The following is a 547,358-nucleotide window of genomic DNA, read 5'->3' on the forward strand; positions in this document are numbered from 1 at the left end:
CCAGAGGAGCCCTCATCATCCTCACTCACAAGTTGAGTGGTTTGAGGGCAGTTGGTCAATAAAACCCAGTGTCTTTAGGTTGGGTTTGATTGGTGAGAACTGGTGGGTTTTGCAGCTGGGATTGCACAGGGAAGAGCCAGGGCTGGCGGGGAAAGCAAGCAGGACCCTCGAAGACACCCACGTGCCCTCGCACAGGTGAGACCAGTTAACTACGGGCTAATGCTGGTTATAGTAACACGTTCCAATATTGTATAATTAAACATTATAATGAAAATAATATGCTTTAATTGAAGGTGAGAAGTGGAAAACCCCCAGAGAAATCTAATCTCTGAACGTAACTTGCCCAAAATCAGTGTTTTCCCTGGGGCTGAGGTGGCAAACGCCCGTGGTGTTGGCAGTATGTGGTGTCACACGATGCTGGTCCCGGGTGCAGAGAGGATTTACGGAGAAAACTGAACCCGTGCACACCCCGGGCTGCCCGAGGAGGTGTCTGTTGCTCTGATTTTGCTTTTGCTTAAGAAAAAGTTTGCTTTTCTTTTAATGCAGTGAGAGCATCTGCTCCGGGCTTTGCTCTCGAGCAGCCGGTACTCACTTTGCTCGTGGCAGTTACCGGCACAGGAGGATTTATTTTCCTTTTCAATCACCGCCAGGCGAGATGTGAGGCCTCGCAGCCACCTTGCGCGGGGCCGGGAGCCTCCCCTCGAGATGCAAAGAAACCTTCAATCATTCATTTGCCTTTTCCTGGGGGTTTTGGCACTTGATGTGTGATGCTTTGGGACGTCCTTACGGTCACGCAGCCGCCCCGGGGAGTGGGACCGGAGCTGGATGCTGGATTCGGGTGCTGAGCTCAGGCAGGGTGTGGGGCTGAGCTGTTAGGGTATTGTGCACCCTGCAGCAGCCCTCCCTCACCCGCATGGCTGGGAGGAGGGTAACAGGGCAAACCCCCCGATTTCACAGTGCTGGAGGAGACGCTGCTCTCCGTCCATGCGTGGGACATCCCTGCTCCCCTTCTTCTTCCCAGTGGATCCCCCCCAGCGAAGGTCGTGGACCCCCAGGCCGAGGTGGGGGCAGGCGGTGGGCCTGCACCGAGCCGGGTCCTGCGCACAGCGCTGGCTCTGCGGGACGGGGTGCGACGGCCCTTTTTGGGGTGCTGCTCAGCCCTCACAGCTCGGGGCGCACGGAGGGATGTGCTAATTCACCACAGGAGCAGGGCCGGGCAATTCGGGGTGCCTTGTTGGGGGCCGGGCTCCTCCACGCACACCTCCCTCCTGCACCCCGCTCCCGGCAGGCATCAGCCCCCCTGTAGCTGTAGGGGAGCATCGTACAGGGGCCGGTCACCTGTGCTGGGGCCAGCGGACAAGACATGGATGGATCAAACCCAGCGGCACGGGATCGCACGGCATCTCCCCGTGCAAACCCTCTGTGCACCGAGCAGGCCGTGGGGCTGCTCAGCTCCTGCTGGCTCATCTCTCCGGGGGCTGCTGGGCACGGGTGGGGGTTAGATGGGCAACCGAAAGGCAGCGGCCATCGCCCCGCGGCTGAACTGGCCCGGCAAAGCCATGAATTACCCTAACATACTGGAGCTGATCTGGCTTCTCCTGTTCATAGACTCCATCTCTCCCTTCGTCCCGCAGCGCTGACCTCCCTCACTGAGGGCGATGGTTATCCCACAGCCCAGGAGCAGCACATAAGTGTTGTTAGAAAATCTCTATAAATGTACGATTTCACCCCACGTCTCGTTCCTGAGCCTTTCACAGAGCTGGAAGAAATATGAGTTTATCTCGCTGATAGCACAGAATATTCCCTCGCCTGCCGAAAGAGCTCCCTTATCACCCTTTTAATTTCCTTTCCAGTGCTACGGGGCAGGATGAAAAGCCACGGGCGCTATCGCTGTTGGCAGGGCAAGGCCTTGATGGTCCGGCTGCTGGCTACGAGAGCCGCGCATCCGGCTGAGCTTCCAGCTGAAAGTCTGCGGAGAGGATGGGAGGGATGAAGCAGGTGAGGGGAGAGGGGCAGAGCCCAGCCCCAGGGTTACCCCTGCTCTGCCTGCAGCGTCAAAGGGACCTCACCGGCCCTTGCAGCAGGGAAATACCCCTGTGCCTGGAAAAAATTGTATTTATAATGAATAAATTTTGAGCAGCCTGGTCTAGTGGAAGGTGTCTCATGGCAGGGGGTTTGGAACTAGGTGATCTGTAAGGTCCCGTCCAACCCAAACCAGTCTGTGATTCTATGAATAAATGCCCCCCAGCCCCTGTGGGATGGGTGGGGAAGCAGAAGGAAGGAAACTCGGGCAATAAGAGTCTGGACCACACTACACCCGACCAGCACGTGCTCAGCACTAGCAAAGGTGCCCAAAACTCCTGGGGTTTGTTAAGCAGCTCTTCACCATCTTTGCTCTTGGAGGCCTGAAGGTTTGCAGGTACCTAAGATGGAGGCACAGGCACTTGCCCTTGCCCCCTCCCTAGACCTGCTGGGACCAGGGGGGTTACACCCCAGGGCTGCCAATGCTGTTACTAAGCCATCACAGCTGGGATTAAATTCATTAGAGCAAACCTCCCCAGCTGAGCTGGTAGGAGCTGGGCACCAGCACAGAAAGCCAAGACTTTGTTTAAACACTTGGAGCTCTGCTAGCTAACAAGAGTGACAAGAGATGACACTAGGAAAAGGGCTGGCTATTTTAAGAGGGATCCATTTGCCAACTTTCCTGGCTGCAGTAGTCTTTAACACTGCTGCAGGAATAGAAAGCGTTGGACACATATGGCTCCTACGCGCCCAGTTAACTGCTGAGGGGGGGTTTGCAAACTGCCTCTGAGCCCAGGCAGAGCCAAGTGCGTTTTGGGCTGAGCTAATTTGAAGGAGGTGGCTGGGGAGCAGAGCAGGGCAGGGCCAGGGAGCTGTGGGGCATCAAAGGATCTACAGCTGTGCTTTGCCTTTGGGATGTTTTTTCCTCCCCCAAGGAAAGGGGAGAAAGGGTGAGCGTTACCAGCTGACCCTCGTTACAGGCAAATTCATTCCCATCCCACCCTGCTGCCCCTGCCCTTCCAGGGGATGCTTTAAAACACCAGTGCTGGGGAGCTGGGGGTTGGTGTCTGACCTGTATGAACTTTGGGGCAGTGGGATGCCCTGTAGCTGAACAAGCAGGACTGGAGGTAAGATGAGGATTTGTGGTGTTGATAAGGTGGAAAATCTAAAGATTTTGGGGCTAGAAGCCCTCTCTGCTGGGGGTTGCTGGCTGCATTGTGCTCACCCCTTAAGAGCCCAGGAAGGTGGGTGTCTGGAGCCCACTGTGTCGAGGGTGTAAAGCACATGGCTATCGATAGCTTCCCCTCTCCTCTGAAGGAGCTTCCATCTGTGTTTTCAGAGCAAGGTTGATTTTAAATGGTGATGTATTTGTCTGTGATTTGTAATGGGCTTTAAAAAAAAAAATCAGCAATCCTTGTTTGAGAAGCAGAACAACATGCAAGAAATCACTGAGGTTTCTTCTTCCTTCTTTCAGAAGATATAGTGGCAATGAAATAGTGATGATGGGTAAATAATAAAAGCTTTCTGTGTGGCTCCCTTATACTAGATAAAGCCCCACTGATGCAGGGCTCAGGGTGGGCAGAAAATATTCCACCTGAGCAACAGCAATTAGTGCACTTGGCTTTGTCTTTGTTGTGCTCTGTAAATATAATTCTGAACAGCAGATAAGCTTTACCCAGACATCAGAAGAATATCTTTTTCTTCTGCCTCTACTGGGAAGAGAATTTCTCTCTAGTTGTGCAGCTGTTGGAGGAAAATAGCTGGAATAAATTGCTCAGGAATTTGTGAAGAGCAAACGTGTCCTGTGACAGCAGCAAAATGAGTAAAAAAGGATGGGGGAGAATATGTGAATTTATATCATGGACATCACTTCGACATAGGCTTGGGTTGGAAGAAATTGAGAAAGTTTTGTGGTAGGAAAGCAATTTGTTTTGCTGATGATTTTCTGTGTTTTCCCTCCTGCTGTGGCAGGGAGCTGCTTTTCTGCCCATGGTGAAAATCTCCCAGAGCAGCCACAGCTCTTGTGGAGAGAGTGGGTCGAGTCAGGGACCCGCTGGCATGCTGGAGCTGTACACCTCGGGGTGGAGAAAGAGCAGGGGCTGATGACTTGGTGGTCAGCTACATGATGCTCAGCATCAGCACCCATCGTGTGCACGGGGACAGAAGTGGGGAAGTGCCAAGCTGCTGGTTCTTACATGGGAGGCAAAAATGGGTTCAGGCAAATTTGTGTTGATGCGCTTTGTGCCTAAGCTACCCCTGTATTTCATTTGGGTATAAATCCTCTTCTTGAACTCCAATGGTGCTAAATTGCTCAGCTATGAGCCATGAATGTGCCCTGCTCTGCCCCGGGGTGGGTTGCATTTGGTGGTGGATGAGCAATCCCCCACCTTGCCTCTTACTCACCCCATACTCTGTATGTGTAAAGGAGTTTGCACATTTTAAGTAGTGGCGTGGATCCTCCTACCCAACCCTCTACGCAGTGCAGCTTGTCAGTAGCTGGAAGCTATCTCTTTGCCTTAGTTTCCAATCAGTAAAATGGGAATAAAACTTCCCAGTGGATTGCATGGTCCTTTGTGCTCCTGACTTGCCCACAGGTATCTGGAAACCTCACCCCAAGTCATTAACAACTACTGAGGGTGCTGCAGTGTTGGGTCCTGTCTGTGCCTTTGTGAGGAAGATCCTCCTGCTCTCACATGAAGACAAATAAAACAGAAAGCCAGGGATGTGGGGCAAAACTTGCAAAGACCTCAGGGGTGATAGAGTCTGGTATAATCTTGGTTTTTAAGAGGACCAAGTTTCTTCTGTCAAACTAGCCTGGAAAATGTACTCGATTGTTTTGGGCAGATATATATACTTTTTAGTTATTTTTTTTTGCTGTTAAAGTACTATTGCAAACTTCACTAACCTATTGCAGAGAAGGGAAGAGAAGAGTGTATGACCTGCAGACTTTCTGTCCTTGTCTCTCCATGCAATGTATCTGCTAGTGGAGGTGGTGTTAAACCCACAGGCTGGGTGTGCTGTGAATTCAGTGGTGTGGCTGCTGAAAATGTGTATTGCTGTGATAATTAGCAGCCTCCCATGCTGCTATGCTGGGCACCTCCCAGGACACTGAGACCTCCCGGTGCAGCTCTCCAGCTCTCCCATAGTAGGGAGACCCGGTGTCTGCTATTGCAGACAAACAACCTCCCCAAATACAGTCACCTCTGCTTCCGAGCGTGATACTTCAAATAGTTTATTTGTGCAAAGTTTCAGCTTTATGCAGACTGATGCATCTCGCTTTCTATGAGGGTTGTGTTTCTATGTGCCTGGAAGGTGACCGTCGCTGGGAGCTGCTTGCTGGCATTGCAGCTCTCTTTCTTGGAAAAGCACTTGCCAGACCCTCAGCTGTTGCATGAAGGTGCTGTTTGCTGCCTCTCTTTGCCCTATGCGTGGATACCTTCTCTGCAGGTAAAAATGCACATTGTTTTGGATGGTGCCTGGATCTCAAGGTCTACTGGCCTATGCAAAAATCACTTTTTTCCAGTTATTTGCAATGTCTCACTAACTCTTCATAAATTGCACACAGAAAAAAGTCAGATGAGGGATGTGTGGCTTGGTTGAGCACAGATTTCCCTGGCCTTCCAGTGTGGGAAGGAAGATGCAGCAGCCCAGGGCAATGAGCTGCCCAAGGGGGGCTCCGGGTGCTGAGCCTTCCCTGCAGTCCCGCTGCCCGTGTGATCCCAGTATCATCGCTGCCCCATGGACCTGGACTGAAGGAAACTCACTTGTGTGGTGCCTGGCTCCTGCTGACAGTGGGCGGAGGATGGGGACAGAAAAGGGGTCGCTGGAGCTGCGGGGGAGGTGATCAGCCAGACCTGAAATGTTACATTTCTCTAGGACGACAGTTTTGCTACATATTGGATTCTGTTAAAGGAATTCAATTTAGAAAACATTATGCTAGGGAGAGGAGGAGAAGGGCAAAACATGATGGCTAAATAATTTCAATTAACCATTCCAGACCTTTCTTGCTAATTCAGTTGAAATAAGTGCTGCCTGGTCTACAGATCTGCAGAACTGAGATCTCTCGCAGCAGCAGCGAATGCAGCTTCGCAACGTCTAGGATGACTTCTTGAGGGCTGGACCAAAGGACATGCTGTTTGATGTTATTGAGTCTTATTTCTTGAAGCAAAACAGAAAAATCTGGATTGTGAAATAGAGCCCAGATACCTCTTCTGCAGTAAGTCCTTGCTGCCACTTACCTTGGCACATATTACAAATTTCGAGTTAATTCTTAAATCAGTGTAAACATCCAAGGACTGCCTAGAACTGGGCAAATTATCTAATTCAATTCTGCCTTGGAAAACAACCCAGATCCAAATGTGAAGCTTTACCAGAAGTCTTTGGCGATCAACAGTGCTTTTGAAAGCCAGCAGGTACTCATGCTAGAGAAGGTTAAATTCACTGTTTGGATTATTGATTATTCTTCATTGATCTTTTAAGTAGTTGCCCTTGGTGTTAAGAGACCAATGAGTGTCAGGCTGCTTTCCTTACCCAGCTGCACTTCAGTTCCCAGGTTTAGATGACAGAAATATTTAGTGCTGGTTGTGAGTGCTAGAAATTTTTGGGATTTCAGCTCAAAATCAAGGGCAGCTCAAACACCTGGAGGTTGGGAGGTGCAGTAAGACCCTGACCAACCTCTCTGGGCTTTATCTTCACCATATCTCTTCCAGCTCAAATTTCTGCAGGGAACATCTTCCCTGAGCTTCCCAGCCAGCTCTTTTTCCTTCAGTCCCCTTCTTTGACATCCTAAAAAAATGACGAAGAGTTGAAAATAGCTTTTTTTTATTTAAATGTTTACATGCCTCCCCTATTCACTTGCCTAAGTATGTCTTCCCTCCGGTCGTTTTCCTTTCTTGTGTGAAGTCTTAATTTTAGTTATGAAGTCTTTGGGTCAAAGACCACGTGGTTGTATAAGTTCATGAACTGCATGGTTACTGATGCAAATAACCTCTAAGGATGCAGTATGAACTCTCAGATCTTTTGGTGCCTTTTCTAGAGTTGTAGAAAATACTGTTTCTCTTCAATTCATTGTCTTTCTACTCTTTCCCATTTTTTCATATTTTCATTCTCTAACCTGATATTTGACTCACTCCTCTCACTGGTGAGGCTTTCTCTCATATCTGCTTACGTAGCGGGGGGAACAAAAAGCTTTGACTTTCCTCTTAGCAGGACAAACAGCTCCCACACAGGGTGACCTGACCTGGTGCTGCTCAGGCTCTGCAGGGGCTCAGTGTTTAAGGACAAACTGTTGCTTCTGTTTTACAAAAAAAAAAAATAAAGGATCAGCGTGTGGCATTAGCTGTAGGGATTTTGGTTTTCTGACCCCTCTAGCTCCCATCACCTACCCCGCGCTAGATGTGTGAGGTTACCCAGAAGATGGGTTTCTTTATGGGCTGTGCAGAGTTTTTTCTCCTCTTTCAAAAGCAGCGGAGCTCTTGATGTCGGTTCAGGCATCTTCACTCTGCTAGAGAGATGCAGGCCTGGAAGCTGTCAAGGGGGCTCTTTTATGAGCACTTTAAAGCAAAAAAAAAAAAAAAAAGAAACTGGTGCCTGAAGAGTAGATAGGACTAATGAAGCTGTTTTATCTTTGTATGTATACAGGGTGGGGGTGAGGGGAATCCTACAGAGTGTAGCAAACACATGTAGGGCAAAGCAGTTAATAGGATGAAAATGAAATCAATACCCAGGACTTAATTAAGAAGCTGTTTTTATTTACATCCCAGGAGAAAGGCCCCCAGATCAGAGACGCCAAACGCTTGCTGGATTGCAGTCTCACACAGGCTGTGTCCTGCAGGCCACTGACAACCCAGCAGCCTTATTAAATGTTATTTTCAGCTGTGTCTTCAGTGGATAACAAGAGGAGAAGGCAACAAGGGAAGGAATGAGGATGCAGTCTAATGGTCCTCCAGCTTTGGGAGCTGCTGCTCAGAGTTGTGCAGATATTGGGGTTAGTCTGAGCAACCCCTAAATTGCTGTATGTGTTTTTTTGCAGGCTTTGTGCAGGGAGAGGATCACCTTCAGAGTGAGGAGAGGGTTTATAGGGCTCCGAGGTGGGATGAGGAGGGAACACCAAGAATCCTTAACACTTCTCTTGGAAAGTATTGATCTCTTTTGCTTTTATGCCACTTGCAAAGCAAAATGAGCCTGATGTGTTTATTTCTCAGTGAACTGAATAATGCAGCTGTTCCCAAGAACTAATCCTTTATTAAACTGTCTGTAATAGGAACAGTAAAGATCTCAGTGGAGAGGAATATTCTAAACAGCGAACTGAACTGGGCTGCTCAGTTATTGTGTGTTATCAAATGTTTTAGGACTAAAGCAAGCAACCAATTTCTGATAAAAATATTGAATTTTTGTTCTGGTTGTGTATAAAATGAACAAAGAGCTTGAAAAGGTTGGGAAATGGATGGATGAAGACCATGCCTGGCAGTGTGCACGTGGTTGCTGGACCTGATGTTTGCAGGCTGACTTGGCAGGGGAGGCTGATGGAGCTGGGAGTAACCTGAAGAGCAGAGCTGTACGCAGTTACCCTGCGGGCCTGTTCCTCCACCCTGGCAGGGAGGAGAGACCTCAAAGGGGGCAAAATCATCATGTTCCTTTTAGATTTTCTTTTCCCAGACAGTGTAAATCAGTTGCAGTGAGGCTTGCTGATTTATACATGATATGTTTTACTTCTCTCTTCCCCTCTTCATGCCCTCTGCTGCTCTTAGCATCTGAGCAGAAAGCCAGTCTTTTATCAATGTGCCTCCAAGCAATCCTTGCTTTTGAGAACCACCTTTTCTACCAGGTGTACTGTTCCTCTCTATGTTTTGGGGTAGAAGTATCAACCTCTGTGGTTATGGCTACCTGCTCAAGTGATGTGGTCCACTCTTCATCCCCAGAAATGGCTGGTGGACCTATCCTTGCTGTGTCCAGGAGGGTGGTTTAATGGGTCTCACCTGGGCTGTTGTCCCCTCCAGCCCTGCTGCTTGCGATGGCTAGGGGGCTATTTAGAGTCAGGTAGTGGTCCTGGCAGCTTTGTCAGCACAAGGATGTACCATTCCCTTCTGTTCACACTCAGCTCAGGCCACAAAAACTAGTGGTGACCTGGCCAGGGAAGCCTTGAAGCCACTGCCACAGCCTTGCTCCACATATAGGAGGTACCATCAACCTTGCTCGGCTCAAATACCCAACGCGTCAAGTCCTGCTCCTACAGTAGCTCCTGTTGCTCTTAACTCTGTCCTTACTGCTCAAAAGTGTAAAGAGCTCGGTCTACTGTGTACCAATTGCTTCTGGCCATTGACTGACTCCTGGTCCTGGTGGTCTTGACCATCAGCCCTCCTTGGGCCGCTCTGCAGCTTCAAGTAAATGGCCCCATGGGTATGCAGGGTGGCAACAGTGCTGGGAGTTGAGCTGACCACCCAGCTCACGGGCATTAATGCATATTTCTATTCCACCCAAGCAATGATCCCTCTAATTTTCATGTTCCAGGAGATGAAATCAAGCGGATACTGAATGCCCCATTCACTGGCAGAGAAACGTGTCCGTCCCCTGAATGCTTGTGAGCCATAATTACTATGTTTAACTTGTAGAGATGCCAGTATTTAAAGTGCTGGCTGTACATTTGTATTTTGCCAAGGAGTAACTTGCATAATGAACACCATCGTTTGACAGAAACATGGGAGGGTGGGGGAAGAGGCCACTGCGTTGCTGCATTCATGGAAGAAAACTGACCTGGGCAGAGGGGTAGTCCTGGTTGCATCTAAAAGTCCTGGATTAGTTCACTGAAGAAGCATTTGATCTGATGATCATGCAGGCTTCTTAGATGTTAAAGCAAACATCAAACAGCTGGACATGAAAGGCAGACTGCTCATGGATGGCCTTGCCTCCACCCAGCCTGCCTTCCTCAGCTGAGCGTTGAGTACCAGTTGTCCCTGAGTTTTGCGGTTTTCTTTCTCCATGAAAGGTCCAAGTCCTGCAGCAGATGGAGATGGGGTAACTTCCAAGGAGGGAGAAACTGGGGGGTTTGGATTTTTTTTGGTTTGGATCATGAAAGATTTTACACTATTTTAAGACCATAGGCAATTTCTCTGATTCCAGAGAACCAAGTGATAGCACAGGAGTGTTTTTTCACTAGGAATAATGCAACCAGGGGCTTGAATAAAATTTTTAAGAAGACATGTGACCTCCCTCTGGATTCCCACAGGTTTTCTTAATGACATTAGTTTTTGTCTTGCAAAAAAGTTTAACTGCAGTCAGAGGAAAAAAAAAAAAAGACTTGGAGTTCCACATTAACCTAACCAGTGAGCTCCTGGGGAAGGAGGCAACCAGCAGTGCTTGAGGGGCTGTTGTCACCTCTGGGTGCTATTGCATGTTTGGTGATGGGACATCACCTTCTGGACTGTCCTAGCCTGGAAATAGCAGACATGGTCCCTGTGCAAGTTGGATGGTGCCCATTGCCATGTCTTTGGTGTCACTGTCACCTTTGGGAACTACAGTCCCAGCATCAGGCATATACCACAGCACTTTCAGTTGCTCTTAGAGATGAAAAACATGTTGCAGATAAGTGCTGACTCCATCAGGAATTGTGTGCCTATTGCTGAGGTGCTTATGAGAATCCCACTGGGCTATAAACACTTTTTGAAACTTTGCTTTAACATAATTTTAAAAAATGGAAACGCTTTAGAGATGTTTACAGTGTGCTTGTTTTCTGGAAGCTGGCAATAAGTTTAGTGCTTGTGAAGACTTGCCAGATACCTTTAAGGCCCCTCTTCTGACCACTGGACTCCACTTGCAGCCAAAACTCAGACAAGAAAACGGGCCTCCTGGTTCTAAATCTGCTTTGCTTTATTTATTATTTTTAAGCCCTGTTCTTGCCAATTGTTGCAATGTGAAATTCTTAGCTGCAGTTTCTCCCTCTAATTTCCCACTTTCTGGCATTGCTGGGCCTCTTCTGCAGCACTACCCACTGAAAAGCTCGCTCACCTTTGCTAAGTGTAGGCAGTTTCTCTCGTTGATGGGTCAACCTGTGCAGTTCAGGCATATGCAGCTGTATACAGCGAGGGTTTGAAATATGAACTCTTCAACCATCTGACTTTACGATAAATGTTTGATTGTGGCATGTGCTCTGTTTGCTGATTAAAATTATTTTCTCAGTAATAGAAGCTCTCAGTATCTCCTCTAATGTGAGGAGGAATAATTAAGTCATCTCTATAATGCAAATAAATAATGCCTTTGGAGAGTCCCGAGTGCGTCATAAATCATCGGAGTTGTGTTCCTGAGATGCCACCTCCTTGTGTCCTGATGCTGAATGATTACAGCAGGGTTTTATGTGTTGTATACAGATCACCCACTGGCCCTTAATGCCTCCTGTAATGTCACTGCCTGAAGAGTCTGGTGGTGCTGTGGTGTCCCCGATGCCTGTTGTGACCTGTTATTTTTTTTGTGTAACCCCTTTATAACAGGAATGAAGCATCTTGGGATTTTTGACTGTCTCTCCTCCAAGTAGCCCCGTCATGGAGAGAAATGCTGCCATCCCTCCATCTGTACTGAGGTGGAAGCATCTAAGACAAGGCCTAACAGAACACAGTGCTATGCTACAAACATATATACACATTTGTATATGTGTGTTTAATATATATCTTTCTATCCATGTATACAGCAACATTTGATTTTTTTTGTTTTGTTGTTAGAGCTTTGGGAGCCCATACTGAGCATCTGGGCACCTACCAGGCAAGAGGCAAATGCCTAAGAAAGATTCCCAAAGGGTAACTGGGGGAAGCATCACGGAGAAAGGTGCAACTTTTCCACTAACTACCCAACAGGACATGGCTGTGGGATTCTGAACTGTTTCTACTGTGCTTATTCTGTGAGTTGTATCTTGCACGCTCTCTCTCCTTGAGGCTGGTCTTCTAAGAAGACTTTCTGGGTCTGAGGAGGTGGTAATGCCTCTGTCACGCAGTACCCCAGTGATGAGGGCAACAGGAGCTTCTGTCAGGGTGCATCACATTGGAAGGGAAGTGCCTGATCCATGACACTTGCTGGTTGTGTAAGTGTGAATGTGTTTTCACTTGGCATTGCAAAGGCTTGGGTAGTTCCAGGCATGACCAGAGGTGGGGGTTTAGAGACTAAGGAAATTTTCTGGTGGAAACTTGGAGCCTTAAGGACTTGAGGTACCCCCAAGGTCAGGGAGCAGCTGGGCAGGGGGTTTGCAGCTTTGGGTGGAGATGCTCACTTTGGCAACAGCAAGGGGCAGAGCAGGTATGCCTGAGTAAGTGGCTTCACCCATGTGTATTTGAGAGCTGTTCCAAAAAGAGCTAATTATTTCCTTAAAAATTTTAGAAATGTCTCATTCTGCACATGACGTCCCAGTGACCTACAGCAGGTTCCAGTGCTGGAAACCAGCACATGGGCAAAAATCTTTCCTTCATCCCTGCTAGTGACTGAATGGACCCACTGTGGGGCAAAGTCATTGCTCTCTTCTTTCAAGAGGAAACCTCTCTTGCGCAGAGCAGGGGTGACTTGTTGCTTTGGGAGGCTCGGCTGTAAGCTTTTCTGAATGAACGCTAGCAGCTTCCCTCTGCTGAGACAGACTGGCTTGTTTAGTCTGGCCCGTTTATGGCGTCTGGCATAGCAGTGTGGAAGGGAGCTGCAGGAGAGGCTCTGCTACGGGAGCATCTGTCTGTCCTGCAGACCAGCTTCTCACATTGCCCGACCCCAGGGAAGGAGGAGAAGGATATCCCAGGTCGTGGTGGGGCAGCTGGACCCCCCTGCAGGGATGAGAGCCCTGGCAGGGCTCTGGCTTCCCAGAGATCAGTGTCACAGGAGGAAGAGCTTGTGGTGGGCAGTGGGTGCACTGCTCCTGCCTGCTCCGGGAGCTTGTGGGTATCAGCAAGGTATAAATACCTGAAGCAGTGGCATGTGCCCGTGCTGAGGATGAAGGAGCTGTGTAGCACAGCACGGGCAGCTGCCTAAAATCCCGTGCCAGCCCTGAGGCTGTGTCTTGTGCTCCCCATGGAGCCAGAACCAGAGCTGGCTGCAGAGATGCTCCTGGTGCCCAGAAGAGCTGATGTCCCCGGGCTGGGCAGGTGGTTGCAAACCTCCCCCAGCAATTCCCCTTGCAAATCATCAGCCTTTCGAAGTGTTGTATAAACCAGAAATCTGTGTAATTTCTAAGGCCACCCTGCTGAGTGCCAGGGGTTGTGCTGGCTGCTGAGCAGGAAGAGCCAAAGGCGGAGGCGACAAAGCGGCGATACGGGACCGCAGAGGCGTGGGAAGCCGCCCCCTGCCCGGGGGTGCGGCTCCCCGGTACCCCCAGCCCCGGCTGGGATGCGGTGCGGGGGATGAGGAGTTCCCGTTCTGGCCGTGCCTGAGCGGAGGGCGCTGGAGCCCCATAAAAATCCCGAGGCTGCAGCGAGCGGCTGCCAGGTCCCCCCGGCCCCCGCTGCCACCCCCGGGGAGGGGAACCCACGGGGTGCTGGTTCAGCCGCCGCTGTCCCACGGCTCCAGGGTGGCTTCTGCGGGATGAATCTGCTCTGAGATTTGTGACGGACAATTTTTCCCCCTCGCAAATGCTGTCACCGGTGATACCTGTCTGGGCAGGGGAAGAACCTGAGGCTGGAGGTGAATGGTTTTCCTCCGAGGCTCCTTCCCTGCAGCTCTGAGGAGGCCAGACCCTCACCGGGGTTTCTGGCCCTTGGCCACCAGCTCGGGTGCAGCGGGGGCCCTCACTCCGTAGGGTTTCCAGCCCCCCTTCCTCGGCATCCTGAGTTAGCTCCCAGCAGCTGGTACTTCTTGCCAAAGGGAGAAGCACCTTAAAATGGTGATGATCGCCTGCTTTTGTATTTGGGATTGACACTAGTTTGCACCCTCTTAACCCCTCTGTGCTGGCTGGCTTTATTACCTGAAGAAAATGTTTAGAGTGCTTATTTACCTCTTTAGTGCAGTAATCTTGGTCTAATGACTGTTTTTCCCCCTGTCCCGTGACCCTGGGGGTTGATTTTCAGGCTTTACCGTATTTCTGTTTGCACACTGTCCCCCTCTCCCCATCTTCGTGGGGGCTCTGACTCCTTCATGCTCCCCCATCTGCGGCCCCTGCCTGTGCCTTGGGCTGCTGCTGCTCCTGGTGAGGACATTGCCATGTCCAGGCCAGGGATGGGGCTTCCCAGACATCCCCACCACTGCCATGGCCTGTGGGCATCGACCCTGGGGCTGCAGCTGCCAGAGACAGGGGCTCAGAGCCCGTGGGCTTGTGGCAAGGAGGGAGTGTAGCCCTGTTAGCTCGGTCTTTCTCAAGCCAAAGGTGTAGCAGCTCTCTCCTTCCCATTTAGGAGGAGCAGGTCCCTGTGGGTTTTGCTTTGTCCCCTGTCTGTAGGTGTGATGGGTCTCCTGGGCAATGAGCTGATGTCCTGAGTGGTTTTGCTGGCTCCTCACCCAAATGTTTCGCACCAGTGAGTGAGCAGCCCCCCCGCTTCATTTAATGTTTGTGCAATGGGGATAAGTGATATGTGTAAAGGATTAACTCCTCCTTTCCCTTAGCCTCTCTTCGCTGTACCATGTAAGCCAACAGAGAGAGTGCGATAGAGATTGCTGTATCATGTGTGTGTTACCACAAGAGATTAATTAAACAGTAAGCCCTAATTACTGAGGCTAAGGCTGACCGACTTACTGTGCCTTGTAAAATAGCTGAATGCTTAATTTACACTAGAACGTGGACATAACTCTCACCATTAGCTGAATAAACACCGAGCACCCAAGCTCAACGGATTGGTTGCTTATTAGGTGGACCATTATAAATGGAGCTATCTCCTGGTGCAGGCCTTTGGCTGCCTCTGCCTCGCTCGGGTTGGCCAACAGATACAAAAGAGCATTTGTGTTTTTGTAAGGGGGAGCTGCTTTGCAATGTACCACCCTGCTTCAAGCCTGGGGGATTCCCTGCCTGTCAATATTATTCAGCTTTCAGCCTGGTTATCAAAGTCGTTGCCATTTGCATTTCACTGCAGCTTGGGAAAAAAAATGGGGAAGATATTGAAAGGCATAAAAAAAAACAAATCCCGACTCCCAGAGCAAGGCGGTGGAAATAGGGCATCTAGCTCCTGTTTCTGCCTTTCAGTGTCTTTCTTAATAACAATAATAGATTCTGAGAAGTGAAAGTTAATCTGTAGCTCCGGAGCTTTTTATTGTGTTTCTCCCTTTCTGTGTGCATTAACCTTTCAGATCTTAGAAGGCTGTGGAGTGTGCATTGCTTTTTTTTAATTCCTATTATTCTTGCTCGCTGCATGGTTCCTGATCTGGTCCTAGACAGAGTAACAGCACATCCACCCATTAACTGTAGCTCATTAAACACTTCATCAGACCTTCAGTCTGTCTCTTAAATTTCTGTATTAGGTGGATCGGAGGTCCCGAGTGGATTTGAAGCTTCGCTGAGCTGAGCACTCCCAGGATCACGGAGGTAATAACTGAAACAGGGAAAAGGTGACCAAAGGATGTCTTGATGCCTGTTTCAAGGGAAGCAGAGATGCCAGCAGGTTTAATTCATCTAACTTCTTCCACCATCAAGGAATGGCTGCTGGGTTTCATGTCCTGGGCCATCTACAAAGGAATTAAGCTCAAGAGAAACAGAATGAGTGCAACTGCTCTTGGTCTCTTGGGGTTCACTCAAGGTGGAGAGGTGATGTGGAGAAGATGCTGAGCTGGGGATCACAGTACCTAATTTTCCTTCCTGACCTGCTCTGTGGGCGTAAGCACTGTGCCTCAGTTTCCCTTTCCTCCATTTTGACTGTTTAGTCTAAGCTCTTGTCAATAGTAAGCTTGATCTGATCTCCTGGGCTGGAAGAGCTGTGTGGTGCTGTGAACTCAGGATGGTGCTAGTTTGGAGGTTTGTGTACCCCTTTGTGCAGAGATTAAATTGCTGTGCCAGCCAGACACAACCCAGGGGCTTTGCCATCAATACTCCCTGCCCAACCGAGGAGCTCTCAGGGGCAGGGTCTCTCTTATTCTGCATTTGTACAGCAGCAAACAGTAATTTGCCCCATTGGCTCAGGGAACTGTTTGTGTTTCAGATGATACCACAATCACGACACATGTGTAAGAGGAGCTGTATCTTCATGAGGCCTCTCTTTCCCTGTGTTCACTGTCTTATCCTTTTATTCATGATACAAGGTAACAGAGCACCTTTCTCACTGCTCTCCCTTCACCATCTTTTGCATAATGCCATTCTGCATCGTCTGCCAGACTCTCGAGCGCGATTTTTAAGAATTTTCTCTACCTGCATCGCAGCAGGATCTTCCTCTAGCACAGCTGGTGCAAAATGCATGCATGTGAGTGAGGAGAGCAGGAATTGCTGGCCAGGAACGCCTCTGTAAGCTACTTTTCTTGGCCTGGAGCTGTGGACCTTCCTGTGAGCTAGAAGGTGATGTGCAGTCTGTGTTGTTTATTTTTTTTTTAAAGGAAATATGCTCTTGGGAGCTGCTCTGTTTGGCAGTAGCCTGGCTCCAGAGCTGCAAGATGTATGGGATTGAAATGGCTGCTCTGTTCCTCAACCTTGCAAATTCTGAGAGGCAAATAACAGTTCTCCAACCCCTGAGCTCACCTGGACACAACGTGTGCCAGGAAACCTTGACCTTCCCTCTGAGCTGCTCAAAGTGTAGGCCAGGACCCAGGGGAGTCAGGGCATGGTGAGACACCCCTTCTTCTCTTAAAGAAATCTTTTACTTTCCTGCTGCTGTTTCTGCATATGTGTCCCTCCTAACTTTCTCGGTGGGGGTTGACAGCCAAGGGGATGTTGGGGTTGTGTCCCTAAATTTAACCACCATCCCTCTTATAGGACATGTGTGCTCATGTCTCTGGAGCAGAGCAAGCTGGAAGTCCACTTCTTTGTGGTTCAATTGGAAACCCTCCCCGAGATAGATCCAGACTGTCCCAGGAGTCCCTGTGAGCCGCTTTGCCAGGGCAAATAAATAGTGTCACTGGTGCTTGCCATGACCCAACTGTCCCAGTCATCTGACATGCAAAGACCTGCAGTGCTGTAGCATTTTCTCTGCCCTGTCTCAGCCAGGCAGGCTTTGCCTTCCCAGGTGGAAGTGCTGCTCTGTTAAGCCCAGTCACCTGCCTCAGGCTGAGTGCTTGGGCTGGAGGTGAAAGTCCAGGGAAATGCCTGGTTGCCTGGCAAAGCTGCTGGGCAAGGAGGAAGCCTCCTTGCTGAAGCCAAGACAGCCAGTGCTGGAGGGCAGTGTGATTTGCTCACCTCTGTCTTTGGGGCAGGAAGAATTACTCATGACCGAATCCACTTTTAGAATTTGCCATGAAATGCTCTTTGCCCTTGTGTAGTGGTAGATTATAGATGTCTGACCTGTTTCAGTGCTCTGAATTTTTTGCTTTCTCTTAACTCCCCTGCTCTTTTCATAATCTTAAAATGCCCAGCTAAATCCTGATGCTTCCCACCTCAAAGCTAAATAATCCTTGCAACTGCTATCTCTTGCTCGTGTTTAAGGCTTTCAGTGCTTAAGATCTGTGTGATCTTCCCTATGGTGCAGAAAAAAAAAAGAAAAAGCCCTGAGCATGCAGATTGGGAAAAGGGCAAGCTGTGGTTTAATAGAACATCCCCACGACATGCTGACATCATTTTCTTGCTGTCACAAACACCCCCACCACCCCGTCTGCTGACTTCACTGCAGTGCCGTGGTGGGGAGTTTGTTCTTGGGAGAGGCAGGGTGGTTTGGGGGCCCTGGGAGGAGAGAAGGGGATGTGGGGGGCAGAGTTTTCCCTGATTCTCAATACCATCTGATGCAAGAGGCAGTACTTTTTTTTTTTTTTGACTTTTCAGAGCTGTCCCCCCCATCTGGTTGTAAGCATGGGAGGATGCAGACCTGAAGATTTGTGGAAATCAATGTATTTCTTTTTTTTCCCGATGCTGATTTGCATCAGAAGAGGTGGGGGATTATTGAAAAAGGCATTTCCCCTTTTAGTGGCTACTGATAAAAAGAGATTTTTCCACTGAAAAACATAATACCACAGAATATATTAGATTTAGTGACCAGAAGCAGAGAAGTGAAAAATTTGGACAACTAAGTGAATCAACTGGGGAAAACTCGCTTTTCAGATGAAAAGATAAATTCATTATAAAAAAATTGCAGTGAGGATGAAAATGGAAATGTTTTTAGGGGAAATTTTAAACAGAAAAGAGCATTCTCCTGCCCTGTTCAGCCCATGAGCTGTGAGCTCTCTGCACTCTGCTTTTCCCCCCATAAAATAAAGATACTGCTCTCTGAGGACCCAGTTGTGTGGATCAGCTTGGCAGTGCTGGGGGGTGAACACTCAGAGGAGGAAATGCTCATTTTAATCTCTGCCCAGGGTCTGTTTGGGTGTAACAGGGATCCTGAGCCAGCGGGAGCTGGAGCAACCTGGTGGCAGCCAAAGTGGGAGACTTAATTTCCCAAAGACTTCAGCTTCCTTCTTCAGGCAAAGTTTTTCCCAAAGACTCCAGCATTTGGTTTAATCTGCAAATGATCCAAAGCTGGGGTTGAGGGGAAGTCCTCTTTTACCTTTCCCAGCATGTGCATGGGAAGGGAACCTACAGACTAGAGTTTCTTCTCGCTGACCTTGTCCCCAGGGCTTGCAGAAACCAGGTGGCCATGTCTGTGTCAGAGTGATTGGTGGCTCTTGCTGTGTCTGGCCCTCAAGGCAGCAGGATGTGATGCACCTTCTTCCCTTGCTTCTTCCCTCTATGGCTCCTTGAGTTAGTGCTGCCTCTGAGGGTATCTTCTGGCTGTGCTGCAGTGTGAAAAAGCCCTTCGGATACCAAAGCCCTGGGCAAGAAGCTGCTTTCTTCTGGAGAGTCACCCTTTGGATATTGCCAGCCCTTATTTGTGCCATTTGTGGATGTTGCCAGCCCTCTTGCTGTCTCCTGAAACCAGCAGATGTTATTGCTGCAGACTTGCCTAGTTGGTGGGTTGGTTTTGAGCTGAGGCAGCTTGGATGACTAAGGCAAAAAAACACATTAGCAGCAGAGTCCAGGGTTTTCTTAGTGTGGGGGAAGTCAAATGTCCCTCTGTTGACAGCCTTGACTTCTCTGGAGGGTCTCTTCTAAAAGTTAAGAGCTTGTATCCTAGATTTAGCCTAGATACAAAAGCATATCCTCACCAGCTACTGTGGGGACTGTTGATGTGAGGCGTTCCAGGAACAAGGAGGAGTTTAGTTTCTGACTTGCGGTGGATGGGAGCAACAGAGGATGTTGGAATAAACAGGATTAAAGGATTTCGTCCATAAATACAGGATTAAAGGTATCCAGTGCTCTGCAAGAGTCATTCAAACCAAGGAGAAACTAAGTAAGTTGCCCAGAAGGGCGCAGCTCTGTTTCAAACCAGCCCTGCACCGCCACACTAGCGTGTGATGCGGGGGTGATGTCGACCCGCATCGACCCCAACAGATGTGGGTCGACAGATCCCCGACCCGCATCTGTCCCTGCCCAGCGGTGCCCACTAGCCCAACGGTCCCAGGGGCTGGATCTGAAATGAGCATCCCCATTGCCCCGCACCCCCAGTCCCCCCCTTGCGCCCCCATTTCACACTGCCCACCCCGTTACCCCCAGCTTTTCCCAGGGCTCCTGATGGCACAGACAGGGGTGCTGGGAGCTCCGGTGCCCAGCGCTGCCTTCGTCCCCGGAGCCCCCCGCTGCGGCTGGGGGCACCCCTGGGTGCAGCAGCTGGGCAATGCACATCTGGGCAGCGGTGCGCAGGCGCGGGGGCTGCCTCGCCTGTTTGCCCCCCCCCTCCCCCCCTCCGCAGACGGGGGCTTTGCGCGCCCGCGGAGCCCTGCGCGGAGCCGGGGGGGGGCTCGGTCCCTCCTTCCCCGGGGAGTGGCCGCGTCTCCGCCGTATTTATCGGGGTGGGCGGTGGCGGCCGGGCCGGGCCGGCTCCATCCTTCCCTCCCTCCCGGTGCCGGTGACTGGAGCGGGCGGAGCCGCGGAGACCGATTGGCTCCGGGCATCACATGCGGCGGGGCCGGGCCGGAGCCGGACCGGACCGGGCTGGGCTGAGCTGAGCACGGCGGAGCGCTCCCGCGGCGGGCACGGCAGCAGCGCAGCCCCTTGCCAGCCCACAGCCCCCGCTGGCCACCGCGGAAGGGAGCGCGCTCGCCCGCCCGGCCATCGCCCCCGCCGCCCCGGCCATGAGGTCGGGCCGGAGAGACGGCACCTGTGCGGGGAGGTGAGCGGGGCCCCGGCGCCTTCCTCCTCCCCCCGGGCAGCCGCAGCGGTGGGGAAGAGGAGGGCGTGGAGGAAGGGAAAGGGATATATATATATAAAATTTTATTTTTTAAATATATCTATATGTTTTGCTGCGATCGATCCCGATCCCGCAACTGAAGCCCCCGGAGGGAGAAGTGCTGCGCGCTGTGATGCGTCTTCCTCTCGCCTCGGCTGCCAGTTTGGATTGTAGCGCCCGGCTCCGTGCACTGAGAGAATGGCTCGGTTTGGGGATGATCTGCCAACCCGCTATGGAGGTGGAGGGCCGGCCGGGGCTGGAAGAGGGAGCAGCCGGCAAGGTGGCCCCCAAGCCGGCCAAAGGATGTATAAGCAGTCGATGGCTCAGAGGGCCAGGACTATGGCTCTCTACAACCCCATCCCTGTCAAACAGAACTGCTTCACAGTCAACAGATCCCTCTTCATCTTCAGTGAAGATAATGTTATACGGAAATACGCCAAGAGAATAACAGAATGGCCATATCCTTTCTGGGAGGGTGTGTGGGCACAGTGGGGAAAGGGGGAGGGAGACTGGGGGAAACAGACCCCCCCAGGCAGCTGAGGATGAGTGTCTGGTGCTAATGTAGACGTGCATGTGTGATCCAGTGTGTGTAATGGGTGTGTGTGACATGGAGCCGTGTGTCTGACATAATGTACGGCTGTGTAGCTGGGTGTCATAGGAAATTGCTTCTGTAGGAACGGCGGAACATGCTTTTGGCTATGCCGGGGTGTGTGTAAGACATACGTGCGTTTCGGAGTGTGTTTAGGTGTGAGATATATAGTTGCATAGATTTACATTTCCTGCACTTTAAGCCAAATGCAAAGGGTTCTGTGAGATTCATGCTAATGAATCCTGATTCTTGTTTCCATTTTAGAACCTTTCAACTCCTCTTTCTCACTCTGAATAGAAGAAGGAACATGGGATAAAAATGGTGACACCTTAGGATTAAAGCTGCATTGATAGTAGGGACATTGATAGCCAAGGTACCTTGCAATTCCCATCAATACAATCATTGCAGCTAGGTTTTCAGTTCATCACCTCCTGAATCCATTAGAATCAACATGAATCTTGTCACTTTGATTAAGTGCATAGCCTAAGCTTAGACTGTACTAAAAAAAAAAAAAAAAAAAAAATATAAAAGCTTTGTGGCAGAGGGAGGCAGTAAGTGGGGAGAAGGATCATCTGCTGCGTTGGGAAAGGGGCAGATGCCTTCTGTCTCAGAACCAGCTCCCAGTCCAAGTGAGCTGCAGAGATCTCCCTTAGAAGGGAGCTGTGCTTGTAATGATGTGCACAGTGGGGTTGTAAGCCATGAGAAAAGGGAAGCAGACTATTTGTGTTTACCAGGGAGTAGATATAGTGTGTGTGTGTGCGTGTGTGTGTACAGGAGTGCATTACACTGGTGATCTCAAGGGACCTGGTTGTTTTCTTTTCATTTGCTATCACACACCTATTAATCCTCAGCTAACAGCAGCAAGGCCTCCTCCCAGCCTCCTAGCAACACTTTCAATTGCCACAGAGGCCAGCTCCCCTTCAGGCTTCCCCAGTTTTCACTTCCTGAGGGGCTAACAGGAAAAAAAATACACTAGTAGAGCGCATGCACTTCCTTTCCCCCTGCACACACACGCGTATTGATCTTTCCATCCATATTATAAAATCGCAGGGGTGGCTGTACTTCCTCATCCATTTCTCCTTCCCTGCATCCAAGTCTGACTAAACAAGGTTCCAAGCTCCGGTGGCACTCAGAGCATCGCTTTTCCTGCAAGGCTCGGTGCAGTCTGTCCCTCTCCTCTCTCTTGGGCGACTGTCTGCGTCTTTCTCGTGAAGTGTGGGGAGAAGGGGATTGCCCACAGTGCTGCGGAGCCAGCGGGTTCAGCAGAGCCACCAGCCCTTCCCCGGGCCGGAGCTGCTGGGCGAGGCCCGGGCGGGCGGGGCAGGGCGCTGTCCGCGGTGCTGAGCGGAGCTCTCCGCCGTGCTGAGCGGAGCTCCGCGGAGCTCCCCGCGGTGCTGAGCCCAGCTCCCCACCACCCTGAGGCCCCACCACCACCCGCGGCATGGTTCCGCCCTGGGAGCGCAGGGGCTCGGCACGGCTCAGGTCTAGAGACCACGGTGAAAGACAAGGGGGCACCGAGTGTCAGGTTTGCCTTCGTTCCTGTGAGATTGCTTCCCTCATACAACCCGGTAGGGCGCTGATGATTTTGTTCTCACCAGGAGCAGGCATTGCAATCTAGCAGTAATTCGTGTTTTGGACCTGTGTAGACACTCTAAACGGAACTTTTCTAGCCCATCGCTTATTTACACTCTGTGCTCAAGTTAAATGACAGGGAATTTCTGAAGAACATTTCAGCGGATGGCATTCAGGTATATAAACTATTTTGGGGCAGTTTAGCTTATCAATCTTATTTAAAAATAGTAATTATTAATAGCTTTTGTTTTCCTTTGGACCTTTGCTTTCTTGCTCCCAAATTCCTTGAGCAGCTCAGATTCTGTGTAAGTCACTAACTCACTCAAAGAAGAGAGCCAATTTCCTACTTTTCTTCCAAAGACACCCCAGAAAGAACTAAGGAAGTCAAGGAGGCTAAATGTCTTCAAAAAAAGATGAGAGATCTTAGAATGCTCAACTAATGTAACTGTTTAGGTAGAAATGGGATTTGGATGAGGTACTCCTTGTGTTGTCTAGTGTCTTCTTTAACTTGTAGTCCCCACTCCATTTGAATACATGATTTTAGCTACAATCATAGCCAATTGTATTGTGCTGGCTCTGGAGCAACATTTGCCGGATGGAGACAAGACACCTATGTCAGAGAGATTGGTGAGTTGTATTCATTTATTTACATTTTTTGTTTCTGGTCTAATACAAAAATCAGTCAGCAAGTGTTGCGAGGGCTTGTATCTGTTTTGAAGATCCACACGTAAACAGAGGGACATTGACCTGACAATCGGAAAAATAAGTCAGTGACAACAAGTATAACTCTAACCTCCCAATCCCATCTTCACAAGAATGCTCCATCACTCTAGCCAGCACTGCCCAATTGCGGGAGAAGAGATGGACCTTACAGTATGATCAGAACAGCAAACTTAGGCTGTCTATAAACCAAGACAGGAAGGGACTGCCAAATGCTCAGAATTATCTGTAGAATCAAATGAACATCTGTGATATTTTCGCAGGAAGTGGTAGATCAGAGTAACCTTTTAGGTTCGTATGTCTTTCAGCTATCTTCCTGCTGCAGCATGTATCAAGGACCCTACAAAGCAAACTTTGGGTTTAGATGATCACACTTCCCTTCCAAAAAAGAAACCAACTTACAGAGGAAAATAATTTACCCGCAGGCTTTATGGTAATGAGCCCAATTACCTTATTTCAAAAGAAAATATAAGAATAGCTTCAAAATCGTTCTTTCATTTATCATCACTGTAGGAAAATGGGTAATATTTGGTTTGATTTTTCTCCTGCTGTTAATGATCTGGAACACATTCATGCCTAAATGCGTTAATCCTGTTGCATATTCAAAGGATGAATAAATATGGGCCTGTATGTGTTTTACATGTAGATATTAAATTATGCAAAGAAAGATAGTATTAGTCTTGCTGCCAAAAGCTAGAGCCTCTGAACGCTGGTTGCTACAGTTTCCAAGGTTGGTCCATACCAGTGGGCAACTCTCACAATCTCATTCTTCAGACACAGGAAAAAGAGTGTGAGAGATCTAGAAAGAGCCTCAGGCTCAGCTAGTTGATACTGTTTGGAAATGTATCTGCTGATGCTGGCTGCCCACTTACATTGTGTTTGCTTGGTCTCTTTCTGTTTGAATTATTTCTACTCAAGAAAAGATGAGGAAAAAAAATGAAGAACATGCATGTATGTTGATCTTCCTGCCATTAAACATGTCTTTGTATGTTTTGGGATTGGCTAGCAAGGCAAGCCTGGGTTTGTGAGGAAAGCACAGGTTTAGACCCAGGGTAATGATTGAGCTGGGGAAACGCCTTTTGTAGTTATGAACATGTGGACTAGTGAAGGGGAAAAGTAGTTTTGTGGATGTTCTGGCTTGGTAACCTTTTGGTGATACGTTCTTTTAAGCAGCAGTAAGTATGGTTAGTGCATTGTTTTTATGTTCCTTTGTATCCCTAGATTTGTAAGGGTTTTTATTGGTCCTTTCACCCAAAATGTATTCAATTTTACCACACACAGTACTGCACACACACCTTCAGTTCCTGCTCAAATCATTCCAAAGGGGGACACTAGCATTACCTCAGAACTGTGTAAGATAACCGAAAGAGTTAAATGCACAGTTTCCATCTTGTTGGCTCTGCCTTGGTGCTGAAGGAAGAATTAACGCCTGATTTTTGTCCCAAACACTGTTGTGCAGCATTGTCTTTGATCCAGGTTTTCTGAAGCCATTTTAACTACAACACATTTTTAACTCTGAAGTATAAAGGCATTTATCGTAGAATAACACTGAGTATCTTTACAAGTCATGAAATATTTTTTGTTTTCAACATATGCTGGAAAGATTAAGCATTGTGAATAAGAAAACCTGTCTTTTGGTTCTCAAACTGAAAACTCCTTAGAGTGCTCCTGCTGTTCCCACAAACTGTAAGTTGTTTCACTGAAAATGTTACAAATCTGTGCTAAACCAGAGTGGGTGTTTATCCCCATACATTTACAGGTTTGTTGAGCCGGATTATAAGTCCATGCAGAGCAGCAGGTGCTTTATTGCTGTCTTTGGCAGGAATGGAATTGGCCTTTTTTTGGTTGATGATTTATGGATATACCTTTCCTTCTCCTGGGTTCCGTAATATCTCCAAATTGGAGTGAGGGCTCATCACTGAAGATATAAAACCAAAAAATCTTAAGATTGTCTGTTTGTTAAAGCTGAGAAAAAGAGGGAGGAGTCCATACAAACATGTTCATGATTTTTCTCTTCTGATCAAAATTTTCCTCTGTGTGTCTCCCCAGAGACCCAAGATACGAACCTGCAGTGCAATCTCACTTGGCTGTTTTCTGCGCTCATGTTACTTTTCAAGCAGGGTTAATTAAGCACATGGGAAGAGCAAGTGATGTCTTGGTATATGCAATATTTAAAGAATTGCAATGGCTGAGTTATAAGTAATCTTTCTCTGTCCATTTTCTGTTTGTAGCACAGAAAGCATTACTTGGTGCTAGGATGGAAATTCTGGTCAAAACCAGGGCTCTGGAAAAACGCTAGTCTGGTGGTCAAAGCATTTAGTGGTGAACTGGAGCATTGGCTTCAAGTCTTTGATCTTCAGAGCTCGTTATTCCACTAGCAGGAGAATGACCTACCCCCTAGGCTCCTGCCTGTTCTGAGCTGGGGGTCTCACAGGCTTTGGCTGATGGAAGTGTTTACTTCACATCAGTAACTATCCACTGGAACACAGATGCTACAAACTTGCTACTGTCCATCTCAGCTGAATGCCTTAGCCAATAAGTTGTAGAGTCAGTCTCTCTCTGTCCCAATAAATATTGCATTGTTTGTACACACTGGAGTGATGCCAACTGAAAAGATGCTGATGGAGTTGTACTGAATGGCCCAGAGCCTGGTGCTGAGAGCTCCAAATGTGAGCTTCACATCTGAGCCCTGAGTGGCCTTGCAGGTGTATGCCTTGCTCATGATGCTCTTGGCTGCCCAGGCTGAGGCATGCTCGTTCTCTCCCTGTCTCCTTCCTAATTTCTCAGTTTTTCATGAGAAGCCTCAGTAGGCCATGGATTTGTCCCAGCCTGACAGAGACAATATCAGAACTTGCAGGACAGGAAATCTATTTTCTGCCGCGCTCTGGGGCACACCCTGTTTGAAGACACCAGCGGGTCTGTAGGACGTCCATCTGCATGCCACTGTAGGGCTCTGAGTGTTTGGCTCCCCTGGGTGGTTTTGAAGTGAGGGCAGAATATAACTGTTTTCTCAGATATTCAGCATGACAGCTCTTGCACTTTAGTAATGGATTTAATTCTTCATCCTATCCACAGGCACTTTGTGCAGTCATATGTGAGCTGTTCATATTAACCCTTGCATGAACAAAGCCTGACACACCCAAACCTATCAAGGCTGTCACATCCAAAGGCCAAAGAAAGACACTAGGACATGGACTAGGAATAGTAGTGACTTTCCAGACTCAGAAGCTGTTTCTGATCCGAAACATATTGATTAAATGTGTGTTTGGCCCAGTCTCAAGCTTTGCTGTGTCCACAGCAAACAACCTGCCGGCACAGCTCTGGCTGCTGCCCAAATTCTCCACCCGCCTTCCAAGCACGCACACTGATGCTCATTATCACTTGCTTTCCTGCTCTTGAACCCAAGCAGCAACACAGCCTCCTCTCTGAAGGGGGCTGCAGGACACCCTGGAAGCAGGGCCATGTCAGTGCTGCACAAGGCATGTCACCCCTGTCCTTGCCCTCTAGCTCCTTCCATCACACACAGTCATGTGAATCCTTTTTTTCACCAGCAGGCCCCACTACCTAATGGGGCATAAATTTTATTTTTCATCCTGTTCTTACTGCCCTGATTCTTAGGCTAAATTGGTGTAAATTTAGACAGGCTTTAGAAAAGATCTTCTTTCTATCTCCTCTTATTTCCCTAGCTACTCACTGCCAACCCTACAGATGACAGTTTTTCTTTGTAATAAGTACCCAAGCCCATCTGTGAGCCTTCCTGCTTCCCTAGAAGCTGACAAGAACTCCTTTGACCCACTTCCTAAAAGCTCTGTGTAGTCCTAGCTTTGGGACAAGCATATTCTGTCAAACCCTTGAGTACCTGAAGCCTGGCTCTTTAAAGCTGGGAGCTGTAATTGCAATGCACCTGACCTAGATTGAGCAAAGGACTGGTAGCAGAGTAGATATAAGGCTTCAAGGAAGTGAGGGAGTAATGAGAGGGAGTGTGTGGGGGTAAAGGTATGTCTTTTGTTTTGGTGCTATTTTTAGAGGCATGCTAGTAGTTGTGGGATGGAAATATAGGATGGGCTAGGAGGCCTCTGTTTGTAAAGATTTTTTTATACTTATGAACTCAAAGGTGTAGTGGGGTTGAAGAGTAGGCAGACAAGTGCTCCTGTGTGCATAAGGGAAAGAAGAGGAGCAGTAAGGTAACTTCTCCTGAAACAATATATGATGATTTCTGATGCCTTCTTCCTTCTTCCCTGTTTTCTGTACTGGGTTGGAGTCCTGGGATGCCTCTAGCTCTTGCTGTGGAGAAACTGCTGGAAGAAGAATCTTATTGTAGGATTTCTGTTGAAGGCCATAAAAGGTCTAATGGCCTTGCCTTGTTTCTGTTTCTATGTGGGTAAATAGCACGGAGATGGGTAGCTGAAGTTTCTCAGTCAGTGATAGCTTCTGTATCCTCTGAGCAGTGTCAGTCGGGGCAGAGGGCTTGGAGTTGCTGCCGTTTATGGAAACAGCTCCTTGGCTGGAGGATAAGCAGTTTTGGGTTTGATTTTTTTCCCCTCTATTTCAGGCAAAGACCTGCAGTGTGACCACAACAGCTCTGGTTTGCTCTCTGTCCAGTCAGTGTGTGTGTGATCTGGTCATCTTGCCTGGCCACAGGGGAAGGGGAGGTGGAGTTGCTGGGGCTGTGAGATTAGGAAAGGTGCAGGGGGAGTAGAGATGACATAGGGTGAAAGATTAAGTGTATGGAGGAGCTGGGGTCACTGAGGTGTGTAGGAATGTGGGGTGCTGCTTTGCAGGAAACAAAACTTTAATGCAGCCACTGATGGAAAAGCCTGTCCAGAAGCAGTGATTTCCAGCAGCCTGGAGGCAACTTCAGTGATGAGTGCTTTGTGGTTGACTTGCTGAGTTGGGTATACATTGATATGTTAAATGTATAAGCCTCTTTGGGAGGGGTATGATATTATATTGGTCTTCTAGGTATGAGAAACTTGGCTTTCTGTTAACAAGTACTATGCCTAAAGCACATGGCCAGGGCTGGGTCAGGGTTGAGCAAGAGTTGCCATGCTTTTAAAATAAATTCTTGTATCAAAACTGCTTTTTTCTTTGTTCTGTGGCCACAAGACTTGACATTCATGTTCTTACACAGAAAGAGAACCAAAATCACCTTTTGTCATTAGTAGAACTGTGAAATGTAAACAACTGTGCATCAAACAGCAGCTCAACTCTGGCTCTGATGGTCAGAAATGCCGAAGCCACTGGAACAAAGATTTCTAATCTCTTAATTTGGGAGTTTGCTTCCTTTTGGGTGGGGCTGCTTTACTTCCATTGACTTCAGCTGAAATCAGGGATCTAAGGCACATCTGGAAATTGGTTACAGGTGCCAAGGCTAATTAACATGTTCTTGAAATGGATGCCTGTTGCTTTCACCTCTTGCTTTGTTCCCATTTCTTGCCCACATCTTCCTTCTGAATGCAAATGCTTCCATTGGGCATTGAATTTGTGTTGAAATTCTTATCAATAAAGTGTAATACTGAGAGATCTGGTGCACAGATGAAAAAAAAGGTTCAGTAAAACTGTGGAGACTAAGCTTGATTTTTCTCTCTGGTGAGCTAGGACATGAAGCTGTGATCCCATGGTATGCTTTAGTCTACACCATGGGCCTGAGACACAAACCTTACTGATGCTGCTGATAATGGAAGGGAATGGGGATTTCTCCCTGGATCAGTGAAAGGAAAACAAACGAGATTGCAGCTGTGGAAACTGAGAAAATGGAGGAGAAAGAGTGAAGGAAGTATTGATGGAATAAATGATAAATAAATAATTTCCTGCCAGTGTTTGCAAGCTTGCTGTGCTGACAGTTACTCCCCAAGATATCCTTTTGCTTCAGTTTCCTGGGTGAATTGTAAAGCTCATGTTTTCTTCTGTGTCAATAACTACAGAAATATGTGATCTCAAGTTTAAATATACCCTTAGAGCAAAACTCAGTATTAAAATTCCCTCCAGAATATTGAGTAAAAGTGGAGAGTGTGGGGTGAAACGATCAGAATAAAGGCAAATAGAATTTCAAACGTGAAAAAAACAAATTTACCTTCAGAGAAATAATAATGAAATTCCTCTCTGTGCTTAGTTCCAGTAAACTTAAACCTTTTGGTTTCAACTCCGTTCATAGGGCTGAAAAAAGGGCGTGAAGTTGGTGCACGTAGTTGGTTATATGACTCTTGCTGTTAGTACAGAAGCATAAGTATCTCCTTGACACCTTTGATTTTTATTCTTTTTTTCAGGATGACACTGAGCCGTACTTTATTGGAATATTTTGTTTTGAAGCTGGTATCAAAATCATCGCTCTGGGGTTTGTTTTTCATAAAGGCTCTTACCTCCGAAATGGTTGGAACGTGATGGATTTTGTCGTGGTTCTCACCGGGTAAGTGACCCCGTCTTGCTCTAAGTTTAAGGGGGACTCTTGCTTTGATTTGTGGTATTGTTTAACTCTGGGTTGGGCTGGGAGTGATTTTAGTGAAATAGTACTAAAAAACTGCATTTCTGACCTTACTGTCTTTAAATAACAGCTGTTGTGCTGAATGAGTCACTTTCAAAGTGCAGTTTGAACCACCTAAAAAGAGGTTTTGAGGATATTTATTTGTATATATGCTGGTGTGTATCTTATCCAGACCCTTAGTGACATTTCTTGAACTTGCAAGTTCTAATTGCCACTAGGTGCTTGAACCTGATTTAAATCAATCTATTTTCTGACATTACAGGATTACTTTAAAAGTCAACATGGAGTGAGCTAACAAATTAAATACATCCCATTTTCACTCTGAAACCAGTGAATTATCTGCAGGAATGAATGTAGTCTGCCATGAAATGACTTTTCCAAAAATAATTCAAAGGGGGTGCATGTCAGGACAGAGCTGAAAACATTACCTGTGCATTTTGCACCCTGGTTTGAAATGATATCACTAATTTCTTTCTTGGAAATGCTTACAGTATTTTTATGTTATATGTTGCAACAGTTTCTATATCTATTTATATAAATGTAGTGTAATGCTAGTGGGTAATGAAAACACAAGCACTAAGTAACACTTCTGCTCTACAAATGGTGCTTTAAAGCTCCAAAGGAAATGTTCCAAAGGTCTGCGTGAGGTCATGATCTTGCAGCCTTCACGCTGGAAGGATTTCAGTTAGCTTTTCCCCCAGAAGACTGCAGTCTGGCTCTTGTTATTAACATACACTCATTTCACACACCTTCTCCTCTACTGTGTGTGACCAACATATATATTCTTTGGTTAGTGGTGCAGAGTAGGATGCTGTTAGGAAAATGCTTGCATACATATACAAATGTATTCATTAGATACATTATCACTGTAATTCTAGTTGCATTCAACGTACCATGTGATATAGCAATTGAGAGGCCAAAGGGAATTCTTTATGTATTGAGAGGAAGAAAATAAATATGCAGAGCTTGATTCTCCTGCTGCTGGGGCTGGGTATTTAATCAATAGAAACTTCAGTGGAGCCACAAGGAGAATCAGATTTACATACTTGGAAGCATAGGGGGTACCAGGATAAAAAGAGAATTAGCACAGATGCTACAATTGTTCGCACCAATGGCATGTTCTGATTCCTGGTTAGTGCTATGCCCTTTTATATATTTAAAAAAAATATATATAAAATCAAGGCCCTGATTCTGGAAAGGACTGTGGCACGTGGTTTAATTTATCCTTCAGCAAAGCATTCAAGTACACGTTTGAATTCAGCTGACTCCAGTGGTTCTGTACTTAAGGTTATACGTAAAAGCTTTCCTGAATTACAGCCATATTGCTATTTGTTTAGGCATGTTTTAGATCTATTTTTTCATAAACAGGCCAAGAATCAAAACAGATTTTTTTTTTTAAAAACTGCATAGCTGTGACTGAGACGTTCAAAGTTTTGCAACAGTAGCTGAAACACGGCATGTCCGTGCCGTGCTTGTGGAATCGCAACCCAATGCGTGATGCTATAGGCGTGACACCGGCATCTTACTGGTGCCGGTTTTATTGTGAGTGCTGCTCGCAGCGCTGTTTGATCTCCGAGCGTAATTGCGGACTATCGGCTTGATTAGACAGCTGTAATAAGGAACCCTGTTGCCATCTGCAAACATGCGTATTCTTTTGAAGTACAATCCTGTTAACGTCAAAGCTGCTGGTTTCCAATGGCGATACTAGCTGGGCTGGATTGAAATTGTCTTGTGCATGGACTTCCCACCAGGCAGGCAACGCAGGGAAGGCGAAGTGTAAACTGAGCGGCGTTAAGTCCTCGGAGTCATCTCCACTGAGGAGATCCACAGACCTCTAATCCTGTAATTCAAGGGCTGAATGTAGCAAGGAGCTTCAGCTTGTGCCTGGGTTTTGGTGTCTGGGGCAGCCCTACTGAAAATAACAGGGTTACTCGTGTACTTGGTTAGATAATTGCTGTCCTGAGTCTGGGGCTGTATTTCCAAACCCAGTAATGAGGTGGAGGGACCTATAGTAGAGAAATAACACTGAAAGATCTGCAGCTTCACACAGGGGATCGAATTAGTGTTTTCTCTGTAGCCTGTTGTGTTTTGCTCTGATTTTCCTAGATCCTTATTATGTTCTTAGCTCACTCCTGTGTTGCCATGGGTCTGTGCTAGAAAGCAGGAACTCCTCTTCCTTGGGCTTCCTTCCCTGGCCAGAAACCCTTTCATCTAGCCATTGCTTGCCTTAGCTCAGCTAACAAGGGGATGTCTGAGCAAGGCCTTTTAGTGGAGACAGACATGATCCTCGCACTGCTGCTTCGGGGCTTTAAAGGCAGGTTGCTGAGGAAGAACATTTACTACTGACGAACCTGGCTGTTTCTCCAGGGAGGGGCTGCAAGATGGTGACACAAGTGGGACCTTAGTTTTTGTTTCTGTGGAAGGTGGTCTCAGATCTGTGTGTTTCAAAAGCAGGTTCTGTAATTTATTAGAGAATAAAAAGACAGTGCTAAACTGGTCCTTAATGTGTTCTTATAAATATAGATAGGTAGAACATCAGTTTTTGAAATATCATTTTACTACTCTATCAAAAGCTTTCCTTTCCATATGTGCAAGATTTCTACTTGAAAATGTTCCTTCGTGGCTCCCAGGCAGTGATCAGCATTCAGTTCCTAAGCTCAGTTTTACATTGATCTTCAATATTATAGAGGGATTTTAATTTCTCTTTTTTTTGTGTGTAAGCATGAAAGATCACGAAAATGCATTTCCTGATGCCACACGCAGAGTTGTACACCTGCTAATCCTGTTGAGTGCACCTCCTTATTAAGGTAGATGGTGAATGTCAGAAAATCTGATCTCGTTTTCAGCTTTTATCTAAAAATGCATAAAAAAAGCAAAGAGCAGCTTTGCTCTCGTTAGCCGTTTCCATAGGAAGAAGGCCAGCCAGCGTCTGGGTGTGCTTTGGAGGAGGCTGTGGGGGAAGGCTCTGCATTTATTGAACTTACCCTTATATAAATATTACAGTGATCATGCAGTAACCCTTTCCACCTGCTTTTTCCAACCTCTTTTTTTGCTACTCAATGCCTGCACACTGCGATCATTGATAAATATGTATTTTTTTTAATTTGCCTGCATTGATGGACATTTTATTTGTCAAAATTAGACAGTAGAACTTGTTAATCAGAAAATAAATCAGGGCTGTGTTATATGCAGCCAGGATCAATATCCTATTGAGCTAAACTGGAGCCTAACAGATAGTGGCCCAAAATGCTTGGTCTGTTCCAGAAAACAGTCTCTCAGTTTCTTTCTACAGCAAAGCTGTGGTGTTTTTTTTTCTCATTTACTTTCAAGGAAGCATGCTGATTTGCTGTTAATAAAGGCCTGGGAAAATAATAGACTGCTGCTGCTTGAAAGATTTTGTTTCCTCTGTTATTTTTTTAGTTATTTCTTGTAAACTCCTCCAGTTGTAGATGAGTATCGAGGAAAGCTGCCCTGCTGTGATGTGCCTGTTGCTATTGTGGAGAGAGAGAGACACACGTATATTTTATAGCTCCTGTTCATTTTATTTTCACATTTTTATGGGATTGTATTCACTCCAGTGATGACATCACTGATCAGCAGCTCTAAATCACACACAAATGCAAGTTGTCACCTGGCCTTGGGACTATATGATCTTAATGCACTTTTCCAAGGGAGGAGCAAAGGGACTTTTTACTCTATTGCTGCAACCTGTCTTGGGGTGGAAACCTCAGATATCCACAGTTGTCTTGGGAATAAAGTCCTCCCTACATTTAAATCCCTCAGTGGCAGTGGATGGAGCTATGAGCCTGGATTCAGGGCCTTGAAGGTTCAGCCCTGGTCCTGTTGGAGTTCAGGGGAAGATTTGTCCTGGGTTTTGGATGCAACAGTCTGAAGAACTGCTGTACTGGGTTAAGCTGCAAACATCCTCTCTAGTTGGAGCTGGTGTAATAGGGTGGCTGCTGAGGGGAAGAATGGAGAACAAGGCATGGAGAAAATGATCTTTATCTTCCTGATTCCCAAAATTCAGATGTCTAGGAATTTTTGAGAGAAATATGGGTCAGATGGCTTTTGAACTATGTGGTCCAAGGGGATAGTTCTCCTTGGTTGTGTTTTGGAGCCTGTTTATGCTTTTGACTTAATAATATCCTGGGTAGTGTGTCTCATGGTTTAATTACATACCACCAGAAAAACTGCTGCTTATCGTTTTTTTTTTTTTTTCATCACTAGCTACCTGAGATTTCCATTGGTGTCTTTTAGATTTTGTATAGTAAGATCTGGAGAATAATAATTTCTTTTTCTGCATGCTTATGGTTTTATGAGTGTCCAGCGTTTCCCTGGTCACAGATTTATGCTGCCCAACCTCCCTTGACCTGGGAGCCTTTCTGTGCAGCACTGACCTATGCTGTTACTCTGGTCCTTTCCTTGTTCTATCATATCCTCTTGGAGGCAGTGACCACAAACGTGTGCAGTGTTTGTCCAACACCAAGAGTTGCTAAAGACTGGTATAAATAAATGGAGCACTTGAAAGGGTCTTGCTCTGTCCTTTATGAGCAGAGTTAATTTTTTTGGCTTTCAATCAGTCTGGATTAAACACTCTTGAAGAGTCCTGATAGCTTCTTGAGCCAGTTGGATCAGCTGCCTGGATCTCTAGGTGGGACTGGCAGAGACAAAGTGTGCCAGGCCTAGAGCTGCCAAATGATGTGCACAAAGTCTCTGTGCTGTTGCTGATGTCTCAGGCTGTCAGGAACAAATTACAAAAGCTAGAATTATCTTGATTGTCTGGATGACTGAGAAATGTGCTCCTAGCTCCTGATGATGCTGATAATTTGGAAGGTAACTCATTTAGTAGCATAATAAAGACCTGTTCATCCTTGATGTTAGCTTTGCTAGTTACCAGAATCATCTTAGTATGTGGGCAGTCTGAGATGCTATTCCTGGTGCAGCGTATGAGGAGCAGCGGCAGCCTTGGCTGCAGTGATGACTGTCAAAGGGGGATGCATAGGAACCACCCAGCCTGGTCTGCGCAGCAGGCTATAGACCTCTGATCTTTCAGTTCGAGGTGGACGTACCTCCTAGACAGGACATGGGGTGAGGTGTGACCACGAACGTATTTGAGAAGTGGATGTCTGGTTGAGGGCTGTGATTCTTAAAGCTGTCAAATATACATAGATGCCTATAGTCTCTAGCATTTTTTTTCCTCTACTTGCATGCTCCTGTGCTTTCAAAAGCCCTTAGACTAGGATGTCTGAATTCTGGGGTCCTATGTGACTGGCTCTTGTGTACTCCCCAAAACACCTCAATCTTGCCACCCGCAAATAACCATAGAACATAATAATTTGAACAGCAAAATTAAAATGAAATAAAACCCCTTGGATGCCCTGCCAGCATCACCTTAGACAGTATGCTCAGTTGATAAGCTTTAGATCTAGACACGCAGGGAATAAAGGGGCTAGGAGCAGGGACATGCAGATTTCTCTTTGCTTTTCTGACATGGAACCCTTAGCACTTCTGTGCTAGAAAGCAAAGCTGAGCAGCAACAGGAGTTGGGAAAATGGATACTTTAAGAGGGACAAACTTAATCTTGGTTAGTTGTCATGAGGAAAACGAGTAATTGTCTTTGCATGGTTATACAGTATGGGTGGTGACGGACTAACGCTGCTTGCTATTCACACTGTGCATGAGTTATGCTAAGAGCAAAGCCTCTACAGATTTTAATGGAGCTGATCCTTGTTTTCAATTTCTTTTATGCTCTGATGATGGATGGATACTTGCTGGCTCAGAAAAGCTAAGGGTACCTTCTGAAATTAAATCAGATAAAATTGGACAAGGCAAAGGGAATTTACCTATTTTCCTGAATGCGAGGTGTTAACTGGTGATCTGGCTGGGTTATGGGGGCAGTAAGGGAGGAAGGCAACGAAACAAATTTTTTTTTGAGGCAGAGAAAATGAGTGGTTAGTAACTGGAAGGGAAGAGGGCGTGCGAGGTCTCAGTTTGAATAGACAAATATAGTTTGAAGTTCTTCTATTTTCTGTCCCTTGGCCGTCTGGGCTCTTGGGAAGCTGAAGAAGCAGTTTCCTTCAAAGGAGAAAGTGCTGGACAGGGAGGAAGGATCTGTAGGCTCTAAACCCACCTTGGCAAATGTCCCTGTTTCCTTTTATGCACTTGTTACAAGCAGTTTTGCCCAGTGGGGCAGCAGGTTCCTTGGGACTGGAGCTTGCTTTCCCTGTGGGCTTGTTTCACCTAGCAAAAGGGGTCCCAGGCCACGCTGAGCCTGTTGGAGTGTTAATTAGGGCTCATGACTCTTTTTATTACTTATAGTGGCTTTTGTGCATTGATTTTGGTGTGGGTGAGTAGAGGCAGGTTGACTTAAGCAGGTGGGTGTGTAATTGTGTGGCTGGCTGCTAAATTAGAAGGAGACTTTCCTGAGCAGAGGACTCCTCAGGGCTGTGCTTACAGGAAGGCTACAGATGGTCACAGACCCTCAGAGGACCTGCAGGTGGGGAGGGCCCTTCCCTCGCAGAAGTTATCCTTGAAGCATGGCTCTGCTCTGGTTGTGGCAAACCAAATGTTTCAGGTCAGAGTACTTCTCAAGGGCAAATAGATAATGAGATTGATGTGCTTCCCTTTTACTTTATTAGAAGTGACTGCAAGGTATTGAATACCTGGTATGTGAACTGATAAATGATGGTACTGCACAACAAGAAGCTAGAAAGTTGAGGCACGGACAAACAGCTTTTCTCCAAAGAGAGAAGAAAAAAAAAAAACACCAAACCCACATTTCTTCAGATTTCCATCTTGTGCTGCTTTCCATGTTTCATGCCTGTTTATGCTGCTTTGAAGCTTTTTGTTCACAAAGAGAGGAGTGTCAGACACCATCTGAGGTTGCTTACATCTCCCTGGCCCAGAGGCCCTGAAGTTGGGCAGCTGTAAAGTAAAAGTGGCCAACCCAAGTGGAAGTGAGGTATGCTTTCTCATCACAGCCAGGACTTTATCAAAGCCAAGTAGGATCATTAGTCCAGAGCCCAGACGGCATTTTTAGCTTTTTATGGCTCTCGAAAGGAGGCTGGTGGCAGGAAAATATTGTCTCTTGTGAGGGGACCAGCTGTACCATGCAAAGGCAATCGTGGAAACTGTAGGTGGGAAGAGGACTCTGGACCTTGTGATCTGCTCCTAATGTCTGATCCTGCCCTAGCAATCATGTAGTGTGGGCATCTGCTTGGCTGCTTGCTCTTCTCTATAGGGAGAAAGCATTGCATACCTAGCTGCTGTTACACCTGGGTATGAATACTAGGAATTCAAAACCAAAACAACAAATAAAATTGCAGCTATGAAGTGCTCCAATGTTCATTTTTTTAATGCTTCCCATTTTAAAAACAAACAAAACTCCCCCCCCCAAACATCCAAGTCCTCTGTGTGGTGTTGGGTGCTGTCTCATGATTAGATGAGGAGGAGTGTGCAGGATTTCTCAGACTCCTGTTTCTCAAATGTTGCTTCTGCTGCTGTGTCCCAGTTCCCAAGTGGCCAGCTTTGGATGGCAAAGTGCCTGCTCATCTGAGATAAAAACCTGGCTGTGATTGTTGAAAAGAATGAGGATTTAGAAAATCAGCCTAGTTTTAATCATAATCTAATCCTGAGTGCCAGAAGCAACAGCGTCACATTTGCACACGCATCCTTGGATCCTCAACTCGCCTCAAAGGTTTTGGGTGCTCTGGGACCAATGTGCTCCTCAGGGCTCTCTGAAAACATCAGGGAAACTTAGTGGAGGTGGAAAATTGATCTTCCATTTTGTTCTTGCTGAACCACTAACAAGGTGTGTGGGATGTTCTGGCCAGGGCAAGGCTTCAATGTTGGAAGCTGGAACCAGGAGGATGAGTGGTTCCAGGTCTCTGTATAGGTAACCCAAGCTCTAGGGTCAGCACCTGGCATTTGGGTACCTGGAGATGCTTTTCAACAGCAAGGTTAGGCTCTTTGCTTAACTTCAGCTGTCTTGGATCTTCTCTGTGGTGAAGGATCTGACTGAATTGGCATGGAGGGAAGGGATCCTCTGTCTACGAGTTCAGTAATACCAGTGGCTGCAGGGTGAATGGGGCAGAGTGTACATCGCATGAACTCCCGGCTGCATGGGAAGGCTACTTTTGTGCCATGGGGAAGCCTGGCAGCTTAGGCTGAAAAAGAAGTCCTGTTTCCTATATGTGGCAGATGTCAAACCCATCATGGGAGCTAGAGGGTTTGGAAAGATGCCTGATCCTCACAAAGGAGCATCACCTAAACAGTGTTCTTCAAATATATATGAGAAATCTTTCCTTTCTGGCATGGTCAACATTAGTTAAATCAATGACTGACAGTAAATGTAAGGTTTTATGTCTCTTCCCTCCTCCGTTTTGCTGTGTGCTGGTGGTCAGGAAAATAACTTTTCATTGTTTTTTGATTAATAAATGAAACTTATTTTCTCAGCGATCTAAGGGTGGAATACTGAGGAAACAGGTCAGGTTTTTTTGTGGTGTATATTCTTATCCTGTCAGTGCTGGAGAAGATGTCTTGGTTTCAAGAGCTGGCTACAGGGGTGGGTGTGTACATGTAGGAGGTTCTCGTGATTAGCCGTAGACTTTTAAAAGCATCCCTCTGGAGCAAGAAGCTCAGGTCACTCCTGAGTTTAAACCCCAGGTTTTAGCCAATAATGGATTTAGCTGTTGGGTCAGTTTGTGTTGGGCTGTGTAACATTTAAGCAAGGAAAAGACCAGAAGTAGAGATTGGAGTGGTGCTGTGCTTCATTGGGAATAGAAATTGTCCTTGGGGCTCTCAAAAGAGGAGAGGGCTGCTCTCAGCGTGTCACACCTGTGCCATAAATCTGTTTGCAGATGCTGTGCAGGTTGTTCCTTATGGATGTTTCTGGAGAGAGGCTAAAGTTGACTCCCCCACTTTGCCTCATTAAACATGTCAAAATTCCTTGTAAGGGTCTGCAAAACAGGAAGCACCCAGTGTCAAGGGTAGGGATTTAGGAGCATGTTGATGGTCCATGGGGTGATGTAGATGTAAAGGAGTGAAGGACAGAAATGAGCTCCTTGGAAGAGACTAAGGCTTTTTCAGCTACAAAATGTCCCTGTGCTGAAGAGCTCTCAAATGAAACTTATAATCAGGAATACTTAGTTGGATGTAGCTTGGTTCTGGTTCAAAGAGGACTTAAAAGAACTTGAATTAGAGCACTCAGCTTATTTTCCAATTTAAAAGAAATAGGAAAAAAGGAAGACTAAACATTGAACTGTCTTTTAGCTTAGTTCCCCATCTCAAACATCCTGAACCAGCATCCTTGAATAAAGTATGGACATGGCAGCTTAGGAGGAAGGCTGTGAAAATGATTAAAGGGTTGAAGAAACATGCATTAAAGGAGAAATGAAAAGGCTGAGAGAGTTACAATTGAGAGGAAAGTCTCATAAGGGTGAGACAGATAAAGAAAAAAGGAGAGGAAATCATGTTCCCCTATCTATTTTGGTAGGATTCAAAAAGCATCAGTAAAGAAATTGAAGTTTTAGAACTTCTTTACTAATGGAAATGTAATTAACTCATGGAACTCATCCCAAGAATTTGCTTCAGCTGAAATGATCTGTTTTGGGTCTTGAGACCAAAAGAGCGTAGAGATCATCTACAGATTCACTGGAGAGGAAATGGATTTTTGAGGGAGGATGATTAGGCCCTTTTCCTGGTGCTCCCTGAAATAAGTTAGGTGGAAATGCGAACAGGCTGTTTCATAATTGTCCTTTTCTTTATCTTGTAATTTCTTCTGAATCATGCTGGAGACATGACTCCAGAGCAGCAATCCAGTCTGTTACAGCACGACCTGTGAAATACAGCAGTGTATGTCAAGGCTAAACTTTGTCTTTTTATACATGAAACAATATCAATAGGAGTAGTGGTGTTCCATCACTTAATGTCTGATTTAAAGATCAAACGTCTGCTTGCAAGCTGTTCTCCAGCTTGGAGAGAAACTTCAATACTCTAGTGCTGTGCTAAGTGTGCCCTCAAAACCTGCAAGCCTAAGCTTCAGGGAAAGATCTGGGTTTGAAGATTGTCACTCATTTAAAATGAATCCAAGGTGGTTTCTAATAATGTAGATGCCACTTCGATAAAGGTGTTCTGGTTTTGTAGAGGAGTGAGGTCTGGCACCATCAGGCCAGGTGCTGCAGAAGTGTTACTGCTCTCTTTCTATGGTGGAACATTGCCTTGACCTTGCTTTGGGAGGAGAGGACTCTCCTTGGCTGCAGTCTCCAACCTTTGCAGGATTTGCAACATGGAAGAAGATTCTGGCAGGTGAAATTACCCTGTCAGAGGGTGGCCCTGTGCTGAATGAGGCTTCAGTCAGACCTGAAAACACATCCAGCTGCCAGAAGTCAGGCACCAAAGCTCTCATGCTGGGTAGGAGTGTTAACAAATCTCCCTCCCAATGCCAAAGACAAATCTCTGCTGCTTTTCTGGCTTCCAGTGTTGGGTGAAGGGTAGTAGCCAAAAGCTGTGTAAAGCGGCAGTGAGCTATTCCTGCATTGTGAAGAAATATGCAGTTTTGGCTGGTGCGTTTAGTGGTAGATGGGTAGCACCTCTCTTGATGGTCATCAGCAGTAGGTCTGGGGAAAAGATAAGCCTCAAGTCTTGGCTTGATAAGACATGAACCACTGTATCCTGGCTGCTGTGGCTACAGGACAAAGACTGAAGTCCAGCAAACTCCTTAAATGTCTTTTTAATCCCATTTTTTTCAAAAAATCATAACCATGTGCTCCAAGTCACTGATGCTGTATCAATCCAAAACCATTTTGCTGATAACATCTATATCCTCATCACTGATCTATGCAGATTATCTTTACCCTGAGAAACATGTGCTGAAACAAAAAAAATGACCTTTCTAGTCTTCTGATGCCAAATCTCAGCCTCGTTTACCCACTTCCTGGGCAGAAGCACTACAAATTCCTGAGGTTCTGAAGAATTTATCTCCTAGCCTGGACTGGCTGGGTGAATCCTGAGCTTGTTGCACAGTTCAAATTTCTTTTTCTATGGTAATGAATAAAGTACTTAAATCGGTTAGGTACACTGTAAGATGATTTGGAAATACTAAACTTGGCTACCAGTTGTGGAAAAGATAAGACCACTCTATGATTCACTAAGTCTATTATTAAAAGAACAAGGCATTTTTTTTTTTCCCCTCCCAGGTTACAATATTAAAGCTAATTATAACAGGTATAAAATTATGGTAACCCCTGACTTTCACAAGAGTTGAAAAGGACAAAGGAAGCTCAGCATGATCCAATTTCCTTGCTTTAATTGGAAGGCATGAAAGAACATGAGACTATAGCAGCAGAGAATGCTGTGTCTGAGGCAGATCCAGGATAATACAGTTTCGGTTCTCTTGCCTAGGAGACTGAGCAATGGAGCGGGATTTTGGGTGTCCTGTTTATCTTTGCTGCCCATGTCATTGGCTAATAAAGGATTTTAGGCCATTGCTTTTCTCTTTTGTATCCACATTTATACCTCTTTAAAAATGAAGATAATAATGGTGCCCGAATTCATAATGTACTAGTGAAAAAGGCTAGTTGACAGTATTGAAAAGAAGTTAGCTTAAAATGCCTCAAAAGAAGTAAAAATAAGTCTTAAAAATGTTGAAATCAAGTGAGGAGAGTTTGAATCAGAAGTAAAATAGATGGTAACAGCATAATCTTCTAGAAATGCAGATGCTCACTCACAGTGAGTGGGAGAATCTTGCATGGAGCTCAGTGTTCGTGTACCACGGGGAATGTGTTAAAACGATGGCGTGCCACACAGGGGAAATTGCAAATGTGGGTGTCTGTCAGATCTTAACCTGAGGAAAGATTGGACCTTTGGGGGAGGTGACATGCTTTGAGTCAAGATGTCCACAAGTATTGTCAGTAATTTGCTAGAGAATAAAAAAAAAAAGAGTGGCTCCACTTTTGGTGGAGCAGAAGTGACTGACTAGAGAAAGAGCAATGTCATCCATGGCCAAGTGAGTCTTCAGGATAATGTCCTGGCTTTAAATTGCTTGAACCATGGGTAGGTTTTGAAAAGATAAGGCTCATCGTGCATACAGGAAATTAATAAAAGGGAGAAGTTGGAAGTCCTTGCCTGGTGCCTCTTCCCACAGGAGCAGGACAGAGGCTGTAATGGTTTACTGCAGCACAAACCTCACTGGGAAAGCAGCACTGCTGAAGCCATCAACCACAACCACTTGCCAGGTTCAGCTGTCTGGGTTTCAAAGGCCTGATCTGAGAAATCAGCCAGTGCCTGCTTGGCATGAAGGAGCCCAGAGAACAAAAGCGTGCAGGACATGTATTTTGTTTTTCTTCTCTTTGAAACCTGGAAGACCTCCAGCTCATCAAATGGTATTTCTGCTTCTGATCCCTCTAGGGCTGCCCTCTGGTCTTGCTTGTGAGGGAAGGATGAGAAAACTTTCTGTTGTAATTACAAACCTCTGGTCTCTAGCAGTGGTGGGATCAATGCAATGTGGGGTGGAATATGGGGAACTAGTGTCCCCTCTCCCCAGGTCACTGCCCATTAGCAGGAATGGAACAGCCCCCCCTCATCTTTGGAAACTTTTGTTCCTAGGGAGGAAGGTTTGGGTGAGGCTTAATTTCAGCCTAATAGCCTGTTAATATCTTCACATCGTTTCTTTGAGAATGCCATTAAAAATCAATTACATTAATGGGACTCAGTTGGAGATGTTCTGAAATATGGATAGGATCAAGAAAAGTGACTTTGCAAAACAGGGCCCTTGGTGCTGCAGACATTTGCTCTGCTTGATTTGCTCAGTCCTATGCATGGACCAAACCTGATTTTTTATTTTTCAGCTCTGCAGAAGCCAACCTAGCTGTTCAGGAACAAGTGGTAAATGTCACGTACCACAGTGTAAACCCATTGCCAGTGGGCTTAGGAGGGAGTAATTCTCTTGCTCTATTATAGATGATGCCACAACAATGCAGTTGGGCTGCTTGCCTAAAATTACACCAGCATCACTGTTAGCAGATGTCTGCTACCCCTTGCTGCTGATGTTGCAACACATCCATGAGCTTACCATGTCATCATGTGGCAAATGGTCCATGTTCTCACTCTGGTCCCAAACAGGAGGACCACCCATTGGCTGGGCGCTACCCTAGGTGAATGGAGATCAGCTTTACTGCACAATGGCCAGCACAGGCTGGGTCACTTTGTCCCATCTGGGAAATAACAGCATTGCCCTGGTGCGTAAGGGTGTTAAGAGGATGAATGTGTTGGAACATCTTTAATAATGGCATCCTCTAGTAAGGGAGGCTGTGTGGCTTTCTGAAATTGCCAGAGAAGTAATGCTCCTGAAGGCTCTTTACCTGGAGCCCTGTGGCACTAGGATGGGTGGATTGAGGCAGGGCTGGGAAGGGGTCTGCGGTAGCCACAGTGACTTGGGGTGAAGAAAGCATGGGAGAGGGACAGAGCATCTTCAACAAGACAGAGACAAGGCCTTTGTGTACATCCCTGCTGGGCACTTTCCATCAGACTTTGGGACTCCTGGCCCTTTTTGCAGGAATGTTTGTAGGAAGGGAGGGGATCTGTGAAATCCAGCTGCCTTGTGCCAGCATTTCCAAATGGTGTGTGGGCAGCTCAGCTGCAGGCAAGTGGTCTGAAGGACTCAGCCATGAGGCAGAGTCCCATGGTGTTTGCATCCAAGCGTCGGGCAGTGTATGGGTGTCTGTGTGAGGTGCAGGGCAAGTCTACAAGTCTTGAGTACTGCCTGTTGTCCGTAAGAAACTTATGGCTGCTACTGGGTGCTCATCTTCACCAGGAACCATGGGTCACACTGAAGTCCACTTTCCTCTTTAGGAATGGGGACTTGAGCAAAACCAAAACAACCTATAAACTTTAGCAGAAATGGGATGAGGACCCACGTGGTTGGTCTGTGGGCCTTGACTGAAGGACTCATAAGGTGCAGCTAAAAAGAGCCGTCATTGCCTTAGCTAAAGCACTGATGTAGGGTGACAGGTAGAAAACTGCTGATCTGGTACCGTTCAACAGAGCTGCGTCCTGTGCAAGGACTTCAGTCAGTGTGTTCGCACCCTTAATATCGCAGGGCTGAAATCTCAGATGGCATGTGAGCTCCTCGGGCTCCCTCCACTTCCTTGGCACTGCTGCTGCAGCCTGTGGATCAGCTGGGGCTTGGAGTACTTAAGATTTTTCACACCCTGGGAACGTGACTTGGTGGAAGTAACTACCAAAATATTTGGGCTTTGCTTTTGCAACTTGAGGCTGGATAACTGCGGTGTAACTTTTGTGACATGCAAACAAGTGTTGTTGAAGCTCGGGCGTTAGGGTAGCCAGCTCCTGCAGCGCGTGGAGCTAAGCTGAGGTCTGTGCTGGATGTAGATCCTCTTCCCTTGTGCTTTGATTAAAGCAAAATCAGCAGTGGAAAACCCACCTCTTGCCATTTCCCACCTCATCCAGCCTCAAACCTGGTTTGTGTGCGAGGAGGATTGTTAAATCCATGAGCTTACAATGAGTGTAACCTTGTAGCAGAGGGATGGAAAGGGTGTTGCTCAAGACTAGCCCCAGCCAGCCTAACAGTGCAGCGTTCTTGGAAACCAGCTGTGTTTCAGGCAAATATCCGGGAGCTGGGGATTTTTTTAGCCTGTCTCTTGCTGTTCATTTTCTCCCTGGCACTGGGGCTGCAATTCCAGGAACCCTGGATATACTTGAGAGAGCCTTTCAAACATGGATAAAAGTAATTAAACCTCTCATCTTTCTCCTTTTCAAACTCATTGTAGTTCTTCAAATGTAGATTTAAATGGGAATAAAATGTACAAGCTGAGATCTGACATCCTGCTCCAGCTTCAAGCAGGGGAATGAAAGGATGAAGAGACTGTTCAGACGGCTCCAGTGCTGCTCCTGAAGCAAGGAGAGATGGTTGTTTGCTGCCAGGTGCAGCCTTTCTTACTGTTCCCCTCTTCCCCCTCCCCTAATTAATCAGTTAAATTTAGCTGTCTGATAGGTATGGAAATGTATGTGGCGCAAACACTTTTGTTGTGCAAATAACTGTTATTTTGGCTCGCTTGTAGCTCTGAAAAATCAAGGAAATTGTTTCATGCCATGCACAAGCACTGAAAAAGCCGAGTTTCAGATGAAAAGCAAATTAAAAAGGCAAGACAATTGAGTAAAATGCGGAGTGACCTGTTTGTCTAATCTAGATTAAGAAAATTTTTTGAGCTTTTAATGTTCTCAATAACTTCAGTATTATTTGTGAAATTAAAATGTAACATCCTTCCAAGTAGAAAAGGCCACACTCTAAAGGTTTCAATTTAACAATGTTGACGTACAAAATACATGTTCCCTTCCTTCAAGGAAATGTTTTGGCAAACTTAGTGTGAGTTACTGAAGTGTTGTGGTTGACCTAATTCTACGTTAGATTCCTATCTAACAAGAATTATCTAGCAAAAATCTTCTCTTATGCTGCTGCAATACTCAATTCCTGGGCAGATGGGTCCAGCAGACCGAGCATCCTTAAGATGCAGCCTTTTGCTGAAACGTCTTCTCTGTTAATGAGTCTTCCTGATTGCTCTGTGTTTGCTGGTGTGGAGTGATGGGCCAGCCCACAGAAGCCGAACTTCAACCTGCTTCGGCTAATTTTAGGGTTGCACACTGGTGTTGTGGTCCTTTGAGTCATTTTGATATATTGCGGGTCTCCATCTCTCTCCACCATGCTTGGAGCCACCCTGCTCTGCCCATCCCTGATGAAAAGACATTGCTTGCACTCATCAGCGGAGGGGCATGAGATGCCTGCAATGGAGTGCACGGAGCAGGGGAGCATCAGCCCAGGCGCCTGGTGGGATGGTACACACTGTGCTACCGGGGTGCAGACGGTCTCCTTGCTCTGTCGAATATTAACTTGCATCCCTACAGCACACCTGCCCCTGGAGCCTTTTACAACTCGTCCGTGCAGCACGCACGTGATGGGTGGTGTTGCAGCTCTGTTTGCTCTCAGTTCTTTGTTCCTGTGGGGTGCAGCATGGTAGGGAGGAAGGCTTCTGGTCTGCCTTGTCCCAGGTGCACCTGTGCCATGGCAGGAGAGGAGATGGCCTTCCTAGGAGCACAGAAATGGTCGTTGGGGATGCTTCTAGGAGCAGGGACATCCTGCCAGGCACTCGGTCTATCTCCAGGCTGACTTGTGCTGTCACAAAGCAGACTTGATGCCCCAAAACTATTTTCTGCTCAGTGAGCAATTGGTCAGAAATGGGGAAATGTTGGAATTAACCCTGTCTGGCAGCATGTCTGTACCGAGCTGGTCTTTGATCACCCTCATGCTTTTCTGTTGGGCTCCAGTTTTGTCTGAGGCTGCAGAAGGGGCCGTGCTAATCTCATTTGCCATCTTTATTGTTCAGTGCACAGCCCTGGGTCTTATTTACAGCTCACCATTCAAACCGTGGGCTGAAGGTGGGAATCCTCATTTCCTTCTAGGGCTTTTTTTGTGGACCTCATTGCTATAGTATGAGTGCTTCACACACACTTTCACAACACCCCTGTGAGATAGACTTTAATGTTTCTTATTTTACGGTGGAAAGGGAGGTATAGGAATACAAAAGACAAAAGTAATAATTAATTTTCACTTAATATTTTCAAAGCATGTTTTTGGAAACTGTGATTTGCTTGTTTCTCCTGTATGGGCTCATTCCCTGTCAAGTTGCAGGGCACCAATCCAAAATGAAAGATTTCTAGAGCTTCTCCTAAAGTCACTGGAGTTTTCTTACAGTCCTCCTTGATTTAGGAAGGGGCTCTTCCACCTCATCAGTTACTGAAAAATGCTAAGACACCTAGAAAACTTCACCTAAAAGCAGAAAACTATAAACCATAAAAAGAGGTGTGAGTGTTTGGCTTTAAGTCTGTTGGTAACTTTGTGTAATTCTTGTCTCATGATGTGTAGATGCATACAGGAAGAAATAAAATCACGTAGGTGATGGTGGCAAAGAACGTCTTAGTGGACGTTTTAGCTTAAGGGTGACAGTTTATGCAACTTGTACCGAATGCTCATCTGAAACCTTCTACCACTCATCCCATCATTTAGCCCTGTTTGCCATCTGTTAGTGAAAAGTGATTTTTAAAGTCGTTGGTGATATAGCTGTGCTGTGGAGGAAAAAAACTTAGTGGTATTATTTCTTTACTTTTAAATATGTACTTTAGGAGGAAAATGTCCAAGAATAATTGAGATGAATCAATTTTCTATATATGGATTGTTTGAATATTTAACATCTGAGATCTTGTGAAGCAAAAGGGGCAAGGAACAAAAACTGTTTATTTTTAGGACTGGAAAGTGGATGAAGCTGCTGGCCTAGATCGTGTACTCCTTCTAGGAGGGGCAAGGGAGAGAACAATCATAAGTGGAGTGTGACTTTGTGGTGGGGAGGATTTCTCATGTTTATTTAAGCTGACAAAACCAGTTTGTGTTCACTTTGAATTGTTTCAGTTATAGGGGAAAAAGTAAGGAAGGACATGTAGAAACTTTGAATAAAATCTCTCCCCTCTTTTTGAAACTGGTTTTATTTCAGTTGTCCAAATTGAAAATTGTGTGAACTACATATACTTAAAAAAAAAAGTAAATAAAGTAAGGGAAGACCTTACTTCCCACCTCTTCCTTCATTCAACCCCTGGATTGTACCGCTGGTCAGGAGCTGTGAGCTGTCTGGTGAAAGAGTCCCATTTCGGCCAGAGCTGTTGTAGACGGGATCGTGCCCTGGGACTCAAAGGCCACTGTGGGCCTTTTCATTTCAACAGGACAAAAATGGGTACATTGCATGGCATAATATGGGGGAGTTGGCTGGTGCCCACCTGCAAGAGGGGACGGGGCGGGCTGGCATTGCCACATCCCTGCTGATCATAGAATCACAGAATGGTTTGGGTTGGAAGGGACCTTACAGACCATCTAGTTCCAACCCCCCTGCCACGAGCAGGGACACCTTCCACTAGACCAGGTTGCTCCAAGCCCCATCCAACCTGGCCTTGAACACTGCCAGGGAGGGGGCAGCCACAGCTTCTCTGGGCATCCTGGGCCAGTGTCTCACCACCCTCACAGGAAAGAATTTCTTCCTAATATCTCATCTAAATCTCCCCTCTTTCAGTTTAAAACCATTCCCCCTCATCCTATCACTCCTGCTGATGCTCCCTGCTGTCTGCAAACCTGCACTGAGACATGCTGATCTTCACCAGTGTTATTGCAGTGTTTTGGGGCCCACAGCCCCATTGGTGCCAGGTGCTATATGGCCCAGATGGTCCAATGTGAGTTTGAGACAACAGCTCTTCAAGGTTGGTTGTAAGCCCCGACTGGTTAAGCACATTAGTGGTTACAGTTGCTGCCTTAAAAGTTTACCCTTTTGACCAACTGGCAACAAGAAGGGTGGGAGATTCATCTGTAAATAGAGTGGCTCTGAAAATTAACCCAGCCTGCCACCACCCTCTGCCCCACGTTCATTTGGGGAAACAAGGATAAAATGTTCGAAGATAAAATAGGTGATATCTGTTTCCCTGAGCAGTAGTCACTTCCTTGCTTTCCCAGCTGCCACAATGTGAAAATCTTGGGAGTTTTGTGAGCACTTTCCCTTCCCCTCCTTGCCCCTGTGCTGTTCCTGGCACTTTGCACTGGTTACAGCGAAAGACACACCTTAACGCTACTGACCTGCTCACGAAAGTTCAACTGTTTGTCAGACGGGTTAGAAATAGTCTCCAAGTTAAGCCATAGTTACAGGTCAGGAAGAAGTCTGTGCTTTTGCTGCATTTCTTACTGGGAAATATTGCTGTTACTTTAAAATTAAATATAAGAGCAAGATATACGGATGGAATGGAAATAAGTGGGGAGAAGTGTTGCCTTTCAGCTGAGGCTAAGAATGGAAAACTTCTACCTGAAAGAAGAGTATTTCTGGAAATGACAACTCAGTGGAAACGTAGTTCTCTAATGCATTCACTGTTAAGTGAACATTATTTATATTTCAGGAAAGAAACACAGTGTGGCATAAGTTATTTGGCTGCATGCTTGAAAAAAAAAATGAAAATCCATGAGCAGACATTCGTAGCTTGCAAGTGGAGAGACTGGGATACGGATGAGATAAAGGATGAGGACTCCAAACTATTGCTCTTGTAATTTGCATTTTGTTGGTATATATGAAATTAAATTATGGTTATATTTGTTTCAAGCAGAAGTGCTTAGCAGGCATAGGAAAAGCTGTATGAAACATTAAGCGTATATTCAAACTAGTTGTCTCGGAATGAAATCATTAGGAGTAAATAGCTACTCTTTTCTTGCTGAGGTGGGATCATGTTCTCTATGTGGTTTTAATAGCAAGTCTAATGCCATTTTTGAGACCTTTTTTGGAGAGGCAACACATTCTTAGCCATGTGATCCTGCAAACTGCAGTTGTTTTATGTTAATGCTTGGATGTTTCTTGCTCCAAAGGGGAGATGCAAACCCCAGCTGACTAGGGCTGATTTGTGGGATTGACAGATGAATTAAATTCTGGTGCAAATCTAAACAGAGGTTTTATTCTTTCTTCCCTTTACTCAGCCCTTCTAAAGGCCTTACAACGGTTTAGGCCCTATAGTTGTGTGGTACTGCTGTTCCTGTAGCATGAGCTCTGTGCACGTGTTGCTGGGACCTACAGCTCCGAGGATTTTGGTGTGTTGAGTTCTGCACAAAGATGAGAGTGCAATGGGAAGGTGAGGGAGCTCCCAGTGATCCCCTCTTGCCCAGCTCAAAAATGTTCCTCTTGTGTACAAAAGGTCTTTCAACATGTTCATCCTTACTGCAGTCTCTTGTGGTGACACGCTGGCTGGTAACCCTTCTAACCTGCTGCATAGCTGCTTTTCAGGTGAGTCGCATGCATCTTTGGAAAGGGCCTTTCATTTTGCTGGTGGGAAAGGCAGAGGTTTTGTGTTCAGGTTTGAGCAGTTTGCTGTAGGTGGTAGGTCCTTAACACTCTCGTTGCTGACTTCAGTGGGTTTCAGATCAGTCCCAAAATCTTTTGACCGTATTGCAGTCCAGAATTCCCAGCTTGGGACTGGCTTGGTTGCTGCAGTTGCTGGTGGAGGTCCCACTGGCTTCTCACGGGTCCACACTTGGTTCAAGGGGGTGAAGGTAGAATGGTGTCACATTTGTACAGTGTAAAAAGATGGGCCCTCCTGTCCCACGGCTCGTTGTGCTCACCTTGTCCTTCCCTGTTGTCACAGACTGATGTGCACAGGTCAGAGTATGGCTGTGCCATTTGTGCACCCCATGGGCAGGAGGTGGGAAGGCACAACATTGCTGGTGGGCACCCACCAGCTGCTGCTTGCAGGGCAGCCAGCAAGGATGGGTGGGTCTGCAGGGCTTCTGTATCCTGCTGAATTACTTCCTCAGCCATAGAGAGAGTCAGATTGACAGCTAAAATATTTTCTCTCTTTGTAATGACTTTTCTCACTCAAAATTTATGGCTCTCTTTATGCTATAAAACATAGAAAGTATATTCTCTGTCCTATTCCAGCATCACTTGCGTAAATTTGAATCCATCACTTTGAAATGATATCATTGCAAATGGGGGTGCAGGATGAATAATGAAATATCTTGAACTCTAGTAACTTCAAAATAATGTCCTTTACTGCAGATTAATTACTGTCCCATACACTAATCCTTTGTACCTCTCAATAAGGCTTTGTAGCCCCTCATGTCACAAAGTCCTTCAAACTGTCCCTTTCAAGCTGGGCTGAATCAAAAATATACAGACACTCCAGGTCCTGATAATTTTTCAGCCCTTTTAATTGGTTTTGTAGAATGGTTTGAGGCTGGGAGTGTGGCTGGAACACATCTCTGGATGACTTTGTCCTGGACACCAGCGTGATTTGCAATAGCCCTGTTGCTTTTATGTGTCTGAACAGCAAGCCAATTTTGCAGCTCATTCTTGACCCTTTTGGAGCAAATAACAAATTGTGGCAGTCATCTTCTGTTGCAAATATGTTCTACCTTGTTCTTACGGCTGTGAATAGATGCTTCTAGGAACATCTCATGATAGGATTTTTGCTGATGAAAGGAGAGGAAAAACTCCAAACCTAAGTGTAAGCTACCATAAATCATGTTCTTCTGTGTGTCAGGTTTGCTTCTGTTTCTCAGTGCCTGTGATATAACGAGGGAGAATCTGGCCCCAGGTATTTCATGTGCAACTGAGAAACAACTGGTGTCACAGAGCGACTGGAAATTTTAATCCGCTCTCTTCCAGGAAAGTCTTTTCTCCCACTTCACTGGTGCTTTGTGATTGATCTTGCTGAATTCTAAAATTGCTCTCTTGGTTATAGATGAGGGACTGACTCCAGTGTCTGAAAGGAGCCTTAGCAACATTAAGTTATCTCCGCAATTTTTAGAATGATTACTCTGTCTTACAGGCTAACAATCAGATTTTTTCCCTGTTTCTTCTTTTGTGGTTTGCACTGTCATATTTTCAATTTGTCGATTTTTATAGTATTATTCAATCTATTCTATATAAATCTGAACACTGTGATTGGCTTTTTTGCACCTTCTTATCATTTGAAACAAAGATCATGAGCAGAAAGCTACACAGACAAGTTCTCTCTATCCCACCCCAGAGCCTCTAAGGATGTGAAAGGCTGGGAAATGTATTGGAGAGACCTGAACCTGTTTGTGGCTGATGAATCTGCTCCATAATTACCTCATTTTATAATGACTAGTTGGTGCCAGAAGCTTCAGGAAAAAATCAACTCCAACCATCAGTCTGTGTCATTAAACAGGGACTGACCCAATCAACCAGAGCTATTTAAAAATTTAAATATAGTCTCTTGGGTGGCTGTCTCTGCGTGAATCTCTGGAGGCTGCAGATCTGTGTTGGGTCTTCTAAGACAAGTTTTCAAAAAAGATTTAACTTCTCTCTCTCATGCTTAGGATCCCAAGCGAGATGGCCCTCATGATCTAAGTAAATGAATGTGCTGCTGTTGGGCCATTTCATCTTCATAAGGGCCATTTAGCACTCTTCTATTTTCCGCTAGTGAAAGGGAGCTCTTCAAAGTAAGGGTCAAGGAACTTGATGCAGACAAGTGATGCCATCCTCCAAGCTGTCCTTGCCAGCCGCTGAGCTTTAAATATCTCAGATGACACTGTGAAAGACTCCCTGCAGGGCTGTGAGAATCCAGAATGAATGAGTATCCTTGGATTAAATGATGATTAAGTGGCTGACGAAATGGGATGAATGAGGTGCTGCAAGGCAAGAACTCCTCCATTATAACAGCTGACCTCAGGCCACATTTCCTCTGTTTCCCAATCTGTAAAAATGGAAGTCTATTGCATCATGAGTTAAGGTTGAACTTAATGCCTCATAAACCAGCTTGCTCTGGAGGGCATAGATCACCTTTCTGTTTGTAGCACCTACCCCAATATTTCTGCACTACTAATGATGTTTAGTAGAAACTTTCATATAACAGGCTAAGACATGAGGCAGTTTTTCCCTAGACTGAAATCCTTTGTGTGAACTGTGTGCCCACGTCAAAATGGTTCCACAAAGATGTCCCCTAAGCAAGTCTTCATGAGGCCTGATGGAGACAGTCATGCTTCCAGCTTCTGTGCATCTTTCATCGAGGAGCTTGCAGCAGCTGGCAAGCAGACAATTATTGAATATCTCATGAAAGATGAGAGAGAAACATAACTATTACCCATATTCTAGGAGAGGAAATGAAGGAAGGAGGTAGAAGAATAGTAATAAAGCAACAGAGAACAAAAATGCAGTCGTCTTGATGTTTGATTTAGGCAGCTGCCTGCTTTTTTAAGACCAGGAAGGGGAGTGGGTACAGAGCATACTAAATTCCTCCTCCTCTAGAGCTTGGTGTGAAGTTCATTGCAGATCTTCCTAGTGCAGATATAAAAGTGAGGCCCCAACCAAGCAAGGTCACGGAGCCCACACAGCACTTCTAGCTGAACTGATTTTTTTTTTTTTTTTAATCCTAGCATCCTGGCAATGACACATCGTAGCATCTGCCTCCATAAGCCTTCCTTGCACCTTTAATTGCTCATGGTTTCTTCTTAGCTTCCTGGCCCAATCTTCAGAGCACCATTGCACATTGTGAAATAGCTCCCTGCCATCCCTCCCAGTGGTTGCATCCATGTGCTATGTGAAGTGACTGTTACAGCTTGTATAACATCCTGGGATCGTTCGCTAAGAGAGGTGCTGTACATGTTTAGGATCATGATTATCAGTCCAAGGTGTCTTACCTGCACAGTTTGGTTTTACATAAAACCAATTACTATCTGAATGAGGAGAAAAATGACCCATTGCAGGCTGGATGAAGAATCTCTGTCTCTTAGAAAAGCTCATTGCTGTCACTGGGAGCTACTTGTTATGTAAATCTGGAAATCTGACAGATGAAGTAGGGAAGTGGAAATGTGGTTTCTGATGGAAAACTACTTTATTTCTTTACAGTCATTGTGTATTTGAACAATAGTGTTATCTGGGGGTCTCAAACACAGCAGGAAGCATCTCTGATATTTCCTGAATGAGCTTGCTGGCCCCCTCCCACCTTGTAAAAAGGAGAAAGAAGGGGAAAAAAAAAAAAAAAAAAAAGTGGGGGGGGCAAAAATAAAAGCATGCTTAAAATGGATAGATGGCAATGGCAAATACCAATGGTGTTCTTTTGTATCAGTGCTGGAGATTTTATGTTTGCCTTCCTGGAAGTGACTGTTTCTTCCACAATCATTTGATTCACTTTTTCCTCCTGGATGATATTTTCTTGAGCTTTGAATGCACTCCTAGTCAGGCAGGAATATCAGATGTGATTCTGGTCTTGTTCCCTGGTGTCAGTCACTGCTGTCAAGAAAATCTTGTCACACACCTGGATAAGGGTAGAGTCACAGAGAGCCTTCTTTTCCTGTATTGCAATTTATTTTGGTTAGTTTGGACCAAATATTTAATGATCACTTTCTTCAAAGGAAGTCAGATATCTCCCTGAGATTGTTCTAAATGAGCTTTACAAGCTGCTTCATCTAGTTTTTGGGCTGTGAGCAGTTTTGCTTGCAGCCTAGGTGGTAATTTCTGCCTCTTTGCAAAGACAAGATGTCCAACAAACCCTCAGAAAAATCTTGGTAAGTTGAAGGTGAAAATGTTGACCTGAAGCAACAAAAGGGTATGGCAACTTGGTGTGTGGGACAGGGAAAGGCATCTGCTCAGGGCTTGCTCTCAAGGGCTCAAGATGGTTGGGACCAATATGATGTCCTCAATGCTGTGGAGCCTGGTGGAAAGCTCTGCAGTCTGGTTCATCGAGACAGGCTGGAAGGGAAGGGATGGAAGCTGGATATCAGAATTGTTTTTGATGTCGGATAGATTATTCAGACTGTCCTGGTGGCTGGAGATGGCACAGCTGAAAAATAACAGGACCTCTGCTTATGGGCAGTGTTATGATCCTTTCCATGTGTTCATAGTGCTGGATAAAAGTGGGTGGGCAAGGCTGTCTGCTGAGCTTTCTCAGCTAAAGAATCTTGTAAAAGCAGGGGCTGCATGGAGGAAGATACTGTCTTTGCCAGCTTCAGGAAAATTTGGTAGGAAAAGCTGTTTTTGCAAGCGATGATGTTTTATAGGTTTGGGTGCTTGGTGAGTTTGACAAGAGATTGTTAGAAGGCTGTTGGTCACCTGGACTCTAACCTAGGAAAGGCAGCACGATGTCTCTTAGCTGTGGTTTAACCACGTGAGAGGGGCTGGGGCACACAAGGTCTCCATCCTCATTTTCTAAACTCTGGTTCTGATGTGTTTGTAAGAACTGTTTCAAATTTGTTCCAGCGCAAGCAACGTTCACCTGTTGTGTTGAACAAAGGGCTCTCCGGAAGGCCAAAGAGATGGTTAAGAGCATACATAAGGAAAGAAGCAATACTATAAGGGAGGAAGACAAGAGATTTCTTTTTTAATCTGTTAATACATTTGTTGAAAGATGGAAGTTTCAACTCAAAAATGGGGAAGGAAGAAAATTTAAAGTGCTTCATTTTGAATGCCCCTAAATATATTGCTTTTGCATATTTGAAATGATACTCTTTGAATTTATGCTTTGAAATAGCACTGATCTAAACTGTAAATAAAAATTAATTAAACGACTCAGACACTATAAATCTGTTACTTTCTGGCCAAACTAAATATTTGGTTGACCTAACATGGCTTCTCTCAGATGCTTTTTCCCTAGGAAAGCACATTGTCTCGCAAACTTTTTTCTCAAGTTCTTCATTTGAATCATCAAACTGAAAAGTTCTCTTGTTGAACTCCAGGTGGCAATAATTATTTTTTCTGTTGTTTCTACACTCAGAAATCTGATTTCCCCCCCAGGGAAGTGTCTGTAATCAGGATTTTCTGTTTCTAGTCTTCTGTGAAATGCATTTCTCTTCAATTACAAGGGACCTGCCTGCTGGCATGGGAAGTACTTAAACCTGACAGGGAAACAGAACAGAGTAATTACAGGAGAATAAGGCAACTAAGATAATGTTTCTGATAGGTCCCTTGCACCAAGCCCTGAAAGGGTATTGTATAGAAAGAAGGGGTCTAGCATGATATGAAAAAGAAGATGCTTTTATTCTGTTTATCTGGACTGCTTTGAAACCTCTGTTGAGGAAGCATGTTGATAGGAAGAACATTCTGTAACACAAAGCAGCAGTGTGTCTCTGGTCTTCTGTAGTCTGTAATGCCAGAAGAAATACAGGGAAGAAAACCGATTCCTCAGTGTAGCATTTGGGCATTGCTGGTTGCAGGTCTTGGCTGTTAAATTCAGTTTAAAACATCTGAAGGGTCTACTGAAACAGTTCGGACCTTAGAAGGAAACAAAAAAGAAATGCTGAAAGGTTAAGAATCTTCTACCAGCATTTTCCTGGAAAACATGAAGTGTTACAGGTGCTTTTGTATAAAAAAGAGAAGGTTGAACAGTCTTCAAACACTGGCAATCAGAAAGGGCTGCAGGCAAGTAGAAGATGTACCCAATCCAGGCAAGAGTCAGGAAGATGCATCTCTAAGCAAAGTTCCCTGGAGATGAAAGCATAGGTGGCTCTTGCCCCACAGGGACCAAAGCCTTTTATTTAGTCTGCTTTCATTGGAAAAATGTTTTTGTTTTTTTTTTTTTAAAAAAACCCTGCATTGATTATTTCAAGTCTAAGATGTTTAGAAGAAGGGCATTTTGTATCATCAGACCTCCCTGTTCCCCCAAGGATGGATGAATTGCTGAAAAGGTATTTGAAGATTTCATTCAATTTTGGTTTTCCCTCATTGTCTTCAGCCTCTGTATTGATGGGAGGGGGCAGGGTGTGGAAGGGTCCCGTGTTTTCTCTGGATTTCAATGAAGTCATAAGAAAGCAGCCTTCATTTTATTTTTCAAAAAATGCTTTGAAGGTTTAATGCTCTTAGTGACAAGCTGCATGCTCATAAAATGTGGCTCTGGTGAGGAAGGGGAGGAACAACCTTCAAGGCAAAAAACCCCTCAGTAAACACCCCGTCTCTCAAACCAAGGATTCACGTGTCCCCTCTGCCTCTCCCTGAGAGGGAAAAGCTGAGTGAAAAATGATCACACAGTTTTCAAAACAAATTCCTGGATCCAGTGTGTCACCTGCCAATCACCGCCCCGAACGTGCCGTATGCTTGTCTCCTTTTGTCTGGTCTTTTTTAGGATCTGAGCTGTGCAGCGACGGGATTGTCTTACAGCCTGTTTATACACTCATGTATAAAACAATTTGCCTGAGATGGCCCTGGTCCAGTTGTTGGCCAGACCTGGGAGCCCTCAGGCAGGAGAGGAGCAGCTGGGCTGTCCATCCTTTTCCAAACACTCTCTACCTGGGATATCTTCTGCCCTCAAGTGCGTGTTCATATATATATTAACATACATTTTTTTGGTGGTGGTTGTTTTGAGCTGTAAGGTTTGATACTTTCACACCCTTATTTCTCAGGGTCTCTTATATCTCAGTGCTTGTCCCACCAGTTTAACCCCTCAGCTCAGGAAAGACCAGAGCAGGTTTCATCTAACTTGAGAGGAGGAACCTAAAATCTTGTTGAGATTTTTTTTCAGTGGCTCTTCTTTCAGGGTTTAGTCCGTTGTATACCCCATTTGGGACCAAGTGCTTCTTTCATTTCACGTTGGATCTTCCCAACAGGAGCCATTTCTAGAGGTGTTCATATGGAAATGTATGTTTTTATGTATCTATATGTATACATACAATAACCCTCCCTCTGCCACCCACCTTGCACATACCAGTATCTTTGGACTGAGATGCTTTCTCCCAGTGTTCTTAAATTCAAAGCACCTGCAAAGACGTGCTTTTAATTTAAGTGAATTTCTTGTTACTGGTTTTCAATGGAAGCAGGGCTCAGTTATGGATAACCCTGGCTTCCAGTCATCATGTCCAAAATATTTTACTTTAAGAAATTATTACGTACCATTTCATTTTATTAACCTATTTATCTACATTTGCAAAGAGCCCATAGATGCTGATGCTCCAGGACTGCATTATACCAGGTCCTATACAAATATGAATTGGATCTGAAACCAATTAGAGGCTCAATCTCAACATGTAGGTCAGTCATTAATCTCTGGTTTGCCAGACAATACAGCTACTTTCTCCAGTACAATAGCTACACATCTATATTTTGGGAATGGGATTCAGAAGAAATTAAGCTTGCATGCAAGACCGTAATTGTTGCATCTCCGTTAGCAGGAAACACTAGCAGCATCTGTTTTAGCACTGATGTATAATGTATTTGTTAATGGTCCAGAAAAGTGGGTTGTGAAGATGCAAGGGTCAAAGTCTCAAGTAATTAGTGAGATGAGCCAAGACTGAAGGCTTTCAGGAGGCAGGGACCAAGCTGGCAGGATGATAGCAGGTGGAAGTCGGTGCTGACAGCCACAGAAAGATAGCTTATGCCATGGAAGGGGTAATTTAAGCTTCTGGTATGATAACTGCAGCTTAAGTGAATGGTAACTGTGGGGAAGAGGGGGTGAGGTAGATCCGGGTGAGGCTGTGGAGAGCAAGTGGAAAATCTACTCAATGCATGGCAATAGTGAAAATAGTAATAAACACATTAGGGCTACAGTGAGATAAAAAAAAAAAAGTGTGTCATATTATGAGCAAAAGACCCTTTCCTGAGCTACTCTCTGATCCTTGCATCTAATGGAGTATATGGAGCAGAAATAGAAGGTGTCAAGATGAAAAACAGTAGAACTAAAGCAATATTAATGAAAGGTCTAGGGTCATTTAATGTAGAGAGATGACTAAATGGGGAACATGAGAGACATAAAAAATAAGTAACAATGGGTCAGTGAATCAGCAGCTCCTTCTCTTACTTATGAAGGACAAGTAGGAATTGCATGTAACTATTGAAAATAGTAATAATTAAAAAAACACATGCAAGGAAGCATGATGTCTGTACTTTTTGCAGAGGATGCAAGCTGGGGAGCTTAGTGTCTCGATATTATCAAGACTGAGGAGCTGCATACGTGATGTCTCGAGACAGTTCGGCATTGCTGGTGTCATGGTTGTGTTTCATGGCACCTGGAAGGGAGGGAAGGAGGTGAGTGGGAAACACTTTGGGGCTTCCTGCCCTTTCTCCAAAGCATTTGGTCCAGGCTGCAGTCGAAGATGGATTCTCTGAGGCATCTCTCTCTCCAGAAAAGCCCTTGTTGCGTACAAGATGGTCTCCAGGCTGGGGATGGATTTAAATTTGTGCTGTAGGTGGAAGGTTCAGGGGCTCTGTGATCTGCTCCCAGATCGTTCCCTTCCTTCACTATTGAAAGGTTCAGATGAAAAGGAAAAGGGTGCCTCGTCCCTGCTGCGTGCTCTACCATTTCGGTGGGTGGGTGCGTGCATGGCGGAGGTGTGCAGGACCCGGCAGCACGGCACAACGGTGGCATCACGGGGGACGCTGCGTCGCAGAGGGGTGGTGGGTGGCTGGGGAGGAAGCCTGCCTGCAGCTAAAAATAAAGCCCAGGGGGCGGGTGGGGGATCTCCCCACCGGCACACATCTGCTCTCGGGCTGGCGCTGCTCCAGGCATCCTTCTCGCCTACCCCACCTCGGTCCAAAGTGGTTGGTCTCTCTGGTTGCTGTCACATTGGAATTAGCTGTGGAGAGACGCTTCACCCATTTCCTCGCCTAGTTTCTATGGTGATATTCCACTCAACTGTTTTCAGCAGGTCTGAGTTTATTTCCCTGCAGATAAGGCAGCCTATGCTAATATACCGCAGCCTGGGCTCTCCAGCTTGGCAACAAGCCGAGGGTTCGTACCACTGAAATTAAATGGCTCTAGGTAGAACGTATTTCACGCTGGCTTTGTCAATAGCTGGTGTTATCTCGTAAAATAATATTTTGATTGTTTATTGCTGCTGTTTGACACCCTAAGCTGGAAGGCTGGGAAGCAAAAGGAAATGTGAATCTTCATGTTCTTCCTCTGTGCTCCCTGGTGCAGAAAGCTCAGGGAGTGCCAGCTCTGGCTGGGTGAAGGCTGAGATACAGTGCATGATGTGGGAGGGAAAATGTGTGAGAGAAGGGTGTTGGAAGTAGTGGGAAAGGGGCTGTGGTAGGGATGTTCAGGCTGGTTAGATCTGTGTTGACTCCAGGTGAGTAATTCACACCCTTTCCCTCCATGAAGGAGCTGCTGCAGTTCCCATCTCTGCTCCACCTAGAAGGTCTCTGGGAGTAGGCCCTCCTGCATTTTTCTCCAACACAGCCTGAAGGCTTTGGGTGTTGGCAAGGCAAGGTAATGAATGTCTCTCCATGTGAAAGGGGGATGATGGGGGAGAGAATCAAAAGAGTGAAAAAATTTGTGGGTTGAGATAAAGACAGTTTAATAGGTAAAGCAAAAGCCGCATGCACAAGCGAAGCAAGATAAGGAATTCATTCACCGCTTCCCATGGGCAGGCAGGTGTTCAGCCATCCCCAGGAAAGCAGGGCTCCATCAAGGGTTACAGTGACTTGGGAAGACAAATGCCATCACTCCGAATGTCCCCCCCTTCCTCCTTCTTCCCCCAGCTTTATACACTGAGCACAACGTCATACGGTGTGGGATATCCCTTTGGTCACTTGGGGTCAGCTGTCACAGCTGTGTCTCCTCCCAACTCCTGGTGCACCCCCAGCCTGCTTGGTGGTGGGGTGGGGAGTGGTGAGGAGCAGAAAAGGCCTTGACACTGCATAAGAGCTGCTCAGCAGCAACTAAAACATCCCTGTGTTATCAACACTGTTTTCAGCACAAATATGAATCACAGCCCCACACAAACTACTATGAAGATAACTAACTCTATCCCAGCCAAAACTAGCACATCTCTGTAGCCTTATCGAAACAAAACAGGGTTCCAAAATTGCCTTTGCCCCAGCACTGATGCTGTGACAGGAGTTACTCTCCCTTTCGCTGTGTGCGGTGGGTTGTTCCTGCCAGCCAACACGACATGTTTACTGAGGCTCACCTACCCGGGTCATGCTGGCATGTTTGCTACAGAAGGAAGGCAAATAGACTTGGGGACAAAATGGAAACCCTCAACCCATCAAGCCAGACTGTCTCTTTTGAAAAGACCTGAAAAGTACAGACAACTGTTTTAATGGTTTCATATAATTTCTTCCAGGTGGGTAACCTGAGGGGAAGAGGAAGACTGGGGATATTGCAGCAGAGCTCATGGCAAAGAGTGATGCTGATGATCGTGGTTTTGCTCTGAGCAGGAATACTCCTGTCCAGCAGGAGAAAAGAGGACAGGCAGTCCCAAATTCTGGGGCTGCGCCCTGGGGACCAGGGACCCTGCAGTGCATCATGGAGGTGGCAATGCAGCTGAGACCTTGTAAAGTGATAATATCTTGAGAACCACCTCACTTTGCCCTGGTGATCCTTGGATTCTCAGCTCACGTCTTTCTCATTCTCACTTCTTCGCCTCCGTGTCCCCAGGCTAAAGCCTGCTTCAAGGGCTGCCATCTTGAGAAGCGTCTTGGAGTCTCAGTAATGCTGACTCTTCCCACAGTTGCTGTGTGAGCAAGAAAAGCAGGTCTGTTGTGGGCTCAGACGGCATCTGTGCCTTCGCAGGAAATGTGGTGGCACCACTAAGTCTCCTGCAGTGTGACGCAGGTAGTTGGCTGCTTCCCTGATACTTCTGAGAGGTGTGAAGTGTATGACTGATCTCACCAGTGGCATTTTAACGTACCCACCACCAAAGCTCTGGGCTGACGTTTCCAGCAAATTCTCTTCCTTTTCAAAAGGCCGCAGTTCAGACAAGACCTGTGAAAACAAACGAAGATTTTACTTAGTAAGGTGCAAATTTAAGCTCATCTTAGGCCTCCCCCTGAAGATACTGCCCACCTCCCACAGTTGAGGTGACTGAGGGTGGAGCATCATCAAATCATGGGCTCAGCTCCCACCATGTGTTATCAACCTTCAGCTTCTTGGCCAACTTTGGCAGCCAGGGACCCCATCTGTGGAAAGGAGGAGGTAATCCTGCCCCAGGCTGGAGAAGGGATTTGGGGAAAATCACTACTGTTTCTGGAGGGCTCAGAGCCTACTTGCAATGAATGTTACGGAAAAACCACAGCATACATCTGAGAAGCACTTGGGCCTGAGGCAGCTCCTTGAACATCCTGACTCCATAGGCATGATCTCGTTTCTCTATGTTTTTATGAATAAAATGTTTTCTTGGACTTAGAGGGTATTGATGTAGTGGGTGGGGTTGGACAGTTCAGAAAACGTTCTAAATTTACTCCAAGCCTCCAGGACAGTTATGGATCCAGAGCACTGTCCAACTCCGTGTTTTATAAGGAAAGTTTAGTAAGGTTATAGTTATAGCCACTAAGCAACTACAGACAACTGACCTGTGTTGCAGCTAATTGTGCTGCTTTGGTTTATTTTTGTCCATCTCAGACTAACAGCTTGTATGTCTGACAGAAGCTTGCTTTTTCTTTTTCCCTTCCAGTGAAGGATTATTAATAGATGAGGCATCAACAAAGAAAAGACCATTTGAGAAATAAGATGGGACACTTGCTCTACAGTGGAAAAAAACAACAGCACACACCCACATGAAACACACTTTTCTTTTTAAAGAACATGGACAAGAAAACCCTCTTTCCTTCGGGAGGCATTCATATTCCCCAGAGTTCATGATTCAGCCAGCATTTCTGCCCTCTTCAAGTAGATTAAAATCAGAAGAACTTTCTTTTTTTTCCCCTATTGTGCTTGAATGGTTTTAACTTAGGTCAGATGTTGACTTGCAAAAGGCTGGGCTTGAGCTTCATCTCCTTTTATCACTCCTATCTGAGACTTCATGGTCTCTCTTCAGGCTCTAAATAAAATGGGACTAAATGTAATAACATCTCATGCTTCAGGGCAAAATGTAATTACCTGAAGGGATCAGGAAGAAATTGTTTTTCTTTTGTGAATAACACTGATGAATGCAGTGTGGGTTGATGGTGTTTCTTTCTGACAAGCAGTTATGGGCTACCACTGGAAATGGACTCCATGGGCCAAAGGTCTTTGCTTGTGATATGCTGATGGTTCGTTTCATGGGGCTTGGAAGGTAGATTCTGAGAAGCACAGGAACTTTATCTTTAGGCTCTGGGAGACTTTTGGCTTCAGAGCTGAAGTAGGACTTCACAGCAGAGGAGCTAAAACTGTTTGTGGAGAAGGAAAGTGCTGCCTCTGTTCACGCACTGAGCCGTTCCTGGGGTGCCACCACCCATGGGATGCTGCTGCCCTCGCCACACTTTCCATTTGGCCTCCTGTGAAATCCAGGTGATATATTTGTCCTGAGAACTTGGCCCCTTGTGGTGCTGTAACACAATTTCTCTTAGCTCAACAAGCAGACTCCAAATGCAGAAATGGTTTCAAAGAAGAATTTATTTTGTCAATGCAGCACCTGCCCCATTTCCCCAGGGATCCTGGTGAAAGATCCTCTTCATTAGATAAATGCTTGAGAGTATTGAGAGCACTGGGGGGAAAAATGAAACATCACTGAGTTTAGCAGGAGAGGTTTTCTTTGAAGACTTTGAGCCACCTTCAGCCCAGCTACCAGGTGGGTAATAGCCTGGAGCTGATCTTTGCCAGGTGACTCAAACCCTAATTGTAGTCCTGGGACCAGGTATGTGAAGGGAAGGTTTAAAAAGGCAGAGGATGGCCAGCCTCTCCCCTGGTGCCAAAGAGAGAGGTTGATGGTGGCTGCAGCTTGGGCACAGAAGGTAGCTGAGCTGAGATCTGGGCTCTGGCATCACCTTTGGGGCTGAAGATGTGCTTGCTCCTGAATTCCTCCACTCTGTGAAAAGAAGGTAACTGCACATGCCTGGTCTAGGTCTTTGACTGTTGTGTCTCTTGAGAACGCAGGTTTCTTGGGGCTAGGTACGTGGCTTTTGTATGTAAAACTCAGGGTTTTTTTTTATGAGGTGTGGTGGTGTGTTGGCCAAGTTGAGTTTGCTAGGGCTGTTGTGGTGTTGCATGATGTGCTGTTGGAAGGTGGCTGGTTTCTGAACCTTAGGCTGCTGTTCCCATGCTGTAGCATCACTTTGAAACTGCTTGTTATTTTCCCATAACGACAGAGCTGTGACTATTCATTTGATAGATAAAGCTTATGAAGCCCCTTTGAAAAGAGAACAAAGGCTCTGCTGTTATCCTTAGTGGTGGGCCATGAAAGCTGGGTGCTATGTGATACAGGGAAGACAGCAGAAGTGCCAGGCCTGCCAGCTGAAGAAGGTGGCTGAGTCTGAGACTTCACTGTTGAAGACCTTATCTCTGGGGTTAAACCAAACAAGAACTGTATTTCCTCATAGAACTAGAGTTTTACTTGAGCCAGGCCTCAAGTCCCCCATAATTTGGGAGTGTGTGTTGGAGAAGGGGAGCAGGCTCAGATCTGTGTCTGGTACTTCTTGATTTACACTATAGCTGCATGTGTAATGGTAACTTAGTCATCTAGGGTCATCCAGCCCTAGTTTTCCCAATTTTACTGTTTGTCTGCTGCACGTAAAAATAAAGCAGCCATAGGAGCAACACATTTATATATCCCAGGACCTTCTGGCATGGTAGGCTGTATTTCTTCTCTGTCCTGTCGGCTGGTGATAATTGATGGCTCAGATACCATTAAAATTTTAAAAAGCCTCTAAAAAAGTGATATAAAAAGAAAAAAAAAAAGCCTGTTATAGTTCCAGAACTGATATCTGAATTGCACAAAAAATAAGAAATATATTATCTCCAGAAGCCCTGTTAGTTATAGATCTGAAATGCAGAGATCTGCTGAGACTCCAATTGCTTTGCCAAAAGTATAAGCACCAAAACTAATAACCTGCTGGCTATATGAGGCCCTGCACAAACAAGAAGGGCATGTAACAGTGGCCGTGGGATTCATAACTTTGCAAATCTGTGCTTTTTCTTGAAGTTAAATCCTTAATCTTATTAACAATTTTATTTATAAAGTACCTTCTTGGAGGCGCTTAAGGTGTTGCACAAGCTATAAAAGTGCACTAATAAAGAAAATAGCCTCATAAAAAAGTACAGAAATGAAAAGTAGTACTAAAACGACAGTATTACGAAGATAGCAGCTGTTACAAGTCATATATTGATGTCAAAATTGTCCCTTCTTATGCTGTAAAGATTAATACTTTGCCACTGGGAGCTCAGATACCACAGTGACAGGATGAGGGTAAGATTTTGAGTAGAACAGGACAAATGGAAATCACGAAGTCAAAGCAGAGGATGCCTTGTCAGCCTTGTAAAGTGAGGAATGTCACCGGCTGTGTCAGCCTGGACCAGAGCAGTGCCCAGGGCCCATGAAGTGGATTGGTTCCCACTGGGGCTTGGCGCAGCTCTTCGTTACGGACCTGCCACCCTCCCCTGTGCTGTCTGGGGCCAAAGAAGTGAGCACAGTAACTAGTATTTAGCCTGAAGTGTTAATGAACAGAGTATGGTGCTGTAACCCCCGTGTTTGTGTGTGTGCACAAAAGCTTTGTCCAGTTGAATGCAAAGGTGTCCTCTTGGTATTTGTCTTGAACTGGGGAACTTGTGACTTTGCACTTATTTAGAGGTAGAAAATCTATGTGTCCTGGTTTTGCAGGGATAAAATTTATAGAATCACTTTTCTGTTCCATTTTGTTTCAGTCTGTGGCCAGCTGTGGGATGGTGATCAAGGCCATGAGCAGTTAAATCCAGGGCAGCTGCCCCAGGCTGGCCCACAGGTGTGTGCTGTGACATTAACGTCAGGGTCACTATAAATGGGAAAGCTGCTGGGGATGGGGGGCTCTTTGCTCTGCTCCTTTCTCCCTCTTTCTCCTCTCTTCTCAACGGTTGTGATCCCTGGAGGGACTCGCCACCACTCTATGAGCTAAGTATAAATTTGTGTCTTTTGTATTAGTATTGATATTGGTTTTCTTATTTTATTAAATCTGTTTAAATTTCAGCCCATGAGTCTCCCTCCTTTTCCCAATTCCCTTTCTTAGCTGGGGAGGGGTCTTGAGTGATAGAGCAGCTGGTTATTGTTTAGCCCTGGGTGCAGGCTAAATGAAGACACTATGTCATCCGCTCTTCTGTCCCTGTTCCTAACCCTTCCTGTCCTGCAAAGTTTCTGGTCCAAGTATTTCCAGAGCTACAGCTCCTGAACACCGCTGGTCTCCCAGGTTGTGATAAAGCCTGTGTTGTCCTCACTGTGCATTCGGTTGTGCGTGATGGCAGGGATGTACGGGGTCTGCAAGCTGTGCTAGGGGTGTAAAAAGGTAGAGACTGAGGAGGTGCACAAAAAGTGCTTTATCCAGTTGCCTTTGCTGAGCCCACAGACAGCCTCGATTATTGCACAACACTGGTGGCACAGCAAATCGTGCTTTTCATAAAAAAAAAAGTGGGTTTTTTAATCAGTGGCAATTGCTATGTGATTTCTCAGAAAGAGGAGCAAAACATACCCCCGCTTCCCTCCCTGCCTCCGTTTTCAGCCCCCAGTTTATTCTGCCTAGTCTATTTTTGACTTCCCCGAGTTACTGGGAGAACAAGATTAGCAACTGATCATTTATGCTGATTTTCTAAGTGCTGAAGTGTCTTTCGTTAAAACTGTCATTCAAGAAAAAACGTTAAATTGTGCGTTCAGTTGCACCGCGTGCTGCAACTACAGATGCAGCTTATGTCTGTGTCTCTGGGATGGAGAAATTTGGATGTTGCTGGTTGTGAATTTGCCTTGTTCTTGAAAGGAAGAGAGGGGCCAGCAGAAGCAGCTGGAGGGGGCAGTCGGTGCAAGCTGTGCCTGGTTACATCCCTCAGAGCTCCCCGAAAAGCTGTGGTGTGGTAGCGTTAGCTGCACGGAGCAGACCTGCTGTGTCAGGGCGGTGTGTGCGCGATCCCTGTTTTGTACAGCCACAGGTGAAGCTGCTCGCACGGCCTGAAGACAGCAATGGCTTGTTTAGCAGCAGCGTTGACAAGAAGAGGCTACTTTTGCCTCCCAAGGCTGTGGAAAGCGCTTTCCGGCGTCTGATTTAGAGGCATTTACGGTCTGAAGATGCGGGGGTGTGCCTCTCTCCAGGACGGAGGTGGTGTGGAAACATGCCAGCCCAGTAAAAGCTTTCAGCAGGGCTCCCCAGAGGCACTGCAGCAACCCACTCCCCATGCTGGGGATGGGATCTGGCCTCCAGCTCATCCTGCTGTTAACCCCTCCATGCCAGGCCAGCCATCCTGCTCCTTCTCCCCAGCACTTCGGTGTTTTCTCAAGGTGTTTCCCTCTGCCTAGCTCTGGAGCCACGCACAGCTTCGCTGATACCCCGCCAGGCGCTCAGCCAGCTCGCCCTGCCCTTCCAGGCTTCAACAATGGCGCTGGGGTTGTACATGGCAAATAATTGGGCCCGGCCTGTGATCACCTCCTTTATTCCCTCTGTAACCGCAGGCAGCATCTGCAGCGTTGAAAGGCTGCTGCAATTACCCACCTTGCCACCCATTGCTTCTCTCCACCAGCTCCATTTTGATCCGCGCTACTCCTGGCGACTTGTAGCATTACCTACCAGTGCTTTGATGTTCAGAGACTGAAGTGTGTCAGAGGCAGCATAAAAATTGCATGTAATTATCCTTGGTCTGGGTCTGTGGGAGCAAGGAAACATCAATATTGATGCGTGACAGCATTTATGTTTTATGTGCGAGCGTCTATATCTCCTCTCCTCCATATTCAGCAGGAGTTTTTGATCACTGCCTGTGTGCTGCACCATTAGAGAGCTGCTCTCGTGCTGTTTCCTTTCCTCCTGGGGCTGGGGGCCGAATGCTGCGGTGGCCTCCGGATTTCGTTACAGCGGATGGAGCCCAGCCCTGGGGGACCGGCAGCGGCTGCGCAGCCGGGAGCGGGGCGACAGCTTCCCAAAGTGTGTCTGCACCGGGTTTCTTCTCTGTCTGTACTTCTACACCACTGCTGACATCAATGAATAATTCAGGCTGAAAGACGGAAGAGGGAGGATGGGTGTTCTTGTGGCTGGGAGAAGGGAGGTGGTGGGAAGAGGGGAGCAGTAACAATCCTGCAGTGGCCATGGACCAGGGAAGGGAGGGTGTCAGGCAGCACTGTGTGTGTTGGTGGGGGCATATCCACTGGTGTAGAGAAAAAGAGAGGGCAGTGCTGTCCCTGGAGGGAACTGGGTGATCTTTAAGGTCCCTTCCAGCCCAAACCATTCTGTGGATCACCACTCTTCAGCCTGAGGATGCAGGGGACATGCTCTAGAGGAAGGGGTCGGTGGTGCAGAGAAGGGCTGGTTGTGCTCAGCAGTATTTGAGCACACAACACCCTACATGGGAGAAAATCCTCATCGACTCTGGTTCTCCCTGACTTGGCCTTAAATCACAGCCAGGACCAGGCATTTCCCACCTCACTTTCCCTTCTGCACCCAACCTATGGCTCCTGCTCTGTCTTTTCTTCCAAAGTTGGTTGTGTTTGGGCCATGTTGCTTGATAGGCAGCTGGACTTCAGGAATTTGTGCCCTGAATGTCTTTAAAGGTCTGTACCCTGAGAGGACTGTGCACTGGGGTCTTGCTGACATCCTTCCAGTATCTGGAAAACAATTGGGTGTTTCTGAATGGGGTGAGGCTGGTAGGAGAAAAAGCCAAACTGATGTTGTTATGGGACCCGAGACGTGGACAGAGAGAGGCTCTGATAGCTATTGGGTGGTCTTCTGGTGCGTGAGGCTATGGGCTGGGTTCCTGGTGGCCTTTCGTGATGCCTTGGGACAATGAAAATATTTAAGCCATGCTGTGCATGAGTAGACATCCATGCAGAGGTCACGCTTACACGCTTTTGGTCCTTGAGTATCTATCCTGGTGATTAAAGATTTGCTCTAGTCTTCAGGGAGCCATGCCCGTTCTGCACGGGCATTACCTGGGAACAGCGTCTGGCCTGCTGAGCGTGCGTGATGAACAAGATTTAACCGGCTTCTTCCTACTGCAACTCATTATTCCTCTTCTCAACTCTCAGAGGAGCGATTTGATGAGAAATGCCACCGCTCTGGTATTTGTAACTGTGAATGGTTTCTCCCAGGGGAAGCTGCCATTTTGCTAATACCGCATCAAAATGGATTTCCTTCCCAGATATGGAGTAAACCACAGAAATAGCAAAAAAAAAAAAGAAAAAGACTTCCTCGTCACTATGAAATTAATAATTCTCCATACATTCAGGAGGGGAATGACATTTTCTGTGCTTTTTTTCTCCTGAGGTCACTTTTAAAATGTCCTTTACTTCAGATGCCCATATAACTTTGGCCCTTTTAGTAAGTACAGCATAGTATCTACTTAACTAAGGCAGGTTTGGCTGTGGTACGTCATCAGGTTGTCAGTGTCAGCTCCTCTTTATTTTTAAAATTTTCCTAATTACAATCGAGACACCCAGAAACATTTTTTAGCAGCTTGTTCCCCTTTGAAATTAGTTGCTTTGATGAGGATATTCTATTATGCTTCAAAGTAGAGGTTGGGTTCTTGTAAGTAATGCTGTAAATTGAGTAGCACAGGGGCTGCTCACGTTGACTGACAGCTGAGGACAGAAATTTTACTCCTAAGTTAAACACTATTGCAGCTTCACTGGGCAATGCTGAGGGCTTTCCTGGAGTACGTTGGATTACTGTAACGTTTCGAAGAAAAATCAACCAATTCACAGTTGTTTTGAAAATGTAAAAATTTTTCATGTTGGAGTGGGTTGAGTGTCCCCCATGATCTCGTAGGAGGATGTTGGAGGTTTAGGTGGGTGATCTCAAGAGCTTCTCTCTGCTGTCCCTGGTTTGGTGGATTTATTCCTGTACTCGTCAGTCTAATCTGACTGCAAACAGACTGACACTGAGTAAGAACTGTTTTTGTTTTTGAAAAAGCCCTTTCTTCCCTAAAATGCATTGTTTTAAAGAAGATTACAGTTGATATTTGTCTGGGTTGTTTAAATCTCTAAAGAAATAACTTTCTGCTTTAAAAAAAGAGACAGCTACCAACAGCTTTTATTTCCAACATATTGTAACCTACTTCTCAGCGCAGTTAAAAGCAGTCTCTGTTGCAAGGCACTCATTGAAGCCATGACCTGGGGCTGAGATTAAACAATCATTTTTCAGGTTTGTCCCTGTGTTGGCGTATTTGATGTATTGCTGGTCCAATTAAGTTTTCACACAGTGGTTGTATTGTTACTGCAGGACTTCTTTGTTTATTAACCTTTCTTAGTGAGAAATTCCTTCCATAACCCTCAACAGATTGGACATACGTTAATCTTGCACAACAGAGAAGAAAAAGTGTCAGAAGGAGGTGAACGAGCTGTGGTTCTGCTGGAGGAGGTAACCAGCGCTCTACTAGGGCTCAGGTTAGGGGATTCAGCAGTTTGCAGACTCACAGCTGCTGTTAGAAAATTAAATATTCTGGATGGTAATATAAATATCTTTTATCCATCTCTCCTTCTATTAAAGCTTTCCACGTTAGGCTGTTTGCAACCTTGAATCATCCATGTTTTTGTTCAAATAGATTTTGCTCTCCATCTTGTTGCTGTTGGCATTTCAACCCAATTATATTTGTTCTCTATTACTGCCGACTAATAAGTCACTTAAGACCTGTGATGTTGTTTCTGCTCCTTGACTGGCTCGTGTCTGATGTGCTGGAGCAACTATATTGTAGGAGGGCACCTTGTCTCCCAGGGGCAACCTGGTAGGGTTTTGCCTGTGCATGCACCACACCACATTTGAAGCAAGAGGGGCTTGTATTCCCCTGGGCAAAATGTGAAGGGTTGTAATACAGGGGCCAGAGATGAGTGGTGTGTTTCTCATTGCACGAACTGTGTGCTAGCTTACAGAGCCAGGAAATTGATTTTGACTTGCTCATCTCTGCCTCATGTCATTCATCAGGTATGTGTGCTCAATACCACATCTGATTTACTTCTCCCTGGAGCCTGTACCTAGAACCTCTGGCTGTAGATGCACGAACCCCTGTGACTCAGGCTGCAGAGCCAGCAGTGGTTCTGTGGAGGGGAATATCTCCCAAGTGTCTGTGTCTTTTCCAGCCCCATGGGGAAGAAATTTCCCCATGGTGTCTGTATGCAAGGGTCAGCTGCTCCTCGCTGTCCCTTGCTGTATTACCAGCACTTTGGCTACGAGAGTTTGCAGTATCACTGTGTTTGTGTGTTCGTTTAGTATCCAGCAGCACTATTACAATGGTCCCTCCAAGTGCAGGGGTCAAATACTCTGGTTTTTGTTTTCCGCCGCTATTTTTCCCATGCAAATTCTGGCAGGGTAAGAAGTAAATCTGTTGTAAAATACTAGCACAGCAAACCCTCTGCAGGTGCCACAGAAACAGCAACAGGAAGGGACTTCAGGTAACCCAAGCTCCTCTTCATCGTAATTCACTGTGCACCAAGCAAGGTCTCTGTAACAAGTCCAAAGCACGTGCTTGACTCTGTCCCTAATCAGTGAGACATCAGTAACATACCAAGCCAGAGGGATTTATTTCTGTGGTTAAATGCATGCTTACAGGTGTGGTTGGATGAGAACCTGCACAAATAGTAACAGTAAAAATGAAAGTTGTCGATGTAGATTGCTTTCCATAACTTTAAACAAAACCCAGACTTATTTCCTCTCACTTTTGTCCTGTAGCCAACGTTTTCTGGCCCTTTGTTCCATGGCATCTACCCTGGAGCAACTCCCAACAGCCCAGACTCTCTGCAGCTGATTTCCCTGCTTAGATATTTACTACCCTGCAACAACCCCTATAGGAATTTGTTTAAGTAGCAGCCTGACTCTTAGCAAACTGTGAAGAGGGGGTGAAGGATGTTTGGCTCGCCGGGTGCTCTCTGACAAGGAACAAAAGTAAATAGCTTCTTTAGGCTTTACTCCAGTGTTTGTTCTGCTTTGACTGCTTTCTTTTTGAAATGGCACCTATAGTATCCTCTGAGAGAAGAGTGAGCTTACTGAAAGAAGAAAAAAGTTGGAAGGGACTGGAAAAGAACAAGGCTGGCTCCCAAACTCAACACACAGTTCTATTACTTCATTTAAAGAGAATTTTCTTTCCCCTGGTTACCCTTAAAAATAGGGATTATTAGTTCCAACTTACCAGCTACATTGTTCATCGTTTTGGGAAGCTGGGTAAGAGGGAAAATGCTTCAAACACCTTGAGCGTTCTTGGCAATTCAACAGTCTTAACAGCAGACGTGTAGCAGCATCCCATTTCCTTCCCTTTGGCTGTTCATCAGCAGTAGCTTTTCTGTAGCATCCCTATCCTATGGGCTGTGCAACAACATGGGCAGCTGCCGGGGCACAGTGAACCCCACGAAGGCTTGGAGGGTCTTTGTGCCTCTTAAGGACCTACAGTTTTCCCAGCACTGCCCTATTTTTTTTTAATGCCTTAGATATTTTTAGATCTTGAGTGACAAATATAGTTAATGCATTCAGCGCTGACGTCAAACCCAGAGCCAGTGGGTAGCTGGAATAGCTAACGTTTTATTTAATCATCTTGGTAAGCAATTTTTTTTTCCTTCCTTTCTTTTTCAGTTAGAGAAAGAGGATCTAGAAAGGCAGTTCAAGCTGGGCCAGACTGCGAGTATAGGGGAAGGCCTCTTTGTTTTGGACTTCAAGAGGAACTTCATTCTCTACCTTGTTGCTCTTCAGGCATTAATTTGTATTGGAACAGTGAGCCTGAGATGCCATCCTTTGGATCTGGCATCATCAAAATGTTGCTCTTGATAACTGGTTAGTTATGTTTGTCCCCTTTTGTGCCCAGTCCATGAAGGATGTGAATTACAGAGCAATTACAGAGCTCTTGTGATTTGCTCTGGAAGTCTGTAGTTCAGACCCAGGTATGTTGGTCGCTGGCATTTTAGCCATGCATCCCTGCCTGATGAAGCCTGTGCTGGGTTAAGCCATAAGATTTCCGTAGCGATGGTGGAGCTGCAACCTTTCCCATGACATGAGGCACACAGAGAGCTAGTGTGGGAATTAATCCAAGGTATAACTGTACAAAAAGACAACCTCCACAAGCACGAAGAGCAGCTGAGGCTGGCCCCAACTGCGGTTATGCCATGGATCTCCTGATGTTGTGGTCCTAAGCATCCACCGTGATAAATGGTTGAATGGTAAGGAAGTGTTTAGAAGTGCTTTTATTGCTTAAATTTTGGATGAGATAAACATGTGTGAAATGTTGGTCAGAGGAAAGGGGTGGGGAGGGATGGGAAGGTCAGTGGGACTGAAAGCCCAGAGCAGGGCGAGGCTTCACAGTGGCTGCATGTGCGGGGCTGTGTGCCTCGAGGAGATGGGTGACCTCTTGGGTGGCTTCTCCCCACTACCCCAGGGCAGTAACCACAGATCCCATCTCTTACATCCTTATGAAGACATGGAGGCCTGCAAGGGAAGTTCCTGCCTCCACAACCACTCTGGCAGGGCTGGGGATGGGACAGACATCCCTGGGCAGGGAGAAGGTGCCAGGTCCTGGCACTTGCCAGAGGTGGTAAAAGCAAAGAGGAGGAGTTTTGTGGAGGGCAGGTCCTGCCTGCTGTCAGCCCAGGGCACAGGCAATGCTGCCCGCTGGGAGGGGCTTTGCTCTTTGCCCCACGTTTCCATGCATCGCTGCATCCAGCCCTGACAGAAAGCACTAAGAGGGGGAATGTTGTGGGTGCTGTCTCTGGATAATGAACTTAAGGGTGATCAGACCCTGGGTCAGAGTCTGGTAATTACTATTATCCTGTTTTTTACAGCCAGTAGTGCGATACTTGAGTCCAATGTCTCCGTGACACAGAGCAGACATGAGAGAAAATCAAAACTCTTAGCTGCTAGACAGCTCTAGCTCTGGTTTATTTTTCATACATGAAGTATTTGATTGTCATGAGAGCTGGCCTCGGAGCTGGGCCAGCTGAGGTCTGAGGACTTGGCTGTTCCTCTGTGAACCTTCATGATTGACCTCTGCCTCCTTCTGGAACGTACGTTCTTCAAAAAAGATGTGGAAAAAATATTTTGGAGTATTATTATTTTATCTGTATGCAAAGGTTCTTGCTGGAGTAGCATTCTTTATAAAAGAGGTTGAATGACAGGAATAAAGATCTCCAGTCGTACAACTCCAGCGAGAGTATAAGTACTGGCCTGCTTAATGCTGGGCAGTCTTGTGTGCATCTCTTTTTGACAAGGTTTGCCATATTCATACGCCTCTTGGAAGGGTGTGTTTGGAGGAGCGGCATATTTGGTTCGACTCTTCTGCGGGCTGGGTGGGAGCAGCAGCAACCGGTGTTTTGGCACTTGGCACCACTGTTGCTGTGGGAAAGTGCTTGCTTTCTCTTTTCAAACACATCCACTGAGAAGAGGGGAACATGAGCCTTCCTTTGTGGGCGGTTGGAGGACTGAGCAGCTGTGATCGCAAGGTGCATCGTGCTCAGAAAGGACTAAATCACAAGTTATATCCCATTAGTACTGAAGAGTAAGCTAAAGTATATGAGCATCTTAATACTGCAAGTTGAAACTTGAAGATAATGCAGAAGAGAAATGTTTCTACAAGTAGCTTTAGAGCTGTTTAATTGTTTCTTCTTAAAGCAATCTGGGGACTTGCTAAAGCTTTGGCTGTGCTGGTATAAGCCCGTAAGTCCTGTAATACCATGAAATAACCGTGTTTGCAGAGCACTGAGGTAATACCCATGAGGCTCCCAGTGCCAGCTCTTTCCATCCAGCCAGATGGTGAGAAAAACTCTCTGGTGGCTCCAGGCATTGGTTTGGGCTCAGCTCGTCCTGGTCCCCTGTGGTCTCCTGCTCCCTGGTCAGCCTTTGCTTCTGGCTGTGCCACGGTTGCTCGCTGTGAGCCAGCTTGTTGTTCTGTTCGGTAACTTGAGGTGGTTTTACCTTATGTGGCAGAGAAGCAGAGCTCTTCCATACTTCTGGGGCACGCGCAGGCTGAATGCGAGGCCGATGAGCATCCGCGTATCCTCCTGGGAGATGGACCATGTTTCCTTGCTCCCTTTGCTTTGCTGCTGCAGGGCAAAGCTGAGACTTGCTGCGCACAGCCACCGCCACGGCGCAGTCCACAAGGCTCCCTTTTATTATTTAAGGATATTGATAAAAGTGGCTCCAGGGCCCCTTGCAAGCAGGTTCTGCTGTGCCTGAGACTGTTTTGCCTTCTGTGAGCCATTGAGCGTGCCCTTCCCCTCCCTCTGCCAGCAGCTCCTATTATTTCAGCTCTTCCTCTAGGCTCATTCTCCAGGTAACAATGTTCTTTCTCTGCAACAGTAAAACCAAACATTTTTCTTAACAGACAATTCTCTTTGTGCTATTATGTGATATATTTTTTTTTTTGGCTTTGTAAATCAACATTGCTGCAATCTGTGTTACAGAAGGTTTTTGGGGGGACTTTTGAGAATTAAAGGATTAGGGTCTGATCACTGTTATAGGGTATGTTGATCCAGAAATGAACCAGTCTCGTGATTTATGTGCAGCTCAGACTAGATTTGGACCCCCACTGGCATTGATTCAGCCACAGAGAAATGACTTTCTACACTAAATTGATTGCTATGAAGGGTTCTGCTGGGATTCCTCTTTTCTCTTTGCCTAGTGAGAACATCAGGTAGGTGATCTCAGCTGAAGCTTGCCAAATATTTTAATTTTGCCCTACTCTAGCTGTTGCAAAGCTCAGCACGATCCATACTGAAGCGAAGGTCAGCATCTAGCTGCACCAACTTTCTTCAGCCCAACTTAGATCTCAAATGCTTGAGGAAGGATTTGGGGTGTGGTGTTTTTTGTCCAGGATCTTACAAGCAGAGTTTATAGCACTGCAAAGTCTCTCCAGGGTTGGGATGCCTGTAGGTGCCACTCTAGTATAAATGCAACTATTTATTTGTTCTCTAGGAAAAGGAGTTGGGCTTGTTCATAGTTTTTCTGCTCTGCTGTGGGGCTCCATGGCCATAGCAGAACAGCCAGGCCGATTCTGTTAGATCGACGCAGCACGGCTTAACGTCTTCAGCAAAGTGCTCTACATGGTAATTAAGTTTCATATGTGGCTCTGTAAGTACGCCATGAAGTCAATACCTCCAGTTCCTCTGCAGACACCCCCTGCCATGGTATTTATAGCATACCTGCTAGTGGGTGGTGTGATTCTTTCTTGTGTTTTTTTTTTCTTTTTTTTTTTTTTTTTTTTAAATTTTCATTCATGAAGGATGAGGCTGCGCCGCCCACTCGGGAGCGATGCTGTCATCCTGCGCTGCTGCGAGCAGCAAAGCTCACATCCCTGCACAGAGGTGCCCACCCTCTGCAGGGAGCCGGTCGAGCTGACAAGGCTTTCGGCTGGGTATGGGCAAAATCCCACTGCCCCACATCGCCCAGGTGCCTCTTGGGGATGTGGTTCTCATACAGGCTGAGCGCAGAGCTGCTTCTGGCTTTGCTGACAGACCCAACTGCCTCTTCTCTGTGCTTGACACTCTTTTCTCACTCCCCCTAAAGCTCTTCTTCTCCCCCGGTGTTGTCAGATGAATCTGGCTTGGGTAGACTAGGATTTTTGTGCCCCAAGCTGATTATCCAAAGGCATTTATCCCCCTTTCCCTTCTAAAAATCAGGGCTGCTTTACCAAGTCCCAAGTTGTACACCCAGAATCCCTTCTAATATTTTTTTTTTCACATTACTCCACCCCTTCAGCACCTTCCCCAGCATCTCCAGCACCCACCCCTGCTCGCCTGTGGTCTTCCTCGCTGGTGTGTTCATCGCCCACTTCCCCTTGACAGCTTCTCTCCTGTTCCTGATGGACCCTGATGCCTTCTTTGGTGCTTCAGGCCTACGCCACCTTCTTGCTTTCTCTTCCGTGCTGTGACCTTCCTGGGAAAAATAAAACCTTCCCTTTCCTTAAGAAAAATAGTTGTGTAAGTCCCAGCTGCTTGCTTTGCTTGAGAGCCTTCCACCACCTTCCTGAACTGTGCGTGGGAAGGCAGCTGGGGTGGCTGTGACTGTGGGGCTCTGCCATGCAACTTGGGTGTCTGATGGGTCTGGTGAGCATGGAAAAGGGATGCAAAGGAGAAACCACATCGCCCAAAGGGGATGCAAAGTTGTGGCTTTCTCAGCGCAAGGTGCCAGACTTGGAGCGCAGCATCCGACCACGGAGCAGGTGCCTGTGTACCTCCTCGCCAGCAGACCTCAGAGGACCCCATCTTGCTCGTGCCTGGCGTCCACCCAGGCTTCTCCTTGCAGGTGGTGGGTCTGAGACACATGGATACCTGCCCGCCAGGACCTGGACCGAACCCACTTGCTTCACGCAAGCCACCAACCAGCTGTCAGATGGTGGTTCTGTATCCCTGCTGCTCGGGGCTGGACTCGGTCCAGCAGCTTGTGGGCTGAGCAAATGCCTGCCAGGCCGCGGTAGCCCCTGAGCTACCAAGGACACTGGGGACGTGCAGGTAGACATGTGCTGGATGGGTACATGCGGACCTGCACAGCACGAAAGCATCAAGGTGATATTTTTGGCCTTGCCCTTCCTTAGGGATAGGGAATGTCAATACAATAAAACTCACTTAAACAAATGCCTGATGTGAGACTAAGCATCCTTGGAGGACAGAGTTATTTTGTAGGCTTTTTAGATAGCTGCTGAGTGCACTGGAGGCCTCCAAGTGCAGTTTGGAGGAACAGATGAATTCTGTTGGAAGAGTATGGCCCCAGTGAACAGACTGCTTTGAAGGAGTAAACTTCTAGATGCAAATACCGATAAGCCCTCTAAATAAGCAAACCCAGGGATCAGTCTCTTTACTTTTGCTTGTGTGACTGCACATATGATTTCTTTTTTTTCTTCCCTGGAATACAATAAAAGAAAACATTCTGAAGAAATTAAGTCAATTTAAACAGTGAGTTGGAGAGAGTGCTCTTCCTACAGCTCCCCAGTCCATCTTCATCTCTGCCAGGGGAGAGCTGAATGAAAATCACAGTGAGATGAAGTGAGAACAAGGCTGGTGGCCTGCTCGAGGTGTCCTGCTCGAGGTGGCCTCTAGGGCTGCTCCCCAAGTCAGGGTGCCGGTGGTACCTGTTTTTGAGCACTGTCATGCACTGTGATATGGGACGGGGATTGCTCAGACCTGATGACAAGTCTGAGCTGTCCTCCTTCTGGGGACCCTCGTGGTCCTGCTTTGTTTCAGGAGGAGCACTTTCTCTTGTGTGGATGAATGTCTCTATCTGCGGCCTCTGAGCACAAGGAATAACAGTGGGAAATGGACACAAGGAACAGAGGTAAAGCTGCAGCAGGAGGGTTGAGGGGAAACTGCGAATGAGCAATTACAAAGCCAAGGCCCTGCTGGAAGAGGTTTGGTTTTGGGCAAAGGATTTCAGGAATTGAGGACAAATTCTCCCAAACGCTAAGGAGAGCTTGAGCCATAGCAAGTGGTTTTATGTGAACTCAGGGCACTTACCAGTCAAGGCAGTTGCTTTCAACCTCTTTGAGTTCCTGGCTCCCCAGAGAGGAGATGCAGGCTTCTGAAGTTCTGATATAATAAACTTTGGTTTTACATCTCTTGTAGCCCCCTTTAGAAATAAACCAGAGACCTTCCTGGGAGGCCTACGGCAGATGAGAGGGGACAGCGTGTGGGAAGGGTGGGATGCTGCTGGCAGTACTGTGTTGTGCTGGGAACACAAAGACCTTCAGACTCCAGGGATGTTCCCAACCTCCCTGTCTCTGGGACATCTGGAGAGAAAGGTCTGTGTGTCACGAAAGCAGATTGAGCAAGATCTGTCTGCTCCAGTGCTCTTCTGAGCCAGATGAGTGAGTCTGGTGACACATGGACAACGTGGGCTTTTTCTTTCTTTGTCCACATGTTTCTGCATCTCATCAACCAAGCTCAAAGTGCTGCCAGCAGCTTTCTACAAGAGAACATGGGGTTTCTGTCTGATTAGTGGTATCTTTCTGGGTCCCACTGACTGCAGCCAAAGAGGATTTGTTCTCTTAAAATACTTTCAGCTTATGCCCAGCAGCCTAAGCTTAGAGTTTGTGACTATTCCTGTGACTTGAAGAGTCATTTACTGTAGTTCAAAGGGAAGGAAAGTGTTACAGCATCACATGGGTAGCACTGTGCACCGGGGCAGTGACGAACTGGGCTAGCCATGAGTTGTGTTTGAGCTGGCACTTGCCGCCACATGATCTTGGCTGGTTTTCAGCCTCGCACGTATTTGGTCTGCCATATTGCGCTGCAGTAAGTGACAGCTCAGAGCAAGACGTGTGCTGGCTCCCAGTCCTGACCCTGCCCCAGCGGGAGGCTGCGAGGTTCGGCCGGTCAGGTGCTGTAACTCGGTCTGGTTTCAAGGGGAAGGCAGGGATGTAAAAATAAACCTGTGCCTGCCTTGTTCACATTCTCCAGAGCTCAGGAGGGGTAATTGTCATTACGGGTCACTTCTACGACACTGCTGAGAGAGCGAGTGATTTTCCCTTATCCAGAGGTTCAGAGGAGGAGGGAGGAGATGGGCAGGCTCAGGAGAGGTCCTGAGAAAGGAGAGCCCTGAGCTGGCACCACAGGCAGGGAGGTGAAGCTGCTGCGAGCTGTGCTTGCAGGTCTGAAAGCTTCTGGATAATATGACCCCGAATCTCTTCAGTGTGGGCATTGATAGTCAGCTTCTGTCTGCTCATGGGTTGCAGCATTGCCAGCTCTTATAACTGTGGCTACTCAAACTTTTTGTAGTTTTCCCTTCCCATTGTTTTGTTTGGACTTGCATGGCTGCCCATGAGTTGTTTGTTTGTTTTTATTTTCTTTTTAAATAAATGTCTCTTCTCTCTTAGTGCTCTTGGCTTCAGAGTAGAGTTTCAAAGCAGGACTGTACTGGCTCAAAATCTGGAAGAATAATCCTTTTTGGAACTCCTTTGGAAAGCTCTCTGGCTTCCTCAGCCTGTCTCCAGCCTTGCGAGTGGGGCTGGGTGCTGAGATGCGAGCACATGGCAATGTCAGCGGGGTTACGGGCGCAGACCCCGGTCGCCGAATTTCACTTTTAGTTTGATGTCTTAAATGTAAGCTGTGAATTTCTGCCTGGAAGTGGCAGGCTGTCCTCCTGTATCGATATCATTCCGATCTGGTATTGCAAATGCCATGCTGTAAAAACATGATTAGGAGAGAGACAATAAACAGAGCAGCCATCATTGATGCCACATCATGCATTGTGTCCTTACAATACAAATTTTTCCATTTCCTTTTCTAATTTCTAGTAATTGAACTCAATGAGCCTGCTTGGAGCTGATTTCTCGATACAGTTTTCTTTACATTTATTTCCAATTTCTGGCCTCACTCCAGCTGCTTGCTTGATGGTGCATTTTATTTTAGCTTCTTAATTTGCTGTTAGAGTTGTCAACACCATGGGGCCCCCTTGCTGCTTTGCTTAAGTGGAGTGGATATATTTCTTAGCTTAGTTAACCACTTGGTTGCTGCTAATATAATAAACCTTGCAGGTGTTCTTAGACACCTGCTGTGTTTGTGGCAGGCGAGTTTAAGCAGGTAAAGAGGGTTGTGCCAGGCTGTGCTGCTGAATGTGCCAGGTAGGGAACAAGCCATGGACGTGGAGATGAATTTACTGGACTCATCCTCACGTGCATTCGATTCTAGTGACGTCCTCCTACAACTCGCAGCTGCCCAGCAACAGTCTCAAAGGACCAGATGCAGATGTGGCCGTTGCCTCTTTCCCTATCTACAAATAGGTAATTGCATTTGAGAGGAATATTATGGGTTCACAAGCTAACTGCTTTAAGTGCAGATCCTCCCATTGCAGATCTGAGGAGGTCAAAATCTCACTCTTTGCAAGTCCATGCAGTTCTGTTGAGTGCTGCAGAACAACTCTGACCTGCAGCTACCTCAGAGCTGGCTCGCTGCCTTTGCAGTTATCTTTCATGCTGTTTTTTGTTGATGCAACAGAAAGCATTTCCATCTTCTCTTTATCCGAGTAACAGACATGATCAAATCAGGGTTGTGATGAGGCAAAATGAAAATATGAGGCATAAAACAGAAGGAGAAATGCTTTCCCTCATGATTTCCTTCTTCCCCTTGGTGGCTCAGGGTTTTATGGCTTTATAGGAGAACTTTCCCTGGCATGTTTTTCTTGCATTATGCATTTACATTTTGCAGAGCTTGGTTATGCAGCCAAAAAGTAGCTGTTTTGCAGGTGTCCCGATATATTTTCACTTTTCCAGAAGATCTTTTTGACACAGCATGTTCTCCTAGGCACTGCCATGCTATTGCTAGTTGAAATGTCCCAGCTGGTCTGTGTTTACTGCTGCCTGGATGTAAAAAATTGGTCTTAGAAGGTGTGATGCCCTAAGGGGCTGAGGTTTTTTTTTTAAGCTTTCACGTAGGTCCTTTGGGTTGATGGTCATGTGATTAGCTCTTGACACTGGGACCATGCTGGTGGCTGCGTAAGACATCTTGTTCCATTGCTCACTGGGGAATCATCATTGAGAAAATAAAGCACATGTTTGTAGCCTGTTACTCAAATGCTGATCTGCTTCTTTGGCTGAATCATCACTCCTATGCACATAATCACTGTTTATTGTTTACCTTGCTTCTGAATTAATCAGTGAGTTGCTTTATAGAGGAGAAAGGAAGAAGCAGTTGTTTAACCTTGCTTATGGCAAAATCTCTTTGGATTCCTCATTACTGCAGAATCACTTCTGCATCTTGGGCAAAATAACTTCCCTTACATTTCATACATGGGGCTCATAGTCTAGCACACAGTTGTGTCTATTGCCGCACTGGAGAATGTCTGATTATGCTTTTTTTTGGTGTGTTATCTGGTGAGCAGGAATTGGAAAAAAGAAGCTCGATCTCATTGTGTTGTGTGATATACTTAAGGAATGGGAAAGAATAACAATCTCTGCCATCATTGTCTAGGTGTCAGGTGGACAAAACAGATGACCAAGGGAGATGCAGATACGCTGTGGGTAGGGCTTAGCAGGAGAATGTAAAAGCTAATGATACAAGTTGTTGATACAAATTAGGCCCTCTCAGCCAATGCCATCAATAGCACCGTTCCTTTTGCAGCAAAGAAACAAACTGCAATTACTTTCTGTTTATTAGCCAAAAGAGGATTTCATTGCTGTTGTGTTTTTCCTTGAACACAGACATCTGCAGAAGATATACACCAGCCCACTTGTAGCTTGAATAGCAGAGGATTTTGAGCTTGATGGTGATGGAAAAAACCCAACGATGGTTAATAGTTTCTAGCTTTAATTCTCTGCTGGGTACTTGTATTGGCAAAGGCTGTCCACCCTTGGAGGCAAGCAGGTGGTGATTTGCATGGAAAGGAAGAAAGAAGAAGTTGGGATGCAAAGTAGAAAAAGAAATTGCCGTTAATTGGAGAAAAGCCTGGATTCATCCCAGTTAACTTTAAGTACTTGAATGATGTACCTGCATTAGAAGATTAGGCATCGGAGAGAAACATCTCCATGGGGCAGTTCCACATAGTGGAATTGTCTCGGGGGGCACCTCTGTGCATTGGGGGGATGGAAGTAAGAGTGCGTGGGCAGCTGGTGTGTTACTGGGCTGCTCTGCCCTGATTTGTCTTTGTGCAAACTCTCCTTGGCTCTGTTGTGCTTTGCTTTCCCCCAGTCCTTCAAGTGGGGTAATGAAACTGGATGTGGCAGTAGAGGGAGAGACCTGGGTGAGATGGAAATCATTGAAGCTAAATTAATTCATGGTTGAAAATAGCCTTGACTTGTTCAGGTGGACTTTGCAATTTGCAATGCAGCCAGCAAGTCTCCAGCCATATGCAGGGAATTGCAGACTTGTAGGGTTGGGGCTTCAATTATTGTCCCTACACTTCCCCAGCCTGGTTTCCAAAATCTGAGGAGACTGCAGTGTGAAGCTCTGTGGCATGCTGCCACAGAGCACGTGAGATGAGTGCATATTGACATTTCTATGCAGAGCACATAAACCAGTTTTTACAGCCTGAGGTAAAACTTTAATAGTTGTTTGATGGTAAATTTCCATGTCAGCTGCTCTGGAATTTGGTTTCAGGGCTGAGCCAGGAGAAGCATATTGTAGCGGGGGGATTCCTGGTTATGTGAGAGTCACAAATGTGACCCGGGAAGGCAGAGATCCAAGAGGAGAATGCAGAGTTTGAATGGTAACAGTTGCCTCATTCCAAGATGCAAATGAAACACCAAATGTTCAAGTTCAAGCTGGGGTGGCAGCTTTTTTTTTTTTTTCCCCCTTTTGAAGGATCTGGCCACCCTCAGACTGGGTCTGATGTAGTTTCTTTCTTGAACATATTGAAGGCAGAATTCATCATCTTGGTAACTTTTTCCATATGGCTGTTATTCCGCCTGGAAATAGTTTTGTGTTTGGCTTCCTGTTCCCTGGTCCTTCTTTCCCATGTCTGATTTCTTTTTTTTTTTTTTTTTTTTTGCCTGCTTGACTGTGATTGTGGGTCCTTTGCAATTCATAACTTGAAAAGGAGCCTGTGTTGAATTTGGGATGAGATTAGCAGGGAGCAGTTTGGTTTGCACAGCACTGCTGCCGTAGCACTCATGTCTCTAGCCCACTTGTTCGCTCAGACGTACTCGCTCATCCACATGGTACCGGCACCAGGCTCAGTCATCCCAGCTTGCATGCACACACTCATTCACGTCCTTTGCCAAGTCCTCAGCTCCACTTTGGTGTCAAAAAGCAGGATAATTAAACCCCCATAACTTTTTTGCCCCTCTACGGTCTTTGTATTAGTGCACCTTCGTGTGGATGCATGTTGTCACAGGTCAGCTGCTGAAAGGGAAGGAGGTTAGTGGGACTCTGTGCTTCTCTGAGAGCTAATACAATCAAACCAGCACCATGTTTTGTGCTCCTTTTGTTAGATCAGTGCTTCTGTCTTTGGTTGCTTGGACTGGGCACGGAGTTTTGATTCAGAATCCTGATTCTTTACAGTGAATCCTGATTGCGATCTTACAGGTGTAAAGCAGCTAAAGGAGGGGAGGGTTTGACAGCGGTGCTTTCACAGCCATCTCCTTTCCTTGATATTCTCAGTGACTAACACCTGATGCTGAAGTAGACTTGATCTTTGCTAGGACAACTTTGAGGTGTTCTATTGCTGGTGAAAATCCTGCGCGCGTGCCAAGGACTGACTCTCCCAGAGAACTGCTCAGGGCCAGAAGCTTTGGGCTCTGCTCAGCCTGCAGGATTGCAGAATGACATTTAGCAGCGTAAATTGGTTGCCCGTGAAAGTTAAGAGCTGATGCTAACTCTGGAGAGAGAGGAACAGAATATAGGCTGCCCTCCCACGCTCTGCTCTGCCCGACACCTGTATCTCAAACTACAGTCATCTCGAAGGGAAGAGGATGAGCGCTTGCTAAGCAGACTGAGAATATCCATCTGAAAGCTCTGACGCTCATTTGATTTGCGCTGTCGTGCTCGTCAGCATCCACTCCTCCAGTAGTGCCAGGCAGTGGTAGCACCTTGTTGGTGCCAAATACTGACTTCATTGGGACGTCTGGCATATCGCAGGTCAAGCTCTGAATGTCCAGATGGCAGCAAATTGCCTATTAGGTGAATAATTGGGTTTTCTGGAAGGGAACAGGACCTGTGGCTGACCTGTGTTCCCAAGAGACACTGCCTGGTAACCTTAGATGTCGGTCCTGAAGCTGATGGCCTTTGGGGAACATAGAGTCAGTCCTCCTGGCTCTCCTGGATAAGCACGGTACCCTCTGTGCATATGTAACCCATTGCAGAAAAGGCACTAAACTGTGTTTATTTCTGTACTGGGCAACATTAGATGGGGCATGGAGACCAAGGAAAGCTTCGCTTTTGGAGTTGAAGCTTTTCTGAGCTCCTGGCTGGTGGAGCCCTGAGGTTGACAAGGGTTGTTAGGGGTAGCAGGAACATAGGAGGATGTTGTGTATGATGCTGAGCTCATGAGCACCACCTAGCAAATGATAGTGAATAAAGTCCCTGAGAGCAGGCTGGGAGTGATTTAAGGTAGCTTAAAGCCCCTGAAACAAGGAGGGAAGAATCACAAACTGAGTTGTCTTGGCCAGAAGCCAGTTTGGATGGTAGATCCCAGGCAGGGGAGACTGTGAGAAACAACCTAATTATTGGCACAGGCTTACTGGCAAATGCTCTTCTCCAGAGCCCCAGGCGTGTGCTGCCAGCGGACACGCTAGGACAGAGTTGGTGTGCAGAAACCACTTGAGTGGCCTGGAAGAACTGGGTTCAGTGTGTCTCTGAGGGATCCTCTCTTTTAACATCTAAAAGGAATCAAATGCGTTTAGAGCTTTGGGGAAACTGCCATGTCCTCACCCAAAGCAATTGATCTTTAAGAGAACAAAAAAGAAATGGTTTATTTTGTGTTTTTGCTTGCTTTCTTGGTAGTCTGTTCCCCCTATAACCATGAGATAACCAGACTCTCTCACCATAGCTTTGACCAGCCAGTGAGGTCCGTGTTTTTGCTTGGACATTGCTGCCTTCCCAGCTGAGATGTGAAACACTTGAGCAAGCCTAGGGAGAAGGGGGTAAAGGGATGGATGGAGGAAGCCTTTCCTCAGCTTTCCTGGATGGAAGTGGCAGGTACCTTGCTTTCTACCCAAGGTGTGTTTAATCCACGGGAGGAGAACACTTGTGCAGTGGCAATCTGGATATTTCTTGTTGGAGCAACTCAGGGGGCTGCTGAGAAGGCAGCTGCATTGCCGGTATCTTATAGACAACGTACTTGGCATTGTTCTTGATATTCAGCATTATTCTATTAATTTTTCACATTAAAAGCTATTGCCCTTGTGTGGGAAGGAGGAGCAAGGACAGACACTGACACTGCTGCTTTGCTACGTCCCACCTTCCAATGGCGGGTTGTTTCTCTCTAGACATGGAGAACAACAGTTTTGTATCCTACAAAATAGCTCTTCTGAAGACACTGTAGCTACATGGCAAATATATTCAAGTGTTAATTGAACAATGCTACACGCTTTTAACTTCCTTTACCAGAATATCTGAAGATATTAACTCAGCCCTGCAAGAATCCCTGGAAGTCAGAAGGCTGCTATTGCTAATCCCTGTTTGTATCTGCGGGGAAATCGAGGCACACACTGGCTGACTGCCTCCAAGAGCCTGTGCATGGAGCCCCTTGCTCTAAATCACTGAACTGCTATCAGATGTCCTTCCTTCCTCCTCTCCACGCTGAAGTCAATAGTGGATTTTGCACTCTGGGGGATGGTAAATAATGGCTGGCTGTCACTTGGTGTCATCCCCATGTGACAACTGATGCCATATTCATTGTGTTGCTGTGACAGAGCCTGACACAAACAGAGGCAATGAACTGTCAAATATCAAACTTTGACCTGTGACTCTTACCTTGGTGTGCACATGTGTTTGCAGATTAGGACCCTCATTTTCTCTTCAGTCTTTACCTGGTACCTTAGAGCTTTTCCTGGACAGTTCCCAGGTGCCTTCTATGACCCATTGCATCCACCAGCCTGCCTGCGGGTTTGCTGTGAGGACATGCAACATGGATCTGAGGCAGCCTGGCAAACCCCAGACCACTGCTTCCCCCTTGGGCAGCCCCAAGTGCCAGCCTGATGCCTACTTCAACCATTTCTTGGCCTTCAGCAAGGACCAAGCTAGCTTCACTATCTCTAGTAACCATTGGAAGATTAGTTTAATGAAGAATAGTGAAGAGCATGTGTTAATTGCTGGTTCCATTTCAGCCTGGGTCAGTCCTTGGGTTATCTGTGTTTGATCTGTCCGTTCCCTTTGCCGCAGCCTCTCCTCCTCGGCTGCCACATCAGACCCGCTGGTGGCAGGGGGTCTCCCAGGGAGCTATCTGATGTTTCTGTCTTCGTGTGCCTGTAGTGAGTAGCAGCATAGCACATTTCCCCCTTTAATTAGGCTAACTACGTGTAGGAGGCATTGGGGCTGTTTGTTCAGCTGGAGGGTCCGGAAGCACAGCCCAAGGCAAAGGGAGGGGATGTTTTGATGTTACGGTGCTGTGCCTGATGGGCCCAAGCTGGCACGATGTAAACCATGTATGACCGCACCAGTGTGACACCCTCCAGGGGCAATAGCCTGGGCGTCACCAGGGGAACTATTCTGCCGTGGCTGAGATGCCCCTGCTCCCAGCAAAGGTGGCTGGTTCAGGCAAAGGGCAGTGCTCATGTGCTGATGGTGGTTTTGGCTCTGGAGTTACACTGGATGCTGTGGCATTCAGTGGGGAAGCGTTGTTCAGTCCCAGCAAGCGTGGCTGCCCTCTCGCCTCTTGGCATCCCACGCCACAGGACGCACAGTGGTTATGTTGGAGAAATTTTGCTGTGGCCATGTCTAAAAGGTAAATCTTAAGATGTCTCTGCAGGTGTTACGAGCCGTGCTGGAGAAGGCTGACTCCTTGCAGATCCATCCAGTAGCTGCTTGATGCAGCTATGAATCTTGCTCTGTTAGTGCTGAAGGTCAAGGTTAACAACAAGCTCCTGAGTGATGTGCCTTGATTGTCCCCTCTGGCCCAAAGATTATGATTATCACAGGATGAACTCTTGGGGTATTAGAATTTGGAGTATTAACAAGTTTCCCAAAGGATAATATTAAGCGAGGATGATAAATAAGTAACGAGGCACACTGGTGGGGTGATGAGAGATGTCCAGGAAATACCAGGGTCCTGGTGAATTACCCCTAGAAAGCATTATTACCATGCTGTGTTCAGCAAGCCCAGCTCTAACCACTGCTCTGTGAGTTAAGTGCCCTTGTCTCTGCAGGAGTTGACTCTGGCTGGTAATTTATCCTGTTAAGATTTATACGTTTTTCTCTGACGACTTTATTTCAGTCCATTGTGCTGGGCAAGGTGGCAGATGCTGTGGAAAGACAGACCGTTTCCATTTCACTGCTGAGCACCAGCTAACCCTCATGGCCCTTCAGTTTGATCCCATCGCCTGTTGCTCTCATGGCAAGTGTCCGAGGGCAGGGCTGATGGATGTAAGGAAGGGCTTGGTGTTTATCTCTCTCTCTCTCTCTCTCTCTCTCTCTCTCTCTCTCTCTCTCTCATACCTAGGCTTGGGATTTGCTTATAAAAACACAGATTTTCAGTCTTGAGGGCTTCTACTAGCATGACATTTATAAGGTTTTGTTGTTAAATGTGCCCTTCTTGTGCTGGCTGACTGCAAATGAGGAGCAGGCTGGATTCCTGAGGCTTATCCTTACAAATGCCTGCAACCCTGTCCTAAAAGACCAGGATTAAATTCCCATTGATGTCTCCCTTTGTTATCCTTATTGTTAATAACAGAGATAGGAGACATGCAAAGAGTTCTTTACAAGGCTAAATTTGCTTTGGAAAGATGAGGAGAAGGAAGATGAGTATTAGTTAATTTAGCTGTGTCATGATCGATGACTACTTGACATCTGCCTCCTGTGGAACTTCGTGTCTCGTGACCAAAGTGGCTGTTTTGGTCCCAAAAGTGCCGACACGACCTTGAAGGCCAAACTCCTGCTTGCAGCAGCCCCTGCTCTGCTTGCTGGATGTCAACCAACCGGTGAGGAGGAGATGGACCCATCCCGTTCCTGAGCAGCCCCATGGTGAACAGCCAGCCAGTGGTATTTAGGCTAGGTATTTAGAAACTAATTCCTCCCTATTAATTGTCCCCTGGTCTTTCCTCTCCCTTTGGGTATTTAACCTAACTGTAGTTTGAGTGCTCCTGTCCCAGCTGGCTCTCTCCAGGTGAGGATGAGGATGTTATGGTGAGGGATGCCTTGGTGGTACATGTTGGAGGACTTTTCCACAGGTGGCTTCCTAAGATAGAGGAAAATTTGGGGGTTCACTTGAAGAATGCTTTTGCAGAGGTAGCTGTGGGCAATTTCCTTCTGATAAAGGCAGACAATGTGAAGGGCAAGCGGGTGAAGGCCTCGGGTCGGTTTGGAGAACCGCTGGAAGCGTTTCCAAAATGAGTTTGAACTTTGCACGCTGACAGGGGCAAATCCCACAGGGCCAGCAAGGTGCTGCCAGAGAAAGCTGTGCACTGCTTGGCTGTCTGTGATGTCCCTCACCATCGTGATCTCTTTGTGTGTGAGGTTTGGTGCACCTGGCACCATCGAGCAGGGCTGAGTGAGTTTGGTATGGCCTTTGTCACAGTCTCTGCTCAGCACTGGCCACCCCTCCTTGTCTCCAGCCCTGTTCAGCTCCCATCCGCCCCTGCTCTGAGCCACCCTGCCAGGCTGCGACCTCATGGGTTATTTTTCATCTGAGGATCAGGCCAGAAGCAATAACCTCCCTGCATTGCTCATTGCTGGAACCAAAACTGAGCTGGACCTTAAAAATGTTCCCATAAATTCTCTTGATTTGGTGTTCCAAGTTCAATCCTTTTTTAATTTTTTTTTTTTACTTTTACTGCTCTGTTAATCCAGCTGCTGAGAACTGGGCAGAAATTTGGAGCTATGCCCCGCCCTTACCAGCTTGAAAATGTTTCTGTATTAAAGGCTCCAAGTTGCTGGTTAAATATGGATTAATTTTCATTTATTCCTGCTGCAAGGGATAAACAAAGTATGCTGAGGAGCTAATTATTTTGGGATGTGTTAGACCATTTCTGCAGCCAGGTGTTCTGGTTCATATTTCTCACTTGGCCCCAACTCTGCCTCCTGCCAGCTTCTCCCATCAGTGCTCTGTTCTCATGGATTAGGGTAAATGGTTTGGATTATCGAAGCAGTGCTGGCGTGGTTTCCTTGATCACGTGTAGTTGGTGGCTCAGGTAATGTTTGCTTAGTCCTTGCGTTCTCCTCCTGGAGCAGCACGTCTGCCTCGGCCCTCCGCTGCCTTTTGGATAATCATGGTGCTCTCGCTGCGACCTTGAATTTCCTTTTTTTTTTTTTTAGGAAATGATTTTTTTTAGGAATTTCTAAATGGGTTTTCAGGAGGAGGAGGCCTTTGCAGAGGAAGTCCTGTCTGTGTGTAGCTCAGAATATCCAGCAGACCAGGTCTTACTGAGCATCGTGCTTGTACTGAAGAGAGAAATGATTCAGAATAAAGAATAAACCTCCTGTTTTCCCCAGGTGCTGAATGACAAGGGGCTGATGTAAAAAATGATGTGTGTGAGAGAGAGATACACATACACACATATGCACATATAAAATCTGAGAAACTGGAAATGTCTCTCAGACTCATAAACAATTTTGGAGTCTTGTTCCTCTCTTTTCTCTTTGTCATTGGTCTGTGCCCTGCCAAGGAGAGTTCGGAGGCAGAGGTTTGCCTCTCAGATGGCCGTGGGAGGACAGGGGTGTGTGTCTCCTCATCACAGCTGTAGGAGGATGTTCTCTCCAGAGATAGCTGCTGGACAACAGGGAGGCAGGTCTAGGCAAAGGTGGTGGCAACCACTGTCCTTTCCTTCACACGTGGACATAAGATGCTTCGTGCGCGTGTCACTCCTGCTTTGGAGGTGGACTTTGAGGAAGGCCCCTTTGGTGCCGTGTCTGAACCAGAAAAGCCTGTGTGGTCCCTGTTAGGGCATGAAACCTTGCTGGGTGTGGTGTTGAACATTGGAACACGGTGGTAGGAGCGAATAGCACTGGTGGGGCAGGGCAGGCCAACCTCTCCCAGTAGCACCATGAGCAAAGGTAGAGCTGGAAAGCCAGCAGGCTCCTTTCAGAGAGGCTGGGGATGTGCTGGGCACAGCAGTAGGTGTGCTGAGGAGGCCGTGGGGTGGGCGTGATAGCTGTCCTCCCCAGCCCCACTCCTGCAGGCAGCCCAGCCATCACCCAGGGGGACTTGGGGAACAGCCTCCTTCAATTGGGGCAATTGTAAATAAAGCTCCAGTCAAGGAAAACTGTTCTTCCTACTTTTCCACTCATAAATGCTATGACACATGTTTTTGTATTTGTTTCACTTGTCATGCTTCTTTCTTGCTTTTGTCCTCATTTCTTGTCTGTCTGGTAACAGGGCCTGCTTGTCCTTCAGGAGTTATTGCTTTTAGCTTGCAGCACAGTGCTTGGTGTTCTCCAGACAAAGTATCCTAGGGATTAGAGGGTATATGTATTTATTTCATGCTTCTTTCTCTCTGGCTTACTGACTTTAACACCTCTGAATCCCCCTGAAATGTTTCTTGTCCCGAGATTTGGAATTGATTCTGCTTCCTCCTCTTTTGGTGGCTTTCCTCACTAGCTCATAAATTTCACCAATAAACCTGTGGGCAGCAGCTTTAACGTTGTCAGCTGAAAACAGGTTTAAAAAAAAAATCTCTGCGTAAGGAGCCAGATCGTCCGTAGCTTTGACTCTGATACACCAATCCTAAAATTATGTCGGTGGGGAAAAAAAAGAAGTGACGAGATTGGTTTTCTGCTAGTTTTGCTCTGTCATCCCAAGGTGGATCTTGCAGCAGTTACCAGAAAAATCCTCCGGAGATTGAGATGAATCATTTGCCAGTTGAGGCAGGCGCTGGTAGAAGCCTGCGTAGCCGGGGGATGCCGTGTGGCAGGCGTGTGCTGTCTTCAGTCTCCTCAATAATAAGAACCTGTGGCTTCCTTCTGTGCTGCTCCACATACAAAGACGCAGTTACAACCCACTCAGGAGACGGATGATTCAAGTAAACATCTATTTGTCTTTAAGCTACACTAGCTGCGTTCTTTCATTTCCTCTAAAAAACAGATTGAAATTTATGAGGCTGGTCCAAGTGCGTGGTGGATTGTAAACTGCTTAGGGACAATGAGTGTCATTTGGGTTGAGTTTGCATGAAATCAGCTCTAAAGAGTCTGGAAAACCACAGGAATTCAGGATATTCTGATATAACTCATTTTCTGTTAAGTCTTTGCTGAAGGCTGCAGTGGACCTTGGAGGGTTATTGTTGCTCCTATTAGTCAGGCTGGATTCTGCTGCTCTTCTGGGGTGCGTGGTGTCTTTCCCCATGGCCAGGAGAAAGCTGAGCGGGGACATGCTTTGAGGTGGCTGGGGCATGTGGGAGCACTGCCTCTCATGTGGGATACCGGCAGCAAGCAGTGTTGGTCACCCTCCTCTGCTGTGCCTCTGAACCGGGGACAGGCTGGTCACTGGAAGTCACCAAGATGGGTTTGAGATCAAGAATGTGCAGGACAAGAACTAGACTGCATGCTAACCCTGAGAGATGCCCTGGGTATTTGCTGGAGGGTTTTACAGATGACAATATTACTGCTAAAGTAAGAGAAGAATTGGGCAGCATCTTGGGGGAAGCAGAGAGCCAGAGGAACCCCGAGTGGGACAGTTATTTGCAGCTCAGACACTTAAAGTGGTTGCTTTCCCTGCTTTTCAGCAGAACATCTGACCCCTTTACAACAGGGTGATTTCCTCCTTCCCCCTTATTTCATCCCAATTGTTCCTGCTTTTTGTCACGTCATCACCTTCATCCCACACAAAGCCTCTGAAGGTACTTGCTGCTCTGGTGCAGCTGCCACTGATTTTGCTGATAGACCCACCTGGGTGGAAGTATCTTTTGGTGGCAGTAGGGCATCATTTCTGCCTTGGTGTTGCTGCAGATGGAAAAGTGAGTAACGGAAGAATCGGGGACTGCAACATGCGCTTGGGAACAGTAGAGGGAGCTTGGAGATGGGTGCAGGATCCAGGCTGGGGGATCTGGATCTTTGGTTTGAAGGCTCCAGGGGTGAGTTCTCCCACAGCCAGACAGCTTCACCCGTGTGCCGAGGGAGGGAAGGGACATGGGAGCTGAGCAGACCCTTATTGCTCTTAGGGTGTGTGAGACCTCACAGACTCTCCAGTGGTTATATACTGCATTAGCCTTTATCTCCTTATTATTCTGGGAAGCTGTTGCACTTGAACAACTCCTTCAGTACATCCCTGTTAAGCCCTTGAGCACAAGCTCAACGCTGAGCACATGCTCAAGTGCTTTGCAGAGCAGAGCTCCTCTCCCAAGTCCCTCCCAGGGAGGGGAGGGAGCCCGGGGGTACACAGGTGGATGCGGCATGGGCTGGGAGTGAAGGAGGCACTCTGATGCAGTGGGAAAAATATAGGGAAAGGAGCCAAGTGTCCCTGGGCTCCTTCTCCCAGGTTTTCAGTGGCTTTGTTACGTGACCCTGGGCAAGGCAATTAATGTCTCTCCAGGTTGTCCGCCTGGTTGGGAGAGAGGAGCTAATACTGATCCACCTGCAGCGATGTGAAGGGCTGCGGGAGCTGTTGGTGAAACCGCAACCATGTGCTTGGATTGGCACCTGGGGGGGACGTGGGTATGACCCTGAGGCCCTGGCAGTGTCTGCTGCTCTCCATCCTGACCATATTAACAGTAGATTATCCTGCTCTTTTTAATGATAAAAGTTTGTTTGTTGTTAGTGGAAATAGACCTCAGACCAGGGTGTTTTGTGTGTCAGACAAGGGAAATGATGTATCAGAGGAATGGCTCCGTGCCATGCTGAGGCTGATGAAAAGCTTTCATTTCAAAGAGCTACCCTATATTGTTCCCCGGTAGTGTGTTTTGGGAGTTCATTTGTTGTTTTTCTCTTTGTTAATCACCACTGATAGTTATCAGTCTAATGCTTTTGGGTTTGTGTGTTGGTGTTTTGTGTTGGTTTTTTTTTTTTTTTTTGCTTGGGTGCTTTTTCACTTTAGCATAAAGGCTAAAACATACCCCAAATCCTAATCAACCTGTAAAGCTGCTGGGATAAGCAAGGACCAAAGGGCTGTGAAGCTTGTGTGTGTTAGTGCATGCACAAGGGAAATACCAGTGCTGAGCAATCTGAATAGCAAAGCCTGCAAAAGCTGGCTGGGTTTATTGTATGTATAACATAGGTGCTGTCTGCTTCCCTGGAGCCGGGCTAAGTCGAGTCTTACTCACGCCGCTGCCTGCGTTGCTGTGGAATTCGCACTCAGCACTGGTGAACAAAGCAGGGAGTGCTCGGTGGGGTTAGCGTGGTGGTGCTTACGTTGCCCAGTTTATACATAAACCGCCTATGATGCTCGGCGTGCGAGTCCCTGCGGTGGTGAGCCTCTGAGGAGTGGGATGAGATCCATCCCTGGCTCTGCCTAGGGCACGGCTCCATGGGATTTACTCACTGCAGAGCCTGGCTTTATGGCCTAAGCTCATTGAGATGGTGGTGGGTATGTTTATTCTGCAGGGTAGGGTGAGCTGCTGAGGCTGCATGCGTAGGGCATGTTGCTTTGTGCAGAGCGTTGCAGACACGCTTTTGCTGATCAGGGCGGGTTGGCATGAGAAATTACTGCCCTCAACTGCGGGTTCCCATTCTGCCTTAGGAGGTAACAGGGAAAATTGTAGGAAAATGCACTGTGTCTTTAAGGGGGAACGGAAGGAGGTGAAATAAGGTCACCCAAACCCAAATCTGGAGCTTGCTCCTGGCTCACTGCAGGCAAAGAAGAGCGGGTTGGCTTAGCTCTGTCCCAATGGCAGTTCGAGCTGCATGAAGAGCCACATCCCTGAGGTAGGATGATTGCCTCCAACCAGGGCAGGAATTTCCTACCTTGTCCCAGTGAGATCCACAAGAACACATCTCTTCCGAGGAGATGAGATGGTGGCTCTGTGGCACCTGGTTGAGGTACAGGCGCACCCTGTCTCCTCTGCTCTGGAAGCCCCTGGCTCCATCCTTCCTGTCGGTCGTTCCACGGCCACTTTTAAAATGTAGTAAATACATTTTAGTAGCTAGAAAAAAATTCAATGCAGACTTCACTCCTAGCCACCTCCAAAACCCAGGCAGCAGAAGGGATACAGCATGAGCAGTGGGGTTTGGACCTGGTGGTGTGTCCTCTGCATTCAGCTTTTGGACTTGGACCGTGGTTAATGACTGGGGTTATTTGAAAGGCAGCTAGGTTTCCTCCTCTGCCTTAATACTGTATGAGGAACAGGTGTATAACGAGGTGTTTTCTGAGTGCAGCTGAGGCTGATTTCATGTGCTGAAGGCACCAGAATTCAAAATAAATGCTTTTAATGTCTGAAAAATGGAAATGAAATGAATGCTTTCAGAGTACCAGGGGGAACAAGGGAAAGGCGATGGTGAATGAAATAAACTGTGTGATGACAGGAGAGAGGAGAAAAAAATGAAAAACAGAGAAAAGAACAGAGAGGACAGAGCAGGTGTGAGAAATAATAGCCCCAGCCTGGATCCGCGAAAGATTCGGTTCCTGGCTTGCTTTGAAGTAGGAGTTAGATGCATAAATACTGTTGTGACTCTGGTCCTCAGGCATTTTGCTTAATTTTTGTTACTATGAACACCGCAGTTTTTTGCTCCACTTTTGGCCACATCTGGAAGACTGAGACCCCAGTGCTTCTGTGGCATGTTCCTGCTCAGAAAAGTCAGGGGACTCGCTGCCACCCATCCATGGGGACAGGTCATGCTGTGCATCCCCAGCTGGGTCTGCTGGAGACAGGGATTTTGCCAGTGGATCTCTAGTCTTCTGGAACAGGATCTTGCTGTGATTTGTAGCCAATAACTTAAAAAAAACCCCACCCAACAAAGAAAAAAACCCCAAAGCTACCAAATGGGAAAATGTTTCCATAAAAAGCACACCCAAGCTAGCCTCAGCCTCACCCATTCTCATTGAGAGGTATGATTACAGTTGATAATCAATTTAAGAATTAAAACAAGTTTTACAAATATTCTATAGAATTAGTTCATCCTGTTTAACCCTCTTAGGCAAAAAGTCCTCAGACCAGTTTGAAGTCAGGGCAGAACCTACATTTTCCTCCATGCAAAAGTATTTTGCAGTGTCAAAATCTGCATTTGGAAAGCCGAAATACGAATCTTCCAGTACAATGAAAATGGCTTGGAGGGGAAATAAAGAAATGTTTTTTATTTTTAGAATTTATTTTTGGCATGAGTCTTAATAAAATGAAAGTAAATGTGGTTTCTAAATAAGAACAAATGCATTCAACCCAATGATAAGACAGATCGTGACTGTTTTCCTAAATGAAGTTTTCATGAGTTTGACCCATTCTAGCAGGAAATTTTGATATGATCAAATTGTCATTTTCTGTCAGAAATCTGTTCTTCCAGAAAATTTACAGCCAGTTCTAATCAATATTTTCCTTTCTTGTGCCCTGGGCATCTTTGGAAATGACTGTCTTAATGCAGTTCTTTGTAATGTTTTTCCTACTCTTCGTGACATAATTTAGCTAAATTGCACCTGGAGACAGAGGAAGCTTTATAAGCCCCTTCCTGCCTCTGAGCCACCTCCTCCGCAGCCTGCTGAGCTCAGCACAATTTGCCTTTCTTGCATGAAGGCGCCAGAGGAGAGCTGCTGCTCTCCAGCCCTGGTCTGGTCTCTGCTGCTGCTCCCCGCCTGGCCTCAAATCTTTCCATTCATCCCTCCTGGTATCCTGCGCAAAGCCCCTGTAGCAGTGTGGAGCGATCGTGGGGCATGTGGTTGGCAGGTTTGCAGGCTGGGAGCTGCCCATCGTGGTGAAGGCGATGCGAGGAAAGGGGAGCAAAAGGTTTGTGCTGACCAGCAAAGCTGGCACCAGCGTCTCTCTGCTCCGGGATGCGCTGAAGAGCTGCAGCTTTGCTAGAGCAGAGGATTCAAGCAGGAGCCACGCTTGGGTCTTTGCATGTGGAAGCAGTTGCAGGAGTCAATGGGAACTTTTGTGCTCTCTGAATTCCCTTCCTGTCTTTGATCCTTAATTCCAGAGAGGGTTTTTGGTGCCGACCTGGCAGAGTGAACACCCTGGCCCCGTTACAGGCATCTGGAGTCCAGCTCTGACTCTGCCCTGTGCTGCTGGAAACCGAGCTGGGAAATCCCAGCACGCGATGGGAGGCGAGAAGGGTTACACCAGCTGCCTTCCTGCCTCCATCCTGGGGGAGCAGCTGGCTCGAGCCCCAAGGGGCACAGGCAGGCTGTGCATCTCTGCTCGCAGCAGACCTTAAAGCCATTTCGCTCCCCAGCTCCTTCTGCAGGGAACAAACACCCCTGTGCGTGTCGGGATGCCGAGCGATAGATGAGATCTCGAAGGGTTGGTGTGAAATACGTGCCAAATGATCTCTGGCACCACAGGGTGCAGTGGGGTTGAGGGGAGCATCTCTTTGGGGTGGTAATGCTGTGCAGAGTGACCTGGAAAGGGGATGAGGTTTGAGTAATTCTTATTTGATGTCTGCTGTTTTGCCTGAAATATAAAACGTGAGCCTGGCGACCTCCTGAGCTAAGAGCATGAATTTCCAGGGCTGGAGCTGAGCAGTGGGGGCTGTTTAAGCAGCATGGGAGGAGGCAGGGGGTTTGGGAGGTGTAGTCTCCTGTTAGACCAGATACAGCTGCAAGAAAACACACAGGTGGTTGGTTTTGTTTTGTTTTTGTTGTTTGTTTTTGGGATTTTTTTTGGGGGTTTTTTTAGCAGTCATCTAATGGTGAATGAATTCCTGAAAGCTGCTTTCTCTTCCCAGAGGGCCTAATAGGAAACATTACCTCTCCCACTAGCCCTTCTGCTCCTACCCATTGTCTGTCAGGAATTCAAGAGTTTTTTATAGCATGAAAAATAGCAGAGTTTGCCATTTTAATTGTGGTCTTAACAGACTCCTGTCCCCTGGTATAAAACACACACTGGGCAGTTACGTATGTACCAGAGGGAACCGGACTGCCTAAGGGCAGCAGTGTCTTCACCGAGGGCAGCACCTGTGTGCTGCAGCGCGCCTCTGCAGGATGCACCTTCTAACTATCTCCAGGGTTGTTGCTGGTGGGAGGCACGATGAAGCAGAACGACCTTTCCCCAGCCTGGGAGCAGCTTGGAGATTAGATGTAGTTTCTGGTTTGGGCAACCAGAATTGACAGCTGAAGGTTTTGTGTCTTGGAGGAACAAAATAAGAACATCTTGTCCTGTTTTAAGACTCTTGACCTGATCTGGTTTGGTGTTTAATGAAATGGTATGTCTGGTAAGCAGGAATATAGGTGCCCTGCTGTAGGGGTGAAACTGTAACTGCTTGCTTTGATAGCCTCTCTGATGGTTTAAGGGTATTTACATCAAGTGGAACAGCTCCAAGCGAAGAGGTATAACTTGCCCCAGAGCTCCTTGAAGCATCATGCTCAAAGCTTTTGGATTCAGGAGAGCAAACCTCAGAGCTAAGCTCTGCTTGTCTTCAGGACAGGAATCAAAAGCAGTGTTGCATTTTTAAAGAGTACTCTGATCATCAGGCTGCCGGGCATGCTGAATCCCTTCTGGTGGAGTAGCTCTTCTACTCTACGGAAATGACGTGAGTAGCTGTTGAGGCAGGGAGGATCCCTCAGCAGGTGCTTCAAGCACCCACGCTGACCTTGGCCATCTGCCTTCTGCTTCCTGCCCAGCACAGGCTCATCTGCACCGAGTGAAGCAGCTTCATTGAGAACCACTCATCCCTGCTCTCATGTCCTAGGAACAAGGACCCTGTTTTGGCAAAGTGACCCCAGATGTGCTCGCTGGAGGGGGAATGTGGCCTCCCGTGCCCTGAGATCTTGAGCAGAGAGGGGTGGCATCAGTGCTTTGTCCTTGTCTGGTGTGGTGCTGAATTTAGTCCCCCTCTTCCCAATCCCATCTTTTCCTCTAGCAGGAAAATATCTGACCACAAGAGTCAGCAAACACAACTGAACCTAACTGGGAGGTTAATAGAGATGCACTCCTCTAGGCAAAGGTACTCCAAACACCATCACCCAAATCTGCTGAAGACTTGTTCTACACACATATTTTCCCTATTAAAGCATTAGCTCCTGATGAACTGCAGCCACACCAACAGGTGAGGGGAACAAAGTCCATGAAGAACAAGTGAAAAGGGATGGATGAGGTGTGTCTGGTAGCTCCTAAATCACCCTTCCCTCTTCTGTGAGCCTCTGCAGCTCTGCTCATCCCTGGGAAGAGCAGAACCACCAGGACAGAGTTACCTACTGCCTGTGTGGTGAAAGCCCTGGGTTTTGGGAGAGATGGAGAGGTGTGTTGGCAGCTCTGGTTACAGAGCACTCAGTGGAGCAGGCAGCGACTTTGCAGACTGGTCCTGTCGCTTTGGACATGGGGAAACTGCCACCTGAGGTAAGACCAGCTCCTAATCCAAGTGGCAGCGAGGGCACCTTCCTCAGGGTGTCCATCACCTTGGAGCCCCTGCCACCACTGTACAGCTCACCTGGCTGTGGAGGTCCAGGCATGGGCTGGCGCAGGGGTGGACTGAGCAGTCCAGGGCCTTCAAGGCATCCCTCTGAGCCTGATTTCTAAAGCTTGGTCTATTATTTTCCATTTCTGTCGAGCAATCTGAGAAAAATAAGCTCCAGCATGCTTGGTGGACCCCAGGTATGTTTCTCATTGTTTTTTTTTTTTCTCACAAGGTGTGAATATAAGATGTGTTGCTCCATTTTACTGTGTTTATATATATATTTTAAAACTTGTTTATGCTGATATACGGAGAATTACTGAAGTTAAAGTACCATTTTGAACCACCTAATTTAGCAAACACCGAAAGGAAATGTTTGATTACTCCTTCAGCTCTTCATTTTTCCTGGCTGAAGCTATTTGCTCTATTCAGCCCAAATTAGCCAGCGCTTTTGGTTTCACTCCACATGCATTTTACTTTGATAAATTATTTTCCAGAAGGAGTTTGCTCAGCTCTCTTCCATTCCCAGTATTTAAAATGAGAATGAAAATAATATTTCTCATCCTCAAAGGGTGTTGAATGGGAAACTTGTGTGATTTAGGATGCACACCAGTGCTTTTGTGAGGGGAAACCGCGTGTGCGCATTGAAGATGCTGTAATGTATCGTATATAGATTTTATTTTCCTCAAGTGAGAGCTGTGTTTGCACACAAGCTGGGAATTTGCACGTGTGTGTGCTGGCAACGTATTTTTGTGCGTGCCCCAAATGGCTGTTTGTACGAAGGAGATCTGTCTGGGGGTCGGGATGTAGGTAGCTGACTCCTAATTTTCCCTTGGGCAGCTGTAGAAAGATGAGTTTCTCATGTTGCTAATATTGAGGCTAAACCTTACCAAGTTAGCTTATGCGTGTTTAAATTTTTATTAGGGTAATTACAGTAGAATAATTGAGAGTCTTGCTCTGGTTTGACCTGCATCAATTAATTTGTTTTTCCCCTCAGTGTAAGAGGATGGTGCTCTCCACCATCTGAGGTATATAGTTTAAAAATACATTTTTCCGCTCCTTCTGATGTGCTGCTGTGATTTAGCTGGAAAGAGAGGCCTTCTCTGTGGATGGCTTTAATTGAGATCCACTTACCGTACAAATGCTACAAATCTCCAAGGATGCTAGCAGTTACTAGCCTCTGTGCAGATTTTATATATGGTTTTTTTGGGTGTATTTTTGGGTATTTTTTTTGTGCGAGGTAGAGAACTGTGTGTTAAGCCGTTACCTGTCTCTGGGGTGGGCAGAGGTGGGCAGGGGTTTTGGTCTTGGCAGCGATATTTCTACACTTCAGGCAGCCAGACCTGCTCTGCTGTCTGAATATTCAGCAGAAATATTCTTAGGTCTCCTTGATCAGCCCTGCTGAAGAATTGATTTGCCACTTGTCAGTGCTCACACACGGCTGAGGCAGGTGTAGACAATTTTTGGCATCTTCTCTGCTCCTCTGAGGAATGCAGCCTCATTCAGTGCAGCCTGTGGTGTGTGAACACCCTGACCATGGGTCCCTGCGGGTCCCCGTCGTATCGCTCAGCCCTTGCTGCGGCAGTTTCTGCCCTTAGGGAGAGGTGCTGGGGAGGGTGGTTGTGCACCTGCCTCCCGAAGGGTGCCCGGGGCTCCCCCGTGCAGGATGTGACCCGCCGGCCGTGCCGTGGGGTGGGCAGCAGCCCTTTCCCCTCGTGCTCTGTAATTCCCCGCGTCCCTTTCTCAGTCCGTGGGGTTTCTTTGCGGATCAGCCCCAAGCCCCAGATGCTGCACGTGAATCCAGCTGCTCCTGAAACATTGGCTCGCTTCGGCGTAACAGAGCGATCTCAGTGATGTTGTGCTGGCGTGCAAGCCCAGGAGCTGGAATTCTTAGTAGCCCTGTTATATATGTGAGTGCCATATACGTATATCTGCCTTTTGTTCTCCTTTATGCCTTTTAAAGATGAAAAAGCTCTCTCAGATCACTGCAGCTGTGTGCCAACCCGCTACCCAGGGAAGCGAGGGGAAACGTGTGATGTCGCTGACTTGACATGCAGGGTTTGAGGGCATGTCTTGAAAGCCTTTATCCCACTGGGTTACACGTCGCTCTTGCAAGAGAGTTTGGAGGGGCTGAGGTCGGTGATGGGATTCGTGTGAGGCTGGGCTGTATCTGGGGATGGTGCAGCAATCTCGCGGGTGCAGGTATCAGATGTGCAGTGGGAAGGGCAGCACGCCCTGGGGATTAGAGGGGACAAAAGTGAGTTGTACACTGAAGGGTTTCTCCCAGACAAAGCAGGGAAGTGGCATCTATGGGGCAATCTTCTTAGAAATGCTTGTGATTGACTAGAAGAGATGGCAATACCAGTCTGCCTCTCCTCAGGTTGCTTTGTGCCTCTTCCTAACCTCCAGCGCCTGATGAATGGGCCATGGGGATCATCCTTCTGTGCTAACAGCCTCCTCCGTGGTGGCCAGGAGAGAGCCTTTGCTGGGGGGCAGGCAGGAGGTTTCGCTCCTCGTCGTGAGCAGGTCCCTGCCAAGCCCAGAGCCCTTTTGCTATGTGCTGCTTGGAAGTGAAATATGAACAGGCATCAGCTGCTTCTCATTAAATACCATTAATATCTGGAGCTGGAAGCTTTGGAGAGAAGGAAACTGCTCAAACTGGGGTAATAAAATTTACAAGGGGCATTGGCACTTACAGCTTTGAGAGGGGAGACCAGCACATGGCTCCTAATGGAAGCGCCTGGCATGGGCCACGGAGGTACCTCATTCTGTGTAAGACCTTCTGCGTTGCTCCTCTTCGTCCACTGAGAAAAAAGCCAGCACCACTCTGCTGTGTAAATTATTGCTATTTCTTACTATTGATGTTACGTTCGTGATGGGAGGCTGCCCCTGTAAGATGCGTTTCAGACTTTGCAAGTCTATTGCCCGAGTCTGGGCGAGGTGTCCAGCTTGCCTTGCCAAGGAAGAGGAGCTGCTTTCCATGATGCTTCACCCCACCCTTGCTGGGTGTCCTCTTCTCAGTGTGTGGCCGTTGGGGGATGTCTGCAGAGGGAGCCTAAAGGATTAACTTGAATTTTGTGAGCTTTGAGGATCTTTAAGGCTGACTGAAATGAATCCTGTGTACAGGGAGTGACAGTCCCTGCCCCGAGGAGCCCTGGTGCAGAGTGACGTGTCTGAGCTCGGGTTGTTTCTCGTGCCAGGGATGGGTTGTGGCGGCTGCACAGCACCATCAGCCTCTGCACCACCTCCCTGCTGGGGTGCTCCTTCAGGCCTGAAAGGAAGGAGCTTTTCAGTTCAGTAGCCCACATTTAGCGGGTCACGAGCCCCTAAGATTGTTTGTCCCTCTGCCACACTGCCAATGTTTCACAGAGCAAAATCCAATCTCGTGCTACAGGCTATGGGCAGGGACTTTTTCATGCTCTAACAGCCTTTATATGCCTGGGGCTCTCAAAATCTTTGGTAGCACAATTACTGTCATCTTTCTGGATCCATTCTAGGGGGAAAAGGAGGTCTCTTGGGGCCAGGATGGATCACTGCAGAGCTGGTCTCTCCGATTCACCGGACTCACTGGGGTAAAAGAGCCTTGTGGGGAGGGGGGTGGCTCCAGCCACCACGGTCCTGGGACATGGGAGCCAGGACGGTCTGTGGGTGCTGGCCTGGCCTGGTAGATATCAATACATGTTGCCCAGGGATGGCACAGCTCTGCTACACGGCTGTCATCTTCTGCCATCAGGATGATTGGAGGTTTATAGTGTATTTAGTTATTAGTTTTTTATCATCACCACAGGCTCTGGTTATAAGGGGCTAATCTCACTAATAAACAGATGTTAGGGTCAGCTTATTTATTCCAGCCTGAGAGCATATGATGTCAGAGTACTGTAGAAATTGCAGTTTGTGATTTCAGAATTAAAAGAGACATCAGAGGTACCTGACGTGGAGTAAGCTGGAAATAGCCGGGTGTGTGGAAAGAAAAGCTGATAGTTACAGGGGCAGCGACTGCAGGTGCAGAGCGTAGGCAGGCTGCTGATGCGGGTGTGCGTGGGGTTTTGGACAACTGTTTTTGGAGGGCTTGGGGGGCAATGTGGTACGTAGCATTGGGCTGGAGATGTGCGGTGTGTGTGTGCGCGTTGCCTGAAGGCAATGGGGAAGGTGTGAATAACTTGGGTGCTGGTACTGGTGCATTAGGGCATGGGGAGGGTGTGCTTATAACTTGATGGAATGAGCAAGTTGTCCCGTGTAGGAGAGGTAAAAGGCTTCAAGTCAGCCAAAAGAGAAATCCCCTGGGACAGGGCTCCTGGTCCGTGAGCTGCCCACAGTCCTCGCGCTCCCTGCGCATGCAGCTCCTGCCTGATGGAGCGTGGAGCCAGCAGGATCGGTGCCTCAGCCCGCTCGTCCTCCGAGGCTCCCTGGGATCAGCACAACCTTGCAGACGTGGCTGGTCTTCAGTGATTTCTCTTTGGCAGGGGGAGAGGAGAAGGACAGGGTAAAGCTCTAATTATAAAGTTGCTCTTGCCAGATATTTCATGCTCCTAATTGCTGACACAGGCTGGCCTGGGATGTTTTTCTCTCTCCTTTCCTGCTTAAATAAGTAAAAGCAGGTTAAAGGATGCTTGTGTTTCAGAACAAGCTGTGTGACAGATGAGAGGGGAGATTTCCACAAGTGCTTTGGCTTGATCTTTTCGTAGCTGCACTGAAAACCACGGGGTGAGGGTGGTAGAGATTTATTGAATGGCAAGGGTGGCACGAGGCAGCTTGAATTTTGAAGGGGCGCGATTTGACTTCATCTTCCCAGCACAGGGAGGAGACGAAAGCCTACAGATGAGTTGGTTATCTGGGCTGCAGGCGAACGCAGGCTGAGCTGCAGAGGAGGATTTGCTGACCTTGCACCCTAGCGAGAGGCTAGATATTGCGATGGAAGATGATCCGACATTGAAGTGGGGAGCGTGGAAAAGTGCTGCCGAGGATCGACCTGGCCAGAGGGGAGCATCTTGCAGGGCTGGAGATGGGAGAGGAGAGCCTGTCCCAGGAGAGAGGGTGCAGCCAGTGGTTGCCACTTGTTTGCTCTTCCAAAATTGTTTGTTGTACTGAAGGTACAGAAACTGGCTGTGCTGCAGGGAGGCACTGACTCCCTCGGGGCTTTTGCCTGAGTATTGAGCTGAGGGATAAGGATTCTCATAGAAGTAACTTAATATATGCATTTTTAACCTGATGAAGTCTCATCAGCTCCGTAGCCCTGGGCTTTTCAAGTGTTTGGCGCTGGTGTCAGTGCAGAGCTCGATGGGATTGTGCCTGCGAGACAGCAGTGTCAGCGGGGAGGTTGGAGCTGGCGGGGTCACACTGCCCTGTGCGCAGCTCCAGGCGAGCCCGGGGGCTCTGCATCACCCATATGACAAGCAGATAAATTCTGCTGTTCTGTGATTTCTGTGCTATTTGCAGTGCCCCCCAGCAATGATGAGCGGGACAGGTCTCTTGGATAAAAGAAGGATTAGAAGGGGTATTTCTGTAAGCACATGGGGCTCTCTGAACAGCCGCATTTGAAGGCAGAGGGGAGCAGTGTGGGCAGGTGGAAGGAACATCGCGTTGGATTGCACAACTGATTTTATCTGCCTTTACTTCTTCCCCTCTGCTTCATCCAGATTCATCCAGCTGTACCCAGCAACTACCTGGGGAGAATTGTTTTACAGCCTGAAAGTTTTAAACCTAGTAAAGCACCACCTGCAGCCAAATCCCCTCTCCCAGTTGCCCCATCTCTACGTGTAGCTGGTGGCAGGCTCCTTCCCAGGCAGTTTCTGGAATGAGCTGGCTGGGTTTTGGGAAACGCATCCTGCAAAGCTGTAAAACTCTGTTGCTGGAGTCATGCGCTGCTGGGAAATGCTGCTGGAAGGGCAGGTGTGGGATGCGGCAGGCGCTTGCTTCCCGCTGCGTCCTCCCGCAATGCAAACATCCTCCACCCCTCTGCCCTGCCGGGGGATGATGCTTGAAACCCGCAGCTTTCACCCAATTGTTCCCCAGAGAGCAGAAACTCCCCCAAACATCCCCTCGCTGCCTCAGGTGGCCTCAGGAGGGTCACTGGTGCACAGGGAGGATGTTAGGAGCTGTTTGGGATGGGTGCTATGTCCTTGAAAGAGTTGGGAGGGTTGATGCCAAGCACAGCAAAGCTCTGATGCTGCGTGAGGACTCTGTGTATCACTGTGAAGATGCAGGGACACAGCAGTCTGAGGTGCTGAGATGTATAATAGCACAAGGGGGAAATTAAACGCCATGTTGCTGGGTAGGTCATGAGTGCTATTGAGTGGGAAGAGACAAGCAAAGGTCATCTGCTGGTGCCCAGCAAAGTGCTGATGGAGGTTTAGGCCAATGTCTATGCTGGTTCTTCTGTGGTGTCTGGAGATGGTGGGTGCTGGATGGTTTCTGAGGGCTGGGACCAAAGTCCTGGGATAGTTTAGGTCCATCTTAAAATGGAAAGACCTGGAAGTGGGGAGCAGTGGCCCACAGACACCAAACTCTCAGTGCTAGCAAAATTAGTGCAAATTTTGATGTTGAGGAAACACAGATGAAACGTGTCTTCAGTTTTGTCTTTGTAGGACACCTTTCCAAATCATTAGAGCATCTCTTATCATTAAGGGAAAACACATCCTCTTCTGCAATGGCATGAGACAAACAGCACAAGCTGCTGTGCTGGCTGGGTACCAATCCTTCTGGGAGCTTTTGCAAAGTACTGTCCTACCTCTTAATTTGGAAAGACAGAAGAAACTGTGGTGGCAATACTATAGAGGACATCATATGGTCAGTTATGCATTGGTAAAAGACAGTAATGTTTCTAAATGTTCCCAAAAAGATTATAATTAGTACAATTAAGTGTCTCAAATGGTGATTTTATTCTACTTAGTAATGGTACAAAGCACAAAAATACCCCTCTATGAAACAATGCACTCAACATATGTAAGCCAACATCTTTGTGTTGTGATCTGTACAATGTGTGCTTGTTTAAAATTATATTTAGCTCAGTCAATTCTCGATAATTTATTGTCTGCCGGAGAAGAGCCCTCGTGTTGCTTCCGTGTCTCGAAACACAAGTGAGGATGGCGCAGGGGCCAAAAGTAGCTTTGGTCCAAATTCATGCAGAGAGACCGTTTGGGTGGAGTTGAACGTGGGTGAAGGTTGGAGACATCCATGGTCTTGCACTGAAGTCACTTTCCCTCTCTGTGCCTCAGTTTCCCTTTTCATTTGTAACCTGCGATCTACCACGAGCAACATGGTGAGCTGGTTTGGTGACGATGGGATGGCACTCTCCTTACTGCATTAATCAGTGGGCCTAAAAAAGTGAAAATATCTTTTTATTTTGACAACCCCTGAGCCCTCCTGATGGTTTGGTAACAACCTGAAAGAGCAGGATCCATGGGGCAGGTGCCTTGAAACAAATGTGTATTTGAGAGCATGGTGCTGTGATTTGGGGTGCTCATGTCTATGGCTGAAAGCCTTGAGGGTTCCTCCAGGACCAGCTCTGCGGTGAGGCACGGGCATGGGCAGCAGCCAGGAGCTTGGATCTGCTCTCAGCTCGGGGCTCCCCTACTCCTTTCTTCTTCCCCGCAGCCCTGATCCACAGGTTCTCGCGCGCTGAACAGACAATTAGCTTTTACATTTCCCAGTGATTTTGTGGTGGTTGGCCCCATCGCTGCAAACATTAGCTGGAACCTTCGTTACAGAAAGAAAGCGCAAAGTCAGGTGGAAGAGGAGATAATTACCTTTCTAATATAATTATGGCTGGGCGGGTGAGCCTTTTATCTCAGTCCATGTACTTCTGGTGGTAATACAATAACAGGCGAGGATTAAAATTTACTACGTTATCACTCACCTGTGACGGCCAGAGACATTTTCTCCCCACAGCGGGGAGGAGTTTGTTAGAGGAGATTTCAGGTTAAACGTTTGGGGAAGAGGATGATTTTGAAAGGGGACGGAGCAGAGAGAGAAACCCTCTGAGCTGTTTAAGGGAGATGCACCATTCTGTGTGTGAGCTTGTGTTGGGAGATGATCCCGTCTGTGACCGAGGTGCCACGGTCTGATGTGAATTGAGCTGTGGGGCTGGAGCACAGAGGAGGTCCGGCCTGATTGCTGTGTGCTGTAAGCAATTTCCCCATTGAGGCTGTTGTGTGTCCCTGCCTGTCAGTGCTGTTCTTTGAGCAGTTCCTTCTGTGACTGCTGGAGGTGCAGGGATGGGAACGGCAGGTCCCCGCTGGGATGGGGCAGGGAGCCTGGGGAGGAGGCAAGCCCTGGTGGTGTTAGAGCAGCAAAGCAGAAGTCGGGGCTCTCTGTCCCCCCTCCCCAGCCAGGTGACAGCATCCACTTTAGCTATTAGGGAAATAGCCTGGGGTTATGGGTTTGGGTCTTAGCTGGTCTTTGTGGTGCTGTGTCAGGTGTGGGACTTCCCTGAGTCTTGATTTCCTAGCTGGTAAAACCAAGGGAATCTGTTTGTGCTGCAGGAAGAGCTAATCCCCCTCTACCCGTTAGCAGCACAGAAGTGCTTTTCCATTGCTGTCTTCCTCAGGCTTTTAAAAGGCAAGACTATATCCCTGGGACGTCCCTGGGGCACTGCGCTCTCCTCCCCACCCTGGTGCCATCTGCTCCAGGATGCCCCTTGGCTGATCCCATGCAAAGGGCTGATGCTATAAGACACAGGTCCTCAGTCCTGTCCCACAAGGACAGCCCCGTTGCTGTTTTACCCTGAGCAATGGCAATGCTCTCGCTGGCTGTCCCCTCCACCCTGCTCTCCCCGGCTGAGCACGGAGAAGGGAACAGTGGGTCTGGACAGCTGACGGGATCATCACTGAAAAGGTCAGAGTGGTTCCGTTTGCTGTTATCTTTCACAGAACATAAAAGAGGCATTAAAATTCTGCTGTCTGATTTGTGTAACAAGGGAGAAAATTGTAATGACAGGGAAGTAAAAAGGGGAAAACAGTCTTCGCTCCTGCGATTGGGTCAGGGAAATGGAAACGGTGCAAGTTTAACTCCTGTACTTAGCTGTGACTTCCAGGGCTTGATGCAGCTGCGTGTGCAGGTCCAGTCTCTCATTTCTGTGTAGAGGAGTTAAAAATCTTGCTTCAGGGACAATCACTAGTATAATGAATTTGGTGGTCTTGGCTTTCTCCTCGTTTTGGGTTCACCACCTTGGTCTTTGGCAGAGCTTGCACTCAGAATTCAGGAGGTGTTGGGGATGGGGAGACATCAATCCTGGCAGGTCAGTTTGACACGATTTAAGCTGGAATAACACGATGTAAGGATGAGTTGCTGGCTCAGGCAGAGGTGCTGAGGACTGGGACAGCAATGGCCAGAGTTGCATTCAGCATCACTTCTCAAAGGGGCGATAGGGCTGTGTGAAGCACGGTGGGACAGCACCGATGTGCTTTAACTGCGTGACCCACTGCCATGAAACAACTGCAGTGGAAGCAGTGACCAAACCATGGTTGATTTGGGCTTTGCAAGAGCTGCAGGAGATGTGATCAAAGGTTGTACGTCTCCACCCCCATGCTCAAATCACAGTGAAAAAGCTATTGCCAGTAGCGAGCAGATCTACCCAAGCGGAGCCCTGGTCTCCTTTCCAAAGCAAGATGCATAAATGGGAAGGGTGTAGCTGTGTTCCTCAGAGAGCTGCTTGCTGATTTCATCCGAGCATCTCCATTGTTGATTCTGGGAACTTCCAGCCTAAAATGCTCCTTTTCTTCTTTCTCTGAAGACGAGCAGGGCCTGAGATAAGTGCCAAATCCTGACTCTACCTCAGCCTGTAAATTTTGTCATCTGCAAAACCCAGCTGCAAACTTTATCAATCCAACTCCATCCTGTGCTCTTGGCAAAGCCATGCAATTGATGTTGCTTGGCATCCTCCAGCCTCCCTTTTTGCTCCCATCCTTTTCTCCCCCTCCCACAGCCTGACTTGTCCTTGTTTGCTGGAAACTTTGGAGGTCTGTGTCCTGCACAGCCCCAAGACATGTCCTTCAGGAGAAGGATGCATCTTGCCAAGCTTGCTTCTTCTGAGGTCGATCTTGCTTGACCCCAGCATTGCATTCACTCTCCACCTTCTCCTTGATCTGAGGGTGCAAAACCCACCTTGAACCTCTGCTCTTTCTCAGCAACCTGTATTTGAGTCTGAGCTTTCCTGCCCTCACCTCCATACCATGCCAGGCTACTGGGAATATGACAACAAAAGGAAAGGGGCAACATAAAACCATTGATTCTCCATGAGTTGCAAGGAACCAAAGGAGTTTTCTCGCCTGCCAAAAATGTGATCTACTGAAGGCTGCTGTGACAAGTAACACGCTTGTATAAATATCAAAGTGCAGTCAGTCATCTGAGCCACCAGCAGCTGAAGAGGTGAGTGGGTTGCCCTGAGAAATCCAGCTGGGAACAGTGGCTGTGCATGAGCGCTTCTGGCACATGGGGGGACCTGCTGCCACCAGCTTCCCTGGGGCCCACAAGCTCTGAAGGTGAACTGAACGTGGGGGAGATGCAGCCAAAGAACTGTCTCCATCTTATATGCTCAGACCCCACACCATATCCCGATGGGAAGGGGGTATGAACTAACTTGGGGCGAGGGCAACCTCCCTCCAGGTTTGAAGGATGGCTGCCCAGAAATCCAGACTTTTCCTGGATGAGAAATAGCAGAGGAAAAATTCTGGTTCCAAAAGTTTTTGTTTCAAAAGGTAGTTTCCCCTGGGAGATTTCAACCTGATTTTAAGTGAAAATGTCTGCTTTCAGCCAGCTTTACAATCTCATTGCAGTTAAAAACAACCAAATGAAAATAAAATTTGAAGTCATATTTGAAGTCAAAACGAAACCAAAATGTTTTGTTATTTCCCTCTGGAAAACTGAAACTGATATTTCCCTGCAAACAAACATTTTTGGTGGAAAAAAGGCATTCCTCAGCACAAAAAACTTCTTTGCTGAGTGCTTTTTCTAAGAACTAGCAATACTTCTTGATTTACTTGAGTTATTGCCACTAAGATGCCACCTATTTGCATTTTGCTGGGGCTGCTTTTAATGTAGCAGTTACACATTGCAGTGTTTTGTGCTTTCTTCTGCTGTTTCTCTTAATTGAGGTAGTGCTTAGAGCCCTGAAATGTGAAGGTGAGGCCATTCACTCTCCACCTCCTCCTTGATCTGAGGGTGCAAAACCCACCTTGAACCTCTGCTCTTTCTCAACAACCTGTATTTGAGTTTGATCTTTCCTGCCCTCACCTCCATACCTTGCCAGGCTACTGGGGAATATGACAACAAAAGGAAAGGGCCACCATAAATCTGTTGCTTCTCCAGTGCTGCAGAGCTGTTGGCAGTGCCTGGCCTGAGCTATGGACTAGTCCAGTGAAGCTGGGCAAAGCAGAATTGGAGCAGGAAGAAAGCAGAGCAAGTTGCTGAAGGCCCCAAAACAAGCTGGGGCGCTGATGGAAGGAGGACTTGAAGTTTTTTTGGTACTTCTCACTGCTGGTGTCTTCCCAGTGTCAGTGCCATGGGTGCACTTCATCCCCAGCCCTCTATCAGCATCCCGGTACCCTGCCTGGAGGTTTGATGCAGGAGTTACAAACGAAGTTGTTACCTGTGTGCTGTGGGAAGATGGACTGGGTGGTTGTGAGGATGGTGAGGGGGGGATGTAAAGCCCAGATCCCCCCCCAGTGCCACCACGCAGCAGCAGCCCAGGCCTGGGGCTGCCATGTACACCTCTGGAACTGCCGCCTACACATCTGGAGCTGCTTCCTCCTGCTGTTTCCAGGTCTACCAGAGGAAGGAATTGCTCAGGAAAGTGGAGGGCAGGGGATGACTAAGCAAACGTCAGAAACGCTTGCTCTGGAAACCACGCTGCGTCCTCCCCGCACCTTCCCTGCTTGGAGCTTAACGCTGTCTAGACGGTGGTCTGCTCTGTGCAAACTCTCAATTAACGTAATGCCCATAGACTGGAAAAGTGCTCAGGGGTCCTTCCCTGCCTCTGCGCTGGCGGGTGCGGCCCCAGAGCTGCCTTTCTGGGGCTTTTTTCTGCTTGGAGAGCAGTGAGTAGGGTGATTTAACGGAGAGGGATGTCATGGCCAGGAGAGCAACTGAATGGACAGAGACTAGAGCTGGGCACTACCAGCCCCATAAGATTTAAACCCAGTGAATGCGAAGCATCTCCTTCCTAAAAATCACAGCTTAAGCAAGAGAGATGTTATAAAGACCACACAGCAGCATGGAGTGAAACAGTGACTTGTCTTGTTCACTCAATTCAGCTAGTCAGATCTCAAAGCCACTCTTTCTACTCTTTGTTGAACTGGCTCATGCATTTTGGACACCAGAGATTGCCAGTGCTGCTTTTGGTTTCTTTTTCTCTGCTCGTGCTTTTCTCTGTTGGCTGTAGAGGTAAGCCTGAGATGATTTAGCTCCTAAGAAAACACTTAACTCTGGCACTGAAAAGCTAGGGGGAAATTCTGGACCATTTCACAGCAATAGGCTGCATCAACAAAAAGCATCTGATGCTGCTGGCTACATCCCAAAGCCCTTGGTGCTATATTCTTGTGTGCTGCCTTGTCAGAAAGCTGCTGTGGACCACGGGATACTTCTCGCCTTTCCTGCAGCTGTCTAAGAAATTCCCCGCAGATCTCTCTCCTGCCCCGTAATTCAAGTCTGTCTTCATGCCACAGGGAAAGCTTGCCGCAGCAAATCGTCGTCGCCATGAACATACAGTCTTCTCTGCTGGGTGCTGCTGTCTGCTTGTATTTCAGAGGGCTGCAGCACGCAGAGAAACTTGCCTGCCTGGTCAGTGGAGTGAAATGAAGCTCCGAAACCCAGGACTGATGCAAGCGCAGCCTCCCCTGGAAAACTGCAACCTCTGTCTCCGCTCTGCCGGCTTGTAACTGCCCGATGGGCCCAAAGGGACTGCTCTGGAAATTTGGAAAACACAAACATTTGCTGCTGTGCTGGGACCTGAGCTGTCAGGTTTCAGCCCAGAGCATATATTTTTTAATGGCTGGATTATACAGCCCAGAAATATTGAGCTTATGATGAAAATCCTGCCAGACTTTTATCTGCAGCAATTCCAGCGTCCTTAACAGCCCAGTGGAGAGCGAAAGCCTCCGTTATCTGAACTGCCAATTAATTTAAGCACATTCCCCTATCCTGTTATAAAGATGTCACTTCCCTGCACCGGTGACATTGCTCTGGCCTCTGAGGTCCCACAAGCTCTGCTCGGTGGGCCCACTTGCATTGATGATGAGTAGGCGTCTGTGTGGTCGTGTTGGTTTTGGGAAGGGAATTATCCTGCTGCGGTGGGTGAAAAGGGATGGGCAAAGTGGGGAAAGAGTGGGCAGCTGTAGCGTGGGGTGGAGGAGGAGGGAAGCGGGGCTGGCAAACCTGTGCTCAGAGAGACCATGATCATGGGCATGTTTTGTATTGGCGTTGAGGTGATCCTTGCAGTCATTAAACGTTGCCTCCTGAGCAACATGTTCTCTGAACATCTTGATTCCAGGCAGATGGGTACCTGGGTGCATCTAGTTAATTAGGTTTCAGAGGCAAGTAACAAGTTGTTGTTTCTCCAGTTCTTTTTATCCAAGGGCCTCGGTGTTTTTTGACTCCTGTGCAAAGCAGCTGAGCACTACTGCTCTCTTACGGATGCTTTCAGTCATGTCCTACAGAGGGTAATTTCAGTCAAACACCCTCCTCTTGCTGCACATCTGCCAGCCTGCTGCTGCTGCGCGGTCCTGTATGCAGCAGCTGGATCCTTATTTCCCCAGCTTTGCCAGAGAGGAGCTGGTGTGATAGCTCCGTTTGACTTGAACAGGGCAAAAACAAGGTTTAAAAAAAAGGGACTTGTTTGAACTGTTGAGTTGGTATGAGCTCAGTTTGAGTGGGGATGATCAGGTGAGTGACTTGCCAGCAGATGCGGGTGATGGTAACTTGAATGCTGTGGTTCTAGCAGTGCAAAGAGACTTTTTAATTAAGCCTTAAATTTTTTGGGAAGTCTTCTCTGGGATGGTCATCCACAGCAGGGCTTATGCACGGGCAGAGCACTGGTGGTGTGTGGTCATTGCTGACACGTGTTGTGTTGTGGTTGCACCATGCTGGGCAGGAACAGCTCTTGGAGGCTGCTGTGCTGCCAACGGTGCTCACCTGGGGCTGCTCTTAACCTTGGCAGCTGCAGAACTTGAGCTTTATCTATACAAAATAAGGAAAAGAGGGGATCTGTATGTCATATTCATGAAATACTGTCCCCAAGCACCAAGCATAGGAGCTCATATGGCTAAATTATCCTAAAAAACAGAAGGAGGGAAGTTACAATTTCAGTTTTCAGTATGAAAGGAATAAATTCTGACTTTCTCGTGTCCATGGCCCAGCTTGCAACAGGTTTAAAGCACGATACAGATGGCTGTGCAATTATTGCCAACATCTACTCATTATATTAGATAAGGGCCTCGGTTTATTTAGCAGAAGCAGATGGAGGGAATACACAATATTTTAGATATCTTGGCAAACTGTTTTTTCCTTAGGACAACATTGTATGTTTGCTGTGAAGCTCTGGCCAAAAAAAAAATATTCTAAGAAAGAGGAAGAATGATATCTTTTGGGAGTGACAACGAGGTGTGCATTAAAGAAGCGATATTATATCGCAAGTCTTATGATATCTGATGCCTTCTTTTAATCCCTGTGACAAGAGGAGAGTTTCAGCTTTTATTTGAAAGCGTATATTTTTTGTGGCTCGTAGACTAAAGCTTGAAAACGTGACCCCAGCTGCCTACAAAAGCTGAGGAATCACAAAACAATTAGAGACACCTAACATTATTTTTTGTTAAAATGGTCTCGTGACTTTTAATCCAGCCTTATCGATTTTGGGGCTGCCTACTTGTGTGACCGCTGGCAATACTGCATCTCTGAGCCAGGGGCACCTGCTGCAGGTGGAAAAACACTGGGGTTTGGGGTCCTTTGAGGAACATACGCATCTCTCTGCTTGCTCAGAGCATTAATACGCAAAACCTCCAGATATCCTGTAAGGACATTTGCCAGAGATGGATGAGGTACAATTTTCTTGTCTTGTTGAACTTGACTCCAACATTATCTAGCTTGATTCAAGCTGTTGTCTGGGAAGACAAAGGGTGGCAGGCGTAGGTGAGGGAGTCATCACTGTGCCTAAGGATGTAACAAGGTGGTGTAATGTGGTAGTTGCTTGGAGCCCATGGCCCTGAGAAGCAGTCAGAGCTATCCAACAGGCACCTGGGGAGTAACAACAAATCCAGTTTCTGCCCCAGACCCTCTGGTGTTTGGTATTGGCTCTCATCCATGGCTTAAGTAGTTAGCTGTGAACTAAATGCTCAATGTATCATCTGCTCGTAATGGTCTTACACTGGCAGTCATGAGCACAGTGCCAAAACCAGGTCATTAAATTAGCTAGCCCCAGGCATGCAGGGTGAAGAAGGCTGTGTTTCCCTGGCTGAACACCTTCCCAGCTGACAGAGGGGGCAGAGGAGTGAGGGTCTTCCCCTGCATGGAGGGACTGTGGCTGTTCGCTCACTGCAAGGAAGGCTGAGCTCTTACTCTGAACCATTTTGTCTTGTTTTGCTTTTTAAACACTCGTGTAATTTGATAGCGATGACATTTTCTGCTCAACTCATGGACAACTACTTCTGGGGACTGGCCAAATGCAGAGGGTGATGTGGTTCTGGTTCCAAATAACACCGACTTCGTCACCGCTCCCCGGGCAGTCTGGCACGGAGGCTCTCGTTTGGTGGGTACTATAGGGAAAGAGGGTTGAGATGTGCTTTTAGTGACTCAGACCTCTCAACTCCGTCAGTGTCCGTGCTGCCCTGCTAGCCCACCTGGCAGAAAAATACATCCCCCATCCACCTACCAGCTGTCCTGTGCCCTTTGCCCAGTTTCGAACTGCCGGCTAGTAGAGAGCAGAGTCACGCTCCTCTGGACAAGGAAATGTAGTGTCTAGTTTGGGTGACATTTTTCATGCACACAGGATTTGGGGGTTTGTATTTTTCAAGAAAACGGCAGCTTTAAATCAAGTCAAAAATATTTGCAGACTTGACAGGAATTGCTTTCACTAAAAAGGAAAACATTAAAAGCCAGAATACTTTATTTTAGAATATGACAAATGAAAACAATCCCAAATGATGTTTTGTTGTTCTCTCATTCCACCCCCCTAAAGCAAAAATACTTGAAATATTTTGCTGACCCTGACACTCCCCTCTCCTCTTTAAGAATCTTGTTTGCTACTGAGCTAAAACCCTCCGTAGCTTCCCCATACACAAGAGACCACGAGGTGGGGTGTGTGACACTAGCTGTCTCCGGGTAAGTGCTTTGGGCTCCCATCCTGCTCTCTGCATCTTCTGATGCAAGGAACAAAATTCTGGGATGCCCATTTCCAAGGACAGAAAGCAACCGTCTCTCCTTTATCATGGTAATGTAGTGAGGCTCAAGGTATGACCTACTTTCCAGCTACAACGAAGCGCAGGATGGTTTTAACTCCTCTGTGCTCAGTTTTCCCAGTGTGAGCTCACTAAAATGTTTTGGACATGTGCGTTTTCCTGCCAGCTGTCATTACTTATTGTGGATGAGCCTCCTTTTCTAGTCTGTGGTATGTTCATGTCTCTCTTGCTTAGAAGCATCAAGGACTTATTTGAGCAATTGCCTCATAATCAGAATATCTTCTTTCATCCTGGGCAGAAGCCAAGCCCTCAGCTCTCTGCACTTTGCAAAACCTCATTTGTTTTAGAATCATAGAATGTCCTGAGTTGGAAGGGACCCACTAGGATCATTGAGTCCAACTCCTGTCCCAGCATAGGACAACCCCAGAATTCACACCATGCGTCTGAGGGCATTGTCCAAATGCTTCCTGAATGCGGTCAGGCTTGGTGCCATGACTGCCTCCCTGTGGAGCCTGTTCCAGTGCTCCACCACCCTCTGGGTGAAGAAACCTTTTGTTTGAATGTTACACGCTGCTTGGCTGCTGTGTGTGTCCCTGTAACAGAGTGTGTGTCTACAGATGCTCTTCTCCCTGTCTTCTGCCTGGAGCCTGTCTCAGGAATCATAGTCAGGAAAGTAGGTTGCAGGTGGTTTCAGAGGGGGGTCCTGCTCTCATTTTGCTGTGTCTCCTCCCAGGACTCTGGAGCATTTCTGCCATGCAAAGGCGAGGAGAGAGTTCGTGTTCATATCTGGGCAGCTCTGTATGCCAAAGACTGGTGGGAAATGTAATGCTGGCTACAAAAGACTCAGAAGTGCACCCGTTTGGTGTGAGACCATGGAACGGAATGGCTGCTTGTGCCTCTGAAGCAGAGCAACCCCGTACTGTTGAATATTGTTATTTCCTCGGTGTATTTTATTTTGCCCTCTGTTCCCTTTATGTTATAGCTAAAGAGACGTTTATCCTTCACCACAGTGAGGCTGTTTTGATTAATACCATCAGTTTTGGGGCAAACATGTTTATCTGAGCAAGGGCATCAGCCTGAGTTGCTCTGAATAGGGTGGTGTTAAGGAAAGGGCTGGGACCTGGTACGTTGTGTTGTAGATGTGCTTTGAAGAGAAGGAGTAGGCTTAGATGTAATATGCAGGTATCTACTTGGATGCTTAGACTTGGCGTTGGTCATCCAAAGGAGAGGCAGAGAGCTGGCAAGCTGGGCCCTTTCATGCGGGAGGAACTGTGGGCAGCTGGTGGGGAAGTCACCAATGTGGAGTGACGGAGCCAACAGATGAGCCTGGTAATGCTGTAAATTAAACGGTGCAATTAACATGCCAGATCTACTTATCGGCTCAGACCTGGTGTCGACTCTGTGTCTTCGGTAGTCAAGATAAAGCTCACACACCGTGAAATCAAACTGAGTGCGAAGGGGCATCCTTCCATCTGCTCCAACCACCTCTTGCACGCAGATTTGTGCTGCATCTGGGAGGACCAGGGAGCAGCGGGACTGACAGCCATGTCGCTGCCGTCCGAACGCAAGCCAGGCTTGCTGCGCTGCACACAACGGCTGCCTGCATCTGAGGGGCTGGCTCGCGGGCAGCCCTTGGCTGGTTGCCTCCGCTGACCTGCCCTCAAGTCTCAGGCAAGGAAATCAGCCAGACCACGTAAGACTGAGCAATGTCTTCAGTGTGCACTTTGGAGTTAAGAAGGTTTGCCTTGCAGCTGAGATGCCTCTCAGCAGACAGACGCCCGCTGCTAACAGTCGCCGCATCCTTTTGCAGCTTTTAGTGTGTGCAACTGGTGCAGTTTCTCCCACAACGCTGCCAGGGTGCCTGCGTTAGGTGGGGTTGTATCTGTGGGTAAGAAGTGATGGTCGCTATGTCTTTTCATAAGAATGCTGCCGTACGGCTGGCTAGTTTTATCTTTTTTTTTGAGGGAAGCTGTCTGGTGGGTATTTAGTCTTTCTCCTAATCCTGCTGAAGAGATTGATTCAGTTCTTAGGAATGGGGGTTTGGGATAAGGTCTCTGAAAAAAAATCACTGTTTCCACTTACTTTCTAGGACTAGAGTTTATAATAAGTAGCAAGGTTACATTAAAAATGCCTACAATTTATGCCAGCGACTCCTCCTCTAGCAGAACCTGCCTTGGCACCAGTGTTGTCCAGTGGTGAGATCCCCTTGGAAGCGTTAATCGTTCTGTTATTCATCTTGCTGCTTTTTGCTGGAGCTGTATGTTATCTGCTCGCAAGCAGACGCGCTGAAGCTGCTGGACTTGCAACAGTTCCAGTTCCCTCCTGCACGTCTCAAGCTGCCTCCGTTGTGATTTATAGATAGTGATGCTGGGAGACCGGGCAGAAGACGCGCCCCGTCACCTGCAGATGTGTGTGTTTTGAGCGTGGCCTCACCAGCTGCTCGTTGCTGAGGCTGGACCCAAGGTGTGGTTGCTCCTATAAGCACAGACATGTATAGAAACCCCTGTATTTTTGATTGTATATTCTTGGCTCTTGCTCAGCACATCTCTTGTGTTTCTGTTCCTCCTCCTCTTCCTGTCTTGGGGGAGATGCAAGGCACCTCTGTCACCTGCTCCCCAAGAGATCATCTGGAAAAGCCGAAATAAATCCAATAAAAGGCCATTAAGGTAGGAGGAGGACAAGGTGGGAATGGTCCTGAGGAGCAGGGTTAGCTTTTCCCTGCTCCAGTCCTCAGGATTTAGAGATCTGGGGCTAAGCTTGAGGGAGTTTTGAAGCATTTTCTGTGATCAGGGCTTCGGTGAGGAGATTCATTATCAGGTAGCTCTGAAAAGTGCAGCATTGTACGGCAGCGTGTCTTGCTGAGCCAGTACACAGAAATCCTGAGCTCCAAGGTACTTTAAGAAATGGATTGGTAATTATTTATGTTAGCATAACGTTCAGGAAAGGAACTTTCCCTTCATTCTTTGCTTTCTTTTATACCCAAAGGAATAAGCTGCTTTTATAATTTATTCCAGGCTTTGCTGGAACAAAAGTTATCGAGCATTTATCACAAATTTGGCCTCTGTCTCTGGGAACAGATGTCAGTCAGAGCTTGGTAGCGGAGGTGGCGATACAGAAAGCAGCATTTAATCAAGTTATCATGAAAGTGAGGAACGACTGCAGCGGTCCTGAGCACTGCTGGGCTGGCAGGATGTGTTCCCAGATCCTCCAAAGCAGCGTATGAGCCAGAAAGGTTTGATGGCTGGCCATCCTGCTCGTAAAAAAGGCAAATTACACTGAGGAACTTATTTAATGAGATTTTGTTGCACTTAAACACTCGAAGCGCTATCCAAGACAACATCCTAAGCGTATCAGATCTCAGTGTTTCCGTACAACCCGTTAAGATGCAAAAAGGGCTGCAGATCAAGCCATTTATTCTTCTGTGTGAGGTTATTCCTAAAATCTTCTCTTTTGCTGTTTTTTTTTCCCCTTTCACAGCTGATCTCCTGTTCCGGCACTGGCTCGCCTGTCACCTCTGCTTTGTTCGCAGCTGATCGCTGTGCAGCCAGGGATGCTCGGGCAGGATTGTCAGGACATGCTCGTCAGCTGGCTCCTTTGATTCTCTATTTCTCTTACTTTTAATTTCCAATAAAAAGTTGGATAATTTCCAACTTGTTCTGGCCTAACTCACAGTGGCTTCTACGAGCTTTCAGCTGGAGTGGGGGGAAAAAGTAACCAGAAAGATGTCTTTTAGGCAAATGCCACAACGTTAATTAAGGCCTTTCCCTCACTGGGATGTTTTTCCATGCATGTCTGTGAACAGTTTAGGGGAATGGGCTGCTGAGCAGGTGTAAACTAGCTTTGGTTTAGTAGGGAGAAGAGGCACCATCTCCGCCCTGGCACAATTTCCCCTACGCCAAGCTGCTTTGCTGGGCTCCAGCTGCCAAAAGCTGTCGCTCGCCTCTTCCCTCGCAATGGCTGGGCACCAGCTTTTCTGCCAGTGGGTCCTTCGGAGCAGTCAGACCCCACGTGCCAGGGCTCCTGGGATGGATGCTGACCCCATAACGCTTCTAAAAGCCTCAGGGTCCTCTTTCCCCTGGTTCCACTGTTTGGCCAGCCTGCCTGGGGCCGCAGAGGCACGATTGTGAGCACACAGCGTGAGAAGGCTGCAACATCCAGCCCTTCTCGCTGCAGCTAGGGCAGGAAACGTGTTGGATGCCCCCCTGGGTTTTCTCATCACCTGCCTCATTCACCTGTAAAGCTTAAATGCGCCTTTTTAGATCTAGACCTACCACCTCATCCCCTTAGTCTTCTGTTTCTTCCACCAAAAGTGGCTTTGTTTAGGATGCAGCTGTACTTTTTTTTTTCTTCTCTCTAGGCAAAAGCTGGCCAGGCTTGTACTGTTTTTCAAGAGTGGCTGATTCATGGGGAGATGTGGCAGTGACAGCTCAGCTGTATGGGCATGGGTGGCTTGCATGATTTGACTGTGATTTGATACAATCCGTGGACCAGCTCTCCAGCTATGGGAGATGGTGGGCTGTAGGATGGCCTGTGTAGGTTAACTAGGGGATCACAGTGCCAGTGATGTGGGAATTAATGAATGATTAGGGGTTCTGACTGCAGGGAGGGGAGGGAGGTGTTGCCATAGTTTGAGTAGGCTGTTTTTAGCATCAAGCCTAATAGGAAGACAAGACTGGAATGAAGATCTCCAGCCACTGGAACATTTACTGGCACCGTGGGACTAATCGATGGTGTCCCCAAATCACTCCCATTTTCTCTTTGAATTTAGAAACAAAATGATAAGCATAACAAGCACCTCAGCTTGTACCAGGAACCGGGGCTTTGCCTGATGACAGCACAAATCCATCTTAGCTCACTGGAGACTAGTTGTGCCATTAGTAGCAACATCCAAGGTGGATGATTAAGATTATCTTTTTGACTTGAAGTGTGTGCTATTCCCAGACTGCAGAGGTTCATAAGTGAGCGATTAAGTTGTGAGAATGGAGGGAAGGGAGAAGAGGAATGAAATTGTTGGCATGGGTGCAGGAAATTAAATTACAAGTCTCTGCATGTGATGCTTCTTGGTTTAAACTGTCTCCTGTTGCTTATGCTCAAACTACATCGATAGAGCTGATGTAATGTGAATTTTCTGGTCATGAAAATGTAGGAACAGGTGTCCTATAGAATAGATACTCTGCTCCTCAGGTCCTGGCTTGCTACTGCCTCTCTTGCCATCCAACATCTCAGCAGGCTTTTTTCCTGATCTCCAGCACCTCCTGCTGATGGAGTCTGGCCCCTTCCGCACAGCAATGCTGATCCTGCTCTGCCCTGGCCCATGCTTGGCAGCAGTGCTAAGTCAGTCAGTAAGTCAAGGAGAGGGTTTTTATCTGAGAGTAGCTGTGCTGTGAGTGCTGCCTCCACAGCCATGCCCTCCGCTGCTGAGTTTGCCAGACATCCTGCATAATACATATTACATAGTAAAACTCTATGTCTCATTTTGAAAAACTGCTTTTTCTTGTATCTTTTTATGGTAGCTGGCCACTCTGCTGAATGCTCAGCAGCCTGTTATCAGGAACCAAGAAAATTGTGGGTGCGGACTGTGGGTTCTCTGCACCTCTCCGAGCATCTCTGTGCTCCTGCGTGGGACACTTGCTGTGTCTGGGTGCTTAATCCCCAAGGGACTGCCTGGGATTCATTGCCCAAGTCTGGTAGTCTCCTCCAGCTCTTCCCGTGGCCTGTGGCAGCTCTGGAATCCCACTTTTCAGCCAGGCTGGCAAGTCTCTTGCTGCTGGAGCTCTTGGGGAAGGGTTGGCAGAGTGTCAGATTATGGTCAAGGTTGGGTCCCCATGGGCAGTGCTTTTGGCGGTTGTGGTTAACAAAGTGGTGGCATCTTGTACCTTTGGTACCAGGTGGTTGGGGGCTTGCAGACCTCACTGGTGGGCTGGTTGCTCAGTCACCTCTGCCTTGGTAGAACAGCCTGGGGACAAACCCAGCGAGAACTAATGGCAATCGCTTGTGATCACTTTAGATGGTGCAGTCAATGGGGAGCTGGTGAGAGGGTTTTTGCTATGACCCAGCTGTATGGCTGGCTGGTGTTAGGGGACTCCTGTCTCAAATCAAGAATATTTTTGTTGAAGCATCACAGGAAGTGCTGCAGTAATTAATGAACACAGTTTTGCCCTACTCTCTGTGGGGTAATGTGCCTTGCAAGGTCTTTGCTTGCATCATTGTGGCTTATGGACACTGTGACAGTGTTTCTTCCTTTGCTGCATCCTAAAACAGTGAAGCCATTTCATTTTCTGTGCCAAAGCACTTCAAAATTTAAGAATCATTCTGGTTTTGGGGGCTGTATTTCTTACCAGAGTTACTGCAGCGTATCACAGGAAATACTTGCACCCTGCTCTCTGGATATTCTCCTCAAAGAAGATGCTCTGAACAGAAATGAGTTTTGTGCACACAGAGTAAACTGTATAACTAGAAACTGCTTCAGATATTAGCAAACACCAGACATCAGTACTTGAGGGATTTCTGAATTTATTACAGGGAAAAGCTCTGGCAGGTAATTTCTAGTATAACTGAGGAGTTTATTTCCCTCTCGCTGTCTCCTTCTGAAAAATGGTGTATGCTTTCTTATAAGCACCGGGTGCTGCTCTGTAACGGCCAGAGCCAGGCCTGCTCGCTATGTGTAAATGGCCTCATAAGCAGGCAGATATTGTGGATTTTATTATAGTCTGAGCAAGGCTCAGCAGCTCTGGAGGAGTGCGTGAATTGATGGTTTTCAGCGGACACAATTTGCAATGTGATCACAGGTATAAGTTTTGAAACGGCTTGAATATTTGCTGGTTTTACACAACACTTATCCATGCTTTGGAAAGAGGAATTTGCATTTAATCTCAGTTTTCCCTCCTCTCTCCTCTTTTACAATTAGGATTCTAGCAACTGCTGGGACTGATTTTGACCTGCGGACCCTGCGAGCCGTCCGAGTGTTACGACCCCTGAAGCTCGTGTCAGGGATCCCAAGTGAGTGTCACGATAATGTCTTTTTCACAGCCAAAGGTGCTCTAGAGCTTTTGGGGTGTTGCCTGCTTTGCTGAGCAATATGTTCCTCCCCTCCTTCTTCACGATCTGTGGCTCCTGCCCTTGCTGGGTTCTGATTTTCTGTTATCCTGCTTTGTGTACAGCCAGCTGATTTCAGCACTGCGCTCCCAAATTTGTAGGCGAGCGGCAGGGACTTGTCCTAGGACTCCTTTGCCTTTGGGGTTGAGTGAATTCTCTGGGGTGTGAAGACCTGAGACACAAATTTTGCAGCTTTCAGGCCCCCAGCCCTGAGCTTGGATCTTCTGACAGTTTTTACCACCGGAGCATATTGCACTGGGGATTTTACCTCTTTAATAAGGGGGAAAAACAAAGTGAAAGAACAGATAGGACTTGGTCTTGCCTACTCAATGGGCAACTTGATGTCTTTTACATGCTAACATGAAGGGTCCGAATGCTCTGATGAGGAGCTGCATCATGCCTTGCTGCTTCCCTGAAACCATCAAAGTCCCCACACCGTTGCCTACTGCCTTTTTATTTGTCACTCTTCACCAGCTGCTCTGCCCGCTAGCGGGGATCGCTGTCAGGAGTGGATTTCATTTCTGAATGTGGAACAGAGAGATTTTTTTTTCCCCTCCGGCAAGAGCCAGTGAAAGGGAACTGCTGCTCTGCGGGATGCTGTGCTCTGCATTAACCCCTTGGCAGCCAGGCAGCCCCCCTCTCCTCCTGGGCAGCGAGTTGGGGCATCAGCTCTGCCACCTCCCTGGCTGCTTCAGGACTGAAATGTTGGTGCTGTAGAAACCCAGCAAGGGGTTATGTTTTGTAATAACAGCACCCAAATTTCCTGAAATCAGCATTCTTTCATGAGCAGGGCTTGAATCTGAATTCCCACGCAAGAGAGGTGCTTGGTGGGGCTTGGGAAAGGTCTCATTTATTAACAGGATCTCTAATAAGGAGATGCTGCTGGCTGTTTTTTCATGGACTTCTTGCCTGTGCGAGGCAATATAGTGTTGTGTCAGTGACAGTCTAAGGATGTCAGAGAAGTAAGGTGGCTCTGCAGGGGTGTCCTTGTCCTGGTGTGGGTCGCGTGTTCCTCCTGGGAGAACGTGCTCTCCCACCCGGTGATGTGTCCTGGACCAGCACGATATTTTCCCATAGAGCATGATTTGCTCTCGTGTTTTTAGTGATGCTGCGAAAGCTGTGCGCTATGGTTTTCCCCGGAGTAAACGTACAACCCTGAGGTGCATTCATACACAAGCGCGGTATAGGCTTTTCTTCTACACTCAGTGTTTTTCCTGTCCAACAGATCTTCATGCTTTTTTTTTTTTTTTCCTGCATGCACCTGTATTAACCTCAGTAACGCTGTACAAGGTGGCAAGACAATGATGATCCTTCATTTGCCATACCTTAGGACAGGCCACCGAAGTGGCTTTCAGGTGCTGCTTATTGCTGAAGTTGTTTTGTTATGTGTGTCTGTATAACGTTATCTGACAGCTCCATCTCTCCAACCTCTCTTGCTTTATCTCCCCTGGTTTTAATTGAAAATGAGTTTTAGTGCCAGTGAAAAAGCGATGGATGGATAGCCCTGGAGACAGGATTTTGTTTCTCCAGAAGCAGGGTGTGATAGGCATGGTAGCACTGCGGTTGTTCTGTGTGTCACGGAGGGAGAGGCAGCTCCTGTGCAGCTTAGCACTCCCTGCCCTCTCTGGGACAAGGGGTACCACAGCACTGCCCAGCTCTGCTGCCACATCCACCCTGATGCAGGATCTGCCTTAAGGACCTGGTTCAGCTCCAGGCTGAGTCTTGGGACTTCACAGGCTTCAGGAAAAGTTCTTTTTGTGTCTCTGAAGCTTAAGAGACCTTTGAATCTGTGACCTGAAGAAAACGGGTCAGAAAAAGGTAACTCTCCTGATGGTTTGTCTTGCATCTGATGGTCACTCTCACCTCTTGAGTGCACTATGGCTGTAGCGTCATTTTTATAGCACCCTGGGAAAAGCAGCATTTCTTGATGTTGCCAATCTAAAACTTTCCCTTAGACAGCCCCTCTCTCCTACCTTGCCTCCACCCCCAAGCCCTTGTTTTCCTTCCCTCACTGATTATGTGTTTGTCCTTGTCCCCACAGGCTTGCAGGTTGTCCTCAAGTCCATCATGAAGGCGATGGTGCCCTTGCTTCAGATTGGGCTGCTCCTCTTCTTCGCCATCGTGATGTTTGCCATCATTGGGCTGGAGTTTTACATGGGGAAGTTTCATAAAACCTGCTTCTCTAACGAGACAGGTGAGCTTCAAGCTTTGCTCCCCTCCCAGCGTATCATCATGATGCTTCTAATCCCCTTCATCTCATCGGGATGCTTTCTCTCTTGCTTTTATGTTACTTTTCCTTTTTCCTTCTCTCTGTTCACTGCATTCTCTCCCTCTTTACCCACCTACTCTAAGAGTTAGCAGACTTTTGTGCTCACCCTACATGCACTGGGACAGATTCTTCTCTCTGGTATACCACCATGGCACCCCTGATGCTACTGGGTTGCTCTCAGTCTACACAAGAATGAGGTGAAGGTGCTTAGGGCCTCCTCTCATGGGAGAATTTTTTTCATAGTAGAAATACAGAACCAAATTCCTGTTGTTCCAGCTTGTTGAAGGGTGGGTTTTCTTTTGTTACTTTTTTTGATTCATTGGTCTCTGTTTATGTTTTCATTGGGTTCAGCTCTATGAACAGCTGCTGAATGTTGAATTTCCTTGCCAGGTTTCTGGGGCAAGTTGCATGTGTATGAGAAAACTTTGGTGTAAAATAGTAAGATTGGAAAGACTGGGAGCAACCAAAAAACAAACAAACAAAAAAAAGGACAATAGATGGAAGGCAAGGAGCCCTTTGATGGAGAAAGGATAAAAATGTCCTTCAAACAGAGAAAGGCAAGGGAAACTGGGCACTGCAGAGTAAATGACATGTCTGCCTGTGTATGAGTGATAAACCCTGGAAGATGGAGGTGGAGAGGAGTAATGCCCAGAGACCCTTGGCTGGGACCAGCTGCAATGTCAAAGCCAACTGCTTGTCCATGGCTCAGAACTCATTCCAATTTAAGGAAAAAAAAAAAAAGCCAATATTTGCCATGTAATTTTTTAATATTCCTTTAGATTAGTGCTAATATGTGTTGGTGTCTAGGCTATCCACAGATGAAAATATTGTTCTTATCTGCAAAAGATTGCAATTTAAGGTACAATTGAGTGTCTTTAAAACACAGTCTTGTATTTCAGTGATTATCACTAATAGGTCTTGATATTGATTTATTTATATGCATTCAAATGGTAATAAAACAACATCCCTGCCAAATCTCTGGGCATCCTTCAAAGTATTTTCTAACAACAACATGGAAGCAGTTTAATATATTCAGTTTACACTGAGCTTTGCAGAAGCAGGGTGAAATTATTTTCTTGCTTATGTTCCTATGTAAGGTTAGAAAAACACAACACAACTTGTAAAGGACAGCCAAGCGTTGCCTTGTGAGCAAAGCACGACGATTCCTGAAAGAAATGAATTTTTGGACTGGATTTTCAGGAGAAGAAAAAATCTTTGTGCGGGGTGTATATGTTCACGCCAAGCAGAACAGGTCTCAGCACACTTGTCATGGTTTAAAGCTGTGCCGGCTACTAAACCTGTGGCAGACACTCTCTGTTAACCCTCCCCCACCCCCGAAGGGAAAGGGAAAAGGGAGAGAGACTTATGGGTTGGAAAGTTAAAACAGTTTTAATAAACTATAATAATGAAAAAGAGTATAATAATAATATTGGAATAATAAAATATATACAAATATATATAAAACCAAGATCGAGCTCCCCTGATGTTGGCCACGTCACCACCGGCACTGCAGGGCAGGCTCCAGGAAGGCCCAGGCTGGGCCCAGCGACGGTCGAGAGCTGGATTCAGGGATGCACGGATCGGGATCGGGGGCAGCAGGAAAACATACAGAGTCCTCCTTGGACACTGGCCAAAGGCTCAAGCAGCAGAAGCATCCCAAAGCAGCAGAAGCAGCCCAAGCAGGTAGAGACCCCCAAAAAACAGCAGGCCGAGACCCTCGTGATCTCCCCGTTTTATACTGAGAATGACATGTATGGGATGGAATACCTTCGTTGGTCAATTTTTGGTTACCTGCCCTGTCCGTTCCTCCCTGCAGGTGCGACCCCCCTTCAGCTTTTCACTCGTAAGCAGTGAGGAATTTAGCAGTGACCTTGGTTTCTCTAAGAATAAGTACAGCAAGAGCCTTTCTGCATAACGTCCCTACTAGTACCTCAGTGATAACTACGAACTTCGAGTTATCAGTCCTAGAAGCAGACGCTGTCTGCAAAACATGCAGTTAGTCTCAGAAAGTGCAGTTACTTAGAAGAGACTTAGCTGAAAGTAAAAATCACTGAAAGGAAAACTGGCCTGGTTTAGGCCAAACCAGGACACCACTGCAAGGTCTCTGGGGCTACTGCAGCAATTACAGAGGAATAAAACCAGTGACAACAGAGGTGTGTCAGAAGCAGAAGCATTCGTGGTGAGGTGGCAGGGAGAAAGCAGTTATGAGCAGGTTTGCATTTTCTAGGAGCATTTTTGGGTCTGTTAAATCGCAACTAAGGTGGGTGACTTTTTGCGGCCTGTGTTTGCGGGTAGCAGCTGCAGGCTGAGCTCTGAGGCTCCCTCACTCATGGGCTGACTGTAGCCAGTGGGCTACAGAGGCGAGTGATTTTTTTTTCCCCCTTCAGAAACTAGTTAACGTAAAAAGGGCAAAATAAAACCCAAAGCTGTTTGTGTTCTCTGCAGAAAACTCTCTGACATCAGCGATGACTGAGAGATCTCCATGCCAGGCTTGGGGACTGAGAACAGATTTTTGTCATGTGTAATGTCGGGTGTAAGTGCCTCTTGCTTACTGGGTGGCTCCCAGCTAGGAATTGGGAGGGCACCCGAAAAGCTGCTTTATGTGTGTTGTATATCTCTGCATCGCAGCACCTGGCATCTTGGTGGGAGGACGTGGTGTGGCCGGGTTTGCCTCCCCCCTAATCCGCTGTCTAGGTGGTGTGGGAAGGTGTCTGTGTTTACAGGCAGCAGCCCCTGCTTTTCTTTAAGGGCTAACGAGCTGATTGTTGGGTGAATTACGGAGATCGATTCCACCTGCTCGGCGGGAAATGGCGCGATGGTGTTTCTGGAAAGGCAGAGTGCGGTGAGGTTTCCTGGCGCTGCGGTCTCTTGTGAGCGGAGCAGCAGAGCATCCCGCAAAGCCATCAGCCGAGCCTTTTAAAACCTAAGTGCTCATCGGCTCCAAAGAGACGCATTAACAAGCCCAGGCCTGATACCACGGGCTCCAAACACTGGCTTGAGTGTGGAAATGTGAACCTCATTAAAGAAATGTCTCCATCAGTCGGTAGCAAATTGGAGGAGGAGGAATTGTTCCTGCTTGTTTCTGTTCCAAATCCCCAAAGTGAGAAAACTCCTGGGATTTTTCCTGGAATCAGGAGCCATATGAGAGGTACCAGCTGCCACTTCAGCACATCGTGGAGGGAACCGAGTAGAGGTGTCACCAGTAAATGTGCCTATAGCCCTGGGTAGGTCAGTAATAAACTGCAATGAAGAGGGATGCTGGCAACCAAAATATGGCAAAAGGGTTATTCAAATCCTTTGCCACTCATCCTGACAGACAGTTCAGAGCTGGTGGAAACATTTCGCTATTCTAATGAAAAATGGGTAAAAATTAATGGTAGCGCATGTTCCAGTGGATGCCTGACTTGTTTTCCTCTCCCTGCATCCTCCGTATTGTCCTGTTTTGCTGACATTATTTTTAAGCAACCACCCTCTGCAGCTGACCCAGACCAAGTGCCCTGAAGCTGCTCCAGGAGAGGAGAACATCACATTTGTTTTCCATTTTTCCTTGAGACTCCCCTTTTCTCTGTCTTCCCCAGCCATGGGAATAGGACTTGTTTTTAAAAAGGAAAAAAACCCACCCCAACCCTTTGAGGTAGATGTGTGTTGCATTTTCAGAGCATCACCTGGCAACAAAAGGCCAAACAGAGATAAAACTGGATTCTCTTTTAAGGCACACTCACAAATGGTGTGCAAGAGCCAGGTTTGGTGTTCTCTTTTTGCAGGCTTGTCTCACTAAGCCCTGGTGAAAGCCTGTGGTGACCCTGTGGGAGCTGGAGAGAGGTGCCCTGCATTAAGGTGCTGAGTCAATAGCAAAATGCATCACACACACATATATATCCTGGAGCTATAGTGACAGTCTTGTTTTCCTCCTGCAGTCTTTGCTCTATGGAATGATTATTCCTAATTATTGTTAGTGCTGATCTTGTTTTCCCCCTGGTGAATTTGATTTTGTGCAGTTTGCTGCTCCATTACCATAACGTGTCACTTTTAAAACCTTTTAATATTTCCCGAATTGCATCTCTGTGTAAATAAGAATATTGCTTAGTATATTTATTTACTTTGAAAACCCAGCACTTTAGTTTTCCAAGCTGCTCTGTGGTGGTGCTCACAACGTCTCTGGAGGGCTGCAATGCTTCAGACTTCACAGCTGACCCTGGAAGATGCTAGCCACCCTTCTGGCCATCCCTTGTGGTCCTTAACTAGGACAGACTCATCCTCCTTTGCCTCCTCTGGGTTTGAAATGAAACGCAGCGGAGAAATTCCATCCCTGCTGCAGACAAGCTGACAGCTGGATTCTTTCCCTGCCGCGTGTACCTATGCTCCTTTGGGGCAGAAAGATGAAGCTTACAGAAGGGCTGGAGCTCTCAGACCACCTTGAAGGCTGCTGTGGTGGTACTGCCTTGTGATGAAGCCAGGGGCTCCTCGTGCAGCTGGGGTCTAACATGTGTATCTGGACAATTTTGGGGCTATCCACTAGCAGCTCTTGCTTAAGCCACTGGCAAAGAACCTACCCTTTTGCTGTTACAGTGCTGATATTTAGCACTTAGCTGTGCTGTGTGAGGGTGTATCGTTGGCTCACAGTGTTTGAAGCATGCACCCTTCCCACGCCCTTGCTTTTACCACACTGTTTTTTTTTCTGTGGTATTTCTCATACATGACATGGTTGAACACTGGGGCAAATTATATGTTATGGGCACTTCAGGGCTGGCTCTGCTCCACCCTGCCACTAAACAGTCTCTCATAACATAGCAGTATAGAAATGATTACATGGGTGTAATGTCATGTACATGCCCACAGTGGCACAAGGAAGCCTGAAATGTAAATTACATTCCTGCAGTGGTGCAAGGAGGAGGCAACTGCACCAACTGCTTGACTGGCTTCACTCGGTAACTTTTCTCCCCACTGTTCTTCTCTGCAGGTGATGAGGTGGGAGATTTTCCTTGCGGAGAGGAGCCTCCGGCCAGGCAGTGTGAGAGCGGGACCACCTGCAGGGAGTACTGGCAAGGGCCCAACTACGGCATCACCAACTTTGACAATATCCTCTTTGCTGTGCTCACCGTCTTCCAGTGCATCACCATGGAGGGATGGACCGACATCCTCTACAATGTGAGTCCATTGATGGGGCTGTAGGACTCCTGGGTGCTGTTATGCATTGGGTTAGTTTGGAAGAGGTTGTTCTGGAAAAAATTTAATTTGTGCATTTTTCCCTTATTGCTTAGCACCTCACCCTGCTTTTTAGGAGGATTGTTCCTATTTTCACAAGGGTTGTTCTGCAGGTCCTGTAAGAGCCTTTGAACCACTGTCGTGGCCTGTGGTGGTTTGAGGCTGCAGACTTGCTTACTTGCAACATGATGTCTTGTGTCAGTGTGGTGTGGCCATGTGTAAGAATTGGTGTGTGTTGCTCCAAGATGCTGGTGTGCTCTGCTGTAGGATGGGTGGGTGAGTAGGAGCATGTTCTCACAATGTCTCATAGAAAATCAGTTACCAAATTGCACAATATAGGGTGGCAAAAACAGTGACTCAATATTTTGTACCCAGAGGTTCCTCTCTTGGCTGAGTCTGGCCTCGGTGATCAAACTTATAATCTACATCAATGAACAGCATCAGCTGGATGTTAGCACCAAGATCCAGTACTAGTTTTGGTGACTCCAACAGAATTTTACAAAGCCCTATCAGTCACCTTCACACCTGGCATGACTCTGGCTGTAGAGAAGATACACCAGGCTGAATGTCCTTGCTAAGGTCTTTGCTGGCTATGTCTCTTGCCAGCCAGGACCATGACTGTCACAGCCACTCGATGTCAAAACCTCTTGGTCAGTTTTACTGTTTCCAGTTTTACAAAGAGCAGGTAACCTCACCCAATTAGCAACAACGGAACAACTCCACTGTCTTTCAGGTGGCGTAATGCTCTTGTTTGTGTCTGTAATTTACACCTACCATTTTGAGGTATCCTGTCTTGAGAGGCAAGCACCTAACCCTTGCTAACAGGCTGGGAATGGAAACCTTCAGCTGGTTTCCAGCATCTGTATCATCTTTCCTTGCAAAGTGTGGCAGCTGCTCTTTGGGAGCTGTAAGGGACCTGTGTATCTGTTGCAGACCTGTTCTCCCAGCTTTGTGATTTGCTTAGATCTTTGCATGTTTATACAGTAGGTGTAAAGTGCTGTGATTTGGGTCTGGAGGATGGTCCAGCTGTTCTGTACTTCCATCTTCTCTGGTAGTAAAGGCCTTTACCAAGTACAGTGGCAGGAAGGAGAGAGTGAGTGGTGATGATTAGCAATGTCTGGCTACACTGGCTGCTTCTCTCTGTTGACTGGAGAAGGAAGGACAATCTGACAGCCATGCATAGATGATCTGAATTACCCACACTGTCCTAGCCAGAATTGCCAATGTGGAAAAATAACTAAGGTAGGTATTAATAATGCCTCCAGACCGTTTTACTGGCTGGTAGGACTACAAAGTGTTCAGTCTGCTTCATTATAGACTCTAGACCCATGCTGGGCTCTTTCACAGACCTTCCTGTGAGGGTTTCTGTAGCAACAGGAAAGTATTATTAATATCAACCACAGTAAATTGCAAGGTACAATTCTGCTGTGTTTGAAGCCAATATATCTGATTTATTACCTTCTCCATGCATTGCTCGGTTCCTCCATTTCTTCCCAGTCTCCGCTCACTTCGAGCGATCTTTAGAAGGGCCCATTTCCCCACTGCATGCCCTCCTCTCACCCTGAAACTTCATTACACAACCAGTTTCTCCCATTCTCATTCAACAATCCTGCTCCTTCCTTCTAGTGCCAACTGTTGTAAGAAAAGCCCATTAGCATCCTGGCTGGAATTGATTAATCAATATGTGGTGTATTAGATCATCTTCTTCTAAACTGCCTTTTGTACCACATGCAAAAAAACAGACCTTACTATTGGAGTATCGATTTCGGGGGTTGCTTTGAAAACTATTATAGTATCATTCTAGATACCCATTAATCTGATTGGAAACAGATGCCTGGATAAGATGCAGCTCAGTATTTGTTGTATAATGTCAAGCATTGTCTGAGACCCCATCTTAGGTTTTAATGCTTGGTGGGTTCATGTCTCTGACAGAGATGAGAGTCTCTGGGCGATCTGCTTGTTGGGTGGAGGGTGAGTGGTGTGTGTTGTGCCACAGGACCACTCAGCAGACGGTGCTCATGTCACTAGTACCAGCAGCCATCTCTGCCCCCTCTCCCTTGGCCCTGCCCTGTGTGTTGTGTCACCCCCGCCCTGTGCTGCTCTGCTTGCTGAGGAGCTGGCTGTGCTTTTGCAGGTTAGTAGCTGAGAAAAAAGATGTGGGTGGAGAAGATCCACTCTGTGCAGCCCTTAACTTTTTCACAGCTTCAGTCATCTGCTGTTTTCTGGATGCTTGGCTTTTGTCTTAGTTTCTTCTGTGCCTACTCTAAGTTCATCAAATTGAAAAATGAAACAAAAGCCCAAACCATGACTGAAAACCCAGAATGGTGAGTGTTTGTGGATGCAGCTGTCAGACTGTACAGAGGTAACAGCAATGCAACCAGTCCGTCCATCCAGTACCAGTCAGTTCAGCAACTGCATGTTAATGCCTGAATCAGCTGGATCCCTAATGGACCCATACTGGGTTGATATGGGAAGAAGCTGAAAGATGTTGCCTCTTGCATCCAGAACTTGAACGGTGGGGTAAGCGAACATGTGTCAGGGTCCTTCTCCTTGGTTTGTGGAGAAGAGGAAGCAAGCCAGTGTATTTAGGCTCAGACAACCGGTGAGTGTCAGAGGTTATTACTTGTTCAGGGAGCTTTGATCGACCACTTGGTTCTCCACTGCTGAGGAGAAAGTTTTTGCCCAGGAAAATTTTGCAATGGTGGAGCTAGTTTCCCTGCCAGCCCCAGCCTCTGGTCTCCTCAAGGAAACCAGCATTCCCCTGATGCAGGTTACTCATCAGAGCTGAGCTGTGAACCTACTTTCAATGTTTTGCTTAATTAAGATTTGCAAAAGGCTGTGGGACCACAAGAGGCAAGATGTGGTCTATGTAAACTGTGATTATGCATTAGTAAGAAAAAAGGCTGGTGCTTTTTCTCTCACTAACTAACTAGAAAGTGGGGCAGGCTGCGGTTCCTCAGGCTTAGCAGAGCCCTTCCTTCACCCCTCCCTTTGTGTGCCCACTGCCACACATTGGGTTTGGCTGGGGTAGGTTTGTGGCCTTGCTTGTGCAAGCCCTCTCCCTTCCTGCTTGTAAAGCAGACAGCCCCACATGGGATCCTTTCTTAGGGCCGAAATCCCTTTGATGCCAGGCAGTCTAAGACTGAGACCCATTACGGGGAAGCTGAGGTTACTGACTGCTTTCTTAATGGGCCATTCATTTGCTTCTGGAAAATGGTGGTTGGTTGATTGCCCTGCATCAATAGGGCTTTGTTATTGCTTCTCTTTTCCTGCCACTACGTTTGTGGTGGAGTGTTCAGAAGAGTTGGGTTTTATAGTTTGCAGTGGTGATGGCTGGGGTCAGTTGCAGGGTGAGGTGTGCTTTACCGGTTCAGCATTAATTTAACAAAAGGGAGAGAGTTTGCTCTGTCCTGAAAGCAGCTTTGAGACTGAAAAGTTGGTCTGTGTTGGCATGAGGCAAGCTGAAGAGTTTGGTGTAAAGTGATGTTCAGGAAAGAGGGAGCTTGGGCTTGAGTTTGATGGTTTGGCTCAGGTCTTTCCAAAGCCAGAGGTTGGTTGTGAAGGGTTATTCAGCCATTTCCAAAGGATTGAGATGACTCTGTGTGGTCCAGATGCAGCTTTCCTACAGATTTAGAGAAAAATAGCATCAAAGCCTAGGCTTAGCAGTAAGTAATCTACCTTGTAAATATTCACTCCTTCTCCTGTGATAAACTGAGGAATTAGGAGGGCAGGGAGAATGCAATTTCACAAATCTCAGCCCAAATTTCCTTGCTGATCCACTGTTTAAACTTTCAGAGTTTAATTTTAATTAGGGTCAATGAAAGCTTTCTAGCAAGACTTTATCTGGAAGGTGATTTATGCTTGAAGCAAAAAGACTGAATCATCAATTGGGTGAAATGCCGGGGAACAAGCTGGGGAAAACTCCTTCCTGAATCAGCAGCACAGTAGTATCAGAGCAATTGCTCCAAACAAGCACTTCTGTGAGCTGCAGATTTGTCAGCTGTGGCCTGTTTCTACTCACAAAAGTCCAAGGAGCAAGAGGTGATTTAGGGATGTTGCTATGTCCTGAGGACAGGGGAGAACCTTTTCTCCAGCAAATAGGGTGCACTTGCCTCCTGCTAATCCAAGGCTTCAACACGATCTGGGAGTGCATTAAAATAAACTAAACCGTTTTCCTCAGTGTGGGAGGACTCAATGCCACAGTCTGATGTTGTGAACAGTTTTTCAGTCTAATTCGGTGCAGACAGATCAGAGATCCCTGAAGTATGGGCAGAGCATCTCCTGGACTGTGAAATTAGGGAAACACCTACACAGAGCACCAGCTCACTGTGGGCAGCAACGCTGCTCAAGAGCAATATGCCCTAGAGTAGCAAACCTGACTTCTTCTGCAACTGGGACTACTTTAGTCCCAGGCTGGTCCAGTGACAGGAGTTGTGCCTCTCAGCACAGTGAACCAGCCCCTGCACCAGGCTGATGGGACCATTCTGTGTCCTGGTTTGGTGATGCTGACACGGGCTCTGCTCTGGGCTCTGTTGCTCAGGGTGGGCAGTTTCTGCAGTGAATAGTGTTCACCTGGAGCATCACACTGGGGTTGGGGGTGATGTGAGACAGCAAGGGTTGCTGCGCCCACTTTGCTTGTGCCCGAGGGAGCCATTACTGAGGTAAGTGGTAACTGGTGATCAGATTATCTCAAGACCATTATGTAAATTTATTAATTAGTTCCCATAAAGTACTTTAATATGCTAAGTATTACCATGCTGCACTTGTTATCATGCTTTAAGCATAGCTTAATAACCAGTGGCTGCTGGAGCTCCAGGTTGTTAGCATTGCTGAGGGAGGTGAACATTTCCAGTGATGGCCTCCAAGATCTTGGCAAACTAAGGTACAGAGTCTGGGTAAAGAAAAATGAGGCTGAGTATTGGGGACAAATACAGAGGTGGGAGGAAATAATGCAGATGCTCAGCAGTAGAAACTGTGGTGGCCTGGGATCTGAGTTCTTCTGAGTCCTGATCTTCCTCCAGATCTAGTTTTCAAATTAAACAATGGTATTTTAGGTCATCTTGTTTACATGCTTAGTGTTTGTGAATGACAGTGATCCATCTATTGCATATCGCTAATATAGGCTTTTTGGAGATGTGAAACTTTTTAAAGAGGCAATATTATAACTCCTCTCTATAGCAGTAATTCTCATTTTGCCCATGCAAGAACCTTATTGTCCATTGTAACACACTCTCCTGCCTTTGATCCTGATTGGCATGGGAGGCTCAGGTTGTTTTGCAAAGCAACAAAAGCCTAAAAATTCTTGTGCCTGCCAATGAATTCTTCAATTAAAACAATTTTTTTTACTGTGCTAAGTAGAAGCATTTATTGCAAAGCTTGTAGCCAGAGAAGAAACACACTGGTAGCCTTCAATGAGATAGCTAGGGTGGACCTAGCACTGTAGCCGTGGTTAGCTTGGAGCTAAGTGCTTTTCATTGTATCCTCTGTGGATTAGGAAGGTTTTTGAGCTCCTTGCTGTGGTGGTTACGCAGCCAGCACTGCGAACTCGCTGGACTATACCCCTCCGTGAGGTGTAGTCATGCCTTTGCAGTGGAGGTGCATGATGTGTTTCCAAGGAGCTGAGGAGTGTGGTTTGTGGTCTCAGTTCTCCTACAGAAAATCATGGGTCAAACCTGATTTATCTGAAGTTAGCAGAGGTCTTGATGTTGACTTTCAAAGAGCTGGGTTTTCACCTTTTATCTTTTCTCTACAGGAGTTCAAAGCTACATGGTAGAATTTGCTTTGCAAAATAGGGACTCCTTGCAGGAAAGGAGAAATGTCAAAGTGTACATTCACTCTCTTTTGATCTTAATGGCAAGAGATTTTCATGTTTCTTCTGTTTTCTACCGACAAATGTTAGTGTCCGGTGGGTATTTCAAGATTGTGGACTGGGCCTAACCTAATATGCTTGTAAGTAGGAATGAACAGTTCAAATAAAATGTAAGTCTACCCTAAATTGGATCCTAGCTAGAACTATATACTGAATTTAGAATAGCTTATGATTCACTTGGTATTTTTCATTCCCCTTTGTGTCTTTGAATTTCTTGATCCCTATAAAGATACAGAAATGGAAGGCTGGGATATAATTGTTTTTCCATTTCCAGCCCAACCCAGAGAGGGTTTTGTTGGTGGGATGGTGGATGTGTTGGGGCTTGTAGGGGCAGAAGAGAATCTGTTTGACCTAGTTGTTTGGAGAGCTCGCATATGCCTTTCTGGGGGCATTTATCGATAAAGATCTAACCATTGACACTCAGTCTTCATCAGTCACAACTGTGAGTTGAGGAATCAAGGGTGATGTTCCTCAGGAGAGGTTTGGAGCGACTAGCACTGGCTGCCTGGACCATGAGCTGGTTTCCTGCACAAAACTCTCCAGGAAGGTGGAGGAAGGGTGCAGGTGAATGTGCAACAGAAAGCAGAAGGGAAATAAATAACATAAAGCAGCATCCCCTCATCTCGGAGACTTAGATTAAGGTTCCTCTTGGCTTGCTGCCTGTCTGTGAGATTCCTCCTGGGCTCAAGAACGCCCACACTTTCAAGCACCTCTTAAACCTGACAGTTAAGGCTTGAAGGTGACTTAAGTAGCTTTTTGCTGGCCCTTTGCTCATGATTGTGGTCTCCTGTGAGGTTATGCACTTGGCTATTCTAATGTGTGACTGTCACGCCTACTTCGGTGTAGCAGTGAATGCAATAGCAAAGCCTGTGGGACTCTGAAGGTGGCTTTGAAATTGCTCTTCTCTCCTAATACATCTAATGTGCTGTTGTCTCCTGTCTGTTAGAAGTGACCTGAAGCCAGTCCACTAAAGCACAAATCCATAATTGCTAGACACTGAGATAGATAAGAATAAATGAGGTTTTGTTTACAGTGATATTTGTGTGTCCTGGGGCTGGCAGCCTGCGGTGTTAGTGGCTGCGGGGGTTTACGATGGGTTCAGTCTCCTATGATTACTCTTTGTGCATGTGTGTGTGTATCAGCTCTCCTTGTTCTGAATTAACATATTGAGGAACAAAACTGTTTAACCAGCAGAAGCCTGAGCAGACAGGGAAAAGGGGGGAAAAATTGGCTGAAGTGCTTTCCCAACGTGATGATGACAGGAAGAATAAGCACAAGGAAAGGTTTTGTTTTGCCTCTCTGAATCACAACACATTTCTGATATGGTTTCTTTCTTTTACACTGCATCCTTTGTTGTGTCCAAGGGGCAAGCTTTGCTCCAGCTGAATGTGGAGTGTCAGGACCCAGGGCTAGAAGAGAGGAAAACAGACCAGGGGACTGATGCCATGCTTGGCATTCACTGCACAAGAGCAGCATGAAAGCAAGAGGGCTCTTCTTTGACTTAGGCTTTCTGATATTGTGTTACATGAGCTGAAATGCTTTCTGGGAACACAGCATGTGGCCAGGGCCTCAGGATTTACCTGGGTCTTCAAAGAGGTGGACATAGCCCTGTTGGAGATCAAATAATGCAACACACTGTGCGAAGTGAGGAGCAGAGAGATGAAAAAAAATAGCAACGATAAAGCAAGCAATGCTTAGAGGTGTGTGAAGAAATGTGCCACTACAGTCTTGTCCATAGCAAAGAGCCTGTTGTGACTTCTCAGCTTTTGAGAGCATCTTGGAGCCAAGGGCACACAGCATCTGCCGAACAGCTGGGTTACATAAATACTGTAAAATTTCCCCTAGCCCTGTCTTGGGGAGAGATTACCCTTGGGACCTGAGGTTCACCAGTGCTGAACTTTTCTTGTCACTGTGCATTTGCTCTTGGAAATGCACTGAGTGCTGAGGGAGATGCCTGGGACCAGGCGCTGCGTTACGGAGCCAGCAGTGCACATGCAATGTGCTGGTGTCGTGTGCTCGTGACCGACATGGGAGCTGAGCTCCTGCTGCGTGGATGTCATTGTGCTCTCTTTCTCCCTACAGTTTCATAAAGAAGAGAAAATCCCCTAATGTTGTTAGTGTTAAATTGCATTCACTATTGAGTTAGGATGACTTTAATTTGCTAATAAGAATCAGTCATCTGATAAGTGCTCACAAAGGTGATAGATAATTCCCTGTCTCTCGCTGCTGCTGTGGGGCTAATGTTGATTTCTTGTGGTTCAGTATCGCCAATCACTTACTGGAAAGTTGGGCAGTGACGGCAGGGTTAGGAGCCGGCAGCCAAGAGCCTGGCAGCAGCTTTGAGTGCAGGATTGGTGTGATAGTGAACAGCGGGGGGAGAAGGGAAGAGCCTAGACTGTAGATTGGTGCTTTTGCAGAATGGGTACTGGAAGTCTGCAGAAGGCAGGGACTAACTTAGGGATGACTAAGCTCTTGCAAGAAAAGCACAGAACAGATCAGCCAAACTATTAATTTGATCACAAAACCACGTTGGAAGTTCTGGCTGGAGCCTTGCCATGTGTGAAACCCATCCCAACAGAGAGAGCCTGCATGTGGCCTGTGCATTGCCTGTGTCCCATTTATGCCTCTTCTGAGGTCTTGAATGGGTTGATGCATAAACCTTCTGGTTATAGAGGTGTGGACTTCACCCATGTTTCCTGCTGGTTTTAAGCCTACTCCATCCCATTATGCTGTTACAACATGTGTTTTGCTCGAGTTGCAGGGAGGTTTGTTGTTATGCAGAAAAATGAGTCTTTTAGGTCAAAGTTCATTCATTTAGATTATCATTATCACTCATGTGTGACAGTCATCTAGTTCTCAGCATCTTTCTCAAGTTCCAAAAATTGTTGTAAAAACAAAATCACCTACCACCTGTGCCCTGCTGCCAGGCAGAAACTTAGTGGCATAAAAATAACCAAACTTCTCTGTGCCTCAAAACTCTCCCTGGAGCTCCATGCCCAAACTGTCTTGAGCAGAAGGTGGACTGGGTTTCTCATCTCCCATTTCCCCAGAGAGAAGCCTCACACCAGGCTTTGGAGTAACATAATTGCTACTAATGAGACCTTGTCAGATATATATAATATATCAGTATAATAAATTGGTGTGTTCATCAACAGGCTTGTAGTTCAGCTGAAAAATCCCTTGGAGATCACTGAACAAGCAGCACAGGTTTTCTCTCTGTGAGAGAAAAGCACATGGTAAATGGAGGAATCTGTACAACTGATGGATCCTGTGTGACAAGCTGTCAGTACAACAAACTTAACACCAGTCTAAATTCTGCCTTGGCTGATATCCATTTATTCATGCTTTCCTCCTGGATTTTGGAGGGCCGTAGGGCCTGTTTGCCAAAGGGCTGAACTCCCACATCTTTTAGGGATGGACTTTGACGGCATGGCAGGCTTTGCATACTCCCTCATCTGGAAGGTTTTGCAGAAATCCAAAGATATTGCAATAGAAAATGTGGAGTATGTCTAAGGCTAAAATGGCTTTGAAATATTTAGATGCCAAGATGGGTGCGATGCATGTCTCTGACTATGCCTGGGTCTCCGTTCGTCTGGAAACACAGACTGTCTGACCCTGTGCCCGCATGGCCGTTCTCTCTAAGGCTAAAAAGACTGGGACATTTCAGCCCTGATTCAGCAAACTACCCTGTTCAGAAAAGCACTCGAGCAAATGTGTAAAGCTGAGCAAGAGTTTAAGTGCCTCACTGAATCTTTTGCATTTTATTTAATGTCTCAGTGAAAGAATATTGAAAATCACTGTGGGGTGGCCACCTCCAGGTTTAACAGGAGACATTTAAGATATACAGCAGGAGAGTGACATATATCATACAAACTTAAAGAGCCCCTTCAACAGAGCAATTGCTCTCTGAAAAGAAATGACAATCTCTCCAAACAACAGCTTAATCATCAGTGCTTGCCAAGAAGTGAAAACCCCAGCTGAAGAAATCCACTTACAGCTTGACAACATTATAGCATCGAGGGTACAAGCAGCTCTCTTACGTGCCCAACAATTGCTTCCCTACACAGGATGAAAAAAGCAGCTGCGTGCTTTCAGAATTATGCCAGTCTGCTTATGCCATGACTGCTACATCTGTGGTTGGAGTGGAAGAGAATAACAGAACGCTTCTAGGAAAACCAATAGTGAAGACTTTGCTCTTGTAGTTCCTACGGCAACACAAAATATCTGTGTCTAGTTTCTCCAGCAGAAGAGGCTGGCTGTGCGTGGGCTCTGGAAGAGAGTCTTTAATCTACAGACCACATGCCCTGGGGTACAGGAGAGGAACAAAGGCAGGCTGCTGTAACGGGTACAGAGTCGGTGTGTTGGTGTGGCATTGTGTCTGGGCAACTTGGTGGTAGGACGCGCAGGATGCTCGGCGTGTGGGTGCAAGGCAGCTCAGGGGGTGCTGGGCTTAGGGAACTCCACAGATGAGTGCTGTCAGGGCTGTTTTCTGTGTCATGTCAGCAGCAGAGAAGATGGGGAACAATCTGCGGTCAATCTGTTGATGTATGTCATGAGAGTGCTATAACAAGGTGCAAGTTGAAGATGCTCTTTGGCAGAAGGTGCCATCATTCTCCTTTGCCTGCCTTCAGGGTCAGCACTGGTGACATTCAAGCCTCCCTCCTTCTTTTTATAGAATCATAGAATGGTTTGGGTTCGAAGGGACCTAGTCCAACTCCCCCTGCAATGAGCAGGGACATCTTCAACTAGATCAGGTTGCTCAGAGCCCTATTCAACCTGACCTTGAATGTTTCCAGGGATGGGCCATCTACAGTCTCTCTGGGCAACCTATTGTTTTACCTCCAACAAATAAAGTTCACAGTTCTTCCTATAGAGACCTTCAGATAGGAAATTTTTAATCTTTTTTTTTCCTGTAGCAGACAGTCCTTTTCTAGTTAAAATGTCTTCATAAAACCTCATGAAACATCTTTAGATGGAGCTGAGAGGGTCATGACCAACTGTGTTTTGTTTTGTTTTGTCTGAAACAGGGAAAGGGTAGTGATAAAATAGCTTTGGACTCCTGTCCGGAGAAGTAGGGTTTGCATTGACAGAGGACTGTTGGGCTTGGGGGCTTTGCCATGCTCTGAAGTTTGCACGACTGAGCTCTCAGCTCCAGCTAGTGCTGCGAGCTGTAGAAGTATCTACAAACATATTTTCTGCTTATAATTGACTAGGGGAGAAGCTCTACCACTGAAGGTAGTCTCATTAGAAGACAAAATGAGAAGGTGGCCTAACCTAAATAGATCAATACTCTGCACAATCCCCATCCTCTGCTGAAGAATGCATGCACATAATAGCCTATTGTTATAATTTTATACAATGGAATCCAGACTTCAATTAATTTAAACTGTTTTCTGCTATTGAAAATTCTTTGGGAAGCTTTCGCCTGCAATATTTGGAGGGGAAAATCAGTGCTTGAGGTGTATAGGCTTTATTCTTTCAGAAAAAATCTAGATCTGCATTTAAAATGATGAGGAAGCCTGCACATTATTCTTAGGACTGTCATTATCTACAGTGATTTGGGGCATTGATCCACAGTTTCCTATGTTAAAAGTCAGAAAATGATTGAGTATTGGATTGTTCCAGTGTTCTGGGAATCAGTCCATGTGACTGGCTCTGTCTTGCTGAGTTAGGGGCTGCTGAGTGGGAGGAAAAGTTTATTCTGCAGCTACTCCCTAGACAAACAAAACCTACATTTTCATCTGAATGCATCCTTATCCTTATGTAAATACTCCATGTATCTGTGAGCAACCAAACCCAGCAGAGGTCTAAATACATGTGTCTGTGTGTATGCAAAAGGGTGTGTGTTCCTCCCTCCTTACAACTTCAGGAGTACATTTGGGGACAGCTTTGGCTCTTCAGTGAAAGACAGCAGATACCTGCAGTCTTGCTGGTTGGCTTTGCAGTGTAAAAAAACCCACATCAAGAGAGCACCAAATTTATTCTAAGTGTAACCTGACTTACACATGAGTCTTTTCAAGCAACGAATGACATGTAAAGCACTCTTGCTTTCCAAGGATTTCAAATTCAAAAGCAGTACCTCTTTTTCTAGGAGCAGCCCTTCCTCAAACTCTGCACAACCCAACTCCAACAGCCTCTGTGCTGACCTTGTGTGGGGACCTGGCAGTGCTCTCTCCCTCTTCTCAGAAAACAGAACACGGTTGCATGCTCAGAGAAAAGAAACTTGAAGATAACTATGTGAGGCACCTGCGGTGCTGGTTTGAATTGCAGAATATGTTGGAGCTTTGCTGGATGAATTGGCTGCCCCCTTAGCATCTCAGTTTGAGTCACATTTAGGTGAAACTATTTGAGTTACTTGGCCTTACTAGCTATTTGGCTTTTAGATTTATGATGAATATTGAATGCGGGTAGGGAAGGTTTGCTCTTTGTTAGACATTGCTTTTGAGGGCATTGAGATAAATGGGTCTGGCTTGGTGCTGATGCTCCCATGGCACTGCTGGGTGACCTGGGGGCTGAGCGCTGTGGTCATCAGCAAGGCAGTGCCTTGGTCTGCTGTCTCAGCTAAAGACTCCTAGCCAAACAAAAGGTTTGGGGGTTGCAGGTAGCATATGAGATACATTTGGGTGCCTCTGGTTACACCTTTGGTCTTTCTGGGCTCTGTTCATCGTTGTGCCATTAACGTGCTGTGAGACCTTGCAGAAGGTGCCCACATATGTAAAATGCATGTTTCAGACAGCTTCAGTGCCATAACTGCCCAGTGGGGCTCACAGGGTGGCTGGTTGTGTGGTTGCTGGGGTGATGCTTTCTCCTGAGTACCTCCACCATAGGTCTGACCTTCCTTATCCTGAATGTGGATGTGCATGACCTTCCTACGCATGAACCTGTTTCCAATAGGAATTGCCTAGACCAAGTTCACATTCATAATTAAAGTCCACAGCTGTTTAAAAATAAAAGAAAGGGGAGGAGAGATAACAAAAAAAAAAGATTTAAAAAATAGGTAGAGTCCCTTGGCTAGCCTGTGATTTTTGACAGTGAAAGAGCTTTCAAAGTGCCAGGCAGGCAGGCAGGCACGCTCATGAATAAAGCAGCTGAGTGAGTCCACACTAGCTGGGGAAAGAATGAATTTTTTATCAAGAAATCCTGTTAGCATATTTACGTATTGATTTATTGGTGCCATAAGCCTTCGGATCAAGGCATAAAACATCAGCATTTTTGCTTTTTAGTCTCCCAAGCTCTGTAAGGCTGGAGAAAGGGAGAAACAAAGGGAAGGATTTGCTGCTATTTAAACTCGGCTGAGTTAACATTATTACTGCACGCAATGACTATAGTTAAAACATGTCCATACATGGCTAGCAGTATTGTAGCAAAATTCAGTGCTGCCAGCTTCTAGGATTTTACCGAGAGTCTTCTGGTATTTGGGTTGATTTTATGCATTTGGACTCTTTCCTCTGAAAGCCCGGCTCCTGCATTTACGTGCTTGAGAGAATTATAGCTCCTTTCCTCTCTTATTTGAGACTTTCTAACTCTTGTCATTGGAAAGAAAAACTAGAAAATTTGAATCCTAAAGTATCAAAACCCAAAGGGCTAATTATCTAGGTGTATTATTTATTTTTCCTTTTGTATGTATTTCTTTTTCATTTTTTAAACAATGATCTCTCCTCTGCTTGAGGCTTCCACCTGGATTTCCTGCCCCATAGAAAATGATGGGAGCTTTCTCCTGTTGTTTGATGATGTGAAGATATCTCTTGAGCTGCCTTTCCCTCTCCATTTTTACTGCCAACTATGTGACAGGGATTTCTCTTCCTGGAACAGAGGATGCACCTCGTTCTGGTTTGTGAGGGGGGTAGATGTTCTTCACCTTATGTTTAGGGTACCTGTATGCCCACTGGGGAAGCATAAGGCACATGTATCACGTTTGTTGCACGAGTGTTGTGTGTTTGATTGGGAAGTGGACTAACCTCTATCCTGAAGGTAAAAGAAAGAGTAGAATAACTCAAAGACCTTCTGTGAAGAGAACCCCAGTCCAACCCTGTCTTGCTGTACGCAGCACGTGCAGGAGTGTGATTTGGACTGACCACTAATTTCATTAACCAGCCCATTTTAGTTTTATCCTTCACACAAATGAGCACACCAGGCAGGTGGTCTGTCAGCTCCCTCCCATGGATACTCCCTGAGCACCAATTGGAAATGCACCTCTCGGCCAATTTAATTTTGCTCAGAAGGGTCAGTCACCAGCCCTCCCCCGGCTGTCATGTCCCTGTAGACCTGAACACCAGATGCTCTCTGCAAATGGACTGTAACATCTGAAAGTCAGTAACTAAAGTTATTGGACTGTCTTTGTGCCAAGATTGTATTTAAACTGGAACTGGGAGGAAAAAAAAAAAGGCTATTTTGCAGATTCTGGTATTTTGTATAAGCCAGCACATTAGGTAAGGAGTAGAGAGATGGGACTTCTCTTGCTGGTCTTCTGGGAAACGTGGAAGCAGATCTCCTTTCACCTCACTGTGACCCATTTCACCTTCTGTAAAGCTGGGGATAGCAAGAGAGACCTCTTCAGTGCAGGGCTTGGTGGTGTTTCTGGGTGAAAAAGGGTACATAAGGCTTAAAAGATGAAAAGTCTTCTAATTTTTTTTTTCCTTCTGTTTTCAGATGATCCAAAGAGATGTGGAAAAGAAATGTAGGAGAAAGATGATTTTTTTTTTTTCAAAAAGTAATAAATTATAATACCTTTTTGGTAACTGAATGAATGGAGTAGAGAGAAAATATTTCACAGCTCTACTGAATGATAAGTTAAGGTATGACTTTGTCAGGGAGGTGAGGAAGGTGCTGTACTCCTCCTCAGCTCTTCCCAGTATGTTATTGATGGGAGAGTGAGGCCCCTTCGTTATCTTCTAGACTCCTGGACTTATTTCTGAAGTTTGCAATATTTTAAGAAGTTTATGCAAATCCTTCCAGTCCCCTTTTGTGGTCATCTTTAAAATAAAACCTGAAAACAAAATAAAGCTATTCAATGTCCTGCTAGATTTTAAGTTTGAGATTATCTTTTTAGGGGGGAAGTCAAATGTCTCATGCTCTAATCTAACAAATACATTGGCCTACACTCCACCCAGCTGGATTTTGGGGCCAGAGGTATTTTCTCCAGGGCTTTCAGCAGAATGGGGTCCAGACTTTCCACCAGGGATTTTGCTTACAAATACAGTGCAAACAGTAATGAGTATTTCTTAATTAGAAAAGGCAAAGCTTATACTTGACCACAGCTATGCATTCAGGAGCTTCAGATGTGAGTTAGATTTGGACTTGAACTTATTAAGTTCCTATGAAACCAGTATGCCCCATTCTCCATCTGTGAAAGCACTTTTCACTTTCTAGCATTGAAGAGTGACACTTTGGGATATTATGGTGATGTGGACTATGTAGCATGCCAGAGAGTGACTGGTCTAAATGTCATTTGAGTCTGTGTCTATTTTGTGAATAGAGTAAGTCGTCATTGATTCCATAGATCGAACTCGGAATGGCTTTTTTGAGCAAATTTGGGTTTTCTGCCCTTATACCTTGTGCGAAGTCTGCCTGTCTCTGATGAAGAGCTCAGCCGGAGCTACTTGGTGCCTAGAGAAAATGTGCTGGGTAAGGCAGGGCTCCATGTGCTCATCGTAAGTGCTTTTAATTTTTCAGGTTTTGTTCCTGGTAATTCTGTGTTCACCTAATCCTAAGAATAAGAACAGAGAGAAATAAATCAACCATAAATAGCGTCGCTAATTAACAGAAGTAGCGAGGAGAGAATTGTTAAGAATCAGATGAAGGGTAAATAGAGTTCATCTCTTGAAGACAGCCAAGAGTTTTCCTCAATGCAAAAGCACTTATCTAAGGGAAGATTATGCTTTAATTGCCCCAAATAAGTCAGGCTCTGCCATTGATTAGATTAAAGTGAGTAAACTCTAGGTCTACTATACATTTTGATTAAAAGCATAGCAAAGAGCTAATGGTCTGTTGTGTTTCAGCTTTGGCTGTATCTGTCAAATTAGATCCCTTCTTTATTGAGCCCCACTCTGGAAACATTTCCAAAGGATTACGCGTTAGCCCACTAATTGCTTGGTTTTCACATTGATGGTCAATGTGCTGAGCAAAGTGAGGGCAGAATTTCTTCCTTGCAGATCTGGGGCAGTCGCCTCAGGGTTGCTGCTCCTGTCAAAAGTAGCTGAAAGAAGAAACTCCTGTAAGCAGCAGAATGGCTCCTTGTTCAGAGGCAGAGTCGTTTTGTTGCTCTACTGGTAAAAAAGTGGCGTAATTCTACATCTAAATGGGTTTCTGACAGCTTGAGAGCCCAAAGCAGTGTCCTTGCACAGACAGGGAACCCTAGGTGGAGATCACAGAATCACAGAATGTTAGGGATTGGAAGGGACCTCGAAAGATCATCTAGTCCAATCCCCCTGCCGGGGCAGGATTGCCTAGACCATATCACACAGGAACACGTCCAGGTGGGTTTTGAATGTCTCCAGAGAAGGAGACTCCACAACCTCTATGGGCAGCCTGTTCCAGTGTTCAGTCACCCTTACCATAAAGAAGTTTTTCCTCATATTTAAGTGGAACCTCCTGTGTTCCAGCTTGCACCCATTGCCCCTTGTCCTGTCAAGGGATGTCACTGAGAAGAGCCTGGCTCCATCCTCTTGATCTGCCAGCAGGACCAGTCCAGACCTTGTCCTGTGATTTGGTACCCAGGCTGGTGCCGGTACATGGTAGGATGGTCTGTGACTTTATGCTTTTGTAGATGCTGCCCTTAAGGTCTCATTTGAAGCTCCAAAGTCGACAGATGAACCCTTATAAAGGCATTTTGACTGTCTTTAGGTGCTGGCAGAGGAGCTCTGGTGAAGGCTGCTGTACAGCTGCTCTGTTTAAGAGGTGCCTGCCACCCATAGCAGTAGCAGAAGGGAGTTTGTCCCCGAGCCATGAAGCTTGGAGTGTGTTTCCTTAGCTCCAGCTGTGAGCAGGAGTGAGTTTACATCATGGGGACTGCACCCATAGAGCTGCAGGAGCAGAAGGCAGTCTGCTGTGGAGGGTTAGTCCCCTCTGCACAGGCAGTGCCCAGGAGCTGGCCTGCACTGACATCATACCCTGTGCAGCAGCTTCCTGAGTGCAAGTCAAAGTCATCAGGAAGTCTGTATAATTTATATTAATTATAGGCTTACTGTAAAGTCAGTGGGATCACGTGTGGGTTTGTGGTGATAGAGCTGACCTGGTGTAGCCTTGTGTGTGGACGTCCCTGAGCTCTCTCTTCCTCCCAGTACAGGAATAAAGGGACTGCAAGTGGAGACAGCGATGATTTTGGGAGAAGGGCAGAGACAATGATGGTGTTTTGATCAGAAACCTGGAAATCAGGAGCTGAAATGTGAGACTTTTATTGCTTAGCTTCATTGCAGTGCAACAGTCTCTGCTCAGGGTATCCAGTCCCCACCATGCACCACCCAGCACTTTCCTATGGCAAAGGTCTTTGTTGTTCTGCTGCTTTTGTGTGGCCCAAGAGAATTTAATCAGGTTCAGCAATGTATAATGTGTTATTTGAATAAGTTATTTAAACATGTGCTATCACTGCCTGGCTGGTTTGGTTCTTGGCATACTCTGAGTGGGGTTATGGGCAGTGCGGAGTGGTGGCAGGTCTTCTGTTTGCACCAGCTGGGAGGAGCTGTCAGCTCCAGACTGCAGATCCATCAGGTCTCAGCTTCACCCCTGGGGCACGGCCTTACTGTGCAGTGTGCTGGCTGCGGGTCAGTAGCCCACACACTGAGGTACGTGGGAATCCCCCATCCCTTTGCCGCATGAAATATAGATTTAGGTTGTGTTGCAGAAGCTGGAGGAGAGTGGGAGGTTGTGGGCAGCTGTGCTGTCTGCTTAGAGAAAAGAGGGGGGGCAGGATTTTGGGGATTATTCTGTGTTTGACATGCTCTAATTTGCAGTTTGTAAATCTCCCAAAACCTCAGGAACCTCCATCCATTGCACAGAGGCAGTCACTTGCCTGGCCACGAGGCTGTGTGTAAACCAAAATTCACTTAATTGTGTATTTTGGGATTCCAGAACCAGGATCTCATCGCTGATGCAAACTGTGATCAAGCAGCCCTGGTAGAAACTGCACAGGCTTCCCTTCCTTGGGGGCTGCTGGGGCTTTGTTCTGCAGGGGCTGTCATAGTTTTCCCAGTAACTCCCCACTGCTGATGGGAGGCTCACTGGTGAGGAAGTCCTGCGGAGCATTTACAAGCTCCTTCCCCTACCAACCCAGCTCCTGCTCCCTTTGATCAGCCCCGTTTGAAGTCAGCAGCGTGTGGGATTGGGCTGTGAGGCTGGCGGGCTGCGAGGCTCCCCTGGGATGCCCCGGCTGAGGGGAGAACTGAGCCGAAAGTAGGCAGGGTCCTTGGAGAGCCCGTGGTGTGCTGCCGGGTGGGGATGGGCTGGGAGAAGGATATCAGAGCAGGCAGGGCTCTGCTGACCATGTCATGGTGATGGGATAGGGCTGGCTGGAGCAGAGCTGCTTCTGGTCATGCAGCAGCAAGAAGCCCCAGTAACACGAGAAACTCGGTTCAGGGCAGGCAGGCACAAGGGCTCTGCTTCCCCGCACACCCCGGGAACACGGGCCATGGCCAGGGCTGCAGAGAGGAAGATGAAAGGCAATATAAAAGCTTTTCTGGTCTCTGCAGCACATTGCAAGCAGCAGTAGGCTGCTTTCAAGTCAATTGTTTCAAAACATGTCTTTAAATGAATTAATAATTAGATGCAGCTGCCATCTTGTTAACATAATGAAGCAGTGGCCTAACAGCTCTCCATGTCTGAGAGACAAAAGTGGGTATTAATACCAGCCTTTCTCTGGTGCTGGACAAGTCACACAAGGTTTGGGTGTGGGAAGTACCTTGTGCTTTGCCAGAGTACGCTCCGTCCTCTTCGGCTGCGCTGGGAGCTCAGGGCATTAATCTCCCTGCATGGCAGAAGCCTTTTAGCTTCTACATGTGTTATAGATGACAGTATTCACCCACCTGCTTCTGTAGAGAGATGGCTGTGCTCTCACTGCTTGGGGATCCTGGCAAGGTGCTTGGTGCTGCACAAGAGGGAGGAGAGACCCCTCGTCCTTGCTTAAAGCCAACTGTGCAGAGAGCCAACATAGCTGGGTGCCAAAGGAGAAGCTTTATGTGACCTGGGTGCTCCTGCTGAGCACCAAGCTCCAGGGTGGATGATGAAGTACAGTCACATGGAAGAGGCTAGAAGGATGCTGTTGGGGATTTAGGTTAGATTTTTAGAAAAAAAAATATAATGGGAAAAGGAGGCACCAGCTGTGAATTGGCATAATGGATACATCTTGATAGAAGCACCAGGTTGGGGGGTGGAATCAGCTTGGAGCTGAGCAGAGGTTAGGCAGAGGGGGCTGTGGCAGCCCAGCTTGTTGGGAAGAGCATTCCAGGGGCTGGAGAGTTTATATGGGCTGTAGGTGCCTGAGGTACAGTTCTTTGGGTCTCCACTGCGACTTCGAGAGTGTCTCTTAGACTTCCCGTGCCTCAATTTCCCACTGTGAAGCACCTCCTCTGTGGGAGTCTTGTGCTGTTGAGTTTGAGGGACATGAGCTGTTTGATGCTGGTGCCTGGGGCACTCCTGGAGCAACGCTTCAGCTTGATGTTGGTATTGTTCAGGGGTGCTTGTGAGGAGCCCTGTGCCTGATAGTAATCGGTGGGTTCCTCGGGTCCTGAGCAGCAAGGGAGCCCTCCCCTAAGCACTTACTCTATTTGGATGTCATTCTGGCATATCCTGACGAGTATTTAGTTTTTTCTCCTTCCCTGTCAGGTTAGACTTGTGGTTAGGGTTAAGTAGCACTGACAGTCAGCCAGGCGTTACACCAGTGAAATGTTTTAGCTGGAACATAAGAATTGATTTGATCTCTTGGCTCATCCTGCTTCATAAGCAAGCCTGGAGCTGGCCCACAGCCCAAGCCCCAGTGGCTCTGTGGGCGGAGGGCTGCCTCCTTGGCTCTTCATGGCCAGAGGTGCCTGCGGGACTTGGGGCTTTCCCTGGAGGAGTTCAGGTTTCCTGGCAGCAAACAGGTTTGATTCATTAAAGTATCTCACTATGTCAGAGCTGATGCCATTGGGTTCAAGCGTGCTTGGGAGCACTGGGAAAGATGCCGCATGTCCGTGAGGGCTCTGCTTTCTTGGAAGAGGTTTTCTGTCGACCCTTTTGCCCAGTGTTTTGCCCTCTAGTCTGTCCTGGATCCCTGTGTGTGAGACAGAGCGGAGAGAGCGAGTCCCTCCTCTACATAAGGTAGTCTAGCAAATGCTCGGAGGGGAGGGTGGTTAATTAGTCGTATTTCAGCACATTTCATTTTTAAGGGCTTTGATCGTGGCATGGAATTGTGGATCTGTTGCCAAGTTTGGGCTTCAAATGAATAAATAAATGATAAACGATCATTTGGCAGCAATGAACCTACTGCACTCTCTTTGCATGTTTGTGTGGTTTCCCTTCTCCCATCTGTTCCCTTCCTCCAGCTCTTCCTCGTGGGTTGGCTCTGCAGCCCCCCTCGCCTGGCTGACGGTGGTCCCCAGCCTTGCTGAATGGGATGCACTTGCTCCAACTAGAGACATGAGGGCGGCCACCTTGGTCGACGACATGAGAACTGAAGAACAGCCTTTAAATCTAAACCCATGGGGTTTGCTCTGTAATCCCAGGAGAGAAGGCTGGGGCTGTACCAGGCACTTTCCCCATGCATTGGGGAAGAAACACTGAGGATGAGTATCCTTGTTGCCTCCGAACCCATCTGTAGAGACGTGGTGCAGGAGAACAGGGAAAAGAAATAGCTAAAAGCAGAGAGGAATGGAAAGACAAAACAGTGAACGAAGACGCGGTGCTGCTGGAGTGGGATGACAGGTATTGCCAAAGGCATTAAAAAATCATAGTGAGAGATTGGGCTGCACAGAGTTTTCCCCATCTTTCTGCTCTCATTTTCTCAGCCTGTTTTCTCTTCGGATTCATTCATCTGTCACGCGCTGGTTTTGCCTTTAGCAAGGGTGGTGTGTGGCGAGGTTAGTTAGTCCCTGTTCCTCTCGGGTGAGTCACCGATCAACTGACATAGATATTTCTGAAGATGTTTGCTATTTGGAGAAATGCTTGTCATGTGTTTGATCCAGAGCATGTTCCTTGAGGAAGAATTTGGGCAGATAGGCACCATATTAAAAATGTCCCAGAAGGCATTTACTTGCATGAGTGCTATAAGTGTTAGTAGCTGTAAGAAATGCTCTGACATGGGTCACCCACATCTCACGTTGGTTTTGCCTGTTTATGGGGTGACTTCTACTTATGCAGAGACATTTCGAGGTGGCATCAACTGCATGCACGCCTCAAATAAAGCACATTTAAAGCAGCTCTTTCTGTGAATCCTTTGGCAAGCAGAATTACACTTGCAAATATGATTAGGAATAGTGACCAAAAAAAGCACCACAGATAATAAGGAAAAGGCACCAATATAAGTTAGAATTAATAAATTTTGTGCAGGTTGGGGTTTGAGAGAGCTTCTCTGTGGTCTCTGCCAGCCTCCTCGGCTGGGCAGGTGGGTGATCCCTGTGTTTGTCTTATTCTTTACCCTCTGCAGGAGGAGGAGAATGTCTTTGGGTCTTGTCTTTTCTTTTTGCTTCCTGTTTCCCCTCCCTTACACCTGACATCAGATTCTCAAATTGCTGCTTTCTTCACTCACAAGAGAAGAATTTGCATTTTTCTCAGCACTTGCCTTCAGTAAATGGCCATGTGGCATTTTACTTTTCAGCAGTTCCTGAAAGAGCTCCCTTGTGGTTGATGAATGCAGAAACTTTGTCATAAACTAAACCACCCTTCCCTCCCCTTAATCGAGGCTGCTGCTTACTCAGGGAGCCTCAGATGGGTTTTGATGACAGAAGCCCAAAGCGCTGAGTAAGCAGATGTGGAATTGCCATCACTCTGAAGACGCCTTGTTTTCTTGCAGACTTCTTGTCTTCTCCGGCTCTGTGTGTATGCACAGATTGCGGGCACGCTGCCACGCTCTGCCTTGATTGCAGCATGGATTAACGGAAGGCTGTGGTTCCCTCCTGTTGTTGTGTGTCTCAATCCTGAGATGCTCTACACATGGGAAGTCAGAGTTGAGGTGGGGAGGGAGGAGGCTGGTGTAGAAAGCCTGCACAGAGGTAGGTCACTTAAAAGCGTGTTTTGGCCTTGCAGCAGGGCCAGCCTGGAGCTGTGGAATTAGATGAATCTTATCACTGGAGCTGACGACAAATCGTGGTGTGGACAGTACACAATCAGCTTCGTTCATCGGTTCTTTTGCTGGCATTTGAACTGGTGACAATAACGGAGCTAACCAGTACATCAGTGGTGGACAGCCCTATGGAAATCTCAGGGGGATCTCCCCTGCCCTCTGCCCTGCACTTTCTGTATGGTATTTTGTTTCGGAGGCTGATTAATATTTGTTTTTATTTCTCTTTCTTTTGGTTTCCAGACAAATGATGCTGCAGGAAATACCTGGAACTGGCTTTACTTCATCCCTCTCATCATCATTGGCTCTTTCTTCATGCTCAACTTGGTGCTGGGCGTCTTATCAGGGTAAGACACTGATGACTTGCTTGTCTCCACCTGGTTACGAAAAGGGAAGATGTGTTGGTTTTAGCACTGTGAGAGGATGTAGCTGAAAAAGAGATGTACATTGTCCTCCTTCACACATTTCCTACCTTATCCTTTCCTTGCAGTGGGGTATTTCTATAAGATTACAGAGCCATAGGAGGGGGGAATAGGCTGGTGAAAAATCCTTAATTGAGATGATTCTGAATCCAGACCCAAGAGTTAAGTGAGCTCCCTGTAATTATACTGACTTGGGTCTGTGCAGACAAAACTTACTCCTGCGTCGGCTTGAAAACCCCTCAGGAACCCACTGATGCCAGTATAAATACTTCAGTGCAGGAGCTGGACATCAAAGTGTTCATAACGCGTTTGGTCTGACTGTGCAGCACGGAGAAATGTGAAGCTCAAACAAAAGGCAATTAAAAGATCTCAGGTGGTTGGTTTTGTTTTAAATCTCTATCTGTTCAAGTCAATGTCTGGGTTTTGGGGACACGCTGGTCTCTTGATGTTCAGACCCTGGGGTTCAGCCAAGGATTTTGTGTTTGTTGCGTATGAGTTTTGGGTTTGGGCCATTGTAGAGATCAAGTTGCCAAGTTTGAAGCCTAGCTGGAACGTCCCCTGTGTCTGTGGAAATTTTGTCTGAAATGAACAACCTGACTCACCTCAGTGGTTTGTGAGCCCTTACACTTTGGCACCTCATTTCACACACAGTTTCTTCTCATCCAATCCAGGTGATTAAGATTATTTAGATCTATCAAGATCTAGATTTATTTCTGGCTCTTGGCAGCACGGAACGAGAGAACAGTTAATGCTGCTGAGTGGTAAAAGCCCTTCAGTGCTGCACCTTTGCTCTTTCTCTTTAAGTTACTAGAGAAAGAAAAATGTTTTCCAAAGAACAGAGTCATGCTCAATTTTATTATTTTATTAAGGATCCTTGTCCTCAAAGCGCATGCTGGGGGCAGGAGCAGGGAGGCAGCAGTGCAGGTGTTTTTGAGGACTAGGAGGTGTGCTGCTACAAGAGAAGGTCATGGAGAAGGCCATGTCATGCACTTTGCTGTTCCTTCAGTCCAGGAATAATGGTCACGATCAATAACTGATCAAAGCCATTAGTCAGACATCCTGTTGTATCAGAGGCTTTGTAGAGGAGAGCTTCGTGACCACACTTGTCTGACGTATGATTTAAAGCGAGCACCAGAGCCAGGGCTGAGTGTGGTTCATTAGGTCGTTTGTCTTCCTAGTTCCACAGTGGGGTCAGCCCGTGTTGGCTGTAATGGTACTTGTGATTTAAAACAAAACTCAGAAGCCTGCAGGCTCCTGTTCCTTTGTGCTGGATTCAAACGTGTTTGGTGACCGGAAGATTGGGACCTCTGTCTGGCTCTCCTGAAAGCCTCTTGTTGCTTGGGGCAAAATATGAATATTATATAAATGTGTATCTTCTATAAAAAAATGCAGTTCTGTGCATCAGGTTTCCCCTTGTTAGTGGTAAGGATGATGATATCCTTTTCAAAGACGGAAGCTTTTAAATTCTATTTTGCATAGTGGTTTGATGGCCTTGGCTGGAATAATTCCTGGGGAGAGGCTGAAGAAAATCAACATCATAGCTCAGGTGTTGACCACACTGCTCAGCAGGCTGCTGGTGGGCTTGCAGCTATTGAGCAATGAAGGAAATGGGTGTATCTGAATGGACTGGTGATGAGAAGGCACCAAAAAGATCAAAAGACCCTCTGAAGACAGACACTGTTGCCATTGTATTCTCTAACCAAAAGCCCCAGATAGAGCTGTAGGGAAAAAAAGAAATTTGTACTGGAGGTGATTATTTATACGTCTGTCTGTGCATGGAGGAGGGGTCGTTGGCAAATGCATGTTGACTTCCAGAGGGTGCAGTTCCACTCGAGGACATTATGCCATCCACGTCCCAGTGACAGTGCCAACTAGTGGCTCCTGCAGCGGAGACTCTTGGCAATATCCCACATTCCTGTTTCAATAGAACAAAGTTGATTTAGGGTTAGGAGTTCTACAAATAGCCCACGAACAGGGTTAACTCAGCAACCATTCACCTGCTTCTTGTTCTCATGATCTAGGCACCTCCTAGCCTGTGATATTATCCTGGCTGTATCCTGGGAGCGATGCAGTGCTCTGCTCTCCTTCCCCACATATTACGGAGAGGGAACAGCGGGGTAGAAAGGGGGGATGTAATGCCCCCAGGAAACCACTGCAAAGCTGAGGTTAGGCCACTGCTTTCCCTGGCTTGTGTGTGATCTTCATTACTGTCCTCTTCCACAAAAATCCTGTTGGTCAGGTTGTATTTTATTTTCCAGTACTTTGCCTTGTAGATCACCAGCATTAGGGGTTAAGCTTCAGCATACTGCTGTCTATACATTGGAAAGCCACAGAAAAAGCTTTTACCTGAGTATTTTTCATTGCTGTTAGTTCTGAGCTATTTCCTCTCACATATTTGTGTTCCTCAGTAGGAACAAATTTCTGAAGTAGAAATGCAGACACTATCACAGATTATGGCAATATAAATAAGCTGAAATGACAACAAGTTATTGAGCTTCCTATTGACTACCAGATTTACAGAGTTATGGCAAAACTCTTAATGGAATTTTCTGCCCTTCTGTAGTTATTTGTGAACCCCTGTCGAAACTGGGCAGATACATAATATGAGTGGATTTAGCTCCTGGGTTTATCTGTTTGAGCACTGTAGACAGATTGACCTGGTTAGGATCCTGAATCTCATCTGCTAGCAAAATGCAAAAGCATTTGCATTGCAAATGCTAGAGAAGAGATGATACCTGTTTCAAAATAAAGAGCAACCAACATTTCACCTCCACTGATTCTTCTGGAATTATAATAAAACCAAAGGCAGGGAAGTGACGGGGAGATGTGGAAATCTGTAAGTGCTGGTAAAACCTTGGTATAAAAATAACTCATTATCTTGGGCCACTGTTGATATGAAAAAAAAGCTCTGAGTATCTGGCTAAAGATGTAACTAAAAGCCCGTTGACTCTGTAATACAGATTAAATGAGACTCTGCCTGCTGTACAGTGTGTCCTTCTCATGCGTACTGATCAAAGCACTGCCAGTGCTCTTGTAATCGGTTAATATTTAAATACCCACCCCAGTGGCACACTCTGCCTCCTGTTCCTTTCCCCTCCATGACGCAAGCACTGGGGGCCAGACCACCAGCAGAGCTCGGCTCTGCTTGTGCCACCAAATATCCAGTTTTCCCCAGTGATCCTACAACATGGGGTGTGGAGTTACTGCAAACATCTTATTTCTGATGGTGCAACAGAGATGTTGGGCTCTCCTATGTCTTTACAACAGATGTGTATTGCAGAGGATGCTGTGCTGTACCTGCTCACCACAGGGCTGAAGGTGGGTCTCTGACTGGGGCAGTTGGTAGCAACTCCCCTTTGCAGGTTGAACACCCCAAGGAAAGACAGACTGTGCTGTTCTCTAGCTGTGAATAGGGCAGGATTTAGAGTTTTCCTGGAGTACTGCAGTGGCCACAGCTATACAAGTGAACTGCAATTGAAACAGCTCCTAAAGTCCAGGACTGCCTTTGCTTCCTTACAGAAGATACGGGGCTCTCCAGCAGGAGCAGAGCACCCCGTTTGCTGTGGAGTAGTGGCAATGTGGGTTTGTGCCCCTTGTTAGGGGTTTTCCTCTCTACTCCTCTCTGTGTATTCCCCTTCCTTTCTGTTTTCCCTCTCTGGTGCTTGATCCCTTCATGAGCTGATAAAACTTAACAGCCCTACAGAAAGCAATAGAGCAGGAAAAACACAGATTCTTTTCTTCTGGCGGAGCTCTTACTGAGTGCCGTAGCTGATTCAAGAGAAGATCAGGACTGTATAGGGCAAGGAGAGCACAAGCAGGAGGAGAGATTTCTCTCAGGTCTGTAGACTCTGTAGAGGTCTGCCCACTTGATCAAGATGGGAAGACACAGGGTGTGTTCTGCCCATCCATGTGCTGGGAAGTATGTTGGGGTGACTGCCCAAGCCTGATACCTCCCCAGTCACAGACACAAAAAAGGGAAGAGAGAAATGTGGGGGGGGGGAAAAAAAGAGGTTAGACACTGTTTGAAGTTCTGCTGAACCACCCATCCACCCAAAGGATGAACCAGGTTTTATTCGTACTAGACAGCTGCCCTTGACTTTATTTCTCTGTTTTAACCATGAGAAACCATTCTAGCCATGCTGACCTTGTTCCAGAAAGCTGGGGCACCTTGCTTCCCAGAAATTGGGGTAGCATTTTATAAGATTTCCAGTGCAGTAGTGAAAATGTTTAGGAATTTGTATCCTTAAAATATTTCTCTTAAAACATCTTTTTGTGTTGACTGGTGTAGCTGGTTATTCTTACTTATTAGATTATTTGTAAACTCTCTGTGACTTAGGTACCAATAAAGGCATCCATCACATGGAATACAGCCTTTCCACAGAAAAAGAGATTGGCTGCCTCTGGTGGCACCATGGGAATGTTCTGGCTCCAAGTCATGCCAAGATGCGTTGACCCCAGATGCCTTTCAGTATTTCCTAAATGCAGGTTTGTTTGCTGCTTGGGATGTCATGGGATTTGGCTTCAATTCTGACCAGAAAATGCCCTATGATGATCCTGATAAATATTTTATTGAACTCTACACATGGTTCTGCAGTTTAGAGTGAGGAAGGAAAAAATACCCCACATTCAATTGAGAAATCCTGACCAATGCTCATCCTTTTTCTGCCTTTGTACTGTTTTCTTGCTAGCAGGCTGCAGCCCTTTGCCATCCTGCTCTGGCAGCTGTTGCCCCCAAGAGATGGGAACCCATCTCCATGTACACCTTAGCTTCCTGGCGTTCCATCCTTTAGCAGTGATTTCCAGTGCTGTTTTTCTCATCCTGCTGCTGTTCCCCTCCCAGCCCTCAGCCCCCTTTCAGCCCAGATAGCAGCTTTCTTCCATGGGCTGGTGGGATTATGCAGTTTTCTACTGCTTGGGTGTTGATTTGGGTATTAATTTTGCCTGGTAATGAGCTGGATGATTCTGTACAATACATTTGTGACTGTTTTGATGCTTTGGATTACACAATGCTAAGAGGATAAACGTTATCATGGGATGCTGTGAGGAAGATGATTTAACTTATTTCAAGGCTAAGTGCTTTTTGGCACTGTTTCACGCAGTGATGGGGAGTGGGGAGGGTGATGAGACAGCGGGAGTGCTGGCCAGAGAGGGCAGTGCACTGTGAGTGATGCATTTGAATACTGAGAGTCTGTGTCTCTCGAGTGTGAAAAATGCTGCTTGTCACATCCTCAAATATTTATGGTGAAGCCTGAGGTATTTCCAGACCAGCCAGTAAAGAGTAATGATCTTTCCTGAGGGTTTACTCATCTGGCTGCAATAACCAAGTGTGGAGAGGCATTGCAGTGGCCAGTTAGCATCTTCCCTGGGTAAGTATTGCCATAACACGGTCCAGACCTGCTCTGTCCTGAGATGTGCAACACTTGCTTCTTGTTATATGAGACCACCTGGTGTAAGAACTGCAGGGAGCCATTTTCAATGGATGCAGCATCTTTGTGACAGCAGGAGCCTGGCAAGGGATACAGCTACGGACTGGGCTGGCACCTTGCAGGTGAACAAAAGTCAGGGTAAATGGTGCTTTAATTCTTCACTGCTGCACCCTGTTTTGAGCAGTCTGCAGCATGTGGTGATGCTCTCTGGGCAGGGTCCCGTTAAACACTCTCATGTGCTTCAGTCACCCTAGGGGATATCTAGTTCTGACTGTCATACCTTGGGTCACGGAGGCTTTTGCGCTGTTAGAGCAGCTCCCTGGGAGGATGCACAGTCCCATCCAGACCTCATTGAACCAGCTGTCTCAGTGACTTGCTCTGCTGAGTTTCATGACATGTTTTCCCATCCTGAGGATTTTTGCCAGGTTGAGATCATAAAACTTCAGCCTGTGAGACGTGCAGAGGCTGGAGAAGAATCGGGCTGATTAATTTGTCATAATGGCGAAGCATTCTTCTGTCCTTCTCCCTCATTACGGAGACAATCATTCATTTTCTCGGCAAATTTGTTCCAAGTTCACTGTTACCTGCTGTGATCTGACTTTGGCTGGTGTTAATTATTTGCGGCAGAAGAGCTGCATCATGAAAAGATATGAGTTTGTGCTTGCTTTCTCATTGCTTTTAGACTTTCTCCAGCCTGTGCTTAAAAAGGAGGGGAAAGATGGGGTAAAAAAAAATTTTCTTTCCTGTTGTTCCTCACTCATCACCCTTTGTAACAAAGCCATCATTGTAAACAAGAAATGTAGGAGAAGCATGTGTGTTTGTTGCAGAAGTTGGGGAGCAATGACTTTCCATGTGAGCTTTGTCTCACCAAGATAAATGTCCTATGAAATGTGGATCCTTTGCTCCTTTTGTGTTTTTGGTTAGGAAAGGAGAGATGGACTACCTTTATTCGCCCTTCTGTTAAGCCGCAATGGAAATTAAAGCCTGTAATAAAGGAATGATACATAGGAGACTTAATTTGAATTTTCTGGGGCCTCTGCTTTGACTGTGAGGTGGAGACTTGATCAACCGAGTCAGAGGTTCATCCAGTAATTGCAGTAGGCTGATACTGTGAGATAGACAGTGCTTTTTAATTCTTTTTTCTCTCTTTTTTTGTTGCCTTCTTCAAGCCAGGTTTGCCCAGCTGTGGCACTTGCAGCATTTCAAATTGGATTAGGTGGAATCAAAGTGACATCGGCACAAGCCGAACATAAAGACAAAAGGAAGGAAGATGCATTGAAGGATTCACCTCTGTGCTGCTGCTCTTTCTCTTTCTACAAATACAAGATATATCCCATATCTGGCTTGCATTTGAAGCATCTTCCTGATATGTTCAGTGATAAAAGTGACTGTGAAGCCTGGCTCAGTGCTGCGAGATCAATCTCACAGTGATACTTTCATCCTTTATCAGCTGGTTGAGGAGAGCTATTTTTCCCCCCCTATTTAGAGCAATGAGGAGGAAGCAGAAGCAGCTCTAGCTGTGCAGGATTGATCGAGCCAGTCCTTATTCTTAAGCGGTGGATATTAGGATGGGTTAAGCAGCTCAGCCAGCTGGGTCTATACATCTGGGCTCAGTCTGGGAGAGATGGACATGCCCCCTCAGACCATGCCCAGTGTGATCTTGGTCAGCTGTAGCTCTAGGTGAGATAGAAACACGTAACACTCTGTGTCTTTGGGATTTTGTGCAGCTGATGGGACAGCCTGGGGCAGATGAGGAGCCACAGAGCTTGGTCATCTTCAGCACTAAGAAATCTCAATCTTCCTCTGGGCTTTCCTTGCTTAATAACAAGGTTCAAAACTAACTTCTCAACAAACCACCTTTATGGGCAGGAAAAATAATATCTTAGAGGTACTAAATGTCACCAGCATAAAGAAATTCTTACTGATGGTTTTCCAGGTGAATCAGTTGCTTGGTTTCATCTCATTCCAGCTCTTTCCAGTGTGATCTCTCTGCACCACTGGGATGTGCTTTCTTCCACCTCCCTCAGATTTTCTTCTCACCCAAATGAGGTGCATCTCCATGCTTTTTCTTCTTGTTCCAGACAGGCTTTCTAATCAGTACGCTTTGCCTGTGTTCAGCGGTGACCTGGGCCTGATTTTTAGAGGTATTTAAAACCAGTGATTTAACAACACTCTACATGCATTCCTATTCACATTTTCAGATCAGTAAATTGGAGGCCCAAATTGTTTTTAGTTTTGCCGGCTGGTTTCTCTGCACTTGAGGATTTTGTCTGTGAATGAGATTAACCATACTTTGGCTCCTCCTGAAGTCTTTCTGGGGCTTACTGTGGTAAAGATATCTGGTGCTATGGTAAAGAAACCAAGGTCCTTACTCATCCCCTCTTATTTTTTTGCAACCCTTTGGGGTGCAAGGTGCTGGCTATGGACATAGCTGAGCCATGTACTGTTGGGTTTGCAGCTCCTCAGCTACAGGCCGTGACACCTCATGTCCAGGCAGCTGGAAATTGCACTGCTTGTCTTTTTAGTCTGCATTTATTGGCTTTGATATTTTTCTTTCCTAAGCCAAATTTGATTCTACCCTCCACCTGTATTTCTAACTCACCAGCATCCACCCAGGTTAGTGCACTGAAGGGAACCGTGCTCTCTCTCCTCTCTCCCATCCCTTCCCCTCGCCCCTTGCCTCCTGTGTGCTGCCGTGAATAATTCAGGCCCTGCTCTCACTGTCTTTCCTCCTCTCCTGGAGGAGTTGTTGTTTTTTTTTTTTTTTTTGAAACACGAAAGGTTGGTGCCTTTGAGGTGGCTGGCCTGCAAGGCATCATCCCTGCGGGATTGCTGTTCTCCTGCTGCTGCCTCCCTGGCAGCCCCTTTCAGGCTTTTGGAGCCCTGTTGTGGGCGGAGGTGGGTCCTTTAATCTCTAAAAGAGTTCAAAGGGTTGCTGGTGCTGCTGCTGTTGCTGGTTCCCTGGTGACAGTGCACTCTGCTGAAGCAAAATGCTTCAGGAATTGAGGGAAGATGGTGTCTGCTGTTCCTGCTCAGATTCCGAGCTTTGCTGTTGTGCTTCAGATAACCCTTTACCTATTTGGTGTCCTGCCTGCCTTGCTCAGCACTGGCCCAGGAGGGGTGGGGATGCAGCCCAAGCCACCACAGCACCCACAGGAGGGGTGGGGATGCTCAGCAGATCCCCAGGCTCTTCCTGCCTCTGCATCCAGGACACTGATCACCTGCTTTTCTCTCTTCTCACTCCCCACTGTCCATCTTGCTCCTGCTAGCTGTCTGTGGGTATTCTCACTTTCTTTCTGCTAGGACTCCCTCACTGCCTTTGTCTCTCAAAGAACAGGTTTGCAGAAGGTAAAATAAATGTTTAGCAGAGCCAAGGCTTTGTGTCCTTAGTTGTATAAACAGTTACAGTCATAAAGGTGTTGGGCTTTTTTGTTGCATCCAGCAGAGGCTTCCCCTTATAAAGGATTCGCTGTTTACCAGGAAGACAAAAGGCAGAGATATGAACCTGCAGAACAAATTCTTTCCCTGGAGCAAGAATCTGCCTTTCTATAAACATGTGGATGCTGATGCAGCTAGCGAATGAAATGGTAGGAGGATTAACTGGATCAGACCCTGGTGAAGCAAGCCACGAGGGGCTTTGCAGGACCGTGTGGAGGAGGTAGCAAACTCAATCACACACCTACTGCAGGACCTGCGGGATGGCAGGAGCATGAGGAGGGTTGGCTCCACAGGAATCTGCCTACCACATTATTGTAACTGGCTTCACCCAAGCACTCAAGATTTGGTTAGATTAGGATAAGGTGGCAAACCCCAGCATCAGAAACAGAGACCTTAGAGGGAAAGGAAAAATTAACTGAAGGTTCTTTCTCTATTTCTTTCTCACAGTTGATTAACCAAAATAAATGGTAAGAAATGGACTTCTACCCTTAAAATGCAATTAAGTGTTTCTGCTTGCATGTGGGTGCTCTCAAGATGCTGGGAGGCTTGGAGGTGTGTGTGGTTGCAGTGTTGGGAAGTTACCCTAAGGCACTCTGGAGGGTCTTGTAAGTGATGTGCAGGCCCCGAGCAAGTGTTTGCAGCCTGCTAAGAGCACAAAAAACTTGTTTTTACTGAAAAATATAGATAGTATCATGTTCACTTTACCTCTCTTATAATCCAGCATGTTTTTATGTCTGAGGTGCTATAAGTGCATGTTCTTATCTCTGCGATCTCTTTGCAGCCTCTTATGGAAATTCCTACCTCAGCGTTGCTCTTGCTGAAGGCTTACTGAAAGTAAGGGGGATGATTGGCACCAAGTTTCTTTTGAGGTTCCTCCATTGCTGGTTGTAAAAGGGATGAACTGCAACTGAGAGGAATTTTTAACACTTCACCCCTCCTTATCCAGGCAGCCCCCAAGTAGCACAACACTCCTGATTTTGTGCCACTCTTCTGGCACGTGTTTCCCACAGTGATGTTCCTCCAACTTGCATGTCAGGCAGCCAGAGGAGTTGCTGTTTTCCATCTTCTACCTCCAGCCTGTCCCTCCCTACTCTGCAGTGATGTGGGCTGCTTAACAGGTTGCTGACAAGTATCAAGTCTGTTCTTCGGCACTGCTCCACGTTTGAAAAACAAAGCTTACGAATTAAGCCTTCTGAGTTGGCCAAGTTTTGTTTCTCCACCTGGAGAATTTGTTTTGACTTGTGAGCAACTCAGTCAAGCATTTGCAGTCCTGGCTGGTTCTTTCACCAGCAGCTCACCCACTTGCATTATCTGGCCCCTCTCCATTCTTGAGGGCTGCATTTCTCCAGGCAGGACTCTGTCCCTAGATGTCACATGCCATCCAGGCTCAACTTTGCTCATTCCTTTGATCTACTTGGACTGGAGATGAAGTCAATCCTAAAACTATTTGTTCTTTGTGTGGTTTTTTTTGGTTTGGACTTGAAATTCTGAAAGTCCTTTACAGCTGTTTTCTGGGAGTCCTTGGTGGTGTCCTTCTGAGATCTGGGCTTCTTTCTGCTCACTCTGAACAGTGGTTCAGACTCAGTAGACGAAGGCTGTTATCGCATTTTAAAATCTGAGATTTCATGAGATCACGTGTAGCTCAGTGGTATTGTTCTGAATGAGGAGCTAATTACCTATGTTGTTATCATGAGCACTGTTAGTGGTAGCAATGACAGTGATGCTATGTCATCTCTTTCTGCCTCTTCCCTGTGAGTGGGAAGCGTTTGTCTGCTTTCTAAGTGGAAAACCTGAATTGCAGAGGTTTAAAGGTGTGATAGGTCTTGCAGCAGGCCTCCTGTCCCTGGCCCTGGGACTGTGCCATGAAACCCAAGACCAGGAGGCGCATTACATGATGCTCCATCTCAGCTCTCTGCTGTCTTATAGGAAAGTTAATCAGAGACTTGGGATGAAGATTGTGGTTTGTTGTTTTTTGTTTGTTTGTTTGTTTTTTTGTTTGTTTGGGGTTTTTTTGTTAGTTGTTTTTTTTTTTTTTCCCTTTTTAGTTGCTGTGACAGTATTTTTAATTTAAGACCAACATGGATAAAGTACTTGTAAGAATTTCATTGGTTTATAATCTTTTACTGACCCTGGTGGTTACTCACAAGTTGACCTTGTCTCTTTTGTGGCTGGCGGAGCTCTTGAATTTCCCTGAAGTGGCTATTTCAGTGCATATTTACGCTGAGATTTATTTTACTCTTCCACCCACCAAGGTGATAAGCAACAATCATCCATTTTCCTGGTAACTTTAAGCACCGACCACTCTTGAGAAGAAAAATGTGACACATTGAGCGTGACTGGTATGGCATATGGTTTCCATGATGAATGCCCTTCCTTTGATTTCTGTTTGTTCCTGCTGTCTCTGTAGAATCAGTTATTCACAACTGTCATGTTGTAACTAAAATGCACTGTAGTCATCTGCCCAGGCAGAGCTTGGCTTCCTCCAACGCCGTGTCTCTGTTGCTGTGTTGCGTGTAGGAGTACCGACCTTTCAGCTTTCCTAATACCTCCCCAGAGAGTGCTGAAAGATGAATGTTTTGGGGCGCTTTTGGGGCACATGGTGGTTGATGAGAGCCAAGGATGACAATGGGTGAACACATTTCAATGTTCCTCCTTCCAGAATTGGCCAAACTGGAGGACCAGCTGTGATGAAACTCCTGGAGGTAAAGCTGAGCAAGAGGCAGCTTATTTCCTGCTCAGGCTTCCTTTCTGGTTACTTGGGAGATTTTTGCAAGTCAGTGGCATAAATAGCAATTATGTTGAATAAAAGAGGAAACTTATTTTTTGCTACCAAACCTTCCCATGGGACTTTTTGCGTTTTCATTTAGAACTGGCAGGAAAACTTCAGCTAAAATATTTTCAGAAGAAATATGGCATTTTGCTAGAAATTTTCCCCTTTTCTTCGAATATGTTCTGAAATTTTGTTGAAAAGCTCTCAGAGATTCTGGGAGTTTTCCAGTTGCTGCAAATGGGGAATATTTCAGTTCCTGAATGGTGGTGAACATAGTGGAAGACAGACACACGCGTGCTTTTATTAATACATTCCATGAAGAAAAACACAGTCTGTTGACAAGTTCCATCTTCATCAAACCTCTCCTGGAGACAGAAGAAAGAGCAAGGGTTGCATTCCTCTGCCAGGAAGACCATACATCGAGACCCTTCAGTCTTCAACCTGGACTATTTTGGTACAGCTCTGTAGCACTCAGAAGACATTGAATGAGCAGAGACCCAAGGTACTGTCTTCTCCTGAAAGTTACCTTCCCAGCTTCCATGGCAGTGCCAAATCTGCTGTCTCCAGAGAACAGGAGAGCGTAGGTGGCTTTGACCTCAGCAACGTTCCTCGCTGGTGTCTTGCAAAAAGGATGTATGGCTGTACAGAAACTACTGAAGGTTTGCAACTTAACAAAGTTTTCGCCTCATTTTCTTACATGTTTAAGGTTGAGATTAAAGGGACAAGTCCTAGGTAGCTTTTACTTTCCTTAGGCCAGAGAGGAGCTGGCAGAGGATGAAAGGCTTTGCAAGGAAAGCTCTCCCTTACTGGCTTCTGAGGGGCGAGGGAGCTGTGCCACGGCTCATCTGCTGTCCTTCCTGGCTGCTGTGGTCCTTCATGAAACTACCCGCTGGGTGTTGCTCCTGCTTCCATCCAGCACGGCCCAGATCTGGGAAACTTGTGGTGACGCGAGCCTGTAACGCAGGAAGCGTGGCCCCTCCACGTCTGGCAGTTTATAAATGCATGTTGTCACCTTGTGCTGTCTGATCTCATTCCTCCTTGCCCAGAAAGAAATCAAAACTGAGAGGAGGTCTGTGGCCCAGACCAGCAGGCACTGAACCAGAAATGAGAACATTAGAAAGGAAGAGGGAGAAAATCGGCGATCCAGCTGATACGTACAGGATCTCGAATCACCTGGCAGATGTGCTGAATGCCAAGGAAGAGCTTGTTGGTTCAGAGCGATGTTTTGGCTTCCTCCATTTCAAGGATGGGGTCACGGGCTGTGCTGTCAGGTGGGCGACAGGAGAGGGGAGTCAGGAGACTGGGATGCGCTGCCAAAATCAAGGTAACTGCTCAGCTGACGGCAGCTCTCACATCGGTGGCTGGTACTGGCGTGCGTCGCAGTGCTGAGCCAAGTTGTCCCTGCAGTCCCTTCTCTGCGGGTCAGACAGGCCTGCCAAATGAAGCAAAAGTGTCAGCTTTGAAGGGTAAAGTGTAAACTGAATACAAAGCTGCCTCTGGCACTTGCAGCTCCTTTTTCCCTGTTCTTCCACCTGCCTCCTGCTCCTTGGTGACTTCCGAGGAGCATATGTGGGTGACAAATGGGTGATTAGGTGGGATTTTAGTAAAGAATAATGGTTAACTAAGGGTTTGCAGCGATCAACAGTTAACTGAAGATTTGAAGGACGCAGCAAAGTTAAGATGTCAAGTGAGTGAGCCATTGGTGTACACGAGGGACAAAAGCCCGATCCCACATTGAACTGCATAGGTGAAGCTATTGCGGGAGTCACACCAGTGCGTGCTCAAAGCGAGGGACTGCAGAGGACAGTTCAGAACTCTGTAAATGGTAGGTGGGCATGTACATCTCCAGGTGGGTCATCAGAAGGTTCCCAGTGGTGATACAAATTACCTTGGGGAAAGCCCCAGCATGGATGTCTTGGGGGTGGTGGCTGCACTATTGTCTCAACATTGTTTCAAACTAGGCAGTAAGATGTACTCGGACAGGATTTTTGCAATGGTTGGATGAACCTTACTTTCTGACTACCCTGTACAGTCCTGTTCCAATGATTTGATGTCAGGATACCTGCTTTCCATGTGATTTTAGCAAATAGCAGGTTCAGTTACCTTCAACCCAGAGCATCTGGGCTGTTCCACCTTAACCCCAGAGTACCCATCCTTGCTTGTAGCTCTCGTTTGACTTGTGTTTGTCAAAGTCTACTTAAGCCTGGGAAAACTCAGAGAAAGGCTAACAGGGAAGAGTAGATATTTTCCAAGAAAGAGAGACTGCTGGTGTGTCTGTGACACAATATTGCGCTTCTAGAGGAAATTCTGCTGTGGGGTGAGTAGTGAGGAAGGATGGAGGACGGTTTTCAGTGTTGGGGATAATAATTTGTATTGCATGAATGGACAGGTATATGTGGTTGTGCATCAGGATCTCATTGTAATGGATATGGTGTGGCCCCATAACAAAAGCGTGTGCATGTGGCAGTTTGCAGTCCTCTTTCAGAATAACAGAGGCGGAGGAACAACTGAGCTACAATCAAAGTAGTAGTTTGTTGGACAACAATGTGTAGCGTGACGTGGTTTCCACTCACTGCTGCTGTCATCAACTTCACAGGCTTTGTGAATGCAATCTCAAAGACGAAAGAGGGGCTGTGTGTTTTCCCTGACCGCTTGTGATATGTCGTTTCTCATTCTTCTCTCTCCGTAGCGAATTTGCCAAAGAACGAGAAAGGGTAGAAAATCGTCGCGCTTTCCTGAAGCTCCGTAGGCAGCAGCAAATTGAACGGGAACTAAATGGATACTTGGAGTGGATCTTCAAAGCAGGTAAGGCAAGAGATCTCTTGATCTTGGTTCAATATATTTTGTGACCAGAAGCACCTGGTGATTACAGAGGACAAGGGCCCCAGAACTACTCCTCGGTGTTGCTGGCCATCGAGGTAACCCAAGACTAGAGAGTGCCCAGCCAGCACTTGTTGTCTATGTTGAGCTTCTTTCTGAGCAGTCACACTGAAGTTATTGCAAAAGATCTCAGTTACGTTAAGCAAAAATAAAGGAGCTGGGCCAACTTACTGTATTGCTGAGATCAAAGCAATTGTCTTAATACAATAAAATATAAAAAGTGATACAGTGCCCAAAGTCTCCACAGCAGGGAAACTGTTCCCTTACATGAGTCATTTATATTTTATTTACTTTCCACCACAGCTATTTTATAAGCCTCTCTTGCTATGCTGGTAAAATACACTGGAGTGTCATTTTTATGAGCTACAGGGATCACTTTCATGAAACTCACCCTGGCACACATTAGCATTGCTTTAATAACTATTATAACTGAACATTGCACTTTATTGCAAACCATGAGCAACTTTAAAAAGGACCCAAACACACTGATTTAACAAAAAATAACATGATTTTGCTTTCCTTTTTTATCAGACAGTAAAGATTACCAATAACCTTTCTGTGTTATAGAGTAGCTGATATATATTGACATAACCACAGTGCAATTCATTCACATAGCATCAAGAAAACTTCTGGGGCTAATTTACTTCCTTGTGTGATTTTCTGAGACGCTGAAACATCTGAGTAACCTGAAAATGCCTTTTAAAACAACGATGGAGAAAAAAAGCAGCGCTGGTTTCTCAGATAGATTTTCATGTGCCTTTCTATGCAGGTCAGCTTCATCCTTGCCCTTTACAAATGGGGAAACTGAGGTTCAGCATTATATAGTGACTTGCCTGATGTCAGCCGATAGACTGGTGGCAGAACTGTCACTCTGTGGTGCTCCTCAGCCATGGGCTGGCACCATGCTAAAAGCCGTGTCATCATTTGTCCCCAAGTTGCACCATGGGAGGTTTAGATTGGATATCAGGAACAATTTCTCCACCAAAAGGACTGTCAAGCATTGGAACAGGCTGCCCAGGGAACTGCTGGAGTCCCCATCCCTGGAGGGATTTAAAAGCCGTGTAGATGTGGTGCTGAGGGACATGGTTTAGTGGTGGCCTTGGCAGTGCTGGGTTAATGGTTGGACTCGATGATCTTAAAGGTCCTTTCCAACCAAAACGATTCTGTGATGCCATGATGCCTTGTTTTGAAATCCATATTGATGCTGGAAGCCTAATGTGCTTCTGCAAGCAAGTAATTGTATGGTCACAACAACTCATTGCAGCATTGCCCACGCATAAGCTGCGTACACGCTGGGGCCAGAGCATCCTGGTGCTGCTCTCTGTAGAGGCGGCTCTTTTTCTGGATTTATGGCTTCTGTTTTACATGCACAGCCTGGGTGTTGGTATTTCGAAGAGCATTTTCACATGGCTCCTGCTGCTTTGCTTCTGCTCTCTCCTCTGAAGCGCCCTGCCAGCTTGCGTGCCCTGGGGTGCAGGTCCCCGGAGCCCTGGGGGGTGGCTGCGGTACCTTCCCGGAGGGCAGTGGTCTGAGCATGAGTTTTGACAGCCTGGCCAGAGAGGAAAAAGACTGAGCATTGAAATGTAAAGTAGGAAGAAGTAGCAGCAGTTTATATGGTGGCTTGAACCCATTATTTCCCGTAACGCTACACAGAGTGACAACTGAGTGCCAGTTGTAATGACAGACTTTTATTCACTGTGACTGTCCAACAGCAACTGTCCTCAATCAGGTAACCACACTTTAGCCTGTGGCTCGGTAGCATTCAAAGAAAGAACCGTTCACTTTCCATTTATAATTTGTCTTCCCATTTGTTTACAGCTTTTGTGGTACCTCAAATTCAAATTAATTAATGGTTTATCCAGTGGCTGGAGCAGAGTGTGTCAGGGTTCTGCCTTGGCTCTAGTGCCATCTTGCTTTTCAGGCTCTTGTGATTTCTTGGTCTCTAAATCCTGGTTTCCCCAACAGTAAAATAAAGATGAGAATACCCTCGCAGGGCTGCTTCATTTCATTTTAGTATCTTTTTCTGCCAAGAAGAGCTATGCAGAGGTCATTAGCTGAACTTGTCTGAAAGTTGAGGGGGAGAAGTTATAAAACATACAGCCAATCTCTGCTCCAACTTTGCATCCCTGTGGGAATGGCTGGCTGTTCTATTTCTGTGTTGCCAGCGCTGAATAAATGCCACATCAGTATAGAGTGAAACTGCTGTAAAATGCTCATCTTTTTACTGTGTCTAATAACACAAGATCCAGAAGGTTTTCTAGAACAGGAGAGTGCATGCAAAATAGCAGAAGCAGGGAATAAGAAAAATATTCTGTAAAGGCATTGTTGAAAATAAAATAAGAATATAAAAAAAGCTTCCTAGTGCAGCTGAATGATAACAATAATTAAAACCAACTTAGCAGTGTTAGTAAATCTTTGACTACAAAAGGCAGCGTGTAGGCTAACCAAACAGCAAATCGAGTGTTTAGAATTCAGTTGCTGAAATTTGGGACTGTGCCGTCGATGGGGACTTCCCATTTCTGTTTTAGAGGCCAGGATTTGAGCTATGAAATGATTATAAATTTCCAAACTAGATAATCAGTCTTCCTTGTCCAGGACCATGTGTGGGACAATGCCCAAAGCAAACTGCTTGGGTGGGGGAAGGAAAACAGCCAGTGAAGATGGTCACAGACAGCCCAGCCTGTACAGAAATGTCTTGTAACAGCCCCGGGCAGTGGGATGTAATAAGCTGTTTGCATAAAAGAAAGAGGAAAAGCTCTTAGTATTCTGCTCTGATGTAACTCTGGAGGATTTTGTTATTGTTCATGTGAATATCTAATTGTTTTTAAACCCTTCTAGCATCCTTGACCTCACTGAATCTTGCAGCAAGGAGTTTCACATGTTAACAGTTGGTTTGATTTTAAAAAACAAACCAACTTGCCAACCAGTATGTGCCTGTCCTCGATTTTAAATATGTTGTCTTTCTGCAGTGAGAGGAAGAGCTCAGGAGGGCACTGTGTATTTCTTTTTATTATTTTTCTTTCTCTGATCTCTCTCTACCTTGTTTCATCTTATTTTTTCTGCTCTAAAGTGTGCAGAACAATCTGCTCAATCCCCTCTCTTCCCATGGAAGGCTCTCCAGGTGCCTAATATTTATGGTATCTTCCCTGAGCATTTTGTTTGTTCATTTTTTCTCATCTATTTTTGATGCAAGGTAGGAAGAGTGGAAAGCTGCATTCCAGTGATTCATAAAGTGGCATCTTAATCTGATTGGTTTTGCTCTGTCATGTTTTACTTATTCTGAGTAGCTGCTGGAGCTGGAAAGGAGGTTTCCTTGTTGTCAGTAAAGCTCAGGTTTTTACCTCAAGAGCTGGAACTGGTTTAGGACCAAGGAAAGTATTTGAGTGACTAAAACCACTCCTTCATCTGTACACTACCTCCCATTTGTCAGCAATGATTTTAATTTAACATTGTGCTCATCATTTATTGACAATTTGAGTGTCTTTAATGTTTCTCACGGCCTTCTCTATTTGTAATCTGAATGATACTACCTCTTACTGTACGTATTGCATTAAAAAGGTGGTTCAGATAAAATTTTGGGGTTGTTTACTATCAGCCTTTCTTCTACTGAAATTGTAAACCATTTAGTCCTCCAGAAGAAAACAATGGGTCTTTGTTTTCTACCTCTGAAGCACTGTCTGACTCGAGCGTGTTCCAGACCTGGTCTAATGACTTGTCTCACATTTGTGCTGTAAAAATGAAACTTCTTTAATAGCCTGGCTCTTGAGTAACTGACTCTTACATTTTTCTGCTTGTACTTTTAAATTTTTTCCAGTGGCAAAGTAAGAGCATAAAAAGGAAGAAAATATTAATAAAAAATGCTTGTGAAGTTTTCAAGGAAGTACCTTGGCACAGCTGAAAGATTTTGGTGCCAGCTTGCTATTGATAAATCGCCAGAAGTACGGCTGTGGTTGAAACTGAAGCAAACATAACTCAGGCTGTTTTAACGGTGGATTGTTTAATATAGTCAGCAGCGTATCTGCTTGAGGGATCTGTACCAAGGTGTTTTAAACAGTGACAACCTTAACATGCAAATAGTTGTGTGAATTATACTTAATACAGGAAGCCTTAATTGATGAAGTGTTTGACAAATGACTTCTTAACAAAGGTTGGGGAATGAAAGAGAAAATTGTAATGCAGATAATGTGCTGAAGTGCTGAGTTTAGATATATATGACTTGAAAGAAAAAAATCAAGCCGTGGTCTGACCAGTTTCCTTAGAGTTTGAATTGACTTTCTTCACTTAGAATTATACAGAGGCCAGGTATATTTCTACCTTTACTTGTTTCTCAGGTGCATGTTGAAGAATGAACACATAGGGTAGTCAGGAGGGTTTAAATATTTTCAAATGAGATAACAGGTGATTTTCTGTAAAATTCCCATGTCTTGAGGCCAAGACTAAGCAAGGAAAGTTGTAATTCAGCAGAGTCTTTTTGATGATGTCAAGAAGAAATGTCGTGCCACCTTAAATGACTTATAAGTCTGTAAGTTTCTTCAGATCTTCAAAATTTATAAGATTTTCAGTCTTATAAAACCAGTGCAAGTTACAGGCCAGAAGCCATGGTCAAGTCCTATCATTTCTTGCATCTCACAGAATTTAGGCCAAAAATGCATATGGTAATTGCCATGTCAAGCTCATAAACATTGACTGTATCATTTAGAAGTGAACTGTGTAGATCAGTTAGAAACAGACCTGTAATCTTAAATTTAATCTTGAAGAATAAAAACAACTCTCTGTTTTTAAGTGTATTCTTTAAAGGCACCAACTCTTCCCACCACTAGAAATCAGCTGATACAGGTATAAAAAGCAATGCTTCACACTGTGCTGCTCTTCCAGGCACGAGACAACCATACTCTTCCCAAACCGCCCCTTCTTGAGTTGAACCAAAATCAAATAACGTCTTGTTGGTGACGAGCAAACCCTGTCCTGCTCCACCTGCTGTGTGCTGGGACAGGCTCTGCTCTTTGTTTCATGTTTTCGCTGGGCTCTGTGCAAAGGCAGTAGCACATCAATTTGAAATTGTGCCTTTCAGAGGAATTAAAAAGTGGTGAAGCCAAGCAATGTAATCCATGCAAATAACTTTGCCACTGCTGCTTTCTCCATTAAACTCCTCAAAACTGTAGCAACTATTAGGCTGTCATGCTGCCTTTCCAACGGAGAATCGAGAACTAAAAGTTCTCTGCACAGAATAAAGCGCTTATAAGCCCACAAATATTCTTTTGAAGGCGTTTGTCTTATCTTACAAGGACATGCATCATTTTGAAAATTCTCAGAGACTGGAAGTCTTTCAGTTCAGAGTTAATCAAGTTGCATGTCTTTTGTGTTTTAATTCTTTCCAAGTCCATCTCTTTCACACAGCACTGATTCTGAGTGTTTCTTTTCTCCTGGAGTAAGCAGGCTTTGGGAATGGGTTTAACCTCTCTCTTCCAGCTCACTCTAACTTGAATGCCATTCCTTGACATGACAGAGCTCTATGAACCCCAGGTTTCAGCTTTTTGTAGAAGAAACAGAGCAACAAGCCCCTTGATACAGCTGGAAAGAGGCACCTACAACAATGAAAAAGGGCAGTAACATGTGTGAGATGGCAAGGAAGGATAATTGCCAGAAAGACAAATTAGAGTTCCCTGTGAGAGTGTGATGGCTTCTTCTAAGGGATGCATTTTTTTTCACTTTTTGTTTATGCATTTTTTTTCACTTCACTTCTGTTGAAGTCTGAAGCTTCAACAGTTAAATCCAGTTGTTCTTCCTTTTTTCTAACTTCTGTTGAATGTGAGTTATTCCCTATAATCAGCTCTTCTTTTGAGCCCACGATGTCCTATCTCCCTACGTCAAAGAGAAAGAAAAGGGGCACCATGTTTCTCTGCTGCTTTGCCTGTATTTTTCAGCTTGCCAGTTCCTCAGTATAAGGTTTGCCTTTATTTCCAGCCCTGTAACATGCTGTGTGTTGTCAGTACTTAATGACCAGCAATTAATCTTACTGCTGAGACACCTCTCACTCAGATATCCTAGCAAAGGCCCTGTGCCTTTGTTTGGAGGCTAGAAGTTGCTGATTTGATACTCTCTCTTTCTTGAATTTTTCTTCTAATGTAGAGGCACTGTTGTTTGGTTTTTTTTCAGGCATCCTAATTATCTTCTTCCAGTCTCTGTGTTACAGTGATGACTAAAGGCAATGCAACTTCTGATCCTCTGCTTAGGATGCTGTACAGTTAAAAAAAAAATCCTAGCAGTGATGCCCAGCCTGCTGAGCTGTCTTTTTAGCAGGCTTTAAAAACTATGTAAAGCCTCACTAGGGTAGATGTGGTCCTTTGGTTTCCCAGAAGATACAAGACAGACAAGAGTGACTATTGAGGGAGAGAACTGGGAAGTAACAGTGGAGGGGAGTCAGGCTTGAGGGAATTGTGTAGGTGAAACCTGGGTTTTGTTTATTTTAAGGGAACAGCAAAGCTGAGCCCTGGTGAGGTGTGTCTATGGATATGTTTGGGCACTAACTCAAGGCCCTGCATTTGGGGCAAAGGCTCAGCTGGTTTGCAGAGTTGTCTTGAAAGAGTGTGTGCTTTGTAGGTGAAGATACATTGATATCAAATTGTCACACCTGACAAATTCTGAGGTCCCACTGGCACTCTGGTTTCTAAATCCTCTGTATGGCTAAACCTTTCATCAGTCTGGCCATGGGGACACCGGTGACACTGGAACATCTGATGGCATCAGTACACCATTGCAAATCACGATGGTAATGTATTTATACAGTTCACAGTCCCCAGAAGTGATCTGGGGACTCAGGATTGTTCCTCCCCTGCTGCCCAAAGGACAGTGAAGAGTTATGACAAATTATTACAGGAACATGCAAAACAAGAGGCCACTCAGAAACTGGGGAAAAGAAGAATTTCTTTTCCTTCTTGGAGCCAGAGATCTTTGAAAGGAACCAATACAATGATGTTCTTCCTGCACTGATATGAATCAAGTGCAGAATTGGGCTTCCAGCTAAGCATATAGGCTCTTTCTTTCCTGGAGTGTTTTAATTTTTTTAACATGACGTGACTGATACCAACAACCCTCAGAGCATTGACCAGTAAGTGTGCTGGATCTGGCTGAGATCTTCCTTCTGCAGATGCAGCTCTCTTGCATTGCACTCATCTGGGTATAGCCCCTGAAGAACAACTACCTGTCTCCTGACCTTTGCCAGCTCACTGCTTTTGTTGCTCTCTGAGCCATCCCTTCCTCCACAGGCTTGGTGTAACTGGGTGATACAATGGGGCGAGGTTGGTGGCAGCTGAGACAGATGCCTGCTGCATCCAGCTCAGCTGGTTTTAGAGGGGGGATGTGATGAATCTGAGGTTGAACCTTGTTGTTTTTCCTTTTACAGAGGAGGTCATGCTGGCAGAGGAAGACAAGAATGCAGAAGAGAAATCTCCTCTGGACGGTAGGTTGTTTTGCTGTGCAGTTTTCCTCCTGTGACACGTGAGAGGTTCACCTACTATACGCTGACATGGCTTTCTGTTGTAACCAGGAGGGTGTGAGGAACACGCTCTTGCATGCACTTGGCATAAGTCGGGCTAAAGAGTCCCTTTTCCCATTTTGGGTCTTTTTGAGGTTGCAGGTGGATGATGAGCAGTTATGTGACACACCACTCTGGGATGGGGATCTGCCCTTGGGGTTGTTGGTCCCTAAGCTCCCTGTGGGACCGCAGCATGACAGGGACACCCATCAGCCTCTGCCGAGCACAGGTGGCTGTGTCGGGGACAGGCTACAGAGCAGATGCCAGAAGAGAAATGCATTGGCTGAGAGAAGGCAGGACTCTAAACTGAGGTTTCCAAACGGATTTGACAAAGAGAGACTAAGACCCCTGTTACTTGTAAGCAGTAAGACATAACAGGGTGTGGTGATCCTACCTTCCGACATGTGACCCTAGCATTGCAGGACAGCTGGAGGTACTGAGCTTCAGACAGAGGTGCAGTGAGGCTACGGGGACCGCTCTCCCTGTGCCTCCAGACCGATGAGCTCTTAGGATGTGACAGCCAGTCAAAGTTCAGTTAAAGATTCTTCCCTCTCCCTTTTCTGACCATCTTTCGTCCTCCCATGTCTTCTCCTTTCCCCTCCCCTCCCTTTCCCTCCTCTTTTTTTTTCTCCTCCCATTCACTGTCAGGGAGGGCCGCCTCGGAAGGGCCGATTCAACAAGGCACGGCACCGGCAGAGACTAGCAGCGGCAGCAGCTACAACAGTGAGTGGATTGCAAATCACCAGGGGCTTAGGTGGCACAGTGGGGCAGTGCTTCTCCCCCACAGCCCCACGTGCCCAGGTCACCAGAGATGTTTCCTGGGTGGTTTTCCACCTTGTTCTGAGCCATGTGGCTTCTTGGGGCATTGGGCATTTGGCTGCTGGTCCGCCTTGGCCAGCCTGGTGACCTGCGCTTGAGGAGGACTCGGGGATGGAAGAGCTGGGGCTGTAGAAGGTCAGGGTTGAGGTGTGCTTGGCAAATCTTCGTGTGTGGGTGCGTGGATGTGCGTGCACTGGGGAAGTTCGTCCAGCACGTGGGTGCAGCCAGGGCTGTTAGTCTGGAGCTGAAATGAGTGTCTGGAAGAGTAGTCTGAAAAGCTGAGTGGTGTAAGCAAACTAGAGGTGGGTACAGGCCATGGAGTAAAGATCCAGGTATATTAAGGCTCCTCTATGCTAGTAAGCTAAAGGAGCCCAGCAATGTTGGCCAGGCTGGATGGAGCTTAGAGCAACCTGGTCTAGTGGAAGGTGTCCGTGCCCATGGCAGGGGGATTGGAACTAGATGATCTTTAAGGTCCTTTCCAACCCAAACCATTCTATGAATGTTCCCAGCCTTGAAGTCAACTGGTATGGAACAGCCCACATTTATGCTGGTAAATTGTCTTAGTCTCCAAAACAGAGGGACATTGCATCTGAGGTGCCTGTAGAGATGGCATGACCTAATTGCTAAACATTTACAAGTTATTTGGGGGAGAAGATGAAGAAGGTGCTCAATTTATGCCAGGAAGCTGGTTATGTTCCAGTGCTGGGGATGGCTCTGGACATGCTGGAGTGTGCTGGGACAGATGCAGCCTGAAGGACCCAAAAGCTGGTATTGCTGGGACGGAGGATTCAGCTTACTGCTGGGTGGGGAAGAAAAGAGTAAAAGTGGTTATTTGCAAAAAATTGGATTCAGATCACAGGTTCAGAGCATCCTCTCTTCTTCGAGCCTCTCTGAGCCTGGGTGATGTTCTGGGTGTTTCCTTGAAGTGACAAAAGCATTAACACTTGCCTTAGCTGTGGAGGAAGAAGCTCATCCGTTTGTCTGTCAAGGAGGGGAAATTTGTGTAGAGTGAGGGGATCTTCTCATAGGAACCTGCCCCTGGGGTAGTCGGTGCAGAGTGAGTGGGTTTGCTGTGTGTGCCTACTGAACAGTATGTATCACCACACCGTGGGGTGTCTTACTGCTGATAGAAAGTGGTGCTTAGTTACTGTATGTCTTGAAGCTGTTACCAAACTGTATCAACGTATTTTTTCTGCTAGTTCTCGAGGTTCTGCAGGTAGGTGGTTACGGGACCAGTGTCCACGCTGTTCCTGTATTACCCCTCGTGCACTGGGTGAACGGTGCAGACCTCTCCGAGCCTTAGGCCGCAGTTCTCTTTCCCTGTCGAGTAAAATGGTGTAGCAATATTTGCCCTCCCCACAAAAGATGCTGTTGGACAAAGTGTGTTTTTAAAGAGTTTTGACATCCCCAGAGGGAAGGAATTGTACAGTGGGTGCTATTAAGAGTATGCTCAGTGATTTGTGGCAGTTGCTTTCAACATAACATTTCTGCACCTTAAGGCATTGCTCCGTGGGAAACTGTATCCGAGCACAGTAAATACTGACTTCTTAATGGTGCACACTGTAAAGAACATTGATGTTTTTAATGGATAGAAGCACTCATCTCCTAACCTGCTGGGGCTCGGAATGACCCAGTGCCCCTGCCCAGTCTTTCTGCTGTGCTAAAAGGCCCAGCAGCTGCAGGGACTCCCCCACCCTCCTGCATCTGCTGGGGTGAAGCGTAAGTGTGCAGACCTGTGCCTGGCAAACCTTCAAGATCTAGAAGGTTAAATAAATAAATGACCCTGGCATCAAAGCACATGGAGGCCCTGGAAGGTTGTAGGTTGTCTGATTTGCTCCAGCTCACCCTTGTGTGACAGCGTTAAGCTGGCATTGGGAAGTAAATGCTGGCCCTGGAGAGTGAAGGGAGGGGGAGAGAGAACCCACTCTGAATGCTCACGGGGCATTTCCTCTTTAATTTGCACACAGTGTTGAAAAGAGCTGCAATAAAGAAGAGCAAAAATGACCTGATTCATGCTGAAGAAGGTGAGGACCATTTCACAGACATTTGCTCCGTTGGTGAGTACTGGCTTCGCATTCCCCGAGGTTTAGATCTCCACCTGAACATGTTCGTGTCATGTTTCTTCCGAGTGACTCCTTTAGTGCAGAAGCTGCAATTTCAAGAATTATCCCTGCTCCTGCAGCAGCACTCGACTTACCAAAGCAAATGGCTTTGCAGCTTCACCCTCTCCTGCACACTGCCCTGCTCAGCTGTTGCATGCTGCACCCTTTAAAAGAGCCCTGCTGAAACGCTTGGAGAACCCGTGCTGTGTTGGCCAGGCTGTGATTCTGCTTGGAACATGCTAATTTATGCTAATGAAGCCCATGTATGTCAAATGATACTGCTAAACCTCATCTGTTGTGGGAACGAGAGGAAGTGGACACTTAGTCACGTCTGCCGCTGATGCACAGCGTATAGTTTTGCAGCCTTTGTGAATGGTTGCTGGGAGATGCTGGGCAGTGGCCCCAATTCTCTCATTCTTGCCTTAGAAGAAGATTTTAAAGCAATTCTCCACATTTGGAAAGCCAGATATGGAGATGCACACCTGTGTGCATGCAATTACCCACATGCCTCTAATGCAGAGCGCGGCACCCTGTGTCGGGTAGCATTGATGGTGCGAATTTGGTATCTTCAGCTCTGGAGAATGAGGCACTGTCAGGCTACAGAGGTACTGCTTGTTCTGCAGGTAACATAGAGCTGATTCCCTCCTGAGATGTCACCAGGTGGAGGGGCAGGAGGAAGGTCTGGGGTTTGCGAGGGGAGGCAAGCTCTGAGCACACAGCACCCCATCTAAGGGGAGCTCTTTGGACATCAGCAGAAAGACCTTTCGGTCGTGGGCTTTTACTTGCTGTCTGGGGACACATCTTCCTGACCGCTTTGGAGTTAGCTGTTTTGCTTATTCCCATCCCTGTTGTTTGAGTCTGTATTTTGTTTTGCTGCTGAAGCAGCAGATGTTCTCATTATCTTCTAAAGAAATGTCTTGGCACCCCAGTTACCACAAAGCAGCAAATCCTGCATGCAGAAGAGGAGCAGCACAAACAGTACGTTTGAGAGTACGTGTCCATATATGCCTGCAAGCATGAGTGCCTCAAACGCTCTTTGGAAATTTGGCATTAACATTTTAAGAGATTACAGCTGCTGCTGGATTTTTTTTTTCCCCTTTAAATGAAGACCTGGTTGCAGGAAATGAATGTTGCTTAGCATGTTACTGACACCATCACCCACTGTTGAACTGCCACAGTCCCCCAGGCTGAGCGGGCTGCAGGTTTTGTGGCTAAGCTGCTGACACTTCTATGAGAGGTTTTTTGCTGAAAGAGGGCAAAAATGCAGCAACTGTGTCTGTGTTTTTGTTCTGTTTTATTCTGGGCAGCTCGGATCCCTGCATGGATAACAAGGAATGGTCATTTTTGGACCATTTGTTCATGGTTGCAATAATTATGAGATCTTTGCATTCACATCCAAGTCCCTCCAGGCTCTGGGCACCCATGCCACGCAAACAGATCTTTGAATTCAGCATTTCAGGTGGCAACGGATGATGGAGCATCTGGACTCGTGGCTAATCTGATGCAGAGCTGGGAACTGTCTCGGGAGCATATGGCAGGGAAAATAACAGCAGTGCTTTCCACCTTCTGCGAGTGGTTCACCCACTTGGGAAAAGTGTTTTTGATTTTTGCCTTGTTCCATGAATCAGAAAAGAAGAAATGGATAAAGCAGATACTTCTGCAGGCTCCTGAAAAGGCTGAAACTCTGCATAACATAAACAATCAGATCATATGGGCAATTATGCATAAAGAATACATTTTGGAGAAAAGGTTTTTTTGGATGGTTTCCTATAGTGTCTTGCTGATGGGAGCATAAGGACTGGGGAAGAACTAACAATATAATTACCGAGTGCAGTGTGAAGATGCAGACCGGAGTGGTGGAGACTTTGACAGGTCTCTTGCTGGCTGTTGACTGAATACCTTGCACTTTAATTCAAACACAAGTACCTCAATGAGCTTTATAATTGCATTATAAAGCTCTACAGTGGTAAACACTTCCTAGTGTGTTCTCTGGAGTTATTGTTAACATTTATTCTTTTCTTTCCTCCTAACTCTCAGCCTTTCTTTCCGCACTAATAAGGGTGCAGCAGTAGATGCTGGCTCCTGCCTTCCCACTCTCCACGCTGTACCAGACACAGGACACTGTCTTGATTGCCAGACAGAGAAGTCTGGAGAAGTGGATGTTTTCTACATTTAGATCAGTTTAAATACTGCTGCTTTTCTTTTTTGGGAGATCAGTAGAGAGGGGATGAGAGGGCAGCAGACTATTCCCATGCAAATCTGAGAATATAGACTGGCTTGAATATCTGAGAGGTCTTAACCTGCTAAACAGTATTACGATACGGTGGAGCCTGTATCTTAACCCATAGTTCATCTTGTTGTCTTAAAGCAATAGAAGAGTGCTGTGTTGGTTTTTGTTTTTTGTGTTTTTTTTTTTTTTCTTTAAACTGCCAAAGGGAGGATTATCAAACTAACAGAACCAGCACACTGAGCTTTCCTGCAAGGAGTTTGTTCAAAGCTTGGCCAGGGCCATCTCTGCATTTGGCGTGTTGGTGGATGGCCAAAAATGTGAAATGAAGGCGAGAGCTTGTTTTCTATTGGGGAGATGGCGCAGCACGCTCTTGTGCAGCTGTGAGGCTTGGAGAACCCATTGCTGTCACATCTGGGTGCTTCATCCTTTCTATGGGTGCTGTGTTTGATGTTATTGTGGGATGAAAGAGAGTGAGATTCCCACCTCTTCCGAGTGTTGAAATGTAAGCAAGCACACTCCAAAATTCGGCTGCCACAGCCAGAACTCTTTGTTCATGTAACTCAGCCATCTCCAATGACAGCGAATGTGAGTCATCTGCTCTCACGGGGCTTGGTCCAAGACAGGACGGTGTGTGTCCTGGTCAGCCCTACTCTCTGGGAGGCTCCGTCCCATGATGGGGAAGGGCAATAGCATGTTACCTTGCCACAAACCATCTTGAAACAAGGTTCACCAGTGATTTCTGAGGGGTGCCAGCACAGGTAGTGGACAGCCTGCGGCAATCACGATTTGCCCTGCTTTCAACAGCGTCTGCGGCCGTCGCAGAGGAACTCCAACAGATGTGTGTGTTTATTACTAACGTGTGCCGATTTCTCCTGCCACAGCAATGGCCGGAGATTGCCTTTTCATCTACCACAGAGGGGGAGCTTACGTTAGAAATCATTTCTTCCGTCAGCTTCCTATTGTTAAAACATTTGACTCTTTTCCAGGGTTTCAGACCAGAGTTGAAATGTAGCTGAAGTAGGCAGAATTGATACAAATATGTAGCTGCACCCCAAGTATGATGCGTGGAGGCAGGTTGGACCCTCTGCTGTAGAAATACATTAAGTCGGAGAGGAAAATAAGGAGACTTCACTCAATTCAGTAGTAAGGGCTGAGCATTTGCCTGGTCCTTGGAGCAGGGGAAATAGGGACCAGCTTTCCTGTTGGCAGCTGCTCAGCTCCAAGAGGATGTGCTCCACACCACGGGTGGAAATACCACTGTGCCTGGTACTGTCTGTCCCTCCAGTCAACCGGGAACCCAAAAGTTATGAGTTAAACTGGGACAATCAAGATTGCTTCAAAGGGTTGGAAGCCCAGTTTCTTTAGATGGTGGAGCTGGGCATTAATTCACGAAGCTTTAAAATCCCAGCCTTCATCCCTCATGATGTCATTGCAAGCGAGATGCCCTTGCTCAGCCCATAGTCAATGTGCCCAGCTTTCTGCTCAGCTGTGTTTCTGGTGCTTGGGAGAGGGTCTGTGTGCCCAAGAACGTCCTCCAGCCGTTTGCCTGCTGGGATGTGGTGTGGTGACTCTTCTTTCTGTCCCAGGGTCTCCTTTTGCCCGTGCCAGTTTGAAGAGTGGGAAGAACGAGAGCTCGTCCTACTTCAGGAGGAAAGAGAAAATGTTCCGATTCTTCATTCGGCGCATGGTGAAAGCTCAGAGCTTCTACTGGATCGTCCTCTGCGTGGTCGCCCTCAACACGCTCTGCGTTGCGATGGTGCACTATGACCAGCCAGAGAGGCTCACCACTGCGCTCTGTGAGTACCGAGGACTCCACCTTTCCTCTAACAAGGTCTTGCATTTTTTGTCACACGGAGCACTGCTGTCACATCCCCATGAGGTCTGGTTTTCGGCTTCCTATGACTCCCTCAGAGGATGGTCAGAAATGCATTAATGAGTGGTTCTAGTAACTCAAGAGTAATTGAGTCATACAATTCAGAAAAAATCCACCAGGATGTGATACTGGTTTGGGAATGTTATCCTAAATGTTATCTGAAATCTCAGATTCAACTACGTTTAAATCTTGCAACACAGCAGGAGGATTTGTTCTGTAGCAGGCTTTATGAAAGGAGGGGGAATGGCTCCGTGCTTGGGTAAAGGCAGGTTTCTCTGTCTAATCAATGTCTGCTCAGAGAACTGCAGAATTCATGCCACTTTGTAGCTGATCTGCATCCATGGGTGATTTCTGTTGTAGACATATTTAAAGCTCTGCCACCTCTCATGTCCCTGGGACAGCAGCACGTGCAATGGCCAGTGCTGCCTGGGAGATAAGAATGTCTGTCTGTGCTTATAGAATCATACACTAATTCACTACACTTGTAGCAATTATTGTCTTATTATTTAAAAGGTTGCAACTTTACAGAAGATCTTTTTTTGATAATCATGCCTTCCTTACTAATGATGTGTGATTAGATGGGATAGATGTCATGGTGCCCTTCTGTGAATATATGTGCAATAGTGATAGAAATAATACCATACAGAAGATTATGCTATATTTATATAAAAGCTTTTATTTTAGCTTGGTTCTTGTGGTCACCGATCAGTTTAGGCTTCAGTCTATAAGTGCTTTTGAAGTATGATTTTTTTTTTTTTTTAAATTGCATGTTGTTTTGTCCTATGATGAATAATAAAAGGAGGCAGCTTTCTGTAATCAGAGCCTTCACATATCACTGCTATACACTGAGGTTTCAGACTTGCTCACAAAGCCTGTTTTAAAAAAACGTGGAAGGTGAAGGACAGAGCTTTTTTGTTGATTTTAAGGAAGATTGTCGGCTATGACTCCTAGAGCTGGAAAACTTGTAGAAATTGGTAAGGTAAGAATATGGTGACACTGAAAGTGGGGCACTGCGAGTTTTCCCTTCTGAAGGGAAGGGATGGAGAGTTTGTTTCTGGAAGACAAAGCCGTTGCATTGCCCACTTCCGACCCTGTAAAATGGCCAGGAACACATCTTTTGTTCAGCACTTGATATTCAGATATGGCTAGTTCAGAATTTGTGAAGTAAAACTTCTGAAGTGAGCGAACAGAACACTAGGAAAAAACCCAAAAATATTTCAAACAGTCTAACTTAATAATTTTGGTTTAAATCATTAAGGATACTTATCTACCTAATTTTCCTTGATTTCTGTATGAATTAGATTCTTAAATATTTCTAGCCTCAGATTCTCAGGTCTTATCTTATCACAAGGAAGCAATCCTTTGAAGTTTTTTTTAATAGACCTTAAAAGGTCAAGAATACTAGCTGCTCTGACTTCAAAAAACTCCCTATTAATGTTTGCTGAAATATTTAATACCACCAGGTAACTGGAGCTGTAGTGAGAGATGCATAAGAAGGACAGAAACTTCTTTCAACTCTGGTTTGTTTGGTTTTTTTTTTCAAGATTTTGATTGAAAAGAGAGACAGAGTGCACAAAGAAGTCAGTCTTGCTTATTCATTTCCTAATTTTAACAGAGGAAATAATAAGCTAGATTGGCAGAGTAATTAGAATTTTGAGGCTTAGGATTTCCTCTTGAATTAGGACTGAATGTCTAGGAAAGAAAAAACAAGTCTTTCAACTCAAAAAAGAAGGCTTCAGATTTACAAACTCAGTTTTGGGAACACCTTGTGCAGTAACTTTCTAAGAGAACCTAAAGGAATCCATGAGCCAGCAACTTCTACTTAATGTTCATATGAGAGTTGGAAGGGATGTTTCTGTTGATTAGAATCAAAGGTACACCTCCAGGTGGGAAACATCTGGGACACAGGCCACAAATGGGGCTCCCAACCTATCTCAGCTGAATCTAAAAAATAGGGAAGGTTGAAATTGTATTGTGCCTGCGATCAGGGATTGGGGTAGATCATGCTTTCAGGAGTTTTGCATGTGTAAATAACACCTAGTATTGTGAATTAGTTTCAGAAACACTTGCGTAGCATACTTTAATTTCTTGCTGCTAGGGTACCACCTAGCTAAGAACAAGTGATTCCATTGGTTTATTTTTAATGGAAAAGTCAGAAAAACACCAAAGAACCATGTGTTCTTGGGAGTTGAATCCTCAGCGTCCTTCCAGCCATAGGTGCTTTTCTGTGTCTCGTCTGCCCTTTGTATTTCTTTGCATCGTTGCCCTGCTGTTTACTTGTAAGACTTGAGTGTCCTTTGTCATAAGGAAACACCCAGACAGGGGTTTCACAAATCAATCCCTTAGCTTCACTAAAAGAAATCCAAGTCGCTACAGATAAACACTGCTAGAAACAACACTGTAGTTGGTGAGATGCAACAAAGAACAAAACCAGAATATCTGAGGAATTGTAGGTTTTGTGGGTGTTACTGTATAGGTATAAGCATTGGGTCTATAAATGGAGTGGTACAAGATTAGCCACCATGACAGAGAATAAAAACCAGAGATGCAGAATGAATGGTCATCATGGAAGTTCTAAAATACTCGAGATAATTTTCTCTTGGTTTTGGGTTTGGTGTTTTTTTTTTTCCCCCAAAGATATTTTTCTCCAAGACAAGATGCGGAGGTGCCACGGGTTCGTTCTGGATTGTCTCTGGTCTATCTAATGGAAACGCTGGGAAGAAACCTACTTTAGTGTCATTTTAGAACAAAGAGCTTCTGAGAATTGTCCACAGAAAAGGCTTACAAGTTCAGCTTCTTAAATTACAAGAGTCCTGTGCCTCCAAACTCTCCCAACTTTTCAGGATGATGAGCTGTAGTATTGTATTCACGCCTGTCTTTGCATTGGTAATGACCGAAAGGTTTCTGCCCACTTTCCTGGGGGATGGTATAATTTCCATAGCATAATGTTTCCTACTAATCTAAAGTTTAATGTTGAATGCAGGGAATATTTTATGTGTTATGGTACGTGGGACTTTGCATGGACTAACTGGTTGTTTTGTTATTGCAATTATAAGACTGGACTTGGCCCCTCTCACTCCTGCATGCACTAAACCGCAGCCAGTCTGATTAACCCTGCAGTAAATACATTTGTGAACGAGCCCAGCTGTGGATTAGCCCTTGAAGAGCACTCCTTGAAAGCCGTGTTCTGCCCAAGGTTTGTGCACAAATCCATTAGACATAGGCAGAACAAGATATCACAAAGCCAGGGGACTTTAAACAGCTCCTGGAAATACTTGGCAAAATCCTTTAACTTAAGAGTGACAGAGTTTAAAAATGGCTTTAAAGTTAATCCATGATGAGTGAACCTCGCTACAGAGGAGCAGGACTTGGCTAGTCTAATGTAGAGCAAGAGAGAAGCAGCCAATTCTAATTATGTTGTTTCGTGGAAGGTGCTTAGAAATGAACTGATGAGGAGTTTTGTGAACTGTAGCAGCGGGAGAGGAGTGTGGTAAAGTCTGGGAGGATCCGCTAAACCCTGAAACTCTACCCAGGCACCTCTAATTCAATTATACCTGTCCCTCCAGGGAAAAGTTTAATTACATTACAAATTAATTTTACTCAAAGAATAGTTGGTAAAAGCCTACGGGTCTGCATTGATTTATTTTTCCCTCGGTCTTGTCTTTTAACTTTTCTGTTCTTGAATTGTTCTGATTAGGTTTCTCTGCTTGATATTCCATATTGCTGCAACTGCTTTGGAAAAGGAACTGTAGGAGCTTTAGAAAAGGGGCTTGGGATTTCTTTAGTCTTATTGAAAGAGTTGATGAGAAATTCTTTGGATTCTTGGGGCGTGATGAATAACAGGATATACTTTATGCCCCTGTAATTATCCCCAAATTAGATCAGAGATTTTCCTTCTCTGTATAGGAAGGACTTCAGTGCCAAGTTGCAATAGGAGTTTTCTCATACTGCACATGGAGACATGGCACGTTCTGCTTACTGAAGCGTGGACCTTCGGTTACATAAGTTGCAGTTCCGTATAAAAGTATGTATTTCATGCAGCCACCCATAGTTGTCATCTGTTTGCACTAATTTCCACCATTGCCAGTATTCTCAGAAAGTGACTGCTGTCAGAAGACAACTCTGTAACCTAGCCTAGAAAAGCATCACTGGGATCTAGTAGCAGCAAAGATGCATCTTGAACCGAGGGCAACAAACCAACAAAATCCATAATGTGGGCACAGAGTGAAGGTGCAGCATTAAGGGATTTTCAGTCAGGACTGTGGCTTTTTAAAACACATGCTGTAGCTTGAGCAGAAGTTGCAAGCCTGATGTGGAAACAGCTGAACGCACTTGCGTGCCCTGTGCTGTGCGGGAGGCCAGCAGAGACGGTGGTGGTTGTGGTCTGCTCTTTCTCTGGCTAAAGCTGTGGAAGAAGGCTGGAACCAGAGCTCTGTGGCCTCCACGGGGTGGGCTTTAGGGGCTGTGGTGAGACAGTTTTAGGATTGGATCACTTGGGAGCCCTCTCATCAGGCTTCCCTTCCCCTACAGCTGCCCTTCATGAAGCAGCTCTCTTCATGTTACTCCAGCTGACACTACAGTGACCCTTAACTTGCTCCTAAATTTATATCTGCCTAAAAACAAGATCCAGAATGTCTCCTTTCTGATAAATACAATATTTGAAAACAGTATTTTAGCCATTATGGCCTGTGAACCGCTTCCCTGTGTGCCGTGCAATGCTGAACCATGTGTTTGGTGCAATTAGGCCTTTTTTGATGATGTTGTGTTTGCCTTTGATGTAGATAGCCAGCTCCCTCTGGATATAAATACGCAGCATTTGCAATTGGGATGAAAAGGCTTTCTGTAGTGAGCATATTTATTTGTGTGCTGAGCATTTCACGTTTGCTTTGCAAAGAGGAGGAAGTTGTACTTTGCTGAGGTTCTCCTCCCGGTTGGTTTAATGTGCAAGGAGGAAACCAAAGCACCAGGCTTGGCACCTGTTCCTAATGACATTGGACTTGGAGATGGGGCAGAAATGGAATTAAGCTATGGGTGATTGACAAAAAAGAGCCGCTAACTGTCTAATTCAAACACGGGGCAAAAAGATGCTAGCCTGGCCTTTGCCAATAGCACAAATTTGAAATTAAATAAGAGTATTTGTATCAAACTTTTTTCCTTAAATCACATTACAAAATGCTTCTGCTTAAGGCAGATTAAATTACATGTGGGGTCTGAATACCAGGAGGTCCAAACAATGAAATTGTATTTTCAATTATACGGGCAGGGCCATGTCAGAAGAAATCGTGTTTCTGATCTGTCCGCTGGAGAAGCTGATTCATTCTGAGTCAATTCCTTCTGCCCAAGGAGTTCACTATGTCCATGTTTTCCTTGCCTCCATCCCTTGTCCTCACAGTGCCATGATTTGTAACATCTCGTACCCGCTGATATATAGCTATCGCTGCCTGTTTTGAACTCTGATCTAGGTGGACGTCATCAGCTGTGAAAGGACAAGTTGGGTGGTTCGTTCAAGAGCAGCAGAAGGAAGTTGTTTCTTGGATGTTCTGAGTTTCTAATGTTTCCTGTTGTGTTTGTTTTTTTTTTAAATTAAATATTTCTTGATTCTCTTTTACTTAGGGTATTTGCTAGCTTTTTTTCTCTTATGATATTCTGGTTTTGCATGTGTGTTTGCAGGATATGTCAGTCTGATGATGGAACATAGCACTTGTTGATAACCTGGTTTTTGTTCTTACTTCTGCTAAATGGGTGACTGAACATTAATCCTTGTTTCTTTCCTCCTTTTTCTTCTTTTGAAATGATGGTAATTGTTTTGGCAAAGTGTACTGAGATCTGTTGGTGAAAATTACAGTAAAAAACCCCTACCTAGTATTTGTGTTATTCTGTGGAAGAATATGGGGCATACCTGAAACTCTTAAAGGTGAGTCTGGTGGGTAGATAAGAGATATGAAGCAGGTAGAGGCTCTGCAATGCTTTCTGTAGGTCTGATCTGCAACTCCTCCCTACGATTTTAAGTTTCCTCTGCTAACTAAACAAGGCCACCAGTTTCAAAGCATTGGTTTGATATCAATCCTTCTGATAGGGAGACTTTACATTGAAGTCATTCCAATAAGCTCCATGGGGCTGAGCATGAACGAAACCAAAGATGGGAGTGACAACTTCCCAGCAAGGGAGAGACTCTTGTCAGCACAAACACTGGTGCAAGCTTTCCTTCTGGGATGATGACTGAAATAGGTGAGAGCAGCAGCACAAATTCTTCCACGCCCAGAGAAGATACATCAGCTTTATTGGGGGAGTTTTGCCTTCTGTTTCTTACCATTTCCAAAGTACATAGAATGCAGAATGGAAGTTTAGGATCTGACCTGGAAGCTAGTTTAAGCTTCTGATTTACAGGGCCAGTTAGTAATAATTAAGGATTATAACATTCTTGCTACTTCACAATTGCGATCTTTAATTATATGCAAGGAAATTCAATACCACTGAACATGTGTTTTTTAAAAATTCTGTATTTTTTTATTATTGGACTTGTCAGCCATCTCATTTTGTGCCTGACATTGGTTTACCTGGTCCCTTTCTCGCACCCTCTGCACTCGTATAGTCAGATGGATTGCCAGTGCAACTGCGGATAACTCCCTACTCTGGGTTCCCTTGTGTTGGAAACAGCTGTTTGCTCACTGAGCTGTTGTGAATGATGTCGGAAAGGAGAGAAAAGTTGTAGTATGGTGCAGGTGTGAACATACTTCTCCTAGCAAGTTCCAAGCTCAAAGGGAGATGGAGGTGTGCTGCTCCTCTGTGTGACCATGCCTTCCTCTGAGCACTGAGATCCAGCGGATGGAGACTACCTCTTGGTAGGAAAAAAGCTGAGAGGTCTGCAGACCTCATACTTCATTGTGTTATTCCTCAAATGTGAACACTTTGCCCTTGATAGTCTCCTTTAATGATATTGCTCCTATTTTCAAGGAGAGTAGGTTACATGCTATAATTAATATCTTCCTAGTATTTCCTCCCCTATTACAAATGTTGGCAGAAGTGTCCTTGTAGGTTCCTCACTGACGTGTTAAGAAAACCTTTCTCATCTAGTTAATGCTTCCTGGATTTCAGTTAACTTTATGCCCATGATATTTCATTACTGTCTTTCATTTAAAATTTAAACCCCCTTTTTATTTTTTGATAATTGAAGCCGTATTTTTCAAGCAATTTCAAAAGACAAGCAGCAATGCGAGATGGACCTGGGCCAACTGCGCTCACTCAGTATGAACGTCAAGGCAATGAATGGAGTGAAAGTCATGCAATTTGAAAGGACCCTTGTTCCCTCCTCTCTCTTTCCCAAACTCATTAGCTGAAGCCACATATTGCAGGAGGTGTACAAAGCACCTGGGTTTCAGGATTATCTACTTGATATTTTCCTTGTTGCAGCCTGTATCTGTTGCCCCTTGTCTGTCCATGCGCACCTTTGAGAAACGTTTGGCACCAGCTTGTCTTTATCGTTCCTGGAATCGTAAAACTGAAACTACAGAAGACGACTTTCCTGTAGCATCTGTGCTGCTACAGCATTGAGAACCTTCTGTACTGCGCTAAGCAATGTGATTAATCTCCACCCTTTGAAGTTTGAGTCTTTTCCTCATCTTTTCTCTAGAGGGAGAGGTTTGCCTTATGCTATTTGATTTGTTTTGGTAGCGTAGAGGGTTTTTGCCCTTTTCGTGTTTGTTTTTAACATGCTGTTGTTTCTGTTGCTTATTGGCCTCCAGATCTAAACTTGCATGACTTAAAATGCCAAAGGCAGTGTTTTCTGTAGCTTCAAGTCCTAAAAACTTGATCTGGAAATTTAAGTCTCCAGCTATGTTCCTTGTGCCCTTTGTTTCATCATAGTTGATAAATTTTCCCATCAAAAGCTTCACAGCCTATTTGTGTGTGATATGTGAAGCAGAAGGAAACAGAACTTGCTCTTCCATAATTATATGGTCGTACAGGCATAATAAAAATAAATGTGGCTATGTGCTAACAGTAGATACAACACCTCTGAATATGAGCTCTCAGAGGCAGCAGTTCTGTTGGGTATGAAGGTATTTTTATCGTGAGAGGATGTTACAAAAGCTTACACCCTGCTCCCAAAAGTGCCTCTCTTGTCTAGGTACAGAAGTCCCAAACATACATTTGCAAAACATTATCTGTGCAATTAAATTAGACCTTTAGAAATATTAGATCCAGAGCTTTCTTTTGAAATTCCTTTACAAAGACTATAAGAATATTACTGAATGCTCATACCAACCTTTCCACAGTACACAGAAACATTGCCTTCACAGTTCTTGGAGGCTGAATACAGCTCATGTGCACATAGAGATTATGTGAAACTGCCCTTGGGGTCTTGCTTGCCATTGCAAAGGGATTTTCTTCTGGCAGGAGGCAGTCTGTGTTGTGAAAAATTACCAGTATTCCCCACATGAAGAGATCTGCCTACCAAGGTCTTGTGGACTAATTTAATCTCTTTTCCTGTTTCCAGATTTCGCAGAGTTTGTTTTTCTGGGTCTGTTCCTTACTGAGATGTCTTTGAAGATGTATGGACTGGGGCCGAGAAATTACTTCCACTCTTCATTCAACTGCTTTGACTTTGGGGTGAGTAGCCTTCAGCTGTGTGGGTGAAGTATGTGGCTCTCCCTTTATTCAGTGGGGTTGGGCGTTTAAGGGTGAGTATGGGAATCCATGGGAAACGGTGCTGTAAGTGTGTCTTCTGCGGGGAGTAGTCATTGTATAAATTAGCTGCAGTGAAACACATTAAGCTTCCCCTAGTTATCATCCTTTTTGAAGAAATGTGACAGCTGGGGATTTCATTTCCTCAGCAAGCTACAGGGTGTTCGCAACATCAGCACCAGTAAATGCTCTGATTACTGAGAGATTCTCTCTCCCATTTAAATGAGGTGATTAAAAGACAAAAACCCCACACATCTTATTGCTCATCTCCCCTATCATCCATTTAATGGCCTTTACCTCAAGATACATAGGCAGCACTTTTCAGACATGAGTGCCCAGAAGTAGAAGTTGAAGTACATGATTAGGTGACAGAAAGGCAATAACTCACATCATTTTATTGCAGAAGTACAGGCTCTCCCCTTCATGCTAAAACTATCGCTTTGAAGTGTGAATAGCGGGGCCAGTTTTGACTCCATCTAACAAAGAACACTGCATGCAGATTCTAATTTATTCATTAAAAGCTATTAGGCTCTAACCTGTCCTCCCAGAGGTTCACTCGGCTTCTCTTACCTTTAGTGTGGGCTGAGCACTGCATCCCAGAGTGGGAATCGGTCTGTAAGGCTTCTTTAACAAACCAGCTATGAAGCATGTGATACAGCCACGGGCAAGGGGAAAACAGTTCAGGTCCCTGTACACGTCATCCAGCCCTTCCATCCGAGATTTAGTCTGTTGTTTCTAGTCTTTGTCTGGCAAAATGCTGGGAATGATTCTTCTCCTCCATGGACCAAAATTCCTGCTTCAACTCTGCTCCCACAAAGGAGGAGGAGGTATTTTTACCTTCGGTAAGTGACCACTCCTAAATCCAAGGCTACAGGTAGAGCCAACGTCTCCTCTTTTTGGCAGTGTCAGCAGGAAAGCTCAGAGCTAAACAGACTTTGAGATTAAGCCACTCAGCCCAAGAATCACCTGTGTCTGACAGACCGAGGTGTTGCATCAGGCTGCACCAAGTGTGGGACTCCTTTCTGGGGTGTCCATTGCAGCTGGTGGTGGCTCGGGGCATTGAAATGCATCTTGCCGCGCTTTCTGGCTTGCGTAGCCCAAAGGGTAACGCACAGACTGTAGCTGTCGTGAGAGGAAACCAGAGCAAAAAGAACACAGGTAATGTAAGCTAACTGGATGTCTGCACGTTCAGAGCTGGTGCCTAATCCCAGGCTCCCCTCAACTGAAGGCAGCCAACCCATGGCAAGGTTTAACTGTACTGGCAAGACGTCCTGCAAAGGCTGGAATGAAGAGTGTGCCCACAGAATACGAGGGGGCTGACACCCAGCTTTCGTTAAGCTCAGCGCGTGCCCAAAGACCCCAGCTTCTGTCAGCTGAGTCGAAGACATTTGGTGGCCAAGCAGTATTGCCTAGTTAGTCGTTTAAGGGTATCATTGCCTTGTTTGTGTTGTCTAGGGACAGACACTAGATGGATGTCCTTCACCAATGGATTAGGTGGGCTCCGGGCTGCAGCCAGCTTGCCCCCATGCTGGCTGCCAATTTCCCTGCATCCTTGTGTCCAGGATGCTCCTTCCACAACAAGAGCAGCTTGTACCTGATGGTCAGGGACAGGTGATTTAGGAGCTTGCATTAAGCAAGAGATAAACCTACTGGCGCTCTGCTTTGTGTCATGCCATGGAGAGGGCAGCACTGGCAATAAGCTTTGCCAAGGGTTTCCCAGGAGGTAAAGCTGTTGATCTGTTTCTAATTTTTCCTTCTTTAGAGAATCCATAGGGATCCTAATTCTATCTATGTTTCTTCCTCCTCACCCACCTTCCAGCCCTCAGAATTAATTCAGCTACTTCACCCCCACTGGAATATCACACAGATCTGTAGTCAGTTTAGTTTGACAAACCAGTATAAGATGAAACTGTTCAAATGCAAAAAGTGACAACGACAAATCAGAGCAACATCAGTCTTGGGAGAAACAGTCCAGCAGGGTCTGATGTGAAACAAGCTCCCAGGAGGCCATGTTGAGATGCCAGGAAAATTAATTATCAGTGTAACATGTGGAGGGTCTAAGGAAAGGTTTTTGCTGATTCATGAGGGATTCCCAAGAGTGACAGGCTGTGCGAGAGAAGTTTTAGTTCCTTCTTTTTCTGATGGGAGAAACTGAGTGAGCAACTGTTGTGTATCTCCCTTTCCCACTACGTTATGTTGAAGCTCAGGGTACAGCATTTCTTGCAGAGCAGCTGCAAGCAGTACCATCGTTTTCAAAAGACATCCAGGTTTCTGTTCACTAAAGGAATTTCCAAGCTGCTGAGTCTCCCAGCACTGCTCAGGTCCTCAGACACAGCTCTGCTGGCCCTGGCTTCCCGTTAACATTCCCTCTCACAACACAAACCAGCTGCTTGCTGAGGTCTGGTGATAACGTGTTTATGGTGTTGCTTCACACAACTGGGGACCGTGGTCCATGGGAGCTCTGAAATGTCAGGTTAATGCAAGTAATAACAGCAATTGGCAGCGAAATGCCTGTCTTCTCTTATTAACTGTGCAGTAACCTCTGTGGATATAATTGCACTTCCCAATTGTGCTTAATCCATTACTATTTTGTTCTTTTTGTAATAAAGGATTTTAAAGAAGATTTCTTTATCACTTGAGGTTAATTCTCTGCCAACCTTAAAACAGACAAAAAAATTAAAAAACCACCTTGATTGGGGCCAGTTTCTTCAATAACCCGAGGATGAGGGCCTGGCAGACGATCGGATGTGCGTGCTAGAAGCTTTGCAGGATCTCTTAATAGCTATTACCTTAATCACTCTCCTAAAGACTCTCAGTTGCCAGAAGTTTCTTGTAGATCTTGCCTAGAGCTAATGCTTCACTGTTCTGCAGTGCTGTGGGTGAAGATTTTTGGTGCTTCTGAAGGGGAGGATGGGGCAGTGTTCACCTGCATCTCTGCAGGTTGTACAGACTGACTGCATGGGGTGGGAAAAAATTCAGAAAAGGTTATTTTATGGTAGTTTGCTTGCTAGAGAAGAAAGCAACAAGTTCCTACTTGTGATCTCCTGTGCATCTGTCCCGCTTCTAGGTATTGCCCTTTTTTAGACTGCTCTGCAGAAAGTTGGAACAAGGGTTTTTTAATGCTGTTGGCTAATTCATGATTTTGCTGAAGCCTTCCTAAGAAAACCATCATAGCCCAACCTCTGATTCTTGTTCTGTCCTCAACCTTTCTAGGAGCACCACAAAGAGCTAAGCAGAAGTTTTGCCTTATGTAAAATGGACTTTTCTTGCAGGTTATCGTGGGAAGTATATTTGAAGTTATTTGGGCTGCAGTGAAACCAGGTACCTCATTCGGCATCAGTGTGTTGAGAGCGCTTCGACTGCTGAGGATTTTCAAAGTAACAAAGTAAGTCCAGCTCCCTATAGGGAGCTCACATTAGGCTTTTAGCACCAGATGAAATCTGTATCACCAGCCCCGCAGCAAATTAAACTGAAAGAGGGTAGATTTAGATGAGATATTAGGAAGAAATTATTTCCTTTGAGGGTGGTGAGACCCTGGCCCAGGTTGCCCAGAGAAGCTGTGGCTGCCCCCTCCCTGGCAGTGTTCAAGGCCAGGTTGGATGGGGCTTGGAGCAACCTGGTCTAGTGGAAGGTGTCCCTGCCTGTGGCAGGGGGTTGGAACTAGATGGTCTGTAAGGTCCCTTCCAACCCAAACCATTCTATGGTTCTAAGTAGTAGTGCTTTCTGCACTTGTAAAAAAAAACAAACAAACAAAACAACCCACTAAAAGTTTGAAAAAGCACAAAGCAAGTCCCTAAAACCCCCTGTACTAGCTGACACAAAGGTCTTGTCTGTCCTAACATCCTATGTCTGCCCTGGCCCTAATGGAGGCAGGAGCAGAAGAAAACTGAAGATGCAGAATTGCCCTTTCCTTGGCTGGGCAGTCGGGGTTTCTGGCAGTTGAAAGATTAGGGAGTTCCTGAGCCTGGATTTGCATCCACGAGGACTTTTAACAGCCCTTTCTCCAGCCTCTTGTACAGGTTTGTCTACCCTTGGGCAGAGGGCTCCACAGTGTAGTGATGGGCTGCATGGCAGCATCCTCCTTTTCTTTGTTTTTAAGCTTGCTTAAAGCAAAAATCTCATGAGGTGATCCTTTGTTTCCTGTGGTAAGAGAAAAAAAGTTTCTTATTTACTTTCTAAGCCCCATCAACTGCCCACTGTCCTTATCTGCTGCTGATCTGGTGATAGTTCCTTCAGTATTTGGGAACTGGAAAACGGAGCTACTCTGGCTATTGCTAGATCCTAAATCCTGGTGCCTGAACCACTGTGTTGACACAGCTGTGAAGTGTGGTGCTGCTGCCTGTGCTATGTCTGGTCTGGGAATGTCAGAGGTTTTCAGTCCTGAGCCTGTGAGGTTGAATTTTCACTAGGGTTGGGTTGCCACAGCTTTTCGGTTGTTTTCATGCTCATGCCTTAATGTGTGCTGGCATTAGCAAACAGCTACTGTGCAATTTATAAATCCATCTAGAGCAATTTCTGCAGGATTTCAAAATTGTGCTGTGGCAATTGATGACATATTCAGGTGCCTCTGCTGTTGTTTTCCACTTTTTTTTTCCCATACCATTTTACACTGTTACCTCCTCAGATCTCTCCCCTCTTTCCATCGCTCTCTTACTTGTTCTTGGCTTGAAGTAAAAAAAGGAGGAGTAGCACCTCCCTCTAAAAAACTCCTGAGCACCTCAAATAGATAAAGTACAGGTTATCAGATTTGAGCAAAACAGTCATTTGAAGTAATCAGGTCCTTCCGCAGCCGTTCACACACACAGGTTTTGTTAGCTCTGCAGAGTTTGCTGATTTCTATCTGCTAATCGTTGTGCAGACCCAAGATTCATGTGTGATACTGTGTTGTTTGTTCTCCTGTGGGACAAAGGGTTTAGAAAGGTTAAGTTCTGTAAATCCAGCAAAATAGGCAGGTGCCTGCCCCAGGAATGTCACTATAGTCTGCCTTTGCACTGGTCTTATTTACGGAAAACTCCAGGTTTTGTAGCAAAATCATAGCAATTAATTGTCAGCAGTTAATTTTATCCAGAGCTACTGAGATTTAGTGTATCTGATGGTGTGTTGTACTTCTTAAAAATTTAGACAATATTGCAAGTTAAAATGATGTTTTTGCGAGTTTTGAATAATCAATGGTACATCCTTTTGATTCATGTGTCCCAAATCAGTGTGACTGCAGACAGCAGGGCGATGCAATAGTTAAAAAGCTACATTACAGCTGGCCTGAAAGGTGACAGCAGGATGCGCTATGAAGGGACACACCTAAGAGGGGCTAAAACTCAGTGAGCAGGACAAGGAGCAGCTTCACATCTTTTCCTCTTTGTTATGACAGAACCAAATGGGGACTGGCATCTGTAGAAATGCAACTCCTCGTTATATCCTGGTGCTCTGTAGTCAGGCAGGGTTTGGTTCTGAGCTATTCCAGGACAAGACAGAGCCTCTGCATGTATCTTGTGTCCAGTTGTGTTACCTGTGAGGTGTGAACCCCCTGCTCATGGCAGATCTTGCCTGAAGACATTGTATCAAGCAGGGGAGAGCAGTGTGATCAGCAAACCCTTCCTCCTTCTCCCAGGAGAGCAGCTCAGCCCCTTTTGCTTCGGGACTAACCCTGAGTAGGTTTAGTTGCAAGTTTTTCAATTGAAAATATTCTCCCGAGAGGCCCAAGTTTCCCCTGAAACCTCTGTCACTGTATTATGGACATAACTTTTCTTGGGATGGGCTCAATGGGAGTGCAAGATCCTGCTTCTCCTGGAATGGACGTGCCCGTATCACCTGCAGCACAGAGAAATGTGGGGGTGGTTCAGTCCTTCCAGCTACACCTGGGGGAAGGAAGAGGAGGAAAATGAAGACAAAGAGAAGAGAAAGGATGGTGTTTCTGCTCTTCTGACTCAAACTCTGAGCTTCTATCCCCATCAGCAGATCAGACAAATCCATGGGCTTCCTTCTGCTGGATACTCACAGCTGCACTGAGGAAGGAGCTCAGTGCATGGGTCTGTCCCCAAATCTGCAGACAGAGGACACACAGGGAGGATGGTAGAGCATGCTTCTGCGGAGGGTGACATCTGGATGGCAGCTCCCGGTGCCGGGCGGTGGAAATGAGAGAAATCACTGGAGAAAAAGAGAGAAAATTTTCCCCCCTTGGTCTCAGACTCAAAACTTTTAACAGAGGACACATGAAATGGCTCTAAATCTCTCGTTTCCTACTGCCTGCTCCAGCACGCCTGTCTGTCCAAAGCAGATTGTCAAAGAGCTCCTCTGCTTAATAGCTCTATCTGCATTTTCTGATTCATTAGTTTTCCTAATATAAATGCTCCCTGCCTGTTCTCAGCAGGGCAATAAAGCCAGGGAAGAGAGCTGTTGCTGAGCACCCTCCCCGGCACGCCGTCACTCGACGTGCCTGCTTGTGAGCGTGCCAGGAGCCATCTCGGGGGATGGAGGACATGAAAGCAAACCAGCTTCGGTATCTGGCCAGATGCCACTTGGATGTGTCAGTCAGGATTGGGGCTGAGCCGTTCCCTCTTGCCATGTTGGAGTTCATGTCCTGGGTTTGTTTTCATCCTCTGAGGTGGTTGCTCGGTCCTGGATGTTTGAACTGTGTGGCTGAATTGCCCCACACTGAAGGCGTCGCTGTGCATGAACGTGTGTGCTCAACGTCTACAGAAATGTTTAAACGTGTGGGAGTTTCACTCCACTTGTGGATACTGGCGTTCAATAAGTTGGAAGGACGCACGGCAAAGACGTCCTGGTGGAAATGAGCTGTTTAATTCTGATTCGTGTCTTACAAAGGGAGAGGTTCGCTGTCCCCACGTTCAGTCTCACCTTGATGATATCGACACGTCCCTGTTTTTGACACCCCTGCTGACTGCTGTGCCGGATGCGAAGACGCAGAAAGGTTGAAATCTATACCAGGAAGGGTTATAGAGAAACTAAAGGGGTTACAGAGAAACTAAACTGAACACTTTCACTGCAGGCGACTGCCCTGCATAGGTACACGTGCAGCGAGGTGACCCATCTCTGCCCTTGCAATGCTACAAGAGATTTCACCACTCAGTGAGCTGTGTTTTCCAATCATAGAGGGGAGTTTAAAGATGATGATATTCCTTGCCATTCTTTTCCTTTTCTATAATAAGAAAATAGATCATATTAGTTTCTCACCGAAGGCTCTTCTCCCACTCATGTTACCTCTTGGCTGCTCTGATCTCCAACGCAGGTACTGGAATTCCCTGAGGAATCTGGTGGTCTCCTTGCTGAACTCCATGAAGTCCATCATCAGTTTGCTCTTCCTGCTGTTCCTGTTCATTGTGGTGTTTGCTTTGCTGGGGATGCAGCTCTTTGGAGGACAGTAAGTCTAATTAATCCTTGTCCTTTCAGGGGTAATCTGAAAGCTATCACCTGGCATACACAGGGAGAGGGGGGCTGCAGGGCTTGCAAGCTTCACACCGTGGGTGCAGATGTTGGTCTTTCTGGGCTGCTGAGAAGTGGTCTCTGGTTTATAGGAAAATAGTTCCTGTTCTGGTGTTTTACCTGGAGCTGAATTCTAGTTACCCTAATTCAAAGCTCCTATGTCATTCCATGGTCCCCATGCACACACAGACCTCTGAAATAGGACTGGGGGAGGCAGCACTTTTTCTGCTGTTATGGGAAAGGCAAATTCTTTCCCTGATAGCCAGGGTGACAGTATATTTATTCACTTGAAATATTTTTCTGCTGGAAAACATAGGTTTTTTTAAATCTGATTTTTCTCAGTAGAAATGCCAGTTGTGATGAATTTTGCAGCAAGAAATATCACAATATTACCACTTAAACTCCAGCATAAATTTTGAAATGAAATAACTTTTTTTTTTTAATTGAACACTATCTTTAAAATATTAAGCTGAAATGATCTACTAAGAGGGAAATTTCAATTTTGACTCTTACACTTGAGGACAAAAACTTCTTGTAATGGTTTGTTCCACAAAATCATTTGAGATGTTGATTGTTCATTTTAATTGTGGGTGAAAATGAGTTTCAAAGCATCAGAATTTTCTTCAGAAATAAAATTGACTTTCTGCTAATAGTGCTGTTAAAAGCATCTTTTCAGAGACATCGTGTTCCCCGCTGCAGTTGCCTGGGGAGTTATTGTCAGGTGGAACAAATGTTGGTCTCTGACTCGGCTTACAGGGTGTTATGAGACCACGTGAGGGTTGCTTGTCCCTTACTGCTCTTGGTTTTATTTCTTGCTTCTCTCTAGATTCAATTTCCAAGACGAAACACCAACCACGAATTTCGATACCTTCCCTGCCGCCATCCTCACAGTATTCCAGGTAAAGCCATACCTTGTCCTGGGTGAGCATTAGAAAATAAATTCCTGGGCATCTCTTCCTGCTTATGGGGAACAAAGAGGTCCCCAAAATCTGTGGAACTTAGGAAAGGGGAAGGCCTTCCTGCTCGTGTATTTTGCCACACTGACCAACCAATGCATCATTAAAAATCAATGCTATGCAATTATGGACATTGAGAACAAAAGAATTTTTTTTGCTAGGGAAAATATATTGGTAAAATAGATATTTCTGGGCTGAGCTTCAAGTCTGTGCGTGCCCAGGCTCCCTCCTTCTGCGGCCCCTGCCCGGGGTTGCATGTGCAATGGCAGCACTGGCATGTTCCCTGCTGCGTACTCGTAACTCGTCCTGTCTGAAATCCTGGACAGCTGGTGAGCGGTTGACCTGCTTCACTTTCTCCTGTGGTTGCCATAATTTAGTGAGGAGAGAGGTCTGAGCTAGCTCCAGGCAGTAAGGAAATAACATAGCATTTTGCACGGTAATAGCTGAAGATACGATAATGCTGGATAAGAATTACAATCGCTGGGGGAGCACAGAAAGAGGCACCAGCCTTGGGCAAGTGCATGTGATGGCAGGGAGCAGTCGCGGTTCTGGCAGATGAGATGCTCAGATTTAAGAGCCTCATTTTGCAACTGTTCTCTGTATGCTTTTTTAAAACAGTTATTTCAGGTGTTTCAGTAGGGAGCTGGGGATGCTGCACCCTGCTCTGTGTGCAGGTGACACTCACAGGTCCGTGGAAGACTGCCCTGCATTTATAGCGTTGTCCTACATAAATTGTTCATGCGAGCTCAAGCTGAGACTTGATCCTGGATCCGACCAGATCTTGGCAAGGCTTGGATTACGTATTTCAGTGTCCCGTCCCAAAAAGGAAAAAAAAATTGTGTTGCTGACAATTTTTGGATTACAACAGAAAAGGCATCTAAAATAAAATGTGTCCCCTGACCTCTGCATAAGCAGCTTCCTATGGGTATTGCTTCTCTCCAGATGGGAAGCAGGTTCGGTGGTACTTACCTCGCAGGATATTGCAAATCATGGTAGATGAATATTTGCATAGTATTTTAGTACTCATCAAAGAAGGGCCTTAAAGAAACATAAAGGTATTGCCACAGAGCTGGAACCGAACCCGGGTCAGGCTCCGGATATGAGCATCTGGAACTTTTGATGTTATTTTGCTTTGGGACTATAGCTATCTCTTGAGAATACTTAGCTGAAATAGTTCCTTTCTATTCCTGAGATAAATACCGCTGTAATGTAGCAGCTGTGGGATGAAGGAAACACTGTTGGTTTTATGATATTTCTCTAGAACGTCAGAGCTATGAATTAAAACCAGCAAAACCATCAGCACTGAATTAACTCAGCGCAGCCTCGCAGAGGCATTTTGATAACCTCTGCTCCCCGTCCATCCCCCCTCCTCCCCTGAATTTCAAATATCATGTCAACGTTTCTCCAATACAGCTTTGGATCCTTTTCTAACCTTGTCTCCATAAACTCTGGCGAGCCAGCAGGCTCGTTTAGTTGCTGCTCTAACGAGCAGAGTAGCATCATTCAGTGAATGCACTCGATGCACTGAACAAATATAATAAAGCCAGATACACCCTGGCCATCCCTAACCCCTCTGAAAAGCCTTTGTTTAAGAGAGAGTCTTAAACAAAGTCTTCTGCAGCCTGCCTTGACCCATTTTATCTCAGCAGACCTGACTGGGTCAGAGTCCTCTGTCATGCGACTCCCAGGACGTGTTTTATCCTCCTGGCAGCCGGCTGAACTCGGCGCGGGGTGCAGCTGAGCTGTCCCCGCGTTCCCTTTGAAGAGCAGCACACGTTTTTCTCCAGCTCTTGGCTCCCAAGAAAGTTGTCGTGAGCTAAATGCCAAGCTGTGTATATACAAAATACAAACAGGAACTATTAATATATACACATTTATATATATATATATATATACACATAAAAAATGAATAGCTGCATCTCCCTATTCCAGCAATCATTGAGCTGGAAGCGTTTATGACATCCATAAGCGCAGAGACTCTGTAAAGCAGAAAGACCTGTGTTAACTATACGTGCTGTGCTCCCTGAGAGCTGCTGTGTAAATAATTACATGCTGATGGCTGAAAAGGAGCAGAGCATGAGGAGTTGCAGCGGCAGGATGGGACCCAACCTCAGCTCTGCTGATGGGCGCCTGCCGAGGCTGGGAGGCAGAGCTGGCTTCGGTGTGACGTCCGTGTGCCCTGGCTGCCCTCGCTGACCTGCCTGCGAGATATGACACTGAGCTGATGTGATTCTGCATTTACTCAGGCCCTTCTTCAGGAAAGCATCTCACTTTCAAGACAGCCCTTTGAAACGGTACGGTACTGATCCCCAGAGTGTCTCTCACCACTAATGTGCTCATTAGTCCATTAAGATTTCACAACAGCTCTTGAAAGCTGTTTTTATTCCATCACCTGATGGCTCCTCAGCCAAGCCTAAGTATTAAATGCTGAGATGACTGGACAAAATGTTCATTTGGGGAAGCCAAAAGCAGTTCTGGGCCTGGGGAAAAACAAAATGTTTGGGCTTCACCTTACTCTGAAGTCCTCATTGCTTGCACCCCTCCCTCTGCAATGCTGTCCTTCTCTCTCCTGTAGAAAGAAGTCCTTATAGCATCCATAAACCGAGACTTTATAGAGCAGAGAGACTTTTATTTACTGCACGCGCTCTGCTCCTTGAGGGCTGCTACCTTATTGCTTAAGTAATTCCTCCAGCTGATGGGTGACAGCACAAACAGAGGGAAGGACACCAGGTCAAAGTGGCTGTCCTCTTGCCAGGGCCTCAGAGAGCATCCTCAGCCCTGCACAGGCAGGCTGATTAGTTTAGAGCATTTATCTCTCTGCAAAAGTTCCATAAACCAATTTTTTTTTCCTTTTAAGTTTTTGTTCCACTTCCAAAATAATCCCGCTGGATTTTTGAACCCAGACCCCAACCTGCTGGGCTTGTTTATGTGCAGCCTGTAATGTGTGATACTTGTGACTCCTCGTCTTCTGCAGGGCACAGGAGTGTTCCCACCAGTTTCCCTTTCCAGGAATGTTTATGTGAACAGAAATCACTTTATGGTTATTCTCAGAAAGCAGGAGCAGTTGTGAATTCATGGAAGTGGTGTGAACGCGAGTTTGTGAACAGCGTTTTGTGTAATTGAGCGCCAGAGTTGAAAGCCCAGTGCCCTGGTTTGTATTGTCTGGTGTAAATCCAAAGTAACTCCAATGGTGTGGTTTAGGCTTGCACTGAACTATTTGAGACCAGATTCTGCATTTAGGAAACAAGTCTGCATGTGCACTGTGTGTCCTTGTGTCTATTCTTGCTCTTAGCCTATTGCTGTCATCAGCACCAACCCTGCAGCAAGAAATTTTGTCTCTATCAGCAGCTGATGACTAGTGTGGAATCTGCAATCGTTTCGAACATATTGTATGCACATGGGACTTGATTACTACAACACACACCATGCTTTGGGCTTTTTTTGGTTTTTTGTTCTGCTAAACACAGAGACAACTTCCTATTTAGGAATTTGAACTCCACATCCCAGTGGGCATATTTTGATGTACTAAAAGTAATCATTCGACTCTGCCATGGCAGGCAGATGAAGTGCTGATCTGCCCAAAATGTTGCTGTGCCTCAGTTGTTGGTGAAGAACAGGAATGGCAGGCAGTTCAGACTGGTGCAAAATTAACATCTAGCATGAAAATGTTTATTTGAGTCTTGGGTGTTTTCACTTGTTATGATTAGTTTGTCTATTATTCATGTTTACTAATTAGTCTCAGGTCATTATCCAGAGCCTGCACCGGCAGAGCTCTGCAGAGGCTGGGCTGTGGCTGCGCTCGCCTCTGTCCAAAGACGCAGGAGGAGCAGAGTCCCCTTCAAGCTACCCTCATCTGTCCTCACTCATGCACATTTGGTTATTGCTTCTGCTTAGGTTTTTTTGTGTGGTTTGTGGCCATCCGGGTAGCTGAGGGTCCTTGTGGCCTTGGCAAGCAGGAAACCTGGAGAAGAACCCATTGTGGTGCAGCCCCCACAAACCTTGCAGTGGTTGTGCTGCCCAGCGCCAGGCATTTGAAGTAATGATCACGCATGCACCGGGAGCAGCAAAGCTGTCTGCAGCCCCGAGGGATGGAGGAATGGTGGAAGGGGGTTGCAAAAGTTCCTCCTTCTGTGTATAGTGTGTTTTTGAGGGGGAGCTGAGCAAGCCCTTTCTGTATGAAGTGACTCAAAGGAGCTGACGTTGGCAGAGATCCCACTCAAGGCGCTGGGCTTAGAGTTCAATTTTCTTAGCTCTGTGGGGAATGCCGTGCGTGGAGCTGTTGAAACCTGGTGTCTCTGCATGACTTAAAAATGGAGAGGGGGGAGCAATTTTGCTGGGGGTGAAGTGTTGGAGCGTGGCTTTTACTGCCTCTGTGTGTGAGCCTCTGGTCAGAGGTGGGCAGCAGGTGCGTAACCAGGACAGGGCAGGAACCGGTGTGATGGTCCTCACTCCTCCTCAGCCCATGCAGAGGAGAAAGCTGCATCCAGCCTAGAGTGAGACATCCAGGGCTGGGGGGCTGATGTCCTACACTGCAGTCTGTCACACTAACATGTTCATAAAAAACGTGTTTTTTCCCCCAGAGACCAGTCCTGGATGGTATCAAGCCGGTGAGCTCCCCCAGACCTTACCTCCCTTGTCTTTCCCTTGAGTCACCCTTTCTTCTTCTTTTGAACTTTGCTGTGCAGATCCTGACGGGGGAAGACTGGAACGCGGTGATGTACCACGGGATAGAGTCGCAGGGTGGCGTCCGCTCGGGGATGTTCTCCTCCATTTACTTCATCGTCCTGACGTTGTTTGGTAACTGTATCCTTGCGCATCGCCTTGTGTCAGCGGCACAGTGTGCCATGCACCCTTCCTGGGGTGCTAGAAAAAACTAGTTGCATTTAAATTCTCACACCCCCACTTCTGCTTTTTAAAACCAGATCATTGCTATAACTTTGCTCCTTACAGCACACAGTGTGAGAGGCATAGGTAAATTGTCTATGTTGGTGTCACTTTTCTGATGGCAGTGTGGGCACGGTCTTCATTCATTTTCATGTTTTAGATTGAGAATGTCCCGTTGTGAGTTAATTTATGTTGTGAGAAAAATGATTGAATTCAAGTCAGAGCAGGACCTCTGTACCTTGAATATCTTCACTGATAGTTTGTACTATGTTAGGGGGAAAAGGTTGAAATTGGTTTAGTGCATAGATCAGGGTCCAGCCTCTTGGTGCCTTTGCCTACATGACACCGTAACCAGCTACGCTGTTCCAAACACTTGGAATTGTCTCCACACAATGCTTAAAACTTAAGTCCAGATCTTGGGTTTTGGGCTCTGGGAGCATTTGATCATGTTCCAAGACCTGACACACGAAGCCTTTGAAGATGGTTTGTTCTGCTTTGTCATGAAAATCTCTTGAGGGCAAGAGGAAGTTTGTGTCCCCCCCAAAATGTCCCAGGGTGTCTGCTGGGGACCCAGCAGCACTCTGACATGTGTTATGTCCCCAGAGAGGTCCGAGGATTTGGAAGGGGAGGCTGTATTTTATATGCAAATGAGCAAAGAGATTCTCAGATCTAATGGTTGGGTGCGATCAGGAGAGCCGGCAGAGCATAGTGGTTGTGATGGCTCTGTCCCTGCTTCATGGTGGAGGTTGCCGACGGGCTGATGTTGCATAGCATTGCTCATGTTAACTACGTACAAAATTGTTGGTGCGAGGTGTTTGCTGGCTGCAGCGACAAGCTGTGTGGGGTCAAACAGAGCAGCCTTAAAAATGGAAACGGAAGAACTGTTGCATATGTGAGGCAGGTCGGCTGGTTGGTTTGTTCTGTAAAACAGGGATAATAACGCTGGGCGTTGTCGCTCTGCTTGAGACCTCTCTGGAGGGTTTCCAAGCAGTGCAAACCTGCTTGCTAGTTACAGTCCCGGTGTTTGTCTTTTCCCAAGAGTCCTGTTTGGGCTGGCAGCATCGGCTGGGTACCTATGAGAAAGGGAAGGGTATGTGGGGGCAGTACTTGTGCCAAAGACGTGGAGTTGTTATAGACATAGACCCCTTTAGCTGGGGGTCAGGATGAGAAGAGATGGGACATCAGTGCCCATGGACTGCACGGCAGAGCTCCGTCCCTTTGCTTTGCCTGAAATCTCCCCATTAGCACATGGAACCAAGACAGGGAACAGCGGAGCAGGCAGCGTGTGAGCTGTGCTGGTCGCACAAGTGGGTCTCTGTGGGGTTCATCCCATTAACGTGTGCTGTCAGAGCCGGAGCAGCCGTGATGCCTGGGCTGGCTTGGCAGCTATGCTCAGAGATCTGGCTCATGGCGGGCAACATGTCCCCTTCCAGAAACACGAGGCTTAGGAAAACTGGGTCAGCGGAGAGCTGGGAGGGAGGGAGATCTCTAAATCCTCAGGGCTTGGCATTTGAAAATGAGATTAAGCTATAATCAGGCTTGACAGCAGGGCTGAGAGAGAGACTCTTAACCTTAGAGCAGCTAAGATAGAGCATTTTTGAGGAACAGGATATAAATTCCCTTCTTGCACCTTTAATTCAAAGAGGGGGCTTCTCCCTTGTGCTTTAGTTTTCATTAAAAAGGAAAGAGCAGGGGATGTTGAAGAGAAGGGAATGAGGACCAGGTTCACCTCCTGCCACTGCCATGAATTTGGTATTTCCCTCTGCTTGCCCTGGCAGAGTGGTGAGTTGAAACCTTACCCACCTTCTCCCCAAACATCATCCTGGCAGACACCAGCCGTGTTGCTTTCCCTTCTGCTGTCCTGCTGCCCAGGAGATGGTTTTCCTGGCTGCATCCCCATCTCCAGTGCCCCTCTCATCCCCTTTACCCGCAGACGCATGCTGGTGGCACACCTTTGGTGCAGCCAGAGCACTCTCTGGGGCACTGTCCCTGTGTTTAGCAAGGAGGAATTGTCAGGTGTGATTCTTTAACACTCCCTGAATCCTGCAGATGGGGATGAGTTTGCTGCAGGTGGGTTTCTGTGAGCACAAAGTATGGAGAGAGGGGAGGGCTGGCTGACAAATGGCAACAATGCTCAGAATCCCTTTTATGATGTCCTAGAAGGCTTCTTTCACTAGCTTCTAAAGATCAGAGTTATAAACCTGAAGGAAATCTATTGATTTCTGTGCAGATTTACATCCCTGTTGGAGAATTAGAGACCTGGCCCAGGTTGTCCCTGTAGAAACAGTCTGAGAGCATCAGCTGCTTTCACAGAGAGCTTCTGAGAGCCCTTCTACATCGCACGTGTACCATCTGCCTTTAAGCACCATGGGCAGGAGGGGAGAGCCGAGGCTGGAGTGTGCGGTGGAGGATGAGGGGTTAAACCCTTTCCTCAGCTGTTTAGTCGCAGCAGTAAGCCCACTGATGCCTGCGCTGATATTTCAAGCAGTGTTTCAGTAAGGTCAGCACTACCCCTGCTCTTCACTAGGTGCAGCTTTGACGCTGAGAGCGAGCAGCAGGCAGTCACTTATCTCTGGGGGGAAGCTGAACTGTGTGACTTACCAGGGACTTAAGTTATCACTAACTGTCAAAACATAACCAGCAACATCTGAAAAAAAAGTTTAGTTTACCAGAAAAGAACAATCCTGCATTTTTGTGGGAAGTACAATAGTCGTTAATGTCAATGATGCTGCAGTGCCCCAGCCATGTTAAGGATGGGTGAGTGTACAGGGTGGGGTACGTGTCTGAGCCTCTGAGCCCCAGGAGAGCCCCACAGCCCAGCAAATGCCAAGAGGATCCCCTATAGAGAGCAGGCCAAGTTCTTGATTAGCTTAATTCTAGATTAGATTAATATGAACTGTCTTTTCAGCTCTAACTTGGGATTTGAACATTACAGTCACGCTCCCTTTCACAAAGATTTTCCCCCTCTGCCTTGCAGAACTCCCTCCAAAATCCTTAAAAATGTGGGGTTTTTTATGCAGTGGATTTTTTTTTCATTTGTTGAGTGTGGATTTGCCACTCCACACAGATGTTCACTGTGGCTGAATTTCTTACATGGGACTTTTTGTTTTTATTGTCTTGTGTCACTACCACTAAAATTGGTGTTAGCCCCCACCGGCGGCTGATTGGTCACCAAGTGAAAGGCACTTCAGTTCCTTTGCTGGGACTGGGTTTATTTTCAGTTTTTGAACATCGGCATTTGGTGAGTCCATTTTTAAGAGTTTAGGATCAAATCTTGTTAGAGAACCGGCACTGGTGATTTTGGGTCAGCTTGCAACACCTGCTCTTTTTAAACATGAGGAACTCCTTCCATCTTCCAAAGCTGCTTGGGGCATTGTAGTTTTTCCATTTCATAAAGAATGGTGGTTGGGTGCCAGCTTCCCCTGGTTCTTGCTCCAGCTCAGTTGTTTCTTTGTGTCCATTTACATTTTCAAGAGACTATAGCGAGGAAAAGATCCAGAAACGTTGTTTTTCGAAGTCTGAAGTCTTTCGCGTTATGTTCCCAGTTCCAGAGAGCGGAGACAGACCTCTGCATCTAAAATGGTTTCATGAAAGTAGTATGATTACAGTAACAGCAGGACTTGGCCCATTTTCTAGGAAGGTACACCGTGTCTGTACTCGTTGTTATCCAGTTAATTGATAAATTGATGCATCGGTTGAGGAAAAAAAAAAAGAAAAAAACCATGAAAAACTGCAGAGGAACCTGAAATGAAAAGCAGCAAATGCCTGGAGTGTGCTGCCCTTCCCCGTGCACTTAGCTACTGTGCAGCAGAGCCATTCTCAGCACCAGCCACCAGCTCAGCTCGCCAGCAAGGTCCGTGGGTCTGCCCAGGTTACACAGCCTGGACGAGGCTCGAGTTTCGGTGGTATTTGGGAATCCCTGAGCTCTGCAAAAAAGGACTGAAGGACCTTTTTTGGGGCAGAAACACCCAAGTCTGCTAGATCGTGTCTGCTTGGAGATGGATCAAAACAGCCTGATCTGTTAAAAAAAAAATTAATTATATTTCCAGTGGTTGATTATGCTACACGAGACATTTTCAGCATGTGTGTGTAGGAGGCAGGGGGTGGGAAGATAGTTTTATTACCGAGACATTTATTCCCAGAGCAAGAGGCTTGGAAGTGTTTCCAGCATGTTGAAGTACCCCAGAGGAAGAAACCCAAGAAGCTGGCACCAGCTGGCACCGGAGCGGAGCCTCAGCCTCCCTGCCTGCACCCCCCTCTGCCAACCCTCAGTTAAAAGGAAATGGAGAAATTAGTATCTTTGCAGATGACAAGTTGATTGATCTCTGACTTCAGCATGGGCGGGAGGTGTTCCCTGCAGCATCATCTTTCCCTTTTTCTTGTTCTTTATCTGCTGGGCTCAGTGGGATTGAGGTGCTCCCACCCCACGTACCTTGCTGTCCTGCTGGAACGGAGGAAGGAGTAATTGATGGGCATCACATTTCAAACCTCTGTCTGTCCAGAGGAATCATGTTCACATGATGAAAGCCTCCATCCTGTGTTACGTGACACAGAGAAATCCTGATGGATGACCTGGCCTTTGCCTGGAGAAACCCCAGGGTTCTGTGTCCCATCCCGTGCAGGGTTTGGTCATCTGGATGCAGATTGCATCGTAAGAGATTAAATACAACTCCTGCTTTCCACTGTCACAAGCACAGGCTCTGGTTTTGACAGGCATTCAGGCTCTGGAGACACTCATCTCAATGGGAATTAAGACGTGAATGTCTAGTTCTGAAGTCTTTGCTGAATTATGTTTGGTGAAAGCTCTTCAGAGGGGAAGCAAAGAGGCCTTGAGCTGGTTGTTTGGGCCAGCTTTGGTCCCTGGCTGCCCTGGGAAGCTGTGCCAATGTGGGACAACGGCTCCGCAGCCAGCAGCGCCCACAGCCAGCGTGCTGCCCAGAGGCTGCTGGAGCACAAGGGTTTATGGACATGCTCCCGTTCGGCAGAGACGACTGCAGGCGATGAGAGAAACCTCAGATGCCTCCTCCAGGAATCCTTCTGAGAATGCAGAGAATCCTTCTGAGAAGAGCAGTCAGAGGGGCACCGAGGCCAAGGTTTCCCAACATCTCGTTGCAGGTTTGCCAGCACCCTGGGAGCTCACGCCTCGCCTCTCCTCCCCTTCCTTGAGTGCTTGCATCCAGCACACCGCCCGCACCCCTCAGTCCTGCCTGTGTGGCAGCATGGCTTTGGGCATTGCTTCCAACTCACGGAGCAGCACAGGGGACACATCCAGTTATTTTCTGTTGTGTTAATTAGCTCCCTAAAACTCCTATGATCATTTAATTCAGCTTATGAGGACCTGTGTCTGGTCCCAGACTCACATTTGGCTCCGGTGAGGACAGAACAATACGAACACGGTAGCAGCACGTTGCTGTTAAAGCCTCTGTGAATCTCCAGAGGGTAAAGACTCATGAGATCAACTTCATTCTCGTGTGCATTCCTATTTAGAGGAGCAATCATAGCTTTACACAGCTATGGAATGAGTGACTCTCCTGTCACCAGGTAATGTGCAAGAGCAAAATGCATTTTCTTCTTGGAGGTAGTTTAGCCTTGGTTTTGCTTTGCTCGCTCTCCTTTCGTACGCAAAGCTATCTGATTTACAATTGTTTTGGGGCTGTTTTGCAGACGCATAGCTGGAATAACAACAATAAAATATATGAAGGGACAAGTAATAGTTGAAATCATTAAGTGGAAAAATGAAAATAAAATATGAATAAATAATTATAGGGAAATGTTATGCCTTAGTGATATAATGCAGTGCTCTGCAGAGAGATCTAGACCAGCGTGGGCACTGGCAGTTGTTTAGCTGGGCTGTGTGCAATTTAGTCTGGACTAACGGCCCGTTTCCCAGCAGAGCTCATTAGCTCGGGCTGGGTGTCCTGCTAACAGGCTCTTCTGTAGCTGTGCTCTGCGTGATGCTGTAGCATTTGAGGTAGAGGATGCCCATGGTGGTCTAATTGTCATATTGACTTCAATGTGGTAAGTCATGATAGTTTCCTCCCTACCAGTATGTAATGCAGCAGTGCCCTAAGCTTAACTTTTTCCCTGTGCCTTTATACAGCTATATGTTTATGTTATGCAAATGTTGGCTTTAAAATGACCGATTTCCAGGAGCTCTACTGGTTGTCCTTTTAAACAAGAAGGAAGAATGAAGGTGAAGTCCTCTGTGTGTGTATGTATGGACAGGAGTGTAGGTGTGGATGTTCTAGAATGAAAAACCAGGGGCTGCTGTGTCTCTAGAACCGCCATGTGGTCCCATATTGGTTGCACCTATAGTGCTGTAAAGCCCAGCCCATGTGTGTATCCCCACCAGGGATATAGGCTGGAGAAGGCAAACACGTGTCCAGCACCTGCTGTGCTGCAGAGCTGGCTCCCCGCAGAAGTGGGTGAGTTAGACACGAAGACAAAGCAGGGGTGCAAGGGGTCAATCCATAATACACCGATGATTGCAACAGGGGAAAGAAGGGTAGTGGCAGCAGAAGGGGAACCGTTCACTGTATTTGCTGCATGAAGAACTTTTCCTTAGTTGCTCCCCAAAAGATACGCTCCTGAATGTCTTCTTGGCTATCGCTGTTGACAATCTGGCAAATGCCCAAGAGCTGACCAAGGTATGTACGAGATTTCTGTTCCTTCAAACTTAGATGGCGGCTGCTGGATCTAGAGCACGTACTGCTGACCCTTCCAGGCACCATGAGGTTTCCTCTAGAGCCTGTTCATGCGATGTCTCTGTTAACCAGTTTGTGTTGCACAGACCCCTGTTAGGGACCTGGAAGTTTCTTGTCATTCAGGTTTGTTTCATTTCAGGCTTGTTTCCATGAGCTGTTTCATGTTCCCTCATTTCCTTTTATCGCAGAGTGGGCAGCGGGCATTGCTCATCTCGCTGCTGCACAGGCATTCGTAGCATTTGCTGTTTCCAAGAGCAGAGGTGAAGCAATTGATGGGTTTGGCTGACTTGGAGCTTAGGCATGGGGAAACGCAGGTGGTGTATTGCTGCTTTTGCTGTCTCACACTAATGTTTCATACCTTGCTGAGTTTTGGGATGAATCAAAGAATTAGCATTCTCCAATCAACTCCCTGGAAAACAACTTGACGAGACTATTGTGAATATTCAGTGAAGATGTTATAATCTTCCTGCCTTTCACCAGGTGCAAGAGAAATCTAAGGCACCAGCCCAAGCACAGGCAGAAAGCCAGGTCCTGGCAAGAGACGGAAATGACACCGATGTAGCTTTACTGTAGGCACAGATCTATATTGGAGCATTCCCTATGGAGAAATACTTACAGCCTCAGTGTTGTGCAGGAAGGATCCCAAGTGCTGCAGTTTGTTTTCGTATTATTACCTACCTTTGGTTTCTCATCGTAGCACACTCAGGTGTATTTATGAGGCAGCATGAGATGTTGTTTGCACATTTCTAGCTTGTTCTCACAGAGAGGATAAAAACACGCACACCCCATTGCTGTGCTGCTGCCATCGCCATAAGTCACAGTGACTTGTTAGTGGCAAAAGCAGCACTGTATCCACCTTAGCCGTTATATTTTACAAGCTTTAGCTTATATACTCCTTATAGGGTAAGAGGATCAGTAACCGTGTGCTTACACAGCAGCTGGCAAGGATACTTTCTCTTTTTAGGGTTGTAGAAAGGTGCAGTAGATCATGGATACGTGATGCTACACCACAGTTCAGGAACACAGAGATTTCTAGGAGTTTCCTATGCTGCTCCAGCTGCTGAAGACCAAAGCAGCCAACGATTCCCCGTTAAAATCCACATCTCTGTTGCAGCTCAGCTTGTCTTTACCAGCTCTCCTTTTCTGCTGTGGAGCTGACTGGCTTCAGCTTCCAGCTTTGACCGGAGCCTTGTTTCCTGACAGCTGATACCCAGCACAGACCATACAAGAAGGCTGGTGGGTCTCAAGCATATAATAAATGTTCCTATGTCTCTGAGACCATGTTCTGCACCCCTCCTCTCTTATAACACAGCTCAGGGCTGTGTTTAATGGCTCTCAGTTTTTTTTTCTGGGAAGTTTTTCCCTTACAGCAGCTCAGCTGTTTCTGTTCTTTCTAAAGCCCACAGAAATCTCCAGCTCGGAGGCAGGCATCTTCCCAGCTTGTTCAGGGCATTTACAGGCATCCCTTGCATGTGCTAAGAGAGAGGATCAGGCCCAGCACAATTCTCCATTAATAAAGCTCATCCTACTTCTTTCTTAATCCTTTTAGTGCTTTCTTGTGAGTATTTCAGCAGCTGACTGGGAGGGTTAGAAACCTGACTTTGTTGACGTTTATAAAGTATAATTAAATATTGATGGATTCAGCAGCTTTGCCAAATCATAAAGCTTCTTGAGAAAATCTTTTTTGCTTTAATTTTATTTATGATCCCCCAAAAAATCACTAGGGCTTTCAAAAGAAATGGAAAAAGATAAAAGTAATTAAATTATACAGCATACCTGGAGAATGGGAGATTTATTGCTAAGTAAATACGATCATGCAAAACCAAAAATGGCCCAGAGATATAATTAAGTTACTCAGGAGTCAGTTGATCTCAGGAGACTTTCTTGACATTTACGCTGTAAAACTAATCGAGATCGGTGCTGCGTGTAATGTGGGAAAACCATGAGCAGTTTGTAACTGCCTCTGTTTTGGAAAGACAGAGCTTTCCAGCTAACCTTCAGGACTGAAACGTTTCAACCAACATTTGCACTTCTGGATGTTAATTTGGAGTTCTTTTATCGTGGTATTTGAACACTTCTCAGTAGCCTTAGCTGGGCCTTGTGACCTGTAACAGAAGTTGTCAGAACTGTAACTATATTTAACTTAAGCTCGATCATCCAGCGTCTGTTACAAAACTCACCAGTACTTTGGAATGACTCATTTTGGAGGAAAAAAAAAAGAATCACCTTCTTTGCTTTGACTATATAAAGAATCTGTTCTCCAGCCTCTGCCTCTCCCTCCCCAGGTCTCTCTCCTCCTCTCTCTTACCACTGACTTAAACTCTGCCAACTTAATTTCTAGTGATTTCTCAGAACTGTCCTGAATCTCTGCATTGCCTACCATCTAGTTTTTTCCATATATTGGCAGATTTTTCTTCGTATGCACTGATTCAAAGTGGAATCTAAAATTGCCTCCAAATTTGCTTTTAAAAATGTTCTCTCCACTGACCATCCCACAGTGTCTCCGGTGACACACAGCAGTTCGTTCTTCATCCTTGTTAAACTGGCATGTAAAGCCGCCACAAGTGACCCTTTATTTTCTTAAATATTGTAAAGCACAAAGCGTGTTCTCTGATCTCTGTGCGCTGCCAGCGATCCCTGAGAAAGCAGTAAAAAAACATGCAGTGTGGGATAGGAGTGATTTGTGAATTTTATGTAAAAATACATAAAAATGTATTAAAAAGTTGAGAAATCCTCAGAAATAATGGACTGAACTTAGTGGCAAAACCAAGAATCTAACAGCCCACGAAGACCCCTCGTCCCCCTTCCCAGTAGAGAGGGCTTTAATTGGGTGAACTTAATAAAGAACAGTCAGCATTAACTATGCGCGTCATTATGGGTAGCACCGAAGATGAGTTTTACCATGTGCTAAATTGTGTGGTTTAAATGGAGAATTACAGCTCTAGAAAACAGAAAGGAAACACAGAAGAGAGATGTCCTTATAGGCAGGGCCTTTACCTGCGCTTGCCCCTCTGTAATGGTGGTGACAGTGGAGATGCCAGAGCTGGGCTGTTGGTGGGAGGTGGGATGGATGGATGCTGGCTCCAGTCACGCACCATCACACCCCTGCACGCTTCAAGCAGCACAAGATGAGCCTGTGCCCCAGTGAGACCTCGCAGTGTAAGTATCAGGCAAAAAATTAATTAATTTTTGTAGTGATCCGCAGTCTCTGGCTGGAAGGAGCTACAGCAATATTATTAAGCAGTCATCTGCTAAAGAGTGTGCTTGTTCTGAGCTAGGGACGGCTGCCTTTATAATGACAATGGATATTTTCTGCTGTTACTTCAAGATATCAAATCCAGCAGAATTACTGATGCACCAGAGGGAATGGAGTAGAAGCTATGAATTTTGAAGGGGTGCACCTGGTGCTTTAGGTGCAGAGAAAGAAAAATCAAGAGCCTTTGAATGTGTGTGATTTTAACACTGCTAGAGAGCCCTCAAGAGAAGAAACAACTTGAACATACATGTGGAGTGAAAGAAAAACCTTAAAATCTGCCTTATTGGGGGCCTTATTCCTCAAAAGATTCTCATTCTGCAGATACTCTTGATTTACAGCAAGCTTCCACACCACTGATAAATTTACTGGAAGTTGGCAGTTGAGAAATACTGACTTTGTATAATTGTTCAGCAAGGATTTTTTTCATGGCCTGTCTCAGGTTCTTCCTTCGCTACAGTAAAAATTTACGTGTTACAGACTTGATAATATTTGGAAAGGAAAAAAAAAATTTATATTTTAATTGTAGCAATTTTTTTTGGATTGATTTTCCATCATTTCTTTTTCCTTCTAGAGGAGAAAAGGAAAACAGTTTCAAAATGAGTTCAGTTTAAGCAAATAACACCACAGTCAGAGCAAGGAATTGTTTATGCATATGGTATTCAGGATGGATAAATCTATATGATTTCTTATTTCAGAGCGAGAAGTCGTTCTGTCTGCTCTCATTATTTTAAGCATAACTAACTCTTTCACAGCATTACTGTTGAGGAGCAGAGGTAGACTCGGGGCATTTCATAAAGTTTGACAGAAGAGCCTGTGACTACTCTTGTCTTGACGTGTGCTTATTTCCTGAATATGTGTGATGCTGACATTGCCATCAGAGGGGCTGTGTTTATCCTGCCGTGGTTTTACTATCTAGTTTGGCTAGAAAGTTTAAAGGAAGTTTAACCTAGATGACCATTGAAGATGAACCAGGCTGTTTCTTTGCTTTTTGCCCTCATCTTATTGCTTATGATCCTGTAGTTTGAATTCGAGCAGTGTTTCTTTTGTCATTACACCAGGTAGGAGGAAATAAATCACAGTTATACTCTGTGGGAACTTGCCATGCCAACAGAGGTTAAAAATCCACATGATCTGGGGGGTATCCAGAAAGCACAACCATCTTTTTGATCTATGCTTGAGTCTACAAACTACTCTTTAATATGGCTCCTCCTTTCTGTTTTCACCCTGTAAGTCCTCAGTGATTCAACTGAAATAAGTGGAAATATCTGGGGTAAAACTGGTATGAGCAGGACCAGTCAAACCCATTGTTTATTGGACTTACTCTTTCAGAAAGTCACATTGGCGAGAAGTCATGAAGGATTTAGGAGTCTGTCTCATACATTTTGGTAGGACATAGGCTTTAGAGTGTTTTTACACACCCAGGTCTGAGATAAATGAGACTCCCTTCACCCCAGACATGTCACACTTGTGGTCAGGTCTCTCCCTGCTCTGCCATGGTCTCCTTCCCCAATGCTACATATAAAAGGAGACCCAAGAGAGGTAAGAAATCTTTGTGAGGGAGGTGTAATCTTGGTAAATATGCACTGAGCACTTGATCAAACCTTGCATCTCTTATCTTGACCAGCTGTTGCTGGCACCAAGACCCTACACAAGGGTCCTTGCAAGAAGTTATGAAATTCTGCCTTATATTAATGTTTCCACTGTTCTTGCAGCACAGCGGTGACAGTCACATGTGACTCATGCCTTGGGGAGCTCTGGTTATTGTCGTTACATGATGCATGCTCTGATTTCTCTTGGTTTCCTGCACCAGGATGAGGAGGAGATGGAGGAAGCCACCAATCAAAAGCTCGCCCTGCAAAAGGCCAAGGAAGTGGCAGAAGTCAGCCCCATGTCTGCAGCTAACATTTCCATAGCCGCGTAAGCACTATTTTATTATTTGGGAACTTTATCATTTGTTTCCTGTTTTTCAGTGTCAGTATGTATCTGTTCAACTGGAGCATCCCATAGTACCTGTGAGCCCTTTTATACCATCTCTGTTACTGACAGGGTTCTTGATTGACTGAATACTTTGGTGCTGATTGCTTAACCATGAATTTAATTAAGTATTTATTTTGGTTTGTTTTTCTTTGCAATGCCTCATCTTTTACCATGCTATAAAGAATGGTATTTCAGAAGGATTTTTTTAAGCTATCCTAGGATAGAGTTCACCAGGTGAAGTGTTAACATTTCACTTTGGATTTTTAATTACGAGAGGTGTGTGTGCACATGATATATTAACTATTCTTTAATGATCTCTGCTTTGAGAATTTAAGTGTAAAGGCATCCTCCTAAATATCAGGCTGAAAAATAAGCTTGAATGCTCTTTCTTTGCAGTTTGAAAGAGTGCTGGGTTGAATAAAATCAAGTATGTGAACTGTCACTAGTGTGTAGCTAGAAACATCAATTTGCATTTTCAGATGCAGGCTTTTCTGCATGGATGTGGGCATACACACCGATTCTGAGATACCAGAATCCTTAGAAAACGTTGCCTTGGGGCCCACCTTTTCATATACACTGATCTAAACTGAAGTGAAAAATTTATATCTAGGTGGAAAATACTTGTCTGGATGTTGCCGAGGTCAGTGCAGAGTTCGGCCTGCATGGGATTATGGGCCTGTGTTTGAGACATGCCTACCTAGAATGGATTTACTTAAAAGTATGTTCTACTTAAAGGTTCATTTACCTCTTCTGGAATTTTAGCATCAGGACTTCCAGCATCAAAAAATTTGGTTATGCGTTTTACTGAGAGCTGCTGATATTTTCCAGCTCCCTTTTGCAGCGGAGACCTCCAAAGGCTGGAGAAGCTGAAGCATAAAAAAAAGAAATTTCCTGTTCAATTTGATTCCAAAGTATCTGAAATACAGCAGGATCCCTGTTTGTTCCGTCAGTGTAAGTCTCTTGAGACCCTGGTTAGTGGGAGTTTAGTCCACTACATCAAAGACAACAGGCCAAATGGAGCCAGTTCAGTATATGTGAAGGAAAAGAATATTATTAATTTGACTATTTTATTCTTCTTACAATTTTATTTTGTAATTACTGCTTTAATCAGCTCCTATTTATGCCGTGTCTGTCTGTTGGTTTTGAATATAATCCTTTTCTTACAATGATTTCCTGTCCAGTCTCAAAAAGAAGTCAAATGAGGATATTTGCTCTTGTTCTTTGATGAATTTCTTGATACTGTTACTTTAAAACACAAGATAATGATGCTTATTTTCTTTTTTAATCAAAAGCATAGTACATGTGAAGATTTCTTAGAAATCAGGAAAAAAAACACTTTAATGGAGCTAAGATTTCACACCACATTGTTGGTTGCTTAAAATAACCTTATTCCATGATTTTTCACCAGGCTTTCACCTGGTTTTCGATATCACAGGGCCATTTTTGTGGCTACAATTGAGAGTGAGTACAAAATTGTGGATTTCTGCTTATTTTGCCTCAAATTGTTTCTGCCCAGATCCCTACCTGCCACATTTGTACAGGCAGATAAGTAGGCTTACAAATGAGGACGTTTGAAAGTGCAGTTATCACTTCCACATCTCCTGACCACGGCAACACCGTGCATGCTGTGTGGGAGCCATCATCTAACAACTGTCGCTTGACTTCTCGTTATCTCTGCTTTAGTGCCAATGAGGTGCTTACGAGGTCACTCACAAAGCTTGCAGGACTTTAGGTTGGAAAAAAGGATTCGTTAAGGTCAATAGGTTGATGACCGAATGGGTAATGGCATAGAGCAGAAGGCAAGGGAGAAGTTAGATGTTTTGCAAGAGAGAAATAGAAGTATGGATGGATTTTTGGCTAATGATCCAAAAGATATTTAATGAATCCATGCCAAAGCAATTCGTTTAATACATAAATACATCCCTAGTGAACTCCAAAGTGGCTTTACAGCTACAGCTTTCAGGTTTGTAGCACCTATCCCTTAGATATCTCTATCCAATACAGTAGAGCTGATGATAGGGACCCATGGTTGACAGCCAGATGTACCCCATGACTTCATTTCTTATGGTCTTAAGCTACACAGTGGTCCTGAAGATGGAGAAGATGCTGCATTGATGGTGAGACCTGTTAGATCAAGCCTCTGATGCAATTCAGAGCTGGACACGCCAAGAATGAAAAACTGCTGGACATGCTTGGAAACGGGATTTTTGGCATATGGAAATGTCCCTGCAAAAAGCAAATGCCTGTAGAGCATTTGTACCCCTAAGTGGGTGGTAAGCAGGGGCTGGGAAAAACTGGGACTAAGCTACCACAGGCCTGCTGCAAAGGTGGGTCTGCCCTATCAGTTAATTTTTTTGTTTTCTCCTAAGGAATAATTTCTTGGGTTTGTAATTTGATTTTATTTTCATAATGTAAAAAAATTAATTTCTATAACAATAGGCAGCTATAGCATGGATCAATGTTCTGAAAACATCAACATTTTATCCACCTGCATCAATCAAAACACGTCTCTTGGGTGTTAGCAGAGGGCACCATGACTTGCATTTCCTTAGTCATGATGTTCATGTTCCCGGCATCCTTGTCCACCTCCCGCAGAGGTGATAAAGTCATCCTGGACCTAAGTCTGGTGAAAAGTCATACCGGTCGTTCTGCTGTTTCACCGGCAAGGTGCTGTGCTTGCTGTTTTGATTCTTTCCCTTGTCAGTCCTACATCAAGGACTGAGAGCGTGTATCTTCCCCTGAGCCTCCTTCCAGGCCATTGCGTACTCTGTAGCGTTGTATCTGCTCCTCCTTCACCTGGGTGAATACAGTGTGCACTCGTGGTTTGCACGCTCCCGTGCCTGCAGTTTATCTGCACCGGTTCTTCTGCTCTCCTCTGCCATTCCAGCCTGTCTTCGTAACTGAGCTCCAGGAAATGTTCAATTTATTGCATCAGTTGCAAAATGTAATCTCCTGGGCTTAAGAAACTGGTTGGTTATTTGGACCCTCCAAGCAGGCTGACACACTAGACTGGTACCTTCACCTTTACACGTGCAACAGGCTGCTGCTTGAGCCACGAATTCTTTTGTGGTTGATAGATGGTGAAGTGCTACGGTGTCATGGGGATCTGTTTTAATAATATACTCATTATTACAGTGGCGTTGAGATATCATCTATCTTGCATAGATGACTCAAAGTGCTTTATTACAATATTCTACCTGCATTCAGTTTATAGCTCCTAGTTCATCCATCTCCTAGGATTTCTATAGTTTATCTTCTACTCCACCAAAGGGACTTAATGTGAACAGATTTGTCCAATCACAGTTTGTTTTTTCACCTGGTGAACTCTATCCTGAATGGGCCTTTTTGGTTTGTGGGTTTTCAGGATTAAAAGCTGGATGGTACGTTGGTTTCGTCATTGTTGCAATGTTTGGTTTAAAACAGAATATCTCTTTAACATGTGTTACTGCGTTTTAATTTCAGCCCATTGTTTCATTCTTATTTTTGTGATTTTTTTTTTTTTTTTTTTTTTTTGTGTTTTCTGTTTAGCATTTTCCTTGCTTTGTTGTTTCTGGAGGTGAGTTTCTGGGTTTGTTCAGTTTGCCCAGCATTGTCTTTTAAGACCCTCTGTTTCGTACAACACGTAAACCACTCAGCCTCTTGAACTGAGCCACTGTACAGACCGATGGGTCTTTAGAGCAAACCATTGGTGCAGCTTCCGAGGCGTCGAGAACAGAGAAGGAGGGGAAAAGGGGGCAATTACACAGGCGCTGGATGTGCAAAGCACTTTGCGATCCCACTGGAAAGGTGCCAGTGGAAGGGAGAGCCATCAGGCTCATTCCCACGGGCGGCACAAAGACCCCAGCTCAAACACAGTTTTATTTTCTGTATTTGCCTAACCTGAAGCCTGAACTCCCCGTGTTTGGTTTCCTCCTCCGCCTTTTCTATTCCAGCTAGAGATGCACCAATGGCACGTACAAAAGGGGCTGTGACGAGCACACCCAGCCCAGCATGGGCCAGCAGACCAGACGGAGAGGGCACAGCCTGTGACTCACCCGGGTGCCCACAGCCCGTGTATTTTCCAATGGCCTCTCTTGACCTTTTCTTGGGAAAAGTCTTAAAATAACAGTCACAACAGCAAGCAAATGCTAAATTTGTAGGAACCTGCTAAGCAGTTACAATGAAGTCATGCTGAGTGAAACTTTTTGCATTTGGTTACTTATGGGTTTTTTTTAACTCCATGTAGTAATGGGTTACAGTTGTAGCCAGACCCAAGGAGGTTATCTAAGCATAGGTTATAGGGTGTGTGAGCTCTGGATGGGAGGAGAACTTCCCAGATGTGATGGATGAAACTTTCTACAAAGTGGCAGAGACATTTAATTCAACGTTGGCACCAGAGCTAAACACTGCCTATAGAATTGTCCTCTCCTGTTTTTCAAAGTTACACCTGCTTCCCAGGACAACCTTCCCGCCTCTAAAGACCTCTTCCTCTCTCCAGGCTCTGACTGGTTTCTGCTGGTCCCTCAAATGGTTGTTCAAAGCAGTTTACACTTTAATTGCAAGCCCAGCCCACAGGTGGATACTGCCTGTTAATGTGAATGAGTTGACTACTCATTAGAAAAGTGCCAAGAGCAAATGCAGGTGGCACGTCATTTCACAGTGACTTCTCAGGTGTCTGTCCCTTTTGTACAGGTCTGGGGAAGAAGTGGGGGGAGTTGCTCTGTTTCTTCAGGACATTTTCCATCTCGGAGGCTCCATATTTTCCTTTTGTCTTGGGAATACTGTGGTCTGTTTCCAAATCCCTGTTGGGCTGTTGGTACCCAACAGGACCCAGCAAGAAGTGTGCCTGAACACCCAACCCATGAAACGTCCCGTGTTGGGTGATGTGTAGACTAGAAGAGGTGTTCTTTTTCTCTTGCTGGCTTGTGATTTCTTCCCTTTCTTTTTTCCCCTGAAGTGTGTTGATGTGTTGAGGTACTGTGATTCCTCCCATTAGCTTACATTTTTGCCCTTGCTGTTGGTGTAATGGTGACTTAGCTGCACCTAAAGACACTCTCTTGTACTTTGTCCCTCATGAATGGTAAGTAGCAGTGAGTAAAGCTCAAGTACTTCTGTCATTTTGATTTGGAAAAGGAGGCTGTCTTTGCTTCATGCCTTTACACCCTGCAGTTCCAGCACAAATTTAGTCAAATTTATGGTTTCAAAAAAGCAGACTCCGGCAATGGGAGCAGAGGAGTGAACCTGGAGTGCTGCAGGACTTGCATAATGTTGGCTGGCCAAGTTACAAGGATACTTGGCAGGATCAGAGGGTGGCCTCTGTCCTGCACTGCACCAAACGAGGCGAGGATAAACGCAAAGGTTCATTCAAGTCTCCTGCTGAGGGATGTCAAGATCTGCTTTCAGCAATTAAAAGCAAAATTTCCAGAGGTACTGCACAATGCTGGTGCTGGCTCTCAGGTAAATTAGGGCAGCTCAGTACATTCTCCTCCATCACGAGTTTTCCACTTGTTTTGCCCAAGAAATTTCTTACCTACGCTTGAGGCATTTGTGCAGTCAAGGCCTTGTTCTCTGCAGGTTTTAGTTGCCATCCTGGTGGTTCAGCATCCAGACAAAGAGTAAAGGGATCTGCAGCTTGGGAAACCTGGAAACAATAATCTTCCTGGCAAACAAGCAGGGCATGCCAACCCTGCTTTGACTCCTGCTCCCATTTCATTTGGCACGGTACAAATGTAGAAATACTGAAGTTCAGGCAAAATACTTTCCCTGACTGTTCAGCAGATTATTTGCTCCAAGGAAAAGTTTTATGATGCCTTTCATAATTTCTCTTATATTCATTCCAGGTTGCTTGACCTCTGTATCGTTGTGTTATACACTTTACCTGGGGCAATATTTCTGTTCAGAATAATGCAAATATTTTAAGTAAATGTATATTTAAAACTCTACTTATATGATATCCAAAGGACATTAGATTTTAACTGGACCTTCTGGCTTGCTAGTATTGATTGTTCACAGATTACAGCTCTCACGGAAAAACTGCTGCAACTGAAAAGGCAAATTCAGGAGGTGAAGGGATTTTATTTTCAGTCTTGGAGAGGGTTCTCTAGATGATGTAGATTTATAAAAATTATTGTTTATAACTCTGAAAAAATTAGCACCTCAAGCCAAGATCTATCAAGATATTTAGAATCCTGTTTTTCTGTAGATTCCCTGCCAAAGGAAGAATAAACTCTTTTCTGTGTGATTCTGTATTTAGAAGCCCCTGCGTATAACAGTGTATATACAAACACTGGATGGAGGAGAATCTACAAAATTACTTGTGAACTGACACAAGCTCCTTTCAGTAATGTATAATCCACTGCCTAAGCTGCAGCAGACCTATGGTTTTTAGACACGGTGAGCCATACTCAGATGGTCTGAGCTCAGACACGTCCCTGTGCCTGTCAGAAGAGAGAGGTAGGTGCCTCTGAAGAGCAAATCCGAGGTGGGGACCGAGCAGAAGCAGCCTGGCACCAGCTGGTGGGGCTCAGGTGTATTTTGGTTCTCTGGATGTGGCCCAGGGTCCTCTCTCCAACCCGTGCTCTTCTCCGTGCTAAGGCTTCTTCCTTGTGTCACAGGGCCAGGGTGGGAATTAGCATCCTGCTCCCACTTGGAAATAATTATTTGCAGCACAGCTGTAAAAGCAATCACCACCTGTTCCTACAAAGACCTCTACCCTGAGGTCCTAAAGATGACTCCTGCGGAGGACTGTCATTGTGTGAGTATAGCATATGGAGGCATAAAGTCCTAATATCATCGTGTGGCTTCTGGTTCACCTTTTGATTTCTTTTCCCTTTTGGTTCCGTTTTTGATTCTTTGGTTGTTTCCCTGTTAACTAGAAGGTGCCGTGTCTGTGGCTTCCACACTTTCTGAAGCTTGCCTGGTCTCCTACCAAGATGCACGCTCCAGTCTGCATTCAATAGGACACAGCCTGTATGAGTCTCCTCCCAATGTCTTTTATGGTTTCTCTTCTCTTCTTTTGTTTTTTTTCTTTTCTCACATTTTGTTTTCTTTGTTTGTTTTGTTTTTGCATGTGCAGTTTTGTAAAGCAAACTCGAGGTACTGTATCTCGCAGCTCGTCAGTCTCCAGCGTAAATTCACCGTGAGTTGCTCTCTGTTACGATGTTCAGTAAATGGATTTATTATATACATCTCTATATTTATAAACCTCCCTCTTTCCCCTTCTCCTGGTGCCTTCGCTCCCTCCTTGTTTTTTTCCAAAAAATCATTCCCATCATTGTGGAAAGCCTCCAGACCAACATACTGTGGAAGGACTGGAAGGTGTGCGACATTGCCATATAACGCTTGTGATTTGATCGTGAGCAACTCTGTAGTGTTTCGCACATTGACTGTGATTCCCCCCCCCCCCTTCCTTCCTTCGTTTTTCTCCCCTCATTTGATGGTTTGTCTTGTTCTCACTTGTATTTTTGTTCTCTGTGTTTATTATGTGTTGGGCTGATGGCTTTGATGTTCCACCAGTGTTTGCACTTATGGTTCAATAGGAGAACAGGGGCCCACCATGAGTGCGCTCTTTAAATGAAAGCTGGAGGAGGACTTTAAAAGAAACTTCTGGAAACCGGGCCCAAGTGACACCAAACTGGAAAACTCTGGATAACTGTCCTTGGGAAACTTATACTCATGAGAGCACTGGTTATGCCTGTGTTCTCTAACCTTCTCGAGCTGGAGCTTAAAGCTATAGATATTGTAAAAATGAGGCACTCGGCAAGCTCCTATGTACCCGTGGTTGAGCGAACACAGTGGTAGACCTTCCATTCACTCCACGTACTTCCTAACAAACAAATCTTGCTGGCTTTGCTGTGAATCATGGGCGTGCTTTGACACCGATGCAGGTTTGTAGAAAATACCATTGCTCCCTGCTGACTAATACAACAAAACTCGTCATCAGCTTCTCATCAACCCATCTCAGTGTCTTTGCTTTGGGTTATACTTTTACCGTTTGATGTTATCTTTCTTCTTTAATGCTTTTGGAGAGACAAGTAAGTGCAATTCAAACACATGTGGGTTTGTCCTTACGTGCACTATAGCAGGTACCAAAGGCACGGTGAAGCAAAGGAGATTTTCCACCCACTTCTTGACATCTTCCTTTTTCCCTGGGTGTTTTGGGGGTCCTTGTCCACTGGTGGATCTCACATGTTTATATTAAAATATGTTGATACGACATATGAGTTTAGCTTCTGTGACCAAGACTGAACTTTTGTGACTAGCAAAAGTAGGTGTGATATGTCTGTGCTAAGGTCTCATGGGGTTGGGACAGTGAAAATTAGGGGAGTAGACTAAACTGAGGCAGCTTTTGGCTCATTTCTTCCAACGGATTTCCTGGCTGCCAGCAGTCTTGACAGGCAGGAAGGTGTGGAGAAGAGGACTTCTGCCCTTTGAGTCTCTCTCACCCTGCCTTACCTCTGGCAGGAGGGAGGGGATGGTTAAAGGTGGTGATGGAGGAGAGCTGTTGCCGAGCTGCCTTCTCCCCAACACTTGAATTCACTCCAGTAGAAGTTGCACCGAACCGGCCGAGGCAACGTTTGCACAATTAGGAATAAAGTCTGAAAGAATGAAGATTTTGGCCCCTTTTCCAAACTTCCAGAGGCAGAGCTGCCTTTTAGAAACATGAAATCGAATTGCAGGCACTAAAACCCCTTTGAAAGGAGGATTTGCCCTCATTTGGAGGCGTTTGCCATTGAGGTCTGTTGCTAACTCCCCACCAGCAATAGAGACGGTACAATAGAGGCTGCTTTTGCTGATATGACTCACATCTGTTCCCTGAACAGAATAAATTTTTACTGCAAAAAGCTGTAGCTGAGGCTTGTCATCCTCTTTAACATTTCTATGCACCGTCTGGGCAGTAATTTGTAATTTCCTATGCAAACCGGGACCGTTTTTGACAGATGAGCTGAGTGTGCATTTTCTTCTCTGTGGGCATCTAAAGAGCATTTCCCCAGCAAAATGCCCTGTTTTGATTAAATAAATGACTGGACTCCGTAACAGTGTGCAATATATCAAAGCAGCAGTGATCACAGAGCATCAGTAAAGCCCCCTGAAGCATAAGGACATCTGAAGGTCTCATTTACTCAGTATAAATGTCATCATTAAACCTGTGTTTTTTATTTTAAATTCAAATAGAGAAACTGGAACAACTCTTTTAGGGACATACAGGTGCTGTGGACTCCCATTCCCTGGATGAATTTTAGTACAGGTTCAGGATGCATTTATATCACTTTGTTTCTACCCACTGTGAGTGCTGTTGCTGTAATTATGCTGGAAGATAAGTGGTCTAATTTTTGTGCACAGATGAAAGTTGAACAGTGATCTACTGATCTAAAAGAGATGTTAAAAGGCGCAAAAATTCCCTGTTCCTTTTTCTCCCTTATGTGCTCAAACAGCATAAAATATCGTGTGCCTTTAATATCGGTAAGAACCAGGATCTGCAAAACCATGGTCATCTGTTGTGAAAGGACAAAACTTATTCAAAAATCTTTTGAGATACAGAGGGTTTTTTTTCCCCCATATTATTTTTTTGATTATTTTTCTAAAAAAAATTTCTAGATTCGTAAGAAACTAAGGATAAAATACCGGAGCTAGCTTCTTAAAAATAAATTTAAAAAATAATTAAAAAATCAAGGTGAGTCATTTCCTTGTGCTAATTCCAGGCTTTTGTGCTATAACAAATTTATGATACAAGCAATGCGAGCAGTATGAAATCCATTTTTAATTCACTGAGGAGAGGTAATTAAATACAGATATGCTCTATTTCTTTAAGTAGATCAGCATTTATCTAAAATACATACTGAAATTGGCAACTAATTTATATGTATGTAGGTGATGACACACAGCTAAGTGAATAACTGTTGTCTTTTTCCAATAGTATGTATTTAAAAGTTATGGGATGTTGAATTTTCATGTGAATCCTTCTTATACTGCAATTGCATTTGGTAACTTGAGGTTTTCTTTGTATTGCTGTTGTTTATTGTTTATTTCTAATAGAATCTGGAGGTGTCAGTCATTGCTTGGACATGAAAAATGACATATTCTTGAGGCATTTTCTAGCATGGTAAATAAAGCAAAAGCCAGTGTTTCACAAGCTGGGGATTTTTTTTCCCAGAATTTCTGAACACCTGCACCTGCCACATATTTTTGGATTTTTTTTTTCCCCTGAACAAAACTTGGTTTTCTTTGAGCAGCTCTTTCCCACTCCAGCCATCACAGCATGTCTCTGCTGCATCCATCCAGCTGTAGACAAGCTGATAGCGTACAGAGGGAAATGAAAAAGCTTAAATATCTTCTGCCAGGATGAATTTGTCATTCACCATCCAAGAACCCAAATTGTTCTTGATCTCTATCACTTGTTTTTGGTATATTCAGTGTCTGGGCCATCTGCTTTATTTCCTCATAGTACAAAAAAGGGGGCTGTGACTTCATCCCCTGACGTGTTTTCTCTTGGTTTTTATCAAAAGCCTGGAGCTCACGGTGGGACTTTGGCCATAACAGAGTCTGGTCTGGGTCATTGCAGTGTAATTGCCAGAATGTCTTCTGGAGAGTGTGGCACGAACACTTCAGAGGGAAAAAATAATTTAAAGTAAAAGTAATTTGATTGGATTTTAGGAGAACCTAATGGTTCCATAGATTTAACCTCAGTGTGCTTTTTGTTAAATCAGGCCATAGCAATGTGGCTTTTAACTTTCACTTTTTGGTTTTACTTTTAACTCTCTCACTCTGTTATTTATTACTGAGGATGTAATTACTTGATCACAATTCATAACTGAAATACCAAACAAATCTTGAGATCTGAAAAGGGATCTTGTAACTATTGATAGCAATATAACTTGAGACAGAATAAATATTTTCTGGCATTTTCCTAAGATCAGAATGTGCATAAAGCTAAGCCTCATATTTATACTTCTGGGATTAACATGTGATGTACTTTTACTGAAAACAATTAGAAAATTCTTCTTATTAGAGCAATAAGGAACAGCATGCAGGATGATGAGTTATGGTTGAGTGAAATCATTCTGTTCTTCTTGTGAAAGAACTCAAGCTGAAAGCAGTAAAACTTTTGCTACGCTAGCACCAGGAAGCTTTGGCTTGGATGAACTTCGCATCGCTTCAGAGCTGTACAAAAACAAGTGACGCAGCTGTCTTCAAATTCCAAGCAGCACCATATAATGATTTCTACTGCTCTTAAGTGGCCGTGGACCCCTCATGGGAGCGGTAACTAAACGCTAGAGCTTTCCTAACTTTTGTTCTGATCGTAGAATCACAGACGTTTTTGGGTTGGAATGGACCTTAAAGACCACCTTGTTCCAACCCCCCTGCCACGGGCAGGGACACCTTCCACCAGACCAGGTTGCTCCAAGCCCCATCCAACCTGGCCTTGAACGCTGCCAGGGAGGAGACAGCCACAGATGCTCTGGGCAACCTGGGCCAGGGTCTCACCACCCTCACAGTATAGATGTTATAGATAGTTCTGATACACACCTTGGAAATTTTCTGACTCTGCGTTGGCCAAAGGCACCAGACGAAGGGCTTGCAGCTGCCGAGCTGTACATGCCCACGTGCTCTGCGGCTCCCAGGAGACCTGCAGTGGTGCTCAGCTCTGTCCCGCTCTGGCATCTCAGCTTCTTCCTCCTGCTGAGATCTGTGGGCAGCAAGTCCTGTATCTGCAGTTCTCCAAATTCTCTAAAAGAGCAGGTAAAGGGAGTGGAAATTCAATCTGAGGGTGATAACATGCACCAAATAGAAAATTATGGCATTTAGTGAACTTCCTCAATCTCAGAGGTTGGCATCTGTGATAGTTTGAAAGGCATTTCAAATGTCAGGAGCAAGTTTCTGAACATAAGGGTGTGATATATGGCCAGTGTTATATTAGGCTTAGACCACATTCAAAATTTAGACTTTCTAGCTAATAGACATTAGGAGAAATATTATGAAAGAAAATGTTTTCTTTCTGAGAAACTGCAATATGAAAAGTTCTAATATATAAAATCAAATTCAATAATAGTGTTGGAGGAGACTGGGCCATGTTTTCTGCTGCAGTCCTTGGTAATGGTGTTTGTGATGCGCACCACTGCACCAGCTCGGCGGGAGAGCACGGTGCGTCTCCTGAGAGAGCTCAGGCGGGAGATGGAGCTCATAAAGAAGAAAAGGTGCTAAAGCATCCAAGCGGCAACTCCCGGGGTCACTGGCAAAGCAAATTTAAACGTTAGTGGTGAGTTCAACTGAAAGAAAACTATTTTGTCAAACCAAACACAGATAAAACATTCTGCTTTGTGCATGCCTACCCCAAACTGAAATGCTGCATTGTATTTTCCAAGTGGAAAATTGAAATGCGGAGAGAGCTTCTCCAAGTTTATAATCAGAAAATACGATTTTAGTGAAAAGGTTTTTTGCATTGCATTTTTTGTCAAAACTCTATTTTAACAAGAAATTCCCTTTAATCTGCAATCAGAGCATATTCTTTCATATCCACAATCTAATATGTAGGTATTTCTGACATCAAATTATGATGTTCATAGTCAGCTTTCATTCATTATTTATTAAAGCAAAATTTTAAGGTTTGCATTTATGTAGCTCATTGAACCTGTAGTTCTGGGAGGCAAAGTGCCATTAACTGAAACAGTGTTTTAAAGTGTTATGATAATAAAATCTTTAATCATTAAGGAATACCCTAAGATTAGAATATGACTAAAACTATGTTTTCCTTCATTGAACAATCTACACAGTGACTGGTGGCATTTTTTATTTATATCAATATTAGTCACTGATTCATTAATATGAATTTTATTTGATTCTACATGAATTGGATGGTTTTCTTTCTAGCCACAGGCAGGAGCTGTTTGACTACTGGCTTCTTAGTCCCAGCAAAACCAGTGGATCTACTCAGAGAAGCGTATTAGCAGTCATATCTACTACAACATTTCAGGCCTAGAGGACCTGAAAACTGAGTATATTGCCAGTACCCTTCAAGGAGTTTGAAATATTCTGTAGGCAGAAAATAGTGATAGGAAGTAACTGTAAAGAAAAAGAATTAACATTTGTCTTTGTACTATGTCTATAAATCAGAAGTGACTACTGCAATTTTCTTAATGGGTACAGAAGGGTTTCAAGAAGGAAACAGTGAGCAGGATGTTAGATAAGGAGTTGGCTTCATAAATAGTTTTCTGTTGTGGAAAAATATTTGTTATCACAAAGGCTCATTTTTTATCAGTTTGGACAAGTCATGCTATGGCATATCATGCTGGTACGGTAGATGGTTTGTGTCTGCCTCAATTCATGCAGCCCTCAATAATTAACTGGACAAAACTGGAGGAAGCAGAGGAAATGATTTTGCCCTGTCTGTGTTTTCCCATCTCTTCTACAATTCTTTGTGTTGTGTGCATAGGCACCGTATCCTTACAGGCAGGCAGTTGTAATGCAACTGTGTTTTCTTTTAAGGTGACATTCCTGATGTGCCATAAATAAGTTCAAAAGCTCTCCTCTGCAAAGCAGTACAGCAGAGCAACAGGAGAGGAGAAGCTGTCGTATATGTCCGTGTTCAGTTGCTGTGGGAACTTGTAGAAAGCGAGAGTCAGATAAATTTAATTGCACAAGCAGATGACACATTCCCTCCAGTTGCTGCTGCTTTGGCTCTGAAAACCCTAAACACTGTCCCCAGAGGGACCAGCCTGCTCGGTTGCTCTACTTCCATCTCCTACAGCAGCCTTTAAGCTCACTGTCACTTGCTCCTGATGTTCTTGACTGGTTTGAATATGATAATGAGCTTGCAGGCAGGCTTCGCATTTTCCTGATTGTGTTTTTACGGCATTTCATATATTTTCTGATTTTTTTTTTTTTTGGTGTGTCTTTTCATGTAGAAAGAAGAAAGGATGCAGGCATTACTTCTGAACCTCCCCCTCTTTGACTTGTTAGTAACCAAGCCAATGGGTGGCTGCATGTTGTAGTCCTTTGGCAATCACCTCTGCTACTTGTGTCAACGTTAAGGATGCATCTCATTCCTAGATGTTGAGAAGTTCAAGTCTGTAATTTCAGTGTCTGTTTTAAGGGAAGGGATTTTTAGCAAAATAGGCATAGTTAATATGTGCATTACTTGGTTCCTCCAGGTTCTCAGTGGTGTACGTACCTAGTAGCACCTTTCAGTTAGCCATGAATGAAGGACAGTGGAAGCTTTGGCACCTCAGAGATAATTTAGAGGCTGATTTATGTTCTTGGTGTAAGTGAAACACAACTAAACCCCCTGCCCCCGAAGTGATACATCTTGTGTCAGAGCAAGCAGGTTCTGTGCATGTCCTCTGCACTGTGTGACGAGTACCAGCCCTGCATCCTCAACCTTCCTCCTCACCGCATCCAGTCTGATTTAGGAGATTTTCTTTATATCTTGGCTTTGATGGGCTCAGCGCAGGCACTGATGGAGAGGCTGTGTCCGTGAAAGTTGTCTGATGATTTACTGTGTGTTTTGCTTTGGAGAGCCTCTGCAGGGAGGCTGGGGCTTTGCGTCCCACCCCTGCGTGGTGCCTGTCCCGTGGAAATGGAGCATAGGATGGTGCATGGGGAGTAGGTGGTTGTGCTCTTCTCTATGCTCTTGGTTTGTAGATGAATTGAAGGCTTCAGTCAGCGTAAGGGCAGTTTCCCAACTCTAAGTCGTTATTACTAGTTATCACGTCAGCGTTGACAGCTCGCTCTGGCTGTTCAAAGCACAAAACAGAAACCGGTTCCTGCCCCGAGGACTTTCATTATGAAGTGAGAAATGTCCCTGAAGAACAAATGTGTTTGGTGGCCTGCACCGAGGCAGAACTCCGGGGACTTCAGACATGCGCATGCACATCCCTGAGCTGTCTTGTTTCCCTCAGCCTGTGTGCTAAAGAGGGGGTTCATTTTTGTGGCCCAGTTTGGTTTAGTAGAGCTAGTTTTGGAGCACCGCAGAGCAAGACACCCTGTCCGTCCTGGAGGACATGCAGGACAGCCCGGGATGCCTGTCCCAGGCAGCTCCATCTCTCCGTGCCCATCTCTGCTGACTGGGGAGAGCTGCAAACACACAGCATGTGGCTTCTCATGGAACATCCTTGTGCGGGGCGGCAGGTCTGGGCAGTCAGAGGCTTTGCATGTTACTCATTAATTCCTTCTAAAACCAAGTAAATCTGCTGATGAGTGACAGCATTTCAACCTTTTCTAATGTTGAACCAAAAAGAAATGGCAAGTTATTGCCTGCTGTGATGAGGCTGTTCACCCTTGTGCCAGGGGTCACTAGGACAGCTTGGGGGGTGCCCACCCCTAATGAGGAGCCTGCTCTCCCTTTGATGTGGGATTTTTGGTGAGTGGGGCTCCAAGCTATGTCCCCAGTACCTTCTGGTATCATCTATGTTTAGAACTGTGATTTTTGCACCCATTCTTCTGCTGTGGTGTAAATGGGCACTCAGCTGCTGGAAAATTAGCCAGAATGTGCCTCTTGGGAACGGGGGATGTAGATTTTTAGTTTTGGTGATTAGCTCTGCTCACTCTGGATTAAATCAGATTCTTTCACATCTGCCTGGGTGCCCTTGTCCCATCTGCAGCGAGCGTTTAAGTAGGTTTTTGTCTCTTTAGCAGAACCCAGGCAGCAGCACCCTCCGTAAAGAACCGATCCCCCAGCAGAGCTCAGAGATGTGAATCCTTTCTGACAGCTCCCACTGTGCTACAGGAGCACGTCTGAATGCTGCTTCCCCCAGGGTCTGTGCATGGTGACAGACCCTGATGGCCCAAATCAGCACATACGCACGCAAAAGCTGCTTTTTGCTACTGTCAGGGGAGCCCAGCAAGTACATAAGGAAAACGTGTCTGCCTGCCCTGGGGGCTGTGTGTTCAGAGCTGGAGGTCGGTGAGCCCCACGCGGCCCCTCCGGCTGCAAAGGTCAGACTAATGTGTGACAAATGGAGATGTCTGAGCAGGCTGGCAGGAGGAAAATGATTTTCCTTTCTTTGTTAGAAGAAGTTTCATTAAGGAAGAAGATGGGTGCTGATCCTCCACCAGGTTAAATCCAGAACTCCACCCTGGAAGCCAGTGGGTTTACTTTGATTTTATGCAAAAGCAGAATTTGACTTACAGTCTTTTGGTGGAAAGAAAAAACCCTTCCCTTCCTCCATTGGCTAGGTAGGTGACCCGTTTGCATGTGGTGGTCACAAACCAAGCGCTGTGCTGAAAAATCAAAGCATTAAGGCAGTGCTAACGGAGGTATCCTCATCATAATAGATGACAGGGACAGAAAAGAGCAGGTGTCTCCAGGGGATAAAGGTGCTCTCATCACATCAGCATCTATGAGTGGCTCTCCCAGTCCCTGGGGTCTTCTCTTGGTACACAGAACAGTTTTCCTTCTTACCTGTACTTTTCCACACTCTGGTGATGTTTGGGCTGGATGGTCCATCCTCACCTCAGAAGGATGCCATGGGTTTAGAGCAACAGCTCTCCTGTGCCGTTAGCCATGGGGCAGTGCAGCCTGGACAGTGACCCCTCTGGCTGGCTGCAAGGGGAAGGGGCTGGTGGCAAGGTGCTCAGGCTTGGATCCTCAGGGGCAGATTTCATTTCCCCTCACTCCTCCTGCCAATCTAACTTCTCTTGCTCACTGCTAATTTGCTCATCCAGATGTTTCCAGGTGGGGAGAAAGGTGCTGTTAATAGTGGGGAAGCCTTGTAGGCTGTTCAGAAGCTCTGGCTGTGCTGTACGATTTTTGTGCGCAGAGATTTTAACCCCTCAGACTGTACCTGAGGCTTCCAAGGGGGATGGCCACGTTTTAGAAATCAAGATAACTCCTTTCCAGAGGGCCTGTTTCATAGTGCCTAACGGGTGTGGGGGCAAACTAACACTGATGATCCTGCTGGCTTTCCCTGCTCATGTTCTCCGCCAGCCATTCTCTCTCCATTCCTGTAATTTCTTTGGCTCAACCCTCTAATCCCCCGTCTCAGCTGAAAATTTCCTCTTTTTTTTTTTTTTTTTTGTTTGCTTTTTAGGGAATTGGTGCAAAGCTGGATACTAACTTTTCACCTTCCTCCCCTTCTTAGCAAGCAGCAGAACTCCTCCAAATCCAAGTCAGTTTGGGAGCAGAGGACCAGCCAGATCCGGATGCACAATTTCCGAGCCAGCTGCGAGGCGCTGTACAACGAGCTGGACCCGGAGGAGCGGGTGCGTTATGCCACCACCCTTCACATCAGGCCGGACATGAAGACTCACTTGGATCGGCCGCTGGTGGTGGAGCCGAGGAGCGAAGGGAGGAACAACATCAGCAAGCTGAGCCCCGTGGATGTGCAGGAGGTGGAGCAGAGCAAAGTCAGCTCTACTGATGGGGCAGAAGCTCCACGAAAGCACCACCGGCATCGGGATAAGGACAAACTGGGAGAGCAAGAGAAGGGTGATGTGACCAAGGATGAGAACGGGGAATCTGGTGCCAACACTAAGGAGGAGCGGCACAGGCAGCACAGGAGCCGCAGCAAGGAGGTGGAAGGGGGGAGTAAGGAAGGGAAAAGCGATCGCAACAGGAGTCAGGAAGGGGGAAAGAGGCACCATCGCCGAGGGTCGGTGGAAGAAGGTGCGGAGAAGGAGCACCGTAGGCATCGAACTCACCGGCACTCTGCCGAACGGCAAGGCAAGGAAGGCAACGGGACAATCAACGGGGCCAGGAGCGAGCGGCGTTCCCGACACCGCGGAGGGTCGAGGTCTGGGAACCGGGAAGGAGAGCCCGGGTCCAAGGGCGAGAACGGAGAAGAGCCTCACAGACGGCACAGGTTCAGGAACAGAGCGCTGTCGACGTACGATTCAGTGGAGAAGGAGAATGGGGAGAAGGAGGGGGAGGCTGGCGAGAAGGAGCACCGGAATCATCAGCCCAAGTGAGTGAGTGCTGCGTGGCTGGACCCGTCCCGGGGACAGCTCAGGGGTGCATGAGACCCCAGACACATTTCAGGAAATTACTTATTCCCTTCCCCATGGCATTCCCTGCTGTTGTTCTTGCACTCACACCAGCTACCACCATAACCTACAGTTCTGTTTTGCCTAAGTCAGTAACGACAGGGGCTCCCAAAGATGATTTCGGTCCATGATGGCCCATAGAATAGCTCAGGCTTAAAGAAGGAAATATCCTTGATGTAAATACCAACAGACCCTCTAGGACATAATGTGGAGCAGAGAATTTGACAGCCTCTGAAGGAAGTTTCAGGGGGACACATTTTTAAATGGCATCCAGTCTAGCTTATAGCCCTTTGGTTTTCTTTTTTTTTTTTTTCATGGTGAGCCTGTCAGCCGCATCACCAGTTGTTACAGCACGTGGCTGCTTCCATTAGAAACAATGATGTATCCCATTTGTTTTAATTCTTGTGTAAGTCAAGTGAGAAAAATAGTACTCGTGAAGCATTTAGAGTAGGTAATAAAGAAGGATAGATTGCCTTTTCAGCTTTATTAGTCTGATGGAAAAGAAATTTCACTGGGATTCTTTAGAATAGAGTTCATGTCACCGTGGAGAGCTGTGAGTGGCACTGAGATAATAATTTTCCTGTCTATATTATCTTCCTTTCAGATGGATTTCAAAGCACTTTGCGTACTGTTTAGTTTGATCATGTGCACAAGCTCCCTTTCCTCCTCACTGAAATGTAGCCACTGCTGCAGAGGAATGCAGAAGCTATTTAGCTGCTTACGGCAACATTACAGAATGGTTTAGGACTGGAAAAGGGAATCACCAAATTTAAATAAGGCCTCAGGAGAACGCTAAGAAGTAGAATGTCAAGCTTCATTCAGAAACCAGCTGATGCTGGAAAGCTAATGTCACTGCTACATGCAAGTGCCATGTGGTCCTTGCTTAGGAACCTCAGTTCCAAGTTTCATTAAATTGAATAAAGTGACATTAAATGGCACAGTTCCTCTTAATGTTGTGTTCAGAAGGTCTCAGAGGAAAAGGTCACATACTGTGCTATCAGTAAGTTGTCCTGCAGTCTGTGACTTTTCTGCAAAGGCTTTCCATGAAGAAAACCGTCTATGAAACCAAGTGAGAGTGGCAGCATCAGGGTACGTATGTTCTCTGAATCCTTCTTGGGCTGTATTTAATAAAATCTGCTTTTCTACCTTAGGGACAATCAGTGTGAGATTGAGGCTAGTGGAAGTGTGAGTGTCCCTGTGCACACCCTGCCCAGCACCTATCTGCAGAAGGTACCGGAGCAGCCAGAAGACGCTGACAACCAGAAGAATGTGACGCGGATGATTCAACCACCTCTGGACAAAACCACCACTGTGAACATCCCCGTCACTATCACTGCCCCACCGGGGGAAACCACTGTCATACCAAGTGAGTGCCTTTGTCCCTTCTGCTTTTGGTATGAAATTGCCAGAAAAGAGTTAACTTCCTAAGTTGTTAGCAGCACACACTGGGTGATGGAGGCTCTCCTGACCACCAGCAGCCTTGCAATAGGTGGACAGGAGAACTTGTTGATATAGGCTCTACAATTCATCCAGCTTGCAGGAACCCAAAATGGGTTCCTGGGTTACCTGGTGGCTCTGGAAAACACCACGTAAGGTTCCTTGGAGATGGCTCACCCAGAGCACATCCATATATCTTTGCACAAGAGAAAGACGGAAGGAGCAAGAAAACCAGCAAAATGTAGTAACTGAGAGCGGTGCAGCAAAATAAGCAACTTTTGCAGCAGCTCAGTCTAGACCTTGTTGTGAGCACAGGAGTAGGTCCTCTGCTTTACCACCTTCCTCTGCTGCCATGCTGCAAGCTCCCACTCCAACAGTGTTGTGCTATGATTCCTCTGGTCTCCCCTGGCCACAGACCCCTCAGCAAAGGACAGGGGAGGTAGTGGCATTTCATTGAAGTCCACAGACCGAATTCATGCTTCTTGGCTTATTAGCTGACCCCACTGTGGAGCAGCAGGTCTTTCATGGTTGCACAGCTATCACAGCATCCATCGTGTGACCCTGATGCTTTGCGTTCCTGCAGGCTGTGTAATTTTAGAGCTCCTTGCAATACTCTGTATCTCAGTTTCAGCAGACCCACCCTAGCTTGTCCTTTTCCAGAGCTCGGTGCCTTGGGTCTATCAGTGTAGATTTACAGCATTTGTGGATGGTCCCAAGATCTTTGTGCCCATGGTCTGCTCTGCAGCCACCAGCCTGTTCTGACCAGCTTGTGGCTCATCCCTGGTAGTGTAGGCACAGCCTAGAGAAGCCTCAAGAGCTGGGGTGGCCAAGGAGAATTGCAACGTGAAATCGAAGAGGTCCACATTAGATTGCAGACTGTCAGGACTCTTTTTCCAAGAGGCACAGCCAAAAGCTAGCTGTTTCTGTACGTGCTTTTTCACTGTGTTGTTAGCCACACAAGACTTGCTTGTTGTTTTTTTTTTTCCTCCTTTTTTCTTAAATGGTAATTTTACTATATTGCAATACTGAGTTCCTGTCAATCACAATTTATCAGCCTCTCTCTTTCCTGGCCATTTCCTGTGTATCTGACTTGAGATACAATAAGGAGTTTATTGAACGTGTCACTCACACACAATGAAATGTCATTTTGTTGCAAAATAAAATAAAAAGTAATAAAAAATCCACACCTAGCACATTTTAAGTGGGTGGGGTTTTTGGATTCTCGGTCCTGTGAATTAACAGACAAGTGTATATATCTGTCTAAGAAGAGAATTTGCAGCATAAAATGTATTCCAGTTCTTATATTGGAAATTATCTTAAGTAAATTATCCTATAAACACACTGCAAGTAAACTTATGATGGAAATTAGAGAATGTATTTCTAACCTGTGGGAGTGAGGTTCAGAACAGTCTTCTAGAAGGGGATCACGTAAGTTAAAAACCTGATATGAGATGAAGCTCGACACCTTTATACATGGGGAGCTCTGCCAAATTGGGGTGCACTGTGCAGGCACAGAGCTAGGGGGTCCAAGAAGTCCCTTCCGAGTCTCTGTTCCTAATGCTGGGAAGTTCAGCCCCCAAATTATTAAAGCTCATCTATGAATTTGCTCTTTCACACGTTCCAAAGCCAACCCTGCTACTGATCTATGGGAGAAGATACAGAATTATGTGGTTGGTTAGACTGACTGCCTTTTTTTCTTTCTAAGGATCCCTAGTTGCTCCTCTCTCCCTAATAATTTGTGATATTTGGAATGGGATTTCCATCCCCAGTTTGGTAGCTCTTTATATAAATAAGTGTAAGGTTTCTCTGTTTGTCTGCACTGGGCATCTTCATTTCCTGGCCATTTCTGATATATAGCTCATCAGTGCAGCAGTTGAGGAGTATAATTGCAGTGTATAACACGCTGTAGTAAATAGCGGTGATAATAATCAAATGATTGTTCACCACGTTTAATCAACATATTCAAAGGCTGTTTGCAATCCCAGCTGCATTGTTTGCATATCCAGCTTTTGCTGGCAGCCTGCTGCGTGAAGACTGCAGATACATTTTTAACTCTCTTGTTTCTGTCTCCTTAAATCCACATTTCAGTGAACAACGTTGAATTTGAAAGTAAAACAGAGGAGAAGAAAGACGTCGATGACTTGACGAAAAATGGGCCTAAACCAATCTTGCCTTACAGTTCCATGTTTATCCTAAGTCCTACAAATCCGTAAGTCCTCTGGCTCTATAATACCACTTATGGGTTACAGGTACTTCAGCCATGGGTATTCAAAGTGATAACACTAGCTTGATCTTCATTTCTGCCAGTCAAACACATTGGAAAATGAAATAAAAGCTTATGTAGGCTGCGGACCAGATGCTGCCTTTCAGCTGGGCTTTCCCAGGGGAATAAATTGGCAGGATAGGGAAAAGATGATGCTTTAGGCAGACCCTTCCTAACTGGCCTGCTGATGGTCAGGTAGGCAGCTATTTGCTCAGTTGTAGATCTCTAAAGGGTGGGAGTATGGACTTTTGCTGGGAGAAGACATTATCAGGAGAAGCAGGTTGGGGGATGTTTTTGATGTCAGCAAATTCTTGCAGGTTCCTCAGCTGGAATTCGTGCTCTTTCTATACTAGTACCCTCACATCAGTGACAACTTTGAACTTGTGGGAAAACATGAATATTTTTCATTTGCCAAGGCTGAGAGTACAGCTTGTGGGATCTGTTGGGATTGCAACATTTCTTCCGCTTCAGGCATCTCTACCTCATGGGGAGCTTTGTACTCAAAGCCTGTAAATACAGGATATGTCGCTCTGAAGGGCTGCAGGACTAGACAAGAGCAGCAGGGGTTGTAATAATCGTAGCATGAAGGTCTGTGAGTCATTTTAAGCAATAACTTAGGGCAATGGAGGGTGTTTGAAACTTCTGCCAGCCCAGAGATCTGCTAGGAGCAGATGTGATTGCTTCCCTCTGACTCAGGTAGACTTGTTGCAGATCCTAGATGTTGCTCTCTGAAGATGTACTTTGCATGTTCAGATGCCGAAGGTGAACTCAGGCTCTTCCCTTGGCAACTCGGAGCACTCATTCTTTTCTTGAATCTACACCTCCTGCTACTCAGGACTGTGACGTCCTGGCTGCCTGTGCAGTCGGTGGAACAAAACGGGCTGCTCTGTGTGCTCATCTTTGACATCAGAAATGCATCTGTGGTGGAAGCCGTGGTCTGGCACCCCTGGACAGTAGGCAGGCTGAGTACTTTTCTTTAAACACAAATACCAACCACACAGTTCAGGCTACAGCCCTGCATCCTCCAAGATGATACAGCTATGAGCACAGAAGGAATTAATCAGTGGGAGAAGTTAGAGACTATCTCTCAATGCCAGCTGTTAGAGAGGGAGAATGACCCCAAACTACTGCTAATCTAATTTCATCTCCAAAGAAAATGAACTGAAGACTCAATACATGCCCCTTCTGTCTCAAACCCACAAGAGAGACACTTGTGTTTCCCCTTTGCCTTCTCCAGTCACCTGCCAGGTAGATCTCAGGACACTTCAGGATAAGCAAGCCAAAAGCCCAGAAAGTTTTCCGTTTTCAGAATACTGTGATAGCATTGTGCTATTTCAAACAAGGCAACACGTCCTTTGAATTAATGTAAAAGGCAGCTAAGGGGAGGGCAGAGCATTAGATGAGGTGCACTCATAGTGTCATTATACTTTCTGGGTCAAATTTGGATTATGGAGCTTGGCCCCTGTCTGGTTGGCTAAGGAAACAGTATTTCCCTAATATTTGGTAGCTCAAGTCTTTTTGTTGTGGAGTGACCACCAAAAATGAGTGTTAGCTGCAAAATGTCTGCTAAAGGCAGCATTGCAGAGTGGGAAGCTAGATGGTCCTGAGCCCAGAAGGATCTGAGCTGAGGAGAGGACTGGACAGACAGAGAAGCAGCAAGACTTTTTTATTTCACACATATGCTTGTCTTCTCTCACCTCGTCCTACAGTTAGGACCTTCTGAGCCTCATAGACCGGGATTTGGTATGTTGTTCCAGTCATCTTGCCATTTTCTTCAGCACACACCCCCGCTTCCCCAAAAGCTTTACTAAAAGACCATTGAAAAAACAAAGTTCACTGGGAGAGACTTATTGTAACAGGGCCGAGGGAAAATAACAAGACAAAGACCAACTTCTAGCAGTGTCAGAAACTTGTTATTCTTCCTCTGGGAAAGATGCAGACCCAGCTGGATCCCCTCAAGTGGTTTGGCTGGTGCTACCTTCTCAAGAGAGGTCTTTCTGCTTTCTGGGGTATGAAGGTTTTCACCACATTTATTGCTAACTATCTCCCTTCCAAGCCCTGCTGGGGATGCATGACCTGGGTGCTGCTAGTGGGCAAAACAGTTCTGAGAAACGTAAATTAAATATATTACTTTCCAAGTGCCACTACCCTCTTAAAGCAGACATGCATTTAAAACCATTTCTTGAGCACCACTGGCAGTTTACAATTGCTCCCGCATCTGACTGCTGGTTATGAATGATGAAGATCTGAAAACAGGGACTTGTTATTTCTTTGATGAATTGAGTTTGATGCAAGAATTACAGTTACAAATGTTATTGAAAATGTTGCCTTTTACTTCTATGGATTCAAGGAGCACACAGATGATAATATTCTTCTGTCAGATTGATAAGCAGAGTTAAGGGATCCACAAAAGCACTTTTCTTCAAGTTATTTTGTATCAAATCTGTTTCCTTGGTATTTGTAACTCTTTTTCATTCTCAATCCATTAGCAATCCAAAGAGAAGAAATATATAAGTAGGTGTGGAAAATAAATTTTAATTCTAACTGTTCAAATATTTGCTTAGAGAAAAAGTGATATAGTAACTGAATTACCTTCTCAGATAACAAGGTTGTTGGTGAGTTACACATATAATTTGGTTCTCAGTCAGAACCTAAGTCCTTTATTCAGCTGACAAATATGGTGCAAACGTAGAGTTCTCTGTGCAGTTAAGTGTTTGTGAATTGTGGTCAGGTAGAGTTATTAGCTGAAATTTGTGAACAGTTTTGCGTTGCTTAGAAATTGAAGCATTTGTCACTTGGACACAATTTGTGAAGAAAAATATTAGGTTAAAGTAATCAAATATATTACTGTAAAGTATTTGTGCAGCTTATAAAGCATATCTTAGAATAAAGTGCAGGCAGAGGTACTTGGCAAGAGAGAGATTGGTAGAAGTAATACTCATAGTTACGAAGCTGGTTTCAGCTGAGTCTCAAAGTGCATAGCATATATCTCAATTTTAAAGGGATTAGTTGATATTAAAAGGATTTCAAACCTAGTTTTGGACTCACAGGACTTTAGCCTGCAAGTTCAAAGAGAAAAGGATGGGGGAGTATATAAACATAATTGCTAGAATTGAGTCTGGATGCTTGAAAGCTCTCAATACCTTTTGATAGGCAGGTAGATGTCATTGCTTTTCAGAGGGGGCAGAGAGCAGTGCAGAGACGTTAAATGTCTTTAAATCTCACCACAGATCTCTTGCAAACTGGAGTTTAAAGCCGCTGATCCTGGTTTTTATTTTCTTACCATTACTGTAATAGGAATCCTAAAGGTTATATTCCTGATGAACGTTGTTGTTCTGCCAGTCTGTCGTACCACTGCGCTTGACTGACAGCACCTGCAATAGCCCTCCTCTGTGCTTATGTTGTTTGCAGGATTCGGCGCCTGTTCCACTACATTGTCAACCTGCGCTATTTTGAGATGGTCATCCTCATAGTCATAGCCCTCAGCAGCATTGCCCTGGCTGCAGAAGACCCTGTCCAAGCCGAGTCACCGAGGAACGATGTAAGTACCAACCAACACAGCCAGAATCAAGTTATTCTGCTTCTCCCAGCAGTTATGCACATGGCATGTTCGTTCCCATCTCCAAAGGATAACACAGTGCACTGGCAAGTGAAAACTGGAGCTTTCTTTAATAACATACTCAAACTAGCTTGTTCCACTATCAAAATGCTCACAATTCCTGTCCCTTTTTGCTGTTTCAACCACATCTGAGTTTGAGAACTTGGAAATTGCTGGTTGTTTCCCTGGTATGACTTACATGGAAGAAACCTGAAAAGCTTACACACCATTCAGCGATGGGAAGGGCTTCCCCAGTCACAAGGCAGGGCTGATGTCCTAAGATCCCCTGCTCCTGCTAGAGCAGAGCCTGAGGAAGTAAAACCAGACGTGGCTTTTTATCTTGATGGGGCATGGTAGCAATCTCGTAGAATTAGTAGAAAATCTACTTAATCCATGGATGTCAAACCAAACACAGAGGCTTCATAGATGGGTGCTGTTGTGAGCAGAAGTAGGAGTGTGCCACCTTTTACGTGGCAGCATGGAGCCCGGGAATGTTGGTGAAGCAGACAGCTGAGTGTCTTTTTTCAAGCATATTCACATGATGACATTGGCACAGAGCTGGTTACAGTTACATGGATAACTGGGAGTCTACAGAACTGAAGATTAAATATAGAAATTGCAAGATGCAGTTGCCTGATTTTGGACTCTTCAGAGTAGATAGCTGCAATATGATGATATCATGTGATATTTATATTGACTTAATATCCATTCACCATGTATAATCATATGAATCGGACTGTGAATAGGTGCATCCCATCCACAGAATTATGTCAAAATTTAGGAGATCTATAGATATATGAATGGGCTGGGGCTGCATTTATCAGCATGTGTACTGAGGAATCTGTGTTCATCCACCGCTTAAAGAGATTAAGGAACTGAATTGCTTCAGAGCACAAGTCAGCAGACCAGGACAGAGCAGGAATTGCCTGGTCTGGCCTCCTGCTTCTGAATCTGGTCAGTACTGGCTTTTTCCAGAGGAGGATCCACGAATCCCTATATCAGAAATGAGCTGAAGTAGCTACAAGCAATCTCTCTTCCTCATCCTCATTAACTGTGGAATCAGTTTTACAAAAAGGATTTTATCACTCTCTTATTATCCCAAGGTCTTTAATAATACTGCCATCAGCTACCGCAGAAGAGAAACCCAGGCTGCTACACACACGCTGACAAATAAGCTCTTTAGGAAAGGATATTCACATATTTCGATTTGAAATAATCCATTTTTGCCTTGTTAAACCTGCCATATGTGCAGGTGCACTGAAGCGACCCATGGGCAGGCACATTGCAGTCTGGCAAGGACCGGAAAAAATGTTGCTGTTTAAATCAGATGATTCAAGTTTGTGCCCAAACTATTTCAAAGCCTCCCATGAAATTATATTTATCTACTGCAGCAAATAGACCATTGCTAGAACAGACTTTTTACGCTTTGCTCATATACAGATTATTTCAGTGTGCAGTCTCCTCTAACGTGCATTTCTCTTTCCAATTTAGGCTCTGAAATACTTGGATTACATATTTACGGGTGTCTTTACCTTTGAGATGGTGATCAAGGTAAGAATTTTTCCAAGCAGAAAGGTTCATCTCCCCTTTCAGATTTACACTCCTCTCCTTCTGGGAGGCTGGAGGAAGAGCATGGAGCAGAACAGATCTCCGTGGGGTGCCCGGAGAGGTGGTGATGATGGAAAGCTTTAACTCATAAATAGCACTCAGAAGTAGCCAGTGCACAATAGATGCCTTGCTGTAGTGGCTTTCCTCATTTGTTTAATCTCACATTTTATGGAGGAAAATAAGGGTATCTTTAGTAGCTGTGGTTGTGTAAGAGGGTGAGAAATGTGGATGTCTGATGCAGCAATGTCCGTGTGGGGCTAAGGACACAGGAGCTGATAGACCTTACTGAGACACATCTGATTCTTCCCTTCTCCTTTGATGCTGATCAGGAATATTAACAGCAACTGATTCTTGGTCTGTCATGTTTCAGAAAGATGAGGATTTATCTTTTTACTTTGCTCAGTAGGGCAATAGGTTTTGCTAAGACTGTGGGGCAGTAACTTTCCAGAAAGTACAATTCTAATAAAGTTGGGGTTTATTCTTGGAGTAAGGATGGAGTCAGTTTTTACTGTCAGACCAAGATGCAAGAGAGATACAGAAAGAAAAACAGATTTTTTCCCTTCTTAGTTTAATAGCGGAAGGATTTGAAGCTGTGTGAGGAAAGCAACCTAACACAGGCCGTCAGAAGCTCTCAGAAAAGCAGATAAAATGTCTAGCACGCGCTTTGAAACTCAACCCTATAAGAGCTTTAGCAGCACTGTAAGGAGAGACTCGGTCTTGTGCAGAAGCAAGCCAGGCTCTACGCTGAGCAGCATCTTTCAGCAAGTGCTCTGGAGCAAGCGTGTTTCTTTGACTGTTGCATTTTGCTGTGGGTCTTCTCATCCTCTCTTTGTGTTTTACTGTGTAATATCCTGTGCCAGTTGTTAATTACTACTAACTGGTAGGATTGGGGTAGAATAAAATTAAACTATGTGGACATTTCACACACAGACTGCTGTGTGACATTAATAAATCAATGCACGTCAGTCCAAAGAATCCTATGCAGCAGTTAGTACTCTTGTCTCTCGTGCTTTTGGTGAGGTTTATTGACTTCAGCTTTGGTTTTGACAGAGCTCTCTGTGCCTATCAGAGACACGCAGCTTGACTGAGCATCTAGATGTTGTGAAGCTGCTGTGAAGCCCTGAAGAAGAGTTTGTGAAGGGTCTTTTGATCAGTGATGTTCCTCTGTATCTCACTAGTGTTGATTTGGTACTTATTTTATTAAAACTCTCTCTTTTGATGTGTTTCCTCTGAAGATGATTGACCTGGGGCTGTTACTCCACCCCGGCTCCTACTTCCGTGACCTGTGGAATATCCTGGACTTCATTGTGGTCAGTGGGGCCTTGGTGGCATTTGCCTTCTCGTAAGTACATTTTCCTTAACATCCCAATTTCTAGGAAATAAGTTGCAGTGGAGGCAGGACCCTGGCACAGAGCCAGTTGAAGCACAGTGTTTGTGGCTCCATTTCTCAGTGAAATGTTCAGTTTCTGTCCTTCATCATCTTGTAGCTAGGAGGAATAAAAAAAAAAAAATCCCTCTATGTGTGTTGTAGAATCTCTTGAAAATTCTCCCAGCTTTAGGGTGCGTTCATGCACTGTTCATTCAAGCACTGAACCAAGATTTTTGTGACCCTCTAGCCAACTTCTTTTCAAGGACACATTATAATAGTTTGTGGCAGTCCTGTGTCTTCAGGCAATTGTTGTAAAAATTATTCTTACTATGAAAAAATAATTAATGAAATCAGCTGATAACTCAGTGAACTCTTTACAAAACATTATTTCTAGAGTCATGGATATTTCTGGTTCATATACCTTTTGTATTTCACTCTCATCCTCCTCTCTCGTTCAGGGTACTTGCATTTCCAGAGAGTTTCACTTCTAAGAATAATTGCTCCCGCCCTCAATCACAGCTCTCTATGACATTAAATAATGTTCCACATGCTTCTTTAATGTCATGGAGGATTTTGAGCAACAGACACAGAGGAATTGCTTTTTAAAAATGAAGATTAGCTTTTAGTTTGAACATTTTTCTCGGAAGAGCCCAAAGGAAGAGCAATGCAGGTTCTTCAGAACTTGGGGAGCTCAGAGTTGGATAATGGAAAGAAATTTTCCACGTGTAGTTCTGGGCCACAGAATAATTGTATTGCAAATGTTTTCCTGAGAAATTCTAGGAGATGACCTGGAAACAGGCTACAGGACCTGGCCAGTTTAATCTTCTGCTAAATTAGCCTTGAGTAATTACAGTGAACATTTAGCAGCCAATGCCCAAACTCCACTCACCTCTTTGGTGACATGATGATTAGAGAAGGCAAAGGAATTAGCAAGGCTTTACTTGCTAATGAGAAAAAGCATTCACCTTTGTCAAGGAACTGCAGAAGCGTGTCTTGTATATTTTAGACTGACAGTAACTTTTAGGCAGACAGCCATAGCCGTTGCTCCTCTGATGTGCTCTGCTGATGAAAAATACTGCCATGTCCCTTGCAGTATAAAAAGTTACTGGGACCTTTCTAGTAAGATTGGCCTGGAATATTTCTCAGGAGTTTTTTCATTTTCTGAGGTGTCAAAATTCCTTTCACATTAGGGCTGGGAGATGTGTATTTTAGATCTTCTATTCTTCACAGCAAATGCTGGATAAAAAACGTCTAAGATAATTTGACCATGGAGTGGATGGACAGAAGGAGATAGGATTGACATTGTTGGTATGATTTTTGAGTCAGTTGAGGAGTGACACTTGGGGATAATGGGGTCTCAGCTTTCTGTGCCCAATCCTACACCAAAGAATTGTTTAGATCTTGGAGCAAGTCATGTCCAATATAAGATTTTCAAAGGGATGCTGTCCTCCCCTCTTCAAAGACTTTGTCACTATTCATTAGAAATTTGTTTTTCAGAGGAGCCGAGTGCTGTGTTGTAAGCAAGATTACCTTGAGATGGGACTGCTGGGCTGGGCTGGTGAATGTCTTTCTTACCTAAAATTTGACATCTGAAACCAGACTGCTTTTTAAGCTTGACTAGACATGTGTGTGGCTTAGTTTCCCTGCACATGAAATATATTAGCATAACATCTTTCAGAACTGGATGTGATCGGACTGAGTTGAGCAAAAACTTACTAAAAACAAGTTTAGCAAGTTAACAGAGCTCCTCTGAACTGAAGAGAGGTATAAAAGTAAAATAATATTAGTCAGAAGTATTAGTTTGCAAAACAATATTACCCAAGTCTGTGGTTAACTGAGGATTTCCCTTTTCCATTAAGAATTCAAACTCTCAAGGCAGACTGGGAGAGGGGGCATTTTGTGAGCCCTTCAGAACAACTTTGTGTGCTGTGAGAACAAACATCAAGATTTGCCTTTAAAACAACTTCTCTTTGAACAAGATTTTCTTTTGGACAAGTTATGGATTAAAATGAATAATTTTTAATCCTTCTGAGTCTTTTTGTGCTCAGGTTTTCTATTGCTCACATTGGGCCATGAATATCTAACAGCACCTCATCAGCCTCTAAAGAAATTACTTGTACGTCCCCTGACTGTGCTTCATAACAGTGTGCCCCGAGCTGCTTCTATTTTACATGAGCTTTGATTAAGTATTGAGCAGGGATTTACAGAAAGCGAATGCATAAAACCTGCCTGCCTATTTGCTGTCTCACAGATTAAAGCCAGTCAAACCTATTTCTGAGACTTGGAAAAACTTGAATTTCTTCTGTGATTTTTATGATGACTGTAACGTCTGCTAGATGTCCATGCTTCAGCAGGCCGTGAGCGTTGATGTTCAATTCAGAGAATACTTGCAGTATCTCTGGTCTAATCTGAGAGCAGGAAATCCAGTTGTTCGTAGGAGATGATTTGCTCTCCGTTCCCACTAGCCCAGTTATGAATAATAACAAGTCTCAGACTGTGCAGATGAAAATTGGGTAGATAGTCGTGTCCTTAGCTCAACTGCATGGTTTGGTGAAACCAGACGGACACACTGAGCCTACTGAATTTGGATAATCCTGAAAATGAGCTTTTGGAGAATAAACTGGGTAATCTTCATTGTTTCGTTAGTGGGCTTTCTCTAGCAAACACCACAGTCCTGTCACTCATCATCAGCGTCACTGTAAAAAATGTATTTAATGTGGCTGTTGCCAGTTTCTGTTTGCAAGAATACACGATTGCCGCTCAGTGGGTGTGACTTAATTCTCATGCATGTTCTTGACCTCGTTGGTGTCCAGTAAAGGTGATGTGGATCAAATTCTTGCTGAACAGACTTGTCACTGAAAACCAGCAAAAACAGAGCTCCCTGAAACGCTTCCATCTGGAATATTACAGCAGCCCATGTTTGTTAGGCATACGAGATGGTATCAGTCATTGCTGCAAGTTTCATAAACTCCATCTCAGCCTCTCAAACCAGCTGTCAGTCTACCTTCTGCCTGTAGCTCTTTAGAAGCTATTCTGTGCTTGACTGTATTTCAAAAAAAAAAAATTTAAAGCAAGGCCCCAGTGAAGTACTAGAAACACTAATAATACTGATGATGATGATAAAATAATGTCTTCCATTTAGCAATGTATTTCAAAGGGAAATTCCTTCCTTTTTCTAGAGATAAACATGCTGCAAACACACAGACATGTTTTAGTCTTTAGGGAAATAGAAACAGAGGAGCTTAAAGCAAGCTAGCAAATTTGTCATCAAAATTTACCAGCCCCAGGTGTAAAATCTACTCGTTCAATAGACATAGCCCATGAATAGCAGCAAAGAGATTGTGTTTTTACATTTTCAACAATACAAAGGTGGCTGAGAGGCACAGAATTTCACAGTACTCTTTGAAAAAGCAAAACCAGTATTTGCCAAACAATCAAAGTTATTATTTCCCAAAGTGTCAGGAGGATGAAAGTATATTTGCTCTGTCTGCTTGTCAGTCGAAGGGCTGGTGCACCGTGGGGGGACGTGTGGGTATATCCTGTATGGTCAACCTGTTACTTCCTTGCTTGTTTATTTTGATGAACATGTTGAGTTGGTGGGTGTGGGGCAAGGGATGGGATTATCTGCCAGCACAGATCTGTATGTGCATGCGGGGCACTGTATAGCCTTATGTTTCTGTTTGTCATTGACTCTGCTCTTTCTTTGTCTTCTTCTTGCTGGAATCTCTCTCTAGGAGTTTCATGGGGTAATATGTTATTCCTGTCTCTTGCTGCACTGTTTTGCCTGTCAAATGTGTGTACACACACCTGCCACTGTGGAAACGAACCATGTTACACCCATTGCATTGACTCCTTTGTCCCTTTATTGCTCATTATTCAGTGAAATGTATTTTCCCTTAACAGTCCTCACTCATCCTAATTTTCTTTAAGCAGAGGGTAGAAGTAGACTAGAAAGCCAAGCAGACCAGAGAGTCGGAAACTATAAGCAGATATATTAGTACCAAAAAGATTTGAGGGGGTGACTTAGTGGGTACATTGTTAATGTGTGAGTTGCAATTCATGAAAATCTTAATAATTAGGTTTAAAGAAGCAGTTTTATTCTCATTCAGAGGATTGCACATCTAAACTGCATGAGCAGCACTGGAAGGTTCAGGCATAATTTTGTGCCGTCTGGGCAATGTGGCCCAGCCGGGATTCAAGCTGTTGGCCTCTGAGAATGGAGAAAAGTCTTTGATATGAAAACAGAGTGAAGAGAGGTTATTGAGAGGTTGGCAGGGCAACTGGTAAAGAAGGAGGTAGCAAAAGCTGCATTTAACCATCTGCAAGGAGGTGGCAGTTCTGTCGTCGGTGCGGTACAGCGCAGTTTGCTCCAGGGATGGAGGGGCAGGCAGAGCTGCATCACCTCATGCTGCAGCTCCGAGCAGGGCAGGAGCTCGGGGGGGCTCCTCCGCAGCAGGTAACCCCGAGGTGCAACGAGAAGGATGGAAGGAAAGGTCTTCGATGTGGTCCAGGAAATTGGATACTTGTTTCTTTCTTCTGTCTAGGAAACCAGATCGTTCAGACCCTGGAAGAGGGTGGCCTTGTGCTTGGGCAGAGTCGTGTGATCTCATTTACCCTTCGGTGGAGGAATTCACTCCTGTCTTGGGGATTTCGGGCAGTTGCAGAAGGCAGTGACTCCACCCTACTCTGAATATTTGATGATATGACTCTGAGGCCCATGTTACATGAAATCAGAGCTGCTGGCAGGAGCTATGGAAACAAGAAGCTTCCATTTTAAAGAACTATTAATTTTTTAAAGGATCTTTTATTTATTAGAGGAAAAAAGGCCATGCAAAGCTCTCTTAAAATATTTTTAATGTTTTAAATAAAGGAGCAACAAACTGCCCCAGAAAAAACAGAACTGGCCTAATGCAACCAGAATTGACCTAATGTAATTATTTTTTCTTCTGGTGTTCTTTTGTTTTTAAGTCACTGGGCTTCTGTTTGCTGTCTGTCTTTATCCTGCTTGCTCTTCTGTAGCTCTTTTGAATTTTGTAGCTGTTATCCTGCAGTCACCGAAGATCTTATCCTTCCATAGCAAATTATTTTTATCGTGAGACATATTCTGATCAAATGTGTGTTTGTATACACCTTTTGACTGTGTCCTAGTTCTGTCTGGACCTTTTATTTTGTGGGACATCTGGCTTTGTGTTACTGTGGTGTAAAAAACAATATTAGCAGAAGAGGTTCTTAAAAACACTGAAAAGAACCTTTAAGGTTTTATTTGAGAGGCTGAAATAGTTGCAGAAGATTCATTTAGTTAAAATGCAATTTGCATCACTTTTTCAGAGTACCAGTCCATTGAAAAAGCTTTGTCCTGTAGCAGGAGCCTTACTGTGACAAGAAATAAGTCTGATTTTTTCAGGATTCTCTATATGGCTTAGATCATAAATCCCATTAACATTTAATCGCCTCACGCTCTTTATTTGCTTAGGCGCCTGAAAGGAAAAAAAAAAAATCAATCCTTCTTAGTGTCCTTTGTTCAGGCAGAAGGAATTTTCTAGGGCTGGAGCTGTGTGCCCTTCACCTCCAAGCTCTCAGTGCAGTCATCCGCACGCCTCCCCGTGCCAAGGAAAAACAGCTTTTCTTCTCGTAGACCCAAGAGGAAGGATTTGCTCTGCCCCACCTATTCACTAGTCCCCAGCAGGTCTGTTCAACCTTCCTAGAAATATGAAGTCCACAGAGGTTGTTGATTCAGGCTTGGAGCCAGCTCTGTGAGACCCGAGCTAGATCCTTCAGAGCCAAGGAGTGTCTCTGTTCTCATCTCAAACTTCACTTCCAGGAGGCCTTGTTAGTACAGTTGTTATTGAGCACAATGCATGGCAGCGTAGTAAACAGGTGTTTAGATCTGGAATCAGGAGCACTGGAAGGCACCATGCAGAAATATTCTGTGGTTCTGCTTGAACCCAGGACTGTGGAGGTTTATCAGTTCAGTTGCTACCTGCCAGTGGCTGTGCAGCTAAGCTGGGCTACGTGTGTTAATCTGCAAACCAGAAACGTGGCCACAAATGATCAAGAATTGAATATAGTTCTGGGCCAAGGTATCCCACCTTTTTTTTCTCCTAATGCCCCAAGCACATGTCCCTTAACCCTCTCACCTTCAGTCTTCTCTCACCTCTACTTTCCTTAGCTCCTACATCTTCATCCCCTTCTACCCTGCCTTCCTCACCTAGTTAAACACCAAATGGCTGGGAAACATGGAGCAACCCAAGTGATTTCCTTGGCCTTCCAGAGTGGAGAGGGCAGAGGGAGCAGTAGGGGCAGCCAAGGTGATGGGCATGTGCTGGGTGACCATCAGCCATGGGGATGAACTGGCTGGCAGAGCCAGGTGGTACCTCCTTCCTGGTAACCTGTTTTCCCTTCTACTTCTCTCCTGCCACTGACTGTCCTCCTCAAGAGTCTGCACAAATTGTTTTGCACCCAGGGCATTGCTAAGGATCAGACAAAGCTGCGTGAGGAGTAGGTGAGCTCCAGTTTGGCTGGCTCAGCTGCAGGCTATGGTGACAAGGCTGCAGTGACAGTGGCAGGATTGTTGCTTGCTAGGAATTGGTGACTTGAAAGCAAGTATGCAAAGCCAAACATGGGCCAGATCTTCAGTTATGCTAAAACCTAGAGCGAAAGCCAGTAAAAGCTGTGTTGGCAGTGTCTGCTTCAGCCAGACCAGATTAAAGGGGCTCTAATGAGAATCAAAAATTATGTCTTTTAAATATATAATAGTTCTTCTGTGGCATTAAATCAGTCCTGTAACTCCATGAGTATTAGCTCAACCTCCTGGATTTACAGCCATGCCAGCAGTCAGGATCCATCTGTGGCTGATTAAAATGGCCCTAAAGCAGCCCTGAAGGATGAGATAGGGAGAGGACAGGTAAATCTCCATCCTGTTTCCCTCCCCCTTCTTCCATTTCTGTTAAATCATGTGCAAAGGCAACTTATGTTCAATGTATATGTCATTGGGATACAACCCATGGCCCTCCAAAAATTCCTTGTGTTTCACTGCTTATTATATTTCAGGACAACTGCAGTGACTGGTAATTAGAGAAAGAGACGGGAGATGAGACAGGAATGTGTGTTTCTAGGTTGCAGATGCAGTATTAGTATTGAGTTATTAGTCTTTTAGAAGTGGACAGATTGCACAAAGACACCTTCTAGGGCTGAGCAAGGTCAGCCAGCCCTGAAACCGGGTGGTTTCCTCCCCTCCCGGTGCTTTTCCTTAACATTGTGCACAGGGCTGGCTGCTAGCAGGGTGTGGGGGAAGCTTTGCAGTCCTCTACCTGCACATACCCCTTGTGGGTCTCTCGGGTTACTTGTGTTTCTGCTGCTTTCCTGTTGGAGAAGAGAAACGTTCAGCAAACTGGAAGAGCGTAGAATAGGTGTATCAGCATCTGGAATAGGTGTATCAGCATCTGCTCAACATGTTATTCATTCACACCTGTGTTACTTCAGTACAGTCTCAGACCCAAACCTACAGGCATGAATAAAACTCTGTTAAAGATTTTCATCCCATTTTTCACTTCATACAAAATGAAGGGGAATGTCATTGTTTTGCTGTTGGGTTGGAAAAAGGTGTAACTGTGCCTTGCAGGGGGGGAAAAATAATTATTTTTTATTTATTTTGGAAGTGCACGAGGAAAGGAGCTCTATCCTTCCCCTGAAAAACCTCTTAATGGTAACAAGAGGAATGGTCTCACGTCTTGCACACAGTTTTAACAAAAACTAAAGCCAAAATGTGACTTACAGCACCTGCATGCATAAGTGGGAAGTTGCCCTAGCACCGCTCCAGGCGTGTAATATGCCGTCATATTACATGTTCCCGCATGGGTTTGGTAGCATGTTTTCTGAGAGAGACCCAAGGATGAGGGTATGGGCAGGGAGAGCAGGAGAGAAGCTCTGGTCCCCAGGAGAGCTCTGTCCCTCACCACGAAGGCTCTGGTTCCTTCTGATCACTGCTGCTTGTCTAAACATAACAGCCCTGCCAGAGAAGTGCAAGAAGCACGCAGAGAAACCTCCTCCTGTCCACCCCGGTGCCTGGGAGGAAGGAGAGCCAAGTGTGACTTTCTCACTTCTGCCTGGGGCTGGGATGAATGTACTGAGCCCCTTGTCCTGGTGGCTGCAGCTGAGGTGTGCTCCTGCTCCGGCTTTGGCCGTTGCCTGGGGCTGGAGTTGGGGCAGGAAGGTCCCCAGTTCCTGGGTGATGCTCAGTGAGTAGCTGGGAAGTGAGCGAAGGCTGGAGAGCATGAGTGGCTGAACGCTGCAAGGACCATGTCCTGCCCACAGCCTTCCTCCTGGGTGGTGATTAACTCATCTCAAGTGGGCGTTCATCTGCAGCCTTCACTAGTACTGTCTGCATCCATGGTGAGGATGGCACCCAAAACATGTAAAAAACCCCTAAACCACCAAAAAACCCCACAACCACAAACCCACTGGATATCTATCTATCTTTTAATTAGTGACCTGAGGACCAAAGTACTCCCTCTGTTGTTCTTGTGCCTTTTATCCCTTGCAGAGGAACCAAAGGCAAGGACATCAACACGATCAAGTCCCTGCGAGTTCTGCGGGTCCTAAGACCACTGAAGACCATTAAACGGCTGCCAAAACTAAAGGTTAGAGAACAACCACAAATCCTTCCTTCTCTTGGGGGGTTGCAACCAATCTGAGTGGAAGATGATGGAGTAAACTCAATCCAAGTTATTTCTGTTTCTTTTATTTTGTTGCAATTAATCTCTTTGCCAGATTTATAAAAATAGCTGTGCAGATGTTTAGTAAATGTCAAACATTTGTTTCTTTTGCAAACATTGTGTGCAATATTATGAATTATTGTGAATCCACATTAAAATCAAACTTCTAAAAAAAGAAAAAAATGCAAATAAATTAAATTACAGTTCGTAAGTGTGACGCTTTTAGAAATAATATAGGAGAAAATAGGTGTTGGAGTGTTTGACTTTCCCTAGAGAACTTCATATGAATATTGTAAGGTTTTCCACAGTCTTTTTCCAGACATTTCCAAGAGAAATGGCATTGCTGCTTGAGGACTTCTAATCTGTTCGTCCTCTCTATTAAAGAATAGATAGCCCAGTGTTTTATAGCAGCATCCTTTCATCTCTCGAATACTAAGTTACAGAGTAAAATAAATGTAATGGCCTATGGTTACTTATTCAACCAACACCATTTGAGATACAGCCAGCCCCTGGAATCAGAAAATGGAAGGAGTTACAAAATGTAGTAATTTCTCAGTTTTGGGAGCTCTTGGATACCTTTTGTAGAATGTCTTCATGTGGCATCACTGCTTGCAGGCTCTTTTCTGTGAGGGACGGGGAAAAAGCGATGGGTGCTTTTGCAGTGCTAAAACTATGTCTGCCAATTCCTGTTTTCACATAGTGGCACGCAAAAATCAGAGTTAGCTGTTATATAGATTTGCTTTTGTCCTTACCCACAATTCATGCTTAAATAATTTTGATTTTATGCATTTTTATGCATACTAAATTTACCTCAAAAGATAAGGAAGAGTAACGTTGAACAATGTAGAAAATAGTCTTTATTTGTGTAGAAATTTGAAATGCACAGCTCTTAGGTCATAAAACAGCCGACAGTAGCTCAGTCCTACAACAGGATGCCGAACACTTGCTTTTTATTGAATGTCTTCCTTATTTTCAAGCCATTTTACAGAGTAATTTTACCACTTCTAAAGAAGTATTCACAAATCTTTATGTGAAGCAGAAGTCATATTCATATGGTTTGTCTTCTAGATTCTTTCAGGGTTGTTTTTTTTCCCTGGATGTGGTCTTGTATGCAACAATCAGCAAGATTAATGGAGTGATTAGAGATATTTCCAGTGTTTTAATTCAGGATTTCTGGGTTGCATTATGAGTGTAATTTTGTGAATTATTCTCTTTCATTCAGAGAGTCAGAAACAGTATTGTACAAACCCCGCGCCTGGGCAGTAAGACTGCTCAATTTATATTATTATGACAAACTTCTCAGACTAAAATTAAACTGCAAATTACTTGTAACAATGAATCAGTTACTAGTAACCAAATAATAAATGTATTTGAGAAGTTCTTTGCAGGGAGTTCAGAAGTGACATATGCTGACTAGATTAGTCACGCTTCATTTTGATAGACAGTTCATTAGAAAAATACTATTTGAAGCATTTGGTTGTTTTGTATCTGGTGTATTTTCCTTATTATTCAAACAGTTCAAATAACGGCCAATGAGTAACACATTTGATGAGTTTTTACCTATCCACTGGGAATAAATTAAACACGAGGATATTTTTCAGTTTATAATTGGCCATCGAAATCTTTGCTTAGGACTAATATTTCTCCCAATGAGCTGCAATTGTCTTTATGAATTTTACGGTCAGCACCAGAAAGTTGCGTGGCACAGCCAAACTCGCTGAGAAAGCAGGAGGTGTAAGAAGCTGGTGTCATTTCTCACAGCTGGAGCATCACTCTTGGTCAAACACTTGGTGTGCAAGTCCATGAAACCATCCATGGCTTGTATGTTGGGTAATTACTCCCAAGAGTAGTTGGATGTTAGATGCCAAGATGTTAGATGCACTTTTCTTTTCTCTTGACCCCTTAACCTTGTTCTCCTCCGTCCCCAGGCTGTCTTTGACTGCGTGGTGAATTCCCTGAAGAACGTCCTCAATATCCTCATAGTTTACATGCTCTTCATGTTCATTTTTGCCGTCATTGCTGTGCAGCTCTTCAAAGGCAGATTCTTCTACTGCACTGACGAGTCGAAGGAGCTGGAGAAGGACTGCAGGTACGACCGGGGGCAGGGGCTCTGCGGGGGGAGCCTGAAATTCCTCCAGCAGCAGCAGCTCCCCTGACTGTCCCAAAGCTGCATCAGTTGGGTACCTGCTGAGCTTGACGAGTCTCCTGTAAGTAAGAGCAACGCTTCAGCGCAGTTACCCGAGAGGTGAATTTTCCCTTGCGTTATTTTGATAGCTGCATCGTTCCTGGCTCTGATCTAGCAAATGCCTACCCAAAAGCTTAATGATACAGGGGAGCAGGCTCCTTTTCCTGGGGAGGGCTGGGTGTGATTTTACGGTAAAGGGTTTTTGAAGGGATGGCGTGACTCCTCTTTCTACCTCCTGCCTTGATTCTTAGGGCTCGTATGAGTTAGGAAAACATAATGAATAAATAATCAGAAGTGAGTTTGTAGGAAGTTCCTAATTAGCTAGAAAAGGGGACAGTATTTGAATATCTTAAAAGCCCTGTCATGCTTTGTCCTTTGCAGCAGACTGAAGGTGCTTTGCTCACCACAATGTGCGTCTTCCTCACTTGCCTTTTTTTCTTGGCACCCAAACCACATCCTCAGCACTCTCCAGGTCCACCCGCGTTACCCCTCTCCTGCCGCTTTGCGAACACAGGGCACATCCCTGCTGGGACTGCGTGCATGCAGCAGCCGTGGAGGCTGGAGTTCTTCCTTGCAATAGAGCCGATAAATTACAGAAAGAAATGTGAAATTATAGAAAAGTGTAGGTTGGAGGGGAAGTCTCCAGATGCCAGGTCCCTCAGCCCCTCCAAAGCAGGATCCAGGCAGAAGTTAGATCCAACTCTGAAGTAGGAGCCAAAGACTTTTCCCCATCAAGCAGCAGAGTTTTCTGTGGGGTCAGACAATTTGGGGGCCAGCATGCTGTTAATTGCCAGCTTTGCCTAAAGGATGAATGTCCTGATTACAATTTCATTCATTTCTAGACCTCAGGTCCAGTTCCTGTGGCTCCAAATGGCTTGAAAAAAAATGGCCTTTACTTCTGTTACAAACCTAGGGGCTGTCTCTTTATTTGTCTTTAATACATAGCACAGTTGGACTCTGCTACTGGGGCTTTTCGATGCTCCTCAGTGAGTCATATGAAATGGCTGATTTGGTTTAATTCTCTCATTTGATCTGAATCTCTGCTTTTCCTAGGGGTCAGTACCTCGATTATGAAAAAAATGAGGTGGAGGCGCAGCCCAGGGAATGGAAAAAATACGAGTTCCACTACGACAACGTGCTCTGGGCTCTGCTCACACTCTTCACGGTCTCCACAGGCGAAGGGTGGCCAACGTGAGTACACGGGACTGGCAGGGTCAGTGATTGCGGTGGTAATGGCAGCTTTCCACAGCTCTGAGGGTCATGTAAACAGCAAGTGACCTGTGAAATAAGAATAGTCTTTTATCAGATAAGCTTTTACTTGCCCTTGTGTGATTGTTGGGTGAATCAGCAGGCAGGGCTCCGCATTTTTCTCGACGTTCCTCTGAGTTTGCACAGGGATGCTTAGACAGTTTTCAGTACTTAATAGCTTACTTGCTCCAGTCTTTTGGACTTGCACGCCTTTCTCAGGTGTAAAATTCATAATGGAAATGTAAGAAAATAAGGGGAAAAAGTATTGTGACCGATGCTGAAAGTATTCTGGGTATGACAGTCCCAAAATTATATTTACTGTTCAGCATATGACTTTATTTTGGCACACTTTTCTGCTGGGACAAGTGGAGTACAGTTCATGGCCAGGGTTTCTCAATGGCAGGTCTTCCCTGTTCTCCACGTTCAACTATTTCATAAGATAAAGAATAAAACATATAGTATCAATCTCCCTTTTCCAGTCCCTCACTGTGTTCCCCTACTCAGAGATCACTAATACCTTTCTTTTCCCACCCTTACTTCATCCCTGTTGACCAGAGAAGAGAAGCCAGATCTCACTGTATCCTCTCCCCTTGGCCAGGGAGGGATAAGTGGATCTGTACGTAGCAAATCTCCATCATTCTGCAGAATGGTGAAAACAGAAAGGGTTTCCCTAAAAATATCCTCAAGGAAAACTTCTTCCCAGCCATAAAGATGGGACTGAGTTTGACCTGAGCATATGTGGAAAACCCTCCACACGAGTGAAGGCCAGCGAGTGACGATCAGGGTGTCATTGGTGCTTCACGCTGGTTTCATTGACTTGTCTTCTCTCTTTGCGCTTGATTGCAGTGTGCTGAAGCACTCGGTGGATGCTACCTACGAGGAACAGGGTCCCAGCCCTGGCTACCGAATGGAAATGTCTATCTTTTACGTGGTGTATTTTGTTGTCTTCCCTTTTTTCTTTGTGAACATCTTTGTGGCGTTAATCATCATCACCTTCCAAGAGCAAGGAGATAAAGTGATGTCAGAGTGCAGCCTCGAGAAAAACGAGGTACCCGCGTCTTCTGAATCCGGAGTTAGCACCTGGGGGCTCAGAGCACCTCGATACCGGTGGAAGCCCACTCCTCATCCCTCCTGTGCCACAGGGGCTTTAGAGCAGTTGTTACTTGAGTGTGTGTGGTGTATAGATCAAACAAATTACAGAGTGTTTCAGCTTTTGCATTAAAAAAAAAGAAAAAAAAGGCAGGGAGAGCCCCCAAATGCTTCACATTAGTAAACACTGTCACACATCCCCGAGGACCACACCTCTGCTTCAAAGTGAAGATAGACTTGCATGTTAGCTCAAGCATGTGGGTGTGAAAGGAAACAAATCTTTGGCCTTTTAGAGGCCAGTCATCAGAAATCGAACTGACCTACAATTGCTATGGCTCCCCAGAGGAAAGCTCCTCTCACCAGGCTGGTGGTGTCCTTCTGACAGCAGCCAAAATTAGATGCCATGGGAAAAGTGCAAGACCAGGGCAAGCACATATGAGCCTTTTCTTTAATGCCCTAGCAAATACCATCGTTTTCAGCTCAGGAACCTCCTGACTTGGACATGGTTTTTCTTTAGTCAGTGCCATCTGTGTATCTTTCTTCTATGGATGTATCCAGGTTTCTCCTGAACCCATGCAGATTTTTAGCATCTGCAACATCCTTCGTCTGAGGTCTCACAGCCTCAGTCACCTGCCGTGCGAAGAACCATCTCTTTTCATTTATTTTGAAACTGGAACCTGATTTTTGATGAAAAGAGATGACTTTTTAATCAGCTATTAATTAGTGCAGTGTTTGTCTATATGAACAAAAAGTCCAAAATAAAGCAGAATATTTAGAGATGCTTTACTCACATTATTTTTCAGCTGAGCAGAAAATATTTTTGCAGTAATTTAAGACTTTGAATTCTTATCTAAATCCAAGATGAGAAAATGCTCCAGAATTAAAACTTCTTGAGGGTAGAAACCAATTTTTAATGCAGTTTTATACCAATAATAATGTGAACAGAAATAGCCAGCTAAGGCGCTTTTTGAGAGTTCACCCAGTAATATTTGTTGACTGATAGAGACTGCCAGCCCTTTTTTTGTGTTCTTTTCATCCCATTTTTGTTTTGTAGAGGGCCTGCATAGACTTCGCCATAAGTGCCAAGCCACTGACCCGCTACATGCCTCAGAACAAGCAATCTTTTCAGTACAAGATGTGGAAATTTGTGGTGTCCCCTCCCTTTGAGTATTTTATCATGGTCATGATTGCACTCAATACCATTGTCCTAATGATGAAGGTTAGTGGGCTATTACTGAATCTTTGCAGTTTTGGGTTAGCGAATGCGGTGTTTGCTGGAGAGGGTGGGATTGGCAGGAGCAACCACCGCTTCTTATTTGCCTGCTGTTGTTTTTAGATGCCTTGTGGGATGCCTTCGGTCCCCAAAGGGAGGTGGTTTAGTTGTGATGAGATGCTGCAAACGAGATTCCCCTGCACAGCACTGGTTTGGCTTGTAGCCCCTTCAGAGTATGGCCAGTGGGATGTGAACTGGATTCTGCACGTCCTGAGCTCCCAGCTCAACCTGGGCTTGCTGCTTCAGAGCAGGGTCACTTCTTGGGGATGCTCGAAATCCAGCTGTGCCAGGGAAATCACTCAAATTTGCAGCAGCATCAAGCTTCTGGGACGTGATCCACAGTGCTTAGGGGGAAGAGATGCAGGTGGCTGGAGATTGTGGATGATCTCCCCTCCTATCCCTTGTCTAGCTTAGAGTAGCTTCGCAGTCAAGGGGTCACCGTATTCTTAGGGTCTGCTGGAATAAAACACAGTTCTGCACTTGTCCTCTGGTTTTGCAAATGCCTTTCCTCCTTCCTGGTCCCTGTTGTGCTTACAGGGGGTTGTACACAAGCAACAGCCTCCCAGTCCTGGGGTTATCTCCAGCTGCCCCATTAGGATAGCATGTAGGCAACATTGTGCTTCTGCAGTGGCATGAATAACTGTTGTAACCCCAAGTCTTGCTTAAAGTGAGCACAAAATCTGGCACTAAAATGAGCAGGAGTGTTACAGTCAGGCGAGTCAGCTGGGAAGGTTTTATTCTGTAAGTGATTTTCCAGTAACAGCCTTTCTTCCATCCTGGTTTAGTTCTACGATGCTCCAGAAGCATATGAAGAAATGTTGAAATGCCTGAATATTGTGTTTACGTCCATGTTTTCAATGGAATGTGTGCTGAAGATCATTGCCTTTGGTGTGCTGGTATGTGCCTTCCTTGTTTACTTTCAACTGTTTCCTCTCTACATGAAATGTTTATATTTCGTGACGTGCATTTAAAAACAAGCAAACAAGAAAGAAAAAGTTTGTTGCAAAAAGAAAATAACCCTTGGATCCCTCTATCCCCCTTCTGTTCTCATTTGGCAGAATTATTTCCGAGATGCCTGGAATGTCTTTGATTTTGTAACAGTGTTGGGAAGTATTACTGATATTTTAGTAACAGAGATTGCGGTAAGTACAGTTTGCTCAATTTGCTCCATTTACAACCAAAGCTGTACCCTGTCGAGACATTGCACCTTCCCCCTACCAGCATTATTCCCTAGAGCTGCCTCTGGGACTCACGGAGCGGTGATGTTCTCGGGTGACTTGGCAGCCTGTTTCCCTTAGCTGTACTCTTCCCGCGGAGGTGAGCACGGCTGTCTGCCCCAAAGATTCATGCAAAAAGCTCTGATGAGAACGACAGTGCTAGTGACTCTGCCAGGAAGCAGTCTCTCGTTCAGCAAACACCTCTAACCCCGAGCCATTTTTGCCTATTAATGGAAAAATCCTGTTGGATTTAATAGAGGGGAAAAAGATGAAAAGGATTCTGTTGCAGACGGCTGGTTTCTAGTGTGAGGTGCTTTGTAGGGCACACACACACAAGTCTGTCCCTTGGGGCTCCTGCCCAAGCTTGGTCACGGGGCAGAGTGAAGGTGATAAGAGTGAGAAGGAGAGAGGTGATGGGGACGTAGAAAGAGACAGAAACTCATCAGCCTGCACAGTCTGGGTTGAGGCAACATGGTGCATTTCTGTTATGTGCACAAAAGCTTTATGGGGCAATTATTAAAACAAACAGACACCTTTACCGTAGGATTTGTTGGCCAGCCCTACAACGACTGCTGTCTCCCTGCTAACGAGTCCTGTAGATTACATGAAGTGTACAAACTTGCTATTAAATTCTAGAGGATTTTTCCATAAGGGCAGCAAATGTCTGACTCAAGCCTTGACAGCCTGATATTATCCAATTTCTAAATTGCTCCTCTCCTCTCCCAATGCGTGTTTTAGCTGATGATGCTGTATCTGTATGTAATGAATTTGAGCTTTACCACAATATTTTTTTTCTCAGTCCCTGGGATTTGCTCACAGATCTGTTTTGTGTGTGCTAAGAACTATGCTCCCCAGACTTCTTTACAGGACATTCAGCTGGCGGTGAAGACCATATTACTGTTTCTAACAAAATACATTATTACCTAACCTCCTTGGTACAAAAAAGCACACAAACCCCCAAAGTTTTACTCCCTGCACAAATGGTATTAATTTAGCAGTTGGTGAATCCTACCTCATAGACTTTGGATTACTTTTTGTTTTCAATGCATGGCTTACAGCCGGGGTAAAGTTACTCAGATCGAACACAAGGTCTGACTAGCACTTCTTTGAGTGCTTAGGAGATTTATTGCTCTGTGGATGTGCACTGGATTCTTGCCTCCACTCCCTCTGTCGTGGGACGTGGCTTCTTGCCAGACTGAGGCACCCAAACTTTTGCCTTGGTTTGAAAGTTTTTGAAAATGTTTTCAAGTTGCCCAAAATAGAGACTGACACTTCTCTTCCACCCCTCCTTCGGCCACTTTTACTGGGAGGAAGCAGCACAGCCAACTCGTTCATGGTGAGGGAGCCTGTGGTCTCTCTGAGATTGGTATCTTCTCCTTCAGGAAGGTGTCTCCTTCACAACACCAAGCTCACATGCTTTCTATGAAAATCCTCCTTTGTACAGCTGTTTTGCAGGCAGTGAGCAGCCATCAGTGTTGCCCATTCCCTGCTTGGCAGGAAACGGTCCCTGCTCGGTTAACAGGCCATTGCCTCTCCCTCCAGCTCCCACGGGGTGGCCTGGCCTCAGCGAGGCTGTCTGGCACCTGGGGAACTGGCTGTGGACTGATCAAGTCGGGCTGTGACATGTCACTGAATTTAAGACAAAGCCACAGCACATCCAGGGCTGTATATGGATGTCCCCAGCTTTTTGGGAGCAGCAGCTGCTCCTTGGCACTGCTGGGCAACTATTAGGGGTAGGAGAGCTAGTGTGTAGGCAGAGGTTCCCCACCCCTCTCCTGGTCTCTAGGCTGGAGAGTAAATGTCCCCCCGAACACCCTCATGTGAGTTGGCAGGCACTGATGTGATAACCTCGAGGGTGCTGGGAGTGACGGCATCACCCTTCCACTCCGCAGTAATTTCTGTGTTTTCCAGCATCAAAGATAGCAGCAGTCTGGGGATGCCTTTGAGGAACAGTATGAATTACCTCTAAAAACAGTCAGTAAACTCCAATAGGGTTAAGCTCCCAAGCACCTATACACCTTTCCATTATCCTCCCAGGTGGTAATGGAGAGGCTTTTGGTTTATGAGTAACTAGATCCATTAAGTCAAACCTTAGAGAGGACTTTCTAATGCAGTTCAACAGCTTCCTCTGGCAGTGTGTTCAAAACAAAGCCGCTCATAAACACGTCTTTAATATAAAAGCCATATGTCTCCAGGCACCACTCCAGCCCCTGGCCTCTCTGTCCTCTGTCTCAGTCCATAGACCACTCCAGCTTTCTGGCTCGGTGCATGACGGGGGTGCAACAGCTCTCGGCACCGCATTACGGAGCTGAGAATAACCAAAGAGGTGAACAGGCCTTTACTCATCACAACTCAGAGCTGTCCCCCCAGCAGAGGATGTCCTCTTCTCCATTTGCCTTCCGCAGCTCCAGCCTCTCCTCGGCTGATGGGCAGCCCTGGGGATAGCTGGGTGGCAGCCCCCATTAGTCCTTCCCTGGGCGCCGAGCCGTTATTACCTGTTCACACGGGAGGGGTTCTCAGGCTGAGAAGCCCAGGTGACAGCCACAACGTGAACTTGACTGTGAGTCTGTGTCTGTCCCCATAACAACCACCCCGAAGCCCTCCAGACCCCTGTGGAGAGGGGATGCTGCCTGGGTATGACTTTGAGATCAGGCTCACAAGTAATTGCAGGAGCAGCGCTTTTCTCCATGACTATATTTTCCAGCTATAGGTGTTCTGCAAGGTAAATAAACCTGCTCACCTGGGCAGTCTCATCTTGAGAGACTCAGCTTCCACCAGCCTTACTGCATTGGTAGTTTTAACCCACTGAAAAGATAAAAAGAAAAGGAATGTGTTGATTAATCACTTTATTTTAATTTTGTAGTCATGTCATATGTAATTTACTTTGTGAATGCAGTGGAATTTATATATTTTTTTATTTCCTTAGGCAAAAAACATGTATGTCAGTTTTTTTACCCTCCCAGTAATGGAATTAAAATAGGTGGCATTAAGGAGAAGGTGTCCTTGTGGACACGGCCGGCCTCAGGAGGCCAAATGGGTGTATGGCAAACTGACATCTATTTCTGTGCCTGGAAATATAAAAAACATACCGAGAAGTGTTTGTGAATTGTCTCCCAATTTGCATTACAAAATGAAATGCAAATAACTACTGCACTGTCCGTGTTACCTTTAGGATCTCAGAATCTGTTTTGGTTTGAAGCATTTTTTAATTTATATAATTATCATAAAATAACACCCCCAAAAGCCCAACAGTTTTTTTCCAGTGAAATTTTCAGAGTTTCCTTTTTTGCTTGTCCTGATTACTCATTTTCTCTTTTGTTTCCTGTTTTGTTCTTTATTTTCCTTATCTACCTGCTGAATCACGCCATCCAATCAACATACAATGCGAAAACCATGTCTCCGTCTGTATGTTGTGCACCTGCTGCTCAAAAAAAAAAATTTGTAAATAATCTTGCAAATATCCATCCATGAAAACATCACATATAGGACACGGTTGGTTTCATTGAATTTAAGCAATTATTTAAATTCTCTGCTTTTATTTTCTCTCGTTTTCCTTTGATTTAATTCGTTTTGATGAGATTTCTGATTGCACTGGTGAAAAAGCCTCACTGCAGCGTGCCTCAAAACTGACTTCTGTTCTGCATCTTCTTCCCCTTGGCTAATTGGTGACGTGAGGCAAATGCAGTTACCAATAGCCTGTTCTCCGCTGTTCGTTACACCTGACAGTGATAAAGGGGAGACTGACACTTGCTTTATTTTGGTGGAAAATTGCATGAGAATAGGAGGGAAGGATGCTTCTGGATGACCTGGAGTAGAGAAGATTGGCTGGCTGGGAAACCCTTCAGTTTGTAAGTGGTGGTACCAAATTCAGAAATCACTTTTGTTTTCTTTTATGATGAGATGCATTGGGCTTTCTGCAAAGGGAAGCAGTACGTTTAAGAGGACTGCCTTACAGGTATTTTAAGCCCATGGTTTACACTGTACTGTAAGGCAAAAAAATTACTGAAGTGATTACAGACTTGCTTCCCTCAAATCAAAAGAGAAGTCAGAGGAAAGAGAGGTTTTTTTTAATTCAATTTTGAAAATCCTTTGTGATACCAGCATATAGAAGCATTTTGCCACCACAGTGGACACAGCATTCCTGGATGCAAAAGCAAATATCTCAAGTAAAATGCATAAGCCATGTTATGAACAGGGCTGAAAAGTACTGGGAACCAGATCCCACTGGGAGTTTAGTGCCTGATTCCAAAGACGCCGTCGGAAATATTGGCCTTTGTCTTTGAAAATCATAAATTAAGCAAAAGAGAATGAATAAAGAAAAATGCAATCTAAAATATACATATATTCTTCCATTCTTAATTATCTTGGCTATGGTTAATAACACAAATGAGACCATAAGCTTACCAAAAATACTTGCTTGGCCACCCGGTGACAGCTCTTGGATCTGTGTTAACATCTGGACTTCCTGTTGCACAGTTGCTGTTAAGAAACAAATCAGAGTGAATCTTCATGACAGACTGCAAATCAGCTCCATGCACGCTTCATGGAGGGTCACAGGAGGGACTTTTCTGCTAAGAAGCAGCAGAGAAGAAAACAACAATGTGTAAGTTAAAAGTTTGCCTGGTGCAATTGGAGAAGGGAATAATCCTCTGCGTGTGCTGCGGGGACTGGAACTGTTACAGATGTGTGGGAGCTGTGAGGATGTCTTTGGAGATTTCGCCTTCTGCACCCCTGGCCTGGGCAGCACAGATAAGTGCTCTGGCATCAGCTGTGCACATGAAAATATACTGAAAAAAACCAGCTTATCTCAATTTGTCGAAACATTGGCCTTGTTGCTGTCCGTGTTGCAGGTTAAAGATTTAAATGCTCGTCCTGCAGGTTGTTAGGATTGCAGTCTCTATGGTTGTATGTGCAGGTCCAGGCTCCTTCCATCACTTGGCATCCAAGGTGTCCAAGTTAGATCTTTGGAGCACCAGGTTGTCCTCCGGAGCTGCCTTCTTCCTTCCATTGCTCATGATGGGATCGTATGGTGACTAAGCAGAAGTACCGATGTTGAAAGGTAGGAGGGAACGAGGAGAGATTTGGGCATCACACACACAAAATCATTTTTTCAGTGTTTCTGGCTCAGGATGAAAGGACATGATATGATATGTCTGTAATGGCAGAGTCCCCAAGACACAGACAAGTGTGGCAAAAATCTTCAGCCTCTTAAAATCAGCAAGGGGTTTCCCCAAGCGTCAGAGGAAGCCAAGACCCAATGCAAGATTCAGGAGCTCTTCTTCAGTATTGGCAATGCCTTGGATATTTGAATGGGAACACAACCATTTCCTCGACAGTAGTTCCTCAGCAGAATAGGTTAATTTTTGTTGATGCAGATGAGGGGAACAGCCAAAGCTTCTTGAGGGATCCCCTTCTTGGCTTGGTTGGATTCCTCTTCCCACAGCTATTTGTAACTTGGGGTGAGCCCTTCATTTCGAGGACAGAAATGTGAAGTTTCAAGTCTGGGGTGGTTGTTGTGTTCTGCAACTGGGCTGCAGGAAGAAGCAGGGATGAGCAGCTCGACTTCTGCCAAATTTACTGCTATGTGGCAGCGTAACGTAACCTCCTTCGCTAAATCCTGGAAAGCACGTCCAACTGTGGCATAAAAACCTCATATTCCCACTGCAGGTTTAAAAATCCAAAACACTAAATCCACTGAGCTGGTGCTTTGCCAGCGGTGTACAGAATGGAGCTCATTCTGCATCCCTGCGGACAGCGTGTTGGGGAGGAAACCACCCTGCTGCTGAAGATGCTGGAGGAACAGATCCGGGCAGTGGCTGTACGCCCTGTTCTTCATGGCTTTTCAGTGTGGAAAACACCCTAAGAAAGGGTAAAAGAGCAGGCTGCCCATGGTGGGACTGCAATCAAGGCCAGTTCTTCATCCATGATATCTGTTCTCCCTGTTCCCCTCCTTTGCAGTTTGCTCCAGGGATGCATCGCTCAGCTGAGCTTTGGTCACGCTCCTGTCATGGGAAGGGGTGGCTGTGACCAAACCCCCCGGGACATGGCGGCTGGTTGGGTCCCTTCGGTACCAGAGCTCCTTCTTTTAGGAAAATAGTGACAGGCCAGGGGGAAAAGTTTTTCAAACATAATTTACTAGTCCTCAGGTGGATCATAAAATCATAAAGCTACAGTGCCTCTTGTGAGCACCGGGCAGCCTTTGGCATCTGTGCAACAGAAAAGCAAACACAAAAACCTGGAAAGAAAGATCCTTGATAGCCCAGAAGATGATCATATGTGTGTCATGTTACAGAGGTGGCTAAGTGGGAGGAGAATTGGTGCAAAATGATGTTATACACAAGAAATATTGCAATGTGGAGTTTCCCCTTTAACTGCATGCAGTTCTAATACCTGCCTGGACAGCTGTGATGTCGAAGGACGCGTTTTCTACGCGGTGTGCTGAGGGTTACACACGCAGGGCCCTTCCATCCCTCACAAGCGTGTGTAATTTTGCCTCCCTACGAGCAGCGCAGAGAAAGGTCCTTCGAACGCTCTGCGAATGGTGGTGACGGTGGATTTTCCTGGGTTGTGAGCTGAGGCTTTCACTGTGCTTCAGGAAATGGCAGTGCAAGAGTCAGGGACGATTTGGGGCTGGGAAGAAAACAAAGGTTATGGACTGTTTGTCCCTCCAAATCCCAGGGAGTGGGGGGTTATATAGATAACCGCATGGTTTTGAACCCCCTGTTTCATATCGCACGTGTACAGACTGTCCTTATGAAGCCTCACGTAGCACAGGGATAGCCTGTGCTAAGCGTGACCTTGCAGTCAGCCTAGACCAAAGCAGACGTCAAGCATCATGTCAGCTGTGATCAGGAGATTACAGCAAAGTCTGAACAAGATAATGTTCTCGCTGTTAACTGCAGTAATGTGGGAAGAGGGAGGTAAGGCAGGTTCACACACAGGTGGGTCCTGCAGACGCTGCCTGTGCACATGCTCCTTGGAGGAGCGTTAGGCTTGTGCACGGGAAGGATCTGGCTTGGGCGTTGCTCTGGAGGTAATAATTTGTCAGACTTGCAGGCCTGATGTACAAGTGCCTTGAACATTACGCTTAAGGTCTGATCCAGTTCCCTTTGGTGGGGATACTTTCTGTGACTAAAATGGGCTCTGGGTTAAACCTTTGCCCCGCACTGAAACCCGCTGGCCCACACCGCAGCCAGCACAGCGGGAACGGGTCACTGAGGACCAGGTTAGTGATGGCACCCGGTTATCCAGCCGTGACCCGGCTCTGCCCACCAGGTCTTATATGGCCCTTGTCTGCTGTTCAGCCAGTATTTTGTGAAGGGAATGTAAGCAATGGGAAAAAATAAAACAGCAGATTATGCTAAGAGAGAAACTTTGAATATTTTAGCACTTATTTTGCTGACCTTGAACAACCCAGGGGAATCCTTGCTTGTGTTTTGCCTGCCAGAGCTGATTTCTGTTGCTGGCTTGAATGAGCTCAGTGTTGTCTGCTCTTTCATTGAACATACCTGTGCTTTTCTCTTTTCTCTTTATTTGAGGATTGAGTCTGATATACGGTCTGTGCCTAACTCTGAGCTGCTTGCGATTTTAACATGAGAGAAACCGAGTGCATGCTTGAGACTGATTTCTTGAACTCTTTGATGGGATTGGTGGAATGCGATGCTAATGGCCCCAAAACTGAGCTGGCATTTAAATAAATGAATAGATCCAACAAGCCCCCCAAATTCAGCAGGAGCTCTGTAGCCAAATGAGCAAGAAACGTAGGTCAGTTCAAAACGACTGGGTGTCTTCTGGTCAAATAATACAAGGGAAAGACTATTTTTGCTCGTCTTTACCAACAAGAGCTCCTTATGATTATATTTTCCACTCCACTGCTTGATAGTTTAAAGTGGGATGCTTTCTCTCTTTAGCTAACTCAGTCAAATAAGTGGCTGTGAACAGAGATTCACAAATAAGTGAATTGGAATCAGTACAGAAAGGGGGGATATTTTTCATCTCCTTAAAATAGGAGGGCAAGAGGGATCTGGCTTTTGCATGTTTTGTTTTGGAAAGAACCCTCTCTAGATTAGCTCATTGGGGCAAGAAACTTCTTTTCCCTGAAGGAAAGAAAATAAATGGGGTGCGGGGTGGGGAGAATCATACAAAACAAATGGAGATCAGAATCTGTCTCCAGCAGATCTTTGATGTACCTGTGAAGGCACATTTAATAATAATTTTAAAAAATCAGCAGGTTCCTAAGGCACCCTCCTGCTGTTGAACGCTCAACCTCCCCAATTGATTTGCTGCCGTTGATCCATCTTCCAAACAGTCTTGCTGGTGCCATTCCTCCTTGACGAACCTGTCCAGTCACATGTATAAATATTTGAAACCTCCAGGTTAGAAAACATCCTCATTCTTTCAAGGATGTTTTAGTCTTCACTGGACAATGCCTTTCTTTGTAATGGTAGGGGCTATAGACTCAGTCCTTTGCAACTGTCTTGGCTTAAGTTCAATTCATTGTAGAAACTGAGCTGACCAAGACTTCAAAACAACCTCATTCTTTACAAAATGATAATACGGCACCATTAACCTCTCCCTGAGTCTTTAGGGGGAGAAAATCTGCCTTCCTCAAAGAAAACAAGACCTCCATGGACAGCGTGAAAGGGCCTTTTCCTTTTCTATCATTGACCCAGTGGCAGAGGGGAGGGCTCTTGTGGAGAGGGATTTTCTCATACTTGCTGCATGTGGAGTGATCTGCACTGACGAATGTTTCTTTTGGAAGGTTTTCTGGTGGCCGATTTGCTGCTTAGATCGTGAAGCTGGTAATTTTAATTTCTTTTTTGCGGGCTGTGGTTTCTAATCGCGTTAATTTCTGAAGGACACACAACCTTTACTTTCCGCAGGACAACTTCATCAACCTCAGCTTCCTGCGGCTCTTCAGGGCAGCGAGACTTATCAAGCTCCTTCGCCAGGGTTACACTATCCGCATCTTGCTCTGGACATTTGTGCAGTCTTTTAAGGTGAGTGTTAGGCAGGTGGGAGGCAGGGAAGAGATGTGGGGAGATGTCTCTTGGCACGTCTGTAGCATCCTCCGTTAGGTATCAAAGAGCTTCTCCTTGCCAAGGGAATGACCTCTCTGCGCCTCTACAAAGCAATTACAGGAATATTAATTCTGCAGGAAAGCTAACTGATTTGCACTGACCATCCCCTGGTCACTGCAGGTGCTGAGCATTTTGGAAGATGAATCTGAAAGCCGGATGGCTGCTGATGCAGGCTTGCGTGTGCAAAGCTTCGGTTGCCCTTGGAACTACCACAAAGCCCCTATGGCAAAGTCTTGAGACTCGGGTATTGGCATAAGGAAACGGTAGTCTGACTAATAAGTGCCTTCACGCCTGCTATTTGCCTGCAGCAAGTGTGAGGGTTAAATTGCTTTCACCAGGTTTCAGTCTTGATAGAATCCCATAGAAGCAAAACCCAGACCATTGCATTTTGGTAATATAAACTGTGCAGCTGCATAACACAGGGCCGTGTTTTTATGATGTGGAGGATTACAAAAATGAGTTTTTGTCCTAAAGTCAAGACCGCTGCTTTGCCTGGTTTCCTTTCCCCCCACCCTTTCCTCCCAGCAAGACTCAGCACATCGTGGTGGCTGGTAGGTTGTTGCACAGGGGTGACTGGCCACAGCAGCTGGATACGGCACTTCTGAACTAAGTGACCCTCAAACAGCTGCTTTACAGCAGTGTAGTTCTCAACCTGTGCTTAGCTTCGAGTTAGCTGTTTTCCAGATCTGAATAAAAGCCCATGTGCCCCAAAGCTGGTTATTTTTAACAGCTGTCAGCAGGTTTGAAGCCAATTTCTACAGCTTGTTGCATTTTAACTCTGGTTATGGGGCATGCTCACGTTCTGCAGCACAGAGAGGAGATCATTTAATCTGAAACCAGACTCGTAGCACTGATACTGAGCTCTAACGCACTAGTATTTATTGACTGTGCAGCTGCAGGGTGCAGACTCCCAGTCCCATCACAGGGGGACCCTCTCTCAGAAGGCACTTGACCTCCCTGCGTCCAGAGATCTCACAGGAGCTTCAGGGAAATATAAGTAGAGAGGTGATGTGGGAAAACAAAAGTCAGGGTGTTTTGCATGGTGCTTTCTGGAAGGCGTTATGGTGGCAATTGGTATTTAGTGACGCAGAGTGCAGTGGGATGCAGAGCAACTGGTTTCTTTTGCTTTTGAATACATCATGGTGTCACAGTCAATATGATGCAGAGAGGTTATATCAGGTGATAAAACTGTGGGGAGGAGTGTGCTGTCTCTGAAAACAGAGAAGACTTTTTAAGAGAAGAAAGGTGTTTCTCTCTTGTGGTTGGAGAGAGATGCTGGGTGGCTCTGCCCATGCCAGGCTGGGAGTGCTGGCCAGCCCCATGCCGGCTACGAGACAACTGGGATGGAGAAGTGGTTTCAGCAGAGCGTGAACGTGGCTATTGCTCTGCCACCAGAGCTGGTTGAGAGGGAGGTTTCTATTAGACCTTTTAGACTATAGAGGCAAAACCTTTTTGGAGGGTGGAGATGGGAACATAGCGATTGCTTCTTCCTACGAGCAACCTGGAGAAGAACTGCAGCATCCGTGCCATTATCCCCTGGCCAGGGGTGGGAGTGAGTGTTGTATGACACTGAATGTCCCTTTGGGAGACACCAGACAGGCAGCTGGTGCTCTCGCATCAACTTCTGTGTTATGCTTTCACCCAGCCGTCAAGCAGCTAATGGAAAGGGACCACCGTGGTCTGGGGGGTTGCAGTGCCTTAGATTTGTTAGGCCGTGTTTTCCTTGAGGATGGATGGAGGTGTTGCTGCTGCCACTCTCACCTTGTAACTTATGAGGAATCCTTCAGCCAAGAGAGCCTCTACCAGAGGCTGAGACATGGGGTCTGCAGGTATAAGATGTTCCCACTCAGGACAGTGTCCTTAGACTGTGTAGTCTTGGCTGGATCTTGGAAGAGGGGCTCAGCCAAGGCCCTTTTCAGTATCATCCCAACCTTTTCCGAAGTGTGTGTGCAGAGTGCCGCTCCTGAAACGGAGCTGGGATGGTTCCTGGGCTGCATGAGGAGCTGCTGGTCCATTTTTCCCCCCAGCGCTGAGCTCTTGGTCCTTGTCCCTTGTGCGAAGGTGTCCAGCAGAAACCATGTCAGCCTTTTGCCCCGTGTTTCCTACTGGGCTCCCTGTGGGCTGCGTGGCCCCTCTCCTGCCCCGAGCATCACACTGTCTAGCCCTAGGGCAAGACTTCTCATTTTTTCAGCTATTACTAATTAAGAGGCATTAATTACCCATTCGTTTAGCCTGAGTGGGAAGTAGCTATTACTCTCAGCTTGGGTGACATAATTACATTGGAGCCTTCACTGATTTCTTGCTAAAGCTCAGGAACTTTTTGTCCTCCTGGGATTGCAATCTCTGCCTCTTTCAGAGCAGGAACTTGTTTCTTGGATGTATATTTTTTTTTCTCGTACTAAATTTACAGCAAGGTCATGAAAAATTAATGTCGGTACAATTATGCATAGAAAGTGCCAGTGCCTGCCAGTAGCTCCAGTGCTTGCTGTGGAGCTTCTTGTTGTGTTCTCCCTGCTTGCTGCTTATCTGCTTGCAAGGATGTATGGAGAGCCCTTGGAAAGCCCAGACTGTTTTGTGGTCGATGAATACCTGGCTCCAGGGGTTTGTCTTCTGAAGGCTGCCAGAATTGTTCATCTTCTCTTCCCAGTTCCTTCACCTGAAGGACAAATGCCACAAAACACAGCACTGCCCAGGAATTAAATGCTACCGGCTGACGTATGCATTTGCTGTCATTAATACCCCCTTCTCCTTTTCCACAGGCCTTGCCTTATGTGTGTCTCCTCATTGCAATGCTCTTCTTCATCTATGCCATTATTGGCATGCAGGTAAACATTTGAGCTTTCGTACTGACCGTGAGTAGCCTGGGTTTGTCCCGCTGGTTCAGGGTGCAAATGGGTTATTACAGGATCAACAACTGACTTAGGATGAGGCGAAAGGCTCCTCTTGTCCGGTGTCAGGTAAATTAGAAGTGAACACAAAAGGCCACTTTTTCTACCCTTATTGCCAGGTTTTGTGTTGAACGTGGCCCTGGGTGTACAAAAGTTGGGCAAACGAGCTGTGGGTGACGAGCCTGGAGCGCAGCATGTCTGGAGGCGGCGGTGGGCAGCTGTGCCTCCTGCGGGCAGGGCACGGCCCTTCCTCTGGGCACGGGCACGTCGAGAGGCCGAGAGCGGGGAGCAGCCCAGGGCTGTGCCTTGCTGAAAAGAAATGAGGAAGTTTCCTTGGCCTGGGATGGAGCTGAACTGGGATGCTGGAAAGGGTCTGTGTGAAGACAAAGCACATTAACCTTGTTTTTTTTCCCCATTTGATCTCCACAATATATTTTTATCTCCCTCTTCAGCACAGAAATTATTCTAGCTTTTGAGATCCCTTAAACCAGGACAAATTATTTTCCTGCCTTTTCTTCCAGCCCCACTTGATCCACCTTTATTGACAATGTCCACGTGAGGATGTGTTTGGCCTCAATCACTTCTGTTTTCTGTGGCAGGTATTTGGAAACATTGCGCTGGACGATGAGACCTCCATTAATCGACACAATAACTTCCGTACCTTCCTCCAAGCCCTGATGCTCCTGTTTAGGTGAGTATAAAATACCATACAACTTGCATGTGAACAATAAATAAGTCTTTGGTTTTGCATATGCCAGTTTAGCTGCTGAGACTTAATCATCCTCTAAGGAAGGTATTTGGAGTAAAGCATCCGTTTCTGCTTCCCCCTCCTCGGCATTAAGGGTTGGCCTGGCACATCTGCGAATGTGACAGATGTGATTCAACACACCAGCATCTCCACAAAGTGACACCCCACGCTGTGACACCCCACGTCAACTCAGGCAGCATCTTAATATAAGACAGAAACCCCCTGATTTAACTGATGGATGTGCTTCACGTCATGAAGCTTCCTTTTTTCTTTTTTTTTTTTTAGTAAGAATTCCTTTAATTGGTCATTTTTGCATTACCAACAAGTTAACAGTTCATACATCACCACCACCCCTGCTTCAGAGGGAAAATGTTTCCATCTGGGTTCATTCTGCCTGGAAATGAAGCATTTTTAAATGAAAAAACAAAATTCAATGAAATAACAGATTTTCATTTTCAGACCCGGCAAAAATGAAGTGCAGGCCCTGCTCCAAATCGGGGCAGCTTGGGGAAGATTTCACTCACCGGGTTGTGTGGTGAGGAGACACGGCAGTTGATGACTGCTCTGGCCCCGCCAGCCGCAGGCTCGGTTCTGCGAATTCTGCGGCGCTTGTAACTGGATATATCGCCTGGGATTTGCTTTGCAGAGTGTCTGTGAAGCCAGACGGAAATGAAATTAGCCCTCTCTAGCTCAGGATAATCACTCGACTCAAAACTCTGAATTTTAATAAAACTGGATAATTATTCAGTCTCCTGTCCAGACCTCCTGGTCCCTTTCCAGACCCACGTGGTAGCCACAGTGGGACAGGGGGAGCAGGACTGCTATGGGGGAGCGGGTTTCTTCGCCAGGGAATGGGGCTTCAGGACTCAATGCCACCGGTGGGGGAACCTGCTGTGTAATTCAGAGTAGCCTGGAAGCTATTTCAGTTTACATTGGGCATCGAGTTTTCTCAAAGAAAGCTCATGAGCTGGCTCTGTGTGTGAATCAGCATGGCTGTGAACAGCACTGCAACAAGTCGGGCTGTTCGTGGCACCGTGGAGGGATGCCCTGAAAGCACCTCTGAGCGCGGTGCAGAAATTGCAGAGGGAAGCTCTGAGGTTGTGTAGGGAGTCAGAGTAAGCGAACATGGGGATCCCCCAGCTTCCAACCCATGCGTACGTGTTGCAGGGGGTGGTTTATTTTGATGAGAGACTCTTTGAGACTCTGAAGTTTTTCCTTTTGGCTATGTTTTTCTCTATAGTAGAAGTAGAAGTTAGAGGGAGAGGAGGGAAATGATGAAGAAAACCAGGAGACTGTCATGAAAAGGGGACCCAAGCCACTATGACCAACCAGACCATCCTGGTATTTTTATTATCCACCTGATAAAGGAAATAAGAGATTCAAGTGGAGAAGCCTGGTTTCATTTCCCATCACCTCCACGGGGTGTACAGCCAGCACTAGGACAGAAATGTTAGCTGCTTCGAAAGGGAACGATCTAAACTCTGTTTACTTATATTTGCACTGGACATGTTTAAATCAATCTGGTTTTATTCTCCATAAAACCAATACAACTTAGCCTGCCTGAGCCTGTTTGGTTTCTTTTAGGCCCCTGTAATAGAGGGAAATGTTCTTTTTCCTTTCTTTTTCATGTCAGCAGGCTGGTATTCAAATCCCTAATGTCAATATAGTCTCTCCACCTGTACACAACCTTCAGCCTAATTAATTTAGTTAACTGGGCGCAGTAATAAGACAAGATAGATGCTCCCCCCGGGTCTGTAACGGGGAGGGGGTTGGATAAGCTCACCCTCTGCCCTCCCCATCTGCAGGAGTGCCACGGGGGAAGCCTGGCACGAGATCATGCTGTCGTGCCTCAGTAACAGAGCCTGCGATCCGCTCTCTGGCCTCACCAAAAACGAGTGTGGCAGCGATTTTGCCTATTTCTACTTCGTGTCATTCATCTTCCTGTGCTCCTTCCTGGTAAGTTGGTCCCGATCTCTCCCAAAGTGGAGGTGCTGGTGCAGTTCCCCCCACCCCAGCCCTTCCCTGCCCACCCCCTTTGCTTCCTCCTTCTCCCTAATTGTGATTTATACAACATTACAAGACAGCTTCACTAAAAACCATTTATCATCCTGGTGATACAATCCCTTTAATCCCCAAAGAGATCATTTAGTCATTAGTCTAAAGGGAAGGTTTTTATCTTTCTTCTCACAGGGGGGTCTGATATTTGGAATTAAGCATTAATCTGGTTTGTCTTGATTTGTAACATGGTCCTTTGAAGAAAGGAATTGGGGAGGGCAGGGTGAGACTGGCCGAGATAACATTGGTTCAGAAGTGCTGGCAGCTGGGAGCATCACGCTTATTTGATGCCTTGTGTTTTGTTTTGTTTGTCAAACAAACGCAATGATCGTTTTCCTCTGCAGTGGTGCCAGGAAAGCTTTAGACATGAAAGTACACTGAGCTGTCGTATGTGATTAGTGCCCGTGGCCGTCATACGCGGCTGGGTCTAAGCTTTAATAGGTGCCCGTGTCTTTCTGATCGCCTGCGTGCATAAAAAACTCTCTGCTCTTGGGGCTTGGTTCACTTTCCTGCACCACTGGGACAGAGGGATGGAAAACCAGGGACAGGGACCCAATTAAACTTCAAGCAGGAAGAGATGAAAGTCACAGCTCTGAAATGTACCAAAAAGCGATGTGTCAGCCTGCATTTGGTTCCACGAGTTAACTTTAAAATATAAGATTTGATGCTTTGTGCAGCTAATCATCAAGAACTTTTAACCAGGATAAAGAGGTACACATGGCGGTTTGATGCTGGATATAGACAGACCAACTTCAGTGGCCCCTACTGCCATCCTTTGTCTGACTGCGGTCGCCCCTTTGACATCCCGTGGTTTATTTCTTCTGCATATGTTAAAAAATGTGGAGCCCTGAAAGCTCATACAAAGCTAATGCTCCATTTACTGATTCCTTCAGCGCTCTATTTTAAAGCCAAATTTTGTCCTTGTACAAATCCCTCATCCAACATCAGACACTCTCATTGTTATTTTCAAGTGCATTATTGTTCCTAAAGCTTTTTCTTTTAAAAAACCCAAACACCCGCCCCAGACTCCCCCTCCCTGGCTCATCTCAGCTGTCCCTCTCGAAATGTAGTAGCTGAACGGGAGGCTGGAGCACATCTGTGCAAACTACAGCTTGGCGTGAGTTTTGTTTCTGAGTCAGAGCTCCAGGAATAACCCTGTGAAGCCGCAGCCTGGGCTTGCTGGCAGAGAGAGGGGAGAGCCCTCGTGAAGAGCAGGGGCAGGGAGGGCAGGCTCCGAAAATAGGCAGCTGGGCTGCCACGGGACAGGGCTGTAACTCATTTCTTACAATGCACTCAGCGCTTCATTGCAGTGAAACTTGTGGTTCCCCACAAGCGATTAAAGCATTACAGAGCCCCAGCCTTGCCAGGAGGGCAGGTTTCTATGGTTTGTTCGATGTTGTTACACCATAGATTGGGGGGGGATTTGGATAAAATGCATTTGGTTTTAAATGTTGTTTCTGGCTCTTTGTGGAAGTCCAGCCCGACATAATTTTCCTCCTGGAATTTACACTGTTGAAAAATATAAATTGAAATTTAAAAATATACAGGGACTTTAGAAACAGTTGTACGCAAGTAAGGGAAAACTGCACTGAGCCGTGGCTGGAGCTGGGAGTGATGGAAAGGGGCTTGGGATCAAGGGACAAACTCTCAACAGTTTTGCTGTGTCTTGATGCTCTGGGGGTACTGTGTTACCTGTGGGGTACCTGCAGCACGAGTGAGCCCTGCTGATGGGGTTATAGTGCTTCCAGTCTTTGAGTAGCTCATCGAGAGCTGGGCTGGACATCCCTGGCCAGTACCGCATGGTGCATCACAGCGAGATCCCGGGGCCTGTCTAGGCTGTGCTACACACAGACCCTGCGAGCATCCAGGAACTGGGGGGGGCACAAGGTTCCCCAAACCCACCAGAGATGTTTTGTGCAGTGCTGCATTCAAGCTGACAAGCCTTAACGCCCAGCCGCAGGAGTGAATCATGCACGTTGCTGCAGAGGCAGAAGTCTTGGGTGCGCCCAGCTGCGTGCTGTACAGCATGGCCTGGAGAAGACCCTTGGGTGGTGTAAGAAACCCCAGTGCTCTAGTATAGGACACTGATATGTTGTTCTGCTCCGCGCTTTCTGTTGGGGTGTTCTAAAAAATAGATGGACTACAGGGCTGGAAAGTTCCTGATTAGCATTTGGTGGTGACATGGTGATTCGTTATGGACTCTGCTGGTCTGTACTGGTGGATCGTGTGTCCCAGCGAGAGCCAAGACCCCTTCCTCCATTCAGATCACACAGGAAGATGAATTCTTTAAAACCATACAAACCCCAGACTTCGCTCCCTGTTTTCTTGTAACGACTGGCAGACCAGCTGGGAACATCCATATTCAGTTTTATTCTGCTCGTCCCCGTGCGAGATCTCACAGGCTGCTTTGCCGCAGTCCTTGCTCAGCGTGGTGCAGAGGAGCCGCGCTCACAGCAGCAGCTCAGCCCTCCCTAGAAAAGTCACAACGAAGGTAGAAAGGGGCTTTATGCCAGTCAGGTCTTTATCCAGCACAGGAGTATCCTTTCCGCCTGCCCTCCTGCTCGTCCATTCTGCTGGCTGCAGCTTCATCTTTTCCCATTGAAATCCTCGTGCATCTTCCATTGGCTTTAAGAGGAGGAGAATTTTTATATGCCAGGAGAATCTTTATATGCCAGGAGCGTTTGCTGGGGTCTGTGTTAGACAGCGGCCATTAGGGACAGGAGCCTTTTGTGTGTCCTGCCCCTCGTCTTTCTGGGGACCTTTGAAGGTCTCAATTGTTATGAGTCTAAAGTAGGACATTCAGGCTGAAGAATGGTTTTGCTTCTAACTGTTCTTGTCTTGATGTGCCTTGATAAGAAAATGCTGGACGAGTTTCCATCACCCAGTTGGTGAAGCAGCTGCTGCAGTCCATGTGCTGGTCTGTGCTGGCGTAGGGTGAAGAAGGGGCAAGGCAGAGGTGCTGAGCCAGTCGGGCTCTGGGATGGGTCATGCTGTGGGGCACCACCAGTGATGGGGATGTGGCCAAACTGTCCACAGTCAAAAGTCATGGCAAACCTGCCACGTACTGCAGAGCTGGAAGTGGCTTGCAGCGTGCAGGGGAGGAGGAGGTGGCAGCAGGGTCTCCAGGGCTCTGTAGAGTTTACTCTCTGGGGTGCGGCTGCTGCTTGTGGAAACCACACACCCTGCGAAGGGAATCATACCCTCTCCTCTTCCAGCTTTTTTTTTCTTTTCTCCCTAACTGCATTATTGCTTCCTCTCTGCAGATGTTAAACCTGTTCGTGGCTGTGATTATGGACAATTTTGAATACCTGACGAGAGACTCCTCCATCCTTGGGCCCCATCATTTGGATGAGTTTGTTCGTGTCTGGGCTGAATATGACCCAGCTGCCTGGTATGTACGCTGTTATACTTACATGTGGAGAAAAGGATGTATGTTGTGTGTAAATGCCACACCTATATGCACAGTCTGTTTTTTATGTGAGTACAACTCCAGATGGAAAACGACTCTGAAGCTTGAGGTAATGTTGAAGGTAAATATTCCAGCTTCACTGGAGATGAACAAACCTGATGTCATTACAAGGGCATTTCCTTCAAATAGACACGAGATAGACATAAACCAACAAACCAAAAGAAACACACCCTCCTCCTCACACACACAGCCAAAAATTAGCAGGGTAAATTCAATGATCTTGGCTAAGTGTCCAAGTAGAAAAGATGTTTAGCGTTCCCAAAAGCAGCGTTGATTGCCTTTGGTTTCTGCATCCCAGTTTGGAGATAAAAAATATGCTGACTCCCTTGCCGTTGGCAGCGGTCTAGGTGAGTTGTGAGGCCAAGCCTCACTGCACCCCACTTGTGCAGCATTTCTCTCCTAGTTGAGAACCACCTTAATGGTTTCACAAACCCTCTGCAGAGACCTGAGGCCACACAAAAAAAAAAAGTTGTTCAAGTTTTCAAGGTGCTGTCTCTCCCTGAGAAGGAGATGATCTGCCCCACAGCTTTGCAGCTGAGCCAAGGGCTATGGGCTCAGACTCCATCGTTTGCTTTCACCCACCCATGAGGCAGCGGGGAGGGACGTGGTGTTTCTCAACGTAAGGGTTGTTCGCTGAAAACATGGGATTTTCAAACAGATATTTCTCATCAAACCCAACTTTCTGATCTTGGAAGCCTCCTTCTAATGACATCAGGTTGTAGAGGGAAATTTTGTTCTTCTAAATAATATTTTAGCTTTTGGACTTGCAGTTGAAACGTAAGATGTGTGAAATAATAAGAAGAAAATGCAATAAGCCTAACTTTGGAAGCGTTTCAGTTCTCAGTGAGCCTCTGATCAAATATTCCTGATATATGAGTGTGTTAAAGGAGGAAATGGTTCTCTCACAGCCAGGCGGTGAGGTGTGTGGTTTTATGGTTTTGTCTTTGTTTTTCTTATTCAAAGATACTTGCAGGGAAAGTTGCACACCTGGGCCTAAGCACCATGGCAGTGGAGGAGTGGACTTCTAGAGCAAGACTGACTTTAATATATTGCTTTTCTCTGTTGCCCAGAGAAAGCCACTGCACAGCAGTCCTGGTGACTGTGTTATTTTCATTTCTAGGTGCTCTGAGATACAGATCACAGTAATTTCATTGATATTCCACAGTTTGGGAATTTGCCTGTTGGGAGATGGTTTTTTTGTTTAAAGCCCTACTGATTTTTGTATCCATCTTCCTCCCCACGAGTTCCTCTGCAATGAATCTCCTCTGTAATTGTAACTACACTGCCTCCAGCCCCTCCAATCTTTCCACTCTTTTTTGTTTCCCTTCAGTAGAGACAGATGCAGAAAGTGTTTGTATAATCAGCATCTCCCACTCCCTGCTAGGATGCAATTAAGCTGCTTTAAAATCTCAGTTAAATTGATTTAGGCTAACTTTAAATGTAAACCGATTCCAAAATGACTGCATTTCTCTGAAACTTGTGCGATTTTAACTAGCTCAAAGCCATCCATACTACAAGCCTACATATATACCGCACACATACTAGCAGCTTGTAATCTCCAAGCAGATTTTCATTACCACGGGCTCTGTAACACAGACAAGTCCTTTGTGGGTATTTGGCAGGCAGTAAATAGCTTTTTTTCTTCTTTTTCAAATCCAGTCCTATCTCTTACCACAAGAAAATCTCAATGAGACTGAAAACTTGGGAGTGCCCATTCTCTCCTTAAAAAATAGTCTTGGCTCTGGTTAGCATCTGTGGGAGGAGTAACACACCTGCAAGGGGAAAAAATAAGTATCAGGGTGGTTTTTTTAATGTTTATGTGTTCAGGAACTTTCCACCCATAAGAGGCACAAGCACAAAGTTTACAGAAAGATTTGCTCGCTCTATTAACTCTGAGCGCAGAGGTTACATTTTGCGAGTCACGCAGGGGCCAAGCCTTTTCACTTCTAGAGCTGTTAATACAAAATATGTCATATATTAAGCTCCTAATTGTGTTTTTCTCAAACCTTGTTCCCATTTTGCTCTGGTGTGAAGCTATTGATGTTGGCAGAGTGACCAGGAGCAGAAGTGCGGACCAAAGGATGGCCAAGACATGACTCTCGAGGCTTGGTCCTAAAACATGTGCATGTTCTGGATTTTCTGTGTGTGAATAGTTTCACAGAAATCACTTACGTTGTCATAAGTGGGACCAACATTTCCGCAGTTTAAAAGTAATCTGAAATCCATTCACAGTTTAAGGCCAGAACAGATCTTTTGGTCATTTGGGCTGAACTCCTGTGAAGCTCTGGACATGGTATTTCACAATAGCTATCCAGGGACTGAGCTTAATAACTTGTCCTTTAAGGTACTGCTCCCACCAGTACCCCCCCGTTTTGATCTGAAGACACAGGGCTTTAGAGAATCCAGTTTTTATTCAGCTGTTTGTTCCACTAGTTGGTCAAACTCACTGAAAGAAAATGTCGATCTAATTTTTATTTTCCCTGTCAGCCATCTCCTTTCAGCATTGCAGCTCCCAGCGTATACATATGTAGAGGAATGATAAATAATCACGGTAACGTGATTTGCAAGAAAGAAGACTCCCAGGCAGTGTTATCTTATGCTTAGGTGCAGGTGAGCTGGTTCCTGCTTCCACATGTCACTGACTGATGGCCCCTCTCAAGGTCTCTTCTTTGATTATCCCAAGGAAAAGGGAATTACAGTGTTTGTCCACTTCCCATAGCTTGAGACCCTTGATGAAAGACGCTGCATGGGTAAAAACGTACAAGTGCTGTTATATTTTTGTTATGTAGATAATATTTTAAACATGGGCTTAATGTGTGTGTATTTACATATCTCTTTCCAATATCACCTTTGTTTTTGTGATAAAATCCAACTTTCTGCAAACTTTTCTGGGGAAAAACATTCAAAAGGAAGCAAAAAAAGCAGCTGCTGTTCTAGGTGTGTGTCACAGTCAGTAGGGGTAAGGATGGGGAAACTGTTGGATTTAGGGTGGCGGAAGCCTTGGGCTCACAGAAAAAGAGAGAGCGAGATAACTGGGGTGCACACAGCGGTTTGGTCTGGGGTGGAGAGTTAACCAGGAAAGGAGTGAAAACACCGAATTTAAGGATGAACTGGGAAAGAAAAAGAATATTGGATTTCTGTGAGCTTTTATTTGTTCAAGATATAAAGAGTGAGTTCTTTCTCTCTCTTGTATCCCCCTTCCCAGTGCACACCCCTTGGAGATACTGGAAATGTTGGTCTTGCCATCCTACTCCCATTAGCTGCTCCCAAGAGCCGAGGGAGATGCTACTGGCAGCACCTTCAGTGATCGGGAGGCTCCCAAAGGAGAGCTTTCTCATACCTATCTGAGATAAAGGGGTGCTGATGAAAAACAAAACTCAAATAGATTTAAACAGGCCGGGAAAGAAACCCTGTTTGTCGTAATTTGTCATAATTCGCTGCCGTGACCTTCTGATCCAATATATCTGCTGGTTTTCCAGCCTTCCACCGACTCCTAGAGAGCTCAGGGAGCTGCTCATATGTATTTTCTGCACACTGATTTATAAAATCATTCTAAAATTTCGTTAAACTTCTTGACTCAGTAAAACCAATATACTTTTTATAACCGCGATTAGGCCTACAGCCAAGACTTGCACAGTTTAATTTCATCTGTTTCTGAATTAATAGTTTTGAGTTGATTGTGAAGGTTTTGAATAGACCTTAATTTTTCACATCCAAAAAAGCAGTAATATTGAAGGAGATATTCCAAAATATTCCAGCCTTCTTTATATAATGTACCAAAATAAACATAGTGAAGCCAAATCATCTCAGTTTTCTTCCGAGGTCATTTTGCAGTTCAGTACAGCTCTTTTTGTGCATGATTTGGTTACTTACAAAAGATTAAGAAACCTAATCCTGCTGTTAAATTAGCTGAAAATATTGCAGGGAGTTAACGAGACTGCCCATAAAGCTACCTCGAGGTGGCTGATTTCACCTCCTGGTAACGAAGGCTGGATTTTCCCCGTGCCGATGGCTCTCATGATGGCAGTTTCTGGACTTCCAGCAAATTGCTTATTGCCCCTGCAGCAGAGCACAGCCCTGCTGGGTTACGTAGGTGGTAACAGTGGAAGGTTGAAGGTTCCCAAGCTCTTTTGAACCAGCTAATTTGAATCCCAGTAAAAATCCATTAAAACAGCTATTTGTGTGCTGCAGGCTCTGGTTGTGTTGGGCTCTGCAGCACCTGGGCAGTGGGTAGGGGCAGATGCTCAGGCACAGGGAAGTAAAACATTAGTGCTAAATAACCAAATGCAATGGTTGGAAAGCCTTGCACATGGCACTGAAGGTTTCACACAAGAAAATCCAAGGATACAGATTTTGTTGAGCAGTTGGAAGCTCTCTCTCTCTCTCTCTGTGTTGAAGTGCCTCTGTCACTGCAAGCCCCGTTGCTGTCAGACTAACCTTGCTTTTCAGCGTGTTCTGCCCTTCCAACTTCTGTTTGCCTGGGGAAAAACTGATTCCTCTTGGTTTGTGCTGTTATAACATCTGATGTTTTCTTTCCAGTTGCCGGATTCATTATAAGGATATGTACAATTTGTTACGTGTAATTGCTCCACCCCTGGGCTTAGGAAAGAAGTGCCCTCATAGGGTGGCATACAAGGTTTGGAACTTCAGAGACTCCCTCCAGCATTTTCAGTTCTGGTTTTGTTTCTTTTATGCCCTCCCTCCCCCCAAGTGCAAATGCAAACAGTACAGAAAAGAAACTGTAATGTAACAAACCCCTTGCCTGAAAAAAGGAATGATTGACTGGCTGCCTCCTTTTCCCTCGGTGCATCTCTTCCCCGTCTACTCCCACATCCCAGCTGGCTGGAGACAGGCAGCTTTATGAGACAGTGAACCTTCCAGCTTCCATCCTGCCGGGTCTAGGTGGGAAGTGTTGGGGGAAAAGCAGCACTGCATCTCAGCACTTTCCCTCTATATATACACACCGGAGAGAAATGTCATCCTGAGATTTCTAGGGAGTAGCAAGTCCATTTTGTTTGGGTTTCAGAGCATGATCCCTCCAGCTGAATGACTGACATTTGAACCCTTCCCTTTCCTGAGCTGAAAAGATATTTGATCTGGGCACTGGTTAACTGGGCAGCAGAGTGGGATGGTTATCTAAGCTGGGGAGAGATGAAGGGATGAGCTTTTCACCGTGCAACAGCCAGAGATTGCCTTGGGGGCAATGCTTACATCTCTGAGATCGTGAGCTATGATGGACACCCAGTGAAACCTCCTGCCTCGTGGCGCAGGAAACGTATACCATGCCTGGGAGCTGAGGTGGGGAATGAAGGACAGATCTTGCCAAGGAATCAGCACAGGATGACACTGGACTTCAGTGGGGTCCCAGTTACCGGCAGGGATTTTCTTGCAGCCAGTGCGTGGAGAGCAGAAGGAGAAGATGAAGGAGGGCAAAGTGGAAGCAGACAGCATGGAGCTTGCCATGGCTCTTCTCTTTCACTCCAGCCCTGGTGTTTTTCCCACCTGATTGGGGATTAAGAGTTAACAAGCGTTGCAGGGAAGGCACGAGGTCCTGTACCTCCAGCCAGGGAGCAGGGGCAGAAGAGAGAAGCCAGGAGGAAGCCATTGGCTGTAATTACAATTTGTGTCTCTCAGCAGCCTTTAAATTAGCTCTGGGCTATAAAACCTGGGTGGCATTTTAACTGCATTAGTTACCAAGGACAAGAATAGATGTTTTCAGCTTGGTAAGTTCTGTCTTCCACCCCCTCCTGCATCGGTGCTTTGTACAGGAATGGAAACCTGTGTCAGGGCAGCGGGCTGGTGTGCGGGTGCCTGTTCTGTAGCTGTCCTGCTTGAGAAAGGGTTTTCGTATGGGTGCTCAGGTCGCAGTTTCCCTCCTAGTATGGTGCCCTGCTTTTCTAGGGGTTAAACATTAATTAATAACATGCTGCAATATGCTCAGGTCTCCTCAGATGACAGGCAATACAGATTTGCATGGTGTAATAAGCAGGCAGCTTGCTGGGAAAACAAAATGAGATTGTCATAGTCGTGCTCCCAGTTTCAGTAGCCAGAAAAAGGTGAAGCAGGAGAATTCCTTGTTGTTTCTGCATCCCTTGCTTTTCAGGGCAGAATTTTGTTTGCCACCAACGTGCACTGAAGGTAGATGCCATCAATAATGGGACAGGTTTAAGGGCCTTTTCCCAAATCTCTGCAATTCCCAGTTCCCTCTAACATGTAGGGCAGCCAGCTGCCCTCGGAGACAACCAGTTGACATTGGTTTGATGAAAGAGGGGCCTCACCAAATGTAAGGGAGAAACAGGTCGCCTTTCCACCACCCTCCAGCAAATTGAGTGCTGGGCTCTGGTTTTGTCAAAGCTGAATTCAGGCTAGCTGAGGTTTTGCAGAGTTGCACCTTTGGCTTGGAGTCAGAGCAGTCCCAGTCTGTTCCCTGAGCAAAACACACCAGGACTGGCTTTTTGCTTCTCTTATAGCCCACGGGCTAACCTGAAAACCCAACTCTTTATTCACTGAAGGAAAGCTGAGGGTTTTCTCTGATCCCCATCTCTCCCTGTCCCATAACTCTGCCTACCAGCTCTCCCTGGCATGGTGAACGCAGCCTCTTGGCTGGCTGGTTTGGGTGGGGTGAGAAGGGAAGCGTCACTCCACCCCACAAAGAGCCAGCCAAACCCCAGCCCTCCCCACACCCTCTCCACCCGAGCGGAGACATCAATCATTCCCCACAGGGACCCATGTGCCGAGGGACAGCCCTGGCCACGGGACATCCCTGCAGTGAGGAGGAGACGTTGGGCGTTGAAACACAGCAACGGAAGCGGAGAAACCTTTCTACTTACCCACCTCTTTATTTTGGTTTTGTTTTCCTGAGAAATCTTATTAACCGATCTGTTTTCTTGTCTGCTTCCCTTCTCTCTCCTCCTTTTCATTTCTCCCTTGCGTTGCCCCTTTCCCCATCCCATTCCTCTTCCCCACCCGGTCTGGTTTGATTTCTGTCTCCTCTCGCTTTTGCCTCCCTCCCTTTGGCTCCCAGCGGGCGCATCAGTTACACAGACATGTATGAGATGCTGAGACACATGTCCCCACCTCTAGGCCTTGGAAAGAAATGCCCTGCTCGCGTTGCCTATAAGGTAGACCACCCCCCCTAGAACCACCTGCCAAACCACCAGCTTTTTGTGCCGTGGCTGAAGCGGGTGCCGCTTTTCTGTGACATTAGTGTTGTTCTCCTGGACTTTTCTGGTGCTTTCTCTGCTTTCCAAGCAGACTGGATTTTGGATCTTCTGCTTTTTTTTTTTTTTTTTTGTAACCTTTATTTTTGGTTTTTGAAACTATGGCACATCAGTTTGTCTTTCTAACTATGTCTCAGCTATCTCTGTCAGTGTTTCTCTCTCCCCTCTCTCATTCTGCTTCCATTTAGGCTAATTTGGGGAGGGAGGGTGCTAATGAGCAAATTACCCCAACAACATGATCCCCATTTTTCTTTCTACAGCTCTTTGACTATCCTCTCTCACTAACCCTTCAGTAGTATGCTGTTTTTTCCCCCCTCTTAATTAGATTGAAGTAATTAGAGTAGGCAGTGCTGTAGGAGTTAGCAAGCTATTAAACAGAGGCAACACCAGAAGGGCTCCTTAAACACCCTCGTGAAAGAAATTATTTTAACAGAAAACATTTAAGACAGTATAACGAAGAAATCACTCAAACTTATTGTTTATTCTGAAAAACTTTAAAATTGAACCACAAAAATGCGTTCTATCCAAAAGGCTGCTGGCTGCTGCCTTTCAGACACTGCCTGGATGAACGCCGTGGAAACTGGGATAAACACAGTGCTGAAATTATGGAGCAGACCCAGACGCCTCCAGGGAAAGCCACACTGCTCTCCCAGCAGCTTGCATGGCGCTTGGGAATTTGCACTTGCAAGGGCAATTCCTTGGAAGCTTTTAACATTGAACCTCACGGTTTTAGAGGGAGAGGTTTGTCGTGAGCATTTAGCACTGGGGTAATCGAACATCCCTCAAACTCAAAGGGGTTTTTTTGCTGTTGATTCCTTTCAGCCACCACCAAGCCTCATTACTGCATCCCACTGTGCTTGGTGCAGTGGATCCACATCCCAACAGCCCCTCAATAGTGCTTGTTTTTTTTTCACTGAGGCTATATGAAAGCAAGATTTTGCACAGAGACGCAAGCTAAACCCAAACCTGGGCCTGCCTTTGTGTAGGGCACTTAGCAGCAAGAAGAGGTTCAGATATGGCTTCCTACAAGATCCTTCCTCTTTTAAAATAAAAAGAAAATTAAACAGAGCCTTAAAGCTAACCAGTTAGATATCTTTTCTGTACTCCTTTTGATTTGTTTCTGGCCACTATGGAAGCTGCTTTGAAAGAGCATCTCTATTACGAGCAGTTCATACCCACCATACCATAACTAAGCTTGAGAAACCCACCTACCTCAAAACACCAGCTCCCAGGTCTCAGCTATTTCAGCTAGACGGGTAGCTAGATAAACATTTATCTAGAGATACCAATTGTACACAGAAACCTAATGCTTTTAAAGTAATCAATGATTCCTTTTAGCACCTGTGAGCTTCCATTGACTTCCAATAGAGCTGTGTCCCTGCCGAAAGCCCAGCAGTAGGTGTTTGCAGCTGGGCAACCAGATCTGCTCTGTGGTCACACATGCGTACCAGAAGCATAAAGTGCTCACTTTTCCCCCTCCCCAATCTTGTACAATTAAAAAAGGAAGAAAATAAAAGGGGGAAAAAGGATCATGTGTTAAAATAGGCATTTTAAACAAGCCTTTTGGCTGATTTAGTGTGGTGTCTCTGTGCCTCTATGTGATTGTGCTCAGCTGTTGCAGCAGCCTTTCCCCGGGCAGAGGCACTGCAGATGTGCCTTCCCTAGTCTGCCTGTGAGTTAGCTGGTATCTCGATGATACCAGAACTTAGGTACATATGAATGGTTTCTTTATAAAATACAGACTCCTGATTTTTTTAAAGATGTCTTTAATTTTTACTGATCTACTAAGAAACCTTTAAAAGGTGTCTGTGTGTGACTGAACCATAAGTAGAGATGGGTTCAAGTCAAAAAGCTAAAACCTGGATTGAATATCAGATTTCTCTGAGCTTGGAGGTGATCAGATTCATTTTGCACGTTACCAAAGAACCCTGAATTACAGAAATATGACTTAAGACCACATCTGAATTTTTCCTGTGGTGTAAGGCTGCAGCTTGGGCTGATCCCCACTCCCAGCCATGGCTGCTGATAAAACTAAACCCTATGGGGAATCAGTACCCTGTTTTCTTTCCCTCCCTCCTCCACTTCTATGTGCAGCACGAGGAACAGCACGTGATGGAGGTGGTTTGGTGCTGAGCATCTTCCCTGGATGATGGCTGTGCGTGGGTCACATCCCCCTGCCCTACACCCACCGGGTGCCCTCCCACCCGTGTTACTCTTGCTGCCCTCCCACAGCTGATGGGAGCCCTGGGGAGGACAGTGCTGCCCCCCTAGCCACGCACACCTCCACGCAGAGCCAGCGCGTGGAGGGCCAACAACCCCCTCATCCTGCAGCCATAGCTCAGTCGGTGCTGACAGCAGCCAGGGCTTTGTCTCTGCACTAGTTCTGCTCTCCCCCTCTGAACCAAACGATTTTTTAAAAACCCTCCTCTTCTGTCTGGCAAAAGCTCTTTTGCCCCATGTGTCCACCCTTTTTCTTTCCATATATATTTTCCCAGTCCTCTCTGTTTGCAAAGGTTTTGTGTATTTCCCCCCGTCTTTGTCTGTGGTATCTGTGCACACTGTCCTTTCGTTTGGATTTTCCCCTCTTCGCAGCCCCCTCAGCTGCTGTTCTTCCTTTCTGCTGTTTTCTGGTTCCCCTTTCTCAACTGTTCTCCTTGGTCACCGTGACCAGCTCTGCAGTCCTGTGCGCATGGCTTGCTGCTTGCCCGCGGGTGCATGCGTGGGGTCCTGTGGACGCACAGCTTGGGCACCAGGAGAGCTCTATCCTGCACTGAGGCGGGGAGAAAAGGGTGAAGGAAATAAATTTTAAAATATCTTCTACCCAGTCAGATGAAAAGAGGGAAGAAAACCACTTTGACTTTGCTCTGGTGTCTTGAGCTTTGATCTCTGGTCCATTTTCAGGTGAGGGTGGTGGTATTTTTACACTCAGTTTACTGTCATGTATTGAGACTTCGAGGCCTCTTAGACAGACTCAGCTTGTGACGGGTGATGTGTCCTGGGGTTTTTATGTGCTATTCAGTAGCAGCAGTAAGGGCAGAGCGGCAGCCAGCTTTGCCATCTCCTGGAGTCAGCCCGTCCTTTGCACCACAGAGCTTTGTGTGCACCTTTAGAGACAACGGGAGAAGGAAATGCCCAAGATGCTGCTAAATCTCTCTGGCCCTACAGTGCCGTCAAGATATCTCGCAGATGTCTGCAAGACTGGGGTTGGAGGAGGGTTTTTTGAGAGCCTGAGGGCGTGATTCTTAGGACCGGTGTGGTGCTGGGAGCGGCAATAACCCAAGCCTTTCCCCGCTGCTCCTCAGGGTCATGTTTTTACCTCCCTCTCCAGGGATAGGAGAAAACAGCATCGCCAGCAGGCACGTCTCCACCTCTGTCCCAGTCTAGCTCTAGGCGAAGCCCTGCCTGGAGGCTCTGGCAGCCGCAGGGGGCTCTTGGCTTTATTTTGTGCTTCTGTTGGTGCTGTCGAGCACGGCTTTGCACACCCTATTGCAAGGGTGATTTATTGCAGGGATTAGGAGGGCTCTGGCTCTCCCTTTAGCACCTCCTGACATGGCCAAGGCTCCTCAATATGTGATGGGGATGATCTTGGAGCTGGACTGGCTCCCCATCTGCACCAGGACTGCACCTCACCCTGCCCGTCACTGCCACGTGGATTTTAAAACCTGGATTAGGTCCCTGAAGGCTAAACAAGAGTTTGAATGGTCCATTTGCTAGCTGCCCAGCCTGGCTACCTCTTCTGCGCAGAGCTAGCATCAGCATCGCTCTTGCTGGACAAGGAGCAAGGTTGCACCTACTGAAGGTAGGATGACCACTCCATGCAGCAGGTCCAGTTGTGTGCCAGAGACAGAGCCCACGTTTCAGGGCACAGACCTGGCTCTTCTGTTGGCCATGGGAAGGAGGAAGGCCATGGCCAGCCTCTCTGAAGCCAATAGAAGAGTTAAATGAGAGTGGAATAATTACAGCTGGGTCGGGGTGAATTATTCATAGCAAATAATTTATTCACCAAACTCAGCCTTGTTTCCCACAAGCGGCATACCATTGTCCCGAATTTATTCACGTTTGGGGATTATTCCCAGAGCAGCTCTTGTCCCAGAGGCTGCGTGGGAGCTGCTGAGGGGCTGCTCTTAATAACTCAAATCCATCGGGGTGCCAGCTAGTTTTCCTGGCATTCATAGCTCGGCATGCTCCCCTTCCTGCTAACGTTTGGATAAATGTGTTGGTGAATAAAATTGACGGTGCAGATATTTCTGTTCAGTGCTCACTTTCTGGGGCAGGCTGGGAGCCAGCAGGAGACCTTTTAGCCCAGCTTTTGACACCGGGATGAATTTTCCCCCATTTCTCTAACACATTCTCTGCCTATTCGGACATTGTCCAAGAAGATTCTAAACAGAAGATCTGCAGAAACCAAAAGCTGAATGGGCATAAATTCTGCCAATTTACTTGACACAAAGGTTTGGTTTCTCGTTAGGGATGTTTTTTGTTTATTTGCAATTAAATTGCTACTGGAAGCAGAGGGATGTCTGCACCTCTCCTGACCACACAAGTAACCAGAGGAAAAAGCGTTGCCTCCCTAACCCCGGCTGTAATCGGTTACTACCTCGTTATCTGCACAGAGTTAATTAGGAGACTCTAGAGACAATATTGCAGCTCCTGCCTCTGGTGCCTTTTCCTGCAGAAACATTCAGGAGCTCCCCTCGCCCTCGCTCGGGAGGGGGATGCCTCCAAAAGCGCCTAATTAAAATCAAGGCCTGGAGGAGGGTTCCCCTAGCGCGGCTGGGAAATAAGAGCGGGGACTCCATCTGCTGCCCGCTGCTTCTCCTCTAATGCTCCTGGAGGAAACTGGAGGCGAAGGGAGGAAGAGGAGCAGCACAGGGAGCAGGGAAGCCCTGTCTGAGGTGGGGAGGAGGGAAGGGACGTGGACTGGGGAGAGTCGGGCTGTTGGCAGCACTCCTACTCAGCATTTACACATGAGTTTTGCTCAGCCAACCCTCCTGCAAGTGTGAGATTGCCAGTGTGCAACCCCCTTGTAAAACCTCCCTCTAAATCCTTTGTCCTTGACTAAAACTTAGGAGGAAAGATCTTCATATACAGCATTACTGTGTATGGCTGTGATGTGGCCTGTGTTCTGCATCCATGCCCTTTGGGAATTCGATCTGGAAAGTCGGTGGGGGGGACCTGGGATATCTCAGTCCCAAAATGTCTTTTCATGCTAGTTTTTGTGAGGGTAGAGCTCTCCTGGGGGGAATTGTTTCTCATCTGCTTGTTCTTCACTTCCATGCATCTTCTGTCTCCATCCCTTAACTCTCTCCCCTACTGAAATGGGATTCAGGGGGATTCTGTAAGTGGTAACTGTGGACTCTTGTCGATATAACAATTTGTTGTAACTTCTTGTGTGCTGAGGCTAGAAATCTGAATTATAATCCTGTTTCATCTGACACAAGTGAACAGAAAAAAATGGTTGTGGTGTTGCCAGCATTTGATACTGTCATTGAATTGTAAAGGGAGGAGAGTCTTGGCTTTGGTTTCCCTGTCTCTGAGGCTTGTCAGACAGGGAAGATAACCTCTGGGCATGCTTTGAGAAAGATCTTTGTGATTACAATGGTTTGCCTCAGACTTTAGGAGACGGGGTAGGTTGTTAGACAAGTCTCTTGTCCCTGCAGCATGCAATGGGATCCAAAGACATGTAGTAAGATAAATAAGGAGGTCTCAGATCCTCTGAATGTCAGCACACTTCAGAAGCAGACTTTTTGCACTGGACCAGTGCCCTCTCTCTGCCCCTGTCAGCACTGGCACACGTCCTCCCTGGAGGGACATTTTCTCCTCGGCTGGCAGAAGGTACCAGGGCTGGAGCCTGTCCTCTCTCAGGGCACCAAAATGCCTAAGGCAGCTAAGTTCGTACCTCTGGGAAGTTGTATGTCAGAGATTTCTCTAAGCAGGGAGGCTAACCCAGTGGTGGAAAGGGTGGCCAAGTCTTCATTCACCAGTCTTGGCTTGGGTTTGGGTAGAACATAGGAGCAGGAATGAGGGCTCACACTGAGCACTCTGCCCTGCTCTGCCTCTCGCCTCGCATGTGACTCCAGGCAGGTCCCTGCTCTCAGCTACACTGTGTTTCCCTTCACCAGCAAAAATCTGCCCGTGAGTAGCAGTGCTTCTACCCCACAGCTTCTCCAGGCCAGCAAGAAGGGTGAGTGGGGCTGCCCGAGGCATCCCTGAGCCACTGCAGTCAAGTCCGAAGTGAGGACTGAGCCAGCAAACCTGCATCTCTGAAAAACATTCACAGCCATTGACATTGCATGGTATTACAGCGTACGGAGCCCAGGTGGGATCTGGCCTTGCCTGTGCACTCTCCGCCGCGGCAGCTCTGCACCCGCTGCTCACTGTGCTAAAATTTCTTTAGCAGCGTGGTGGGCTGTTGTTAAACAAAGAGAAGGTTTCTGTACAGCGATAGGGATCAAAATAACAGCTTAAGCAGCTTTCAGATGGGGATGAAATTCCCTCCCAAGCAAGGGGCCCAGGCCAGGCTAACACTTGGTTTTACAGGCTGCTGCGAGGCTCTGCTCAGATTAACGCCCAGTGACTTCCTCGGGTTGCACGTAACCCTGGAGAACGGAAACGCGGAGGCTTGTCTGATATGGCTCCGGCCGAGGAAGTTTCTAAACAGCTTGTGAAAGCTGAGGAGCTGAGAAATCATTAGGTTGCTGAAGGAGAAGAAATCCATCCTTCAAATGCATTGCTAAGGTTATCAGCTAGGCTTGCAGTGCTTCTCCCTGTCTGCATTTACCTGCTCTGCTGCCAGCGGTGTTAAGGGAGCCACAGCTTTCCAAAGCAATCTCAGGTGCTTCATTGCTTACAAGAATGATGAATTTGCCCTGTCAGTGGCGGTCGTGGCTGGTGATGGGGAAGAAGTTGTTACCAGGTCTGAAGATCTTGGAAGATGCTGCTCCTGAGGGTCTATTCCATGTTAGGACTGAAAGAACATAGTTGGGGGAAATTAGAGTCCTGCTCAAGTTAATCCAGCCCCTTCCTCTATGGGTAAGGACTGGATGGAGCTGTGTAACTGGAAGGAAAGGAGGAGACCTTCAGGACTCCAGGGATGCCCACAGTGAAAGGAGGTAAGCGACAGAACCCAAGTGTCTCCAATAAAAAAGGTTATTGCACACCTTTAGCTATTAGCAGCCCGTCCCAATCTGCCCCGGAGTGCTTGAGCCACACCACAGGGCTCAGCAGCCTTGGTTTCAAGTGTGCTTCAGGCTGCGTACAAAATGCACCATCATGGGACCACTCCAGAGTCCGCACAGCTCTTGCACCACGCACTCACATGCCTCCTGTTGTCATTGTCACTGGAAGTGCCTCCTTCACATCCCGCTCACTGGCAATGCCACCTGCACAGCTGGAAGAGGCGCAGTCACTTTCTGGATGGAGCTGCATCCTTGGATGGGAGATGCAAATCCTTCCTCATCTTATGTCATTCAACCGTGCCAGGTCCCATTTGTTGCTATTGCTCCTGTGGTAGAACCAGAATATAGGTGAAGGCAGCTGGTGTAGGAAAGGATGGCGGAGGTGGCTTCATGGTTTCTATCTCCTGAGTGTGCTGCTTTGGCAGGGGTGATGGGTACCAGCCACCTGTCTGGAGGCTGCAGACATAGTTGGAGACTGTCAGGAGCAGGGTACCAGGCTGTGAGATGGGATGAGAGCATTCGAACTGGCTTCTTTTAGAAGAACTCTCTTTGTAGGATTGCAGTACAAATGCTGGCAAATCAGTTGTTTAACCACTAAAGCCACCGTTACAGCTCAGACCTGCTCCTCAAAAGGAGCTGACGTCTACATGGAGAAGATGCATTTTAGCTCAGCGCACAAAAAGTTCACAGATGTTTGTAATCTGGCTGTTTCTAAGGGCTCACGGCGGGGAGGGAAGGGGTGGTGGGGGGAGGAATCCTGACCCACGCTCACAGCGACCGCACTTCTCTCTCCAGCGCCTGGTGCGGATGAACATGCCAATCTCGCCTGAAGATTTAACCGTCCACTTCACGTCCACACTGATGGCCTTGATCCGCACTGCCCTAGAAATCAAACTCGCCTCAGGTGAGGGGGAGGTGATGGCTGATAGCCCACATGTGCTCAAACCCCAACTTGGCTGTGGGCTTGGTGTCCTCCTGAAACCACAGGAGTTCTGCCCCGGGTGGAAATCCTGTTTTCCTCTTGCCTGTGTGCCCTCTGCCAGTGCCCGAGGACAAGGGAGATCTGGGGACAGGCAACAGAGAGGGGTCCTGAGCATCACTTTGCCTTTGGGGTGGCCACATCCTGGCATCCCTGTTGATGAGATGTGGAGAGCTTTGGCCATCCCAGTTGGGAGCTCTCAGAGGAGAAGCCCTGTGCATGTGCTTGGTGCTGTATAACAGAAATGAGAGTTTCCACACCTCTTTTCTAAACTATTCCAGCATGAGGAGAGAAAAAAACAGCCCTTCCTCTCCAACTGCTGCCTGCTGGCAGCGAAGCAGTGACTCCAAGTGCCGTGAACTGTGTTCCGCCTTGAGATAAAATTTAATTATTTAAGTGTTTAATCAGGCATTTACTTGACTTGCCAATTAAATATTGCAATGTAATAAAATATACTGGCCTTTTCTCTGGGTTGTTACAGTATGTAATCAGGCTGGCTGGGGTCAGATCATGGCATGAAGGGCCAAAGCACTTTTATACCTAATTTAAAAGTTAACAGGAGGTAACAATGCTCTTACGAGCAAAGGGCAGGGCAGGGTTAGGATGTTGTGCTTTTCCCAAGTGGTTTTAGGCCATATGTTCAACCTCTCTGTATTAATTACCTCCCTCATATGTTGCTTAAACTTTGTCTTTGATGGTTTGGGTAGGCACTGCTGGAAGAAGACAAAATTATGGGGCCACTGGGACTCCTGTAGGGAGTGAGGGCGAGTATCAGACACTCATTTCTAAGCATGCATTTAGGGCTACCTGGGATTTTAGGGGCCAGCACCTTATGTTAGTGATAACCTCTAGATAAGGACGCTGAGAGCTTATGTTATTTTAGGATTCTAGTTACCTGTCAGCAATAATAATTAAAACAGCCTTTTTCAAGTGAAGAAGGCTCCCCCCCACCCTTTTTTTTGGCCACACACTGGAAGGGAACCGGAGAAGACAGCTCAGCTGATAGCGCTGGATTCTTTCTAAGGTTTATACCTGCTGTGGGTTGTGAGGTTTTGACCTGTTTTGTTGTATGTGCTTGTTTGAATAGGTTTCTTGTGCTGCATTTAATTGAGTCTTTAGTAAGACTAACAGGCCCTTAATAAACCCTCCCTAATGAGTTTCGGTGTGGGAGTTCAAACCACCACGTAGCAGAGTACCCAGAGCCTCCTCCCATTACTTTTCTCTTAGAAAAATAATCTCTGTCATTCTGATGAACCACTTAATTGCCTGCTGTGCGGCGCATTCCTTTGGGAGCTGGCCTGTTGGCTTACACATACTTTAATTACTTTCCACTTGTGTATTGAGACCTCGCTTTGGTCATTTGAATAACGCCGCTGTGTTGGGCTCTTTCTGGTTCACATTGCGGCGTAGCTACTGTTCGGTGCTGCCGATGCAGAGTAGCATGCTTATGTCTCATTGCCAAAAACTTTGCTCTTCTTCATGTGCCTCTTTCTTTTCCCTCCCTTTCTGCAGGGGGTGTTAAACAGCACCAGTGTGATGCTGAGCTGAGAAAGGAGATCTCGCTAGTTTGGCCCAATCTGTCCCAGAAGACACTGGATTTACTGGTGCCTCCTCACAAACGTAAGTGGTTCAGCAGCAAGCACCCAACCCATCCCAGCTGCCTAAGAGCCCAGGGCAGGTTTCTCCCTCCTTGCCTGCTCTGTCCCTAGCCCCATCTAGGTGCATGGTCATCTAGAGGATGCAGCAAAGAAACTGAGTGCAGGTCAGCTTCTAGGTATCCTCTCTGCAGGGTTCACAGCCCACATCTCCGTGCCATGGTCACGTAAGGAGTAACGAAGCTGAGGTTCCATCTGGGCATGTATTTCATTATGCTACAGTAGATTTCCTATACTTAATAAAAAAAAAAACACCATGCTGAGAAGGGACTGGTGCCCTGTGTGGCCTCTTCCACAGCTTTTTCATAGTTCTAGCCTGTGACTTACAGGACGGGAAAGCAACTTCTACCATCTGGGCTCCAGAAAACCAGGAGAAAAAAATTAAATTTTGCTGAGAACTTACAGAAGCAGCAGTGAGGTATTCTGGGGCTCAAGGCTTCGGTGTTACTTGATGATGTCCTGAGAAAATGGAAAGTTTGCCATTATCTTGATTGGCCAAGACAAGGGCTCTGGATTCCTGATTAATGAGAAGCAGTGCAGAGCAATAAAGGCATTGTTAATTAAGAAAAATGAGGGAGCTGAGGAGGTGCAGATCAGTGAGTAGTGACTGCTTAAGTCTTTTTTCCCCCCCTCCTCTCTTGATGCCTGTGTATCTGGCGCTTTAACTCTTTGCTCTACAGTAAGTGCTCAGCTGCCGTCCAGGGAAGGGCTGGTAGCAGAGCTGTGAGGGTGAAAAAAGACATCTGGAAGAATGAAATACTCTTTAAATGTATATTAGCCCATTATGCCCCAGTTGACTATAATTCAAAGAAATAGGAATAAGGCTTCTTTGTTGATAAAAAGCTGGCTGTGGATCTGGTATTAATTTAGCAGTTCTTCTGTCAGCAATGCTTACAATGCCAGAGTTTGCCTGACTGTTTTTCTTCTACATGGTCTCCGTGAATATTTGCCACAGAGAGCTAGAGACAGGGGCCATCCTTCTCAGATGTGAAAGGCAGCAACAGGCAAAGATCTCAAGGAGTTCATTGTAACTTTTCTTGCTCTTTTTTCTTTCCTCCACTTTTCTGTGTCTGTTTTGCCTCCTTATTCTAATGTCGCCTCTTCTTCCTCCTTGTTTTTCATATCCATTTGTTGTTATTTCTTGTGCTCTTTGACTTATTCTTCTTCTCTTCTCCTGATCCTTCCCCTTTCCTCACCTGAACGCCTCTGCTGCGTTTCACCATCCTCTGGCAGCCGATGAGATGACTGTGGGGAAGGTCTACGCAGCGCTGATGATATTCGACTTCTACAAGCAGAATAAGAACAGCAGGGAACAAGTCCACCAGCCTCCCGGAGGCCTGTGCCAGGTACTCAGCCAAAAAGGTGTCCTCTGTCCTCCCTCTTCTCCAGCACTGGGCAGCTGTCATGAGAGTCACTGACACGTTCCATCCAGAAAGTCTCAGTGCTTCTCCAGGCAGGATTTGAAAATGCTGTCTCAAAAATGGAAACCTCTTCTGAAAGTCTCTCTTTCTCAAAAAAAAAAAAAAAAATTTAAAAAAAAAAAATGGTGCAGTTGGCTTTTCCAGTAGGTCTGGAAAGATCTTTTCAAAAAGATGTCAAGCGACTTGGCAGTCTAAGTCCTATTTTCAGAAGTGGCCTAGGGACTGGAGAACACCAAAAGATTTCTTTAGGACACCGAAGAATTATTGAAAGCTGTTGATCGTTTGGCTCTAAAATGTTTAAGTTGCTTTCAAAAATGGGAATTATTCAAAATCATTTTGGCTTTAATAGATTTTAAGATTTTTCCAATTTCTCAAAAGTATTTCCACACAACTGGCTTGGTATTGAAACCCTGAAGATTTCCGATAGGACAAATACCTATTGATTTCAGGATGATCATCCAGCTGATCTCCAGCATGGCTTATCTGTCTGTCTCGCAGATGGGAGGCTGGAGCGGACCCAGTGTCACAATGCGCCATCTGAATTGCACAGCCCCTTTGGTCACATCAGCGTATGAAATCCCTGCTACGCTCTGGTGACTGGGGGAATACTTTGTTAGAGGGACATCTCTTTGCACAACTTTGGCCTGTGCAAAGCTGAGCGCAGCAATTGTCCTTTAGAGCCTCTGACAGCTATGGGAAGGCTGGGGTGTGCTTTCTGCTGGGCTGATCTTTCAGGGTGACAAGGTGGACATTTTATTAACTAGAAAACATACTGCAGTCTGTCTTCCCCATACACAGCTCTGTCTCTGACAACCTTTCCTTGTGCTTCACAGCCTGGACCGGTGTCGCTCTTCCACCCCTTGAAGGCCACTTTGGAGCAAACCCAGCCCACAGCATTCAACAACGCAAAGGCGTTCCTTCGCCAGAAAAGCTCAGCCTCGCTCAACAACGGGGGCGCGTTGTGAGTATCCCGCGACCTCCCCACCAAAGCTGTGACGCAGAGAAGGGGCGCACTGGGCACACGCATCAGCCCTGACCGCTGCTGTTTCAGTTGCTCTGGATGTGGGGCAGCACAGCTGGTGACATGAAGACCAGCAGCCCCATCATGCCATGGCTGGGACAATTTCCCACCAGTGGCTACCAAAATGCCTCTGTGTCTCTGCTTCCCACTGCTGCCTCAGGTACAGTTATCCATGTGCTGCTAGCATTGGATTCTTCAGAGCTGTATGTTTTCTTCATGGTCTCCTCTGAATCTTAATTGGAGAGCCTTTCCATTGTGGCCAGTTGTGTGAGTTTGCTTACAGGAATTTGGGATCATTGCAAAACAACCAAGCAAGTCCCAACCCACCAACCACCAGTGAGTTCTCAGGAGTAAAAAGGTCCTTGGGAGCAAAGTCATCCCTCAAGCTCGTTGCACTTGGTAACAGCAAGAGCTTCGTGAGACTTTCCAGGACAGAATCTGGGTCTTTCTCTTTGGGCAAAACAATAGCTCCACAGAGAGCTTATGAAGTAGTTATAGTGACAGTGATCCCTAATCAATTCTCCATTTCCTGCTCTTCTGCAGGTGACTTTCTTCTGGGTCACAAGTGCTATGGATTTTTAATGATAGACATCTGAGGTTTAAATGTCCTGAATAACCCTGATTCAAATGGCTGAATAACATCAGATTCAACAGTGAAACCCGAGGCCATCTGTACCACTGTACATTCAGTGAAGGTGCTTTATCATGGCCACAGATCTATGACCAATGTTATTTAGGGCTATTTGTCTAATTGGTCTTCCATACATAATTTGCCTGAACTCCAAAATTACTCATTCTTCTTCATCAGAACTTGAGCTGCAGAAGCTGATTTCCTCAGTTACTGAAAAAAAAAGTGCTGACTGATTTGGTTTCCTTGTTGCTCACGGGATTTTCAGGCTATATAGAAAGTGGCCCTGGCAAAACCCAGGGGACTTATAGTTTTGCCAGCAGCTGTGCCTGTCCTGCAACTAGTTTTGTAAGTGGAACCTCAAATGGTACCTGAGTGCTTTGCCTTCATCACAATAAGGTCAGCAAAATCTCTCTGCAAAAGAATTAATTGTTTTCCTCTTTCCTTCTGACAGACCAGCCCCAGAGGGTGGGATCAAAGAGTCCAGTTCTTGGGGGACCCAACGCACCCAAGATGTGTTTTATGAAACAAGGACACCAGCTTTTGAACGAGGCCACTCAGAAGAAATCCCTATTGAACGGGTGAGCAAACAGGTGAAGACAGGGTGAGATTCAGTAGACTTTAGAAATGCAGCAGATTTTTAGAAATTTTAGGAAATGTTTAGAAAAAACAGGTGAAGACAGGGTGAAAAGCCGTAGACAGTAGATCTGTCCCTTGAGACGAGTATTGTTCTCTCTCTTATAACCCAAAGTTTGCTTGAATGTTATGGAGAAAATACAAGTGTGATTATCTTCTACAGTCTGATAGCTGTACATGTGGACACGCTTTTTGTGGAATTATCTGTCTGCTGCAATAGGTTACTTAAGGTCATCTCTTCCTAGTTGTTCCATTGTCCCAATCCCATTGTCATTAATGTACGAACTCATATGAGGGGTTTCACAGGTCACAGCTGGCACTCATTGCCATGGTTGGTGGAAGAGCTTGGCCCACTCTTGTCCTTGTTGAAGACAATGCTGTAGCTAGAGAAACCTGAGTATTCCACAGCTCTTAATTTACTCTCTTTCCCCTCCCAGCTTCACTTCACAATTAAATCAAACTTAGCAGAGCCTGCACAGATGATGGCTTCGAACCTGATATTCATATTCTTGCTACTGAAACCATCTCTTGTTTCAATCAGGTGGTAGAAATGAGGGAAATCAGCCCCACACTTGCCAATGGAGAGCACCAACCAGGCCTGGAGAGCCAGGGGCGGGCAGCTTCCATGCCGCGCCTGGCCGCTGAAACTCAGGTGAGCAAGGGAGACTTTACTGGAGGTGGGAGACTGAAAGTGGGTCAAGAACTCAGTATCTTCTCTCTGCTTTCCATGTTGTTGGAAGTTGCTTGTGAATATCTGTTTTAAAAGATGTTTGCTGAACCTGGAGATAAGTAACAAGCCTTTGTGCCTGAACGGCAGGTATTCATGTGTAGACACAGCACTGTCCTCAGATCTATTCATCCCTGGTTGCAGCAACCTAGAGAAATCCCTCTGTTCGGGTCGCTAACTGATGACTACCTCCCCTAGCGTGTCTATTCTGATTAACCGGGGACTATATTGTTTGCCAGCCTCTATTCCTGGAAGGCATAATTTTCCCGTTGACAGTTGCGTGCCATCTATCTAGACAGACAGTCAAGGCATGCTCCTGTGCCCTAGCCATAAAAAAAAGCTGGAGATGTGCCATGTTCTCTTTGATGAATGTAGTAGGTACAGGAAATACTGGGGAGCCTGTGCCTGGAAGGCTGCATTAAGACACTAAGCATCCTCCCTGTTTTTTTCCCTTCACATAGTATTTAGCATATGCTGTATTGTGACTTTGGTCAGTAAAATGTTGCTGAGGACTGACCAGGCAACCTCGTCTAGTGGAAGGTGTCCCTGCCCATGGCAGGAGGGTTGATCTTTAAAATCCCTTCCAACCCAAACCATTCTATGATTCCCCATGTTTAACTTCTTGTAAAGAAATCTTGTCATTAGAACTGACTTTTACAGCAGCTTGTGGATGCTACCTAGTGTGTAGGCTGTCATGGTTTTCACAGATCATTTCTGGCCATTTCACATGTTCATTGCTAGCTGCTTGTCCCAGATGCTCTCCAGCCACTGTCCTGCCTCCTGTGTGTCAGAGCATCTTACCACTCATAGTCACGTGTCCCTCATTCAAAGGGCCTGATTCATACAGTCAGGAGTGAGCAGCCCGTGGTTGTGGGCTGTTCCTATCGCTCCTCATGGGAAGCAGAACGTGAAAGAAATCCTGCACCCTAAATCTAAAAGCCTGTTTATTGTACACAGCAACAGCTCCAACAGACGCAATCTCTGTGCTAACGTGCTCAGGCTGGCACAAGGTGTGCTCATGGGCCAGCGAATTTCCCAGCTGACTTCAGAAACTGCAGCCTTTGTATGAGAGCTGGGTTCTCTGCGTTATCAGGAACGCTACTCAACATGCTGAATAAAAGAAACAGACCCCAAAGCAAACCTGTACTCCCTCCCTTCCCCCTTCCTAGAACAAAGTTGTCCTTTATTCTAGACCACAAGTAACATCTTTCCTTCCAAGGCAATGGAGTTGGCAGCAGCACGAGCCTTTCCTTGGGAAACTCCTCTCCATTGCAGTCAGATATTTCCAGAAGTGAGTCCCTCTCGCAGAAGTACGGTATGTGTTCCCCAGGGCACAGCTGCCCCATGTGAAAGCTGTCTAATCTCGTGATGAATCAGGCCCGTAATATCTGAGCAGCTTTAACCTCATTTAATAATACAAAGTTTTGGTGGTTGTAGCTTCAGCTGAATAACCGATGTACTTTCTGTGTGTCTCCCCGCTCCGTGCCCTCCACCCTCCCTCTCACGTGCTGCTTCTGCTCCCCCCAAACTCTGAGTTGTTTATAACTCTTTATTTGCAATGCTTTCTGTTTCTGGATGTCTCCCTTTCTGTTTGCCTGTTGTTCCTCTGTCTTTTTGCGTTCCCACTTTTTTTTAAAAAAATAATTTTCCTATCCTTTCAATCTCGCCTCCTGCATCCCCCTTTGCCGTCCTCCTCCCCCATCACCTCCTCTCCCTTCTCGTCATCCTGTCTGCTGCGCATCTGCCGCGATGTCTGACAATGGCTGTACTGTGGGGCTGCTTCAAATAATGTCTCTCATCTTGTCCGAATTGTTTGCAGAGGAGCAAAGCACGGTCACCTGGGAGTTACCTAGCAGTATGTAGTTTGCACTAAGTTGTATCCTATTAAATTCCTGTTAAGAAATAATGAACCTTCCTTAACCCTTTACTTTTTTCCCTTCTCATTTGGAGTCCAATGTTGCACTGACACAGCCGCTGTCTCTTCCCACTTTGCTGCAGTCCCCTCGATCCACAATTGCACGCTTTTATTTGTTTGTTTTGCTTCTTTATTTGTTTCTGTATGCCTTGTTACACAGGAATTTAGGAAGTGAACACAATCGTTTTGGTAATGAAGAAGCAATTAGTAACTCTCTGAAGGGTTATGGTGTAGTCTCCCGAGGCTTGTAGGGAGCGTGTGCGTGCCCCGTTAACGTAACGAGAGCATTGTCAGGATTTATGGAAAGGGTGTTCGTTGCTTTCCTGCTTCCCATTAGCGTCAGTGGGGACTTCAGTCCCTGGAATGAGCACAGGATCAGATTCAAAGTCCAAAGAGAAATGCTAATTTCTTACTGATTTGGCAGGCTTTTTCTTGGGAAATTTCTGTCATCTTCTTTCTGGTAGCTCCTATATAGATTTTGGAAATCTGGATAAGTGGTTTTAGTGGGAAGTGTTTACACTTTTCACTTTTTTGCCCATATCCATCAAATCTGGAATCTGCCTGTCCAGTTTATGGACCTTTCTGCCCTCCTCTACCTTCAGGCTCAGCAGTAAGCATGGAGGACAAACACGAAGCTCTTCAGCAGAATTTCTTGGCCGTAGAAAGTGCACACAGCGAGAGACAAACACAGCACCACACGGTCCTGCTAACTGACCTGGTGCAGAGCCCGGGGACACACTGGTGCCACAGGTTATGCTGTGTTCTGCTACCCAGCAGTGTCTGCCTGTGCCCCTGACAAACGCTCTGGCTCTAGCTCTCCACCTTGTCTTCCAGTGGGAAGCACCAAAATTTGGGTAACTGCCTAGCAAGAGAGAGTAGCAAACAAAAATTCAGCCCAGAGAGCACCTTTGCATGCAAGATAAACCCCCCGTGACAGCCTGCTGGGAGGGAGAGCGGTTCTTTCCACTCAAAATAACGAGCCGAGCTGTGAAACGACTGGCTTTGCACTGTGTAAATACCACGGGGCAGCAGAGATCTGAATTTCGGGGTAAGCAAATAAAATAGCGTAGACAGGAAAAATAATACAGGGCTCTTTGGAAAGGTTACAGTGAACAAAGTAAATGTTCTGTGAGAACCGTCTTTGGAGGCACGTATTGGATTGTGAAGCCAAACAAGCGTAAGAGATGAGGGACCGGAGGACATCCTGAGCTCTCTCCCGGTCAGGCTGGACCGCCGTGCTCCGAGGTCTTTCCTCTGCCACGCAGCTTTGATGCAGTGGTGGTAGACCCAGGGAAGCCTCCAGAGGATGGAGGAAGCCCTGTCTCCACCACAGAGCCATCTGTAAAGCAGCTGAAGGTTGGTAGAGTGAAAGAGAAGAAAACATGGGGATTGTCCTCATTTTCTGAGCTTTATACCTTCATTAGGCAGTCGGGAAGGGAAAGGCTGTGAGGACAGCTGTCCTGCAGTCCGCCTGTCTTGGTTTCTGCAGAGAATCTTTGTAAGGCTTTGAACCCAAAGGGAAGGGAGCAGAGTCTGCAGCTGCCACTGGCATGGGGACGAGGCCCAGCAATGTCCATGGGAGGCTGTGTTACTACACTAAGGTGTCAGGTGATTTGAAAACAGCAATAGCAAACCCAAGTAGTCATTTTTTGGAGATAGCCTGGTAGAATTGCTGGACATACACGCTATCTTGTTTGTCCCAGCCACAAGGGCTTCAAGGAGGAATGGTGGGACAAGAAGAGAGGTTTAAATGTTTGACAGGCTTAAATTGTCTTCAATTGTAGGGAGATAGAAGTTATTACTTGGTGGCTTGGCCTGTACCTTACCCACTTATTCCTGATTTTTCTCCCTTTCCCTGTGATGCCCAGCAACCCTCTCATGCTTTCCTCTTTGGAGTTGCTTTGGGATGACCACGGGCCCTGAAGCAGCTTTGGGTGAAACTAGGCTTGAGGAATTATCTTTGTGAGACGCTTGGCTACTGTGCTGCCCTATGCCACTGCTAACCTCCTGTTGACTCCCGTGATGCTGTGTGTGGTGTGAAGTGCTGCATATCGCTCCTCGCCCGTGGTACCTGCGCATTGGCACTCTGCTAAAAGTAAAGCCCATTTCAGCAAATGGAGATCACAGTTGCTCCTCAAATTTAGCACTAAATCTACCATTCCACAAGTCCTTGTGCCCATTCCAGTTATATCCAATCAACCATTTTTCTCCCTCCCCTCCTCGCCCCCATCTCTCACTGTATAACCCTCCCCATGCTGGGAACCAAGCAGCTGAGGACGGTGCAGCGCCTGCCCTCACCCTGCTCCGTGTCCCTCCGTCTGCCTTGCAGCCCATCCCGGACACGAGCCCCATGAAACGCTCCGTCTCCACGCTCGCCCCGCAGCGCCCTCACGCCATGCACCTCTACGAGTACTCCTTGGAGCGCATGCCGCCGGAGCAAGGGCATCACCACCATCACCACCGCTGCCACCGGCGGAAAGAGAAGAAGCAGAAGTCCTTGGACAGGTCCCCCCATCAGCTGGCCGATGGAGAAGCTGGTAAGCTTATAAACAAGGATTTGTTCCTCGTCCTCCTCCCTTCAGGATGCACAGTGGTCATCTGATGTGATTTGGGGTCCTGTCTGCGTAGTAGGACCTCATGTTGGTGACCCCCAACCAATGTTCTTCCTTCAGTGGCCCAGTCTGGTGAGTCTTCTTCCAAGGACAAGAAGCAGGAACGTGGCCGGTCCCAAGAGAGGAAGCAGCACTCTTCCTCTTCTTCCGAAAAGCAGCGCTTCTACTCCTGTGACCGCTATGGTAGCCGGGACCGTTCTCAGCCCAAGTCTGCTGATCAGAGCAGGCCCACCTCACCCAACGGAGGGCCGGAGCAAGGTCCACACAGACAGGTGAGGAGATGCAGGGTGGGGAAAAGAACCCTAAGGTCTTCCAGGGATGTGCACACCTTTCCCATGTTTTGTTTAAAGTAAAAGAGACAGAACAGGAAGGGCTAGGCAGTAGGAGATAAAGCCTTTTGAGGTCCTGCTTGGTCCTTCACATCCAAGACAGGGATGGAAATGTCATTTGAGGGCTCTTTAATAGCCACCTACAGAGTGAATGACTCAGGGCATCTCACAGAGACCCCACTGACAAGGACACCCTTGCTCACGGCTTCAGCAGAGCTGCCTGGGAGACCTGTTCCAGCTAGAGCCAAGCCAAAAATCAGGACAGGTTTGGTTCAAAGAGAAATTCTTTGGAGGGTTGTTTTTTTTTTAATGCAAAAAAAGGAGACAAGAAAACCAAGCCGTGAACATTTCATTTTGGGTCAACTCACAGTGCTTCCTTTGGCCCACATAGAAATGTTATGCATCTTCTGTTTCCTTTTCAATGCAGGTGAATTGTTAAATATAAATCCCATTTCATGATGAATCTGGGAAAAGCATTTTCTTGAATGCTTAAAAGATGAAACTTCTTGGAATTTCCAAATGTTTCGGCAGGAAGGAGCTTGTTGAACATTTTGAAAAAAGACCTCATTTTTTTTTTTTTACAATCGAGACCATTTCCTGAATTGGTCCTGGATAAAAGAAGTTCGAAAATCACAGCCTGGTTGGGGTTGGAAGGAACCTCTGGAGATCATCTAGTCCAACCCCCTGCTAAAGCAGGTTCACCTAGAGCATGTTGCACAGGGTCAAAATCTCACAAAAAAGCATTTTTAGACAGATCAATACTTATCAAAACAATTAAGTTCTGCTTTCTTTTCTAAGTATTGTAATTTTGAGGCGCTCAACCTCAGGCCCTTGGAAAAATCGGGGCATCTTGCCCTAGATGTTGGAACATTGTAGGTCACTGGGTGGTGGTCACCATCTCCATCACCATGAGGAGGCAGGTGATGGGGGGCGGGTGTCTGTGATAGGAATATGTGTCTGTAGCAGAGAGTAAGGCTGGAACGTGGGGGAGCCAGAGAAGGGAGTGGGTGAAAATGAAAGAAGAGAAAGGCAAAGCCTCAGTTTCCAGGCTGTGAAAGACACGAGTCATTGGCCCAGCAGCACCAGCAGCAAATGCCGTATCAGTCCCTGATGTTTGCGGAGAGCGGGGCTGCAGGGAGTGACACCCACGCTGCTCTGCACCCCCAGAAACGTGGGTATTGCCTCTTCTTCTGGTAGACACGGCACAACTCACGGCAGTGGTGGCTAAAATAGCCCTTACATCCAGCTGCTGGGCTGATAGCCTCCGGCACTGCCGGGCTTGCCCTGAAATCTGTGCTGGAGAACAAGCATTGATTGACAGTCCAACAAGCAACAACCTGATGTTTGTATAGGAAGGAAAAGCTGCTCTTTAAAAATTAAAGGTCTGGTCTCAAAATGTTAGGCCACGAAAGGCTGAGGGATTTTTGAAACGCGCTCGCAGGGCTGTTCATGTACTGCCCTGGAAGAATGTAAACAGAAATGCCAAAACAAGGACCCGTTCCTCTCACTCATGGCATTTTTTTAACTTACTGTAGCTTAGTTCACTCCCATGTGTAACTATTAGTAACCCAGGAAGCTGCCAGACTCTTCTACCACTCAAAAATCAAATGTGTAATATTAAAGAGAAGAAGGTGAACGTGTTTCTGTTTAAGGAACTTGTTCTTTAAAGCCCATCCAAAAACCTTTTTGTTGTCGTTTTTTCAGAAAGTGGCTATTTAATAAAACGCATTTCATTCCCAAAACTACACAAAAACAGTCTGCCCCCAAATCCTCCTTCCACAAAATCCAATTTTGACCACAGAAATGATCCCCAACATCAGCATTCACAACCGGCGGGTGAAGTTCTGCAGAAATCCGCCCCAAAGCAGAGGGTGCTGTTTTGCAGAACAAAATCCCGTAGGGTTGTGAGCTGCTCCCGCCTAGCTCAGGTAAGGCGCATGCTGAGCCCGTGTATGGTGTGGGTGCCTTCCCTCCGGACAGTGTCCCCTTCTGTTGGAGCCGTCTGCCAGTTTGCGTCCTACCGATGCTCTGATCCTTTCTGTTCCTATTTACTGCTCGCAGAACTTTAGTTCTCCAGCTCTTTACATCTCGTGTTGAATTATTTCTCGAGAACCTCCTCCCCCTAACTGTGCTTGTCTAAACTCTCTCTTTTTTGCTTTTCTTTCTTCTTGTGACTTGTCTCTCCCTTCTGTGGCTTCTCCTTCTGTTTTATACCTGCCTGCCTTTGTGTTTGTCTGGTGTTTCCCTTTTTTATTTTTTGATTTGCTTTGTTCCAATTTTTATGTAGGGCAGTGGTTCAGTTAATGGGAGCCCCTTGCTGTCGACATCTGGTGCTAGTACCCCATGCCGGGGTCGGAGGCAGCTCCCACAGACTCCACTGACCCCACGCCCCAGCATCACTTACAAGACCGCTAACTCCTCGCCCGTGCACTTCACCAGTTTCCAAACCGGCCTGCCCACTTTCTCCCCGGGACGCCTGAGCCGCGGCTTGTCCGAGCACAACGCGCTGCTGCGCGGGGACCAGCAGCCGGCCCCGCCGGTGGTGGCCCGCATCGGCTCCGACCCCTACCTGGGGCACCGCGACGACGCCGACAGCCCTTACCGCGCGGTGCCGGAGGACACCCTCACCTTCGAGGAGGCGGTGGCCACCAACTCGGGACGGTCCTCAAGGACTTCTTACGTCTCCTCCTTGACCTCCCAGTCTCACCAAGTCCGCAGGGTGCCCAACGGCTACCACTACACGCTGGGTCTCAACACGGGCCCCGGGACTGGCACCAGAGGACGTAGCTACTACCACGAAGCCGATGAGGATGACTGGTGCTAGCGGCGTGGCAAAACCCTGCAAGGTGTGTGCGTTTAAAATCGATGAGTTTTATCATCTGGAAGGCTGTGCGCTCCGACGCGCGCGGTGCCTGGGGCCGGAGGGGGCCCGTGGGGCAGCCCCCGCTGCGAGAACTGCTCTGCCCCTGGGTCCGGAGACTCTCCTGCAGCCTCTCTCCTCTCTTTTTCTTTATTTTATTTTTTTTTCACTAGACAAATTGAGGAAGAAGGCTCCCTCCTTAGGGGGAGGGCAGAGGAGGGAGCACATCTGTCTCCTCCTCTCACCCACCTCTCTACTGCCTTGTATAGTTCAAAGACACGCACCAGATGCCAAATCCGCAACACACGCGAGAAGCCGAGAGAAGAGCGGTCCTCACCTTCGACGGCGGAAAAAAGCAGACTGTCGATCCTTTTCGAGACAGGCGCAGTTTTTGTTGGGCTATTTCTTAATTCATTTATTATTATATTTTTTCCCCCACCCCATCAGCGTGGGAGTCGGGGGTTGCGAACGGACACCCACGAACAAAGATCGCATCCTCGCGTATTATCTCGTTCACCGCTAAGAAGGAGGAGATCTACCCAAGAAACTGGGAGAGGAGAAACACAGACCAGAACAAAGGACAGTCCACTGGGACTTGATGTTCAGCCACAGCAATCCTTTTCAGCAGAGCCAGTGACACACGTCCGAGCTGACCGAGCGCAGCGGCGGCCGGGACTCCGCTCTGACACCGCTGCCGCGTGGATCTCTTTTTATTTTACTCACCATGTTGGGTCCTTCACACTGACACACGATAAAGCCACAAGAAAGCTACTTTGTAAGGACTGTTTCCTTGCCGCTGAGACTTTTCTTTCCGTCCCTCTCTCCTGTCGACCGCAACACACCCTCACTGTTTTGTCTTGTTTACAATATAAGCTTGATTTAGCAAAAAAAACAACTAAAAAAAAAAAATCAAGAAAAAAAGCAAAAGAGGAAAAAGCGTAGGGGTGAGAAGAAGAAATGTTATTGGTTTTATATCAAGCTATTAGATAGAACTTTAACTTTTCATTGTGTGCATTTTTGTAAATTGTACAGTAAAAAAAAAAAAAAGAAAAAAATTACTCTTTATGTAGAGAATTAGTCCAATTGTCATTCCAGGTCCCACCGTTTCTACCGAATGCTCCAGTTGTTCACTACTAAGTGCCTAACCTTTGAAATCTTTCACAGCGACGATGCAACCTCTTCCTTCGCTGCATCAGGCCTCGGGCGAGCGTGGGGAGGGGCAGGAGGGGAGGGAGGGCAGAGCCGGGCGCAGCCGCTCGCCTCGGAGCTGCACACAACGCCCCGCGTCGCGTTACTGGACAGTGTGTTCGAGTACCAGGTTGGAAGCTTACAGTGGGGAAGGCAAACATGCTTTGGGGTTGGTTTGGGTTTTGTTGGCCTTTTTTCCCCCCCCATCTTCTTTTTATATACTTTTATTGGTGGGAAGGGAGTGACTGCAACAAACAAAACCGGCCTTTTCTCATTGACCAGTGTTTAGGTCCTGCGGGAGAGATGCAGGTGGAAAAGTACAGCACCTGCAGAGATGCTCTTGCAGGAGGAGAAGCGTCTTTCACACTTGCATGTCAAGTCGCGGTTGGGCTGCGAGAGCTCTGGCCACGCTCCACGGTGCACAACTTGTGTTGAGGGCAGTTGGAGAGAGTCTTGTTTTTATTGCCTGTTAAGGTTAAAAAAAAATAAGCAAAACCTCTAACTCTGATTCTCAGGGATGAGATTTGTGTGTTCTTGCAATGACTCTTATGTTGGATGGTTTCTTTCTTTTGTGCATGTGTGGATTTCTGCACTTTGAGCCTGGGGAAGGGGTAAACGCGATGTGCCGGCGGGGAGGGAGCGCTGAATGAAAAGCCTAGGCAGGACCTTGTGTCCGTGGGTCTGACGAACCATTGTAGAGCTAATTTGGGGCACAGGGTGGCCAGAGAACACGTAGTACACTGACAAAAGGTTAAAGGAGGAAGGGTGGGAGGTGCCAGGTGAGCGCATTGCTAAAAGTGATGGTAGGAAAGAGAAGAGTGTTGGACAGATGATTTTTTTCAGAGGATCTACCAAGCCCCAGAACTGTGAAACTTCTCTAGGTGATCGCTTAGGACAGGTTGAGATCCTGCTGGACCCTGGTGATTCGTTTTATGCCTGGGGTGGTTGGAGGGTATTGGTTGCTACCAAAACACTCAGGAGGTCTCTCGTGCTCTCAGCAAAAGTCTTTCAGCCTCAGGCAGGGAGCAGTCTGCTGTAGGGTGGTTCTTCACATCTGTAGTTCTTCTGTTGAGGAAATTCAACCTGTTTTCGTTTCCTTCTGTGTATTTTTTTGTTCCGTTACTAAATAATAATCTCTGGCCAATCTCATCCCTGGGTTCTGCTAAAGGATAACTCCTGTCTACAGCTCTGTCTCTGTATTTATGTGCACTTTGAATAAAGAAGTGCGGTAGCCAGAGGTCGGCCCTGGGTGACGGCTGTCATTTGCCAACGGAGGGCTATGCAACAAGATGACACGTTCGGAAACACATCCAAACCGCCAACAGTCAGAAAGACCTTCATCCATTCTGTAGCTTTATCTGCTGGATTTTCCTGTTTCAGGCTTCAGCATGATTGTGACCAAATGTTTTATACATTTTTTCCTTATATGAAGGCACAAACACTTTATTTGAAATTTTAAAGAAAACCTTACTATTTTACTCCAGGAGGTAAAGGAGAGGGAAAACACAATCTCTCTGACAGTGCATGCAAACATTGTACTCACAGTGGAAAGCAAAAGAGATGTCTTTCTGTACCGAATCCGTACCATTCCCCTTCCTCGACCATTTTAGCTCCTCCAGCCCACAGCCCCGCACTAACGCACCACCTGCAAGCGCACAGTCAAACGATGGCCTCGGGTCACTCCAATTCTTAGGCAGAACACGAAGAATCTCAAGTTGTCCAGTCCTCCACCCGCCTCGTAGGGGTCGATGACGGTGACAGACAAGCCTGACCACAATTGTTCATAACCCTTTTCCCACCTTTTTTTACAGCCTTTCTGCTGTCTCTTCAATGCACACATGATATTTCCAAGAATCCTCATAGTGAGTTGCCAAACTTGAATTGCACCGATCAGTTTTCTGCATCCAGAATCAGTCTCGTAGTGGCTGTACTTTGAATAAGTAATGTTTGCATGTAAAATATATACATATATACATATATATAAAAAGTATGTGCATGGAAAATGTTTATCTTCGTACTTTTTTGATACAATGTATTCATCAGTTGTTAATTTTTAATTATATTTGATATAAATTGGGGGTTTGTTGCAAAACTTTATATTTAAAAAAGCAGTGTTAAAAATTATAAAAGTTCCAACCATGCAACACAAGTGGAACTTTACCCAAAAAAAAAAAGGGGGGGGAAAAAGAGAAAAAAAAGGTTCTGTGATTGCCTAGTTTGCTGCCTGAGTAATATTTATCAGCCAAACTTTGAATTCTGCAGTTGTTTCTACAATTACCATTTTGTATGAAGCAAAGTCCTTGAATTAAAATAAAAACTTAGCAAAAAAAAAAAAACCTGACAAAATCCAAGACGGTGTGTGCAGTGTGCCTAGTGACCGGGAGACCCCCATCCTGAGAGCAGCCTCCCACCTGGCGGGCTGGCCAGGAGAGAGCCACGGGAGGCAGCTTGGCTTGACCACCACGTTGAGCGCTAGCCTGGAAGATCCAGTGTGAAACCAGATTTAATTTAGCCCCAGTTGGGATGCTGTGAGAAACTGGCCGCGTCTGTGGTTTGTTTTCCATACAGGCTTCACAGATGCTGGGTCTGAGTAAGGGAGCTGTTTGCAAATTTGCCTTTGCAGTGTGGATCCAGTATGGAGATTGCAGTTCCTGGAGTCCCAACAGGCAGCAAAATCGCATAATTTAAGTTGAGGTTTATAAAAAAACCCAGCAGTGATTGATTCCTTGGAGGTTTCTAACAGAGGAGTGTTTCTCTTGTTGATGTGCAAAAATGTTGGGCGCGTGGCTCCCTTTAACCCTTATTCAACCTTAAACCCCCTCCCAGCAAGTGTTCTTGGTGCTACCTCAGGTAGGCGTGGGCATGGAAATCAGTAGCATGTGGGGTTGGATTGGTGTCAGGAGCCTGCCACATGTCCAGGGCAGGCTGTAGCACTTGTAGAAAAAAAAAAAAAAAAAATAACATCACTTGCTGAGTGTATCTTGAAGTTCCTACTCCCAAGGCTTGCACTGAGCAGAAGAAAACCTCAAGGGCTGTTGGTACATGGGGAAGGAACTTCTCATTTCTTTGGATAACTGGAGAACCGCCCTCATTCCCTACCAGGGGGAGAAATCCACCGCATGCAACTCCTTCATCGGGGTCTGCTGGTGTGACAGTTCTGGCAACACCAAGGACTCGCCAAAAGATTATTGAGAAAAATTATCAGCAGCTGGAGAGCACTGCTGAAGGGAGGACAACTGCGGGTTTGCATTTTTCAGTACTCTTCAGAGCACAAGGTCTATTTTAGTATTCAACTCTTCTTCTCTCTTGCTGCATCCTTTCCACGATGAGACCATCCAAGGTCCCACCTGAGATTCAGGTATCATGTGAAATGCCGTACATGCAAGGAAAAGGTCTTTTCCCTCCTGATCACCAGTTCATGCTGTAGCATGGGAAGAAAATGGTTTTGCTTGAGGTCACACAGCAAATTATTATCAAAATTTGGAGCAGAATAACTTCTCTTGGCTTGCAGTCTGTGCAGGGTTTGGATTTCTTGGGTGGGACAGCAGTGGTGCATAGGGGAGAGGAGTTTTATTAAATTTCTAAGATATCCCAAACAAACAGGAGGAATGGAGATGTCTGAATGTGTCTGAGCAGCGTATAAGGGAAAGTTTGAAAAAGAGTATAGGGTTTGTGAATCAGTCTGCATCCCGACTTCAGCGGAGACCCTCGTGGCATCCGCTCCACCACAACCATCTGGGGAGCTGGAATCTGCCTGGAGGACCAGATGAGCAACCTTTCCCTTCCAGATGCGTGTCACGGAGCAGCTCCAAAACCAGTTTACAATCCCATATGTGTTTTCAAATCCTAAAAGCCTTTTGGGGGCTTTCTGCCTTCTTTTTTTTTCCATCCTGCTTTATTTTTAATTTCTTTCTCCTTATTTCAGTTGTATTTTTTTGGTCCAGGAGACCAAGGCAGCAATGCACCCAACAGCTTCTCCAGGGCCTGCCTGAATCCTGGGGCGAAGGAGCTGGAGCAGGAAGGAGCCTCACCGCTGGACTCAAAGCATCTCCCGTGTCTGAGACATGGGAGCTGAAATACCTGCTTTGCTTTTGAGGTCAGCTGAACTCCACACAAGGGCTCTGGTTTTGTACCTCGTCCCCAGCACCGCCTGGTTCTCACAACCGGTGTGACACCGTCCATGTGAAGCTGCTGTAAGCATGTTTGCACGAGGTCTCTTCCCCACAGGGGCACATCTGACTAGCGGAGACCGCTATGTTTCTGCTCCCTATATCTCCACCCCCAGCCCTGTGGATAAAATCTGGATCAGTATTTCTGAGGACAGCACCCCCATGCATCGCTTTACCGTTAAGGGGGAGCATTCTCAGGCTTTTTCTGCTTTCTAGGGAAACAAAAAATGGATAAAGGCTGATTCATGTCCGCTTGCCACACTTTGAGGGTCATACCCTGAAATATTTGTCTTAGGATGCAGAAAACTCAGGGTGAGACACACAATAGAATCAGAGAATTGTTTTGGTTGGAAAGGACCTTTAAGATCATCAAGTCCAACCATTAATCCAGCACTGCCAAGGCCACCACCGAGCCACGCAGGTAATTTGGCCTTTTATTTTCCCCAGAGCATGAAAACCCACCGTCCTCTGGCTGATGCCCCATTCCAGCCACATTTGCAGACTGTGCCTGTAGAGTCCTGCTTACCCTCCAAGGTGATGAATTACTTGCCCCACTGGAATTCATCCCTCTTGATCAGCCCTAAGTAGATCTGGTATTTTCAGGGCTGTGGAAAGCACCGTTTTCAGAAAGTGCCTGCTCATAATAATGAGCCTCAACTCAACACTGTCCCTCAGCACATTCCAAAATATTTTGCAAAAGAAGGCTGGGTTTCCATCTTCATTTGATTAAAAAAAGGAAACTGAGACACCTCAAGGGGACTAAATTGCCCAGATGTGAGGACAAGGTCTCCCGAGCTCCTGCAGGTTACTCTGCCTCCTTCAAATCTCCGTGTTTTAAATCACTGATGAGTACATGATTTTTTTGCATCCACAGGCTCCTAGTAGGGTGCCAGTGAGGTGACAGCGGGAATTTGGCATCTCAGTAGCGGACACGTTGGTTCTTTGGAGGACATGCAAAGAAAAGGCGCAATAACAAAAAATGCTCTGATTTATGGCAGCAGCTGTGAGGAGCTCTGCACAGCGATGGAGAAGGGGGGCTCTGATAAGGCTGCACAAATATTTGGGAGGGTGAAGTGCTGAGGCGGGTGAGTCAGTCAAAGGAGCTGCTGAGGCTGTTTGGGAAGGGAGGTGGGAGCAAACCAACTCCCGAGCGGAGTGATGGGAACACCAGAATCGAGCCCCTTCGCCCGCAGAGGAAGCCTGGAACGTGCTAATAGAACTGTGTTAATTAAAAGAAAACAGTATTAATAATCATAGTTTATTCATTTTATCTCCACTTTCTGTCATTCTGAAACAGAATATCCCAGCACTGGCTTTGTCTGCGTCTGTTTTTATTATTTCTCTGTTTCTGGCAGCCTTTTCTCTGCCCAGCACGGCATGAGCAGAGGAGGAAGAGGAGGAGGAGGAGGCACAGTCCTTGTCCAGCTACTCCTGCACAACAGTCTGAAATACCCACAGGGATGTAAAAGCCCATTTTCTCGCAGGAGGCTGAGGAGGGGAGTGGATGTAGTTGCATTACTGGATTCAGCAAAATGATAGCGTGTTTTAAAAGATGTCACGGAGCTGAGCCAACAGGACTGTGGCAGAACAAATACATGCCTTTTCCAAGGGTTTCTTTTCCTCCTCGTGGAGCGGAGAGTGTTTCAAAGACCTGGTTCTGCAGGTGATTCACCTAAAAAAGTCTCTGCACTGCGAGGTGGTGGCACATCCCACAGCAGAGACTGGCTGCAGGAGAGAGCCGAGAGATGTGATAGGAGATGTGCTGCTGGGACAGAAGGTCACAGCTGTGGAAATCGATGGGATTCAGCAACACCTGAGAAAGGAAAGCCAAGCCCATGTCAGGTGTTCTTGACAAATAAAGTCCTTTACATGGCAAAGTAAATGACTCCTTGAGCGTCTCTGACCTTCATTTCCTTGACAAGCCAAGTCAGTGCATGGCAGGGGAAGGGCCTGGAGATGGGCAGAGAGGGGTAAGTGCAGCGCATTTTGCACACAGCTGGGCTCACGTCTCCCCAAGATCAAGCAGGAATCGTGACTTAAAGAGAAGAGCTTACAGAACCTCCTTCCCCACTGCTGTGGTGAGGTGTTTGGCGCTTGAGCACCTCCTGCACTCTGGCAAGGACATCTGCCTGGAGGCAGGCAGGTCTGGCTGCCCCTTGCTGAAGGTTCCCATATTTTTGGGGGTCTGTGGGTGATTGCTGCAGAGAAAAATACCAGCATGGACTGGGAGTGAGGCTGCCTCCTCCATGGGCCTGAGTCAAAACCCCCAAAGGGCATCTGTGAGCGTCCAGGGGTTTGGCACACAGGGCAGAACAGTCCTGGGGAGCAGTGTGGCCACGGCAGCAGGGTCTGTGCCACTGGTGACACCAGAGAGCTTAGCATGTAGCACAGGGCAAGGGCTGCCGTGGGGCAGCACTGGTGCAGGGTGCTGTGCAGCTGGGGCACCTTCCTCTGTGATGCTGTTGTGGCTCGGGAGAAGCCTGCAGTGTTGTGAGGGCTGGGCAGGACCTGGGCGAGGTGAGATTTAACCTATGTAATGCCAAGAAGGGGGTGAACTGGCCCAGACTCTGGGTAAGGAGAGCAGGGGTTAAACCCAGAGGACCAGTACAGCTCTCACTGGGGAGCTGGGGTTCTTCACTCACCCCAAAATGCCAGGGCAGGAGGCTGCTATGTTCCTGTGGGAGCAGGGTCAGGTCCCATCCTGGGGGAGGCAGCAGGCTGGGGTGCAGACTGGGGGGAAAAGCATCCCAAAAACCACTTACAGCAGCTTTTATTTGGGGGGTGGCGTGTGTCCCCTTTACCTATGGAGGCCAAACCAGCACGTGGTGCTGGGGTCACTGACCCCTGCAGCAGCTGGGGAGGTACAAGCATCTGTGATTCTGTGTGACTGCATGTGTGTGTCTGCGTGTGTGTCTGCATGTGTCCGTGCTCATGTGTGTGCGTGTGTGCGTGTCTGCATGCATCTGTGTGTGTCTCTGCACGTGTGTCTGTGTCTGTGCATGGGTGTCTGTGTGTATCTGCGTGTGTCTGTGCGTGTGTCTGTGTGTTCCCCGTGCAGCCCCGCACACCCGCGGGGGGTGGCTGGGGGGTCCCCCCCTTCAAGCCCTGCAGCGCCGGGGGGCATTGGAAGCTCGGATAATTTTGGGGGGAGGTGGGGGGGCATTAACCGCTGCCACCCTGAGTGTGAACCCTTGCAGGGGTGCGTTTGGGGAAGGGGGCGGAGGGAAGGGGCTGCCCCTCCCTCAGGGTGCGGGGGTCTCCGCAGGGCCGGGGCGGAGCGGGGCCGGGGCCGGGCGCACGATGCGCTGCGGGGCGCTGGGGCTGGCGCTGCTCTGCGCCCTGTCCGTGTGCCCGGGGGGGCTGGAGCCCCCCGAGCCGGGCTCCGGGCTGCACCCAGGTGAGGAGGGCACGGCGGCGGGGGGACGGCACCGCTGCACCGGGGCGGGGGGCTGGGAGAGACCCCGGGGAGAAGGGGGGGAGGTGGGGGGGGGTCTCACACTACCCACCCCCGGCCACGCATGCGGCCGGCTGGGGCATCGCATGCACGGGTACGCCCCGGTGCCCCCCGCCATCCCGCCGCGGGGCAGCCACGCTCGCTTTGGGGGCAGAAAGGCTTCTCCAGAGCCCCCCCCCCGCATTGTGGATGGCATCCCCGTGGGCAGTGTTGGTGGGGGGGCTGGCAGGGAAGGTCGCTCTTTGGGGGGGTCTCAGTGTGGCGTGAGGGTCTCGGTGGCAGGGCCACCGCTGGAGCTGGGCACGGAGTCCCTGTCCCTGCAGGAACAGCGCAGCCGGACTTGCCGGGATCTGTGTGTGGCTTCTTTGATGTATAATATAACCTGAAGGGCTTGTGTGTGCCACGCTGGGGCTGTGCTCCTATCCGGGGCACTGCTGCGTGTCTCCATGTCCCTCATCTTTCCCCTCTGCGGCCGGTCGCCCAGTCACTGTCCTGAAACTTTTCACAAAACTTTTTGGGACCGCTGAACCCCGTCCCTCCCCGTGGCAGGACCCCAGCAGGGTCCAGGCCCCTCACCCTGTAAAACGGGGCGCAGGACTGGTTTGCCTCATGAAAACTCCAAGCAAGCCGTTGTCAAAGTTTGGTGCGTGGGGCTGGGAAGTGATGGGCTGTGCAGGGGATGGCGAACACTTTCCTAGAGCAATTATAAAAAAAGATGTTTTGAAGAAAGGACTGACTGTTTCTAAGACGTACGTTACTGCGTTTGCATTGTGCTGATATGTACGGGACCCAATTGGAGGTGGTGACCCCGTGCTCTCTGCCACTGCACGAACCCCTGCCCAAAACCACGTGTTTGTGAGTATTCCAGAAGCTTCAGTACAGCCACATCAATGGAAATGTGGTTCTGAGAGGGAAACCACTGAGTTATCTCGCTAGAGCTTAACTCCACTTGAATCTTGGCTCAGAAACAAGGCTGTAACGATGCAGGTCACAGCCTGGGAAACTGAGAATTGCATTCCAGGGGCTGGAACTGGAGCAAAATCCAAGTGGGGATGAGGTGCAGCGGGTTTTGGGGTCGAACTGAGGAACTTGGGAGGTGATAACTCCAGTGAGTGTGTTGGGCTGTGTGTGCAGGATGGGAGAGGGCAGAGAGGGGTGTCTGCAGCCCAGGGTTTAACCCCAGGCACAGCAGGGAAGGGAAGAGCTGGAGGTGCCAGCTGGCTGTAGCAGCAGTAAGGAAGCTTCATGCTCATTATATGTTTTTATTTCCTGTGGGTCACGGGGCAGCCCTGAGGAGGATTTGACCGAGCATCACCCAGGTGTGTGGCTTTCCCCTTTGATCACTGCTGCCCGGGCTGGTAAAGGTCACGAGCTCAGGCAGGTTTTCAGATGCTCTGAAGTATTGTAGATCCTGCCTGTGAATGGGGCACGGTCCCCCGACTATGTGAGTTTCTCAAGCTTTAGCATGAAACAAGCCAGTTCTTTGGGGCTGAGGCTCTTGTTCTTTGGCCAGTCCTTATTGCTGGTGCAGTTCTGCCCCAAGGAAGGGCTGTGTAGCACAGCTGCAATAAATACCCTTAAGGAGGGGGGTGGGGAGTGAGGGGTGGGTGGCTGCAGAGTGTAGCTGCTCTGCCTGACCTCAGAGCTGGGCTTGGCTTTGCAAGCTGGAGCAGGGACCCGTGGCACTCCTGAGGCTGACTGGGTGCGTGGCACACTGAGCCTGAGTCAAGTGGGGAATAACTGAAGCGGGGAGCGAGTGCCAGAGGAGAGCAGGTAATGACTCGAGCTGGGAGTTGGTGTCCAAAGCTGGTGAGACCTTGGTGAGGTTGCATGTTCCCTCTGCTCTGGGCAGCAGCAGAGGAGAGGGCACGGCGTGCGGTGTTTGTGGCACCTTAGGGTTGGAAGGAAATTAGGATCCGTGTCTTAGATAGATTCCTTAGGAAATTAGGATCTTTATCTTCTTTCCTCACTCCAGCTCAGTCAGGATTAGGTGATTTGTTGATGCCTCCTGGTTCTCTGCTTGAGTTGGGGTAGCAAGCAGTTGGTATTTCTGTGGTATTGCTGTCACGGCGGTGGTACTGTCTCCTCCTTTGTGTCAGGGTGGAAGAGTGGTTTGCATGGCTCGTGCTTGGGAGAGGTCAGGTTCAAGGTTCATAAGCCCCAGCTGGGGCTTTGGGTTGTAAAAGCAGGAGGTGAATCCATGTGTGAGGGAAGCTGGGCTGTCGTCACGTGTTGTTTGTGGCTGTTACCAAAAGGATGCTCGCTGATGCTCTCGGGAGGGCTGAGGGTGCCAGAAATGGGTGGGAATTGACTCCAGCATGCTGGGAATAGGGATGACTGGTGTCCTGTCCTCCGTGAGCACTGCTCCCTTGGAGCACACCCGTGCGCTTTAGGCAATCAGTGTTTGCACGGAATCAAATCCATCTCTTGAGCCCTACTCCACACAGTACCCGGAGCAGCAAGCTGGCCTGGAAATGATGGAGAGGCTGATTTTTAGAGGAGCATTATAAGGCAACGAGTGGGAGCTGATCTCCCTGTGAGCCCTGCCACTGTGGAGCTGTGTGTAAGCTGGCGTGCATGGCACGTTGTGTGGGGTAGGCAAAGCCCCAGGTGCCTCCTTCCCAAGGCTAAGTTATTGAATTTGCACCTATTTTTCGTGGTTTGAGCTGTAACAATGCCTGAGTGGGACCCCTCGCAGTGCTGTGGGTCTGGGATGGTGGGGGGAAAGGTGGCACTGGCAGCATTTCTCTGAATTTGGGGTTGCACGAGCCCCGTCTGCCTCTGAGCATCCCCCTTCCATGTCCCTGGTGCCCAGATGTGCCGACGCCAGCAGGCACAACACGGGTGTCTCCGAGGCTTTGCCGAGCTCACCCCACTGTTCGGGGGATGCTCTGGTTAAGAAGGAGGCAAAAGTGGGAACCTCCGTGGTGTAGTGGGAGTCCAGTGGCTCCGGGGCTCCTGGGAGCTGTTTTTTCCCCTGTAAAATGCAATAACCATAATTGCAACCCAGCCCTGCAAAACACAAAACTCCGCGAACCAACCCAGAAAAAAAATCCCATCTGGGAATGTGACCCAAAAATGTGCATGAACAATTTGCCATTAATTAAAGCTTAGAGCCACCCAATTAAAATCTGCTTAATTAAGGGATGCATCTGAAAATGCAATGCTTGGCTCCTGCAGATGGTATTTCTTGCTCGAGGGTTGGTGACAGTAGGTCTACTAGTAAATTATCCTCCTGGAGGTCTGGTACTCCGAAATGTGTGGTACAGCGTCGTGCAGCAAGACTCCACAGATCTGGTGTCGTGTGCTTCTAATTAGGACGTGTATGTGGCCTTTGTGAACTCAATATTTAACATGATGTAAATACGCAAAAATCATACATAAATTGTGATGCGTTAGTACTGTTTATGTGTGTATGGTAGCATATGTTCTACGTGATATAGATCACGTGTGTGTGTATATAAAGCTTACAAAATGATGGTAATCTGAAGTAGTTTCAAGTCAAATTGCTTAAAAATCCATAAATACCGGATTTGGACTCTTCATGGCATTTCCCTTTGCCCCTCCAGTGCGTGCATGTTACTGTGGAGTCCTCAATCAGGCAATTATGTGGTATTATTATTTTTTTTTCCCTCACAAGACCCTAAATTGCGCATTTAAAGTGGCTTAAATACAGAGGTCGCTGCCTCTATCCCCATCACAGAGAGCATCTGCGCAGCCTCCCCCTGGGGCTGTTTGCCCCTTGAAGGCAGAGAACGAACGATTAAAACCTCAGGGCTCGCAGAAGTTACGAGAGCCCCCAGAAAAGAGCCCACCAGGATATTTTTACAGTGCAGCTTTTATCTCAGAGGTCCTTCGTGTGCTCCTTTTAGCCGAGGTTTTCTGCACCAGGAGACGGAGCGGGGGAGACAGACCGCGTTTGTTGTGCTGTGGGTCCGTTCGAAGAGGGCTGGAAGGGTGGATGTGGGGTTGCATTATCTGCTGGATCAAAGAGCCCTTTTTCACCTTAAAATCCTCTGGTTCCTTTGTCCGGGAGTCAGGAGGAGGTGGGCAGAGGCAGGAGCCCTTGCTGCTTTCCCTTGGACACGGCACAAATGCCATCGCTGCACTTGTACTTGCACTGAGTAACTTTAGTTGCTCAGTTGTACCCCCACTTCACCGAACTTGGTGCATTGGGTGCCTGCTTGCTTGGGTGCTTTGGGAACCCCAACCTGGATGTAACCCCAATATCCTCAGACATGTCTGGAGGAGAAGGCACTGACCCGAGATACAACGCTGCATGTCGGGATGTGGCATGTGCTGGATGTTTTCACACTGCCCCCCCCTAAATACCACCATCCCACCTGGCACCGCTTTCTTCCTGAGGTGATGGGAGATACACGATGCTTATGGCAAAGCCGTAAGGGACGGGGACACTGGGGTGTGGGGACAGCAGGGTGTGCATGCGTGCACAGAGCTGGGACCGCTCCTGGGGCTGCTGCATCCACACAGCTGCCGTAATGCTGCTTTTTGCTGTGGGGCTTAACTTTGCCGAACTCAAGCTGTTTGGATTGAAAAGCCTTGCTGTCATATGTCTGTCTCGCGCCGAATTATTTGAAAAATTTCAGCCAAAGCTGTCCAGCAGTTCCCAGGATCCCTGTCTTCAGCGTGTGTTTGTATTCCTGTAAGCTGGAGTGCAGACTCGAAGTTTGGCAGCATCCCCACGAGAAATCCTTCCAGATGAGACCAAGTTATAAAAATCTTAAACCTTTCTGCCAGCAATGGGCCATACGGAGCCTCATTTCCTAAAAACTCTCTTTCCTTGTTGATTTTTTTATAAGCCTCCCTCTCACTGTGCCAGCAGGTCCGGATCCTGCCCTGGGCCGGCTCCGGCACTCGGCAGCCCATGTCCCCACGCGTGCCACTGTGCCGAGCAGATAAGGACCAGGGTGCTCCTGCCTGCCCTGCAGCCAGGGATGCCAGTGCCACCTGCACTGCTGGTTTTTGCATGTAATAGGTGGAAATCATGGCATTTAATTTCTAGTGTGCTGGGAAAGGGTTTCAAGGGTGAATAAATGCTGTTCCTTCGGGGAAGATTATTCTAGAGGAGAAGTGTAACGGATAGCCTGCATGCAGCAGGTTTGCAGTCATGTGAACTTATCAGGGAGTTGAGCTGGATGATGTGTGCACCGTGCCCATGGAAAAATAAACAATTTGAATGGGGCCGTGTGCTGGTAACGCCTAAACCAGTGCCTGCCCTTGTCGAAATACTGACAGCAAAGCCTGGGGCTGGCGAGCAGCTCCAGTGCTCGAGCCCAAGCTAAACCTGGTTTTAGGTTTGCCTGCAGTGAGGTGGAGTTGTCTTGTGTGGGGGCGGACACACAGGGTTTGATGTGAGAACAGCTCGGGGTGGCTGTCCCCTTGCAGACTCCCAAAAGCCTCCTGATTTCTTGCAGGGGAAGCTGCCATCTGCTCCTGGTTGAGGTCCCAGCCGTGCCGTAGGGGCTGATGTAACGTCGTTCCACCCCTGGCCAAGGCAGCCAGAGCTCTTTGTGTATGTTCACTATGTGCTATACATACACATAACATTAATCGTCGCTCTCCCAAGCCCTGTAGTCCTTGTGGGGCTGCTGTTAAGGGCAAGGGATGCTGGCTGTGGTACCACCATGGGTAGCTGTGAACGGTTCCGGCTCAGCCTCCGAGGAGAGGAGCCCGCTGCCCCGGTCGCTGCGGCGTACGGGATCGGCTGTTCCTTGGGGGTTTGGGTCTGTTTGGGGCTTGTTTGGGAAGGAAAGCTCAAGAGCCCCTTTGGAGAGGTGGTGGGTATCGGGTGGCTCGTGGGGACTCTCGGGTGCGGGGGGCTCGGTCCTCATGGCCCCGGCTGGGTACAGGCTCGGGGCTCGTCTCCGCAGGGCGCGAGGAGGGGGCCCTGCTCCGCGGGGATGCTCTGGCGTCCCGGAGGGTCTGTGCTGGTGTTGCTGTGCTGGTGTTGCCACTCTAGCTCAGGCAGGCAGGGAAAGGGGCTCTCCCTGCTCCTGCCTGTCGACCCCAGCAGTGTTTTAGGGCACAGATGTGAGCGCAGAAACTTCATTTTCGACAGCTCTTCACCCCAGCCTGCCATCGCATAGCAAGGTTATTCATTTCTTTGTGCTTTTCTCCCTATTTTTAAACAAACCAGGCTGGCGAGGCTGGGTCTGTGCCCTCCCTTCACGTCACACAGCGAGCGTGGGAGAGGCCGAGCATCCCTGGCTCTGCCAGCTGCCCCGAGGGGTGTAGCAGCGCGGTGAGACCCGGGGCTGCCGCGGGCTCTGCTCCACCAGGGTTGGACGGTGCTGGTGGCAGAGGGAAGAGCTTCCTGATTGCCAGCTCGTGGCAAAGGGACTCCTTGTCCCCGTAGTCCCTTCGTTGTGCAAGGGCTTAATTCAACCCACAGCCCCAGACATCAGAGCTAGGTGGAAACAGTTTCCCCCACGTCTTTCCAGTGTGTTTTCAACACAAAAATGCACTTTCTGCAGTTGAGATGCTGAGATTTTTTTCTACATAAATTTTTCCCTTAGAAAAATATTGTAGCTTTTCCATTGAGAAAACAGAAATAGAATATTTCACTGCAGGCAAGTTCAACCCCAGTAAAACCACTTCCAGCTTGGGGAAGTCACTGTACAGCTCCCCGGGGGCTGCCTTGCCCCGCTCTGCTTCTCCCTCCCTGTCCCGGGTGAGTAGGAAGGAGAGTGGGTCCATTAATCCCGGGAACTAATAGGGCCCCACGAGGTGATGAAGGTTCACACTGAGCCGCCTCCAAACGAAACATGATGGTCCATTTCCACAGATCTCATTCAAATTGTTTCACTTGGGAAAAATGTCAGAATTTCTTCTTTTTTTATCCCAAATACCTCAGTGAACTGCCCGGCTATTTTAAAACTTCTTTTTTTATTTTATTTTATTTTATTTTTTTTTTTTTTTTTTTTGCCAGCAGGTTTTCTCTGCTCTGAGACAAGCCGGATGGGGCAGGGGTACTTCAGTGGCTGATTGCACCCAGGCGTCGGGGCAAGGGTGGAAATGCTGGCGTCTGCCCTGGGCTGGGATTTCTCATGTTTGCTGGAGTTTGTTGAGCATCAGGGGCTCGTGCCAGGCTGGGGAGGGCTGAGCCTTCGCTGGCTCCAGCTGCCCCAAAGGGCGACCTTTGAAATATTGCTGCAGCTGCCTGTGTGAGGTGCTTCACAGAATCCGAGAATCAGTCAGGTTGGAAGGGACCTCTGGGATCATCGAGTCCAACCATTGCCCTGACACCACCACGTCAACTAGGCCACGGCACCAAGTGCCATGTCCAGGCTTTTCTTAAAGCGTGACTAAGTCACCTTTTCTAAAGGTGACTCCACCACCTCCCTGGGCAGCCCCTTCCAATGTCTAATGACCCTTTCTGAGAAGAAATGCTTCCTAATGTCCAACCTGAACCTCCCCTGGCGAAGCTTGAGGCTGTGTCCTCTTGTCCTGTCGCTAGTTGCCTGGGAGAAGAGGCCGACTCCCACTTCACTACAACCTCCCTTCAGGTAGTTGTAGACTGCAATAAGGTCACCTCGGAGCCTCCTCTTCTCCAGGCTAAACACCCCCAGCTCCCTCAGCCGTTCCTCGTAGGTCAGATCCTCCAGACCCTTCACCAGCTTGGTTGCCCTCCTCTGGACTCGCTCCAGCACCCCAGCCAAGTCGTGCAGGGTCGCAAAGAGCAGATTTGGTGCTGGCGATGGAGGGGGGCAACACCTCTCAAGGAAAGGAAGGGCCAAAGCTCCTGTAGCTCGTGTAACGCTCACAGCTTCTGGCACTGCTTTTGGGGAGCTAACGGGAGTGTTTTTCCCAGGGGCTGGGCACAGTCATCCTCCTGCCACCGAACAAACGTGGGCAGGAGATGCTGCTGCCGAGAGCGGAGCTGTGAGGCTGAAGCATGATCCCGTGGGGTGTAAGCCCTTTCCCAGCACAGTGTGAATCTGTGTGTGTGCATGTCGCCTTTTTTCCTGCTCTAAGGAGCTCCATAATCTGCGTTTATATTATGTTCACTCAAGAGCTCTGCTCGGCAGTGAGGACCCAGCGCTGGGGATGGGACCTGCTGCTGCAGCACCTGGGGTTACTTGTTGTGTTTAATGGCTCCATCTGGCCGGTGTGCAGAGTTTATCCCCTCCCAAACCTGCTGTGGGGAAATTATAGGGGTTGGGCACAGGTCAAACAGATTTAGCTCAGGGAAAACAGTTGATTTTTGTTGCTTTCACCAGAGTGCGAATGAAGGTCAATTTTTTTTTTTTTTTTTTTTGGTCTTTTAAAATCATTCAAATAGCAGCTTCTATTTTCTTAAAGAAAAAAACCTACAGAAAAGTAATTAACTTTTATTTGTTAAAAGCTGACTACCCTCACAACTAGCATTATGCAGAGATGTGCTTCCCTACTTGCAGAAGATGGATGTATTCTATTTAGATAAAACATAAAATATGTCCGTCGGGACTTGGAGAAATAGGAGAAGGAGGTGGGTAATATATTGCAGAGACATCATAAAGCACTTCAGAGCCCCAGATTCATCTGTGACAGATGCAGGGATCATCCCTCCTGCTGCTCTGCTGCAGGCAGCTGGGAGGAGGATGCAGGCGATGGTTATCGCAGCAGCTGGTCCCACGTGTTCAGAGCTGACAATGAAAACCAGGAGAGCGTGGGGGGCTGGGGGAGGGTGGTTTAGCGCAGAGAAGGACCTGGGATCTTTCACACCAGCTCATCTGGATGGGTTTGATGGGAGAAGCTAGGCCAGTATCCCTGCCTTTTGTTTTTGGTGGGGAAAGGTCTGGTTGGTAGATGCCCAGGAGTCGATGGGTTTGCCTGGAGCAGATCCCACCAGCCCTGTTGCAGCGCGAGAGCTGAGGACGACATGACTCCTCCCTGAAAGGTGTAGATCAGAAGAGATATTCAGAGCAACCCCAGGCACGAAGGCCATAGAGTCACAGGGCGAGGAGAATTTATTGGGATGTTCCCTGTGCGTACAGCACCAGGCCGGACCCGGATCTGATGTGTTTTGGGGCATTTCTATGCCTCTGTACTAACAATTAACTTGTTATATTAACTTGTGTGTGTGCTCAAGATTGAGTATGAGTACGTGCTACAGGTTAAGCGTGGCTTTTCAGAGTGAAAGAGGTAAATTTTATTATGACTTTCTCAGCTTTCCTGCTGCTGAGCCTTTGTTTCTAAGCCACATTTTCAACGGCAGCTTCCACGGGGAGTGGGAAATGCTTGATTAAAGAGGCAGGTTGGACAAGTTGCCATCCAACGAAGGCATCCGCCTCCCAGGAGTGAAACCTTTAGTTTGTCAGAGTTGCATTATTAATACTTTTCTGAAGTCCTTGAATGGATCAATTAAACAGCTGGGTTTTGCCTGTGGAAATGCTGGGCTTTATTTTGGCAGGCGGGGACGTACCAGGGCTGAGCAAGATGTTCTGTAATGGGAGCTATTAAAAGGTCGTTAGCGATGCAGAGGAGTTTTGAAGTTGGATCTCGCTTTCTGGCAGCGAGCTTTGCGTGAGCAGATTTTTAAACAGCTCCTGTGCTGCTCTTTATTTTTTTTTTTCCCCCTTACTGGAGCATTTTGGTTGTTTTGAGGGTGGCAAACTGAAAGATTTGGGTGAGAGGAGGCAGAGGACCTAGCCTCCATCACGCCACGCAGTCCTCCTCGGCCTGGCCAGCGACTGGAGGAAGCGGGGTGCGGAGTTTCAACTGAGCTGCAAAGAAAGAGGGAGAAAGAGGGAAAAACCAGTGGATCCGTGCTCTGTACGTAGAGTTTGAGTGCCTGAACGAACAGCTTTTTGGCAGGGTGGCCTTGCTCTGCTCCATCGCTTGGGAACTCCTGCCTGCGCCTGCATCCCACCAGCTCCTTGGTGCCTCTTTGATGGTTTCCCCATGGACCCCGTAACGGAGGTGCTCTGTGGTGGGGCTGCCGGAGGTTTTGCAGGAACTCAGTGGCTGCAATCAGCTGATTGCGGGGTCTCGCTTTCTTCCAGGGCAGGGCGGTTGGTGTCGGGACCTTCATTCCTGGCAGCACGTGAAGAGGTTTGGTTTTGTTTCTGAAAGAGCATGTTTCTGCCTTGTGCCCTCAGAGCAAACCTGGGCAACCAAGCCCCACGCTCCCTACCGCAACCTAGATGAAAAATTGCACAGTTTGTTCCTGATTCATGTTAATAACTGGGAGGTTTTGTACTCATTTGGGAGGAGAGATGGGCTTGAGTTCCTTGCACAAGAGTGTTTGAGCAAGACTTCAGCCTGGGGCAGATTGCGGGTCCTGCACTGAGCCCTCTCATGCTCCGTAGGCAGCAGAAAAAGGCAGCTGGAAACTATGCCCAGCCTTTCTGCTGACATGCTCTGTTGCATGGATGGTGTTTCCTTCTTTTACAGGGTAAACCTTTAAGCTGCTAAAATTGCCTTGAGCAAAAACTTATTTTGGTGGGTCTTTCTAAGGAGGAAATCAGGCGCCTGCCCGGGGTAGGCAGTGATCTAAACCCTTATTAATGGATTCATTTTATAATGCCTCACTCGTGGTTTTCCTCTCTAAATGAGTGGACTTTTGGGAATCCTATACCTTCTGCAGTAAAAGCGCTGTTAATTTTCTTCCACAACTTTGCTGGTTTTAATTGTAACCTCCCACGTTAGCTGTAACGACCCATATGTTGATTGTATATATATTATTTAATTTGCTGCTGGCCTACCTCAAGGTTGGGTTGTGGTAGAGTTTCAGTTGCTGGGAGGACTTTAACACCAGATGAGATGTTTTTCCTAAAGGGAAAGATGTTTTTCCAAATTCAGCTGTTGTTCTTAAAGTAGGAATTAAGTTGCAGATCTCCTTTAGCACATTGTTTGCAGGTCACCAGATCACAGTGTGGTGTTTTTTGGCTTGAAAATGCATAAATAGGAGCAGGTCCCATGCTCAGTGACCAGTCTCGTACCATTTGATGGATGCTGATTGAGCAAAAGTGACCCAAAATTAAATTAATGCAGCAAAAGTGCTGTGCCTCACTGTTTATCCCAAGCACACTTGCTTTAGAAGGCAGTGCCTAGAAGTCATACCTTTTGTTCTTGTGGTTTAATGATTTAGGTTTTATATTTTTCTGCCTCAAATACACAAGGTTCTGGGTGGGCAGAGTGTGACTGTGCCGCAGAAGCACTAATGGTGTTACCGGGGTCGTTGCTCGCTGCTCTCTGGAAGAGCTGGGCTGGTGAGAAGTCAAGTTTTATGGCTGTTGAGATATTGCAAGTCTCTTTAACATCACATGCAGTGGCAGGAGGTGTAAAGGAGGTGTATCACCCGCATCCAGGAGTGGGAGATTGTCATAGCATAATTCATGTTGGAAGAGACCCTGGAGATCATGGAGTGCAGCCCCTGCTCGAAGCAGGCCCATCTAGAGGGAGGCCATTGAAAGGGCCACCCGGAGATGACCGCTGCTGGGTGACCATTTTCCTGCAGAGGCATGAGTGGCATTTCCAAAACTGTTCCTTTGTGTCTGGGCTCTTATTTCTGGTATGTGCAGTCTTGTTTAGTTTAACTTGGTCTTGAGCCTCGGAAAAAAAAGTGTCTGGGGTTACGTCAGAGACCGCAGCTTTCTCCTTTCAAGTAAAAGGAGCCAACTGATACTCGAACGGGCAAGAGGAGACAGGGCTGACACGCTCCAGAAGGTCCCAGGGTATGGAGGGAGCTCCAGGCCTTGTTGATGTGGGAATTGCAACTCCCAACGCAACATTTCATTGCCACAAAGGAGGGAAGGAGGAGAGGGGGAACATTGATAGCTGGAGGCTGATCCTGAACCGGGCCGTTGCAGCTCTTGGAGGCATTAAAGAGATGTGGGAAGGAGCATCCCAGGCTGTCCCGGCATGTTGTGCTGCTCTGCTCCTCCCCAGCCCTTCCCTTCAGCCGAGGGACCCCTGTGCCTTGCAGCTTCCTGTCTCTCCTGAGCCAAACATGTGCAAACGTGACCGTGAATCCCACCCTGGATGGATTTTACACAGACAGGCTGGTATTTCCTCCCAGCTCCCTCTCCCCCTGCATGGCCCCTTCACAAAGAATGGAGTCAGGCATAACTTGTGACCTTGACCTCTGAACCTCTCCTCCCAAAATGGGAAGCATCTGGCAGGCACATGCTGCCTGGCTGCTCGGTGGGGCTGGTGGAGCTGCAGTGATGTTACCCAGGCTGTGGCTTGTCTCCAGGCTCCCGTGCCCCGCTCGCCCTTTTGGGATGTGTTTGCTCTGCAGTCCCAGCGTGGTGCCTGCTCCTGGAACGGTGGCTGGTGGTGGGGAGACCTTGCCTCTAAAAGTGATCCCCAAGAGGAGGAGTGGCCCGTGCGACCCTCCTCCTTTCACGTCGCTCAGGAAAAGTTTCCTCCAGTGAAAGGGTTTGGTGGCTGCGTTGGAAGTTATCAAGGGTTTGGCAGTCACGAGGCAAGGAGTGATCCAGAACGACTCCAACCTGTGAAGAGTGAGCCAGATCTCCTCTTGGTTCCTGTGTACTCCTGGCTGCCAGTGGGGAGCTCAATGGGAGCTCTTTTGGGGGGGCCATTTCGAAGAGGGAACCAGTTAGTCCTGGTTAATGACCTCTGAACCTTTGCATTCAACTTTTTGTGCTTGAACCATTATCAGCCAGGTTTTCCAAGCTTTTCTCTATAGCTGTGAGGTTCAGGAAGGTTAATTAAAGGGAGATTCAGAGCTGTTAATGAGTCCAGCAGCTGGAGCATTAAGTCTTTGTCTGCGTCAGTAGGTAGCGTGCTCTACCAAAAGCAGATCTGCAGAGCAGCAGGTCCAAGGTCCCCGTGTCCACTCTATAAGGACTCCCTGGTTTGTACCTTGGACTGGTCTTGGATTTTCAGTCCACAGGAGACTTTCCATGTTGGAGAACATTAAATGTCCTCCACAGCACTTCTTCTGGCTTAGTGTCACCAGAAAGGCGTCTGTTGGTGCGGTCCAAGACTGCTCTGCAGTGTGAGCTAAAGCACAGTGAGTGGGGATGGTTGGAGCGTTCACCCTGAAAGGCCTTCCTGATCCTAATTAAAGTAGCTTATGTGTTGTTGGTTTTTTTATTTGCTATGTTTCTTTTCCCCCTTCAGAAGCAGTTTGCAGAAGCATGTTGTGAACACGCCTCTGCTGTGGTAGAGCGTGGACTGGCGTTGTCCCAGGGGAGCCCTCTTCAGCCTTCATCTCTGAAGGAGATAGGAAGTGGGGAGGTCCTCCCTGCACACTTGTGTCTTTAAAGAGGTACAAGGATGGCAGAGCTAATTTTCAAGCAACCTCTCATCATCTGCAGTAAGATTTGCTCCCAACTTGTGAACCTGAAGTGACGGAGAGGGCCCCGGCCCCGGGCTCCCTCCCGCACGTGGCTGTGCCTCGGTGCGGTGGCAGACGTGCTCTGTGCTCGTGCAGCACACGCACGGCTCCCTGGGCAGTGCAAGAACCCCTCACCCAAACCCTCCCGGTGCCCTCCCGGCTGGTGCTGGCCCTGGGGAGCCCCATCCCAGGGCTGAGCCTCCCCCAGGCTCTCTCCACCCAGCGAGATGCGAGAAAATGAACCCTGCTCCTTTTCACAGCACGCCGTTGCCTTTTCCCTGCTTTAATCTCCCTGAATGTGTTTTTTGTTTCATTTTTATATTCCTTCCAGGCTTTTGCTGGACTTCCCACAGGGCGCAGGCCAAGCGGGTAGGGGATGCTGATTGGAAACAGAATAGGACTGGAAGTAACCGAGATAAATGGTGTGATAAAACGGCCAGAGCCTGGCTGATGTGCAGAACCAGTGTGGGACTGTCCTCGCCCCTTCCTCCCTGCTTGGAGAGGGCTTCTGCCAACCAGGAACCAGCCCACTCTGAGTAATTGCTCCTCTTTTTTTTTTTTTCTCTCTCTTTTTTAATACCAGTGTATGAACATCGCTGCAGAGAGTGGGGGTTAATGCAGCTCAGGCGCGTAAGCAGCCTGAAGAAGGCCCCTCTATGTGATGGGGCTGTGCACGGTGAGGTCTTGGTCCATTATTACTGCTTTACGCCCCTGGATAGGAGAGTTGACTGCCAAGAAGAAGGGGGTGGGCATCAAGGTTTTCCACAGCACAAAGGGATATGTGTTGCTCCGCTTGGATAAACGAGTCTTGCTGCTACCTTGAGGCAGCGATGACAGGAGGATAGGGCAGGCTCTTGAAATGTAGGAATCAAATATTTTAGGGTGAATCACAGAATCGTTTTGGTTCGAAAGGACCTTTAAGATCATCGAGTCCACCTGCTAACCCAGGTGCCAGCTGCCAAGCTCACCACTAACCCATGTCCCTCAGCACCACATCTACACGGCTTTTAAATCCCCCCAGGGATGGTGACTCCACCACTGCCCTGGGCAGCCTGTTCCAGTGCTGGACAACCCTTTCGGTGAAGAAATTGTTCCTGATATCCAATCTAGACCTGCCCTGGCTCAACCTGAGGCTGTTTCCTCTTGTCCTATCAATTGTTACCTGGGAGAAGAGGTATTTGATCCTGGTTGTCCTACACCTTAAGGCAGTATCCTGGTCCCTGGGCTGTAGAAGGGAGGGAACGGCTCCACTGACTTTGTAGGTCTGTGATTTGGCCCTGTGTTTTTCAGATTTTATAGTGAATGAATATAATTAAGTATTTAGGGCTGAGCTAATTCTTTAAAGTATGTATTTTGCTGGAGGTTTGGTGGAAAAGGTACAGCAGTTCAAGCCAATTCCACTTTTTACATTAATTTTTTTTTCTTTGCTTCACTTCCAAACTAGAAAAAAAGAAGAAAAGTCCCTTTTTCGTGTAGTCCTGCAGCTCACGGAGCACTGCAGCGTGCTGCAAAGGCTGGAAGCGCTGCTGCAAGCCCAGCGTGAGAGCCTGCTGCAGCCATCTCTAGGACATTTAATCTGATGACTTGTAAACAAACTCACCCCGGTTCGTTTGGAGGAGCCCTGCAAGAGTTGTGCTCACAACAATCTGCACGTTGCTCTGTGAATAAATCTAGCACGTATTGCTGGAGTTAGCCAGGAAAGTGATGTTTTCTGCCCTTAGGAAATACAGGTGTGGAGAGTGAGAGCAACCATCCCGTGGTGTCTGCAGCACAGCAGCCTCTGAGAAGTGTTTGCTGTACCTTTGTAGAGTTGCTCCTTATTAGGGATATTTTTGGGGAGAGCCTAGAGGAGCAGAGCCGTGCTGCAGCAGGGCATTGTCCGTGTCTAAGGAGCTCACAAGTGAGATGTGGAGAGGATTTTTGGAAGTGTAGGGGATTTAGGTCTGGTGGGATCACAGTTTTTTAAATCCTCTCCTCCCTTGGGACCATGCTCTCTGCAAAGGCACGGTTGTCAGATGCTTTGGCTGCTTGTGCCTGTGCTGGATGTCTGTGCTGGGGAGATCTGGGCTTCTACAGCACATGCCTGGGAAGACAAAGTGGTGGAGCCTAGGGTTAGGGTGTCCTGTCGCTGGGCACCACTAAGAAGAGTCTGGCCCCATCCCCTTGACACCCACCCCTGATGTATTTGTGAGCATTGATAAGTTCCCCCCTCAGTCTGCTCTTCTCCAGCTGAACAGCCCCAGCTCCCTCAGCCTCTCCTCGTAGCAGAGATGCACTCCAGCTCCTCCACACACTGCCTTGAATGATGTGCAGTGTAGATGGGTCCAGCAGACTGCCCTGACCAGCCCCGTTCCAGCAATAAACCTTTTCCCTCCCTATCTACCTTCCTCACCCTGCTCCCAGTTCTCCTGCAGAGGCTGGTCCATGTTGGCTGACATATTAAGCTTCACTGCTGCTAGCTTCAGGTTGCCAAGGATGGGCATCTCCAGTGGCTTGCAAAGCCCAGACCCTTTGGAGGGTTGCTCCCAGGAACCATGTAAAACCCCCTGATCTGCAATTTGTTGTGGCTGCCTTACTTGCTGGCAGTAAGATGCAAGACCAGGTGGTGAGGATTGCTTGTCACAACCTGGGAATGTTTTAATGGCTTGAAAAGAGAAACCTTGAAACTTTCCACCAGAAGGATTTCTCCCATTGTGATATTGGATACAACGTACGGCTTAAAAAATAATTTGTGGCAATTTTGAAGCAGTATGTGATATATTGTTTTAGTTTAGTTAGCAAACCCTTCTTTTTAAGTCTGGGAAGTTAGCTCATGGGTCTAGCTTTTCTTCTTCTTGTTAATCATTACACAGAGGTGGCAGGGCAGTAGTATAATGCACTGCTCGCTTCAGTGAAGCTGGAGAGATACCAGGGTAGGTTATAGGTAAAGCTCATACTAGAGGAGTTCTGGTGTCTTCCAGCCTCTGTGTGTCTCTAAAGATGGTAATTTGAGTGGTCCTCTTGACCACTCCAGAGTACATTGTACTGGAGGTGGTTTGCAAGTGAAGTGGAATAGAGATGCAGCAAAGAATTGGCCGTGGAGGTTATCAGACCTGGTGCTGAGGCACTAAAACGGAAGATACATCTACACAGAGGAAAAATATACTTGAGGATGTTCTTCAGATTGGTCGCTTCAAGGTAAAGGAACAGTGAAGGTGAGGGAGGGTGGGCTTGGGGGTCTGCTTTTATGGACCTTGATGGAGCCTGAAGCTGAGCTGGTAGAGAGGTGTCTCTTGGTGACCTGGTGGCTGTGGTGAGAAGGGGGGTGGGTGCAGCAGAGCTTGTGAAACTGGGTCTAATTAGGTGAATAATTTCGAATCGGGAAATGGGAGTGAAATTCCAAACCATTAAAATGGTTGGTTTTTTGTTGGTTTGGTTTTGGTTTGGTTTTTGGAAATGTTCTGGCATCTCAGGGTTTTAAAAACTTCACTTTCAGTTTCAAAACAGCTGGCTGTGTTTCAGTTAACTAAAGTTAACACACAGAATAAAAGAAAATAAGAAAGAGGAAACTCATCCCCAGACAAAGACGAAACCCTTCATTTCTGGGCTGACTCAAAATGACTCATTTTCCTTCCTTTTTTTTTTTTTTTCACTCAGTTATTGGGAAGGTTTTGTGTTTGTCACCAGTTTCTTTCCAGCAATTTCGTTTAACCCTGAGACTTCCCCACATCCCAAATCCAGCATTTTCTCAGTGGCGTCTGTTCAGAGAAGTAGTGCATCTCTAACGAAGGTGTTTTCTCCCACTCAAAGGCAGCGGGAGGAATGAAGAGCACATTTTTTTTTCTTTGCAAGGCAGATACATCCCTGCTGTTAAAACAAGACTTGTCAGCTGTGTGTCTGGGGCTCTCCCGAAATGTGCGCTGCTATCTGAGGTGGGCTGTGCAGAGGCAGCGTGCATGGGGGAGCGTGTGTGACCTATGCCTTTCTCAGCTTGGCTTGTGATGCATGATAAAGGCTTGAAAACTATTTTTTGGTGGGAGAAGAGAGATTTTTCTTTGGGTTCTTCTGCATAAGATACTCTGTTTTTTCTCCCTGGGAAATTCTCTAGATTAGTAAAGAAATGGAGAGAAACGAAAACTTAATTTCAGCTGGGAAGTGATTATTAGTGGGTAGGATGCTCTAGTGCAGCCTTAGAGGTAGAAGATACAGGAGCAGGCACGAACCAGCCTTTGGGCAGGATGCTCTTCACAGGGAGGAAGAGGGGAGATTTAGATTGGATATGAGGAAGAAATTCTTTGCTGTGAGGGTGGTGAGACCCTGGCCCAGGTTGCCCAGAGAAGCTGTGGCTGCCCCCTCCCTGGCAGTGTTCAAGGCCAGGTTGGATGGGGCTTGAAGCAACCTGGTCTGGTGGACGGTGTCCCTGCCCATGGCAGGGGGGGTGGATCTAGATGGTCTTTAAGGTCCCTTCCAACCCAAACCAGTCTGTGATTCTGTGATTTTGAACTTTGGGGAGAAAACAGGGGTAGAGATCTTCACATCCAGCAACGGGCATTTGTGTAAAGGCTGATTGTTGTAGAGGTTGACCCATGCCCACGTGCTGAGCATGCCCACCTTGGGACCTCATCTGTAAATGAAGTTACAGGAGGCTTCTTCAATGTCAGCGGAGCATCTGTGCCCATCCTCACCCAAGCTTGACATCTGCAGAGTCCCCTCTGCCCAGGATCTGGCCATGGCGAGCCAGGGCTCGGCCTCGGGACATGGGGGAGCAGCAGTGGATGAATGTCTGCTCAGGGAGCACTGAGGGGGTCAGCCCTACCTGGGGAGGGGTAAAGTGGTGCCTCCAGCACCGTCTGGGGTTTGACAGCTTCTTTCCACATGAAGGAATTCCTGGTTTATGTCTATTTGCCCAGAGCTTTCTGAGCTGCGGTTCAAGCAGTATGGACTGAACCTGACCCATGAGGCTTTCGTGAAATGAGACTTTGCAAGAAGAGGACGTCTTTTTGCTTGAGGGTCTCGGGGTCCCTGGCCCTTCAGGTGTCCCTGATGCCTGGGAAGGCAGCAGCTCATGGTGCCGAGCAGCTTGTGATGAAACTTGAAGGCTCACAGGCACCCCAAGATACTTCAGGTGTAGAAATACCAGTGGAGGGGGAGAGGTGGGAGGTGAGTAGCTCCGTGAAACGCCAAGCATAAAGAACTTGGAGGAGCCTTCAGGAGCTGAGTGAAGATTGAAACCGCAACAATTCAATAGTTTGTGCAGAAAAATTGGCAGCCGCGGTGTGGAATGAATCACAAACGTGCACATGTTTTGCCTGAGGTGAAAATCAGAGTGCTTTTTGGCTGTGAAATGGCAGCTCGTTAGTCTGGGAAACACTCATTTGTAATTTTTTCTTTATTCTTGTGAGCTGTGTTGAAGGGAGCATGAGGGGAAGGTCAGGACTGCTGCTCCTGCCCCGCTCTGCCCCAGGCTGGGCTGCTGCTGGTGCAGGAGGCTCTCGTGCTTCTTTCTCTCTCTCATTCCTGCTCCATTTCTGCAGATCCCCCGCGACAGACGGTGCGTGGTAGCTGGGTACAACCTCCAGAACCTTGTTCCCCATCCAATGGATTTTAACACCAGGTCGGAGCCTGAGCACTGACCCTTGCCACAGCATATCCGAAAGCGAAGGAAGCAGCAGTAGAGCCCTGCAAAGCGTTGTGTGCTTCACTCCCTGCAGTGGGAAACTTTGCCTTAATGAAGTGCACTGGTACTAATTTTGGGTTGGGCATTAGTCGTAGGCCGAGTAACAGGAGCTGAGAGAGGCACTTGCAAGGCGCAATGGCGAAGCGAAGCTTGGGCAGGTCCAGCTCCCACAACCCAGGGCTGGCATGGGCTCACGGGAGCAGCGTCTGTGTCACCTCTCCCTCGGCTTGGGACCCTTGTTGCTTTGCAGGGAATGCCAGTATCTCCAAAGTGATTCACTGCAGCATGAAGTGGCTGTATTTTAGCTAAGGAAAACCACACGCTGACCTGGAGCCATTCTTTTCAAGGGGAAAATTGGCCTTGCTGGATGAAGGCATGGCTAGGAAAGAGTTTCCCTGAGTTAGGATGGGTCTGGACAGAGGTAAGAGGTTTGCCAGACACTTGTGCAGTAGGGAGTCTCCTGCATTAGACCCCAGTCTTTTGAGAAAAACAGACAGGAGTTGCCTTTCCCTGCCAGCAGCCAGGACCTCGAGTCTCCAACAAGCCCCTGTGAAGCATCCCTGGTCCCTTCGCTGCCAGGCGGGTGGCTGGAGGAGCCTGGCAGGCAGCAGACCGTGCCCAGGGGCCCGGACGTGGCTGGGGCCCTGGCTCGCTGCCTGCCGTGCTTGGCACAGCACGGGAGCATGTCCCTGGCAGCCTTGTGTCCGGCCCTGTGTCCCCTGGCTCTTGCCCTCAAGCTCTCTTCCCTGAGTGCCAACTTCTCTCCAAGCCAGGCCTGCGGGACGGGCAGCGCTGGGGTGCATCCCGCTTCGGGGGTGTGACTGTCATGTTTGCCCTGGGCTTTTGGGGCCATTGATTACTCCGGGGTGATGGTTTCAAGGTTTTCTCTGCAGACTGGTGTGCTGGAAACACAGCTTTAACCATGAGAGCAGATGTCCTCCTCCTGCCCCATGAGGGGTTCCTGGCTGGGGCACGATGTGCTATCACGAGTGCTGCAGCCTTGTGTTCACCACAGAGAAGTTTGTTGCAAAGTCTCTGCAGTTTGCTGCCCTCATCACCCCTGAATTGGTGAATTCGTACAAGTCAAACCAGATTTGAGCCTGAGTTTGCCAGCTCTGTGCGTGCGTACGCGGGTGATGGGGCTGTAGGGCCATCGGCAGCCGGCTGCCTGGGACTGCGCAGCATGAGGCCAAGGGCACGGCCAAGCCTGGGTAGGATCTTTGCCCACCCTCCAGCTCCTCTTGCAGGGATGCGATAACAAGGTATCTCCCAGGTGAGCGAGGTGGGGGTGACCTGAGCCAGACCTTTACAGTTGCATTGTATGGTTTCTTCCTGAGTCCCCACTCAGTGTCACACAAGTTTTACTAGTGTGTTTTTTAGTTATTTTGAAATTAATCCCACCGAATCCTCTGTATAGGCATTGTGGACCAATCCAAATCGGGTTTATGCTGATTCACTGTAATTCAGTAATTAGGTTTAATTGCTGCGAGGCAGGCTTGACCAGACTGAAGAGCGGCTGTGTGAGGATTTGCAGATTTAAATGAAATCCATTTAAAAATACCCCTCTAGCTAAACCTATTAAGCCCTGAACATAGATAAAACATCAGTTTCACAGTGTTTGGCTTGGGTAGAGCAAGAGTTTGAGCTCAACCCAATAGCATTTGCTGTCAGTGCTCCAGGAGGGGATAGGACATGCATGCACAGAGCAGAGAATGGAGGAACTGGGGAGGATACGTGGAGAACAGGGGACAGGAGACACAGCAGGGTGTGCGTGTGGCCTGGGGGATGAGGGGGGTGCAAGGTGGGGATGAAGGGTAGCACCCCAGAGCATTTTCCTAGAGACCAGGAGCTTTGGGTTGAGGTTAACTCTCTTGGTTGCTTAGGAAGGAGATGGTTCAGGAGCTCTGTGGGATGTCTCAGTACAGGTCTTGGGAGGGTTAGAAGTGGCTTTTTTTTTGTTTTCTTATTGAAAAAAACAAAACCAAACCAACCTAAGTGAGGCCACCAAATCCTGAAGAGCAGCTAGCCGTTGTGAGCTTTCCTCCCAGCCCTTCCCAGCACCTCCTTCAAAAGGGTCTTCAGACTCTCATTTCCCAGCTGTCAGGATATTGATGTGCTCCGTGTGTGCACAGCCTTTCCCTGTCCCCACAAGGGCAGGAGACATACTCTTCCAGTTAATGGGATGAGATTTTTCACACTGTCTCACGGTGTGGGCAGTTGGGATTTGCAGAGAGAAGACCTGATGAGGATGGTGAAGCTGAAGGCTGAAATGCCCACCAAGCCCACTTTCCCGCTCCCGTGGCCACTCTGGTTTCATCATCCCCGTTGTGGGTTTAGCAACTCTTAAACTCTTTGCTTTCCTGCTCCCGTTGCTCTTCTCCCGGCAGCTCTTTTCCTGCCACTTGGCCTGGTTTTTGTTGTAGCCCATGTATCCTTATTTGGGGTCATCCTCTGCTTCCAGCAGCCCTTCCTCCTCCCCAGGCTTTGTCCCCAAAAGCCCCATCCCGGCAGAGCCCCCCGTGCTGGGCCCGTACAAAGGAGCGGCCGCACGCCTGCAGATCTGCGTAACAGCTCTGGAAAGAAGCCGGTGCTCCGTTTTTTTCCTGTCTAAACAACGTGTTAGCTCTTTCTTCTGAAAAGGTTTTGCTTCCCTGAAATTTTCTGTCCTCTCTGTGGGTGGGTGGTTGCATTCACTCTTCCACTAATAGGTACAACGTTCTCCCTGAGAAATGTGCTTTTTCTTTTTCTTCCTGCTTTGGCTCTGTCTCCCTTCGACTTGCAGCCGCTGGGTCAAAACCAAATTATCCCTGCTCTCCGGAGCAGGGAGGCGAAGGTTGAAATCCTGTTGCATAACCCTCTGAATGCGGGTCCATCACTGCGAGCTGTGCGCGCTTCGGCTTAAACCTCGTCTCGTGGGGCTTGTGGTGTTGCCCGTAGAAAGAAATCATGAGGTGGCAAGGGAAATGGGAACAGTAGGAGGTGAAGGTGGCACAAGAGGTGACACGGATGGCTGCTGTGGATGTTGTTTACGTTACCAGCAATGCTAGGATAGAAAGAGAAGCAGGAAGAGCTGCTGGAGGGTTGATGTCCTGCAAAACAACACTACCGAGATGTCCCTGACCTTGTCCGCTCAATGTGCGGAGTCATCAGGCAAGTTCAAACAAATATGAAGCTGCCATCTTGGGTCTCCTTTGTCTAGAGAAGGTCAGGCACAGCCTCCAAGCCTGAGAACATCTTTCAAGAGACAAATGGTGGAGGAGAGTGAGCTGTTGAGAGGGGAGCGGAGGAGCATTGGTGTTTTGGGGGGGCCATCTTGTTTTGAATGCTTGGTTAGAGACCGTGCCTGTGCTAATGTGGTGGTGTCAGTGGTGTGAGGTGCCAGGACACCCTTGCCCTGGTATATAAGCTTCTTTTCCCATCACTTAATGCAGAGAACCTTTATTATTAAATTCTAACTGTGATATACAAGCCTCTCTAACTCAGAGTTTGAAGACACAGCTGAAGTGCATGGCCTGTGATCCTAAACAGAATTCTGGCAGGACATTTTCATAAGGCACCCAGAAATTAGGGAGAGAAAGACCCACTAGGTCATGTGCTCTGTTCCCCAGCCAGCAAGCGCCAGGGCTCGCTTGGGGTTGTCCCCAGGGCTCGTCCAGCCCAGTTATTTCAGGTCCCATCCAGCGGTACCACATCCAGGGGAAGTGACTCAGTCTGACAGAACCCGTTAAGAGCTCTGGCAGGGCTCCAATTATGTTTTATGTTGTTTAATATCATCTCTTTTTCCCTCATTTCCCTCCTTTGGGGAAGAACGTAAACCTGAATATAAACTTTACATGTGCATACAAGCCAGAGGAAAGCACAGATGGTCATTCTTCTGTCTCTGCCACCTTGAGGGACACCTTGGTCTGGGGTGTAGCCCCAGGGGTGAGGTGGGGAAAGACCACAACTGAATCTTGTTGGGGCCCTGAGAGCACTAATGGGTATTAATGGCCCTGACTAGCCTCACCTGGGACCTCCACCCACGCCCTCATCCCAGGAGCCCCATTTAAGCTCAGCCCTGTGCCCTCAGCCCTTCCCTGAGCTATGGTATAGGGTGCTTGCCTCCAGCCCTCCCTCTGGTTTTGCCTCCTGGATGGGCCATAGACCTATGCTGGATGTAGCTTGTCTCTCGGTAGGACACCTTGTGTGTTTGTCTCCTGTCCTGTATTTGGCTCTGTCTCTTGGATGGACCTTGCACCCATGCTTTAACCGTGTTTCCAGACCAGCTTCTGCCCGTGTATCCCTTTGGCCTTGATTGTGCTACATGGTGGATCCTGGACCTGGTTCATGGCTGGCCTTGCCCAGGGTTGCCCATGGACCCTGTTGCCAGTGGCTGGCTCTGCCTGCTGCATTCACCTACCTTGGGACTGTGTCTGTTGGTAAGTCACTGCCTGCACTGGGGTCCCCCAGCTCCCGGCTTGCCAGCCCCTGGGGAGCAGCTGGCCCTTGGTGCTCCCTGCCACCTTCCCTCTTTGCTGCCCAGGCCAGACTGGTGGGCGCCTGTATGCCAGGCACGTTCCCCCTTGGCCTTGAGGGTGACCAAAATCCCTCTCCACAAAGTTCACTGTCAAAGGATGTATTTGCCTTTGGGGTTGTCCTCTGGGTCACCAGTCTGACCAGGACACGTCTCCTGTTTCTCCTTTTGTTCCTTGGGAATTTTAACTCTGTGTGGGGCCAAAGGGGAGGAAAAACCTGTATTGAAAATGTGGAGCTTATGGACTGATGAAGGAGCACTGACAGAGTCCCCAACACCAAACAGTGCAGGGCCATGTGCAGACCCCTCTGCCTTCATTTCCCCATAGTTCTTCATCCTAGAAACGCTGGTGCTTCTTGTGTGCTTAATATTTGAGCTGGGATTTGTAACTTCAGAGCATTGGGGTAAAGTCTTTAATCCCTCTTTCTGTGTGTTTTTCTAAGCAACTTCATTTTGAAAAAGGTATGTGTAAAACTTTTTGGATTTACTGTTTAATGTTTTTTTTTTGCAAAGGGAACAAACAAGAAGTTGTAGTTTTTGAAATAACCATCACTTAAAGTGCACCAGCGTGTTCAGACCAAGGCTGTGGAGGTAATGATGATGATCCAGGGCCCAATGCTGATAAGTGGAGGATGCATCCTCTGTTGCTGGGCTTTGTGAGATGCTGCCAGTTTTCTCCTCTAGCCCAAGCTTGGGGTTGCTGGGACATCTGCACTAAAACACAAGGTCAGTCTGACTGTTTCTCCTGGTGTGGTTTCTGGGCTCTTGGAGGCAGAGATCTCCTAGCACAACACTGAGCACTGTACTGGGTTTGTGGCGTGTGATTCAACAGCTCCATGCTGTATCTCTAATAGATTTTTATAGGTCCCCCCTTTGCACTGCCTGCTGTGCTCCCCGTCCTTGGTACCCTGATGACCATGGGTTAACTTCAGCTTGGGATGCTGCGTTCTTGGCCCTGGCTCCACTGGCCGGTGCTTGTCCTTGCTGAGGTTGGCCCGTGCACAAGTCTCCCTGGCACTGGGCTGCCTGGGAAGATTCCTGCACAGCTTTAGGAGCCCGGAGGAAATCTGAATTTGGCTGCAGCTGTTGAACTCCAGGAATCTCCAGCATCAAAATAGCCCTTCTGCAGGCTTTTGGTTTGAGGTTGAGGAGCAAAGATGTTGGTTTGGCATGTTGAGTGTCCTGAATGTGCACTGTGGGCAGCCTCGCCTGGCTTTTCTGCAGATGGGCAAGGAAGAACCCAAGTCTGGAGCCCAATGCAAACACAGCTGGACTGTGAGCAGAGCTTGGTGAGCATGGCCGCCAGGGTGGAGGTGGGAGCATGCCGGAGGTGAAGGTTGCTCAGTAGTGGTAGAAAGAGCGTTTGTGAACAGACCTGCTCACTAATGGCCGCTGGAAGGAGCTGGGGAAGCCTGGTGAATGCCTGGGGGGATAAGGCACCTGAGCCCTAGGAAAGCTGAAAGATCATGAGAAAACATGATTTTTTGTAAAGGAATCATAGAATTACCATATCAGGTGTACGGTCTGTCCTGTCCCTGACTCCGGCTGCTGCAGTGACTGCACTCGCTGCATCCTCAGCATCCACCTGCCTGGGATTAATCTGTTCCCAGAAGGGCTGTGACCCCGATCTCTGATAGCTGGTGACTCAGACCCTGCAGCTGAGAATCGCTTCTGCAGGTGATCCGTGTCCTTGAGAAGCAGCTCCCAGAGGTTAAGGCAAAGAGGGAAAACAAACCTGCTTTGAAATTTAAAGTAAATCTGTAATGTTCTTGTAACAACCAGAAAGCCAGCGGTGTCAGGACAGAGAGTTGACCCTTGGTAAATCCTGGGGAGAAGTTGCAAGTGAAAACTTTGCTGTTGAGGCTGGTTGAGCCCTAAATCCTGTGTCATAAACGACCTCGCTGTGCATCAGCTCCTGCCCCAGGATGCGAGCGCAGTGCCATGAGCCGTGGCTACTGCAGCAAGATGCTCTTCAAAGTGTCTGTAGTAGATGGAGCCCATCTGATGCTTTGCTGGCTTGTGCAGCACTGGTTTCTGCTGGAGGCGTTTCTGAGGCCCCAGTGATGCAGAAATGAGCCAGATGCAGCTAAAATAAATACATGGAAAGGTGCTTCTGGAGAATGGGGACTGGGAAGACAAAGCAGTGCCCGTGGGAGAGCTGCAGTCTGGAGCTGGTAAAGCGGGAGAAGGGCATCTGCCTTCCAGCTTCCCCAGCTCTGTGTGAGGGCCATGACTGAGGGGCACGTCATTTATTTCAGGATTTCTCTTTTGACTGATAGGGGAGGTCAGGGAGAGGGAAATGGTTTGCAGTGGCTGATGTGCCCAGGGTATGTGCAGCTGATTACCAGGGTGTAAGTGCTGACCCTCTCTGGGGACTGAAATGTCCCGTTGTCATTTGGTTGTCCTTGCTTGTCTCCAGTAGAGGTTTGGCATCATCCTCTGATTGTACAGATGCATCCCTGCATCATGCAGGGGCTGTGGGGTGGCCGTGCTGGGCTCTCGCTCTGCCGCTCCCAGTGTACATGCAGACGTGGAGAGAGGTGTTCCTAGGGATGGGAACAGGAGTAAATCCTTCCCGTGACGTCCAGGCTCTGCTGACTGCTGCGGGAGAGGCCGCAGCAGTGCGTGTAGCTCCTCTGTCAGAGCTGGGGTTGCTCCGGGGATATAGCGGGATGGGCTCGTCTCTCCCTTGGCTAGTAGGTGCAATGTGTGCTGGTGCTCCCTCGGCTGTGATGGGTTGTGCTTTCTACCTGTCCCCTTGCCTGGCCCTTAAGAGATCTCATTAATTTTGCTCCTAATTCTGTGTTTTAATTTTGTGCCAAATTCTTCTCATGGGGTTGGTGAGGGGTCCAGAGGCAAACACGGACCCTCGCTGTTTAAACCTACCAGCGTAGCCCTGCCCCTGTGATCGCTCTCCATCTACCTCCCGTTCTTGGGCCACGGGGAGAGGAGTCTCTGCTACTTGGTTTAGGAAAGCATCAAGCACGTGCTTAACTTTAATCCTAGATGCACATGTTGTCACGGACCATGGTGTTAACTTTCAGCAAATGCTCAAGCCGTGTGTTAAGGCCATACCCTGCCCAGGAAAACTTCCATGTAAGCATGTTATTTCTAGTAGTAAGTCCCCAGCTTCAGGTTGTGTAGGAAAGCCCTTCACCTGGTGGAATCCACTGAATTCACACTTCTCTGCCTCTAATCACCAGCCAAGCTGATGGGTGATGAGGGCTGCAGCCCCTGGAGACGGAGCGTGCAGGTCTCTGCACATCCATTGGTGTCAGCAGCTGGGAAATCACCTCACAAAACTGCTTGGTAATGAGAAGGGACAAACATTCCTGATAATTTTTTTTTTTTCCCCCTTCTCAGGTGTGTTCAGTCTCAGATTAATTCCCCACACTGTGCATGCACATCACTTGCAACGCTGAAACTCTGCTGACTCAGTACTGGTTTGGGGTTTGTGACTGTTCAAGGCTCCGAGGGGCTCAGCCCTGCACCCCCTCTGGCTTGGTACCATTTTTGCAGTGTTCCTGCTGCCAAAGGCTGTTGCATGTTCATGTTGCTGAGCTGAGAGTTCCCTGAGAATATGTCAGTGCTGTGACCATGTGGGGAGCTGGGGAAATACCAGGTGAAATCCCAAGTTACCACAAAAGGCCATGCATCCCGCAGGACCCCATTCCCTCTCCTCCTTCCCAGCACAGGGCTCTTGCCCTTGCAAAATCTTCTGAGGAGATGGTGTTAGGACTCTGCTACATTAGTGTCTGAACTGGATCAAAGCAGCTTTCTGCTCAATTGACTTGTTATTTTCCAGAGCAGTGGATCTGTAGGGTGTGTGTATCTCCTGTCAGGCTGCAGCATGCCTGAGGCTGTTCATCTGCCCTCAAATAAATCTCGCACCTCATCGACAGTGGGAATTAGAGTGAATGCAGAGGCTGGATGCCTCCCAAGTGATGGCAGATGCTAGTGCAGATGGTACTGGCAGGATTCCCATTGACAAGTCATCAAGTGGGCTTGTCCAGGCCCTCCCAGTAAAGGGGCTGTGGATCTGGAGTGATCCAGACCCCTCCTGCAAGGCTGGGCCCCTGGGGTGCTGTGCTGGGTCTGTCCCTTGTCCCCACCCCTTGCAGGTGGCAGGGTTATTGCTGTACTGCCCAGCAGCATAAAGGGGTGACAAGAAAGGAGGGACCTGGTTGTAGATGTCTCGAAGGTAGAAGCAGTGTGTCTGGGCAGAGCCAGATGTCTGCAATGTTGGGTTTTGTGGTTTGTTTTTTTTTTTTTTAATTAATGGAGGGGAACAAGAAACCTTGTGGTTTTAAACAAATGTTTGTTCAGGTATTTCTGTAGTTGGAGGATTTTTCAGTTAAAGAATGAAATTGGAAAGGGAATGTCTCTGTTCACCAAGGGAGTTAAAAGCTCCTCATGAGACTGAAGCGATGGTGCTGCCAAGCAGCCCAGACCAGGGGCTCTCACCCAGTTCAAAGCATCTTGCGTGTTCACAGCATGGTTCTGAAAGTGGCCCTTTCACCTCCTGGGAAAGGAGTGTTGCATCATGCACGGCTCCCAGCGGAGCTCCTGACCCTGTCACAGTGATGAACCCTGCTTTGGGCAGAGGGGAGGGCCTCTGGGGTCTGGTCACCTCAGTGAGGGACACAGTAACTTCACCCCAGTCCTTGGTCCAATTCTTTATCGAACTTGGGCAAACTTCAACAAGGAAGCTCGGGAAAGGACTGAGCAGGATTTTCTGTACGCAGCTGATCCAGGACTTGTGTTTTAAGATGTTTGTGTCCCAGGCTCTGCTTTACTGTCCTGAGCATCCCAACGATATGGTCATAAAGGTACTACCACTGCTGGGGTAGAAATGGCCCTTCGTGTCTTTGGGACACTGGCCTTGAAACATGGATCTGTTTCACAAGTATCACCTGTCTGCTTCTGAAGTTATCTGAATGTTTGTTTCGGTTCAAGTTTACCGAATTTGGGAATTATTTTAATTTCCCCAAATTTCATTCTCTTCTTCCTGGGGGTTTTGTCTGTTGTCTAATAGGAAGAACGAAGAGAGCAGAGCCCTGTAGTGAAGGTATCTTGGCTACTGAGCATCTCTTTCTTCTCCTCCAATGCAGATGAAGTGAACTTGCTGGACAAGATTACCTCCCACGCGCGGGACCTCAGCAATATTTCCTTTGGCTATGATGAAGCCAACTGCAGCGTCCTGGAGATCGGGCAGTACGCTACCCTCAACATCCCTACGAGGGAGGTGTTCGGGGACAGGTAGGCTGCCTTCAGGGGGATGGGGTTAGGGTGGTGGTGCTCAAAATCACCTCATGCATGCTTGTTGGTTTGAGGGGTTACTTTAAGACCTCCATTCCATAATGACATGAAGGTAACACATCTACTCTGTGCTCTTATGAGCTGCTTCCCTTTCTTCCATCTCTCTTGGTCGTGTGTAGGGAAGACACATTGGCACAGTGCTTGACTGACCATTTCCAGCAATGTGTTTTCTTGATGTTCCCATCAGGAAGGCCTCTCTGCTCCAGCCCATAACTGGAGAGAGCACGAGAGACAGCACAGCCATATCCATCAGCATTGCTTGATGCCAAGGCGCTGGTCTGTGGAGGCATAGGCTAGGTCAGACCTTTGCCGTGCTTGATACGGGGCTGTAGCTTGCTGTGGACAAGGGCGCTGGATGTGGTGAGCGAAGGCAGCATTGAAGAGCTGCTTGTAACAGGGTTACCATCCAGTCTGGGCAGTGGGCAGGGCAGGAGTCCCGTGGAAAATCAAGCACAGCCACGTAAGCATGTGGTGAGGTTGCACCTGAGAGGGATGTGTTAGGGTCCTATGGGCAATGCTAATTTTGGCCTGGCTGCTTCATTCTGAGTACCTGACCTTACAACCCAAACGATCCTTTGCTCTTGTTTTTTTTTTTTTTTTTTTTGTTCTCACTGAGTTCATTTGTGCTGTGACTCATGTTTTTTTGTCCTAAGAGGGCAGTTCATGGTGATACAGCAGCTGCTGCAGGACGCCATGCGTCGCTTCTTTCTGCTAGGTTTGCAGATGAGCTGAGTGTGCTGATGAAGCTCAGGTACTCGCTGAAGGAGGACACCAGCCTAGTGACCATCCTTAGCCATCGGAGCCATGTGCTCTTCCAGATCAGGATTAACCCATACGCCTTGGTCTTTGTCACCACGAGGAGGAGACACTACGAGTAAGTTCCAGCTCAGGTGCTTTCTTCTGCCTTTTCATGCTTCCTCTTCCACTCCCAAGGCCAGAGTTAAGGTTTCCCACTGTGGGCTTTGAGCACTGCTGCTCTGACCCCAGCTCAGCTGAGTCAAGGTCATGCTCCCCCACCTGGGTGATGGTCCCTCAGACCTGGTGGCGTGACGGCACAGGTAGTCACTGCCTAACTACACTCTGTCAAAATGATGTTGATCTGGAAGAGAAAGCAAAGAACAAAAAGGTTCAGGTACCTGGGGATAAATCAAGTGGGGAGAGACACAAATATCAGTGATTTCCCAGACTCCTCAACTGGTTGTAGACACGCCCAAATCCATTTGGGATAAAAATAGCATTCCTGTGCTGGAAGAGAAGTGATGGTGCTTACTTGTGACAATAAGGTAGACTTAATCTCTCTAGTACTGTCCTTTGCATTTGCACTAAGGCTGGATACACGAGGCACCCCGGGAGCTGGTAAGGGTGAAGCCTAGTCCTGCATAAGGTGTGGGACTGCAGTTTGGTTTCATGTTGTGCCTCTTCCCTTCCCCCTCTGGGGCACGCAGGTTCCCAGTATCTGTTCTCGGCGATGGGCGCTGGCACCAAGTTGCCCTCAGCATCTCCTTGGAGAGGCTGGAGTTGCATGTGGACTGTCGGCTGGTGGACAGAGTGAGCTGGTCCAATTATTTCGGGATGGGAGTGAACACTGAGGGGCTGATCATCATTGGAGGCCTGATCGAGTCCTTCGAGATCCCCTTTAAGGTGAGAGCTGGGCAGACCTGGCAGGGCTGCATTTGAGGACATGGTCTGCTCTAGCTGCATGAAGTGAGGTTGCCACTCCCTCTGAAGGAATCCATTGCCTTCTCTTGCTAAAACACACCATTTCTTTTCACGGTTGGGGGAAGGTGAGCTTTGCAAAGGCTTTGAATTGTGCAAAGTGCTTACTTCTGGGTCAGGGCAGCGTAAGTGCCAGCAGTCAGGTCAGCAGTAGAGACTTCTAGGTTACAGGCTTACACTCATCCTCTCTTGCAGACCATGACTTGTACCATGTACAGAAGTCATCTGCAGTCAGCACACAAAGCATTTGGCTGGAGAGCTTGTCCCATGCATGTATTGAAGATAAAATCCTTGCTCTGGGGACTTTACAAGCAAAGGATTCCCAGCAGGTTAGAGTAGATGGCCTTGTTAGAATGCCTGATAAATTCAAAGGCTGTCAGGCTTTGTGTTGAAACATATGTGATGGTCAACCTCAAACACAGAACCTGAGGGCATCAAAGAGATTCGAACTCTCACAGAAAATGTCCAAGTGGCATTTCTGAGACCAGCCCCTGGTTTGTGTCATCAATCTGAAGCTCTTCTCCATTACTGTGGGGTAGCTCTCTCCTTGTCCCTGGTTTGTGATGGGCTGCCCAGCTGCACCTCCAGCCTGGGGAGGAAGATTTCAACTTGTTTAGTGAAGAGATCAGCTGGCAGCTTGGACATGCTCCTCTCTGCATTTACGGCTGCTGGGAGGTAGCAGGGGACCACTGTATGAGTAGAGCTGGCTCAGATGTTCCCTGTGGATCATTGTGTCATGCAGAAAAGCTGCTCGAGCATCAGCGGTGCCGTGTTGCTAACTAATTACTTCAGTCACCCTGAGCTTAATGAAGGAAATGTGAAGGCAGCCTAGCAAGGCAGGGAAGCCCTTTTTGGATCAGTTTTGATTCTGACAAGTGCAGAACCTTGGACACTGACATTTTGCCTTGTGCAGACAAACAAGCATCTCTATATCTGCCTCCCTCCCTCCTCTGTCTGGTGGTCTATGCTGGGAGTCCAATACCATGCTTCATTCTTTTCTTCTTTGTAAATCTTCTCCTGTACAGTGTTTTCCCTTTGGTCTCTCCTCATGCACCCTTGTTTTCAACAGGCCCTTTGCAGTACGAGAGCAGCTCCTTGCTGCCGTGCAGCACTCAGCTGAGTGGTCCTTGCTGCCTCGCTGGGAGCTGTAGGGCCTGGGGGTGCGGGGAGGTGCCGGTTCAGTTGCTGCTGCCTGCAGGCACACAGTTGTCAACTCATTGAGGGTCCCTTTTGGTGCTGCCCCTGCACCGGGCACTGCTCAGGCTGCGCCAGGGGAGGATGCTCTCTTGGAGGTGAATAGCAAGGACCTGATCCTGCAGTGTGCTTAGCACCTCTTGAATCCTCACTGTAATTTAACTCAAGAATAGCTTGCGCGTTGCTGGCCCTTAGCCTCTGTTCCCAGGATCTTTGCATCCAGCTCTTGACTCTTGGGAAGTGCATGTTGATTGCCTAAACCATCCTGTAAAGAAGTCCCTGGCTATGAGAGGCTGAGACCCTCCTCGCCCCAGACCTTTCCCTGTCCTCTGGAGGCAGCATGTGGGTGAACTATGGTTTCTGTGTCTCTTCCTCCCCAGGGTGCTCTACAGCAACTGACCTTCGTGATGGGAGATCCAGCAGCCGCCGGCGAGCACTGCCGCAGCTACCGCTCAACGTGCATGCGCTCCTCCAGCCTCAGCCGCTTCGGTTCCCCGGGGGAGCTTTCACCAGCCTGGCCAGAGGTGTGCCTGAGGGCAGCTGACAAGTCTGGGGGTTGTTGCTGCCCCAAGCTCCTCTTTGATGTAACACGATTCACATGAAAGGACCAGCCCAGGGCGTTAATGCAGCCTGGAAATACTTGGGTCTCCAGTTTGAGTTGAGATGCAAGGAGGTGATGGTGGCCAGCACATGGGGTGGTTCTTCTTTCACCATCCAAACCCTCCCTTCAACTCATAGATGGGCTTGGTGCAAAGGGAGGATGAGTTAAAGGGAGAGTTTCTGAGCCAAAGCAAGCCTGGGTGTGTGTGTGACTGTATGTGCTCATGTGTTTAACACAGGAAAGTTTTTGAGTAGCTGTTGAGTAATGCTGCAGCTGGAGCTTTGCTTTTGGGAGGGGGAGGAAGCTGTACTCAGGAATTGGGCATCACTTTGAAATTCTTGCTTGCTCCCAGCAAGATGGCTGCATTGCACCCTTTGGTGCGTCGTCCTTTCAAAGGTTGTCTCCTCTGTTTTGTCAGCGTTGCTGGAAAATTTAACTTTTGTGGATTTTACTTTTATTACAGTAATTTTTCAAGAAATATCGGTGTCAAAAAGCCCAGATCACATAGTAAATCCCCAAAGACATAGGAAGCACCCAGGCTTTCCTCAGCAGCTGGAGCTGACCCAGGGAGACGCCTCATCTCTCTAGGCCAGGTATCTAGAAGGGCTTCGTAGCTGCCTGGAAGAGGCTTTGCCGAAGAGCCAAGTGCCCAGTGTCAGCGTTTGGCGTGAACCTCCCATGTGTAACACCCTTTTCTGATGGTCTAGTGAGGAGCTGGGAAAGGGCAGTGTCAGGGGAGGGACCTGGGTGTGGGATGGGGCACCTGCCCTGTCTGGGTCCTGCCCAAGGTTTCCTTCCCATGGGATCCTGGTGCTACCATGCCCAGGCAGCAAAGAGGGAGGGTGACACCCAGCTGGTGCTGCTGCTCCTGGAGCCGCCCTGCGGTTATTGCTCCATTCCCCAGGATGGGCCGCATCAGTTTCTGTATTTATTATTTTAAGAGGAGGATTTTAGGAAAATCCATGATCATAAGGGATTAATTAGGAGCTGACTTTGCCAGGGAGTAAGTGCGGAGAAGTCTGAGTCTGTAATGCAGAGCAGGTCACGCTGGTCATCTGCCTGCTCTAAGGGAGATCGGTGTGTCTGAGCCCAACGCGTGTAACCCGTGGTCATCCCCAAAATGACACCTGGCATTTCTCACACTGACAGCCCTTTGGTACTGACTGTAGCTCTGAGATAAGCTGGACTCACTCCCTAGAGCTAAGAAGTAAGGACAGATCTCTGATTTAAAAGCTACAAGATGTGTCCTCTGAGCCTGCAAGGTGATGGGCTCCTCTTAACCTGCTCTTAATATCTGTATTATCCTGTGCTCTGTAGGCGTGGAGCACTCACCAGTGGCTTACCCAGCAGGGAGAAGGCTTTATTTTAAGCATCAGTAAGCTGACTGCAAGTGGGAACCCGCAGGATAATTCTGCCCCATGTCACACCATTCCCATCCCTTACTGCTTCTCCTTAGGGCTGATTAGCTTCAAAACCAAAAGAAACTGCAAAACCCACCCAAAGACTTGAAAGGTTTAATCAAAAGCTATTCCTTCATGTCGCTATGAATGACTGGTTCCCAGCGTGCATTCCCTGGATGCTTCCCGTGACTTAAGCACATGCTTAAGTCAGCGCAGGTCCTTGGGCAGTGATGTTTTTCCTCTTTCTCTCTCCATCTGTCTAGGTGCCAAAAGAAACCAATGAAATCCAGCACTCCTCTGCTCAGGTATGACTCTCCTGCCTTGCTGCAGGAGGTACGTGCAGGGAACCCCCCTCCCGTGTCCCTCTGGGATGTCTCACCACCATAATGTCTCCTGGGAAACGAGTTGCTCTCACGACCAATTGGTTAAAAAGCCAAAATACCCAGGCAAGGACACTAGTTATTACTTTCGTGATTGCAATATCTCTCTTTCATAGTTTGAATGTAGTTTGACGTGTCTCAGAGGTGGTGGAGGCTGAGGTGAGTTTAGGTGACCTTCCTGAGTGTTTGCATTGAGCCCAAGAGGAGTGGCTTGGTGGAGGTGGTGATGAGATGGGTCAGGCCACTGCATGCATGGAGGTGTTTGTGGGTCTGCCCTCTGTGGGTAGCACAGCCTGGCTGTGGCTGGATCTGCTTGGAGGGAAGGAACGGTGAGGTTAGGTCCCTGCATGGTACAGGAAAGAACAGGAGCTGGATGACTGCTGCCTCTGCCCACGCGTGGGACGTGATGTCTGCCTGGGGAGGACTTGCTGCTGCTGCTCGCCGTCGTTGGGGAGGTGGGAAGGGCTGAAGCTCTGCAGTGGGAGGAGGCGGTGGGATTCTGGGGGTCACAAAGCATCACACTTCCTTGGTGTGGCTCCCTGGGGAGTCTGGTGGTGGGAGAGGGGTGGCTGCTCCACCCGAGGCTGGGGGCTGCCGCCGCCTCCTCGGAGCTGCTCTCACCCGGCAGGAGCTTGGAGCGTGGCCCCGGCTCCTCTGCAGGCAGCAGGGGAGACGAGCGAGTGCTCTGAGCGAGGCAGGCTGCGAGCCCTTTATGTTTCTGCTTTATTTGGGATTTCTAGCCAAGGTTTGTTGTTTGAGTTCATGCGCACAGACGTCCTGAGCGGGAAAGCTGCCAGCAAATGTACATTGAGATTTTTTTTTGGCGTGTGACTGAGCAGTAGGGGTCCTTTCTGTGTGCCCCTCACCCTCCCAGGCGTTGCTGTTAACCCTTTGGGGATAGTCTCTGTTCTCAGGTCTGGCTTAAACCGTCTGACTATACCTTGCTAACTCCTTTGTGCAACTTTTGCAGCTGGGTTCGTTCCGTCTGCTCCAGGGTGTAACGATGCCACAAGCGTCGCAGGGGCAGGCAGCCTTAGAGGGGAGCGTGCTGCTGGTCTGCTGCTGGGGCTGCTCAGGCGTTGGGTTTTTAATGATGATAATGAGCTGAGATGGCAACATCACCCTTCCTGAGCGTGTCTGAAAGATGGGCTCTCCTCCGTCCTGCAATTAGTCCTCAAGTCCTGGTGGATCCTGTTCAGGACGTGCTGCCCCATCCGATGCTCGTTTGCCAGCCGGCTTCGCTGGCAGTGGTTCTGGTGTGAATTGGTGACATGTTGCCATAATAAAAAAAAGGGGTGAAATTCATAGGTCTATGGGGGAAGACTAATGATATTCTGGATTTGGGACAAGTTTATTTTTCAAGCACTTAATCAGAACCAGAGGGACGCCTTGGGATCTTTGACGTTTGGATTTATTAAAAGAAAAAAATGCGCTGCTAATGCATTTCGGTTTGAAAATAACGAAGAGCAGATCAGCTCTGCTGCAGGGACGATCCAAAGCTCTACTTTGTGGTTACACTTTCTGTGCCTCTGTTCATTTAGAAGTAAATTAGTGTATTGGTGAATTCCTTAATTGCTAATTAGAGCTAAATAATTATGGAGGGCTAGGGTGATGGTGGAGGGAGATGTAAGTAGATGAAGGCAATAGAGTAGATTTTATTACTGGCAGCCTAAGTGATACCTGAATTGCAGTCTACTCCTTTTGTAATTTTTTTTTTTTTGAGGGGTAGATTGTAATTTATGAGTAATCTTTGAGACATGGATGGTGTTGAGCCACTTCTCCTGCCTTTTCTCTTTTCTTTGTCTGCATGTACTAAACGTGAGCAAGAGGGCTGAGGTAATTACTAAACTGAATGGCTTTTTCCAAAGCAATTTAATCTGGGATCTTAAAGCCATTGAACCAAAAGTCAAATAAAGCTTAAATCCTACTGATTTCCAAAGAGACAAAATTTCACAGATTTAATTATCTGGACAGTTCAAACTACTTCTGACATTCTTGATTTAAAAATGCTGTGAAAGCTCTATGGAAATGCATGGTTTGTTATGGCATGTCTGTTCTCTCAGGCTCAGATTTGTTATTGAACAAAACTGGTGTTGCAATCACTCGTTTGGTCTCATTCAGTCCTAAAACTTGAATTGCTTTAGGAAGAATTTCTTCTCAGCAAGGGTCATTAGACATTGGAAGGGGCTGCCCAGGGAGGTGGTGGAGTCACCATCTCTGGAGGGGTTTAAGAAAAGACGGGACATGGCACTTAGTGCCATGGTCTAGTTGACATGGTGGTGTCAGGGCAATGGTTGGACTTGATGATCCCCGAGGTCCCTTCCAACCTCATTGATTCTGGGATTCTGTGAAAACTGCTGGGAGCTCCTTAAATAGTAACAGCTCGGTAGTGGTCCGACACGGTCACTGTGTGTACAGATACCGCATCTCAGCAGCGGGGACTCCTTGTTCCTCCTCCTTGCCATTCACTTTGGTCTTCGTAACTGAAAAACCCAAGGTTAGGTCTCTTATTAGCATCTGAGCCATATAGGAAACTCGTGAGCAAAAATTTCTGCTCTTGGTTACACGAAGCAGTGACGTGGGGACTCACTAGGCTGAGATACTCCAGCTTTGATTGAGCAGCTGTCTCCTGCACTTCTGGCCTGAAGCAACTGGAGAAGGTCAGAGTGATGGCTCAGCCGAGCGCTGCAGTCCTGCCCACCTCTCCAAGGAACCAGGGCTGGCACAGCGCGGAGGGAGGCTGTGCTGGGCACCAGAAGGGGTTTCTTCTCCCCATGCTCCTGCTGTGGATGCTGCAGATCGAAAGGTGTAATTATGTCTGACCTGATCTACAATTGAACACAGCCCACGGGATTTCCTGGCAATTATTCCCCCTTTAAATCAGTGCAGCTTGCTTAGCGAGGAGTCCAGCCTTGATGTTCAACTTTCCCGTGACTGAGCCTCTTCCAGGGGCTTGATACTAGAATGTGCTGGAAAAAATACTTTAAAACTGTCTTTCTCTGATGTTGAGCTTGTGAATCACGTTATACCTTTATCTGCTGGATAGAAGAGGCTCCTATTAACAAAAAAGTGTTTCCTGAGAGAAGACGCTACGCTTTGAAATGCATTTTACCTAGCTGAAAACTAGGGCAGCACTTCACACGGGTTGTCTGGGCTCCTGCAGACAGATGTGCTCCAAGCTGGGTTTTAACCTGATTGCCATTGAGGAAGTCAGTTGAGTTTCTGGATCGTGGTCTCAAGCTGTACTAACTGAAAAGCCCTACAGAAGACTCGGATCATTACATCAACTCCGTTATCTTTGTCAACAAAACACTCTTAATCTCTTGGGCAAGATACCAAGTGAGCTACACGGCAACTCTTTTCAAAACCATGGCATTAATTATGTTATCTGTGGTTTCTTTATTAATGAGCCCCACATCAGTTGCTCTGTTATTTTGCTTGGGATCAGCTTGAGGGAAGAGGTCTGTAATTACTCAAGGCCTCCCATTTGCCTTTTTTTTTTCTTTTTTTTTGCATATTAGCACAACATAAAGCATTTTCCCAGTCCCCTGGAGCTTCCCCAGCTTTCTGAGCCAAAGGGAAAAATCAGCGCTCGTGTTCGGGAGAGCCTGTTTTAATGCTTTTTAGTTTGAATTATCGGGACGGGATGGAGAAACTCCTCCTCCTTGTCACTTCTGGAATGGAAAGTATTTCGTTGTCAGCTGGTTATGTCATCTGGCTTTTCCCTTTTTCTCTGACTCCGTCTTCCCACGCCGCTGTTGGCGATTTGGCTGCTTCCACGTGGCGGGGGGGCACGATGGGAACCCCGTGCTGCAATGGGGAATGGCTGGGTCAAGGGATTTCTCCTGCTTTATTTGCCCTCTCCAAGTAGATTTTCTACAAATCATAGACTCTGCAATGCTTATCACATGCTAATTCCTTTTTCCTTCTGTTTTATCATCCTTAATGGCTGCTTTCAATTTGTGCTCATTTCCCATATCTAATTTCGGGGGGTTTTAAGCCCTCATGCCTTCTGCCTCAACTCTCATGCTTTTGGACAGCTCCTGAGCTCTTTAAAGCAGTTCCCAATTTGTCTTTCTCAGCTGGTTCTTCTCTAAATTTGGCCTATTTAAAGGAGTGACTATGTATGCTATTGATTTTGGCTTTTTTTCTGTTTACACAAAACCAATATAATTCAGTTGTGACTACTTGTGCCTAAGAGACGAGTAACTTTTAGCTTAGAGACCCGTTTCCCCTGAGCTCACCAGATGAGAGTTCCCAGTATAGACCTTTCCCATGCTGGATGTTGATGTTGAATTAAAAAATGTTCGTCTGCCACATGTAGGAATTCAGGGCTGCCGTAGTGTAGGCTGCCAGGGTTGGAGCCCGGCGTCCCCATGTGGTGTTTGTCCTATGGGTTTGTTCTGCCCTGGCTTCACCTATTGAACACCCGAAAGCTTCAGCTCCTGCCCTGCAGTGCCTCACAGCTCGTGGTTAGTAAGATCTGGGCATCTTGTAGCAATAATATTTAAACCTGATGTTTTAGGAAAGTGGGGACAGAGCTCGGGCTGTAAGCCCTGGCTTCCCACCCTACTCTTCCTCACCTGATGCCATCTGCACCTAGATGTCTTCTCCATGGGTGACTTCCCTGTGAAGGTGGCTTTTAAATCTTTGCCTTTGTGGATTTGTTTTCCAAGGCAGGGTCTCCAGCATCTTTTTAAGCCAGGCCTCCCTTTGTCCTCTGCCTGTCGAATGATTTGTGACTATCGATGCCCATGGGCTTCGTGGATTTAATCATCCAGCCCCGTGGAGCAGAGAGGTGCTGATTGCTTTCATTAATTTTTCCTCTCGAGATGTACAGAATGAGGCACCAAGTTCTCTTACAAGTGGTTGCAGCTGAAACTTTTCAATACTGTGGTTTGATTTGTTACAAAATGTGTTTTAAAGAAATTAGCCCTTTGGATCAAAACTGGCAGAAATGGTTGGAGAGAGAAATACAGGTCATGTTGGAAAGCTGAAGTACTTAGATTTTTTTTTTTTCACCATTACAGCTCTATTTCAAGACTGGTTTTAATCAGAAAACCCCCAAAAGCAACAAAAATGTGACATCAAAACCACACTCCTCTGCAATTTAATTTTTGGAAGAAAAACCTAAATTCTTTATTTTGACTCATAAAGAAATGGCTGTGGTTTCTATCCCCTCCAGGGACTGCTGCACAGAGAACAAATAGGCACCTTGCTCCCATTGAGGGAGCTGCTGTCCTGCAGTGACTGTCACCTGGGTGGTTATGTGTCTCTGCTGACACATGTGTCCCTCTTAGGAGCTTAATTGAGGAACACAGGGCTAGTGAGGTTCTCTCCAAAGGGGCTCCTCAGGCTTTGTAGGAGACCTTGGCAGCAGGGCTTTGTCTGTGGGGCCGAGCATGGGTCACACCACCCTGGCTGGGCAGGGAGGACCATGGTGATGCTCATGAGCACCTGCATGGATGCAGGCTCCAAACCTTGAGCAAAACTTCCTTCCAGCTAAACGAGGCTGGGGTGGGGTGGAGGCCTGGCTTGGAGGATGGCAGGTTGATGTCAGGGCAGGCTTGGTTGCGTCAGGGACCCAATTTTATCATGCCTTCAGGTGGGTTTTTACAAGCACATGCTGGTATCTCTGGGGGGAAAGTGTGAGTATGTCTGCTACTGGTGGGGTGTGATGGGGTGAAGGGAGGGTGTTAGAAACCTCCCCTTGAGGGGAGTGATGCTTCTGCCGATTTATTTTAAAGGATTTGATCGGGACCCTTGCAACCTCTTTGCCTGAGACTTTAAGGTACATCTAGGCATCGGGTGGCTTCTCTTTTTTAACAGCAAAATTAAAAAAAAAAAGATTCCCCTGTAACAGCCCATTGATTTTAAGAGCTCTCTTGCTACAGGCATTGACGTGGCAGCCTGCAGAAACCCCAGCCCAGTCTCCATGGCAGCAGCCAGTGCTGCAGAGGAGAAAATGTCCTGAAAAACCTGGCAGCACCTCCTGGCTGGTGGGAGCTGGGGAGCAGGGCAGGCCATGCTCACCCCGGAGATGCTCCTTGTGCAGTGAACACCTCGATAGCGTGCCTTGGTGCTCGCTTGAGAGACTGATGTGTGCGGCTGGCTCTGCGTGGGATGTCTTTGGCACGTGAAATCATCCAGCAAGGTTTTTCTTTTGCTGTAGCAGCTTGTGCCTTGAACTTGTCTGTCCTTGTCCTTCGTGAAACTGGTGAATCGCTGCGGTGGGAAAGCCTTGAGCTGCGCCTGCTCTCTGCACCTTCCCCCAGCTCCCTGCGCCAGTGGACACTTCTGGTCTAGTGCCCAAATCCTCCCTTTTATGGCTCTGTTGGGCACTTTTGTTTCCTTGACTTGCTGTTCGTTATCAGCAAAGGCCTTGGCTAGAAGGTGAGAGCGGGACTGTCGTGATGCCAATGGGTCTCCTGCAACCCCAGGTCTTGGTAGGCGCCCGTTGGCTGAGCTGGAGCTGCGTGCCCTGCTTGGGGGTTTAGGTTGGGAGGTAGTGATGATGTCCATGGTCTCTAAGATGGAACTTGGAAGTGAAAGGCTCCTATTTTCCCAAAAAAAAGATGTCGGTGCCTAATTCAATGAAAGGAGAAGATGCCTGTTGTGGAGTTTCCTGCATCTTTGGGTGTCTCAGGTGCTGCTGGAGGTGGGAGCCTGCAGCAGATCCAGGTACCCAGGTCACAGCAGCCTCTGAGGCAGGGCTTGGCACTGCTTTTTTTTCCATCTCAAATGAAATATTTTCACTTTCAGGTTGAAAGTTAATGTTAAGGACTTTCTTAATGTCCTTCATTGCTGCAGGTCTGTTCATGAATGAAAAGTTTGGTGACAAAATAAAAAGCGAAGAAATTTTCTTTGGGGGTGGCTGAAGAGGTTTTTCACCCCCCGGCTAAGTAATAGGACTCGAAATAGCAAAACCCGAAGCTAACCTGGAACGAGTCAACTTTTAAAACTTTTTTTAGTTGGAACTTACAAATAGGCCAAGTTCCTGCCCCCACCAGCTCTCAGTTCTTGTTGGAGTTACTATGTGCCAAACCCAAAACTGAACCGTGCAGCTGGGATTGCAGAAGGTTTAATTACCGTGCGTGGCTGCAGGAGGAGCTTGTGGAGGAGCATCTAATGCCTGGTCCTCACCTCCAAGCCTCCTTTGTGCCAGAAGGAGGATGTGGAGGTAAATGAACTCCTGCCTCCCTTTGAGATGAGTTTTTCAGCCCCTTTCATATTTCAGATGCTCTTCTCCAGGCTCCCAGCTGTTGGGGTTGGAGGTTTACAAATAATGCTAAATATATTTGCTGGGCAGATGTTGGAGAGTGTGGTATGGAGCTGCTGCCGGTCTTGCTGTGGTTTGCTAAAAAACTCTGCAGGCTGAGGACTGCATTGTTCAGGGAGGAAAGTGAGCTAGTGGCTGCTAATTATAGTGCATTAATAGGAGCAACTAGCATCTCAGACTACCCAGAAGCTCCTCCTGGACAAGCCACAGGAGCCGGGTGCTGGGAAGGTGGAGAGCAGTGGTAGCTATGGCCAAGCATGAGCTTTGTGTGTCTGTCGAGGGTTTTGTGGGTAGAGCGAAGGGCACCTCAACTGTGGGTCTGCAGAGTCTCCAGGTCTGCCCTGTGCTCTGTGGTTCCCTTCCCGAGGTGGCCGTGGGTCTCCTTGCTGTGGCTGGGTAAGGAATGAGCCCCGCAGTGCTCGGCTGGGCTCAGGAGGGTGAACCAGCTGCCTGCAGGTCCCTTCGGTTCCCGGCTGGCTCCTCTCACGTGCTCTGTGGGAAGGTGACCTTGCAGGGAATGTGGTTGCTCATAATTAACAGCTGAACTGTTTTTAAGATGTACAATTGATGAAGTTGAGTTTTAGCCAGAACGCTTTTTCTGCAGCTCTCTATTTGATTTCTTTCCCGAAAGGACTTTGTAAAATAAACTAAGGTTTGGTTTTTTTTTTTAATGGTATTAGTTTAAAAAGGAAAAAAGTTCTGGTTTAGCGTCTGTGTTACAGCTCCTTACTGACCACCGCCAGCTCGCAGCCATCCTGCTTAAACAGAAACAGGACCACAAACCGAGTGAGGTAAAGCTAATGATGGGGGCTCTTAACTGGGTTCGAAATCTGGCTTATATGTTACGCTGAAGGAGCTGCTGAAGGGTTTTACCCTCGTGTGATTGAATCCATTGGTTCTGATGTATTTGGGAAGGCTAATTTAATTCTGGGCACTGGTCTCTGCCTCGGCTGGGTGATGTGTGGCTGCGTAGGGGCTACCCTGGATGGATAGTGTCTGCTTTTAGTACAGACTGTCATTAATCCCGTGGGGCTCTCTCCTTGGTGGTCATGGTGCTGCGTGGCAAGGAGAAAGGAGAGACGTGACTATGCTGTGTGCAAAGGGGCTACGAAATGGAGGTAGAAGGAGAAAGCGTGTTGTGATGAGGGCAGGTTTCTGCCTTTCCTCAACTCTAGTTTCACAGCCCTGTTTTGCCTTGGACCCAAGTGCAAGGAGAGGGAAGGCATGTACCTGGTAACATGTGTGATGGGAAAGCACCAAAGGATCCTACCTCGTCCTCCTGAGAGCCCATACTGCCATAGGGACTGCACATCTGACCTTGCACTGGGTGAAGCTGGTGCCTGGCAGCTCTGTCCTCATCCTCCCCACATGCTATGTGTCTTTAACCCCTATTCCAGCAACTTTGGCGTTCAAATAAAATGCTGGAGGGGTTGATGAGCTGATGTCTGTGGTTCCCTTGAGATTTGGATCTTGCTTCCATGAGAAAGGCTGTAGGGCTAGAGGAGAAGGCGGCTGGCAGGGCTGTGCTGGTTTGCTCTCTGGGCTGTGGATGCTGTCACGGTGGGGCAGGGGGGGAATGCTCTTTACTTAGTTATTTTCTAATGTTTGTGAACGGCTTAAGCTAAACCACAGGACCTTCTGCTGCAAAGGCGCTACGTTCCGGGTGCAGTTTCTCATTAGCCGATGCTGATCTAAGGGCGGCAGGGGAAGGGCTTGTCCTGCCCTGAGGTCCTGTTCCCCGCAGTCCCCCACTCAGCGCTGTGCTCTGTGAGCGCAGGGGAGGGCAGCACAGCTCCCTGATCTGCCTGGAAGCTACTCTAGCACCAAAAAAATACCGCAGCGATTGGAACACAGTGCAGAGCTTGTCCGTGGGGTGAGCTTTGCCCAGCTTGCAAGTGCTTCCTTGGACCAACCACCACCAGCAGCTTCCCAGCCTCCCGTGTCCCTGGGCAGAGGGCAGGGCTGGCCGGGGCAATTGGGCGAGGGCAGGGACGTGCCAGCTGGCCACGCTTGCCCTGATGCTCCAGGTCCAGCCTGGCCCTGCTGCGGATCAGCAGCCCTGGCTGCTTCCCTGCTCTCACGATTTGAAGCCTGATTTCCTTCCACCTCGAAGGCAGAAGAACCGCTGTGATTTAATTGGCAGCATGTTTTAATTTGTTCCAAACTCTGCAGGCCCGTTCGTTGTACATTAGCGTTTCTCTCGATGAAACAGCTTCATCACAGCCCGTCCCCTTCAGGTGCTTTGTGCTGATCACTTTGTGCAGAGCTTTTGCCACTTAATTTCCTCAAGCTCCTTGAATTTTACCCGGGTGCTGGGTGCTCTTTAGGACATGCAGTCTTTATCTTCCTGTGCTCTTCAGGGCTGTGATGGGAAGGAGCTCTCCTGCGGGCTGGGTAGCGCCCAGGGGAAAATCTGGGAGCATCGAGTTGCTAAAGGGAGCTGGCCGGAGATGGGTCAGGGTTGTCTTTTCCTTTTCTAAATCACTTCTCCCTTCTCTCCTGTTCTATGTGTTTTACCATTCATTTGTGTCTGGTGTTTTTTCCAGTCTGCGTGGCAGGACCATGGGTCATTATTAGAAGTCTCTGGGGAAAGAGGGGCTGGCTGGTCACCTCTGGTCTTTGCTTTCCCACTTGCCATCTCTGTTTCCTTTGCTGTTTGTCTTTTCTGCCTCATCCTGACCTTTCTCAGCCCTTCCTCCTTGGTGCTAGGCTGCCACTTGCCTACTTACCACCAACTGTAGACACCGTTCTTTAGAAATACAGCTATGGATGCCGTTTGGGGCATAAAAATCCTGGTGATAGAGAAATGCTGGTCCTTCGGCTTGGGACATGGCGCTGGCCAGAGGAAAAGTAACATCGACATTGCCATTGCCTCTCCCTTCGCGGGGGGTCAAGTCTCTGTTTGCAAGTGGGGTGAAAAATTTGTGTTAAGGGCTGAGAAAGTGGGAATATTCCTGTTTTTCCAAAACCCTCTATACCCAGAGGCTGTCTTGGCTCAGAAAAATATTGTTTCTTTGGGCGAGTATTATGGCTTCAAGGGCAGTCGTGGGTGGTTGACCCCAAGCCCCCTGCAGTTGCCGCTGCAGGGATTAGAGAGCAACAAGGGTCATGTGAGAGGAACCTGGATGTGACCCAGGATGGGTTCCTCGGGTACCTACACGTAGTCTTAGATACATCTCTTGTGTCTGCAACATCATAGGGAACCAATGAAAATGGCTGCATGGTGGCCCTGGCCATCCTCCTCCCGTGGGCCTGAGGGTGGGGATGCTCTGTGGAGGTGTCCAGGGGCTGTGTCCGTAGCTGGTATCAGCAGTAGTTTTTGGCAGTGCTAATTTTTTTAGGAGGATGCTGGTTTGCTCTGGTTAGAATGTGTTGTGGGGAAAGAGTCTGTTTGGGGTAGATTTTGGAAGGAAAAAAAAGGCTGTCAAAATACTTCATTTTGATATTAAAAAAACCCAACACATTTTTTTCTGATTTGAGATGAGTTTTAGCTTATAAAATCGCTTGTGCATGAAAGCTTGAAATCGAAATAAATTATAATAATTTATATATAACAAACAAAGACAGGATCCCTCCCAAAAAAAGTTTTCACTATTGAGAGCAAAACATTTCAGTTGTTTTTAAAAGAAACTCTTCAAACATGACGTTTGAAAATTGAAAAATGAATATTTTCACTTTTCTTCCCCACTTGGGATGAGAAGAGTTTGGAAATCTCCAATCTGATGGCATGGCATCTGGCAGCAGAGCAAAGGCCGCAGCAGCTCCTGCTGCCTTTGGAGCTCCTCTGCCTCCCAGGGCCTTCCAGAAGTGGAGCTTGGCTGGAGCCGGCTCCCCAGACCCACCGATACCGTTGGGTCCTTACCTGCAGAATCACCACTTCTGGCAGTGAAATCGTTGGGTTTTTCTACTTGCTGTTGATGCAAATCCACCTTGGTGCTCCCAAGCAAGTGTGCATCTTGGGTCTGTGGTGCAGAGCAGAATCAAAGCCAAGTAATGGGTTCAACCAACAGAAGATAGGATGGGAAGGACCATGGGAAGGATGCTCCATATATCCTTGTACCTCTTTCCTCCCCTTCTGCAGCCCCGCAAGGCAAGTGTGGGCCTGCATCTCCCTCTAGTGACTTCTCACAGCCTCTCTCTTCACCAGCTGCGTGGCACCAGCCCCAAGGAGCCACCAGCCAGGGCTGAGGTCCCACCCAGCTCTTCTCAACACAAGGGTGTCGAGCAGGGAAGGGGGAAAAAGTGAAAACTTCAAATTTCATTTTTTTTTCCTTCTTTCTTTTCAGGACTCCAGACTCACCAATTCAGATTTGACCCTGGGGCTGCCTTGGGCATGGGAGGATGCCCAGGAGACCCTCAACCTCCAGCCTGACCAGAGCGCCCTGACTTCACTCTCCGCTACCGAGGTGCTGTGGGCTGAGGAGGAGGAGGGCAGCCTTTCTATTGAGGATGAAGGCTTTGAGCTGTTGAACTCTACCTATAATAAAATCACCGGCCCCGGCAGGCCAGGACGCGGCAGGAGCAGCCCATGGGTCGCTGGTAGCTCCGGTCAGTCCATAGTCATGGTTTCCTCCATGTCTCCCACGCACCATCGTGATGCCTGGGTGACTGATGGTGCTTTTATCCGCCCAGGACCCTCAGTCAAAACACACAGAGCAGCCAAGAAGGAGCAAGCCTCTGACCCCCGCGAGGAGAACGTCACCACAGACAAGCTGATGGGTGATGCAGGCACCCGGCGGCGGCTCTCACCCGGCAAACCCGTCGATGCCGTCGCTGACCTGCATGTGCCTGCCACCTTCGCCAAGGTCTCTCCATCGGTGCGTCAGGCAGCTGCCCCCAAAGGAGATGTGCCCAAAGGTCCCCTGGGGACGGGGTCAGTGATGGGTGTCCCAGAGCATCGTCCAGTAGCAGCCAGCCCTGCTGTCCCAGGGCTTGGGGACGGCGCTACCCACCCGGGGCACCCTACCTCGCTGGTGGCACATGGGCAGCAGGGTCACGTGAAGCCGGGACCACCGGGGCTGCCGGGACCGCCGGGGCTGCCGGTGAGTGGCGGAGGCGATGGGAGGGATGGGTGGTGGTGCATCCTCCCCTCCAGAGTGGGTGGTGGGCGCAGGCTGCTGAGCTGCAGTGCTGGCAGCTCGCACTGGGAAACTGGGCAGGGAAACCTCCTACATGCAGGCGGCGTGGGGCTGGGCAGCTGCCTGGCCCTGCGAGAAGCTGTTTTGATGTCCCTGAAGAAACTTTGCTGGTAACTGGAGAGGAGAAGATCATTCCCTTATCCCCCCCCTGCCCTAGAGATGATGGTCTCAAGTCATTTAACCACACTGTTGGTTTTCATTTCACCCTGGTCCTGCCCAGAGGCAGGCTGAGAGGCTCAGAGTGGGGCCAAGCCATCTCCTCCAGCCGCTGTCCCTGCAGCAAACCCAGGTGTCTGCCTGTGGCCCCCACTGGCATCGCTGTCCTTTGCTTCTCTACCGCTGTGACACCCCAAAGTTTGTGGTGGCTCAAAGCAGAGCATTGCATTTGTCTTGAAATAAGTTTTGATTGTTTTTCAGGTTATTCATCCATTGTAGTGGGTGAAAAAAGGGAAATTTTAAAAAAATGGTAACTTTGGAATAGATAAATATTTAGAGAAGTCATCAGCCTGCATTGAGAAGTAGCTGAAGAATGTTTTTACATGTTTTCCTCTGTTTAGTTCTTCTGCAAAAATGATTTCCCTAATTTGGAGAAGTCCCCCTTTGGGGTGACACAGCTCTTCTCCTTTGCCTTTCAGGGCTGTCCGGGGAGACGTGGACTGGTGGGACCCAAAGGAGACAAAGTGAGTGTCCAGGGAAACATGGGAAGATACAGGATAGGGTGTAGGGTCCGGGGCGAATACCATGGATGGTTTGGGTTGGTTTGGGCGTTTTCCATCAGGAGGGCAGTGTGAGCTTCTGGAGCTGCAGTCTTGTGGCCCTTTACATGTGTTTGGAAGAGGAAAGAATTATTTTTACTGGGTATTTTAAGCCCAGGCTCAGGACTGAGCTGACTGGACAAGCTGCTGTCTTTCCTCTGAGTCACTGGCTCTGCAGAGGCAGGAGATGAAGCAGCTTGAGCTCAGGTCACCTGCAGAAGGGATGCTGGTGTGTCCCAAAGTCCAGCCCCATGCTATATCCATCATCTTGGAGGGACATCTGTCCTCCAGCACCGCGTTGGTCAGACCCATGGCTGCCCTCCCTGCTCCAGGAGCCTGGCGCTCAGCAGCCTGCACGGTACAGCTCGGTTTGCTGCCGCACGCAGCGTTGCCTGCTGCGCTGATGGACACTTGGAGATGCTCTGGGTTAAGGGTGGTGCCTCAGTTTCCCCATCAGTAAAACAGCAAGAGTGTTCCTGACCACGTTTGTACAGCAGTTTCCATCTTTTCCAAGCTGTAGAGGAGCAAGCTCGTTGCCCCACGAGTCATGCTGCTTCTGTGGGCATCAGCTTCAATATCTGTGGCATTTAGATGGGTCTGGGCACGGGCACGTGTGTGTGAAGCTCGTTCATTCCTTCTGCTCTCCCTGTTGTCAGGGTTATTTAGATCTTAAGAGCTGGTTTGAACCCAGGAAAGTGCCTAGAGCCAGACTCGGCTCGGAAGCTGACTCGAGTCAGAGCCTGTGTCCAGCCTGTGCTGCCTGTTAAACCCCCCTTGTCTTCCTAGGGGTACCCTGGAGCCATGGGGCGGACGGGCCCCCCGGGCGACCCGGGCCCTGCGGGCATCCCCGGTGTCCCCACCATTGTCCTCTGGAGGAACTCCAGGGAGGACTGGCAGACGTTCACGGTGAGTTACAGTGGCGGCGGGCGAGCGGTCCGGGAGCTCCTCTTACCCCTCCCCGTGGGCTCCCGTGCGGGCAATTGCCTTCCACCCAGGGTGTTTGGGGTAGGCATCTGCATGATGGATTCCTGCTGTCAGGGCAGGGTTACAGCACTTCGCAGGGCTGCTGACGCTCTTTGCTCTGCACGTTCAGTCAGAATTGCATTTTTTTTTTTCCTGCCTGCATTTGTAAAAGGACCTCAGGCTTTGTTCTTCCACAGACAGAAACGTTCATGCCTGGGGATGTTGCTGTAGAGCCGTGGTATCTTTGGTGCACCTCAGGCGTTGGGAATGCTGGAGGGAGCTGACGGTCCTGCCTGCCTTTGGGAAGCCGGAGCCGGAGGGCTGCGGGGGCCCTGGCCGCAGGCTCCCGGGGGTTTGCGTGCTGGCACTCGGCCCGGTGCTATGGCAAAGTGCTGATCTCGAGGGGAAGGGTGACGTGGGGCACCCGAAAGCCTTTGCTGGGCTATTGTGTCTGTGGCCGTATGACCCCAGCGGTGGCGGCGGCGGCGTTTTGCTCGGCAGCAGGAAACCAGAGAGCAAAGCCCGGGGCTGGGTTTTGCTAATCTTTGTTGAGATAGCACCGGGGTGAAAGGCTGCATGGTGGCTGCTGTGGGGATGGGGGGCTGTCTGCTTCAGCAGCCCCCTGCAGCTTGCCGGGGGGCTGGCGAAGTGCTGGCGCTTGGGACAGCGCTGCTCTTGTGAACCGAGGGACTGGGGGCTGCGGGGGACGTGCTGGGCTGCTGGGGCTTGGTGTTGGCTCAGCCTTTGGAAACGTGAGGCAGAGGAGGCACCTCTCAGGCCAGGGAACGTGATGCAGTATGATGGAGCGGGAAAGCGAGGGACAGCGGGGACTGTCCCAGAGCAGTTATGGCTGTTGGGATGCTCAGCAGCCTCTCCTGCTCCTTCCCAGTGAAACCAGCCTCTGCTGTTCATGGGAAAGGAGCAAAACCAGCTTAAGGCCACCGCGGTTCTGCCCCAAGCCACTTGTCCTGCGTTTTTGTTCACGACACATTGCCAGACGTTGGGTTTGCCAAGAAGTTGTCTCGGTGTAACTCGAGGGGCAGGAACTGTTGGTGTCTTGTTTTGGGGGTGGTGACTTCAGTGGCAGTGGAGTCCCAGAAGCCGGGGAAGGAGAACTGGGGCTCCCGCAGTTATTAGGGAGCTTAATCTGCAGTGCTGGAGGCCTTTCTTTTTATCTCTCCCACTACCTTTAAAAGCAGAAGGTCAGGCTGGGAAATGAGGGCTGGTAAGCTTAGAGCAAAAGAAAATATCACTCCATGCAAAAATGAGGCAGCCTTTAGGGGCTTCCTGCTCCTGAGGGTCGGCAGCTGACGCGGCTCGGTGGCCGCCTGGCTCTGTGGCCATGGGGTGGGCTGGGGAGGGTGGTTGGGACGGTGCTGCAGGGCATGACCTGCTCCCTGCAGAGCTGTCGGAAGGGTTTTCTCTGCCCTGCTTTCAGGCTGGGGTTTCACTGGAGGACAGACCCACGCGGTGATCGCTCCCCATCCTCCATCCCCTCCGTTTGCTCACGCTCCCCGTGCCCATCGCGCCGCTCCTGGCTGGCCAGAGCTGCAGCCAGCCAAGCGCCAACCGTTTCCTGCTGAAATCGCAGAAGCCAATTAATTTCTCTTCCCTCTCCTTGGCATCTGGTGCTCTGAAATATGAGTTCACATCTCCTGTAAGATTTTTTTTTTTTCCCCTTTTTAAAAGGTTGGATTATTTTTTTGGAAGCCTAATGAAATAATATCCTGTCCCGAGTGCATCTGAGTTCACTGATTCCTGAGACAAGGCAAAAGCATCGGCCATGCTCCAACACCCCAAAAAAGTTTTTGTGAGCAGCTTTTGAGGGAAATGAGAACTGGCTGGACCATCCTGGCCCTGGTGGGCGGGCAAGGACTGCACCCGTTTGCTCGCAGTAATCAATTTGGGATCAACTTGAAAGGAACTGAGATGCCTGGTGTGGTGTTAGGGCTGATTAAATGCATCCATCCATCACTGCCCTCGAGAGCCACGCTCATTATGAGAAATATTTCCATATGTTGAAGGGTCTGTGTTTATTTTCGTTAATGAGTTCCTTGGCTTGTTCCCTCCTCTCTGCTCTGGTATCGGAGGATGGATCTTTGGAGGGGGGGACAGGAGGGGGTTTCCCAGCACCCCTGAGGCTGAAGCCAGGCAGCATGTGGGAATCCTGCCCCTCCAGCTGCTTGGGACTGGGGTGATGAACAAGGGCAGGATTTTCTTTGCCTTTGATGCAAGCCAGGATTTGGAGGAGCTGCCTGGACCATCCGTCTGGGCTCGCCGTGAGAAGGAGGAGGGATGATGAGGAGGAAAGGTGGGGTTTGCCTCCTGAGTGCCTGTGGTTTGTGCTGCTGGGAGGGCAGAAGGGTGGCTGGTAGCTGGAGATAGTCATTGTTTTGTTTCCTGGGCATCTCCCAAAACTTGGGGAAACCTGTCATGGAAGCGTGCGGAGAGGAGGCTGCGCTGTAAGTTATTAGGACCTTTACGCTGGCTTTGAAATACGGTGGGATTAGCTGTGGCTACGATGGGATTAGCCCACCCTGTGGCTTTTGGGTGGGTTTTGGCCTCTTTGTGGTCATCTGGTCTTCTAAAAAAAATGGAGATACATGAAAGATGTGGCTGTTAGGAGCAGAGAGGAGAAAGCCTGCCAGCCATGACTGCTGGAGGGTCTCCTCCTCTGGGCCTTCCGATGGGGCTGGTTGGGATGAGGTTTCCCACCTGGAGTGAACTGTAGTACCAAAACAGCTGGTTTTAGTCCATCCTGGGCTAAATATGATGGTATCTGCACTCACCAACAACACGGTTCCAACCTCTCCATGTGCAGAACATTTCTTGTGTCCCAGGGCTGCTAGGGCATCTGTGGGGGAGCTGGACTTCAGCAGTGGGGTCTCCATCGTCATTTGCTAATGAGGCCAGCAACACCTTATCTCTTACACATTGTTCTCAGAGTAAGCCTTGTCCTCTGACTTGCATACACATAGTATAAAAAAAAATAATTAGAGGACTGGTTCATTGCTGTGTCTTCCCAAGCAACAGGAAAGACTTTGAAGCCAGGAAAAAGGGATTTAGGTTGTTTTTTTTTAACGTTTTGCTTCCCCCTCCCATTCTCCTTCCAGCAATCATCATTTTACCAGCTTCTACACGCAGGCTGGCCGGTGAGTATCGCTGTCAAGCAACTTTCTGTGGTTCGTTTTTTCTCGGCTTGGTCAGTTGGGTTTTCCTCTCTCCAAGCACTTTGTCAGTGACATTGGTTTACCAATGTTTCTCTTTTTAATCCAGAGAAAACCCGGAGCCCCTGGACCCCCAGGACACCCAGGGAAAACAGGAGCACCTGTAAGTAAGAAAAGCCCTGGTGTCCCCTCCATGGCTGGGTGCTACCTCGGCTGGCCTGGGGCAGCTTGCAGGGTCGGTGTCCCCAGTCACTTGCAGGGTCGGTGTCCCCAGTCACTTGCAGAGTCTTGGGCTGCCCTAAAAAGTATCTGCTTGCCCGGTGGCTTCTGGCACGCTGTAATTAAAGGGTCTTGGGACTGGGTTTCAAAGCAGCCTAATGGTTTGCTTGTCTGCTGCCCACTGAAAGCCGGGGGATATTTGGTATCTCACTCCCTGGGTTTCCTTGGCAGATGAGCCCCTACCCCTCTGTCTCTGCCAGCTGAACGGTGCTGGCTTCTCTTCCCCAGGTCATTGGGTTCCTGCCCCTGTGTTTGGATAGGGACTGTGTGGGTCCCTCCCAGGGCTGCTCTCAGCACGGGGGGGGACACACGCTTGTTGTCTCGATCCCTGTCTGTGCAGGGACCCTGCGGAGATCCGGGGGAGCCAGGCGAGAAAGGCCGGAGGGGGTACACGGTGAGTGGGGTGCTGGTGGGGGGCTTGGCTGCGGGGAGATCCCAGTTTGGAGAGGTTGAGTGTGCCCTCGGGGCTGTCCCGAGGACCCTCGGAGACCCTGCCCCTCTTGGATCAAACCCTGGGGCGCTGGGGGACAGGGAACTGTAGCAGTCAGGTTTGGTGCTGGTTTGGGATCTGCGCAAGGAAACGTGCGCCTGGTTTGAAGGGTCGTGGGAGGTGATGCCATGGCCCTCTCGCTGGGGACCCTGCTGTGGCTGGCAGGGGTGGCTCTCCACAGCAGGCTCGTTCCCCTGACGGCGTCCACGCTGCAGCTCCTCTTGCCCTGTGCTTGCAGCACCACGCTCCAGCAGGTTCATGGGCTCAGCATAGTCCCTTTGGGTGCTGGACTCTGCCGTGTGTCACCCAGTGCCCTCCCAGGCCAGTGGACACAAGTTGGTGCGGTTGTCCCAAAAGCATTCTGTCCTTTTGTCACCTTTTGGAACCCGCCCACTCCCTGCCCCGTGGCTTTGGCCAAAGGGATGTCCAATCTCTGCCCATGGTCTTTGATGGGAGCTGCTGTGCAGCAGGGCCTCAGGGAGCAATCGTTTTCCTTCAGCCCTCCAATGTTTCCCATCCCACACAGCATCTCCCCAGCGACCTTAACCACAGCACTGTAGTCCTCTTGGCTCCCTCTCCACATTGACCTTCCTTTCTTCCTGCCATCTTCTTCGTCATCGTGTCTTCCTCTCCAAACTAGGGTGGCTTTTCCTCTGGCTTGAGAAGAGGAGCCAAGGACAGGCTGGGCTTATATGGATTGATGCTGAAGGAGGATCTGGACGGGCTGGTGAGCAGGGCACAGGCTGGTTCCTGGCAGCTGTGTTGAACCTTTGAGTCCCAAAAGCTCATGGCAAATGTTAGAGTCGATATCTTGGGCAAGACACGCAGCTGTGCCATCAGGGGCTGTGTCTGCTCTCCATCACTCATCCTGCTGCCAGGTGTCCTGTCACCCCCGGCACCGCTCCCGTGCAGCAGGGATGCACCCCAGGGGTAGTATTTTACCAGCTGCCAACAGCTGGAAGGCGTCACTGACTGTGTTAAGCCAATTGAGTGTAAACACTGGAGTCTGTCGGCGCAGCTTAACCAAGAGGTGCCAAAGTTATTCTCTGTCTTTACATAAACAGGATCTGTGAGGGGAGTCAGCAGTTTGGGGGGATCAGCACAGGAATGGAAAGGAGCAGATTTTTTTCCACTCATTATACAGGCCATCTGCAAGCCTTTGGTTCGGGGGGCTGTGTCACAGCCACAGCCCTGTCCCCGGCCCCCTGCTCTCCTGCTCTTGCTTTGGTATCTGCCAAAGGCAGATTTTGAACAGGGAAACTCAGCTCCACTTTGGACTCGGCTCTTGACCACTCTGGGGCGCTTCTTGTGAAGGTTCACGTTTCTACTAGACCTTGGCCCAAGAGGTCTTTGATGCTCGTTCAGGCTGCAGCAGGTCTCTGCTCCATGCTCTCGCTGTCTGGGGGAGGCTGCTCGGATGACAGCAGGGGTGAGGAAGAGGAGGAGGGATTTCAGCCGCCTGCGTCAGCCCCTGAGCACACGGTTGGGTTGGGTTGGGTTTGCCCATGGGCTGTGCTCGGGCTCACCTGCCACAGAGCACTTTTTGGATGCAACCAAACATTCCAAAATTTTTGAGAAATCCAAACGATCGAAGCGATTTGAAGGGAAACATCTTCCCTTTGTTCCAGACCGCTCTTTATCCTGCCTTAATGCAGAATTGCCAGTGAGCTGAGGGTGGAAAAAAAAAGCTGCCCCTAAGCTTTAGCTGGTGCTGCCCAGTCCAGAGGATCTGCTCAGGCTCTTGCGTGTGGGAAAGCATCAGAAATGGCTTTGAGGGTAAGCCGCAGAGCCACGAAGCAGATGCAGAGGGTTTGTGCTTGACCTTCTCTTAACACATTGCTTCTTCCCTGCCTTCTGCTCCGTTTCTGGCTGTACAGCTGCTGGTTGCGACTGTCCCGCGGTTTCGATCAGAGAGCCTGGGTACATCAACATGCCCAACACCTGCAGTGCATGGACACACAAAACTTCTCCCCCTACCAAGAGCTTGGTGTTTGGCAGGCGTTGCTGCAAAAGCACGAGGCAGGCAGAGCTCAGCGTTTAATTTGTGATTTTTTTTTTTTTTTTTTTTTTTTTTAATTTTCTATCCTTGACTTTTTTCTCCCCAGGGTGAACCTGGGCTCCAGGGCTTGCCGGGACGTGCGGGTTACCCCGGCTCAGATGGCTTCCCTGGCCTGGATGGCAAACCTGGGCCGTGGGGGCTGCCAGGAGAGCAGGTGAGCCATGGGCAAGCAGGCAGGGCCATGGGCAAGCAGGCAGGGCCATGGGCAAGCAGGCAGGGCCAAGGCACGGCCAGTGTCGGGGTGGGGAAGCTGCAGCCCCAAGCCCTGGGCAGGGGACAAGGGGCTCCTAATGCTGCTGCTCCTTATGTTCACTTGCCTCCTTTAACTAAAATATCGCTCCTAAGCCCACAAACCCAGGCAGCCCTGGACTAGTGCCTTGAGGTTTGTGTCTCCCAAAAAAACAGGCTGTAGAACGTCCCACGTGTGTGTTAAGGTGCAGCTGGGATAACCTGAGCTGGGCTGCTGCTCTGCACCTGAACCTCCTGGTTGCTGTTACAGGAAAAAATAACTGGTGGGGGGAAGAAATGAGAGCGCTTATGGAGTGCTTGGATAGTGTTCAAGCTGTGGAGCTGGGCACGGGGTGGTGGGATGGTCCCTGCCCCTTTCCAGACCCCGTCAGCAATCCCTGGGGAATATGGGCAACGCACCTGGGCTCGGCAGCTTTCTCGGGGGGCTTTTGGAGGGTGGTGACAGGGACTGGATCACGCTGACAGGTTTGGGGCTCTTGGCAGCCCCCCGGGAGTGTGCACTGGGGTGGGCAGGAGGCGGGAGCGGGGCTGGCCGTGGGTGGGAGGCGCTGGGCAGCCCCTCAGCACCCGCTCTGCTCCATCCTCCCTCTCCACAGGGGCCACAGGGATTCCAGGGTGACCGGGGGCTGGCTGGCGAGAAGGGAGAAGAGGTAAGCTGGCTCTCGCTTGCTCAGCCACCCGGTGCTGTGGGCACGACGCGGTGCCAGCCCCAGCACATACACTTAATGCCCAGCAGTAAGAGCTTTTCATTACTGGTTTCACTGGTACCACACCAGCAGTGCCTGGTACCCACATCCCCCCCCAAGCGCCAACCTGATGTCACATTACAGGGTGGGATGTCCCATTGCCACCCTCCAGCCGTGCAGGGTCCGTGCTCCGAGATGCCCCAGCCCAGGGCCGGTGGGGGCTGCAGGTGCCTGCGGTTCCTCTACAGGCTGGTCCAGGGCTTTGGCAGCCAGGATATAAAATGCCCGTAAAAAATTGAATGCCACTGGTTTGTCACCCTTTGTTTTTCCTTTCCTCACACCCAGTCTTTTTAAGGGAAGTGTTAGTTAAAAGTTTTAGAGCTGCCTAGGAGATTTTGGGCTCCTCCGAGGTCTGATTGTACTGGGGTGTTTGAAACCCAACTTCTTTTTGAGACAGCAATCCCACATGGTTTATCATGTATAAACAGCCACAAGTTGCACGAGGGCAGGTTTAGTTTGGATATCAGGACCAATTTCTTCCCCCAAAGGGCTGTCAAGCACTGGAACAGGCTGCCCAGGGCAGTGGTGGAGTCCCCATCCCTGGAGGGATTTAAAAGCCGTGTAGATGCGGTGCTGAGGGACATGGGTTAGTGGTGGCCTTGGCAGTGCTGGGTTAACAGTTGGACTGGATGATCTAAAGGTCCTTTCCAACCAAAACGATTCTGTGATTCTATCTATCTTTTCTGGCCTGTACTTTGTACCCTCTTGCCTGTGAACCTCATCCCCACATCCAGATAGAGAATCCCTTCCCTTGGGCTCAACCTCTCTGTGCTTGACACTCGTCAGCTGCGGACACGTGAAGCCTCGCACCTCTCACATGGGCCCATGAAGCTTTTCCTTCTCCTCCCCACTGCTGCTGTGTGCAGCTCAGGGCACCGCGGTGTCCTCCGAGGCACAGGCGACGGCCATGGCCCTGCCACCCTGTGGAGAGCCCCGGCCCAGCCCTGTGGGCACTGAGGCACCTCTGTGTCACTGCTGCATGTGGCATGGTGCAACACTGGCTTGGGACACGGGAGCGGAGTAGCCACAATGGGGTGGCACTGTGCCGGGGACAAGTGGCCAGGCTCTTCTTTGGGGCTGCCTCATTGAGCACAAGCTTGAGAGTCCACATTCTGCACCACAGCAACAGACCTTTGGGGCACAGCAGCCACATTTTAGCTCCTGATGGTCCAGCTGGGGCTCACACGTCCTTGTTGTTCCCATTTCAGGGTTTCTTGGGTGACCCTGGACCGGTTGGGGAGAAAGGAGAGAAGGGAGCGAAGGTGAGGGTGTCTGTCCTGGCTCTTCACAGCCCTCCCTGGGTCGGGCAGGGGGGTGCTCCTTCCCTGCCATGGCCCCCCAACCCCAGGTCATGCTCTCCTCCATCACTCAGGCTGCTCTTGGCTTTTCCAGGGGGTGAAGGGAGAAAATGGCCTGCCAGGTCCTGCTGGGCTTCACGTGAGTTAACGGGGAAGCTGGGGGTGTCTCATGCTGGGATTGCTCCTTCCCTCCATCCCCTTTCCTGGGCTGACCCCTTTGCTTCTCTGCGATGACCCTGAGCTCCAGCCCTGGCTCCAGCCTGTGTTCTCCTGACTTTGGGCAAAGCCCTCATGGTCTCTGGGTTTGCCCTGACCCTCCTGCAGGGGACTGGATAAAACAGGTGCCACCTCGGGGTGGGCACCTCGCTGACACCCCGCTCCTGGCTTCTCTCCCAGGGGATGTCAGGTCTGAAGGGTGTGATGGGCTTCCAAGGCCCCATGGGACCAGAGGTGAGTGGTTTTGCTTTCTCTGTGTCACCAGCCCTCCCCAAAGAGCTGCAGGAGCCTACTGCTCCCCGCTGGAAGGATGGGTCTGAGGAGGGAGGACTTGGGCTTTGCAGGTCACTGGCACCACTTTGTGGTTTGCTCTTACAAAATCCTTGTTTATTTTTTGTTTCTGAGAGCTGGACCCAAACTACATCTGTATCTTTTTCCTGGAGGTGGCTCTTATTAGTGGGGATATTGCCCCAGAGCAACCAGGCACCTTGTCCTTTTGCACCTTGGGGACAGGAGCCTCCCCTCACCTCCAGCATCTCCCACATGGACGTTTGCATCCCAGCTCATTCTCCTGGCTGGCGATGGAGAGACACGAGCCTTTGCAGAGCACATGGCATCAGTGTATTTTCAGTGACCACCTTCAGCTGAGATGAATCCCAGGCTCACAGCACCTGGGTTTCTCCATGCTGCTCTCAGCATGCTGATAGCTGCTGTCCTGGCTTTGGGAAGCATCCCAGCCAGGGAGGGGTTTGCAGGGGATTTAAAGGGAAAATTGAAGTGGTTTGGTGGTGGGGAGTGGAAAGGAGCGGGGGAGCCAGGGGCTGGCCAGGTAGCTGTTCGAGAAGGGACATCAAGTAGCTGATGCTTCATGTGAAGAAAAGGGAGAATTTGGGTTGTGAAGACTAAAAGGAGAGATTCAAAGCAAAGCAGGCTAGAGAAATGGCATCCTTTGTCTCCTGCTGCAGGGAGAAGGTGGCTCGGTGGGTCCCCCAGGCCCTGCCGGCCCCAGGGTAAGTCACAGCTCTTTGGTTCAAACCTCTGCTGAAGCACAGGCGATGGCTGGGCTGGGGGAGCTGGGGCAGGACCACCATGGGCAGGCTGGGGCGTGCCACGCTGTCCTGCCCAGCTTCATCCCTGGTGCTGATTTCCACTTGAAGAGGATGCGTCTGCTTAAAATGCAGCCTCCTGGTACTGGGGGGGAGGAATTGCAAAGGGGCAAATGGTGTTAAAACTGGTGCTCGCCAGTAAAGCCCCCCAGCATCGCCTCGGGGGGCTCCGTCCCATCTCCTGCATGTGGCCGCATTGCAGGGGGAGCCGGGCCAGCCGGGATCCGTGGGGTGCCGAGGCATCAATGGCTCTCAGGTGGGTCTGCCCCGGTTCCCCTCCTCTGCTGTTCAGGATTTTCCAGCCACTGCGCTCACCCCGTCCCTTCCCTGCTCTCTCCCCAGGGAGAAATGGGCCCTCCTGGCTTGCCCGGCCCCCGGGGCCCTGAGGTAAGTGGGTACGTGCCTGCAACCAGGGATGAGCCGACCTCGCGGGGACGGGGTGTCTTGGGATGGCTGGTGGGGGTGCGGGGATGGGAGGGTGTCCTGACGGTCACCCAGCCTGGAGGGGTCTCCTCCAGCTGGGCTGTGATCTCAACCCACCCCAAAACCTGCAAAGAGGCTGAGACAGGGCTGGGAATCCTTGCTGTCCCCCTTGCCGTGGCGGGGGGTCCCCTCGCGCCGGCCGGCTGGGAGCCCCGGGGCTCCCAGGAGAGGTCCTGCCCCGCAGGCTGTGCGGGGTGCGTGCGGGGATGCGATTCTAACGGCAGCTCCTCGTCCCTCGCTGCTTTGCAGGGACCGCAGGGCTTGCAGGGGAGACGCGGCCCCCCCGGCCCCAGGGGCGCGCAGGTAAGCGGGTGCTGTCCCGGTGTGGGTCGCCCCACCATGTTCTTGCTGAGTGAGGAAGGAGCTGCTGGGACTTGTGTCCCCCATGTGCTTTGCAAATGGGTGTGAAGTCCTTGACCCTGCAGGTCTTTATGGCCACCCAGGAGTGGGTGGGTGGGAAGGGCTGGGTCCTGATGGGGACATGGTCCCTGGGGTGGGACGTGCAGCTCCTGGGGGTCCGGGCAGGGTTCCTGTGGGCTGGGGTCTCATCTGCAGAGCAGCCCAGCGGGCAGCATCCCTCTTCTTCCAAACCTCGCACCGCCTTTGCCTCTCCCCAGGGTCCGGCTGGGATGGAGGGATCCACTGGTCCCAAAGGAGACACCGTAAGAGCTTCTTGCTGGCTTTGACCTTGTTGGGGATGAAGCCTGCGCTTGGGGTGTTTCCCTGGAGGGACCAGAGAGGTGGGGAGAGGGGGCAACACTTGCAGCAGATCTTGCAAACGAAGCCTGGAGGTCCCCGGCAGCCCTGGGGAGGGGACGCGGTGGGGCTGGGGGCGCGGTGGGGCTGGGCACACTCTGGCCAGCTTGGCACCGGCTGATGCCAGCGCTCCTCTTGCAGGGCACGGACGGTGTCCCCGGGCTGAGGGGACAGCTGGGACAGGAGGGCCCTGGGGTGAGTCCGTGGGAGCGGGTGGCTGGGTGCGGGGTGCTCTCATCCTCCCCTCGCAGCCCCCAAAGCACTGCGGGGGAATGTCCTGCTCCGCTTCCCACAGTGGCTGTGGCACAAGGGCTGGTGGGGAGGACGGCCACGTCCCTGTGGCCACGCTCCTCATCTCCAGACTCCAAAGCTCCTCTGACTCTGCTGCTTGCAGGGACCTTGAATTTTTTTTTCCCCCTCTATGGATTTCTCAGCAGAGATGCCCCAGCCCCGGCGCTGCCTGTCCCTTCCCTGGTGCATCATTAAGTGCACCCCTTTCCCCAAGGGCTCTGGGTGCTGAGCTGCCCTTCCCAAAGGGTGAGGAGGCTGGGGCAGCCTGGCCTTCCTCCTGCCTGACCCACCACGTCCCAGCCGAGCACAGCCCTGGGTGCGTTTGCTTCTCACGTGCCAAAACCCCGACATGCAGAGCTGAAAACTGGTGCCTGTAAAAGGGATGAGGGATGCAGGGGGGTGTGGGTGGTGCCTTTGGGAGGCTGACAAGGACCTTGTGCTCATGCTGGGGGCTGCTGTGTGGGTGGGGGCAGCCTTGGGAGGGCTCATGCATCCCCTGGTCCATGTTCAGGAGCAAATCCCATCAACAGCAGCAGCTCTGCAGAGCTGAACTGGTGTCTCCCGTTTATCAGCATCTTCCTGTCCCTGGAGCATGGGAGGGTTGTCAGCCTCCATGAGTTCATGTGCTGTTTTCCTTTGGTTTTTTTTCTTTTTTTTAAACTTGCATTTTATGTCTCTCTAAAGGGGTTTATTGGCCTGCCTGGTTCAAAAGGCACCCGAGGAGAGCGGGTGAGTGATGGTGCCCATGCTGTCCCTGCTTGAGATGCAGGAGAGCTGCGTTAGAGCAGCCCAAAGCACCAGCTTCGTGGTCTTTGCCTGTGTTGGGACTTGACCTTTGAATAGGTGGCAACAGCAGTTGTTTGGGAGGGCAGAGCTGCGCTTGGGCTCGCCTTGCTGTAGTAAGAGGGGCTGGGGTTGGCAGGGGGTGCTGGGGGCACCAATGGTTTGGTGGTGAATGAACCCAGAAGCTCTGGAACCCCCTTCCATGAGGAGCAGATCCAGCATGTACCTGCTCCCAGCTCCAAAAGGCCCATTGGGAGGAAAGTCCTGATCTAAATTGGGCAAAACTAACTAACTTTGATGCCAAAATCATATCACAGCATGCTTTGGTTGTAAGGAGAGGCATAACGTGGTTTTCTGAGTGTACCCTCCACCTCTGCTGCTCTTGCAGGGCTGTCGAGGTCCGGGTGGAGCCAAGGGGGACCTGGGAGCCAAAGGAGACAAGGTACCATGTACCCTGGCATGTGGGGGAATTCCTCGAGCTGCTTCCTCTTTTGTTGTTCAGCTGTGAAATATTCCAGCCGGTGGATGGCTGGGTGGATGTCCAGGGACCCAGGGCGTTTGCTTTTGGGGACCACGAGAGCCGGGCAGCTCAGGCTGTGCTTGATCCCACCACGCCGCTGCCCCAGTCCATCCTTCCCTGCTCTGTCTTGCTTTGGCTGTTTAAAAATGTTGTATTGCCCCATCATCAGTGCCCCAGGGATGCTCTCGGGGGAGGGTCGTGGGATGTTCATCCAGAGTGGCCCCATGCCAAAGGCCGGGTGTGCAGAGGGGGTCGGGGAGCCCCAGGCACTGGCTGTCCCCCCTCTTTGCTAGCCCTGCTGTGACGTGCTGTGTCTTGTTCCTCCAAGGGCCCACGCGGAGCACGAGGAGCAAAAGGGCCTGCAGGGATTCGGGGCCAGGTCGGCTTGCAGGGCTTTTCCGGCCCCCGAGGAGCGCCGGGGCCCCGGGGACCAGAGGTGAGTGCCACGGCTGGTCCGGGGTGTCACGGGGTGGGCTACGTGTGTGCCCAGTGATGTGCCGTGAGGGGACAGCCCTGAGGGGTGCCAGCGGTGTGGGGAGGTGACAGCCCTGAGGGATGCAGGTGTGTGGGCAGCGCTGCCTCGCCCCAGCCCTCCCCGGGGTGAGCACTCCTGCCTGCTCCTGAGCCCGGGCAATGGGCAGCATGCCGTGGTGCTGCTGGCACAGGCACCGCAGGTTTGCAGGGTCCATCTCTCCCACCGCCTAATCCCAGCTCCCCTCCAGCATCCCAGGCATCTCTGCCCCTCTGCGCTGCCTCTTCCTCCTCTCCTGGGCTGAAGACACCGCAGCCACAAGCCCACCTGGCAGCGGTGCTGGTATTTCCTTGCTCGTTGGGGTGGTGAGAGCTGGTGTGGGCTGAGGGACTCCTCTAACAGCATCACCCTTGGGCACCGCTGGCCTCTGCTCGGCCGTGGGGAGCTTTGCTCAGAGCCCCCATCCTTGGGGTCGCAGGTGCCCCCAGCGCCGCAGCACTTGGCACTGACAGAGCTTTGGCCCGGCTGCTCCAGACCCCTCGGGCTGTGCCCCCATCGATCACCCGAAACTAGCTGGTGGGTTCGGCGATGCGAGGAGAGGGCAGCTTCAGGCAGGGGGTTTGCAGCAGGTCCGAGGGCAGTCCTCCCCAGCCCGAGCATCTTTGCAGGGCTCCCCCCGAGTCCCTGCTCCAGGGCAGCACCCTTTGCAGGTGTTTGGGGAGCACAGGGCTCACAGATCGCTCTCTTGACCTGATGCTCATCTCCTGAGTGCTGCTGGGCTCTCCACCTCCCAGGGCTGCCCTCGCCCAGCCCGCTGCCCTGCTTCCCACCAGCTGTACTGCCCAGCTCCCCAGAGCTGAGCACAGCAGCTCTCCAGGAGCCACAGGAACACGGCACGGTTTTTAGAGGGCTTTTTCCTGCAGCGGGTGCTCTGAGAGAGCTGTCAGGATGGACAAACCTGGCCACAGATCAATATTTCTACCTGGGAGCTGAAACCAGGCTGGCTGCTTATCTCTACTGGTTTCCAGCTTCTCAGGAGAAGGAGAAAAAGGGATGATATTTTCCCACCCACCTTTCTGGTCTGCAGCATCCCCTTCGGAGGGTTTTCGGGATGCCTGCCTGGATCTGCTCTCACATTTGCTCTTCAGGATGAGAAACGAATCCTCCCATGTCTCCAAGAGACAGAGACGCAGCACGACTCGTCTCGCTGCCACACGGTGCCTTTCCCACGGGGCTGTAACCCAGCAGTCCTGTGAATTACCTTTAATTTGATCATCAGGAAACAAAAATATCCAACTGTGCTGTTCTGGGCCAATACCCAACCCCTTGAGCTTTGTTTTTTTTTCTAGACAGTTTTATAATCCTGGGGGACAGGGGAAGTCCCCATCCCCACCCTGAAGCTCAACTGGCGCCCCCATGTCACATTGCCATTTAATTAATGTCCCCTCTGGCCACGCTCCCCCGACACGAGGCAGGGGGACGGTGACTGCCACGGCTGGGGCAGCAGGCGGAGGATCAGAGCCTGCCTTTGCCCTGGCCAACTCCTCGCCTCTCTCCTGGCAGGGGCACGAAGGCCAGATGGGCGCAGCGGGGCTGAACAGCAGCGAGGGACCCAAGGTCAGCACCGGCGTTTGCCGCTGTGTCCCCCAGCATCCCACGGACTGCCCTCATCCCTTGCGTGGAGGGCAGGGACGCGGCCACCCTGCCCGTGGGTCCCAGCACCCAGGGGACAGCATCGCCAGGCCCCCCGGGGAGGGTCCCCAGGCTCTTGGCCCCCCCACCCTGTGCACAGCATCCCCGCTACGGCCACGCACTGACCTGCCAACGTGGCAGCGGCTGGATGAGTCCTCTTGGTGCTCGCCGGGGTGGAGGGGCTGGGGGAGACCTGCAGGGATCCCCAAAATGACTGTGTCCCCCTTTGTGTGAATTGTAGGGGGGCCGAGGACCTGATGGCCCGAAGGGAACCCCAGGACTGCGGGGAGCCCGGGTAAGTAATGGGGTGCTGGGACTTGTACCTGAATCTTGGAGCATCTTTGGCTGTGGGTGATTGAAACAACCCCGGAGCCCCCTCGCTGGGTGGCTTGGGATGTGCTGGGGCTGAGCCATGGCATCTGCGGGCACCGGCTTTGCCTCCGAATCTGCAGCTTTCTCGCTGGCAGAAGGATGCTTTCCTTAGTGCTCGCTGTTTTCCAGGGCCGCGTGGGTCAGCGGGGGCTGGTCGGAGTCCCTGGGCTGCCCGTAAGTAGCAGATGAGCCACGTCCCTGCGCTGGCGCGTGGTGCCGTCGGCGCCGGGACAGGGAAGCCAGCTTGGGAGTTTGCCCAGGATAAGTTGGGGACGAGCAGCTCAGGCTTTGGCACGTTGCATGAAGTGTTTTGACAAACCACCTGCCCAACACCCCAACTTCCCTCTGAACCCTGAGCACAGAAAACGCAGGAAATAACAACTTTTTTGGAAAATTCTGTTATTCAGAGTCGTGCTTGGTGAAGGAGCCAGGAATAAATAGCTGGGGTGAGAGGAGGGGAAAAAAAACATGGTCGAGGTGTTCATGGTGGGAACCGGGTTTCCTCCCACGCTCGTGTTATTTCCCAGCGATGGCATCTGAAGGTGGGATGGAGCAGGGAGGAGCCGTGCGGGGATGGGCCACGCACTAACGAACCCATGGCTCAACACAGACCAGACGAGCACCCTGGGGACCGTGCCACCGCTGATGTGCCACCTTTTAATACTGGGGGGAGGCTCTGGGGCTGGGTGAGCCCTTGATGGGGACACCCTGCCACCGAGCTCTGCTTTCCTGAGACGAGGCTCTCCTTCCAGGGCTCGCGGGGCACCCCGGGAGCAGAAGGCGCAGAAGGAAAGCCTGGTACACAGGTTCCCATCCTACGCTCTGTACTTGGCTGCGGGCGAGGGCTGGGGCGGTGGGGTGTATCGAGAGGGGGAGCTGAGCCTGGACCTTGACCCACCATCCTCATGGCCACATGCGTCAAGACCTTGATGCTGTGTTGGACCTTGCCATGATGGGCATCGGCTGGCATGGTGGGACTGGGAGGGGCTGCCTCTGCTTCCCCATCCTCATCGTCACCTGCCTTGTCCTACAGGGTCCCCCAGGGACTGTGGGCAGCCCAGGCAGGAGGGGACCACCGGTGAGTAGAGCTGCCCAGCTGTCTGATTTCTGTCCTTCCTCCCCTCTCTCCCCTTGGGGATGCGCCTCAAAAGCATGTCCATGGGGTGGGGCGCAGGTGCTGGGTGGCCCTGATGGAGCAAGACCAGCTGGAGGGTGCTCCTGCAGGCAGGGACCTGCTGAGGAGGGTGCTGAAGGGCGAAGGAGAGGGAATGAACGGGGCAGTGCGTTTAAGAACTGGCTGTTACCAAATGACCTCTCGTCCCTGGCACTGCTGTCCAGAACAGGTCCAGCAGCCAGACCTGGGCTGGTGACAGGTCTTCCCATATTTGGGCTCTGTGTGGGTTGGTCTGGGACCATGTGCTGCCAGGGGAGAGCCTCTCCATCCCTCCTGCTCATCGCTCACCTTCTGCCCTTTCCTCCAGGGCTTTGCTGGCTTGCAGGGGGGCCGCGGGCACGCAGGACCTCTGGGATCGATAGTAAGGAAAAAAAAAAATGTTCCTTCTACATTTTTTTAGGTAGGAAGTCAGCGGGGCTGGTGCTGCTGTGTATGGGACTTTCCCCCCTTGGGAACAGGCAGAGGGTCGGGGCATTTGTAGGACCTGAGCTTAACTTTTTGTTAAGAGCCATAAAAAAGGCAGAAATAGCTGGGGCGAGGGAAGGGCAGAATAATTTGCAGCTTCCCTGAGGGGTCTCTGTGGGGGACAGCAGCCCATGGAAGCCCTTCACGCCTGGGTGGCTGAATAGCAGCGTGGTCCTGGGGCCTGGGAGGGGATCAAAGCGTTTGCTCCATCCCAGGTGGCAATGGGTGGTACAGGTTCAGGGAGGACAGTCCCATGTCCTTGTCTACTGGGATGGAGACCCAGAGCAGCTCCTGTAGCTGGAAAAGCTCCTCCCTGAGAGCCTGCTCTCAGCTGGGCTTGGTGATGACCCTGAGAGCAAGTATTGTCGCCTTCCCTGGTGACAACCCTGCTGGAGAGCCAGCCCTGGGGTGCTGGTGTGCAGGAGCCACCAGGATGGGCCACAGTGGCAGAGTCTGTCCCCAGCAACCTGGTTTGGACCAGGTGATGTCTGTCCATGGGCACAGAGGCAGCAGCGGTGGCTCAGTGGGGCTTGTTGCATCTCAGCCTTTTGACTGATTCCTCTTCCCCAAATGTTTCCAAAGGGCTCCCTGGGAAAACCTGGACCTGATGGAGACCTGGGTTCCCTGGGCCCAAAGGTGGGAGCTGGGGCATGGGGGGGCCATGAGCATGCCGAGGGGGCTGGGTGGAGCAGCGATGGTGGTGAGAGGCTCTTGGCTGCCGTGGGGAGACCAGGGAGGGGGATCCCGTGGGTTCAGCCGTGGACACCAAGGATGGGAAGATGCCTGCCCGCATCCCGGGAGTGGAGGTTCGTTAATGCCCTCGTCTTGCCTGGCAGGGGCTGCCTGGGAAGCCTGGCTCAGAGGGGCCGCAGGGAGCTGTTGGCACCTATGTAAGTGATAGACCTGCCTGTGGAGGGGGGTATGGCAGCGGCTGGGCTGGGGGGGTCTCACTGGACCACCCTGCCAGGGCTCCTGCAGTGCCCGGGGTCCTGCCTTTCCCCAGCTGAGAATTCGGCTTGAGAGCTCAGCCTCAGCAGCCGCCTTCTCCCAAAACCCCGGCGATGCCGGGCGGCCCCGGCTGCCTCCTAACGCCGTGCTCTCCCCAGGGCTACCCGGGACCTGCCGGTGACCGCGGGAGGCCGGGGCGCAGGGGGGACAAGGTAGGGCTGGAAAATCCAGCGCAGCAGCGAGGGGATGCGGCAGGGTGGGAGTCCAGGCTTCGGAAATGTTTTTGGGTTGGGCTGTTGAACTCAATGGGTGGGTTTGGGTGGTGCCTGTGAAATGGTCTCCATCAGCCGTGCTGGGAGGTTGCAGGGGTGGCAGGAGGAGAACGGCTGGAGCTGGCTCCCACGGTGGGCAAACTGGTGCTTCTCCAGCACTTCACCTGCCCAAACTCCTGTGACTTGTTATGAGACGCCAGGCAGCTGGTGGGGTGGGGTTTTTTTTCCCTTAAGAGGTTACTGCATTAAAACATATGGAGGGAAGGAAATCCATCTTGCCTCCTAACAGGGAGAAACAGGAGCCCAAGGCCCACCGGGATTTCCAGGAAAAGCTGGTCCCAAGGTGAGTGCTGTTCGCTGGGCAGCTCCAGCCCCCGGAGAAGCCCTGAGCCAGTCGCCTTTGCTGGGCTGGCGATGGGAAAAGGGGCAATCTGTGCCACCGGCATTAAGGGGCTGACTGGGGAGAGGGGAGCAGTCGGGGCTGCGGCGCGGGGCTCTGATGGAGCTCTCCTCCCCCAGGCCCTGCCAGGTCCCCCTGGTCCCCGCGGCGCTCCCGGCTCCCAGGTAGGGCTCGCCGTGCTCCCCTGGCTCGCTACAGTCCCTCTGCCGCCGTCCCCTCTGCAATATAGACCGTGTGCTCCCTACAGCATCAGCAGTGTGGATCCCAGACCCCTGTGCGGGAGCAGGCAGGACCCTGGTCCCGCTTGCTGCTGCCTGGGTTTTGTCCTGATGCTGCACGGACACCGCTGAGGCAGCTGGGGCACATGGGGATTGTCTGAGCGAAGCCTCATCCCCCTCGGGGTCCCCTGTGCCTCCCTGCCATGACCCTGCTTCTGAGCATCCTTCTTGTTTCAGGGCAGAGTGGGAGACCCGGGTCCTCGAGGGCTTCCAGGGCTGCCTGTAAGTGGGAGAGCTGCAGCTTGCAGGGATGCTCTGTAGGTGATGTCCCATGGGATGAAAGATGGGTGCCTACTCTGGAGGCAGCTTTGTCCCCAGGCTGGTCGTGGGGCAGAGAATGACCCAAACCCTGCGTGGGTAACTGGGTGGTGACAAGTCGGGTACGGGGACAGCAGTGCCCTCCTGCAGTGATGAGGCACCAGTACCCACTGGGTGCGGGTGGTCCCTTGCAGCCCCCATGGTGGCCCAACTGCTTTAGGCACAGGGCTCCCACGGGCATTGCCCTCCCCGGAGCTGCACCCTGTGCTGTGTTTTGGGGTGCCTAAGTGGCCTTTTGGCCTTGCAGGGTGTTCCTGGCACACGGGGGCTGGATGGTGGCCCCGGGAAGCCTGGCTCGGCAGGAGAAACAGGGACTCCCGGAGCGGCTGGTGCTGCTGGCACGTCTGGGTACCCGGTGAGTGCAGAGGGGGGGTCCTTCCATCAATGCCCAACACAACCTCCTGCCGCAGCTGGTAGGACAAGGGTGCGAGAATTTTGCTGGTGTGATGTTTTTTGGGAGCTCCCTAAAGCATCTCCAGGGTAAGGAAAAGGGAAGCTGGTGCAAGAGGCTTGAGAAGCTGGTGTGTGGCTTCTCTGCCTGTGGGGACGTGGTGTGCTGGGGCACCCCAGACCCCCGCTGGGAGCTGCAAAGACCTCCTGAGTTAAAGCAAAGCCTTGCTGATGTGTGTTGTTTCTTTTCAGGGCTGGGAAGGTCCAAATGGAGCTGAAGGGCCTTCGGGGATGAGGGGAGAGAAGGTAAGGGCAGAGAAGGTGGCTTGGTTCACCTTGCCAGCCCCATGAGTCGGGAGCTGCCCAGGCAGGCAGAGCCTTGGGCTAGCTCTGCCTGCCCAAAGTGGGGTTCCCTCCCCAGGGCTGTAGGGGCAAGCATTCCTCCCAGTTTGGCCACTGGCTTTGCCCGGTGGGATGGGGATTTAGGTGTCTGGTTCAAGGTGGGAGGAGAGCCTTGCAAACCCTTCCGCAAACGCTGGGCAGCCGGGGACCTGCATGGAGGACCACCCCGGCTGCCTGTCCCAGTGTCGTGTCCTCTGGCAGGGGGATGTGGGGGATCCCGGGGAGGCTGGCGTCGGCGGGCTGGATGGCGAGCAGGTACGTCAGCCGGGGACCGCTGCCCTTCCCTCGGCGGGGCTGCGCCGGCCTCTCCCCCGGCACCTTCTCCAGGGGTGGGAAACCAAGGGAGGAGGTTGCTGATCCTCAGCTAAAGCCATGTCGGGGTTAGCTGAGCCGATGACTTTGTGTGACATGGGGCAGATGAACTGTGCTGGGGCCGGGCTGTGTGTTTCCTCCCCAGGGACCGCCGGGACCGCCGGGAGCGGAGGGTCAGCCGGGGCCCAAAGGCGAGCAGGTCGGTTCCCGCTGGGTGCTGGGGGTGATGCTGCTGCTGGGGCGGGCAGGCACCTAAATCCCCGTAGGGCTGGTTGAGGTGCACCCCCAGCGTGCTCACGCACGGGGATTTATGTTGCTGGGCATGGGGGGGGGGTCCAGGTCCCCTCAAAGCTTGGGTACCCGGTACAAGGGGCTGTGTGGTGAGAAACGATGGAGGGCAGAGCCAGGGTGAGCTGGAAGAGAGAGCCAAGAGTGATCCTGGTCGCCTTCATCCCATCCAGGGAGAGGCAGGAGCGTGCGGAGCTCCGGGCATCGGAGGGGACCCCGGGGAGCCAGGGGACGATGGGCAGGAGGGGCCGCCGGGGAGGCCGGGGGAGCGAGGCAAGGAGGTACGTGTGCTGGCCGGCACTGCGGGGGTCCGGGCCACCCGCCGGTGTCCTGCCAGGGGATGGGGACGGGATGGGACAGGAGCGATGTGCCACCCGCTGCGCTCGCCCGGGACAGCTGCCCGTGCTACGGGCTGAGGTGCCCCCGTGGCAGGAGGGGGCCGATGCTTTGGGGTCCCCTTGTTGGGCGAGGTGCTGCTTGGCTGTGCTCGGTGCTTTGTCCTCGCCTTTGGGCTAGTGTGGGTCACAGCTGGGGGTGACCTCCTGGGGCAGGCGAAGCTGCGGGGCCATCTCGTATCCAGCACCAAAATCCCGGCCCATGGAAAGCTGAGCTCACCTTTTAACCCGCCTGGGATGGGGCTTGGGGAGCAGCCGCTGCGTCTGATGCTGATATTTCCCCTCTGGGCAGGGTGACACTGGTGATGCTGGAGACCTGGGTGAGCCAGGACCGCCAGGACAGAAGGTGAGGAGCACCCCTAGCTCTGTCCCCCCTTGCAGCACCTCAGGGACACCCATAGCCTGCTCAGCCTCCGCTGCTCCGTGTGCCGTGGTGGGGACAGAAGCAGGACAGGGGTGTCCGCGTGGCTGAGGACCACTGGAGATGCAGGGCTCAGACCTGGCATCAGCACCTCTCCTGAGCACCCTGGGGTGAACTCCTGTCTGCAGCACCCAGTGAAGAGGGTGAAACACATCATCTCCTTGCAGAAGCTCGTTTAATTGCAGTTCGTTTTTCTTCTTTGCGGTGACACCTCTGTCTCCATCCCCGAGCAGGGTGACGCTGGCCCCAGGGGCCTTCCTGGAGTGCCTGGCCCGGGAGCTGCTACGGGGGAAATTGGAGAAAAAGGCCCAAAAGGAGAGAAGGGCCAAGAAGGTTTGCTGGCAAGTACAGAGAGGGGCTGGTCAGCCCAGTGGGCTCCCGGCCTCCCCGAGGGCTGCCCATTGGGTGCTGAGGAGGGGGCTCGCCGCCACCGGGAAGCCTTGGGCTTCAGGAGCTGCAGAAAATAGTAGGAATTGGCAAATCTCCGTAATTAGGGAGTTTTGTGTCTCATGGGTGTGACTCCAAAATTGGGTCTTGTTGGCACAAAAGGACGGTTCGGGCAGGCCGGGGTAACGCTGCCTCCGGCCAGGCTCCAGGCTGGGACCCTGCTGAGCACATCTCCCTCCGTGTCCCAGGGCCAGGTTGGTGTCACCGGAGCTGTGGGACCTGCTGGAGCCAGAGGACGGTTTGTAAGTCAGATCGTGTCCCTCCTCCCGTTTCGGCTGATCACGGACCTGGCAGGGGGACGTGTGTGTAATTGGGAGCACTGGGCAGGGTTGAATCAATGGGGGTCCTTTGTGCCCTGAACAGGGTGGGACGGGTCTCCGAGGTCCTCCTGGGCTCGACGGTCCCGAGGGAGTGAAGGTACGGTGTGGTGATGGCTCCAACCCTTCATCTCTGGGTGAAATGCCCTTTTCTGGTCTGCTTTCTGCCTCTGGCTGATGGGGGACGTGGTGGGGCTGGCGGTGGTGGAGGAGCTGGGTCAGACCTGGGCAGGCTGGTGACCTGGGGGACCTGCCATGGGGCGCTCCTTGCCTTGTTGCCCGAGATCCAAAGTAAACAAGGCAAGGAGGGGGTTTTCTAGGGACAGAGCTGCTTCCCCTTGTTCCCCAGGGAGATCCAGGGCCACGAGGCATGGACGGACCTGCCGGTGCTGCAGGACTAGAGGTACTGATGCCTGGGATCTTGTAGAGCCGGGAGCTGCCAGAGGCTTCCCCAGTGCTTCACCATCACCAATACAAACCAAAGCCAAAGGATTTATTGCCTCTTAACCGCCCGGGCCAGGGGGCTCAGGAGCGAGGAGGGGTTTTTAACACCTCCCATCTTGGCACTGACTCCCAGGAGGTACTTACGTGCCCCCCACTCCGCAAATCGGACCCTTTCAGTCTGGGGTACCTTGAGGAAGACCCGTTCCTGCTATCACGTCATGGTCACTCCCACGCAGTGCCCGGTGCTGCCGGGCACGTGCCTTGGCCAGCTGAGCGTGGTGTGAGGGAGAGGATGCTTAAAATACTTGCAGAGGGCCTGAGTGCGAAGCACGTGGTGGTGACTCTAAATCCCCAACGTCACCGCAGGGACTCACTGGAGATGATGGAGTCAAGGGAGATGGTGGCCAGCCTGGTCCAGCGGTGAGTACCGGCCCTGCCCCTGCACAGCTTCCCTGGGAAGGGGGTTTGGTGGCATCTTGTGATGGAGCAGCAGAGCCTGTGTGTCACCCGGGGGTGGCCACAAAGCGAGGGCTGCTCGGACCCCACTCTGGGCAGGCTTGGCCTGGAGTGTCATGGGTGCCCCTGTCTGTGTGCACTGCAGGGCGCAGCGGGTGCCCGGGGGCAAGCGGGTGCCCCTGGGCTCCGAGGCTTCACCGGGCACAAAGGAGCCAGAGGAGCGGTGGGTGCCAAGGGAGAGCCAGGCCAGCAGGTAACTCCTCTCTCTGCCATGGGGACGGGCTGGGGACATCCTCGCGGGGTGGCCCTCCCCAGCACAGCCCCAGCATCGGGGGTCCCCGGGGGGAACAGCCCCAGTCCGGACCCCGGGGCGAGGCAGCCGGCTTCGTACTCGCCCTCCTGCCTTCCCCCAAATAACCCGGAGCTGACGCCAGCCTCGTGTTTTGTCCCCAAATGAACTCAGGGTCCCCTCGGGGCACCGGGCGAAGCTGGAGCCGTGGGGCTGAGCGGCACCGAGGTGAGTGGGCTCCTCTGCTCCCCTCTTCTCTGCCTCCGGCTGTTCCCGCAGCCCGGGTCCATGCTGCTGCCAGCCTGCCCTGGCTGCAGGTGGACAACCCTGGGGCTTGTTTTTCAGAGCTGGGTTGATTTTTGTGTTCCTTCCTAGGGCCTGGCGGGGGCGAAAGGGGAGCCAGGCAAGCCGGGAAAACCAGGGCGAACGGTGAGGAGTGGGATGGAGCCATACTGGTTCTCCGTGGCACGGGTGGTGGGATGCTGGGATGTCCCAACCGCAGCCAGGTCCCACACGGGCAGCATCTCCTACCCCCGCGGCCCCGCTCTGCCCAGCCCGCTCCCGAGAGGGGCAACAACCTCAGCTGGAGCCTTCAGCTTCGAGCACCCTCCTGTGCACGCCGCGGCGGGGGGGGCCGAGAGGGGACACCCCTGGCGCAGCATCCTGACGGAGGGGTTTCCTTCTCCTTTGGGCTTTTAGGGGTCTCCAGGACAAGCTGGTCCTAAAGGGCGGAAAGGTCGCAAAGGAGAGAAGGTACCTCTGAAATCCTCCTCTGCGGGTGGCACCTGAGGAGGACCAGGCACGGGGTGGCTGAGCCTGAGCTGATCAACCCTGTTGTGGTCCGTGGAGAGAAACCAGGGGGAATCACCCCAGGGGGACCTGTTTCTCCCCACTGTAAAGGCAACCACGCATCAGGGCCTGGCAAACACAGCCCTTGGGCTGCCTTGGCTGGTTTTTGGGTGAGGGGCTGGCAGGTCTCCCCAGCTCAGCCCCTCCCAGCCCCACAGGGCTGCCTCCATCCTGGCTCAAGTGCCCTTGGGGGAGACAGGGGACCTCCCCTTCACCAGCCAGCTCTGCACCATGACCTTGGTGTCCATCCCCAGGGCCCCACAGCGCCTGGGGAGCTCTGTCCCCCTCTTCCCTGCAGGCAGCAGCGCCTTTTCCCCAGTCCTGGTCCGGGATGTGGCCGGGCTGCTGGTGACCCACATCTCCCATCTCTTCTTCCCCCCAGGGCGATGTGGGGCGTGGAGGGGAAGAAGGGGTCCCCGGAGAAGCTGGCAGACGGGTAAATGGCACCATTGTCCCCATGGAGGGAGGCATGGAGCTGATGCTTGGAGCCCGTGGAGGTCTTGCAGGGGGGCCCTGGTTTGCTGGGGGGGACACAGCGGGGCCGGCTTAGTGCCTTTGACAGGCTTGAATTGCTCATGGTGAGTCTCATGCTCTGTTGTTGCCAGGGCAAGCGAGGCAAGGCGGGCCACCGGCCCCCGAGAGGTCCCCGGGGACCCAAGGTAGGTTGGCTTTGCCCCGCCGCGGCAAGGGCTGCTCTGGCACCCCGGGCAGCTCGGGGTGCTCCCACCTGCTCGAGCCCCCGCTTAGAGAAGGATAAGCCAATGCAGGGGCATCGCATGGCTCGAGGGCTCGGTGTCCCCGGTCCCTTCCAGCCCAAGGTGGGGTCTCCCACACCCCAGCCCCCCCAGGGCTGCTGTCCCTGCAAGAGGCACCGGGGCATCGCTCCTGCCTGGCTCTCGCGCCGCTGGGCACAGCAGCCGGGGTCTCACTTCTGCATTTCAGGGCTACCCAGGTGACGAGGGGCTGGAAGGACCCCAGGGCCCACAAGGACCCTATGTGAGTATGAGCTTGGAGGTTTTGGGGTGCCGGCTGCTCCCTGTTTGGCCCCCGTGGGTACCACTGCACAGCCCAGCTCTGCAGGCAGCGGAAGCAGAGGCCCATTAAAAACGAGGGAGGTTTCCAGGTGTTTCACCCATCCATCGTTCATCCATCTCTTCTTGCCTTCTCCTCCCAAATGAGCATCCCAGCAGTGCCCGTGCAGTCAGGCAAATCACATAATTCCCAAGATGTTCTTCTAGAGGCCAAATACTTCCCTTCCAGTGAAGTGTCTGATGCCTGGCAGTGCTGAGCACTCGCAGAGGGCTGTCCCCGTGTCCCCAGAGGACTCCCATGGCTGGAGGGACCGGCTGCAGCCAGCACGGACCAAAAAAAAAAACCTACTTGAAATATTTTTTTTAATTACTGGATTTTTTTTTTCCTCTATTTAAAATAAAACTCTTGGAAACTTCACAAAACAAAGCGGGGATGTTCTGCAACCAGCCAAGGGACCTGACCTGCATTTTTAACGGGGTTTGCTGAGGGATCATCCTGAAAGCAAAAAATCAAAGATATGATGAGAAAATGCCTCCAAGTTTCTAAAACTGCCTGAAATTCTCAGGATCCTGGCAGCAACCTCAGGTCCCTCCTTGCCAGGGAGCTGCCGGGAGCAGCTCAGCATCAGGGTGATGTGGTGCCGCATCGTTTCTCTCTTAGGGCATCCCAGGGCTGAAGGGCCTGAAAGGAGACCCCGGACCAAAAGGACACAAGGTAGGTGACATACCCTGGGCACAGCGGGGACTCTGGGCACAGGCTAGCTTTTAATTTGCTGATGCCATCGCTTATTCCCCTCTTCTTGAACCACGATGGCTGCAGCATCCTTCATTGGGGGTTAACCACTGTGTCCCCAGGTGCTGGGAGATGGGACCTTTAGACTTTCTCCAAAACCAAGTCCCTTCCCAGCCTCTCCATCCTCCTGGAGCTGCAGGCAGCAGCGTACAGTCTTTTAATCCCCTGCTCTCGGCATCGCTGCTGACGCAGCGCGAGCACTTACCTCCTCAGTGCCGTCACTGATGAGCTGATGGAGCCAACCTTGGCCTGAGAAGCCAAGCACCTCCTCCCCATCCCATCCATCAGCCGCAAGGCTGGAAATAAGGGTGACAGCGGCGAGTAGCTGCTCACAGCCTTCAGGAAAATGAAACCCCAGTAATAAATAAAGCTTTAAACTGATTGCAAGCTGAATGAGCAGTGGCAGAAGTTAAAGTCCAGGGCGTTCAGCAAGGCCAGAGCCTGGGAGCGCAGGCGGGGGGAGGCTGCGGGCAGCTGCTGTGCTGGGGCTTCTTCCCCTGCTCCAGCAGATTTCAGCACACCAGAAATGTTCTTTATTTTCTCAAAGTGTTTCCTGGGATCTTCCGAGGGTTTTCTTGAATGATATTTTTAGTCTGGATTAAAATAGTTTCTATTTCGCCTTTGCAGCTGAGCAGGGGAGGCAGACGCTCCGTCACACCTCCTCCTCCCCAGCAATATGGGGACAGTTAATTCCAGCAAATCAAAAGGATGGGGTGGTTTGGTATTTTTTTTTTTTCAGAAATTTTGCAGCCAGCCCTAAACTGGGGAGTTTCCCCTTTCCAGCCAGGAGGTGTTTGGCTTTGGGAAATGTCCCCAGGCAGGTACCTCCTGCCAGGGTCAGGCAGCAAGCAAACCCCCTGTTCCCTACCCGATGAAGTACCACCGAGGGACTGATTAGAGCAGGGTTCCCGATGCCCAGGCTGGTGTCCCAGGGGGGTTCTACCCTCCTTTTTTGCCACCAAAGCTCTCCCTGAATCTCTCCTAGGGCGAGAAGGGCAGCGTGGGCGACCTGGGCCAGCAAGGGGACGATGGCTTCAAGGTGCGTGGAGGGTTTTGCTCTTTTTTCCTCCCTCCCCTTGGTCCCTTGTCACCCTGTGTGACACACTGCCATGTCTCCTAGGGCAAGGCAGGACCCCATGGCACCCCTGGGAGGCCAGGACCAAAGGGACAGCAGGTAAGGGCAGAGTGGAGGGGGATGGCAACAACCGAGATGAGTATTTGGGGTGAATTCCTCATTTTTCTGTGCAAAATCCACCTGGGGAAGGGGCTGGGTTGTAGAAGGACGTGGGGCTGGGGGATGCCCCGTGCAGTGCCCTGACCTCCTCCGGTGTCTTTGCAGGGTGACACTGGCCCCCCCGGCCCGCGGGGACACCCTGGCATCCCCGGGACACCGGTGAGTCCTTCGCCCTCCCGGTGGGTTTGGGGTTCGCTTCTGGGTGCTGTGGGGGTTACGCTGGGATGGGGCCTCGATCCCGCCTGCCCCCTCTTACCTGGGTCCTGTCCTTCTCTTCCAGGGCTTGTCTGGACCCAAAGTAAGTCGGGGGGAGCGCCTGGAGCCGGGCTCAGCCCTGCCGCGGGGCACCCTCCCCTCCTGCCTTCTACCCGGGCTGCGGGGTGGCCCCGTGGGCACCCTGGGGTGCAGCTCACCCAGCAGCATCTCACCACTTTTGCTTTTCTTCCCTCCTCCGTCTCATCCTTGGGCAGGGGCTGAAAGGCTTGAAAGGGCTGCCAGGACCCCGGGGCTCACCAGGTTTGCCGGTAAGGGGAGCTGCTGATGTCCCTTGTGCCAAACGTTGGGTCCCTTGCTCCCCCGAATTTGGCAGCGAGGTCCCACCGTGCCATGCCGTGCCATGCCATGGGGATGGCCGGCTGCTGGTGCCGTCGGAGGAGCTGCGAGCGTGGCGGGGGGCTCGTGGGCAGCAGCCGGAGTCACCGGCATTGTCATTGTCCCCCAGGGTCTCGCCGGCCCCCCTGGTCCCAGTGGACCCGTGCTGATGCTGTCTGGGGAGGAGCTGCGGGTGAGTGCGTGGGGGCGAGGGCTTCCCACCCCCGCTTTGGTGGGTGCCACCCGGGGAGGGAAGGGGCTGACAGCGATGCTGTCCCGTGTCCCGCTGCTTCTGAGGTCCTCTGTGTGCAAGGACCAAGTCCCTCGCACAAAGAGCAAGCGGATAGGGTTAATCCCTCTCCCACCATGCTTGTCCTTGTCCCCTGCATGTCCCATCCCCTCTCTGAGCACCTGATGATTCTCCTGGCCAAGATAAGGGGGTGGGGGTGATGTCAGCTTGGTTATAGCCCCCTCTTTTTCTTTTAGCATCTAATTTATCCCTCCAACCACCTGAATTACACCGCGGTCTGGGCTTTGCTGGACACCCTGAGCCAGGAGCTGCAAGCCCTCGTCAAGCATCCCGATGGCACCAAAATCAACCCGGCGGCCACCTGCAAGGAGCTGCTGCTGGCTCACCCCAGCCTGCCCGACGGTACTGGGGTGCACATGGGGTCCCCCCATGTTGGCCCCGGATCCAGCCAGCCCTCCCCGCTGGCCACCATGGCAGGATGGGCGGCTCTTTGCAATTAAGAGGGGTTGAGGATTTGGGGGATGAGCTCAGTGGGGTTTCATGGACATCCCTGGAGCAATGGGATGGCAGCCAGGCTGTATCCCAGGAGGGTGGAGGTTGCAGCCAGGGATGTGCCACCATCTGAGGTGGGATGGCACCATGTGGCATCCTCCCTGTGCCAAAAACTGGGTGACAGGAGCTTCCCTCTGCCTTCCTGTAGGGCAATACTACATCGACCCCAACCAGGGCAGCCCCCAGGACGCACTGGTGGCCTTCTGCAACTTCACGGCGGGCGGTGAGACCTGCATAGCCCCTGTCCACAACCAGGTATGGGGTGGCTGTCCTGGGGCAGCTCCAGCCCTGTGTTACCCCTCGGGGCAGTGAGGACAGGGGTTGGTGGGGCTGGAGAGGGACAGTGTGGCCTGTCCCTTGCCATGGTGACCACTGCCATCGCAGGGAGCTCTTGGAGCAGTTTGTGATGAGGATCCTTGTCTTGATGTGTGACCAGGCTGCAGGGACAGGTCACATGCATGGATTGGCATAGCTGGCTCCCTGTCCCCTCCTGGGACAGTGTGACCTGGTCCCTGCTCCCCGCAGGTCCCCATCAAGGCTTGGCTGAGCACCTACACCTCCGAGGACACCTTCGAGTGGTTCAGCACCCTGCCCGGAGGCTTCCTGGTGAGTGCCCGGCCGGGACAGCTGAGGGGACATGAACCCCATCTCATGGGGTCGGGGGTCTCCTAGTGCCTGTCCTGCTGTGGTGGGGCAGTACCCAGGTGTGGGGTCCCACTGGCTGGGCACAGCAGGGTGTGATGCCTTCTGCAAGGAAACCCAAACCAGTGCTTTAGCGGATGGATGAATCCTGCCCCGTTTTCGACTGGGGGGAGCACAGACCCCTCCAAGCAGCCCCCGCTACCCGCTTTTCTCTCTCGTTGCCCCCGCAGCTGGAGTACGCGGGGGCCAGCGCGGTGCAGCTCCGCTTCCTCCGCCTGCACAGCCGCCTGGCCGCCCAGCAGCTCTCCTACTCCTGCAGACCGGCCCCCGAGCAGGGCCAGCCCCAGCCCCAGAAGGAAATCCGCTTCCTCGCCGACTCCCGCGAGCAGAGCTATGCAGCCAGCCTGCATGGCTGCGTGGTAAGCCTGGCCCCGGCCTGACCCTTCTCTAGGCCTGGAAGAGCCCCCCCGACCTTTGCAGAGCCCCTCGGTGCATGTTTGTACCCTCAAGGTTTGGGGTGGACCTGGCACATGAGGCTTCGCGGATGGGCATGGAGAGCATCCTCTCCCTGGGCCCAAGGAGCTGCCCCAGTCTTGGAGAGTGGGCTGGGAGGTGGCAGGGGATGGGGTGGGCTCCAGGGAAGGTGGGGGAGGCCACCTTCCTGGAGAAGCCATGAAGAGCTGGGGATGGAGACCTGGCCATGCCCGCAGGGCTGTCGGGCGCATCAAGGAGCAGCGAAGGGGACAGCGGGTGCTCTGAGAGGGTCCTTCAGGCCCACGGGCCGAGGGTTTTGGTGCCGCTCAGCTGCCCCTGGTGCTCGTTTCAGCTGGACAATGAGTCCTCCATCACCGACACCATCTTCCAGTTCACCACGGAGGAGCTCTCCCTCCTGCCCCTGCGCGACCTGGCCGTCTTTCACAACGGCGACACCTCGCACCAGTTTGGTTTCACAGTCGGACCGGTTTGCTTCAGCTGAAACTGGTGACGCCCAAACTGGTTCCCTCCCTCGCAAGAACTGTCCCAGTCGGGACACGGGCGGAGGCTGGAGCTGCCCGTCCTCTTTGAGATACATGTTTGTAGCTGCATTACGCCACGGACTACACTTCCTTCTGGAGTAGAAGAATATTGTTTACAGAAGTTGTTTCCCTATAAATTATATATATTATATATGTATATGAGAAGGTGCTGATTTAATGACTGACTGGGGGAGGCTCATGTAATTATAACCACTGGGAGCTGTCTGCTAAAGAAAAAAACAAGCAAAAATGCTGCCAGCTTGGGAGAAGGGGAAGGAAAGGGGCTTTTCTCAGTCAAACGCACAAACGCTTGGAGCTTCCTCCCCCCCCGGGACTGGGCTGAGGGTCAGCCCCAGTGCAGGCAGGTCCCTGAAAAGGGGTGAAGGAAGCAAAAACCCCCCACGTCCTGGCTCTGTTTTGGGTCTGCAGCTCATGGGGGGGGCGGTCAGAGGACCTTTAGTGGTGTAGAGTAGACTGGGCTGCAAGGCAGCGTGGCTGCTGGGGGGGCAGGGCAGGGATTGAAGCCGTTTGGCTCCTGTGCTGCAGCACTGTCATGTATCGCTTTATTTTTGTTGTCCCCAGCAGTGTTTCCCTTGCCTTGTCCCACTATTGCTGGGCTGCTTGGCCCCAGGTGGGTATGGGGGACTCCAGAGCACTTTCCGTGTGCCACCTGAGCCCCAGCTGTGTTACCAGCACCCAAACCCCCCAAATCTCAGCTGGCTTTGTGCTGCATTGCTGGTTTTCTCAGCACCCTTCACGGCGTGGGCTCTGATGGAGCCAGGGTCTTAGGGCTAGGGCTGGAGCATCTCTGCTAGGAGGAGAGGCTGGGGGAGCTGGGGCTGTTCAGCTGGAGAAGAGCAGACTGAGGGGGGATCTTATCAATGCTCACAGATACCTTAGGGGTGGGTGTCAAGGGGATGGGGCCAGACTCTTCTCAGTGGTGCCCAGCGCCAGGACAAGGGGCAACGGGCACGAACTCAACCATGGGACGTTCCCTCTGAAAATGAGGAAAAACTTCTTCACTGTGAGGGTGCCAGAGCCCTGGCACAGGCTGCCCAGGGAGGGGGGGGGAGTCTCCTTCCCTGGAGATATTCAAAACCCGCCTGAACACGACCCTGTGCACCGTGCCCTGGGTGACCCTGCTTTGGCCGGGGTTGGACTGGGTGATCTCCAGAGGTGCCTTCCAACCCCAACCAGGCTGGGGTTGTGCGGGATGGAGCGAGGGGCCAAGGGAAAGCCAAGCCCCGGGGGGGCTGGGCCTCCTCTTCCTTTGCCCTGCGATGCTGAGCCCCCCCCGCCGGGGCTGGCCCGGGGAGGCGGTGGGGTGCGGGGGGGGGACACACACAGGACCCGCCCCGCTCCGCCCCACGCGTGGTGCCGGCCCGGCCCCGCCGCACTACAGCTCCCGGGGGGCCCCGCGCCGCGCGTCACCGCCCGCGACGGGCCGGGCTGAGCCGAGCCGAGCCGGGCTGAGCTGCACCGCGCCGGGACGGGACGGGCCGAGCCGAGCCGGGCTGAGCTGCACCGCACCGGGCCAGGCCGGGCCGGGCTCCGCACCGCCGCCATGCAGGTGAGCCGAGCCGAACCGAGCCGAGCCGGGGGGGTCCTGAGCGGCCCCGCAGCCACTCCGGTGTGGGGCTGGGCACAGCTCCCTTAAATCACCCCGAAACCCCGCACCTCCCTGCGGAGAAGCGCTGTGGAGAGGCTGCGGCATCGCCGTTCGCCCCCCGGCACCGCGTCCTCCTGCCAGAGCTTCGCCCCGGTTCCCCTGTCGCCCCGGTTCCCGGTTTGCCCCGGTTCCCCTCTCGCCCCGGTTCCCGGTTCGCCCCGTGCCTCCCCCCGTGTCTCCCCGGGGCTGCGGCAGAGCCAGCCGGCAGCGGTGGCTCCGGCGAGCTGTGCGCAGGGGGGGCTGGCTGGGTGGCTGCTCCTTGCCCCCCTGGGCCACCACGTCCCCACCCCAAAGGCTCTCCTGTCACCGCTCTCCTGTCACCGCTCTCCTGTCATCCCTCTCCTGTCAGGCTGTCGCGGGTGCAGGCTTACACCAGGCACTCACAGCGGGAGCTCAAGTCACAGCACGGACCATAAACCATCACCCTGAAGATCTGCTTCGTGCTCTGTGCTCAGACGTGATGTTTAAGGCTGCCGGGTCCCCCCCAGTTTGCTGGCACCAGCCCCCCCGCAGCAGCATCCCTGCAGGGTCCGGAGGGTGGCTCACACAGGCTCCAAGGAGCACCCCGGAGTGGCGACACCTCCCCAGGCCTCCCCGGCGTGGGGCTGCAGCCTGGGCTGGCTGGGCCGGCGTCCTGCTCGTCGGGCTGTTTTGCAAACGAGGGGCTGGCGTGCAGGGAGGCAGGCTCGTCCCGGGGCCGGGTGTCCCGGTTGGACCGGAGCAGCAGGTCGGGATGCACCAGGCAGCCTGATACTGCTCCACGCAAACACTGCTTGGGGCATTGCAAAGAGCACAGAGATCTTTAGGCCTTGCTCTCTTGACCTTCACACGCCGCATCTCACCCAGCAACGTGCTGTCTGCAGAGAAATCACGCTATAGCATCGCTCTAGGAGAGCAGCGAGGGGCCATTGGCCCAAGGAGCATCGTTTTGGCCACGCTGGGTACCTGAAGACACGTGGCTTCACCCTAGGCTGGGAGAGCTGGGGCAGCGAGGGGACCTTCTGCCGGTCACTTCTGTTCCTCTGTCCCTAAAATAGTTACCTTCTCCTTACATGGCTCTGCAGGCTTGTGGGTGAAGCCTGTAAAGGAGAAATAGCTTCATTTAAAGGCTAATTATCATTAATCTGTTGCCAAAGGAAGCTTAAAAGCGTGAGCCAGTTACACATGTTAATGTGCTTTGGGTAATGAGTGGCTGAAGGGTGTAATTAGAGCCCGTCTGCGGCCGGACACCCGGTTATGGGATGGCATTTCTGGCCGAGGCTGGTCCTGTTGGCTGCATCTGCTGGTGTCGGTAACGGCGGGTACGTGTGGCCAAAGCGAGGTCAGTGCGGCAGAGGAGAGGGCACGAGCCCTTTGAGTGCTACCTGGAGAGATTTGTGGAGAGGAAGAGGAAAAAAAAAACCAACACCCAAATTTTATTTTTTATGGCAAAACAAGCAAGACTTTGTGGCCATGGCATCAGTTCTGTAGGTGGGCTCGGTAGGGAAGAGCAATGCTTGCTCCTCCTGTTTCAGTGTGATAGAGAAGGGGGTTTGATGCCTTTGTAGGTCCCGGCAGCCGATGCTCAGTGCCAGGAGGCATCCCGGGATGAGCCGCCCCGGCACCTGGCGTGAGGCGGGTGCTCTTTTGGCTCTGGGTGCTTTGGTCTGTCCCGACGGTGCAAGAGAAACCCCTGGGAGGCAGAGGGAAACGGAGGGTGGCTGGGCTCCGATGTGTCCACCAGCCTCCATCCGTCTCCCACGGACCTGCCCTTCTCAAATCCGGGCTAACGAAGTCCTGGGCTCATCTTTCTTTATCCCAGGGGTCAACTCTGGCTTTTTCTTGCCAGCCCAGACCCACGCAGGAGCTGGAGGTGAAAACTGTCCTGCTAGGAGTTACAGGAAGAGTTAAGCCCAGTCACCGTGACTGTGATTTTCAGTGCGAGTTCCTCTTCCCATTTCAGGAATCGAGATTGGGGGGGGGAATTGCACCATTTCGTAAAACCCCGTCTGAGCATCAGCATCGGGGCTGAGCCCTTTGGGGTGGTGGGGCTGAGCCCTCGGGGTGGTGGGGCTGAGCCCTTCAGGGTGGTGGGGACTGAGCCCTTTGGGGTGGTGGGGCTGAGCCCTTCGAGGTGGTGGGGGCTGAGCCCTTGGGGTGGTGGGGCTGAGCCCTTTGGGGTGGTGGGGCTGAGCCGTTCAGGGTGGTGGGGCTGAGCCCTTCAGGGTGATGGGGACTGAGCCCTTTGGGGTGGTGGGGGCTGAGCCCTTGGGGTGGTGGGGGCTGAGCCCTTGGGGTGGTGGGGCTGAGCCCTTCGGGGTGGTGGGGGCTGAGCCCTTGGGGTGGTGGGGGCTGCAGATGCGCGTGCCCAGCCCCCGTCTGCCCCATCACCCCGAGCCGGTTCCTAGCGCTGCCCTTTCCTTGGCATCTCTTCCAGATGTCCTTCTACTTCTCGGACACGGTAGTGCTCCTCTTTGACTTCTGGAGCGTCCACACGCCCGCAGGTAGGCTGCCAGCCCGAGACACCCGTCTGTCTGTCCATCTGTCCATCTGTCCAGCCGCAGCCAGCTGTGCTCTCCTCCCTGGGAAAAGGATGCGGGGCAGAGAACCAAGGAGTGGCTTTGCCTTTCTGGCAGGAGTCGTGTTAGCGATGGGCTGGGAGGGGGGAGAGCAGGGCCACCCACCCAGCATTAACACTGGGACACCCTCTGCCTGGGGGAGTCGGGGCAGAGCCGCGTTGGGCTCCACACCCCGCTCTCCCCAGAGCTCTGAGGGCACTGCTGGGTTTTGGCTGAACCTCTCCTGCCCCGATGAGCGTTGCCGTGCCCCGACCATACCCCAGGCAGGGGTCAGTCCTCCCAAGCTGAGAGCAAGGAGGTGCGGGAAGCATCCCCCTCCCCAGGCCTGCCAACCCCCCCCAGGTCACTCAGTGATGGCTCAGCTTCCCATTTTCTTTTACACTCTTATTTTTTACAATTTTTCTCCCAGCATCATATTTTAACCCCACATTTTGTTGAATCCATGCAGAGATGCTCACTTTTTTCAGAGCAACCCCCACCCCAAAGTACTCTTTAGGAATTTAGAGGTGGGGGATTGGGCTAAACACACCATTTCCCAACACTTCACAAACCTGCTGCCTGTCACTCCAGCCCAACCCCGATCCCAGGAGCCCTCCAGTCCCTCCACCTTATCCCATGGTGTTATTCATGGGAATTATGCCCACCCATCCCATTATTCCCCACCTTATCCACGGCCAGGACCCCCCCACGCCCCTCTCTCTCCCCCCACCCCCCCGTCCCCTCAGTACGCAGCGCGGGGTGTCTCTGGCGCAGGGATGGTGCTCTCAGTGCTGGTGATCCTGCTGCTCTCCGTGCTCTACGAAGCCCTGAAGATGGGCAAGGCCGTGCTGCTGCGGCGGGCGCTGCTGGCTCTGCCCCACAGCCTCAGCCACGAGTCGCTGACGGAGCCCGAGGAGGGGGACCCCGGCCCCACGCAGGGCAGGTACCGCAGGGACCCCTTGGCACCCACCCAGCGGGGCCGTGGGGTGGCTCGGGGAGGGGTGTGCGGCCCCTGGGAGAGGGGAGGAAGGCTGTAACGGGGCAGGTGTGGAGCGATGGGCTCCTAGGAAAGGGGTATGAGTACAGCCTCAGGATCCTGAAGGCATCCCAGCCCCTCCAGGGACTTTGGGAGATGTCCAGGGTGGTTGTTCAGCTGTCCGAGATGCTCACGTTCCCCCAGGAGCCACTGTGGGTGCAGGAGGGTCCTCGTGGTTCAGGGATGGGCAGGAGCAGTGGTTCAGGCACCCCAGCAAGGCTGGCCCGGGCGTTTCCTTCCCAGCACAAGTTCCCTGGGTTTTTCCTCTTGTATTTAATCCCAGACCATGCCCGAGGCTGCTCTTGCTGCCAACCTCTTAATAACATCCTCCCCGTTCCTTTGGAGCAGGATTTCCCCCTGCGCTGCCATTTGCAGCCCCCATCCCTCTCCCCAAACCCATCTCTGGCCGCTCCGGGATGCTGGTGGGGAGGGGGGAGATGCCGGCTGTGCCCCATCCCCTCGCTGATGGGGTTTCCCATCTCCTTCCACAGGTGGTTTCGGTACCACGTGGGGCAGACGCTGTGCCACGTGGTGCAGGTGGTGCTGGGCTACATGGTGATGCTGGCCGTCATGTCCTACAACGCCTGGATCTTCCTGGGGGCCATCGCGGGCTCCACGCTGGGCTATTTCGTGGTGTACCCCCTGCTCGGTCGGGGCTAGGCACCCCCTGGGGGGGTGGGCGACGGGCCCTGCACCTCCTGCTACTTCGTCTGGAATAGCTGCTGTCACTGCTGGGGCTGGCCTTGTCCCCGCTGCTGTGCGGGACGCAGCCCCCCCACCCCCAGGGATCGCTGCGGGGACCCTCGGTGCTGGCCCCGCTCGGGTGGGGAGGTGCTGGGGAAGGGGAGCCCCAGGGCCAGCGCTCTGCCACTGTCCTCTGCTGCCCGGCTCTCAGGGAGCTTTGTTGGGGGGTGCTGGGCATTTCCTCCCCCCTCCCCAGCCTCAGCTTTTTGGGGTTCATCCTGGCTGCAATGGGAATGGTCCAGTGACCTGCTGGGGAAGGGGACATGCTGGGGCACCCCTGCCCTGCACCAAGCCGCTCTTCACACAGTGCCTTCGGGGATAGCGGGGGTCCTGCTGACCCCCCCCCCCAAACCCCCTCCTGCGCAGGGCTTCAGGGATGGGGTCGGAGCCGCTCCCAGTGCCAAGGGGAAGCTGCTGCTGCAGGTGCCTCTTGCTGCTTCCTCGGGACCCCCCTTTAATAAAATCATCTCAGTCGGTCGGCTCCTGCCTTGTGATGCTGCGGGGTGGGCTCAGGATGTGACACCCCCAGTCACAGTGCGAGTGGGGACCCCCCAGCCCTACCCCTCCAGCACAGCCCCAGGGTGGGGGGGCAGGAATAAGGACAGTCTCCTCCGGCTTTAAATAAAGCTTTTCCATTTTATTAATTATTATAAGCATATTTTTAAACATTTGTATAACTTTCTTAATAAAATATCCTGGAAGAGACAGGTTTTAAGTTCCCAAGGCGAGGCACTTTGGGGGGGGCCTCCCTGAGCGGGTTAGGCTGGGCACCCCCCCACTTCAGAGGCAGAAACAGCGGCACCTAAATACAGGCGAGGGTCGGGGTGCTGGTCCCTGCTGCGGGCACACACACACGTGTCTCACACTCACCACTCCTGCCAACTCAGGGGCTGGCAGCATCTCTGGGGGGGGGGGAGGGGGCTGCACCCATCCTGTCCCCCTCCCCGCGGCGTGCAGGGCTTCCAGCAAACCGCTGCTGGGGCACCAGCTCTTGGCTCCACCATCACCGCAGGTGCCAAAACCTGCAAAGCTGGAGAAATCATCCGTGCGTGGTGCTGGGGAGCTCTTGGGGGGCAAGAGCTGGGACCCCCCCGCCCCCCACTCATGGTGAGCCGAAGCCCAGGGGCAGCCCCAGCCTGCCCGGCAAAGCTGGGGACATCGTGAGTGCCACCTTCCCCCCTCAGTTTTCACTCTGAACTTAAATAGCTGCTAGAAGATCCGGGGGTGAGGGTGGCCGGGGGGTGGGCACTGGGTGCTGTGAGCCCAAACTGGGTGCCATGAGCCCACGCCTGCCCCAGCTCTCGTCCCATCGGCAGCGGTTCCACCCACCCAGCGTTGCTATAGCCCTGCGCTGCCCCTGGCCCCCATCAGTTTTCCATCATCCCCCACGGCCCTGGCTCCCACTGGCACTCCTGGAGCGGGCTGGGTGGGATGGTGGTGGGCAGGGTCCTGGGAAACCCCCTGGGTTGGGGCAGGGGACACCCCCCGGGGCAGCTGGGAGCACCCCACACACCCATCCACAGCAGGGGCTAGTGCCAGCCCCCGGCACTTGTGCTGGGGGGCAGATAAAGCATCTCTTCAGTAGAAAAGAAGAAAACAAGGCAGAAGAAGGACAGAGCAGAGTGCAGGGGGTGCCCCGTGCCAGTCCAGGGGCCTCCCCCAGTCTGACCCAGTAGGACCACTTGGCCCTGGCCAGCCCTGCGCAGCAGTGGGGACCCCCTCCCCACCCCGGCCAGGCAATAAGGTCTCGGTGTTTCCCATCCCCTCCCTCTCCCACGGCGCCGCTCTCCATCCCCGGCAGCGCAGCGGGTCCTATTCCCCCTACCCCAACCCCGGGCATCACCGGGGCCAGTCCACAGCGGGAGGGGGCCTGGGGCTAGAACTCAGTCTGCACCCCCTCACCGCTCTCTGTCGTGCCCCTGGGCTGCGGGGGGCTGTGCTCGCCACCCCGGAGGGCCACCTCCTCGCCTGTCTCCTTGTCACTGGGCTGGTGACAAGCTGTGCCAGCGGATGGTGATGGGGTCTCGGCTCTGGGTGTGGGTGACGCTGGTGTGGCATGGGGCACCTGGACTTCTGATAGGACATTTGCTCCAGACACAGGTGATGCTGGTGCAGCATGTTGCACCCCAGCCCCTGATGGGACATCGGCTCCTGGTGCGGGTGACGCTGGTGTGGTATGGGGCACCGTGGCCTCTGATGGGACATCAGCTCTGGGTTTGGGTGACACTGGTGTAGGAGGTTGCACCCTAGCCCCTGATGGGACATCAGCTCTGGGTTTGGGTGATGGTGGGGTGGTGTGTTGCACCCCAGCCCCCGACGGGACATCAGCTCTGGGTTTGGGTGACACTGGTGTGGGGTGTTGCACCCCAGCCCCTGATGGGACATCAGCTCCAGGTGCGGGTGACGCTGGTGTGGCATGGGGCACCTTGGCCTCTGATGGGACATCGGCTCTGGGTTTGGGTGACACCGGTGCAGTGTGTTGCACCCCAGCCCCTGCTGGCACTTCAGCTCCAGGCGCTGGCGATGCCGATGTGGCGCGGTGCACCCCGTCCCCCTCACTGCATGGCCCTTGGGGGACATCACCTGGGCCAGCCCCTGCCGCCCCCTCGGTGGCACCGCTCTCCCGCGTGCCGTCGGTACCGTTCGTCAGCCGCTCCTCCGCCTCGCCGCCGTCTCCGAGGGGCTCCTTCGCCAGCGCCGCCCGGATCGCCCCCACCCCATCTGGGGAGCTCGGCGGGGCCCCCGGGGCAGGCTCCTGCTGCAGCAGCACCTCGGCACCCGCCTCAAAGGGCAGGGCCCCCTCGTCGTCCTGGATCACCGACACCACCTGCTTGGCCCTGCGGCGCCTGTCAGCAGGCAGCTCGGCCGCGGGCTGCCCGCTCTGCTCCTCGCCCCACTCCACGGGGACGCCCTCGCCCAGGAGGTGCAGGTTGGGATCGCTGTTGTGCAGGACCATGCTGTCGCGGTACAGGTTGTGCTTCCGCTGCACGGCCGCCTCCTTCACAGCTGGGGACACCGAGAGAGGGGTCACAGGGGCTGCGGGCACGGGGCAGCGCCCGCCAGGCTCGGGCACCCCTCCCAGCCCTCCCCGTGGGTGCAGGGTGTGGGTAGAGGGGTCTGGAGCTGGGCGGGGGGGGGTCAGCATCCCACCCACAGCCAGCCCTGCCAGCGGGAGGGCCGGATGGGAAACCTGCTCCTGGTACAGCTCCCCAGCACCCTGCTCAGGATCATCCCCTTCTCACACAGCCCCCAGCACCCTGCTCAGGATCACCCCCTTCTCACACAGCCCCCAGCACCCTGCATGGAGCCACCCCTCCTCGTCCAGCCCCCAGCACCCTGCTCAGGATCACTCCCTCCTCCTGTGGTCCCCAGCACCCATCACACACCCTCCAGGCGGTGCTGAGCCCAGGCTCAGCTTACACTGACCCCACCCCGTACCCACCACCCACCCCAGGGTGCTGAGCAGGCCCAGGCCCCCCCACGCCACGGGACCCTACCTTGCATGATGTCTTTCATCACCGACTGCAGCACCACCTCCTCGTACGTGTTCTCCACCAGGATGAAGCTGGCAAAGTCCTCGAAGATCAACTCCTGAAACTTGGCCAGTTCCTGCCATGGGGGAGACCCCACTCAGCCCGGGGGGACGGGAGGAGGGTGCTCCCCCCCACCACTCCCCCAAATTTCCCCCTCTTACCCCCTTGCAGGTTGGCGCCAGCTTTTTCAGCAGGAAGGGGATGGTGATCTGCAGCAGGGCCTCCCTGAAGAACTTCTTCCGCACAGTGCTGCTGTCGTAGTCGTATTTCTGCGGGGCGAGCAAGAGGGCAGCCCTGGGGCATGGGGGGGCTGGCAGCCCCCCTGCCCACGGGCACAGCCCCCTGCGGTTTGTGTCCCTCCCCAGCCCATTTGCACGGGGGTCAGTGGGTTCCTCTGCCCCTCGCATCCTTCTCTCCAGCCAGTTCCCGGGGTGTCTGAGCCCAGGTAAGAGCTGGCTCCCCCACCGCTGTCTGCAGAAGGGTTTTGGGGCCAGTACAGGGGTCAGAGGGGACCTGGCTCCTCCTCACCTGCCCCACATCCCAGCAAAATGCATGAAAAATCTCAATATAAAGACGTATTTCCCCAGAAGATTTTTATTAAAATCAGAAAGGTCACGCCTGTCCTCTGCCCCAGGATCCTGGCCCTTGGAGTAAGGCCACTGAAGACCACTGAAGGCCACCAAAGCCCCCAATCTGCCACCCCTCACCTTGAGCACCCTCTCGAGGATGCGCTGGATGGACTTGCACAGGTCGTCTTTGCCCTGCAGCTTCCCCAGCTCCTGATGGAGCAGCGTCTCGAATGTGTACACGGCGTCATCCATTTGCTGCGAGCAGAGGCAGATGGTTGGGGGACCCCGAGGGACCAGCCACGGGGGTGGGCAGGGGGCTCTTTGGGGGCACTGCCACACTGAGATGAGCCCTCACACTGGCAAGGTCCCCAGCATCCCAGTGTGGTATCCATGGGCTTCACCCCGGGGACCAAAGGTGCTGGGGGAGAAGGGTGCCCAAAACTGGTTTGCACACCCCCCTTGTACACCCTGCTCCAGGTTTGGCTGGATCAGACCCCAGAACTGGTCTACTGGCCTCGCTGGTGCCAGTGGGCTTGGTGGCAAAGGGGCAGCTGTGCCATGACGCCCAAGCCTGGGTGCTGAGTCCATGTTGGAAGGGTGCCCCACGCTGCTGCCCACCCGCGGGCTCCCCCCCAGCTCCATCACACACCCTTAGCTGGGTGCCAACGACATGGAGGTCCCTGAGACGGGATAGACATCCCGGCCCAATCCCTGCCTGGTTGGACCAGCCTGGGCTCCCCACTCTGCCTCCGCTCCCCAGCCCTCTGCGCTCAGCCCGGGGGGACACGGGAGGACCCCGGTCCCTGTCCCACCTGTCTCATGTGGATCTGGGCCCTCTGCTTAAAGACAGATGTGCTGGAGACATCAAAACGCTGCTGAAGGCCCTCCAGTTTCAGCTGGTCCATCTTCTCGTAGCATGACTGCATCTTGACGGGGTGGAAGGCCAGGTGGGAAAGCTTCTCCATGTACTGGGGACAAAGCCAAGCTCAGCAGGGCAGGACAGCCTCCACGCACTCAGGGCTGGGACATGCCACCCCACACAGGCTTCATCCCCATGTATTTCTCAGCCTGGGGTCCCCCAGCACTGCCCACACTCAGGATGGCAGCAGGACTGGCCCTGCCACCCCCAAGCCCACCAGCCAGCAAGGTCTCACCTCCACCAGCTTCTCTGGGCCACCTTCGTTGACGATGTTCATGTTCATGTCCGTCACCTCCTTGAAGAACACCTCCCGCACCTCGGCAAAGCCCTGGCTCGTGGGGGTCATCAGGGCCTCCAGGATGGAGGAGATGTAGGGCTGGACGTGGTTACGGACACAGATCTCCGCTTTGGGGAGGACGAACGCTGGGCAGAGAACGGGGTTAAGCATGGTGAGGGTCCTTCCAGCTCTGCAAATCAGGTCCTAAACCAACCCCAGGGAGGGGCACCTGCCCCTCTTCCCAGGCTCCTCCAGGAGAGGTCCCCCAGACCTACAGGACAATGCAAGGGGTTCTTGCAGGGGGCCCTTCCTCTGCATTGAACCCATTCCTGCCCCATTGCCTTTCTTGGTGGGGGGGTCACTGCCCACCTTGTCCCCTACCTCCTGGGACAATGCCAAGGAGGATGTCCACCCTGGCCACTGCGGCTGCTGGCATCTCCCAAAGGGTTCCAGGCCATCCTGCAGCCCAGGAACAGCCACACCGTGGTGGAACAGTGGTGATGCCACGCTAGGAGCCCGTCCTGGACACAGCTACACATATCCATGCCCACGTGTCTCCCTGCAGGGCTGTACCTCGGATCTTGCTGGCCAAGTGCTCCTTCGAAGTGATGATCTGGTCCATGTCCGTGCGGATGGTGCTCTCCATCTGGGGCCGCTCCTCTTCGCACTTGGCCATCACTGCATCGTACTGGGCCTTGGTCTGCTCATAGACCATCCTATAGACGGCATCCGAGATCTGGCGAGAGAGAGGTGGGGTGGTCAGCTGCCCCCCACACCTCCTACTGCCCCCGCTAACCATCGCCTCCAGTACCAGATGCCTGCAGGACCTGCCCAGCCTTCACCCATGCCCTGACCAGATCCACCCTCCCAGCCTGGCAGTAGGTTTTCCACACCAGGGACCTCCCCAGCTGGGTGAGATGAAGCTCCCATGGTGCAGAAGCTGCTTCGAAGTGGTGCCCGTGGGGCACAGAGCTGAGCACTGTCTCTGTCAGCCAACCTGCCCCAGGCACGTCTGGGGATGCTGCAGGTCTGGGGATGCTGAAGGTCTGGGGATGCTGAAGATCTGGGATGCTAAAGGTCTGGGGATGCTAAAGGTCTGGGGATCTTGGTGGTCCAGGGATGCTGAAGGACTGGGGATACTGGTGGTCCAGGGATGCTGGTGGTCCAGGCAGGAGAGCCCCTGACCCCATGAAAGCTGTGCCCTGCCCTGCTCCCCCTGCCCGGGGTCTCAGGAGCCAACCCCCTGAGCAGGATGGAGCCACTTGCTGAGGTTTCACGCTCACTTTGCAGCCAAACGCCGCGATTTCGGGGCCGGCGAGCGGCAGAGCCGTCCCCCCGCTGCCTCCCTCGGGCTTCTCGGCTTCGCAGCTAAGACCACAGCTACTGAAAAAGCAGCGTTTGTGCGTTTTTGGGCTGCTCCAGTGGCACATTATGAGCCTGGTGGTAATTATCTATCGGCTTTTAAGGGTTTACCAGGCGGTTTTGAAGAGCCCCCCGGTCTTTCGCGAGGGTTCGGCCTGGATTTAACCTGCGCTGCTCTAAAAATGGAGCAGCTAAATATAGCCAGGACGGGCTTCGCTCCAGGGCTGGGCTTCCTCCTGTTTGCTTCCCTCGCCCCAGGGAGGAGGCAGGGACGGGCAGGGCTGCTCGTGGGGACACAATGAGGAGCTTTAAAAAGTCACAGTGGAGAATAAAGACGGCTTCTTTGGCGGGGGGATGCTGGGAGAGGGGGTGGCACGAAGGGTGGCACTGGCCCTGACAGGCAGGAAAGCCGGTGGGCACCGAGCCTGGCGGGGATGGGAGGTGGCAGAATGGTCCCCAAAGCAGGGGGAGGGCAGGTGGTGGTGACCCCCCCCAGCAGCCCCACACCTGGATCCAGGTCCGCTGGCGCTCTTGAGCCTTGCCCTTCAGCCGGGGGCTGATGGTGGTCCTCAGCTCGGGGAGCAGCTCCTCCATCACCAGGTTGCTCAGGACCTGCGAAGGCACGAGGCTTTGGGGACCCTGCTCAGCACAAGGCTTTGGGGACCCTGCTCAGCCCATCCCCACGCCAGCCCTGGGAGGGGGGGCAGCTCCTCACCTGGGTTTCGTTGCCGCACAGCATGTCCCAGGTGCCATACTGCTCCTTCGACTGGCGGTACATGCGGACGGCGTCCGTGAAGGCTGGAGCCTCCACCTTGGAGTCCTCGGAGATCCCTGGGGAGGGCACGGCAGGGGGGGGAACGAGTGAGCAGCCCGTCATGGGAAGTGAGGAGCAGCCCAGCTGCAGCACCCCAGCCCATCTTTGCAGGGGGTCCCTCGCATCCCCCACATCCCCGGACCCACACCAAGAGCCCAGGGCTGTCACTGGGACTGGGGGATCCCATCCCAAGCCCCTGTCTCTAACTGGGTGGGGGGGCAGCAGTCTCCCAGACACACCAGTGCTTGGGGGGCTCCCACTCTGTCTGCAGACTGATCCCCTCCAGAGCTGGACCAAGGGCAGGGAGGCACCCAGGAGCAGGGGCTCACTGAGTCCCGGGGTGCCCCTGCACCATCGGGGTCACTGAGCCCCCCCATCCTGCTGAGGCAGCAGGAGCTGGGGGGGGGACAGCAAGCCCCGGCGGTGTATGGGGACCCGGGGGTTCAGTGAGCCCCGACAGCACGGCAGGAGCAGGGGGCAGCAGGATGGGGGGCTCAGCAAGCCCCGGTGGCGCATGGGGACCCGCGGGCTCAGCAAGCCCTGATGGCACAGCTGGGGCTCGGCAGGATGGGGGGGCTCAGTGAACCCCGATGCACGGGGACCCGGGGGCTCTGCAAGCCCTAAAGGCACGTCGGGAGCAGCAGGATGGGGGGGCTCAGCAGGCCCCCACGGTACATGGGGCCCCAGGGGCTCGGGGAGCCCCAGAGGCAGGGCAGGAGCAGGGGCTCCCCGGTATGGGGGGGGCAGCGAGCCCACCAGCACCGCAGGACGGGGCAGCCAGGGGGGCTGGAGGAAGGGGGGCCCTGCAGGGAGCAGCACAGCCCGCGAGGAAAGGGACAGCGGCAGAGAGGCGTCGGGGCTGAGCCAGCCCCGCGGGATGAAGACGGGGCTCTGGCCAGGGTGGGTGCCCTGAGAGGTCCCTGCCGTGTCGCTGCAGCAGTGCCACCAGCACGAGGGGGGCTCGGACACCCCCCCCCCACCCTCCCGCAGCACCCATGAGGAGCAGGGGCAGGGTGCTGGGAGCCCATGGCCACGTGCCAGGAGGAGATGGGGGCAGCGGACAGGCAGGACAGCCTGGAGCCTGCTGGCACATGTCCCACATGTGTCCCACAATGTCCCTGCCCCGTCCCAGCCCCTCCGGCTGCAGAGGGACCTGCGAGAGTGAACCCCCTCCCAGCACCCCAGCACCCCAACTCCCCAAGCCCAGACCTCTGACAGGAGGGAGGTGGGATGGGGTCGAGCCCAGGGTGGCTGGTGGTGGCTGTGCCCCACGGCAAAGGTCCCCTGGCAGAGCCACCCCGCTCCCGGAGAGCAGCCCCGCCGCGATGGCAGCGGAGGGCCACGGCACAGCCCCCAACCCCCCAGAAGGGACAGCCCTGGGTAGCGAGTGGATCTTTTCCAACGCACACAGCTTTCTCTAAGATGATTACATGTCACTCCAAGCCTAAGCAGCTTTTCCTAAGGGTCAGATTAACATACAGGGGGAAAAAAAATGCTGAGAAAGTGAAGTCTGACCCTTTCTCAGCGCTCGGCGGGCGCCAGAGCAGGGCTGAGCTCTCGGGTTCGGTGCTTCTCCATCCCTGGCTCCGTGCAGCTCAGCATCACCTCTCGGGTGGGACAGCCTGGCCCAGGCTCCCGTCCCCTGCCAGAGCTGCTGCGGCCAAACCTCAGCCTCCAAACCACGCAGAGAGCGGGGCAGGATTCGGCCCCCGAGGAGCCTGATCTGCCCCACCAGGGTCACTGGGGGGGGACAGTGGGGTCTGGCTGCGGGGACCCATCCCCAGCCCTGCGCCCTGCCCGGGGACAAGCAGACAGGGCTGGTTGCAAGAAGCCACCGTGCCATTTCACAGGGCAAATTTAATGAGTTTGCTTCATTAATATACAGCCAATTAAGCACTGATCTGAGCTCGCCTTGTCGGGGATGGGAAGCAACCCCCCAAGCCTGGTCCCTGTCCTGGAGAGGGTCCCAGGGTGACGCTGCACTGCGGGACGGCAGCACCCGACACCGCAGAGCGATGCTGCACCTCGACTTCTTCAAACCCCACCCCACTCATGGCACAGGATGATCTTTTGCCGGGGGAACGGTGCTGAAGCAGAAATACGAGTTTGAAGCTGCTTTTTGCACAAAACAGAGCAGAACAAGGGGCGAGGGCCAGCGGGGTGGGCACTGCTCCAGCCCCGCATGCCACCACACAGGGCAAGGGCACCCAGGCTCCGGGGAAACGGGGCTGGACACTCCCGCGTGAGGAATGATGCTGCACAGCCCGGTCCTTACACAAGAGCTGGTGTTACAAAAACAGAGGCTTGAAAAGGGAGGTGAAAATTCCCACACTGATCACAACTGGAGCCAGAAACAGCCTCTAATTTAGGGGGAAAAAAACCCCAAAAATAAATAAATTGCTCGACAACAACAAAAGAGCTTTCATGGAATGTGAAACAGTATCTGGGACCTCGCAGGAGCAGTGAGGGGCAGGACTGGTGCTTGGGAGGGAAGAACCATCTCGCAGAGAAATCCAGGCTGGAGAAATGCCGAAACCCACCGGCACAGAGCCCCTGCGCCACTGCCCACCCTGGGAGGGTCTGTTTTCATCATGTGCTGAGGAGGAGGAGGAGAGGGAGGAAAGGATTTCATGGCACAGCCTTGGCTGGCAGCGGGGATGGTAGGGGGGCTCACACCTCTCCTCTCTCCCGCAGCAGCACCCAGCAGCCGAGGGGGGAATTAAAGATAAATAAATTGCTTTTTTTTGTTAGTAGGAGAGATCAGTTCCTCTTGTATCAGGAGCTGGTTTTGCTCACAGTGGGTTTTGCACCCATCTTTGTGGGTCCAGCCAGCAAGCAGGGGGGTCCTGGGGTGCTGAAGGCAGCAATGATGCTGCGGCAGCATCCCGGGGGGGGGTGAGCACCTAATCCCTGCTGAGACCCAGGCTCTGGATCCAACCCCACTGCTCTGCCCCCTAAACAGCAGCTCTGGCAAAATCGGGGCTGCACGGAGCTCCCAGGAGTGAAAGAAGCACTGAAAAAATAAGCAGCATCGCTCTTTGCCCACTAAAAGACGCAATTTTGAGCAGGTTTCAGCACTGGCACCTCCTTCCCCAGGAAACTCCTCACTGTCCCAGGCACCGCCAGGCCCTGGGTCCCAGCCACAGCCCACGGCCAAGCAGGGAAAGCGTCTTCTCCTGCCAGAGCATCGCTGATGCCGGAGCAGGTCCTGCCTCCGCCGCGGCCCCTCGCAGCCCTGCACCCCTCTGCCCCCAGCCCCGGCTGCCCTCGCTCGCTGGAGCCCAGACGGTGCTGGTGGGGGCGGGGAGCAGGATGGTGGGGCTTTGATGACTTTAATGACCAAATATTTTCTAGCTCAGGGTGGAAAATAGGCATCAGGGCATCTCTTGAGCTAGGCTCCATGCTGGCTCCTGCAAATGCTGCCTACCCTGGTGCCCACATCGCGTTCCTTATGGGCAGCGGGATGAAGCCGGGCACAGGGATGCCCTGGGGGGCTGGATCCGTCCCGCTCCCCACCCTCGCTCAGAGAGAGGATGAAACACTCAATGATGCTCAACAACTCCCAGCCAGTTCCTCCTCTTGACCTCCAAATGGCCCAAAACCCAACCCAAAACGACCTCCAAGTGGCCCCAAATCACCTCCAAAGGGCCCAAAACCCAACCCAAAACGACCTCCAAGTGGCCCTAAATCACCTCCAAATGGCCCAAAACCCAACCCAACCACCGCAGGGTCCCCAAAACCCTCTCTGGAGCAGGAGGATGATGCTTTCCCCACCCCGGACCCCCCGTGTCACCCCCCCACCCCAGCATCGCTCACCGTTGTTGCAGTGCCGTACGCAGTCCTGGAAAACCGCCCGCCACTTCTCCTGCTCCTTGCCCGTCATCACGCAGAAGTAATAGTGCCGGGCGTAGGGGTGCCAGAGGATGAGGGGGAAATCCGTGGGGCACTTCAAGATGGGGGAGTGCCCTGATTTGGGCGTCACGCCTGCGGAGGGGAGGAGGATGCTTTGAGGAGTAGACGAGGGATGGGGATGCTGCAGGGCTGGGGGTGTCCCATCTGCCCCAGCATTTGGGGCTACCAAATGTTCTACCAAAAACATGAGGCAAAAAAAGTGCAAAAGGTGTGAAACCCTCCCCAGGGCTCCAGGTCTGACCCCGCTGCCATCGTGCACATGTCCTGACCCGGCAAAGGGCTCTCTGCCCTACACGAGGTGTTTCAGCAGCTCCTGCCTTGGCTCCCTGGGGCTGCTCTGGCCTTTAGGGACCCAAGGCAGGAGGACGGTGAGCAGGGTGGTGGCCGGTCCTCCTGGGGGTCTGGATGGAGGTGTGGGAGCTGCTGCCTTCGCCCAGCGCCCCTGGGAAAGGGAGGTGGCAGCAGCTCGGGGCAGCTCTCATGGAGCCACAGACACATTTTCCTTCCTTCCTCGGTGGCTGCGGCAGGACCCAAGCAGCAGAGACCTCACACTGCACCCTACACCCCATGGGGGGAACATGGCTGTTCTCCTTCCCTACAGCCCCACACCGAAGGTCCCCAGGGATGTTACACCCCAAAACCACCTCTTCCAGAAGGTCCACGGGGATGCTACACCCCAAAACCACCTCTTCCAGAAGGTCCACAGGGATGCCTACATCCCAAAATCACCCCTTCCCAAAGGTCCCCAAGAGATGCCCAGCAGCATCAGGGTGCAGGGGACCCCCAGCATCGCTCCTCACCCCGCAGCCACCAGGAGCACTCACCAGGCAGGCTGCTGTTCACCAGCTCCAGGTACTGGTCCACGGAGGTGAGGATCTTGTAGCCAGCGCTGTTGACCAGCACACGGGGCGGCAGCTCCCGCTCATAGGCCTGAGCAGAAAAAGATGGTCATGGATGATGGGGAGCACGGCCACGCCACCGCAGCGATGGGATGTCCCCCTTTGGAGCTGTGCCCACCACAGACGGGCGAAAGGGTGATGATGCCCCTCACCAGTTTGTTCTCGTAGAGGACCAAGCCGTAGTTGTGTGGGACCACGCAGAAGCGGTTCCTCCACTTCTTGTTCTCCTCAATGTATTGGAAGAGGTTGCCCGAGTAGATGACATGGTCCTCCAGCGGGACCTGCGGGGAGGAGACACGCGGTGGGTGACATGGGGAGGGCAGGGAGGGGGGCAGCTGAGTACCCCTCCATCCCACGGCCACAGCCTGGCACGGGGAGCTCAGCAAGGTCCATTCGTGGTGGTTTGGGTGGGGTTTTCTGTGCTAGGGCCATGATGAGGGTCTCCAAGGTCACCACTGGATTATCTCCTATAGCATTGCAAATTTTGGTGCCTGAATAGGTGTGTCTGGGTGACAACTTTGAGCGGTACCACCTGCACAGCCCTAGAAAACCTCAGAGGGGCTGCTCATACAGCAGCAGTCGCACGTGGTAGTGTTCACCATGGTGGTGGTCACACCTCTGTCCCCGGCATCTCGTTCCTGGGAGACAGACCAAGTTCAGCTGAGACACATGAGCTCCCTTGGCCGAGCAGCAGGTTGGAGCAGAGCCCTCCAGCAGCTCTTCCCAACCTCAGCCACTGATTTCCCCGGCGTGGGACAGGCAGGAGCATGTGTGGCACTGCTCGGTAGTGGCCATCACCCAGAAGGTGCTGCCAGGGTGCGGGTCAGAGGCAAGCTGCAGACAGCAGGAACCAAGCCCTGCCCTAGCACGGTCTCCTGATGGGATATGGAAGAGGAGAAGAAAGAAGCCACCCCGTAGAGCCCAGTACCAGGTGATGCTGAAATGCTCTGGACTTCAGGGAGGACCAGCGCCAGGAAGAGGCTGCGGACATCCCACGCCCCCGAGTCCCTGGCTGAGCAGCCCCTCGCCAGCTCGCCAGCACCTTCTGGCCCGCACGCCGGCAGCGTTTACGCCATCCCAAACACGGGCTGCCTCAGCGAGCCAAGAATTTCTCCCAAGAATTTTTATGATCCCGGGAACATAAACAAGAGCCAAGAGCTCTCGTGAGGGCGGGAGCATGCGGCGGCCGCCTCTCCTCCCATGGCCACCCACCATCCACCACGGTGGCCACCAGGAGGGACCAACCAGGGCTTGGGTCCCACCAGGACCCTTCTGCAGGACCTTTCCCTCTCCTCTCCCTGCTCTGTCCACCTCCTGGTTCACAGGAACCCTGTTGCCTTCTCCAAGCTCCCCACCACTCCCCAACCCCACACGCCCTTGGGTGGTGGGGAGCTCTGAGAGCAGCTTGGCTCTGCGAACAGGCTGACAGCACCTCGCTGCTCCTTCCTGCTTTCCAAAGGCCTTGGAAGGGGGAGAAGAAACCACGAAGCAAGGCCTGCAGGGCTGGGGGACAGCGGGAGGGACGAGAGCCCAAACCCCAAGGCCACCAGCAGGGATGGGGACAGGAAGGTGATGTTGGCTCTGGGAGTCCCCATCAGCATCTCACCGGGGTGGCTCAGCCGAGGAGAACCAGCCCCTATAAACTTGCTGCGAAGCCGCTGATGAAGCCGTACGGAGCGGCTGCTAACGAGGTAAAACACAGGGTGAGCTCTGACACGGGCCCGGAGGACAGGGAGGACACTGCCCTGCGCCCTCCTGACACCCACAACGCTTGGGGAGCGCCAAGCCCAGCCAGAGGACATGCTCTCCCCAGCTCCTTGCAGAGCCACCCCACAGACCTGCAGGTCCCTGCGGGGTCCGGAGCCCCGGTACATCCCCTGGCAGGGGACATGGCGCAAGAGGAACGTCCTATTTATACGCTGGTGGTTTAAAAGACTCGTGCGGCGTCCCTGACCTCCCCGCCTCGCCGTCCCTCAGACATTCCTGGGCTGCTTGCTGGAACTTTTTAATGAAGCAACCAACCTTGGGACGGAGGTACATACCCCCCGGGGAGGCTGAAGGCATCTGCCAAACGGCGAGGAACCTGAGGGACGCCTTGCCAAGGATGCCGGGTGCCCAGCTCCCACCCAGGAACCTCCACACCTTTATTTTGCTCAACCCAGGCAGCTTTTAGAGGAGATGGAGCACGTCCAGGTGCCTGGGCACGGTGTCACCTTCATGGGTGGGCCAGGGAGGCAGCGCTGTGAGCCCCCAGGGCTTGAGTCTGATCTCACGGATGCCATCTCTAGATTCCTTACAAAAACACCCCTGTAAGCCCCAGACAAAAGCAGGAGCCCGTCCCCACGTGCAATCACACCTCCTCCTGCTTCCGAGGAGCACCCACAGGACAGCGGCCCCACCGACACGGCCGGGAGGAACCCCAAACCCCGTGGATCTGCCTTCGGAGGCGGGAGGGCAGGATCCGTCCCCGGGTGCTGGAGCCGCAGGCAACGAGCCTCCCGGGGGGGATGCGTGGGGTCCTGGGTGCCATCATCCCCGGGGGCTGCAGCCAAAAGCCAGCCTTGCCTCCGCTCGCTGGGTGGGCTCATTGCATGGGACGGGATAAAAAACCCCCCTGGGGGGCCCCACGTGCTGCACGGACGGTGCCCGACACCACGGGGATGGGCTGGAGCAGGGGCACGGGGGCTACATCCCACCCCAGCAGGGCGGAACGGGGAGAGGGGCTGTGCCCGGGCGTTGGGGAGGATGTTGGCCCGTGCTCGCTGGGCTTGGGGACGGAGCCCCCCGCGCAGAGCCGGGCTCTTACCTTGCGGTGCAGCAGCTGGGCCTGCGGCCCCCCGTTGCCCTCGATCTCGTAGCGGACGCTGCTGAAGAGCGCGACGCCGAACTGCTCCTGGTAGCACCGGCAGAACTCCCCCAGCACCTTCCCCGTCCTCTCTGAGGGGAGAGCAGAGCCGCGTTAGGCAGGGCCTGGGGCAGAGGGTCTCCTCGCCCCCAGCTCGGACACCGGCCCCCCGCCCTCCCCACCCACCCCCCAGCTCCCGTCGGAGCAGGGTTTGGTGCGGGGCCACAGCTGAGCCCTCTGCCCCATCCAGCCCAGGGACTGATTTGGGGTCAGGACGATCTTTTTTTGGCCTTTCACGTTAATGCCAAGGATTCCTCCCCCCAGCAGGAAATTCCTGACATTAAGCTGATTCCGGCGATGCTGACGGCTCCCGGCCCCACTCCGACCGCCTCGGCCAGCTGAGACTGGGGGGCAAACCCCCACCTCGGCCCCAAGCACCACTCACCCCCCCGACCCCGCTGTGCCCCATACGGGCCATCCCACAGAGGGGCCGGGCGGCTCCGGGCGCCGCAGCCAGCGATGCTGGGGGCCATGCACGCAGCGGGGAGGCTCGGAGGGGAAAGGCCCCCACCACGCTCCCCATGTCACCCCGCCGTGCGAGGCAGGGACCCCCACTGGGACCCCCACCAGGACCCCCACCAGGACCCCTGCCTCCAGGTCGGGGTGAGCCCGAGGTGCTGGGAGAGCCTGAGCTGCCCAGTGCCCCCCCTGCACCCCACACCAGAGCACATCCCCTCCATCCTGCAGGCAGCCCTGAGGCAGCACACCATCCCCCGTCCACGCACCCTGCCCCACACGCACCCTGTCCCACACAGACCCTGTCCCACACAGCACCCTGACCCACACGCACCCCATCCTACACAGCACCCCGTCCCATGCAGCACCCCGACCCACACACACCCCGTCCCACACACACCTCATCCCTCATGCACCCCAACTCACACAGCACCCTGACCCACATGCACTCTGTCCCACACGCACCCCATCCCACAGGCACCCCGTCCCACAGGCACCCCATCCCACACACACTCTGTCCCACACAGCACCCTGCCCCACACACACCCTGCCCTCTCCCCTCCCCACCCCAGCTCCACCCCATGTGGGGCTCCTACACCCATCCCAGGCCCAGGGACACAACCTCCCCGGAGCTGCCTTTGGCACACGGAGCCTCCACTTTGCATTTCACTCTCAACTTTGCCCCAGAGCTTGTGAAAAGGAAAGAATTTGAGTCGCCTCCAACTATTTCCGAGGGCTCAGCCCCTGACAGAGCGCTGGGGACAGGCGTGGGGAGGAACGACGCCATCCCTGCATCCCTGATGCTGGGGTACGAACCCAGCCAAACCAGACCCCGCGCCGGCCCCGGCACAGCTCGGCACAGCCCAGCTCTCCCGCAGCAGCTGCCCCGGAGCCATGCTCGCAGCCGAGCCGGCACGAAGGAGCACCTTGGCGCAGGGTGCTGCAAATCCCCGTGGGATGAGCAGCTCCGGAGGCAAACAGCACCCGAGGAGAGCGGCTGGGGGCAGATAAACCCACCCTGAGGAGATGCTGGCACTGCAAACACCACAGGCCAGGCTGAGAATCCCTTTAAATTTAAGCAATCCTTTTTTTTTTTTTCAGCAAAAAGAACGAGACGCCTGCTCGTCCCGGCAGAGAAATTCCTCACCCCCGATTTTGGCATTTTCTCCTGGAAAAGAGCGAGCTCCAGTGACGCCGCAACTGCCGGCTACCCAGCGGGCTGGCGTTGGCCGGGGCTCTGGGCAGCGATGCCGACAGCTGAGATGGAAAAGGACGTCTGGAGGTTTCGTTTCCTTTCAGTTCATGGGAAAAAATAAAAGAGCCCCCGGTCCGGCGAGACGGCTTAGTCACTCATTCTTCCCTGATTAATGACGGGGCCAATTAGGAGGTTTTAAGTAAACGGAAAAGCAAAAGTCGATTACTTGCTGACATTGAAACAAAAGATTTGCAGTCAAATACCGAAGGTGACTAAATGCCCCCCAGCCCGGCAAGCCCCTCCGGGGTGCAGAGGGGATGCTGGGTGGCCACTGATGCTCCCTGCCCAATGGCCCGCTGGCACTGGCCCTGGCTGCCCTCCCAGCCACCACGGAGGGAAGAGGAGGCAGGCAGGGACCCACGGTGGGGCCAGGAGGACGTAGCCAGCGGCGTGGCCAGGAGGTGACACAAGGTGACACCAGATCGGGCAAGACCTGGACCGCCGGTGGTGGCACAGCTGGGCTTTGCCTGAGAGCAGAGGGTGGGAAGCCCCCGCTGATGGTGCCAGTGGGTGCCCTGACCCCCCCCCCATGCCCATAGCACCCTGCATGGGGCTCAGCCACCCCCTGCCTCCTTCACCAGGCTGACAAAACCCCTCGGCAGCGCTGGGAGCCCCCGAGAGCATCATCCCCCGGCTGCTCAACCAGGGCCACCCACGAGCCACTGACCCTCCATGAGCCCCTTCAGCTGCCGGAGGGGTCTGGGGACAGGCAGCATCCCAGGGAGCCGTGTCCCCTGCCGCCTCCCAGCCCTACACCCGAGCTCCGTGGGATGCGGGAGGGATGGGGCTGGGCTGGCTCCCCCCAGCCACCGCCCGGGCCTGGGTGCGGGCTCAGACACCCACGCCGATGCGCTCCCTGAGCTGGCGGCACACCAGGGACCTGCCAGGGCGGTGCCGGGTGTCCCCAGCCACCTACAGACAGTGCTTTCCCACTGCTGCGGGGGCCACCACCCCGGTCCCTGTCACACCGAGCCCCGCACGCTGCGAATGGCACCGGGGGCTGCCGGGCCAGCGCAGGCTCTGGCACGTCCCCCTGGTCCCAGCAAGGCAGGGGGAAGTCACCAGCTCTGTGGTCACAGACAGGTGCCAGCTGCACCCACCAACGCTGGCGCCCGGCTCCGCGGGAGCCCCAGCGCCGGCACCTCTGATCACAGACTGCACCCGTCCCTCGGCCCCCGCGTCCCCCCTGCCCTCCCCATGACTAAGCTGCACGTGGCGGCTGCAGGCGGAGATAAAGGGGCTCTGCGGCAGCCGGCTGGGCACGGGGGGGGGCACGGGGAGGGCTCTGGGCACCTCAGCCACCAGGCAAACCCCGAGGTCAGGCTGGGCATGGGGCTGGGCGGGATGCTGCGAGCAAGGAGTAGGGTCCAGCTGTGCCACTTCACCTCTGCACCCCCAGCCACGCTCCAGCCCTCCCTGCCCAGTCCCCAGGGACCCTCACATCTCCCCATCACCCGCCACCACGGGCACAGCAGGGTAAGCAGCTCCTGCGGGGACACCCTGGCACGGCCACGGAACAGGCAGCACAGGTTTGCCCCTGTCCCGGCTGATGCTTGTCTGGGCGAAACCAGCCCAGGGAGAGACAGCTCCTGCTCCTGCCCACCCCCGCGACCGGTCGTGCCACCACAGCCCAAAGCAGCGCCAGCACCATGGCACAGCCCCGGCACAGCCGGTGCCACCGGCGATGCGGGTTGCACCCCCAAAGGCACACGCAGCCCTTGTGTACCAAGAGGTCACGGCCCGGCCAGAGCAGCCCTGGTCTGGTTTTAGTCCCTTTGAAGCGGGGCAGGAGGTGGATCTCACCCTCAGAAGGGCTCCAAAAGCCACGACAAGCTGCTCAAGCTGGTCCAGCAGCCTGGGCTGGCTGCGTCCTGCCCTTGGAAGCATCTCCAGCCCCAGCAGCAGCCCGACACACGCACAGACCGAGGCAGAAGCTCTTATCCTGACCTCCCACTTGACCAGGGCCAGCCCCAGCTCCGGCATCTCTTAGAGTAAAGCCAAGGGGGAAAAAAAACGAGCCATGAGCTCCAGGTCTAGCCCAGAGACCCTATTGCCCGGAGACCAGCATGGACAGCTTGGCCGTATCCCTCCCTCCAGCTGCCTGCAGCTCGTTTCACCGCGGTGGGGAGACCGGGGCTCCACACACCCCACCCTGGCAGCCCCCGGCTCGCACAGAGCCCCGGTAGCACGAGCTCATTTTCCTCATTACCCGCAAAATCATGTGAAAATGAGAGTGACGCTTTAAATAGCCGCGGCCGCAGAGTCAGCAGGGCTGGCAGCGCGGCGCTCAGAGCCCGCACGGTTTGCTTGGCCCCCACCCAACCACGATGCCCTTCTCGCTCGCCGAGCATGGAGGAGGAGAGGACACATCCGTGACCTGTGGAGGTACCTGCAGGACTGGGGCTGCCGCAGCATCACAGCACGGCCCAGGTGGGACAGAGCCGGCAGGGACAGGGATGTGGCTCAGCCCGGGGGGCTCCCTGGGGTGGGGACCAGCACTGGGCTGAGCTGCACGCTGCCGGGCGGGCTCCGCTGGGGATGCTGGGCAAAGCTGCTCTTCGGATGAGCATCCCCCGTGCCCCTTCAATGACACCCGACAAGCTGAGGTTGGAGATGTCCTGTCCCCTTCCCTGGTGTGGCAGGATCTTGGGTGGGCAGCAAAGGGTTAAAGCTTAAGGGGGAAAGGCGGGGGGGGTGCCCTGCTCCTCTGCACCCAAAACAGGCTTCACCCCAAGGTCCTGCAGCTGTGCCTTTGGGGACACAGAGCTGCCTCCTGCGCCCTGGCTTCCCCAGGCTGGCCCCCAGGGCATGGCTACCATGGTCATGGCCCCCCCGAGGGACAGGGAGCGGGGGCACAGGGTGCTCTGCGGTGGGGCTGCCCATGGCCAAAGCAGCACGTGGATCCATGCACACCCATCGCACACAAACACGTGGGGGCAATCCCAAGCACAAACACAGGCTGGGCGGAGAATGGATGGAGAGCAGCCCTGAGGAGAAGGACTTGGGGTGATGGGTGACGAGAAGCTCACCATGAGCCAGCAACGTGCGCTGGCAGCCCAGAAAGCCAACTGTGTCCTGGGCTGCATCCCCAGCAGCGTGGCCAGCAGGGCGAGGGAGGGGATTCTGCCCCTCTGCTCCGCTCTCGTGAGACCCCCCCTGCAGTGCTGCGTCCAGCTCTGGGGCCCCCAACACAAGAAAGACAAGAACCTGTTGGAGCGGGTCCAGAGGAGGCCATGGAAATGGTCCAAGAGTTGGAGCACCTCTGCTCTGAAGTCAGGCTGAGAGAGTTAGGGCTCTTCAGCCTGGAGAAGAGAAGGCTCCAGGGAGACCTTCTAGCACCTTCCAGTACCTGAAGGGGCTACAGGAAAGCTGGAGAGGGGCTTTTTACAAGGGCATGGAGTGACAGGACGAGGGGGAACAGTTTTAAACTGAAAGAGGGGAGACTGAGATGAGATCTGAGGAAGAAATTCTTTGCTGTGAGGGTGGTGAGACCCTGGCCCAGGTTGCCCAGAGAAGCTGTGGCTGCCCCCTCCCTGGCAGTGTTCAAGGCCAGGTTGGATGGGGCTTGGAGCAACCTGGTCTGGTGGAAGGTGTCCCTGACTGTGGCAGGGGGGTTGGAACCAGATGGTCTTTAAGGTCCCTTCCAAACCAGTCTGTGATTCTGTGCACACACAAACACGCACACCCACGTGCCCACACCCTTGCACACACATGCACACACTCATGCACAGACATGCACACCCATGTGCACACCCACATGCCCATACACACCCCTGCACACCCCTGCACATCCACACGCACACACGTGCCCACACATGCCCCTGCACACCCCTGCACACACACACCCCCCAGGGAGGCTGGAAGCCACCGTCTCACAAACCCGAGCAGGAACAGTCACCCACAGCCTCCCTGCAGCCCACATCCCCTTTTGCAAGCCCAAAGCCCCACGTCCCTCACACCAGACACACCCTCCAAGACTGTGTCATCCCTCCGCTGCCACTGAAATGTGCTTAGGGTGGGGGGTGAGGGTGTCTTTGACATCCCAACCTGCCCCAGGAGCTCCCCTGGGAGCCCCCCTGGGTTTACAGAGCTGGGATGAGTGGGAGCAGGAGCAGCAGAGGGGAGCAGGGTGCCCGAGCCCTTGTGGGATGCCACAGGGATGCCTCACCGGAGGTTGGGAATTTTCCCCTCTGGTCCAGAAAAAAAATAAGAAAAAAAAAAAAAAAAACAAATAAAAAAAAAGGACACAAAAGCTCATTGAAGCAGAGCCCCCGGGACAGCTGAGCCGTGGCCCCCGCGCTCGTGACGAAACCTCGCCTGGCTCATTTCCCCCAGCCCCCACGGGACAGCCTGACTCAGCGGGGCCGCAGGAAAGCCCCAGCTCCCCCAGCTCCCCGGGCCTCCTTGCAGGCGTCCCCTGTCCCCTCACTGCCGCCTCAGCAAGGGGCTGAGGGCACGGGGAGGTGTTTGCAGAGCGATGGAGGAGCGGGCACCGGGGGGGCCGTGCCATCGTGTCCCTTTGCTGAGTGTCTGCACCCCAGGGAAGGTCCCTCTGCCATGGTGGCCCGTAGGACATCCCGCTGGCAGGGGACCTGTGAGCGGCGTGTGCTGGCCCGGCCAGGCTTGCCAAGGCTGCCGGGGAAGGAGTTAATCACTAATTTAGCCAGTAAATGATTAGCTAGCGTGGGCGGGTTGCTGGGGGCAGTGCGGGCTCCAGGAGCCCCAGAACCGGTGGCACTGACAGGGACATCCCTGGGCTGGCACACGGTGCCACCAGCGCAGCCAGCTCACACCCCAGGGGGCGAGAATGGATGGAAGCTGATTTCCACCCACATAAAGGCAGCAAAACCCAAAGGGCCCCTCCTCACCCAGACACGGGCACAGGCAGGGGTGCCGGTGCCAGACTGCCAGACAGCCCCACAGCATCCCCAGTTGTCCCCAGTGTGCCGGGGAGCGGCCACCTGGCCAGAGGTTCCCGTACCCAATGTGCAAGGGTGGTAGTGGAGCTGCTGGTGTCCTGCCCGTGCTGGGCTGGCGGGAGGGGAGCCAGGGAGGAAGGGCAGCACACGCTGCCCAGAAAGTCACCCAAGCGCCAACTGTCCCACGCTGACCCCCTGTCTCCACCCTGCCCCTCGCATCCCATTCTTGGGCTGCTCCAGTTCTTCCCAGTGGCCTGGGAGGACAATTTGGGTGGCTTTTCCAGCGAGGGAAAAAGGGGACAAGGCCACCACTGGGAGACTGATGCCACCGGCTGGGCAAAGGGTGCCCAGGTCATCCCCCGCAGTGGGGCTGCTTCAGTGATCCCGCACCACTATCTGTCTGAATGTGCCCGGGGGGGTTTGCTCTGCAGTGACAGCCAGCAGAAGGGACATTGCTGGAGGTGCCACCATCAATGGGGCACTGACAGGGCACTGAGAGGAGCCGAGAGCCACTCCACTTCTCTGCCTGAAGCCAGGCGAGCATCCCGCAGCACCGACGGGTGCACCCAAAGGGTTAAGCCCCAGCCCGCAGTTTAGGGTTTCGGGAATTTGAGTCTGAGTTCATTTCCACCCAGAAACACAAAGTCCTTCATACGGGCCTGACTCAGCCTGGCTGAGCACCCCCTGGGCACCCCCCGGGGCCCAGCACAGGCTCCCAGGGCGATGCCGGGGCAGTTGGGCACCAGCTCCCCACCCGGGCGGACACAGGGGCAGAAAAGGGGCTGAAGGAGGGTTTGTTCCCGACAACAGCACAACCTGGGGGCTGACCTGGTAGCGCTTCATATTTTCCCCTCATACAGACCAGGAGAGACTGAAACAGGGAAAAACAACCTGGGAGGAGGCAAAGCAAAGTCCAGGGACAGTTTCCCCCCTTACCTCCCTGCACCCAAATGCACCTTTCACACAAACACACCCAAAACCAACCTGGGGCGTCTCCACCATTGGGATTTAGACTGAGTTTATCTTGAGAGCGGGGGCTGCTCCCGGTGCCTGCCCCAGCACATCCAGGGTGCTCAGCACCAGGGTGCCGGCAGGATGGGGGCTGCTGCCTGCCCCCAGCACCGCTCCCAAACCCACCGGGAACATTTCCAGCTCCAGCTCAGCTCGGAGGCACGGCCCGGGTGGGAAGGGGCCGCATCCTGCCGCCCCCTCGCAGCCCTCTGACTCACGGCTCTGCGGGGAACGGGTGGGCAGGACAGGGCTGAGCAGCAGGAAGGGATGAGGCAGCGGAGCCTCGGAGGAGAAACCAGCTGGGCCCAGGCCTGAACCGGTTCGTCCTCTCCCGCCCGGCCTTTGCCACGCACGGCTCTGCCCTCCATGAGTCAGAAGCGCCCGCAGTGCCAGCGCGGGGCTGGGGCACCCGGCGGGGACACGGCGCTCTGCCCCGCTGTGCCTGTCCCCAGCGCCCCGCGGCACCCCCAGCCCACCTGCGTCCCCGGGGATGCTCCTGGGGATGTCCCCGGGGATGCTCCCGGGGGTCCGTCCCCACGGCGGCAGCACCCATCGTGTCTCCCAGCCCCGCGCCCAGCCCCGGCGGTTGCACAATGCTGTTCCCCTCCCAGCCCGGAGCAAACAAACCTGCCGGGGCCCAGCCGTGCCCGGCATGGCCTCACGAGGATCCGCAGCGGGCCACGGCACCCTCGGGGCCGAAAGCGAAGCAGCACGTTCAGCAGCGGCTCCTCAGCTGAGGAACAGCCAAAAAACCCTGCCAGGGCTCTTGGCCACGCTCCAGACACCCTTCACCACTGCTCCCAAATCCCAACCACGGAGCCGGACTCAGCCCCACTCCCACAGCTCGGGGCCGCATCCAGCCCAGCAGACTGGGATTAGCGTCCGGCTGCGAGGGATTAGGGCCCGGCTACGTGCCGGCGGGTGTTGTCCCACGGCGTGGATGCCGGTCCCCCGCTGCTCCCCCGGAACACGGCTGCTGCGGGGCTGCGGGCGAGGAATGTGCATGTGAACAATAAACAGCTGAACGTCTCCGGAGAAGCTGGTCAGGGCTGGACTGAGCCCAGCGCAAGATGTCTGCGCTGAACCTCCCTGCCCAAATAGCCCCTGAGGGATGGGGGCAGGAGGAGCCCCCCTGCCCACCCAGCCCTGCCTGACCCAGGCAAGACCCTCCTGCCCCGTCCCTTCCCCTGTCAGCAGCCGTGCCTTCAGGGGCGATGCTCCGAAGCCACGGGGCACAGGTGCCCACACACCCCAGCTGGGCTAAACCCACCCCGGCCCAAAGTGCCACCTGCCCGGCAGGCACAGGGACCAGGTTCGAGCCCACCAGAAGAGGTGACTGCACTCGTAGGACAGTCAGGATACATCCCACAGGCAGGGAGGTGGCTGTGGGGGGATGAAGCATCCCCACAGAGCAGTTTGGCTCAAGCTGGGTACCACCCCCAAACCCCACGCTGGTCCAGGACCTGCTGCCCTCATCCTGGCTGCAGTCACATCCCCCCACACGTCCCTTGTCCCCCAAGGTCCCACCAGCGCCTGGCCAGGCTGCAGAAGAACTGCCAGCCCTTTGGTGCTCACCCCACGGCAGGTACTGCCCTGCAGCAGGGTGGGACCCAGCATCATTGGGGGGCCCCAAGGCAAAGAGGCCAGATCAGCCTTGGGCATCTCCAGGTCTCTCATGCTCTGGGTGCTGAGGTCCTTGCTCCGGGATGTCCCAGTAAATCCTTCTGTGCTTGGGAGGGGATGAGCAGCCAGCCCCCTCATGCCCCCCTGTGCCCAGCCCCAGGGAGAGGAGCTGAACCTGGCACGCTCTCCCTCCACTGAGCTGGTCGGTGCCAGCGGGAAACCCAATCCCAGCACCACGGGAGGAGACCAAACAAACACTTCTATGTACATCCAAAAAAAAAAAAAACCACCAAGAGGTATTTGAACAAAACAGCCCCGAGCCTGTTGTGGGCTCTGCCTCAGGTTCTGCTGCTGGGGAGGTTCCTGTGCCCGCTCCTCTGCGAGGCCAGAGGGTCTCCCCCTGCCCCGCAGCACCTGTCCCACACCGTGCCCCCCACGCCTGCTTCCTCCACCCCACGGAGGGCAATGCCCCAGCCGAGGGTGGCCACAGGCTCAGTGTCTCCCATGGCTGAGGATGCTCCACAAGCACCACGGCCCCTGGTGAACCATGGGCACCCTGGGCTGGTGGGCACCTGCCCCGTAGGGCTAGTAGCCAGTGCCCAGCAGCACAGAGCATCACCAGCGTCTTCCTCGCTGTGGGAGGGCAGGCAGCAGCCAGCAGAGCAAAGTAGCTCCTAGGCAGAGGCAAGGCAGGGATGTCCCCAGTGTGGGGACATTCCCAAGGCAAGGCTCTGTCCTGGTCTCAGGCAATGCCCTGCATGTGTTGGGATCAGAGGCAGGGGCTCAGGATGAGCCACCACTGGTTTGGGTGCCTGGCAGCCCTGCTCTCCTGCCCCACGCAGCAGCACTGAGGTCACCCCCGCTTTGGGGCACGTCCGTTCACACAGGGAAACCCCCCCAAGGGGCATCATGCCCAGCACTGGGCAGAGCTGGCAGAGGGAAGGAGCCAGGGCAGGCGTCCCATGCCCCAGGAGCCACCAAGGTAGCAGGATGGGAGGGAGGTCCTGCCCCAGGTCCCCTGCCAGCTCCTGGGCAGGGCGTCCCATCCATCCCTGCTGCATGGGGACGCCCCATCCTGGGGACTCCCACAGCGGAGAGGTCTGAGCCCCAGAGCAGGGCAGGTCCCTGCTGGGAAGGGCAGGAGGGCACGGAGATGGGCACCGTGCTCTACCAGCCAGAGCGGGGACCCGCGCCGAGCACCACTGCCCTTTCCCTTTGAAAAGGGGGAAAAGGTGGAGTTTTTACTCCTTCCTCCCCCTCCGGTGCGGGCAGGCTGGGAGGAAATCTGCTCGCCCCGAGCGGCCCCGCTCTGCCCCTGCCTCCCCTTCGGCCCCGCTGGCCCCAGAGCTGGTGCGGGCACATCCAGGCACGGGGCGAGGCTCAGGGGCTGGGGACGGGGCACAGCGGCTGCTTGGGGACCCCACGGCCGGGCTCCGGGGACTGCAGCCCAAGGGCACAGTGACGCCTTCTGCAAACCGGGTGGTGGGACCAGCTGTGGGTCCTGTGGGGGCACAGCGGGTGCTCGCCTGCCTTCAAGCCTCGCCCCAGCGAGCTCCTGCGGATGAGCATCCCCGGATCCCTCCAAGCCCTTCTGCCTGCTGAAACGCTCCGAGAGGCGCGGGGTGCTGGCGGTGTGGGGGGCAAGAGCTCCATGCTGGAAGCAGACAGCTTTCTGGCTTCCCCCCACCTCCCCGCTTCTTGGGAGCAAGGGCAGGGCAGCGCCGGCTGGTTTGCAAAATAAAGCCTGGCCACAGGATGCCCTAAGAGGGATGGAAATGGGACGGGTGAGTCCGACACCGCTCTTTCCCCACGGGCTGGGACCACGCTCCTGCCTGCACGGCCAGCTGTGGGGTCTGTCCACGGGACCCACCACCCATTGTCCCCCCATGTCCAGGGCTATCTGCACGCCTCACCCTGGGCCCTTTCAGTGGCTGTTTCGGTGGCTGTGCCCATGCCCACGTGGCACCTTTGCTGTTCCCAGCATGGGGCTGGACCAGCAGCGTCGTGGCTGCAGCAGAGCCATGGGCGGGAGCCATCGGCTTGTTGCAACCTGCTGTGGGGCTCAGGCAGAGGGACGGGAGCCCGTCGGTCCCCGGGAGGGTGTCAGGGGTGTGCCAAGAGGCACTGAGCCTCCCTGGGCTCAGAGCCAGCCTCTGCAGCAATCTGGGGGCAGGAGGGAGGCAACGGCTTGGGAAATCCCAGCCTTTGGCTGTGCTTCCCTTGCTGGGTCCCTGCAATGGGTTTAGGGGTGTCTGACACTGCAGGGGGGGGGTCCTGCTCTGCGGGGTGCTTTTCTCTCCCTGGGCTGACCCGAGGGCCCAAGGAGAGCTCTTGGGGGCAATGCCAGCTCTGCTCCTCCTGCTCCCAGGCAGAGCAGGGATGCCCTCTGTGCATGCCCCAGCTTGCTCAAGGCAAAGCCTTTAGACAAGCCCTTGCTGGGGGAGGCAGGGAAAGCCCCCCCGGGAGGGAAGGCAGGCTCTGCCCTGCGGCAGGGCACAGGCAGGGCTGGGAGGGCTCCCACCTCCTGCCCACGTGGGAAGGCCACCAGCAGGAGAGGCCCCCGCAGCCAGCACTGTCCCCTGCCCCGACACGCTGGCTCCCAGCGAGCCCTGTGCCCCGACACGACGGCTGCAGGTAAGCCCTGGCTTGCCAGAACCAGCCCTTCCCCGCTGGCAGGGAGCCCTGACATGCCAGGGGAGTTATTTATTTCACCATGAAAGAAGACACACACTTCGTTACCAGAAACCGCTCCACACCTCCAGCACCTTGCGGCACGGATCCCTCGGAGCCTCCCTGCATCGGTCCCCCCCACGTCAGGGTGAGGGGTTCAGCCTCAAGACCAACCCCGGAGCCCCCATCAGCCCCCGCCTCCCGCGCTGGCTGGAGCTGAGCTGCTGCCAAGGCTAGGAAATGAGTGTCACGCTGAAGTAAGCCACGGCAAACCTCTTCCCGCTGCCGGCAGCCTCCCCCCGCGGCACACCGCAGCCTTTCGGCGTTTGCTGGGCACCTGCGGACCCGACCCCGCTGCCCACCCCACGGCACCCAGCCCCCCGGCGGCATCGGGGACACGCAGCTGCCGGTGCCCGACAAGGCTCGCTGGAGCGGGAGGGCTGCGAGTCCGGCACGAGGGGTGAGGCTCGGTGTCACCTCTGCCACCGCTGCGGAGGCCGCTGGCTGTAGAAGTCCCACCCCAAATTAACAGCTGGTTTATTCAGCAATTAACGGGCTGGCGACTCCCCGGAGATGCCAGAACAAGGTGTGAGCTCACAGGGACCCTCCCTGCGCTGCCGCCCACCTCCCCATCCCTCTGGCTCCTCCTGCACCCCTGGGCTCTCCCACACAGCGGGTGCCCGGGACCACCAGCCCCAGCTCCTGCCAGCCTGGGAGAAGGGGTCTGTGGGGCTGGGATGCACCAGGGAAGGAGTTATTCCAGCACGAGGGAGAAGCTTCATCCAGCCCCTTGCTGAGGGCACCTATTGCCCTGGACAGGAGGGGACACTGTGCAAAACCCCGGTGACATCTCAGCTTTCCTGAAAGCCCTGGCAGGACACCCCATGCCCGCCACCCTCGTGTCCCCAGGCGATGGGGCCCGTGTGCTGGGCATCCTTGCGCAAGGAGCGGGAGCCAGTCCCTGCTCCAACCCGTGGAGCAGGTCAGGAGCAACTCCCAACCCACATCTGGGAGGAAGAGGAGGAGGAGAAGGAGGAGGAGGGCAGCCGAGGGGTGTTGACAAACAAGCTGGGTGACTCAAGCCAAGATCATGTCCGCAGCAGGGCAGCAGAAGGAAGCGGTTACCAGCTGCCCCGTCACCAGTCGTAGAGACCCCAGAGAAAGGGAGGCAGGAGCAGGCAGCAGCGCCTGAAAACCACCCCGGTGTAAATCACACCCCCGGGCTGCCCTGTCGGCCCCAGCGCAGCGGAGCATCCCCGGCGCTGGCAGGGATGCTGCCCACACGCCTGCTCAGGCAGCAGGAGAGTGGTCCAGCCCCACCAGTGAGACGAAAGACCCTGGTCCTGAGCCACCAACACACAAGTCACACGTGTGTGGCTCGTGACCTCTGGGAGCCGTTGGCATCGGCCTCACCATAGCCACCGCCGCGTGGGTTGGGATGCGGCACGGGACCTTCGCAGCATGGCAGAGGTCCCGACGCAGAGGGGACCACGCCGCGCATGGCATGGGAAGGGTTTTTGCCACCTCCCTCCTGCCTTTAAGCCACCTGCAGTGCTCAGAGCTCTGCTCCCAGCACGGAGGAAGGATCGAGCCCCGGCTCTCACCATCTCCCCACAGCCCCAGGCCTTGCTGCGTGCCCAGCCAGCACAGCTCTGCCTGTGCGAGGGGGCTGCAGCCACGGGGAGCACTGCCAAGCCCAGAGCTCCCATCTCTGCTGTAATTAGGGGTCACATCAGCCTGGGCAGCTCCTCCAAACTCCCCAAAGTTGGGAAAAGTTGCTTGGAGAGGGGACGCATCCCTCACCGGGCACCGGCAGGAGCAGCGGCAGCGGCGAACAGGCTGAGCTAGGCAGGAAAACCCGGCGTTTTCCCCGCCACGTTGCTTTGCATGCCTGACAGCAAGTCGTGCCTTGCCTGTTGGGTTACGGCCCCTCCCAGCTCCGGGGGGTTTTCACCCAGCGAAGAGCCCGGGCGGAAAGCGGAGAGGTGCTTAGTGAACCCAGTGGGCTCCAGTCTCCCCCAGGGAGGTGTCCCAGTACAGGTGCAGGTCCCCCCTGCTCACCGCGAACCTTCAGAGCTGCAGCATGGCACAGGACATGGATCAGCCCTTATTATTATCTCCATAATCCTATTTCACAGGAATTCTATTTTCTCCATGAAAACTCATCTGCAGCTCCCAGCTCCCCTGAGCACGGGCTGAAACCCCCCCGGTGTAACAGCTCGGTCCCTGACAGGGTACAACCGTCCAGCCTGGCCTTGCAAACACCTCATTTCTGGCCCAGCAGATTCCTGCACAGGAAACCCAGCCAGGCTTTTCCTGGTTTATTCTTCAGGATGAAGATCACAGGGCTGGGACAGGGAGCTATGGGGAGCCAGTAAGTTACAGGGAGATTGGGGCTGTGCTTTGGACCCGAACGCGCTGTGGTGAGCAGCCGCGCGCAGACCCGAGCCGGGGCAGCCCCACGGATCCGACGCGTCGAGCTTTAACTACGCCACACGCAAACCCCACAGCGTGTTCCAAGCTCTCCTTCAAAGCTCGCAAACCTGCCAGCGTCCTGCCGAGCCGCATACCACGTAAGCATTCCTGCCAGGACACGGGGCCTGGCAAGGCGGACGGGCTCCAACGTACACCGTGAGACACCGAGTCCATGTGCCTGTACCGTGGCAGCTGTACCACGCTGCTCCATCAGTGCCGGACCCACAGAGGCTTTTTTCCCCAAAGCCCTTAGGAAAAAAGGACTTCAGAGCCACTCCTGTGGCTTTATGGTGGAGACGGAGCAAAGATAAGGCAGAGCCACCTCCAAAACCCCGGCGCTCCCCGAGCCCTTGAGCTCTCCGCAAGGCGCACGCGGTCCAGCACGAAGCCACGCTCCTCCGTGCCACCCCACTAGGTGCGGCTTCGCGGGGGGGTTGCTTAACCCGGCGGAGAGGAGGGTTTTTCAGCCTGGAGAGCTGAAACCGAAGCCGGAGCACGAAAGGGCTTGGAGGTCAAGTCCTGCCTGCTCGGGGAGCGAAGCTCGGGGAGTGACGCAAGGCAGCTCGGGGGGGGGGCACAGAACCCCGACGGAGGGGTGACCCCACTTACGGGGGTCAAGCATGTCACTGCAGGCACCAATTAGCAGCCCTGCCCCCCCAGCCACCGCCTCACACAAACCAGTGCCTGTACAGAAGCCATAATCCCACGGCCAGCGGTTCCCAGGCGGTGCTGGCCAGACATCCTGCGCCGGGGGCAGCCGGGCAGACACCCCGGGACGGGACAGGACGGCCGGGCTCTCAATAACCCCATTGTCACCCTTTCCCAGTCCCACAGTGGCGGGAGGGGGACACGACACACTGTTGTGTCCTGCCCACGCTGGGACAAGCCTGGGGCATCCCAGGGGTGCAGCCAGTCCCTCCCCCCACTCCAGCACCCTTGGGGGGGGCTTCCCTAGGGATCTCCCAGCACTGCTAAGGGGGAGAAAGTTCATACGTGGGCCCAGCCCCAGCAAAGCCCGTGTTGACAGTGGTTTCCCCGCACAGGACCCGGCTTGCCAGCATCTCTCCGGAGCCCAGCTCCCCCCCTTCCCTCCCGGGGAAGCTCAGCGCACCAACCCGCTCCGCGGAGCCAACACAAACACCCCCGGCACAACCCAGCCTTTCATTTGGGAGGCAGACAGGCACCTCGGGGGCCCTCCCCGGGCTGTGCCCAGCCAAGGGGACAGGCAAAAACACGGGGAAACTGCAACGTGGTGGGAAGAGGGGGAAAAAAAGTTGTTTAAAGTCCGGGAGAGAGAGGAAGAGCAGGCGGGGGGGGGGGGTCCTGGGAACACGGGGAAGGGGGGAGTGTCCCCCCACCCGGATTGAAGAGAGGGATGGGGAGAGCCCGGCTGGGATAAGGGGCAGCGCGGTGGGAGCTCACCCGCGATGTGCTGGCGGCGACCCTCGTCCAGGTGCGTGGAGACCACATCTCCCATGGCGAGAGGAGCCGGGCCGGGCCGGGCGGGCGGCGGCAGGAGGAGCGGCAGGAGGAGGAGGAGGGGGAGAAGGAGGAGGAGAAGGAGGAAGGCAGCGCCCGGGGAGGGCAGGCAGCGCGGCGCCCCACGGCAGCCCCTGCTCCGCCGGCCCCCCCGGCCACTCCCCCCGCACCGCCCCGCTCCGGCACCCGCCTCTGTGTGTGCGTGCGTGTGTGTGAGTCCCCTCCTCCTCCTTGTAATTAGCAGCTCTAATTTGCTCGCTGGGGGATGGGGGAGGCTCAAGGGAGCGGTCGTGCCGCCCCCCCCCACCGTTAAGCGCCCCAGCCCGGTGTAAAGCCCCGCACGGCACCGCCGTGCCCCCTCCCCGCACACGCTGCGGGACCCCCGCGGCTCCCGGCGAACCAGCCCCGCCGTGGCACCGGCCTCCTCCGCTCCCGACGTTGCTTCACGGGGCGATTGCGACACCCGCTCCCACCTGCGCCCGCCCAGCTCCGCTCCACGCCGGGGTGGGGGCGGCCGTGGGAGCAGGCGAGGGGCCCCGCTGCCTCCCCAGACCTCCGGGCAGCCCTCGTGGTGCGGGAGAACGGGATGGAGAAACTCCAGTTGCCTTAAAACACTTTCCAGCCATAGATTTTGGACCGAGAGCTGTTTGGCCCCACTTTCCTGGGGTGGGGGAACACAGGAGGGAGCTGGCATCTCCCAGCTCAACCAGCATCACTGGGGAGCTGGTGGATACGCTCAAAGCGGGGTACGAGAACCAGTAACGCTCCAGCAATCCAGCAAAACCCCCTCGCACACGCTCCGTTGGGGCTGAAAATTGCCCGGCTGGATCCGTGGGGCACTGCTGGGCCCTGGTGAGCTCCCAGGCCCGGGGCTGCTCGGGCAGGGAGGGGAGCAGCCGGGGCTGGGGAGCTGGAGGAAGCGGTGGAAAAGCTCCTCCTTCCTCTGCTGGTGCTGCAGCTCCTCTCCCGAGAGCACCAGGCGGAAACAGCCCTCGCAGGATCCTCTGCGCGCTGCCCGGGCAGGAACCGGCCGCAGGAAAGGCCTTGCCTGCATCGCTCCCAGAGCCCTGGGCACGGCGAGCAGCCGGGGTGTGACCAAGGGAGGAAGAGGAGGAGGAAGGAGGAGGACGTGCCGATGTGGCCAGAAAGTTCAGGCTGTTCCCAGCTGCAGGGCAGCTGCTGAGGTGGATCCATGCCTTGGGCTCGCGCCGGTGCCCGGATGCTTCCGGAGCACTGGGAGCCTGGGCTGGGCTGGGCTGGGCGAAGCTCAGCTCAACCATGGCCAGGTTGCTTGGCTAGGTCCAGGCCAGCCGGCGTGGAAAGGGCTCTGGGGTTGTGCTGCGAGTCTTTTCCTGGGCTGGACTGTTTACCCGGCGGCGGGAGGGAGGAGTGGAGGTGGCCAGCCCTGGAGTGAGGCATCCTGTTTATCCTGCCTGAAATAGCTCGTCTTGGCTGGCCACAGGCTGCCGGGTGGGGAGGGGGACAGGAGGCTGCTCACACCTCTCCCTGCCACCAGCCCTGCCTCAAAACGGTGCCCACCACCTGCCTGGCACCAGCACCCATGGTGGGGGCACTGGGGGCTCCTTCCCCCTTGCCACGCCAGGATGCTGTCTCCTTGGGGCATCCTCCTGGGTGGAGATGGATGCGGGTGCTCCCACGCCAGGATGGGCTCTGCTGAAGCCAAACACTCAACACGAGGCCAAAGAACATCAGGACATCAGCTGGCATCCAGATGCCACCCTGCATCTGCCCCAGCGCCCACAGGAGAGAGGGCGGCTGGGTCTGGGCTGCAGCGGGGGCCTGCTGGGGCTGGGGTATCCCCTGGGCTGGGCTCACCCCCCAAGGATGCCCACCGTGCATCAGCCCTTTCCATCTTGACATGTTTCTTACCCCTGCAAGTCATTTCAAAGGGAAAATCATTTCAAAGATGCGTTATTTACCTCTTTCTCTTTGCAATGCCCCGTAAGAAGGCTTTACCCTTAGCAGAGGGCTCGTTTGCAGTTTGTTTGCCTGGCCGAAATGCTGCTGAAATCAAGGGGTTCTCATGGGAAATTTAGCTACAGCAAAATCTCATTTCCAATAGAAAACTGTTCCACTGGAGGCTTTTAAACACTTTCCCCCGCGCTGATCCCCGAGGAGTCTGGCTCTGAATTCATTTGAAAGTCTGCCTTAGTGGGGAGATGGTACTTAAAACGTGGGGAAAATGCGTCCACCTCCCTCAAATCAAAAAAGAATGTGAATATCTACCCATGGTAATAGCTTCATCATTAGAAACAGAGATTCATTCCTTTAAAAGCAGCAATGTATGGAATATGATTTAGGCAGTGCACACACAGCCCTGCTAAACAGACCGAGTAAGTGGTAGAAAACCCTTATTTTTGAAAAATCAATCCACATAAGCACTGGAGCACCACATTCTGAGCCGTTACCTGTCTCTTTTGCCCACTGATGTATTTCTTAAATTAAAAAACCCACCTAAATAAAAAGTAAAAAAGAGAGCATTGATATTGTTGATTTGCAAACAGGAAGGTTATATTTGTGGCACACAGAAATAGCGTGTCAACAGAGACTGGAGGCCGTAACACAGACACAAAGGCCGTTTCTGGGGCTCGAAAAACCACCCGCAGATGAGCACGACACCCCAGCACCGTTAGTCAGCGCCGCGGTGACGCAGCGCCTGGGGTTTTGCCACAGGCTGGCTGGTGGCAGAGACAGGCTCAGCTGCTGGAGCTTGGGAGGAGGAAAGCAAAGGAGTTATCTGAAGGGTTTTGTTGTGATCGGAGGGGTTTGGAAGCTCAAAGCTCAGCAGAAGCATCACGTTGGGGCTCACTCCTTCGGCATCACCCCGCTCTCCTTCCCTGCATCCCTCCGCAAAGGTACCTGCTCCGGGTGACGCTGCTGCCGAGGCCGGAGCTGGGACCCGCTGGGTTCAGGAGCCCTCGGCAGCCCTGAGCAGAGGGAAACCGAATGCAGCAGCTCCTGCGCCACAGATGATGCTCAAATGGGTTTACCAAGCTCGGCCCCGTGTCTGCCCCACGGGTCAAGGCTGCGAGTGGATCCAGCAGACACATCCCTCCTGTTACAGACTGTGCAGATACGGAGTTTTAAAAAAAAAAAAAAAATCACACTGTGATAAAGTCTAATCATACCAGCTAATGACATCTCACTGAACAGATGGAAGTAATGCTTATCTGCCTGGAGCTGCCTGAATTATCCTAGCTTCCGAAGGAAGGATTTCCCCCTGAATGCAGCCTAGGAGAATAAACTGTCTCACGGTTTCAAGCAGCTGCCTGGGACCGTGGTGGTGGGAGCAGCCATCCAAGATCATCCCCGAATCGGCAAAGCCCTCAAAGTGTGTGTGAAGCCTGAGGCTGGTGCAGAAGTCCATCACAATGAGCACAGTACTCCAAGCCTCTCCTTCACGCTCCTGGGTACCCAGAGTGTCTCCTGGACAATCCTGATGCCCCAGTCCATGTCCGTGAGGGAGCATTTTAAAAAAAATTGATTATTTGGGATATTTTTATGCTCACAGCAGTCAAACCAAGCCTGCCAGGTCTGTGTGCTCAGCTCCCTGCCCCTCCTGCTGGTCCCCCTGGGTTTGGTACCCGCGGGGAGGATCACCCCTGCCTTGCTCCACTTGGATTTTCCACACAGTTGTTACCATGGTGTAAAATCTGACCTCTCAGCAGCAAAGGTTGATGCGCCCAGAACACGATGTTCCCCATCACTTACCACCTCCAGGACCTGCTGAATTCCTGCAACCACCAAATGCAGGAGCACGTTGCAGGATAAAGCTTTCAGCCCAGTAAATATTTATTTCCCTTTCTCTGATATAACGAGCAATCAGCAGAGTTTCCCTTTCACTCTCGTTGACCCTGGGATGAGGATCTGTTTCCACCTCAGCCAGATCACCGGGAAACCCGATCGCTTTGGGGGAAGAGCCTGAGGGTGCTTGCGGACAGGAGGCGCAGCCCGGGGGTTTTGGGGTGTCCCTTGCAAATAGAGCTGCATGCAGCCGGGCTCGGGTCCCCAAACATGGGGGGACCGCCACATGCAAACCCACCCGGGGTCACCTCTAGGGCCTTGGAGGCGAATAAGGTATGTCCTTGTTAAGGGACTGGAAGGTGCAGGGGCTGAGCAGGAGGGAAAAGCACCCGGCAAAGGAGGGTGGGAACTGCCCTTGGTGCAATTACCAGCTGTAGAATTGCAGCAGTAAAACCTCCTTCTGCTGATAACGCCGCGGGCAGCCCTGCCCGACCCGGGGAGCAGCAGTGCCGTGCCCGTGGCTCCGGGAACGGCCCCGTGGGTTGAGGCACCCTCGTCCCACGGCCTCCAGCGGGATTTGCTGTGCCGGAGCAGCGCTCCCAGATAACGAGGTGATTAAGCCGTGCTGAATCAGGCCTGCCGTGCCCCCGGCTTTGCTGAATCAGGGCCGGAGCCGGGGCAGGATCGACAACCCCCAGCCCGGGCACGGAGCCCCCAGGGTGGAGGGCACCAGCTCCAAGCCTGGCATCGGCTGGGGAGCAGCTCAGGACCCTGCAAACCCCCCCCGGCCAGTCCCCCGGGGCTGTGGCAGGCAGCACAGGGGCCGGGGTGCAGCCGGGAGGGTCACCCCCAGCCGCCCACCCCCGTGGGTGAGCACCCACCCCCCCGCGCTGCGGGGAGGGGACCAGCAGGGCCGGGGGACCGCAACCCCCCGGGTGTGCGGAGGGCACGTGGAGGGGAGGAGGCGGCTGATGTGGATCACCGCGCCCCTCTGCCGGTCGGGACTGGGATAACTGGTCGCTGCCAGCCAGGCCTTGGCAGGGAGCCTGCGGAGGGTGAGACAGCCTGTCTGCCCCGGGCACCGGCACTGGCATGGGCACCGGCACGGGCATGGGCACCAGGCATGGCACTGGCACCAGCATAGCATGGCACTGGATCGGGCACCCGCACGGCATGGGCACAGGAACAGGCACAGGCACTGGCAGCAGCATGGACATGGCAGACAGCCTGTCTGCCTCGGGCTGCTGCACCACTGTGAGCAGGGGGTGTGGGAACGGGCACTGGCACCAGTCCCTTTCTTGCCACCCAGCTCCCTCCATTGTTTAGGCAGGGTTAAATCCCGCGCCAGCGGAGGTCCTGGCCACCTCAATTCACGTATTCACATCACTTGGACCAAACCAGCAGGTGATGGAGCAAGGGGAGCAGCCACCACCTCTCCCCATCCACCCTGATGTTCCTTCTCAGCCCTACGGTGGAAAGGGGGGGGTGAGGAAATGCTGCTCCCCTTCCCTTACCTGTGCATCGTGCCTCATGTGCATCAGGACCCCACTCACAGCAGCTCAGCTGTGCTGGGGGGCTCCGGGCTCTGTGGCTCCAGCTCCTCACCCAGCGTCCCTTGCAGAGGAGGGAAAGGCTCCTGGGGGTCTCCAAGGGTCCAAGGCCCATGGCCAACAGCCCATGGTCCCTGCTTGGAGGACCCACCATCCCGAGGCATTTTGCACCACAACAAATGCCTTTGAGTGGGAACCAGCCCCCATCCAGCCCTAAAGCCAGCAAGCTCTGGGACGTGGGCTCCCTATGTGTGATGGGGCCGAGCCCCAGCTGTCAGGAAGGACATGCCATAGCGTCCTTCCCACAAGCAGCCCTCTCTCCCCCACACCGTTTGCGGGACATTTCCTTCCCTGCCCTCCCAGGCCTCCATCCCCAGCCTGGCACCCTGCCTTTGCCCACACAGCCTGCGCATCGGGACCGCCAGAGTCTGGCTGCTGATTTTTCAAATGAAGCAAGAGTCACTCCTTCTTTCTTCCTTTTTTTTTTTTCCTGCCTGATGGATGCAAGAGAACCACCTGGCTGCCAGGGAGCCAAGTGTCCCTGAGGGCAGGAGGGGCGACACAGAGGGGACCCCAGCAGACAGGCCCCAGCTCACCTGCGGCTCCATACACGTGCTGTATTTTTGCCTCACCAGGAAGACTGACAGGGAGATGGGAGAGCAATATAAATACCTCGCACTTATATAGCCGGCTGGTATTTATAGCCCGTGGTTGGCAGAGAGTCCGGCGGCTCTGACACGCTCAACTCCAGCTTATTTTTAAGGCAGCATTGAAGAGAGCAGGTTTTAAAGCAAAGGAGCGAGACGCACGTCTGCCTGGGGCTGCTGGGAATCGGCAGCACGGGCCCTCGTCACCCCACCATCCCTCCAGCCTCTCCTGTGCTGTCCCGTGTCCCCAGGGACCCCCTGTCCTGCCTCGCTTCTAAACGACAGGGTGAACATTTATATGGCCCTATATATATATACATATATACATCTCCCCACCTGCGGGCACAGCCGGTCTCTGGAGCGCTCTGCCGTTAGCTCAGGCTCTGCGCTAGCGTCACGCCATGTCTCCGTTTAACCCGCACCCAGGGCTAAACAACAACCAGTTGTTCTGTCACCCAGTGTCCCCTCCCAGGCTGAGAAAGGGAACTGGGAAAAGGAGGAAGACTCGTGGGCTGAAATTTAAACAGATTTAATAAAATAAGAAAACCAGTATCGATACTAACACAAAAGACACAAAATTATACTTAGCTCAGAGTGGTGGCGAGTCCCTCCAGGGACAGGAACCATTGGGAAGAGCAGGAGCAGAAAAAACCCCAAACCCCCCCAGCAGCTTTCCCATTTATAGTGAAGGTGACGTTAATGTTACAGCACACACCTGTGGGCCAGCCTGGGGCAGCTGCCCTGGGTTTAACTGCTCATGGCCTTGATCACCAGCCCACAGCTGCCCACAGACTGAAACGACATGGGACAGAAAAGGGATTCTATAAATTTTATTCCCACAAAACCAGGATGTGCCGTTTCCCACCTCCTTTCACATTTTTCCCTCTTCACCCCATCACACCCTGCCCGGGCTGGGAAGGGGGAGCACAGACACGCTCAGACCCCCTGGGGCTCGGGCCTCAGCGCAGCCCCCGGCAGCCCCCGCACGCACCCCGCACCCCGGCTCCAAATAAACTCCAAATAAACCTGGAGGTGCAGAGCTGGGGGGTGCGGGGCGGGGGTGCTGAGTGCGGGGGTGCTGGGTGAGTGGGAGGAATGTTGAGTGCGGGGGGGCTGGATGAGGAGGGGAGACGCTGGGTGCAGGGGGGCTGCTGGGTGCGAGGGTGCTGAGTGCAGGGGGAAGATGCTGGGTGCAGGGGTGCTGGAGGGACGCTGGGTGCAGGGGCGGTGGGTGCGGTGGTTATGCTCGGTGCGGGGTGCTGGGTGCGGGGGGGCGCTGGGTGCAGGAGCGATGCCGGGCGCCAGGGGGCGCTGCGCTGCGGCGCGGGGAGGGGCGGGGCGCAGTGACGCGGGCCCGCCCCGCCCCTCGGCGCAGTCAGCTGAGCCCCGCCGCGGCCGCGCACCCCCCGCCTGCTCTGCGACCCCCCCAGCTCGGTCCCTCCGCATCCCTGCGCCGCCCGGCGCTGCGCCCGCCGCCTCTGCCGGCTGTGTGTGCGTGTGTGCCCCCCCCCTCCCCGCCCCACACCCTTCCCCAGCCGCTGCGGACCGCCCCGGCGCGCAGACATGGCCCCCATCGGACTCAAGGCTGTGGTGGGAGAAAGTAAGATCCGCGTCCGGCCGCGCTACTTGCGCACCCCGCGGTGGGGAGGGGGGGGAGGAACTGACCAGGCTCCGGCTCCCCTGTTCCGCGGTGGGGGGATGCTGCGGATGCGCAATACGGACCCTCGGGGCGGCATCAGCGCCCGGAGGGGGGGGGTCGGGACACCCCCGTGGGGGCAGCCGGCCTGGTGGGCTTGGGGGGGTCCGGGCTTGCTGCCTCCCTCCGAATTTTTTTTTTTTTTTTTTTTGGGGGGGGGGTGTTGAGGCTGTTGGGATTTTTCTGCAGTGCTGAGGGGAGGGGACGGGGGGGCGGTGGGAGAAGGAGGGAGGGGGTAAAGAAGGCAGCGAGAGGCGCTCGAGCCTTCCCCCGACCCCGGCTCCTGAAGGTCCGAGGGGCGATCGCCCCATCAGGGCATAATCAGGAACCCCAATCGCCCCCCCCGGGGGGTCTGGGGCCGGGGGGGGGCACCGGGGTGTCCGGTTGTGCACCCCCCGGCCCCGCCGCGGTGCCAGGCCGGGCGCTCGGCTTTGTCTGCACCAAACCCCGCTCTCGTGGGGCGTTTGTATTTATTTTTTATTTTCCCGGACGTGACTTCGCTTCCTTGATCCCGGCCGTGCCCCCCCCCCCCCCCCCTCCTCCCCAGTCCCCCCCATTCCCCCCCAGGGCATTTCTGCGCCCTTCGAGGGTCGCGATCGGCATCGCGCTGCGGGGTGGGGAGGGAGAGGAGGGCCGGGGAGGGCCGGGGCAGCCCCGGGTTTGCTTCCTCCTTCCCCGGCTGTTGCAAGACGATATTTTCAACGTCTTCATGGCGGGGGGAGGGTTGGGGGGGGTGTTCTGCAAAACGCCCGAAGCTGGGAGGGGGGGGGGTTGTTTGCTCCCTTCCCCGGAGCAAAATAAAAGGGAAAAAACTCCGCATTAAAAAAGAAAAATAACTAAAGAGGAGAAAGGGCAGGAACCGGTGGAAACTTCCCCCCCCCCGGGCTCCCCGCAGCCATGAAAAGCCTTTCTCGTCCCTCCCCTGCTCCTCTCGCACGATTTATTTCCGTGGCATCGTGGCCAGCCGCGGCCGGGTCTCCTGTTTTTTTTTCTTTCAGGGGGGTGGGTTTGGTGTGTGATGGGGGGTTGGGGGGTGTCGGTGGGTGCAGTCCCCGCGGGTGGGGGGGCTCCGGCAGCCCCCGCGCTGTGCAGCCAACCCCAACCGCGCAGGCTGCAAGATGGTGCGGCCGGGGCTGGTGGTGTGATGGGGTGGGTGGTGATGGAAGGGGGGGGATATTCCCCTGCAGTGATGTCCCTGCTTTGTCCCCCGTCGTCACCTGCCCCGGGGATGGGGGGCTGCGCCATCCCTGCGTGTGTCCCCCCTCCCCAGGCACCCTGGGGTGCTGCAGTGGGGGTCAGAGCCCAGCCAGCTGCGAAATGAAAGGGAAAAGGCACGGAAATGCCCCGGTGTTTCTCTGCTGCAGGATCAGCTTTGGGGAGGGGGAGGTTGGCTCTTGTGCATTGCTGGGTTTTCTTTTAGGGGGGCTGGTTCCCTTGCCCCCAGAGTGGGGAGAGGGGCTGCCCCCAGCCCAGCCGGGCAGGGTGAGGTGGGGGGAAGCTGGACCAGCCACCCACGCACCCCCAGGCAGGGCCACATCCAGCTCATCCAGCGCCCTCACTGAAGAGGGGACAGAGACCAGCACCTCTGCACGTCCCTTATTTTCATTCATTGTCTCTGCGCTGAAATAGGCTGGCAGGGAGCACACACACACACATGCACGGGGAGGTTCAAAGCAGCATCATGGCAACCTGGCTCAATCCTTCCCTTCAGGCTTTAGTAACAAACTGCTCTGTTCTTCCCTGAAAAAGGTCATTCCAGACTGAAAATAATACCTGGTAGCTGGGCATCCGTGCTGTAGCAGGGCTGTCGGGCGAGCGTGGGTGTCTGGAAGGAGAGCGCAGGGTTTGTGCAGGCAAAATGCTGCATAGGAGCGAGGGACGGGCCCTCGGAGGAGCACCCTGCAGGGTCCAGCCCTCCCCTCCCACCACGGCTCGAGGTGCTCCTCAGGCTGACCTGCTCTCAGTGCGTCAGGTCCTGCCTCGAGGTGCTCTTTTCAGCTGGAGCTGCTCCCCCAGAGTTACGAGCAGCCTGCGGGTACCCAGACCTCCCCCTTCCCCGGGCACCACTGCGGTAGCAGCAGGTTTCCCCGTCTCTCCCTCGCTGCGCCAGCCTGCTCTCGGGCAGGGATTCCCCAAAGGTTCACCCGCAGGAGATGTTTGCTCATAAGGAGCGAGAGGTCCGAGCCCGGGGCTGACGCTGGGGCAGGGTATCTCTGCTGGGCTCCCTCCCGAGGAGGGAAGGATGGATGGATGGTGCCGCGGTGCCGTGGCTCGCTCCACCTGGCCCCCCCTCCGGAGCTGCATTCTGCCCTGGCTTCCCTCCAGACCTGGATTATTCTTCCTGACCAGCTGGTGCCATAACAAGATGGGTTTTGGAGGCCCCTATAGAGGTGGGCAGGGGGACGAGGTGGGTGAGTGTTGCAGGAGATGGGCAGAACCGGATTGTCACCCCCCAGAGCCGTGGGGTGCGTGCTGGGGGGGCTGTCCCTGCGCCTCCCCGCAGTACCCAGCAGCGATGGCTGCATCCCTGCAGGACTCGCTTTCATCGGTCCGGGGTTGGAGCTGAGTGTGCTCAGCCCCAGAGGTGATGCCCGAGGACCAGGTCCTCCTGCTATGTCTTCTGTTCCCTCTGTGGCCACCTCCCAGGGAACCCCACCGGAGAACCGGTCACTTTGCCCTGGTGCTGGTTAGACAAATCTCACCCAAGTGTGGGAGCCGGCCCAACCTCTGAGGTCACCCATCCCCAAATCTTCATCTAACCCCCCACCACATGGACATTCCTCCCATCCTCTCTTGCCCCAGGGCCTCCTTGGATCTTCTCAGGGCAGCCTGCCCCGAGCTTCCCCTGCCCAGCCCGGACCCCGCTCTCCTGCAGCACCCTGCAGTGGAGAGGAGGAGGAGACTGGGTTTACTTCACCGAACCATCACCAGCGAGGCAAGCTGGGCCGTGCCGCAGGGGTGACACCTGTGCAGTGCCTGCCACCGTGGGGGCTGGTGCGAGAGAGGTAGCTGGAGCATACGGAGGTGATGCCCATGCTGGATCTGAAAACCCCTGGACCCCTTCACCTGCAAGAGGAGAGAAGCCTCCCCCAAGGGCTCCCTTCTGCTCGTGTCACTGTCACGGACAGCTGGGAGAAGCAGGGCAGCCCCGGGGTGAGGGAGCACCCTGCTCCCTTCCAGGGACAGCAAGAAAACACCTCTTCCCCAGCACACCGGCTGATCCTCCCACGGAGCATCCTGGCCTGTACGGCCTCCTGCAGAGCTGACCTGTGCCCACACTGAGGAGCCCCACAGTTAAATCCTGCCTGGACGAGGTCTGGTGGGCCCTCGGCACCCATGTACAGCCCTCACTGCCATACTGCATCGCTCAGTGTCCCCATCTGTTCCCTCTTGAGGGTCCACCCCTGCCTGGCCCGCGCTGGGATGTGATGACACAGGGACACGGGCTCATGCCGAGCTGCACGTGCTGTGCTGCACCTCCAGGGACAGGGAGGAGGCACGGGCAGGGCCACCGGCCCGCTGCCAGCCTCAGGGCACGGCTGGGGGCCCTGGGGACCTGCTGGTGCGTGACTCACCCAGGCTGCGTGGGGCACCTCATGGCTCCCACCACCCCTTGGCTGAGGGTGCAGGGAGACTTCGAGGGCCAGATGCTGCTCATTGAGGATGCTCAGAGCCCATCTCGGGGCCCAGGGTACGAGGCTGTGTGCTGCCCCAGAGCCAGGTCTGGCGAGGTCTCTGCCGAGCAGAGGAAGAGGAGGCAGCGAAGGGCGTGGGGCTGGCTGGTCCTGGTGGGACCATTGCAGGGATGCAGGTTGCATCCTCCTGCCTGCACAGCAGCAGAGCCTCCAGCCTTGCCGTGATCTCCATGGGTGAGGAGGAGAGGGTCTCTGCACCCTGTCTCCCATGGGTGGGAGCAGACCCTGAAGCCAGTCGCTTCCTGGGCTGCCCCCCCTCCCGATCCCCAACTCCGGAGAGTCCCAGGGGCGGCGTGGTGCTGCCTGCCCCAGTGTGGGGACAGGACCTGGCGCTCAGCAAAGCCTCTGCTGGGGCCTTTAGCCCTGTCACCAGGGCCTGTCTCAACCTCCAACGTCAGCTCTAAGTTAGAAAAGCTTGACAAAATATATGCAAAATTCAGGGCTCATCTTCCCACACAGTGCAGAGCAATTTGAGGCTCCAAACTGCAATCTGCACCAGGGGCTGAGAAACACTCGCCCATACGTGACCATGGAAGGTTACCAAGAATGACAAACCTCACTTTGGCAGCTCTACACCCGCCCACCGGTGTCTGCATGCGCAAGAAGGTTGAAAAAGCCACCGACGTAGGGGACTTAGACCCTTTCCCTCTTAAAAAAAAAAATAAAAGTAAAGTTTGGGGCTACTTCCCCATCACCTCTCAGGAGAAACGTCCCAGGAGGATCCCCTCCCTCTTCCCACAAAATCAACACATTTAAAAAGAGAATCATCATCACATGGCTTTTAGTTGCACGCTGAGAAGCAGATGCTGCGTCCACCAACTCACGGTGCGGGAAGGAATTTGGCTGTCGTGTTTTGGAGAGCGCAAAAATAGATCAGGCTGAAGGTGCATTGATTTGTGTGCTCCCGCATCGCCCACGTACACACACAGACACATGAATGTGTGCACACACGTGTCGACACGCATGTTGTAGGGTCATTTGTGGAGCCCATCAGATGGTTTGACATCGAGCCGCTAAGAGAGCAGCAAAGACCACTCTGAGTTGGATCAGTTCAGCTGCACATCAGCTGCCCTCCATCCCATCCCGAGCATCCCCGTGGGTGCGGGGGACCGGCCCAGCCTGGATTCGCACCGAGCCAAGCCTGAAGAGCCCTGATTTTGGTGTTTTGCTCCCTCCTGGCTCAAGGCAGAGAAGAACCCGCTCAGAAAGTCACGGCTGCACGTGCAGGAGAGAGTGACTTACCCCTGGGAGTGGGTCACCTCCCCTCTGGGACGCTGTGACACCCCGTGCGTGTTGTCCTGCTGCAGGGAAGCTCTTGGCTCCTCTTGGCACTGAAGCACCGCCAACGTTGGCTCCACTGACAGCACCTACAGCCGCTCGTAGCCGGGTACAACATCTCCCCTAGGAATGGAAACCTGGCATGGAAGAGGACAAGCGTTAGCAAAGGGTGATGCCTTCAAAAGGGACCTGACGTGGTCTGTGGCCCATTGACTCTACCCACATGAAGAAGCTCTGCTCCACCCCCAGATCCTGGTGCAGACCCGAGGAAGCTGTGCCAGGATGACCCCACAGTGAAAATCCTCATGAATTTTACCCCACTTCAGTCACTGAGAGCAATTTGTGGGCGTGATCATGCATTTCATTTCCCTTACTTCCTTTTGGGTGTGGTATAAAATTTCTAAGGAGTTCAAGATCCCTGGGTCTCTCTCCTCCTCCTCTCTAGGCTACACAGGTTTCCCAGGGTTTTGACCGGCAGGTATAAATATGTACATCCTTCATGAGAGCAGTGCAAATAGGAAAAGGAGGAATTAATCACAGGTTACTACGATTACTGTGACTAATCCTCAAAGCTAGAGCCCCAGCAGCCACGCAGCGCTCCCCAGAGCAGCACAAATACTGCTTGGTGTGGCTTCGACACGTGGCATGTTTCACCAGATGTGCGGTGCTGCTCTGGACATGAAGATACCAAAGTTCACCTCATCCAAGGTTGGGGAGGAAAGGATGAAGCTGAGCCTGGGCAATTCTGCCCATGCAGGACTTACTGAAGCTGGATGGCACCTGGGCTGCACCACCAGAAGGTTCCTACGTGAGGACTGTGTCCTCCAGAAAGGCTGAGATCTTCCAGGTGGGCATCAGAAATAATCCAGTGAGAAAAATAGGTGTTCAGGACATGAACTGCTGGAGGGGAGATGTTTGAGGTTTGCTTGGTTTATGGACACGGTGGTCTTCAGACTCAAATTATCCCTGAGATGGCTCTTAGTCACACTGAAGGACATCAGCTGGGCTTTGCCTCCTGTAAATGAAGTTATTCTCTATGTCCTGAATGGGGTTGATGGCCTCCCTGCCATCCTCTGGTCCATGAAGCCTGTTTTCTTGAGGCCTGCTTGGGGATGGCACACTGGCACCTCGAGATCCCCGACTGAGGGTGTTCGGAGGTAGATACGTGCTCCACTACTTTCAAACGTGGTTGTATCTATGTAACATTCACACTGGCTTAAGCAATTAGTTAACGAACCAGCAAAAAAGCGGTTGCCAAGCCAACCCAAAGCCAAACGTGTTCGTCTTGGCGATGCAGTGTGACAGCTTTTTAAGAGAAGTGGGTCTCGGGCAGACCTCACCGTGGAGTTCTGTGATCCGGCTCGCCAGAGCTGCTCGGGGATTTTGGATCCCAAAACGGGGGATGCGTGAGGAGAGTGAAAGGACCGAGCCCTGCCTGTGACAGGGAAGAGCCTATGGTTAGGACCACCCGTCTCCTGTAGGACCTTGGGCAATTCCTACAGCCTGTTGCCCATCCATAAAGCAACTCCCATCTTCCCTTACCCCATCAGGCCAAGGTGTGCAGCCCGGGAGGCCCTAAGGTTCTGAGCAGCAGGAGTTTGGCCTCCTGCATTGCTCCAGGAGGGAAGGGCTTGGCCATCGCTGCCGGCACAGGCCAGGCTTGGGTCAGCGCTAGAGCAGAAATATCTCCTGTCTGCAGCATCCCTCACCCGTCCTGGTGCTCCAGGATGGGGTGGTGGCCAGGACAAGGTTTTACTGCTTCCACTGACGGGTGGAGGTCAGGGCTGCTCCTTAGGTTTCAGGCTCTTTCTGAAGCAGGATAACGGGCTTGGGGTATCCCAAACCCAGCTCGTCTCAGCGCAGGCTGCGCTTGGTCACAGCGTTGTTGGTGTGGGCACAAGCAGGGTTGGTTCTTCTTCCTGCAGAACCAGTTGGAGACATGGGGCTGGTTGCTTTTGCCATGAGCAAATGAGGCAAGGCAGGCTTGGAGAAAGGCTGCCCGGCCAGCTCGGTATAAATAATGCAGGCTAAGCCTCTTGGAGTGACGTATGGGCTCGAGTCCTACTAGGCCACCGTGTCACCAGCTTCTGGCCCCGCTTCAAAACGACGTGGTGGGTCATTTTCGTGCCACGCGTCACCCCGAGAACAAGCGTAACTGCAGGTGGTGGGCTGGGGGGTGGTTGCTCTCGAGCACGTCTTCTGTATGATTGCGCTTTTAGGACCATCTCACCCAAGAGCACTGGAGGCCCTCCGCTGGCGTGCGAGATGTGCTTCCTCGTCCATAGGCACGGACGTCTCCACATTGGAGGGTAACTCCGGAGCTGTCTGTCTTGTCTGTTCTTGGTAGAAATTGTAATTAAAATTCTTCCAGCCTGAAGGAAACAGATGCGACGTGGTGGGCCCAGACAAACCAAGTGGTGAAGGCACTGGATGAGTGACGCGTATCCATTTTTTCCCCTGAAACCTGGTTTATCTCCAAGATGAAAAGCTTGACTGTGAGCGTCACCGACTGATGTTAGAGCCCAAAACCTCTGGCTGGCCAGACCATCTGGGGACACGGGCAGCAACAGCTGACCTGGTAACGTGGGGACGTGAGAGCACCGCTTCCCAGGAGGCATCCAGGCTTGACTTGAGGACCTCGGGGAACAGAGGAGCTGCCGTTTCCCCCAGGAGTCTCTTGCTGATGCTGTAACTGAGTGCGGAATTGGCTCAAGGATGCCCTCCCTGGCGTTGCTCATCCCGGATAGCTCATGTGTGCTGGCACCCCTTCTCCTGGTTAGACGGGCCCTTGCCAGAGAGGCTGCTTAGAAATTGCCCTGCTCTGAGGACGGGTTCGGATGTCTTCTCAGCTCTGGCCTTGGCCAAGCCTTCTGTCTTGTGGCCCCAGCTCCACCGCTAGCAGCCACATTAGCCACAACAGCCCCAGGGAGCAGCTGTACCCTGTTGGACTGTACCTTTTGACCTCAGAGTTCCCACATCTTCCCCCTTTCCGTGCCAGCCCTGGCCACCCGCGGTGTTTCATGTTGCCCTCTTGGTCTACCCAAGCACTAACTGACCACTCTTCCCTAACCAGGGGGGTTTGATGGTTGCTGCAAGGACACCTGGGTCACGGCCATGTCTCCTCCAAGCAGGACACTGTAATCTCAAGCTTTTGTGTGGGTTTGTGTCTCATGCCCTCCTGTGCTTGGCCCCAGAGCCTCTTTGGAGGATGCTCTGTGGATCTGCCTCTTTCCCGACCCTGCCTGGGCTCTGCGCTGGCTCTGGCAGCCAGCGGATGAGCAGACCTGGAGGCTACTTAACTTTGCAGCCAGATCTGACCCATGGTCAAAGGCAGGAGAGGACATGGGTTTCGGGAAGGGCTTTGGCTGCAGCCCAGGCACAGGGCAGCTCTGCAGCAGGCTGGGAGCAGGGCTGGCTCCTGATGCCTACGGGCGCCCATCTCTGACCAGGGTATGGACGCCCTAAAGCCACAAAGCTCAGAGCAGTCACCCTCAGAGGTGCCTGGTTTCTGCTCTGGGAGGCCCATCACGGTGCCAGGATCAGGCCAGGGGACCTGACAGCACTCTGGGCACTGGGAGGTGCACAGCCGGGCAGACGCTCCCCCCCATCGCACGCATCCAGCTCAGCCCGCACTGGTGCAGAGCAGAGTCCCCACAAAGCCAGGCTCTGAGGACAAAGTGTCCCCTGCAGCGGCTGCCCTGGCGAGGAGCAGCTCAGGGCTGGCCAAGGCAGCTCCTGGGGAGCCCTTTTGGGGACCTGCCCTGGGTCCCCGTCCCCCTCTTGCCACAGCAGACGGAGGGTGCTGGCAGCACCGCGCCAGCTGCCCACAGGAACCTTTGCCCCGACGGCACCCTCCGTCCCCTCCCCGTGGCCCAGAGATGCCCCACACCCCCGTCACCAATGGAGAGGCTAAGGGATGTGACCAAGGGCAGGCAGGACCCCCAGTCCATGGCCAGCATCCTTCTGGGCTCCCCCGAGGCAGGTGTCCTTGGGAAGGAGATGGGTGTGCAGCGGTGGGAACGGCTGCCTCCAAGTCTTACAGCAGAACAGACCAGTGATGCTCACAGGCTCCCAGTTTATCCCTGCTGGCACCAGTCCCCACGCTGTGGCTCTGAGCCCCCGGGCAGCCCGGGAGGTGTTACAGCCTCGCTTGGCCCGTGAAATCCCTGCGGGGTGTGTGAGTGGTACCAATGGTGCCATGAGCCCAGCAGCCTGGGGAAGCCACGGGGAGCATCACCCTGGGGGGCCGGGGCCGAGCCGAGCCTGGCGGGGCCCCTCTGCTCTCCCGGAGAGGATGCTCTGTGTGGCGCAGGGGGGCTGCGAGGCCCCAGCTGGCCCCAAGCTGCTCATACCCGTTCAAATCCCCAGCGGTGGGCGAGCTGGGAGGTGGGGTGGTTTCCCCAAATTCAGCATCGCCCAAAAGCAGGGGTTTGTAGGGCTGGGTGCTCCCTGGGCAGCCCCCTCTGCCTGCCTCCCTCAAGCCATGTTCTATAAAAAGGGACAAATTCGGGTCCCAAACTGCCCCATATAAACCCCAGTTGAGCTTTGCCTGGGGGACCATCACCCTCGGGGTCACTCCCACAGGGGAAGGGTCCCAAGGCCGGGGCAGGCAGGGTGACACCCTTACTACCATCTCCCCACACCTCTGCAATTTCTAATTTAGAATCATTTCTTAACTGGGTTTTAATTGGGCATTTCCATCCCTGTCCCTGGGACCGGAGGGTCAGAGCACAACCCTCCAGGAGGAGGGAGAGAAGCGGGCAGCCATGGTGTGGCTGCTGGCAGACACAGGGCCTTCCCCTGGGCTTGGCTGGGCAGGTCCCCAGTGTATCTGTGGGGGGTGATGGTACCTGCACCAGGGCAAAGAGGGGACCTTCAGGGTTTTGGGGGCACCTCATGTCCCCCCACACAGCTGTTTAGGCAGCACGTGTGTCTGGCAGGAGGGCAAGTACCTGTTGTGGTGAGGCTCAAAGCCACCCTCCTACAACGCAGCCCCAAAAGGTGACATCCCCGTCCCGCTGCCGGGGCCACCTCCTCGCATGGCCGTAACCTGCACCCCACGGGGAGCAGCCCGCAGGCTGGCCCCGTGCAGAGGGGGGGTGGCCCCAGCCCCGAGGGGTCCCTGGGGCGCAGCGGGACCCGCGGGTGCTGCCATCCCGGCCGGTTGCATCAGCCCGGCGGCCGCGGGAGGCGGGGTGGGATTGTGGGGGATTACAAGGAACAGGCTCAGGCTGCTTGATTCTTGTTTCTAAAAGCAGCTCTTAAGCCGCTGTTGTTTTCCTGGCGCTTGGGATTAGGGCCGAGACGTGTGGGGTGGCCCCCAGGCTCCCCAGAGGGACCCCCCCGACCCTCTGCCAGCCCGCAGCTCCCCACCGGCCTTGGCTCCATCTCTTAGTGCCAAGCATGAGCGAAAAACAGGGCTGGGGGGTGACTGCCCCTCCCTGGATACCCCAAAACACCCCCACCTCCTCCTCGTGTCCCCAGGGGAGTGGGGCTGGCCACGGCCCCACACACGGGTGGGGGTTTCGGTGCCCCTGGCGCAGACCTCGCTGCTGCCGGCGGGCCCCAGGGTACTGCGGGGGGAACATGGGGTGCTCCCCCCCCCACACCCCCCTGCTTCCTCTCTTGCAGAGATTATGCACGATGTGATCCGGAAAGTGAAGAAGAAGGGCGAGTGGAAGGTGAGCACCAAACCCAGGGGAGGAGGAGGAGGAGGAAGCAGGGAAGGGGGCTGGTGTGGGCAGGGAGCCCCCATGGGTGGGGAAGGGGTGGGGAAGGGCAGTTGCCAGGCTCAGAGCCGCTCTCCGCAGGTGCTGGTGGTGGACCAGCTCAGCATGCGCATGCTCTCCTCCTGCTGCAAGATGACCGACATCATGACGGAGGGCATCACCAGTGAGTACCCGCTCCCGGCTGCCTCTCACACACCTCGGTGTGGGAAGGGCAAAACCCTCCCTCCGTACCAGAGGCATCTCCAGGCTGGCACAAGCCCGTCGAGGCAGCGGCACGGCCCCCACCCAGCCCCGTCCCACTGGGGATGGAGACACGTCCACCTCCCGTTGCTCCTGGATGGGTGTCTCGGTGCCAGGCTGGTGTTTCACAGCCTCCCTCCTCGAGCCCCCACACCTTGGCTCCTGCCAGTATATCAGTCCGAGGAGGAGACCCGGTGTTATTTTGTGTCAGCCCTACAAACAGCTCCCTTTGGAAAGGAGAAGGAAACTCCAGGACATGCGTGGGGAGGTGTTTAGGGCAGCGGGGGTTTGCCCCAGCCCCAGGTACCACCCGAGCTTCACCCCCAGGGGGTCCCCTCCAGCGCAGGGGTGTGAGAATAAACCAAGGCGACAGCAGCACAGGAGCAGGCAGACAAATCCACCACCCCCCAGGGCTTTGCCAGGCACCCCCAGCCCCAGCTGGGCACCGCGGGCCTGGGACAGAGTGGGGACAGCCCCTGCCCCAGCTCCCGGGTGGGCAGAGGCAAGTGGCTGGGGACGTTGGGGACACAGAGGGATTGGCAGGGCTGGTCCTGTGCTGCCATGGGGTATCCAACAACCCCGCGCAGCCGAGTGCCCCTGCCCATGCCTGTCCCTGCCACAGCCCCTGTTTCCCCCCACAGTTGTGGAAGACATCAACAAGCGCCGGGAGCCGCTGCCCAGCCTGGAGGCCGTGTATCTCATCACCCCCTCTGAGAAGGTGAGTACTGGGGCATGGCCTTTAGTGGGGGGAGGCGGGGGGGTGCCCATGCCGGGATGGGCAGCCGTGCCCACGGGAAGCATCTTGGCTCCAGCTGGGGTGGGGGCCAGGAGGTGCAGAGCATCCCCCGTGCCAGGAAGGAGGACGCTGGGTGACGAGATGCCCGCGGTGCCGCCGTGCCCAGCCCAGCGGGTCCCTTCTCTCTTGCAGTCCATCCACTCCCTCATCAACGACTTCAAGGATCCCCCCACCTCCAAGTACAGAGCTGCCCACGTCTTCTTCACTGACTGTGAGTACCCGCTGGGGAGGGACCGTCCCTGTCACTGAAACACGTGCCAGCAAGCGGGGATGGAGGGATGCTGAGCGCTACCCTCCTCCTCCTCCCCTCGCAGCCTGCCCCGACGCCCTCTTCAACGAGCTGGTGAAATCCCGTGCCGCCAAGGTCATCAAAACCCTGACGGAGATCAACATCGCCTTCCTGCCCTCCGAGTCCCAGGTGAGCCGGGCCGGGGGCCCTCCGCGCTGGGTGCTCCAGGGGGCTGCTGTGGGGCCTCCTCCAGCCCCGCAGGGTGTGTGTGACAGCCTCGCACCCCCAGCCAGCTCCTTGCCCCCACTTGGCTCTTCCTCCCTGTCTCCTCCGATTACCTCTCGGGGCTGATCTGCCGTGGGGGATTTAGCGGGTGCCGTGCTTTGGCCCCGTGCTGGCAGCAGCATTGGCCAGCTCGGCACCCCCCCGGCACGGCCCCTAGCCAAGGGCACCGGGGAGCCGGCCCCGGGCCACTTGCTCCTGCTGGGGACATGGGGACAGGGAGGGACTGAGGGTGCCAGACCCACTTGGTGCCATTAACCCTTCAAGCCTCAGCATTTCTGGGGAGATGGGCAGGCGGAAGATGACCTCTTGGCATCTCCACGTGCAGCCAAATTGGCTTCTGGTCTTCACTGGGAAGCAGCGTGTCCCCGCTCATCCCTGCGTTTCGGGTTCCCTGCCTGGGTGACTGCTGTGGGCAGGAGGTCTCCTGCCTCCTCTGCTCACCCTGGGGCTCCAGGTGGGTGGGAACCGTGCCGTGGAGCCGGAGATGGGGAAGGCATCGGGGTCCAGAGCTGGCAGCGAAAGCCCAAGGGATACCCTGAGCATCACTGAGCTCCAGCTGCCCGGTCCCTGGTCAGCTGGGGACCTTCATCTGGGGCTGAATCTGGTTTCGAACCCCTCCCGGGGTGTCCTGTGGGGCCGGACGTCCCCCGCAGCGCATCCCCTCTAACCTCCCTCCCACTGCACCTCCCAGGTTTACTCCCTGGATTCGGCCGACTCCTTCCAAAGCTTTTACAGCCCCCACAAGGCCCAGATGAAGAACCCGATCCTGGAGCGCCTGGCCGAGCAGATCGCCACGCTGTGTGCCACGCTGAAGGAGTACCCGGCCGTGCGGTACAGGGGGTAAGGGCGGCGCGGTCGGCACCCCGCAGGGACCTGCCCTCGTGCCCAGCAGCGTGGTGGAGCTGGGGCTGTGGGTGAGGCCATGCTGTGTGTGGTGCTGGTGAGGGCATGGAGGAGGTGGTGGGATGGACAGACATCTGTGCTCAGTGTCAAAACAGGCGCAGACTTGAGGATGCTCTGGAGAGCGGGGTGGGGGGAGGGAGCCTAAAATCCAAGTGGCACCTTGTGTAGGATGGACCATGGCAAAGCAGAGCAGCCCGAGGAGGGATGGGAAGGGGCATCAAAACCTGCTCAGGTCCCTCCTCTCCCATGAGCCAAGGACGTCGCACAGGGAAACCAGCAGCTCCTCCCTGAGAGCCCCCGGCCCCGGGAGCTGACCCCTCCTCCTGCCTCCCCCAGGGATTACAAGGACAACGCCATGCTGGCGCAGCTCATCCAGGACAAGCTGGACGCCTACAAGGCTGACGACCCCACCATGGGCGAGGTGAGCAGGGACGGTGCCGGCAGCCCCGGGTGATGCTTCGCACCTAAAACCCCACTCGAGCTCTGTCACGCGGCAGTCGCAGACCCCGAGCGGGGACCCCAAAACGGCCCCAGCTCCCCCCGACCGCCTGCGGGGCTGGAGCAGCCCCCGGCCCCGCTGCTGACGGCTGCCCCCGGCCCCGCAGGGTCCGGACAAGGCTCGCTCCCAGCTCCTCATCCTGGACCGCGGCTTCGACCCTGCCTCGCCGGTGCTGCACGAGCTGACCTTCCAGGCCATGAGCTACGACCTGCTGCCCATCGAGAACGACGTCTACAAGTGAGCGCGGCGCTGCCGGCCCCGCGACCCCCGTGGCCCCCCTGAGCCCAGCCCTTGAGCGGGAGCTGGAAGCTCAAGCCATGAAGTCAGAGCCTCAGCACCCCTCCAACCATCACAAGTCATGGGTTGGGAGAAGCCGCTCCTGCCCGCGGCCTGGCGGGTGGGATGGGCAGGATTGGTGCAAAAGGGGCTTTTCTACCCTTCAGCACTTGGCCCCTTCCTGAGATTTATCAGTTGAAGGGGTACAGGAAGGCGAGGCGTGAAACCGAGTTGCAATAACCTCATCCTGCTGCTGGCAGAGCCAAGGAGAGGCCCCGTGTCCCCCCACGTGCCCCCATCTCCCTAGAGCCCAGGCAGCGAGGGGACCGCGTGCCCCCCAGCCCTGTCCCCGCCGTGACGCTCCCTGCCCTCTTCCCAGGTACGAGACGAGCGGCATCGGGGAAGCCCGGATTAAGGAGGTTCTCCTGGACGAGGACGACGACCTGTGGGTCACCTTGCGCCACAAACACATCGCCGAGGTGTCCCAGTGAGTGTCCCTGCGGGCGGTGTGCCAGCGGGGCGGGATGTCGGCTCGCAGTGCCACCCACCCCGCTGTTCGGGTCCCCTCCCCGCTGACGACTGTGCCCTCCTCCTCTCCCCAGGGAGGTGACCCGGTCCCTGAAGGAGTTTTCTTCAAGCAAGAGGATGAACACAGGCGATAAGGTGACCTGACTGTACCCGCCGAGCTGGGGACAGGCACCCGGGGGGCTGGCACATGGCAGAGTCTCCTGGGGGACACCTGATGGGGACCTCTGCAAAGGGCCAAGGGTGCTCGGGTCCCTGACGGGGGGTGATGACTGTGGGGTGCTGGCCCTACGCCTGGGGGGCTGGGGAAACGGGGTGCCTGGGGAGAGCACCGTGGGGGTGGGTTTGCCCCCAGCACCACAGAGCCTGTGCCCGTCCCGCAGCGGGTGCCTCTATTCTCCGCCGGGTCCCTTCCCGAGACCCTGAGTCAGTGGCAGTGAGGGGACCCTGGTGGAAATAGGATGTGAAAGTGGCCAGAAGCTCAAAGCACCATCTCAGCCTCAGCCAAGCACACGGGGGTCCCAGAGGAAGGTCCTGGGGAGATTTCTCCCCCCTGCACTCCCGTTGGCAGAGCTGCAGACCCCCTCCCTGCCCCTCAGCCGCAGCGGAGGAGACCCAGCAATGCCACGGCGGTGTCACCAAACCCCTGCATGGGGACAAAAGTCCTTGGCAGGGTCACCCCCTCTCTGCTCATGGTCCCTCAGTCCCCCAGGGTGAGTGACCACGTCCCCTTCCCTCACAGACCACCATGAGAGACCTGTCCCAGATGCTGAAGAAGATGCCGCAGTACCAGAAGGAGCTCAGCAAGGTACGAGGCGGGGGGAGATGCCTGTGCAGAGCGGCCGGCACAGAGCCCACCCAGGGAGCGGGCGGTGGCAGCTCTCCTGGAGGGTCCCCAGCTGCGGGCAGGGCCTGAGGCCACGACCGCATCACTTGTGTCTCCCCAGTACTCGACCCACCTGCACCTGGCTGAGGACTGCATGAAGCACTACCAGGGCACGGTGGACAAGCTCTGCAGGGTCGAACAGGTACCAGCTCCCCCAGCCCCACATCCCCACGGGGACAACTGGGGCCGGCAGCTCCTGCCCCACAGCCCAGCACTGAGCCGTGGGGTGATGAGGACGTGTGTTCTCTGCAGGACTTGGCCATGGGCACTGATGCTGAAGGCGAGAAGATCAAGGACCCCATGAGGGCCATCGTCCCCATCCTGCTGGATGGGAATGTCAGCACCTACGACAAGATCCGCATTATCTTGCTCTACATCTTCCTGAAGAACGGTGAGGAGGGGAGCTGGGCAGGGGCAGGCAGGACATGCAGGCAGCTCTGGGTGGCAAACAGCTCAGGGTTCGGCCAAGATCAGCCAGATGGAAGAGCTCAGGCCTGTCTCCCCAACCACCACCAAGCCGGGTGTCCTAAGGTGGCAGTGGAGGGGTCACATCTGTCCTGGGAGGCGTTTCTCAGGAGGACACCATCTCCCCGTTGCCTTTCCAGGTATCACCGAGGAGAACCTGAACAAGCTGATCCAGCACGCTCAGATCCCAGCAGAGGACAGCGAGATCATCACCAACATGGCCCACCTCGGGGTGCCCATCATCACAGATGTGAGTGTCCACCTCCTGCTCCCTGCAGCCCTCCTCGCCCCTCGGGAGGACCATGGCAACCGCTCTGCTTTGGGAACCCCCGGGATGCCCCCCCCAGCACCCCTCCGGGGTGGCCCTGGCCCCACGGCCGCAGCCCCCGTGTCTCAGGGTGTCCCTGTGCTCTCTCTGCCCAGTCCACCCTGCGCCGCCGCAGCAAGCCGGAGCGGAAGGAGCGGATCAGCGAGCAGACCTACCAGCTCTCCCGATGGACCCCCGTGATTAAGGACATCATGGAGGTGAGCCAGCAAGGACAGGGACAGGGGACGGAGCAGGGACCTCAGCACCGCCCAGGAAGGGACCTGCAGAGAGCTGGGTGCTCCCAGCCCAAACCCTGGCACCGCGCCCCGACACGCGCCCTCCAGGCCGCTCGCTGCCTGCCGTTGCAGCGAGGTTGGGATGTTCTGGGGGGCTTCCCTGGCCCCCACGTGTGTGCTGGCCCCGGGGGGGCTGCACAGCCCCGGCCGCGTATCCCTGCGGTAACAAACCTCATGCCGCAGCGGGCACGGCTGGGTGGCCTCGGCACAGAACTGCCCGCATCCCGGCTGAGCCCGGGGACAGGCACGGCACCATCCACCCCCGTGCCGGCGGGAGCCACCCCACGAGCTCTGCGCTCTGCCTTCCTCCTGACCCGCTCCCTCCTGGCCACCCCTGAAGCAGGAGCAGCCTCTTGGGGTTTGCCCAGAGCCAGAGGGGTCCCAGGCTCTGAGGCTGCACCCCAACACGGACATTTCCCACCTGCTCAGACAGACAGACAGACCCTGGAGCCACAGTTTGGGGAGGGGGATGTTGCTGTAGTTCAGTGCCACCTCTGCTCCACAGCACCGATAACACAGAGCCCTGAACACTCGTAACACCAGCTCTTGCCTTCCTCTACCACAGCCTGTGCAAATCCTCCTGAGGGGGCCTTTTACCTGGGACACCCCTAAACCTCATCCCCAGGGGGAACCATACAGGGCAGCAGCACCCCAACAATATCTTCCATGTAGCATTAACTTTCCACCACCAACACCCTGAGAGCAGGAGCAGATCACTCACCCCAGGGCAGGTTGCAGGTGTGAAGCCTCCAGCTCTGCTCATGCCCTTGAGCTTCCCAAAAAGGGTGTTGTGTTCTCCCCCACCCCTTACCCTACCTCCGCAGAGACCCCCAAGCTCAGGGCGAGCCTCACCCCATACCCCTGTGCTGCAGCCCCCCTGCGCCACAGCAGCCCAGCACCACCCTCCTCCCCGCCCAAGTGCGCCCTATTACAGGAACACAGCCAAATTGTTCCCAAAAGTAAGGCTATGCAAATATATGCAAATAAATCCCAACCCAGCTGGGCCAACCCTCCTGGGCACAGAGCCTATAGGGCTGTGCCCAGCTCCTTGCTGACCCCCCGCCGGGGCTCTCTGCCCGCAGGACGCCATCGATGACAAGCTGGACACCAAGCACTACCCCTACATCTCCACCCGCTCCTCTGCCTCCTTCAGCACCACGGCCGTCAGGTGGGTACCCCCCGCCCTCCCCTATACGTTGGCACCTATATCACCATTAGCGTCCGTCCCTCACGTGCCCAGAGGGACTGTTATCATCAGCGAGCTGCTCTGCTGTCTCATTTTGTGCCTCAGTTTCCCTACCTGAAACAGCAGCGCTTGTGGCTGGAAAGTTGCACTCTAACAGCAATTTGGGAGCTAATTAATGCATGATTTAGTTAAGATGTGAACTCAATGCACAGTTTGTTACCGAGCATCCTCCTGCCCGCCCTTCATCCCTCTCCGCTTGCTCTCTCCAGTGCCCGCTACGGCCACTGGCACAAGAACAAGGCCCCCGGCGAGTACCGAAGCGGCCCCCGCCTCATCATCTTCATCCTGGGCGGCGTCAGCATGAACGAGATGCGCTGCGCCTACGAGGTGACGCAAGCCAGCGGCAAGTGGGAAGTGCTAATAGGTGAGCCCGGACCCGCGCCCCGTCGCGCTGGCTGCTCATCCCATGCTCCCTCCGCCATCCCCCCCCCCAATCCCCTGCTCTGGATGACTGCGGGAGCAGGAGCTCTGTGGAAAGGCCATCTCCTGCCACCCGCTGTCACCTCTGTGTGTCCCCCCTCCACCCATCCCCAGTTTTGCTCCTGTTTTTTCCTCTCCCTGACTCGTTCAAGCAGAGCTGGGTGAAAGGGAAGGGGGGTTTGCAGCTTGAATCGCTCCTGTTGCCCCCCTCCAGCGTTGCACGCGCATCCTCGGGGTCGTTACGGGGAGGAAAAAGGACACGAAGCGCACGCCGTGCGCTGTGATTGCGACAGGAGATGCGTTTGCCTGTTGCGTGCTCAGCCTCAGCACCCCGGTTGTGCTCCCGGAGGAGCCGTGAATCAGGCGTGAAAGCCCTGCCAGGTGTTAGCAAGGAGCTTTGAGGTTCCCTAAAATCCCACACCCCCAGCCCAGGGAAGCGCAGCTGGATACACACGTTGTAGGTCAGGGGCAGGAGCCCCTCACCGTCTCATCTGGTCCTTAGATTCTTGCCTGGTAGAGCCTCTTGCCAGCATCTCAGCTGCTCCTTGTAGCAGCAGCTCCCTCTTCATCACCTCCCGCTGCGTCCCTCTGCCACCGCCCAGCTCCATCCCACCTCTCGCCCATCTCATCCCGCGTCTCTCCGGGGACCATCCCCTGCATGCGCCTACGATGCTCCGGGTGCCAACGGCGTCCTTCCTCGCCCCAAAAAAAAAACGGGGGGAGGTTTTGGCACAGCCGTCAGCCCCGCTCTGTTCTCCCGCAGGTTCTACTCACATTCTTACTCCCACCAAATTTCTCATGGACCTGAGGCACCCCGACTTCAGGGACTCTACTAGGGTATCATTTGAGGATCAGGCTCCAGCAATGGAGTGAGCCAAAGAAACCAAGTAAAGGCAGCTTACTAACGAAAAAGAAACTCTTCCTCCCCGAAGGGTTTTCTTTGATCCTTCCGTTCCTCCTTTCTTTGATTATTATTTTGGGTTTCGTTTCTGTTTGGTTCTCCGATAAGAAAATGCTTGCGGTTCCTCCTACCAGGTGGAAAAGCATCCAGCGCCGCTCCATCACCCCTCTGCCATGTCTCTCAGCCAGGCCTGGCCGGCTCCTTCATGCCATGGGGCTCGCCGGGGCCGGAGGGGCCGGGGGCAGTGGGTCGGGGTCCCGCCTGCCCGGCAGAGCCATCCCGGGGCCGGGCAGGAGGACGGAGCACCCCGGGGTGCTGCCCGCCGCGGGCGGCTGGAGCGGGGCCGGGGGTTCGGTGCCCGGGGGAGAGTGGGCACGTGGTGCGGACCCCAGCGCTTGTCCCGGCTTTGTACCCCACAGCAAAGGCTGCTGTGACCCCCCAGCTCCGGGGTGCGGTGGGGCTGAAATCCCGAGGCGATGAGAGAGCTCAGGTTTGAGCCCCGAGCCCCGTGCTGGGGTTCAGCTGTCGGTGGAGCCTCGAGCAAGGGGCAGCAGAAGCGAGAGCCCTTTCCCTCCTCCCCTCCCAGCCGCCTCTTTGACCCAAGGATGCTCTGTGCAGGCTGGGGATGAGCCTGGGGGGTCCTGCAGAACGTCACCCCCTGCCCAGCTCCTGCCTGCACATCCCACCCTGTGCACCCCAGTGCCTTTTCGGGGCCAGGAGCCACCCCACTGGCCACGGCCCCGCTGCACAAGCCCCTCCGGGCCCCCCCATCCCACCCAGCCCCATACATCTCCTTCATTTCTCCTTTTCCGTTCCTTTCCCGTTATCCTCACCCCACAAGTACATTTTCCCGCAAGCATTTCCACCAGCGTGCGGGGCCGTCGCCGCCAGGTCAGGCCTCGCCGGGGGGGACCGGGGCGAGCGGCCGGGACGCAACAGGGGGGTCCCCAAAACCATCCCTGATGCCTTTCCCCCCCCTCCTTTCCTCTGCCCCCCGCAGGGTCCACACACATCCTCACCCCACAGAAGCTGCTGGACACGCTGAAGAAACTCAATAAAACAGAGGAGGAGAGCAGCAGCTAAAGGGAACCGCCGCCACGACTCGATGCCGAATTCACCCTCCGGGCGCCCGGCGCGGGGTGCGACCCAGCACCCAGCCCCGGCCCAGCTTTCTCTCTTGTTCTTGTGTTGATCCCCCCTCCCGATTCCCCTCCCACCGCCTTCCCCATCTCATTTTATCCACAGGGAGGGGACAACAGCCGGGAAAAAAAAAATACATTAAGAAAACCGATGCGTTGTGTTTAAAAGAGGAAAAGTAAAAAAAAAAATCTCTATATTTGTAGCTGCAGCTTATCCAGAGCACCCAGGAGCTCGTTGCTGAGCACCCACCTGCCCATTGCTAGCGAATGACGGTGACAAAAGAGAAAACAACAGGAAAAAAAAACCACAAACCCTTTTTCCAGATTTTTTTCTCCTCGGTGGGGTCCTGTGTGACCGGACGGACGGACACACCACCATGGCTGCAGCCTCCGCGCAGGCTGGGCTCGGCTCTCAGCCGGGGTCTCCTGTCCCTTCCCGGGGCAGTGGGCGCTCCCACCAGATGTGCACATCTGGCCCAGGGGCTGGGGTGGGGGGGGTGCACCCGGGATGCTTCACGCTGGGGCGATTCCCACGTGAAAAGGGACCAAAATGGTCAAAACCTGGAGACGGGGCACGGCCGCTGCCCTGCCCTGCTGCAGCCTGGCCCCCCCTTCCCCAGGTAGTCCTTAAAATTCATATATATATATAATAAAAATTTAATTTATATATATATATCTCTCTCTCTCTGCGCCCATGGGGGCTGGGTACCCCCCGCCCGGCTCTGCTCGTGTCGTCCCGTGGTGAAGCGTTCCTGAGCGTGCCGTCGCCCTGCGGCCCCCCCGACCCCCCGGACTCTGTGTATATTAATGACTGTGTCTCGTGACGTTCTTACAAGCTTGGTGTATAGTGATTTAACCAAACCTTGATTTTTCAGTTGGGTTTTTTTTAATTTTACACCCAAGGATTGCACCCCCCCCTCCCTCCCCCGCCATTAGATGCACCGCAATATTTTGGGGTCCATCGTTGTGTTCTCTCCCCCTGAAGGCTGTGACCCCCCTTTTTTCTTCCCCAAAATCTTTCTTGCCTCGTTGGTGGTTAGTCCCCCCTCTTCCCTCCCCGTCTGTTCCTTGCCCATAAAGTTAAATATATATTTTTAGGGCAAAGGCTGTATCATTGCACTGATATTTGTTGGTTCCTCCTCGGTCCTCCCACCCCGTTTGAATTCCTTCTCGGTTTAGCAATGCAAAATGCTTCAGGATCTTGTATGTTGGACATTATTATTATTTTTTTTTCTGTTACAGTTATTTATATAAAAAATAATTTATCAAAAAGGAAAAGTTTAAAAAAAAATAATCTAGTCTGTCTTGGAACTTGTTTACCTTGAAATTACTGGAATCTCAGTGTTTGGAAGTGTTGAAGCACAAACATGTATCATCTCTGTATCTCTGTTCTTCTGTACTAAAGCACTCGAGTGACTCAATAAAAGCGATCTCCATCCCTCGTGCAACCGGGGCTGTGCCGTGCCGCTCGCGCTGGGGCCAGGCAGGCGAGGGAAAGGCTCGGGGGAATATTCTCACCAAACCCCAGATGCCTCCGAGGGGGAGATCGTGGTGCGGCGATGCCGAAACTCACCCGAGAAATGGCTTCGAGAAGGATGAAAAACCCACGAGCCAACCAACCGCGTTTATTTCATTCAAAAATAGGCGCTTATCTTAGTACAAAATAGCATCCCAATGGCTCTGCTGGTCATTACAAAATAGGAGAGGTGGAAAAAAACCCCCAAACATCATCGTTGCTCCTGGTTATTGCGTTTGGGAGAGTTAAATACATCTGCGTGCTCCCTGCGCGCTCCTGGGCTGGGCTGGGGGGGTCACAGCTTCCAGTGTGTCCCCGACGTGGCCCGTGGGCTTGTTTGGACACAGGTACGAGCAGACGCAACCAGAGACACATAAATCCTCTTGAAAATCCTCCCCCCCATGTCCGCAGCCCACCCCTGTCCCCCCACCCCGGCTGGTTGCAGGATCCGGGGCTCAGTGGCTTTGCGAGCGTTTGGGGAGGGTCCAGACCTGCGTAACTCACTGGGGGCATCTGTGATTCCACCCCCCCCCCGCCCCAAAACGTGGGTCTTTGTACAACAAAAAAACTTCAAAAATAAATAAATTTGACACGGGCACTTTAGGTAGGTCCTACACATAAACACAGCCAGGGGCACTGCAGGCTGAGGTGCTCGGGGATGGAGTGGGGGGGAGTTTGGCTGGACCCACCCCGGGGGTCACGGCGTGCAGCTGGAGAGTCCCCTGGGGTCTGTGGGGTGCCGAGCACCCACCCTCAAGGTGCTGCGTCCTCTCCCAGGGCTGCTCTGGCCCCATCCATTTCGCTACAAAAAGGAGGTACAGGGGCTCTGCAGACCCCTCGGGGCCACATCCTGCCCCTGCCTCGGGCTCACGGGGCGATTTTTTGCCTCTACCAGGCCCAGATCCCCTGGGAATCCCAAGGAAAAACCCAAATCCTTCTATTTTTTCTGCCCGGATCACACCGTGGGCAGCCACATCCAGGGATGGCCAAAAAAACCCCACAAATGCCCTAAGGATTATGCTGGAAATTAAAAGCAGAACATATATATGTACCTATATATAGATATAGCTGTATCTATATATATCTATATGTAGATACATATATATAGATACACACACACGTATTATATATCATTGATCCACCCCAAAAGAGTGATTTAGCTGCTTCCTTGCTACCTCGAGGAACAAAAAAATTCACATAAAACCACAAAAAAGAAGAGCTTTCCCAGGGAGGACCCGGCTGGGTTCAAGTCCAAGGGCAGAGCAGAGGGCGGAGGGGGGCACATGGGTCGAGCCCCCGGCATCGAGCCCCCTGAGGGTGCCCGAAGTCTGGGACAAGGGTATTTCTGCCCACGCAGGCACGGAGGTAAACACAGCTGCCAACGGGGGCCCGACCTGTGTTGCGGTAGGACCTACACAAAGTCGGAGCATCCCCAGAAGTGCTCAGCGTGGGGTGGCGTCTGCCTTGGGGACATGGGGCCACCCAGGGACGGTGCCCTCCTGCTGGGGTGTCACGGGATGGTGCAGGTCTTGGGGGACTCTGCCCATGCCTTGGCCCCCCTCCTGCAGCTTGGGTGGTCCTGAAAAGGGACGGACAGACGGACAAGCGATGCGGGGGGGGCTCAGGCAAGCGGGATGGGAGCCAGACCCTGTGGAGATGCCTCCAACCCCAGTGCCCCCAGATCTCGCAGGGAGCATCCAGCGCAGGGATGCTGATGGTGGGGGGGACACCATCCTCCTCCCACCCCCCTGAGGGCAGGGGGGGTTCGGCAGGTGCCAGGTGCCCTCAGAAGAGGCAGGAGTCCCGCAGGCCCCGCGCGCGGCCCAGGTCGGCGGCCAGGGCCCGGCTCACGCGGGTGGTGCTGAGCCTCACGCTGTGCGCGGCCTCCACGGCCTGGCCCAGCGCCCAGTTCAGCTCCTCCAGCTCGCCCAGGGCCAGGCAGCGGCGAGGGGGACGCTCTGCCCGCCGGTGGCCCGCGGGCGGTCGCAGGGGGACCCCGGCCGGGGCTGGGGCTGAGGTAGGTACCGCCGGGGAGCAGTAGCTGTGAAGAAGAAGGGGACACGGGCTCGGGTTCGCTCCGGGGGCTGTGCCCCCCCGGGGCTCCGTGCCTCCGCTCCGCCTTGGCTTTCATCCCGATCCCCCCCATCTCCAGCCCCCAGCACCCATCACCCCCATGCAGACCCCCCCCCAAAAGGAGCCGCGGGCTGTGGGACCCCGCTCCCAGCTGGGTGCCACCCGGGTGCCTGGGGCTCCGTGGGCAAACCAGCAGGTCCCTGGGGTGGGCACAGCCCCTCCCGGGTTCACCCTCCTCTCCCAGAGATGCCAACCTCCCCCCCCGCCACCGCAGAGCACCCTTACAGCACGGGGGGCGCGTAAGGCACGAGGGGGACGGGCGGGAGGCAGCCCACGGCAGCGGGGCTGGACACCAGGTACCACAGGCCGGGCTGCTCCAGTGTCTCGGCTCGGGGACCCATGTGGGAGACTGCGGGGGACGTGCCAGCGGGGCCAGGCTCTGCTGCGGGGAGGAAGGTGGTTAGATGTCCCCAGGGGGGGTTAGGTGATGTCCCCAGGGGGTGCAGCCAGACGCAGCCCCTGTGCCACGCTGGGCTGCCACCGCTGCGTGGGAACGCTGGCGGGAGGTGGCACCGCTGGCTGTCACTTCTGTCCCCAAGCAGCGCTGTGCCAGGGCTCTGAGGGTCGTTCCCTGTCCCCCCCCCCCGCCAGCCCCACACAAGGACAGCTGTGACAAGCACACACCGCCCCCGTCACCCACCGTGTGTGGCTCCGTCCCTGCTGCCGGGTGCTGGGGCACCCACGGGTGCTCGGCACGTGGGGCAGCGCGTCCTCCTCGGGGTGCTGTGCCGGGGCTGCCGCGTGGCATCACCCGCCCAGGAGTCGTCTGCGGGGACAGGGGTGAGTGTGCGAGGGGACGGGCGGGTTGGGGGAGCGGCTGGGACGGGAGGTGGGGGCCTTTCCCTGCAAGGGGGGCTGCAAAGGCGGGGGGCTGCAAAATGGGGGGGAGCTGCTCCCGGGGCCACTCACCCAACGACGTCCTGCTCCCGCGACACCGGGTGCACCCCGGGGTGCCCGTCTCTCCTTGGGGTGCCGGCATGGTGTGGGGTGTCCCCGCCTGGTACCGTGTCCCTGCCAGAACCCAGCATGAGCGCGGGGGGGACCCCAACATGGGGGTGGCCACCCTCGGCCCCCGGCACCGACCACCGCTGGCACCCACCTGTGTACTGGCCCCGAAATGTCACTGCACCCGGGGGGCTCCCAGGGCTTTTCCGCGGGGAGGGAGTGGCCCGGGGCCCGGCGGGCGAGGGGTCCCCCCTGGAGGCTGCAGAGGAGGAGAGGGGAGCAGGGTGGGATCTGGGGGGTCCCAGATGTGCAGGATCTGGCCCTGGGCTGAGTGCTGCTGGGTCCCGCGGGGCCCCCAGGCCCTGCCCAGTGCCCACAGCCCCCCCAGCACCCAGCTCCCACTGGGCAAGGGAGGAGCACGTCCCCGCTGTCCCCTCCGTGCCCACCCCGGCGGGGTCCCACTCACCGGGGTCCAGCTCTGGCCTGTCCCGCGGCAGCGATGCCGACCTCCCCCTCCTCGTGGGTGTGACACCGGGGGCTGCCCTGCCCCGCACCGGGGGGCTCGGCTCCCTGCAGAGGGGACGGAGCTGCTGTCACCGCCCAGACCCCTCAGTGTCCCCTCAGGCACCCCCCGACCCACCACCCTGGTGCACCCAGGCTGGGGGTGTCCCCGCACCCAGGGGGACATGGTGCTGCCCCAGAGCAGGGGTGGCTGCTGCCATCATCACCCTGGGTCCCCCCTGGCACCTACCCTGAGGGTGCTGCTGCCATCCCCATCCCACCCCAGGTCCCTCCTGGCACCTACCCCGAGGGTGCCGCATCCTTGGGGGACGACGGGCCGTTGGCCACCAGCTGCCTCCCGGCTTTCCCCTCAGGATAGCTGTGGGAGCGGCGCAGGCTCTCCTCCAGCCTCCTCTGCAGCCGCCACACCTCGTCCCGCAGCGCCTGGATGGCCTGGCTGCCACAGGACAGACGCCACGGTGAGGGGCGCCCGGAGCCAGCGAGGCTCCTGGATGCCCTTTGGGGGGGGGGGGGAGCAGCCCCCTCCTCCCCAGACCCTGTGCCTGCCCCTCCCCACCAGCCAGGACCCAGCAGCTCATGCTGTGATGCTCCCCAAAACCAGGCCTGGGGCTTCTCTGGGCTGGGCTCCAGTCTCAGCCAGCCCACACGTGTCACGAGTTCGCAGGACTCAGCCCCAGCTGGGTCCTGGCTCTCTGAGAAGGGGAAACCTGCCGCTGCCCAGCGGGAGATGCTGGTGCCTTTGGGGACTTTGCTTGGTGGGGTCCCTGTGTCACCCAGGGGGGCTCGGCCCGGTTTGGGGGGGTACATAGACACTCACTCGCGCTCCAGACGTGAGCCCAGCAGGTCGCAGCGGGACGGGTCAAGGGACGGCGGGTTGGGGGACAGCGGGGTTGGGGACGGTGTGTCTGGGGATGGCGGGGGGCTGGCCGGGCCCCTGGTCGGGGTGGGGGGGCAGCCGCCGGCGCTGGCAGAGCTCCTGCCTCCTGCCTCCGAGTCCGTGTGAGCTGGGGACGAGGGGGGCACGGTGAGCCGAGGCCGGTGGCGTGGGATGTGGGGGTGTCCCCCCTCGAGGAGAGGCAGCAGGCGGGAGGCACCCCCAGGCCAGCACCCCAAGGGGGTTGGGGGAACACCATAAACCAGAGCCTCTGCCACCCGCAGAGGCAGGGCCCCCCCAGATCTCCCTCCCCAGGGACACGTCCCCCCCCCCGAAGTGCTGCCTACTCACTGCCGTCACCGCCGGGTCCCCCCTCGCTGCCCGCGCTCTCGGCCCAGCGCGGTGGGGGGGAGCTGCTCTGCAAGGGGGTGCGGGGGGGCAGGCGGGGGCCCCCCGTTCCGCCCTGCCCACCTGGGGGGTAGGTGCCCTTCAGCGCTGTCTCGGAGGGGAGCAGGGTCACCTCGCTCTTCCGCGGAGGACGGAGGGTCACAGGGATGGGGATGGAGGGTCTCAGCGAGCCGGCGGTCCTGGGGACGGGACGGGTTATGGGGCACCCCCCACAGCTCGTCCCCTGGCCAGGGGCCCCCCTGCACATCTCCAACCCTCCCAGTACCCCCTCCCTGCTCCCCACATCCTCACTGCCTCTCCCCCCATCCCTGCTCCCCTTCAATGACCCGAATCCCCCGCCCCGGGGCGAGGGCAGGGACCCTGAGCCGTACCTGGTGCCGGCGGGCCGGTGCTCGGGGGTGCGCACGGGGGGTGACACCCTGCTGGCCTCCGAGCCCACGAAGCCGCTGTCTGTCTCTGGTGACACGATGCGCTGCTCCTGCAGATGCATCGGGGAGAGCAGGGTTGGTGCTGAGCACCCTGGAGCCCCCCGGCAGCGTCCAGGGGTGCTGGCAGGGGGGCACCCGCAGGGGACTCACCTTGCGGAGCCGGTGCTGGGCGGCAGCGCTGCCCACCCTGCTGCTGCGGCGGGACAGGGGCGCCCGCAGGGGCTCGGGGACCCCCAGGTGGGGCTTGGCTGTGGCCGGCGGCTCCTCAGCAGTGGCGGGGGACAGGCGGCCCCGTGTCCCCCCCGGCCATGGGGGCTCCCCAGGGCGCAGCGGCATGGCTCTCCTCTCGGGGGGATGCCTGTGAGCGATAGGGCAGAGCAACCCCAAGCATGGGGAAATGCCCCGGTGCAGCCAGCTCTCCCTTGGAGGCCGTTAACTCTGAAGCCTATCAATGCCAGTGATGTAAAACCTGAGACCTGAGGTAAAACCTCCCCCTCACCCTGCCTGGGGGACTTGTCCCCCCCCCAACACTTACAAGGGGGAGGTCTCGAGGTTGGTCCCCTCCTCTAGTGACCGTGTCCTGCAGGGAACCTTGCTGGGGCCACCGTCCCCTGCCGCAGGCCCACCCGCCTCCTCTTGGGACCCGCTCTCTGCCAGGCTCAGCTGCTCCAGGCTCAGCAACTCCGGCAAGGACTTGAAGTGCTTGTACCTGGCGGGGGGACCCGCAGGCAGGAGCTGGTGGTTTTGGGGAGCCGCTCCCTGCCCACGCTCCCCCCTCGCCCCGCCGTGACGGCACTCACTGCACCAGCAGGTCACCGAAATCCTCCTCCACTTGGCGCTGCTTGTGCCAGAGGGGCCGGGGCAGCCCCCCTGTCACTGCCTCGCTGTCCCCCGCTGTCCCCCCCGGACCCTCCACCAGCGCGGGGCTCTGCAGGGTGCAGCGAAAGGGGGTCGAGAAGTGTGACCCCCCACCCCAGCTGCACGAGGGTGCCCCCACCCCAGCACCTCTGCACCCCCCAGCCCTGTTGCCCCCCCACAGCCCTGCCCAGCTCACCTTGGGGGGCGGGGAGCGGGGGGCTGGCGGTGGGGAAGGGGCTGGGGGGCAGCGGGGCTGGGCTGGGTGCTGCGGGGGGAGCTGCCGCCTGGCCCCGCGCTCCAGCCGCTCCTTCAGCTCCTCCAGGCTCAGCCCCAGGCGGAATATTTCCTCTTCCACCGCGCTGCAAGACAGGGAGTGCCGGGGCGACGGCGGGTCTGGGTGCCGTGGTGGGGAGGGGGCGGCGGGGGACAAACACCTACCGGTCGGGATCGAAGTCCCCCGCGGTCCCCGGGTGCTGCTGCCGGGCTCGCAGGTACTCCCGCTCCAGCGCGTCCTGCGCGGCCTTCAGCTCCCCGAACCTCTGCGGCACAGCAGCGCCCACATCCCAGCCTGCCGGCTGCCCCCCCGGCCCCTCCGCGCACCCCGGGGCTGGGGGCCCGGGAAGGGGCTCATGCACCTGGAGCTGCTCCTGGGGCGCGGAGCCCCCCGCCCGCAGCCAGCCCGCAAAGGATCCCACCTGGCCGGGGAGAAAGGGCTGAGCCCAGCCCTGCTGCAGCCCCCCGCCACAGCCCCCCACCCCGTGTCCCCCACCCCGTGTCCCCCACCACAGCCCCCCACCCCGTCTCCCCCACTGCAAACCCCCACCACAGCCCCCCACCCCCTGTCCCCCACCGCAGCCCCCACCCCGTGTCTCCCCGCACCCTGGGGCGTGCCTGCGCCTGCAGCTCGTGGGTCTGTCCCGCCAGCGTCCACGTCAGCTGGGTCCCCGGGCATGCGGGGTAGCCCTCCTCGAGTGGAGGGGGGGAAGGAGGCCGAGGGGATCCCCCCCAGTCTGATGATCCTGGTGCTGGAGCTGCAAAAAACAGGAAGAAAAGGTGATGCTGGGGCCCCCCCCCCCACAGCACCGGTCCCCCCCCCAGCACAGGGAAGCCGCGGGTATGGGGTCTGGGCTGAACATCGCCCCCAAAAACCAGAGCAGGAGGGCGATGAGCTGGGGGGTGGAACACGGTTCAACTCACCTCTGCCTGGCGAGGAGGGGGCTGGGGCCGTGCTGAACACCGCCAGACTGGCCTGTGGGATGCTGAGGGCCATCGCCTGGCAGCCGGTGCCCGGGGTGCCCATGGTGCCCACAGTGCCTGCAGTGCCCACGGTGCCCGGGGTGCCTGGGGTGAGGCTGCGGCTGGGCGGCGGTGGGTCAGCGTACAGGCTCACCTGTGAGCAGGGAGAGGGGATTTGGGGGACCCACCCTGCACCCCAACCCCAGCGCTGCCCACCCTGAAGCGCCTCCCCCCCCCCCATGGGGACAGCAGGCAGGTGGGGGCAAAGGTGGGGGGAACAGCCTGGGCGGGGGGCGCAGCCGGACACGGGCCGTGCCTCAGTTTCCCCACCCGCGCAGTGGTGCAGGGCAGGAGGTGGTGAGGGTGACACAGGGGAGGAAGACACCCCGAATAACCCTGGGGAGGGGGAGTGGAGCAGGGAGCCCCCCCCCCCCCAGCTGTCCCTCCCCCCAGCACCCACCCTGGCGCCCAGGCGCAGCTGGTCGATGGTGTTCTCGGCCTCGGCGTACTTCGTCAGCAGCTTGTGGTAGTCGTCCTGCGGAGAGGGGACACGCAGGGGGTGACGGCACCCAGGGACGGGGGCTTGGAGGATGCCCGAGGGGTGGGTGGCAAAGAGGGATGCAGCATGGACTGAGGCATCCCTGTGTGGGGACGATGGGGCTGGGGGGGGCTCCCGTAGGTGGTGGGGGACACCCTGGGGTGCAGAACCCCACCCCACAAAGCACCCAGCCCATCTGGTGCAGATGTGGCCCCCGTTCCTCTGTGTGGGGGACAGCCCCCCTCTCCTCCCCGGGGACAGGAGGGCACCCCAGGGGACAAACATCCTGGAGGTGATGAGCATCGTGGGGGGCGTACAGGGATCCTGGGGGGGACACAAGCAGACCTGCCTGCAGCCCCCAGTGCTGCCCACATCCCTGCCGGGTCCCTCCCTCCCTGCCAGCCCCCACGGAGGACCGGGAAGGGGTGACCAGCACCAAATCCCCCATGGGTGACACAGGGGCTAGTGGCATCTCCATTTCACCTACACCCCCTGATCCCCCCCCCACCACGGAGACTCTCCCAGTAAGGCTTCTCTGGCTGAACTGGGGGAGCTGGGCGTTACCTGGAGCTGCTGCACCAGCTCGGTGGCTTGCTTGGGGGACCTGAACTCCTGCAGCAGCCCGGCGGCGGCAGGGGGCTGCGGGGGGCCCCCCTCCCCGCTGCTCAGCAGCACCTCGCGGACGATGTCGGCCGGGGACTTGAAGCCGACGGGGCCCCCCGGGGTCCTGGGGCGGGCGGGCAGGGCTCGGCCCCGCGGCGGCCGGTAGCTCTGGTGGACCTTCACCCGCGCCTCCACCCTGGAGAGGTCGGGCAGGGGGTGGTTGAGCCGCCCCCGGCCGTACCGGGTGCCCGTCCCTGGGGGACCCCTTGCCTCCCCGCCACCCGTGTGCTGCTGCCGGGGGCTCAGGGACCGCGACTGCCGGCTGCTTTTGAGGGGCAACACCGCAGGTGCCCCTTTCTTGGGCACGCGGGACCTGTCGTGCAGGTGGGGCTCAGGGGGGGTCCCAGCACCCCAGGGCTCCCCGGTGGGTGCCGAGCCAGCGGTGCCAGGGGCCGGCAGCCCCATCCCAGCCGGCTGGGGCTCGGGGACGGGCTCGATGCTGGTGGTATCGTGGAGGTCACCGGTGGAGCAGCTCGGGGTCCAGCCCTGCCCGTGCCCCCCGCCAGCGTCCCCAGCCATGCCCCAGCGCTGGCAGGACGGGGTGGCGGGGCCAGGGCTGGCGTCCGACAGCCCCGAGGTGTCACCACTGTCCATGCTGCAGCCGCGGGGCTGGCGGAGAGCCCGGCCGTGCCGCAACACCTCGGGGCTGCCGCTGGACCCCGAGCCCCACTGGCCCTCGTAGGAGAGCTCGGCGTAGGGCTCCCCATCGCTCTCTGCCCCCCAGGGCCCCTCATCCCCCCCGGAGCTGCCCCGCTGCTCCTCCTCCTCCTCTGCCAGGTCCTGCCGCGGGTGCCAGCAACCCCCCTCCGCCGGGGACCCCTCCGCCAAGTCCTCGCCGTCGCCTGCAAGACACCAGCGCCGGGGGCTGCTGCCAGCCAGCCGCTGCCCCCGGCCCCCACCCAGCCCCCTTGTCCTGGGGCACCCGGGACCCCCCATGAGGGGCTTTGGGCAGCAGGAAGGGGACGACTCACCCCACGGTGGGCTCCTGGCACCCTCCCCCAGGCCGATGACTCCATCCTCATCCATTTGTCTTTCAAAGTCGTCGTCTTCCTCCTCCTCCTCCTCCTCCTGCTCTCCCTCCCAGCACGTCAGCTGTGTTTGTGTCCAGTGCAGCCATGGTGCCGGGCTGGCCATGCCCGCAGGCACCGCGTCCCCGTCACTTGTGCCGCTTCATGGCCCGGTGGTGGCAGCGGGCTGGGGACCTCCTCGCCATGAATGTAGGTCACATCATCGCTGCCGCGTCCTGACGGGGGCCAAGGGAGAGGGAGGGGACACAGCGGGCTCTGTTCGAGGTGACCCCCACACACTGGGGACAAGAGCAACCCCCCATGACAGGGGGGCATCCTCGGGCCAGCCCCCCCACCTTGCACCCCACCATGAAGCCGGAGCTGCTGCATCTCCCATGGCCACGATGGTCCCCAGAGGTCCCCGTGAGGAAGGAGCCCCCCAGGACCACCCCAAAAGGCTTTTCCCTGCCCCGGGGTGGGCACTGGGGCACTTAGCCCACACTGGCACCCTCTGGACATCACCCCGGCCATGCAGCCACAGCCTGGGGACCGTCAGCGGTGCCATCACGGTGCAGGACAGTGCCGGGGGGGAGGCAGGAGCACCCGGAGGCCCCCCCAGCTCTGGGGGGCTGACAGCAAGAGGGATCACGGCAGAGGCCTGGCACACTCGCTGCACCAATGACTCGCTGGCCCCGCATCCCCAACCCAACGCCGGAGCATGGAGGAGCAACCAGCTCCAAGAGGGATGCACTCACCCCGTACCAGCCTTCCCGTGACATCCTCATCACCGCGACGCCCCTCTCGGGGGTCCCCAAGGCAGCATCCCTCCGAGCACCCCAAACCCTCCCGCATCCGCAGCGGGGCTTTTGCAGAAGCAGGAACCGATACCCGGGTGCTTCCTGCAAGTTTGCAGCCGGCCCCAAATTTTTTAACCCCATCAGGCCCTGCGCGGCTTTTCATTAAACCCTTTATTTTTTTAATCCAATTTGGAGCAAAATGCTGAAGCCAAATGGGGAGGTGGGGGGGGGAAATCCCTGGGACTATCAGCAGCTGCAGCCTCCAAACGACAGAAGGATGAGGGGCTTCCAGGAGGACAAGTAGCCCCAAAATTCAGCCATGCAGCCCCAAAATTCAACCAGGCGGACCCCTCCGCTTCGCCCATATCCCGGATTTCCAAGGGAGGGGTCTGCCTGGTCCCCACCCCAAGGTGCTGCTCGCAGCCCCGGGGACACTGCGGCTGTAACCAGGCACCACAGTGCGTCCTGGCATTATTTGCAGGAGGGTAATTAATCCAGCTTGTTACTGTGTAATTAGTGGTGGAGCTTGCGCAAGCTCCCCGCTGCTAACAAACCACTGCACAGCCCCCGGGGTGGCTGCGTTTAGCTGGGGGGGTGTTGTGGTGATTTGGGGGTGCTGCTGGCATGGGGATGGTGGTGATGAGCAGCGTGCTCTGGGAAAGTCCTCTAAGCCACCCCAAAGCCTCAGATTTGCAAGTCTCCTGGATTAAATCCCGCTGTTAGTGAGGTTTTGGGGGTTATTTTCTGGTGCCACCCAACATCAAGGTCCTCAGGCATCGTCCTTGCATGGGTGCGGCACACTCCCAGCCCTGCTTGCACCCTTAGGGTTACAGAGAGGGAGCAAACCCCAAAGCATCCCTTAGGGTCTTGCAAACCTCCTGAGGAGTTTGCAGGGGTTATTTTTCCCCGTACACTGGCTGGGCAACTCCACTTTCTGCACCTGGAGATGCTCCACAGCTTCTCCCACCTCCGGGGTGCTGCCACCAAGGAGGATGGGGTTGCCCATGGGATGCTTCAGGCTCTGCAGCTTCTCAACGGAGCTAAAGAGGGAGTGTGGCTCCAGCCCCTCTCCGAGGTGGGATGTTTCCAGCCCCAAGCCCTGGCTCACATCCTGGCCCGGCGAAGCAGCACACCAAAGTGCCCCTGACCTGCCTCGAGCCCCGCAGCATCCCTGAGAGACGAGGAGCCCCAAACACCAGCCCCGGGGGGGACCCAGTGGGTGGGCGGTGGGTGAAAGGAGCCTGGGGGTCCTGGTGCTCGTGGCAAAGAGGGTTAAAACGTTTCCTACCCGGTTTTGGCAGGTGGGTGCCCAGCTCACGCCTGACCTGTGTGCCATCGACTGTCACCCTGTCTCTGAGCCGTGTCCCCCCAGGCTCACTGCCCAGGACCCTGCAAATCCAGCCACAGCCATCGCTTTCCCAGACAGTCCCTTCACTGACGGTCATGGTGGTAAGAGAGAAAAATCTTGGATTTTTTTTTTTCCCCCCTTTAAGTGAGTTGCTCGCTGGTATGGGAGCACAGAAAAGCTGGAAAAATGATGTGGCTACGGACTCGGGAACCACAAAGCAAATGCAAACAATCCCGAGCGTGTGTGTGTATTTATATATATATATATATATTTTTTTTTTTCATCTTTCTGTTTGAAAGCCAAGATTTTACAACAGGGCACTCAGACAAAGAGCTAAAAAAGAAATTGAAAAGCCTCAGCTAGAAAATGCCTTTTACGCTTGAACTCTGCTCTGCTCGAGACCCTCAGCCCCTCTCCTCCCTCTGCCTCTCAGCCCCGGCCAGTCCCGAATCGTGCCTCAGGGGTGGAGGTGCTCAGACAAGGGAGGGGTTGCTCACAGCAGTGATGATTTCTGCCAGGTCTCTGCCTGGCCAGCAGGCAGGAGGGGTTGCCTCTGCCTGTCGCTGCCCTCAGCTCCTCATCTCTGATCCCCTTTGCAAGCAGCTTCACTCTCTGCCACAGCAATCCTGTCCCTGTCCTTCTCCCTGCCCTGCAAACCCCTGTGGGAGAGCGAGGGCTGAGACCACCCAACTCATTGCACATGTGAGGCAAAGGAACAGCAGACCTCGTCGCCGCTCCTGGGTTTATCGGTGGTGACAGCAGAGGAGACGCCGCGTCCCCCACCCCAGGGCTTGCATAGTGACATGAAGGGGGGTGGACAGGGCCGCTGTCACTCTGCCTTCGCTGCCTCATCAACCCTGGGCAGAGCAGGCAGGTTGGGGAGGGGGTGGCTCTAACCCCTCACCTCCATCCCCACGGTGCGATGGGGAATAACCATCACTGTGCGCCAAAAGAAAACATCCATCCTTTGCCCAGGAGAGGGGTTAAAGCCCCCTCTGCGTCCCAGCAGGGCACATCCCCGCTGCTGGGACGCAGCGGGGACTTTAACCCCCCTCCTGGGCAAGGGATGGATATTTTATTTTCCTAAACACAGCAGAGAAGGATTGGCTTTTGGGAGCGTGAGTCTCTCGCAGCCTCCCCGCGCTCCCCTTCCCCTCCCTGGGGCACATCAGCGCTGCCACCCAAAGCATCTCTTTTTTTTGTGGGGGGGAGGGGGTTGAAGAAGGCCAGAAGAACAGCTTCGGGCTGAAACTTGGCAAGGGGCTTCTGCACTCCAGGAGGGAGGAATTTCTGGTTTATAAACCCTTTTTTTAAAGCTCACAGAGTCCCGTTTTATGAGCATGAAAGAGGGCAGAGAAGCGGAAACGCTGCTTTCTTAGTTTGCGCTATTTCCCATTAAAACAAGGGAGAAACTGTCGGAGCGAGGAAGAGCCTGACAAACCCTCCTCGTGCTCCGAAAGCACGCACGCCTGTGCTTTCACCATCACTCTAAAGCCCACACAACCAAGTCCAAGTTCCCCCCCAGCTCCCCTGCGCCGGCACATCCCCACGGCGAGGTACCAAAACCCCGTGGATGCAGCATCTCCCCATCACTTGCACCGAAGCGAAGCCCCACGGCGGGACAAGGGGCCGCTTCCCTGCCTCCTCCCTGGCACACGAACCCTCCTGTCCCCAACGCAGGGCCCTGTCCTCCCTGGGGACAGTGTCATCCCCAGGTCCTGCCCTGGGAAGCCGCAGGTGTACACCCCGGGGCCAAACCCCGATGTACCTGCGGGAGCTGGGGTGAGCCGGGGGCTGCCAATGGCCTCGACGCCTGCCAAGGGCGGCCTTAATCCCTGCCTGGAGAGAGCTGCCACCGCCGCCGCGACAGAGCCGGTGGCCCAGAGATCCCTTATTAGCAGAGGACAAGGGGGAGGCGGCGGGGGGATGCGGGAGGGCAGCCGGCCCCGACACGGGGACGTGGGATGGGGTTAACGGGCTGGATGCGGGCAAACAGCGCATCGGCTGCTGCGCTCCCGGGAGCCCTCGAACCCCCGCCCGGCCCGTTCCCAAGGGTGCTGCGGAGCGAGGGACACCCGCGACACCGGCCGGCACCCCCCGCCCGCGAGGAGCGCGGCCGCCCTTTAAATCAAACAAGGAACTGAACCCAAAGGCCCTCGCCACTTCCTCGGAGGAGCCGCCGGCAGCGGCACGGCCCCGTGTCCCGCAACCTCCGGCCTTGGCTCCGTGCCGCCCGGCGTGGCCCCGGCCCCGGCAGCCTGACGAAACCCTCCCGAAACCCTCCCGAAACCCTCCCCTGCGCACGAGTGGGGCGGCGGATCCGGCCCCGGGCGGGGAGGATGCACCGGAATAAGAAAAGTTACAAGTTTCCTCGGGGCATGAAGGCTCCGAGTGGGGCGGCGTGGGCAGGACACGGGGCGGCGAGACGCGGCGCAGCAGCGTGTCCCGCATCCTCCCGGCCCTTCTCCCCACCCGCAGGGACCCCGGCGGGGCTGGGGGTTCCCTCGCTCCGCCCGCGGACCCCAACCGGCTCCCAGCTGCGAGCCAGCCCTGCCGGAGCCGGGCTCAGCAGAGCCGGGGGGTGCTGGATGCGGCCCCCGGGATGGGGCCAGCCCCGCGGGCCCCCAGCTGTGCCTCCAGCTGTGCCCCCCGCTGTGCCTCCAGCTGTGCCCCCCGCTGTGCCTCCCGCTGTGCCCCCAGCTGTGCCCCCAGCTGTGCCCCGGGGCCCCCTCCTCCCCCGCGGCTGCAGTAGCCTGGCGCCCCGTCCCGAGCCAGCCCCGGCCCCCCCCCCGGTGCACAGCTGGGGGGTGGCACATCTGGCCCGCGGGCACCGCTGGAGGGGCACCCCCCGCCCCGCGAGCGCCCCGCGGCTGCCCACCTGCAGGGGTGGCCCGGTCGGCCCCTCCTCGCCCGGCGCTGGGCGGCTCCGCACGGCCCCGGCCCCGGCCCCGGCCCCGGCCCCGGCCCAGCCCCGGCCGCCGCCGCCGCCGCCTCCGGGCCCGGCCCCGCCGCACAATAGCGCGAACCGCCGGCCGCGCGGGGTGGGCGGGGCCTGCGCCCTCATTTGCATCCCCGCCGCTTCCCGCCAATCCGCGCACGCCGCCGAGCGGGAAACAAGAGGTCGTTAGCATAAACCCAGCCCGCCCCCCTGCATTTGCATAGCCCGCGGCGGGCGGCCAATCACTGGCTCTCATTGTCATAATTTATGCAGCGCGGGCCCCCCCTGGCGGGGCGGAGCGGCGCCGCGGGTCCCCGGCAGGGGCTGGGGCTGGGTCACCCCCTCCCCGGGGAGCTCTGCCCACCCGCGATGCCCATCGCCCCCGCCGGTGCTGGGGTGCCCCGTAGCCATCCCGGCCCCAAAGAAGCCCCCCCCACACCAGCGCATTTCTAACCTTATAGATTTATTGAAAAATTAAAAGCACAAGCTCTGTAGATATAAATACAACGACGCTGCCAGCAATTTACAAGGCCTCCGGTTGCTCCCTCTGCATCCCCACCCGTGGCCTGTGCCACCCACCTGGGCACAGGGACGAGCACCAAAGTGAGCAGTGACCACCCCGAAACCCCTCCGCCCTGAGCCACGGGCCCACCTTGCTCTGCGTGTGGCACTCAAATGACAGCGGGGACACCCAGACCTCCACCGTCCTCCTGCCCCCCTCCCAGCCGGGCCGAGGCGGGGCGAGGGTGTCCCCGAAGGGCAGCCACTCCACCCCCGAGAGCACAGGGATGAAGACGTGAAGGATGTGCACTGATTTCTGCCCGTTCTCAGCCTGCCTTACCCAGGCAGGGGGAGTCTGCAGAGGTTGGGGGGGACATCTGGGGACAAGATGGGGGTGTCTGTACCTGTGGGGTGGTGCAGGTGAGGGTTCTGCGTGGTGGGATGCTGGGCCCTGCCTTTCATCCCCATTTGGGTGCTCCCCGTCCCGAGCCACGCTCCCAAACCCCATTTAGGTTCCTAAAGGGCGACGTTGAATTCTGTGACCAAGAAATCAATGTAGTCCTTTTCCTTCAGCTTAAAGGCTTCAGCGATGATCCGGGCGGCTTCCCGGTGCTCTTTGCCCCGTAACCCCGTGCCGTTCACCTCCAAAATGACGTGACCCACCTTCAGCTTCCCGCAGTTGTGTGCCGAGCCCCCGCGCTGTAGGAGAGAGAAATACAGGCGGTTTTGGAAAAAAATGGGAAATATTTAATTTCTATCACCCTGGGTCAGGGTGAACATGATGGAAATGAAATATTTCGTGTTTTGGAAAGAGGGGATGAATTAGGCTTCCCTCCTGCTTGCTCCTGGAGCACAGCGCCAGCTGGGATGGCCAAGAATAACCAAGGCGCAGCCAGTTCTGTTTTTCTTTTGCTGTAAAATAACTTGAATTTTGCCCCAAATAAACAGCAGAGGAAATAGAGCGGGGAGACAGCTCCCGAGGGCTCAGTTCCCCAGCTATCATCCACCATTCCCCCCTCCCCAACCCTCTCTCTGAGGGGAAAAAGGGAGTTTCCAGACATCTGGACACACCAGCCAAGTTTCTGGGGCTGCCCAGACCCCCTCTGAAATGTCTCCAGCAGATCCTTGGCTCCCAGGACGTGCTTCATGGTACAGGATCACCCACGGGACACGAACGCAATCCTCAGCAACCCCCCCCCAGCAGAATGATGCCTCTGATGTGTGGGGAGATGCAGGGCTACCGAGGGGGACAGCACACCTCCAACATCCCCCCCTGGGGCACGGCTGCTGCTGCGCTCTGGCCGTGGCTCAAGGGCTTTCCTGGTGTCCAGGGAGGAGAGGGACGGGATGTGCATCGAGTTCTTCCCCTTCTCAGCCTGCCCTACCTGGATGGTGACGATGCGGGGCAGCGGCTGCCGCGTGTTTGCTCCACCCTCGATGGCGATCCCCAAGGTCGGTGCGCTCTTGGACACGCGGATCAGACACGACGTGGGCTCCAGGAGCCCTGGCTGCGGGGGGAGACGGGGCAGCGCTGCCGAGGGAGGCTGGGCACCGTTTGCCTGCCACCTCCCTCGGCAGGCAGGCTCACCCACGACACGCTGCCTGCGGCCACTCTCTGACTCCTGACGCCCACGGCCACGATCCCAACCGTGTGCAGGTCTGGAAGGGCTTGGGGAGGAGCAGAGCAGCTCTCTGGCTGTCTGCCTACACCCTGCGCCCCTCAGCCTTGCCACCACCAGAAGCCCTCCAATTTACTTCTGCTACCTGATGCCACCTTCCCTTCCGGGCAACAGGTGACCCCACTCACAGGACGCTGTGCCCTGGGGATGTCTCCTCAGAGCCAGGAACTCTGCCGTGTCCCAAGCAGCTGCTTGCTGGAGCTGGGAGGGACCAGCTTTACCCAGGGTGGAGCCCAGCAGCCCTATGATGTTCCTCTCAGGCATCCCCACAGCTCAGCCCACCAGCGAGCTGCCTCAGCTCATTAAACAAGAGGATCAAGAACCCAGCAGAGCACCCAGAGGCAGCGGGGCCGGCAGACGGCCGGCTGAGGCAGCAGGGAGCCCCTTGGCACCCTGGGTGCCCACCTCCCATGAACGGCAGCACCCCGAGGCCCCTGGGCACCCAGCCTCACCGGCTTGGAGGCCCCTTCAGCCGCCCCCTCGCTCCTCACGGCCTCCTTGAGGCTTCGGCTTTTCCCAGGGACCGGCTGCCGGCTCTTGTCCTTGCCGCTCGTCTCGACCTCCCCGATGTCCACCCCGCTGTCCTCGCTGAGGGTCTGCCCGCTGTCCGACAGCTGGGAGAGCGTGGAGGCTGGGGAGAGACGAGGGCTGTCAGAGGTGGGGCAGCGCAGCTCTGCGGCCAGCCGAGCACCCGCGGGGCCCCAGAGCACAGGGGGGACATCTCACCGCTCCCAGGGCCGGGCAGCTTCCCTGGGACTTAGACCCGGAATTCAGAGCAGGGTTCCCAAGCGGACCCTGCCTGAATCACAGAATCCCAGCCTGGTTGGGGTCAGAAGGCACCTCTGGGGATCACCCAGTCCAACCCCCTGCCAAAGCAGGGTCACCCAGAGCACGGTGCACAGGGTCGTGTCCAGGCGGGTTTGAATATCTCCAGAGAAGGAGACTGCCCCCCTCCCTGGGCAGCCTGTGCCAGGGCTCTGGCACCCTCAAAGGAAAGAAGTTTTTCCTCATGTTTAGGTTAAGAGCAGAGCTGTGCAATGGGGAGCATCAAGGAACAAGTGGCCTCAAACCCAGGCCCAGGATCCAACCCAGATCCCAAACTGGGATGGGGGGAGCGGGTGCTGAGCTCAGGGATGCTGCTGTGGGCCAGTCTGAGCCAGCCCACGCTCAACAGCAGGGTCTGGGGGGAGACGGGGACAGACCCCAGCAGAGAGGAGCTGCCAGGCAGGAGCCTTCTCCCCTTGGAGGGTGAAGGCGCTGGGTGCAGATGGAGACTCTGCCTCTGGGAATGTGTCAGGAACAACGGTGTGACAGCACCCGCGGAGAGGGGACGGGCTGGAAATGGCTCTGTGACACCGAGGAGCTGGGGGTCACACTGCTGGCACCCCCCGGGCAGGACCCGGCCCCCGGCCCGTGTCAGGGGCTGGAACCCAGCCACTAACCTGGGAGTAATGAACTGGCTGCAGTGGGAGGACGGTGACACGGGAGGGCGACAGTGCCCCTCGCATCGCATCCCACGGAGCTGGGCACGAACAGGGCAGGTCGAGGGGGGCTCACGGGGGCTCGGGGGTGCTCTGGGCCCCCCCAGCCCCCCGGGCCTTAGCCGAAAGCAGAGCCCACCCTCCTGGGCACCCTCAGGGCTCCAGGACCATCCCTCCCTCTCCTACCAGACCAGAGCCATTTGCAGAGGGACCTGTGGAGCCCAGCACGCTCCTCCCTCCCTTCCACTGCTTTTCCCCAGGATATGCTCAGGATAAATCTGACTCCCAGGCTCTGTGTGGGCACAAACAGACTTTTTTTTTTTTCCCCAAAAAATCTGGAGTTCGGAAACTCCCAGCAATGTTTCTATAGTAAAATCCCAGAATTGCTTCTTCATAGAAATCACAGAGTGGTTTGGGTTGGAAGGGACCTTAAAGACCATCCCAGGTTGCTCCCAGCCCCATCCAACCTGGCCTTGAACACTGCCAGGGAGGGGGCAGCCACAGCTTCTCTGGGCAACCTGGGCCCAGAGTAAATGGGCCTGCTCACATTTCATTTTATTTTCACAAATTTACTGCTCACAGTAAAGAATTTCTTCCTAATATCTCATCTCAATCTCCCCTCTTTCGGTTTAAAACCATTCCCCCTCGTCCTGTCACTCCATGCCCTTGTAAAAAGCCCCTCTCCAGCTTTCCTGTAGTCCCTTCAGGTACTGGAAGGTGCTAGAAGGTCTCCCCGGAGCCTTCTCTTCTCCAGGCTGAAGAGCCCCAACTCTCTCAGCCTGTCTCCATAGCAGAGGGGTTCCAGCCCTCTGAGCATCTCCGTGGCCCTTGTCCTTGTTTTCTTTTAAAACTCCACTGGAAGGCGATTTTACGAACTAACGCCGCAAAGCTCACGCAAGAGAGAAGTTGCCATCAAGTGCCTAACAGAGCCTGGTCTTTAAATAAAGGTCAGCCTGAATTGCCCTGGGAACCCGGGGAGGCTCTGAGGAGCGCGGTGAGTGCCGGTGGGGAGCTGGCTGCCCTGGCCCTGGGCCTTGCAGGTTTTCCAGCGTTGCCAAACCCCAGGGTTTGTCTCGGAGATTAATATCACCACTGATAACGCTTCCTGTGTTTCCTGGATTTTCACTTTTTTTGCCATGATGCTGCTAAGCTGTTTTTTTGCAATTGAAAATTCATCTCGGGGGGGAAAAAAAAAAAAAGCAAACCAACACACAGCTCCCAGACGTTGCCACACGGATCCAGGCTCTGTGGCTTTTACCCTCCCCTATTGACCTGGAGTTTGAACCGAAATCGCAACGTTTGGCCCCGCAGCCCCTCCCTGGCAGGCACTGCCAGCCCACATCCCCCCCAGGAAGGGGGAAGCCCTCCAACCAAGCCTGCTGCTTGGGCAGGGACCTGCAGCCTGGTGCAGGTCTCCCTCTTCCAACTCCCCCCTTTCCTGCCCTTGAGATCTTCTCTCTTCTCCTGTTTCTCTCTTGAGGAACAGCCCAGAGAGGGTTTTTTCACCCCGTGGATGATAACATGACACCCACCTCTGGCCTGGGGCAAGGGCCTCACTTCGTTGACATCGGGCTCGCTGTTGGGCTGGTGCACCTCCACCATGATGAAATGCTGGTTGACCATGGCTTGGGGGCTGCCCTTGTCCGGTGGAGGGGGTGCCGGATGGGGCGGGGGAGGAGGAGGGGATGGGGAAGGGGAGCTCTGAAGCCCACCAGCTGCAGGGCCGTCTGGGGGTAGGCTCTTCAACCTCGTTGGGGACTGGACCCTGGGGAAGGGACCGATGGGGTGCTGGCTGACCAAGGAGAGCTGGGCATCCATTTGCCTCCTGGAGCTGTGCAGGGCCGGGGAAATGGTAGCATAGATTGCGCTTGGGGCAGACTCCTCGGTGGATGTGGTAGCAGTGGAAGTCATGCTGACTGTGTCCTTCTCGGGGTGGCTAGGAGGGGGTGTGGGGTTTCGGGGGGCCACGAAGAAGAGGCCTGACTGAGAAGACTCGGAGGAAGGGCGCTTGGGCTTGTCTTTCCCTGGGTTCCTGTGCTGGGCAGCAGAGGGGTCCAGCATCTGAGGGGCTGAAGGAGGAGGCGGAGGCTTGAAGTTGGGTGGTTCATCTGGGAAGGAGGAGAGATCATCCTGCCAGACCAAGAACAGAAGCCTTTAGGACACCAGGCTCAGCTGCGAGAACTTCCTCAGGCTCACAGTCACCCGCATCTGCCTTCTCACAGTGACCACAGCAAAATGAGCTGATTTTCACACAAACACCTTCCTGACCTTATCTGCAATGAGTACGACTCACAATTGAGGACGATCAGAGGACAAACTACCCAACTTGTGCTCTGGTTTGCACAGATGCTCCTCTTACTCAGACAGCCAGAATCCTTCTTCCTAACTGGTCTGACTAATTCCCTTCAGTGACTGCAGTGACATCCACGGGCAGGTGATGTAGCAAAGAGCTACAGAAGCTGAGGCAAAACTTGGTATCATCAATTTGCCCCCAGCTCCCACGCGAGGCGCAGCAGCACGGTGCAGTGTCTTACCAGGGAGATGTCTGGCAGGGTGTTGATGCTACTTTGGTGGCTGTCTCCACCTCCCTCCAATTCTGACGTGTTCTGAGAGGGCAAAGAAGAGAAAACCAGGTCACAGCAGCAACCAGCACAGTGCCAGCATGATAGGGAACATGCAGAGTGATGCAGGGCATCGCCCAAACCCCCCACGCAAGGCCAGTCCTTCACCCAAAGGTTCTGGCTTCCTGCGAGGTTCCCTAGAGACTCACACGTATGAGCAAAGCAGCTTGGCTGGAAACACTCTCAAAGCGTGCTGTGAACCTGACCTACCAGGGCAGCTTCCTCTGTAGCGGAGGAGCATGCTCCTCTTAACCCAAATCTCAGCTCCTCTGTTTAATTTGGAAGGAGGGGAGGAACCAGCTCTGAGAGCTGCAGGTTCAATCCCTGGATCTTTCCCAGGAGAAGAGCAAGGAAAAAGTTTAACTTCCCTCCCTTGCAAACCAGAGCAGTCGGTCTCAGATGCAAATAGAAGCCACTGCCACTGCCTTCCCTTCGTGAGTCAAAATGTCATTAGAAAATGTCACAACACAGCCCTGAACACGTCACAGCTCCAGAAACCACGAAGGGCTTCGGGAACCTGTCAGTCTGTGTGCACAGGGGCAGCTGTTGACCAGGATGGACGCGAGAGAGGACGTTGGATACAGCCAAGCAGAACAAACAGGCACCCTGGCTAAGCAACAGCAGGGATGGCAGAGCTGGGGGGTTGCAGCGGAGCCTGGGTACGCAGCTCTGCCCTGGCGAGCCGTGCCTGGCCTGGCCCTGAACCAGGCTGAACCCAGCTGGTCCTGAGCCTAACCCAGAGCCACAGCTCTGCTGCTGGCTTTGCCCCAGGCAGGCACCAGGCAACCTCCTGGGGGATGCTCTGCCAGCGGCGCACAGCCCCAGCTCTGCCTGGTTCCCCCCCAAGGCCCTCTAAGAGCAGACCCAGACTCAGCACCCCCTCCTACAGCGACCCCTGATCTGGAGGGGTGGGTGCTGCTGCTCAGAAAGGGTGTGCGGCGTTTCTGTCACGTTCATGGGGCTGTTTGTGCTGGAACGGGCAGGGTACAGTTTGTGTTTAACTGGGTGTTATTTATTGCAGGGTAAACAACTGATGAGTTGAAATGCTGGTGCATCTGCAACTCCCCCATCTGCTGGAGGCTGCTGCTGTGCCTGTAACATATTAGTGTCCCAAAATAGACACGGGAGACAATTAAGAGCATTAGAGAAGCAGCAAAAACATTAATGGAAAGTGCTTTTATCTCTGTGGCTTCAGAAGGAGCCCTGGAGAACAAGAACTAAAAGAAATGGCTTGTTTAGAGAGTGACGCGGAAAGTATCAGCTTGGGAAACCACCCCTTCCTCTGACGAGGGCTGATTTCATTATCAATTAATCCCACAAAAAGGCAGGTGGCTTCTGAAACATCCCCTGTCCCTTCCTGGGTTACTGACCATGCGGCCAAGCCAGGGCAGAAGAACGATTTGCCTGAAACACACGGCAGCAGCCACAGAAAGAACAGGCTTCAGCTGGACCTGATGTGCCACAGGCTGTGCAAGTCCAAGCACCGGCATGAAGGATGGGGCTGGAGGAAGAGGCAGGTAAGGCCATTTCAAAAGTGACCTTGCCTTCATAGTGATTAAAACGATCATGAACTGCTCTGGGCTGTGCATCCATTAGCACCAGGACTTCAGATCTGATTGAAGAGCCAATGGGTTTACAAAGCTCAAGTGCCATCACGTCCCTGTGTGATGCCCAGGAGCAGAGATGCTCAGCAGGACACAATGCAGCGCTGGGTGAACTGCACCGGACTGCACCAGAGCGCTGGCCGCAGAGCTCCTGCCCTTTGCCGTCGTCTCCTCTAACAAGAGAGCTGTTCTGCAGAAAGCTGCCCAACTATCAGCCTCCCCCTGCACCAGCCCACCTCCAGATGCTGCCCAGAGCCTTTAATCCAGCCAAATGGCTGCGTGCACAAGGAGAGGAGCCATGGCGGGGACAGTGGCATTTCGGCACCAGCCTGGCCGTGTCCCAGAGCATCCCAGCTGCGTCCCTAACTCTTCCCTCTGCCAGCCTCAACCTGCCTCCAAGAGTTCACCGAGCTGTTGGCAAATGCGTGAAGCCCAGACCCCTGCGACATGACCGGGAGCAGCCCGACATCAAATAGTCACAGTTACATCGCTACTAAAAAGAGAGAGTCTGCCTGATGCTCCTCTAAAACCTGCCAGTGCCATCTCCCCCGCTCCTGCCACTCAACTCTGTGCTCACCACCACGACATCAAGCCCATCCCAGAGTGCATCACGTGTCGTGTCCCAGCCAGGGACACTGACCCTGCTCACCTTCCTCAGGGCACCCTTTTCTGCTCAAGTGTGCAAGCAGGAGATTTGCCTTTCCCCCAGCTTAGTACTTTTGGGGCAAAAGCAATTAAATAGAAATTGCTCTGGGCTATGAAACATAATGGCTTTTAAGCCGAGCACATTTGCTTTCAGGAACTGGCTGTTTTAAGACTGCGCTTTCCTGGATTTCCCTTGAAAGACCCCTCAAAGCCATGTGCCACTGCTCTGAAAAATGAGTATTTATTGAGGAGGCTGCTCCCTCCTACTGACTCTCTGCTCCTTTACCCCGTCTATCTTCTAGATACTTATAGAAACTGTAGGTCAGGCGAGGCCCCTCCAGCCCCTCTGCACGGGGCAGCTGGAAAACTTCTGTCCTTCCTATCTTGCCCGCAGTCCACAGCAGGAGCGATGGAGCTGGAGAGCATCCTTCAAACAGGGAGCCAGTTCCCATTCGCAGATTAAATGGTGGAGAAACTGCCACCTCCCTGGGGAATACAACCCAACCTTTAATTAACCTCACAGCTCCAAATGAGTCCCTTATTTTCCAGTTACTAACGAGAGCTTTGCAGAGCTACTCAGCCTGACTCCCGCAGGGTTTAAACTTTGAACAACTGTGCCAGTCTGAGAGCAAGCCCAGCTCTCCTCCTCTCTCCCCTTCCCTCTCCCACCCCAGAACACATCTGCAGGGCTGGAGGAGCCCCAGAGCCCCTGGCCCTGCCCCAGCCTGGGCACAGACCTCTCTGACTTGGGGGGCTCTGAGGGTGACGCAATGACACCCGTGCGGGGGCTCCACTCTGTCTCTATCCTCATTGCCCGAGAGGATCGTGCCAAGCACATGGGAACCCTCCACATGGGATGGCTGTGCCTGTCCTGGAGGGGTCAGAGGACAGCTGGGAGCTGGAGCAGCTCTGTAATGGGGGACATAGGTGAGGAAGGTGTCCCCTGTTTCTCTGCTCTCCCTCTGGGGACACAGATCATCTGAAGCTGCCAAAGAGGCTGTGGGCTCTTGTGCTTGAGATTCATTTTCCAGAGAGAGGAACAGCTCAGTGCCATCCTCTCCTTACTTACACTTCTTGTGAAGCAGAGACCAGAGACAGACAGGGGCTAGCAACTCAACTGGGTTACCGCTGTGGGCCCGATCCTGCAGCTTCAGGGGGCTGGGAGCAAGTCAGCGCCTGTGGAATCAGGCCCTGGGAGGAGAAGGCACCTTTGGATGGCAGCGTCTTTGCTGGGAGGCAGTGGAGAAGAAAATCGAAATCAACAGGGATTTCAATTCCTTAATCCTAACAATGAGGGCTGGGGCAGGAGGCAGGGACAAAGGAATGCCAGACTGCCTGGCTTGTGAGCAATCAGTAACTCACACTGCTCTGATCAGACAAGTTGCATCTGATTACTGCAGTCTACAATTAACCTTGGCTTTGCAGGATTCATCTTGAGATCCAAGATTCACAAGAGGTGATGGTGACACTTAGATAGGCAGACACACATCATCTATGGGTGGCACCATCAAACATGGCTTCGTCTCATCTCTGAGTATCCTTGAAGCATCCCATAACGGAATCGCCTTTCGCATGGCAGGTCCTGATCAGCCTCATAATGGCTATTTTTGGCATAAGTTCACCCGTGGAGAGCTGACAGGACAGGGGGCCTTTGGTCATGAAGCCAAAGAAACCTGTGTCCCATGGTTCAGGGTGCCTGCGACAAACTCAATCTGGGAAGACTACAGCTATCCCCTTCTAGGTAAGTGCCATTCCCAGAAGGACATGGCTTTTGGGCCAGGTTCACAGCTATCAGAGGTCCTCTCTCCCAAAGCAGGACTAGCAGCTCCCACCTCCAACACTTGCTGGGTGTGCTCAACCCACTGACCCCTGTGATCTCCTCTCAGCCAAGGAGGAGGGAATGCATTACACACCATGGCACAAGCCTGCAGCTCTCCTCAGCCTCCTCCCAGCCCAGAGCTCAGTTACGACAGAGGGATTTTCCGAGGCTCTCCCCACATCCATGTCCAGCCTCTCTAAAGCCTGTGTGAGGATTTCTCCAAGACTGAACACACACAACATGAGTACACCAACTCCTCCTGCACTGGAGAAGATTTTTGCAGATCCAAGGCCCGTAAGGACAATTCTCCCCCATCCCTGAGGATGCATGACGGGATGTGACCAGCCTACTGGTATTTAGCAAGGGTGCCCATACAGCAAGACAGCAGAGCAGCAGGTAGACCAGGCAACAAGGCAGGAGGGGCACTCTGGGGTCCACCAGGCATCACTGCTGCTGGTCCTTCTAAAACCCCAGCCCTGAGCTGTTGGTGTCAGGGCTTTAGTGCAAGCAGCACAGTGGTACCAGCTGGGTTCGGTTCAAGGCTGAGCCTTGTCTGCGCTGCAGCACCAAGGCCTGCAGCCATGCTGGAGACAGGGGCTCTGAGATGGCTCAGCAAAGCCCCAGGAAGAAAAAGCAGCGATGGGTGACACGCGGCGGCTGTTCATGCGGCCGAGGCACATGCTGGCCCCCGGACAGCCCGTACCCGCCTCCCGCCCCATGCACGTTCGCACGCGCTCTCAACCCCTCTGCTATGGCAACCGCAGCACTCGAGCTCCCGTCTCGCTGACAGCCCCTACCTCCATCAGGTCTATTAGCCACAAGAGCCGCTCCTGGGGACGTGCGAGGGGAAAAGCAGATCAAAACAAGCATAAAAGCGAAAACACACCATCAGGGAGGATGCAGAACAAATGAGCGAGACAAGCAAATCCCCAGCACAACACACCCCTCCTCGCCCCAAACCCACCCTGCAGAATCCAGCTGCCCCCAGTGCAGAACGTGAAGGCTGGAACGAACCCCTCCTGCGAGAGGTGCTGGGGAGGGCGAGAGCAGCAGGGGCTTCGGGAGAACAGGGCAGAGGAAACAGTTTGGGAGCTCTGCCCCTCTTCTCTCTCTCCTGCCAGCTGAGATAAGCACCCATCCACCACGAGCTGGGGCTCTTTGCTCGGCAGCTGTTTCAGCAAGCAGTGGTGACAACCATCTCAAGTGTCAGTGTTCCCAACACCCGAGGCAGAGCTCAGAGGGGTGTATATCCTCACACTCATGGAAAGAGGTGCCACGCTGCCAGGGAGGACCAGCAGTGTGACCGAGGGACACATGTTCTTGAAGGAAGCTCTTAAAACAGTGATGCCTACTCTCTTCTCTATGCCAGAACAGCACCCCAGTCTCCCTCCTGTGCCAGGTGGGGCTGGGCCATCGCTCACACACCAGGCCAAGCAGCCCTGCTTGGCACATGGTGTCACAGAGCACGAGGACAGCACAGGATCAGGGTGTCACACTCAGCGCACACGTCCTGGTAGACCTGTGTTAGCCCTCTGATACTTCAGAAAGGTTTTCCCAGCAGCCCTTCAGAGAGCAGCACGAAACTCGCTTTGCTTATCCCGACCCAGAAAGGATCTCACCGTAACCCATCCTGAACAGAGCAGGTGGCTTTCCTATGGGTATCCGTGAAGTCAGCAAGACAAAAGCACAGCTCTGATGCTCTGAAGCTCCCCGCAGCCCAGGAAAGCCCCCGCCTCTCCCCCCGGCCGGCTGCGCTGCCTGGGCCCTCCGCAGCACAATCCCCCTCGCCCCGGCCGTGGGCTGGTTTGCTCGCTGGCAAACTAGCAGAAAGCCCATTGTCATCCGTTCTATTCATGAAGGTTTTAATTTCCAGGGTTGCTAATGCATTTATGATGAAAGGCATTTTATGGCTAGGAAATTAATTTCAGGGTTGTGTGCCTGCACACTCTGAGGTGATTACGATAACTTAATTAGACAGTGCATGCAATGAAAGGCTGGCAGAGAGACGTGGGAGCGCTGCCGCTGAACGCTGGAGTGGGCAGGGGCTGGGACAGGATGCTGCTGGCTGGCTGCTGTGGTCCATGCTGGGACAGGGAGCGGGCAGCCAGTGTCTTTAAGGAGGTGATTTAAAAGCAACAGCCAAAGTTGGTGAATAGAGGCAGGCATGGCGTGGCAGCGACAAGCTGCTGAGATTTCTGCGTGGATGCAGCTTGCACTGCACAGAGAGATTCTGGAAGGGAGGCAGACTTCCTCTCTAGCTGGGGACAAGGTGACACTTTGCACCAGGCCCAGACCCCACACAGAGGACAGCAGCATCTCAGGGGCACAGCGATACCAAGGACATGTCACGGCATCACCCTGTTGCACCTACAAATCACACCACTGCACCCAGCCCCCAAGGAAGAAAAAAAAAGCTTCGGGGGAATCCATGGGGGAAGCAGATTGAACAGGGCTTCCTGTGGGGTGAAACGTCTTTACAGCACTCCAGGGAAATTAGTTTGTTGTAGGGCTGCCAGGAGCAGACGCTGAAAGGAAAAGGAACAGCCAGGAGGGACTTACCCGGGCTGAGCTGACGGTTGTGGCAGTGAAGTGGCTGCTGGAGGAAGAGATGGTGTCGCTGTAGGACATCATGGAGTAGGAGTCGGTGCCGATGCTGGGCCCCGAGGGCTGTCGGGCCTTCATGGACTCGATCTCTCTCTTCAGCACCACGTTGTCGAAGCGGTCGAGGTCTTGCGGGGAGATCACACCCCGCACCTCTGAAAGCAGTGAGAACTGGGCCAGGCAGACAGACAACCAAAGAGAGGTTGGAGCATGACCATATTCCTGGGTAGGTGAAGACCCATCCTCCCACACTGTTCAACAGCGGTCGTGAGGGGTACTGGCAGGTAACGTATGAGCAGGTTTGGTCCTAAACTTTACCAGAAGCCCCTCTGGCACTGAACACCAGCCTGTGTTCCCCATAATGTCCTACATCTGGATTTTGCTTTCATACCCTCACTCTTGACCCCAAGCAGATAACTTTGGAGGCACTGAGCCACACTGTGACAATGGCTCTGCTCAGTCCACCGGGTACAAGAAACCATCCCTGCCCTTGGCGTGGGCCTCACCTTAGCATGTGTGTTGAGTAGCTCGAAGAGCGCCATGACCAGAGCATCCACGGAGATGTTGCCTTCCTTATACTCGTCCAGGTAGTAGCCCATGGTTGCCCGCTCCTGTTCGTTCAGCAGGTGCCGTGCCTGTTCCTCCAGCATGACCCGGGTCTGGTTCAGCACGCTGCTCAGCGTTACCTGGGAGCCGGCCAGGCCCCGGTAAAACACAGGCTGCAGAAGAAGACAGGGGATAGGCTTTGGCCTGGGATGCCAAGGAATCAGCTGGTGAAAGGAGGGCAGCCGCCTCACTGCCGAGACGGCTGGGCAGCATGGGCAGGACCGAGGACTGTCCCCTTGCTCCGGGCTCTGCCCCCAGCCCAGGCTGCCTGCCTTCAGACCACTGCTCTCACCCAGCTGCCTGTGGCTGGAACGCGGGGCTGGAAGGGGGCTGCTGAGAACGGCGGGAGGCAGGTACCCTCCCGGATTCATCGGCACAGCCACTCACTTCACTGCTTCTCCAGAGCCATGAGACTATGCAGCACCAGCTGAATAAACAAAACCGCCTCCCAGCTCTGCTCAGCCAGCACGGACACTGTCCCTTCACCAGCTATTGATCTAACAGCAGCCTGTGTTCCCTCCCGGCAGAGCTGGGGGAACGGGGGCCATGCGAGAGGCAAGCTTCCCCTCTTGTGTAAAAGGCACATTTGCCCCCGCCGCAAGCTCAAAGCAGACCCTGGTGAAGAAAGAGCCAGGGGCAACCAAAGGAGTCCCAGGGAGAGACGTGTCTGGCTGCAGACAAAAAGCTTTTCTCTTTGAGAGGGATTTCTAAGAGGAGGTCCTTGCTGTTCCCCTCCCTGGCAGTGCTGGCACAGTCAGCACAGGGATACAGAGCCAGCCAAACCCCTGGCTATCCCGGGGATGCCGAGAGGTGCTGAGGCTGGGGAGCGTGTTTTGCCAGTGAACAGTGCAAAGCCCTTATCAGTGAGAGCCACCTGTGAAACCTTCCTGCTTCATTTCCATTTAAAAGAAATGCGCTTTGCAAAGAGGTGTTGGGAGAAGACAAGCTGGCACAGAGCTGTGGTCACAGCACTGGGCAAGTCTCTGCTGCAGCCCTGTCGCTGGCTGATGTGCTGGAGAGGGCTGGCTCAGGGTGGGGAAGAACCCAGGAACTGTCAGGGCCCAGAGACAGCCACCATGGAAGGCATCATGGTCACCTCCGCAGGGTGGAGGGAGTCCCCACGGTCTTTGCCCATGTGCGATAACTGCCCCTTGCCCATTAATGTGATCATTCCCAGGCTGGGAGGCACCAGATGTGCTGCAGAACTGACCCACCAGTGGCACAGGAGAGGGGGCACCCAGTAAGTCACTGTTTGTAGAAACACAGCTGGCAACACGAGGTGGGGAGGAGAAAGGCTGGAGCCAGTTAAAACCCACCGCTCCTCATAAAACCAGCATCCCTTGTATAACCAGGAGCACAAAGCCCTCCCTCCCATGGAAAATGAGAGACAATGATGGGGATTTTTTTCAGAAGGCATCAGGAAGGCCTGATATCTCTTACCCTGGCTGTGGCCTCCGCAGCATGGTCCCGCACTGCCCTGCAAGGAGGGAGAAGATCAGTTACCACCGAGTGCCGTGTGCCCGTCACTCATCACCTGCGGCCTGGCAGATCTGTCACATGCTCTCCTCTCTGTGTCTGTAAGCTAAAAGCTGCTGGCTGGAGAGAACAGGGAAACGGCAGCAGCAGCATGTTGTCCAGCCCTGACCCACCGTACAGGCCAGAGAGGCTGTCTCCTAAGTGCTGGATACAGGGGCCACATGGGCAGGCACCAGGGGTGCTCCCGTCGGCAGGTTGCCCACATACAGTGGGGTGCCTCAGGCTGCCACCACGTCACCACGTCACCACCCTGGGTGATGGTGTGCACCTGAAGGAGCTCTGAGCTGACAGACCTATGCAGCGAGCTTGCACGGGGTCTACAAAGCACATACCCTGCTGAGTTGACGAGGGTCTCTCCGATCTGGGAGCTTGCTATCCACCTGGTCTCGTCCACGGTGGTGCGGGCATGGGGCAGCCTCCCGATGTCCTTCACCGTCATGATGAGGTGGCGGGAAGACTTGAGCAGCTTCACTGCCTCGTCGTGGGGGATGCTGAGGAAGCTCCTGCCGTTCACCTCCAGGATCTGGTCTCCTACCTGCAGAATCAGGATGGGGTGAGCCTGGCAGGCCCTGGGGGCTTTCCTGTTATGAATATGCCTTCCTCTCCCACCAGGGAGGAGCTACTCGGTCTAACCCACCACCAAACTAGGGACACAGCAATTGGAGAGATCACGAAAACTGAGGGAGAGGAGCCAAGTGCTGGTGGCTGGAGAGCAAGCACTCAAGCTGACAGCCAGTAAAGGACCAGGCTGTGAAGCCTGGAGGAGCCTGTTTAGGATCCCAAGTCAGACCAATCTGCCCAGTCTACTCCATTAACTAGATCTGCAGACCAACTTGGTTAAAACAGCCCCCAAAGAATATCAAGACCTCCAGCCTCGGTCCCTCCTGCTGCTCTGGAAGGCAGAACCATCTGTGGAAGCCCCAAACCTCAGATCTCTGCGTGCAGCAGGAAGGATTCAACTCGAGCGTCTCACCACAGTCTCCAACACTCTGAACTGTAGGATCTGAGACAGCTGGATTTCATCTCTCCTCTCCTCCTATTTCCTCCCCAGCTGCTCTTGAGAGCTTTCATTTTCTGGCCAAGGCCTTTGCTGTAATCAGGAGCCTCCCTGACAGCCTGGCCATGTTCAAGACACAGCACTCATCTGGCATTTCCCCCTTCATCCCAGGTCCTCTTTCTTTTTGCTTCTAGGGCATTCAGTGCCACTCCTCCTCGCTCCCGTATCACAATTCACCCTGGTTCTGATAAGCCACCTCTTTGAAACTGCTCTTTCATATCTTTACTTAACCATAGGCTTCTGTTCAGCTCTGACAAAACACAGTCTCATTTTCTTTATGCTGCAATGCAAGCAGAATGAGACATTCCTTTAAATAACTCACCTCCATCTTGGAGGAGAAGAGGAGAAAAGAGGGAGGGGGGAGAATTTCTAAGTCTAAGATAATAACGTGGAGACTCAATACAATCCTTTCAGTTCAGAAACCCCTCTGAGGAAAGGACAGAGGATGCTCAGTGAGGCTGGAAGGACGCTCTGAGTGGCATTGACAGGAGAAAAGGACCTGGAGCAAGAGCACCACAGAATCACAGAATTACTTATATTGGAAAAAACTTTTAAGATCGCCTAGTCCAGACACAGCTCCGATGCAGCAGAGCTTGGTTCTGCGTTGAGCTCCGTCCAGTGACCTCGAGCAGATTTGCCTCGTTCTTCTGGGGACAGTTCCTTCCTCTGTGACACACAGAGAGGCTGGTGGATAGCAAGGGCTGTGGCAGCACAGGAGAGCCCTCTCCCTAACAACACCACTGTCAGGGCCCCTGAGTTTTGTCCTCACACGGGTCAGCCGATGCTCTCTGCTTGCTGTCTTCATAACCGCTGTTAACGGGGCAGCTGCACAGCTAATTAGGCAAAAGAGACCATGTAGGTAAGAGATAAACCCACAGACCTATGGCCAGCCAAGAAGGGAGCCAATGCCCTCAAGCTGGGCTGATGTAAGCCTGCAGCTCGAAGGGAAGAGGGAGCACGTGAGAGATGCATTGCAGCAGCCCCTGCAAGGCCCTGGAGTCAGCACGGGCCAGGTCCTGCTGCACCACCTTTTGCTTTGGCTCCAGCGAGATGCTCAAAGCAGCAGGTCCTGCAAACAGAGCCGCCTGCTCTTGGCTGGCCTCCCCCTTGTCTGACTTTCCCTGCGGAAGGACAAGAGACAGCACCGGGCATGGGTTGGACTTGGCAGGTCATGACCAGGGGATGGTGGCCCTTTGCACCGGCTGGCTGGAGGGGAGAGAGCACGGAGCGGAGCTGTGTCAGGGTGGGATACTCACACCTACCCCAGCACACTGCAGAGCATAGATCGGTTGCCAAAATCATACGCTAGAGATGTGAAACTTCCCTGGGTTGAAAGAAAGGCAGCCTGGAGCCAACCTCACCTCTGCGACCCAGCTGCAGAAAGAGAGCCAGAGGCAGCCAGCTCCACCTGAGCTGATCCACAGAGACCAAGAAACGGGGAGGGAGAGAGGGAGGGAGCCCAAGGGAGGCAAACGACACCAGTGACCACATTCCCAACCATCAGACTCCACAAATATCTCCGGTTCCCTTCGAGCTCTGTCAGCTTTAAACCAATAGTCACAAAATTGCCCACCATCAACATAACAGGGAGGGAAAATCATGCAAGTGCCTAAACAGCCAAGAGAAACACACATCAGGTGTAATGAGCATCATCTCTCAGGTCTTTCTAATTCACTGGGCAATCCACTGGAGTGGGTTTTGCTGCTAGAACAAGGAGCACTGGGCTCACTGCAGCACCAAAACAATGAAAATCCAAATTCGATCAGACAGTTTTATTGCAATTACGAATCTTTACATTTTCTGTATCAGGGATTAAACTTCCATGATTTTTTGTTCAAGACCATTATACAGATGTAGTAACCATTCTTCAGTTTCTCCTTTCACGAGTGGACCAAAAGGAACCTGGCAAGCCCTCGCCGTGTCAGGGAGACCAGAGGGGCCCTGGACAAGCTACTTCATCCGTGTCTGTCCCTCACCCCGAAGCCCTTCAAGGCTCTCTGCTCTCCTGTGCTCCGTTAGCACAAGACCACCTCTATCTGGTACTGCCAGAATAGTAACACTGGGTGAGAACAACCAGCCACAAAATACTTGGATAAGTTTGAGCACCTCGTATGTGGGGGGGGGAGGAAAAAGACCTTGCAAAAATAACTGCTGGTGAAGGGCAGATAAGGGAATCGTTGGACAGCCAAATGCCTGCAAATCAGCCTATCTTGATGACGGGCTCTTATTAGAGCTGGAAAGGATTTTTTGCTAATTAACATAGATAATAATTATTTTTTTTCCCCCCAAAGTCAAGGACAACAGGGAATGTAATGAAAGACTGCAGAGATGCAAAAGAACCATCTATTAAAACAAATGTTGACCCTGGCAAATTATGTGCTGTATGCACAGCTCCAAACCAGCACAGAATAAAAGCAGCAATAATAAGACACAAAAAAAAAGTTATAGTAAAACACAGAAAAATTATTGCCCTGAATATTTCAGGAACAAGTTTTCAGTTGTGCTCAGCTAACGGTGAGTGGACACAACAGGACCTGCTGAGTGTCTGACCACTTCTGAAAATGGGATTATTCTTATTTCGTAGGGAAGCGAGAATTTCCTAGACCACAGACAAGAAGCAGAGTTCAGAAATAACACACCTCGATGACAGGCTTGGCTCCTCTTTCTGGACACAGGAGAATCACATAGGAAAGGGAGGTGCAGTCAAGAGAAACTTAATGGGCTTAAGACAAGGGTTCTGAGCACCTAAAGTCTCTTAGTAATCAAAATTGGCTCTGGGAGAAATTCAGTCCCACAGACAGAAAAATAGGTGAGAGATTTTAAACATGAGTTAATGCTAAATGACACCAAATTGAGCTGGGAATAACAGGGCTAATAGGGTGCCAAATGGGTTGGCACCAGCACTAGTCTTATTTAATGCCACTAATGTGCTAGAAGTGAGGTTAAATTACACTTGCGGATACTGCTGAAATAGGAGTTTCTCTCTAGCATAAATAATTACCAAAAGCAGGCCTGAAGAAATTAAAAATATGAGCAGGAAAAAGTATGAATCAATTTGGAAACGACCAAATTAAGACTTGTGGAAAAATAAGGATGTACTCAGCTTCCCCAGGAGGGAAACGGGTTGGGCAGATGATCCACGTCCAGCGAGGCCAGCACAGCCTGCTGGAAGGATGAGAGCCAGATGTGGGAGCCAGGCAAGGGACCAGCGGGTGCCAAGTGCTGTCTGAAAACATGCTCTTCTCCCCAAACACCTTGTGATACGAACACGAGGAACAAAGCAGACATAGAGTGGAAATGAAAACAAGAGAGGAGATTGTCTCTCAGGGCAGGCAGTGGTTCCGGGGAGGTTTCTGGTAGCCTCCCAGAAGAGAAGCCGTTAAAGAATGTTTGTCCCCACAAAGGTGACATCGCTGGAAGGACCACTCCACACTGTCTCCAGTGGGAGGATTACATCTTGCGTACCACAACCACGCACCTCCTCGTTGAATTTCTCACTCCACAGCTCATTCCCCAGACTCTGAAGCAACCACGAGGCTCTTTTTTTATTCTCTTTTTCACTTTGTCTATGTGCAGACCTCAAAACACAAGCCAGTTTTCAAGAGGCAGCTTCACAACCACCACTGATGTAAAATCATTCACCTCTTCCTATTTACAGTCCCTCTTTTTCCCTTCTTCTCCTGTATATGGATATACATGGATTGTGGTAGCCTCTTTTTACCCCAGCCTTTGTGCTGGGAACTCAATATTGAGTTGTTTGTTCAAAGCAAGCTACGTGAAATCTGCTATTTCTGATGTAAAGGTCAATGAGAGAAAAAGATATTGACTTAAAAAAAAATCCTGACAAAAATATACCACCAGTAAAAATGAACGAGGAAGAAATCAGGCTCAGCAGAGCCACGAACGCCAGCACAAGCAGCTCCTGTACGGCGTCACGAAGGAGGCAGGAAGGACAAGCTGTAAGTAAACAAGGCTGGCTCGTGCTCCTCCTTTGCAGTCCTCTGCTACCCCGCACGTCTTCAGGCCGAGAACTTACACCGAGGCAGCATATTTTAAAACGTGCCCAAAGAACACATTGTCAGAAGTTTCATGAATGAATAAACATAAAGGCGGCCAAGGCCAAGAGGATGAATATTTAATTACCGACCGGCTGCAGCGATCCAGCCTGCTTTCTGCTGGCGCCTGCAGAGCGTCCTGCCTCGCGGCCGTGCAGCCAGAGGGAGCAGAGCAAGGGCACCCACGCTGCATCAGCAGGGTGAGAGCTCCTCTGGGACCCACCTCGCAGGCCCACGGCCCCCCTTTCTGTAGCGGGCAAAAGCTGGTTTAGCTTTCAGGCCTGAGGAAACTTCCTTGGTTTTGACTGGCTTTCGACACCATGTTGTTTGTCCTTTAATAAAAATTTAAGGGAAATGCAAAACGTTATTAAAACATTCAAACATTCTGATTTGGTGTCATGGATGCAACAAGGTTTTCCCTAAAATGAAAAGTCCGTCAGAATCAACTTATAAACAATTCTGGTAACGAATTCAGTGGAAGCAGCAAAACCCACAGAAGTATCCACTGCCTGGGAAGTCAGCAGGAACCTTCCCATCGACTCCAGCAAGGCTGGGCTGAGCCCACATTAAACAAACCCACAATTTTTCTATTTGAGAGAGCAACGAATTATCTGGAAATCACATTTACCCATCAGTTCTTTCCTCCTCATGGTATCACATCCCTTCCACCACCACCTGGAGCAGCACAGGGAGCGTGGGGATGCAATCTACACCTGGCTGTGTCTAACAGCAGAAAATAAAAGGCCTTTTTTATCTCCACACCTCCACGCAGTTCTCAATTTATGGCCGGCAGCACGCACAAATCAGGGCGAGAAGTGTCTGTGTGCATCTGAAACCACATGAAGCCGAAAAGCATCGGCCTGCTGGCACGCAGAAATCAGTTACTAGAAAACAGGATAGCAAGGAGAGAGATATAAAGAATCAATAAGCAGAGGCTCCAGTGTGCAAACAATTGCCACGGCGTGAAGATCTCGCTTGGCAGGGACAGAGAGGAGTAGCACACACCGCTCCGTGTGCTTCGACCACAGCGTGTGTGCGATTATTTTCTTGCCTTGCTGGCAGGCATGAAAGGAGAGTGGAGGGACGACGCTGTGTCTTCTGCTGCTGTGACTTCTCCTGCGTGTGTGCGTTTGCAGTGTGACATTAGCTGAGCTGAGCTCACTGGCAGGAGAACTGAGCCAAGAAAAGCAGCACCTTTCCCCGTGCAGCAAAGAGAGGGATTTGGAGCAACATGGAAGCACCAAATGTGAAACAAACAGAAAGAACCTCAGGAAAAACAATGCAACTTCTTTTTCTTCTCCTGCCTTTAATCTTTCAGGCTTCTGGTGTTTAGGAGATGGAGTCTGACACCCTGGCACGGGGTCAGCAGGCGCTGGGGACAAACAGTCTGGCTTCAGACGGCGGGTCCTCTGACTCCACAAAGCCACCCGTGTGACACCACGGCCAGCTCCAGCCAGCCTCTCTCTTTTCCAGCTCTTTTAGGAAGAAACAAATTGTCCCGTGCCTCCTATCATCTCTGTCTTGAAAACTTTGTGTGCGGGCAGAGCGGCTGCGAGGGGGCCAGCCCAGAGCAGTACTGTGCGCTCTGGGAGAAGGATGGTCTGCAGGGAGCTTCCAGCAGCAGCTTTCACTCCTTGCTGCCCTGAGAAACCCTCAGCCATCTCCCTAGGATGCTCCCACAGCCGTCTGTCCCTCTGCGTGTGCCCAAGTGACCATTTCATACGGCAGGGTCCAAAACCCCATTTCCCTGCTAGGGACCGAGAGAGAGATTAATGCTCTCATTAATCCAAACCTCCAAGTTTGGCACTTTCATTCTGGGTTTAAAAGAGTCATCAGAGAGAAACGAGCCTGCAGCAGACAGCTAAGTTCAGAAGTGGCTGCATTACCCCTGCAAATGTCTCCCTCTTTCTCCTTTGTCTATAAAGGGAACCCTGGTGACCTCAGTGCCCAGCTAGATGGGCCCAGGGTTTTGTGCCAAAGCAACTCGAGGGACAGGACGGTATCTGTCCCAGCCCAAATCACAGCCCTCTCCAGCAGACTGTCCACACACTTCGTGCTACCAGCCTTGACAGATTTAAATGACTTTATGGGGCCACTGGAGCAAAGCTGAAGGCTTAGTCCTAAATTCTCCATGGCTGATGAAGGGAGAAATGTATCACTTCACAATACAGAGAGGGGATCAGAGCGAATTACCCCTTGATCCACAGCAGTCCAGCATCTTTTCAGGGGATTGAGAGAACTTTAGGGAGTTTAACATACATTGAGTCTTGACTGACACAAGGAGCAGGGAAAGAACTGTCTCTTGGAGCCCATGGGATTGCACTGGAGGAAGCAAAAAGAGCACAATGTGATTGCAGGGAGTTGGGTCATTTAGAGAGAAAAAACACAACAGAAAAGAAATCCTGGGTGATGAAGTAAAATGCTACAGCCTGAGGAGTTTGAGTTTCAAACGTGCCCCATTCATGAGCAGCACAGAGATACACCCAAAGCCCAATGGCTGCCTTTTCAATTTATTTTACTGGTGAACATCCTAGAACATATAAAATTTTAACCCCAAATGCCCCTTCCAGGAACAGCTGAGGTCCCAGGATGTCATAGAATAGAATCATAGAATGGTTTGGGTTGGAAGGGACCTTAAAGATCATCTAGTCCCATCCCCCCTGCCACAGGCAGGGACACCTTCCACTAGACCAGGTTGCTCCAAGCCCCATCCAACCTGGCCTTGAACACTGCCAGGGAGGGGGCAGCCACAGCTTCTCTGGGCAACCTGGGCCAGGGTCTCACCACCCTCACAGCAAAGAATTTCTTCCTAATATCTCATCTCAATCTCCCCTCTTTCAGTTTAAAACCATTCCCCCTCGTCCTATCACTCCATGCCCTTGTAAAAAGCCCCTCTCCAGCTTTCCTGTAGCCCCTTCAGGTACTGGAAGGTGCTAGAAGGTCTCCCCGGAGCCTTCTCTTCTCCAGGCTGAACAGCCCCAACTCTCCCAGCCTGTCTTCACGTCCCATCCTGTTTTGAGACCTGGTACAGCAGGAAGGCTGGAGGAGCTTGTAGGTGATGTGTGTGCACATGTACATGGTAGGATGAAAGAGATGTAGGATCTCACTTTACAAGAGGTCTGCAGCAAAACTGTAGCCAGCTCTGGACCAGTGCAGCCTCAGAAGGGTCCAGCCAAACCACAGAGCATCCTTTAGGAACCCGTTTGACTATGGAGGGAGCCTGATGTAGCTGGAGGTCACGCCAAGTCAGGCTGCTGACAGATCAGCTCTGCTCTATCCCCGAGGGTGATCCTGCTGTTTCTGCTTGTTAAGACACGATCCTTGTGCGTGCCAGTGCTGCAGGAGGAAGCCAGCACGCACCTGCTCCCACCGCAGCACGCCTGGCCTCCTCTCACCGCGGCAGCTAAACACATTCCCCACAGGCAGGCTACGAGCACCTTGTGCAAAATGTTAGCTCCAAACATAATGGGTTTGGATGCAAGATGCAGGAAGAGGGCACAGGACCAAGACCTTTAATAGAAAACTCTTCCCTGCCAGCTCAGGGAGGTGAGAGTGACTTTCTTCCCCTGCCAGGTCTGGGCTGCACTCTTAGATACCTACACCAAAAACATCCCCAGGCTATCTCAAAGGGGAGAAATCAGGTGTGGGGGTGTGCTAAGGCAGAAGGCAAGTACAACCTACCCCAGAAGTTGTAAGGCTGCATTTCCCTCTGCACAACCACCTTGCTCCCTCTTGGCACAGTATCCAAAACATCCAAAGAACCTCCCCTGAAAAGCCATCTCCAGAAATGCACCGCTCACCTCTCCACTGAGAGCCCTGCTTGGCCGGGGACAGAGGGGTAGGAACAGCAGCAGTTATGTGCCAACGTGGCCCTGCAGCCACAGCGCATGAAGCTCAGCCTCCCGCCCCAGGCCACTCTGGGGTCACTCTTACCTTTAAGCCAGTGCTCTCTGCTTCAGAGCCTTTATCCACACCAGTGATGTAGATGCCCAGGGAATATTCTGCCCCTCCTCGGATCATGAGGCCCAGGGATTTCCCTTCATTCAGGACCAGATTCACCTGCAGAGGAATAGGAACAGTCACTCACGTGGTGTCTGAGCGCTGCACAAAAGCAGGGTCAGCTCCATGCTTCTGACGACAGCCACGTCCCCCCCACTGCCACCAGTTCTCCCACCGGTTCCCTGCTGAGCAGTGCACACCCTGGGACAGGGCCCCTTCTGCAGACGCCTCCAGACAACCTTGCACCCCAGAGAGCAGCACAGCTAACCACAGGCACAGAGGAGGACAGACAGGGCAGTTCTTCCAAGGGGGGCATTTTCCAGTGAAGTGTGCAATGTCCATGATTTGGGTTGTTTTGTCTTTTCCTTTTTTTCAATAATTTAGAGGGTCAAGTGGAGTGAGAGGGCAGATCGCAGTCTATCTCTTTGAAAGTAAAGCTTGGAAGAAGAGAGAAAGATGGAATGACATCCAGGACCCAGGTGACAAATCCAGAAGTAAAGCACTGGCATGGAAAGAGGTTAATGCCTCAAGTGGAGCAAGTCATGTTATTTCAGGAGAGGTCTGGGCCACAGGAAAGGAAACACAGCTTAGGCAAGGGCTGAGAGACCATTCTGCAGGTTGGAGTCCAGCTAAGGTTATCGGCCAGCCAAGGGACTGCCAGAGCTCTGCTGGATCCTGCCCTACAGAAAACCAGCCTCCAGTATCAGCAACTGAAAACATCAACCGAAAAAGCAAGCTACAGGTTTCACTCCAGTTTATGGCAAACACCCTCAGGGTCCAGAGCTGCTGTCAAGCTCTTTGGTGGAAGACCAGGCTGCTCAGGGCCACTGCACCTCCCCTGGCACCAGCCCCAGGAGTCACAGGGTGACAAAGCAGCACCAAAGGGGCCCTTCTGTGCCTGTTCTGCAGCCCTCGGAAGCACGAGGAGGAAACCACGCCGGCAAAGGGAGAGGTGGGATGCATGGCCAGCTGGGACACGGGGTGGCTGTACCCCCACTGCGTCCCTTGGCCGGACAGGGCAGCTCCCGGGGGACAGAGGCAGTGGGGACACGAGAAGGGAACGCCAGCTCCGCGGGACCGAGAGGTTCAGCTACGTGAGGGGCAGCGCACGTGGCCTGGGAGGATTACAACCATAAACCAGAGGAAGAGTTGACCCGCGGCGGTTCCCAGCTCTCTCCTTTTCCAGGGGCATCTCTGGGGCAGACACTCAGCTGAGAGGAATCCCCAGGGCACCACGGACACGTCCAGAGCGTGGTGTCAGCACTGCCTGCGGATTTCCCCTCTGCAAACACTGGATTACACAGCAGTTACCCACATCCACCCAGACTGGGAAACAGCCCAGCTCCATTCCTCTGCAGTGACTGCGAGGGGCCACTCCAGGCTCAATGTCCCCCAGAGAGGGTACAGAGAACAAGCTGCAGCATGTGCTGGCTGTTCTGGGTGGGATAGCTGGAAAATCTGTCCTAGCATGATTAATTAGAGATAACAAGGCACGTGGCTGTGCTGTGACAGGCTGAGGTACCACCGCAGCACCTGGACAGCTGTTTTACCCCACAGACGCTGGCCGCAGGGCTGATTTGGCAAGGTACACCGAAGCTATTAGCCAGCTTCCCATCTGCCTTCTTCCAAACTCTCCTACTCAGAGGGTCTGATGATATATGAAAGTTCAGGTGAGAATTCAGGGTGAATTTGCAAGCCTGTGCTTAGCTCCCTTAAAGGCTCTCAATTTAAAGTGGCCTTTGTTCACTCGCAGTATGACGTTTTCTAAATGAGTAACTCCAGTTTTTTTTGCTTTTGTCCCAAGTTTTAAGTCAATTCTGGAGAAAAAGCAGACAGCAGGAATAAAAACAAATAAGAAAAGCCAAAACATGTTTCACGCTGATAGAAACAGACAGTTTCTTAATGGCTTTTATATTTTAAACTCTTCATCGCAGGCAAATCAAAAGCTTGCACATTCACCTGGATGCAAAAGTCATTTCCAGCTTCAAGTCACTAATTAACCTGCCTTTCTAGAGGACGCAGCATCACGCAGGGAATTCAGCCCAGCCTTGGAGAGGCTGGCATTGAAAACTCATTTTCTGTCTTGGTGGTGGTGGTGCAGCAGCAAGACAGAAACAGCAGCAGGACATCAATCTACCTAAGGACTAGACAAGGCAAAATTTTGTACTTTAAGAAACAGATGCCAAAACAGCTCCTACTTTTCTATGCCGCTCTCACAGCTGGCTGGCAACTGCATTAACGCCCCATCAGCTGCACGGGTCTGCGAGCTGAAGCTGGGGTGATCCCACGGATGTCACCAACGCGGGCAGGTCCCTGCTGCCCTCCGCTCCCCGCGCTCCCGACACGCCGCACCGTGGAAAGCCGCAGAATGAGGACTGTGAAGATGTTAACCACCTGTATGGGTCTCCTTGTCTAGGGCTGCACAGAACTGATGCTCCCTGGGTTAGGCCCTCCCCTGCTTTGAAGCGCACAAAGCGCTGGAAACAATTCTAGGATTGAAGCATTATGAAGGGACCATAAAGAGACCTTCACGCTTCAGGCTGGGCATTGTACCCACCTACTAGAGCATTTGCCTGTCAAAATCAAGGGCAGTTTAACTTCCTCTTTACATAAAAACGTTGCTCTGGACACATAACAATTACTTTATAGAACGTTTCACTGGGTTTTAGTAAAACCAGAAAAATATTAAACTTTTCCAACGTCCTTCTGTTTTCTCCCCATTTGCCTAAGGACATTCAGGGGTTCCCATCTACTGTAACTTCTTCACCACACCGCGGCCGCACCTTTCAAAAATCCCCCAACTTCAGGAAAAATATAAGTAGCAGAAATGCAGCAAAGTGCATGCAACCACAGATCAGGGTCAAAATAGACCGGTAATAGCAACACTCCCCTCTCTGCGAGCCCCTGAACAACAACCACACGTGCCAGCTCTCCACTGGAGTTAGCAACAGCAGGGGTAGCTCCAGACCAAGACATTACCATTTCCCTTTAACACTATCCAGACTGGTAAGCTGAGAAGCTGCTCTCCCCACCCCGATATCATCAGATCGAGTAAGAGATACTCCCTCTCCCTATAAACCCGACATGCTGCTGCATGAGCTGGTTTGTTTACACATGTACCAGGCAGACCTAGGCTTCCAGAGCAGAAAGCGATGAATACGGCCCCAAATAATAAGGTGTGAAAGACCTTCCCGCAAACCCAAGCTGCGTGGAAAAAACCTGAGCACTACTTAAAAACATGTCACTGCTGGCAATTGCAAAAAGTTGGGTTGTTGAGGGCTTAATTGCATTTCTTAATTGACTAATACCTACGCCTCTCTGAATAAACCCTGCGGAAATTGCAATAGAAACTGAGGCTGCTGGGAGAAGCGTGGCAGCAGCAGGGGCCAGAGAGAGAACGGCTCTCGGAGGGTTCGGCTTACTGACAACCTGCAGATTTGGGGAATAGCTGAGAAACAAAGGGAGTGCTGGCAGGCAGGGGACTCGGTTTGATCAGTGGGGAGGGATGAGGGAGGCAGGAAGGAGGAGCGGAGAGAAAGCCTTCAGGAGCTGAAGGGAGAGATAAGCTGATTGCCAGGATGAAGCCAAGGCTGAGTCACTCCATGCTAAGGGGCTTAGGGATAAGAGGGGGGACTGTTTTGCACGCTACTCCCCAAGGGCCCCCTGCCTCCCAGAGGCTGCCTCCAGTGACCAGGCACACCGCCGAGATGGCGTGAGGTGGGGTTGGCACCGTCACGCTGGCTGTCCCCAGCACAGCACCGTCTGCACCCGCTGCCACCCCATCGAGGGCACCTCTCCCGCACTCCAGTCATGGCTGTGGGGTGGGAGGGAGGCTGCGGGGTGACAGCAAAGCACAAGCCAAGCTGTGCTGTCCAAGGAGGGAGCTAAACATGTCCCCTGTGACCAGGCTGCTGTCTCCAGCAGTTCCCACCACTGCGACTTGATCCTGCCATGACGGAACAGCCCCGGGCCCCGCTGGGAACAGACCCCCAACACACCGTCTCCTGGACCAAGCCCTCCTGCTTGGGCTTTTCCACTCAGGTAAGCAGGTTTGTACATATATGATTAACACTTCTGTGCAAGTCTTGTCCCAGAAGGAAGCATTTTGGTTACATTTCCACTTTATGTTTCCTCCCTCCTCAACTCTCCCCCTGTTCTGCTGCCAGGCTGAAGCTCGGAGTGAGAAGCTGTAACACACCTCAGGGGCTGGTATCAGGGTGAGCTGGGATCGCTCCAAGCTGCTGAACGCACAGCTGTCCTAACGCCAGCCTAAAACAGAGGCAGCAAGCAAGGCCGTGCAGAAGGACAGCTACTCTGTGGGGGGGAAACTGAGGCAAGGTAACCCTCCTGCCCCTTGCTGAGAAGGGCCAGGTGTTCCCAGGCTCATGGTAGCACAGATGCTGCGCTATCCCCACCTCCTCCCCTACGCCGTACCCAGGCTGTGTCCAGCCCCAGGCTCCTCCCGCGTGTACAACACAGAAGCATTTGGAAGACAGAGGTCACAATTTTAATTTCAATGCTGAAACATCTGCCGCCTCCTGTAGCAGGAAATGAAGGACAAAAAATGCCATCATCAGTAAGGCATTTGCTCTGAGTTGAGTCTGATTTCTTTGCTGAGTTGATTCTTGCACGGGATTTCTTTTCTCCAGGTTTATGAAATTACATGTTGACAGATTCAATTCTACCATTAGAAAAAGCACTTTCAGACAAGAATTACTCTGCATCAGTAGGATTCAGCACACAGCTGTGAGTGGCTGAGGTTTCACCCATGCCGACAGCTATTTCCGTGCCATTACTGCTACCACACAACAAAAACACCACTTAAGGAGGCTCGAAGGGCTCATCCTCCCCCTGCTCACTGAGGAAGCCCCACTGGCTTATGTCTAGACATCCTGCAAACGCAGGAACGCGGAGCCAGCTCGCAACCCAGTAACGGAGGCACTGGGAGCAGTCACAGCTGCTGGGGAGCCGGATCCATCAGATCCCGGCCTTCCAGGGCAGCCTTTGTAAGGCCATGCCGGGGACTGGGCTGTCACAGCTGCGCTGGCAGCCACCTCCAGGCGTGTTTAGTGTCAGCACAGCCACAGGGCTGCCTTTGGCTACACAACAGGCACCTGCGGGGCACAAACAGGTTCTTGCAGGAGGTGTGCGCCGGGGCAGTGAGCATCCCCCAGGGCTGAGAGGTGATGCTTGGGGCAGAGGGACAGGCAGGCAACAACAGCAGCACAGGGCAGTCTCTAAACCAAGTTCTCTGCCGTGGGGCCCGATCCCAAGTCTCAGCCCAGCAGTTGCCTCCCCACCGGGCACTGCTCGGCTCACACAGCACTCCGTAGCTCTGGGGCACCATTACCATTTTGGGGTGCTTTTTCTGCTTAAAGTGCCTGAAATAATGAAGAGATGGCACAGCTGCCTGCCAGCATGGGGTGAGGTGAGCTGAGGCCTGGCCCAAGGGACATTTTGGGGTAAGTCTGCTAGGACAGTGCCACAGAGCGCCCAAGGCAGACAGATAACTTTTATCCCCAGGGAACTGGGGGACCAGTGGCTCACACCACATACTCCAGTCACCACAGGGAACTAACCACATACCCCCGAGCAGCCTGGATATGCTTCTAGCTGTAAAGCAAAGCAAACCCCAGCAAGGTCAGAGCAAGCAGTGAGAGACGTGGGGAGCTGTATCACTTCACACTGAAAATGTCATTATAATGTAATAGAACGAAATCCCTCCTTATCTCTCCTGCATCTCTTATCCTTCATGCTCAAGTGGTCGCCATTAGCGTCTCAAACATTCAAGCCACGCAATGTTATCACAGATATATTTTTTTCTTTTTTTTTTTTTAATAAGTATAGCTACTTTTGAATACAGAACTGCCTGAAGGCAAGGAGACGTTCACACTCTCTTCTCTACGTATATTTTCTGTCTTCTGCTGCACCAAAAGCTTAAAGGAATAAGCAGCTCCCCTGGCAATAAGCACATTAGAGCAACAATTCAGCTGATGAAATGACGTTTCTCAGAGAATTAGCAGTCTGACACTTGCAGAGCGTCTTGCACAGTTCATCTTCCTCCCAGCTTAGAAGCACCTACGAGCTTTTGCTGGCTGATGGTTTCCAAAGTGATTTTAGTGAAATATGCCGTTGATCGCAGAAGTACATCAGTGACAATTCACAGCACAAATGGTCCTTGCTGCTATGAAAAATTTAGAGGACTTAAGCCCAATCAGATCCTAAAAATCAAACTGCTCTGAAGCAGGTGGTGATTACTGGAAGCAGGTCCCATCTTTCCAGCAAGAAGGCTACATCCTCTGTTGGGATGGTGCTGGGGGACTGCCACAGACAACACAGACAAAGAAAGTGTAAAGATTTGCAGTAACTTGCATAACCACAAGCGCATACATGCCAGCATCTCCTTCATCCCTCCATTCCCTTTAATTCTCGCACCCCTTCTTATGCCTTCTCATGAGACAACATTCAGATTCGGCTAGGTCTACACTGAATAATCAGCCCAGATCTTAGCATTCACCTCCTGCTCACCCACACAGAACAGCCTCTGACCCAAGCTTGGCGTAAGCTGGATTTTGGCCCAGGACCACTGACTGGAACAGGATGGTGAAAGCAAAGCCAGTGGAGAGCTGACAGTCCCCCAGTAACTTCCCAAAGCCCTGTAATGGCTTCTTCTGCAGCTGACAGCGAAGGAATCCCAGTGTCCACACTAAAAGATAACGGAAAGCCAAGGGTAAGGAATGTGCCAGCCCTAGGCCAGCAACGCCGGCTGCCTTCTGCACCGAACCTGTGCTACAGCAAAGCTATCCACTGAGGTCAGCCTGACCTGCCTGCTGAAAGCCCAGCCACCCTGGCTGCCCCCAGCCTGGCCCAGCTGCTCCACACCTCCATCCCGCCGTCCGGTGCCCGCTCCGGGAAGGTACGCAGCCATGCACCAGATCCCTGCTCCGCCGGACGGATCGATTACACTATCACACACACGCCAACAGCAGCAGTTTCCATTTCAAGCCTTTTGATAACGAATGCTTCTGCCTACAGATAAGCAAACTTGTTAAACTATGCTACAAACCCCAGCCTTCCAGGCATACAGAACAGATGCGCTGGAGGGAAAGGCAGCCAGACAGGGATATCTCTATTGCCTGATGAATGTAGGATGCCTCCACCAGCCTTGAATTTAACCTTGCAAAAGCTGGAAATATCACCTTAACTACAGCAGCACTGCAGGTTACTGAGCTGTAGCAATGCATTAACAACATCCCTGGCTTACATCGCTTCAGCCTCCTGCTGCAGGGCTCAAGTCCGAGCTCTGCTGTACTTTCCCAAACAGTGCCTGTTTGAAAGTTTTTTGCATATGTCTTCCAGGACGTTCAGATCGATTAGAAATAGAAGAGAGAGAGAGGGGGGAAAAAAACAAACTACTAATGCCCAGCCCTTCCTTCGGAATGTAGAACTACCCAGAAATCAAACAGCCCTTGGGGGTACCTGTCAATCCTGATTGACTGGGCTGAATTAACCAGGGATATGTTGTATTTATTTGCATGATATTTGTGAACTGAATAAGCCCACTTTCAACAGCTGAATATATATATATATATCTACACATACAAATAAAAAGCAAAAAAACTAGAGGCAGGCTGTTCCCATGTTCTGGGACGTGTTTTAATCTCTCAGTGGTGCACAGTAACTCAGGACAAAGCGACTCAGCTAATTCACGCCCTGAAGCATGTGTTCAGACAAACGACACAGGCAGTCACACCAAATAACCTCTCTCAAATCTACTGGCCAGGCCAGGCTCTCTGCACTGCCAGCCAGCCTACGATCATGGCGGGGCTTTCTTTCACCGTCAGCTGGCACAGCAAGGCACTCGGGATACACAAGTGTCTGGGGAGCCTTGGTCATTTAAAAGTTGTAGCATCCAGTGATTTTCTTTTGCCGGTCTTACAGATGGGAATTCAGGAGTGCAGGTTATTGCAACATGCATACCGAGCCTTGCACATGGACACCAAGGAGCAGGGCAGCGAGGAGGAGCTGGGTTTGGAGTCAGGCTCGAGGCAGCACAAGGAGTGGAGGGGTCAGGGTGCTGGGCCCCACCACTGCTAACAGCTACTGCTGAAAGTGCTTCTGAACCACTGAGCCAGCAGGCTAAGGAGAAAGGTGTATCATGCTTGTGGTTGGCAAGGATGGAGGTCCCAACAGAGCAAGAAGGCATCCAGTGCTGAGAGCTGCGCTGCAGCAGAGCGGGAGGCACGCGGGAGCCTGACACAAGAAGTCTGGAGCAGCAGAGGGAGCCAAGGGCCATCACCAGAGCTGCGCGGGGATCCCGGGACTGAAACAACACAGGAGTGTGGTACATGGCCAGCGTGGCACAGAGGGGCAGGATGGGAACAGCAGAGCGGCTGATGTCACTGCTGACGTGTCACAGAGGAGCAATGCCAGGAGAAGGCTGGATACAGCCTGTTCTCGTGATGCCAGCACGGCCCGCTGCATCGGATCTCTGCATGCCCGTTTCTGTGAGCTTCAAATACTTCCTGCAACCGTCATTGACTCTTCCCAGGTTAACAGAGGGGCCTTCACCCCCTGCCCTGGGGTCAAAGCACAATCCTCCACTAGAAGAGGTCAAAGGACTGTCTTGACTGTGGGAAGCAGCACCAAGGAATGGAAAAACAAGCTCAGATTTTGGAAGAGCCAGGTGGAGTGTGAGGTTCTTCGCCAGTCCTCACACCTGGGCAAAAGGTCCTGAAGCCAGCAACCCACAAGCTGGTAGCCCCATGAAGACTGGGCATCCCATCCAAGGCTGGCAAATCTTTCCAGTGCTCTGCAAGGGCAGCGCTGCTGCAAAGAGGCATCACAGCAATGGCACGAGAGAAGCACAGCCACTTCTGTGTGCCAAGGTCCAGCTCAGCTGGAATGGTGCTACAGTGGGCGACTTGGAGCTGGGGCCCCTCACACCTTGGGAGTAAGTGTAGCCAACAGCATCCAAGCCCAGCGTGGATGCTCTTTGAAGTTTAATGTGGCCTCCATTCAACTTGGCTTCACTCCCTTCCAAAGCGGATTAAGCTACGCTAATTAAAGCTCTTTTAACTTGCAAAGTTCCGTTGGATTAATTTTCCTGTGCACCCCCTGGGAGACAGCTCTGACAAGCTCAGGACCAGGAGCAGCACAGAGGAGGGTGCTTTGGTCTGATGACTGGCCCATGCAGCAGCCACGCTGCCCAGGGACAGCTAAGGCACCTGTAATGGCATCTCCCGAGGGCCTGACGGGAAGGGGCTGTCTGGGGTCACGCGAGGCTCAGGCCCTGGGCAGGGATGTGTACAGCTGCAGGCTGCTGAGCATTTCATGTCGATACACAGCAAGGAGTAAAGGAACAACGTGCAGAGAAACACCTCCTACCTACAGCTTCAAAGAGTCGCTGCCTGCTCTATCAAGGTGACACTGAGTGGTAGGGGGTGGGGGACACCAGCAAGCCAGCAGCGGCTGCTTTTCTCTTCTCCTTAAAGTAAAAATAATGGGCCCTTCTCCCTTGCGGCCCACATGAATATTTCATCAGCAAACTGCCTCATCCTCTATTAGATTTTCCCCTCTCTGGCTAAGGTGGGAGGCTCCAGCTTACTGATCCCTCTCCAGCCTTTCCAGGTGGAGCTGAGGACATTTGGGCACACAATCAATGTGCTGGGGACAGCCCCAGCGATCTCAGGATAGCCTGGATGGAAATATGTTGAGGCTCCAAGCAATCCTGTGCCCTTGGGAAGCAAGTGCCCTGCTCGCTCATATGACAGTACTTGGACATCCCATGAACGCAGGTGAGGCAACACCATGTCCTGCTTGTACTGGATGAACAGGTTCCCTATCCATCACCACGGAGAGAGCGAGCAGTGTCTGCCCCTCCAGCCTATGCCTCACTGCAAGGGCATCTGAGCACTGTTCCTCTGAATCTACAACTCTCTATGTCTGTTTGGGCATGGGAAGCATGAGGGAGAAGACAGACTAAATCCCTGAGATCAGATATTGCAGCTTGAACATGTCCTCTGCTGGCTTCACTTACAATATGGCCTATTTCGAAGGAGGGCAGGCTCACAGTAAGAGCAGAGGATTGGAAATCAGACCTGTTCATATGCTTTCCTTCCCGCCAAAGGCCAGAGATCCCAGCCCTGCTGGAGTGCCCAGCACTGGCCAGACACCACCAGCTCCCCTGGGTACCGTTATGGAAGCCATTCCCTTCCCTGCTCCTTTCTCACTCGTCAGGGGTTTTTGCACAGGGCTGCTCAGGCCCTTCCTGGCTCAGTCTGCCTCTCCCCAAAGGGAAAAGGAGAATCATCCATTTTATTTTATGGCATTTTTGGATGAGAAATACTGCCAAGAAACCCAAGAAAGCCTCACAGAAACACCAGAGGAAAGATCTGAAACGCAGGAAGATGGGCAGTAATGCACTTGGAGATCTAGCTCTCCAAACCCATGAGCCCTCCTGAACACGACATCTATGTCAGCCTCCCAATGACCCGTTGGCAACGGGCCTCCAGCCACAACAACAACCTGTTCGGGAAAAGCCTTAAAAGCAATTTCTGGCTTGACCGCTGCTCCTGGCAGGACCCTCATCGCCAGACAAGTCTGCATCTGGACAATGCTTTGTCTCCAGCTCAAGTTCTTCTTGTGTCAAATGGGAACAAAGCCAATCCATCGTGTCCTGCAGGACTCCTCAGGAGAAAAGAAGGGAAAGCTATAGACCTAGGGAGAAAACGAGGACCCAGGGCATCCTAAAGGAGAGACAGGCCATCCCAACAGAGGCCAGAATCACATGAATGAAAATCATAAGGAGAACAAAGAGAGCTGGCACCTACACGGTAACAGGTAACCTCAGACAGGCCCCCAGGGCTGTGGCTGATCCCCCTTGCTCACCTTTTTCTCATCTCCCTCTTGCAGGAGCTGGAGGTGGCTCCTCTTCTCGCTGTCCTTGCGGAGGGAGCTGTTCTGGTGGTGTGGCAGGCCCACTGGCGGGGACACGCTCCGGCCCTGCGGGTCCACCCAGGTGTAGATGTGGTTGGTGACGTAGCCCCCTGGGATGCGTCCCACTGAATGTACAGACAGGTTCAGCTTCTTGCAGCCTTTCAGTACCTGGAAGACAAGCCAAGGAGAGGAGGGAGTTAGTGCCTATGGAGGGGGAAGGACAATCTGCCTTGGGATGCTGGGGTGACATGGCTTTGCCCGTCCTTGAGGTTGAAAGATCTCAAGCAACTCTGCAACCACCAACAGAACGACTGAGCTACATAAAAAGCTAGTGAAAGATCTGGAATTTTTCTATTCTCTCCTGAACAGCAACAGCGTTACAGCAAAGCTGCTACTGCCGACATAGAAAATACGCTCCCCCCATCAGCCATGGAAAGAGCAGAGTGAAGCAGAGTACGGGAGGCAAGGCGGGTAGTGACATGCCAGGAGGAACCCTGGTGCGTGCTGAACCCCAAACTGAGCAGTTTCTGCAGCTTTGGAGAGAAGTCAGAGCAGGACACGGGATCAACACCAGAGGAGAGCAGCGCTGGGGGTCCCCACAGCTCAGCCCCAAATTCTGCCACTGGAAAGGCTCTTGATGCCTTCAGAGGGTATTGACAATGCTCCCAGAAATTCAGCCTCTTGACATTTCACTACCAGCTGCCTCCCCAGCAAAAGCAGTCAATTAATGAGTACAATAATTATTAACTATATCCATATATTTAAAACAGCATGCATAGAGATGACCTTGGGATCCAGATAAGGCCATTTGCAATTGCTCCTCTGCTCCTCCAGTTTCCACTGTGAGAAGCTGGCACAGGTTTTACCATAAACTTAAATTAATATATAGGTGTTCTCCCTGGGGACAGCTGTAAGCCCTGATCCTTTCTGAGGCCTCAGGAACATCAATGCTCCAGCTCCGCTCTCAGAAAGGAGGTGCTTCGGGTTGTATTTCCATATATACGTCCTTTTGACGAGCTGCTCCTGCAAGGTCTTCTCTCCCTACGGAGCAGAGAAGCTGCCGAGCAAAGCTCGTGACTGGGAAGAACTAATACCAGCAGCTCTTTGGTACAGAGCAATATCGTCAGTCATACTGGGCTGGCGGGATCCCAGCTCTGACCTGGCAACACTCCTGTCCCTCCCTGCCAGAGGCAGAGAGAATTCAGCTCGCCAATTCCCAGTTCAGCATCTCCATCACATAGAGCAATTTGGCTGCAAATTTGTCACATGCTCCCAAGGTCACCACGTGCCCGGAGAGCTTAAACGGGGACTGCGAAACCAACAGCCCCACCAGAACAACTGCAGCACTTCAACGTCCTGGGCTGCTGGCTAACTCCAGACACTTCCCCTTAGCTCCCCAGGCCCCTCAGACACATCTCCTACCACAACCTCTTCTCTCCCCATGAGCACAGGGAGCCCAGCCTGGCCAGCAGACAGGCAGAGGTGCTCACCTTGCTCCAGTCTTGCTAACATCAGCCCAAGTCTCATGGGGACGATGGAGCTATTTGAGCCTGCTGCCCACCCCGGGCTACCACTCTTAAACGGGCACCATGGTGCCCAGGCCCATCCATCTTCCAGGGCATCGTTCAGCTTCCCGACCCAAAGCCCCTTCATAAGCTGCCATGTAGACAGGCTCAGGATGATCCACAGCAAGGAGCTGGGGGTGGCAGGGAAGCTTCTCATCTGCTCTAGAGCCACCAGTGCAGTGACCCCTGTGAGATGGGGTACAGCCCCCACAGAAACAATCTCACCCCCTTCTCCCTGCATTCACTGTCACACTGCTCCCATGTGGGTCTCTTTGGGACTGCTGTAGGGATCCCATTTCCTCCCTTCCTCAGAGCATCCATCCTCCAGAGGGGGGACTGAAGATAACCCTCTGGGGTTTCTACCACACAAGAGTGATACCAGGCACAGCAGAAGCGCAGGCAGGGCCCCCAGCTCCGCGCCGGGCACCAGAGAGTGTTCACAGCCTGCCCTGAGGACGGGGCAGGGGTTGCTGCTGGAGGCTGGCAGCAGGCAGAGTGCTGGCTGTTCCTGTCCTGCCCCAACTAAATGTCATCCCCTGAAAGAGCAGGAACAGCAGCACTCCACTCTCTGGAGGCACAGTAAAGTTTCCAGGGATGAGAGGCCAGAGATTTACAAGAGACTTTTTATGTCCCCCTGCAGCTCCCTTGACAAGGCCACCAGGAGATGGGATCTCAGTCAACAGGGAGATGTTTTATGCATGAAGGTGACAGCAGAGAGCCAGGAGGCGAGGAGAGCAGCCGTCTGGCTCGAGAAGGCAGGCTGGGCCAGGGCTCCGCGGCAGCCGCAGTACAAGAGACAGGGGAGGAGGGAGCGAAGGGAAGCTGGCGGTGCCCATCGGGATGTCACTGGTGACAGCCTCTCCCAGGAGAGGGCAGAGCTGCAGCAGGAGGGCTGGACACTCCGCAGTCCTTTATACATTCACTGAGGCTTCTCAAGGACTCGGTGAGTGAAGCAGCTCCCTGCCCAGCACAGTGTTTCTCCCCCAACACATCCCCACTGCTAATGCCTACTGAAGAGCTAGTGCAGGACCGCAGTGGTACCCCACCATGGCCTGCCCTACACTTGGGAGCCCTTCAGGACACAGCTCTGCCAGCCTCCAAGCCACCTGCACCACAAGACACAGACTGCACCTTTTGGAGACCTTTTGCGTGATCACAGGTGGGGAAGGACAGTGGCACCCACAAAGGACTGCCGTGAGGCAGGGTGGGACCATCCACGCAGCTCAGCGATGGCAGGTGGGGATTCCAGTTACCTGCCCTTGTGCTAGGTGCTAAACACACTCAAAGGGACGGTGCTTGCCTCAAGAAACACAAGTGAGAAAGAGCAACCAGAAAAGGGAGAAGCCAGGCAGGAAACCAAGGTGACCCCACAAGTCCCTGAGAAAGCTGGTGGCAACCCCTCTCTCTTTGCATGGTGTCACGTCTACTCGATGACACTGCCCCTGCATGTGGGGGGTTCTCCACGCTTCCCAATGCAACTGTGACCTGCTTTCCAGCGCTGCCTTTTCCAAGCCAGGCTACACCTCAGCCCCCTCTGCTCCCACCCTGCCCCACAGCCCGCAGCAGACAGCCCCTGCCATCACGTGCAGCTTCCATCTTCTCCGGTTGAACTCACTCTTCCTCAGCTTTATAACCCCTGACATAACGAAGGGCCACGCCACGAGCAAACCCTTCACCCAACTACAAGCTGGTGGGAGAGCTACAGGCTGTTGGACATGCCCAAACCACACAGAACACGTGTACACAGTGGCATGCAGATGCCTATGCTGTACGCAGATGTGTGACACACCGTTGCAGGCACCACGGAGACATGCATGTAGGCCCAAAACAGTAGCTGTTTAACAACACTATGGGACCATTTAAGAGAGGAAGAGTAAGACAGCTGATTTTTTTCCTAGAAGAGGGTCTCCGACAGCCCTGATTCAACATGGCCTTCAGGCACATGTTTAAATGAGCAAGCATTTAAACCTCTGCCTAGAACACGCTTAAGCACAGGTCTGAAATTCAACCAGTGAAGCCCATTTGTAACCTGAATCTATTTATAAGAATAGATTTTTGACTCGTGAGCTTGCATCAACTTGAAGAGATTATTTTTATTATTTTTAGGATAAGCTTAAGTTTGTACCAGCTCAGTGGTAAATCCTTCTTTGACTGCAAGCACAAATAGCCTGAAGAATCTCTGCTTTTAACCTCCACCAGAGCACATCTGCTCCAGTAAGCCCCAGTACAGCTCCTGCTGAGGACGAGGCCCAGCATGAGAGCCAGAGGTTGAGGAGCACAAGGCTTGCTCTGCACCTCCCATGTCCTCCCTCTGGCCACCACAGTCTTGTCAAAATCACAGCACAGTCACCACAAACCTCTTCCCCAACCTGCTGACTGCTAAAGTCAGTTTTGTCCAAACATTTGAGCTTTCTTTGTTCATTAGGCAGCCACCAGCTATTTAAACTACAGCTGACACAGCTGTGGGAGGAGAAGAGAAGCACTGTTTTCCCTCAGATAACAGCACCACACATGCTCCACAACGAAGCACGGGAGCGAGATCTGGCACAGGGCTGTAAAACCTGTGTACATCCACACACTGAAGGAGGCTTTAACAAAGCACTTGGCATGCAGAGCTGCAGAGAGAAGAGGCATCAGGTGAGCCAGACGGGAGAAGCTTCCATCGTGCATCCAAACAGAGACAGAAATCACTACCAGCTGCCTTGGTGAGCTCCAAGCAAGCAGGGCTCCTACACATTTCCCTGCACGGGAAGAAACACTGTGCTACCCCCTCTGCTTTTGTTTCTGTCTTTACCAAGGCTGGTGCATCTGTTCATCTTCTGGTTTGTAAGAAGCACCCATCCTGGTATCTGGGGAGGAGAAGTCTGTTACCCTTGGGGGAAAGAGGAAAAACGTTGGTCCCAGTGGCATAGATAGAGGAGACCCCTGGAACAGGACCTGCTGGGAGGAGGCCGTTCCCTGGAGCAGTGCAGTGGTCTTGCAGGGCACGCTGGGTCAGCAGCCCATGGAAAGGGACCGTCTCTGCATTGCACAGCCCGTGACTCACCTGTTCCCATCCTACACACAAAACCAACCCCACACTGACCTGTGGGGCTTAACCCCTGTCCCCACCCAGCTCCCAGAAGCCTACAAGTCAGCCACTGGGATCCCCAGCACAGCTGCCATGCCAGCAGAACCAACAGCCTCCACTGGCTTTTCTGTTTCCCATCGCTGTGCTTTGGCAGGGTGCAGCCTTTAGAGCGGGAGCCAGAAACCCTCCTGCCATAGTAAGAACTTCCCATTTTTCAGTGCCTCAGTTTCCCTGTTATTGAGGCTGACAAACCATCCACTTTTGGAACGACCGCTGAGGCAACCCCAACAGCAAGTCCCCTCTAAGCTGGTTCGTCTGGATTTCCAGCCAGACACAGAAGACAGACCCAGGAAGGCTTTCTCACCAAGCTTGGGGCACATGAGACAGGTGCCCTCAGCAGCTCCTCACCTGCTCCACCCCATTTCATCCCTTCAGCTCTAGTTCTGCTCATACACATTTCCATCAGGCTCTCAGTAGCTTTCAGAGTCTGGAGGAAACAAGGTTGATTTGACATCCCAAAGAAGTTTGCAGGTAATTTTCTCATCCACTGAGCATGATTCCCAGCACCTTTGGAAAGTCAGCAGCACATGGTAATGACTCTCTCCTGCCAGCTGTTCTTCAGGTCATTACGAAGTGCTCTGGGAGAAGCCTCCCTCTAAGGGATGCTCCAGCCCCATGTGCTGGGCTCCTACGAGGAATCCAAGCGACCACCACAGTGGAGCATTGGCCATAAATTTCTTAATATCATCTTGGTCCTGACAATTTTTATTGCTACAGAACTGGGACACAGAGTAGATTTAATGAGGCCATTTATGCCTGCTAGTAAGGTAATGAGGTGCAGCCTATTGCTGCACTACCACTGGGCCAGGATCTTACCACCCGTGTGCTTCAAGCAGCACCACTCCTCTCCAATTCAGCATGCAGCTGTGGCTGGTGCTAGAGAACCCAAGCAAACAACTTCAGAATGAGAACTGAGGTAGAAGTCTTGCCTCTAATAAAAGAAAGTGCTTTGAGTGTAGAGGTGCTGCAAAAATGGAAACCATTAATAGCCAGCCAAGGAGGCAAGAGCACAGGCTACTGGGCTGAGCTGGAGAGGCAATGGGAGTCTCTGCAAGCCCTTGGGGGCACACCAGTGCTAGGGGACAATGACGATTGCATTACAAAAGGGCGACTCAGCAGCTTGGGCAGGATGGAAGGTTTTCAAGCCAAGGATGCAGCAACAAAGCCTGGCAAGGAGAGGAGATGGTCAATGTCAGGGCATCAGAGAACACAAGAGCCACCGCTGCTCACCAGGGCCAGCTCTGCTCGCCTTAGCCCCATCCTCAGCAGGAGCAGAGCACCTTGTTCTCCAGGGACATGGCACGGAGAGGAGTCCCGGCATCCCCAGGAGCAGCCAGCAGCCTGGGCAGACTTTGTGCTGATGGACAGAGCCCAGACACAGGCTCTGGCTGGAGCTCTGCACTGCCAGGACCATTGGGCTTCACTTCCCAGCCAGCTGGTGCCGGCTCTGCTAAGCCAGCTGGGAGCCTCAGGACATGGGTGGAGCAGTCCTGGACGGGCAGATGCAGACCAGTATCCAAAGGCAGCTCCAGCCCAAGACTCCTCATCTTTGCCCAGCTGTCCCAGCAAGTAGGATTATTCTCTCCTCTGTTTTCACTTTAATTTAACTTCTCAGGGCTCGTGAGAAGGGGCTAACTGACAACCTGGGGATCAGAGGTGCTAATTACTGACAGACCAGGGACTCACTCAGGCAGCTTCTTCAACACATCTTTCCCTGCCGTCGCACAGGCACTTTGGCCAGCAGGGACCATACCCACAGCAGAGGGCAGGACCCGCTTTCCAGCTGGTCTCCCTGAACATCAAGCCATCAGCAGGAATTATTTTCCAGCTCTATCACACTGGCTTCTCCCACACTGTGCATCCACCCTGGCCTCCGGGAATGTGTGTGCAGAGGGTCCCAAAAGCCACCCGAGCACAGGCTTTTGGCCAGCGGCATTGGCCCCTTGGTGGAGGGGGGGTTTATGACAGGTTTCCTCCACGGTACCCTCCTCCCTTGTAAGCCTTCAGGCTGCCGGTCCCTGTGCCTGGCAGCCCAGCTGCTGCTCGAACATTGAGCACTTTGCCTTTCCCCACTCCCAGGGAGGTGCCACAGTGCCAGCAAACTGGGATGAGTCTGCTGACCTTGATTTAGCTGTCAGGCCTGCTTACAAAGCAACAACAGCAAGCGAGAGGCTCAGCACCTGCCCACACGAACAATACACTTCCCGGGAAGCAGGTCACCCCAACTCCCTGGGACAAAAGGAAAAACTCTTCAGACCAGAGTTTCCACCCAATAAAAAGTGTGGGGCCAACGGAGAGAAAGGACAGGCTCTGGCTGGGAATAATACAAGAGAACTTCTTCCTCAGAGACACGCAGGTTGTCCTGCGTTCAATGATTGCAGAGATACCACCACAAAAGCAAGAGCATAATTCATCCTGCAAGCTCTTTGGAAAGCATGTTATTTGACAGGCACGCTGAACCTAGCCCATTTGCAGTGGACCATTAAATAAAATAATTCCACCTCCTTAATCGCCTCTGCAGCATCAGGCAGTGCAGACTGCATCTCCATTTCCTTTCTCAAGCCACTTCAGGGACTTGCTACGTGTCATTCAGTGCTGCTGTTTTGCTCCAGACTCCGATAAAATTTGGCTTTGCCCCATCTATAATGCATTTGAAGACCGTGGTGTGAAAGGCTTAACGCTGGCACCACAGTGTGCAAGCACACCTGCTAGAAGGCAAGCTTAAGGAAATAATTTAGTTGAATCTGGGGATCAGCGCCAAAACATTTAGCAAGGAAACAGTCACCAATTGCCTAGAAATGTTATTAGAGGAAGCAAGTGCCAGAGAGAAGGGCAGATTGATTCCATAAGGCCACCGATCCCCTGACAACACACTATTTAATTATCAAGTCCTTTGAGAGTGAAGTAGATTGCTTAAAATCATCAAAAAAAGGAAACGCACATCTCGTGTACCCGCAGTTATACCTTTTAAAAAACCAAAACAACACACAATAAAGCATGTTCCTTGCCAAGACCAAGACTGACAGCTGCCACCCTTCCCGAAACCCACCGTGCCAGGCCATTCTCGCCCAGCATGTCTCCCATTACTGGAGCCTTTCCTCTCCCACCTTCAGGATTTTCCCCTTGTTCTTTCCGCTTCTCGAGGGCGCGGAAAGGTTGAAGGCTGTGTAAAAGCATCTTCCAGGCCTTCAAAAATTCCCCCCCCCCGTAGGAATGCAGGTGTCAGAAATCAATGGCAATTAATCACCAGTATTCTTCTGGCAGCCTGAATAAAATATGCGTCTCGTACGGATACAGCCCACTCACTTACCTTCGCCGCTAATGAAATGAGCAATCCATTCCAATTCATCCCGTTAGTGGGTAGATCACAGTTTGATACAAGAAGCATTAACTCTGAGCCATCCTCCCCCTTGCTACAGACACAAGCTGTTTTCTTCCAGCAATAACAGACTCGCCAGAGCTGTTTGGCTCCTTGGGCTGCTCAGATAACGGGCATCCCAGCACTCGCTCCGACTGCAAGCTGTGAAGGTCAGCGCGGAGGTCTATCAGTCATTGAAGCACCACACGATTTTGCACCAAGTCCCAAAAAAGTAAGGCACAGACTTTGAAAAAGGCTGCAAAGGGGAAAGAAATGCAGAAAGACCACAGGAGGGAGGCAGAGGGAGGTTTAACAGCACGCTCCAGCACCATGGAGGGGACAATTTGCAGAAGTTTGTCTAACCACTATCTCCTGCCCTGTCCTGGGGTGTTCCTGCTTGACCCAGGGAGCTTCAACTTGTGGGCTCAGCTAGACTGAGCAAAGCCATCTCAGTGGGAATGATGAGGCTCTGCTCTGGAGGAGAGGGGGCTGCAGGGGCAGGACTGCGAGACCTTTTACAGGGTGATTGATGGAGCTGTATCAGCTAAATGGTTCCTCCACCAGCAGAAAGGACAGAGCAGAAGACAGCAGGCAGAGGCACTACCTGCCTGCCTGCCCCCAAAGGCTTGCTCCAGGGATCCTCTGCAGGCAGGACAAATATCAGACTATGACAGCTCCCACCACACACCTCAGTTAAAGCCAAGTTCGCCAGGTGCCGTACAGATGCACAGGGAGAGACTGTCCCCAGGCTGCAGCCGTAAATAAGATGCTTCGGATCGAGTGTATCCCCTCCCCATCTCACCTGACAGACACCAGGGAACTGCTTCTGTGCAGAGGAACCAGGAGAACGTCTGCACTGACGTACGCACACAGCTCGTCCCTGCGCAGGGAGGACGTGCAGCTGGGGCAGGCGGGGGGGAAGAAAACTGGTACAAGGAAAAGGTGACACAGAGGCAGGTGGAGAGTGAGAGCTAGAAGAAGGGATGAAGGGAAGTGGAGGCACTCCAGATGGAATGCTGGGTGAGAGGAACCAGAGAGGAAAGCAGTGGGTAACACAGCACAGGGGACGGAGGGTGCGAAATGGCCTCCCTGTCAGGAAGGCAAATGGGAATTACAGGAGGCACAGTCCAACCTCTCCCCCTCTCCCAAGGCAAAGGTGACAGCAGTTTGGCTTTCAAGTATGCCACTTATGCAAATAAATGCAAATTGATGCATAATTATGGTGATTGCACACATTTAGCCCCAAGGCACCAGGAAGCCCCTGTCCCTTTCACCTGGAAAGGTCAAATGAAATCTTAGCTCCAGGGCCTTCTCCCTACCCCCGCAATGGCTGACACCCCCCATCCCCGCTTCAAGACAACAGCTCTGTCACCTCCCACCCCCGCAAAGCTGGTCACTCAAGTCCAGGACAGTTCTAAAAAGAGCAGAAAACTCCACATAGCTTTACTGCAGTAATGTAAGCCTGGAAAGCCTTTTAGGTGCTTTCTGGGGTGGGGAAGTACATGAGGGGAATCTAGATCCAAGCACTCCCCGACGCTTCCTCTCATCTTCTCTTTCCACTCCACACCAAACAATGCTGAAAAATATCCTGAGAACCACCAGCAAACCCATATTGTCGAGATATGGTCAGTTACTTGGTGGAAAACCTAACTTTGAAAGAATCCTGGGGGGAAAATGAGCAAGACACTTAGCTAAGCACCAAGGATACCCACTCAGTGCCTGCACAAAGCAGAGGCTCTTCCAGCCTTCCCTACCAGCACACCCCACCCCAAGAGGCTCAGATGCAGTTTCTGAGTCCAGCAACAAGAAGCTGGCAGGAACAGAGCTCCTCCAGGCTGCCCAGGTCCCGGCTTCACCTGTATTTACCAAGCACTTGGTGGTCTGTGACAAGGCGAATTAACAGAGCACCCAGTCAAAAGAAACTAAGCTAAATCATTTTAGCAGACGCACTGTCAGTTTAGGCGAGGGGATTTAGAGCTGAATAATTCTCTGAGCAGACGTGGCATTGAGGAAGGTGTCGAGAAAATCCATCATCTTCCCTGAGGACAGAGGAACTGAGTAAAAGACATTTTAACTCCCCAGCTATGCTGCACACTAATGCTTTTGTTTTCTGGAAAGAAAGACAGGCTTTTATCCTTTGGGTTATCTTATCAATTTCTCTACTGCAGCACAATTGTTTACTTACAAGGAGCCCACTAAATAATGTTTATGCTCCAAGAACTCAAGGATGCCCTAACAATACTAACCCTGATGAACAAGCCAATACCCATGCCGAGCACCATCATCCTTGCATTATGAGGAGTGATTAAGGACTTCAGTCTAATCTTTCGCATCAGTATAATGTCATTTGATTTCATTAGGGCTGATTGTGATTTGCTGGTGTAATGAAGGGAAACAGATGACTAAGTAGCTTGCCCACTGAGGGAAATCAGTGGCAGAGCAGCAAATCTAACCTACTCCTAACTCCAGTGCAACAGCTAAACACACATTCCCACAGGTGCTCTCTGTATGTGCAAGCTCACCCCACTCCAAGCTACACGTGATATTAATTTGATCAGCTCTGATTAGCTCACAGCGACAACGGAGCATCACCTCTGAGCCTGCAGTCGGGCCCTCGGTACTTGGTGAGGTCCAGCACTCGAGCCTGCTCCACTGCATGCCATCAGATCTGCCTGTGAAACCAAGAACATCGCTTGCCAGATCTACGCTCCATCACTGCCATCAGCCCTTCCCCTTAAGGAGCATTAAAACCAATTTAAAATGCAGATGCCTCCAAGTTCAAGAGTGACCTTTTTCCCTCCCCCTTTTTCCCAGAGGGAGATCTTGGTGACATTACACTTCCCACCTGCTCCGTCTGAGCTCAGCTGGCAACGGAAGTTAAAATGGAAACCGTTGGCAGGACAGAAAAGCAGAGCAGAAGCCTGTGGCTTTGCACAGCACCCGTGTTTTAAGCTGTAGGTGCTTTTTTTGTGTGTAGTTCTTGGGGTTTTTTGTTTCTTAGCAGACCCAGAGACCAAGGAATAGGTTACTGCTCTAACTGCTGGGGTAGGTGCTAGTCACATCCTTCTTTTCCATGCTCCAGCTACCTGAGATCCCTTGGGAACGGGAGAGGTTTCCAGCCTCTGGATCAGTCAGTGACTTCTAAAAAGAGAGACAAGCAAGCAGGCATTGAAAGGAACAGGCCTGATACCTTTACAGAATCAGGGGACCAATGCATTGCTTTCACTCCCCATTCGTCCCAAACATGACTGTGTGTGATGGTCCACAACTCCAAGTACCTGGAAGGGTTAAAAACCAACCAAAGAAGCCAAGCTGCATTCATTCCTACTAGCTGTTACAATGCCTGGGCAGTACAGCGGTGATTACTGACTACAGCAAATAAGCAGTCTCAGATAATGATAATGAATTAATTGTGCATCACAAGAAACAATGAAATGAGATTTGCTTTCTTGTAAGCTGCCTGGAAGGTAAAATTGCTCTAAATATGCTTCCCAGGCTCAGGGCTGCACGTCTCTTCTGTCATTTCTCAGCGGTGTTGTAGCAATACTATAAGTGCCCAGAGCACAAGCAGCTGGAGCCCTTTCTACCTCATATGAAATATTAAGGTCTCTGAAGAGATCACCTTGTTTGCCATCACGAAAGTGCAAATGAACAGAATAGAACATAATAAGAATTTTAATCTCCTTTTAATTATTTTTAAACGCCCACTTGACCCTAGCAGAGCAGGTGATGGAAAGGCTGGTTTGGAAGGAGTGAAAACCTCCTCCCGAGCAGAGAGCTGGTGGTGGCTGGCGACGCGGTCCCCCTCCATGGCAGGCGAGCCTTCCTGGGCAGGGCTGCAGCAGGGAGGGAGGGAGAGCACGGCACTGCCTTCTGGAGACCTTCGCCTTGTCTGTAACAGACCCTTAACCAACCGTTAACCCAGCACTGCCAAGTCCACCACATCTACATGGCTTTTAAATCCCCCCAGGGATGGTGACTCCACCACTGCCCTGGGCAGCCTGTTCCAGTGCTTGACAGCCCTTTCAGTGAAGAAATTGTTCCTGATATCCAACCTAAACCTCCCTTGGTGCAACCTGAGGCCGTTTCTTCTCATCCTTTCGCTTGTTACCTGGGAGAAGAGACCGACATCCACCTCGCTTCTCTCCAAAGCCACGCTGAAGAACCCAAGACAGTGGACTCGAACTACCCCAGTTCCTTCAGAATAAACCCAATGTAAGTCTATTGACTTTGGCAAAGCTACCACAGATTTACACCAAGACAAAAGAATCATGCTCCCTAAGACCGACGCACACAAATCAGTCTAGTTTTGGTGATTTTGATCCAAGCTCATCCAGATTTGCCCACGTGTCAGCAGGAACAGAAAGACAGCAGGACAAATGGCATCAGTGCAGCTCTTTTGAGGCTGATGTGGCTCATTAAGCCAAATCCTCAATCAGGAATGAGCCATCAGAGTCATGATACTTTAGAGTCTCTCTTCTCCCCTTCCTCCCTAAATGATTTAAAGGACATAAAACCCTATTGCAAAGCAACAAAAGTAAAAGGTGGGGGAGAAAGGGAGTGAGAGTTTAACGTAAACCCCGGAGTAGAGGAGAAATACCTCCCTGTGTAATGTTTTGATGGTCTAAAACCACAAGCACCTCAATTTTAACCACTCTGGACAAAATATTACAGCTTATCAATACACGCTTTCAGCACGACTGCTACAATATCACACAATATAACAAGGCTGATGAAAGCCAAGCAAGCTCTAAAAATACGACAGACAATACAAACTTCTTCACTTACACTGTAATTCAAATCACAGTGATCTTTTGCTAAAGTGCACTCTTGAATGCTGGAATGATAGAGCTATTAATTGTAATGGAGTCATTCAATTTTGATTTGGATGAAACATAAAGCACGAAGCAGACAAGGTATAAAACTCCACTACTCACAAAAAGGTTAAGAAGCTGGTCATTAAGTGAATTGGAGTGCTTAGGTAATCTTGTCATTTAAGTCAGAATTCTATTTTTTATCTAATTTACACTTAAATATCTACAAACCCCATTGCACTGGTCACAGGCCACCAGTCAAGTTTTCAGCAGGGACAGCGCGCAGCTCATTACTTTTGTCTTCTTTGCCCAGTGTCGTGACAGTTTTCATTTGGTGCCATGATGTACCAAAAGTTGGTACATCATGGCTCTGAGCGATGCCTGGAAATACAAAGTAGAAGACAGAAATTGCTCCTACGCCACAGGCAGTGCCTCTCTTCTCCTAGAGAGCAGTGCTGGAAATGGCCGGGGTACTCCTGCATGAAAAGAAGGCAGCTGAGCTATCACGGTTTGTAAAGTGAACGCAATAACTGCTGTGTGAATGCTCTACAAGACTGCACAAACAAGTTAAGACTCTGTATGTATTCACTGCTGCATCTGAACAGCTGCCTCGCTGCCCACATTCACAGCTGGGCATCTCCGAGCACCCTGATAGACAGCAAGTTGATTTCTGGTTCAGTAAGTTTGTCATGCTCACCCCGGAGAGAGCGACGTGCCTGGGAGCAGGCCAGGCCAGCAGCGGAACAGCCTTCCCCATCTCTGCAACCGTCTTGTGCCCTGAAGAACAAGCTTTTGACAACTCCTCTCACAACACCACATTCTGCATATTATGAATAACAACGCTGCCCTAGACAGACAGTTCCTTGCTGCAGGACAGTCAAGATGGAAGCGCAGCACGGGAACGTGCTCCTTCTCAGGCAGATGGAGAGCACAGGAACGGGAGCTGTGCTTTCGTCAGACAGCTTCTGATGGGGAGAGAGCTCACCACATCTACTCAGGCAGCGGTCAGGAGATCGAGCTACGCAGCCGTGGTTTGGTATTAAGAAAGCCTCTCTCTGCTCACCTTTCCTCCTCTCTGTAATTTGTTCCAGAGTACAGCTTATGCATAAAATCCAGGACCAAACCTAGCTCTGGTACAAGTCTGTTTATCCAACATTTCTCTCTCCATTGATCCACTACAGAGCAGAACAAGAGACACCAGTGAGGATGTCAGGACACAGTGAGGTTTGCTCTGCTCGAGGAGACCAGACCACAGCCAGAGGCCTTTGTGGAGCTGTTAACACTTGTCAAGACCGAGCCCAAGATCCTGAGTTTCAAGGGGAAGCAGAGAACATGGGGTCAAGCCTCCCTGTACACCACCACCTCTTGTCCCTGCAGCTCTGACATCCTGCACGATGTCCAAAACGTTAGGCTGAGGTGTTTGTATCTTAACCCCAGGGAAATCCTCCACAGACTGCCCTTTAGCATCGCTGAATGCCATCTGCTCTTCATTTCCCCCCTCCCAAATGCAGCATGCAAGGACAAATTGGCACTCGCTTAGTTTTAAAATCTGCAAAAGAACTATTACAGCTGCACTGTAAATCACTCTGCAACTCTTCCCAAGGGAAGTGTTTCTACCACCTCTGCGTGGGTCACAAACCCTTCCCAGATATAACAAGAGTGCGGGAGCTCTACAAGATGCCACCACAGCCAGGTACATGATGAAAGTGTTGTTTAAAGAAGTTCAGCTCACAAGCAGACAATTTCTAAGCTTCGCTTTCCTATCAGGATCGCATTAACAAAACATAGCTCTTGCCACAGAACAACCCTCGGCAAACTGCATCCTACAAGAATTATTTCTGTGCAGGAAGCACTTAGTTTCACTCAATATTAATCGTGTCTAAAAGACATCACATCCATTATATTAGAGAGCAAACAGAAAGTGATGTGAATTACCCAGCAGAGTGGGTTGAATTAGAGATGAAGTCACTTAACAGTCCAGAGCATTCCTCACACCTGGTCTCTACCCATCCCAACACTGTAGACAAAATAGGGGGTTTTTGCAATCTTCAGGGCACAAAATTGCAGGATAACTTCTGAAAGCTTACACCACTGTTGTCCTATCATTAGGAATAACAACAACAAAAAAAAGAATTCCTACAAATCTTTTCTCTGGTCTCAAGATTACCAGGGACTCATTCCAGCCTGGAAGACATGCCCTTGCCTAGGGCACAGATTTAAAGCTGGGGCAGGGAGCAGGCAGGTTGGCTGTGAAGAGGCTGTTCAAAGCCATGCAAGATTCCTGTGCTGTCAGAGGAACGCACCACATGAAGCAGGAACAGAAGTGCTTTAGCTTATTACGGAAGAATTAAAGCACAAACAACTACAAAGCAGTCTTGTCACTCCAGATCCCTGCTCTCACACACTGCCTACAAATTGCTACCCTAAAAGTCGATTCTCCAGCTGAATAGGTTTGTGCCTGGCACTGCTGTGCCATGGCAATGCTCTGAGCTGAGCCCACCAGCCACAAGACCATCTCTGTCAGTGATACTGGTCACTCAAACAGGGACTTTGCCTCAAAACAGGGAGCTTCAGGTGAAAATCCCAGAGTTTACGGGGCTCCCCCACCTAGGTTTACATGAAAGCTTTTATCGATAGCATCCCTACTGTAACGAACAACAGGTCTCCGGGGCATATGGAAACGTGCTGTGCTTCGGGAAGAGCTGGGGGCACTTCAGTTGTGTAACTGCTCTGCTTCTCCCGCTGACACGGTCAGAAGGGGACCTGGGATGTGCTCCTGCTTTGGGGACTATGCAGTCCGGGGGGGGGGGGGGGGGGGGCTTGTTCTGCTTCTCTGTGCCTCAGTTTCCCCACCTTTGAGAGGAGAAAACATGGTATAGTGGCTAGAGCACATGCCTTAAAACCCGGCTCAAGCAGAATTCCGACTGCCACAAGCCTCCCGGGCTGTGAGAAGGACACAGGCAGCATCGCTACGTTTCAGAGATGTTGTGATAAAAGTGTCGCTTGGCCCCGAGGGGGGTGAACCCGCCGTGTCAGGAACTGCGGGCGGCGCCGGGCTGACCCCGGCTGCTGGTGACTGCCCGTGCATCAGCGGGCACCGGGATTTTCACCGTGAACTTTCCGGCTCGGCTTCACGCACTGCCGGTGCCCGTACGCCGGCGGGACGAGCCTCACCTCTCCGGCACGATGCAACCCCGGAGCCGCTCGGCTCCGCGCACCGAAGGGGCTGCAGGTTTCCACCGCCGCGTCCCGGAGAGGGGCGGGGGAGCCGGAGGCTCCGGTCCCACCGGCTGCAGCGGGATGGAGCAGCCACCAAAGCCGGGGCGGGGGCGGTGAAGCAGGACAGGGCGCACAGCGACAGCACCCGGGAAGGGACGGAGGGAGCGGGGGGCCCGGCACAGCCGCCGGCTCCGGCGGGGCGAGGCGGGACGGGGCGCACGGCGGGGCGGGGATGGAGCGGAGCCCGGGACGGGGCGCACAGCAGCCGAAGCCCGGTCCGGAGCTGACTTACCTTGACAGCCTCGGCGTGGGTCACCCTGTCCAGCGACTTGCCGTTAACACCCAGGATCTGGTCGCCGACGCGCAGCCCCTCCCGCTCGGCCAGGGAGCCCGGCTCCACCAGCGACACGTAGATCCCGACGCCGTGCTCGGCCCCGCCGCGGATGCTGAAGCCCAGGCCCTCGTGGGCCTTGCTCCGCCGCAGGGTCACCTGCCGCAGCTCGCCGGGCACCACGGGCGGCGGGGCGGAGGCCGGCGGGGGGCGGCCGGGCGGCGGCAGGTAGGGCCCCTCGGCCGTGTACTGATCGAAGAGGAGCTGGTCGGACCGCGGCAGGACGAGGCGGAGCAGCGGCAGGAGCTGCCGGCGGCGGGGCCCGTCGAGGAGGGCGCGCAGGGAGCGCACCAGGTCGCAGACGTTGCGGCGGCCGTGGTAGGCGTTGAGGCAGAGGATGAAGCGCTCCCGCTCCGCCTCGCTCAGCAGCGCCGTCAGCGCCTGGTGCAGCCGCCGCACATTGGCCGACAGCGGCCGCGGCGCCGGTCCCGCCGCCGAGCCCAGCGAGCCCGAGGAGGAGGAGGAGGAGTGCACCGACACGCCGTCCAGCTCCGCGCTCATCGCGCCGGGCGGCACCGGGCAGGACCCGGCGGGACCGGGACCGGGACCGGGACCGGCCCCGACGCGCGCCCCTCGCTCCGCTCCACCTGGCCGCGCGCTCGCCAGCGCCTCGCGGCGGCTCCCCAGGAAGTGACGTGCCCGCCGTTGCCGGGAGACGGGTTATACAGAGCGGCCCCGCCGGCGGCCACTGGCCCCCCCCGCCCCGCCCCCGGCCCCGCCCCCGAGGGAGCGGCAATTAGCGCGGCCGCTCATTAGCGCCCGGGGGTACCGGTGTGCCGGGGCGGTGCCAGCCCCGCCCCGGGACCGCGCGCCCCGGGCTGAGGCCTGCGTGCAGCTCATCGCAGGGGTGAGCCGCGCGGTGACGGCGGCCGCCTCAGTCGGGGAGCGCGGCCCGGGGCGCGGCGGCACCGGCGAGAGCCGATTTGCTGGAGGCACGGCGGGTCAGGGCGGGCGGCAGCGGCGTGAAGCCCTTCCGCGCTTCCTCAGGCCCGGCCTCCGCCCGCAGAGCAGCAGCGCGGTAGTACTGGTAATTATAGCTGGTAAATTATAATACTGGTAATTCATCAGAGAACTTCAGCACTGGCTCCATTTTAATCACACGTCAATGATATTTAGGCACATGCGTTATTGACAGGGCGTTGAAGCAATTTATGCTGTTGGGCTTGGAGTCAAACCCAAACTCACTGCAATTAACCCCCCTCCATTTTGCAAACGCTGTCCAAGTCAGCGCCCCAGAGAAGCCCTTCCTGTGAGGGATCCTGGTGATCTAGATCCAGTGACCAAGAACCTGGCAGGGCCACAGGCATCCGGAATTGCAAACCACAGCGTGGATCAGTGGGGTTCGAGGCAGCACTGGGCCACTGCCACACGCCTCACCACCCTCTTTTCTGCTTCCACACCCCTAACTTCTGACTTCAGATCCAAAAGTGAAGCATCAGGATTAGAAGTTAGTGCAGAAATCCACTTGCTGGATCAATTATTTCTTACTACATGAGGTTTTAGTTTCTTTTACATCTCTGGAGCACTGAGCAAAGACCACTTTCCATCTCAGACATCTTTCTGTCTTCGCTGAAGTGCCTTCTATCCGCTGCAGTAGAGGAGGATTAAACCTAATTTATCAGATGCATCTTGATAGCAATGGAATTCATTTTGTTCATGGATATGATGGAAGAGCTTTAACAGCTGCGTTACAAGTAGTTTTATGTACTAAAGCTTTGTTGGAGCTTTCAATGCCTTGTTTAAAACAAAACAAAGCAGATTGCTAATTGAAATTCGGGTTCTAACTGTGGGTGATAAATAAAGCAGATGGAACAGTCAACATTACTGGAAAAAAGGCACAATATAGGACAGAAAAGTGAGTAAAAACAAAAATACGCCTACATCAGCCAAACAAAATAACAGAAGGGCAAACAGGGTATTGCATGCCTTTGAATTGCACTCAAACACAATTTTAACGCTCAGCACCCCGCTGAAACACTCCTCTATTTAAAGTACTACTGTTCCCACAAGTGCAGTGTCTGAGCACCTCCCACCTTTTTTTAATCCTACAAGAAGACACCAAGTACATTAACACAAGCAGGCGCAGACAGAGCTGCCCTGCGCTGAGCTAGCTCCGGAGCGGAGCAGCACATCCAGTTCTTCCCACCTGGGCAGAGCACAGCGATGCCCAAACCACAGCCACCGCAGATATTCAATGAGCAAAGCTGCCCAGCAGTGCCATTTGGTCCCTGATACTTCGACCACTACTTCGGAAACTATCACAAAGCCAGTTTCCCAAGCCTAAGATAAGTTCAGTCCAATGCTACCCGGCAGAAACACGCACAGCATCCACACGGGTGGCTGCATTTGGAAATAATTCTGTGTTCTTGCTGCTACTACAGCCCTGCCAGTGGAGGCTGTTCCTCCTTGGGATGCCCCATCCAGCTGCTACTTGCCATAGGACAACTCCAAGGCACCTCTTTGGAGCAGGGCTGGATGTGGTGCCTGGTCTAGTTTCTGCTCACAGAACACATACAAAGTTTTAATCCCCAGATGTTTTACAGATTTAGATTGTTCACACATTGTGCAAGTTGGATCTTTATCGTATACTGTCCAGCCAGGAACCCCCACTGCTTTTCCTTTGGAGAAGAAATAGACTGAGATCTTCTCGTAGAACCTCAGCTTTGAAGTGAAGCTGATTAATTTCCAGGGGCATTATCCTTTCCACTGCTTCAAGCACTTAAGCCATGCGGTTGAGAGAGAGCAGCACATGAGCTTAGGCCAGAGGGGAAAGAGGGGATTCATCCATCTCTCGGGCACAGAAGTGTTCCCACACCCCAGTAAAACCTCTCAAAGCTTTCTCAGCACAAATAACACTGCTGAACAAATGCATCGCAGCAGCTTGCAATACCTGGGTAGGGCTGCGTGGCTCAAGGGGCCAGGTTCTCACTACTGTAAATCAAAGTAGTCCTTTCAGAAAGGGAGCTCTGCCAGCTGGGGAGGCGGCAGCAAGCGCTCGGGATGGAAAGTCACTGCCAGGTACAAACAGCATTACTCTGCAAACATCCAGGTAGGCGGTTTGGGGCTGAGATTAGTGAAAGTCCACATTCATTCCTGGGGCAGCTCCTGCCTGAACTGGACCTTTGTTAGCCAGAGGGGCTACACAGATACTGGCAATGAGACTCCAGCACCCTCACACACAGCTGAGAGCTGTTGGAGTGGTTGGGCACTGCATAGGCTCAACTCTCAAACAGCATTTCAGATCCAACACCTAGCTTGCGCAGCAGAGGGCCTTAAGGCTTAGCGAGAGCCAAAAAGGTGTTGCGCATCTTCTTTCTTAAATCATCCTTGCAGCACAAAATAATCTGATGCATTTGCTAAGTGCCAGATGAATAAATTGCCTAACCTTTATGCTTTAATCCATTGTGATCACTTTCCAGAGTGCTCTTTGGGAAGCGAACTCCACACTTCCAGAGCAGCTGTGCTCCTAATTAAAAGGCACTGTAGCAAGAAGACGACGAAACGTTAATTCTAGTTGGAAATACCTTGCTGCAGAGTTGGAGGACTGAGCTGAACTGCAAGGAGGGCCAGGGAGGACGCAGCAGCTGCCTGTGCTGCTGGGCTCCTTAAGAGAGTATTAGGAGATGGCTGGCACTCAGGGCTGCCTCTTGGCTAAATCCCTGTTCAGCAGATTGGCTCCCAATCCTCTGTCCCTGGCCGGCTGGACTGGTTTGTGCAGCTTGAACATGTGCTTTCCTCAGCACGGGCAAGAATCAGCTGAGTGCTGCAGTTAAGCGGTCTGCAGAAAGAGCCAATGCAGAGGAAAAAGCATCATGAGGGTTTTCTAACAGAAGTCCCGGGCCCCACAGGCTCCAGCACCACCTCACCATTTGTCTTGCGGTAAAGCTGAATCCAGCACAATTCAGACATAAGTTCCCCACCGTGCTGGGAGCTGCACAAACAGCGGAGACACATGCTCCATCTCTTCAGCTCTGGGTATAACAGGCAGAAGTCGGATTTAAAGAAAAACCCTTGGAGCAGCGAGAAATCGTCATTTTAAGGGGGATTTTCTAAGCTCTGAGTTACGAGCATAAATGTAATCCCCTCGCAACAGGAACCTTTCCAATTTATGGGCACTGCCATTCTTAATCAGACCAAGCTCAATTTGACACATCCCAGCCAACAGCCAGGGGTAGATGCTTAAGAGCAAGGTTCAGGGAACCTGAACTCTGGAGGTAGGGAACTCTGACACGTAAATCCTCCTGTATCTGCATATCTACAAATCTTTATGCTTGTATTGCTCAGTGCCACACTGAGAGTGTTACGGAGCAAAGCTACATTTTCTGGTGAAAAAACCCTTCCAAATAAAAGCAGTTTCACCCAGATTTGCCTGCAGTGATCTCTCCACTGTGCCAACACCACAGAGTGTAACCCTGCATCAGAGCGCCAGGCGATTTAAAAGGCTTCAATCCTCCTTCCCTCTCCAGCAATTTCTTGCACTTACTCTCTCTCTACTCCTTTTTGAAATGCCTGAAAAAAACCCACTTGCGTCACTGGCTTTTTTTTTTTTTTTTTAATGCCCAGCACAAATCATCTGTAAGTCACGATGCAGGCCTGGATGTTACAGACAGGCAAAGCAGAGACTTGCTGAGGAAGAGTCTTTGTCGCTGCCTGGTCTCTGATTTGGGCACCTTGGCTGCTCAACTTCTCGGTGTATGAAGGACACTGAGCCTGTTCACAAGGGCTGGCTGTCCTTCGGTGTGAGAGGTGAAGTCCCTGGAGCGGTGGTGTAGGCAGCACATGCAGAAGGAGCCAGCTTAGGGGTGCAAGTAACTCACTCCACAGGACTGGGCTTATTTGTATTGACTGTGGAAATTGTCAAGCAAGTCCAATATCCTCACAGAGGTGAGCTGGGTGGCACAGGAGGACCAGCTAGATTTGCATGTGGAGTTGCAGGATGCTTTGACAGAGGGGAGAGCACAGACTCTTTGTCCTTGGCATTGCCTTTACACATGATCTGGGGTCTGCCCTGCACATGGGCGGTGCCATGGTACAAATCTATGCCTCCAATCCCAAATTCTCCTGCTGCTGGGTACATTACTTCCCCAGTCCAGTGGCCTAATCAGTTACCACCCTTCAGGCAAGGACTGCCTCATATGGATGTCTGCACACCAGAGCCTTGACTTCTCTAGGAGCTACATACAGTTGAGGCACCCAAGCCAGTGCAGCACATCACACATGAGCTGTGATACTTACAGCAGTCACTGGTGCTGGAGAGTACCAAATAAATTTAGGGGAAGAACAGTCCCTTTCTGAAGGGCTCTCTTAATAGATCTGATCATTTCAGCACAGGCCTGAGCATTGCAGAGCTCATGTGCACAAGTTCAGCCTCCCAGCCTGTGGGAAATGCAGGGGCTTCACTCACACTGAGAACTGACAAACTCACACAGAGGTAATCTAGTTTAAAGTTATTTATCTAATTTGAAGACATTTATCTAATTCAAATCTATCCAAGTCTACTGCTTGTGGAAGCCTGTCAGTCTAGCAGGATTTATGGGCTGACCTCCCAGCCATATTTTCTGCAGCGGTGGAAATCCAGCTGCTGACTGCAGTAGTACACACTATCCCCACAGGCTTGCATCAGGAGTGCTACTCAGCCCAGCAAGCAGGATAACTCCACTTCAACGTCTGATTGCACAGATGTGGGGGAACAAACATCTGGGGGAAAAGGGAGGTTACTCCTTACAGCTGCTCACTGAGGCTCTGCTTTTCTGTGCGTCTGTCACAATAGAGGTTGTCCCATGTCCTAGGGGCAAAAGCAACACAAAAATATCACCAGGGAAGAGCTCACTCCTGCTGTGACAACCCTGAAATACCGCCTGAGCACCCAGCAGTTCTCTCTTCCTCAGGCATATTCACCACACCAGAGGTTTTGCACTGCTGAGAGTTTTGCTCTGGCTTCAACCGTTGCCACAGAGTTACTGGGTTGAGGTGCTTATGCCATGGGAGCCTGGAGGTGACCGAACCTTCCCATGAGCATCTCTCTCCTGGTGGGGATGATTTACACCATGGTTCCTCCACTTACTCAGAGAAGTAATAGGGCTGCAGGGTCACACTCCTCATCAAAAGCATCAGCACTCATCTTCTCCAGACTACAAACCCATCTCTGCCAGGCTGGAGAGGGATGTTGTGTGCTCTGTTATTACAACACTGCAAGAAGGCAATCAAAAGAATAAGAAAGGTAAATGAGGTATTAATCACTGTTGAATTGTAGTATATAACGCAATAAATACCCACTGCCATCGATTAAATGTAGCAGGGCAAAGGCATCTAATCAATCACATCAGCCATATGATTTTCTTCTTCAAAATGAATTTCATACCATGAGGGCAATGCCAAGAGGTGCCAGAGGACCCATCTCTAGCTGGAGGAGCACACCTGGCTGAGCAGCTACAGCCTCAGTTCCCTCCCAGCACCCACCACAGATCAGTAGCCAGACCGCTGCCAGGCCAAACCTTGCTGGTGGGGCTTCATGAGGTTTCACTGAAAAGGCCACAGTGGGGAATTATGAGCATGGAGGGATAGGAAGAAAAGCCAGGACAAGCTTGAATCCTGGATCCTTTCGCTGCAGGCTTTTACTTGTTTGCCTCCATCCCAAAACTCATTTTCCTATAGAAATTAAGCATTTGGTGGAACAAATATTGGTTTTAGCAAAAAAAGCTGTTTTGAATGCTGAAAGTTGTTCTAAATGAGAAATGTTCACCAGAAAACAAAAGAAGTCTCAGATTTGTCATAACATTTCTGACATTCCCCAGAAGAGAGAAAAAAGCGCTTGGATTTCTCTTAAGGAGGTGAAGATGAAAGAAACACCCTACAACCAGGTGTAGGTCCAGCCTCAAGACACCACGGACAGCAGCACGGTGCTATGCTGAAGCCTGTGTAACTCCGGAGCATCGAAGGGTGTTTCTGACTGCACTGGACAGGCAAGTGGCTTGGCTGCCAATAGAGGATGAGACTAATTAAGGCTGTGATCCCCTCACACACACTAATGTCTGTGGACAGATCTCTAATGCTCTCAATTCATGCTCATTAGCACAGGCAGCAGAGACAAGACAAGCGTGTTATGTCATTGTTTAAATCCTGTCACTTTTCCCAAATGACTCTGATTACATTTTAAAATATTTATTGTCTTCCCCTGAGGCAGGACTGCCTTGCCCTGGGGGCTCTGAGCCCAGCAGATTTGCTCCAAGCAAAGCTCCCACACGTGGCAGCGGTGAACTGATCCCCAGCCCTCCCCTTCCCCGTGCCCTAAGGAAAGTGGAATTCCCCTGGAACAAGCTTTGAAGGCATCAGCTTATCCTTCCCTAATTGTCAACCTGACTTTATATCTCAGACTAGAGTTAAACTAAATATTTCCTAGTCACCTTTGCATGAAGAGGGAGAACTGCACCAGTAGAAGTGCGAGCACGTGGCTGTGCATCTCGGTGCATCAACAGTCATACTCCAGTTAAATAAGCATAAAACAATTTTGCAGGCAGAAGCAGCCAATTTTTCTTGTAAGTCAACTATCAGGAGTGACAAGAATAAATACTTATGTATACATCCTTCACTAATCAGTACCAGCTGTATTTATACCAACCCTCCTCATCCTCAGAGGGTGGTTTCAGCCTTCTACCCTCCTGAGTCTTTCCTGCCCTCATTGTCTAGTGACCCAGTGGTGACAGGGTGGTTGGTGGGGTTATAACTCCCCACAGACTCTGGCTAGTTGGTACCCGGTGACTACTCAGCAGCAGTGTCCTCAGAGAGGAGCAGGGAGAGATGTGAAATAAGTCTTTATGCTTTGAAACCCTGGGGCAGAGAGCTACATTACAGCACTAGTCACAAGCACTCCTGCTCCTGTCCAAGGGGAAGGAATGTCTCCCACCGAGTTCAACGCAGGCTGGATGAGGCCCATTCCCTCTTCCTAGGAGCCAGCTATTTCCATGATCGTTTTGCAGAAGCTACAGAGGTAGAAGACCTGGCCAGGAGCATGAGACACAGCCCAGAGCACCCTCATTAGCCCCCAGCACATCCACCCCATCCCACTCCTGCTTTGTTTCTCCAGCTGGGCTGGTGTAGGTGTGAGACCTCTGCACTTCTGCCGTCCTTCCTTTAGCACTGCAGACAGCACCAGCAGGCACTTGGTGAGGCTCTTACTGCAGGGTCTCCCAGGGGAAGGGCTGAATTGCTTTTGTCACAGTAGTTGCATATCAAAGCGGAGAAAGGAAAAAATAACAGAAACCTGGATGGAGTCACATCTGCCTTAAGAGAATGAGTTTACACTAGATGGCACCTGATCTCATCATTTTAGATGCAAAGAGTAAAGCCACCAGGACTGTTATACTGAATGAGGTTATTCTTTCACTAGGAGCTGGCTTTGTGGCCCTCCCTGAGCCTCCAGCAGCAGTAACGGACAAAGCACAGCGAGCCCAGCAGCCAGCACGCTGCTGTGAATGTTAAACACCCTTTTCATAACCCCAGTCTGAATCTCTTCGGAGGTGCTGGAGTACCTGGGTTTGCTCGGCCCAAGCTGCTTTCGAAGGCTAAAGCATGCTCTGTCTTTTTTCAGCAACTTGCCAGACAGGCTTCGTCTAACCTGAAGGACGACCTCGCTCTGTGGAAGCAAAGGGAGTCAGGAGGGCTCTGTCCCTCACCAGTTTAACTTGGTGTTAACAGGCAGCAAAGCTGCTACAGGGCCATAACGTGGTTACACCAGCAGATACAAACCACCCACCCTGAACACAGCACTACGGCAACAGCCACTCAGGCACGTGAGGTCACTTCAACTCGCCGCAGAGTCTAAGATGTGGCAGAGATACACCAAACCCAACTGCAAGCTCAAGCCCCTTATCCCCGCTGCTTCCCGTGAGGACATGGACAGTGCTGTGATAATAGCTGAAGACACAAAAAAGCAGCCATGGTCTTTGCAGCACTGATGCACAAGCAGCCCGAGGACCTGCCCAGAGGTCTGTGCGGATGGAGGGCTTGCAAGAATCACTGCCCCACACGGCACATGGAGCGATACAATGACTTGCTCTGCGAGAAGAGGGGAATGCTGCCATCTGGCAAGGGGAGAAAAGGAGGCTCAGCCTCAGGCTTGCTCCTAATACAGCATCCTCTTTCCCTCGGCCATCAAGAGCCAAACACACTGAAGGTGGAAGCTGGCCTCAGTCCATGGGCACAGCTAGTGACCATTTCCTGAATTACCAGCCTGAACCTGAGCTAGAGATGCCCACCCCATCCATTTTCTGTCCCTAAATACAGTTAATGAGATTCCCATCTAAATAAAAGCTGGTAAGAGCTAAACAAAAGCTAAGTGGGTGAGTGAGGAAGTGATCCCTCCACAGACTGGTGGCAGAGCCAGCAGATCTCAGCCCAACATCCCGATCCCTCACTTGGACTATTCTGCCTCTTGGAGGCTACCCTGGGCTGGGAAAGAGATTTCTGCTCCTGGTAACTACACAGCACCTTTGCAACGAGTCTTAGAGTAAGGTCATTGTCATGCTGCTCTGAAGACCTTCACAGAGAAATTATTCTGTCTCTCCCAAGCAGAGATAGTCATTGCTTCAGCAGGAGGCAGCAACTAGATTACATGAGATAATTTAGTAGCTGACATAAAAAACATCTCATTTAGCCTGGAATAAAAATATCTTCATTCAGCCTAAGCTATATTAAGATAACTGAATTCATAGTAAGTTTTGAATAGCTGCTCACCTGGGCAGTTGAATGAAGATTGCCTCCTCCAAGCCAACATCTCCCTGTCATCACATCTTTGCTGGAAATCAGGAATGACAGCAGGGACTACGGGAGTAAATGGATTCTCATGTGGTCTAAATCTTCCTCTTTGGTACAACAGATTTAATTTTCCAGCTTTCCTATATGAATTGCTTTTCACCCTCTTCCTTGTGTGGGTCCACAGCCTCCAGCTAACAGAAAGTGGAGATGAATTTTGCTGCATCTCAAGCAGCTGTTGCTCTATTTTGACTTAATGCCGTGCTGTAAGCAGAGCTACAACTAAAGCGATTGAGTTAATAGTATCCTGAATGAGACAGGCAACAGGGAGAAGAGCTGTAATGGGATGCAGTGAGGAGGGATATTTTAAGCACTGGTTTATCTGACAAATTCTGCAGTTATACATCCTGTGCTCTGCTTTCCATCGCAGCCCATCAGCAGACAGATGAAAACAATTTTTACATGGCATAAGCAGAAGAGAAGCAATCAAATCTTTGCTCCCAGTGCAAGACTCAGTTGCAGAGGTGCCATTTCTGTAACCTTTGGAGACCTTCATAATAAAGGACTTACAAAAAAAAAAAAAAAAAGAAGATACAGTCCTTGTCCAACCCCATTTTTGGGGGCAGCTGCTGCTCTGGGGTGTTGGGGGTTCATTAAGGCAGCAGCCCAGGAGAATCTCCTCCCAGGTAAAGCAGCTGAAGGGGCCCTGACTTTTATCAGCAGAACCCATATCTCTCTGTGCACAATGGTATAACAACCCCACCCAAAAAAAAGCACCACTGCAAGGCCCAGAGCCTTATGTGGCTTTAATTTGTGATTCCCCACCTCAGTGCCTTTTTTTCTAATATCTGGACCTGAAGAACCAGATTTTGCAAATCCCCAGCCCCATGGAGGATGCTAGCAGTTCAAAATGCTCTCGCTCTCTGTAACTGCCCAGCTAGAGAAGACTCCCCTGGAGGTGTGCAGATGCTGTCCCTGGCTCTCTGCTCCCACCACACTATCAGGAAAAGGAATCAAAGCACTTGATCTTAAAAAAAAACAACCCTGCTCTGGATCCCAGCTCTGTGCTGAAGTCCACACAGAGGCAGGAGTTTGGACACAAAGAGCAGTCTCCATTTAATGTTTTAGCAGCTCTGAGCCAAAGCCCCTTAGCACCCCGATCCTTTAGATCCCCTCCAGACATGGCTTGGTCTCTTAGATCATCTGGGTATCCAGCTCACGGTTGGTGTTGCTCCAATTGCAAAACACCTCTGAACATAACTCCTAGTTCCCTTCCACAAGGATTTGCTCTGAGCTGATGCTTTATGGGTCAGATGCTCCTGAAGGTGATGGACAGAGGGACTTCCAGCAGTGAGGAAGAACAGGACAATCTCACCTGGTATAAATCACTACAGCACCTTTGGCTGCAAAAGAACTGCCTGATTTACACCAGCTGATGATCTGGCCTGAGGACCAGACACCAAATGTTTGCTAGAGTGAAATTCCAAAGGCCTTACGAAACCAAGCTCTGCATGTCCATGGCCTGCAAGAAACACTGACATATCAGGGCAAACCAGAGGGGACATAACTGTCTTTCTGGATTTGCTCTCTGGAGCTCTGTTAGAGAAGTCCGAGGACATTTGGCATGTGCAGCTGGATATTAAACTTACAATGAGGATGTCTGGGCTTGTTTCCCAACTCTGAGACTGACACAGTTTGAAAACTCAGTCAGTTCACCTTCCTTTCCAGGCCTGATTTCTCCCCACTCTGCACCATACAGAGTCACTGTGTACCTGTACAAAGCATTAACCCAACCAGAACGTTTTGCTCACTTACACGGTTGTCACACTTTAACATCAACAGAGGAATACTTTCAGCATCGCTTAATGAGGCTTTTCTACTTTGCATAAAAACTTGGCACCAAAACTTGCAAGGATGATAAAGGAGGAGAGCTGCCAACTGACAGATAAGGAGAGAGACAACCGGTGCTTGACACCCTCCTCTCCCTAGGGCACAAGCAGAAGGGTTGTAAAGGCAGCCAATGCCACACCAGAGCTCCAGCAGCCCTTGTGCACTGAATTCACATCCCCTTGATCTTCCCACAGCCCAAAGAGGGTTTGTGTTAACACTTGGTCCCTGCTCTCTCCAGCCTCCCTTTGGTATGCCTGCCCCAAGTCCCAGCTCACCTCCTTGGGCTCTGCAGTCACTCAGGAGCTTGTTTTTCCTCAACTCCAACACCTTGTGCACAAGCCAGGACAGACAAGGGAATAACAAAGTTAAGAATATAACAGTGCATTTTCTCACTACTTTGAAAAGATATTACTCTTAAACCAGAGCTCCCTACAAAACTCCAACTCTTCCAGCCAGCAAAACCCAAGGCAGCTGTAGCCACCACCCTCCTACCTGAACTCTGCCAGGAATAGCTGGCTACTGCCCTCCCCCCTTATAACCTCCAGTCTGTCTTTCCCAGGTGCCCTCCTCCTACCAATAAACACTCATCAGGGTTTGAAGTCTTCCACCACCTGAGCTCCTTCTTGCTTTCCCTCATAGGATTTCCATGGCAGAAAATGCTGTGTCCTGAGGGCTGTCAACTCTTTGAACAAAATATTCCATGTCAATGAGCCGTCGGTGCAGCTGGATGGCCACTGCTCCATGGCTGCGTGGCCTCTGCTAGACGTGGAAATAGTTCCTGTTCCCTTTGCAGGGTTTTAGCTCAGAAGCAGCCCCCAGAGCTGCAGACATCTCAGATAGGGTGGTCCCCATCTGCATCTTACTTATCTCTTTCTGTGTTATTAGGGACACAGAAGTGTAGAGTGCCCAATGCCACCTTGACTTCCCACCCTTCCTGACTGCTTCTTGTGGTGCCATGGCTTTGCTGGCTCAGGACATGCCCTTCCTTCCCCGGGGAAGGCAGGCTGTATGCTTCCCTGCACTAGTTTCCAACAACAAGCTTCCCAGTGGCAGAAAATTTGCTGATTTTTGATGCAAGTAGTTACCATTTAAATGAATTCACCTCTGAGAGTGATTGGTGCTGTAGCTGTGGCTGCAGCTCTGGTAGCACTATACAGGCTGGGTAATGCAGTATCCTGCAGCTCCAGGAGCTGCCCTCCCTGCAGAACGAGCCCTGTTCCACAGCATCTTAGCACAGTGTGTTCAGAAATATTTCCTGGTGTTTAATCTAGGCAGCATTTTTTTTCCTCGTACAAACCAGAGCATTTAAGTGGTAAATTAGATCCATTTGGGATACATATAAAAATGCAGACAGATAGGCCAGGAGGCTGTTAGCATTGTTAACCTTGGAAATTCTGAACTGCCAGTTATTTCGCTGCAGAAAGGGGACTTTGCAAGGATTATAACAAGAAGTGCTAGAAACAGAAAGGCAAAAAGAAATCTTTCACACTATCAGATTTGTCGAAGTCTAACATGGGTGACTATGCTCTTCTGAGCCAGCAGCAAGTTGTAGAGGACGATTTTTGTCAAAACCATCATTGCAAACACCTTTGGCCTTCCAAGAACCAAATAATTTCCCTGATTTGGGTCACATGGATCAGGGACACATCCTCCAAAATAAGGATTGTCTGTAGTGTTGCACACTTACCTACCAACCTCCTGCACCACAGATCTTCTGTTTTCCCTGAGCACCAGACTCTTATCACCTTTCTCATGAAGGCACAGGTAGGAAGCCCAACACTGCGACAGGTTGAGTGCTTGCTGTCGCTATAAACAGCAATCCACAGCAGATAGGAGCTCACCTCTAAGTTGTCACTTCAGGACAGTGCAGGAGGAGATCCCTAGCACTACGGTATTGTGGCACAAGAACAGCAAAGAGGACCTTTGATATATAGCATGCAATGCTTTAGAACGAATTTGAGAGAGAAAACACTGAAAGCCCAGATTTAAGTGGAAAATAGCATAAAAGTCAATATGGCTAATGATCTGACAAGGAACATGCAAGGCTAATTTAGTACTTCTTTCAGTAGGGTGCTTGATTTAATAGGCACCAGAAAGGCATTAAATCATGTAGGTGCTCTTCGGTAAAAGCATCTGTAATGAGGCTGTGGTGGGAAATTTTTAGTTGAAGAAAACAGAGAAAAGGAGAAAAACAGAGAGAGCATCTGGTGAAAGAAGAGATGGTAACGGTCACTGACAACGGGTCACTGACGCTCCTGATTGCAAGGAGCACAGGGATGGAGTTCCTTTAAGGACTGATTTTGCTTAGTAACTCCTTAATTACTCTGGCAAAAGGGTAGGTCTGTGCAGATGAAGTGTCCTCCCCTGCTTTGGTACTCTTCCTTCTTGTGCTCCACCTGGCTCTGATTGCCCTGGGCAGCTCCATCTGGGGTCTCCACCCACCGCCTTTCACCTCTTGGCTCAGGAAATGTATTTAAGCTCAGCCCTTTACTCAGGTTGTGTTGTATGTATGATATGTGTGGTTTTGTGCCTTGCTTTCTTGACCATTTACTTGTGGACTTGTCTGGAGATCAATTCATTACTCACCAATCTAGAGCTTCTCTCTTCTTGTACAGGTACTGTGGCACTGTACCATCCTTGGGGAGGATGCTGCCCTTTGCTCCCTGTTCCCCTTCTCTCATGGCTGGCTCATGCCAGCCCCCGTTTCCTGTTCCCTGGTAGTTGCTACTAAAGCTATAGCAGCAACCTTACACTCTGAGGAGCTGTGCTGCTGTGGCAAGTTTCTATGGTCATGTATGCTATATGATATGGCAAAAAAGGTAATGAGTAATTACCAAAAACCTGTGTTGTCATGTGAAAGACTGGAGGCTGGATGGAATAATGGTAGTAGTTACTAGACAAGCAGAGGCAAGCTAAAAGAGTGCATAAAAAACCATGAGGTGTTGCTCCACAAACTTCCTTCTTATCCTAATGCTGAATGTATAGCTTCTGTGAAGTCCATATTTTCAGTGTTTGCCTACAGCCAGGTTCAGTTTTGAAGAAGAAACTCTGGGCCTTTGATGTTGGATGAAATGCTACCCAGCAACCTGTTAGCTGAGATTGTTGCTTTGTTGCATGTCTATGCAGGTACCAGAAACATGCTGTCACCCCTTTTGCTTCTAGTAGCAAGGTGTTTTGTGTGAGGCATGGGGTTTCACTTTTGCTGACCTCCTGTTTTCCCAGAAGAGGTCAGAAGCTACCTCTGTCTGGTGGCTAATGCCTGGAGCAGCACATGGACTCTCCACCACTCCAGTCTGCAGTCATGGGATGGTGACAAAGTCCTTCCACAGCAGCGGCTGCACTTGTTTTATTCCATTTAGGCAGAATTGGATGCTCCTTTTCAATAGCCAATGCATGATGAACAACCTTGTGTTTTCCCATGTGATTACAGTCTTCATAGTCTCAATCAATAAATAGAATGAGTTTGAACATCCCAGTGCTGCAAGTTCTTTAAAATCATATCCTCTATTAGAGACAACAGTCAATAGTGCTTATTCCAGTTTAACAGTGATTATATGCTGGTTACTGTGGAAAGTCACCAGCAATCCAGAAGGGAGGACTGTTATTTTCTTTTGGTGTAGAGCACATCTGCCTTGCTCTGTAAATATTAGTTTTTAATTGAAGTGGATAAAATGCTTCAGAAAATGCTACGTGCTTATTTAAATACCAGTCATCATTCATGGAAAGGGATTTAGACAGGAATGTCTGAGCATTTTGTAATGAAAGAGGTAGCTGACTTCATAAGGTATTTCACTTAGATGCAATTTATTCAGTGTAAGCCCAAAATTACACATGCTCTCCAAATTAGAGGGAGAGGAGGAAAGGGGTGTATGTGTTTAGATTTGGTAACAAATGTCTTTATTAAAAATTATAGAAATTGCACAGAAAACAAACACTACTGGGAACTGATCCCTCTTCTATGCCAGCATGTTGCCTCCACCTGGCATGAGGATGAGCAGGAGGTTAAGTTGTCCATTATTAAACAAAATTCCAGGTGTGGATGTAGCAGATAGGTGCATACCTGATGTTTTGAATCTCATCTGCTGGAGCTCTGTAGCCAGACAAACCACATTCCTCTCAAGCAGAATCCCAGAGTTTAGGCTTCCTACACCAGGCCAGAACTGAAGGGGTGGTTTTACCCATCACAGATGTATTTTTCAGTACCAATAACAGTAGCAAGACCAGGTTTCCTAGAGGAATGGACAAGGTGTTTGTGGTAGGACCAAGCAAAACTTTGGTCCAATCCCCTTTGCTGGGCTGGCTGAAATGGAGCTGGAGTTTGGAATCTGCCAGAGTGTTACCCAGGAGCAGAATGAGACTGCAAGGAGAAACTTCTCATGTTTTTTTCCTCTTTATTGCAAATTTGCTTTATTGTACTTTGTTGGGCAGAACAATGGACCTAGCAAGTAGCACAGCAGGAGCTGCGCTGCTGGTGCCAGGTAGGCTTGATATATACGGCTCCAAAGGGACTACTTTAGGCCACATCAAGAGGTGGGTCGTGAAATCACTGTGACTTGGATATAAAGAGAGAGAGGGGCTGTATAGCACAGGGTATCAATGGGCTCTGCCTCTCTTTATCACTAGGAGGGAATTCAGGGCTCACTTAGACCTCAGTCTGGGTATGGTTCTGCAGTGAAGGACTAGCAGTGTGGAGCTAATTTACTGCCTGGGCTGAATCGCTGAATTACAAAGTGTGTGACCTGAGAAAGCAGGGGCTTGTCCACTGTTATCTAATGTCTGCTGCTCCCCAGGAAGGTGGGGAGTGTGAGGACGGAAGGATGGCAGCTGTGTAGATCTGTTGAACATTTAGTGCACTGCAGGAATCAGAAGGGAAGCTGTGTGTGCAATTTGCAGAGTTAGACCAAGAAGGATGTCTGTTCTAGCAGTGCTAGATGCCAATGAGCATTTTCCTGGGCAAAAATGGATCCATGGAAGTCTTATAAAAATTAATATGTAGAAGTTGCAGCCAAGTACCAGAAGTAAAGAACTTTGGCTGTTAAAACTGCTGCAGCACCCAAGGGTCCTAGTGGGGGATCAGTCTTTAATGCTTCATGTATACAATGAAGGTGTGAAGAACCTGAGAAGAATTTTTATTTTTGTGTATGTTTGACCTCCACTTGATTGTGCTATTTTGATATATAAATCAACCAGAAGCTCCTGCTAAAACAAATGTGGCTAACTCAACCATCTATCCTTGCCTGATAATACAATCAGTGCAGACATACCATGCTGAGATTTCTGTCTTGTCACACTGGTGACTCACCAATATTGTGCCTGGGGCATAAAGGTTACTAAGTGCAGATTAAAAGGCTGCAAAGGATTTGTCATTTTTGGCAAGGTACAACGTGTAGGTGTTTTAAACTTTGCTTGTATACAGATGTCACTCACACCATGGATTAACTTATGGCAAACTAAGCTGTCACCATTTCAAAATGCTGCAGATATGTGGGCAGGTGTAGTGCAAGTCTAAGAATGATGGATCTGTACACCAGAAGTGGCAAACTTATCCCTGGATGAATCAACTGCACTTTCGTATTTTTTTTTCTAATGCCTGCCTCTGGATGCCCAGGCACAACCTCCTCATTTGTAGGCAGCTGCTGAGATGCACATTGCTCCAGTTCTGCACCTCGGTGTTCATTCTGTGTGTCCATCACCTCAGGCTTGTCCTGATTTTTTTAGTGATGCTGATAAAAGGTACCATTCTTGGGTGAATGTGGTTTTACTTGTATAAAGGTGCCTCCACTGTTAGTGATTCCATTCTCTGTGGCAGTAGCTAGAGCAGAATGAGCAATCTCAGCTGTATTTGTACTAGTAAGAGTGGGTGTTGATTTAGGCATGGTTAAGTTTGCAGCTCTGGTGTATGGGCAAGGCCTAAGGGGTTTAGGCTCTCACCTCTTTGTATGTGAGTAGGAGTTAGGAACTTTATTCTGAGAGTCCCAGAAGTGGGATTGTCACTAAGGGGCACTTAGTGTCATCTGTAGATGTGCAAATGGCTTTAAAAGCCTGGTCTTGCATTGTTTGAATATTCCGGCATCAACCTGTGAAGATACTGTGGGATTATTGAAGGCATCTGATACTATTGAATCTCTTTGGCTAAGTGGGACACCGTCTTAAAGCCATTGAAAATCCCACTCGTGCAAACCCTCTGGGTGTGTTCGTTCACAAATGGATATGTATACAAACCAAACAGCAGTACTCCAGCACTGCCATCACAGCTAGTCACTGAACTCTAACTATCTTCTTTCTAAGCCTAGATGTATTGATTGCAGAAGAAGTGAAAAGATCAATCCAACGTAAAGCCTTACATGGGGAAAGAGCAAGCTCATGTGTACCAGCAAAACCCAAGTGATGCTTTTAAAGCCCTAAGTAAGCAAAGAAGTCTTTATACGAGCATTGTTCTGCCTCAGGCATGAGGATTGCCATGAAACCCCCTGAAATCAATAGGTTTTGTTGATCCATGCTCGTGGAGCTTGGATCAGGTTGAGGTTGAATACAGAGCTACATCACAGCTACAAGGATTCTGCTTGTTGTGCCAATGGCCCAGTGTTGCTTTAACAGATTGCATTTTTCTCTAAGTAGTTGCCTGAGCTCATGTATCATGTTATTATCTGCAAGATGAATTTGTGATGTCTCTCTCAGGATCCTGTGTCTCATCGCTGGCAGACTAAAATTACAGATCACTCTTCCCTCCACCTCCGTCCTCAGTTCCTGGCAGCAAAGTGAGGCTGCAGGGAGCCCTGTCTGTTGGGAAGGGCTCCCAGGGCAGGGCTGGGGAAACTGGATCCAAGGATATGGCCTTTACATCACAGATGTCCAAGAAGCAGCAAGACACCTTGTCCATTTAACCTGGAAGTTCCTCAATGGGAGAAGTGCTGTGGTGACTCAGTGGCTCTGGGAATGGCAGCAGAGCTGAATTATTAAGGAACTGGAAGCTATTCTGCTAGAAGATGCTATGGGAAGGAGTGACTGGTCTTTCTTCCAGGGGTGAGTCTCACCTCTCTGGAACATTGCTGCTAAGGCTGGAAGAGGAGAAGTTCTACCACCTGCCATCTCAGTCTTCCCATGTCCTGACTCCACCACCACTGCAATGTGCAACAGGTTTGATATACTCAATTTCTTTCTGGATTCCTCCTGGCCCAGAAATGTGTCTATAAAAGTCTCCTGGGAAGGAGCAGGTAGTGAACAGGGTGCAGGGGAGCCTTGCTGCAGTTCCCAATGGGTCTCAAAGCCCAAAAGGGCTCACAGGCTGTCTTGCCTCTGCCAATATTAATACAGGTCAACCGACAGCATGGTACCGACTTACCCTGGCTCAGTTCTTGGATGTCTTAGTGATCTCCTTGGCTTGGATCTAATTTTTGTCACCAGCTGTAAATTATTCTCAAATTAAAGCAGTGAGCTGTGGCCCAGCAATTTGAATTGGATGGCTGGACTTGCTTTGACTTAACAGCAGCAGTTGGCACTTCTTGTGCCATCTGCCTATATGAAGACTCCTGCTCAACTCTTAGCCTCAGTACAAGGAGCACAGAGCAGCTTCGTAACTCCTTATGACCTGGAGAGCCTGCCAGGGCAGAAGGGCTACGGAGGGGTCAGTTGCCTGCTGTTTCCCAGTGCAGATCAGAGTTGCTGGAAGGGGCATGGACAGTGGGGTTCTGAGCACCCCGGGGTTCTGAATACAGAGGTGCTACAGTTGAAGTAAACTCACCCAGGAGATGCCTGGAAGCAAAATAAGCCCTGGTGTGCCCTGGGACTGGTGTAATGTAAGCCATGCTGGTGCCTCCCTGCATGCGGGTGGTGACTGAGTGTAGCAGAGGACTCTGGGTGCTAACCTCAAGCCAAATGGCTATTCCTTTGCTGCTCTTTCTGTGCCTGTGGATAGCATTTGCAAGTTATCATCTGAAATGTTCCTTGATGTTATAAATAGCCTGCATCAGAGGCTGAGAGGCACGTACTTGTTCCCTCTTAGCCACGTTCATCTCCAGCTCCTTGGATGTGGATATGTGCACTGCAGTGCAACAGCGGATGGTTAATGAACCTCTTTGGACAAAAGGTGTGATCACCAAGGCAAGACAATGACTCATCCCCCTGCATGTGAGCAGGGCCCTTCTCAGGGTTCACTCAATGTTTCCTTTCTGGATCAGGAGATGTGAGCAGATGACTTGTATTCCATATGCAGGAGTTATCATTTGTGCCTCAAAGGAAATGAGAGTCCAGTTTCCAGCTGTGGTTTATGTTGAGTGAGATTTGAGTCCTCTGATGCTTTAAGGTTCTTCAAACATTGCAGCACGGTGAGCCTTGTTGGACCCCTGTTATTGCTGCTGGAAAAGCAGCTGGATCCAGCTGGGTTGGGCCTTTAGCAATAGCCCAGAGTCTGCATTCAAAGGGCTGTGTATGGAAAACTGCATGAGAAACGCAGGGAGCTCAGGGCTTTGGGAGGCAGGGGACCCCCAGCCCATCACTCAGCAGCTTGGTGTATCTGGATTGCTTGATGCTGGAGTAGCCACACTCCTGCCCATGTCCTTCATGCCCAGAGCAGTGGCATCTTGTCCTGGCTCCAGGCCCTGTAAAGTCAGTCCCAAAGCCTTCTGAAAAGGGATGGCCAGTGGATAGGAGTGGGAAATTAGCATGAAAGCTGTCACATTACTTGTGTCCAAATCTTAAAGATGTAAAGGCCAGCAGACTTCCCCTTCGTGTTCTGCATTCCCAAATAGTTTAATCAAGTTGCTGTTTGGCCTTTTCCTGGGTGTTGCTCTGTGCTGGAGGTTGTTGTGGTCCTGTAGACAGACTCATGGCTTTCCAATGCAAAAAAAACAAAAAAAAAAAAAACAAAACAAAAAAAAAAACAAACACCACAGGCTACCTGTATGTGTAAGAAGATGATTTATTGCTCTCGATAATCAATGTGTTACCGTGGTTGTTTCAGGTTACTCACACTTTTAATGTCCTGAAACCTACTGAACTGCAATTTCATTACACGGAGCCCAAACTCAGCTCCCATGCCCCTGCCCATAATACCATCAGGCAGATGATTGCAGCCTCTGTGCTAGCAGCTCTGTAATACAGCAAACTGAATGGCCTTGGGCTTGTTCGGTAGTGGCCAGCTGCTGGAGAACTCATCTTGGCAACAGAAGGCTTGATGCTGGGCGAAGCATGAAGCTGATGGATGAGGTGGTGGAAAAATAGATTGATTTTATTTTTCCCTGCGGCTAAGAGCTGTCTGGCAAATCGTAATGGAAACAAGTGGGATGGAGTAGGGTTTTGATCTGGGGAGGGAAGAGCAGTAAGAGAACAAGGGGGTAACTCAGGTAAACTGGATAGACTTGATTCTGCAATGAACTGTGCCTTTGATAATTAAGAGTCAAAAATGGGTACCCGGCATTGCCACGGCAGACCAGCAGCCTTTGGGTCTTGTTTGGCAGAAACACGGGAGAGTCGTGCTGGCTGTCAGTTTATTTCTGGCTTTTTCCCGTAGCCCCACCAGAGTGGATGGGGCCAGTAAGCACAGGGATATAGAGCTCAGATTTTCAAAGGCCTTTAGACTAAATATAGAAATTGGTTATTAAGATTTTTCCATGAATGTTGTAAACAAATTAGTTCCACTAGGTAGTTATCTGCATGCGTAGGTGCTTCTATACCTCTGAAAAACCTTACTTGAGGGAGCTATTTGTTGTCTGACTTCAGGCTCCAAACTCTGCTGAGCTGGGAGTGAGGAAAGTTCCCCTTCCTGGGGCAACTCGGAGCATTTGGTTGAACTTTTGCAGTGAAGGGTCTATTGCTCCACTGACTTTATGGAGAAAATCTGCTTCCTTTAGCAGGCAGGAGTCCTGCAGCTGACTGACGTGAGCAGTCCTGTGAGGAACCTGCACATCAGCAACTTGTTATACATCTCATCAAGCCCCAGAGGCAAACAGGATATTTGCTAGAGCCCCAGATGCTGTCACTTGGATGCTTTCCAGCATCACTTTTGTCTGAACAAGTGTTTGAGAAGGATCCCCCAGCACCCACATGTTCTTCCCTCGTGGCCTAGAAATACACCAGCTCTCCACCACTGCTTGAAGCTTGTTGTCATCACTGCTGCAGTGTTCTGGTTTTGTCATGCTTTTCCATTTCTCTAGAGCCAATGATAAGCATCCAAATTAAACTGAGGCCTCAGACATTTTGGGTATTTCCAAGCAATATTGGTAATGAGTCT

At 50.8% G+C, this 547,358-nt stretch overlaps 7 protein-coding genes across 9 annotated transcripts; 4 read left to right on the top strand and 3 right to left on the bottom strand.

Moving 5' to 3' along the window:
• The first annotated feature begins 20,498 nt into the window (after positions 1-20,498).
• On the top strand, positions 20,499-305,800 carry CACNA1B (calcium voltage-gated channel subunit alpha1 B). Its single transcript, XM_068414104.1, has 49 exons — positions 20,499-20,758; positions 22,983-23,088; positions 29,448-29,587; positions 121,290-121,381; positions 123,519-123,671; positions 128,707-128,894; positions 151,310-151,413; positions 165,812-165,927; positions 173,405-173,461; positions 174,185-174,259; positions 176,323-176,412; positions 180,274-180,483; positions 189,055-189,167; positions 192,515-192,627; positions 196,489-196,620; positions 197,509-197,581; positions 202,324-202,441; positions 209,102-209,169; positions 214,293-214,399; positions 231,514-232,335; positions 233,566-233,780; positions 235,940-236,060; positions 239,526-239,655; positions 241,204-241,263; positions 242,556-242,662; positions 251,232-251,328; positions 253,332-253,492; positions 254,642-254,779; positions 255,683-255,884; positions 256,980-257,144; positions 257,984-258,094; positions 258,257-258,340; positions 261,902-261,907; positions 267,298-267,414; positions 270,255-270,320; positions 270,983-271,074; positions 272,937-273,087; positions 276,450-276,577; positions 281,195-281,291; positions 291,849-291,957; positions 293,545-293,652; positions 294,921-295,033; positions 295,942-296,069; positions 297,212-297,338; positions 297,935-298,045; positions 299,940-299,975; positions 302,365-302,572; positions 302,708-302,919; positions 305,264-305,800. Exons 1-49 carry the CDS (start codon positions 20,499-20,501, stop codon positions 305,798-305,800), a joined length of 7,074 nt encoding a protein of 2,357 aa, XP_068270205.1.
• An 8,693-nt stretch (positions 305,801-314,493) lies between these two features.
• LOC137671008 (collagen alpha-1(II) chain-like) lies at positions 314,494-392,783 on the top strand. The gene is made up of 68 exons (XM_068414227.1): positions 314,494-314,590; positions 343,237-343,384; positions 344,160-344,318; positions 344,890-345,085; positions 346,735-346,878; positions 360,301-360,566; positions 360,669-361,056; positions 361,788-361,832; positions 362,694-362,813; positions 365,984-366,022; positions 366,147-366,200; positions 366,657-366,710; positions 368,912-369,019; positions 369,711-369,764; positions 371,069-371,122; positions 371,253-371,297; positions 371,555-371,608; positions 372,340-372,384; positions 372,683-372,736; positions 372,823-372,867; positions 373,213-373,266; positions 373,581-373,625; positions 373,861-373,914; positions 374,695-374,739; positions 375,182-375,235; positions 375,642-375,749; positions 377,349-377,402; positions 377,719-377,772; positions 377,979-378,023; positions 378,602-378,655; positions 378,883-378,927; positions 379,331-379,384; positions 380,071-380,124; positions 380,325-380,378; positions 380,595-380,648; positions 380,998-381,051; positions 381,228-381,272; positions 381,564-381,608; positions 381,952-382,059; positions 382,347-382,400; positions 382,698-382,751; positions 382,954-383,007; positions 383,270-383,377; positions 383,784-383,837; positions 384,143-384,253; positions 384,548-384,601; positions 384,723-384,776; positions 385,026-385,079; positions 385,487-385,540; positions 385,722-385,829; positions 386,040-386,093; positions 386,241-386,294; positions 386,565-386,618; positions 387,097-387,150; positions 387,320-387,373; positions 387,657-387,710; positions 388,407-388,460; positions 389,524-389,577; positions 389,659-389,712; positions 389,878-389,931; positions 390,053-390,070; positions 390,243-390,296; positions 390,494-390,556; positions 390,850-391,015; positions 391,314-391,420; positions 391,691-391,771; positions 392,038-392,226; positions 392,634-392,783. Exons 1-68 carry the CDS (start codon positions 314,494-314,496, stop codon positions 392,781-392,783), a joined length of 5,376 nt encoding a protein of 1,791 aa, XP_068270328.1.
• A 1,486-nt stretch (positions 392,784-394,269) lies between these two features.
• Positions 394,270-399,462, top strand: SLC31A2 (solute carrier family 31 member 2). 2 transcript variants are annotated; one of them, XM_068413976.1, is made up of 4 exons: positions 394,270-394,393; positions 396,909-396,975; positions 397,804-397,972; positions 398,557-399,462. In XM_068413976.1, the coding sequence occupies exons 1-4, from the start codon at positions 394,388-394,390 to the stop codon at positions 398,723-398,725; spliced, it is 411 nt and encodes a 136-aa protein (XP_068270077.1). In that variant the 5' UTR covers positions 394,270-394,387; the 3' UTR covers positions 398,726-399,462. The 2 variants fall into 2 exon arrangements, with proteins under 2 accessions (XP_068270077.1, XP_068270078.1); XM_068413977.1 differs by lacking the exon at positions 394,270-394,393 and having other exon boundaries at positions 396,922-396,975; positions 397,776-397,972.
• Positions 399,432-430,050, bottom strand: NIBAN2 (niban apoptosis regulator 2). The gene is made up of 14 exons (XM_068413975.1): positions 429,831-430,050; positions 413,901-414,031; positions 411,247-411,375; positions 411,020-411,125; positions 410,100-410,267; positions 406,185-406,300; positions 405,977-406,081; positions 404,681-404,843; positions 404,066-404,253; positions 403,724-403,879; positions 403,050-403,166; positions 402,504-402,611; positions 402,307-402,418; positions 399,432-401,815 (listed from the first exon to the last, which is right to left on the bottom strand). Exons 1-14 carry the CDS (start codon positions 429,883-429,885, stop codon positions 400,686-400,688), a joined length of 2,784 nt encoding a protein of 927 aa, XP_068270076.1. The 5' UTR covers positions 429,886-430,050; the 3' UTR covers positions 399,432-400,685.
• Positions 430,051-437,236: 7,186 nt separating this feature from the next.
• On the top strand, positions 437,237-459,108 carry STXBP1 (syntaxin binding protein 1). Of its 2 annotated transcripts, none has more exons than XM_068413811.1 (19): positions 437,237-437,449; positions 448,150-448,199; positions 448,329-448,410; positions 449,129-449,205; positions 449,416-449,494; positions 449,598-449,701; positions 450,489-450,637; positions 451,037-451,121; positions 451,306-451,436; positions 451,855-451,962; positions 452,078-452,138; positions 452,743-452,808; positions 452,948-453,028; positions 453,139-453,277; positions 453,492-453,601; positions 453,775-453,876; positions 455,037-455,122; positions 455,410-455,564; positions 457,522-459,108. In XM_068413811.1, exons 1-19 carry the CDS (start codon positions 437,413-437,415, stop codon positions 457,602-457,604), a joined length of 1,785 nt encoding a protein of 594 aa, XP_068269912.1. In that variant the 5' UTR covers positions 437,237-437,412; the 3' UTR covers positions 457,605-459,108. The 2 variants fall into 2 exon arrangements, with proteins under 2 accessions (XP_068269912.1, XP_068269911.1); XM_068413810.1 differs by lacking the exon at positions 457,522-459,108 and adding an exon at positions 456,384-456,518.
• A 512-nt stretch (positions 459,109-459,620) lies between these two features.
• AKNA (AT-hook transcription factor) lies at positions 459,621-473,895 on the bottom strand. The gene is made up of 22 exons (XM_068413902.1): positions 473,812-473,895; positions 468,753-469,024; positions 467,683-468,623; positions 467,041-467,115; positions 466,542-466,734; positions 466,236-466,375; positions 465,980-466,039; positions 465,783-465,883; positions 465,541-465,703; positions 465,287-465,414; positions 465,022-465,195; positions 464,637-464,844; positions 464,430-464,536; positions 464,002-464,237; positions 463,594-463,780; positions 463,060-463,212; positions 462,721-462,824; positions 462,409-462,513; positions 462,219-462,320; positions 461,950-462,075; positions 461,535-461,691; positions 459,621-461,217 (listed from the first exon to the last, which is right to left on the bottom strand). The coding sequence occupies exons 2-22, from the start codon at positions 468,913-468,915 to the stop codon at positions 460,962-460,964; spliced, it is 3,879 nt and encodes a 1,292-aa protein (XP_068270003.1). The 5' UTR covers positions 468,916-469,024; positions 473,812-473,895; the 3' UTR covers positions 459,621-460,961.
• Positions 473,896-474,839: 944 nt separating this feature from the next.
• WHRN (whirlin) lies at positions 474,840-525,991 on the bottom strand. The gene is made up of 12 exons (XM_068414228.1): positions 525,392-525,991; positions 508,966-509,181; positions 498,010-498,135; positions 489,297-489,499; positions 488,869-488,905; positions 487,329-487,541; positions 486,781-486,993; positions 480,067-480,138; positions 479,065-479,662; positions 476,504-476,682; positions 475,758-475,880; positions 474,840-475,071 (listed from the first exon to the last, which is right to left on the bottom strand). The coding sequence occupies exons 1-12, from the start codon at positions 525,989-525,991 to the stop codon at positions 474,889-474,891; spliced, it is 2,763 nt and encodes a 920-aa protein (XP_068270329.1). The 3' UTR covers positions 474,840-474,888.
• Positions 525,992-547,358: the final 21,367 nt, after the last annotated feature.

The sequence above is a fragment of the Nyctibius grandis genome, chromosome 16, assembly GCF_013368605.1.
Source record: "Nyctibius grandis isolate bNycGra1 chromosome 16, bNycGra1.pri, whole genome shotgun sequence".
Classification (NCBI taxonomy): domain Eukaryota; kingdom Metazoa; phylum Chordata; class Aves; order Nyctibiiformes; family Nyctibiidae; genus Nyctibius; species Nyctibius grandis.

Coding starts and splice junctions, on each gene's coding strand:
- CACNA1B (XM_068414104.1), top strand. CDS start 20,499: ATGGCTCGGTTTGGGGATGATCTGCCAACCCGCTATGGAGGTGGAGGG. Junction 197,582..202,323: donor CCATCCTCACAGTATTCCAG/GTAAAGCCATAC, acceptor TTTGCTGTGCAG/ATCCTGACGGGGGAAGACTG. Junction 273,088..276,449: donor TCTTCCTGTGCTCCTTCCTG/GTAAGTTGGTCC, acceptor TCCTCTCTGCAG/ATGTTAAACCTGTTCGTGGC.
- LOC137671008 (XM_068414227.1), top strand. CDS start 314,494: ATGCGCTGCGGGGCGCTGGGGCTGGCGCTGCTCTGCGCCCTGTCCGTG. Junction 369,020..369,710: donor GGGGGCTGCCAGGAGAGCAG/GTGAGCCATGGG, acceptor CCCTCTCCACAG/GGGCCACAGGGATTCCAGGG. Junction 377,403..377,718: donor ACAGCAGCGAGGGACCCAAG/GTCAGCACCGGC, acceptor TGTGAATTGTAG/GGGGGCCGAGGACCTGATGG.
- SLC31A2 (XM_068413976.1), top strand. Junction 396,976..397,803: donor GAGCGTCCACACGCCCGCAG/GTAGGCTGCCAG, acceptor TCTCTGGCGCAG/GGATGGTGCTCTCAGTGCTG. Junction 397,973..398,556: donor CCCGGCCCCACGCAGGGCAG/GTACCGCAGGGA, acceptor CTCCTTCCACAG/GTGGTTTCGGTACCACGTGG.
- NIBAN2 (XM_068413975.1), bottom strand. CDS start 429,885: ATGGGAGATGTGGTCTCCACGCACCTGGACGAGGGTCGCCGCCAGCAC. Junction 406,082..406,184: donor TGTGCGGCAACGAAACCCAG/GTGAGGAGCTGC, acceptor GTGCCTTCGCAG/GTCCTGAGCAACCTGGTGAT. Junction 402,419..402,503: donor TGGCGCCAACCTGCAAGGGG/GTAAGAGGGGGA, acceptor CCCCCATGGCAG/GAACTGGCCAAGTTTCAGGA.
- STXBP1 (XM_068413810.1), top strand. CDS start 437,413: ATGGCCCCCATCGGACTCAAGGCTGTGGTGGGAGAAA. Junction 450,638..451,036: donor CCGGCCGTGCGGTACAGGGG/GTAAGGGCGGCG, acceptor TGCCTCCCCCAG/GGATTACAAGGACAACGCCA. Junction 453,029..453,138: donor AGCTCTGCAGGGTCGAACAG/GTACCAGCTCCC, acceptor TGTTCTCTGCAG/GACTTGGCCATGGGCACTGA.
- AKNA (XM_068413902.1), bottom strand. CDS start 468,915: ATGGCCAGCCCGGCACCATGGCTGCACTGGACACAAACACAGCTGACG. Junction 467,116..467,682: donor AGCTGGTGCAGCAGCTCCAG/GTAACGCCCAGC, acceptor CCCTCTCCGCAG/GACGACTACCACAAGCTGCT. Junction 461,692..461,949: donor CAGGGACGGAGCCACACACG/GTGGGTGACGGG, acceptor TCCTCCCCGCAG/CAGAGCCTGGCCCCGCTGGC.
- WHRN (XM_068414228.1), bottom strand. CDS start 525,991: ATGAGCGCGGAGCTGGACGGCGTGTCGGTGCACTCCTCCTCCTCCTCC. Junction 498,136..508,965: donor AAGAGGGAGATGAGAAAAAG/GTGAGCAAGGGG, acceptor ATTCCTCTGCAG/GTGAATCTGGTCCTGAATGA. Junction 489,500..498,009: donor CAGAGAGCACTGGCTTAAAG/GTAAGAGTGACC, acceptor CTGATTCTGCAG/GTAGGAGACCAGATCCTGGA.